At 37.6% G+C, this 576,716-nt stretch overlaps 1 protein-coding gene and 3 pseudogenes across 11 annotated transcripts; 2 read left to right on the forward strand and 2 right to left on the reverse strand.

Moving 5' to 3' along the window:
• Window positions 1-10,688: 10,688 nt before the first annotated feature.
• ANK2 (ankyrin 2) lies at window positions 10,689-284,078 on the reverse strand. 11 transcript variants are annotated; one of them, XM_047855597.1, is made up of 51 exons: window positions 255,925-256,059; window positions 222,513-222,614; window positions 186,177-186,275; window positions 184,692-184,790; window positions 154,982-155,080; window positions 150,722-150,907; window positions 150,253-150,276; window positions 146,995-147,093; window positions 145,595-145,693; window positions 138,906-139,004; window positions 133,960-134,157; window positions 131,681-131,779; window positions 131,416-131,514; window positions 125,910-126,008; window positions 119,306-119,503; window positions 116,307-116,405; window positions 115,595-115,693; window positions 110,334-110,531; window positions 104,744-104,842; window positions 103,940-104,038; window positions 98,451-98,549; window positions 97,412-97,510; window positions 88,888-88,960; window positions 87,642-87,695; window positions 81,326-81,470; window positions 74,609-74,711; window positions 73,874-73,977; window positions 69,313-69,348; window positions 62,164-62,388; window positions 60,532-60,630; window positions 59,384-59,538; window positions 56,925-57,136; window positions 56,142-56,346; window positions 53,030-53,126; window positions 50,596-50,824; window positions 49,669-49,794; window positions 46,822-46,944; window positions 45,134-45,166; window positions 42,931-42,952; window positions 33,889-40,137; window positions 32,259-32,333; window positions 28,949-29,080; window positions 27,861-28,004; window positions 24,473-24,758; window positions 22,558-22,846; window positions 20,117-20,209; window positions 19,508-19,591; window positions 19,240-19,404; window positions 17,786-17,968; window positions 16,159-16,250; window positions 10,689-12,951 (listed from the first exon to the last, which is right to left on the reverse strand). In XM_047855597.1, exons 1-51 carry the CDS (start codon window positions 256,057-256,059, stop codon window positions 12,768-12,770), a joined length of 12,543 nt encoding a protein of 4,180 aa, XP_047711553.1. In that variant the 3' UTR covers window positions 10,689-12,767. The 11 variants fall into 11 exon arrangements, with proteins under 11 accessions (XP_047711553.1, XP_047711552.1, XP_047711554.1 ...); XM_047855596.1 differs by lacking the exon at window positions 150,253-150,276; XM_047855598.1 differs by lacking the exons at window positions 16,159-16,250; window positions 33,889-40,137; window positions 60,532-60,630; ... (2 more) ...; window positions 150,253-150,276; window positions 255,925-256,059 and adding an exon at window positions 283,893-284,077 and having other exon boundaries at window positions 12,809-12,951.
• LOC125165120 (uncharacterized) lies at window positions 116,212-116,424 on the forward strand (annotated as a pseudogene).
• On the reverse strand, window positions 203,348-204,551 carry LOC125163745 (RNA-binding protein 42-like; annotated as a pseudogene).
• Window positions 212,836-213,163, forward strand: LOC125163610 (small nuclear ribonucleoprotein E-like; annotated as a pseudogene).
• Window positions 284,079-576,716: the final 292,638 nt, after the last annotated feature.

A 576,716-nucleotide genomic window follows, 5' to 3' on the forward strand; every position in this document is an offset into this window, starting at 1 on the left:
CAAATTTCTTCCAGTGCTGTATGAATAGTCTTTTCTGTTTATATATTAGTCATTTACATACGCATGCAATCTCTTCATATAATTAGTAAATTATACTTTTCCATTTATCTCTCAATTTTACTTATATCTTTTCCTCATGGAAATGTTAAATACTTATATAGTCAAATTTGTGTTTTTTTTTCCTCACCCAGGCTTCTGTTTTTGTTTGTCTACAAAGATCTTCCCCATTGAAAGTGCTAAAACAATTTGCCTTTGCTCTCTTTGTAACTTCTACCTAAAAAAAATTATATGTAATAATTGAACTATCCTTTGTTTTAATGAAAGAAACACATACAGGTTTAGCATTATTTCCTCTCCAAAATAACTAGTCATTTGACCTAACACTATATAGAATGGTCCACTCTTTTCTGGTTGATTTAAAAGACTACATTTATCATATGGCAAATTTCTTTTTAGTTTGGATCAATTTCTCTTTCTGGATTCTCCATTCTATATCCTTGCTTTTTTTTTTTTTTTTTTTTTTTTAAGTCCACCTATTTATTTGAGAGAGGGAGTAGGAGTGTGAATGGGGGAGGGGCAGAGAGGGAGAGAGAATCCTAACTAGGCTCCTCACTTTCAGGACAGAGACTGACAGGGGCTCAATCCCAGGAACCAGGAGATCATGAGCTAGGCCGAAGCCAAGAGTTGGATGCTTAACTTACTGAGCCACCCAGGTGCCCCTCTATTTCATTGCTTTTGTCACCACCTAGACCCCAAGACCTGATCTTTTACTATTCATTTGCTTGTACCCACTGACCTTTGTCCCACATTTTCCCTGAAACTCTTCTTTCCAGATTATCTCTTAACCCAGGCAAAAGACCCCATAGGATGGGCACAATATCCCAGATGGAAACCAACTACCTCTCAAACAATAATGACTGCATGCCTAGAAGGAGGGTTTCAGTGTTCCAGGGTTCCAGACCACTCAGAGCAGTTTGAACTAAACCCCAGCTCATACCTACACAGATGGACCATGGAGTGACCACTAGAATGACCAACAATTACCCTTACATCATTTTATAATACTAAAATCTCCACCCAAGGAGAAGGATAAGCCTCACATATATAACATACAATGTACGGATAGACATGTCTCTTTAAGGCACATGTGCAACCTTGTGCCTGCCTCTGCATATGATGACAAGGTTTCTGTAAATATTCAAACTAACCCTAAGCAAAAGGTACCCACTGACCCTCTCAGCCTTTTACATTGTTCCGTATGTTCTCCTTATTTGCTGCAAAGTTTCCTTTGTGCAACAACTCACTTGGGGTAGTTTCTATCTGTGATTCACAAAGGAGAAAACTCATGTCAATTATGTTACATGACGACACTAATACTGAACTGCTTTAGAAACGGTAGCTTAAACATTTTAATATCTAGTAGGGCTAATTTGGTACATACATTCCTTTTTAAAATCCTAGAATCTTGATTAACTTCACATGCTTATTTTTTTTTCACATAAAGTCAAGTTAAAATCTCACAAGCAATTTTATTATGATCCTATGAGGAAATAAATTAATGGAGAATCTTCATATTCTATAATTATATATAAGTGTATGCTCCTCCAATAACTTAAGTAAAACCTTTTAACATTTTTTAATAGACCCTGTACATTTCTTGTTAAATTTATAACTAGGCATTTAATCTTTTTTACTGTTAAGGTAAATTATATGACTGTTTCTTCCATTTTTAATTTGGAAATTTTCTATGTTAAAGAAAGTTACAGATTTTTTTGTTAACTTTGAAAATAGTGACAACATTGTTGATTAATTTTTCTTTTGGTTTGATTGGTTTCTCTGGTTCACAAACCTATCATCCGCCTATATTTATAATATTTGCCTCTTGTTTTCCCATTGTTAAGCTTTATTTCTTTGTTGTTGTTGTTGTTTTGTAAATTTGCATTGATTAATACCTCCTGGTCCATTCTGGATAATTATGGAAATATTAAACTTTTTTGTTTTGTTCACAGTTTTAAAATAAGAATGTTCCCAGTGTTCATCATTAAGATGAACTTAGTCATGAGGACCGCATGCCCCCTCTTTAGTGTTTCAATCCATTTTTTAAAAATTCATTTTTAAAACAAAATGAAAAAAAGCATGAAATAAAAATTATTTCCTATAAGCACAAATTTTGGCTAAAATTGCAAATTCATTAGTGAACTACACCTTAAGTGTAAATTCTTTCTAACTGATTTATGTGATAAATAAAAGAATCCTCTATTTGTGGCACATTCTTTCTTTTCTCTTGCTTTAAACTTTGAAAAAAAAAAATAACTCAATGAATGTATTCATTTGGAACCCTTTACAGGACAGGATTCATAAACTTTCCATGACTGATATCGCCTTACAAGGAACGAGCCAGTAGTGTGTACTGTCAGAGGTAAGGTATTCTCTATTATGGCAAATTATTGCAAAAGCTGTGCTAAACTGAGCATACTTAAATGCTGTTCACTTAAATTTATTTAAACATTTGTTAGAGAAGTGCTGTTTATACAGACACATAAAACCTTTGATCATTTTAAGGCGGCGTATCTCTCTTTTGATTTTCTTAATAGAAAAATCAAGAACCCAAGGCTACAGCTTACCAAATGTCCCTTGGCCATCTATGGGAATCATTATACATTTTCTCCTTTGGCCTTTCAATGAGGGTACTTACATTAACAGCTATCAGTAAAAAACCAGTTTTGGACGTGGAATGAAGCCACCTGGTTGGTTTAATTTTCAAAATATATGCCAGATTACATTTATTTTATTTGAGACTTTTTGTATAGCTATTCCTTAATGAATTTATCCGAGTTTTTGTTATTTTTGATGTTTTGGGGGTTTGTTTTGTTAAAGTGATTGGGAACTTTTTTTTTCTCATAGGGCCCTGTGTCAGTTTAATGGTAATGGAATTATCTGTTTATTGAAAGCTTAATAATGTGGCAGCACCTATATTGTGAGGAATTGGTTATGCAATTGTGGAGGCTGAGAAGACCCGGTATCTGCTGACTGCAAGCTGGAGGCCCAGAGAAGCCAGTGGTGTAATTCTAGTCCTAACGCACAGGTGTGTGAACCAGGGGGTCCATGGCCCAAGTCCTGGTACAAGTTCCATGACCTAAGAATCAGGAGCGCTGGTGTCCAAGGGCAGAATATACATGTCCCAACTAAAGCAAATTCACCCTTCCTCTGAATTTTTGTTCTATTCAGGCCCTCTATGCATTAGATGATGCCCACCTGTACTGTTGAGGGTGGGTTTTCATCACTCTACCCACTGAAATGTGAATCCTTCTGGAAACAGCAAACAGACACACCCAGAAATAATGTGCCAGCTTTCTAGGCATTCCTCAGCCTAGTCAAGCAGACACGGAAAAATACCACCACCTTGGGGTTTACCTTTGCTATCTCTTCTGTGGTAAATTTTAGCAATTTCTGTTTAAACAAAATCAGAACAAAATTCAGTTTTCTACACTTGCTTACATAAAATTATGGAACATTTTGTTATATCTATTTCCTCTCTGATTATCTCCCTAAAGGGTTTCTGCTTCTAATTCCAGAGAGTGTGGGGGGTGAGGGAGGGTCTCCCATACCAACAAACAATTCTCTGACACAAACTGGGAATCTGAGACTATCAACCTGACACCATCAACCTGGAGATAGCTTACGATCCCGCAGGTTAAGGGCTCAGTCCTACAGGACCCCCCACCCCCAACACCAGTCAAAAGCCCATATCATTACCTGTGCTTTGACCAACCAGCTATAGATTGGAGATTCCAACAAACTCCTTCGGTTTGATCAACTTGCTAGAGAAGCTCACAGAACTCAGATAAACATTTTCCTTACTAGATTACTGGTTTATTACAAAAGGGTATAATTTAAGAACACCCAGACAGAAGAGATGCACAGGGTGAGGTGTGGGAAGAGCCGTGTAGAACTTCCAAGCCCTCTCCAGGTGCACCACCCTCCCAAAATCTTTACGTGTTAACCAATCTGGAAGTTCTCCAAAGCCCCTCCTTTTTGAGTTTTTATGGGGGCTTTGTTACACAGACATGATTGATGAAATTGGTGATTGACTCTTTAGACCTTTCTCCCCTCCCTGGAAATCAGAGGGTGGGACTAAAAGTTCCTTGCCTCTGTTCCGGTCCTTCCCCTGGCAACCAGCCCCCATTCCTAGGTGCGTTCCAGAAGTCACCTCATTAACAGAGACTCAGGTGCGGTGGAAAGGAGCTTGTTAAGAATAACAAGACACGTTTCACCTTGTGCCTCTAGAACCATTTCAGAAACTGAAGACATGAGAGTAAATACTATAACAAAAGATGCCCTTATTGCTCAGGAACTTCCAAGGGTTTTAGTTTTGTGCCAGAAATGAATGAAAACAAAATATATATTTATTATAAATCACAGTATCACACTCCCCAATTCTCTTTTTTAACATTGCACATTTCTGCTTCTTTACCTCTTGCTTATGTCAGTGGTGACCATCTGTATTATTCCAAAAGAGAGCTCTCAGATATATTTTGTATTTTTACTATTTTTCTATTCTAAATAATACATTAATTATTGATGGTTTATACTTATCTCAATACATATATAACATGCGGCATGCTCTCTTAAGTTTGCCACGGGGCCCCACTAATTCTTATTTCCCATGCCAAGATAATTCATGCATTTTCCTGTCTGGCCATGTGGACATACTAATTATGACTCTCCCATTTAAGGTTTTGGTTTTCCTAGGACCTCTGCTAAGCCAGGTCCCAAGCCTGGCTTAGGTGCTTACCCATAAACAGGTGCTAAGCCATAGTTTCTAATACATTAAGTTTTTAGATTCTTTGAAGACAGACTGAAGGAGGATTGAGAAATAAGAAACTGGGGAAGCATATGTAGGAGGGGGAAAAAAGAGAGAAAAAGAGTGAGAGAGAATAAAAGAGAGAGGGAAAGAGAGCAAGAGAGTGAGCATTAGATGCAAAGCCAGGATTGAAGGATAATTTTTTTTTTCTCTGTAACCAGGAGAAATCTGAACGTATGCCTCAGCTGGGAGAGAAAGCTGTAGAGAACATCCACGAGAACCAAGAATGTGTTAAAAACCAGAACACAGGTGCAAAGTGGAGTCACTAATGCTAAGCCCCACATCACGAAATCAAGGCTTAATTAGTTTCAGCTTTTCCAGAAATGGAATCTTAAACCAGTCAAGAATCTCCTGATCAGCTCTAGTGAGGTAGTCTGCCTGACAGACCCCAGCCATCCCCCAAAGGAAAGGAACTATAATAACTAACCCACTTTTGCCTAGTATAACTTCCTTATTCCTGCTCCCATCTGCCTGTAAGAGTGTTTCATTTGGTGCAGGATGTACAGCTCCTTGGAGCTCCTTTCTATCTGCTAGATGGGATGCTGCCCAACTCATGAATCTCTGAATAAAGCCAGTAAGATCTGTAAAATTTAGTTGGATTTTGTGCGAGGGTGGAGGTAGATAAACATAATTTTGGAGGTAGGAATAGGAAGAACATTTGCGATGATTAACTTAATGCATCAACTTCTCTGGGCCACAGGTGGCAGAAATTTGGTCAAACGTTATTCTGAATAGGATTCTGAGGGTGTTTCTGGGTGAAATTAACATTTGAATTGGTAGGCTGAGTAAAGCAAATTGCCCTAAGGTTGGTCAAATCCATCTAAGCAATTGAAGGCCTGAATAGTACATAAAAGTTGACCCTCCCTTATATGAGAAGGAACGCTTCCTGCCTGACTGCCTTGACTTGGGATTTCAGCCCTTCCCTGCCTTCCAACTCAAACTGAAACGTGGGCTTTGAGGTCTGGGTCTGCCAGTTTTGGGACTAGAACTGAGCCATTGTCTCTCCTGGGTCTCAGCTTGCTGACTGTAGCTCTTGGGACTTCTCAGTCTCTATAATCACATGAGCCAATTCCTTACAATACATCTCTCTTTATCTATACATACATCCTATTATTTCTATTTCTCTGGAGAACCCTGACCCATACAGCATTGAAATAATTATACCCATTGACACCTACTTTCTTATAAAACAGAATCAAGGTCATCTGCTGAGCATGAGGTACATGAGGAAGGTAAAGTAGGTTTGTGAAAAAAGAAAGGAATTTTGTAGAAGAATAGAAATGAGAATGGTACTGAACAGGGCTTGTTTCTGCGTATAAAAGGTCTTTGTCTCAAAGCAAATTAATGTTTAATTATTTGTGAACTTATTGACTCCATATATCGATACTGCAAGCTTATAAATTCAAGGGGTAAGGACTGTCTTTCAAAGATGGAGCGTGCTTTACTGTTGGAGCCATTTGCTTGGGTTCTTATCCCAGATTTGCTGTTTTGTAGTTGAATTATCTTGGGTAAGATACTCAACCTTTTTGCTTCTCAGTTTCCTCATCAGTATTTCCTTAATAGGCTTGTGGTAGAAACGAAAGAAATCTCCAGGGCACTTTCAGTGGTGACTGGCACTAGTAAAAATCATGAACGTCTTGACCTCAATCTACCTGAGCACTTAGCACAATACCTGGAATATAGTAGATCTTGAATACACGAGTTAGTGGATGGATAAAAACTATTCTGTGGCTTAGCTTCTATGGCTAATGGTTGCCAACTCAGTGTCATTTCCACCCTATTCTACATTCTTCGCTGTAGGCTGAGGGAAGATCCTCAGAACCGTATTCCCGGGAATCCCTTTGCAGTGGGGTTACGTGTTGGATTCTGCCAAAGATAAGTGTTTGCCCAAAGTCCAAACAGGAAAGAGAAGGAAAACAATTATTTGTTCAGGGCAGCTGGGGAGAGTACAAGACTGCAGGACTTTAGCAGAAGACAGATGAAGTGTTTTGTGCAGCTATGTCTGGGCACTCTCCTAAGAAGCATCAACTTCATTGCTACATGAAGCCAAATCCATCAGTGGCAGCTTGGACTTCTGATTTCTGCATTATGGGTTTCTTCCAGACAGCAGCAGCTTCCTTCCCTGGCTTCACTTGTTTGGCTCTTTCAACATTTATATAAGTTTCTAGTTCTCTTCATTAAACCCTTTCCTGCTTAAAATATCTCGTGGGCTTTGTTTCTTGGACTAAACCCAATTGTTATGGGTGAGATTGTGTTCTCCCCCAAATTCTTGTGTTGAAGCACTGGGGTGTAGTACCTCAGATTGTGACTGTATTTGGAAATAGACATTTATAGAGATGATTAGGTTAAAATGAGACCATTTGAGTGGGCCTTAATTACATCTGACTGATGTTCTGATAAGAAGACAAAATTTGGATATACAAGGAACACCAGGAATGCCCTTACAAAGAAGAAAGACCACAGACTAGAGGACATTGCAAGAAAGTGGCCATCTATAAGCCCAAGAGAAAGGCCTCAATACGGACCAGTCTGCTGAAGGGCCTTGATCTCAGGTTTCTGGGCTCCAGAACTGTGAGGAAATAAATACCATCCTTGGGTATTTTGTTATGGTAGCCCTATGAGACTAACATACCAGTCGGAACAGTAACTGGATTATGAGAATAGACTCTCTACATTGTCCCTCTGATTCTTCAGGGTGAGACAGTGTGGTTGGAGAGGTGTTTAAGGTATCACATATTAGTGAGTCGCTTGAAAAATTCACACGAGGTCCAACTTACCCAGAAGTTGCTGCTATACTAATGCCATGAAAATTCCATCTCATGGCCTAGATGAGATCTGAGTTCTGATCAACACCCAGGAAAAACTGGCACGGTGTGGATGCCATGCAACACGGTAATTCAGTTGTTTCTGCACACCCACAAAGGCAGCTGTTGCGTTCATCCCCACCTCCAGGACAACCCAGGGCCCTGCCAGCACATGCAGCAGCTATGCTAGACCGGTTGCCAGCAGAGAATATTCAATAGGGGAGTTTGGGTAGTTTTACCTAATTCAGCAGTTTTAAGGGTAAAGAAAAAGTGAAAACCCAAAAATAGAATATGTGCAGGAAGTTTGAAGAAGGAATGGAAACCAGAATTGAGTTATGAAGACCTACTAAGAAAAAAGAGATCCTGAAGAATCCTTCCTCAGAAAAGGAAGTGAATTGAAGGGCGTAACTGACATAAAAAAAAATCTTGTGAGTGCCTAAGAGGAAGCGGTTAACTCTACTTTCTAATCTAGAGGGGTGACAGCCTTCAACTCCTACCCTGAGGCCCTCTCTTCCCAGAGAGATGGAAGGTCACAAATATGGGTCCATATCTAATGAGCTCCAAGGACACACAGGCCAGTGTGGCACTTCCAAATTAAAGGGTTGATAAATGGGACAGGACTTGATGCGCTGCCTGCACCTGGTATGGCGAGAGGGTTCTAAGGCATTATTTTGTCTTATTTTACTAATGAGGATTCCAGAGGGTAAACTTGCACAAAGTCACATAAGTCCTGACATAGCAGTCCAATCTTAGTCGAAGATTACCTGTTGAACCATTTTGCCTCAAAGAAACACTTCAAGGACTCATGAAATGAACACTTCCAGTGATTGAAGATATCTGGTAGAGTACTACAAATACCACTTTTAAATGTCCCTGTCTACCCTCCACCCACAGGCTATTCATATGTGTCATCGATTCCATTCTGTGGAGCTAATTTAAAGTGAGAGAGTTCTTTTGTTTTTCCCAGGGAGTCTAACCAAAAAAGAATAATTTGTCTGTAGGAGTTAGGAATAAAGGTTTTTCTCAAGATACTTAAAAGATTTTCTTAAATGTTCCACTATTACAGTGAAACAAAAGTTGTATTACACATTTACGTGGGTGGTTCATTCTAAGACTGTAATTCTAGCTTTAATTAGATCAGAAACAGAAATCAGACCTTAACTGAAGGAGAATGTAGTTTCTAAGCAGCGAGTGGCAACAGAGGACCAAGACATTTAAGCAATTCTTTTCTTATGGAATAATGAAAGCAAGCTGACCATTTTTTTTCCATTCTTCAAGAAAACCTTGTAGTGATTTTGTTTTTCATTAAATATTTGGTTGGCTTCTCTTTATCTGTTCTTTTCATGTGCTTGTCTACTTTCCTACACCCAGACCAGAACCTCCATGCTGAAATATATTGAATTCCATCACTAGCCACCTAAGTTCAAATGCTGTTCGTGCCCGTTTCAATGTGTGTATATGTAATTGTCTCTTCTTCATAACTAATTCAAGTCATTTATGAAATGTGCATAATCTTCCCTCAGTCGGGAGGTGGGTGGGTGGGGTTCACCCTACTTTACATTTTAAATATGTTTCTGTAGGGGCGCCTGGGTGGCGCAGTCAGTTAAGCGTCCGACTTCAGCCAGGTCACGATCTCGCGGTCCGTGAGTTCGAGCCCCGCGTCGGGCTCTGGGCTGATGGCTCAGAGCCTGGAGCCTGTTTCCGATTCTGTGTCTCCCTCTCTCTCTGCCCCTCCCCGGTTCATGCTCTGTCTCTCTCTGTCCCAAAAATAAATAAACGTTAAATATGTTTCTGTAAAAGGACATATGAACCACTGTTTATTGTTTTAATGGAGTTTGTACACCAATTAATGAAACGTGAGAAGACATTGAATATTCATTCCCTGATGCTTTAATCTCCTTAAACTCAAGGCACTGGAAGCCATGAGTTCCTATCAGTAGAAAACACAGCCCATGAGAAAAATGAGAGGAAGAGGATGGTCACACAGACAATCCTACTTTGGGAATTTTTTTTAACCTTGACTCTATTTTTATTATTTTTTAATTTCAAGCATACTTGGTATTTTAATTTCGGGAGATCTTGTAAATCAACTAGGCATATGAGCCAGATCCAGTGAGCTTTACAGCTTATACCAGTTAAAACTTCAGTGAAACCTACTCGATTTCCTAACCATGTCTTTTTGAACGTTTTTTACAGTAAAAAAAAATAGTCTAGCGGCACTAAAGAGATTTTTCAAAAAACAAAAACAAAAACTCTCCAAATACAACTGATTTCAGTCTTGTATGTTTCTGCCCTTTTGCTGTTTATATTGATGTATCCATTTAGTGTTTAATTCTCAGGCTAGGAGATAAATAACACCCCCACGCACCCCAGCAAAATGCTGTTCCCAAAAAACGTGTGTTTCCAGAGCACCCCACTGCCTTGTAAGAGAAAACTAAAATGGAAGAGTCATGCCCAGTGGGCCGCGCTGCCCTACCAATCCCTGGTTACACTCCCCTCATTTTCCCCAAGCCCCCAAATTCCTATTTCTTTAGTAATGATCCCAAAACTAAATATAAATCTTTTTTTTTTTTTTAATTTTTTAACGTTTATTTATTTTTGAGACAGCACAAACGGGGGAGGGGCAGAGAGAGAGGGAGACCCAGAATCGGAAGCAGGCACCAGGCTCTGAGCCATCAGCCCAGAACCCGATGCGGGGCTCGAACTCACGGACCTCAAGATCGTGACCTGAGCTGAAGCCGGACGCTTAACCGACTGAGCCACCCAGGTGCCCCTGTTTTTCTCCTTTTGCATAACAAACACAATACAAATTTCTTTGAGAGCAAGGACAAAATCTTTCTGCTCATCTCCGTGCTTAACACAGTGTTGGGCATGTAGCATCTTCAGCTACTAAATAAAAACTACAAGGAAAAGAAAAGGGCAATTTGTGTCTTTTTTGGCTTTAAATGTATCGCATCTCTTTAATAATGTCTTAGCTCCTGAAATCACAGATTAAGTGATAAAGAATAAATCACTGTTGCCACATTTAACACTTGTACATTTTATTTAATTAAATCAGCCATTGTACACATTTGCAGCTATGTATTGTTAGTGTTGTATTTTTTTTCCATTAACTAATACATGCCCTCATAGATATATTCAATTAGTGTTATCACCATGGGAACAAGATGCTGATTCATCAACTGAAAATTCACTTCTTCTCACAGTATTCAAGTTTTTTGATTACACAGCAAAAATCAAAACCAAAAAAAGGTGAATAACCATTATGTTGTTACACAGACATCATCTGCACTGCAAATAACACAACAGAAATGCTTTTCTTGAGCTCCAGTGAAGGTTCTGACAAGAAGGCCATGGTGTGTCTCAAAAAGTTTCACCATCAGCCTCTCTCATTTTGGCTGCCAAAAAAGCTTTATTTCCTATCCAACTGCCAAAAAGTGCTAGCATTTGAGGCTTAAGAGATTTGGCTTATGGGAAATCTCCCTCCCAGGAAATTTGCGCCCTTGGCAACACTACTTGAAATGATGAAGTGCCATTGTTTGTCACTTTTGTTTTTGACATTCGGAGCAATGAGTCATTTTTGCACAACAGGAAAAGACCAGATAGAATTGGAAAATGTTCAATCCCTGGAGGATAGACTCTTTTTTTTTTTTTTTTAATTTCATCTTCATCGAATATACTTTTCTTTAACAAATAACTGATTCAAAATGTATACTGTTTATATGAATATATTTGTGAATATATATATATGTTAAAATGCTACACAGCTTCAACCACTAGAGGAATAAGGAATTAGGACATGGAAATCACTCAGATGATTAAAGTTCCTTCTTTGAAACAAACAAAAAAGTGCACAAATGCACTTAAGAGTTTCCAAGGGAGTTTGGATTTCAAATAAATAAATCAAAAATTTTAACCAAAACCCAATTTGTAAGGATTTCTCAACCTTGTCTGCAAGCTAAAAAACAGACCTAGCTGAAAAGTGAAAAGTGCTTGCTCAGGGTCAGAAGAATGAAAACCATCAGTGTGATTAGAAGAGAAGTTTTGTCTGTGGTTTTGATTTTTAAATGCTACATGCAGGTATTAGAGAAGATATAAACCCGGAGGGGGGGGGGGGGAACACTCCAGCATGGTGAAGGAGTTTAACCTTTTGCGTAGTGGGTAAATCTTGTTTCCAATGAATTATCTACAGTGCAGTGGCCAGAAGAAAGTACCACCAATAAGACAGCGTGGTTTGCTAAAGCAGCAATGAAAACTGGAAAAGTACAGTAGTTATAGCTTTTAAAATACCCTGCCAATGTGTCCAAAATCCAAAAGACCTGAAGATGCTAGAACGCCACAGGATGTAGCTGCTAGCAGCTGAATACCTCATTGTTTCACTCCTTTTGCCTTCTGCTCCCCTTCTCCCCTCCCTCAGAGTGGCTGTTGGAGAATCATAAATCAAGGCTGGCCAGCACCAGCAATAAGTGCTTAGTTAGGATAGTTCCTTGAGGTCATTAACCCATCTTTAACTAGGAGCAATGGCTACTCTGGAAGGTCTAAGGACATGGTAGGTCTGAAGTGCTTCTTTTGCAGTAGAACTGTATTATCATTCGATTGTGTTAGCAATATCTTAATTAACCATTGTTCAGCAATTTCTAGAGGCCTTTTATTTCCATGATGCCCAGTGTAGTTATGATAGGCAGTGGTTTTAATTTTAATATGTTGTTCATCTGAGCATTTTAGCTATATACATTGTACAAGGATATCCCTTGGAAGGATTCCTATATATCAACACTTGAAGAGGTCTGTAGGTGAAGTTCTTCTGATCGATGGATTTTCATGGAGCTTGTGCAGAAGCAAAGAACGACGGAGGTGGCCAGTTTCCAGTTTAGCACAGACACAACAAAGTAGTGGATACAGCATCCAGACTGAAGGACGCTATCTTTGGTCACAAATTAGCTTACAGTTAAAGAGGATGGGGAAAAACTAAAACAAAATGCAGTGTTTTTGCTAAAAGTGGAAGTGTCAGGGTATCCCATTAGGTCGCTCTGCTAGTGAAACGGGAAGTTGCATATCGAGTGGATGTGTGGTTTCTGGTGTGAGGACAGGGCAGCCCCTCATTTGGCCTCTTGCTTCGAGTCCTCCTTGCAGAAATGCCGAAGGAGTTGCTGGAGGTCGCGCTGGAGGTCATCTTGGTCTAGTGCTTCTGGTACATCCTCCAGGTGCTCCAAGTAAATGTGTTTTCCATGCTGGTCCTTCACCACAGCCCTCTTCTGTGTACTGGCTTTACTCATTGTCGTCCTGGAGGAAAGCAGACAAGAGAGAATTATACTTTCTTCACTACAAGGCAGCCACCACCTTTGGGGTGGGAGTGATCACTGTGACACGAAAATACTTCACTGTGCTACCTCTGGATACTTCTAGACTGAGCTATTAGTTTAACATCTGCAACCATCCTCCCACCTCTCTCTTTTAAACATGGCCTCTCCCATCTGACATAAGTCATGAAATGTTTTAAAGTATTTTGGAACAAAGAATATTTTTTAAAACTTTCAGAACTATTTCAAAGAAATAAAACCATGCTTTAATGAGATTCTTTCCAAAAGCAACCATACAATCATTCATGTTTGTTTAAGGTGCACTGATTTGAAAGCGCTTGGCACATCCCGAAACAGGGATTCCATATGTACTTTTTGACAGGCTAGGAAAAATAGTTTTTGATTTTCTGAAAACACCTCAGCTGTCAGCTTAATCCTTAGAGTCGCATCCTGTTCTGGGAAATGTTCTAGGAAAACTTTTCCATGAGACATGGATCTTTAAAAACGGGAATCTTATTCTATCAACATAGAGGAAGGTGAATACCAACGAGAGACGAGGACTGCCCCAGCCTTGAAACTTCATCTGGAGACGGTAGGGAAGAGAGAGGAGAGAGAGAAAACGCTGAGAGACAGATCCTTCCTCCATCTGCTCAGATTTCCAGGACTTTGCCCATTTTTGGTCTTCTATGCCACTGACTAGTGCTTTCTTGGCTCCCTCCTAATGATTACTTGACAAAAGGGGCTATGATGTACTGTGGTATTTAGTACTATTTTCCTGTATCCCTACTTGAAAACTATTAAACTGTAATTTGTTCATTCTCTGTCCTTCCATCTACTTCTCAACAGAATTATTCATTCTGTAAATATGTGGTGAACATTTTTATGTGCCAGGCACTATGATTGTAATAAATAAGGAAAACAAATCACAGAGATTTTAAGCGATGTTCCAAATACAAAGTAACACAGTTAGTATGAAGTGAGGCCAAGACTCAAGGATTCCAGAGCCTGAATCCGCAACCACGATGCCATGCATCTTCACTTAAAACCACAGAGCAGTTTTCTTAGCTTTACTCCAGCATTTTTCTTAATGGATTCCTAGTGTTCAGAAGCTAGAGGTTCTGCACTGTCATGCCTTTAAGATCATCCCGAGTTTTCATTGTTCTACCTTCTCACACTGCCACGCATTTAAGATACTCCTGATTTGGGGCGCCTCGGTGGCGCAGTCGGTTAAGCGTCCGACTTCAGCCAGGTCACGATCTCGCGGTCCGTGAGTTCGAGCCCCGCGTCAGGCTCTGGGCGGATGGCTCGGAGCCTGGAGCCTGCTTCGGATTCTGTGTCTCCCTCTCTCTCTGCCCCTCCCCCGTTCATGCTCTGTCTCTGTCTCAAAAATAAATAAATGTTAAAGAAAAATTAAAAAAAAAAAGATACTCCTGATTTAAAAAAAAAAAAAAGACTTATTTTAGCCAAAATACTTTCAGGTTTTCTTTTGGGCATCTTTGTCTCCTTCTTCCTTCTTCTCATGTTTTCTTATTCTCTCCTTCCTTTGACACCACATGAATTATTTTGTATCTGAAAGCAAACTTAAATTTATTCCTCTTGATAAAAAAGGTCCAATTTTGTTCCAGTGGTTGAAATCAGATTGTGTTTTTCTCACGATTCAGCACCCATAATATTTTTCTTCTCCGAAAAGGCAAATATCTGATTATTTCTGCCAAGAGCTAATAGCAGCCTTCGTGGCACTGGTGTGGCTGTGTTGGGGGTGGGGGTGGGGGGAGGCGGTGAATGAGCTTCTATCACAGGACAATCCCTGATATTTTGTGCAGATATCGTAGATGAATGTGCTTATGAGCATGTGTATGCATGTAACTCAAGCAGTGGAATGAATTTACTTATGTGTATTCAGGGGAGCAGTGGGGATGACAAAATATCTTCAGCAACATACAAGATAAAGCAGTGTACTGACAAATACAGTTCTGGAACTAAATAGCTGTAGAACTAATTGAGTTGTTCCATATCCCTGGCTTCAAATTCACCAGCAGTAATTAAGAAGTTTGGATTAGATGGTCTCTAAATCTATCCCAATGTAAAGATCTCATGATGTTAGGGTGTACATGGTTTGTGTGGCTTTGTCTGCATAACTGAATAAAAGACGTAAAAGTTCAGAGTATAAAAAGTACTTTATCCTTAATTCACGGGGCATTTTTAAAGTTCCCTGAGCAATTACACTCTTTTAAATTCTTAGCTGCTGCTGTTTTTCACATGTGATTGGAGGGCGGAATTGTGACAGAACCTTTAATTCGCTGTTCTAATTATTATGTTCTGCAGGCTGAAAATAGCTCTGTAGAGTACTATAAATGACAATCTTTTTCTTCTTTACAATGAAGCGAAAAGAACAATAGTAACTTGAATTTCCATTGTGTCTTTTCACTGAGAAGCTGAGGACACTTTTTTAGCATGGTGCTGCTAAAGGACCAAAGCGAGAGGGGACTAGAGAGAAGGGCCAGGAGACAAGGCAATGGTGCTGACAATCACGCATCAAGTAGGTGATAGGGACGACACAGCGTCACAACTTGTCTCTTTCCTCAGGCACAAAAATGAGCCACTTACTTCTTTTATGGCCCTTTCTTAACTTGTTAAAATCCCTGGTTTCAGCATTTACAATCAGGTTTGTGGGTATCCAACTCATGCTCATGTTATTTGCCACTCGCATGCAAGATCATGAAACAACTTAAAGATTTTAGAAGCAGCTTAAAAACAAAAACAAAACCCCAAAGCATGTGCCACTCGGCATTATGATTCGGTACGACTGAGCTGAAGGTAGCTGGTCACAAGATTAATCTGTGAGCAGCTGATTGGTTTCCTCTCCAAATGTGCTCCAAATCTGTCAACACAATGGAATATTCTAGCCAGTTGGCCTTAACGAAACTGATGACTTGTTAAAACCCAGGGAGTGGTTGTGTGAACAGGTGTCTCAGTTCCCCTCAAGCCTTGGTATCATTTTCAAAGCGTCAAGAGGACACTACAGGTTTGACACACTGACAGGTCTACCACTTGGCAAAGCGGACAATGTAGACAGAGTTGGTAATTCCCAAGGGACGTTAGGGCAGAGGTAGGGGCTCTGTTTTTCTTACAAGTGGAAAAAAAAGTCAAGGTGTTAGTAGGCAGAGCATAACCCCATGCTAACCCAAACCTTTTAATTACTGATCCATCCTCTTTCAGAATCTCATTCTCTACTAAACTGGGTAAGTGCACTTTCATGTGGCTACCTGTATAGCTCAAAGCCTGAAGAAAAAAGAAAGTAAGACAAAACCCACCATGAGCCATGGACTTAAAAAAAAAGCTATTACTTTGCTTAATTGATACCATAAAAAGATATACTTGAAAGGAGAAATAAAAACAACCCTAGGAACAAATGTAAATACTGAGTTTTATTTACATCTCTCCCATTTGTGAGGGAGATGTATTGTATTACTCATAAATGTTGGTAAATAGCATCTGTACCAATCGACTTTTAATTTCCTCCACACCTCATCCCCCCTCTTTCTCCGGTGGAGACTCTAATGATGAATATAATGATCAGAGGCAAAAACAAGCAGCAAATGAATAAAGCCCAAAGCGTGCAACTCACATAATTCACCTTTTGGTTATACAAGGTCAAAATACTGTCCTTAAAAGTATTTAAGTAAGGTATGCTTTTCATATCCCAATGCATTCCCATATATAATCTCAATGCACATTGTGGGTGTAGAAGAGAATGCACATATAACATTTAACTTCAAAATGTCTCAATAGCAAAAAAATGTTTTGTAGATGTTTGCATATGCCCTACAATCCCTTAGTGAAAACCCCTGGGGCCAGATGTATCTCAGAATTCGGAATATTTTCCCTTTTGGATTTTAGAAAGGTAGTATGATATATATGCTGTATATTTGAATACCTCTGATGGGGCAGGGACAGCATCTACTAATCAAACGCATAAATATATCCACAGCAAAACATATGAATATTCAGTCTAGGTAGGACCAAAAGACTCTCCATGTCATTATAACTCCATATCAGCTCACATTAAGTTTTGCTGCCAAGTTAGCTTGCTATTAACCTAAAAAATTTGTATTGGTTTTCAGAATTTTGGGATCTTTTTAATCCTAGTAAGGGTTTGTGGATCTGTCCCTATGGACCCATTTCCTAATTACTGAAAATCAGAACTTAAATAATTATAAATGCTTGTTTTATATCTAGGTTTAAAATAAATCAGAGTTTTCATTAATGCCTATCTTTGGAAATATTTGAGAGCATTAGCTACTAGAGGTAATTCACAATCTTTCTTTCTTTCTTTCTTTCTTTCTTTCTTTCTTTCTTTCTTTCTTTTCTTTCTTTCTTTCTTCCTTCCTTTCTTCTTTCTTTTCTTTCTTTCTTTCTTTCTTTCTTTCTTTCTTTCTTTCTTTCTTTCTTTTTCTTTCTTTCTCTTACTAATTAAAGAATTAAAGTCACTTCTGGAGCATGTAAACAAGATGTACAATCGTGACCTAACTCCAGAGATTCTGATTCTGATTCAGTTGAAGCGAATCCTGGTCATCTAGACTTTTAAAAGCATTTAAGATGACACGGAACTTGTCGCTTTGTGGATACCACAAGTTGAGAAAACGTTACCTCACTGTACAAGTTATTCAAACAGCAACTCTACTCTCTTGAATTATTCTGCACCCTTCCATGAATACATATATGGAATGACATAATGGTAAATCATTTTATTTTTAAACACAAAGCAAGCACAAAACACACAACACAAAAACACAAAAGTGATAATGCTTCTATACCTCTTCAAAGTCATCTTTGGCTGAAGGAAGATCAGTGGCTAAACTAGAATCACCCAGATGTTTCTCCATCCTTTCTCCATGTACCATAGTTGTTTTAACAACTTTGCTGACTCTACGGCCTTCCACTGGTTCAGCCTGAAATTGTGAGGTACTGGACAAAATGCTGGGCTCAGACAAAGTTACCTAATGAATGAAGGACACATGATAACACAGTTTCTGACTGCCAAAATGTAACAGTGATGGATTTTTCTATGTAAAAACAAACAAACAAACAAAACCCCAAAACCTTAAAATGGTATACACAGGCCTTCTGGAAAACAGTATTTTGGAAAAGAGAAGCAGGTACTAAAAGAAAGAAAAAAGCCTATAATCAACCGGTAATGCCTATATAATGACTCTATACACACAGCACCAAACCCACCACTCATTAATCAGCTGAATGAAAATCTGTCAGGAAGTATTATGAATAAGAAACTGATTCCTCAGCGACATGACAACCTGAGCATGAACTCTCTTGTCCCCCATGTTTAAATGGTTTTGATTTTATGAAGATAAAATTAAACCCCAAAAGAGGAACTCTCAAAGATATGAGAAATTGAAAAAGTAGATTTCTAGAGAAACTGTGGGTGCGATAATAAACTTCGGAGGATGTGAATGAATGCAAAACAGTGAGTGTGTCACCAACGATATGTCAAAGGGAGTAAACGTTCCTCAGAGAGGGAAGTAGAACAGAAAGAAGTAAAACTATAAATCAAGGAGTTTCTGGATCCTGGCTTTAGTGACTGAAATGCAGAAGTTTAAATATAAAATATTTATCTCCAGTGCCCTACAGAAGACTGCTATGCTGCCCGGGCACAAGCATTACAACACAATTTTACAAGGTCTTTTCATGACATACAGCTCGCCAGCAAATGGAATTCTGGTCCTTTAAAATTTCAGTTTTGGATATCTGTTTTATGTACTCAGCCATGAATTAAACAGAAAATAGAAATAAGAAGGACCAGGGGCACCTGGGTGGCTCAGTTGGTCGAGCGTCCGACCCTTGATTTCAGCTCAAGTCCTGATCTCAGGGTTGTGAGATCAAGCCCTGCATCCGGCTCTGTGCTGACAGTGCAGGGCCTGCTTGGGATTCTCTCTCTACACCCCCCCCTGCCCCTCCCCTGCTCGCTCACTCTCTCTCTCTCTCTCTCTCTCTCTCAACATAAATAAATGAACTTAAAAAAATAAATACATAAGAAGGACCAAACAGAGACAATGAGTATAATGGCTACAAATGTCCTTGAAGGTTAGTTTAAAATTCCACAAAATCATGAAGAAACATGTGAATATGCAACCGAAAGCAGAGTGCCATATAAGTGGGAGCAATGGGGCCAGTATGGACAATCGTGTCCACCTCTTCTGACTCTGTTTGAGACCTCTCCATAAAATCAGGTTGGAGAATCAGATGATCTTACCTCTGACTGTTCAGTGTCACTCTTTAATACAATGCGCTTCATGACTTTGGAATAGCCATCTCCTTCCTCAATGCTGATGGGTCCCTGTGCCATTCCCTGCATTGTAACCTCTTCTTTCTCTGTGCCATCAGAGGCTACGTACCTCCTAATGATTTTCCTAGTGACCTGAAAGATATTTTATTCATGTATCTTGTGTTTGAGTGACAGTACCGGGGTACCGATAAGTTTTAAACAGGAGGCTTTGAGATCAACCATGTTAGGACAATACCTTCTTTACCACAGTGTGTCCATGCTCATCAATGTATTCTTCTTCTGTGACTGTTTCTGGGGGTATGTCAGGCATATCATCTCCCTAAACAGTTGAGAGAAAACGGTCACTTCAGTGTCGGGCATCAATTCTGAGAAACTACTCCCAAGTGCTTATAATGTTAGAAAATGAAGGGAGCTACTGAGAAGCACTGCTGAGATGCCAAATCCTGTCGAGTAGTGTGTTTTAAAGAAAAAAAAAAAAAGGTGGGAAGTAACATGCTTAGGAGAAGTGGACCAAAGTTAGGCGTAAAACAAACACACCAACAAAAACAGACAAGCAAGGTGAGGTGGGTGGAACTGAAGAAGCGGTCTCTCTCTTGCTGTTCGCTCTCTTGGAAGTGGGCTGCCAATGTCATCACCACTGCAGGTTTTTTTTTTGTTTTGTTTTTTGTTTTGTTTTTTTTTAACGAACAAAACTTAGGAGAGTTAAGTGAAGGGGTCTGCTTTTGAATGGCCATGCACTACCTAAGGAGCATGCCAAGCCCTCGTGGCTCCATGGCTAGCATCACTCTCTGAGGGTTACGGGGACAGAAGTGTCCCAGACGTGCAGGAATGTAACAGCTGGTACCTGAATAATCACTCGTCGGCGGACAACCCTGGTAGTTACCATCGCCTCCTCATCTGAGCTGGCCTCCAGCTCACCTAATTCCTCTGTTAGCTCCTGGTGGAAGCATGGAAGCATCGTTTTGTTTAACACGCTAAGGAATGTCTTCACTACTGGTTTCTGCTTTAGTTCACACGGTTTTCTGAAAGTTTTATTCATGGAGGCTGTGCTAGAAAAGCCAGCACAGCAAACAAGTGTGTGTCTGTCTCACACTTTGGTAAGAATACTTTCTTGTTCAATGAATGAAAACAATTCTGGAATTCTGAAAGCTGAGTGCCCATCTGTCAGAATCTATCAGAAGAAACGAGCAACTTGTCCACATTACTTCTTGGACTTAAACTCCTGATAAATAACCAAATGTAAACACAAAACTTAAGCAACACACACACACACACAGACACACAACACTTGTAAGCCATCAATACTCAACACTCAGGCTTAGGCTTAGAATGATTAACCCACAGGTATAGAAATAACTTATGCTTGTAGCAGAACTTTCTGCAAAAAGTCAAAATTTCCTGCAGCTCTTATCTAGCCAGTTGAGTATCTCCCTGGCAACAAACAAGGCAGGCTATGAATAATATTAGACTCATTTTGCTGAGAAGTTAAGATGCACAGGCCAGTCTGATTTTATGGGTCTGGCCCCGAGTCAAAGATGGAGCTAAGAACACAATTTTAGATTAGGACATATCTCGGGAGCGTTCCATTGAATTACTCTTTCCTAACAGGATACTACTTTTTTTTTTTTTTAAAGAAAACTCAATGATATTTTTTCAACATATTTTAAAATATCTGACATATTTCTATATGCTTTTCTGCTAAAGGAAAACATGTAAAATCGAAACCAAATTATACTTTAAATACATTCTGGAATCTGCTGCCTAGAAAGATGATCAGCAAGAAAAGTGACTGAAGTTAGATCCTCAAGTTAGGGTCATGAGAATTAAGGGTCAAAATAGGAAGCATCACAGAGACAACTGGATATTCACCAAGAATAAATGGAACAGGCCCATAGAAAGTGGAATACAGAATGACTTATCAAAATTTATTTATATGCATAGAAAAAATAAATGAATTATACAGATAATTGTTTGAAATCTATACTTCAATTAGCCAATGGATTCTTAGGCTAAATTTAGTAACTCCTAAGCCCTGATAGCATCTTTGAAACATTTTTACCAGAATTCATTTAAGCTGAGAATTTGGGAGATGAGTAATTCTGTGCAAGGGTACACTTAAAATAAAAATCCATTCACGGGATGAATTCATTATTTAAGATAACTACCAAAACTGGGACACAGTTCTCATTTGCCTGAAACTCCCCTAATTTTAGTTATGATCTTAGATAAATCCTGCTAGCAGATGTCACCCTCATAGTGAACAAAAATAAATGTAGGACTTAAGCCCACAGATATGTTGTAACATGCTTTTCTTCAAAACCTTTCAGTTCTTTTCTATACCTCATTCTTTACTACTGAGACCTATATTAATGCTTTAAAAACACGGTGACATAAAAAAAATGCTTTTGAATTCTAAAAGGACAAATATATAATTTAATAGATATTAAGTTTAATCCAAACAGATTCTCACACTTTTTTGTGCATGACAATCATCCAGAGAGTTATTTAAAATGCAGATTCTTGCTCCCCTCTTCCCTGAGATTCATTCCTCTGAGGAGGGCTTAAACACCGCCGGTGAACACTGAGGCACGGGAATGATTCAGAATACACCGTTTAAATTAATTTCTTAGATGGTCTCCGGAGACCCCTCTTTGCAACATCAAAGCTCCCTTAATGACAAAGGAAACACTTAAGTAAGTTTCTGCTCCTTATTCTGACATTCTGAACCATGATAAGTTGAGGTACACTGTCCTTTTTCAAAGTCATTCTTAAAATAGGTATAAGGAGACCTATTTTGGAAATAATCCTTCCTTTAGTGAGGACAGTTTGGCAGGGGGGAGGAAAACCCCACCTGATATCCACAGTCTGCGTGTTCATCACCTGACAGCACAGACAGATGTAACCAGAGTCTGGCTCCCACAAGTTTCCATGGCTGGCACTTACTGGGGGCCCTGTTAATCCCCCTCACTAGTCTTCGTGCCGATGGTTAGCAACTCTGAAAAGCTACATCAGGCATACTGTTTCACTCCAGGGTTCATTTTCCTTAGCAAAAGGGTTTCCCAATTGTAAAATTAAGGCTCATGCTCAGGTAGCAAGAATTAGAACTGTGTATCTTTTTTTTTTTTTCCCTAGATTCCCTGGTTCCCAAGTTTTAAAGGGGATTGAGGGGTTTCCAGGGTCCAGGTCGATTTTTTTCAGAGAAAAAATAAACCATCAGAGAAATGGAAACTGGGGAAGATTTGTAGCTTTGCTGCCTGTGGGCAAGGAAAGAGAGGAGATCCTTACCTTATGGAAAGCTGCATCGTCATCGAATCTTTCAAGGGCCTGTGGCTGGTCATCAGCAGACTCCACTATCACAAGGCTAGTTTTCTGAGAACTCTCCTCCTTATGTTCTGGGGGCTCTTCGGGTTCCTGTACGATGGGAGAGTCGCCCTGATCACTAGATGCTGGAGTCTGGAGGTGTGGCCTCTCCTCCTCAGGAGGGGTACTGATTTCCTCAGGTGTCTTGCTTTGAGAGCCAGATATAGCCGTAGGCTTTTGAGTCTCTGACACTTCCGTCCCTGGGGTTGTCACACTGAAATGGAAAAGCCGTGTTACACCATGAGAGCATTTGCATTTCCCCTTTTGCTGAAGCAAGGCAATTGGAACGAAAGATGGAACTTGTCTTCATGGTCCATGACAAGTCAAAATAAGTTTTGTATATGTGGCCGAGAAATGAAATTTGAATAAAAATCATATGTAAGAAAGTTACAGCTCCTTGATCTAGTATTGGCTGGGATGGATCTATTCTAAAGAGAAAAATTATTCTAAAATGTATTACCATTTCTTAATCTCTACAAAGTATATAAATTATAATTTCATCTTTTCTTTGATAACTCAAGGTTATCTTGAAGATTTGAGGAGGTTTATATAACAAAGATCTGTAGATAATAAGGCTTCTGAAGCAAGAATCAAAGTTTGGGAAATTTTTTTAAACATATATAAACCCCATGTTAATATGGTTATCATAATTGCAAATATAGAGAGATTCTTATTATACTTCTGGAAAATTATTACTTGATGGAAAGACCTAGTTAAAACTTTTTCTTCTGATTTAATTTGGAGTTACTCCAATGCAATCTTTATAATCTCAATTTTAAATACGAAAATTCTTTTTCCGCTTTTAAACTTCTTATTACAAATTTCTGTCACTCTGTAGATACTAAGTGCCCAAATGCCTCTCTGATATTCCCTCTTTGCTTCCCATCTTTTTATTTTTCTTTCTTTCTTCTTTCTTCTCTCCCCTAAAATCTAAAGGTAGTTGGTAGGCGGTGGCTCAGTGGAAGAAAGAGGATTTTATTACCCATTTCACCCTCTTCTCAAGCTCCAGTGACCCCAGCAGAAAACTCGCTTACTGGTGTAATCTCCTGACACACTATTCTCAGATTTCAGGTCTGGGGACACACTTGCCTTTCACATCATCTGTTTTCCTTCTCTAGATATAACAAGCATCATTTAAACAATTCTCTTTCTCATTTGCTTCTATGAAGCCCAGTACCTGAGTTCTGAGCTGACTGTTCTATAGCTTCCTTTAGCCAGAAAGTCTCCAGAAGACTTCTCTGTATTTCCACTCTGAACTTATCCCACTTTATTTTGATGGTCTTTCATTCTGTGTGAATAATTTGTGTTGCGTTTCTATTTTTATTGTCAGCCACCCCAATGCTTTGGTGACATACACTGAGGGCTGCTTCGCCTACAGCATCCCTGTTCATACTGTGAACTAGCCATGGGACAACTGGCACATATCAGAGCACTGCAGAGAAGTCAAGTGCAACAGTCTTATAAGCAATAAGCATGAGGTCTTCATGAAATCTTACAGTTTAAACAATGCTTTCACAGGCATATCCTTGACCTGTCACCCTATGAGATGAATAAGGTATATATTCTTATAACTTAGAGATGTGGAAACAGAAACCAAAAAGGGCTTGGGGCTTGCCCAAGGTCATAGAACCGGAAGTTGTTTCAAGCAGATCTACCATACAATGCTGCCATAATTAGGTCTCAAATCTTTCGCTCTTTTTCCTGTAGTTCTGGCACTTGTTACTGGTGGGCTTATTTGAAAACCATCTGAAAACAATTTACGGTTGCACATGCCTGGCACTCTTGCCATACTGGCTTATTTCTTGGAATTACATTGGACAGGCTTTCTTTTGAAACTCACAAGTACTCCTGCTGACATTCAAGAGATGACTCTTCAGGCAGGTCTTGCATTTTCCCTGAGAAATCCTGTTGAACTTGCTCCTTGTGAGTTTGGGGAAAGAGCTCTGTTGCTGAGCTGTCCCCCTCAGTTTTGGGGATGCAATCCTGAAAAGTAGAATAACCGACAGAAATGTCTTCCTCTGAGACAATGGGAGGGTGATCACAGGACTCGCTTTCTTTAGAAGCAGCTTGCTCCTCTTTCTGCTTGTGCTGTGCACTGCATAGCTCCTCTTGAAGTACTGAGAACCCTACAGGGAGAAACAATTTAAATGAAATATTAACTGAAGCTCACTTATATTAAATGGGTATTTACTCGGTAACTATTAATGTGCCACATCCTGTGATAGATCCATGGTTACAAAGCTGAATGAGATAACTGTGTCTGCCTTCAAGATACAGATCATCTATTGAAGCTCAGGCAAGTAAGAATCTATTGAAATGCAGAGTGACTGGGCCACAGTGCCAGTCAATAAATGCAGGAGCACCCAACTCAGGGTTAAAGAATTAGGAAGGGAAATGCAGAGGGTGTGACATTTTAAGGAGACCTAATGATAACTGCTACTGAGGCATAGAATGTAAGTGGGAAGAAGGAATAGAGTTTAATAATAATTAATAATAGCTAATACATTCTAAATATTATGTGTTAGGCACTGTTCTAGGTGTTTCACAAGTATTAACTTGTATTAACAACACTTGAGGTTAGTACCCTTTTTTGTGGCGGGTCTCTCATGCCATGCTAAGGAATATTATCATACCCAGGACAATGAGGAGTCACTGAAAACTTTAGCAGAGGTATGACTGACATTCATCTACTTATTTATTCACTCAACAGATGTATATATTATCAACTATGTAGTAGGTGCTGTTTAGACGTTAGAGATATAGCAGTGAACAAGGTAGAAAAAGTCCTCACTGAACTTTTATTTCTGCAGATATATATTTATGATAAATTTTAGGAGAAAAGGAAACCATGGTAAAGAGTAAATAGGGCTAGTATTTTAGATAGAATTGTCAGGAAAGGGTCCTTTGGGGAGATTGATTTTGAGCAGAGGCCTGAATAGGTAGGTATTTGATGCTCTGAGGGAAGAATGCTCCAGAGTGGAGGAAACAGAAAGTAGCAGAGCTCCAAAGCCCCAAAATGCATAGGGTGCCCAGGGAACGTCAAGGAGGCCAGGTGTCTGGGATTTATATAGAAAAAAGGAGAGAGACAGGAGATAGGACAAACTTTCACTGGATAGTAACACACACCGTCATTTAAATCTATGAAAAGAAGCTACAGAAAGGAATTGTGTAAAAATAACCAGAAAAATAAGCAAAAGAAAAAAAAAAACATGAAGGGAGGGTATCGTGGAAAGTGAATGAAGAAAATGTTTTTAAAAAATATTAATTTTTTGTCAAATATTACTAAGGAGTAAATAAGATGAAGACTGAAAAATTATTCGCTGTATTTGGCAATGAGGAAATCATTAGTGAATTTTATAAGATTGCTTTATGTTGAGTGGTGATGACTCAAAAAATGACTGTCACGGATTCTAGAGACAGTTCTAGAGAACAGGAAGACAGGAAGTAGATATAGGGAATATACACTATTCTTTTGAAGAGATTTTCTATAAAATGAATGGAGAAACAGAACAATCATACAAGAAGGCATATAGGGTGAAGGAGTTGTTTTGTTTTGTTTTTAAAGAATGGGCTCTACTTAAATGTCCATCAACTGATGAATGGATAAAGAAATTGTGGCTTATATACACAAAGGAATACTATGTGGCAACGAGAAAGAAGGAAATATGGCCTTTTGTAGCAACACGGATGGAACTGGAGAGTGTTATGCTAAGTGAAATAAGTCATACAGAGAAAAACAGATACCATATGTTTTCACTCTTATGTGAAACTTATGAGAAACTTAACAGAAGACCAGGGGGAAGGGGAAGGAAAAAAAAATAAGGTTAGAGAGGGAAGGAGCCCAAACTGAGAACAAACTGAGGGTTGATGGGTGGGAGGGAGGGGGGGGTGGGTGATGGGCATTGAAGAGGGCATGAGGGGATAAGCACTGGGTGTTGTATGGAAACCAATCTGACAATAAATTTCATATTAAAAAAATAAAGAATGGGCTCTATTAAAGCATGTTTTAATGCTCTTGAGCATGATCTAGTTGTAGGAAGCCACAGTGGATAACTGAAGGAGTGACGTCCTTAATTGGATAAAAAGAGAGGAGATCCAGTACAACAGAAGAGATAATGGTTTTAGCAAAGCAAAGACATTTCATACAGAAGGGAAGTAGAGTACAGACATTGAGATGCACTTAGATTGGTAGAGTTTGTGGTGAAAGAATATGGACATTCGCTTAGGACTATTCTTTTTTTTTCTAAGAAATACGAAGCTTGGTCATTAGCTTTAAAAAAGGAGAAGAGAAATGTTGGAGGCTTGAAAGAAGAAGAGAAGGTATAAAATAGAGGTGTGAGAGAGACAGAAAGAGAGAGCAAGAGAGACAGAAAGAGAGAGAGAGGGAAAGAGAGACAGAGAGGGAAGGAGAGAAGATAATGAGCATGCAAATAAAGGAGAATGGATCAGAGAAACTTTAGTACTGAAAAGGTGGTAGGGCCAATGGCTGGAGGTCCCAGTGGGTTTGAAGAATCACCAGTATCGAAGCAAAAGAAGAAGTAAGTGGAATGCTTCAAATCAGGACCCAGAAGTAATATAGTCAGTGGTAATGATATAGTCTTGGTTGTGAGCACAGGAATGGGTAGCTAGAGTAAGACACAAGTATAAGAAGTACCACCAAGGATTCGAGGAAAGGGCATTGGATAGGTCATCCGTGTTGTTATGAACTGAGTATTTGCATCCCCTTAAAATCATCTGATGAAACCCTAATCCCAATGTGATAATATTTAGAGGTGATGCCTTTAGGAGGTACTTAGATCATAAGGGTAGAGCCTTCATGACTGGGACTTGTGCCCTTATAAGAAGACACCAGAGAACTAGCTAGTTCTCTTTCCCCCAGGTGAGGACACAGCAAGAAGGCAACCATCTGCAACCCAAAGAAGGGTCCTCACCAGAACCTGTCTGTGCTGTCATCCTGATCTCTGACTTCTACTCTCTAGAACTGTGAGAAATAAATTTCTCTTATTTAAGCCACCCAGTTTATGGCATTGTGTTATAGCAGTCCAAAATGGTTGGAACAAAGGTGAAATAACAAAGAATGAGCAGTATGAAGGTACCTATAAAATGAGAAAAATATGTGATCACCGGAGTCCCCAGACCACCCTTTAAAAAAAGAAGGAAGATTTGTTCCAGTCACCTGAATTAGTCATACATACACCACACACCCACACACACACAGATTGTTTGACCTTCACTATGATCCAGTGCAATTGTCTGTTCAATTTCTGCATAGCTATGACTGATGCGCTCCTGGAGAGGCTCTGTGCTGGCCTCCATGAGATGAACAATATCCATTCGGTTGATCTTGGTGAGACATTCAATGAGACTTGTATCTGGGATATTAGAGAAAAAAAACAGAAAAACATTTATAATATCTCAGGGGTACTCTTTTGAAAATCTCTTTCATTTAGTTGCCTGACTAAAATTTTTATATCTGTACAGGAAACAAAGCCCAACTAAAGGTCTTTGTAAAAAAAAAAAAAAGCAAATAGAAAGGAGGTATGCATAAAATAGTGGGGGAAAGCATAGGCAAAAGCCCTAAAAGTAGAGTTGCCAGATAATATATAGGATATCCTGTCAAATTTGAATTTCAGATTAAAAAAAATTTAATATAAGTATATCCCAAATACTGCAGGGGGTATACTTATACTAAAAAAATTATCTGTGGACTCTTTGAAATTTAACTGGAAGCCCTTTATTTTTATTTGCAAAATCTGGCAATCCTACCTAGGAGAATGGTAAGAGAAGGAAAGATAAATGTAGACTGGATGTTTATAAGGGAGGTCTGTAGGTAGATCTTCAGAGAGGCGTTAGAGGAAGTAGCAAATTTGGCTGAAGAATGAGAGGAAGTAATGGTCTTTATCACTTCTCATTTTATTTGATGTGGTCAGAATATTATACATAAATCATTATAAAGAATATCTACCTGACATCTTTCTGTCATGTAAGTTATTTAGGAGTAAAGGTAATATACTACCAATAAAACAATGACAAATAAAGTAACTGCGTCCAGTCTCAATATTTAGAAAATTTTAGGACTTTCAAAATGTTCCTGTTAGCAGCCAGTGTTTCCGCTGACATTGTTCATGGGAATATAAGAATTTTTATGCAACATGCGTATTTTAGAAATATCATAGCTTGTTCTCATTTGCTTACAGTAGCACTTCAGATTGATGGCATTTGTTATTATTTTACTGAATTTGCAAGAGAGGGCTTGTTGAATAAGACATATACCCCAACCTTTAGCCTAATGCTTTTTACATAGTTTCCCACCTACCGGTAGCATGTTTCCCATCCCTTTCCAGCCAGTACTTCAATAGCGCATGACTCTGGTCTTGGAGGGAGTTAGGATTCTCAATTCGAATTTGATGAATTTGCTCCTCAGTGAAATCCAGTTCTCTTGCTAATTCTAGACAAGAAAATATTACTCTAAATACAGTAACTTCAACATTCGAGTCTCTAACACCTTGCCTTGTGATTTTGTGATGTATTCTTTGTATTGCTGTAATAGGGTTCATTTTCTCCCCTATGTATTAGAAGTGACTCTCAATAGGTCTTTGTTCTTCTAGCACTAATTGTGGATTTTATTAAAACTGGATATATGGGGCGCCTGGGTGGCGCAGTCAGTTAAGCGTCCGACTTCAGCCAGGTCATGATCTCGTGGTCCGGGAGTTCGAGCCCCGCGTCAGGCTCTGGGCTGATGGCTCAGAGCCTGGAGCCTGTTTCCGATTCTGTGTCTCCCTCTCTCTCTGCCCCTCCCCCATTCATGCTCTGTCTCTCTCTGTCCCAAAAATAAAAATAAAAAAAAAAAAGTTGAAAAAAAAATTAAAAAAAAAATAAAACTGGATATAGAATCGATAACTTTCATTGTGGAATCACTAAGTTTGAGACAACTGTTGATACAAATATGTATAATTCAGGCTCAATTAATTCCAAAATGCAGAAGAGACCATTCATACAGGCCTATACTCTTAACCAAGATAATGAAAAATAAATTACTAAAAATAGGAGTTATAGACTGTTTCTCACTTTTAATCATCATTAGGCAATGTTTTAAGTACTAATCCTATTTCTGGATACTTGGGTAAATACTGGATGTGGTTATATTATGGTGGTTGGCTAAACTCCTTTGATTGGATGTCACATGAATAAAAGGTCTGGGAAGCATTAACTGACCTAGGGGAAAAGCCACAAATTTTTCCTTTAAAGTCTACCACTAACACTGTATTTGGACACTTACACATTGTGGTATGAGTGAGTGAGTGTAAATGAGTGTCTTCTTTGGAGGGCAGCTTGCCGATATCTTTCAAAATTAAAAATATACATACCCTTTATCCAGATATTCAATTCTACTTCTAGTAATGTGCCCTGTAGAGATACTCATGAAAATACACCAATGCACTAGGATATTTGTCATTAACAGGAAACAACCTAAATATCCAGCAATAAAGGCCACTGGTAAAAGTATGATACTTCCATACAGTAAAAATTAAATAGCCATTTCAAAGAATGAATAGATATGTCTACCCTGATGGAATATTTACAAGGAATATTACTGGGGAAAATTGTGCTTACTTTTAAATAACAGACATAGATGTGGGTATTGTATATTTTTTGGAATACATGAGAAAGTGTAAGCAGTTACTTTTGAGGCATGGTGTTAGAAGACCAGATGTAGGTGTGAAAAACTTACTTACTTTTCATTTTATACCATTCTGTATAGTTGTGGGGCTTGAATTTTCAACAAGTATACAGATACTACACTTTATACACAAACACACTTATTTAAAAAACAAACTAAGTAATTCTGAATGTTACCTATTTGTCAATCATGGATATTTTGATGTCCTTCCTTTCCCTAAATCGCTCAATTAAATAAATATGATTATTATTAACAATTGCTTTAAAATGTTTAAAAGTGAGGACATGACTATTCTTTCTGTTTTGTTATCAATTACCTTTGTTAAAGGTTTTACGGAATTCTATGCATCATACTGATTTCATAATTCACTTTCCTTTAAAAAATTATTTAACATACATTATAGCTTTTATGTTTAAATATCCTAATCTCTCAGAAAATTAGTTAATATCTTACTCATATGCATTTCAACAGGCATCCAAAGCAAATTTTAGTACTGTTCACAATGGAGATATCTAATATAAGGTATCTAAAATAGGGAGCCCTGGGTTACATCTCCAACCAAATTTTATGACAATTACATCTCACAATGATTTTGAAACACAGTCATCTCCCCAAAGTTTAGGTACCCATAGCTAACAAAGGAGGATGGTGACATGTAGCATATTATCAAATCTCCTAATTTAAAGTTCTATTTTTCAATGAATTATTGGGACTTCATCATTTCTGCACAGCAAAGGAAACAATCAACAAAACTAAGAGGCAAGCTACAGAATGGGAGAAGATATTTGCAAATGAAATATCTGATAAAGCATTAGTATCCAAAATCTATAAAGAACTTATAAAACTTAACACCCAAAAAACAAATAATCCAGTTAAGAAATGCGCAGAGGACATGACTAGACATTTTTCCAAAGAAGACACACAGACGGCTAACAGACACATGAAAAGATGCTCAACGTCACTTATTATCAAAGAAATACAAATTTAAACTTCCCATCTGTCAGAATGGCTAAAATTAATAACACAGGAAATAACAGATGTTGAGGAGAATGTGGAGAAAGGAGAACCCTCTTACACTGTTGGTGAGAATGCAAACTGGTGCAGCCACTCTGGAAAACGATATGGAAGTTCCTCAAAAAGTTACAAATAGAAGTACCCTATGACCCAGCAATTGCACTATTAGGTATTTATCCAAAGGATACAAAAATGCTGATTCAAAGGAGCACGTGCACCCTGATGTTTACAACAGCATTAGCAACAATAGGCAAATTATGGAACGAGTCGACATGTCCATCGACTGATGAATGGATAAAGTTGTGGTATGTGTATACCATTTGCAAGGGCATGGATGGAGCTAGAGTGTACTATACTAAGCAAAACAAGTCTGTCAGAGAAAGATGAATACCATACGATTTCACTCATATGTAGAATTTAAGGAACAAAACAGATGAGCGTAGGAGAAGGGGAAGAAAAAAGAGAGGGAAGCAAACCATAAGAGACTCTTAACTCTAGAGAACTGAAGGTTGCTGGAGGGGAGGTGGCTGAGGGGATGGGCTAAATGGACGATGAGCATTAAGGAGGGCACTTGTGATGAACACTGGGTGTTGTATGTAAACGATTAATCACTAAGTTCTACTCTTGAAAACAATATTACACGACATGTTAACTAGAATTTAAATAAAAACTTGAAATAAACAAAAAAGAAAGTATTATTTTTCTAAATATCCAGAGATAATAAAAGGCCTGCCCTGGTTCACACAGTGAGTTAATGCAGAGCCTGGATTTTCTAGTTCATAGTTTATTGTTCTTTTCACTATTCCACATGGTCTTCCTCAAGGAAAGAAACAAAACACACAACTTGTTCATTGTTAACAACACATGGCTGATGCCACTGTTATTTAAGTGAAGCAAATTTTGGTGAAAAAGTGTGTCACACTCATTTTACCTGTCCAGCTGAAGCCAAGGTGATCAGCAATATAAGCCAGCCTTTCCTCGATCCGTTCCTGCTCATCCTGTTGATCTATAGAAGGTCAAAAACAGAATGGCCAAAGGTTGTCTATGACAGGAGAGCAACCATAGTACTGATCATCCAAAAAAGGAAGTCACTTGTCCAAATATTTGATAACAGCACAAATTAGCTATCATATTTTAAATCATTTTAAGTTATGTGTTTGCCTGATTTCTGGAATGGAATGGGGAATAAATGTAATTATAAATCATGAAAACCAACTGCTTCCATATCTCTTTAATCAAGACTAGCCACTGGACATATTATAGAAGTCAATGATTTCTAGTAATTAATTTTAGGACTTTCTTTTTAAATTATCTAAGAATATACTGCCCGCCGGAAGACAATCATCTTGTTCATCAAACAACAGAAAAATCATAAATGGGATGCAGAAGTGGAGTAACTAGTTAGGACCTCCACTATTGCCTGTGGTAGCATAGATCGCTTCCAGGTCATGTCTGAAAGAAATCACATCCAAGATTCATAAGAGACACAGATCATGGGTTAATCAGGCCATCCTGTGTTTTTTCAGTGTGGCCAGAAACAACATCTTCCTTGGTCCTGGTGACCTTGGAAGAAGGGAAGATAAAAGCACATGTATGCGTGTCTGTTGTTTCAATAGGTACCTGTGTCTTTTGTGTGAAATTTTTGTCTGCTTACTACTAAGTAAGCTATCTATATAGTACTTCCACAAATTGTAATTTTCCCATTCATTTTTTAACCTCAATTAATTAACGGGCAGCGTTTTAGGCATCATGGCATTTTCTCATAACACAAACATAAGAATAATAGTCTTTATTGTAGAGATACTGGAAGACCAGAGGCTACTTCTCAAAGCCATCTATGGTTTCCTTTTTTATAATTCAAAGGGCCATCATCCTCTCTCACAGTCACTTAAATCATGCAAAGTTTGAGTTTTTGTTGTCTGCTTTACCTGATAAGAGTAGATTCTTCATTCACCTACTACTAAAACAAAAAGTACATTTTTACCTTATATTTGTTTGCTTAAAGTGTTTACCAATGGTATCTGAAATCCAACCTTTTGAATCAAAAACAGATCCACAACAACTGGAATTTCGGGGTAATGTGAAATCTTCTTGGGCAAATGGCTTCCTAATGATTATAGAATTATTAAGTACAGATTATTTTAAAGTATTTAAGGGTAAGAAGAAAAAGCAACGAATCCTTACCATATGAAACAAACCCCAATATATTCATGTGCAAAAGCCAAAGTGCTTAATTTGAGGCTAAGCCTGGGACTTCAGAGCAACAAAACTCAAAGCTTGCATGGCCTTACGTGCAGCGGCTCGAGAAAGGCAAGGTCACCATTGCCTGTTTATCATGTTTATGTTTTCCATAAGCATTCTCATTACTCAATCTTGAGATTGTTTTCATAGACAAAAGTACACAGAGAAAGCACAAAACACAAAGGGCTTACACAAACGCAGTAACCACTACAGAAAGCTTAAAGAAAATGAGACACAAATCACCAAATAAAAGATATACAAAAAACTATATAAAATTTATGACATGCGTAGCACAGGGAATCCCAGTGGCTGGCAAATACCTTCAGCATGGTCATGGCCATTTTCATCAGGGATGCGTTCAATCAGAGTCTCAATGGACTCATCCCAAATGGGCCTTGTGTCAAAGATGTCCTCAGGAATTGAATGCTCGTTCTCAACAGGTGGCAGATTTTCAATTACTGAAACTTCCAGGGCACTACTACTTTCATCATCTGAAACTAATTCTTGTTCCCTTTCTGACTGGGTAAGTCTATCTACTAACTTTGAAGCCTCGTCACTAATCTCCTCAAAGAATTCTATGGAGTTCCTGTAAAGGTCAAAGAAATGCTCCTTACTTTCTTTTGTGGGGCTCACGGCCCCCTTGCAGGAAGATGTGTTGCTTTTGCTCTTAACTGGCAATCGGGATGTAAATATCTTTGGTCTTGCGGCCCCCTCTTCTGATTCTAACTCAAGCTCCTCTGCCCTCTCTCTGCTTTCTGTTTCTGCCTCAGTGTAACTTTTAGTTTTTACTGGACATTTGGTCTTTGAGTCCAAAGGACTGGCATCAGATTCAGATTTGCTTCTACTATCTGGTGCTCTGCTTGTCATGTCCTGACCCTGAGGAGCCACTGTTTTCTGGAGAGATGAATCTAGATGCGAAAGCTGCTGCTCTACTCTTTGGACAGGTGCTTTCACGGGGATTTTAGACTTTGGTTTCGTTTCATCCTCTTTACTTTCCTCATCCAGGCTGGGTAAAAAATCTTCAGAAAGGGAATTCTCATACTCCACAGATGGAGGCTCTGTGGCTGACGTGGGTATAGTCCTTACAGGAATTTTGGATTTGCTTTCAGTAGAAGGCACATTCTCCATGGGTGCAGTAGGGATTTCAATTACTGATTTCTGTTCCTCTGGGGAAGAATCAGGAGAATCATCATCCCGATCTGAATATACAGACCTAGTAACTGTGGAAAAATCTAACTGAACTTGTATGACTGGTTCAGGGGAGTCAGGGCAAGATGTATGTTTCACACTGGACTTAGGAGGCATATCCCCCATATGCATGGTGGGGAGGTCCTCAGCTCCTACAGAAGGAGCCTCTTCTGTTGATATTTCAGTGGAGGCTGAATTCCCCATGTGGGAGTTAAGTTGAGCATCTGAAGCAGGTATTTCCTCTACTTCCTCACTCAGGTCATCTGGAAGTAAGTCTGCTTCATCACTCACTGTTTCTTTTGATTCCGAGAGAGCTAGTGACTCAGCTGATGTCTCCCGTTGTGGGGGCTCAGCCGCAGGACTCCCTTCTTTCATGTCTTCAGAGAGAGTCTCTTCCCTGGATTCTTGCCCAATTTGGAAAAAGTGAAAACTTTCATCTGCATAGGACCTTTTGGTCATATCAATGGCACCACTTCGGGTCATCTCAAACAATTTTCCTTCCTGAAAGAGAAATGGATTTTGCTCACTGGTTGGAGTCCCCTCTTCAGTTGGGGTCCTTGCAGGAGTGGTGTCAGGGGTGGTGCCCTGTGACTGTCTGTCTACCATCAAACCAAATATCTTCTGCTCTTCCTCTTTCACTCGAGCTTCAAAGGCTTCATCATCCTCACGGATTTCACTCCAGGAATCAGAATCCACATCGGTTTTTGTGATGATGACTTTGCTAATTTGTTCACCAACGACTGCTGCTGTATTTGGTATAGAAGGCTCTAAAGATGAGGGGCCTTTCTCTGATTGAGGTTCCCACAAGGTGTTTTCTTGTTGGGATTCTTTTTCCATATTTTGGTTCTCAAAATTAGATTCTTCACTTGAAATAGTTCCACTGGAGGAGCTTGTTACCACTACATCTTCGACAGAGGATTTGATGGGAACAGAATACACTTCAGAAGAGTGAAAACTTGTGTGTCCTGCATCTGTTTGGGTTTTGCTTTCTTCACTGGAGAAAAAAGATTGGGAAGGAACATTTTCATAAGGGCTTATTATTTGAGGATCATAGATTTCATCAGTCTCAGCTGGGTCAGACACAGGAACATCCATGGACAATTTATCTGTTTGAGTAGTAATCGACGAGTCTTGAGTGGAATAGTCCTTTGGTGAGTTCTCAAATTCTTGGTCAGTTTTGGTGTCTTCCATTTTTGAAGAAGATGGAGAGGCGATGTCTTCATCTAATTCTTTTCCTTCAGATGCTGGACAATGAGGAAAAGAGGACAAAGATGAAGAGCTTTCACTGGGGCAATCTACTTGTAGAGATTCCACTCTAGAAACATTAAGCTCTTCTTCTTCTGTGTTTTTGTCATCAGTGTCTTGGAGAGGTAATGATTCTTTATGGATAACTAGCTGCTCATTGATTTCTCCCCCAGTGGGGCTGCGGAGACCTGAAGATACAGGAGTTACTGAGCCGCTAGGACTCCCAGCCTCACACCCATGGCCATCACAGACTTCTGGTTGATCAGCATATCTGTTCAGATCATCATAAGATGTATCTGGGCCACTGGAAGAAATGGTATGACTGTCCTCAGGTATGTGGGGTTCATGATCTTTTTCTTCCTCTGATTTACCTGATTCTTCCTGAGTATCTTCATTCATCTTGAAAGTGTATTGTTTGGAAACAATAGGCTGAAACTGTACTTCTTCAGGACTAGAATTGGAGTCTATGCTGGATGGAAGTGGGGAAGGAGGCTGCACTCGAATAACTGGCTCTGGTATGAGGCCTGAGTCAGCACCTTGTTTCAGCTGTGCCAACTCAGGTTCACTTTCTGAGGAGGAAGAAGCCTTTCTGCTCTCTGATGTTACTACCACAGGGACATTGCTTTCATCCTCTACACTCTCCATATGTTTTGGTTCATCCACACCTGCTAAACAGTCAGCATCTGGGTCAGAGGATGAAGAAGATTCTTCTTGCTTGGGTTCTTTTCTGTAGTCCCTTTTCTGCTTTGCTTCTTGTTCAAGTTCATCAAACGTTTTGATTTTGGTTACCATTTTAAACATTTCCTCTTCAGGTGTGAATCTCTTTTTCTCCCCATTTTCCAAGTCATCCTCCTCTGCACATTCATGAATTACAGCTGGTTTGGGTGTGCTTGTATCTGTGGCTTTGGGTGTAACCTCATAGCTAATTTCTTCAGAGCTGGGGGTGTCAGGAGAAAGAGGGCTCTTCCCTGAGCTCTCTACCAGTGATGTCTGCTCAAGGCTGTCATCTTCAGCACTGCCGTCCGGGTCTCGGAGCAGCCGGGACCGCATCGAGGCCACTTCCGTGAAGATTTCTGTTTTGGCTACGGCTGCAGGAAGAGGAAAGTGACTTGGGAGAACTCCAGCCTTCATCTTTGGTTCCACAGGACTGCTTTCAAGAGAGTCACGGCAAGGGGATTCTTTCAGAGGACTTGGCTCCAGAGAATCTGGAGTTTTGTGTGAGGAGTTATCCTCTAGCACAGGGCTGGCTTCCAGGGAGTCTCTGTGGCTCACTGCAAATGATTCATCAGCACCAGGGCTGAGGACCTCACTATCTCGGCTAGGGAGTGCAAGTTCTAACCCTTGGGGACTTCTAGCTACTCCCTGGGGCTTTGATTCAGCCCCTGTGCCTGTCTTTACAGAAGCATCAGGCAGTGGAGAGGACTTGGTCTCATCTGAGGGCTCGGTGGTTCTGGATTTCTGATCTTCAGTATCAGTTTGTGTCTTGTGGTCTGAACCACCATATTTAAGTTGACCCTCATCAGAGGATGCTTCCTCAGGCAATTCTTTGGGTGTTTCTTTTGCTAACACACTACAGCTGCCAAGGGAATCATCTTCTTGTTTGGGGCGTGTGTCTTTGGAAGGCTCTAGGGTGGTCTCCTTCAGCAAACACTCAGCTGAGGGCTCTGTGCCTTCAGTGACTAGAGCACCTTGCTCTTCAGAACCATCAGTAATGTCTTTTATTGAGGGATGTTCTTTTTCAGAACGAATTTCTGTTGGTGCTTCTAACTTGGTAGGTTCGCTTATTTCCCCAATTTGCTCCTCATTTTTCTTTGGTGAGAAAGAAAGGCTTTCTGGGCTTGTCTCAGGGGTCTCTGCTAGGCCCTCATGCTTGTAGCTTTCTTCTGAACTAATCTGAGGGGTCCCTTCCATCAGGCTGCCACACGGAGAACCTGCCACCCCTTCAGGCTTTAGGCTCTCAGAACTGCCATCCAAAGCACCACTTTGTAAAGACAGAGCTGGAAGAAATTCATCTTTCATGTAATCTAGTGGAAATGTTGTGTTGAAAGGACTAGTGAGCACTTGGTCTAGGTGAAGCTGTACCTCTTCAGTCTCCTCACTCATTCGGAACTGTTGGTATTTGTCATTGTCTTCCAGTTCTTGCTTAATGACATCAGAAAAGTCAGTGGAGGTCTTCCTGTCTGGGCTGATCTGGAGATCCAGGTCTCCCTGTTCATCTGCCAGCTTTTCTTTGGGGACTTCGCTCTCTTTATGGCTTTCTTCTTCTGGTGCTGACTGAACAGGTTCAGGTGTTTTGTGGCCAAGAACTTTCTCCTTCTCTACAGCTACCTCTTCTCTCTTAAGCCCTATGGAGGAAGCACGGACCACTCTTTTGGATTCGGTAACTCCCGTTACCACAAATCTCTGACCTCGTTTGGTTGTGTGACTCTCTGTTTTCTGTGTTTCTCTCTGGGTTGGCATCTGCCCCTTTTCTTTTTCTACCCGAACTTTGCCTTTTTCTTGTGGCTGCTTTTGTTTTGTGGATTTGTGCTCAAAGAGTCCAGTCTTATGTTTAGATGGGTCCTGACCTGACTGGAAAGCCTTCATCAACTCCCGAACAGACATGGTCTCCTCGATTCTTTCTGTTTTTGAGGTGGGGGATACAGGTGGTTGCTTTTCTGTTTTCCCAGAAGGTGACACAGGCAAGTGTTTCTCAGTTTTCCCAGAGGTTGATACAGGTGGATGCTTTTCCATTCTTCCAGCTGGTGATACAGGCAAGCGTTTTTCTGTTCTCCCGGGTGATACTGGGGCATGTTTCTCTGTTCTCCCAGAAGGCGATACAGGTGGGCGTTTGTCCATTTTACCTGAAGGTGAAACAGGTGGGTGTCTCTCTGTTTTTGTAGATGACACAGGGGAGTGTCTTTCAGTTTTTGTCGAGGGTGACACAGGTGAGTGTTTCTCAGTTTTACTTGATGACACAGGTGAGTGCCTTTCAGTTTTTGCAGAGGGAGACACAGGGGAGTGTTTCTCAGTTTTACTTGATGGTGATATTGGAGGATGCCTTTCAGTTTTTGTAGAGGCGGAAAGAGAAGAGTGTCTTTCTGTTTTAGAAGAGGGTGATGCTGGTCCATGCCTCTCTGACTTCGGAGAGGGTGATACAGCTGGATGTGTCCTGTGGGTTATCTTTTTTGGCACATCCTCTTTGCCTTTGACGCGGACAGGCAACTTGCTTCGACCTTTTTGTTCATCTTCCACTCGTTTCTGAAGGGCCTTTACTTTGTCCTTTATGGAACCAATGGGAGTCTCTTCTATCAAAGGTGAAGTGGCCTTTACGGTGGGAAGAGGCTCAGGGGCTAAACCGGTGTCTTCATCTAATGACTCTTCAGAACTACATTTTTTAAGTTCACTTTTTTCTGTACTACCTTGTACGCTTTCCTCTTTTTGTTTCTGTTTTTCTTTTAATTTCCTTCTCACTGGCTTCTTTATGCCCAGGCTTGGTTTGTGTTGTTTCTGTGCACTCTGTGTCTCACCTGGGGGTGCATCTTTCCCTTCATTTTCAGAGCTCCTGCCCACAGCCAGGGCCTCACATTTCTCCCCTGCTATCTCTTGAGCTGTCTGCTGTTTCTTTTCATGAGGAGACACATATGACTTTAGATCCTCAGTAAGGTAGTTCACTAGCCCAGTTGAGTCTTTCTCTACTTTTACGTCACCCTCTTTATCTATCCTAACTTCTACACATGGGTATTCGGTGATTTCTAAGGGTGCTTTTAGCCTAGCCTCCTCTATTTCCTCATCACTGACAATTACCCATTCCTCTTCCACTAATTCTTTCTCCGACTGAGACCTCGGCGCACTGCCTTCATCTCTCGTGCAGGTTCCACTTCTCAGGATTTCATTCACTTTCTCTAAGTCCTCTTTAACTCTTTCAACAATTTCAAAAGGCTCTCCTGGCTCTTCCTCAGCAGCCTTCACCAGCTCCTTCACTTTGATAGAACCTGCCCTATCAGATACATCTGTGGTCAAGATGGCGGTCATTTTGATCAAATCTTGTTTCATCTCAGAAACTTCAGAGAGCAAGTCCGGACTGGCTAGGACAGGAACTTCATTAACCAGATGACTTTTCAGGACAGATGTTTCTGTAGATTCTGTCTCATCATCTTTGATGTGAATGAAAAACATTGAAAGTAAAATGGAAATCAAAAAATATATTGGCAAATGTAATCAGGACTGAAACAACACAGTGTCTTTTCCTGTTGTGGCGGGAGGGACAACAAAATGGGCTGGGAATGGTGGATCCACAAGGTCTCAGGATACAAAAGCAAAGCAAGGCTAACGGAAAAAAAAAACTGAAAAGGAAAAATGAGCAGGAAATAACTTGCTTAATTTTCTCACTTGTAGCACATTCACACATACAACAAAGCTGTAACAAATAGCCAAGACAGACATACACACACACACACACACACACACACACACACACCCCATCACAGATCACAACAAAGAACGAACGCAGTGAAATTACACAGAGGTATCTCAAGATTGTTCAGATGTTACAGATCAATGTTGAAAAAAATATAAACATGGGAAAAAAAGGAAAAAAGCATTAGAAATTGCAGAAAGTTGATTTCCTCTAGGAGAAAGCCAGTAGTAGCAAACTCAGAATGCCTTCTAATGATGTATATGTGTTTTTTAATCATATAAAAAATAAGGAAATCAGTATGTTTTGTTCTGCCAATATACAATGACTATATTGAAGATATCTGAATCAGCTGCAAACCGGCATTTCATCTAAGGGAAATTCACACCTAACAATGAAACAAATGGTCTGGTGCTAAGAGGCATGGTCCTTTCCTTGGAGCAACCTCCTGGTTTAGACACATAACAGACAGACCAAGGAGGGAAAAAAGGAAAGGAAAGGAAAACAAGAAAACAACCAAACAACAACTGTGATTAAACATATATGTGAGTCCAAAGTTAAAATGTGATGCATGGCAATCCAAATCAGAGACAGTCACACAGGACACACGCACAGTTTATGTAAGCCAAGTTATTTCCATGCAAAGCAAAGGTGGAGAAAAACTGATGGCCAAGGTGGCCTTGCTGAAATGCACGGGCAGGAGGATGGGTTGGAAATTAGAACAAGTATGTAAAACGTTACTGTGGTGAGGCGTATTTAATTCCACACAAGTCTGTACCTAAGGTGCTGAGTGTCTTATATTTGAGGTATAGGTAGTGGGGACCTGCACCCATTCACAGCAAAAAAGGAAAACTCAAACTCGTTTAGGATTTGCTCTTGAAAAGAATTGGGAAAGTGTCTCTTCAATAGAACCCTTCTTTAGAGATTATTTTACACCTAGATGAAGATCATTTAATGATTGTCTTTAAACTAAAAGAAAACCAAACACGAGTCTATATTTAAGCTTTAAAATATATTTATAACACCTAGAACCTGGGTCATCATAGCAACACAGTAACTTTTTTTTCCTTTTTTAAATGACTGAGCGGTGGGGGGAGGGGGGTGTATTAAATTTTAACTTCTACTAGCTAGCATTCAAGGAACAAAAGAAAAGGCCATTTAAATAAACCTAGTAGCCCTGAAGAAGAAAGCAAGATAATAAAACAAAATCTCTTTTTAAGAAAAGGAGTTAATTAATGCAATAATAATGTCACTTTTTTAACAAATAAAAGTGCCTTGAGAGAATCAGTACTTGTTGAGGAGACATACTCTGTGAATATGCATATATAAAGATATATTAAAATAATTTATATTGATGTAAATTTATTCAAGTATAAGCCAATGAAAACATTCAGAATTTCAAATAATCTAGTCCTGAATGTCAATTTAATATAAGAGCAAAGAGACTCAATCGAAAGTATTCCAATAACTTAGTTGTAATTTACATTGTACTAAGTCTTCAAAAAAAAAACAAAACCAAAAAACCCAGATCATTGCACAGGGTCAGATGACCACATCTGGTGGTCATTAAACATGGTTCTATGTTTCCTCCTTTTGGAATTAGCACCCTGAAATACAGTGAATAAAAATGAATTTTTAAATGAATAAACATTAAAAATTGGTATTTTTTTCCCTAAACCATTTGGGGCATAAAAACAAAAAAGAAACCTGAAAAATTCAACTTTTTCCACACAAGAAGCCAGAAACAGGCCAAAACACTAAACTGTTAATGGATTGCTACAAACCCGAAACGAGTTCTAAGACAGCTCTCTTAAGGTCTGTGAAAACCAGTTGTGTCTGTACTAAATTATGTTTGGGATTTGCACCATTATTTAAAGTTAGCCCTATAATGGCACACTGTTGTGATTAATAATTTCATCCAGGAGTTTTTGATCTTTGCATTCTTGGTTTTTTTTTTTCTTCCCCAGAAAGTTTTCACAAAAGTCCGTTAGACCTCAGCCCTAAAGAAGTCAGTTACACTTCACCACAGTAAGAGGTGCTAGGTGGTGGGGGTGGGGGGAGGGTTAGCTTTAGCTGAGAACTATTAAGACAGTATCACTTTTGCAGGTGTAGCCTACAAAAATAATGAGCCCTCTGCCCAAGTCAGTGTTGCTTGATATAAAAAGTGATACTGTCATGTCAGTGCTTAAAAAAAAAAAAATGAGATGACAATGTTATGCTAACAAATGGACAAAAACGGTAGGGTGGGTTTCTAAACAAGCATAACAGCAGTAGCAGGGTTAACAGGGGTATCAAAAGAAAGTGAATGCTTAGATGAATAATAATTGCATTTTACTGCTAATTGCTCATTAAGATATTTTTGTAATTTAACTGGCCAAGCTGCTTTTCTAAATATACATTAATGATTAATAAGGACAATATAAAAATATAATAATTATAGTGGTTAGTAATGGCAACTAGCTTGCATCTTAATTCATGCTTCTCTTTATTGTAGCCAGCTTTCAAACAAATTCAATTTTATGTAAAATCTTACTTTTTTCTGATGTCATATCGATCTGAAAGAAAAGATACACAAATTGAATGGTTACAAATTGCGTCTTGTTTCACAGCCCCTGATGTGCAAGTAAGCTCCTATTGATAATCACAGCCATGGGGAGACACCATAAACCAGAGGAAGGTCAGAGTAATTTGCTACAGTTCTTCCTGAGAGTCTCCTGGATTCTTATCATAACTTTGAAAAAACAAATCTCCTTTCTAGGCGCTATAGGTGGAAAGTACTTTTTAACATGTCGTTCCTAGGAAGATGTGATCCAGGGTGTATTTGATGTTAGAAATACATATTTATTAGGTGAAAGGCCAGGAAAAGTGCAAAATAGGGGTTAGACAGTAAGTGTCAATTTAGTTGTGAAAAAGAAGGAAAGAACAAAGAGCATGCCAGGTAATACATTCTACGGAAGTAGTTTCAGTGTCATTAATTACAAGCCAAAATTCCAAACCCTAAAAAGGATCCAGGAAACTGGATCTACTGCCCTGAACAGCTCCTGAGAATACTCAATAGAGAAATCGTAAACCTAACACAAGAAACTCACTTAAACACAGCAAAAATGGTTTGAGGGGCACCTGGGTGGCTCAGTCGGTTAAATGTCCGACTTCGGCTCAGGTCATGATCTCACAGTTTGTGGGGTCAAGCCCCACGTCAGGCTCTGAGCCATCAGCCCGGAGTTGAGCTGAGCCTGGAACCTGCTTCAGATGCTGTCTCTCCCTCTCTCTCTGCCCCTCCCCCACTTGGGCGCGCGCATGTGCACGCTCGCGCTCTCTATCTCTCTCCCAAATAAACGTTAAAAAACATGGTTTTAAAACTGCATTGCTCTTCTAAGAAGGTGTGTAGGTACCATTTTGAACAGCTCTGGTGATAGAAGCACCAAGTGCAGGAGGGAAACAGAATATGTGAGCCAAAAGGGTGACTCTCCAGTTGAGAGAAAGGATGACATCAGTCTTGTTGCAGTGTACTATGTATATGGTTACACACGGTGGGACCATGAGTCTATAATCACCCCTCTTGTCCTGCTCCACTGCCAGAGTAGGAGGAAAAGTGAATTCAGGGGGATCCTCTGCACTGACAAGGCCTTACATTTTGGGCTGGTGAGTACAAGAGTATTTATTATATTTTTCTTTATGCTTTTGTATTCCAAATCCATCAGACTAACATTAAAAATATAAAACTAGTATTATTGAAAACATTTATGTGCAATTATTAACAACTGCATTTGTCTATCTTAGAAACAGGAACCAGCATGTAAATAGGAAAGGAGAAGGTATTTCCCAATGATTTCTTTCGTTTCTATGTAATGTTTGGGCACCTTCAAATCTTTATAAGGAAAACAAACACACATGTGCCTGAAGAGGTCTAATTCAAATGGTTCTTTATTCAAGGTAACCTCTCTAAGACTCGCTTTCTTCACCTATGATATAGCATCTATGATATGACAGCATAGCCCTCACAGGGCAATTGTGAGACATTAGTGCTTATGAGGTACGTGGAGCACTTAATAAAGAATCTATTTTATGAGAAATGCTCATTATTAGTAGAGATCTGCATTATAATATTATAGGCTAATGGTTGAGCTATACACTCAAAACTTATAGTTTCTGGTCTCAGTGGTTCTCAAACTTTGTGGTCCTAAGGCTCCTTTACACTCCTAAAAAGGGACTGAACTTTGTTTATGTTTGATATACACAAGTAAATATCTGTTTCATACATTAAAACTGAGAAAATGCTAGAACCCAAATATACACAAGCAATATGCCAGAGTCAGAGTGATGATATCATCATATGTAATGCAGTCCCCCGGAAGGCTCCTCCACAGCTTATGGAGATATGGGAAATAAAAGGCAAATAATGTCTCAGTAGCATTAAAAACAAGTTTTGACCCCCAGACATCTCCAGATCAACCTTTGAGAAATGAAATAATAGTCTGACCTTCAGTAGTTGGTAGGGAAACATATATTACTGCACAGAGACAGGGTAACAATTTACAGGGGAACGCTTTACTATTCTTTGAATTGAGTCTACGAGATGAGATGAGAAAACAGAGGCTCAGAGAGGTTAAGAAAAACCCTGACCCTTCAATTACTAACAACTGTATAACCCTTCTTAGAACACAGGTTAACTACATGTTCTTCTTAATGGTTAGAGCAAATACAGCCATCAACAAGCAACAGTGTCATATAATTACCTCTTCCTCCTGTTCTTGATCTGACTCTGATTCCTTGCCGCCCCAAGATGCCATGCAAGATAGAAAAAAGAGCAGAAAGAGTAGACAGTATTTAGAAGAAAAGAAAAGATTTAATATGGTGCCAACAAACATCAACAGGCAAGCATACAGACAGCATACTTTTTTTTTTTCTAAGAGCTTATAGAAGACAGGCACAAAAATTTAAAAAAGGATTGATTTAAATGCCAAAGTCTGTAGATTGAAGAGGCAAAAGAACCAACATTATATGCTAATTTATTAGTCAAAGACACTAAAATTATAAATATATTCATTTCAGATACTAGGTTACTAGCAGCCTTAAGGCTTGACATTTAATGGATTTGATGCCCATGTCTACAGAAATGATGATGAATATCCCAGTCATTACAGACGCTGGCTGAAAATCTTAAAAGCCACAAAAAAACATACGGTGAATATATTTTGAATATACAGGTAATATTTAGAAGTTCTATTATAATAAGGAACTACTAAATTCTAAAGTATATCTGAAGTGTACAATGTCGGCATTATTTTCCTTTTTGCTTTGAGCTGCTAAATGGAAAGCTGTCCTGGACCATCACAGCATTAATAATATGTACTGACTTAGAAATACAGTGTAACAATACAGGAAATTCTTTCTTTCATCGCACATTGAAGCTCACTGAAATCGGAGACAAAGTTCATTCATCTTTATATGTCACGCAGGTGGACTGCACAGCAGTATGTATGTTGTTAAGGTTCTTATATGGCATTCTGTTTCAGTGACTTACAAATCTATAAACCGAAAGTATATTTCGCATCAACTGGAGTGAGATTAGATTATGCTCATTTGGATGGATACACCTATTGCTCTGTTCTAATTACTGGAATAACATGTAAGTTTACATATACAGATAATGTTTCGTTTTTATCACAGAATCAGAATTTGCAATATTAAAACATGATGCTATGAGTTTTTCTCTATGTGACTCATCTCTATTTATAAGAACAACTGGTTAAGAAAAATAGACCATCATGGGTTAAAAAGAAGTGTAGAAAATGCTTTTTTTGTGGAGTCAAGATTTAGGGTTTTAAATGTATTTCTACTTCTCCTCCAAGTCTCACCTGCCACTACTCACCCTCCACCCCAACCTCTAGTACACACTCTGATGACCTGCTGCAGCCCCCTATAGGCTGCCACATGCGAGCTTTCTATGGAAAAGATACTGGTTAAAATCGTTCTAAGTAATCAAATAAAGTTATCCCCGACATTTAATTCATTCGGTTGTCATTTTCAACTTGATCAGAGTAAGCAAGGAATTCTGTAATGGTGAGAGGTTTAAATAGAAAGTAATATCTGGCGGGGTGCCTGGGTGGCTCAGTCAGTTAAATGTCCTACTCTTGATTTCAGTTCAGGTTGTGATCTCACAGTTGTCAGATCGAGTCCTGTGTCTGGCTCCACACTGAGCGTGGAGGCTGCTTAGAATTCATTCATTCATTCATTCATTCATTCATTCTCTCTCTCTCTCTCTCTCTCCACCCCCCCAACCCTCAAAATAAATAAATAAACATCTTTTAAAAATGACTGTTATATGTGCTTGCATTCAGTGCTTTTGCTTTTATTTATTTTAAAGGATTTGAAAATTAAATCCTATACAGACTGAAGCGCACTACAGCAGATTTGACAATACCTTTGTATAAATTGGCAGGGTGATGTTTAAGTTGCAAATAGCTTGATGCACCAGGCCTCTTGTGGATTTGGGCTCTTTCATAAATGATAGTCGCCCGCAAGGTTCCTGAGTCGTATCACGTACCTTGAAGGAAAAAGGCATACATGCTTCATCCAGATATGATGTATATAATTTATTTTAATTAGAGGATACTCAAAAGAATCAGGAAGAAATAAATTCATTGATAATGCCAAGGATTTAGAGGCGTTCCTTTCTTTTGCTATTATCATTTAGAATGACTTTAAAAAAATCATTCGGCTTTTAAAAAATTGCTGTAAGATATACATAACATAAAATTTACCACGTCCATTTTTACACTTACCATTTTTAAGTGTTCAATTTAGTGGCATTAAGCACATTCACAAACTTGTGCAATCATCACTACTATGCAGAATTTTCCATGATCCCAAACAGAAACTCTGTACCCATTAAGCAAGAACTCCCCATTCTCCTCTTGCCAACCCTCAGTCACCTCTATTCTACTTTCTGTCTCTATCAGTTTGCCTCTTCCAGGTACCTTGAATAGACAGTTATACAATACAAAGGATAGAGTTATCCTTTTGATTCTAGGTTATTTTACCTAGCGTGATATTTTCAAGGTTCAATCATATTGCAACATATATCAAAGTTTCATTCTTTAAAAAAATTGTGTTAAAATATACATAATATAAAACTTACCATTTCAACCATTTTTACACACACAGTTTTTAGTGGCATTAAATACATTCACATGGTTGTCCAACCATCACCCCCATTCATCTTTGGAACTTTTTCATCTTCACAAACTGAAACCCTGTTTGCATTAAACAATAGCTTCCCATTCCTCCCTTGCCTCCCTCCCCTGGCAACTACTATCCTGTTTTCTGACTCTATGCATGTGACCACTCTAGGTACCTCATTCATGTAAGTGGAAACATTGAATATTTGTCCCCTTGTGTCTGGCTAATTTCACTTAGGATATATCCTCGAGGTTCCTCCATGCTATAGCTTATATCAGAATTTCATTCCTTATTAAGGGTGAATAATATTCCTTTGTATGTGTATATACCGTATTTCATTTATCCATTCACCTGTCAATGGAAATTTGGGATGTTTCCACCTTTTGGCTGTTATGAATAATGCTCTTATGAACACTGCTGTGCAAGTGACTGTTTGAGTCCCCGCTTTCAGTTCTCTTGGGTATACACCTAGAAGTTGAATTGCTGGACCATGTGCTAACCTATGTTTAAATTTTTGAGGAATCATCAAACTGTTTTCCACAGTGGCTACATCATTTTGTATTCCCACCGGCAATAATCAAGGTTCCCATTTCTCCACATCCTGCCAACATGTGTTAGTTATTTCATTTTTTTCTTCAACATTGTTTTTTTTTTTTTTTTTTTGGGACAGAGAGAGACAGAGCATGAACGGGGGAGGGGCAGAGAGAGAGGGAGACACAGAATCGGAAACAGGCTCCAGGCTCCGAGCCATCAGCCCAGAGCCTGACGCGGGGCTCGAACTCACGGACCGCGAGATCGTGACCTGGCTGAAGTCAGACGCTTAACCAACTGCGCCACCCAGGCGCCCCAGTTATTTCATTTTTTAACAATGTCAAACCTAATGGGTACAAAGTGGTATCTCATTGTGGTTTCAATTTGAATTTCGTTAAGCTGTTGAGGATCTTTTCATATGCTTATTGGCCATCCATATAACTTCTTTGGAGAAATGTCTAAGTCCTTTGCTGATTTCTGTATTTGGTTGTTTATAGAATGACTTTTGCACATCAACAATACCAAGTATTAGCTTAGTTATACACCCATTTGCGTTAAATGGATCCATTACCACTCGGCAGTTATAGCTTAATGTGATGATCTACAGAACTTATCTTTAAGCAGGCAAAACAAACCAGAAATGGCACAACAAAAGACTCAGAGGAGATTTGGGGAAAGCTTAATAGATTTTTTAAAAAGTTAAAAGAGGTGTACTGACATATACTTGGAAAATAATAAGGGATTAAAATAAGTCACTGCTGACAAACTGTTTGGAATTAGTAGTCTAAAGTCAGTGTAATAAAAACTGATGGAGACCAGCTTCTATCTTGTGAGGACTGAACATTATTAGGACTTCTAGAACAGTGAAATACACTGAGAAATAAGAAAAAAATGAGTGACTGGAGAAATAGATAACAGAATTATTACTTCCTTTTAATTTCATGAATCTCTCCATCACACATTTTTGTCCCTCTTTATAATTGGACTCTAGAATGAAATGTGTGTCCATTAAGGCCAAATTCCTAACTTGGATTAACGTTCTTAAACAGAGACAACAGATTCATGGTGTACTGAAGTGTCTCCATAAACGTTTGCTGGATGAATTTTTGAAAATATATCCAATTCACAGCTCTATCTGGGATAATTTCTTACTAGATTAAGTGAGACCCTGGGTCCTTTGAGAGCTTCTATTACAAAATATTGTCACTTAGAACTCTTTTGGTCTCCACATTAATGATATTCATGCATCTTTAAAAATTAAGCATAAATATTTAAAAGAAATATAGTAAAAAAGAAGAAAGAGACTTCTTTCAAAATTTGGGAAAAATGGCCAGTTTTTCTAAATAACGAATTGGCTATCTGTCCTAATTCTCAGCCTTATGAATTTGAACCTCAAAAATAAAAGTGTTTGGTTTTAGAGGACTTTAAAGTTTCATAGATATGGTTTAAAAAAATTACTGGAAATCATTGAAAAGCAAATATTATCTCCTCCTAAAGGAAATCAAATCCTTACTTGATCTCAAATAAAAGGCGTTACAAAATTTCATGAATATATTACCTTGACAAAGAGAGGAAGTCGGTTTTCTTTAAAGGCAAAAAAACTGAATATATGATGTTGGCCACTCTTGGTTAATGGCACCAGGTTGCCAAAACAATCCACATAGATTGGTTTTCCTTCTAGTACCTGATGAAAACAGAGAAAAATAACATAGAGTATAATAGCTATAATTATCACGTGTTATTTACATAAAAAAAGTGGTGATGCTACTTGGACCATGAAAATTCTTAAAATACACATATATAATCTTTAAATTGCTGACTGACATTTTTGTCTTATCGGTGACAAAGCATGTGTTAGTACCCCCTTCCTCTTCTTACTGGTATAGGAATTACAGGAATCTTCAAATGCATGGTGGCAGTTTTAATGTTTTCGTTTCTAATAGTTTCATGTTACCCCTCCAAAACTAATATCTCTTTAAGTCCCACATTTGAATTTCTGACTGGGTAATTTTTGACATCACAATGAATCAGGTTACTTGACTTCAAAATCCAAAGGCCCACTGGTAGAACAAAATCCAAAATAAGAAAAAGTAATGTAGAAAAGTCCTGGATATGGTACTTTCACATTTACACAAAGGATATACTTCCCAACTGCTTTCTTTACTATTAAACAATAATAGGAAACAACAAGGAAAGATAAAGACATCTAAACTATTACAGTCAGTTATATACTTTACCAATAACTCATAATTTTTCCCAAAATAATCTTTAACAGAGTCCATTTATCTACCTATACACACTGAGACTGTCCCTATACCCAAACAGGTTAAGAATGGCTGATTTTGGACCTTGACCTTCTAACTGATCAAAATGTGGATTGGTCTTTTTTTTTATAGCTCTATTTATTAAATACTATTTTAAATATAATATATTAGTAAGGGTATAAACACCATGTCAATACAAATTATTTTTGTAAATACAGTACCTCTACATCCCTGCTTCTGGCCACCTCAGCAAAATTTTCTTGTTGTTCAAGGGTCTTATCCACCTTATCATCAGTCATGCAGAAACATCTCAACCTGGCTTCAATGGGGTCATGTGACTTGGCAAACACAACAAATTTGGCCATATATGGTACACAGATAATTTCTCTATACACTTGTGATGCAAAGGTAACAGATTCCTGGATTTGCCGACAATCTATCAGCCAGAACCTACAAAAGGAAATAAGGTAAGTTATTTGAAATTTAAAGTACAGCAGTTGAAAAACAACAACAGCAACAACAACAATCCCTTCACTGTGATCAAAACAGTCACTAAATGTTTCTTGGAAAAAGAAGGGAGTGAAGAGGGAGATGATAAGAGAAACTAAAAGGAAAGAAAGAAAGTGGGAAAGGTAGAAAGATGGGAAGGAGCGAGGGAGTTCAGGGGAAGAGAGAAAGATCAGGTGTTTAAAATCAGCTATCAAACGCAGTATTTGTGATTTTCTTCCATAGAGACTCTTCTGAGTATTCAATCTTCTCAACTCTATCTCAGCACTTTAGAATCTTCTAGCATGTGAATTCAGTATCAGACATTATGACAAGTATCTCACTGAATAAGAATGTCTATTTCCTTGATTCCCTTTCCTATTCTTTGTTTCGTTTCCTGAAACTCTTTTCAATAATATCTACACAGCTTTTTTTCATCATTCTTTTCCAGTAACCTCTCCAGACACCAAGGTTGGTAAAACCATTTTAAACAATTTGCTTTTGCTCCAGAACTTCTAAATATTGAATATAATTCATAGAAGAAATTATTTGCTTGTCACCAATTTATGAGTTCTAACCCCAACTAAGTCTGTGACATTGCCTGGCAACTTTCTCCTCGGATATCATTTTATTCAGTATACTAACTTTGCTAAGCTTTTAGCAAAGCTTGAGCCCCCCTGCCCCTCATCTGAGGCCCTAAGAAAGACAACTTCACTGAAAAAGAGGTCATTGATGGACATTTTCCCAATCTGCTATGTATACACTTTCAAAGGTTGTTCCACATCCTCTTGCTCTGAAACGTTTCCTCAACAATGATCACCTTCCTCCTCTTGGCTCATTTCCCATAATCTTTCAACATTCCTGAGATTTCCCTATCGTCTTGGCCTCTCTTTTCTTCAAGTTCTTGATCCATCTCTTTTCTTTTTTTACTGGCTTTGGTAAAATATATATAACGGAAAATTTACCATTTTAACCATTTTTAAGTGTAACCATACTTAGGTGTAACCATTAAATACACTTACAATACCAACTGCTTAGTCTATCCCACAAGGCCTTCTATAAACAATGCACAATCCAGCATTACTTCGGAATTATAGATTACCTGGATCATTGTTGCAACCCCCCAGGACGCTTTTGCATTCTATCTTGGCATCTTTGCTCATGTTACTCTCTTTTCCACTTTCCCAATCTGCTTATTGGGTTCCTACATGTCTCATGAGTTACCTCTTCTTGGACATCCTCTACATCCCAATGCAAACACCCTCTGCTGAATTCTTTAGTAACTCTGGTGGACCTCTCATTCAAAACTTGCCATTGTCTTGCATTAGAGTGGCAGAGCATACTGACAGAGAGCTCGAGACTCAGTAGATGAACCTGAGTGGCTGAGACTATAAACATGGGCCATCAAACCCAGGTATTGCTGTGCACTGTTACTGAGCTATTCATGAATTTCTATTTTTTCGTTTCCCCACTAAATAGAAATTTAAGTTTTAACCACTCTCAACTTTAGTTTTCTCATCGGTAAAATGGACACAATACCTCTTGTTCTATTTAAGTCACACAGTTGTTGTAGTTGTCAAATTAAATAAATGGGAAAATGCTTAGCAATCCACTAATCCCAATGCAAATGAGAACTAAATAAACTGACTCTTGTGTGCATGACATAAAATTAGATAGCTTCAGCTTTTAAAAGATGTGTGATATGTAAATGGATAAGACATGGGTAATGGGTAAATATGTTAGTGTGTTAGAAGGCATAAGGGTCACTGAAACCTCTAAACCACTTAAGCCAGCCATGGCCTGCTTTGTGTTTTTATTACTCTGTTGGAAAAAGTAGTTCAGGCTATTTTTTGACAGCAGGAAATTTATCTTTCCTAAGACCTTTAGGACTGGAAAAATCAGTGGTGGCTGCTAAAACCAAAGTCAAGGTCATACAGTCAAAGCCGACAATCACTTATCTTTCTTAGATTTTAATTTGACTGGTTGTCCTTTGTTATTGTATCATCACTATTATATTTGCTGGCAGGTCTAGTTTAAAATCTGAACATGCAGATGATCTTTAAAAGCAAACCAAAAAGATGTACTTTTAAAGGATGTAAGAAACTAAAAACAAAAGACAATGGGGAGGGGCAATATCATAGTGGGCTTTTCTGGGCTGCATAACCATACCTGGCAGACACATTGGTTGTAAAGGAAACACATTCATTGACAAATGTTAATGGCGTAGTTCCTGTAATATCTTCCCATTGTGCAGGGGTGGTTCCACCTGAAATAATAGGATTGTTTTTAAAAAAATTTGGGCAAAACTCCAGACTTTGAATTGTAAAATAAAGTCACTGTGGTTCTGGCTGTGTTCACCTCTTAGTCCCTCAAAATGACATATTGGAAACATGTCTAAAAACCACATGCTAAAAAATGACACACTGAAAACAAATAGCAGACACCACCTTTCGAGAAACTTAAGGGAAGTTATTTGAATAAATGCCTCAAATTACTTACCAAGTATTCTATGCTCTGACATTCTTTTTGTTTTAATGTTTCAAGTTTTTATTTAAATTCTAGCTAGCATGTAGTATAATATTAGTTTCAGAAGTAGAATTTAGTGATTTATCACTTACATATAACTCCCAGTGCTTACTTAGCACAACAGGTATGTCCTTAATATCCATAGCCTATCCCCTGCCCACCTCCCTCCATCAACCCTCAGTTTGTTCTCTATAGTTAAGATCTGACTAACACTCTGAAGCTTTTATTGTAATTGCTAGGCTTTGAATATATTTTAAATTGTAGCAGTTGATGATGTGAAAAGATACTTTGATCAACCAAGGAGCTGAATACTTTTTTAAGATAATAAAAAATCCAACTATTCTTTTATTCCTGAACTTATTTTATTTTATTTTATTTTATTTTATTTTATTTTTTATTTTAATGTTTTATTTATTTTTGAGACAGAGAGAGACAGAGCATGAGTAGGAGAGGGGCAGAGAGAGAGGGAGACACAGAATCGGAAGCAGGCTCCAGGCTCTGAGCTGTCAGCACAGAGCCCGACGCGGGGCATGACCTGATCTGAAGTCGGCTGCTTAACCGACAGAGACACCCAGGCGCCCCCATATTTTTTATTTTAACTATCATATTTTATTCATATTTTAAGAAATAAAATTACTTGGGGTACCTGGGTGCCTCAGTTGCTTAAACATCCAACTCTTGATTTCAGCTCAGGTCATGATCTCACAGATTGTGAGTTTGAGCCCTGCTTTGGATTCTCAATCTCTCTGCATTCTTCCCCTACTTTCTCTCTCTCTCTCTCTCTCTCTCTCTCTCTCTCTCTCTCTCAAAAATAAATAAACTTTTAAAAAAAGAAATAAAATTTCTTCTCAATTTGTAGTTAAAAGCTGGAAAAAAAAAAGCTTGGAAGATATTAAGAGCTCAATAAATACTGAAAGGTGGGTGAACACATGAATGAATGCTAAAGAAATGACCTCTATACATAGAAAAATCACCATGGAGGCTGAGGTGAACTTTCATTCTACTGAAAAATTAAGTTGGCATAGATAAGGATGAAAGAGTCTTAAAGCACTGCAAGAGGAATGTATGTTTGAGATGAAGAAAAATTGTGACTCTAAACTTTCTTAAAGAAGGAAATGAGTTATCATAGAAAGTTCATGGAACCTTATTCTAGTAGGCCTCTAAAATATTAATTCTTAGCAGAAGCACATAACAGAGCAAAACACAAAAATCTAAACACTTTCACATATTTTTTAATTAACAAATAAATTTAAGAAAGTGTTCAGGGGCGCCTGGGTGGCTCAGTCGGTTAAGCGTCTGACTTCAACTCAGGACACGATCTCGCGGTCTGTGAGTTCGAGCCCCGCGTTGGGCTCTGGGCTGATGGCTCAGAGCCTGGAGCCTGCTTCCGATTCTGTGTCTCCCTCTCTCTGCCCCTCCCCCGTTCATGCTCTCTCTCTGTCTCAAAAATAAATAAACGTTAAAAAAAAAGAATTAAAAAAAAAAGAAAGTGTTTAGCATAAACCCATCTGAATAACTAGATTAGGTGGCACCTAGGCCCACGTGGTATCTTCACTGGATCTTCTACAAGGTCAGGGTGTGCCACAGACACTTTTCGGTCTTACTACTTTTGCTTCCATGCCATGAATATTGCACATTATAGAGAGACTAACTGTATACCCATGGAACAAAAAGTATCAGACTGACACCCAGGAATGCTGGGTGACAACCAGAAATGGGTAATTGGGAAAGAAGTCACACGTGAAGCATGATTTCCTTCTATACTCATTATAGTCTGTGTATCTTAAAATTCTGTCATATTATTAAACTTATGGGGTAAAGTCTCAATGGTTTCCTGTCGTAAGTAGAGGAAAAACACTAATTAGAAGGGGAATTAAGAGAACAAAATAAGAGTGAACATTCCTTTCAATATGGAGGAGAAATGAAAAAAAGAAAAATTCTAACGATACCTAAACAACCAGGGATGGTTGTTATTCCTACTGACAACAGTATAAATATTTACTGAATGCCAATACCATGTGTTTATTGTTAAATAGGGAAATTAGTCAAATTATGTAGTCTTAACACAGATTATTTGTGTGGGTTTCTTTCCTCTTACCCAGTGGTGGTGGTATTTTGAGCAGAGAAAACCAATATTCTGGGAATGCCTTTCTGGAGTGTGGTAGTCATCTGAAAGCTACTACAACTTCCAATTGAAAAGGCCAAAATTCAGTTAATGATTAAAAACCTGTACTTTGTTTTTCCAAAGTTAGTTTAATAGATTAATGATAAAGACATATCAGTTCCTAGACAGAAGTTTGAACTACTGGGTATAGTTATTCAAGTGTTTGTTTTTCAGTAGATATAAGATGAAGTCTTCGATGAAGGCTTAAAGCTTGGGAGTAGAGGTATATAAATTTGGGTTTGAATTTCAACTCTGCCAAATATGTATGGTATGATCTCAGGCAAGTTATGGAACTTCACTCGGCCTTGGCTTCCTTTTGCGTAAATGGGTTTAACATTTCCTTATGGGGCCACTGTGAAGGTTAAAATGACAATGCATATAAAGTGTCCAATAGTTTGGCATATGAGCTGTATATAAATGTAATAAATATAAGTTCATTTCCTTTAGCCTTTCACATCCCTAATTAGAATGCTTTTCCTGAATTAATGCATATAACCTCACAGGTATCTTATGGCAAAGGTACTGAATATTTACAATGATCTACGTTACTTCTTTTGGAACTTTCTACTAGCATAGTCACAAGTGACTTACCTGTTATGCTGCATAGTAATCTTAAGGTTGGTGCATCTCCCCCAAAACCATTCAACATGACATCACTTGAAGCTTTGGGGACAGGAATGGTCATGGTAATTGGCTTGTGGAATTTTCTTCTTCTGGGTTCCAAAGTGACTATAGGGCTGAAGGTAGCTTTGTTGCCTAGAATCTTCTTAACCAGCTCACTGTGCATAGGTTGAGCCTTTTCAAAGAAAAAAAGTATTAAAATAAATGATATGTCATTATATATATGTCAAATTTCTTTGACATAAGTTTCTCCATGTATCACTTTTTAGCCATAAATCAGTTTGGTGACTTCAAACATGATAATTGTTAAGTTTAGTACTAAGCACTTATATAAAACTTCATGAGACCTACAATCTCTAATGGCAGCTTTTGCTCACCTGGGAATAATTTGACTTGTTACCCACTTACAGTCAAACCTTGGTTTGTGAGCATAATTCAGTCCAGAAACATGCTTGTAATCCAAAGCACTCGTATATCGAAGTGAATTTCAAGAACCATTGGCTCAGTTTTGATCATGCGACATTCAGTGTCACGTACTCCTTGTATTACAAGACACTGAGAGTTTATCAAGTTAAAATTTTTTTTTTCAATATATGAAATTTATTGTCAAATTGGTTAAAATTTATTAGAAGGGTTTGCTCATCGAGTTACTTGCAATCCAAGGTTTTACTGCATTTCCCATTTGAAAAGCTGATTTCCAATCACTACAATAAAAATCCACGTTAGGTTAACGTGTATCCAACATGGGCCTACCTGTAGGCCTACACGGATCCTCTTGGTTAGCGCCCCCTCTGGGAAGACGGCCTGCACCTGGGGCACCACTGTGCTGCTCAGCACGCCCCCCTCGGGGCCAATCAGGTTGCTGTCCTGTTTGATCCGAGACACCACTGCAAAGTACTGCGGGAAGTCGCGGGTGATGATGCGACAGATCCGTTTCTTTTCTAGGTCTTCCGGGCTATCCAGCACTGAGACAAGAAATGACCCATCTTCATAGAGCAAGGATTTCCATCCAAAAACATTCTAGCAAACTCCTTGGCACAGTTCATAGTAAACCAGTATGGCAGCAAGATGCCTTGTTTTAAATAATAGGAAAATTTAAAAAGCAAGACTACCTATCCTAACACTAGAAAAAAAAATTGCAGTCTCTCAAGACCTATTGGCATTTAGTCTGCACGTTTTATTTCTCTGTGGAAACTAGGTCTTTGCAGGGCCCTGGGAAAGGAGAGCATCCAGCTCCAGATACAGTATTGCAGCACTGCCTTTGTAAATGAGGGGTTTTGAGGGCAAACCTGAAATGGAAATGAACCTGTTCTATTCTTGGTTCACGTGAAAGAGAGGAAATTGTTTGTGGACTCCTTTTCTTTGCAAATTTCAAAGTTAGCTCAAATACCAGTTATTGTGGTTTTAAGAAGGAAGATGGCCCTTTCAGTTCTCAAGGCAATAGTGAGGGAATAAAATCTGTCTTGTAAGGGTAAGGTTTGTGTTCGCGTGTTTATTCTAGTGACATGGTTGTCTCTAAAATAGTCAGATACAAAAAAAAAAATCAGCGATTATAAATTCAGGGTTTCAATATTCTCCTGAAACCATTAACTTACCAAACATATCATCTAGTATTAGGAAGACAGGATAATGGGCTCTTTTTAAATTGCATTAGTATAGCTATGTAGGGCAACACCAAACCCAGACTGGTTTAAAATGCTGAAAATTTGCATTAAGGGAATCACTGAATTTTCAGAGATAATGGAAACTCGTTTATTTTTAGAAATCATTTGCAATCTATTATAGAGGCAGGAACAGCAATTATGTTTTTCTTGACTATTGAATATAACTAGATAGCAAAAGCCAGAAGTCCCAGGATCTAATCATGGCATCGGAAACTGATACACTGGCAAACACTAGCATATACTTACAAAAGAATGCATTTCCAAGCACAGAGAACAAAAAATACAAAAATCCCATTCTTTGTTTTAAAACAAGCTTCATACACACGTAGAGTATAATACAAGGACAAGATGCCGATGCTCATGGCAGTGTTAATGACAGGTAAATATCTCAGAAGAAAACATCCTAAACCTAAATGCAGGCAAAACAAATGTTTCCAAGGAGCAGAAAACAGCTAAATATTGCATGGAACAAGCTTTATCAGTAAAAATCCTGATCTTTTTGTCTTGCTTGGAAGATACTAACCTATGCATGTAGAGGACATTGTTTCTTTTTCCAACTACTTCTTAGATAGGGTAAGGCTGGCCCCTTTTCTTAGTCTACCTCAGCAGGATGCAGAAAGAAATATTAAAGTAGCTGCTGTCAGGCTACGCCTCCTATCCGTGAGCCATACTCAAAGCTACACATTACAAATAGCTCTACAGCTGCCTGTCCAGTTCTGTACAAAATTTGGTATGCTCTTGGCACTTGGGCAAAGAATTTGCCCTATTTGTGTGGTTACTTAAAGCGGAACACATCTCCTGGATTAGAACTGGCACTCTGTATTTGTGCAAGCTAAGGATGCCAGAGAATTAATCCATTACCTCCGGTAACACGGAACTATTTCAACCTGTGGCAAAATGGCCCAAGCGAGATTTGGGATTTACAGAGCTAAAAGCCCTAATGAAAAAATAAATTCCTTAACTATATGTGTAGGTGTATATATGAGATTCTACCCTGGCTAACTCCCTATTTGAATTAGATGTGGAAGTTTGAGTGAACTTAATTTTCCTCCTTAATAATAGAAAATTCAAAAGAAACCATATTATCCTGTAATGCACTGGTTTTGGGTTTATGTAAGTTTTCCAACAAAAAAGCTTAGCACTTTTATCAGTGTCTTAACTATATCTAAATTGTCTTGTTAGGCGTTTCAAAAAGTCATGGATTTATTATCCAGTATCAGTTCATTCTGTAATGAAACAACATCTATTCCATCTCATGTTTTAGGTTTGAATAAGGATGGAGATACGCTATATCTCCTTATTAAATGAGATATTTCCTACTGAAAGGATTTGTTTTCCTGAATATAACAGAGGTAAGAGTAGGCAAATTCATTATGCATTCCAACCCCGGAACGTACCGAATACCTGCTGTGGTTTAATAACACAAGGAACACCTATACCCAAACCCACCTCCCGTCCCCGCGCCCACATCCCTAGGTCATAAGAAAGAAATATATCATTTGAATGCTTCCACTTTAGAATTCTTTTAAAACCCTCAATATGAAGTACCTTCATCCATGCCATTAAGGATTTCATTCAATTCGTCTTCAGTGTATTCGCAGTAATGCTCTTTCCAGCTGTCCCCATTCTCACTGCGCAGGACCACCAGTTCCCTCTCCTTTCCTCGAAGGGCAGCAAAATGAGGAATCTCCACGATCACAGGCCTGACACAGTAAGGCAGAACATTCAGTGTAGACAAGAGCTGGCCAACATTAAGACAAGCACCTTGACTCTGTCTGTTGCAAAGTGACCTGGAATTGTTCTCTTTCTTGGGACAGGGGCATAGTAGGCTTTCCTCCGGAGCCCATTGGCTAGCAGATGGTCACACAGTAGCATTCTACCTCGGGGGCACCAATCCTTAGGGGCATGCTGCTACCTTAAGCCAAATAATGTTTCCCTGTGAGTGCATGTGGCATTCTGGAACTTCTCCTTTGATAAATATAAGTATAACACATTTAACCAAAAGAAACGTGCATGCATATCCATGAGGTGTGCCAATCTCCTAAAACAGTTTCTACAAGGTGCAAATGACAAAATGGTTTAAGAAGGAAAATGGCTCATATGTTGCATAATTTGACGTGTTGTAAATGAAAAGATGTCACAAAAGTTAACTACTTGGGAACTAAAGAGACATGCACTCATGTTTTTTGCTTATTTAAATATCTTTTTCATTCAAGGGAACAATAGGCATGTGTACACAGTGTGGCCCTAACTGAGTGCCTCAGTAGATAGCCCAATTGTGTCCCATGCCTATTATATTCAGGATCCAGAACATGCACTGCCCTGATGTTTTCAGGTCGCATTCACTCTCAAAAATTATAGAGGCTTTTGATTTTTCAGTCCAGGTTGCTTTGATACAGACTTCAAATTCATCATAACAACATCGTAACTAGCACATAGTACAACTAGGCAGATCTCATGCTTTAAACGAAAATGAAGGTCACAGCACTTTAAGGGAAAAGATATAAAAACGTCACTCAAAAATAAAAGTCACATACCACAAGGGTCAGAAATGGTCCACTAAAGATAGGTTATACAGAATTTAAATCATAGGGAGGGACATGTCATGGGCACAATGACAAAAAGAGAAATCATATTGCAGAAGAAGGAGAAGAATGGGGGCCAGCAGCCATCAATTTGTTTTAAGTCACTCCTACCCAAGGAATTTGGTTCCAGGAGGCCCCAGCTGAAGGATGCGGCTGACCAAACTTTCTCCCTCATTAAGTGGGGGAGGGGCCGTTGGCAGGTGAAGTTTACTGAGTACATCCAAAGCAGCAGTGAAAGAAAGAACATAAGTAAGCTTCAGGTATTGTTTTCCACAGAACCCCAGCGTCACCAGCTGATCAACAGGGTGAAGTTTGGTTTCACACTGCGTTTGGTTCTGCCCCCTCCATTGGTCACAAAGAGCAAGGAACTGAGACCCAGAGTGTACAATGGAGGCACGTGGAAGGAGACACTTGGGTGTTTGATCTGACCCTGTTTAGGTTCACTGCCAGGGCATGAGCCAAAAAATAAACAATGACAAAAAAAAAATATATGCTCCACAGGAAAGACAAAGCTGTTGGGAATATAATAAAAACTCTGACTTCGGGATAGAGGCCAGATGTTTTCATGGATATTCCTCAACAGATGTGAAATTTATTAAAAAGCCTAAAACTACCTGAGCATGAGGGAGGGAAGAGGGCCTGGCACAGAATATGAAAGGGCTCACTGGGGAATTATTCCAACCATACTGGCATTTTCTGATGCAACCCAGAACTTCACAGGCTCCTTCTAAATCTCTGGTCATTTAGGAGGACATGGGAGGTGGTTTCTATAATTGGGAAATACAGACACCCCTTTTCAGGTGTGAACATAATTTGCAGCAACTCATTAATAGTCTGCTCCAAATTACAAGACTTTAGAACGTTCCTTGAGTTCTAAAGCAAACCTTCTCCCCAAAATGACAGTAGCAAAGCAAAGAGTTCGTGATTAATAGGATTTTCTCTCAATTTTTGACAACAATGACTTGACGTGACAAGACTTAAATAAAATTGATTTGTTTCAAAATATTTTGAAACTTGTCCCCCTCCAAAACTTCATCCTTTTGTCAGTTTTCAGGGGCAGCTACTCATCTTTTGGCATATTGTAATACCACTTTAATATAACAGCAGCTGTAGAAACAGAAGAAAGAAGAAATGCTCACTTCTGCTCAAAACTGCTAAAATGAGCACGGCAGAAGTTAGTCTTGATTTTGTCATCTTAGGGAAAACTACAACTAAAGAGACTCCCAGTGTAATTTTAAGACCCAAGGTAGCAGTTTTGATGACAGAAAAGACAAATCACATAGAGTAAAATTTTGGATATTCTTATATAAAGACAACACTGATTTCCAAAGATAATCGTTCCATTTCATTACTACACAAGAGTTTAAATTTGTGTTTGGAATAGAGTAGTATTTTTCGTTATGATTTGACGAGGTGAGTCTCAGATAAAAAAAAAAAAAAAAAAACCTACCAATGGCTAAAACATGATAATTCACATTGGGAGTCTAGCGGTTATGGTAACATCCAAAGAGAAAGGATAATAATTCACCTGAATGTTGAACTCATTAATGCCTTAAAATAAGAGGCATATAATTGGAGTCAAGCATGGAGGTGCTACTTCTAATTTAAAAAAAAAAAAAACGTCATGGGCCAATCTTCTTTCACGATGTTTTGACGTACCTTTTTCCATTCCATCCTAGTGATTTCATGTAGAGGACACAAGCTCATCCGTGACTAAGTGGGAGGTTTATCAGAAACCCTTACCCAAGGAACTGAGCACCAGAAGGTCCGACTTCGATCAGACGACTGGCCAGGCCTTCTCCTTCCACCATTGGAGGCATTGTCGCCAGTCTATGACGTTTGACAAGACGGCAGGTGACTCGAGTTGGGGCAGTACATTTCCGAGGTGGAATAATGATACGGAGCCCATTGTGTCTGCACCCTCTCATCGCACCACCTCGGGCATCCACCATAAAACTAACCAGGAAACTAAAAATTAAGATAGAAGATTAGCTGTGTTTTGAAATATTGGAACCAGATAAACAAGCTTTGCCAAGTTAATTCTTTCCCGTAAAGCTTTACTCTCATTTCTATTTTTTGGCATGGTGGCAAAATACTTGTCTTTAAAAGTTATTTTACTTTATGCCAGTGCCTTTCTGTTTTGTCGTTGTTTTCATTTTTGTATTATTTTGATCTTTATAGAAGAATTCTAATTTTTGTTGACAATACCGATGTTAAATACAAACTATAAATTCAAAATCTGTCCAATTGACTCAGAAAGAAAGTGGGATGAAATTATATAATGAACACTAGTGAGTCTTCTTTTGTTGTAAATGTAAAGACTTCTCCTTTCTAGGTATATCCGTAAAAATCCACATAGTTTACGGATAGAGAGAAAAAAACAAATTGTGGTTTTGGGGTGCCTGGGTGGCTCAGTCAGTTCAGCATCCAACTCTTGATTTCGGCTCAGGTAATGATCTTATGGTTCGTGAGTTTGAGCCCCATGTCAGGCTCTGCGCTAATAGCACAGAGCCTGCTTGGGATTCTCTCTCTATGCCCCTCTTCTACATGTTCCCTAAATAGATAGATAGATAGATAGATAGATAGATAAATAAATAAATAAATAAATAAATAAATAAATAAATAACAAATTGCACTTTTTCTAAGTTAATTCAACCTGACTTTTCAAAATTGTATCTTGCCCACCCCACTTTAATTCTATGACCTAAAAAAAAAAAAAAAAAAAGATTCACAGGGCTTTTCCCAAGATCAAACCCACGTACATGCATCCTGCTCTAACGTCGTCTTACCCAGGATGCAGGTATTTAACTTACTGCATTCTAAAGGAGAAGGAAAAACTAAACGTTTTGGATAGAATGAGTTTACTGGTTCACATGCACTTTTTCAGTTCTTAAGTAGGAATCCCTCTGCCATACCATTGTAACTAAAGCAAAGATGGGGTGGGCGGGAAATAAGATAACAAATCATCTCTACTCTGTGTTTTGAAGTGGGAAACCCTGGGCTCATGCTAATGGGAGAGATCTGTGCATCATGATTTTCCCCAAAGTATAGTAAGCTGTGTATGGAAAATCACAGCTAATAATTTAGAAATGTAAAGGCTCCTATTCCTATTATTTTGCTCCTTTTCTGCCAAATGAGTTGTTCCTGAATAAAAGAACTATAATCCAAGCGATTCTGTTTAAGAGTACCAAGAAAAAGGATTAGTTTTAACCTTGAAGTTGCTTCCTGTGGGATGGTCTTAAAGGATCCTGCTACAGCCTAGTGCGAGTTATTGTCACCCTGATAGTCCTAACACTCATTAAAGGCTTGGAGGTACTTGTTTCATTAAGCAGCAAAAATTACACCAGGCAATCTGAGTGTTGTACACATATACACAAAGACACAAACAATGTGTACACCTTTATACAGATTACATTACTATCCTTCCCAATTTTCATCGCATTTGCAAGATTTTATATACCAAAACAAAAAAAGGAAAGCAACATACAGGTGTATTATGGATCTATTTAGAGCTTAACAAGCACAGAACTACATCAGATTCACCGTATCTAGATATCACATCCATGATGACACTTAAAACATTTGAAAGGTATTTCATCAAAGTAAGGATAGAAACACAATACATTGATGTTATTTTTAGACAAGTGATGGAAATATGTTAGCATCTTCCTCAGAGCAGAACACAGAACTCATTAAGCATGCTATTAAACAGAAATCCTGTTGCTAGTAATAAAAATGGATGTGAGGGAGCCTGGAGTGCCTGTCTGAAGCACATCATGCAGGACGAGACCACGAGAACTGTCACTGTCCTTCTCACATGCAGGAGCCAGCCTAGAACTACCCCTCACACCCAACCCCCTAAGTTTTTAGTATAGGGCAAAAACTGAGGAGCGTAATCAATTGTTCAGTACTAAGAATAGATGTTTCTGGGCTTTATCAAAACAAAATGAAAAAAAAAATGTTGGCTGCTGTTCTTACTACTTGTCTAAGTATGAATTCTTAAAAATAATTATTTTTTATTTGTTTCTTACAATGTTCTATAGCTCAAAAGGATGTAAAACTGGTAGCACTTCAGGGCACCTAGGTGGCTCACTCAGTTAAGTGTCTGACTCTTGATTTGGGCTCAGGTCATGACCTCACAGTCCTGGGATCAGGCCTCATACTGGGCTCTGCACTGACAGTGCGGAGCCTGCTTAGAGTCTCTCTCTGCCTCTCTCTCTACACCTCCCCCACTTGTGCTCACTCTCTCGCTCTCAAAATAAACATTTTCTTTAAAAGTTAAAGAAAAACTGGTAACACTTCTAGATGAATACAAAAGTTTCTTCTCCATATTATTTTTATTTGACAATGATATTTATGTCAATTTTTGTAAAAATGAGGCAACACTAAGTTTCAACTAGTAGCTGAAATATTGCAAATATTCCAAATGTTCCAAATGCATTGCAATATTTCTGACTTTCTCTACCTTCTTTAAATTTTTTCATCTTTTGATTACTGTCACCATTGAACAATAGAACAGGGACTCAAACCCATAAGAACTTATTAGAATATATCCACTTAATATTATCAGTCTTGAATATTATTTGTACCTATAAAGCCATTTAGGGAATTTCCACCTCATGTTATATGCTATTGTGTTTCCCCTGTATGTATTTCAGTGATGACTTAGGGCCTATATGATGTCCCTATCTAGAAAAACATGTTAAATATCTTCTGGTGGTGCATCTTCTAAAAAAGTGAATTGAAGTAGCTATGTTCTTAGCGGCAATGTTTCCATAACAACGTTTGATTACTTTGTCTGATTGACTGTTCCTTTTGAAATCTTCTTTTGTTCTATTTACTCCATAATTTCCATTCCCATGCATGAGAAACATGCAATGTTTGTTTCCCTCCTACTGAGTGCCAGGTGCCCTGCTTGGAACTGAGGATACTGGTAGTAAAAATACAGTTGCTCCTGCCAAGATGCTCATAGTCTAAGCCCCAGGTTTCACATGATGGATTTGCTTACTCAGAATCACTTAGTTTCCTGGTCAATAAGAAGTGAATTATAACGACATACAGGAGCCATGTAAGTACCATATTGGGCGTGACCTTGCTCCTCCTATTTCTTCCTGTGTTCTCCCAATGCCTAGAACAATGTAGATGGAGCACATAGGTCATCAATAACTAATGGTTGAATGAGTGAATGGAAGAATGAAAAGAGCAAGTTGTAAGGACTTGTATATATTTATATCTAATAGAAAAGGCAGCAAAAGTGAAGGTAATTCAATTATTTGGTCTCTGGACAACCAATCCAGTCAGAACTCATTCAAATTACTACACCCAGATATTTCAGCTCATAAAATAGCAAAATAGTTGGGAAGGACTATACTCAATGTTAAATATTCTTCTATAGGCCTTTTCCTGCCCCCAAATAAGAGACTTGATATATTTATTTCCCTTGGTAGATGATTAGTAGAAAATGGGAGTAACCAAAAATCAAGAGTTTGAATATAAGAAAGTCAACAATTTTATTAGGAGTGAAAATTTCATGAAGACAGACCAAAGATTGGGAAATCAAAATAAAAGAACTTAAAGGCTAAAGCTGCAAGTAGAAAAATTTAAGTTTATATAGATCTGGGAAGTAATACTTAAGTACTGCACCCAACCAAAGCAAATTGGGGAAATTAAAGCGTCAATATGCATAATTCAGAGAAAAGAAAAATAACATTTCCAGAGAAAACAAGCCTTTGTGTCTTTCTCAACTAACTAAAGGAAGTAGCAAGACTAACCTAAAATGACAAGCTCTGGGGAGGGAATTGTCTTTCGCCAGAGAGCTAGGGAGGGGGCTTTCCAGGAGGGGAAGAGGGAAAGGGAAGGTGAGAGGGGGAGAGAGACAGAGGCAGGAGAATTGAGAAGAAAGCAAAACAGAAAGAGGTCAAGAGAGAAACGGAAAGAGAAGACATGAAAGAACTAAACAGTAGTAGTCAGAATGAATAAAAGGGTGTATAAATTCAGCAAGAAAAAAGTCTACAGAACTTACTCTATAGTCTACAGACTCAAATAACATAAGTGTGGAATACCCACTAATAAAAAAGCTGGATATGCAGAATTGTATACTAAAAGAAGTCTTTTCTTCAAATGAGAGGGAATAAGAGAAATACTAATTCAAGTGCTAATGAAAAGTCTTTTAGATAAAACATGCTCGTTAATCCCAACAATTTCTAATATAAAATTGGGTAAGCATTTGAACACTTATATTAAAAATACCAGAATACCAAAAGGTTTCACTATTCAGATAGGTAGTAGAGTTAGTAAAGCTATTCTGCAGTGTAAAAAACAGACTGTAAGAGACCATGCACTTTTTTTTTGTACCACAGGAAAAAGTGAAAACCTGGAAGGTATGAGTCATGAGATGAATCAGCTCACATACTAGAGTTAATTAAATAAATAGGATTTTCTCATATTTTCAGGAGATTAAAAATGGGATAATACTGTAAACATTTGGAAGTGAAAGGAATAGAAGTAAAAACATATACCTGAATATGTACAGAGGAGATGGTATATGGACTGAAGCTCAGCCCTGCTGTTTGTGAACTTTAAGACTGAAGCCTTGTTGTGAGGTACCTGGGAGGCTCAGCCAGTTAAGTGTCCCACTTCGGCTCAGGTCATGATCTTGCAGTTTGTGGGTTCGAGCCCCACGTGGGCTCTGTACTGACAGCTCAGAGCCTGGAGCCTGCTTCGGATTCTGTGTCTCCCCCTCTCTCTGTCCCTCTCCCGTTCTCTCTCTTTCTCTCTCTCAAAAATAAATATTAAAAAAAAAAAATACTTAAGCCTTGTCTCAATGAGGGAGAATCGTATTACCACCGAGGGTGTAGCATGGATTAAATCATGTGTGGGTAAAGCATTTAGAAGTCAGTAAAGGCTTGTTGCCATCCTTTCCCATTCCCTACACCCATATGATTTTGTGTATTTCGAATGTCATAAAAACTACAGTGCAATATAATGCAACACCTAAGAAACAGAGAAACTAACTTTTATCAGATATTTAAAATGAACATGGAAACCTGCTAAAACAGTTTAATACAATGGTGGAGTTTTTATTAGTTTATGAACGTCACTGTTTAAGTAAGCTATTGTCACAGGGCACAAGATAATGGAGCAAGTACATTGCGCTTTCCTGGATCTATCCGTCATCTATCATTAAATCTATCTCTGTCTTGAATTACTGCTGTAACCGTGGCCCTCAAGTTTCTCATCCACAAAATGAGAGAATTCGGCTAAATAAACTCTAAAGTGAGCTGGTGTTAAAATTCTATGTGCTATTTCCTGTTAACTAAAGTTTGGAAACCTACTGAAATGTTTCACGTCAGACGCTCTGTAAGAATTTTTATTTGGAAAATAAACTGCTTTTACTGCAAGAAATATAGATTATTTCGCTGGATGCTTAAAACAGTCAACGAACAGTTTTGGAGAAAATGTGTACGCACATTCCACTGAACACTGACTGAAGACTGTACAGACAAAATTTATCACAGAATATACTCAGCTTCAATTGCATATCTTACTCTCCAAATGAAATTCAGCAATCATGCAAAACAGAAAGTCTTTCTGAAGTTTTCTAAATTGTGAGATACAGTGTTATCACAATTTAAAAAGAATAAAAGCAAAAGCAGTCCACCATTATTATGCAGATGATTTGCCTGCAAATACACAATTTGATTAGCTAAACAGGTACATGCTTCAGAGGAGGCAGCAGAAAACAATGACTCTGGTCTTTTGAGGACTACATCCTCCACCCCAAAAGTTACTAATCCTTAGGTTTACTTTTAATTCATCCAGGGGTGGGGACAGGGAATTAACAGCATTCAGAGTTAGTTACTGGGTGAAAATAGGAAAAAAAAAAAAGTCATCAGGGTGCTTCAGTGATCCACATATACATAGCAAGAGGGCCTTAAATTAAATCTGATTTCTGGGGTTATGGGAGAAAACAATATCATGAGCTCTTTCTCCTCTCTAACTCCCTTAATTCCTTCCTACTTCTCCAAATTCCATAGGCTGAAAAACTGGTGGAAAATCGCTTTGAAAAAAAATTGGCTCCAATTTGTAAAAAATCCCCAATTATTTATCACTCACAACGTTCATGTGTAGAAACAGAATATTTACTGTGTGTTTCAGAAAAAGTAAAAGGATGGATTTGAAATGTTGAATTCCAAAATTGGAAAATAAAAAACTGTCTTATTTGTAGACAAGCTGTGGTATCATGGTGAATTACTGTACAATAAAAATACTATAATCAGTAGTCTGATAAGAACCTTTAAAAATAACTTTATTGAAATAATGAAGAATAGATATTTTTAGAAAACTGGCTAGAGTCATTCTATAGCACAATTTCCAAAATATCAAAAGGTTGCACTTAAAGCAGTACTAGCAAAGAAATGCCCTATTAATAAATCTTCAGACTTTGGTTCACCTAGAATATAGTTAAAAAAAAAAAAAAACCCTGCTAAGTGACACTTAAAATCATAACCTACAATATAACTAAAATAGCTCAACCAATTTGCATAAAAGCTGAAAATAACATTCTTCAGCTCTATGTAGCACTTTTTCTCACCAAAGAAGTAGAGATGTGGAGACTCAGGTCCAAAACAGGCTCTCACAGTAGCTCTACATTAATTGTGGTGCAACCCCACCTACTTTCCAAAGGGAAAAAAAAAAATACCCACTTTCCTTTCACCACAGAGAAAGAGAATTCAGAAATGACCACAATTTGGAGAATATAAATCTCTCTCTCTCTCTGGCTAGGTATCTTCACACTAAAGCATCCTGAGATGGGGTATATGCAGAAGGAGATGGCGAAAGGGGGAGAGGAGGAGGCGACATGTTCAGAGAAGGAATTATGCAGAAGTTCACCTGCTGTTGTCACGATCAAGACATGGAGAGGTGCGGCTGCAACAGAATAGATACTTTAGCACAGAGAAGGAATGGATAAAGTGAAATATAAAGAAGGAAATCAGAAGTGACTTTCAACCGAAATATATTACTTATACACCAATACAGTATTCACTGAAAAAAAGATGGAAATACAAATGAAATATAGCTCTATGCAAATGCGGAGAGAAGAGCAAGGTATGGGGGTTCGCAGTGACTCCCAGTTCAGGGAACTGGGGATGTGATAAAATCACTGGATTTGGATTTGTAGCCTTATTCAACACTGGCTGGGGGAAGGTCATGTAACAAAGTCTGAGTGTCCCGGGGAAGTTGCCAAACACCAAGGGGCATTGTAATAAAAATCACAGTCTTTGATTTGATGGACATAGTCTCCAAACTTTTCAGTCATACTTTTAATACTTTCAAAATAACGGTAATGCCCTTTTGGTCTTCTTCCAAAGAAATGCAAGCAGAAAAGGCACAATTTAAGTAGCTTCAATGACAAACAGTAGCATCAACTATAAGGTAGAGCAGGTAACATTAATTACCTACTAGCAGGTAACAAAAAACTATGTTTTCAAGACGTTCATTCCCTGATTTGTGGTTTACTGTTCTCACTGGCCACACTGTCTAATCCCATTTTCTAGTCCTTTCATGCCTCTTCACCCTGAGTCTGCTTTTCCACAAAACCCTCCGTAAGTTTTCATATGATTCACTTGTGTTTTCAACACTTGACAATATACAAAGGGATACATGTTTAATGGACCAGAAATCCAGCCTTACAAAACAGTTGTTCTGCCACTCAGAAAATAGTTGTCTTCATCCAAAAGAATTTACCCTCATGTACCTTAAGAAACTGGGTTGTCTGAAATACATAAACAACTAAGTTAACTGCTATAGGAATTTGATAAATATTGTCAAATGAGAAACAGTCTTGATTTCCTTGCCTTTCTAATGTCACCTTCCACTATTTGAGCTAATTACCTTCATAAGTGTTTTTGTTGACTTTTTTTTAGAGTAGTTTTAGATTCACAGCAAAATTGTCACCATGTTTTAATGAAAAAGGAGTCCTTTAAAAGATCACTCTCTTATAGGTTTGTAGCTCCTGTAATATATTTGAGCATAACATCACGAAGTGGCATTTAATTGTTGGCATTGGCTGTCATTAAAGGACTATAAAAATAATACCAGTGAAATAATAACATTTAAAATGAATCACAAAACTATTACTAGAAACTGTGCCTTATTTGTTAATTCATTATGCACTTACAAAATGGAGGAGAATTAAAAACTTCAAATTCTTTGCCCAAGCTTATGTTGGTATACTCATGACTGGTCTTGCTAGAAATGACTGTTTAGATTGTGAATCAGTAACACGATCCAAAGAAAAGCAACAAAAATATTACTGTCAGCCTTTCTTTCGCCAGATATTGGCTGTATATACTGGGTGCAGAACAGATGTTTTTTTTAAGCACTGATACCTACTCTTTTGTAGTCATGGACATTAGTCATTGGAAAAATAGAGCAGAGGTTAAATAAAATTACTAATACTACTTTTGGTAGAAAGTGTGTCTTCTATTAATCTAAAAGCCCTTTATGGAATCAAATAGAACATTATACATAAAATTAGAGGCATATGCAAAAAAACGCTGACTTTATTATCCCCTTTATCTAAAAATCAACTATTCCTTACATTTTGGGTAGATTTGGAAGTGACTTAAGAATTCTCCCAATCAATTAAAGAAAAACTTAGTTCCCTAAAAACTATATAAAAATGACTACACGGGTGCCTGGTGTATAATGAACAAAATGAAAAAGAGAAATTATAGATGATATGATATAATGAATGTTATTCATATCCTTTAATATCATGGTAGCTTTCAAATACCATGACACTCAAAATCCTTGTGTTCAGTGTAATTACTCATCCCATTAGAGTCATCTGTGGCATTGCATTCAAATTCTAGAGACCTCACTAGATATAACCTAATAAAAATAACAAGTCAAATATTACCATTATGAATTATACTAGAGTGGTATTGTCACTTAAAGTATTCTGAATACATTCTGCTTAACTTATTTGAAATTTGTGAAGGATTTAGAAGGTGTATATGAGGGTTATATAAATACTAATAGCTATAATTTATTGAGTACGTATTCTTTCAAGGCAAAATGCTAATTATTTAAGAAGCATGGAATCCATAAAGCTCCCTTATCGGATCCATAATATAACTCATCTTATAAACTGAAACTTATAAACTGAAATTATGTAAATAGATATTTTACATAACTTGCCCAGTGTCATATATGGAGTGTCAGGGCTGGGAACTGAATTCTGATTGGTCTGACTCCAAAGCACACTTTGGTTAGTGTTTGAATAACCAACATGTTATCTGCCTTCCACTGATTGTCTTCCAACTTCAAAAACAACAGAGAGGTGTGTTTCTTAAAAGTAGAGGTTAGATCTTACTTATCTATTTTCCTTAGTGCCTGACACAAGGTTTAGTACTTTGTAGAATTCAGCAATGTGTGAAGACTAAATAAGTGAATGGAAGAGATAAAAAAAACATTTGAGAGAACTAGGTATATGTTAATTACCTAGATCTCCCTGGTAATCAAAGCTTTATTAGGCAAAGTTGTTCCTTTCTAACAGTTTATATATAAAACAGACATATTTGGACTACTGGTGCTGGTAGAAAATGCCAATGCTAAGACCCCAACAACAGAGATTTAAAGGTAATTAGTTTGAGTTGGGGGCCTGGGTATCAGTATTTTTTAAAGCTCTGAGGGGATTCTAATGTACAGCCAATGTTGAAAATTGTTTAGAATCAATGATCATGTCTGAAGTTTATAGAAAAATTGGCTTATTACAGACCAAGAGTTTAAATATCCTTATCTTAATAAGTGGTTAATTTTTAACCAGTGGATGATCTTGTTTCATAAGTAATTAACTAGAATTACTTATGGCATGTTTCTAGTTTTATACAACTGGTGTGTATATTGATGTACTTAAGCTGAATAGTTTATTGCCCTTCAGTAGTTAAAAGGTTTAAGGAATTCCTTTTTTAAAGTAAATTATTTATTCTGAAAACTGAAGTACTACCATAACACTTTGACTCCTGTAAATTCAGCTATTGATATTTAATCACACTTTGCCTAAAATAATCTTGTCACTTTGTAGGCTGGTATAGACTTCAAATATTTTATTGTGATTTCTAGATTCTGATCTATTATCCTTCAGTACTCTAGGTCCAAGACTCTTTTCCTCCTTAGCATTGTTGAGAAATCTGGTAGAAGAATGTAATGTTATGTCTTTAGAATAATGATAGCTGTCAGACTTTAATGATCTCTTTTACACCTAAAAAAAGTTAGTAAATTTAGATGATGTTTAACTTGGTTTTTATTCACTTGAAATAACTCTTGTATCAGGAACTGCCTTTTACTTATTTAAAAAGGAAAAGAATATTATGATTATTTTCAATATCTATGTAACTAGTTTTAAATTCTATGAGCCTGTAGTAGAAAATTAGACTACAAGATCCCAGATTTTTAACTACAGTATCTTCGAATGCTTTTCTGAAAGGAGAATATTTTAGAATAATAAAAATAAGAAAGGATCCACCACTCAAAATAGTTCCAGGGATTATGGATAAGGAGTTTGGGATAATAATTTATATTAAAGTATTGCACGGATAAAATACAAGTGAGGCTTCTTTAAATGAAAATGGAAATGATTAAATGAAAAATATTTTTAAAGCTTTTATGTAGTTATAAAATTACTATACAAATTGAAACTACCAAAATGTAAGGGAAACATCTTTTGTGAAGAGTGAAACAATTTAAAACTCCTCAAGCAAATTATTTTCTGCATAACTGAATTCTTACATCTTACGAACATCTTTAAGTATGTTCAAAATTATTAACTCTAAGTAATCCTACTTTTTAATGGGTTTATACAAAGAGGCAGCGTTTCATGCATAATGACTTATATATTATCTGGATAACTTTTAGAAGGTGACTGAGAACCTGACAGGTTGCATTAAAATTTCCCTTTTTGGTACACCACTACTTCAAACAGTATATGAACTCTTCCATCTGTGTGATTCAAACGTCTGTAAACATTATTTTAAACGCGTGAATATGTGAGGAAAGGCATTTATTAAACTAGTCCGTTAACCTTAGAAAAATAGAACTTTCTAGAAAGCAAGTGAGCCTGTCCCTCTTTTTAAAGATATCTTTCAGACAAAATGTGAACAGTAAGGAGGCCACTGGTATATTCTGGTTAGTTAGCAAGCTGTCTGACGCAATTCTACTAGTTATTTTAAAACAACAGTCAGTTTTTCTATGCTGAATTCAACTCTTTGGGCAGGTTTGTTTGTGTAGATCGAGTCCATGTTGGATAAAGCAATGTTATTTACAAGTTTAAACAAAGGTCACTTCCCCTGTAAGCTAGCCATCAGCTAAAGCTACTGGACAAAGCTGTTATTTTCAAGCTCATCTCTTTTTACCTCTCGATCTGGATACATAATATTGATTTACTCACCCTGAATGAATAGGGCTGGAAGAAAGAGCCACGTTGTCTAAGTTCTCAGTGCCCCAGCTGAGACGATAAGAATTCCTTTCTGCTTCCTTGGCTAGAGTTGACACCTAAATACAAAGAACAACGGGATTTAACAAAAATACTTTCTTCCAAGTGAATAAAATATAATGAACTCTAAAAAGTATCACAGGAAAGTGGTATTACCACCTTTTCATTTAAAAATATAAGACCGAGTCATTTAAAATGCATGTTTTATAATGCATTCCCATTTAAATTACACTGTTGACATAAGACCACATTTGTGAAATTGTCTTTAAAGATAGGTATTCCCATCTATTTCTCTATATCCAACCAGCCAAAACTGATAAAATCACATCGAAGATTAAAATATTCCATAATTGCCTCTCCCTGTTTTCTGGGAACTGAAAACAATTTTAAATATAAGGTAAATATAATATCTTTACCTGTACCTTTCATTTTATACCTTAAATGCATCCTATCTCACTTTTTCCTTTAACAGATATTTTATAAAGAAATCGATTTAATGTATAATCTCCACAGAAGAATTAACATGCAGCATATCACTTTGGAAAAGTCCTCAGACTCTTATCCTAGCTTGTCAACCACATTAAAAGGATTGTCTTTACACAAAAAAAACTTTCTCTGGACATCTTCAGCAACCAGTAATGTTCAAAAGCTCTCCAGAAAGTTGAAACGTCAAAGTAAAAAGTCACGTACCTGGTGACTGGGGATGACAACCGTGTCGTCAATCATGGCACTGTCCCTCAGGTAAGAGGCATGGCTCAGGGTGTGAGACCTGTCGGAACTGAAGGATCGAAGGCTGGTAGGTTGGCAGGAGGCCATGGTCATGTACCAACAGCAGTGGCAGGGTTGGGAGGATGGAAGGATGAGCCGAGCAGGAGAGTGAAAAAAGCCTGCTATTAGCTAACAGTGCAACTTCCAGGGGGACATTAATCGCAACCATGGGAGAAGGAAACCCAGGTCTCTGTGTTGCCCTACCTTTCTGTCCAACAACTAAACTAACACATCTTTTGACTGGTTCCTACCACTCAATGGCAAGGGCACAAGGGAATCCAGAAGTGAAAATTTGATCCTTCTAATCTGATTTATTTTCCTCCCAGAAGTGTTTGAAACCAGCCACTGTAGTTTACTTACTGCCAGGACAAGAAATTCACACAGGAAATAATGCCAGAATAGGTTGCTTAAATCTGTGTTAAATGTTAATCTCCCTGCAACTAAGAAAAATATTAGGGGGGGGCGGGGAGTAGACCACCCTCAGAGAGAACAAAATGAAAGCACAGGTTTCATTTTCTCTCATTTTTCCATTCTCTCCATGCTTCATTCTCCTCCTCTCCAACTGTGAATGACTCAACACTGGTGCACTCCCCTGGAAGGTACAGAGTGAAATGAACTGTGACCAGATGCATGCTTCCTGCGGAAGTGGAGTTCCTCTTGTTTGTCTCTGGTGTCTCCAACAATGCTATTTCAAAGGGCAGCATTGTTCCCTTTGCATGTCTTCTGTGTGGTGAGTGAAGCACCAAAGAGTGCCGGTTGCTGTGGCGATGAGATGCAAGAGCACAAGAAACCGTTTCTAAGCACCAACCAGAACACAGACACATCTGCCAGCACAAAAACAAACTGCCAGTGGACACAACCGAAAAATGAGGCTTGCTTTCAAAATGGGATTTAGGCCTTGATAATTGATGCTGTATATTTTTGATAAATCTGAATTTCAAACTTTGGAATGATATACGCAAATGTGACGGGTAAAACTTGACATTTGCATAAGTGCAATTCATTCCTTCCTAATCAATTTGCACAATCAAATGACAAATAGATTGAGATCTCATATAAGCTCATATATTTTATACGTGTTAGTCTAAGAATTAAATATCTGTATTCAAAACATTAGCCCAAAGCCCATAGGGAAAAATAGAGATGTGCAAGCTTTCACAATATTTATAGAAGCAAAGTTTCATTTACTTTCAGCTAGTAGGCATTTGGCCAGTGAAGCACTGTAGAATTATGGACTAAATGTCAGGTTAGCATATTTCTGAGCAAAAACTATTTTCATTTTGCAAATATACCTATTTCTGTAAGCCTTATACTGTCATTTTTATGAAGTGCCAATATAGCCAACTTCAATTATCTTTGAGGAAATCATCATTTGGTAGATAATTCATAGGAAGTTAGGGCCTTCACCCTCTTATCCTGCTGTAGGTTTTATGCCCCTAAAATAGACCTGGAATATCAGAGGGTAAAGTGACGTGAAGCAAAGCAGCTGATTGTCGGATCCTATATAAATGTGTGTTTATAATACAAAGAAATCTAATTTGGGAATTCACTATTTTGTGTTATATAGGCTCTCGAAGATTCAGTCTCCAGACACAGCAAAGGCAGGAGCAGCCCAGACACCTTAGTGAGCCCATCCATAGGGGTTTTAGTCCTGGCGGCTGATATTGGGGCTGGTTTTACAGTTGTGCAGTTGGGATTTCTATGGTGCACTTCACAAACAGGCTGCAGGCTACTATGATTAACTTTGGCCTAACCTTGAATTTGAGGATGAAAAGAGATTAAATTATTGGGGGAAAGGATCTGTAATCTCAGCAAAAGCTCGTCTCAACTGCTGAGTAAATTTTTTTTCCCTGCTTTAAATCATGAAGATAGCTAAGATCCACTTGTATATGTTTTGTACCAGGCAGCAAGAGATACATAGGTCTTAATTCTACTTTCCTTTATTTTGTTTTGAATTTGGCCAAGAGAAGGGAAAAGGGAGGTGTGAAAGATCAGCTTCCTGAAATGATAGGTCTGTCTATAGGGTCAACCATCTTCCCCTGTCAGGTTCTTACCCAGCTCAGATTTGTTGATTACATTAGCTCTATCCATGGCTTTAGAATTCAGAGCTCCAAGTTGTAACTTTACACATGTAAATGTGCTAGATCTATATGAATGAATAGTGCAAAAGGAGCAAGAGGCATTGAGGTACAGGATTAGACATGCCTGCTCGCAACAGCGAGTAGAGACTCTGGCAGTAGGTAGAATTGACTCCTAAACGTGACACTGGAATAGCGGAAACACAGGTCTCAAAGAGAAAGTGGAAATTTAGCTTGGATGGGAACAAATTGGCAATAAAGGTACATGAAATAAGACCTAGTGGCATAACTGCCACCACTATAAAGGTCTGAACTTTGAAAGAAGGCAGTTGGGCCTCAATTGTCACACTCAGGGTGATCCTATAACTCGGTGGATGTCTGTCTTCTTGGGAATGAAGTCTTAAAGAACTCATTTGGCTGCAAGCACAGAGCTGCATTTTTCAATCTATGCATCAGTAATAAAGGTGGATTGTTTTGATATCTATCTACTTGATACCTGGTTCTATCTCTTAACTGGTTTGAATCAGAGGGCCAAAAGAGTACTGGTGTTTTTTGTTTTGTTTTTTATCTTTCCTAAAGCCTCAACAGAAAAGAAATACAGAAGGAGAAGAAAAAAACAAAAGAGATACAGTTGACTTACAACCAAAAATGAGATTAGGGTAGAGAGAGAAAAATATTAGCATATGGAAACAGAGAGTAAGAAAAGTTGGAGAGACAGAGGGAGGGAGAATGAATGAGTGAGAACGAGGCCCAAATATCTCTATGATTTTATTCTGTCTTACTGTTTGCTGCCTTCTAAAATGCTAACTGGGAGTTCAATCAACGTTTATAGTTTCTAACTGCTCTTGTCTCTGATATATAGAATTTACTTAAATAAATAAAATTAGAATATTCCAACAGTGAAGAAATTATTCTAGTGAAATAATGACCAGCACAAATGTCTGGAATAATTCAAGTCTCTACCCTGACTGAAAACATTACAAACAGGTTTAAATGTTCTACAATTCATTTTTGTCATAAACTCAGAGGTCATGCCATTCAGTTAGTAAGGTCAAAATAACACGTATCCATAGAAGTGTGAATTTTTACTTGCTGTTCAGCTAGGGATTGTGCCAAAAGTTCTGTTATGGTCTTAAATTTATGCTTTTTTCCACCATAGTAAACTACTTTATGGACACAATAGGTAGTATCAAAGTCTGAAAATGTAATAATTACTGAAAAACGTAATAATTACTATCTTAGTATGCTGTACTATTAGACAGTCAATTAATGAAGTTTTTCAACCCTACTGAACAAGTGAATATCCAAAAATGTTTATGCTTTATGTGCTTTATTGTCTGTAAAAGCTTCTGTGGTTCATTGTTACTTAGTGTTTTACATTAAATTTAAATGGCATTTTTAATTTAAAACAATAATACTATGGACACAACATCTAATCAGAATTTGGATATATTTTTAGGAATGTACATTAAATTGTACTTATTTTTGTTCTCCTGCATCCAGGTACATTTTAGGCATCAGAATCGTTTTTCTATCATCTTCAACTACACATAAGGCTGATTAGGTTCCTTTGGAGAAGCCATGCTAATGTTTTGTCAGCCACAAGGTGGAGCTGTGATGTTCACACAAAATCATACCAGGGGCATGTCATAGACTTTTATTCTAGTAATATATTTACCCTTCTAGCTTAGTTATTCAATACATCAAAATTCTAATTTGAGAATAAATCCATAATTCTAGAATATAAGCACCCCTTGCCCACACACACACACACACACACACACGAAAAGTGAGCAAGGAAATGTGGATGTATCCAGGAGGATCATGTTTTCATGCTATTTAATACCTACCTGGGCATGGTACTATTGAAAGCATACCAAATAAATAATGAAAAGTAAAAATGGTTACAAAAAAAAAAGAAAGAAAATTTCCACTTAACTGCCTAAGCAAAATAAAAAAAACAAAATCAGTGAAACAAGAATTCCATGAAAATGAGATGTTGCCTGTAATTCCGTGTTGGAGATCATGAATACAATCTGGGGTCCCATAAATGCAAGTGTGGACCTAGAGAACTGACCATGACATATTCATTTTATTGCCTCATCTCAAATGCTGATAAGTGTTCAGTTTAAGAGGAATCATTAAACCTTTGACCCCTGTTTTATAGATAGTATTGTTCCAAATTTTTCTTAACCTGTACTTTCAAAGAAAGAAAAAGAATCAGATCAAGAATTTATTCTTAGTAAAATAGAACAGGCTGAAAATAAAGGGTTTTTTTTTCCTCTGACAGTGATATGATTATGTATAGATTATTATTAATCTGTGCAAAGCCATAAACATTTTATTTTTTTGAAATCTCAAGTCTTTTATTAAGAAACTTCAGATTGTGATGTCCAAATCTACCAGGATGTCGGAATCCAATTATAAAACACGGGCTCCATCATGAACATTTCCACTCTCGTCCCTGAGTGCTCCTCCTTCTGCCTCTTGACCCCATGGACCACCTTCTCTCTATGTCATTAAAGCCAAGGGGTCGGTCTAATCTTCTTCCTCTTCTTCACCCACTCCGTGAAATCGGTCACCAAATCTGGCTAGTTTCACCTCATAGATAGGCTCTATCTATGACAAATTTGAATTTGTCATTTCCCAATTTCTCTCCATGATCACTACCACCAGGGTTAAAGTTCAAATCTTCTCTTAACAGCTTCAATTAATATTACTGCAAGAGTTTTTCAGGTGGTCACAACTGCCAGGTTTAGCCCTTTGACAACTTCTCCCTAAAATTCACCCTTAATCTCACAGTCAGAGGGATCCACCCAAAATGTAGACAAGATCTCCCCTCCTTCACACTTATACTCTAGCAACACTGCACTATACTCTTTCTCTCACACACCATGGGCCTTTGCTCATGATCTCATTAAGGCTTCAAATGCCTTTCCCACCCTTCTTCACCATCATTAGCCATCACTGTGTTTCAGTTTGGGCTCATCTCCTCCAGGAAGCCTGAGCGCTGGGGTTTCAATTGCATTCTGTGGGTACTACAGCCCAGTCTCTCTCACATCCCATTCGACTATGATTTTAGCAATTGTGTCCTAGTCATGTTTGTACCTCTAGCAACTACCACAAAGCCAGCCCAAAAAGGCACTCACTACATGCACATTGAATTGTTTAAGAAAAAGAGAAAAAATAGGGAGGAGGCATTGATGCTCAAGGAAAACCCCCCAAGAAAACTTGTTTTTGCTAATTATCCATTTAGAATTGACTACGTTTTAAAGTATTTATTTCCTAGGGGCACCTGAGTGACTCAGTCAGTTAAGCGTCCAACTCTCGGTTTTGGCTCAGGCCATGATCTCATGGTTTGTTGAGATCAAGTCCCACATATGGCTCTGTGTTGACAGCACGGAGCCTGCCTGGGACACTCTCTCTCTCTCTCTCTCTCTCTCTCTCTGCCCCTTCCCCACTCATTCTCTCTCTCTCAAAATAAACATTTAAAAAATTAACTTTAAAATGTCTATTTCTTAGACTCCGTATATGTTAACTATAGCTCAGCAAACAGCCAAGATTAAAACTACAAACCCAAGATTATTGATTAGTGAAAAACACGCTATGTGGACAACCATATGCTTAACCTAAATTGGCAGTCATTCTTTCGATGAGGTACCATGGAATGTTCTTCTGCTTGCCTCAAAAAATAACCAACACCAGTTATGCTAGTAAGTAACAGTCAGAAAATAACACTGATTTTATACTTCAGAGTATTATATGAACCTCTTCAGATTTGTCTACAAAACCTATGCTCCTTCATATTTTTCTCAGATTGCTTTTTGTATTCAAGTTCTTGGAGGACTGTGGTCTCGTTATTTTTCATGAAAAAGTCAGTTTCAGGCACAGGTTCCTTTTGAATTTACTTCTTTTTAATCCTTCTTCACAACATACTTCTATTCACAGAAATTATGGCACTAACAAAAACACTGAAGGAAACTGCATGTGTCTGTAATTGCCACGTAGTTAGCCTGTCCATAAGGTAAAACTGGCCTTTTTATTTGCCTAGAGAAAAAAGTGGCAAATAATTAAAACACTACATTGAAAAGTAGAGATTTCTTTACTTATCACTTCTCTGCTTTTTACTGGTCGTTTGACTTTTACTAAGTAACTTAATCTCTTTCGATTCAGTTTCCTGTTCTTTAAAATAGGCACTTAAAGTTGCTCAAGGGGTGTGCCTGGGTGCCTCTGACTCTTGATTTTAGCTCAGGTCATGAGCTGATTTCACAGTTCATGAGATGGAGCCCTGCATTGGGCTCAGTGCTGTCAGCACAGAACCTGCTTAGGATTCTCTCTCTCCCCCTTTCTCTCTCCCTCTCCTCTGCTCTCTCTCACTCTCTTTCAAATAATAAACTTAAAAAAAAAGCTGCTCAAGAACGCAGTAAGGTAACATGCTCAGAGTTGTTATGTGCAGTCCCTGTTTAGGTATCAATAATTATGTCTACTTTTTTATTATTATCATGAAAAAAGTGTTGCATTCCCTCCTAGCTGACATCAAATGTAAGCTTTAGGTGAATACCTGTCTGAGCGGGCTCCCTCCAAGCTGTATCGCAGGTAATTCATACCATCCAGGAACTGGCTGCTGGGTAGAGAGTCATCACCCAGCTCTTTCAGATCCTCGGGCCTTAGGTATTCTCCTCCATCACCTGTCATTGTGTCATCACCTTGAAGCAACCAGAGAAAGACAAAGCATTATGCGTTGAATGTAATATTAACTACAAAATAGGAGGATTGTGGAAAATACCAGCATAATAGCACTGACATCACTGAAACACCACACACCAAAGAAAACAGAACGCATGCAATTAAAAAGTGATAAAACTTAGAGAAACAATATTTGACGTGCTTCTATCGCTTACCAAGAAGAAATAATTACCTGAATTCTAATTCTCTTAATATCAGTCAGTTCTCTTTACTCATTTCTTCATCACTCATTTCTTTACTCATTTTCTTTAGCTGGCTTATAGCTTATATTATTTAACTTAGTACAATATGTAGGCTGCTTAACTTCTACACACAGTTCCAATAATTTTGTACATGATGTCCGGCATTAACATTCTCTTCATGTCATTGGCAATATGCTAAGTAATATCTACTGCTCTAAAACAAATCTGTGGACGGGGCGCCTGGGTGGCGCAGTCGGTTAAGCGTCCGACTTCAGCCAGGTCACGATCTCGCGGTCTGTGAGTTCGAGCCCCGCATCGGGCTCTGGGCTGATGGCTCAGAGCCTGGAGCCTGTTTCCGATTCTGTGTCTCCCTCTCGCTCTGCCCCTCCCCTGTTCATGCTCTGTCTCTCTCTGTCCCCCCCAAAAAAATTAAAAAAAATAAAAATAAAAAATAAAACAAATCTGTGGTATATTAAAGGAAGGGATATAATTTATAAGATTAGCAAGATATGCACATTAGGGAAAGAACACCAGAACAATGTGAACAGATTGTGACATTTTAATAAACAACCTTGAATTTAATTTTAAAAACACTGGAGAGCATAAAAAGTATGTTTTGTTGGAAACTAGATGGCTTCCCAAAGGTGAACTATAGGGAAAAAAGTGAATTAAGTAACTAAGTTGTAGCAGAAAGAGATGACTAAGTGTGGTGGCTCATATTTAGAAGCCCAAATGTTAAGGGTACATCCCCTGCCCGTGATTAGGAATAGAATGCTTTCAACAATATCTTTTTCAGGTAATTCAATAAATAATACCCCATTCACAGAAATGTTCTATATGCCATTAACATGCTGAGATGAATAAATAAATAATATAGCTGAGAGAAACTGTCTTTGAGGACTCTGAGACACTAATCACACACTTTAAGCCTCATAATCTATGTAAAGGAAAACTTGAAAGAATGGACTTTATTCCTACAACTAAGTTAAATATTGTTTTATTCTCATTTGTTTCAAATAATCGTTCCAAATCAACACTAATTTATAGAGATACAGCATTAAAGAACTGTAAGAAGGGTGGGTCTTTGACATTTCATTATTTGTCTGTATATATGATTTTAAGATCTCAGATTATTAGGTCTCTAAATTACTTAAAGCTGATGACAGACTGAAAAAAAAAAGATCTTTCAGTAAATAGGGATGTAACTTATTCACCATTAGATTTTTGTCTTAAAGTCAATGCATTTAACATTTGACAGTTACAAGTTTCATCATTAAAAATATTTTCATGGCTCTTTCAGGGACACCATTAGATTTTTATTGAGTTTTAGAACTCTGAGTTAGGATACCCAGAGTATTATTAAAAATTGAGTCTTTAAGGGCACCTGGGTGGTTGAGTTGGTTAAGCATCCAACTCTTGATTTTGGCTCAGGTCATGATCTCATGGTTTGTGAGTTCAAGTCCCACATCAGTTTCTGTGCTGACCATGTGGAGCTTGCTTAGGATTCTGTCTCCTTCTCTCTCTGCCCCTCTTCCATTTGCTTTTTGTATCCTTCTCAAAAATAAAGAGAAATGAAACTTTCAAGATAAAATGAAAGTTGAGTCTTTAGAATTGGACAGACCTGGGTTCAAATTCTGATTCTGTTATCACTGGCTTGTTAATCTTCCAGAGCCTCAGTTTCCACAACTAGTAAATGGGAATGATACTAATAATCTATCACATATACTAGTTATATGAATTAAATAACACAAAAATGTGTAATAAAATGCCAGAGTATAATAACTACTAGCTATTGCTTCTACTAATACAAAATGGTGAACGTATTACACATTGAGCTAAATTTCATTTATGCAAAAATATTATAAAGAAATAGAATTTTATTGTTTAAAAATTCATAAATCTGATAGCTCTAAGGAAAACATAAGTCTTTAAAATTATGTTTGTTAAAGTGGTCTCCACCCCACCTCCAGCCCTTACATATATTTTCCTCTTCAAAGTGTTCCCTCACAAAGCAAGATGTAACAACAGATAAATAACAATATAGTCAAACACAAAATGCATGATGTTTGTCAACTTTAAGAACTAAAAAGGTCAGGGGTGCCTGGGTGGCTCAGTTGGTTGAGCATCTGACTCTTGATTGCAGCTCGGGTCATGATCCCATGGGATCGAGCCCTGCATCGAGGCCCACACTGAGCATGGAGCCTGCTTAAGGTTCTCTCTCTCTCCCCATCTGCCCCTCTCCCTCTCTTTCTCTAAAAAAAAAAAAAAAGAAGCCCAAAAGGTCAGAAGAGAGAGAGATCACTTTAGGATGACGTGATAGGTTCAGTAGTCTCCTCCCTAAAATTTCATGTCCATTTGGAACGTGAGGATGTGGCATTATTTGGAGATATGTCCTTTACAGACATAACTAAGTTAAGGACCAAGATGAGATATACTGGATAAATCCAATGTGAACATTCATATAAGAGACAGAGAAAGAGACACAGAGGAGAATGCCATGTGAAAGCATGCCATGTGAAGGTTGAAGCAATGTGTCTAAAAACCAAGGGGTGAACACCAAGAATCACTGACAGCTACTAGAAGCTGGAGGAGACAAGACTCTTCCCTAGAGCCATTGGAGGTTAGTATGGTCCCACCATAGACTTTTCACTCCCAGAACTGTGAGAGAATAGGTTTGAGCCACTAAGTTTGTAGTAATTTCTTGTGATATTCCTCGGAAATTCAGTAAAGCTGGTGAAGCACTCACTGAAGAAAGAATTGAAGCTGAGTATTTGTTCGGGCTCAGTTTTCATGGGCAGAGATTGTCAGTACTTCAGGAGAGAGGCTCATGTGTAAGGGGTCATGGAGGGCAGTAAAAACAATATGAAAGACTAATAATCATTACTTATTTAGAGAATACTACGTGAAATAACTTGGCAATAGTACACGTTCATGTTGGTGAGCAATGGCAAACAGTCCAGAAAGAGAGTGTCTGAACATAGTGATAAAATCAAGAAGCTCAGACATTTTGTTATAGGCCTTGTAGGATTTGTTTGTTCCTCCTATTTCCCCCTCTCTTGTATGATTGGTACATTTTTACATAGGAGTGTTTTTATAAGTCCAACTAAGTTGGGTGCCCCTTTGTTTATTTCTGGGGGAAAAGATTGTAAGATCAATTCTAAGAATTGGTGTACCGAAACACAGGCTTTGTCTGGTTTGGCTATAAGGCTAAATTCTTTCCAGAAAAAAAAAAAAGTACGCAAGTTTTGTTAACATTCGGGAAGACTAAGTCTACTCTTATTTATGCAAAGGTGAAGGGAATAGCTGGATGCAGAATCTGTCATATAATACAAGGAAGAAGTGAACAGCCTCACAAAGTGTCAAGTGTTCACAGCAGAAGTGTGTCCGATGGAGATAATAGCTGATGCCTCTACACTGCATCATAACACTGCCCTTCTGGAGTTCTCTTGATTATTATTAGTACACATCATTCCAGAGAGCCAGTGGAGAAGTTTGTACAAACCATCCAAACACAGGAATATACGGGGTAAAAAACTTTTTTTACTTAAAAAAAAAAGGAAACAATTGTTTGAGTATGTGGGACGGGAGTCACGTTTCTACAGGTATTTTAGTTACATAAGTGTTATGACCCCTGAGCCCCACTATATAACTTACTGCTGTGGAGCTGAGTCAGCAAAGGCGGGGATCAGCTCATGATCTTATGAAGATGTAGAGGATTACTCTTACAGCTCTGTTTTCGTCTGCACAGTACGATACTCTCGTACTGAATTCCCATTTCTACCTTTTCCTGCCATGTTGCTCCACCAGGACTTATTTATAATATGACTGAGCTATTATAGCAGCTTTCATACTGGGCTTACATTCTCCATCCAGCACTTAATGGCTGTGTGCTGTTGAGCAAACTACTTAGTGTGTTTAAGTCTTAGTCCTTTCATGTTCAGGTGAGCCCTTCCTCACCTGAAAAACAATGAGGGGAAATCCATAGTCTATCTCATGTGGATGCCATGGGGATTAAATGAGATAATGAACCTAGCATTGTAGATGCTTAGCAAATATTTTCTCTTCCATCAAATATCTCCTTCCTTCCAATTTCTTCCTAATACACTCATTTAGTGTAACATGGCTGGCTTAATCTTTGTAAAAATTAGATATGTTTCACTCATTAATCAAAAATTTTAATATGCCCTAATTTCCCAGACTTTTCAGTTAATAATTCAACCATTCCACAGCGAAGCCCAATATGTTTTAATGCATTAGCCAAACCGAATGACTGGATTATTTTGCCACTCTGTGTCTCTCTCTTGCACTTTCCTATCTCAGGACCTTCCATACTTCCACACTCCTTCTCTACTCTCTAAAATCTGTGTCACCTTCCTATTGATCTCTCCATTTCAGCAAGTCCACGGCACTGTGCCAGGTCTCTCCTCCTGACCTTCCAGGGCACATATGAACAGTGATGGGATAGTGCCTGCAGTTACACTTCATTTAACTTCTACATTATCTCTCCATATATGTTTCTAACGGCATGCCCTATGTCCACCTTTGATTCCCCCGTGGTACAGGGATAGAACTTTATAGACGATAACATCACTTTTACTATCTGTGGACTGGATTCATAAGTGGATATCCTGATTACTATATCAAGTTAGCTTGAAAGGACATCTGTACTTGGCTTGAATATCCTTTTGAATTTTGAAACACATACTACTATCAAAACAGATTTTTAAAAAAGGCAGGAATTGACTAATACCTTCAAAACACACGTGGCTGCACCTCGTCCATATGGATAATAGGTTCCACAAAAACATTTTAAGCACATAAAACATTAACGGGTTGGCAATGTCAACCAGCCAAGTTTCTTTATACTAATTCTTTGCACTAAAAGTTACCTCACAATACTCAAATACTGTATATCCTACACATAAAAATTATTCAACTTGAATTTCTTTCTCGGAAAAAAATGTTACTAAGCGTTTGGCTATGTCTAAAAAAAAAGAAAGCTTCTTCTGTCACCGTAAAAGATATTCTTGATCATTAGCCAATATTTCTCTCAAATCAAGACTTTTATCACTAATAACTCTTAATCTATAAGTGTTTTAACAAAAGTACACAAGATGTCATAGCTACATCTTACATTATGCAATAAGCAGCTCCAAGAAACTGTTTCACATGAATGGAATTTCTATAAACCCACGAAGTACTCTGAATGCATTAGCTATCAGAATTATTTAATAATTATGTAGGAAATAAGGAAATTAAATAATCACTAATTTATTTGATCTATAAATTTAGATTTTCATGTAGCAGGTTTGCTTAAAGTGGTGCCAAATGTACCTTGAATCTTTCTCAGTGGATAGAATATTTTATTTTATTCATTTTTCCCTATATGCCAAAGCTGCCCTAAATCATTTTAAGAGTTACTTTTTCTTTATTCCTAGCTACCTTAATAAATCACATAATAGCTATCCATTTCATATATTTTTAGCCATATCTAAAACTTATCTCCATCCAAGAAGGATATGAAATACAATCAGTCAAGTCGTCTTAGTTTTAACAGGTTCATGCTAGTTAAATGTCAACTTATCAAAGAATTATTTTTTTTTCTCTGAATTTGTATTCTAACAAGAGACCTAGTTATGGAAAAATATTTACATAATGCTCATTAGGTAATTTAATTCTACTAATAGTTCTCAACAATTTAATTCTAATAATAGGTAGCAAACTCATTAGTAGTAAAAGCAGGTTATGGCTTTAAGCTTCCAAGTTAATAAAATCCACACACTCACATGCACACATACACAACTCCATCCATATTAGACACGCTATTTCAAAAGAAACAGATTAGTATTAGGCACCCAGATTTAAATAGCAGGCGAGTTGCTTCTCTCCAGTTAAGAAAAATTAAAAGCAAAAAAAAGCTTTCACTCCAATCCCTTCCTCTAAAGATACCTGAATCACTAAGCGCTTCCCCGTCAATAAAGTTGCCACCGAACTGTTTAAAAGCTGTTAAGAAAGATGACCCCAGAAAACAAAATATGATGCTCATATATGGATGCTGAAAATTAGCTGGCAAGTGTTAGGAAGGAACACAACATTATTATAATACTTGGAACTACTACCTTTGGCCATTATTAATTTATTTATACTAATACAGTGACCAAAGTGCTCATTCTTGTCGTAAGTTCTTACAAAAGCTGAGATACGTCGGTGCCTGTTACCAGTAGGTGAACAAATTGGTTCCAAATAACATGTCAAGTGAAGTTTTACTTTATGGTTCTATCTTGAGGAACCTAAAAATCTGCTTCTAATATTTCTTAGTAAAAGCAGTTATTATTGACACTAGTACTACGATCTATGGCAATAATTTTTCAAACATATACATTTGACCAAAAGCTGTACTATTGAAATTTGGTTACATGCTTCATTACATACCTCATTAGCTGCATGCATGATTTTTTGGCAGCGATATTTTTGTTCAAGGAAAGTCAGCTGCTCTAACTGAAGTGGAGGTAGGGAGCAACACACTCCCTACCCCATTGGGTATTACATTCCAATACCCCATCCTCCCGCCAGGCAGACCCTGGTGCTCCTTTTAGAGCCCTAGCCTCTCACACTTTGAAATCCACCACCTTAGACACTTTTTATCAACTCTAAGACTATACAGGACATATGCGATGACTTAATCAAATTCTTATGTTGAATTAGTATGACTTACTAATTTTAACCTTATCTAAGCCTCCTTTCCTCTGGACTTAAAATATATTCTGTTCATTGGAACCAATCAGAAACAGAGATTGCTCGAGATACCATTGAGAAAGTATACTTTTAAGGGCTTTAAGAGTAACTTTGAAAGTGTATTTTAACATAATTAAAACATACATTAATAATAATTGTATTATCAGGCAGATTTTTTTTCCACAGTTGGCCAATTTCCAGTGCCTTTCCACTTTTCCAGTCCTGTCATTTAGTAACACATTAAAGATAATACCCATTGAAAAAATAGACTAATTGCTATCCTCTCTGCCCCAAATGGCAAAAGTGTATGTTCTGAAACAAGGGTGAAAAAGTAATTTTAAATGTTAGGATGCTGTCACTCATACTCACTGCACCAGCTTAGTCCCTGAGAAAAAGGATGGCTTGCTTGTCTTTGTGTAAGAGAGTGACAGATGTCACAGAAACTGAATAAAATTCTTACCCTCTTCATCAGAAACATCAAGAACCTCAGTCATCGTCTCAGGAACATTTAGCTTGTGTTTTTCCGTAATAGTCTGCAAAGGAAAAAAAAATCATTAATATGCAAGTTAAATTCCAACACAAGAGCAAAAGAATCACTGAGGAGGTCACATGGACAGCCTCAGCAAGCCATCCGTCCCTGGGCATTTCATCTTCCCACATGCATGTTTGGAAGCTTCTTTTCTTATTCTCTTTCATGAAAATTCCTTTGTTCTTTCTGAAGATATACAATCATTGACTCCAGTGAAGTTGTACAAGAGGAAGTTCATTATTTTGAGTACCTTTCTGAAAATAAATTCTTTAGCAATGGCATTAATAATTAGTCATATTGAGAAAGCAGATTAACGTTTTCAGGGCTTCCCTAAAACAAACTGAGTGATGTCTCCAGAAAAGCTTTAAAAAGAAGCAATGAACGTATGTAATTTGTTAAAAACAAAGCCATCGGAAAAGAAGTTGCAAACAAGGTGAAAGACAAACTGGGCAGAAAATGTGACACATGTCTTCTGGGACCAGAGGATCCATGGGTCTACGGTTCTGGTTTGTCACTTATATGCCTTCCACCAAAGCACTCCAGAGCTGTCAAGGCCACTGCGTTCCATTCCTGATAGGCAATGGAAGGTTAAGAGACCAGGTTCTGAAGACTGGCTACCTGGGTTCAAATTCTAATTTCATCATTTATTAGCTATGAGGCACAAGTTCCCTGATATCTCTGTGCCTCAATTTTCTCATGTGTAAAACAGAGATAATAATACTAGTTCGTAAAACTGTTATGAAGATTAAGTGAAATAATAGAAATAAGAGTTCTAAGAACAGTGCTTGGAACATGTTAGCACTCAAATATCTGCAGGCACAACATCATTATTATAACTGTAATTCAATATTAAATTCATCCTAAAACTGAAGAGGCTCTGAAGTTTTTAGTCATTCAAGGCACTCAAGAAACATTTAGAATGCCTACTGCATACCAGGCACTGTTTCAGACATCAAGGATATTACATATTAAAAAAAAAAAAGACAAAAATCCAATCTCACTACTTGAAATATCACCTAAAGACAGTCAAGTCTCAAGCTCATATCTCTAGTGTCTGCATTGAAAATGCATTAAGTGCATCGACTGGCATTTTAACAGGAGCTCTACCTAAGTCAAATTTTTAATTAAAGCCACTAAAATACAATAATAAACAGCTTGTCTCAGGATTTTAAACTTTGCTACATAAAGAACAGACTTGTTTTAATGGCTACAATGACCCTATCACCAGTTCTTTTCTTTCCCAAAGCAGTAGAGAACTTCAAATATGTTTACAGGGTAAGTCAACTAATTTGAAAATATATCCACATATACATGTATATCTGTGTGTCTAGAGGGACTGATGAAATCACAATGCGATACTACCTGCCCTTTCAGTGGTCCTGTAGCTCCTCCGAGAAAAAGCAAGACAAAGTGGCTCAGAAGAGTCAGGTATTGCAGAAAGGAGAGGCAGGAAGGCCTCATCTCTCACTCCATGTTACAGTCATGTTCACAGGTAACGTTCTCTTATACCTCCAAGTTTTTCCATGTATTCTTTCCTCTACCAGAAACATTCTTCTCCCTCTTTTCTTGGGCTCATATTAGAAGTAACTTCCATGGAGATACATTCCCCAATCCTCCCTGATGAATTTATTTTTAACTGTGACTATTTGCTGTCATGTACTGTTACAACTACATCATACACAGCTGTATGTGCCTTTATCTGCTCCCACAGAAGAGTGTGGGTCATTAACGATATGATCGTTTCCACAGAACCTGAAACATAGTTAAGTGCTTCTCAAATATACACTGAATAAACCAATGATACACAATTATGCAAAATATATTTTAAATCCACATAACCACTGAATAGACTTTCTTTTGGGTGACAAAACAGTTAAAGAATGGGAAGAAACTGAGAAGTCAGTCTCATGTCATCCCAATGAAGCCACAGTTGAAGATTAAAGTACTAAATTCAGCTTTCCTGCATGTTGCAGATGGTGTTTAAAGAATTCCATAATGTCTTATTCACCAAAAACAAACTAAACTTTAGGAAAAACAAAAGCACCCATTCAAAATTCTGGATAATAACAGGTGGTCAATAAATATTTGTTAAATGAACAAACTTAAGAAGACTATCGTTTACTTATTTCTATATTAGTTTATAAATTTAACATGAATAGATTAAAACCTATGTTTTATATCAAAGGTTTTCAACTCTAGCTGCTAATTAAAATCAGAGAAAATTTTAAAGCACTGTCGCTTGGATCCCATTACAGAACAATTAAATAAGAACCCCTGAGGGCCCAGCTATGAGTATTTTTATTTTCGTTATTTTTTTAAGCTTATTTATTTTGAGGGAAATTGAGAGAGACAGAGAGAGCATGCAATTGAGCAGGGTTGGGGAAAAGAGAGAGAGAGAGAGAGAGACAGACAGACAGACAGACAATAGAGAGAGAGAGGATCCCAAGCAGGCTTTGCAATCATGGTACAGAGCCTGACAGAGGGGCTCTATCTCACAAACTGTGAGATCGTGAGTTTAACTCAAGAGTCGGAGCTCAACTAAGCCATCCAAGTGCCCCAACTATGAGTATGTTTAAAAAGCTGTTCAGATGGGTCTATTGTGAGCTCAAAACGGAACCCATTTGGAGAAGCGTATAAATTGCAAAAAGTGATTTGCATTTAAAATAGAGGAAAGAGGGGCGCCTGGGTGGCGCAGTCGGTTAAGCGTCCGACTTCAGCCAGGTCACGATCTCGCGGTCCGGGAGTTCGAGCCCCGCGTCAGGCTCTGGGCTGATGGCTCAGAGCCTGGAGCCTGTTTCCGATTCTGTGTCTCCCTCTCTCTCTGCCCCTCCCCTGTTCATGCTCTGTCTCTCTCTGTCCCAAAAATAAATAAACATTGAAAAAAAAAATTAAAATAGAGGAAAGAGACGGTGACATCCTATTAAACTATGATATTCTATTAATTTTTAAATAAGATTCTCAGTGCAAATGATTTAAAAATGTGAAGGGGTATCTACTGTACTAGACTACACCAGAAAGCTTATTTTGCAGAAATGTTCTAGAGTATTTGCCCTTCAGAGGTCACGTTCCACAAGAGGATGCTTCTGTATTTGAAAATAAGCGACAGAAATATTTTTTAAATGATGAAGTTAACTTGCCCGATATTCTTAGTTTGTATCTTCAGACACTGATAATAGGACCGTATTTTCTTTGAGTTTCTAAGAGTGGAAATAGCTTTGCTTTAGTTTGGTCATTGAATACTATCAAAGTTATTATCAGCAAATATAGGTGGCAATCAAAAATTAACACACAGTGATCACATTGGTCATAGATATTTTTCTGTAAATATAGTAAAAATGCCCTCGACATGCAATGTAGTCAATATAGTATGCATTTGTTCGTGATGTAGTGTTTGACCTTTAGAAGGCCATCAATAAATACATGTCAAATGCACAAATAAGCCCTCCTACTTATGAGTAATATTATAAGAAATGAATACATATTTCCCTTTAAAAAGAAGTGTCCTTTGAAAACTTGATTATCAAAACATAAATATATGGTTTCATACAAATGCATCTGAATAGTACATAGAAAACAAGGATATAATTAAATGATCACGGGCTTCTCCTCCTGCTATAGAATCTAAGATTCTGTAGTCAAGATTAGAAACCACTCCAAAGTTAAAATGGTGCACAAGGCACAAATTTAATCCTATGTAATTAAATGAGATAATATGGCAATATAAACAGGATATGATAGATGGAAGGCTTAACAATGAGTTTTTAATATGCACTATGATGTGGGAAAGATGTAAAAAATAAAACAGGCGTCCTTAACGTGCTGTTTTGTGAATAATAGATAATATCTGGTTTCTTTTAAGCAAAAAAAAGTGTGTTTCACTGACCTCTACTTAGCCCACATCCCTTGTCGACCATTTCCTTTGTATCACATACTCACCAAGTCACCACAGCACGATGAGTGGTCTCGGCTAGTATGCCACCTCCTAATGCCCACACACAATGGCTCCCATCAGTGGAGCTACGGGCTAAATTTGGTTTTGTTCCCAAACCTATTTATACCAATTGTACATGTTAACAGAATGTCTGTAATAATTTAAATAGTATGTAAATAATATTTTTCTATAAAAACTAATGAAAATGGTTTGGAAATCTCAACATAGGTGAGTCACCAAAAATAAGTGCTACTCAGGTGTGGCTGAAACAATTATACAGAAGATTAGAAAGAAAAAAAAAAGTATGTCAAAAGTTTAAAAAGGTTCTGCACTCAGCATAGTGTTGCTTTATGATAATATACTTTAAGTATACATTGCTTTAAGATAATATACTTGATAATGTTTAAGCTTTAATATACATTGCTTTAAGATAATATACTTGATAATATTTAGATCAAGATATAGTTATCAAAATATCAAGATATAGATATAGGATATATACACAAATAAAACATAGTATGTCATAATGATTTTTTTTTGCGCAAGAATGATCATTTAGCCTTCTTCTAGTCAATGGACCTGTATTCAAAAAAAGATCTTGACTCCACCTCAAAAGGTGTCAGATAACTTCAAATGGATTTATTGCATTGCTGTTGTTATGATTCCTGTTTGAAATGACTTACAGCATTAGATAAGATTTAGGACACTGCATATTTACATTTCCTTAATTTCTTGTCAAAAATTTCCCCAATGTTTAAATGCTAATGTAAATATAATGTTATTTTTATTTTAGTAGCTTATTCAGTAATTTATGATGTCATTGTTATTTTAGTAGCTGAATCAGTAATTTTTAGTCTACACAACAGTGATCATATGCAACTTAAAATATGATCATTTCTGAAATTATGTAAATAACACAAATAATCAATGACAGCTGATCAATAAGTACAGGGATGAGTCATAGCTCAGTCTTCCAAACTGCTTTAGGTAATTGAGCTTGTCGGCTTCTGATGCCAGAAATGTGTCCCCCACACTTGGATGTCCATTCTGGCAAACACACAATGATTGTAATCCTGGGAGAATGCTAAACTGCCTCATATCCCCCACTGGGTCTTACAAAGTGAAGTTAGAAAAGCAAAGGTTAAGGAAACAAACCACAACTCCAGAATGTCTCAGAAATTTCTGAAGCAGTGGCTTCTCCCTTACAGACTGCCGCCTTACTCTTCTCTCTACACAATGACTTTATTCATACATTGGGGGAAAGAACTCTGGAAGGAGGATTAGCATGGGAAACTTTCTTTCATGGAAGAGAACTCACATGGCTGCTCAAATGGCACATCGTATGAATCTACTTATGTGAAATTTGTACATTTGTTGTGTAGCTGTAATTCAACTGTTACACTTAAATGGTGGTAACATTAAATTTAATTTTATTAATTTTACATAATTATTAAATGGTCTCTGCTATTTGCCTATTCACCAGTGAGTAGTTCCAAATTGTCCTTAGTGAATCTGCAGATTTTAGAAAATAATATTGAATATGATACCTCCAGGAAAATCAACAAATAACATTATTTCAGTGGGTTGTTTTTAATAGAAAATAAGGTGAAAACACTTCTTTTAAAATAAAATTTTAATGTTTGTTTGTTTTTGAAGGAGTGAGAGACAGAGCGTGAGCGGGGGAAGGTCAGACAGAGAGGGAGACACAAAATCCGAAAGCAGGCTCCGAGCTGTCAGCACAGAGCCCAACATGAGGCTCGAACTCACAAACCGTGAGATCATGACCTGAACTGAAGTCGGATGCTTCACTGACTGAGCCACCCAGACACCCCTAGATTAAAATACTTCTTTCACAAAATTCATGTTAAACTACTTTTAGTAAAGTCAAGATCAGTTATGTCAGAGTGATTAAGAACATGGTCTTCAGAATCTGACAACCTAAATTTGAATCTAGATCTACCCTCAATGCCTGCCATATCTGTAATCGCTAAATATTAATTTTTAATATCATTAAAATTATGTTAACATGTGATAACATGCTTCACATAACAATATGTGAAAAAAGTATGAATGAAAATCTCTTCCTAAAGAGAGGAAGTGCAAAGTAAGAAGGCCCACATAATAAACAGGAATAAGTTCGTATTTTCAATCCTTAATCCCAAATTCCATTTCACGGAACAATAAAACTCACAATTCTAAGAGAAGAATTCAATACTGAGAGGCAGAAAGCAAACATAGGGCAGCATCAAAACATGTTACCAATAAAATTAGCCATTTAGATAAAGGGGGTACTTGTTTAGTTAATGTAGGCAATGACTTCTCATCCCAACTAAAAACAAACATGCTACTATGTTTTACATTTGTTTGTTGGCTTTTTACCTAGAAACTTGATTTCTAAGTATAGTGGTTGTGATTGAGGAAATGCTCAGCTAGGCAGTGTAAAGAATCATAGTTACCAGAAAAGATAAAAAGCTCACAGCTCTAAGAGTAGTTTTCGTATTCCACTAGAGCTACATGTGGTAGAGATGTGACCACATGTCTAATTTCTGAAAGGTATCTGAACTTGTTTAGTGATAGCATTTAGCAAGCTAATTGCTCCTATTTTCAAATATAGAACTATACAGTTAAAAATCATTCACTCTAAGTAATATTTATGAGCCTAGAATCCCTTTGAAACCAGACACATATGTCCCACAGTTCTGTTGATGTTAAGGAAGAATTTATACTCCCTACAAAGCATGCCTCATTCTCCACTCCCATTAAACTGTAAGCTGCTGGCTGGGGAGGGGAGGGGAGGGGGTTGGTGGTGGTAATGTTTTCACCACTAATGACTCTTCAGTACTCAGCACAGACCCCAGGGCATATTTTTTATCTAATAAATATTGAAAAAATGAGTTACTTAAAGAAATGAATGGAAAAGCAGATCAAATAGGAAAAAAAAAAAAAAAGCAAGCTTGCCATCTAGTGGTCACTTGATAAAAATGTATGTACGTGATAACCAGAGCATGGAAAAGCTAATAAAGTTGACAGAAAACATGACTTCTAAGAATTGATGTGCTTGGCCACTAAATCTTGCCACTAAAGCCTTTACTTATCTGTGATTTATACATTGTTTCAAAGTTTCCAAATAAAGACACATATTATAGGTTCCTAATATGAAGATTTTCCTCTTCTAGTAATCATCTAGTAAGAAAAAGCCATTAAGATTCAGCCACACATAACAATTGAGAAGTATAGTGACAGGCAGTGACAAGACTTGTTTTTTTCTCCTATATAATTCATTGAAGCTATACCTTAAATCTTTAAACAAAATATTGTGGTGCACTAGCTGAAGGTTTTAAGATTCTGCTTGAGAAAACAAGCAGTACTATTCTCTCCCATCTAAATTCAGGCTGTGTCTTGCAGTTCATTAATAAATCATACTCCACTCTATTTAAAATTTCACATCAAACCAATTGTATTCCATCTACCTCAATGTTGACAGGGGCTTGGTGTCAGTCCGAAGAATAAAATTCCTTTCTTTTCCCACATATCTATCAAAATAAACAAGTGTTCTAAAACGATATGCATCATTGCTCGCTTAAGACATTTACTAGAACCCCATCCAGACTTTTTTTGTGTTGATTTATGATCTTATTGTCTCTAAAGAACATCTAATGTTCTACTGTCGCTCTATTTTTCTATTTTAAAAAGAGAAATTAAAGAGCTGTTGTTCTTAGAGTTCATGCTTAAGAAAAAAACGTTAAGAAGTTCAAAGAGAATAGCACTTCCACTTTCAGCTGTGAGTCTCCCTCTTCCGAGGCCTCCGTTAAGCTTTGCTCCAACTGAATAGTAAGAGAGCCTTACAACTCACTATTACCATAGCCTTCACTCTCCTAGAGTTTCTCTGGCAAACGGCAGTGATTATCACCGCTTCTCCTAAAGAATCAGCAATCATATTCAAAGGAATAAAAAAAAAATTAAGCATATATATACTGTGTCATGATACAGATATAGTTTGCCTACTAAGTACAATCAATTTTCTTTTTCAGTAAAGGAATAATCAGAAATAAGAAAGTGAGGATGAACTGTTCTCACGGGAACGCATTTGATCCAGTCATGAGCCCAGCATCTGGAGGTTGAGGGTCTTTCCAGAGGCTGGAGTGACCTCATGGCTAAGATCAGAAGTTTGCTGTGGAGTGTCCTACAACTGTGCCCGCAGTAGGTGTCACACCCAACTACAGTGAAAGGGCAGAGCAGCGAAACGACAAAGAAGTCAGTCCGGGGCGGTGGGGGGTGGGGGGGAGAACTAAATATAATAAAATTATGTTTACATTTTATATGGGTTGATGTTAACTAGAGGAAGCTAAAACCCCTGTATCCATTGTGTAAATGTATTTATTACATCTGCATACTTCTATGTTCTGCAATATAGTCACCAAAAGAAGTTCAAAAACCAAAAGCTCAACGCGTTTTATACGTGAAAAGTGTGTGGCTTGAAAACCAACACAATGGAGCCAAAGCCCATCAGTTCCTTTTACTCACCGTGGTGGTGGTGGTGACCTCCTCCGTTACAACCTTCAGGGTGTCGACCACGGAGATGTAGCCCAGACGCTTAGCAATCGCCAAGGCAGTGTTGCCATTCTGGAGACAGTGAAAGAGAGAAAGAGTGAGAACTGAGAGGGAGGACTGCGCCCTGAGCCAATGAGCTCACCGGCTGCTCCGCATGAGCCAGCATTTCCTTCCAAAACAAGGCACAGCTTAGGAAAATCACTAGTTTTTACCATTACAGCTGAATCTCTTTGTAACTTCTTTAGACTATAGCCCAGGTCACCATGGTAACACAACAAGCTGCATCTGCCTGCTCTTCTAATAAGAAGCACTTGACGCTTTAACCCTAAGGTTGTCAAACATCCCAACAGATATTGCACTGTGTTTAGGAAAGTACCTCTTGATCGGAGAATGATGCCTCCAAAAATTATTAGCAAGTATCAAATATTCTTACTCCTCATCAGAGGTCAGGCCATCTGCTGCAGGTAAGATGTTACCACAGGGAACTCAGTAACATATTTAGCTACAGCTGTGCACAGAGCTCACGGTGCAGCAAAAGAGCGCGAGCCAGCAACTCAGGCTCCAGCCCAGGCCACTGGGGATCCCGGTTTGTTTAATTGCACCGCTTAGTTTACATTTCAATGGCTCCACATCCCGAAGAGCTTTGTCTAAGCCAGCAGCCTCGCAAACTGTGCTCCCTTAAGAAGGCCGGGCGGGAGGGGCGGACTCGCGCTCACATCTGAGCGCCAGCTGTAAGCAGAGCACGTTCCAGCAGCCTAGACACAGGGCCCCACTCCCCCGAGAGAGAGAGACGGCCCGAGTCGGGCCCACGTCTCTCCCTCCCCGGGAAGCACTACCGGAGAAGTCACGCTGATTTCTGGAAAGGCTTTCCAGAAATCCCGGGCTTTCCAGAGTGCGGGGATTTATCGAAGGGGGATGTGTCTGAACTCAGCTCAGACAAGGGGCCGGCCGCCAGGGCGGCAGAGGAGGAGGAAGCAGCAGCGTGGTGAGGGGCAGCCGGCGCCTGCCTTACCGCGGTCGTGGCGTTGGGCTTGGCCCCGTGCTGCAGCAGGACGTTGATGATGTGCGTGTGGCCCTGCTGGGCGGCCTGGTGCAAAGGCGTGTAGCCGTTCTGTGGGTGACGGTGGCGACGACGGCCCGACCATAGATTTGCAGCGGGAGAAGGAAAACTAGGTTAGCCTTCATTTTGAATCTCTTAGTCTTATTTACAGCAAATCCATCAAGGATGCCTTTTATTTGGAGCGCAGTATCACCACCACCCCATTTCTCACCAGCAAATACTCCCTCTCACCTTATGGTCTGCTAAACGAAGAGAAAAGACTAGCTGATGAAATAGACTAACAAACTCCAAATTATAGCTATTATTATATGTTAACTAATTAGCATTAAAAATGGGTATGCTGAGAGATTTCTAATGACAGAAGGGCATTATCACAATGCTTTCTTCCCCGGGAAAAAAGAAAGAGTAAAATCTCAAAACCTTTTTAACGGAAAGATGCACAGGATATTTTCACAAGCCACTGCTTGTTTGTTAGGACTTTTCTAATAATCTTTGGGCCAGCGTTAGGGGTTCTAAACCAACGAAAGGAAATCGAAATCTTCCATTCCTTTCAGAGAGCAGCTTTGGTCCAAGAAGAGCACACTTAGAGAATGGAACATTTCGTTGAAAGCTGAGTGGCCCACTTTCAACAAAAAATGACTTTAAGAATTAGGTTCTTTTTAACATCCTAGTCTGAACTTCCTCATAGCTGAAAGCTCTGTAATCCGTGATTTGTGAGGAGCTGCTGGTGAGGTTAGTGGGAAGCCAGTCTTGCTCAGAACTCCAGTGGGTGGCAGGTAGGTCACAGGTTGGTTGCATATTCATGTTAATTAAACAAAGGGCGCCAGAATCCTTGGAGGCACAACAAAGCATTACTATCTATTATTCATTGAACATTCACTTTGTGGCGGATACCAGACCTTATATTTGTCTTTTAATCTTTGTTATCATCCTAAAAATGAAGGTGCTTGGTACATAGTTGGTGTCCCATAAATAATGAGTGACTGAGTGAATAGATGATTGGATAAATGAATATTTTTCTTCCTGTGTCAGAGGTGATTAAATGGAAAACAACAGTTAAATCATTTCTTTGTGATCATTCTAGGTTCAGAACCTGTATAGATCACAATGGCCAATGGCTATCAGACTACTTTTTTATTATCTCCCTGCCTCATCCTGATAAAATTTCATCTATATATTTGAGACCCCATTGTCTGGGTTCTAAGTTCTGAGTAGTCCATTCATACCATGAACTTGTAGGAATATATATCCCTTTATCTAGTGTCACTGCTGCCTCGTGACCAATACTGCTCCTATCTACATGAAGTGTCTGTATGCACAAGATGCCACATGATTCCTTTTATGCTTTTGCTGTGGCTCTTTTGTCCATGGGGATGTCCCCACATGTGTGTGAGTCTATCAGTCTGAGAGCCTTTCAGTCTAGAACATCATCAGCCCTGCCATGTTTGGTATTCATCCCTGCAATGGAATCACCCCAGGCAACCTGGAAATATAAACCGATTACAGGGACTCTGAGAAACCTGCTATTGCAGGGACTCTGCTCTCAAATAAAGTAATTCATGGACATCTGAGAAGCATAAAGTAGTGATATTATTTTCCCGAAAATTCTTCCTTTCCATTGTGTTTACAAATGTTCCACCAACCAAATTTAGTTCACCTCTTCAGTATCAATCAAGTTCCACAAGCATTTACTAACCACATGTTATGTGCTAAATAAGAGACACTGTGCTTCCATAAATTAATGTCAGAGTAACATTCTTGCCCCCAAGAGCTCACATTTTTCAAGTTGTCAATGGACATCATAGCCAGGAAAATGTCTCCCGGGCCTGACTTAATTTAACCTTTACCTGAAGCTTCTGGTGCATGAGTATATTTGCTAGGGAAGTCTGGAGGAACTCAAAAACTTTTACATGAACATTTGGTTGCAGCTTACCCATGGTCTTGGGCCCATTCTGCTAGGAGCTCTTGACCCAGTTCTACCAACTTTCAGCATATCCCAAAACCCCTCTAACCCTTCATTTTCTCATTTGCAAAATGGGAATGGCCAAGATTTCAAGTCTGGTGAAGGATCAGACGTGTTGTCTGTGTAACTTCGATTTATCTAAAGTTATATATGCTGAGAAACATTATTTTGGTATTTTTTTTTCTTTCTCATTGAAGAATTCTATGATCTTTGCACTATATTTCACAAAGAAAATTTTCTTTTACATGCTGAAGTTCTAAACCCTTTTCGCAAATTGATCATATAAATAACCAAATCTGGGTTACCTCAAGCTGATGTTATAGCGTTTCATTTTAATTTTAAGCAACTAATAGTCCCATAAAACAAGTTCACTTTTCTAAGTTCTTATACCAAATCATGAATGTTTGAGGGGAAAGGCAGTACATATGTTTACATTTTCACAGCAACAAAACAAATTTTTAGTAACCATAGTTACATGAGATGTGAGGCAGAAAACATAAATCCTTTTCCAAAAATGCCATTTGATGTGAAAAAAATTCTGAAGTGTTTATTAAAAGAACATCTTTTGATTTATGTATCTGTCCACTCCTCTGAAGACATATTAAAAGAAATATTTTCTTCCAGAAGCAAGTCAAATCTACACAGTTCAATTTTTAAAAACTTGAAAAATTTAAATGAGATTTTTCTCTCAACCAAATGTCTATGTGATTGTATATCAAACCCCAAGCGGGTAAATGACGTTATCTAGACAATATGTCTGGCTTGTAAATATTATTTCAACATTGACACACTTAACAAAAGTCTACAGTAACTGTTTTCAAGTTCCACCAAAGTCTCATTGCAGAGCTACCATTATTCCTCTCAGAAGACCTGGATTCCAATAAGAATGTCTGTCCTGGGGGTGTCTGGGTGGCTCAGTCGGTTGAGTGTCCGACTTCAGCTCATCTTTAGTTTGAGCATCGGGCTTGCTGCTGTCTGTGCAGAGCCGACTTTGGAGCCTCTGTCCCCGTCTCTCCCTGCTCCTCCTGCACTCATGCTCTCTCTCTCTCAAAAATGAATAAACATTTTAAAAAAATGTCTTTCCTGTACGCTTAAGTGTGATCTGACTCAGCAGAAATGGGGTTGGGTGCTAATACCCAAGAATTCATCTCGACCTTTTACATGATCTCTAAGTACAATTTCATGAAAAGTCCAGAACTGCTCAGAATCTAGGCAGCAGCTGTTCCTCCCAGAGTCACATGAGAAGTTTTGAATCTTAAATATCAATAGTAGTAGTTATGATTTTAAAAACAACTATTTTTCATTTGTAAATATGCTTATGTACAGACATGATTGTGCTTCTGCTTCTAAGAGGATATAAAAAGACCAACTTCCAAAACTTACGTTTCTAATTATTAGCATCTTTGAACGATGACTTTGAAAACTCTTGAATGTGCTCACACTAATTTAGTCAAGCCCACTCACATAGCTGCAATAAAGAATTTCTGATATATAAACTTAAATGAGCAAACATGTAATTACATATTTCTTTGGACCAAAGAACCTGGAGCTGCAAGTTACATTAGGCATCGTAGCAGTAGCTATATTATTCACTTCTCTTTCCCTTGAAACAATTTGAGTGCCTGGAAGTATGGTGTCATGCTCCAACCTTGTTTTGCTGAGTAGGACCTTTCAGTTGCCACTAGAAAAAACATCTGGGCTCAGGTCAGCTCTGCATTATCCTTGAGAACTTGCAACCCAGGCCTTACACACCATTGCCTTACTAAGCATTACCACGTGATAGTCCAAATGTGACAGAGTTGGTGGGATTGGTGGGGATGTAAACTGATGCAACCACTATGGAAAACAGTACGGAGGTTCCTCCAAAAAATTAAAAATAGGACTACCATATGGCTCAGAAATTCCACTTCTGGGTATTTATAAGAAAACTAAAACATGAACTCAAAAAGATATCTGCACCCCCGTGTTCATTGCAACATTATTTACAATAGCTAAGATATGCAGCAAACTAAGTGCCCATCAATGGATGAATGAAAAAATAAATACAATCGCACATATACACACACACAATGTAAATCATTCAGCCATAAAAATGAATGAAATCTTGTCACGTGCGACAACATAGATGGACCTGGAGGGCAACATTCTAAGTGAAATAAGTTAGAGAAAGAAAACACCATATGACTTCACTTCTGTGCGGAATCTAAACAAAACAAAATCCAAACTCGTAGATACAGAGAACAAATTAATGGTTGCTAGAGGCAGGGGGTGGGGAGTTGGGAGAAACAAGCGAAAGGTATCACAGGGTAATAAACATTTTTTTAAGTGAAATACAATGGATTTAAAGTTTACATGATATTGAGTGTCCTGTGTTCAGCTATATCCTCTGTATTTAGAGGGCGAGATCCTTCCCTCAAGGGTGAAGAAGAGGTGGTTAGAACATACCCAACCTTTTATCATGTGTCACCAATAAAAACACAGAGATTTAGAGGTATGTACTGCTAATAAAAACGTTGTACACACACATTTAAAAGGGAAGCACTATTGCTATTCACAGGACGTATTATGGGAAAATACTGTTGTGAGAAAGTGAAGCACTGATAAGCTAGTTTAGTTGTAGGGAAGTTATGAAGTGGTCGTCTGGCAACTTAGTTCAGGTCACATTATAGAGACTCGAAAACAAGGAAAAGGATGACTAGGTGAGAGAACTGAAGAGAAGGATTTCATAGCATGGAATAAATGTCAGGTAGGAGACTGAATGATGACTGATAAAATTTTAGGTAGAGTGAGTTGATATTAATGTCTTATAGCGATGTAGAAGTTAGATCATTATACCATAGCTTTGAGAGCTTTGGCCCTGAGGCAGGCTGTCTGAGTATGAATTCCAATTCTTCCAATATATACTCTGTGACCTTCGATAAGTTATTTAAATTCACAGTGTAAAATGGAGCTAGGACTAGCATCTGACTATGAGGTTATTTAGGGATTAAATGATTTAATATAAATAAAGTCATATATAATGTATATGTGACTCACAGCTTGCATTTCATAAATATTAGTTTAAAATTTTTTTTAAAAAATGAAAGGCTCAGGGTCTAGGCTGCATGTCTACATTTCTTCATGTGGAAAGAGGGGGTGACAGGAAGGCAGGCCAAGGCCTTGAAACAACATGAAGAATCAGCCAGAATATCAAAGTGTTCTAACAGGCTTTTATTGTATTCTGTGGTAAATTGTTAACTGGATATGAGCTACTTTAACTCTACAATAAAAGTAGTTCTGAAGCTAACCTACCTGGCTGTCAAAGGTTATGAGAATGAAAAGCCTCAAACAATTGTACAAAACTATATTGCTTATTCAAAATCACTTCAGAAGAACTAAAAAGAAAAAAGTAAATTTGTAGCTATGGTGAGCTAGTGAAGTGTCCACAAGGCAGAAGCTTTCTGCTTATAGAAAATAAAAATGAGTACACATATTTTACCTTGGTTTTTGCATTGACATTCGCACCCTGCTTCAGAAGAAAGTTGACCATTTTCACATTTCCATAGTGACAGGCCACAATTAAAGGAGTGTAACCAAGCTAAAATAAATAAATAAACAAACAAACAGACAAATAAATAAGTACTCTTAATGGTTAATACTCAAGGAGAGAGGGATTAGGTAGAATTTCAACTATGGTATGATGGGTAGAAATTCTATTCCACTGTGTAAGTATTACTTAGCAGATTATTGACACTTTCTGTGGATACAAATATGGACTGAAGCAGATCCCAGAGCACATGGAACTTCAGCAAAGGGAATTAGACACGTGTGTGACTTCATCTGACAAAGGCCCAAGAGAGACACAAATAACTGAATCTGAAAACAGAGATGAGAGATGGAGTCTGATAGCCGGATGTGGAAGAGATACATGAAAAATGTAGCTTAGGTGGGCTTGAAAAGTTTCATGGCATAGAGAAGGAAAAGCCAGTTTAAGACCAAGGGCTTGGAGGCAAGTAGGCACAGGAAGAAAACAGCAAAGTCGCCTTGACTGGCAGAAGCAATAAGAGAGAGAGGGTGGACTTAAGCCAGCACTCTTTTAAAGGGTCCTGATATCACCATCTCCATTTAGACTTGATTCCAGCAAAACTGGAGAACCGTTATAGATTTGTGAGCAAAACAGAGTCATAATTAATTCAGGATGGACTTTTGAGGAGAGGGGCTTGGACTTGGGTGACCTAAATGGGGGCTACTGGGAGTCATCCAGTTCAGAACCTGTCACACTATTCAAGGTGATTTGCTTTACCTTTGTGTGAGCATCCTGGTCAGCCCCATGCTTAGTAAGAATGTCAGCAACATTCACTTTATCTTCCTGGGCTGCAAGGTGTAAAGATGTGAGTCCACTCTAGAGAGAGAAGGGAAGCAAATGGGTATATTTGGAAAAGAAAATATATTTCATCATCTATAATGTCATATCTATTTAAAAAATCCCAGAAAATTCACAGGGTCTCCCAGAACCTGCAACTTTTGATATCTAAGACAAACCCTCAAAGTTAATATGTCTTTCCATTTATGACATATTCTCTAAGTTAATCAACATTTTCAACAACAAATTACATTTTCTACATTTGGGTACTTATAATGTACTTAAATATTTATATTATATATGATGTATTTATGTTATATTATAATGTGCTTAAAATAACTCAGCTAATAAGTTTCCAAACAACATTCTTTTTTTTTTTTAACGTTTATTTATTTTTGAGACAGGGTCACAGCATGAACGGGGGAGGGTCAGAGAGAGAGGGAGACACAGAATCTGAAACAGGCTCCAGGCTCTGAGCTGTCAGCACAGAGCCCGATGTGGGGCTGGAACTCACGGACCGTGAGATCATGACCTGAGCTGAAGTCGGACACGTAACCGACTGAGCCACCCAGGCGCCCCAACATTCATTTCAAATCCATCTGTGACACCTGCTGAAATTAGTTATTCCCTTAAATAATCAATCAACCAACTTCTACTTTATAACTGTAGCAATAGTCTGTATTTTCATCAATAAAATATCGTCTCAATGTAAAAAATGTACAAGGTTACAGGAAATGAGTTGAGAACAGTTTTCTCCAGTACCAAGGATAGTATACAATCTTGGAGTTTCCTCTAAATACTAAATAAAAAGTGACCCCATCATTTGTTTTTTAAAAATTTTTTTTGTGTTTATTTATTTCTGAGACCGAGAGAGACAGAGCATGAGAGGGAGAGGGGCAGAGAGAGAGGGAGACCCAGAATCGGAAGCAGGCTCCAGGCTCCGAGCTGTCAGCACAGAGCCTGACGCGAGACTCGAACCCACAGACTGTGAGATCATGACCTGAGCCGAAGTCGGACGCTCAACCGACTGAGCCACCCAGGCGCCCTGTGACCCCATCATTTATATACAGCACCATAAATCGGCCAGCTTTATGTAAAATGTTTGGCATATACACATCAAGTAAATATTTTGATTATTTGTATATGCAATTAAAGTACAGTTATGAATTAATACAAGATGAAATAAGAGGGAAAAACTGGTTTATTAAGTCAATGCCACAATCTGGCAGCCTCACTACACGTGCAAGTAGTTTCTAACAAACAAAACTGACATTAAAAGAATCCCTTTAAATCCTAAATCATTTGTGTATTTAATGGGTATTTTCTGACTACCTTTCATATGCCATGAAGTGTTGTAGGTATTTGAATATATCAGTGAACAGAAGTTTCTTCCCTGTATGCTAGTTAGCAGTATATTCATTCCATGTTTCTCTCCCCCTACTATTGCTCAAATACCTGGGATATGCATCCTCTTCCTGTACATCCTGCAGCTGTATACTGAGGTAGTTTCTTTATGTTCTGAATTCTCAGCCCCCATCCACCTGCCCACCCCTACTCCCACCCCCACCTCCACTTTCCCAATTCACATCCAATTAGAATCGACCAGCCTCCCCTGACCATGGATTTGCAGTCAGGTTAGGTTGAGACAGCTAAGCCATGTTCTTGAAAATTCATGATCTCTAGCCAGGGAATATTCCTAGAAATGGACAAGTCCTCTGACCTTTAAAAAACAAAATTAGGGACGCCTGGGTGGCACAGTCGGTTAAGCGTCCGACTTCAGCCAGGTCACAATCTCGCGGTCCGTGAGTTCGAGCCCCGCATGGGGCTCTGGGCTGATGGCTCAGAGCCTGGAGCCTGTTTCCGATTCTGTGTCTCCCTCTCTCTCTGCCCCTCCCCCGTTCATGCTCTGTCTCTCTCTGTCCCAAAAATAAATAAACGTTGAAAAAAAAAATAACAGTATTTAAAAAAATAAAATAAAATAAATAAATGTACAGAGAGAAAAACATTCTCCAACTAGAGAGAAGTTTTTTTTATTTGAGGCCTGGGGCTTTGAAATCCTTATAGTTTTGGCTGAGCTCAGCTTTGAGTTCTATAAACCATCAGGATGAGATGGAAGATAGACCTTTTGCATTAAAATGTGCTCACTTCTTGGGGTGCCTGGTGGCCCAGTTGGGTAAGCATCCAACTCTTAATTTTGTGATTTCACAGTTGGGGAGTTTAAACCTCATGTCAGGCTCTGCCCTGACAGTGTGGAGCCTGCTTGGGATTCTCTGTCTCTCCCTTTTTCTCTGTTTCTCCTCCATTTCCGCTCTCGCTCTTTCTCTCTTTCAAAATAAATAAACTTTGAAAAAAAAAAAGGACTTTTTTTTAAGTTTTTCTCAAAATAAATAAATAAACTTTGAAAAAAGAGGACTTTTTTTTTTTAAAGTTTATTTGTTAGTTTTGAGAGAGAGAGAGAAAGGGTGAGTTGGGGAGGGGCAGAGAAAGCCAGGGAAACAGAAAATCCTAAGCAGGCTCCCCACTGTCAGCACAGAGCCCGATGTGGGGCTTGAACTCATGAACCATGAGACCATGACCTGAGCAGAAATCAAGAGTCAGATGCTTAACTGACTGAGCCATCCAGGTGCCCAAAATGTCCTTCTAAACAAATACTATACGGTCCTAAAGTATGAACAACATGAATATAAGGACAAAACAGAAGATTCTTCCTCATTTTGAGTTTCTTCATATGAAAACAGCAAACATAAAAATATTTCTCTTTATGGACACAATTGGTCTTTTAAAATGTCATTGAAGTGACTACGAAGGGAAATGATCATCAACTATCTCAAAGATATTTTAAATGGCATGTCAAATGTATCTGCTGTTTTCTATACTATTTGCAGAATAGATTTTCTACAATATAAGATTGCAAACTAACAGCCAAGATGAGAATCCTCTACACTTTTTTATGATAAAATTGCATACCTAAATCAAATTATGAAAACTTTTCTAATAAATCAAGAAAATAGAAGATGTTGAAGGACTTCTTTTCAAAAAGAGGAACTTATTTCCTGAGATGCACTAGTGGACTCTACAACTGTTTTTTCATTATCACATGGTGACTGGATAAGAAATGTAATTTAATTTCTATATTTTAGTTCTTATTGAGAAGTAATCATTTGGAGAGTATGAAATTATTGATTGCAGTTGGTCTTGAATAGCAAAAGAATATATGCATGTTTCAAAGGCTTTAGAAAAATGAATTATTGGCTTTGCTTTTTACCTGCAGTTGCATTAGCTCATTATAATACCAACCAAAGGGTAAGGTTATATTTTTATAGATAGATTCTATATATTGTATTATTATTAAGATATATATAAGCGTATTCCCTAAAGTTTTATTCTAGTGACAAATACATCATACCTTCATTTAGGACAGCACTCAAATCTAATATTGAAATCATTGTTATGAAGATAACATAATTAGTTTGTGGTTCAAAATTGAAAATATTTCTTCACTGTGAAGTATGCAACTCAAAAATATTCATAAATATTCACTGACTGACTGATAAAACTCCCTCAAAGGAAGTAATACGTTTAGAAGAATACTATCAGAGAGTACATAGTTAACTGATTCCAGATATGAGTACACCATTTTTACAAATTAAAAATAGCAGTATCAGAAGCATTGCATGATCAGTTGCATGAAATGCCTAGAATTTCATTCTACTCAAAATTTTGCTTGATTTGTTTATGGATTTCTTGTGTTTATTTTCAAATGCGTATTTGTTTTTAATGGACAATAAAAACTCTCTACCCTCTTCATATACTGATGTTAAATGAAGTATTCTACCATTGGTCTCATAGTGAGAATAGCCCCAGTAGGTAAATGACCACCTGAATGGCATGGTTTAGATGACCACAAGAAAATCCATGCCCCAGACTGTAATGACAGCTGATACATTGAATGTAAGGCTTAATCATGTTCATTCATGCTAAAATATAAATAAATATCTTTTGGAGAGCTAACTCTATAGTTATTTCTGGCTATAAAAAAGGATCTGTGAGGACTTTGGATAGAGAACAGAGAAGTGTATAAGGGTAAGGGATTTACTGGAGCATTTCTGAGTGATAAAGACACAGAAAAGGACTCTAGAGGCATTCAAGACAACTGTCTTTTTCATAGTTATTTCTAAAGAACATAATGCTACATAACCTATTGATAAATGTTATTAAGACCAATTTACAACTGAGTCTCCAAAAGCATTAATTAGCTCAACGGTGAGATGTAGAAAACACTGTATTTGTGCGTTTGTGAAAAATCCTAAGAAACTTAATTTTCACTAAACCTATAACTTGTCTTACGTAAAGCATTAAGAGATCTAAATGATGAGCTAACTTGGGGCACCTGGGTGGCTCAGTCCGTTAAATGTCTGATTCTTGATTTCAGCTCAGGTCATGATCTCACAGTTCGTGGGTTCAGAGGCCTGCATCAGGCTCTGTGCTGTGTCAACACGGAACCTGCTTGGAATTTGTTCTCTCTCAAATAAATAAATAAACTTAAAAAAATAAAAATAAATATATAAATGATGAACTGACTTATAAACATAGGCTTCAACTTTTAGTTTCTCAGCAGCTGGCTCCAGGGGAGTATATGTAAGTATAATGTTTTACTATACATTACATAGATAGGTAGGTAGGTATGCAGGCAGGTAGGTAGGTTGAGTTATAGATATATATAGAGAGAGAAAGAGGGAGATGTACAGACAGACATGTACTTGTAAAGTCCAAATATTTTCATATTTGAATAATATCTTTTCCTCTTCTTCCTAACTGTTGCTCTATTACAGTTAATGTGCTTGTCCTCAGGAGCCATTTTCTGGAGAAAGGCTTAAATGACTGCAGTTCTTTATTAAAAACACTAATTCCCTGGCCACCACCACCACAACTACCCAAGCTAGGCTGAAGTTGGCTATACAGACTTCTAGCGAGTTCCTTGTCCCCACCCCCCAACCTCTCAGGTGCCTCTGATGCTCAATCAGGCTCCAGAATGGCTTGGGTAGTGGCCATGGACCAACAGCTTAGAAGCAGTTGTTTGGGCCAGATCCCAGAGAACTGTCACCTCTCTCTGTATCCCTCACTCTTACTGTCTCTCTCTGAAATTTGGCATTATGACCGGCAGGTACTATGGCAATCTGGATTGACTTCTTAAACTGAAGTGATGTTACCTCTTCGGAGCTATGGGGTCATCACTTTGCTCACAGAGAAGCAGAGAAAGTAGATCTGCAGAGACAGGTAAATGAAACTGACTCACAGGGAAAAGTCAAGATTCAGAAATGTAGCCATATAGGCAGAGAGTCCGCTTCTTGCTTCCTTGTGGTTTCTTGTTCATCGGAAGACTCGACTGTTACTGTCCTTGAATTCTATAAGATATCTCTATTTCCTTTTAATATATCCCCCATTTTTTGTTACACGTTATCTTTGATTGGTTTCTCTTTACACTCATCTGAGAGACTCTTGGCTAAAACAAGAGGCAAAAACAGAATACCTTAGTTGACATGTGAATATTGGCTCCCTTATCCAGAAGCAAGGTGACCATATCCGTGTGCCCCTCCTGTGAGGCCAGATGGAGTGGGGTTACTCCTTGCTTTGTTACAATGTTAGTCTCCGCTCCATAGTTCAGGAGTGTGGAAGCGATCTGCATTTGATTCTTCTTGGCAGCAATATGTAAAGGAGTATAGCCATTCTATAAACAAAAAACAAAAAAACAAAAACACAAAAACAAAAACATATATACATCGTAAGTTTAACACTTGCCTTAATATATATCTTTGCATATATATTCAAGTAGGAATATATATTCAATAGGAAATAAGAATCTGTAATCAATAGAAAAGTTAAAAAGTGGGTTTACAGTAGATCTAGATTCTTACCCATTAAAGTTCCCATCCAACAACACCCACTCATATCTTTACAACCAACATCAAAAGGCACCCATTCTACTGTAAGACAGGTATAGATACAAAAACCCCAAAGCTTAACATCTCTTTTTATAATATAGGTTGTCTCCTGCAGAGCAACATAAAATAAGCCAGGTTCCTCTTCCCTATGACTGTCCTTTAAATACCTGGAGATGGTTTTCATGTCTCCCTTTACTCTTCTTTCCCAGGTTAAACTTCCCGAGTCCTTCAACTATTCCTGATAGAAGCCCCATCTCCAGACCTCTCCGTTAAGGAGGATCTGTTCTGGACTGATTTTAGTTTGTCAACACTGGTCTTGAACTGTGCTACCCAGAACTAAATGCTATGCTTCGGATACAGTTTTAATAGTACAGAATAAAATGGAATTTTATATTGTATATTTTGTATTGTATATTTTATATTGTATATTTGTTATAACACTCCTGCGACTATGCTTCTAGCTGGATTGTACTTTTTACTTATTCAATAGCTATTTAGTAAGTAGCTAGCACATGCCACGCAGAGTGTGAGGATATAAAGGTGGACAAGATACAATCCCTGTATTTAAGCGGTTGCATTCTAATGGAAAAGATATTTAAAAAAAACAAAACTAGCTTATATTAATCCTGTGGCCAGGTAAAATCCTAGATCTTCCATTGCCTCTATAACCTGTGAGCTCAAAAATAGACACATGAGGCTACTAGTTTTGTGTGGGAGTTTGTAGAGAGGACCAGAGGAATTCAGACTTTGCTGACAAGAGCTACACCTTAAACCCTATACTTGGTTAAAAGAAACAACAAACAGACCCGTGGAACAAATGTAAGTCTGGAACCTATATTGTTCCCTTTCCTTTTCTTTTTTCAAAGGTAGAATTTTCTTTTTCTGGTAGAATTTTCCATGAAAAATGTGTAATAGAAACTAAAAATGGTGGTTTTGACATTAACTGTGTTATAACGAAGGTAAAGGCCGCATAACGATCAATTGCTTCTTGTGAGTTTATCATAAGAGGTCATTTTAGGTTATGTTATTTCCTGAAGCCTAACTGCAAAGGGAACCAAAAAATAAAAAGTAGTTTTCAGAATTTAAGTGTCTTTATATGCCATCATCGAATCTTGTTCCTCAACGTCCTATGTTATCTACCTACTCTGCCCCCCATTTCTCCGAGTAAAAGTAGGTCTCTTTCAGTTCAAATAAATGATATTTCCCTTTCAGCTGCTGAGGAAATCTGGCAACTCTCCTTAGAAGCCTTTTCATGATATTATCACAGGTCCCAGATGCTTCAGGTGTTCTAGAACACTGCACTTAGAACCAAGAGCTCCTTTAAAGGACACATAAATTTTTATGGACCATATAAGTTTAGTATTTTTTTTGGCACTGTAGTGTATTTTCTTCCATCCAAACATCTCCCATCCCTGCACATAGGCTCTACGCAAATTAGATGAATTATCAGAATAAATTTACCAAGGTTAGGAAGTCAGAGACTTATGTGGATGAGAACAGCAGGTTTTATCAAAACAACATAAGAGATCATCAAAGAGAGTGTCAATTTTGACAATATAAGAGATCTGACTGTCCAGTAGATACTTGACCTAAAAGATCTGAAGAGCCCTCATACTTCATGTACAGTGACATTTTTTGGAATCAAATAACTAAAAAAAAAAAATCCAATAAAAACTTAGAAAAGCTCTGGGCTCTGGTAGAAAGAAGCAAACAGATTCTAAGGCCCAAGAGATTATGTCTGTGGCTGGGACAGGTGGTTGCAGTGAATAGTCAAAAGTGGGGATGGGAGGGGTGCCTGTGTGGCTCAGCTCAGGTGATGATCTCATGGTTCATGGGTTTGAGCCCGTCGGGCTCTGTGCTGACGGCTCAGAACCTGGAGCCTGTTTCAGCTTCTGTGTCTCCCTCTCTCTCTCTGTTCCTCCCCCGCTCATGCTTACTCTCTCTCTCTCTCTCTCAGCTTCTGTGTCTCCCTCTCTCTCTCTGTTCCTCCCCCGCTCATGCTCACTCTCTCTCTCTCTCTCTCTCTCTCTCCCCCTCAAAAATAAATAAACATTAAAAAATTTAAAAAAAAAAAGGGGGAGATGGGAGTGAGGGTCCAAACCAAGAAGCCTTTTTGGAGTAGTCCCAGAGGACTCATGCTCATTGACAGGCTGGGGTGGATGAGTGGAAGATACCAGAGGAGTCTCCTGAACACCCATCCTACTGTGAACTCTGGAGGAGAGGATTGCTCTACCTGGTCTTCTGGACTCCATGCATGTGGCTAAGACCATACACCATAGAGGCTAGAGATCAGGGATATATTTGTCTCTCTGGCAAAACCATACAGATTATTTTATAATTTAGATCTTCTCTCCCAAGTAGATTGAGAGTCTCTTGTGGGAAGAGAACAATGTTTTACCACAATCCTTTCTTTATACATAGGAAGAGTTAAAGTATTGTTGAGTATTGATGAAATCTTTCATATCTATGTTGATAATGGCCAGCCTGGAAAGTTCATGAAAAAAATACTGGCATGTTAAGTGAGCAGATATTTTTATTCCATTGAAATAGTTTCTTAGCCTTCATTCTTTCATTTAAATGTATTGAGAACTGGGGCGCCTGGGTGGCGCAGTCGGTTAAGCATCCGACTTCAGCCAGGTCACGATCTCGCGGTCCGTGAGTTCGAGCCCCGCGTCGGGCTCTGGGCTGATGGCTCAGAGCCTGGAGCCTGTTTCCGATTCTGTGTCTCCCTCTCTCTCTGCCCCTCCCCCGTTCATGCTCTGTCTCTCTCTGTCCCAAAAATAAATAAAAACGTTGAAAAAAAAAATAAATAAATAATAAAAAATTAAAAAAAAATAAATGTATTGAGAACCCACATAATACTGTATGAGGTAATTCAGGAATATATAAATGAATATTACATAATTACTGTCCTCAAGTATTTATAATCTAGCAGGAAGAAAGACATCAAATAAATACAGAATTGATGAGATTACTAAGAAAAGAGTATCAAGGAATAAGAATGATAAGCATAATTATCAATATTTGTCCTCCTTTTTTGATAGTTTAAGTATTTTATTGTTAGTGTATATTTGTACCAATAAAATATGCATACATATGTAATGTATAAATATATATGTAGACATATGTGTAGTTATATGTACAAAGTTGTGTACATTTATATGTAACATACTTATATATGAAATATATAATATTATACAGAGTATACTTTTTATATAATGTATCCCATTTTATTATATATGTGTAACTATGTAATTTAAATAGACATGTGAGTACATATTTGTATAATAGAAGTAGACTAATTCTCTCTCTACTGCTTTGGGACACAGTGGACCTAGTGGTTAAGAGTGCTGGTTCTAGGGGCGCCTGGGTGCCTTAGTCGGTTGGGCGTCTGACTCTTAATCTTGGGGTTGTGAGTTTGAGGCCCATGATGGGTGTAGAGATTACCTAAATAAATAAATAAATAAATAAATAAACTTAAAAAAAAAGAGTGCTGGTTCTAAAGTCAAATTGCTTGAGGCCAAATATTAGCTCCATTGCTTTTTAGTCATGTGACTTTGAACAAATTAACCTATTCAAATATCACTTCTTTATTTGTAAAATAGAAATTATTATGACACCAATCTCAAAGGATTATTATGAATTTAAATGAGATATTGCATGTAAAGTGGTAGGCACAGTGCTTGGCTAATAAACGGTGGTTGAGCTGTTTTATTATGTCATCTAACATTACATGACTATTTTCCTAACAAAATAAATACTTTTTCTTTTTAAATAAATCCTAATATGTCCTCAGTACATGTTTGCCGAATGAATTAATGAAAGCTACAATGATTACTTTATGTATCATATGACATTCATGTGTATTTTCAGTGTAAATAAGGGACAGCTCCAATGGTGAAAGATGCCCTATCCATAGGTACAAGTCTTAGTTGGGACCATCTCAGAAATTGGTGCTACATGTACACCAAAAAGGAATTCCTAGCCTAGGGACTTAAAAGGATGTATGTTATAGTTGACATGGATGAACTATTTAAAGAAAAAGAAATAAAGAGTCTTACATATACTACAATGAAAAAATTGAAGTCTAAAGGAATGAACAATTCAAAGGTTATGTTATAGGAGAACATGCCGTTTACAGGGGAAAAGAAAAAACCTATCTGCCTTTATGAGGTTTCATTTCTCAAAATTCAAAACTTCAGTCTCTAGAACAGAGTGTTGGCAATAAGAGTCATCTCTATTGGTTCGTAGGCACATCCCCTTAATCTATACTGACTGGTAAAAAATCTTAAACAACTTGGTGGAAGCAACTGGTAGAAAATCTTTTAAAAAATCAATATCAAAAGCTACTATCACTAGAACTACTTGCAATTATACGATAGCATGTGTTTAAAAAAAATTCCCTGCAACAACATGGATGCAGGTAGAGAGTGTTATGCTAAGCGAAATCAAAGACAAATAACATATGATTCCACTCATGTGTGGAATTTAAGAAATAAAACAAACAACCAAAGGAAAAAAGGGAGAGAGAGAGAGAGAGAGAGAGAGAGAGAGAGAGAAAGACAAACCAAGAAACAGACTCTTAACTATGGAAAACAAACTGATGGTCACCAGAGGGGAGATGGGTGAGGGATGGGTGAAACAGGTGATGGGCATTAAGGAGGGCGCTAGTCATGATGAGCACTGGGTGATTTATGGAATTATTGAATCACTATATTGTACACATGAAACCAATATAACACTGTACATTAACTATATTGGAATTAAAATTTAAAAAAATAAAAATTCCCACGTGCGGTCAGATTATAGTTATACCCTGTGTCTGTAAACCCTTTTCTGCAGTCCTCACCTTGGCAGTGGCATGAGGGGAAGCACCCTTCTCCAGTAACAGCAGTGCCACCTTCTGGTTGTCATAATGAGCAGCAACATGGAGTGGGGTAAGGCCATTCTGTAAAGGGTGTGTTTAAATTCAGCATTAATAAATTAGCGTTAGCTGCCCTGAAGCTACCAAAATGCATGGAAACCGATGTATATTAAGTCCGTGTTAATTAATTAATATGGTCAATAAAAAAATCAAATAAATGCCTAATGGTTTTCATATTAGAAACTTAGCTAAAACTGAAAACGCTTGGTTGAGCTTAAATTAGCACAGGTTATCTTGATATCCACCATAAAAAGAAGTCTAAAATGCTATGCAAGAATTACTATGTTAACATTGCAAGGGCTCTTCTAAATTTAGAGATGTTCTGGGCCCTGCTGTGACAAGAACATACATTGGAGGCACAGCTTTAAATGCCTTCTAAATTGGTGTGTATGTGGACAGGTCACGGACAGAGAGCCATCATGTGTATTTGGCATAGTTTCATCAGTTGCTTTCATATTCCTTTCAAGAGAGTGGGAAAAATATCCTGAAGCACAGATCTCCAAAGCTTCCAACTTGACTGAGTTATAAAAATGTCACATATTAGCTTTGCGCAGTGGCAGTATCGTAGCCAATGAGGTTTATCGGAGGCGCGATTATTGCTAATTGAAAAATGTCACGTATTAGTAAAAACCTTTACCTTCCCTGCAGAATCTGCGGCAGCACGGCGTTGCAAGAGGAGTTTTGCCACATCCAGGCTTCCATACTTGGCTGCTACATGCAGGGGAGTGAAACCTTTCTGGAATGTGAAGAACAAAAGTAAAATGTAATATTTATTTTTGTGACTCCTAACAAAACTTGTTTTATTTGTTAACATATTAAGCAAACTATATTGGGTCTCTCTATTTGGGAGAAATAATGAGAAGCATTAAATCTGTGAGCCACAAACAAGGACTAGAGAAAAAGAAGGAAATTTAACGCACAAGAGTTTGACTTAATAGACTGAACAAAACAAATTTTATTTTGAGGGCTTAGAAATTGACATTTGACTTTATGGGGTTGGGATTTATAAAAGCTACCAGTGTCCCTAAAATGGCTCTCGTTAGTGAGTTGGGCAGGATGTGGAGGGGAGCTTGGCTTTTTCTTGTCTCTAGACTGAGACAATAGCTGCCTTCTCTTTATAATACCTGAATTCCAAATTTCTTCATTTAAATTTTAGGATATTTCAGAAGCAATGGTAAAAAAAATATATATTATTATTGTGATTCAGTTGATTTGTATCTTCTGCAGAAATAGCAGGATAAATGGTTGACAGAGAAAAAAATGTTCACTACTAAAAAGCACCTCCCATCCTGTTATCCCCTTTCCCAGAAGACCTATGCTGTATAAAAGACCAATTCCTTTTGTAAAATACACTTCTACTTCTGGCACAATGTTGAGCTGATTGACATCAGACTTTTAAACCCACCACAGTGTAAAGCTTTTTTAAAAGAATGCTCTCTTACCCATGTTTATAGATTCACTGACTTATGTGCCTGACTAATGCCATTCTCTGTAATTAGCAGTGTGTTATAAAAACAGCCAAGTTGCTGGGCTCAGATCTCAAGGATGGCACAGTTCCTACACCATGATCTCAAATCCATCCTCTTGGCCAGTCTAGCCACATGCTCTTCTGGCACTACAGTGGACTGGGAGAATTCTAAAGCTGACCAGGGCCTGTACAACACACAAAGTAAATGTGCCTACGGTAGGTGGTGTAAGATATAGCTTATCCTTGGGACCATTTAAGCCTTCGTTGCAATACAGAGTAGTATCTCCCCAGAAACAATATTGCCCGTTCACAGTGTCACCACACAAATTACTTTTAAGATGTTGTTTTTCTTTTTATTTCTTTTTGAACCCTTTGGCACTACTAATAAGTCCTTGGAGGAGAGTGAGTCTTTCACTTTCTCCAAGTGTGGGACAAATACAGGAAGTATTTCCTCCTCCTTGCACTAGCCCATTTAAGCCAACATTTACTGGTAATGTGCTCCGTCTGCTCAATGCACACAATGGTTGGCGTGACAATCAGGATGAAGAAGAATCCTTTGAGAAAAAAAACCATGTGGTAAGGAAGAAAAATAAATGCCTTACCCTTAAAGTCCTGCTGGAAGAGTGATCCAGCTCCTTTATAAATTTGGAACCTATTACTAGACAAAACTACATAGAATCTTTAATGTAGAATCACAAAATAGAGGTTGGAAAGCATCTCAAGTCACACATTCCTTCTTTCCCTATGGTAACCTCATCAGGACTTCATTTACCCTCTGATATTTATAAACACTCCAACAGCTTTAATGATGATGAGTCAACTATTCATCAGAACCCCAGTGAGTTCCACTGTTAAACTGGTCAGTTTAATATTCCCTTCTATTTGACTGCTGCACTTTACTATTGCTCTAGACATATTTTTGAAATCCTAAACAACTTTGGAAGGCACATATTTTATTCTCTATTTCTATATTTTAGATACCTGAAATTATTTACCATCTTCATCTGACGAGACAGTCACCCAGTCTCTCTTGGGTGGTTTTTGTTGCTATTAGTAGTTTGTTGCTTAGTTTCTGGGTTTGGGTTTTTCTAAAAAATGACTTTTAAATTCCTGGCAACTCTTCAGATTTCAGCATTTGAATAGGTATCAATTTCTTACATTTAAAACATGCCACAGGCAACCAGATTAAGTCATAGCTAGCGGTTGCCCCTTCTGCTAGTACAACAGATGCGACAATACTACTCCAGTTCATACTTCTCCCTCAGATGTAGTACTTATGCTTATTTACTATGAGCAAATTGAAAATGTCTTTTAAATAATATGAATCACTGCTGTACTCATGGGAATTGTTTTGCCTTGCAAACAACACACTTGTGGTAGGCTTTAAACTTGTCTCATTTCCCTACTCTTCTGTACTCGTCCAATTTCTTTAGCACTGATTAGCTGAGTGTGTTTGTGTTTTATTCTAAGTCACATCCACAGAGTGAATTTCAAATAGGATGTATAAAGTGGAGAAAAATTATTCTGCCCCGGCATGAAACTCCGAACATAAGTCAAATTCAGGCTGGCATATACAAAGAATACACAACTAATGAAGTGATTTTCTAGCACAGCTCTCTTTAGAGACTGTACATACCCAGGCAAGAATATAGCCTATAAATATTAGAGAGCAGAATGGGAATGATAACTGGCTGATACCACAGTTATAAAATTGCAAGATCAAGTGAGGTGAACTTCTAGATAGTACTAAAACTCTTAGCAAATACAGTATTGCCAATTTAATGCAATTTTTTTCTTCATTAGTAATACTAGTTCAACGTATTTGAGAATCTTATATTTTTTCTCTTGGACTACATTATACATTTTATGATGGAAAGAGAAGAGAAAGTGGCCCTTGCTCTATGGAAATAATCTCAGTTAAAGCACTAGATACCTGTATTAGAAACAATACTAACTAGAAAGATGGAATCTAGCACTCTTTACTGAAGGCATGGTATGGAATTTCACAATCCCCTTTGATGATTTAGAAAATGAATCTAAAATATTTAAGTAGGAAAAAGTCAGAGGCCTAAAGGAGATCTACCTTTCTTGATACTCTATATAGTAGAACAGAGGAATCCTGACTCAGATCCTTCCCGGTCCATGTTGTCATGGAGCCATCCCCTTACCTTGGTAGCTAAAGAGTGGGCTGCTCCTGCTTCCAAGAGGACTGATGCCACATCTACCTGGCCTTCCCTGGCAGAGATGTGCAGGGGCGTGTACCCATTTGTTGTGGCTGCATCTGGATGAGCCATATGTTGTAGAAGCAGCTGGACAATTTCTGTCTTACCAAGGCGAGAGGCAATGTGCAAAGGCGTCTGTTCCTCCTACAACTCAAGTAAAAAATTAGTGCCAAAACAAGCCAAACTTCACTGATGACATATTTCACTCAGATGTTTCCTGATGTCTCCTTGGAATTTCTAGTAGCGCCTAGCCAAAAGGATATTATTACTACTCTGACCATGATTTATGGTATATTTTGTTATGGAGGTGACTTGTTTGGTCACAAAATCTTCCTCAGACTTTTCTAGAAGTATGTACTTTCATGAACTTGGTCATTGTTTCCGGGGCACACCCACATGTTTCTCAACTCATTAAGGCTTTAGCCCCCACTAATGCTTAAATACAAACCAACTCGTGGTTCTGAGTAAGAAAAAAAATCTAGTCCAGAGGCCTAAGACCTAGATTCTCATCCAAAAGCTTTCATTAAGAGACAGTACTTATTCTGGGAACTATATCCAGAGGAAAAAAAAGGGATCCAGGGAAAACTGTTCTTACTTAACTCAAACAAGCCAAGGATACAAATGCTGGTCATTTTCTCCAAGAAGGGACTGCATAAAAAGAAGATATCATAATCTGATTTTTTTTTAAAAAATGCTGTTCCAGGAAACACTGCATATAGTTCCGGGACTTGGATCCAGGACCTCAAAGATGAAATGGAACTCTGGCAAGAAGCAAATGGGGTTAACTATTTGCCGAGTGCTTTTCATTTAGAAACACAGAGAAGACATAGTTGGTACTACGAATAGGGAGGATAGGTTGGAGGAGGCTCAAGAAATCACCCGACTCTATTGTGTAGTCAGAAAAATGCTTTCATTTCAGTGTTAAGAGAACCAGGCCAAGCCATCTTCTTATAAAAAGAAAGTTGAGTATAATCTTAGTGATGAAAACAGGTATGTCTTTACAATCTGTCCAAAGGCATGTCATAATCAGAGTGAGGAAGGAAAATCTGGGTCAGCATACTGAGCTAAGAATGAATGGAAAAAAGATATAATAGAGTGGGGGAAGAGCTGTTCAAATAAATGCAGTGTCTTAAAGTACCAGAAAAAAGAAGTATTCAGGATGAGAGGAAATAGCATTGTATGAATTTCAGGGTGGTGAAAAGTAAATAATAAATAATAATACAAGTATTTTAGTAAGAGAATTGGAATTTTTTGAAAAATTGCAATTTATAAACTTCCTTCAGGTATGATGCATACTTGATCCTAGTCTTACAAAAGACCTGAAAAGAAGGTGTATAATGTAGTATTAGTATCATTTTCTAGAAAACTGAGATTAAGAGGAATTAAAGTAGTTCTCCAGGATTGTCACCAGGCTATTAAAACAGGACTTGAACTCAGGCATTGGGTTCAAAAGATATTTATTCCTCTATACATTCTACTGAAATAGACACAGTTACATTGGCCACTGAGGAAACTAACAGAATGAAGTGACTCTCAATAGGAAAGGAGACTGACAACACTTCAGAAGATACAACTGCTTTTAAAAATATAGCAGAGAAAATAGACAAATGGGGAAAACTGAGTTATGAGGATAAATGGAGAGCAAAACAACAACAATAAAAGAGCTGAAGAACTTGAGAATAGCTATCATGAATATCTGTTGTTTCCGGGTTTCCCTTCTTGCACTTCTGCCCAACAATTTGATAGAGGTGGGTACTGCAAGTGACATAATCTAAAAGGTGTTCTTGATGAGTGAGTGGAAGAATTGGGGCAATGAGGACATCTTGATCTAGGGCTAGTAACAGCCAAGTATTTGGTTAAGTTGTCCTTTGGTTCTCAGACTACAGAGCATTCAGGCACTTGATTTTGTTTCCTTCATTTTGTTTTTGTTTTTGTTTAAGTTAAGAAATAAGCTGTCTTGCCTACTTTCTTCAACTTTTGGTACAGTCCTATCTGAAAGTGAAAAAGAGAAGAACAAACAAATTTGGTTAGAAAGTCTTCCCAATGGTAACTAGAGATATAAGACCTCTAAGGTTTGCAGAATTATTTATTTCCCTGTTGAACTGCAAGAGTTGAATTTGCTGTCCCAAGCTAAAGTTAATTCAAGCCAAGGCAAAGAATTGGGAAAGCACAGAAAATAATATTGATGGAAAGAGATTTAAAAGGGGGGGGGGGGGTTAGCTTGATCCTCTAGGCCTCTTTCAAATATAAGGGGCAATAATTATTCCCTCACCATAAAGTGCCATTGACTGTGATACAGCCTGGACCAGGAAGAGATGAGCTCTGCCTTACTACCACAAGCTACAGTCTTCCCAAATTAGGAAGACTTGCTGAGCCCCAACTCGTTTACCATGGGTCAGAAACAGTAATGGCTGGGACAAGGTTCAAAGATTTGATAAAATTTCTGCTATTAGTTCTTAGCTAACAGGATTCCCAGGAACCTAATCAACTGGGAGCTGACTAAAATTTTAAGGTGAATTAAGTTTCAAGTGAGTTTAAGCCTAGGGGCCTTCTTATTGCTCAATCCCTAAAGCAAATGTCAGCCCCCCATATAATGCCAACAGAACATGGGCACCTAAAGCAAGAGAGCTCCCCAATGGGCAGGCTCCAGGGGTTCTCTCGGTCATGTCCATGGAGGATACGGGACAAGGAAGAACCTTGATGAGAGCAGAGTCTGAGGGCAAGCATATGGACTGACTGACGAACTTATGCCACTGTAGTCCATGCTCCCCAGTCTGTCCAGCAAAATATGCCTTACGTTCTTGACTGTTGAAGAGAGTATGCCGCTTGCACTTTTCAAATGAGAGATACTGTCGTGAGTACATGATTTTTCTTTCATTATAAATTAGGAGTAGTGCCATGATTATATAACCAGGAGATATTATTTCCAAACCTGATTAAGAAGTATAGACTATCCAGAGAACTTGCCCTTGGAGTTCAGTGTAGTACCTGAGTGTAACTGCTGACCATCTCCCCTTTGACACAGAGTGAATTATAAAGCAATGTATTAGGTTAACAGAGTTTTCAGAAGCGCAGGCATGTGTGTATGCTTGCTGGGAAACCAGCAGGTAAAACAGAACAGATAGATGTTGGTTTTTCTGTTCAATACTCTTCTGGGAAGAGCCCTCCCTCCCTCCCTCCTTTGGGGGAAGGGGACATCCCACACTACACGTGGCTCTGGGGGGACTGCCAATCATCTCATCCCACCTCCTGAATGGGCATGGAACCCAGGCTTGATAAGATAACCTGGCCATAGTGAACAGCTCAGGTGGGAAATGTGACTAGAATCCTGTTATTTGTTTAGATGAAAGAGATAAGGGCTCCCTTTACATCTGAAACGGAGATAATGATGTCAGCAGAGAAAACCTAGGAGAAAGACACAGAACCAAGGAGGAACCTTTTTCTCATCCTTTCTAATTCCATGACCTCAGGCAAGACGGCATTTTGAATTTTAGAACTCAAACCACCCTACAACACAGGGTTGTTCTGTGTGTTGAAGAAGATAATTTGTGTTAAAATACTTTATGAAGTATAAACCGCTGTACAAATGTTAACTAAATCAAAGATTTCCAGGGAAACCTAAAGGGCTAAATAAAAATAGAAACTCAGGGTGAAAGTACAACTTAAAATAGAACATGTGAAAAGGAAAACCAAAGCTTCTTGCTGCTCAGCATGATCCCAGGATCAGGAACATGGGCATCACTTGTGAGTTTTTAGAAATAACAGATTTTGGACCTCATCCCAGCCCTACTGAGTTCAATCTGCATTTTAACAGGATCCCCAGGTGATGTCATGCATAATGACCTTTCATTAGCATGCCTTTATGTAAGGCTATGGCAGTTTCTCCTGTCCACCACAGAAGGATGCTATAAGAAAGGAATTTCACTTGCATCCTAGGGTAGGTGGTGGAGTTGAAAAAACAAAGGGTCATAAAATGTGATACTTAAATAAGGAGGAATAAAAAATTATAGATGTTTATATATGTAGACCATGGCATTAAATGTAGTTGCAAAAGAGAAGCAAAACAATAGAATTGATGGAATTTGTGTGTAAACATAAACACATACATAAATGTTATAATATTTCACAGTAAAGAGTTTGTAGCCAGTGGTTTCTGAGGAAGGGGTTGCAGATGGTACCCAAAAAAGCATAAGGTGATAAATAACATGTTAAATTGATAACACAAAAAATTGGCAAAGATATATGAAAATAAGCAAATTTCCTTTAAAAATAGAATTAATTAGAGGTGTCTGGGTGATTCAGTTGGTTGAGCGTTTGACTTGGGCTTAGGGTCATGATCTTGTGCTTCACGAATTCGGCCCCTGCATCAGGATCTGTGATGACAGCTCAGAGCCTGAAGCCTGCTTCAGATTCTGTGTCTCCCTTTCTCTCTGCCCCTCCCCTGCTTGTGCTCTCTCTTTCTCTAATAAAATAAAATAAATAGAATACATTAAATTTGAATATAGAAAGATATTAAGCAGTTTAATTTTGAGAGATAAACAGGAAACCCTTTTACTATTAAATATGGATTACAAATATTTACTAAAAATATTACCACATTTCTGGTAAAAATACTGAAGTTCATGATACTCAGAGTGCATTGATTAACTGTATGTATATATATATATACATATGTGTGTGTGTGTGTGTGTGTGTGTATGTGTATTTTTTAAATAACTAATGCCAGGTAAGCTTGAAAGGAAATGAGAATAGGTGGAACACAGAAGGTTTTTAGGGCAGTAAAACTACTCTGTATGATAAGGATGGATACATGTCATTATACATTTGTCCAAACCCACAGAATGTGAAACGCCAAAAGTAAACCCTAATGTAAACTATTGACTTTGGGGGATAATGATGTGTCAATGTGTGTTCCTCAATTCTAACACATGTACTGCTCCTATAGGGAAAGTTGATAACGGGGTGGCCTATGCCTGTGTGGGATCAGGGAGTATATGGGCAATCTCTGTAACCTCCTCTCAATTTGCTGTGAACCTAAAACTGCTCTTAAAAACTAGTCTTGGAAGGGGTGCCTGGGTGGTTCAGTCAGTTAAGCATCCAGCTAAGGTTCAGGTCATGATCTCACAGTTCGTGAGTTCAAGACTCACACTGGGTTCTCTGCTGTCAGCGCAGAGCCAGCTTCAGATCCTCTGTCCCCCTCTCTCTGCCCCTTTCCCACTCGTAGGCACTTGTGCTCACTCTCTCTCTCAAAAATAAATGAATGTTAAAAAAAAAAAAAGTCTTGGGGGTGAGAGGAAACAAGAAAAGTGCCAAGGTAGAGAAGAATACAGTTTGGATAACAAAAGCTCTAAATATATAAGAACATAAAATACCAATGATGATTACCAAAGAACATAAATTACATTGCTCACACAATGGATAAAAAGGCAGATAAAATCCAAAAGGACAAGAGTAATGTTAAGGCTGCCCATGTTTCACTGGATTTTTCATGAAGGTCTGTAGAAAAAATTCTATTAAGTTCATAGAGTCAGAGAATATTAAGGAAGTCTGCAAAGGAGTTTCAAGTCCAACCTTTATATTTTAAGGACCTAGAAGTGCAATGACTTGCCTGAAATAACAATGTGTAAGGACTCCAGCCAGATGTTTTCATTCTAATACAATACCATTTCTAAAAGGGAGTCATGATGGTACAAGTCAAGCTGAAGTGAGTTCTAGCTTAGGTACTTCAAATATTGAAGCAGAGAGAATCCCAAAGATGCTAGTGCAAAATAAATAAATAAATAAATAATTAAAGGAACGACGTGAAAAAGGAAATTGAAGATATAGTACACGGATAAAAAATTACTAGCATATTCAGTGTAGAGGAAGAAGGTGAGAAAAGCAAATGGGAAGTGAATTTAAAAAAAAGGGAAGGAAGGAAGGAAGGAAAAATCAAGCTGTGAAGGGATTTGAAGCAATTAGAAACAAGAGAATCTGATCAAGTAATCTCCAGACCCCAATTGTTCTACTTGGAATCACAGAAGTGCAGACTGTCTAAATACGTAAAATCAGAGTAAGAAGAAAAATATAATTCATGATATAAAGGAGGAAAATAATAATAGAGATAAAGGTACAACACTAAAACTTTGAGTATAATTTGCTTGTAAGTAACTAGTAAGGAATGTCTGTGGCAATTTGATTGGCTTATGGTAAGAAATATATTTTAATACGCATACTATGTCTATAATGCGGTAAATTTTTTAAATTCATGAAAAGATATAAGTAAAAGTGTTTCCATAGGTTAAAAAATTATTAGGCTAGTCAATGCTATATTTCTTAGAGACTAAATTATACATTTTTTTCAAAGTTAATGTTTCTGAAATTGGGGTGCATTTTCCATTGTGTATATTTACTATACCATTTCCTTTTTTGCCTGTAAAACTGCTATTGAATTGATACTTTCGCGTACAATCCATGGCATTTCCAAGTCAGGGACATGAAGAATAGCATTCCGTCATAAAGGTGAAACTCATGCACGCAGTAGGAGAGAACCTCCAGCACCAGCACGTACCCTGGCTCTGGCATCGACAAGGGCACCATTTCTCAGGAGGCATCGGACCACTTCCACCTGCCCTGCCCGGGCTGCCATGTGCAATGCAGTCTCCCCACGCTGCCGGGAAACAGAGACCATTGAGTCATAAGTAAATTCACTGCTCTGAATGGTCAAGGGTGAAAATGTGCCTGTTTGTGAAATTCAGCAATCAATCCAAAGGTTTAGGAAATCTATGAAAAGGTATAATTATTTCATAATTATTTAGTCTGAAACAATACAGTTTTGTATCTTCTCCACCTTCATAAGGATAAAACAAATGTTTTTTAGGTTTTTTTTTTCAGTCCATGACAAACAAGTGAACTTACCCCAAAATCCGGTATACCCTGAGGTTTAACTTCATAGTTAATTTGGCATAATTTAAATTGCTTTAGGTGAGGGGCACCTGGGTGGCTCAGTCAGTTCAGCATCTGACTCTTCATTTGGGCTCAGGTCATGATCTCATGGTTTGTGAGACTGAGTCCTGCATCAGGCTCTGCATTGATTGTACAGAGCCTGCTTGGGATTCTCTCTTTCTCTCTCTCTCTCTCTCTGTCTCTCTCTCCTCCTCCTCCTCCTCCTCCTCCTCCTCCTCCTCCCTTACTTTCTTCTCTCTCTCTCAAAAATAAATAAATAAACGTTAAAAAAAATACTTTAGGTGTTATCTTTTATCCTTCAAACCTAAAATCTGTCATTGTCACACTTGACTATGTGATTACAACTTGACCCCATTTTAAGGAGAAACTCTACATGCTAGATCAAGTCAACACAGTGCAAAAAAAAAAAAAAAATCACATCATTTGTACTATACATAAGTCATTCCTTTTCAGAATTCAAAATTTACTTCCATAATAAACGCTTTTACATTCAATTTGTCTTTGTGTTGTGAGGCTAGACGATGGCTATTCACATAAGAAATGTGATTTTCCCCGGATGTCCCCTATTTATTATTAATGAGCATATTTAATTATAGACGGTTATTTGAGAGAACTACCAAGAGATGAGTAAAGCAACTGTTAACAGCGTCATCTGTTGAGGTGGGCAGCACCAGGCATCAGGTCATTCCTCAAGTATTTTCATGCCACATCAAGATAGGGCACACTTGTCAGGAAATGGTAGCTTAAGTTGCAGCATGAAGGATGATGGTTAGATGAAAGGGTTTTTGTCATTGAAAACTTTGTTAAGTACTGCCTGTGAGAGAGGAGTTTTTGTTTGTTTGTTTTAATCAACGTATTTTAAAACCCCATGTTGTTCTGAAGAAGGCAGGGGTTCATTCTTCCAAACAATTTTATAGTTATAAAAAACCAACACACTGGAATAGAAGGGATTACTTCTAGTCACCACAACTGTTCTAGAAAATAAAGCTGATTTCAACTATGTAAAGTAAACCACTCCAAAGAAATGCAATTGATCTTAAAGTTGGTTGTGGTAATTGCATATTTCTGACAAATTCCAGTGAATCATTTCTTCTGATTCCTTGCACAACTTAAGTTTGGTACATAGCTCACAGTTCATTTTATTTCCTAGTATCAGAGACCCATTCCTTATGAAGTTATGAAAAATCCATTTCAAATGATTTGATTTTGAAAGCATTAACCTGGATGTCTACTCTATATTTTTTCTGTTTTATTGATGATTCACTTATCCTCTAATGGCCTTAATGATGACAAGTTTTGACTTTTGTAAAGTAAATGTATCTGAAGTGTGCTGTCTCATAAAACACATTATTGGAATAGCAATATTTGTCCTTAACCTTTGGGTGTATGGCAAGATTTTTCCTCTTTGGACACCCACAATTTCAAACTTGTTTTCTATATCACTTAACCTGTCTCTAAATAGATGGTTAAGATCTAACTATTAAACAATCACAAAAAGCCCTCGTATCTTGATTCTATTTCTAAGACTAACAGAAGTATAGCAATTTTACTAATGTTAGTAGAAATAAAGACAAAAATAAATTTCCTTATAAGAAGTTATGGTGTCATGAGTTCCTACTTATGGATGGATTTATATGTTTAGTTTACAAGCCAAACTTTATCAATAAGGAGTTTTCAGAATGTAAAATGTTTCCAATACTAGTCTTAATATTTCCAATAACCTTATTTTATTTTATACTTAAAATGAGTTATTTTTATGATATTTATACATTTAAAATCAATGAGTTAGATATAAAACCTAATCTAAAATATTAAACACTATATTCAAAGAAAAGTTATATATATATATATATACATATATATATATATGTATATATATATACATACACATACACACATGTCTCTCCAATTTAAAGCAATGGTCTTGTTCATTTCTTATTTAATGACTCTGGGGTACTTGATTTTTATTGTAAATTTCCCTAACCCTTTTATATTTACATTACCCTTGTTTATACATAAATATAAATAAAAAAATGAAAGAAGGCATATATTATTTTAATGACTTCCATTTCTTGATTGTTGGGTACCTCATCTTATTCAACACTTTTGTTTTCTTTATCTTAAACTAATTCACCTCAAGTACTGGGGGGAATTTTTAAACATAATATAAAGTGTGAACTTTGGCATGAACTCATTGATTTTTATATGCGAAAACTTGGTAATATCTCACACCATACTCTGGACAGACCCCAAAGTGCTTCGTTTTCGACTCCCATGGTTGTCAACAGATACTTTGGATTATGGATGTATTACAAGTGGTAGTTCCACTTCCCAGGTTTTAAAGTGCAAAGTGAATTTGTGAGCTTTCCGGAAAGGAAGCTTTGCAATAATAATATCTGTGCGTGATTCAGTTATTGGTACATCTCACACTTGGAATGAATTTTGAGACAAAAACAAGACTGGCAAGAGAATGGGTACGCTCATGTCCGAAGCAGGTACTAAATTTTCATGCCCCTCTTCTCAGTTGTTAAAACTGATTTGGCCGACAGCTACATTGACTTCCACTTTGGCTGCATCAGTTGGAAAGCATCAAAGCACAACAGACAGCATTACATTCAAAAATGCAACAGGATTTCAGGCAACACACAAAGGCTCCAAGGGTGGGGTACTTTGGGGTCAGGAAATGACCAACTCTCACACAGCGCGCAGGCAGTCAGGGTTCACACAGTTTCTTCATCTGCACAGAGTTTTGGATCCAGTAGTTATATCCTCATGTCCTGAGAATGCACAAGTTCACAGGCATCCCACTGCTAGAGAAATGAAATCCCTCTAAATGTAGGTTGCCAGATTTAGTAAATAAAAGTACAGGATGACCAGTTAAATTTGAATTCCAGACAAACAATGAATAATTATCTTAAGATAAATATGTCTCAACTATTGCACAGGACATACTTATACTGAAAACAATTACTTGTCATTTATCTGAAATTCAAATTTAACCAGGAGTTCTGTATTTTATCTGATAACCCTATCTATCTACATGGTATCTGCTCCCTGAAGGACATTGAATACAAAAAAAAAAAACAAAAAAAAACAAAAAAACAAAAACAAAACAAAACAAAAAAAACAACTAGGAAACATGTTAAGAGGATTATATTAGCAGGTGCCTCTCAAGTATTTGTTTTGAGGGAACTGAAGGGAAAGGGTATGTAAGAGACAGGTGAGAAGATAAAACAAAGTGAACTTTATAGTGACTGGTAGGTTGAAGTTTAGTTTTATATTACAATTACCGAAATTGGGATTTCGCAGCCTAAAGGATGCGAGCATTTTTTTATTGTTTTGATTAATATTTTAATTTGAAAATCTACATGTAGCCTACATAGCGCTTTCTTTTTTTTTGCAGAGGGGAGCATATGAATATGGAGTAAATCCATAACCACCAAATGGTTTGGAATTGGTTAGTTAAGAAGCAAATTAACAGTGGCCACAGAATCACACAACCATTTCATATGGAGTTTCTTTGAAGATTCTATAAAATTCTCCCCTCAAAAATATTAACCTAGGGGATTTCAATAAAGCATCACATAGAATATACTTATATATGTTACTCTTATAATACGATAACATAATTTAACACAGTATCACCATTGTTCCTTGATCCTGAAGGCATTGAAATGCAAATACAGAAAATACAGTATGGTGGGAAAATATACAGAGCACTTTCCTTGAAAGTTACTGGTTCATACAGGTCTCAGTTTAAAAAAGAGGTGGTCACCATCTCTGCACAGAAAAAGGATGTTGATTACTTTTAAAGTTCTAAGAAGTGACTAGAAATTAAACTCAAATTGGCATGTTTTTAAATTACTCTTATCCTTAATGGAATAAAGATTAATTTATGATATTATTACCTTCGGACCAATAAGCTATAATTAGGGAAATATAAACATAGACTATATTTCAATGATTTAATGGTTTCATGCTCCAATTGGGAATAATATAAAGAGAGAGTATTAAATAATATTTAAACCAAATTAATTCATCTCACATGGATTTTGTCCATGCATCAGAAACTTAGCACAGAAATAGTGTGTAAAATGCAAAGGCATGAGAAAGTGAGAGGGAATGAAAATGAAAACATTCTGTTTCACAACTCAAATGGAATGATATACCAAAATTTAACAACGGTAGTCAATCAATTGCTTTTGAAAATATGACTCAATAATAAGCACTGATGCTTATTGGGGGAGAGTTATCTCTATCGCCTACTTAAAAAAAATCTCAATATTCCAATGGCCCCCTGTTGAGCTCTAAATACTGACTACACCTTGTGCAGAGTAAGGAGAAATTTTGCATTCAACGATCAAAGTTTAAAGTGGCAGACTCCAAGAAAATTAAAGAAACATAAGGAAGTTGGAAGTTAAAATCCTAATTCAGATTAGGCAGAAGAATTCTGGGACATCCAGTAGTCCCTGGCAGAATAAACGTTGTCTGGAGACCAACATTCATTTCAAGATACACGAAAAAGTCATAATGGTATAATTATTTCAGGTAAGAGAGGCTCCACTCTAGCAAACAAAATCAAATCAAAATGAAAAATCAAAGTAAGGTTAGAAAATGAAAAGTCCATGTTATTGAAAGAGGAAGAATCTGATATCAAATGAAAATCCATAATATGGGTCTATCTCTGGTTAACTATCTGCTATGAGTCATTGTGGTACTGACTTCATATGACAATCAAAATTACCTGGAATACAATTCACTCAAGCAACTAGAATGTGTCCTTAAGATTTTATTCCAACCAATTATTCATTCACATTCTGAGGAGCTTTCAGAATGTATTTTGTTCTAATAAATGGATTTACGATGCATGTTTAATCCATCTGCACCAGGAAGCTGAAACAGCTTCCACAGCTTACATTCTATTTTCTAACACAATTGTTCTCAGCGAAGGTCTGGTGATTATTTTAATAACTTGTTATTATGGAGGCTCTTCTCAAAACTCGGCTGCTCTACCTATGATGACATACACACGGACATCCCTACACACATCCATACTCTCTTTTCCTCTCGCTCCTTCTCCCTGTGGTTATTCTGACCCAAGCCATACTCACAATGTTAGTGACATCTGGAGAGGCTCCGTTCTGCAGCAGAAGGAGGACAATGTTCAAGTGGCCCATGAAGGCAGCCACATGTATTGGTGTGAGGCCAGACTGCGAAACAAAGCAACAGCAGTTTTACTCCTCTGCACCAGTGGGGGCTTTGGGGACTTCTTCAGATAAATAACACTTGAGTAAAGAGGACAGAAGATGGGGGACAGGAAGGGAAAGAAGGAGTAAGAGAAGGAATGTTTCGTGACAGGCTGAAACATTTTTCTACCTCTGTGATAGCTTGGATTGAAGCCCCATATTTCACCAGCAGTTCCATGACTTTGATGCGGTTTTTCTTGCAGGCAATGTGCAGTGGAGTAAAACCATTCTGTGCAAAAGACAATCAAGTTAGTTGAAAACATGCAGAAACGATCCTCACGCAACTCCATGCTGGCACATTGCAGGCAATAATGTTACATCGTCACGTAATGTTACCATTTTTTCAAATGCTGTAGGTGTTGAAAATTTGGAAAGAAAAGTGGTATGTGCTCCCGTAGGCCCCGAACTTTGTTTATATGTAGGGGGCCTGTATAGAATTCTATTCGTGCGGTTACAGAGAAAAACAAAAGTAAAGAAAACTGCATGGGCCTCCTTACCAGAAGTTCTGAGATGTTTTAAAGTATACTGATTGGTCAGGTGATGAAATGGCTTGAAGGTGCATGGAAGGTAAACATCTATTTTTCTGATGAAAGACCATTTCTTAGGGCATAATAACTGTTCACCTGTTTGACTTCAAAACTCTACAAGCATGACTGCCTCTACAATAAATGTTTCAGCTTCGCTAACATCTTCAGGCAGGGGGTGTTGCAAATTAGCAGAAACCATTATTTATGCTAATAATTTTTACCTCCAAAAGTTATATATCTTCCATTAAGAAATTTTTATAAGGAATTGTTGTGTATTAGCAGAAATAATTATGCTGATAATATTTTATATCCAGAAGTTATATTTCTTACATTAAAACATTTTCAGTTTTGTCATTTTATAAAGATATGATTATTAAGTTCTTGAATGTTTTCAAGACAAGTATGGAGAATTTCTGGAATTAGTGGAATAAGGTATCTCTGAGGCAAAGGAATGTGGAGATGTCTCTAAGACAGTTTTTAACTTTCCAAACTAGGCAATGTGTAGGAATTGGGGGCAATTACATAAAAATGTGTTAATTAGTCCCATGCTTAATCCTTATGTGTAAGTATCATAATTTTATTTGAACAATTATCCCTTTGAACAATTATCATTTGAACAATGATCCCTACATACAGAATGGCTATATCTGTTCTGCCAGTTAGTTACTTTGCTTGTCCGAATGGGGACTGATCATCAGTCAATATTTTTCTACATTAGCAGTTCTCAAGAAAGCATATTGTCTTACTTAACCTAATGACTTATTATTCTTCACGATGTTCAAGTCACTTCCCATTTATAAGCTATGTAGTAAGCCAGGTATAAATAGCCAAATGTATGTGTAGCACTTAAGTGACTTTTAATTATGAGAGTGTAATATTTTATAAGCTTATTGACCACTATCCAAATGAAAGTGAGTATTTTCCTCCTTATAAGAAAATAAATATCCTTACATAATTTCATACAACCCTAAAAATATATTTGCTTCCTGGGCAATTAGGAATAAATTGATTCCAATGGAAAATTTTCTAATAAAAATAAGATTTATTGTTTAATAATTCTCATGGAACTCTCTCATTTTAAATATTATCTGAAGACTAATTTAACTGGCATAAACCATGTACATGTATAGGATAAAGGATTGCTTTTAGTTTGAGAATTAGGAAACAAGAGGCATAAATTAGTACATGCCTAATACTCCCAACGATTATTATTAGAATATAAGTGAAGCAAGGAAGATTTATTCAATATTAGACCTTGGGAAATACATATGCTGCTCTAGGAACAGCCTCTTGTAGATTTCTCTTGAGCAATTCCCATAATAGTTTATATGAAATGTTTCTTGAAGCAGGAAAGTGCTAAGCATCACTTTTCTATTAGACTGTGTTTGGGGAATCAGGTCAGTAAGGAAATTCTCTAAGTGAACTCTTTGCAGGCTTACATTTTACCCTGTCTTAACATGGTCAAACCTACTCAGCACTTTAAAACCATTTTTTTCCCCAAATAGGGATTAATAACATTCAACTTTTCCACACTTTCATTCTGACTTGGTATAGAGATGTTTAGAATTTATTTTGCGATTTCCTATTTTCAACTTCTATTTTCCATTTAAAAGTGCTTACCGCTACAGAAGTTTCATATCTATCTGAAGCTTGCTAGTTGTGGAAATGGTACCTTGGTGTTTTCCTAAATCTATCCTCGCTCACCATCATTTAATAGCAAACTGTGAAGGCATGAGGTAGGCAGGCCACTTGTAGGAGGCAACGAACTTAGCAGAATTAACTTCATATATGTAACCACACTTTGCTGGTGCACCATTGATCAATCACTATGGTATACTGATCTCAGTCTCTATTCTGTTAATGTGGACTAGGCCAGGTTTACCAGAGCTCTGGCGTTTGGATTGGCTCTTTTGTCCAGAAGGAGTTTGGTGACACGGTAGTGGCCACAGTGTGCAGCAACGTGGAGGGCCGTCAGGTAGTCTAGGGTGACATCGTCAACAGGCGCCTTGTGCTGTAACAGGTGCTTCACACATTCCACATGGTCCCCCTGTGCAGCCATGTGAAGTGGAGACAGCCCATTCTGCATATCGAAAACACAACAAGACCAAGTCCACATTTCAGTCATGACTTCCAGGTTGTGAAACACAGCAAAGTCAATTCTTGATATCTGGTACAGTTGGTAGCAGAGGGAAAAATAATCTCCACTTGACATCTAAATGTATGGTAGACTGTGTGAGGTGCTGAGGGAAGCTAAGAGAACATTTAATTTCATAAGTATGCTATTTTAGGCAAAACAGAAATTAATACGTCTTTTGAGAATGAATACATGATACTGTGTGGCAATTCAGATGGCTCTCACAATTCTTAGGGCAATGTTAGATATTTAAAACAAGCGATGGCTGATGCTGAAATTATTTGTATCCGATTCCATTCAATTAATCTCTCTGCAAGATTTTCTTTACTTCTAAATGGGGGGGGTGTGTGGATGAAGGAGGAGAAAGTGGGTTCATCAAGGAGAGAAAGATATTTTGATCATCTCATAGATCCGTGCTGCTCTGAAATTCTAGAATTCCTTTTTTCCTATCATGAGACGTGAACTGGACTTGGAGAAAGCAGTCAGGGAAGGGCTGAAAAGTGTGAGACAAATGTGGATCATGTGCCAATGACCTCCCAGCTTTTAAATTTTGAAAATAATATAAATTTATTATCATTGATGGTGCCCAAAACAGCGTTAGTCTTAATTGTCAGAGAAGGTCAATAGCAGGAATGTAAGATAGGAGGGTAATTCACTGAGGATTATCAGTTTAGGTAAGACACTCGTTTTAAAATTTAAATAAATAAGCTTATAAGAAAAAATATGTCAAATTAGGGCAGAAACTAAATTAGAAAACATCTGCCCATTAACAAAGAGTATTTTCTTGGGGCGCCTGGGTGGCGCAGTCGGTTAAGCGTCCGACTTCAGCCAGGTCACGATCTCGCGGTCCGTGAGTTCAAGCCCCGCGTCAGGCTCTGGGCTGATGGCTCAGAGCCTGGAGCCTGTTTCCGATTCTGTGTCTCCCTCTCTCTGCCCCTCCCCCCGTTCATGCTCTGTCTCTCTCTGTCCCAAAAATAAATAAACGTTGAAAAAAAAAAAATGAAATTTAATAAAAAAAAAAGAGTATTTTCTTAATAAGCAATGCAAATACAGTGACTAGGAAATAATTGTTGACCAAGTACCCAGCTTGGAAGTCATTACATTCAAAGAAGTAGAAACTGTGTCTGGATAAAGAGCCAGAATGTGCTGAAGGCCTGATATTCTCAACAAGGAAGGTGATTTCAACAATGAGGGACAACTGAAACCAAATACAGCAAAGTCTTCACTTGTGATTTGTGGGTGGCAGAAGTATGCGGTTCTGAAATTATTAATATACTTTCTTTGTTTTTTAAATACTCTGCCCATAATTATTGCTTTTATGTTAAAAAATTCTTGAAATGAACTTAGAAGAGCAGGGTGATGAGAAGGTATTTATGCATTGGAGGGGAGATAGCATAAGGGCAAAGTGTAGAAGAAATTCAGGCCTTGGCAGTATCTGGGGTGATGTGTGGCATGTGTCTCTGACAGTCTATCAATCTTTAATGTGGTTTTATCCACTTAAAAGGTATGTGGAAAATAAAATCTTCAGCAATTAATTCTTTGTTACATTTCACAAATATTTACTGCATACCTACTTAGGTTCTGATCAAGTACTGAGGGTACAACTAGAAACATAACAGACAGGGACCCCCTGTTTTCATGGAGGTAATGTGTGGTGGACAGACAATTCAAAAAGAATAAGAATTAAAATATATAGTATGTTAGAAGACCATCAGTGTTTTGGTTTTTTTAAATTTTTTTTAACATCTATTTTTGAGAGATAGAGTGAGACAGAGTGTGAGCAGGGGAGGGGCAGAGACAGAGGAAGACACAGAAACAAAGCAGGCTCCAGGCTCCGAGCTGCCAGCACAGAGCCCCATGCAGGGCTTGAACTCGCAAACTGGGAGATCACGACCTGAGCTGAAATCTGATGCTTAACCAACTGAGCTATGCAGGCGCCCCAGAAGGCCACCAGTATTAAGAAGAACACTAAAGCATTGGATGGCCAAGGGAGTTTGTGTATATGAGTGCACTGTGGATAGGCTAGCCAGAAGTAGCCTCGCTGACAAGGTGAGTTTTGGTGAAAGACATGATGACAGTATGAGAGCTGGTCCTGCTCATCTGTGGGAGAATATTTGAGGATGAGGAAAAGCAAATACAAGCATGTCCGGTTGAGACCACCAGCATGACTGATGAACAGTAGGGAGCAGAATGCAGCTGAAGACATGTGAATAAGAGGAGTGAATAAGGAGAGCAACTCAGGCAAGAGACCTACAAGGCAGGGTAGACTTTTTGATTTCTACTTGGAGGGAGCTGGGATGCTTTTGGAAGGTTTAAGACAACAGGATTACTCTGGTTGTTCTGTTGAGAATATACCGAATGGGGTTAAATGAGAAAAAGGGAGTCAAATTAGCATCTCTTGCAATCATTGAGGTAGGGTTGATAGTGATCTAGACCAGGGGGGTGGTAATAAGACTGTTAAGAAATTGCTGAATTATGAGGTATTTTGAGGGAAGACGTGACAAGGTTTAGTGATAGGATATGAAGAGAGAGGAGACTCAAGCACTGCATGATGTATTTGACCTGTGAAACTGAAAGAATGGGATAATAAACATCATTTGAGATCAAAAGACTACAAGAAGGATTAGGAGTAGGGGTGAGGGAAATATCAGCAGCTGAGTTTTGAATGTACTAAATTTGAGATGCACAGTAGACATCTATGCAGCAATGGTAAGTTGACATCTACAAAATAGAGCTCTGGAGATACATAGATGTGTGTCATCAGCGTATAAGTTGTATTTAAAGATGAAACTGGATGGGATTTCTTAGTGAATATGGATAGACAAATAAACAAAGTGAGCTCTGGAGGTTCTAACATTCAGCGATGTGGGAGGGAAGAGGAGACAGGCAAGGAGACTAAGCAGAAGGAAAGACAGAGGGGTGTAATGTCCCAGAAGACAAATAAGGAAAGGAAAGTGTTTTGAGAAGAGAGGAGCAAGCAACTGTGTCAGACAATAGCAAGAGGAGAGAACGCAGACTATATGGACAGATTCACGTAATTGGTAGATAGGAAGACAGGAGTCTACAGAAATTCTCTTCTGATTACTTCAGTTTTGTCAGTGCTGTGAGAAGTGACAACAGACAAAGAAGTCTAAAGAAAGAAAAAAGTATAGAACAGTCAGGTAGCAGGGAGTAAGAGCGAACACACTTGGGAAACATATCGTGATTGTCTAGCAGCATTAAAGGTCAACTTGAGGTGAGCAATTATGAATTTATAGTGAACACAGTCAGTATGGCTGGGTGTTTTCTGCCACCACACTCAGCTGCAAGATTTGATCAGGGTCAAATATAGCAAGTGAGCATGAATATGTCAGGGAGTGATATGAATGATTATGCTGGGCAAAAGTGAGGGCATAAAAGTAAATGAGGGACAGTAAAACAGTGGCTGATGGACTCAGAAGAATAAACACATTTCTAGAGTTGGGGTTCCAGAGAAAGGTAGCTAAAACATACAGGGGTGTTTGGAGAGTCAGAGGTTAGACACAGAAAGGGGGGTTTACACAGGGTTTACAGTTACCAAATTGAGAGGCCAACCAGAAAGGTCATCTACAGCTGTGGCCAAGATCATTAAAGTCATCATGTATTAGAAGAGGGGTTGTGGTGAAGAGTCAGTTTGCCAAGAGCTAGCATTTTCAAATAATGGGGGGGGGGGGGTGACTAGATAGATGAATATTTGCTTCAAGGAGGAATAATGGATGATTCAAAACTGGGAGTTTTATGTAAGGGGAAGAATAGTCTGGCATTAGGTGCCTATTCCACTCACAGGCTTATGGTATCAACTTGCCAACCTGATTAGTTCATCTTCTCCCTGTTCTTTACCCTGAACATAGCTCTACTTTTTGTTATTATCTCCTTATCTATCTTACCCACTCAATTTTGAGCTTCTTGAACAAACACTGTGTATTATTTACCTTGATAGTTCCTTAGTGATCAGAACACTGCCTGGCGCATTGTAGCTACTCACTATGATAATTGTATGCATGGATGAATGAATGACTGAATAAATGAGTAGATACAATCATGCAGTCACAGATACTTTATGCTACATCCTTACATATAAGTGATATTTGGTATTATAAGAAAGCCAGTAAAAAATTCATCTAGGTAATCCATTGTCTTCATTAGTGACTATTTTATAGTTTGTGGAAAAGCAAATCTGTCTGTTCTCAATTTGATATATGTTTTTTATTGGTTGCAACGTGACTGGTGAAATTTTGTTATTTTCATTTAAATTTCAATAAGTTTTCTCCACAAAACTTTCTACAATTATCTCTGCATTATCCAGCCCAATATGTCACATTTTAAAGATAAAACTCTACAACACTCATGGTATCAGTATGAGAATGAAAATAATACATATGATTTGAAACTACCATTTCATGGCCTATAGGGCACAGCTTTAAAGATTAAGTTCATTCTACACATATTTTAAATATGTGGGCTGGGTTTTGCTCCAAATAATTTCAAATAAATATTCAATTAAAATATAGTAAAATAACTTTAAAACAGTTTGATATACACTCCTCATTTCTAGCACGCAATTGTTGAGTAATTAGAAAATACTTGATTAATGCTTTGATTTCAAGAAGAAAAGACATATTCAAAAAAGTGGCTTAAAGAGTTCTTTAGATCCCATCTTACCCATAATGACCCACCTTAGTCCTTGCCAGCAAGGGAGCACCCCGTTCCAACAGAAGTTCTACCACTTGGTCATGTCCACTTCTTGCAGCACAGTGAAGGGGTGTCAACCCATCCTGTCCAAAGAATTGAAGAATTAAGCCTGAGTTAACTTAAACACACACATACACACACACACACAAAGATTGCCTCTTATGCCACTTCAAAGAGAAGGTTTCCTGAACTTGTTCCTAGTGATTCAATACATCAGTAATAGAACTGCTATTAGTTAAACGATAGAGGAGAAGAGTGAGAGGAAGACAAGACAGTGAGAGATCCTGACAGAGGGCAAGAGAGAGAAAAAGAAAGATAGGGATGAAACAGAGTGAGGGTGTAGGCAAGCGAGATCTCACATGCAGAGGCTCAATGTAAAAACACATGTTGTTGGCCCTGTGTTTCCCTGTTTGGGAAGACGGAAAGGCAGAGTTTGTTGCATTCGTCGAACTTGAAAACCCTACTTGCTTGAAACTACAACCAGATGTTATATCATTAAACTATTTTCATTTTGGTTGCCTAACACAATTTTACCCCCAAATTCTTCTTAACCTAATTTGTCCATCTATGGCATCTCTTGAATTGTTACTAGTTTTATAAATTCTCCTAAAATGCTCCCTGCTGCTCATGAGAAGAAAGTCATGTTTTTCACATTCTTCTAAAGGTTTCCACATATATTTTTCAACATTTTAAAAACTACATAGTTATTTCTCAGAGGCGAAATTTGTTATTAATAATAATAGCATTAAAAAGGTGTCAAACAGAATTATGGCACAACTGTGTGTTATGTTACTTACAAAACTTTCTGACCTTGATGCTTCTCAGGTAGTTTCTGATTCCAGAGAAATCCTCAAATTCCCTCTGTCTTTTGGATTTTATTTCTCTTTAGGGTGAAATGGCCAGAGAGCAGAGTGCATGGGTAATATCAGGCAAAATGTACGAACGATGGGTAAGAAGTGAGAGAGAAAATGAAATCCTGAGTACATAAATTAACTAGAGATTTTAAGCTTAAGGGATAAAAAAGATTGTCATGGGGAAAGACATTGAGAAGGTAGGTAGCATTCAGAGAAAATGAGGGATGGGGACGTAAAGAGGACTTCAAAAGCTGAATTTTCCAGAACTCTAATAGCTTATCTTTTGTGTCTCTGTTTCCAGGACCATTGTTCTGAATTATGTTTTCCCCCTAATAAATATAAGTCATCTGAATCACAACACTCTTCCTATCCCAACATTCTGGGATCCTATGCTAGGTATTTTCCCTTTACCTTCCAGATCCACGCTCTACCTTTCTCTCCTCTGCTCCACGTCTGACAGAAAGAACTCTAGATTGTATTGATGAGCCACCTTGCCCTCTGGCTTCTGGTTGACTATGGAAAATGCAGCAAGACCTGAAGCCACTCTGCAAAGGATCTCCTTAGTCTGGCTGTGTCTCTTTACCAAATATTATGCTCCTGCCAAAGCAGCCTCCATCATGTAGTTTTCTCCTTTGAAGTTCTGGCAACCTACTTCTCACCTTGCAGGCCTAGGGTTGGTAATGAGCCCTGCTGTTGGTAGCTCTGGGGATACTCTACTATCCTTTGTGCCTTCCCTACAATCCACCCTCAATGTTATAAACAGATCCTTTAATAAATCCATATTCAAATGATCAAATTTGAACATGCACTCTGGTCCTGGCTAGGATCTTGAGTTATTTGTCAGCGCAGAGCCCAAGGTGGGGTTCAAACTCAGGCACCACAAGATCATGACCTGAGCCGAGATCAAGAGCCAGACACTTAACTGACTGAGCCACCCAAGTGCCCCGGTCTAGAACCTTGAATTATAATGGTACTTTGCTTTGTTAAATCTCCTTAGCTAGTATTAAGATACTGAATATCCAAAATAGACCTTGCAATTTTAGATATGTAGGAATTAGCATGGAAAGACTGCCTTTCCAGAAAAAAAAAAAGTATTTAACTACTGTAGTTGGGATGCCAAGTTATTTTAAAGTTTGCCAGAGAGGAGTCTAAAAAAAGTAACTGTGCAGGCAAAGCGATTAAGATGATTGTGCTTTTGTATCTTGATAACATACCTTGTGGTTAAAGTACAGAGCGTTAGTTGCTACTTAATTTATATAACTATTAGATATAGCTTGATTTCTCAAACATATTCTTGGTGGGGGCTCCATGGAGAACTAGAGTTTGAGAAATCAACTGTAGTGAATGAAGGCATTATATGCAATGGTCCAGCGAATGGGCTCTGGAATCAGGGAGCTTCAGGTGTGAGTCTCAGATCAGCCACTATGGATATTCTCTGTGAGGCTCAACTTCACAACACATAAAATGGGGATAATTCTTCTTATCCTGTTTGACTTACAACCTTTGTTTGAAAGATGAGGGGACTCTGCCTTAAATCATTTTTAGAATAGGTATTTTTCCTACAGAATACATGAAATATTCATTGTATAATCATGTTGAAATCTTCTGATATTCTCAGAATAACAATAGGAAAATATAGAGAACACTTAAAACCACAAAAGAACGTCAAAGAACAGTAAGGATTGCATTGATTCTAAATCTGATGCAATTTATCTACCCTTATCAAGGATATGGGAATTATACTAAATTCAAGTTTCCCAACATGCTCAATCTGAATAGATTTTAGATATTTTCTATAAGTACAGCGTCTCATTATTGCCCCCCACCCCCTGAATCTTACCAAGGTTTTGTGTTCCAGGACTTTTTTATTTACTTTTTTTTAACTCCTAGGGGCAATGATCTGTTCAATACCTTTTTTAACTTAAATTCTTAAGACTGTATTTAAAGCTTACATTCCTCCCCTCCCACGGTTCCTTTCCTTTTGTTCTTTTTTTTTCTTCACTAGAATCAGTTCATAACACACCATGATGTTGATAATCCTTAATAGGTTAAATCAATCAACGTTAGAGGGACACCATTTTTCCAGTTGATAGCCCACAGCATTAGCTTTTTACAACCAGTTCTTTCCTTACCTTTTCCCTTCCTCCCCTCTGCTTAGATTGTAGATGCAGCCTGAAGTCTGTGTATGAACACAGGCTCTTGTAATTACTACCCTGTGTATCCTAGGTCAAGTTACATAACTCCTCTGAAAGTCACTTTTCCCGTTGGGAGTCTCATTTCTCAAATGAAGGCCTCCACATTTTCTCAACAAGCAGATAATACACACTTCATAAATTGTTAGGAAAAGGAAATAAAATATTTGTAGAGTACTTAGCAGGGGGCCTAGAACAGTGAGCATATGACAATTGGTGGCCACTATTGCTGTTGCTTTAATAATTATGAACACTTTTTCTGATATATTGGTTTTTGTTCATCATCTTTTAATGTTTTTGTATACTTTCATCGTTTGCATTGAAACATGTATTTCAATAATTTAACCTTATATGGAGTATCTCCACATATAAATAATATATAAGTTTAAAAATAAAGACAGAATAATGTTCTTAATAAAACCTGGATTAGTAATACCATTTTAAACCAGCTATGAAATTTCTGTTAATGTTTTTAACATTAACGTGAGATTTTTCAGATAGCAGAAAACCGAGCTCTGGTGAAAATGTCTCAGTTTCCCACTAGATCCCAGCCAATGATGAGAATGTCAATGACATGCACAATGTTTCAGTGATTGACAAAGTGCTGGCAAAAGTGGGAAAGGATCAGTGGGCAAGATTTTTTTTAATTACCTGAAAGCCTCTACATATTCTGCTTTTCTCTAGATAATGAAAACCTTATATACGAGATTAACAATGAGAAGATCAGGTGGAAAATCCTTGATAGAATATACTAGATTGAGAATGTTTACGACTAGTATGTTTGCTACAAGAAACTGAGATCTCTATGATAAAAAATGAAAAAAAAATATTATTCTTAATTCCTTATGTAGAGCCTCCATGGTACTACCTAAAAAGCAGTCAACAGTAAATGTAAAATTTTTCTGTTTTAAAATATACTTTCAAAAGACAAAAGAGAAAGCTAACCAGATTCCTTTTACTTTAATAATAAAATGTGATAGTTGCAGAACCAGCCTCCAAATTCCAGACCGCAGTCCTTGATTTCAGTATTACCTTCTACTTGACTTTGCCTTTGGTAAGAAAGATATAGTTGTTTTAGTTACAGCCAGAATTAAAAGAATTCAATTGCTTTTAAAATCCTACTTCTTAGAGATAAGGAAGTATTTTAACTTATGGTGGGAAAAGCTCAGTACCACCATTCAATACTGTACTGTACTCAATCCTGGGGTGTGCCGGAGCCAACCCACACAAACTAGTGAGAGCCAAGTTTTTGCACATCTCTTCCCAATTTTGTATTCAGTGATACCCTATTGGTAGCTCTAACTGGCCATGATGGAGGTATGGGGAGTATTTACACTACAGAAGTCAGCAAAGGCAAAAGCTCCAAATCAGAGTTTGTTTTTTGAAAGCCAATTAGTAAACTTTTAGTAGCATACTGCAAATCTAAGTCTTTGGGTACTATTAATTTGCATCTCTGTGAGTAAAGGGACCTAGTCTATCATATTAACTGCTGTATCTCTAGGCGTTAAGTAGGAACTCAAAAACTACCTGTTTAGGGAATGAATGAACAGAAGATCCACACAATGTATACAATTATAAAATCTACTTTTTGATTTATAAGTTCTTGAATGAAATTCAACTTATTTGTATATCTAAAAGTTTCATTGGACGAAATACAGCCCAAATATTCCTTTTACAGAAGAAACCAAAGCTTATATTTGATTAACTTGCTCAAGAACAATTAGTTAATGGCAGAACTAGCATAAGAATCCATTTCTCTCCACATCTTAGTATGCTTTTTATGAAAACGCACTCCCTAATTGGAGTTAGACTTAAATTACATATGCAAATGTATGTAGGCTATGCAAATTAGAGCATCTTTTAAAGAACTAAGCAAATATTGCAATGATCAATAAGAACAAAATCACTTGCCTCAAAATGAATGAATACTCCAGAAAAATACTAACAAGAGCATGTGGATTTTGAAGACATTGGCCAAGATAAAATTCTGTTGCATTTGCCAAGTGCTTTCTTTCCATTGGTACTCTCAATTATTAGAGAGTCTCAATAGAAATGGAGAGGTAAGTGTAAAGGGAGACATTATGTTAATAACGTATTTAAAAGAGGAGGCACAGAAAGTGTCCTTTAAACATGAGAAACAAGTAAGCAAGGCATGAAACACTGTGCATAATGGTTCCAAATTCTGCATACCTACAGCACAGCAAGGGAAAAGGCATGCCAACACAGCAAAGAGTAGAAATCATATAAAACTCTAATGCAAAGACAGTAGACACTACAACAAAGATCTTGACAGACAAAGCAAACCACCCTAGAATTCCCACATGATAACATGACGTAGATGATCTGGACCAAATGTCTTAGAGAAATGAGATTAAGAAAGCAACAGTTCCTGAGGTCATTAAAAAACAGAATGTACAGTCTGGGACTGGTGTAGTTCTTAGAAGCACAAAGATGATAAGGCTAATTAAATAAAAGCATTTGCCAGCCTCAAGATTTGCAAAAGAACTAGATTTGATCCCTAGTCCTTTGACTCTGAAAATATAAAGTCCCAGGATTAAACAAAGTGAATAAAATATCAGAAGGGATACATCCTATTCCCCAATCTTGTATAGACTTCTTACACCACTGTGTATTTGAAAATGTTCACATTATAGGAATATTTAAAATTTTGCTGAAGTCTATGATTAAGCAAATGTATTCCAGAGAACGAATATTGAAGTACTGGTTTAATGTTTAAGCAAGTAACTACTTATAATTCCAGTAACATAATAAAAAATTATGAGTAGCTAAGTAATTGACCCCCCCCCCACGTTTAAAAAAATAAATAATAAGAATCTAAGAGTTAATTCTCATACAACCGTATGAGATAGGTTACCAACAGTAGCCTAAGTTCAGAGAAGATAGTAAGTCAATTGCCAATATCATACAGCTAGTAAGTTGTGGAAGTAAAATTTGAAATCAGGTAGTCAGCCTTCAGAGGCTGCACTTCTAACAGTTGTATTCTCCTGCCTATCTTATTATCTATTTGTTGGGAGTATAGAAAGCTCAGAATTACATTTTACTTAACAAATTTGAAGTGAATGAAGGGCACTGACTTGTATCAAATTGGATTGACTAAAGGTGCAATCTAATAACTATATGCCTTTGTTCCATAAGCATATAGCAGATTGTTTGTTCAGGTCAGTATAGTATGACCACCTAAGAAAAATGATCTAAAAATTGGAAAGTTAGAAGCAAAGGATTGTCAACATGTATTAAAATATTTTATGTAAAAGCCACAATCTCAAAGCTTAATGTATTTTTATGAGTTTGGGTTTTTGAAAGGTACAGCTGATAGTCAGAGATGCTTCCGTTCAATCTTTGATCTTTGTTCCCCAAAATAAGCATGGACTTAAAAAACTGTCTCATTGAGGAGCTAGCATTCTGTTTCTTCAGCACTTATGAGCAAATATTAATTTCACTTTCCAATGAGAAACCTTTAAATATTGTATGAAATTTAAATCGAATCCAAGAAAGCAATTTCCTTGAAAATGCATTGTTTATATTTAAGCACTGGTATTTTAAGTGCCTGCTTCAAGAATACAAAAAACAAAAATGGTAGGAAATTCAAAGAACAGAGACACTCACCCTAGTTTTGGCATCGATCTGACCACCACGATCCAGTAAGAGCTTCACCATGTTTGTGTTTCCCCTTTTGGAAGCCACATGCAGAGGGGTGATTCCATTCTACATAATGGGAAGACGAAATAAGAGCATGTTGGGTATGACAGGGCATGATGGTGAAAACTTTGCGTTAAAAGGCACAAAGAAGGTTGTGACCCATGTGGTAATTTGATTCAAGGTTTTTAAAGTTTCATGTCTTTGATTTTTAAGGAACAAAAAAGCATAAAAACCACAAAGCACTATAGTTAGAGAATGAAAAATGGAATGAAGCTGCATAATTAAGTTTGTCTATAACCACAACATATGAATTGAATGTACACACTACATTGTACACATTGTCAAGGGACAAAGGGAGCACTTTCGCATAATAAACAAAATTTCAGATTCTACTTAGGACAGAGCTCTAGTCCAAAGTCTATCGCTCTTTCTAAAATATCCATGAACTGAAAGATTCTGACATCTTAAAGTTTCCTATACTTAAAAACAGGATGTAAATATACATATTCAATAATCGTTAGAAAAAAAGATTCTTAAAAACATCTTCTTCAGAATATTTCAGTATGAAAAACAACTTGTAAATAACTCGACACAGTTTCAATACAGAAGACTTCTCAGGGCCAAAAACACCATATATATGAATTGTAGTTATTTATTTTATTGGCTATCGTATATCATCATTATGACAAGAATAGGTACCTAATTTTTTATATGTCATAATTTTGCAAATTTTCAAATATTGCATTTACTGATTCATACTGAGTACACTGAGTTTTGTAATTAGGATGTAAGTGAATTCTTTCCAGTGAAAGCATACCATTAAACATATAATGCAACATGATGTCTTGTTATGTATTTTGGTTAGACTCTTTATATGAGCACATTCTCAATTCATTAAAAACATTTTTCTGTCAAATTATATGCCCCATAATGATCATAACACTGTATACATGTTCTTTTACATTTGATAATTAATGTTTTAACAGTTTAATTGTTTATTGACTTGAAGTTGCTCATTCATGATTCATGGAGTGATCTTTAAATATAACTACTCACACTGAGGTCAGAACTAATATCCTCCTTAACTACTACAAATGATTTGTGTGCCTATCAATTTACACATTCTTATTTTTCATTTATTTCATTTATTCATTCTTATTTTTCATTTTTCATAATCAATAATTATTCATCTTATTATTTCATCATTTATTCATGATGATGTGCTATGATGCAAAGAAAAAAATGCAAAATCTAATATATCCAGCACAGATTCAGTCAAGGAAAAAAAACTTTATTGTTATTCATTTTTACTTTAATAAAATTCTCATTTACTGCTATCTAAAATGAGAAACTATTTTAAACCATACCCTCGCTGTGAAGTCCACAGCAGCTCCCCGGTTTAGAAGAAGAGTTGCCACGTTGACATTTCCATAGTGGGCGGCAATGTGCAAAGGGGTAAAACCACTCTATAGAAAGCAAAGAGAATAACAGTAAATCATTTCACCTCCATATGTTATAGTCCCTGGATTAGTGAAGAAAATCACACGTAATTGTCTACCTAACATGTGAGCAACACAATTAAGATAATAAATGCTTTAATAAAGCTCTTTAAATTTTAGTATTACAAGATAGTAAATAACTAAGGCTATAAGCAGGTAAATAAATACCCTATATTTCTTGGCAACATTATTTGTAATTAGCTTCATGATTTATCTGTCTATGAGATTTGTTGTTTATACAAAACCATGTATCTTGAGTTGGTTAAGCTTTAGAGAAAAACAGGATATGATTAAACAACATAAGGTTTCAGCCACAGAATTCACATAATTATGAATTAAAAATTTTTTCTTCAGAGAAAGACACAAAACTATAGTTTTGTTTAGTTTGGGGATTTTCAATAAAAAAAGAAACCAACATTGGTTGGCATTGTGTCTTTGGAACAATGAAAATATTGTGAGAAACTTTTACAGAGGTGTACAATTCATTCCACATCATTTACACTGTCATGATATTTTTGTCTTCTCTAATAACTGTTTAGTGAGACTATGCTGTTACAACGAAAAAACTTAAAAAAAAACAAAAATTAAATAATATACCTGGCATCAATGTAAATATAAAATAAAGAAAAAAAATTTAGCTGAACACAATTTTGAATGTTAATTAAACCAAATTTTATCAATAAGATTGACATAAAATAATAAGCAAGTTAAATCAAATGTATGGACATTAGAGAACTGTTTACTTTCAGAATTTTTTTAATGTTTATTTATTTTTTAGAGAGAGAGAGAGTGTGAGTGAGTGAGTGAGGGGCAGAGAGAGGGGGATAGACAGGATCCAAAGCAGGTTCTGCACTCTCAGCGCAAAGCCCGATGAGAGGCTCAAACTCATGAACTACAAGACCATGACCTGAGCAGAAGTCAGACGCTTAACCAACTGCACTCCTACTCTCAAAATATTTAAAAAATGAATCTGAAAATCTTCATGGAAGAAAAGTATACTTTATTTCATTCCTTATTCTGATGAAATTTAGTTAGAAATTTTTGCCATTTTCACAAAAGAAGTATATTTACTCTTTCATTGTTAAAATGCTAAAAAATCTATTATTCTTGCTCTCCATAATTTCATAATTCTCATTACTCAATAAAAGATGAGAGGAACAATAAAGACTGTTCCTATAGAATTGGATATCAAATCCTGCAGCTTTGAGGTTAATTTGTATCATTCCCTTTTATTTGAAATGAACTTTGAGGTATATAATATTGTTTTTAAGAAATATTATATGAATCACAACCATTATTTTTCTATTCATTTGATAGTTTTTGTTGATTTTGCTTTTTAAATGGACTAAATAAGCATTCAGATATCTTAGGTAATGGAAATTCCTCCCTGCTATCAACCAAATTAGCTACAAATGATTTCTGACTATAGAGAAACAAGACACAAAATAATAATAGTAACTATCAATCCAAATCCCACACTTGTGGTAAAGATATTTTTGTGTCTACAGGATGCCAAATACTCATGTCAAAATGGAGGGAAACATGAATCTACAACCTGGCTGTTATTTTATAAAATGTCAAATTTTTATATTTTAGGAAATAATTGACTGGAAGTTTTTCATTTGTATCTTGATAGTTCCTGCCACCTAGACATATCCTGAATGTAAGTCTACCATTTAAGTTACAATTTCATTTCAGGAAAAGAACGTAGTGATTGCTGGTGAATCATTTTCAAATTATTTTTCTGATTTGCAAAAATAAACCAATTTATTGTCTGATACAGCCTCATCAACCGTCCATGAGGATGCTTCAGACTGTGACTCTTGGATCGACATGTGGCTCGTAGAAGCCCCTCAGAGAAACTCTTGCCTGGTTACCATGGAGGTAGGAAGCTCAGTTCACTTTTCTACAGGGGAATCAATGGAAGGGCTCCCCTCTTTGTTACTCTATTATCCTCAGAGAAATATTTCTAACTCAGTACCAATCTTCCCAAACTGCTGCTTTCAATACAATGTTTACAGCCAATATTGCTTTCAAAAACGTCTCTTAAACAACCACCAAAAATCACCTACAAAATTAAAGTTATTAAAACCAGCAATTAAGACATCAATTTATATGTTTCTAGTCTTGAGAAATTTCACCAACCAATTGGGCCTTTCTAAAAAAAATCTATGACCTAAGTCCCATGCACAGATATGGAACAAAAGAAATAATAAGACTAATTCAAATATATTCATATCTCAATAGGTACATTTGTTAACAAACAAGATTTTAATTTTACAAATACTCTAATACTACTAAATACCAAATGAATGCTCAAAACCTCTCTAGATCCACAGCTCAGTGATCATGAAAGGTTAGTCTACAAAGTCCCCTCAACTAAGTGAAAATCAATCTACACAGTCATTTGCCTTTGAATACTGGTTAATCTTTATAATATACTTTCAACAATAGAAGGCATCTCAGTAGCAATGGTCGAAAGACTACACACACACACACACACACACACACACACACACACACACTACTGAGAGACTTCTGAACTGAGTATTCTTGGTGATCAATGTGACTTACTTTGGTATGTGGAAAATAGATAATTTCATGTCAAGTACTGTTAAGACTTAGCAAGATAAAAGCAAATGCTTCGATAATAATATGCTCGGTATCACTATTGATTATATGCAATGTGGTTAAAAAAGTACAGGAAGAAAAGGGCAACTGCAATGAGATAAGAAGATAAAACAGTTGCAAAGAAACCTCCTTAAATTTCACTTTGCTAAACTCTAAGCAGAGAAATTTCATTAAGAGAAGGTCATATCTCTTACTGGCAAAAAGTTAACAGTAAAGCTAACTCAGTAAAATACATATTAAGGAGTTCTGTTTCATGCTCTACTCTAGTAAGCTATTTAAATAGTTTCACGGATTTAAAAAAAACATCAAATACATATTACATTAAAATTTTTGAATTATTCATTTGCCTTAATTATGGGAAAAGTCTCTAAAATCAATTTCCTAATAATGGAAATTCCAATCATTAGTACGAATTAGTGAGCATTTATTCTAACTGGGCAAAAAAGTAAAATAAATAAAAACAAGGTATATTTTGGTATAACCACAATACTGTACCTCGGTGGTCCTATTCACCATCATCTGAAGCAGTGTTGTGTGGGAAGAAGAGGGAAGATATTACACAGTGCAAAATTAAGTAAACGGTCAATCTGCTCACTGCAACTGGATACGCTGTTCCAAAATACATTCTACTGAGAAAAGACATCCATAATGCTATCCATACAATACAATTTTACCTTTCTAATTCCATTTCTTATTCCATACCTTTCTTATTCCATACCAATAGAATAAGTAAGCAGATTTCTAAAAAGCTGAACCCCATCTTTAAGAGATAATTATCTTAAATTTTGTTGTTATTATACCCAACAGCCGGTCCCCTTCTTTCTGAAATACCTCCGACGGTAATTTATCTCTTAGGATTACCGGAAGTAATTTTGCATTATCACCATGGCCTACTTCTGTATCATCCCCCAGGAGGAAGCTGGCAGCCGGAGAGTTCCTGTCCACAAATGTGTAAAGCTTTTACCTTGGATTGTACGTCAGCGTTGTGATCGTTCTGAAGCAGGAGTGCGGCAGATTTGGTGTCGTCTTTCCTCGCTGCGATATGCAGAGCCGGCAGCCTCACTTTCCCTTTGGTGTCATTCTCCAAGAGGATGGCCACTGCCTGGTTGTGTCCTTGCTGGAGTGCCACAGCTAGTGGCGTAAAGCCATCCTAGCAAAATAGAAGGAAAAACCCTCAATTAAATTTTGGAAGCATGGGATTCAACTGTAAGCAATGCCTCTAATGTTTAAAATAAGAATTAAGATGGAGAAGAAAAGCAAAGGGATTAAATATTCCTGTGAAGATTAAAGCAGATGATCAACTGTCCTATGCTGTACTATGGACTGGTTTCATCAGATTATTTTCCTAGCTTCTGTTCTAAATATTTTGAAAAACATCTGCATTCCCTAAAAAAGCATACTTCACATAAGGTGAACTTAAATGTATGTTTAGAATGGGAAAATAAAAATCGGAACCAACGTTAAGTATACAGGCTAATCAAAAGGAAAAAGTGGGAAGGGTTGGAATAAGAGAGACCAAGTCTGACTGAGAAGCAAAGATACAGTAGCTAAGACAGGGAAATAAATTCTGTAATTAAATATGCAGGCTTCTAAATGTCTCTGTATCGATTAGGGGAGAACAATAATAATTATCAATGGAATGGTCTATTACCAATTAATGTGGCAAATTTGGAACATAATGTAACCTAAAACTTTTTGATAAATAAGGCTAGTTCATTAATTTTATACTTCATTGAATTTTATGTTACTTAGATCATTTAGATACAATGTGCTAGGTAATGAAAAAACAGATTTTTAATTCTAAACTTGGCAACAAGTTAAAAAAAAATAAAACAATAGCACAGATCATCAAAGTTAAAGGAATTTTAGGGGTAGATGGATAACCATGCTTGTAAATTTGGAAACTATGTTTTCTTTCTAGAAACAAGTATTCAGTTAGTAGAAAAGTGACAAATAGAAAAAAATCTGTATATATCATATATATCCTAGGCTCTGTGTATTTTAAAACCTCCCTTACTCCACAAAAGCTTGAAAACAAGTCTCAGAAGTTTCCATTCATAGAAGAGATGAGGACAATAAGATTGTATATTAATGATTACATTTTAGAGACAACAGCAATTTACCATAATCTAACTACTCGACTTGTTTTCAATGATAACTTTTTTAAACTGTAGGGTTTTGAGAAAAAGTGATTTCCTATAGCACCACCACAAAAAGACTTGAATTTGTTTTAATAAGAATTGAATTTTAGATAAACACATTACTTAATAGAATGGAAGAATACAACATGTAGCATTGCAAAATGAAAAATAGTAGCCTAAATTTAGAACTTTGGCACAAATTAAGTTTTCTCTTCAGAAAGAAAGAACAGGTTCATTATCATATACATATTCGATTATCTCCTGCAACTCTGTGATAGTTTATATGAAAAGAGTATGAACTTTGTTTTTGTTTTTTTCTTAGAGACAAGGCATTTGCTGACAGTACAGAACCTAATGAAAAAGTTTTTAGCCTTCAATTTTGGTAATGTTCAGGAAGAAGGAGAGTTAAGAGTTATAAAATTAGTACTGGAGGGACAGAGAATTCCCCTAAAAGAATTTAACTTTCAATGTCTACCACATGGATTTCATTCTGTTCTATGCCTCATGAGGGAGGGGTGAATATTTGAAATGATTTTTTCAAGCGCCTCAACTAACTCCATGAAAAAGGAAACCCATATGAAAATTCAGTAGCTTCATTTTTCATCGTTTATTTACCAATGCTAATTGCTATAATTATGGGAAATTTCAAATATTCAAAGATTTATTTTCTTTGAAACATGAGTTTCATGGAAGTATTGAATAATCTCATGATTATCTGCTTTTTAAAGTGGTCACAATGTCTTGATTAGTAGTTAATTTTTACAAATTAGGGCTACTTTTGGGCACAGAGGAAATGTCTTCTTTAGGCATATTCACATGTGTGCACATGAGACTGTACAAGGTATCTGGCAATACAATATAAAAAATCAAACAGTAATCAGTCCTAAAGCCCTGGAAACATGGTAGGTTTTACAGAACAATAGACTAAAAGGGAATGTCCATATGCATGTTACTTGATAATCATTAGGGCCAGCAAAGGGGAGGGGGGAATTAATCAACTAAGCTTATATATGTCCATTCAGTCAGAAATTAATTCCAGTTATTTAAGTGATTAAAAATTTAAACAACAAGCATACACATGTCTAAGCTAAGCTTCAAACCTCATACGATTCACTCGCAAAAGCTGCATTTTGTGTAGAAATCAGAGAGGGTTTTCATTTTTTGAGAATCACAGTGCAACATGGCCTCTGCTGATGCAGTGTATATAAAGGGATATTTTTTGAACCAGACTGAAATGCTACAGAGAGCTACACCAAAGGAGCCTTGAGACAGCTATGAATACCAGCAAGCAGAATTTCTCTAAACCATACACTAGAAATAATAAATCTATCTGGTGACTAGAACTCTGGACTGTGATGGTTTCTTGGGGGAAGTGATTCTGCATTCAAGAAACTAAAATAAAACAGACACAGATTTCCTTATTTTGGTACATTTCTCAGTTGTCCTGATACAGAGATAGAGTCTCGCATAGTTACTCAAGATTTACCTGAAGATATTCATATGCTACTCATTGACATAATTAGTGTCTCGGGAAAAAAGAAAAAACAAAGGCCTCAAATCATAAAAATCACACTTTACCCACATGGTAAGAGTGGAAAATCTGTGTGTTAAATACAGAACTTGAAATCATTTTACATTGGGCAGTTGTGTTTTCCAGTCATAAACAAATAAGAAACATGGCCCCATTAATAGTGGTTTCTTGGGATTTTTTTTTTAAGTAATGAGAATAAGCTGTCAGAAAGTTATTGCAATTGGCTCCATAAAAAATTTTCTGCCAAAGGGACTGGAAATGGATTTAATAGATTATGATGATCTCTTCCCCCAGGGCAGGATAGAAAGGAATTCATGTTTATTTCACCTAAAGACTTAATCGTTCAGAAAGAAAGGAAGTCCTTAATAGACCTTAAAAGTTACCAACTTAGTTTCTGGAGGGCAAGCATCTATCAGTCATCTCTCACTCCAAGCCAGGAGTTTTAAAGTTCTATCAGTGGAGGCACAAAATATGAGAAAGGAAAAACACAGCCTGCATAATCTGGTTGAGAGGGGTGAGGAGTGGCATGACCCAGTGGAACTTTTTTCCCTTCTCTGTGTCACTCACTTCCAAGCTTTGGCCCCACGAGGCACCACCTCACAGTGGTGGTTTGGAGACAGTTTCTCCAAACTCAAGGGTTTCTGGAGGATCACTTAGAAATCGCAGTTCTAAGCAACCACTGAACTTGCTCCTTAACGTGCCTACGCAAAAATGAGAAAGAAAATAACAAAGCAAGTCTGTTTCTTGGAGGACATGCATAGTTTGAAAAGGAAAGTGATGTTCTAAACTGTCTAGATGTCCTGAATGTTTTGATACTAAATGGACTTTGAACATCCTATTTAGTTGTTGCTATAATCATAGTCATACAACTATATGCCATAATTTGCGCTTCAGAAAATGTGAACAGCTTTATTTTTGTCACACACTCCTCATAAAATTGTGCTAACACAAATACCTAGGAATAATTTCTGATCATTAAAAATTGTTCATTTAGAGAATTAAATTGGATCCTAACAGATACAATGGTGATGAAAAGAGATGGATAGGATTTACTGTAATCTGATTTTAAAATAGTATAAAAACTCCCAAAACCTAGAGAATGGCAAATTGATGGAAGCATGAGTTCATGTAAGAATAAGTTGACATGAATCCCAAATCAAGGCATAAACTCATTCAACTGTGTGCACTGGGTCCTTTGTTCACGGCCATCATTGTACATTACACAAGTAACATGAACACTCCTAGCATATTTTGTTATTTAAAAAACATTTTTTTTAATGTTTATTCTTTGAGAGAGAGAGAGAGAGCATGAGCAGGGGAGGGGCAGAGAGAGGGAGACAGAATCTGAAGCAGGCTCCAGGCTCTGAGCTGTCAGCACAGAGCCCGATCATGACCTGAGCCAAAGTCAGATGCTTAACTGACTGAGCCACCCAGGCGCCCCATGAACATTCTAGCATATTTTAGACAAGATAATGGAGATCCTTTGCAGCTGGATAAAAAGAATATGGACATTAAGATCAAAGAATTTGAACCTCTGGGTTGACAGTCTTACCTCAGTAGCAGTGCTCTGATTAGCTCCATTTTCAAGCAAATATTTTACAACATCAATGTGGTTCTCTTGGGCAGCCATGTATAAAGGAGTGAAGCCATTCTGAGGACAAACAATAAAAAAGACATCTTTAATCATTTGTAAAGTTTAAACCAGGGAAGAATACCAGAAAAGGAAAGAGAGAATACTACGAAGTAAACTTTTGAAATGATGATACATATAACACACCTTCACAATGTAGTATACATATATTTACTATTATAAAACTAGCTATAATCAAAGTGAACCAATTCCTACACATAATTCCTAAAAGAATGAGGACAAAGTGATACGGAAACAATATTTACCAAATTCCCTATCTTCATTTCAGTTCTAGAGATTTACATTTCCCATTACCTAACACTGTTGAAACTAAAGATATTTAGAATTTTAATATAATCCTATGGCATACATATAAATTCTCATTATATGTAGTGTATTTATAAAATAATATTTATATAGTATCTTCTGTACTTTTTTAATTAAATTTTTTAATGTTTATCTATTTCTTAGAGAGAGATAGAGTATGAGTTGGGGGGGGGGGCGGGCAGAGAGAAAGGGAGACGCAGAATCCAAAGCAGGCTCCAGGCTCCGAGCTGTCAGCACAGCACCTGATGTGGGGCTCAAACCCAACAACCGTGAGATCATGACCTGAACTGAAGCCGAAACCTTTAACCGACTGAGCCACCCAGATGCCCCCTCCTATACTTTTTAAAAAAAATGTTTATTGACTTATTTATGAGAGAGAGAGAGAGAAAGAGAGAGGCAGAGACACAGGGAGACAGAGAATCTCAAGCAGGCTCCACGGTGTCAGTGCAGAGCCTAATACGAGGCTCAAACTCACAAATGGTGAGATCATGACCTAAGCTAAAATCAAGAGTCTGAAGCTGAACCAACTGAGCCACCCAGGGACCCCTATCTTCTGTACTTTATTAAATCATAAACTATTTAAACAGGCCACCATTATCTTGAATGTATGCAGTTTAGTTAGCACTTTTAAAGGTATAAATTATTACTCATTCCAGAATAGGCTAGGAGTGATTGCACATCTGATTGAAAAGGTTTTTTAAAAAATCTAAATTTCAGTATTCTGATTGAAGTAATATGGTTTATACTGAACATCTTTCTATTATTTTTAAAGCCATTCTGAAATTCTATCATTCATTAACTCCCATATTCATGTATTCAGTTATTTACTAAATTCCAGCCACTGGTAGCTGGGACATCACTGGGATACACTGATAAATAAGACAGACATCTGCCTTCATGAAACATATACTATGGTAATATTATAACATTATTACATAGTCACAGTTAAAAGAATCACTGAAATTGTACAGCTTGAGTTTAAAATTACGTTTAAATTGGCAAATTTTCTTTTCATCAGATCCTTTGCAATAGGTAACACCGCATTAAAAAAAGACTTCGTAAAAAAATAGAAAACATGAGACACTACATAAACTCTTAAATCTAACAATTCTCTCAGAACAATGTCAGAGACTTACGCGTTGTTGATTCCCTGAAAAATTCTATGCATTAATGAGAATAAGCAAAAACAAGGGATTTTCAAAACCATAAAAGGAGAAAAAAACAACTGTTTTGAAAAATTCTTCTATATGCATCGTTTAAGTGTGGCAACATTATTTAAGATGGCCAAGATCTGGCAAAATATAAAAATACAGAATATGGAAGTAGAATAAGAAAAGAAATTTTAAATTTGATTACAAAAGAAAATCTGCAGACTTCAAAAGAGGAGGAAATTTTTAAACTAAGAAATATTGTCAAAGGAACGAATTGACAATTTTGTAGGATGCAGGAATAGCTTGCTAGTTGGATAGCATATTTTTTTTAAAACATAGCAAACAGGTGAAATCTTGGGTATTTTAAGAACACTGAAGAGGTGGCGGAAGGACGGAATTAGAGATTCAAAGGAAGGGAAAGCCAGTGAGTGTGGTTAAAAACAATGAGTGGGTGTGGAATGGGGCTCTTTCATGACAAGGAAAAGGCAGGATGCAAAGGAAAAAAAAAGACGAAACAGAACTTTTAATAGAGTAAAACACTTTGCTTACATGTTTTCCTCTGACAGAATCTTGGATGTAGATCAGGAGAAAGGGAGATAGACCGTGGTTGCCACATCAATAGGGGAAAAAAAAATGTACCATTCTTAGCCTCCCACCCTGGGTCCTGGGCTTTAGAGGGGGCCTCCTCTATTTGAACACGGTAGGGATCCAGAGGCCCAAAGGGACATGCCCATCCTGATCCTGCAGCTCTCCTGCTTCCAGACCACACATTAGGCATGAAGTTACCCATAATCCTTGACTAAGCAGCCCCCAGCATGGTTCCAGTGCTTGCTCAGACTTCTTTGGGTTCACTTTCCAAAAGGTCTGTGCCATGCACACCGTGTGACAGACTGACCAATGGCCCCCAAATATGTCCTCACTCTAATCTCTGGAAGTTGTAGATGTTACCTTATATGCCAAAAGGAACTTTACAGGTGTGATTAGGTTATGGATCTTGAGGTGGGGAGATTATCCTGGATTGTTCAGCTGGGTGTAACATAATCACAGGGTTTTTATAAGAAGGAGGCAGGAGGTCAGAGAGGAGAAAAGACACCATACTGCTGGCTTTGAAAATGGAAGAAGGGGACGTGATCCAAAGAGATTTTTACTTAGAGCCTCCAGAAAGAACCAGCAGGGGCAGCACCTTGGTTTTAGTCCTAAGCCTAATCTCAGACTTCTAAAATTATAAAATAACAAATCTGTGTTATTTTAAGTCACTGAATTTGTGGCAATTTGTTACAGCAGCAACAGGAATCTAATAGACACCCCAGGAGCTGTTTGCTAGGGAAGGTCAGAGTAGTAGGTGCGGGTCAGGGTGTTCACACTTTTACACATGATGCTCTATGGGGAGGATGGATCCAGGGATGGGCCAAGAAGAGGAACCCGCTGTAGGCCAGGGTTTAGAATCAGCACCACCCCCGCCCCCACCCCGCCACCAGCCACAATCCTGTATGGAACTCCAAGGTTTCTGAGAAGTCTAAATTTGGACCTGTCATATTGTTATAAGGATATATTTATCAAGATAGGAAGATAGGAGATACTTATTTAAAGTTAACTTGATATATAGCTTTTAATTTAAAAAGTATATTGTAGGGGCACCCGGATGGCTCAGTCTGTTAAGCATCTGACTCTTGATTTTAGCTCAGCTCATGATTGCACGGTTCATGAGATCAAGCCCCAAGTTGGGCTCTGTACTTACAGCACGGAGCATGCTTGCGATTCTCTCTCTCCTCTCTCCCTGCCCCTCTGCCCACTCATGCTTTCTCTCTCTCTCTCAAAATAAATAATAAACTTTAAAAAAAAAAGTATATTGTAAGCGGGCCTCTTTTGCATTCATGCCCTGGGCTCTGCAAGTATTAATAGTGGGTTAGTGGTAGAGAAAGAAAAGGGGGGAATATCAGTATATAGCATATAGGGGAGGGGAGAAAGGGCAGTCACAAACATTCAGGATCTTGATTAGAGTACATCATGAATCCCATTTGTGCCTGGTGCCACCGCCTCAGCATGCAAGGGCTTTCAGCAGTATAGGGGATACAGATATGAAGAACAATAACAATAAAAATAATTTATTGAGGGGCGCCTGGGTGGCGCAGTCGGTTGAGCGTCCGACTTCAGCCAGGTCACGATCTCGCGGTCCGTGAGTTCGAGCCCCGCGTCGGGCTCTGGGCTGATGGCTCAGAGCCTGGAGCCTGTTTCCGATTCTGTCTCCCTCTCTCTCTGCCCCTCCCCCGTTCATGCTCTGTCTCTCTCTGTCCCAAAAATAAATAATAAAAAAAAAAATAATAATAATTTACTGAACTCCTGCTATATGCTATTCACTATGAGAGATGATTTCGATGTCACCTCTAATTACTGTGATCATGTATGTGTTTGTTTGTCTGGGACACAGACAGTTTATGTCTAAGTTTATGTATGTTACCCTGGAGTAATAATTAATAGTGTCTCAGTTTGAATGACACATTAAATGGGCTAATACTATCTCTAATACTTAAAATATTGCTGCAACATTGGTACTGCCATATCCTTTTTTTTTTTTAAAGTAAACTCTACATCCAAAGTAGGGCTCAAACTCATGACCTCAAGATCAAGAGTCCCATGCTCCACCAACTGAGCCACCCAGGCATCCCTCTTCACCCCACTTGAACTGAGGCAGCTGAGGCTCAGACAGTTGGGTAACTTGGCCAAAATCTCACAGCTAATAAGTGAAGTGAAAGTGTCTCTGCTGAACTGGAGTCTCCATGGGTGAAGCCAAAGCACCTGCAATTTTTAAAAAGCTCAGTTTTTGAAATTACCTGAAGATATTGTTATCGGTGATGCAGAGCAAATGAATGGTTTAGGGCAGGAAGGGCCGTGATCACATCTGCGTTTCAGAGCGTCCACTCTGGTGAACACTGAGTGGACCACACCCACTGTGGTTTGGGGTGGTGGAAGACACGAATGAAAGTACGGGGTTAATCAGATTTTGTAGTATTTGCGATAGTACATTTAAAAGATGAAGGAAGCCTGAGCCAAAACAACATCTTGGCTAGGCGAGGGAGGGAGGGAGCTATTTACTGTTACAAATATGTGAAGTAAGAAAGCAATAAAGATTTACTACAGGTCCTAAAGACGTGGGAAATTATCCTTCCCTAACTTCCTGATACTACTTAACAAGAAATACTCCGCCAGAAAATGTGAAACATGCCTCTGGGTAATTGGGACAGGGCACTGCAGCCTTTTAACAGCACTGTGAATTTTACAGGAAAGCTTTTATCTCTGCATATAAATAGATTAATAACACAGGATTACTGGCCTGTGTCCATGCTTCCAGGTGCTTTCCAATGTATTATGTCTCCATGCCTTTCTAAAATAGTATGGCTGCAGGTAGGTATAAAAGTATATGTATTTTCTTCTTGTTGGTATAAAAAAGTCAAAGAGATCCACAACCTGGACTGATACTAGGAGGATGCTAACACGCACCAAATTATCAGCTGTTATGATAATTAACAGCGTGACCAGTAGGTGCCTCTACCAACCAGTTATTAAATATTTTAACATTATTCGTCTCCATTGCCACTCATGTATATTTATTCAACAAAAATGTGTTGGGTGACTCTTTACTGCCAGGCATTGTGTTTGGCATAGTGATTCAGAGAAAGGCAAAGTTCCTATTAATTAGGAGCTCACAGTCCAGAGACTGAGATGGGCAAGTGAGGAAACTGCTATGTTACAGTTCAGTGAACACATATAGAATTTGTTTCTCTAAGAAAGAAAGAAAGAAAGAAAGAAAGAAAGAAAGAAAGAAAGAAAGAAAGAAAGAAGTTACATGAGAGATATAAAGAGAACACAGAAGAGCACAGAACTAAACTGGGTAAGGAAATCATATCCAAAGGAAGTCACTGGAAGTGATACTTTGGTAGACAAGGGGAGTGATTTGGTTTGAACTGAATCACGAAAGCTGAAGTTAGGCATAGACGCAGGAAAGGGACTTCAAACAGCGGAAACCCCATGAGAAAACACTGAACATCTAAGGATCTGCAAATAACTCAATGTGGCTAGCAGCAGGAGGAGGCTGACACAGGCAGGAATCAGTTCCCATGTGTCATGCTAAGGAGTCTGAATTTTATTCAGAAGACTTGGGAATCACGGTTTTAAGCTGGGGTTTGGCACGATCACATTTCCATTTTAAAGAGATTCATTTGGGGCACCTGGGTGGCTCAGTGGGTTAAGCATCCCACTCTTGATTTTGGCTTAGGTCGTGATCTCACAGTTCGTGAGTTCAAGCCCTGAGTCTGCAAGAGCCTGCCTGGGATTCTCTCTCCCCTTCTTTCTCTGCCCCTCCCCTGCTCGTGTGCACATTCACTCTCTCTCTCTCAAAATAAATAAACTTAAAAAAAAGAAAGATTAATTTACCAGGATTGAGGAGGATGAATTGGAAAATGGCCAGAGTATAGTCTGGAAAAGTAGTAATAAGGTTTTTACAATAATCCAGCTGAGAAATGAGGATTAGGAATATTAATATGACTTTGATATTTTAAAATGTAATTTAGTATTTATGTATTTATATTCCACTTAAAGATTGATCATATTGAATAATATTTCTCATATTGCTGAGGTTATAACAGTCTCTTAAATCCAGAAATTATGCTGTTTCAAGAATTCAAACCCTTGTAATATTACAAAAAATGTTTTCCTGTTTTTATTAGTGATATAACTACAACCCAGTAATCAGATTTCAGCTGCTGGTGAGAATTTCTTTAGGTAATTGGATTATCTGGGAAAATTGAATGAACATGAGCTATTTATGTATCTACCTATTAAATGTAGATTTATTGAAGCCTCTCAGAACATTTTTAAAATAAGTAGATCTATTGATATTTGTATATCATTTCAAAGCAATTATACAGAGACAAATAATGTCAGTATGCAAAGCAAGAAATGATTTAGAATCAATGATTCGGACAAGGACCAAAATAAAAAAAATTCTAAGAACTATCATCATTAGCAATTTTTAAGATCTTAACTTTTCAGACTTAATTCTATCACCACATATAACCTTATTCTCTCCTTACACAAATGGAGATTCATCAATTGGATGACTTGAAAGATTGATCATATCAAATTACTCTAATATTAACTGGAGTCAATGTTACTATTCAATTCAGAGGGTCTTTTTATAACACCAGGTTTAGTCCACAGTTTGTTACTTAGGCACTTAGATGAGATGTCTTGAGAGTAATGAATATGCATATAGTATTGTTTATGTCCTCATGAACAGAAAATATAACAGAGTTCACAGAATACACATATATAGGACCATCTGTAGCTCAATACATATTATTGAGCAAATACATACTAATATATATATATATATATATATATATATATATATATATATATGGTTGGCTCAATACATACTAATTTCCAAAGAAGCACAAAAAAAGTGCTATCAGATCACTAAAGAGTGAGCAATTAGTACCATGAAAAAAAGTACTTTTGGCTCAAGCACATAGATCTGAGAAGAAATTAGGAGGCCTTAATGAAATCAAGAGAGTAGATCTACAGAAAAGAAAATGTTATTTGCTATTCTTTTCTGGTTTCATTTTCCCCATCTCTCAAGAAATGTGGTGTTTGTATGAGAATTCTCGGTGCATTTGCTGTAGGTACACATTTCACTTGGGGAATTCTGTTCCCTGAGCCTAATAACAAATCTAGTGAATAGTAAAAGAACAGTAAGCAAAATTACCAAAGATGAGTAAAAGCCAATGCAAGAATGCATCTTGAAAAAATGTTTTACAGGTTTAAAAATTCTTTTTTAAAAAAATTTATATATATTTATGTATGTTTAAAAAAATTTTAAATTCTTAACCAGACAGATAACAAAGAAAACTGAAATTCACATCACTACCTAGCTAAAGATATACTTTAGGTGATTTCATGGATCAAGCATAAGCTAAAAGAGTGGACAGTGATTATGGAAATTTCAAATGGTGTATCTCTGAACGCTAGTCATTGTTATTTTACCTGTTTTAACTCTTGGTCTTATGCAGCTAAACTTATTAAATAATTTTTAATGACTAAAAAACTTGCCATATTTTCATAGGTGAAAATGTTGTAGCTGAAAGGAAACTCATCATTTTATAGTTGAGGAAATTTTAACCCAGAGACTGAGTGCACCACCAGGTGGACTGGCCAGTTACACAGATTAAGGAGAGAATAGAAGGTAAATGGACACAGTTCATGCAGGGATGCTTGCTTTACCCTCTCCTTCTCATCTTTCAGGCCTTGATATAAGCATCACCCTCTCTGAGAGGCCTTATTCAATGCCCAAAGCAATTCTCAGTACAGAGCAGATGTTCAATAAATATTTAAATGGGTGAGTGAATAAAGTAGAACAGGAACCAAGTTCCTGAGACTCCTGGGTGGCTTAGTCAATTGAGTGTCCGACTCTTGATTTTGGCTCAGGTCATGATCTCATGATTCGTGAGAATCTGTACTGACAGTACAGAGCCTCCTTGGGATTCTCTCTCTTCCTCTTTCTCTGCCCCCACCCCCCATTTGTGCTCTCTCTCTTTCTCTCTCTCTCTCTCAAAATAAATAAATAAATAACAACAAAATAAATAAATAAACAACAACAAAAAAAGAAACCAAGTTCCTTTTTATGCCTGTTGGGGTCTTAAAATATGTCTTCAAATTCTTTGACATGCCTCCCTTCAAAAGGTAAAGCCTATTTCTCCTTTCTTTGAGTGTGGGCCAACTTAATAATTCGCTTTCAGTGCACAGATTGTGGTGTAAACTATATTGTATGACTTTGAGACTAGGGTTTGAAAGTGACTGGCTTATTGCGTTGCTCTCTTTTGGATCACCTGCTCTGCAGGTAATCAGCTGCCAAGTCACGATGACATTCCAGCAGCCTGTGGAGAGAAGCAGGTGAGCAGGAATTGAGACCTCCCACCAACAACTAGCACCAACTTGCCAACTATGTGAAAAACCACCTTGGTAGTGAATCTTCCAGCCCTAGGAAACCCTTCAGATGGTCAACGTCTTCATCACAACCTCATGAAAAACTCTGAGCCATGATCGCATAGCTAAGCCACTATTAAATTCCTGATCCACGGAAAGTGTTATGATCGTAGAGTTTATTGCTGTTTTAAGCCACTGAGTTTGGAGACAATTTGTTATGAGCAATTGCTAGCTGACACAATGTCCAACAAGGTCATACATGATCTGACCATGGTTTACCTTGCCAATCTCTTACCACTCATATTCTACACTGATTCCTTTGTTTTTAGGAAAGGAATTCATATCCTAGACAGTTATTTTCATATAACTTTGACAAAACACAAAGACAAAGCAACCTAATATGGTAGTCATGTGTTACCCTTCTTTATCATATTTTGCAATTGGAAAAGATTAAGTCTTTGCATTTATAAGAAGGAAAGAGTGAAGTAGGTCACTTGTGCATATTTGCTTAAATGGAGCAATCTATAATCTAAGAGAATTTGAAAATTACAGCTTTAAAGCTTTTTAATACCCTAATGCCATGTGCCTTTTGACAGTTTTCTAAGAGTACTACATATACTTTTCATATCCACTAGAAAACTAATCAACAAATTATATACCCAATTCCAACAGTAGAATATGAAAATGGTTATAGATAGCACTGGGTTTGAACTTGCAAAAGTAGAATTCCCCTTCTGATGAAGGCTTCTGTCTTTTGCAGGAAGGTCAGTATCAAGATTTAGGTTTTTTCACAGAGCAGAATTCTTCAGTAGACTTAGCCATGACTTCCTAGGAAACTCTTCATCAGACAGTGGTTAGCACAGGTTGGTAATTACTCCTCTAGCTACCATCCCAGATACCATGTATCATCTTCTTCCTTTGAACTAGCATTATGAGAGACAAGGCTGGGAAGAATCCCCAAATTATCACCCAGCTTTAAGGTCAGGATGATTCAAATTATTTCCCTAAATATAACGTAAATGCACAGCTGCAAAGGATTTAAAAAAAAAAAAAAACAAACAATGGGTATTAATTGTAGTCACAGAAATAAAGACTATTTTGTGTACTCTGGGGGTGTAGTTAGGGCAAAAGAACAATAGATACGATTATACACTTGCTTGGTAGTGAAGAAGGAATTTTATTAATTAAAATACCATATGAATTTTCTAAGGTGATTTGAACGTGGCAGTTCTTTACCAAGGTTAAGATACTAGGGGTTATTTTTAACCACCTTCTTCTCTCCAAAGGTCCTCTTTAAAGGATTATAGCTAAACTATTACATGACATTAAAATGATTAATGTTTTAAATCTTTTGAAGGGGGTTCTACTTTTTTTTTTTTTAATTTTTTTTTCAACGTTTATTTATTTTTGGGACAGAGAGAGACAGAGCATGAACGGGGGAGGGGCAGAGAGAGAGGCAGACACAGAATTGGAAACAGGCTCCAGGCTCTGAGCCAACAGCCCAGAGGCTGACGCGGGGCTCGAACTCACGGACCGCGAGATCGTGACCTGGCTGAAGTCGGACGCTTAACGGACTGCGCCACCCAGGCGCCCCTGAAGGGGGTTCTACTTTACGGAATATTTACCATGTCATCTTGTTTGATCCCCACAACTGTGCTATTGGGGTCATTTAACAGAGAAGACTGTAGCTGGCAACCATTCACCCAAAGACATACTCACAAATGGTGCAATCAGGGTCTGAACTCCGAGGACTCCAAACCCAGTGCTCCTTCCACTCCCCTCAGCTGTTCCCTTCAACTGACATCAGATTGTCACAGAGAACACCCTGTTTTTATCTAGTAACGGAGGAATTAGTTGACTTCCATTTTCTCCTAAGCCATTCGCTAGAGATAAGCAGGGAAGCTCTACCTAATGACAGTGACGGAATTATCATGAACTGCTTGATGAAGAATGTGCAAGTGTTCTCTTAGGTGTAAAGATTTTTCCAGTGAAGTAAGTAATAGATCTCTGTAAACTCAAGCAAATAGACATTCACAGGTATTAAGTTCCACACTATTCAAAATGTGGAGCTGGGATTTGAACCTACATATAACTAATTCTAAAGCTCATGCTTTTTCTACTATACTATACTATACTATACTGCCATGTGCTTCAGCAGTATATTTGACGGACACTATTTTATCATATCTGGGTATTGCTAGCAATCAGAAACACCACTGAAAATACTGTATTCACACTAGATCTACCATAATCCCTGCTTTCAGCTCCTCATGGATACATAACCAAGAAAACATGTAAACTATTTACCAACCATGATTGAAGGTCAGTTTTCATAGACCACAGCTGAAGATCAAGATTTTTTGTACCCTTGCTTCATAGTCATATTAAGAGCAAACCTTTAATATATATTCTGACATTTTTCCAGACGAGCTTGTCTCACCAATATTTCTGAACTCACCAAGTTTAAGTGTACCTTTGCAGGGTAGAATTTCCCCTTATCTCCTTTTCAATGCCTGGCTCAAGTCCTCTGTCAATTTTTCTTTTCTTTTCTTTTTTAATGCTTATTTATTTTTGAGAGAGACAGAGACAGAGACAGAGAGAGAGCAGGGAAAAGGCAGAGAGGAGACACAGACTTCAAAGCAGGCTCCAGGCTCTGAGCTGTCAGCACAGAGCCCGACATGGGGCTTCAACTCATGGACCACGAGATCGTGATCTGAGTCGAAGTCAGATGCTCAACCAACTGAGCCACCCAGGTACCCCACCTCTGTCAATTTTTCTAATAGAGTTTGGCCAATTCCAGTCTTCCCTCTAATACATTGTTGGCTCCATACAATTTAGTACCAAGTCATATACTATCTTCTGTTGTTTGTCTTCGCTTCTTCTGTATTTGTCTTTTAAAAGCAGCTTCCTGTCAGGGTGCCTGAGTGGCTCAGTTGGTTGAGTGTCTGACTTCAGCTCAGGTCATGATCTCACGGTTCATGGGTTCGAGCCCTGTGTCAGGCTCTGTGCTGACAGCTTGGAGCCTGGAGCCTGCTTCGGATTCTGTGTCTCCCTCTCCCTCCTTCTCTCTCCCTCTCCCCCACTCATGCTCAGTCTCTCTCTCTCTCTTTCTCAAAAATAAATAAACATTAAAAAAATAATTAAAAGCAGCTTCCTATCTGACAACTGTTTAGAATCCTCCACAGAAATGAGAACTCTCATGGGTATACAGTAAGCACCCAATAAACAGCTGCTGACTAACAGTTTACCATTACCTTTATTTTACTCAGTTCCTGAAAATTATAGATTTGTATAGATTTGTACATTTCTCCTTTATTCAAGGTTAAAATTTAAATGTACCAGGTGTCTCACAACCACTTCATTCCACAAAGAGTTGAGGTGGCTGGTGATGTTTTAATTTACTCTCATATAACTCCAAAATATTGAAAACATGCATCTCATGTTTTACTTTGCAAAAGCGAATAAATACTTCATTAAACTGTTAAGCTATAACTGAATAATTCTGTTGTTTATATCACTGCATTTGTAAACCAAAAATAAAAAGTAAAATGAACTTTTAAATAATCCTAGAAAAAGCAAATAAATTTTTTAAAGTAAATAAAATATTAAAACTGAAAAAAACAAATTAATTTTTAACATCGAATGCCCAAGATATAGTAGTGGGCATTTGTTCATGCCTACCCAGTATCCTTCCTCTTTTTTGATAGCATCCTGGTTTTTCTTTAAAGCATCTATGCTTCCTCACATAGTTCATTTAATTCCAACGAAGCTGAACTTCTCCTTTACTAGCTCTAGGCAGAGTATCAGATGACTTAAGTCAATCAACACATTCCATTCTATTGGATACAAGCTGGGCCAAGTTTGGGCAAAAGAAGTAAAATGGTCCAATCAGTCAAGTTCAGGATTCTCTTTTGGAAAGCTGGGACAGGGCTCCCTTATTTTGACTCTAAACAAGAGAAAGCATAGCTCCAATCAGGTCCACAAGGGAGGCCAACGGTAAAATAAAGCTTGCAGGAATCATAGCAAAGAGAAAAAGACATTCTGGGCCCTTACTTATGAATACACCAGTAGAAGAAAAAAAAACTGAAAAAAAATCAATATACTGCTGGAGTTTACCTTACCTACTTGAACTTTATATTCATGAAAGCCAGGAAAGTCCTTCTTTTTGATCACCTGAGTATGAAGTAAGTTGTTCCTTATTTGCAATTGAAGGTATTCTGGTTGATAGAGATATCTATACTAAAATATAATTTGCCCTACTGTCATTAGTTTAAAATGAAGCATTTTCCAGGAAATCTGGAATATCACAAAACGTATCACAGAAACAAAAGTATTAAAAGCAAAATCTATTATTATATTAAAAATGTCATTCAGTGACCCTGAGACATATCTGCAGAAAAAGTATGAAATCAATCTTTAAGAATAAGGTTAAACTACAAAAAAAAAAAAAATAGGTGGGTTATTTTCAGTAAACAAATACATTTTCTCTGGGGCGCCTGGGTAGCTCTGTTGGTTAAGCGTCTGACTTCTACTCAGGTCATAATCTCATGAGTTCATGAGTTCGTGAGTTCGAGCCCCGCGTCAGGCCCTGTGCTGACGGCTTGAAGCCTGGAGCCTGCTTCACATTCTCTGTCTCCCTCTCTCTCTCTCTGCCCCTTCCCCATTTACACTCTGTCTCTCTGTCTCTCAAAAATAAAATAAAATATAAAAGAAAAATCTTTTAATTAGAAAAAATAAAAGAAATACATTTTCTCTTCCAAGAGATAAGATTCAAAATATTTTTTTCTGTGTGAATAGCAAACAAAATAAGGTATTCAGTGTTATTTTTGCATACATAATGCTAACTTTCATTTAAGCTACTGATAGAAATGGCAAGTTTATCACTGGATTTAGTGCTTTCTCACTATATCACATAAAACTTTATAAGAATCTATAAGAACGCTTTTATGTTCCACATGTAATGATTCTAATGATAACAACTAAACTTAAATTTGCAGATGTAGTGCCCTCACTAATCTCTGCAGACGTAATGAAAAGGTCTCAATATCACAGATGAAACTTTAACATAAAGTTAATAAATATTTAAATAGTGAAATTGGGGGGGGGGGATTAATTCCCTGATACATTTTAAGTAAATTTTCTAAACATTGAAATTACTGAACAACATAAATTACTGGGTTCATATCTTTATAGGTCTTTATATATATCTTTAGAAATCTGTATTGTAATTTGCTTGGCATACATAGCATTTGCTTTAAAAATGTGTACTGTTGAGCAACTTCATAAATGACCCAGTAGCTTAGAAGCGAAAGGAAATGTGTCATCTCCCAAAGCAAAACTATTGGCTGCTGTGTATTGGTCCATGATGTTAAGAAAAATTAAGTCAATAACAATCACTGGAGGATGCTTTTATTTTGCCCTAATAGAGTGAAATCCATAAACCTGAAATCATTATTTTTAATTAAGCCCTAGTACTCATTCAAATGGTTATTATTTTATTGGTTTGAAGTTGCTTAAATATATCAGGATCAAAGAGTTTTTACTCTCCATATTAAAATAACTCAACATAAGCTACAACTCTTATTAGTTGTCTTGCATATTATACAAAAAAGGAGAAATTTAACTAATGATGACTGAAAAGGTTTCTTAATTCTAACCCGCTGTCTTTGATAAAATGCTGTGCCAAGTTTTTTTTTTTAATTAAAAATTTTTTTAATGTTTATTTTTATTTTTGAGAGAAAAGAGCCAGAGCATGAGCAGGGGAGGGGCAGTGAGAGAGAGAGAGGGGAGGGGCAGTGAGAGAGAGAGAGAGAGAGAGAGTGCACAAGTGGGGCAGAAGCAGAGAAAGAGTGAGACACAGAATCTGAAGCAGGGTCCAGGCTCTGAGCTGTCAGCATAGAGCCTGATGTGGAGCTTGAACTTGTGAAGCGCGAGATCGTGACCTGAGCCAAAGTCAGATGCTTAACCGACTGAGCCACCCAGGCGCCCCGATGCTGCTCCAAGTCTTTAAAAGCACATCTAACATCGAAACACTGAATGGTTCATTTGGACAAACTTTTCAAAAGCCACATTGATAACCCTGTCAAAAGGTGCAACTAGAGCTTTGTTAAAAAATACAGAAGGTAATCATACAGGATTTTTTTTTATTGCCCAATAACATGCATCTAGAAAGTCCAAATATTTTTTTTTTAATTTTTTTTTTCAACGTTTATTTATTTTTGGGACAGAGAGAGACAGAGCATGAACAGGGGAGGGGCAGAGAGAGAGGGAGACACAGAATCGGAAACAGGCTCCAGGCTCCGAGCCATCAGCCCAGAGCCTGACGCGGGGCTCGAACTCACGGACCGCGAGATCGTGACCTGGCTGAAGTCGGACGCTTAACCGACTGCGCCACCCAGGCGCCCCTAGAAAGTCCAAATATTTAATGAAGTGAAATTATTGCTTCTTTCAGCAAGGTCAATCTTTTTTGCCATTTAATGATTGGAGTCCTTCGTATTCTAATTTAAAAATTAAAACATATAGTCAAGAGCATGCAGACACAAACACACTGACACACTCTATTAGGATTCAAACATTTTCAAAAAAAATGTTCAAAGTAAAAGTTTCCTTTTCTCTGCAAGATAGTCGCTGTAAGTTTTCTTAGTCACTCAAAAGTGGTCGGAATTATGCTATTGTTACCTCTTATTTAATATGAACAGTTTGGGATAACCAAAGTTTCATTCAGATGATACTATACATATTATACCAATAGAAATTAAAACAAGACCAAGGGATATACACAGGTTCAGCAATGTCTGAGAAACAGAGTAGTTTAAGGGCAACAAAAGCCTTAGTATAGAACTCTGCCCTTACTAAGTCTGAGTTTGAGTGTGTGGTGATGGGCCCTTCTCTAAACTCTGTTAGAAGTTGCTGGAGAGTTAGAGCAGGCAATGTTCCCATGCAGTGCTGAGACCAAGAAAGAAAATAGATCCATTAAAACAACCAGCCCCAAGTGGTATACCCAGTATTTAAAAGCTGCTTAACACAAGTTCGAATTCACAACTTGCCAAAGATATAATCTTAAAGAATGAATACTGTCAATGAAATGGTCGAAAAACTCATGAACCACATCAACCACTTAGTCACAAGCCCAGACTTAGTGTCCTTTGGAGCACTTTTTAAATAATTTTTATCTTGAAATAAAATAATGTTTACAAAGAATTTAAGGTTATTTAAAACACTGTGTGTGTGTGTGTGTGTGTGTGTGTGTGTGTGTGTGTGTATATAAACACATATATAGATAAAACATATAGATATATAGATAAAAACATAAAAACATCTATAGATAATGTATAGATCCATAGTCAAGATAAGGCTATAAAAGCAGACCTAAACAACTTTGGCTGTAGAGATCTAGCAGAGATAAGCAAAACCCAGAGTGAGCTAGGTGCAATAATTGAACTTTTGGATTTTGGCAGCCACAGAAAAAAGGAAAATGTAATAGATGATGGGAAACGTCATACTTTTAAAAAACAGAAACTTGTTGATTGCCATCCACAATCCTGACTTTATACAAGGGACAGAGAAGACACAGAAGTTGGTTGTCTAAATGTGCCTGAGGCTGTTTCTTGGAACAGCTCTCTTAGGTACATATATGTTACAGGAAGAATTGTCATGGAAAGGAGAGAGAGTTCTTACACAGGAGAATAAAGTCTAATTAGAATCTGAGGTGGCAAGGTTGATTCATGCTACTCCTGAAAACTGTGACATATCCTTACTGAGACAGAGGCAGCCTTATTCCAGCCTACAGGGACCTATAGCACCACTTTCCTTTTAAGTGTTTGATCTGCTTTAAAAAATTGGGTGCAGAGCTTGATCTCAAAATAGAGAAGCTACAACTGGCACCCAAATAATTTTGAGGGAAGGGGTCACCCCTCAAAGCTCACCCATAAAATTATGTTAAGTATGCTCTATTCACTCTTCATCCTCCCACTAAAAAATTTTAAACAAAAATATATTTTGATAGTTCTGCCTGGATGTATTGGCTTCAAAATGTACCCAGAAACAACTAACTAGGCTGATCTGTCAGATGTGTTTTCTGGAGCATGCCTGCCCCAAATAATTGTCATGCCAACCTACACAATAATGATTATTATGCCCTCCAATGATGATATTTTAACAGATCTAACTGCAAAAAAGGATTACTCCTAGTTTGTGTTCATAAGGTATTGTTATTGCCCTTGAACACAATTCTTACCTCTCTTTTGTCTGTGGCAAGTGACTATTTACTAAATCATGTAAAGACACCACCGGATAGTTTATTTATTATTATTATTATTTTAATGTTTATTTATTTTTGAGGGGGGGGGCAGAGAGAGAGGAGACACAGAATCTGAAGCAGGCTGCAGGCTCTGAGCTGTCAGCACAGAGCCCAACATGGGGCCGGAACCCATGAGCCGCGAGATCATGACTTGAGCCAAAGTCAGAGGCTCAACTGACTGAGCCACCCAGGTGCCCCACGTACTTTAGATTGAAGTACCTTAAAAGGTCTAAAATTAGAACGTGGTCCATCAGTCAATAATGCTTTCCTTTCCTGATGTTAAACACTACACTATTTAAGAAAGCTTATATTATATGAGATTGCTGACAGCATCTGGTAGCTTGGCCTCAGACAGTTCCTAGCTATAAAATCAGAAGGTAACAAAAACATTAGTAAATCGTTTATGAGAATTTATACTGTTTTAAGAATTTTCTCAGTAAGTTGAAAAATTGTGACAAATACTAGCAATGAAATAGTTTTGCCCCAAATTCCCTGCTTCTCATGGAAGGTAATACAGTAAGAGGCTGGGACTTGAAATATCTTAAGAAAACATAGGGAGATCTGCCTGGTTTAACAGTTGAAGCAGAAAAAAAAATAAGGATTTTTCTATGTAAGCAATCCTTTACCTTCCACCTTCAAAATGTGTTTTTCATGCATAAGAGATGAAGAATAGCTTGTTCCTTTATTAAATCATATTTAATTAAATTTGCTAAATAAATGGATTAAAACAGAAGTTATGTTAAAATAATAGGAAATTTAAAAAAACAGAAAATGGAAAAATTAATTATTAGATAAAGAAAACACACACACAAAAGTGATGTTTTTAAATGTGGATGTTTTAACTACCCAAAGTTAATAAAGCAAGAGACTATTTTATTGCATCCCAGTGGGTAGATCAGTGCTTAGCATATGGTATGTGTTCAGCGAATATAGTTGTGTTTCTGTCTTGCTGTTTGTAGCAAGTGCTTTTTCTATTCATTCAGCTTCACGTTCTTTGTTCCAAACCTATGTCATACCAAGGACACGTTCCATATTGCTAATCACTAAAGATGAAATTTCTGTATAATCTTTTCTCTACCACTACCTCCAGAACATAATAATTTGTCAGCTCCAATGGATAATCAGACAAAACAACAGCTTAATTAATTAAAATCCCATTTAATTTAATTAGTGTTCCAAACCATTTATTACTTATTCACTAATTTGAGTAGATAAACCATTATCTCTAATAATTAAGATAAATGCTAACAGTTATATTACATTTATTAAGTGCCAGGTACTGTTCTAATACTTTACATGTATTAACCCATTTGATCTTTATCATTTACCCTGTGCAGCAAATAGTAGTATCCCTATTTTATAGACGGGGAAATGGAGTCACCAAGACTCCATTTAAGTAACAAGTCCAAGGTAACACAAATAAAAAGTGATAGGGCAGGGTTCCTGACCACTAGACTCTAGAATCTCTCATGAAGTCTCCATCTCTGCATGTAGTATTCCTGGATTAATTAAACACATTTTATTGCCTTTCTTTTCTTATTCCAGAGTGGGATTTGCCCAGCTTCTGTGTTTGTCTTTACTTAGTGATGTCTTTATCTTGCTCTCCTGAAAAGATGTGCCTTTGTTGTTTTGCATTTTAATGTCAAGGTGTTACTCAACTCCTTATGTTTCCTGCTCTTCATATCTTCAAGTCAATATGTCATTTAAAGTTAAAGTTTTAAAGGGTTATGATTTAAAGTACTATACCAGGTTATGTTCAGGCAGAGAGTTAATAAATGTCTTTTCATGACATTGTTGGTTCACATGTGTTTCAAATCCTAAAATTCCAAAATTTTAAAGGGCTGCTATTTGCAAATCCAAAAATATGTACTTTGAGTCAGCTGGGTGTTCATCTCTTGATGGGCTCAAATCCATGGACGGTGAGATCATGACCTGAGCTGAAGTCGGACACAGATGACTGAGCCATCCAGGCACCCCTTTAGTAGGTCAGGTCAGGATCTCACAGTCATGGGATTGAGCCCTGCGTCAGGCTCTGCGCTGCTTGGGATTCTCTGTCTCTTCCTCTCTCTCTGCTCCTCCCCCACCCACGCTCGTTTGCTTGATCTCTCTCTCTCTCTCAAAATAAATAAATAAACATTTTAAATAAAATAAAATAAAATATAAATAAAATACGAAAAGTACTTCCCAATGCTTTGAAAAGACCAGAATCAGAATATATAAAGGCAGTCATGCAAACACACTCTAATGAAGCTTTAACCTGTGCTTCACAAATCCAATTTTAAATAGAATATGAAGTCCTGGGGCACCTGGGTGGCTCAGTCAGTTAAGCGTCTGACTTCGGTTCAGATCATGATCTCATGGTTCATGGGTTTGAGCCCCACATCAGGCTCTGTGCTGACAGCTCAGAGCCTGGAGCCTGCTTCTGATTCTGTGCCTCCCTCTCTCTCTGCCCCTCCCCTGCTCACGCTGTCTCTCTCTGTCTCTCAAAAATAAATAAATGTAAAAAAAAATTTTTTTAAAAGAATATGAAGTCCTAATCTACCATTTTTAGATGTGGAACTTACTACTTTGTTTTAGTATTAACTTTTAAGAGAATAATTCATTTTAACTTTTAGGCTGAAGAAAATCTTATCCAAAGACTATACAAGACAACTCTGTGATGTAGGGGATAGAAAAATGCAGGCGGCAGAATTTTAATGAATTAGTTAATGTAAAAATATCTTCATTGATTTGCAGATTCTTTTGAGTTATCTAAATAATCATATTCTATAATACAACTTTTTTTGTCTTTTCCTTTTCCATTCATATTCTTATTTTATTACATTGGCTAGGGCTTGAACACAATGTTGAACAGTATCACTAAGAAGAATCCTTTTCTTGCTACTGGCTTTCATGAGAATACCTTTAATAACTTATAATTCTACATGGTTTTGCAGTGGTTTAGGTATATTTCCTCTGCAAGCAGCCTTATATTCCTTGCTGAGTAATTTTTTTAAGTTATTAAAAATAAAATTTAATCTATTAATTTGCATACATATTAAATATATGATTGAAAATAATATTAAAATATTGGGTACAAAAATATCTATAGTGGAGAGCTAAAATGACCCATAAAGTTACTACCATTAGTTCTGAAAAGTGGTAACTGCCCAAATAAAAGGTGTAGAATGGAATTTTATTTTTAAAGAAAATAAACCCAGACCAATCAAGGTCATTGGATGTTTTTTTAAAAAACAATTTAAAATTGTTTTTCCACATCTTCAACTTCCATGCTAGCTTCAATGATACCTTGCTCTAATTAAGGTATACTCATACTATATTTCAGACACTTCAAAAATCTTTTTTACTATTTTACCATAAATAAATGTAAACAACTCTTTTTTGGTTTATGTCATTCCATTTAGAATTTTCCACACTGGAATTACTCTCTGAAAGTGATTTTCAAGAATAATACTCGGTTAAAAACATATTTTGGTAGTTGTATTTCAGTTTCCATCACCCAGAATATCTAAGATGAGAACTCTCATATTTGATCCGTTAATCTAAAGCCGCACGTGTCTTTAGGTGATCAGTCTATATCCTAAATGTCCTGGCTACTGAATTACTTAAACTATTACATGACTACGATATCTGTGTTTAGGATAATGCAATTTCATGCATCCGAATTGACAGTGTTCCAAAGAGCATGTGGGGAAAAAACAAAAAAACAAAAACAAAAACAAAAAAACAGTCACGGGAGCTGCAGCTTTCATTTTTAGTAGCAACTTAGTTAAAGAAAATTTTTTTTAACATTTTATTTATTTTTAAGAGACAGCTAGCAGGGCAGCAGCAGAAAGACAGGAAGGCACAGAATCAGAAGCAGGCTCCAGGCTTTGAGCTGTCAGCACAGAGTCTGATGAGGGGCTCAAATCCATGGACGGTGAGATCATGACCTGAGCTGAAGTCGGACACAGATGACTGAGCCATCCAGGCACCCCTTTAGTAGCAACTTGTTAACATGTCAAGGAACTGACTTTGCTGTTCCTTGTCTCCACTGTGCTGAGAACAAGCAGTGGGGGCATGCAGAGAGGCCACTCTGACACAAATGAGCTATCACTGAATCTGTTATTAACAATGACGGCTAGGGGCGCCTGGGTAGCTCAGTTGGTTGAGCATCTGACTTGGTTTTGGCTGCGGTCATGATCTCACGGTTTATGGGTTCGGGCCCCCTGGAGGGCTCTGTGTGGCAGTGTAGAGCCTGCTTGCGATTCTCTCTCTCTCCATCTCTGCCCCTCCCCACCTCTCAAAATAAATAGATAAACTTAAAATATATATATATATATATATATGTGTGTGTATATATATGTGTGTATATATATATGTGTGTATATATATATGTGTATATATATATATATATGTGTGTGTGTATATATCTCAATGACAGCTAACAGTCACTGAGTTCTTATGCCAGGCATTGTTCTAAGTGCCGTACATGGATTAACTAATTCAATTCTCATATCCTCTATGAGGGAGGTACTATTATTATGATGCCCCTTTTATAGTTCTCCGAACTGCATCAAGGTGATCTTTAAAAATCCAAATCTTATATTTTTCTACCTCCCACCTCTACCTCATACTGGGCTTAGGATAAGCATCTTAAAACAAAATCATTAACATGGCTCACAGAGTCCTGCAGGCTGTGATCTTCTCTCTCAGCTTCATATGTACCACATTTCCCCTTCATGTTTCAGCTCCTGGATTTCTTTTAGGCTCTCGCATGTCCTATTTCATTTTCCTACAGCACACTGCATCTCCTCTCACCCCTGATTATCACATCAATTCCTTTTTTTAAGAGAAAAGTTACTGGACGGTACTATGCTAAGTGAGATAAACCAGAGAGAGAAAGATAAATACTGCACGGTATAACTTACATGTGGAATCTTTTTTTTTTTTAATTGAACTCATAGGAACAGAAAGTACAAAAATGGTCTTCAGGGGCTGAGGGGTGAGGGAAGTCGGGAGAGGGTGTTAAAAGTATACAAACGTTCAGTTATAAGATGAGTAAATTCTGAGCATCTAATATATAACATGATGACTATGTAGTTAATTACACTAGACTATACAATTGAAATTTGCTAAACGAGGAGAACTTAAATGTTCTCAATTTAAAAAGTAAGAAAGAGAGAGGGAGAAAGGAAAATAAACAAATATGTTAGGTCATGAACATGTTAATTAACCTGGAACCCTTTCACAAGGTATACTAATATCAAATCATCACATTGTACCCTTTAACTACTTTACGATCTTATTTGTCAGTTATACTTCACTGAAGCTGGAAAAAAATAGATATAAAAAATAAAATTATCTATGAGTTAAAAAAAAAAAGAAAGCAGTTCAGTCACTACTTCCTCTGGTCTCCCCCACTCCAACCCCATCTTTGTATCTCTAGCAAACATGAGGGGGCACAAATTGAATATCCAAACACGTGCTGAGGGAGGGAGGGAAAGGTGGAGGGAGGGAATGACTACTTCCAATAATTTTCTATTGGCAGGTTTTACTTCATTTATTTAGTGTCATGTTTTCACATTTTTGGTTTGTTTTGTAATCTTTGTCTGGAAGGATCACTACTTTGAGGTCTTCCTAGCATCTTAGTTGCTGTGGAACGTGCACATTGTGCTATAAGATCTGAGGTAAGAAGCAAACTGCTCTGGTACTATTTTAACTATTTGCTGCCAGAGGTGCTTATCCTCCATTTTAACTCAGAAGGACAGAGAAGGATCCTCTGTATGAAATTTGAACTCTATTTCTACTAAGAGAAATGTAGAGCCATCTTAGCCATTTTGTTCTTCTCCCTACAAGTCTCACCTTTCTACAATTTAGTTCCTTTAAAATATAGTAATACTGGGGGCGCCTGGGTGGCTCAGTCGGTTAAGCGTCCGACTTCGGCTCAGGTCACGATCTCTCAGTCCGTGAGTTCGAGCCCCACGTCGGGCTCTGGGCTGATGGCTCAGAGCCTGGAGCCTGTTTCCGATTCTGTGTCTCCCTCTCTCTCTGCCCCTCCCCTGTTCATGCTCTGTCTCTATCTGTCCCAAAAATAAATAAACGTTAAAAAAAATTTTTTTTTAAAAAATACAGTAATACTGGACACAGATAGTCTTCTGAAGTGATAAATATATGGCCATCTACTATAGATTTACATTCAATGACATTTACGTCTTACTTCATTCAAATTTCAGGACAAAATGGCAACCAGTATTCAGCCTTGCCACATCACCTGTCCCCAGATTAATGAAGATAAAGACAAATATAAATGTCTCAATTTTATTTCAAAAATAGCAAACTGCTTTATTTTTGGCAAATGAAAATATTATGTCTTTTCAGATGTGTGTATGAACAGACTAGTACTTTCAGTGTTGATATTCTACTATAATACGAGAGAATTCCATTCTATACAAAATTTTAAAGATGGCAATTCTCATCATTTCTTTTAGAGAAATGATCCATATCAGAGAATGGAAAATTGGAAAAGCATACTTCCTTTGTTTAGCTCCGAATGCTGAGGAACGTAGATGCACTTCCACGTGTGTAATCATTCAATAAACTGATTTTCAGAGTCAAAAAGACAACCTAAGTGTCCCAAGTTCTTTCTCATCCCCAGTCAAATGCAAGTACATGTTCACCTTAACTTCAAATAAAGTGTTACAATAATTTTCTTAATTAAAACAACTAAGAACCTTATTAAGAAAGAGCTATATGTATATATTTGGAGAAAAATGCTGAAAACATAACAATTTTTTTGGATCTGCGAGTCCGCATCCTATTTTATATACTGTGTGTGTGTGTGTGTGTGTGTGTGTGTGTGCGTGTGTGTTTGTGCGTGTGACAGAACGGAATGTTCCATTATGAGTTTTTGTTTTAAGAGCCAGGGATGGCTCCATGGCCATATGGAAGCAATTCAGTGTAATGGGCATGCCGGCCAACTGTGTAGGCTTTCTTCCTCTTCACAGCCCAATTCAAATTATTTGTGACAATGAGTGAGGGCCAATGAAGTAAAAATTATTGGAAGCTACACCCAACAAAACATTTATCATTGCATAGAGTAGGCATATGCACCCCTAAAATTCTGGGGGTGTAACTAATGGTCATGTAATCTTGCAACTGGCATTAATGGCCATGGTCTGAGAATCTAAAAGCTAATAAAATAAAGTCTAATCATGTTTGTGTTACAAATAGGAAAGTCCTCCTTTGGAATGAAATTTCCAGAATTGAAAGAATAAAGAGTAGTGACCATAAAACAAGCAAAAGGATTCAAGAAAAACAGAAGTAAATTTTCGGCAAAATACGTTATGAAGAATACCAAATCAGAATTTCTTATTTGGACTCACTCACCACTAAAATAGCATGAAAAGAGAAAAAAAAAACTGTTTCTGGAATCCTCATAATACTAAAACACAAGAAATTCAATAAAAAGTAGAACAATGCAAAAATTAATAAGAAAAATGAGGGGCGCCTGGGTAGCGCAGTCGGTTAAGCGTCCGACTTCAGCCAGGTCACGATCTCGTGGTCCGTGAGTTCGAGCCCCGCGTCAGGCTCTGGGCTGATGGCCCGGAGCCTGCTTCCGATTCTGTGTCTCCCTCTCTCTCTGCCCCTCCCCCGTTCATGCTCTGTCTCTCTCTGTCCCAAAAATAAATAAACATTGAAAAAAAAAATTTTTTTTAAATTAAAAAAAAAAAAAGAAAAATGAATCAGAAAGACATCACCAACTATACTTCAGAAAGTATATTTAAGTCTTCCATGTGTTAAGAATTGTGTTTCATAAAAGAACACCCTAAGAGAATGAATGTCTGAGTGGAAATGTCCCAAATGTAGATAGGTGTCCCAGTGTACATGAATCCCTTTTCTTGGAAATGCCTCGCTTTTATGGAATGTTTTTAGTTATTCCCAGCATCTTCGCAACTAGACCCTGAGAGAATGGATGGCATTTGAGCCAGGGACCTGGCTCTTGTGGGAGGTAACTGAACTGACCTAGAAGAGGCAGATTGTAGAGAAAGCTTAAGGGAAACAGTGAACTATGTAGAGGACTATTGGAAGGGAGGTGTCCATGACAAATGGCCCTGGGCTTGTGACTCAATCACTAATATGTTATGAGACCTTAGATTTCCTTGCTTGTGCCTCGAATTTCCTTATATCCAAATGAGCGTAATCACTGCTAGTTCACATCATTGTAAAGATAAAATGAGATTAAATAATACATAAAACTATACATTAAAATTAAGAGGCTGAGTGTAAGATACTACTATGGGGTTGTAATTTTGTGGCATCTGGACTCTCCTCCAAACCACACTTAGCTCCCTGGACATACACTTCCACCTACTCCTTAAACAGACTTGTGGGAATTTCTGGCTCATCCTTTCTTCCAATAAAGACACATTTTCTTTTCTCTCTGTAACTATCAGGGAATTCAAACATCCCAGTCTCCATTGTATAAGATAAAAGTCAGAAAGCTACAGTTGACCACAAGTTTTACTGTGCCCATGTTCCACAATTTCACTTAGCTCCTACTGTATAGAGATATTACCTATACCAGAATCCACTGTGCTCTTGTTTTTTTTTTTTTTTCATTGTAGCCAAATAGCCATCACGCAAACCGGCTTGCTTCGTAAAAACAAAAAAACAAATAGATATTTTTAAAGTAACTTTATTTTATTATGAGGGTCATTTGGGTTTTAATAACTTTACATGAGAAAATAAAATTAAGATTGCAAGGAAAAACACTCTTGTGTGAGGAACAAAAAGCCACATGTTATTGTGGAGAAAATTAAAGAAGGGAAATTTTGCAGGCCAGATTTTCTTGGCAGCAACAGCAAAATCTCATCGTGTTTTGAACATTTTTGCAGAGCTCTAGCATTTATAGTTCACAAAAAATACTACAGGAGAAGTTTTCACCTTAAACCTTTTGCATGGATGCTGCTGCAGGAAAATCTGCTGACTTAGACCTTCATAGGGTCTGGGACAGAAGAAAAAAGAATTTTAGGAATTGTTTCCTGGGTCTGTAGCAAAGGTCTAACTGTTATGAGAGTTCTAAGAAGCAGTTTTGCCTGGGGATGAAGATTATGAGTAAGTAAATGAATCATCTTTATCTCAGTTTGTCATCGATGATGACAGAGTAAATGAAGATCAAAAGAGATAATATACACAATGCGTCAGAGATAGCTCCTGGCAGTCAATATCATTTTTTGTACTATTATTAACATCTATTGTTGAGAATGATTGGAATATGCAACGGAGCTAATTCTTATACAGGAAGAATATATGTGCATATGTTTAGCCTCCAATCATATATGTGCAAGGTATTACACCAAATCCTAAAAATACAGAGGAACGTTGAGAAAAAAATGATCTGCTCCCAAGAAATGTACCACCTTGCAGAAACTGCAGATATACATAACAAAAAATAAACCTGAGATAGGCAAATATTAATGGGCAAAAGTGTTATAAGAATTTAAAGGAGCTCATCACTCTGAGAGTATTTTTTTTTCAAAATTTCGTGTACAACATATAATTGGAACAATGGTTTAAAAGTCATATCTTTGAATCTAATAGCTGTACAGGTTATAAAAGTGATCAATAAATGCCAGTACAAATATCCAGAAAGCATTCCAGCATTACTTTGTAGGACTGTGTAGAAGATGTCCATGTGCCGAGTAAAGACTGTCAGAAAGTGCCCAGGTTTTCAGAAAGCAAGCAACCATCCTCAAGGCAAATAGCATTCCTCCAATCACTCTAACCTGACTTCTAGCCCCGTTATTCCACCAACACAGCTTGCACTGAGACCTTGATGAGATCTCTGTGCCACTGAATCCAGGAGAGCAAAGAACCAAGCCAGAGAGCTACAAGGTCTGAACAATATTTAAAATCATATCGAGATTTTAGATGGACAACTGTCTCAGTAGAGCCCACACTGCTACCACTGCTGAGCACAGAAACTTAAACATCAGTGGATTGTTATTATACTGATCACATAGTTCCATTTAAAACTCTTAAATTGCTTCTGCTGGTGTTCTGGAATTCTTCATGAATTAAGGACACTACCAAAATTGGCACTGTGTCGTGTCAGGGTAAGCTTCACATGGATCTTACAGTTTATGTAGAGAGTGCAGTAAAATCCACAGGTGTATACCTCTCCATGACCTATGAGCTCCGTAAATGTTTACTGAACATTTATTCCTTGGGGCTTTTCTTAATTCCACAATAACCTTAGCGGTCCATTTCCAAAAAATTCAGAAGTTTGTCAAAAGCAAAGTACTATGCAGCTATCAACGTTCCTATACTAACAGACTATTCTGCATTTGTCTTGCATTATGTTCATAGAAAGATATGGGAGAAGGTATAATTTGAGTACAAAATTCAGAATTTATGTTGCACATTTGGTATTCCTATGCCCCTTTTCTGGTTCTCAAAAGGAAGGGACTATCTAACTACCATGAGCATGGTCCTACCCACCCGTCTAGGTCCCTTGTCATGGAAAAAATCTGTATCTTAATCAAGACAAGACTAATGAGAATCACGTATGAAGGACTCATATCCTCTGCCAATGGCCCTTAAAACCATGCCTTTAGGATTTGTTCACGCATAGGAACAAAAAAAATCAAATAGTTTTATATAAATTCCTGTATTTTAATCTTAATCATTAAATTACAAAATATTTTAAGTAATAGTAATTTTTGTCTTTGGTAATGATGGCCACCTAAATTCAACATAGTAAATAATCTCATAGGGCTTATCAAATCACTTAGGCATCTAGAAAAGCATCCTAAATTTTAATTATTAATTTTTTTCACTCCAAAACTTTCTTTTAATATAAAATCAGTTTGAAGCTAGTTGTCAGGATTCCCTATAATATGAATCCTAAATTGAGCTAATTAAATACAATACAAATAAAGATTACTTTAATGATAATATAAATCTTTCTATAAGATCTGTTATAATCTGGCATGATTATGACTATAAAGAATGGGCTCATTGACTCTTGAAAGCAAATTACCGATTAAGTGGTTCTGGCTTATTCTTGAAAACCTCCAAAGCATATAAATTTCCAGTAATCACAGTGTAATAACTGATACAACTTTTGACAAGCACTTATCTTGCAGTATTTGCTACCTGTCAACTTTTATGAAATCACAACGTTCAACGAGTCATTTTGAGCACAGTAACCAAGCTCTTTTTATAGACACTAACAGCACTAACAGTTGGCATGTGAACTTCCCATTAAAAACCTCCTATGGGCAATTGAACTTGACCAGGTTTTCATTTCCATGCTTAAGTATACAAACTACTGATTTATGCACACAATTAAACCTGTACTTAGTGAATCTCTATAGCAGTGTTCTTAAGCCCAGTTTTCTCTTATATTCTCCAAAGCAGTGGGTCTCATAGTGTTCCTGAACTGGAAAACCTCAGCATTATGTGAGACATGTAAATTCTCAGGTCCCACTCCAGAAATGAATCCGAAACTCTGGGGTTGGGCCCAGAAGCACATGCTTCAACAAGCCCTGTGGGTGATTATGATGCCAGCTAAGGTCTGGAAGCTTTGCTCTGGAGCAAAAAGATGTTCTCTTGCTATAAAGAAAAGATTTTAATCCCTTAGTTTAGAGCAGTAGATTTTGTCAAGTCCTGTGTCTCTAAGCCCAAGATGCCATTATACTTTATATGCTATATGGGAATTCTTTACAGATGGTATCAATTTAAAAAAAATTTTCATGTCATGAAGATGTTATAATATGGAATAGTCTCAATAAATGTTAAAATAGAGATGTGTATTGGACTTTCAAAAGAAAAATTGTGCTTTAAAAGAAAAATGCGGTTATTTAAAACAGTATGATATTATAGAGGTGAAAATAAATAACGTCTTGCCTGTCATAATTTCAACAGAGTCTTCCCTCTAATCAAAGTCCAAGAAAAAAGGGCTGATTCTAACTTTTGCCCTGTAGTGCTATTTATACCACTGGAGACATGTCAACATAATGAACGAATGAACAAAATAGGTAGAGATATTCCTACACAAGGCCCCTCAGAAGCAAGCCGGTGAGATTATCCCAAAGAATAGATAGACAGGAACTGGTTTATTTTGCTAATAGTCCCCGTGGCATGGCCTGTGGTATGCTAGAGAGGCTAAAAACTTTAAAAGAGAGAGAGAAGAAATGGACTTAAAAGGATACACCCCTCAATTTCTACATAGATTCATAATAGATACCAAAAGGAAAGCTTTGGGCAAAGCAACATTTCTTCACGCAGAAAATGGGCATCGAGTTTATGATGTATTTTGATTACTCTTTTAATTTAAAAAAATGCTTCATTTTAAGAACACGCATTTTCTATCCTACATAATTGTTATTACATGCATTGTAAGGCTGTGGGTCACGAATTTTCTCGTTTCCTTCAGGAGTTTTGTAAAGTCCACATTTGGGGTGTGAGGTAATTAGTGTGATTCCCACTTCATAGCAGATCTCCTACTGGAATGCTAATCTTTTGAGAATTTTTAAAATTTAAGGAGAGAAACTACTTTTATAGCACAACATAGAACTTTCATGAATAATTCATATTTCACAGATGTCACTGTCATTCTGGGAAAAAACACTTTATATGCTTTTTTAATGCACTTAAAGAGAATGACAGACTGTGTAGTTGTCAAATTTTCAGTTATATTAAGAGGGGGATCATAATACATCAAAAAAATATCATAGCATGAGTTCATAAAATAATGTGGCTGAAATAAATAACGGAAATATTTATAGCAAATTTAACTATCCAACAGCTGGCTCAACCCATTAAATCAATTTCACAAAGCTGTTCTAATTTAAATTCATTCACACCAGAGAAAATCTGAATGCAGTACCTGAGACTGTGCATTAATATTGGCTCCTTCCTTAACAAGAACTTTGACAACTTCTGCTTGTCCAGCCAAAGATGCAATGTGAAGAGCAGTGTTCCCCTTCTGTTTCGGAGAAACAAAATAGAAAATATTAGAGGTTTCCAAATTTTGTAGCCATCGAATGTACAGGCATTTTCAATTTTGCTGATTGATAACTTCAAGTGGTTAAAGTTTGTCATTCTAATCCAGATAGTAGCCCACCTTGGAAGGGGATAAATTGTCTACCATCAAAACACTGAGCCTCCTGTATAGTGCTTTCCTTTTCCATCCTTCACAATTCTCGTGAGGTGTTGGGCCAGTCTATATTTTGACAATCATGTGTGCATGAGGTGTTAGAAATCCAGGTTAACTGGCCATATTCCTAATTTATTCCACCACTCTTTTTGTCCAACCCTGATCAGACTAAAGCCCCAGCTGGTCGCCTGAGGGCCTATAGCCTAGCCTCTCTGCATCTCTCACAACCATATTATCACACTCCAGCTCTGGGCAACAGGCTTGATTCTGACTAACCACTGTTTTTCTCCAAATTAAAATTTCACCTTCTAAAGACAAAGATTTGTCACCAGTGATGATATTTAAAAAATATATATCCATTGTTTCTGGGGTGCCTGGATGGCTAGGTCAGTTGAGCATCCGACTCTTGATTTCAGCTCAGGTCATGATCCCAAGGTCGTGGGATTCATCCCCCACGTCAGGCTCCGAGCTGAACGTGAAGTCTGATTAAGATTCTTCCTCTCCCTCTTTTCTTCTCCCCCACTCTCTCTCTCTCTCTCAGATAAAATAAAATACTTAAATCTGTTGTTTCTGAAATGACTCCCCAACGACAAAGTTCAAATATATTTTAGTAAAAGGACTATCAATAAAAAAAAAACAGTTTCTAGTATACCAAACATCTTGTACAGTTCTTTAAAAATGAGTCCAATAGCTTTACAAACACACATTATGGTGATAAAATCTAATTTTCCCCAATAATTCAATCCATGATCCAAAATCTCTTTTCCATTACAGTATAAGAGATTCCGAATCTTCTCTTACCAAGTTAAATGAATACATTAAAAGATATAACAACTTCATTAAAGCATGAAAATTACCTGTCCATTTCCACTGAGGAGTTTACTACATCAATATACTTTTGAAAAAATGAATTAACCTTAGGAAAATAGGTGCTGTCGTCCACACATGATTATATTAATCTAGTGTCTACATGAATCAAAGAAAAAAAGAACATTTGAAACAAAGTATGCAGAATTCTCCAGTCTCATGTTTGATAAGTCTCTAAAAGAATCAACTCAAACTCTGCAAAGTTTAGTGGAAAGAGTTCCAATTTCAGTTCTTCATGGTCAAGAACCTTGGTGTTCCAGCAAACGTCTGCAATGTATAACCAGACAAAATAACTTTAAATCATTTCCTCGTGTCCAAGGAAATAAATTCTACTAGCATGAACATTACCTTAGTGGCAGAATCCACAGAGGACCCTCTTCCCAGCAGCTCCTGAACCAGGCCCACATGGCCCTCCTTGGCAGCCAAATGGAGAGCGTTGAGTCCATTCTGAAAAGAGAAGCACACAGTCCTCAGAAATTGAGTAATAGTTGTGGGTAGTATCTGTTTTTTATGCAAGTATTTAACCCAGAGACTAGACAGACTCTGGTTTCTTCATTGTACTTTTTCTTTTTGCATTAGTTTGAAGCTACTAAGTTCAGAGAGACTAATTTCCAGTGTTTTTGATTTAGAGAGGGAAAGTAGTAAATATTCATTAGAGCCGTGGATTTGCCAACTTCATCTCAACAATTTTTTGACTAAGAAATATCTAAATACTTTTCTAATGAGAGAAAAAAAAGAACAACTGTATCATTTATTGCACCAGTCACAAATAAAATTCTTTCCAGTTTCTAGAATATTGAGAGAGTTAAAATAAATCTGACTTTTTAACAAATGGGAAGGAAATCTTTTTTTTTTTTTTTTTTCATAAAAAGTGATTCAAAAGCCATAGGACAATTTCTAAGCTAACAAAACTTTGCAATAACAACATTGCACTTAAAAGACACTTAGCACTATGTCACTAATTTGTCTGTAAGGTTTTTTTTCCCAAGAATTTAAAATTTATTTTATAACTTCTGATAGAGATGAGGGAGCATAAGACAAGCTGAGGGCAAAGTACAGGCTAATAGCACTCCCTCCCACCCTCTCACCCCCAGATGGGATATGTGTGATATTCCCCAGACACTCCAGGCTGCCTAAGAACAAAAGAAGGAAAAGAAAGCAAATGGTTGACCGATACAGATCACAGTCATGCAGAACAGGAGTCTTCTTCAGTTTACAGATAACTTAGTAAACTTCAAGAAAAAGATAATCTCATCCATAACCTAATCTCCAGAAACCTATAGACTCCGCTTCCTGGAGCCCTAATATCACCCTCATCGAGATGTAAGAGGGTTTAAGTGCTTGTCATGGTGATGTGGGAAACAAAGGCAAATTAAAACTTAAATTTCCTTAGTACCTACGGCCCATTGACATGTCCTTGAGACAGGCAGAGTGACCTTCCTCCAGGAGCTTAGCTGCCTTGACAGTGACACTTGCTAGGGGCAAAAGGGAATCTTAGCTTAACATTATCCTGACCCCCCCAGGATCCTGTGAGTCTCCTTAAACACATAAAAATTCCTTTGCAAACCCCCTTTAGCTTTAACCCCCAAGTATAGGTTGGCAATTATACTCCAAGCATATGGCCCCTGATATACATCTGAGGGGTCTCATGACTGAGGTTTTACTAAACAGTAATAAATGATATTTTCCTAACAACAGCTAGCCCCTCAAGGTCTTGGAAACCTTGCTTCCAAAATTCCTTAGAGATTTACACTGTCCCTAACCCCCTCCTAACCTGAAGGTATATAATCAGTCACTCTTCACAACCGCAGTGCAGCTCTTTCTGCCCACAGGTCCAGTCCCCGTGGTTTAATAAAATCACCTTTTTGCACCAAAGACGTCTTCAAGAATTCTTTCTCGGCCATAAGCTCCAAACTCCACTGTCACCCCCAAACCCCATCATTAGTGCTATAATATCTGACACATCTAAATTCCTAAAAAATTACCCATCATAACATTGAAAAAACTCATCGATAATTTTACCAAATATGGTATCTACATACATTATACTGACCTCCCCCAGAAATGACTTACAGTCAATCAGGAATTTTCTGATCAGTGCCCATGAGGTAATCTGTCACATGGGCCCTCTCCATTCCCCAAAGGATGATGAGGTAATCTGCATGATAAAAACCCCTGTTCTCCCCCTAAGGGAAAGTGACCTTGCCTGGAACTTTTTTTTTTTTTTTTTTGGCTGATAACTTTCTTGCCCAACCCTCCTTCCTATAAAACCTTTCATTTTATACCACTCCTTGGAGCTCCCCTCTACTTGTTAGATAGGATGCTGCCTGATCCACTCGTTGTTTAATAAAGTTAATTGTATTTTCAAATTTACTCTGTTGAATTTTGTTTTTTTAACACATATAAGGAGAACCAAATACATCTACAAAATGCTCTACGGCAAATTTCCTGTTACTGGTCAATGCTTATATTAATGATTCTCTTATGGGAAGCCTTCAAGCTTTTATACCTGTTTCAAAAATAAGATAATATTTATTTTTCTTCTTTTTCAACAACATTTAACTCTGAGCAGCTGATATAGTTGTACCATCAATACACGCATGTCATGGTTTCTATATATTTACTGGCATAAGATAATAAGAATTAAAGTACTTTCAAAATACGTTATTCCTAGAAAATTTAACGAATTAATCAACAATATAACAAAAGCTTGATAAAGACACTTTTATGACTCCCATGTCCTACCAGCATGCAAATAATGATAACTATATTAACTAACACAAATGATTCAACCAAAATTATTTTCCACTCCCTTTACCAGACCAAAGTTGTTTTCTGAGTTATTCAACACCCAGTCCCTTTGGTAACATGAAGTGGAAGTACTTAATTTTAATAGATGTAAAAACCACTTCACAAATAGTAAACTCATTCTGACACAATGAAGGACAAGCAGTATGATCTTCGGGTAGGAATTTTTAAGGAGATAATTAACTTGATATTTTAGAGCCTGTAACTTTTCTGATAATTTTTTATTCTATATATATTTCAGCATGACATTTGATTAGTTGGCCTAAGTTGTTTACTGGAAGAAATCTTTTACTCTGTATGATAAGCCATTACATAAATGTTTTTTCTTTACTTTTTTTTTTTTAATTTTTTTTTCAACGTTTTTTATTTATTTTTGGGACAGAGAGAGACAGAGCATGAACGGGGGAGGGGCAGAGAGAGAGAGGGAGACATAGAGTCGGAAACAGGCTCCAGGCTCCGAGCCATCAGCCCAGAGCCTGACGCGGGGCTCGAACTCACGGACCGCGAGATCGTGACCTGGCTGAAGTCGGACGCTTAACTGACTGCGCCACCCAGGTGCCCCCATAAATGTTTTTTAAGTTGGATCTGTTACTTCAGTAAGTAAGAATCAAATCTGCTGATCACTGGGAGTTGTTAGATGGCCTAGCCAACTAATATTTAAATATGAAGATTTAAATATTAAATATTTACATATTAAGATGCTTATTATAAGAAGTTGCCTTTCCTTTTTCTCAGTTTTTGTCTCTGCCTCCATCTGAAGTTTCCACCTGAGAGGTTTGAAAGGACCTCTGAGACATCTAATCCAGTGATTTGCCTAACACTCTGTCTGCCCCAGGTCTGATAAATAGTACCTACTTGATAAATATTGTTGGATGAATGAATGAATCTAAAGAGAGCACAGAGGGAATATTTTGGTAAAGTCTACATTTATAAACAATCAAACCTATGTAATATATTTGAATGGAAAAGACTGAGTAGTCCCTAAAGTTTATAAGCTTTCCATATATCAGGATTTTTATCCAAGTGGGACTAGAGATTATTGGTTTGGAGATATATTTTCCAAGTGCTTAAGGCCTACCCATAGAACAACTGGACTTATTCTGCACTGGAATTGTTATCATCACCAGTTAGACCCTAAGACCTGACCTTCACTGCCCACTTGCTTGTACTCATCAATCTTTTTACCACATTCTTCTTTAAGTTCTTCTTTCCAGTTTATCTCTTAACTCAGGCAACTAGAAACTGAAACCACTCCTTGAGCCATGGGACTACCCTGATGAGACCTCTAGCCACCAGACCACCCAGACCAGTTTGAGTGTAACTCCCCACTTGTGCCTGCATAGACAGGCTTCAGAGTGACTTCTAGAATGATAAACAACTGACTTTACCTCATTATAATGTGGTAGAGCCCCTCCATAAGGAATGTGGTTAGAACCTCAAGAGGAGAGAAGACAACCTGCCTATGTGCTCAAGGGCGACATTCCTCACGACTCTGGAACATAGACCGCCCATGCAGACTGCATGTTACCATATATGGGAGACAAAGGAGCAAAATTTGTACAAAAGGCACCCACCCCCACCACTGCGCTTGGGGTTCAGCCTTTTGGATCCTAGCCTGATGATCCAGTGCTGGCACAAATAAAGCTGCTTCCTGGAAAGAAAAGCCTTGGTGTCCCCACTCCGTGTGTGACTCACTGCTACATTACGTGGGGGCTTGCCCAGGAGGCAGACACAGCGTTTCACCTCCCTTGTCACCGGGGCTTGGGGCACCAGGAGAGGTGACCTTGCCTGGCACCAGTGGACCGCTTGATCCATAGGAGACTAGCCCCTCCTGTCATGCCGGGGTAAGGGCCCTGGATACACAAAGGAACCCAGCGAGGCCCAGGAACCAGCTCAGGGAGCACAGCCCATCAGACTGGTAAGAACCTGGATTTATTTTGGTATACCTGACCCTAAGAGATAGAAGGAGAGCCTGATCACTTCCCAGAGCTGCCTGAATATTTCCATAAGGAACAAAACCAACTCTAAGATGCTGGGCACAGTCACTATGTGACTGTGTATGAATGAGAAACAGCAGAAAGTTTCCAACCTGACCAATGGGCCAAAGCGAGTATTGAGTCCCCATCCACAGTTCCTTGGTGACCTCATACAGCTTAGGGTGGTGTCAGACTTCCTGGGGAGTCTGATCTGGGTTAGAGCTTGATAGTGAACCCATCAAGGCTAAGAGAGGTGCCTGAAATATCTCTGAGAGGAGAGCAGCCGAAAGTGGACAAAGTTGGTGTGGATCCTCTCCAAATTAGTCCCTCCCTTCCCCCTAGCCCTCTCTTGTGCATGAAAGTTGCCAGTTAGGGGGAGGAAATGGGTAGAAAGAGGAGAAAACTGACTCCCCTAGAATGTATGTTGAGGAATTTCAAAAAGGATATTCAGGAAATTATGGTGTGAAATTAACTCCCAGAAAGCTCTGGACATTCTGTGAAATTGATTGGCCATCGTTTGGGGTGGGCTGGCCCTCTAAGGGCTCACTTGAGAAGGAACTAATTGGCCGAGTGTTCAGAGTCATTGTGCGGGATCCAGGCCACCCGGACCAATTTCCTTACATTGACTGTTGGCAAGATCTAGTCCTATACCGGCCGCCTTGACTAAAAGTGTGTATTGAAGAGAGCTGTAAAGTTATGATGGCTTGTGGCTTCCTCCAAATGCCAACCCAAAACTGAAAAGCCCATACTGTTGGGAGGGCCCGAAGGGACCCTACTGCCATGTGCCCCACTACCATCTGTGCCTCCAGCCATCCCAGCTGCAGAAACCCCAACAGAGCCTGCCCCTAGTCCTGAGGCCTCACTCCCCACCTCTAGCACCACCGGCCTCTCCATATGTGGCCAGCTCTCCCAGATCACCAGTCCTAACCCCATACACCCTTCCTGGAAGGCGATAAGAATATCAGGCCAAGGGTGACAGTCCCTCCCTGAAACAACACCGGGGAGCCCTACAGATGTCACTGAGGGAAAACTAGGGGATCCATCTATTATGATCAGGAAGGCCAGATCTGAGGAGGCCAGCATGTTTTTGTGCACCAACTCTTTACCACTACGGACCTCCTAAATTGGAAACACCATACTCCCTCCTATACGGAGAAGCCCCAGACTATGATTGAACTAATGCAGTCCATAATTGAAACCCAAAAACCTGCCTGGATGGATTGCCACCAACTCCTCCTGACCCCCTTCGCCATGGAGGAACGTTGCCAAATTACCCAGGCAGCCCTAAAATGGTTAGAGGAGAATGCCCCACTGGGTCACTAGACACTCAGGCGTATGCTGGGCCCACTTCCCTGGGGAGGACCCCAAATGGGACCCAAATGACTCAAGTGTAGACAGAGGGCTCACAAGGACTGAACGGTATCAAGAAGCCCTTCTAAATGGCATGAAGAAAGTGGGGGTGAAAGGCCATAAATATGAGCAAAACATCTGAAGTACTCCATGGACCCGAGGAGAGCCCAAGCCAGTTCTACGAAGACTATGTGAGGGCTTTCGTCTCAACACTCCTTTTGATCTAGAGGCGCCCATTAACCAGCAGATGGTCAACGTGTCATTCTTAGGTCAGGGGACTTTGGCACAGAAGGCAGAGCTCATTGCGCTAACCTGCCTGGAGGCAGGGATACGTGTTAGTATATACACAGACTCTAAGTATGCCTTCACCACGGGGATTTATATAAAGAGAAGGGTCTAACAAACTCAGGAGGAAAGCCATAAAGTATGGTAAGGAAATCCTTGAACTCTTAGATACTGTGTAGGCCCCTAAACGAGTGGCTATCATGCATTTTCGGGGACATCAAAGGGGAGACACCTCGGCTGCATGGGGAAACGGTAAGACCAAGAGGCAAAGCTTGTGGCTTCCAAAGGATCAGCAGAATCAGCAGCTTTAACCGCAGCACTGTTCCCTAGTCCACTGGCAGAATGGGACCCTAATTACTCACAACTTGAAAGTACCTGGTACTGACTGAAAATGGAAGCTAACTCCCAGGTGGATGGTGGAAATTTGAAGACGGCCAAGTAGCAATCCCTGAGGCCCTGGCTCCAGCTTTTGTCAAGCCATTCCATCAGGAAATCCATATTGGCTGGACAGATCTAGAGACTACATTGAGCCAACATTTCTATATCCCTTGACTCTTCAGCATAGCCCAAGCAGTATGCGAGCAATGTGAAACGTGTGCCTGGAATAACCCACATCAAGGACCCAAGGCCGCCTCTGGGGTGCCGAGTGTCAGGGGAACCCCATTTGAAAATATGATGGTGGATTTCACTGAGCTTACCCGGGTCCAAGCCTATAAATATCTGTTGGTCTTTGTGTGCACTTTCTCAGGCTGGGTGGAAGCCTTCCCTACTCACACAGAAAAGGCACATGAAGTGGCCTGACTTCTAAAAGAAATCATTCCTCGATTTGGGATCCCTATCACTATAGGATCAGATAATGGGTCAGCGTTCGTGGCTGAGGTGGTGCAGCTGCTGGCTAAAGGGTTAAAAATCACCTGGAAGTTACACATGGCATACCGACCTCAGAGCTCTGGGAAGGTGGAACAAATGAACAGAACCCTGAAGCTGCAATTAAGTAAACTATGTCAAGAAACCCACCTACACTGGGACCAGGTGTTGCCAATCACCCTGTTAAGAATCAGATGTAGTCCCACTAAGCAGACGGGGTTCTCCCCTTATGAAATCCTTTATGGGTGCCCTCCCCCCATTATCAAGAGCATAAGGGGGTATCTAAATGAGATAGGCAATCTAACCCTAAGGTAACAGATGCAAGCCCTTGGCTCTACCCTAACCACCTTACACCACTGGGTTAGGAAGTGATTACCTGTGAGTCTGACCAGACAGGCTCACCCCTTTAAACCAGGAGATAGGGTATGGGTGAAGGAGTGGAATGTCCAACCCCTACATCCCCTCTGGAGGGGCCCATTTACTGTCATCTTGTCCACCCCTAGTTCAGTAAAGGTATCCGAAGGGGGGCCCTGGATTCATCACAGCAGAGTGAAGCTGGCATCTCGAAACTGGGAGTGCATTCCTGAGCCATCAATGCTGTGCAAGCTGACCACACGGAAGAAGCAATCTGCGACTCCAGAGGCTCCGGGAGACTGCAGCCCTGCTTTAGTCACTCCGGAAGCTGACTAATCTACGCATGGCAGAAGCTTGAAGAATCAATGATCCGATGGAACAAATAGACTGTCCTTATTTTCTATATTTGTTTCCTTACTGTGATGCACTGTCCCCCTTGTTTCTTGCTGTTATTGTGATTCTTGCTCTACTTTTCACCATAGGATTGGCAGAGGCTGGCTGCAAGTGTGGTGAGAGGTTTCTGTTAGCATTCACCTTCCCTTTGTGGATAGGATGCTTCACTGGTATCGGTTGCTTCTAATCTGGACCCCTTCTGTAGCAATTCCTGAGGCACTGGCTCCAGCTTTTGTCAAGCAGTTCCATCAGGAAATCCATATTGGCTGAACAGATCTAAAGACTACATTGAGCCAAGATTTATACATCCCTTGACTCTGAAGCATAGCCTAGATTCCTCATCATGTGACCCATGTATTTGTATAACCAGGTCAGGCCAGGGAGTCACTTGGACTTTACTATACCATACCTGTTTCTCATGCCAAGGAAAAGTCCTGCAGACACAATAAGACCACCTAGTCTATCTGCCAATGGGAGAGTCAATACACTTGCTTTGACCCACAACACTCCCCCAGTGAAGATTGGTTAGAAGTCCAATCCTACCAAGAGGTGGGGCAAGGAGCTTGGTCAGCTGGACACAAATTACTAACCCAAAAGGACCAGTGTCAATGCTGTTTGACATACGTGCAGTTATAGATATTGGCCCAGAGGCATCTGTCATATGAAAAAAAGCAGGCACTTGTCATAGAGGGCCCAAGGACTCATGATATACCATACAGAGGCTTAAATCGGGAGTGGAAAAAACAATTCAATGACAAATACATTGTGAAGAAAATGGTTTATGTGCCTATACACCTGAGTATGTATGCCCCAGCTGGAGCTGTGTTTCATGGGCTACTTGGAAAAAAGAAGGCACAACAGCACTCCTTCCTATATCAGGTTATCAGTCAACCTATAACCCTGTTAATTTTACCATCATTAACCCAGGATAATTGGCATCCAGATTCACAGGTGAGACAGAGGCCCAGGGACTGTGCTATATTTCAAGAGAGTCACTACTGCTCATCCAACCACATCCCACCAAGTCTTCCGCTCCTTCTGTGAAGAAATAAGAAGTAGCCACCCTCCCATTTCAGTCACAGTATGGAACTTGTTTCTAACCCTAGCAGAGACTATAGCCCAGACTCTGAAGATCTCTTCTTGCTATATATGAGGGGAAACCAACATGGGGAATCAATGGCCATGGGAGGCTAGAGAATTAGATCCCTGTGAACCTTATAATGGAACAGAATGCCCCAGTCCTACTACCAGGGTTTGGCTCCTCAAAACCTCAATTGTTGGGAAAAACTGCCTTGTCCAGTGGGGAAGAAAGTTGACCATCTATGTTGGACATTTAACATTAGACCAAAGATTTTATAACTCAATTTCCTAGGAAACCCAATGGTGGGAGTTGCCAGATCACCTTGAGGCAGGTCCCAACCCCTTTTCTAAATTCTCTTATCTCCAAGAGGCCTAGGACAATGTCAATGCAGCCATTGAATGGCGGGGCCCAGGTGAACTATACTGGATATGTGGAAGGACAACCTAAAAAGTACTTTCCTCATGCTGGTCAGGGTCATGTGTGCTGGGAACTATTTGTCCATCTTTCTTCCTGCTCCCATTTGCCAGAGCGGAACATTTGAGAGTCCAAGTGTATGGGGACTGGGAGACTCAAAGGAAACGACAAGCCCTAACAATTAGTAACTGGAAAGATGATGAATGGCCTCCCAAGTGTGTAATCCAATATGGCCCTGCCACCTGGGCAGAGGATGGGTCCTGGGGCTACCACACTCCTATTTACGTGCTACACCGCATAATCAGACTGCAAGCAGTTGTAGAAATTATAAACAATGAAACTGTCAGAGCTCTTAACTCACTAGCCAAGCAGCAAACCAAAATGCACAATAGTATCTATCAAAATCGCTTGACTTTAGATTACTTGCTTGCTTCTGAGGGAGGAGTTTGTGGAAAGTTTAACTTGAGTAACTGCTGCCTACAGATAGATGATAAAGGAAAAGTCATAGAGGAGATCACAGATCGAATGAGAAAGGTTGCTCATGTCTCAGTCCAGACCTGGAAAGGTTGGGGCCCTGGAGAGTTATTAGGAGGATTTATTTTCAACTTGCAGGGGATTCCAAACTCTCATAAGTATTTTTCTCTTGACCTGGGGGGCTTGCTTAATCCTGCCTTGCCTAGCTCCCCTACTTTTACAGTCTGTCTCCAGCCTCATTGAGGTAATGGTCAAAAGGAAAGCAGCCACACATGTGATGATGTTATGGAAACATAAACCTCTAAACCAAGGTGATGTTCTTTGACCAAAAATAGGGGGTCCAAGCATCAAAGGAGAGAATGTGGTAGAGTCCTTCCATAAGGAATGTGGTGAAAACCTCAAAACAAGGGAAGGCAACCTGGTTATGTGTGTGCGACATTCCTCATGACTCTGTAATATAGACCGCCCATTCAGACTGTTTTTTACCATATATGGGAGACAAAGGAAAAAAAATTGTACAAAAGGTGACCCCCCCCCCCACTGCCGTGCTTGGGGCTCAGCCTTTTGGGTCTTAGCCCGATGATCCCACCCTGGCATGAATAAAGCTGCTTCCTGGAAAGAAAAGCCTCAGTGTCCCGACTTTGTTTGTGACTTACCCCTATGATAATACTAAAATTTCCACCCAAGGAGGAGTATAAGCCTAATTTACATAACATACAATGCACATATAGGCAAGTTTCCTTAAGGTGCATAAATGGCCTTATTCCCACCTTTACATATGACAGGGCTTCCCTATCTAAATACTCATCCTAATCCTAAATAAAAGGAATCCATTCACCCTTTTGGGTTGAAAGTTATTCCTCATGACCACCTTATTTGCTGCAAATTAAGCTTACTTGGTGCAACAAGTCCACATGGTGTGTCTGTGACTCACCAAGGAGAGAACTCACAATGGTTCAGTTACATTATTTTCTTTCTAAAATCTCATGCCATATAATTCCATAAGTTCTTACATGAGGGGCAACAGTTGGCTTCTTCAAATAATAAAACCTCTTCATATATGACTTTCTGTGTTGATCCACTCTTTCTTCCTTTCTTCCACCCAACATGGGCTTGAACTCACAACCCCAAGATCAAGAGTTGCATGCTCTGACTGCGATCCATTCTTTATGAAGCTGATACTTCTACTGTGTTGATCCATTTTTTATGAAGTTCCTTCCTCTCCATGACTGGAAGAACGGGGAATCATTTTATTTGCTCCTCTGCAATTCTCTTTTAGCTTTAGAAAAAAAATTCTTTTTGTCAACTTCTATATCCCATTAGAATTTTCTCACTGGATGACTTTTACTTTTTAGTGATTATTTTATCTGATGTCAATGCTTATGTAAATTAAAAGAAGAGTTTAACCTGTGAATTGAAATTCCCAATTGAGAGAACATGGAAGATTTCCCACCTTAAGTTCTCCAGAGCCCTTTAACCACCCCAAATTGATCAAATTAAAAAAGGACTTGAACTACCTCCATTTTGACTTCAGTCTGTACTTTCTGATTCTTTCCAGCTTATCTTTTAACTCAGGCAAAAGGTTCGGTGGGCAAAGCATCCAGTGATGGGAACCAAAACCACCCCTCAAGCAATACAACTGCCATGACCTGACACCAGAGAGATCCAAAGAAAAGGACAGAAAACATGATTGACCCCAAGACAACGATGGACCTGAACTCCATTGCTCATCTACACGCACCCACCAACTTCTGTTCCATTATTTTCCTGGTATAAACCTGGAAGTATTTTCAGCACTTTGGAGACAGTCATTGAGACATTAGTCCCCTGTCTTTCCAGTTCTGGCCTCACTGAAATAAATTCCTTTCTTGTTTCACCATCAGTTCTCTGTCTTTGGATTTTATTGGAGGCAAGTGGTGAAACCTGGTCTATTTGGGACCCCAGAGCCAGGTGCTCTTATACTCCTGCACCCCAGTTACAAAGTTTTCCTGGATTAAGCCCATGGCTCTGAGCTGTAATCAGTTGAAGAAGGAGAAGGACAGGGAAGAGAAGAATAAAGCATCTCCTCAGTATTCTCAGTATTGCCAGTGATTTCTCTTTTAGTTCTTTATTAATTTTAATATTTAATTTAATATTTTAATTTAATTTAATTTAATATTTCTCAGAATCATGTCTTCCTATACTGTCATGGAAATGTTTTACTATGCAAGTCAACAAATAATATGTATCAGGGTTCCCCTCCCTCCCACTAGAGAGAGCAGTTATTAAACATTTACCAGCAATATCACTGCATGCCAAAGTCAGATGGTTTGACAGCAGTTTTATATTTAAAATATGTGAACTGGAGGGGTGCTGGGTGGCTCAGTTCATTGAGTGTCTAACTTCAGCTCATGTCATGATCTCGTGGTTCATGAGTTTGAGCCCCACATCAGGCTTGCTGCTGTCAGCACAGAGCCTGCTTCAGATCCTCTGTTCCCCTCTCTCTCTGCCCTTCCCACACTTGTTCTCTCTCTCTCTCTCTCTCTCTCTCTCTCTCTCTCTCTCTTAAATGACATTTAAAAAATAAATAAATAATGTGAACTGAAAAATATGGCTCCCCAATGGTCAATATCTCTAAGGTACAATGGCCTGAATCTGGTCTTCATTTATTCTACAATATGGGATATATCTACAGGTAATCTTGTTTACAAGCTTTATAAAGAGTCAAGTATTATTAACTGTTGAGGGACCACAAGGCAAGCTGAGGGCCAAGCACAAACTAGCACATCCCCCACCCAGGTGGGATATGTGTGACATTCTTCAGGCACTCCTGGCTACCCAAGAACAAAGAAAAGGACAGAAAACAAATGGTTAAACTGATAGTCTCCATCAGCTTACAAGTATCTTAGTAATATTAAAAAAAAAGGGCAATCTTATCAATAGCCTAATCTCCAGGAACTCCCTACTGTCTTTTAAAAATTTTTTTTTAATGTTTATTTTTGACAGAGAGAGAGAGAGAGAGAGAGACAGCGCATGAGCAGGGTAGGGCAGAGAGAGAGAGAGAGGGAGACACAGAATCTGAAGCAGGCTCCAGGCTCTGAGCTGTCAGCACAGAGGCAGACACGGGGCTTGAACTCACAGACCATGAGATCATGACCTGAGCCGAAGTCGGATGCTCAACCGACTGAGCCACCCAGGCACCCCAGGAACTCCCTACTGTCTTAAGGGTAATGCTTTACTAAAGGGAAAAACAACCTTAGCTTCACTATAGCTAGACCTCCAGTTATCTGTGACCTTTTTAGCATATGGAAATCCCTTTAAGAAACTTGCTCCTGACCTTACCTCCCCCAACCCCACAGTGTATAAGCAGTCACCCTTCACAACCTCAGTGCAGCTCTTTCTGCTCAAGGGTCCTATTCCCCTGCTTTGATAAAATCACCCTTTTTGCACCAAAGATATCTTCAAGAATTCTTTCTTGGCCGTAGGCTCCCAACCTCCACCACCACTACAAAACCTCATTGTTAACTAATCATCAACCCTTTATCGCTTAAAATGGGTGGTGTAGACTGGCTTGAAAGTGATTTCAACAGTGGCATTCTGAGTATAACTTTCTATTAATTTAAAATAGAAAAGTTTGAGAATTAAGATGTTTAAAAAGGTATCAAATTTTCTTCAATTCCATGAGTGGCCAATTCTCTGATGTTTAAAGGATTTATAATACTCTTCTCAATTTCCCCTCTGGGAGATCTTTCTCCTTGAACTCTATAGTACCACCTCAGCCGAAAGCTATAACTTATGGTAGCCCAGACCATTAGAACACAGTTTCTATTTTTGTGTTTTAATAAATGTTGGGAAAACATTTTATAAAAAAATTGACAAGGCTAATAAGACACTATCTCAAATATAATATAGCTGACACTGTCTAAAAACTTATAAAATTCAAATATATAGTTATTTTATTTTTTTACGTTTATTTATTTTGAGAGAGTGCACTTGTGCACGTGTGAGCAGGGAGAGAGGCAGAGAGAGAGGGAGGGAGAGAAAACCCCAAGCAGGCTTTGTTCTGTCAGCACAGAGCCCATTGTAGAGCTCAAACTCTCAAACTGAGATCATGACCTGAGTAGAAATCCAGAGTCCGGAGGCTTAACCGACTAAGCCACTCAGGCGCCTTTAAATATATATTTAAATTAAATATATTCAGAAGTTATCTTAAAGAAGACTCCAATGCCAAACTATTTACCTTAGTTTACTCCAGTTTTCTTTTCACCATTTCAAAATGTAGCTGACCTCATTTTCACAAAATAAGCAAAACATTTAAATCCACAGAACAAGATAAAACATGTCCTCAATAAAAGAGTTAGCTTTCGGGGCGCCTGGGTGGTGCAGTCGGTTAAGCGTCCGACTTCAGCCAGGTCACGATCTCGCGGTCCATGAGTTCGAGCCCCGCGTCAGGCTCTGGGCTGATGGCTTGGAGCCTGGAGCCTGTTTCCGATTCTGTGTCTCCCTCTTTCTCTGCCCCTCTCCCGTTCATGCTCTGTCTCTCTCTGTCCCAAAAATAAATAAACGTTAAAAAAAAAAAAAAAAGAGAAGTTCCAGGTTCAAAAAAAAAAAACAAGAGTTAGCTTTCTTCTTTATTGATTACAAAGCTGAGGCTCTAATTTAAAAGAATTTTCTAAGGAAAAGCACCCTTTTTGGAAGCACAGAGATCCTACTACAAATCACTGAAATTTAGTTGCATTTTATTGAAAACATCATCAAGAATGTGATTAAAATTTCTATACGAGGGAATAATTTGTAAACCCTATATAAGCTATAAATTGAATTCAGGACATACATGGGTCTTTAAGATTTCCGTAATACTAACTCTACTGAAACTAGAGTTGATATAAAGACAGATGATGGGTGCCATTCTAGTTATAAATGCTATAAAATTTTAATCTGCCTTCTTTTAAAATGCAATCAAATTGGGACTATCACATTATTGTTATCCTATTGAATTAGCCGTAGGAATCAGAAGACAAGCAACTTTCTGCTTAATGTTTTGTTTCTGGAATTGCTAACCAAAAATAGGTTTAATTAGCAATTGAATACGCTGGGTAATTGTTATTAGAAAAAGCAGCTCAGCATCAATAGACTTAAAAAAGTTTTATCTGGCGAATATGAGCTAACATATAAATTAATCACGTTTAAATGAAAGGTGATAAATAATCCCATCTAATAGTACAACTCGGCTAACTCCTAGAGAATATGTTTTGCAGTCAACCCATTTTGGTGAGTCCCTGAGAGGTCATGTTTCTAAAATTCAGATTTCCCACTGGAGCCACACTGACATACTTTGGCTTATCATGGTCAGTTAGTAATATTGGCCTACATCTCAAAGGACGGTATGTTGTTGTTAGGTATTCTTCACTTTGCCAAGTGAGGGAATAAGGAGGTGGACATGCCCAACTAGTCAGATCTTTTATATTTGAGTGCAAACACAGGGCAGGTTCTAGAACTTTCCCAATAGTGCTTCCCACACATAAAGTGTTTGAGGCACATAACCAAAACATAAAATATTGTCAGTTTCTGTATTTATTAGAACACTCACCATGAGCTTACTGGGTTCTGGCCAAAGAGTCTTCTGAAACAATTCATATTTAACAGAAACAATAACTACTCATTCTCTTAAATTAATATCAGGTTAGACATTCAGTTAGATCACCAGGAAACAATGTACCTGGAGTATGTTATCTGTATTCCCTGCAGAAATGGCTTCACTGAATTATAAAATATTACTACATATTTGGCTTATATGTCAAGTGAATATAAGAAATGTCCATTTGAACAATATTTATATCCTTGTGTTTGTTTTATATGGATTTTCTGGATTAACTATTGTTGAATTTAATAACAGGGAAAAGTTTAGTAATAGGAAAACCCTCTATGCTTCTTTTTACTAAACTTTAATTTAGGAAAACAGCATAAATCCATATGTTTGTCTTTTTCACTAGTTTCCAGGAACACAAAATAAATTCAGTATTCATCAGAATTAATTACCACAAGTTCTCTATTCCTCTTTTTACTTGGTTTTGCTTTTATCTTGTTTCATTTTTAATGATGTCAGAATGACAGGACATGGGAGTGTATGTATGTATGTACATGTAGTGTCACCAAAACTTTAAAATTTTTTCACATCTTGGGGCGCCTGAGTGGCTCATTCGGTTAAGCGTCCGACATGATCTCACGGTTCGTGCGTTTGAGCCCCGTGTGGGGCTCTAGGCTGAGAGCTCAGAGCCTGGAGCCTGCTTCAGATTCTGTGTCTCCCTCTGTCTGCCCTGCCCCCGCTTGCACTCTGTCTCTCTCATTATCTCAAAAATAAATAAACATTAATTTTTTTTTAATTTTTCACATCTTTTGTATCTTACAACAGCACTATGCCAAGTGCTTTCACTGAGCTTGATGTATTCCCTACCTCACAAGATTTATGGACAGCAAGGATACTTTGATTAACACGGTTGCTGATTCTAATTAGCTACTCAGTGGCTCAACATACTGACCAACACTTTGGAAAAAAACTTAGAAGAAAATGTAAAATCATGTAAAAATCAAAAACAAAAGTACAAGAGGAAAATCTAAGAATAAATTAAACCTGAGAAATAGTAGCCTAAAAGCTGAATTGACATCCTCAGCATGCTTGAGAATAAAAGGTATTGGTGTTATAACTCTACTGAAGCAAATCTGGAGGAAAACAGATAAATACACAGTAAAAAAAAAAAAAAAAGTATGAGACATTGGAAGAGCATTTATGGTCATTCATTGGAAATCTTTCCTTTTATGGTTGTTAAAAGGTTAAATGTTTCTCATTTGTACACACCTGACTGAATGTGTTTCCTTTTTCTTTCTTCCCTTCCTTTTTTCTTCCTTCCTTTCTTTCTTTTTCTTTATTCCTCCCTTCCTTCCTTCCTTCTTTCTTTCCCTTCCTTCCTTTCCTTTCCTTTCCTTCCTTTCCTTCCTTCCTCCCTTCCTTCCTTCCTTCCTTCCTTCCTTCCTTCCTTCCTTCCTTCTTTAAGACAATGTGATCAACTGCAGAAATAATAACATGCTATTGGGAATAAGAAATGCAAACTGGTCCTTGCTCTGCTGCAAACCAGATGTGTGACTTTGGGCAAATCACTTAGCCTCTTTGTCCTATAATGGTCTTATCTATAAAAATGATGATAATGAGAATAATGAAAACTCAATGACAATGATAAAGAAATAAAACTTGATGAGCACCAGTTGTGTATCATTGTTTTAGCCTTTATTTTTAATGAATGTAAACTTATTGAAACTGGTTTGGGGGAGGATGTGTGGGTGAATTGTTGAGGGTTTTCCAAAGAGAACTGTGGGAACGAGTCAGCCCCCCAGGAGGGAGGGGGTAGGTGCCTGGCCACAGACCCCATCTTAGGTCTGATTTCTTTTCCTTCTGCTTCTTGCACCACATCCAGCTACCGGTCCTTCCACCCTTGATGGGGAGGTGTGTGGGTTAGGGTGGCACAAGCTCACCTACTTCCCATTCATCTCAGGCTTCGCACGCACATAGTCTGTGCATGATGGCTGGGGTCGTTAAGAGCTGACGAACCCTTGGTCTTGCCTCAGACTTGTCGCAGATCACCTTAGCCATAAAAAAGGATGGGAAACAGCTGAAGGTGTATGCAAGATATCATGGTTCACCTCACTGCCCACATCCCCACAGAAGATGTGGAAGTCATCTGCATCCCGCTCCAGCAGGCTGGGGGACTCCTAGGTGCTGAATGAATGGTGCCTTTCGATTCCTCTGGCTCTCCTTTCTTTTCGTCCTTATCCAGGGCCTCTGGGACCTCCAAAGTCATAAGGTCAAGGCAAAGTGGCCGGGTCCATAGACTCAGGGACAAAAGTCCAGATATGCACTGTGTGAGCCGACTTCCAATGGGAGGGGCTGGGGCTAGAGCTCAGGCAAAGGCAGGGAGAGGGCCGCTCTGGTTAGCTGAGACCAGTGACTGCAACACCAGCTGGGGTGCCTCCTGCTCCACAGCCACCAATGCACTAGTCTTATCTAGCCCATCCGCTGCTGCCACTACCTCTTCCTTCTCTTTCAGGCCAATGCCAGGCCTAAGCCCAGTTCTCAGGGTGTTGCTGGCCCTTCTAGGGGAGGCCTCAGAGCACCCATGGAGACTGGAATTGGGCCGGCCATTCCAGGCAGCACGATAGGGGCCCCACAAAGACCGGTGGGAGGGCCCGCAAAGCCAGAGGCAGAGAGACTACCTACTACAGAGTTAAGATCATAATCTGCTCTCTGCAGTACGTGGCAAATGAAGCCAGATGCAGGATAGGGGTCCTCTGGAGACCACAGCTGCATGACATAGATAGGAACAGGGCTCCCTGAGCCCCTAGACTGCTCAGATGATTCCAATCACCAGGGCCAAAGCTAAGTGGACCATAGGAGGAACCATGAGTCCAAGAGTCTGTTGGATATGCTGGAATGTTTTGGTCACAATAATTGGGCAAATCACAGGAGCTACGGGCACCTGCACCAGTACTACCGTGGGGACCTTGGGTGCAGCAGGCATGACAGTGGGGATTCTGGCTACTAGAGCCCTCAGAACTTCCTGTTCAAATCCCCACCTCCATTTCCTTCAAGCGTTCCTTGCTGCTCTTATCCGGGATTCCTGTGCTGGCGCCCAGCACTACAGGCCCTCCTGCACCGGGAGTCCTGGAGCTAACCCTACCAGTTAATGTCATGGCCACATACTGAATGGGAACCAAGCACAGCAGGTTACTATTGATAAGCCCTTGATATTGACTTAATGTTAATTAATGTTGATAAAAACAATATGAATTTGAGTCTTTTGAAACAATCAACAAATGTTAATTCAGCTCTTACTATGAGCAAGGGCTTATAGTTCTGTAAGTCCTAGACAAGTTCTCACCTTTGATTCTACAACTTTTGGAATAATGTTTTTTGTATATAATATCATTAAAACGATTAAATATATTAAATAGTTTTAAAAAATAATAAGGTCTTAATGCTGCTTTGAAACAAACCATGTGCAAATTACTCAAAGGTCATATTTTTGTTCTATTAAATTTTTATAAAGCAACATAACATTTTGCTTACAATCAGGTTTTACAATAAGTTACACACTTGAAAACCACCTCTGCATGAGCATATACTTGTCTGTGATTTTTTTCAAATCTCTGGCTTCTCTTCTTTACAAATTTTACATTTTGAGTTAAGGGTACTCCAGTCTGTCTTATGCATATCAGAAAAGTACAACTAACTTCTTTAACTTCCTTAATTCTACTAACATGTAAATATTAGGAAGGAGGCAACTGAAATATATGAGTTCTTGAAAAATATTGGAAGGAAAAGGGAGCGCAAATGGGGACAAAGGGCAGTAACAGAGAAAAGAAAATGAAACTTGACCCCCAATCTCCATCTCACCCCCACTCTGAATGGGGCTCCTGTGTCAGAGATGCCTTAAACCAGGAGTTCTTTTCAAGAGGAACTAAAATGCCCACATCTAGAGATACGATAATTATGAGTATGATTTACAATTTCATACTTACATTGGCATAAGTGACATTAGCAAAAGAAATTACCTACATATGGAAAAAAATCAAACTCATAACAAAAAGCTGTTTATATATTCCCAATCCAATTTTCACTGGTTACACCCAGCCATAATCTAGCTGCACCTTTCCTATCTCTTCCATGGTGGCTGCTCTAAACTAAGAGTACTTACTGTGATGGAATTAAGGATTCATTCAGTTTTGGGGAAGATCAGGAACAGCAAAGCAAACAATGTGTCAGATACAATTTAACTGATTTTATGATATCTTTGGCTGGTCTTCAAAGGTTTTTGATCTAATATAGTAAATCAAACTATGGGTGACCCAAGAGGAAACTTGTTTTATTAGTGAGTTATTCTCAAATCTTCAAGGCTTTCTTTGTAATTCCCAAAAGATGAATTTTTAGTAAGGTATTTCCTAATTTACAATGAGGCTTGGAGTTTGGTAACTCATTGATCATTACATGGGAAAATGCTTAGAATAAGAATGCTTTGAAAATATCACTTTGTATAGTCCACTTCCCGATCTCCATTTCATCTAAGGATCATCTATGATCCAGGGCCACCCAGGTATCTGTAGTGCTTCTGGCTAGTAGCTCCCTTGTGGCCACTGGTCTTTGTCCCCTGTTCAGCCCTATCAAATCTTTCTACCATATAATCCCCCAAATATAGAGAATGACATTAAATATGATGATGACTTGACCTGGAAGAAGAAAGAGTTGTGAAAATTCTTCAAAACTTACCAAGATCAAGAGGGATGAAGAAGTTATGGGGCTGAGAAATAAATACTTGATGAATCAAAGAATAAGAAACTCAATGACATAGATATCATTATTATATTTTACATATATTACATCACACACTATATTTTACAAAGAAGGACCCTAAAATTCTCAGAAATCAGGTGATTTGCCTCAAGATCCTCACCACTAAAAAGAGGAAGAGCAGAAGTCCAAACTTGATCTGAGTTACCTATTTATGTTTGCAAAGCTAAAATAATTAAGTTGTAAATCAAGTTTCAAACTGTAGGTCATTTTGCATAAGTGGGTTGTAAAATCTATTACTGATGAATAGATAAAGAAGGTGTGGCTTACATATACAATGGAATACTACTTGGCAATTAGAAAAAAGTGAAATCCCACCATGTGCAACAATGTGGATGGATCTGGAGGGTATTATGCTAAGAGAAATAAGGCACTCAGAGAAAGACAGATATCATGTTTTCACTCATGTGGAACTTGAGAAACTTAACAGAAGACCACAGGGGAAGGGAAGGAGAAAAAATAGTTTCAAACAGAGAAGAAGGCAAACCATAAGAGACTCTTAAATACAGAGAACAAACTGAGGTTTCATCGCGGGGGTTGGGTGGGGGGAAAATAAGTGATGGGCTTTGAGGAGAGCGCTTGTTGGGATGAGCATGGGCATTGTATGTAAGCAATGTATCACGGGAATCTACCCCCCAAACCAAGAACACACTGTATACATTTTATGGTGGCTAACTTGACAATAAATTATATTTAAATAAATTAATGAATGAATGAATAAAATTTAAAAAAATAAAATCTATTGAATGGACTGCCAATCAACATTTTAAAATATAAAGTGGAATAAAGACAAACAGTGCAAGTAGATGAACAAGTGTTGATTTTGTTTTGTTTTGGGGTTTTTTGGTGAAAATTTTCACAATACACACACATACATGCACACACATGTGTGTGTCAGAGAGAGACTGTGTACACATGCATGGTCTGGACTGCAAAAAAAAAACAAAAACAAAAACAAAAACTAAGGAGGTTTAGGTAAGACATGCGAGCATGTTGGGAAAATTAGATGTTCTTTCAGATCAAAGCTAACGCTCACAAAGACTATTCTAAGAGGGGATTGGTTTTTATGGTATGCTTATTTGAATTTTATTAACTTAAAAATTCTTATTTTTAGATGGGTGTTGTAATGTAAATATGAAGGATGATGATGGGACAAAGAAGAGTTCTTCACTTTGAAAATATCCACTAAGTCACTGCTGAACCGCATGCACATCCGGGGCTCTGAGAGGGGGTGTGGTCCAGGGGAGGCAACACAAAACCTGGGTTCCTAGCTTGTCTCCATTACTAACAACACAATTTCAAGTTTCTTCGTTAGTAAAACAGATGAATTTCCCACTCTGCTTTCTTCAGATAGTTATTTTTAAAAAGAAGGGGCGCCTGGGTGGCGCAGTCGGTTAAGCGTCCGACTTCAGCCAGGTCACGATCTCGCAGTCCGTGGGTTCGCGCCCCGCGTCGGGCTCTGGGCTGATGGCTCAGAGCTTGGAGGCTGTTTCTGATTCTGTGTCTCCCTCTCTCTCTGCCCCTCTCCCACTCATGCTCTGTCTCTCTCTGTCCCAAAAATAAATAAAAAACGTTGAAAAAAAAATTTAAAAAAAAAAAAAAAAGAATATAAAATAATGCATGTTTATGCTATTTTGAATCTATAAAATAATATGTAAATGTAAAATATTATGATTTCCTGGTTAAGTGCAAGAAGTAATAAATTCATATACTCCTAACTCCTGTTTTCTATCACTGATATTTGGTTAAATACAATGAGTTGAATTGAGCATTTTTTAGTCTACTGTACAATGTTTACCTGGACTAGGGAAATTATTAATTTATGCAGAAATTATTTACTTTAAAAGTATTTTCGATTCTGGGATCCCTGGCTGGCTCAGTCTGTGGAGCATGTGACTCTCGATGCTGGGGTTGTGAGTTGGAGCCCCACTTTGGGTAAAGAGATTATTTAAAAACAAAATCTTTAGGGGTTCCTAGGTGGCTCAGTTGGTTGAGTGTCTAACTCTTGATTTTTGGCTCAGGTCATGATCCCAGGGTGGTAAGATCAAGCCCCGTGTTGGCTCTGCGCTGAGCATGGGGCCTGCTTGGGGTTCTCTTTCTCTCTCCCTGAACTGCTCTCCCCAACTCACACTTACTCTCTCTCTCTCTCTCTCTCAAAATAAAATAAAAATAAAAATAAATTTTAAACATTAAAAAAAAATAAAATCTTAAAGAGAAGGTATTTTCAATTCTAATGAAACCTAGGAAAGACAGAACCTGGTCCATTAGTAGTCATCCTTTACAAAATTCAAAGAGCTGCTATTTTATGACAGAAAGCTTTAACTCTCTTCATTTAAGTGTTGTTTTCACATGGGCTCATTCTTTGGTTAATTTTAATGAGAAATAATAGATACACTATTTCCTTCATATTTGACTGAACACATGCTAAAGCAAAATACTATATGAAGCTCAAAGAAAGAACATTATTTGAGCTACTTATTATAATAGTCATGGTTTAAAGAGATTTAAATATTAACTTTAAAAGTCAGCAGTAAATTATTTAAATAGCTAAAACATACAACATTCTTGAGTGTCAAGCTTGGTTCTAAGCTTTTAATTGCATTAACTCACTTAATCTTAAATTGAACATTACGAATTATGAATTACCTGGTGATTCTAGCTCAGAAACTATACCCTTAACTCCTAGAATTGAAAAAAAAAAAAAATCTATGGACCCTGCATTATAATCCTATTCAGCTCTCTTTAGACTTCAATTTCTCATTAATTCTATTTGGTATTTTGTGGAATAGTAAGTATCTCAGTGTCTCACAGTAAGTCAGTAATTAAAGGGAAATCTCCTTTCTAGACATAAAGTGTCCAAATGTGTCAAAATTAGAAAAGAATTCTATAATGCATTCTAGAATATTATTATCATATCCATGTGAAACTTAGCTAGTTTTAATTTAAAGTAAAAATTAAGGAAAGGGTTTAGATTGGTTGATCCTTTAAGTTTCTTAGTAATAAAATTCTGTGGTTCTTAGATCAAACGACAAGTAATGAGGGTATAATTTCCAGAAGATTTTAAAGGAAATAAATATACAAGAGAATAAATCTTGCCTTTGTAGATTTATCACTGACTCATTTAATATTTCAATCAACTCATTTTAAAAGAGGGCATTTTCAGGGCACCTGGGTGGCTCTGTTGGTTAAGCATTGCACTTTGGCTCAGGTCATGATCTTGTCGTTTGTAAGTTCGCCCCACATCAGGCTCTCTGCTGTCAACATTGGGCTCTCTGCTGTCAGCTTGGAGCCCATTTTGGATCCTCTGTCCCCCTTCTCTGCCCCTCCCCCCATTTGTGTGCGAACATGCGCGCGTATTTTCTCTCTCTCTCTCTCAAAAATAAACATTTTTTTAAAACCTGGATTTTCTCCTTCTAACATGGAACTTATCAAAATTGGTAAGCAAGGATAAGGAGTATATATCAGAATCAACCAGTAACTTTTTTTTTTTTTTTAATGAAACGGAAGAACTCCTTAGTGCTGTGACCTCCAGTGGATGTGCCTCCAGGGCTCAAGGATGAGACTGAAGTAAAAAAGGGAAAGAGTCGCAGGATCTCAAAGAGAAGGAAAACAAGAAGGGAGAACAGAACATAAAAATGTTCCATAGCAATTCCAGAATGTACCCTACCTTCCTACTTCTTTTTTCTTTTCTTTAGATTTTTTGTTTTTAAGTAATCTCTACACTTAACGTGGGTCTTGAACTTACAACCTGTTTATTAAGAGGTTTTTTTACATGCTCTATCGACTGAGCCAGCCAGGCACCCCCCCTATCCTCCCACTCCTAATGAGGCACAAGTGAAGAAACAGTTTTGTACTAAATATTAAATTCAGATAAAAACATGGTACAAAGTTTAAATTTAATATAGACTAGAGGAAGCTTAAATTCAATGTGAAATAACAATTGAGTGTCGATTACTCACATATTAAAACATTTACTGAACTTTTATGGTATGCCAAATTGTGCTAGGAACCAAGTCTACATGTGAAGGTACCCATATAAAAGTTAGCAATATTATTATAGAATTACAATGACTTCTAATGTTCTCATTTTTTTTAACAACTTTAATTAAAAACAAGCCAAAGTTGGCATCCTGGACTCTAAAAGAATATGAAGAGAGCGAGGACGGAGCCACCACAAAATAAAGGTTGGCTTTAGGAGTCTTCCAGGTAACATACCATTACTCTGCTTTCCATCATTATAAAATGATTCCTACAAATTTCATCTAGTGTCAATTTCAGGTTTGTCTAAGACTCACAAGCTGGCTTAGTTTATCCTCTGAGTAATCACAAAATTTGGTTCTTCTTACAATTGTGTTTGTGTTCTCTGTTTATCTTCCCAACAAGGCTTATCATGGGCAAGAATCAAATCCTATTCACTTTTGTAAGCTCTACACCTCATATAGTATCTAGTATAAGAAAAAGGATTCTTTAATAATGTTCGTATAATGGGTGAGCTAATGAATAGTAAGTACCATATGGAGGTAAATAGGCGTCTGCTTAATCCATCCAGTTATTCTACATTTGTCAGTAAATGTAGTCAATGCGTGGGCAAGTCAGGTACAAACAGAATGATTTCTAGCCTTTGTAAACACAATCAGGAAAAGTTCACTCTCTGAGGCTAAAGCTGGTTAACATTAACATGCATAAGATGAAATTAGATCCTGAGAGAAACACTTAATCTAAAGGGGCTTTTCTCAGTCTGAAATCCCTTGATGTGTTCTTAAGGATCTCAGGATTCTGAGGATATTTAATTAAATATCATGTGGTAATTTCTTGGTCATGTTTATGACTGTGTCAATTGATTCCAAGTGATCACTGAAAGGAACACCCAAATTTAAACGCAGTATTTCTCACACTGAAGCATATGGATGTATTCTCAGGGTTCTAAAAAAAGTCTCCTCTCTCTACAGAGAAGAAATACTGCCTTAAGAGATGGTTTGTAAACATAACCTGACAAAACATGGGTCCTTCCATCTAGAAAGCAGAATAAATGTTTGAGGAGGCATGACCAAGACCTTCCCATGCATTACACAAAATTACAAGTTATCTGAAAGAAATAATGACAATTTTGGTTAAGTTAGAAGGAATAAACTTGTTAGTACTTTCCCAAACCTGTCCATACAGCTACTCTAGTTTGAGTGAAATCATCAATCATGGCCATACATCTTAATTAAATCCTATCTAACTGCAACTGTCAGAACCATACTTTGGTCTCCTGAGTGTGCACAACACAATGGGTTTTCACATGTATAATTTGAGCACCCAGTGGTCTCCCTTTGAGACAGAGAAAGATGTTGAGAAGATTATAAAGTATGCAGTACAGTGATAAGCATATTGTAGACATGCAATAGAGGTAACTATTTTTTTAAGCTTAATTATTTGTTTTGAGAGAGAGAGTGAGCACAAGCAGGGGAGGGTCAGAGAGAGAGGGAGAGGGAGGATCCCAAGGAGGCTCTGCACTGTCAGCACAGAGCCTGACATGGGGCTTGAACACATGAACCGTGAGATCATGACCTGAGCCAAAACCAAGAGTCAGACACTTAACCAAGTGAGCCACCAAGGCACCCCAAAGGTAACTATTATTTGATATCATAGGTATTACTATTTCTCACTTCAAAAATGGATAATTTGAGACTCAGACTAGTTTAAGTGACTGGCCAAATGTCTGTGTTCATTCAATTATTTATTTATTTATCAAATATTAATTGGATTCTTACTATGTGCCAATCCTGGGTCTCCTAGTCTTTCCAACAGAGTGCCCTTTTCACTGACCAACAACACTGAAGCTGAAATTCTAGTTTGTAATCATTCTTTGTCATGATCATATAAGTCAGTGCTAGCCTCTCTTCCCCTTAGGTTTAATTTTAGCCATATTTGTATTGGTATATTTTATGAACCTTTCTTTATAAACCTCTTAATTTTCCTGTGTTGCTAATGTTCCAAGTTCCCAGTTTATGCGGCTTTCTGCATATTGCTGAATTGTTAGTTGTGGATGCAAATAGCTAAAAATAATCTAGTGCCCCTTTAGAGAAACACAAAAAAATCTCACTAAAAGGTGTTGTTAAAAAAGGGCTCTAGAGTATACGTTACAATGAAATACTACTCGGCCATAAAAAGAATGAGACCTTGCCCCTTGAGAAAACATGGATGCACCTAAAGCTTATTGTGTTACCTGAAATAAGTCAGAGAAAGGCAAATCAGGATGATTTCACTTATATGTGGAATCTAAACAATAAAAACAAACAGAAACAGACTCATACATACAGAGAACAAAAGTGGTTGCTGGAGGGGAGGGAGGCAGAAGAATGGGAAAAATAGCTGAAGGGGATGAAGAGGTACAAATTTCCAGTTGTAAAATAAATAGGTCATGGAAATGCAAAATACAGCATAGGTAATATAGTCAATAATATTGTAAGGACATTGTATGGTGACAGATGTACCTACACTTGTTGCAGTAAGTATTGCTTAGGGCATAGAATTGTTGACTCACTATGTTGTACATGTGAAATTAATATAACTTTGTATGTCAGCTATACTTCAGAAACGCAGTAGAGACCATTGCTAGTTTGATGTTTAATAATTCCAGCGGTCTTTGTCAGCTTCCACCATGGCGTACCATGGCCAGGGTCAAAAAGTGCAGAAGGTGATGGTGCAGCCCATCAACCTCATCTTCAGACACCTGCAAAATAGATCTTGGATTCAGGTGTGGTTTTATGAGCAAGTGAACATGTAGATAGAGCACTGTATCATTGATTTTGATGAGTACGTGAACCTTGTATTAGATGATGCAGAAGAGATTCATTCTAAAATAAAGTCAAGAAAACAACTGGGTCGGATCATGCTAAAAGGAGATAATATTACCCTGTTTCAAAGTGTCTCCAACTATAAATGATCAATGAAGTGAGAAATTCTTGAAAAGACCATGTAGTTTGTTTTTTTTTTTAGAGATCCATTGTTGGGAGCATAGTTCTAAAACATTTGTTCCTATTCTTTTGGTTACCTTTATGTCATTACTGGATGACAATGAATGCTGTGGGATTGTTTTTATTTAAAAAATAATAATAAACTAATAATTCCAAAGGAACTTGAATAATAAATCTCTTGATAAACTTCTGGTGGTTGCTTTGGATGAGAAAATATATTCTTTTTTTTTTTTAATTTTTTTTAACGTTTTATTTATTTATTTTTGAGATACAGAGAGACAAAGCATGAATGGGGGAGGGTCAGAGAGAGGGAAACAAAGAATCCAAAACAGGCTCCAGGCTCTGAGCTGTCAGCACAGAGCCCGGCGTGGGGCTCGAACTCACAGACCGCGAGATCATGACCTGAGCCGAAGTCGGCCGCTTAACCGACTGAGCCACCCAGGCGCCCCGAGAAAATATATTCTTAACTCCCTGATAAATTATTTCTCTCTCTCTGTCTCCTACCTTTCTCTACGTGCCATGGGCACAACAGCTGTCTTTCCTCATTCCTCAAGAAAACATCACACCATGAATTCTCTCATAAACCCCTTTCCCAAGCATTCTTTACTCACCCCAGCAATGACTTTGCATACCACTAAGGTACAGGGTTTCATTTCAGACTGTCCCCACTGTCCACTCTGCCCTGTACAAAGAACTTTCTTTTTTCATTGATGTTGGCTTTTTAAAATATTTTTGCCCTTTTTTAAAAATGTCTATATTCATTTTTGAGAGAGAGAGCATGAGCAAAGGGGGGCAGAGAGAGAGGGGGACAGAGGATCTGAAGTGGGCTCCATGCTGACAGCAGTGAGCCCGATGAGGGGCTCAAATTCATGAACTATGAGATTATGACTCGAGACAAAGTTGATACTCAACCAACTGGGCCACTGAGGCAACCCCCCCCCCCCCGCCCCGCTTTGCTTTCTTTTTCTTTTTTTTTTTCTTTGGTAGTGATGATGGTGGTAGGAGGGGGGAGCCAGGAGTTACATGCTCCAAGGTGTACCCTTATGAGCTTTTGTGTTTCTGCATTTTGGACTCTTTCACCCTATCTTGAAGACGTTTCATTTCTGAGGGAAGAGGCTGAAGAGAAACTGAGTATGAAAATAAAAAGAATTGCCTATGTTGAGGTGTATACATGTACATATGCAGGTTCATTAACAGACAGGTAGCTTCTGATCATGCCCAGCTCAGCAGACAGCCACTTTTTAATAACGGACTGCAACATTCTCTTCTACATATCTATTTTCTTCATTTCTGAGAATTTGGGGGAAGTTACCATCTAAAAACAAGGTTTCCCTTTTATTCCCTCTGCTTCTTATACAAGGAGAGAAAAGGCTTTGACAAGACTAGAGATGACAGGATTTAGTTTACTCCTTTATAATCATCAACACACACACACACTGCCACTTTCTCCAGCCTGTACAAAAGTGATTTTTCCAAAACTCTGGACTTAAGGGTTCCTGACTTCTTGGCCAAGGATTTTTCCTTTTCTCTACATCATCTCCTCACATCTATCGTCACATTCCAGACCTTCTCATTCCAATAATATAATCTGCTCCCCCCGTCCCCCGTCCCGGATCTCAATTGAGAACATTGACCTTTTGACCACCATTTACTCTCTTGCCAATCTACTGATCCAATTTCAACAATCCTTCTATGCCTGACACCTACAGTCTGTTCACCTTTTCACAGTGCCTGTTTCTCTCCTCACTCAGTGGAGCTACATCGCATGCATAATCTTTTAGAATCATTTTATTCATTCCTTTGCATGCATCCTCAATTCTTTTGTCTTTCTCTAGCTATACTATACATGCTTAGCTAAACCACATTCCTGGTTATATATAACTCTCCATCTGAGTCCATATCTGACTGTGGCTGCAGAAGAACACACGTACATACTAGCTGGTCACGATCCTTGAGTAGGCTTTTAATTCCGCCTTCCAATCATGCTCTGCCACCCTTACTCACTCTCCCTCCACTCTCCTAGATGATTGTCTCCCACCTCCTCTCCCCTCTCAGTTAATGAATCTTCAACCCTTATTATTCTCCTTGTGACCCCAACCTTCATCCCTGGCTCCTCCTTTTTTGCTCTTATCTTATTCTAACTCCATAAAAAAATCTATCAGCTCTCTCTTCAAAATATATCCAGAATCCAACCACATCTTACCATCTCTCCTGCGTGTTGCCCAGGTCTAGAACATTTGCCCTCTTACCTAAAGTATTACAAAAGTGCTTCCTCCTCTGCCCTTTCTCAGTTTTCAGTCTGAGCGTTACTATTTAAATTTAAGTCAACCTATGTCACTTCTTTGCTAACAACCCTCTAATCAATCACTTCTCTTCCCTCTCAGAATTAAAGCCAAAGTTCTTAAAATACCCTATAACGTCTTATATGACCTGGTGCTGCGGATGACTCTTCCTGATCTCTTACTTCTCTTCCCCTGATCTCCTACTAGTCCTGCTATGCTAGCCTCCTTACTGGACCTTGAACTCACCAGGCATGCTCCCTCCTTGGGACTTTCTCACTTGTCAGGCCTTCTTCTAAAATATATTCCCTGCAAATAGTGCAGGGCTTCCTTGGTCAAATTCTTCAGGCATTTTTTTGACCATCCTATCTAAAATAACACATTGCTTACCTTCTATTCCTTCTCCTTCTCTCCTGCTATATTTTCCCACTATCACTTACTAGTTACTCCTTTCACATTTTTACTTTTTTTAAATGTTTATTTATTTTTGAGAGAGCGCAGGCAGGGAGAGGGGCAGAGAGAAGGAAACAGAGGATTCAAAGTGGGCTCTGCACTGATAGTAGTGAGCCCGATGTGGGGCTTGAACTCACAAACCACGATGACCCCAGCCGAAGTCGGACGCTCAACCAACTGAGCCACCCAGGTGCCCCACATATCTAACTTTTTTGGTTGATGATTATCTCTGTCTTCTTACATTGTAGATTATAAGCTACATGAGAGCAGGGGTGTTGTCTCTGTTTTCACTGCACCTAGGTCAGTGCCTGCCACATAGTAAACACATATTATATGTTTGAATAAAAAGGTAAACAAATGGTGAGCCTGAGTTCAGACTGGCAGAAATAATGTGATTATAATATCTGAGATGAATTAAGGAGAATGGAGTGGCTACATGGGAGTTATGTATTAAAACCCATGTCTTTTAGTCATAGGAAAAGAGCATTCAAGAGAATTCCCAGAATATAAATTGTTTTGGTTTCATCTAAACCACCGCAGCACAGTACGTAAGACAGTCACAGAAATGCTTTGCATGAAGCTACCCCTGGTGTTTTTAAATGAAATAAGAGTTGCACTTCAAACATCTTCCTAAATCTGTGAGACAAAATTTTTTAGAGTTATGGACAAGTGGCTGATGAAAAGTCTACTGGAATTACTTTGCATTGAACAACTATCAACATGAAAATGAAAATTCTAAAAAGAAAAGAAAGAAAGAAAGAAAATGAAAATGAAAATTCTAGTGCTCAAAATACTGGGAAGATGTTATTTAAGTCCAATCTGAATCTGTACTACTTAGCAAAGACCAAGGACCAGTGTTAATGCACTGAAGAGAATTAGAGAATAATACAGAATCCAAAACCAAAAGGATACATGTAACCAGAACCAGATAGATGTGCCACCTTTTGCTTCCTCTAAATGAGATGTCAGATAATGAACACTTAACAAGATTGTTTGCAGGTATATTTGTGCCCCAATTTAATTTGTTAGGAAACTGGACATAGTTCATTCCATGTTCCATTAATTCCAGATGTCCAATTCTCAAGTATTCATCACTGTCGCCTCTATAAATTCCCAGGTTAATAGAATTGGTGTTAGTGTTTTTAAAGAGAGGTCCAGAGTGGATGGATCCAAATGGCATTGGTAAAAAGGATTTTAGTTCCAGGAAAGAAATTTAGTTTAATTTAACCCAGATAAACAGAAATTGTTACCAAATTGCTACTAACTGCGATCTTTCCTATTTGATGACACAGGCTATGAGAATACCTTTTATGATCTGCCCTGCCTATGAGAACCAGCACCGCTTTTGCTAAAGTTTAGGCTGAGAATCAATATAAAAAGACTGTATTATTATAATAAGGATTATCATTTGCTAATATTTATTGAATGTGTATTCTGCTAAGCATTTTGCAAACATCGCATTTAATTATCACAACTATGCTATGGCTCCAGTGTTGTTACGATCACTATTTTACAGCTGAGAAAACGGTGTCTTAGAAACACTTGGTGTCCAGGGTCACATAGCTGGTAAGTGGATAAAATGAGAATTTGGATTCCAGCACCTACATTCTTAAAATGACTTCCAAAAATGCATTGTGGTCTGAGTCATAACTACGTGAGCATACGATAAAGTCATTGTTTGGTGTACCTTCTTGTTGGTAAAGGCTTGGTATTTTAGGAACATTAAAATTCTTTTGAAAATGTTCCTTTAACCTTGCCTTCTGTCTTTGATAAAGGAAGCATAAGATCTAACTGGTAATTTTGCACCTTTATACCTCAGTAGTAAAAGGTCAAGACCAAAAATTAGAATATATTAAAGACTATTAACTTTCAGGGTCATCTCCAGGATTACATTCAATAAATGATAAGTGATAACCTTTATTTTGAAGTCACTGCAGTGAAACCAATAAATTTTATGCCTGGTGAAAGTACCTGAATCTTCTGAGCCTTTTATTGACTTGTAATTGGCTACATTTTTTCTAAGGTCCTATTTATTCATTTTTGAGAGTGAGAGAGTGAGTATGAGCACAAGCAGGCAAGGGGCAGAGAGAAAGAATCCCAAGCAGGTTCCCCACTGTCAGCACAGAACCCAGTGGGGGGCTGGAACTCACAAACCATGAAATCAGGACCTGAGCTGAAATCAAGAATCGGATGCTTAACGGAGTGAGCCACCCAGGTGCCCGGCCATAAATATTTTTATGAAAAGGTTATAGTGTCTATTTTTAATGTTTGGACATTAACCTTGTTGATAACATTATTAGAATGTGAATAATTACTAAATAAATAAAAGCATTACATATATATGAGTTTCAGATCTGGAGCAAATGCTAAGATTTATTCTCTTTTCTGAGTGTACATGAGATAATAAAATAAATAAATTACTAGTTTTATCTTTTATAGAAAACAGAAGTTAACAGATTTTTTAACCATTTGGAAAAGAAAAATGAAGACTTGAAGTCGTCTTTGTTTTTTAAGAAAATTGTTTTGTGCCAAAATTATGAATTTTTTTCTCATATCCTTTAAGTGATTAAAAGCCAAATTGTATTTTTGGATTAAATTTCAAAATTCTCCTGGTAGTCATGAGACAAATTTTATAAAGAAAAAAATTTTCATCCAAATTTCAGCTTAAGGAATCTTAGAACGCCAACACACGCGATATTTTTGGAAAGCTGGTACAGCCCAGATTGCCTTTCATTGAGAAATATAGCAGGGTACAGAAAGTTCTGGTTTCTGTGTCACATGCCATGATGCTCCCCAGAAACCCTGGCTTACAAGCAAAATAATGGACACTTTTTCTTCTCTTCTTTCATATGCCATAGTAACTTTGAGTTTTTACATATTCGTTAGATACAGCTGTATTTTGGCTGAAGAGTTGTCCTCCTAGGTGTTCAGAAATTATATTCAGCTCTGAATTTTGAGTTTTAGTGTAATCCTGGTAGTGGTGCACTTTGATTTAAAAGTCCCTCTATCTACTATTATGTTAAGGATGAATAAAGCTCTTTTTACACTAACAATGGTACATCTTGAAGATTTGAGCTTCAAGATAAAGGAAGCCACATTGTACATCCTGAAGGACAGATCCCAACATCTCAGGAAAATGTCCTGCAGTAGAAAACACCTGTACACCGGAGACAGACAGATCTGTGTGACCCTGGGAACATCACTTAACCACTTGTAGGCTCAGTTTCTGCATTTGTAAGTTCCAGCAAATACCTACCTACCTCATAACATTTGTCTCTGCTGGTTGATAAAGCATCACATGTAAAGACCCCAGTGGAAAGCCTGATACACAGTGGCTAAATAGTTAACATTAGTCACTTTATTTCTCTAATCTCTATTTAATGTATATCCTTGCATAGTAATAATAAAGACCAACACCAGACAACAATACTGACTTTTTACCTAGTAAATTCAGGTGATTGAGGAGACTCAATCTCATATGTTGTATGCAGTTGAATTTTAATTTTTCTGATTCTTGGTGAATTATATATACTAATTGCAACTAGAACATGTACAACTTAAAAATTCCTTTCCTATTTAATAATTTAATTTACCCTGCAACCCAGTGATAAAAGATTGAATGTATTATTATTATTATCTTGTTTTAGAGATTAGGAAAGTGTCACTTTCTGAATTGAAATGACTGACAAAAGTGGAGAGGGAACTTAGGGAACTTAAATTGTAGTCTCTGAGCTCTAAGTTTTGTGTGGTTTCATGATACTGTGCTACGTGTTCACAAAAATAAATGTTCTTCCCTTGTATAGCAACATGTTACTGGACAGTTGGCCACTGTAAGAAAAGTAATTTAGGCACTAAAAAGTTTTTGAGGTAACTCAAAAAGTTAGGTTGGTCTAAGGAGGAGAAAAAAACTGAGTACTGCTGAGAGATTATTTTTCTAAAAAAAAAAAAACAAAGAACCCTAAAAAAAACCCTTAAGATCCTTCATACAATTAATATATTTGTTACAATTTTGGGTTAAGTGCATTTGCTTTGACCGCAGTCAACTTCATTTTCCTTGGGTTCCTTTTTTGGCATTATTGATGATAATTTTACCTAAATGAACTGATAGTTTCATTGCCTATTCTCTAGCATGTTGCACATTTAGAAATTTAATGGATCAATATTAAAATTTGGGAATGTATTTCATATACTTTAAAATATCTAAGGCAATATGTTAAAATTATAAAAATATTTTATATTTAGTCTCATAGGCATTTTTGGAAGAAGTTCATGTATCCATATGGGAATTTAGATGTTCTTTTTCTTTTAGAGTAACTAATATACTTAAAGTTCAAATTATTTGTTCAAAAGAACACGAGAAACATATCAAAACAATTCTTAATGGAAAATAAGATGGATAAAGAAAGGAATGTAGATGCAGAATATGAAGATCTTATATATTGGGATAAAGGGATTTGGCCTTATCCCATAGGTCAGTGTCAGTATGTAAGGTCTGGAATTTTATCTCACATACAAGCTAAAAAGTCAAACTCTACTCTTTCATGATGCTGGCAGAAGATAAGAGTTTCCTAGATCAGAGACAAATGACTTTATGATTCACAGCAAAAGCCCTTGCTGAGTGTCACCATGCTGCTTGTGTCAGTTCCCTATGCCCCTTCCCAATCCCTCAGAAGTGACACACAGGGCCAATGATAGATGCCTGTGCACACTGGGTTATGTTAAAGAAGGACACAGCTTTTATAATAAGAAAACACATTGAGGTACCTGGGTGGCTCAGTCGGTTAAGGGTCAAACTTCGGGTCAGGTCATGATCTCATGGTTCATGGGCTTAAGCCCCACGTCAGGCTCTGTGCTGATAGCTCAGAGCCTGAAGCCTGCTTCATATTCTATCTCTCCCTCTCTTTCTCTGTCCCTCCCCCCTTGCATGCTTGTGCTCTCTCTCAAAAATAAGTAAATAAACTTAAAAAAAAAAAAAAAGAAAACATAAGCCTGCTTTTTGTCAAGAGGGAGATGGTACCTAAGGTTGCTCACTGTAAGCACACCCTAAGAAATGGCCCAGATAAAGAACATTCAGGGTCCTTCAATTCTTGTCATATTCAAAAGAATACTAGAGATATTGGGGAAACAGCATATTGCTTTTCCCAATAGCAAGTGGCTGTCACCATTTTTTAATGCCAAGAAATGCATTCCTCTAAAGGATAAAAAATATTGCCAACAGTGACAATGCTTTCTATGCTGCTGACTTTCAGCATAGAGTCACCTCTCCCTTGCTGGTGAGGAGCAAGGGAAATCCTGCAATCTTTGCAAAATCCTCCAAGTGATTTTGGTACAACCACTTCACTAATCAAAGCATTGGGAGCCACTGGAAGTTTGTTGGGGGAAATGACATAATTATATTTTTACTTTATAAAAATAACTCAAGGCATAGTATAGAAATTGACCAGAGTGGACAGGATGAGGACAGAACCTAATTAAGGAGGGTATTATGGCAACCATGATAAGTGACTCTGAGGTGATTCAGTTAATGCAAATATGGATGTAGAAGATGGACTAAGAAAGGAGTGCCATACTGGAGCTGGGTTGGTGGGTACAGGGGGAGATGATAGGAGAACTGTTGGAATTGACACATTGATGAGGAAATCAGCAGGTAGAAGTTTGAGAGGAGAGTGAGTTTGAGATAATATGTCTACTTTTTGAAAAGTTGTGTTTGAAAGATTTACTAATTTCAGGAAACCATGGGTTGAGCATAACTGGGCTCAATATATACCAGGATATAAAGGGGCATTCTATAGATAAGGTAGAATCCAACAATGAGATTTTCCTTCTGTTCACTTAAAATTAGCCAGGATTACTCACTTCCCAGTCAGCTCTGTCAAACACACACACACAACACACACACACACACACACACACACACACACACACACACGCACCACCAACATTTAGCACACTGTAGTGAACACTGAAGTCTACTAGACACTGTATTCATGGTACAAAAATCTTGTCCAAAAATAGCACAAAAATCTCAATATCCATGGGACCGAATAATATCCAAAATGTACAATACTGTCTGGAGTCATTACTGAATGGATGTAAATGAATGGATAATCCAAACACTTCATACTTAAGCCAACAGTTTCAAACTCTTCTCATTGTAATCCATATTTTAAAAATAATTAGGGAAGGAGGGGGGGATAATTTTTATTGTATTCTCTTATTTCTCTATCTCAAATTTTAACACTCAGTTACCTATGAGTAAAATGCATATGGCAGAGGAGAAAAGAAGCCAGTCTGGATAACTAGTTGATGATAAATGAGAAGTAAAACATCATTCTTGGTCAATACTCCAGCTATTGACCAAGGCCCAGCCATTTCATAGACAAAAACTGACATTCAATTGTTATTTTTGATCTATCTGCTTTGCTGCAAAATTAGGTCTAGACACAAATGTCTGAGGCTTCAAAAGTTGGTAAGAGGATGAAAATGGATTTTCATAAGTCTGAATCACTGATATTTTAGTAAATTCAATAAAGACAAAAATTAACCTTGGGCTCTTGGAATATATCTATAGATAATGAGTGTTTCTTCACTGTGTACAGAGTCATGCTCTTACCTGATTGCAGGTATTGATGTCTATGCCCCCCTTCAGATATTCCACTACTTTGTCCAGGTTACCTGCTCTGGCAGCACGGAGGAAGCTTGCATTGCTGTCAGACTGTGAGAAAAAGAAAAGACTTTTAGGTTATTACTGATAAAATAAAAACATATCAAAGACAGAAAGACAAAGAAAGTTTATACTGCAGGTAAAAAAGCTGTAGTTGCAAAATACCTCAATACTGAGTTTAAAACACTGAACAATACTTCATAGGATAAGGTAGCAACTTCGTAGTATTTCTAGAGAGTTGTTTAAAGTCAATGTGTTCTGCTATGTTACAGAGTGTAGAAGAAACTACTAAAATAAAAATACTTGTTACTGCTTTATTTTAAATCTTTGGCCACATTTGAAGATGAATTTACACTACCCCCAAATCCACTGTTACCCATTCACTTTAGCTTTGAGATGCTTGTGACCTTACAGTAAGCCTAATGTCAAGCCAAAAAGGAATCAAAATAGTAAAAGAAATTAAAGACACTGGGTTTCTTCTTTCTTTTCCTTTACTGTTTGGTTTTCAGAAAAGTCTGAGGGAGAATGCTGAGCATGGGTCGTTTGGTATTCATCTGTCCTCATTACAAGAGAAAAACAGAAAGCACTGAGGATGCTTTGAGGAAAGAGGATAGCACTAGTTGGCAGGTGTGGACTGGGCCAATGCAAATTTTGTGATCCCAGTGATTTTGGGAAAACAAGATTCAATTTAACCCAGCTGACATAATACCAAACTAAAATCCCTTGATAAAAATGAGCACTCTTAGTGGAGGCTGCTTTTTAAGTCCTCGTCTTCCCCCAGCACCTTTCAAAATCTGATCATGGAAGAAACAGCTGAATTTTCCCCACAGAACGTCCAGAAGAGAGCCACTCCAGAGATGAAGCCATAGTCACCTGACTCTCTGGCTTACTGGCAAAGCCTGACTTTCAAATCTTAGCCCAATAACGATGATAAACTTTGTTAGGTTCCAAGACACTTGTGTAACTTTATAATTCTTCTTGTGGTATAGCATCTGACTAAAGAGAATGTGGTAACATGAAAAGGGATGCCACTGACCTACTAGGAAGTGAGACACCATTGTGACAGCTTGTAATCCAGCACTGTCCCCAGTAGGCTACACTGCCTCTCTCCCTTGAAGAATGTGCTTGGCAGGGGCTCTTGGCACACTCTTGCAGACCTATTCATTATGGCTGGTGATGATGTACAGAGATAGAAATGGAGGTATTTTTTCTGGGAGTCTCAAATAGGGAATTATTTGCATACCATTCAAATGATTTACACATGGGAAGATGGAAAACCCAAGACTAAATTACCTCACTTTTAACCCAAATACCACAACGATTTATATAGTTATAAATCAGATAGATAATTTACAAAGAGTTGAAAGGTATGACCGAAATCTATACATCTGGAATTCATGCTCTCACTCTTTAGAAGTCTATCACTTGGTTAACACCTGACTGTCCTTCCCTCCCTGCATGGCTGTGATCTGCAGTGCCTCGCTCTTTGCCTCTCCTGAAAGCTATGCCCATGGCAGGGTGCCCTAAGTGTATCTGCAATGCCACAGTGACTGAGTTGTGACTCATTTTAAACTGCCTATTCGATGAAATTATTTTGTGGTTTGCGGCAAATTCTAATCTCCAGGAAGATTTTCCATCTCAGGTTTCTTGCCACAGCACTTAAAAGTGAAAGATCATACTATGCATTATGTTATGTCAATATCTCACAGGAAACATTAGTTACTATAAAAAAACTAAAATGAAACACTATTAGGTCACAGAAAGTATGACATTATTTTCCATATATAGTTTTTTAAAAAGTAAGTCTATGCACTATATATTCTATATTATATTAGAGATTATGCCTAGTAACTACTGTTATCTTGTACATGAGGCTAAATAATTATACTTAACGTTCACACGTTACTGTGGGTCAGGCACAGAGCTAAGGGAGCCAGTCATATGTATTATATCCTTAATACTCACAATAACACTATGAGAAAGAAGCTATTGTTATGCTCATTTAATAGGTGAGGTTTAGAAGATCTCCAAGGTCACACAATTATGTAGTGGAAGATGCAAGATTTAACTTATGTTTATCAGTCCAGAGCTCATCTTAACTGCTACTCTATCTCACCCCTCCAAAGCATCAAAGCAGATGTTACTACAGATACCTAACCTATGAGCTATAGATTGGTTTCAGTTGTGAGAAAACTGTTACGCCCTTGGTCTACATATTTGCTCTGCAAATCATGGCACTTCCTAAATAGAGTGCCTCAGCTGGAGAGAGAATTTTTGGCTGACATCCCTGTCCCCGCATCTATCAGCCATCTATACACCTAGAAAAAGTAAGAGGTGGCTTGTGCTCTTTGCAGATGACATGATACTCTATATGGAAAACCCAAAAGATCCCACCAAAAAAACTGCCAGAACTGATTCATGAATTCAGCAAAGTTGCAGGATATAAAATCAATGTAGAGATACCGGTTGCATTCCTATACACCAACAATGAAGCAACAGAAAGAGAAATCAAGTAATCGATCCCATTTACAATTGTACCAAAACCCATAAAATACCTAGGAATGAATCTAACCAAAGAGGTGAAAAATCTGTACACTGAAAACAAAAGAAAGCTTATGAAAGAAATTGAAGGAGACACATACAAAAAAATGGAAAAATATTCCATGCTCCTGGATAGGAAGAACAAATATTGTTAAAATGTCAATACTACTCAAAGCAATCTACATATTTAATGCAATCCTTACCAAAATAACACCAGCATTCTTCACAGAGTTAGAACAAACAATTCTAAAATTTGTGTGGAACCAGAAAAGACCCGAATAGCCAAAGCAATCTTGAAAAAGAAAACCAAAGCAGGAGGCATCACAATCCTGGACTTCAAGTTGTATAACAAAGCTGTAATCATTAAGACAGTATGGTACTGGCACAAAAACAGACACTCAGAGAACAGAATAGAGAACCCAGAAATGGACCCACAAACATATGGCCAACTAATCTTTGACAAAGCAGGAAAGAATATCTAATGGAATAAAAGACAGTCTCTTCAGCAAGTGGTGCTGGGAAAACTGGTCAGTGACATACAGAAAAATGAACCTTGACCACTTTCATACACCATACGCAAAAATAAACTCAAAATGGATGAAAGACCTCAATGTAAGACAAGAAGCCATCAAAATCCTCGAGGAGAAAGCACGCAAAAATCTCTTTGATCTTGGCCACAGCAACTTCTTACTCAACATGTCTCCAGAGGCAAGGAAGGGACACAAAGGCAAAGATGAACTATTGGGACCGCATCAAAATAAAAAGCTTCTGCACAGCGAAGGAAACAATCAGCAAAACTAAAAGGCAACCAATGGAATGGGAGAAGATATCTGCAAACGACATACCAGATAAAGGGTTAGTATCCAAAATCTATAAAGAACTTATCAAACTCAACACCCAAAAAACAAATAATCCAGTGAAGTAATGGGCAAAAGACATGAATAGACATTTCTCCAAAGAAGACATCCAGATAGCCAACCGACACATGAAAAAATGCTCCACATCATTCATCATCAGGGAAATACAAATCAAAACCACAATGAGATACCACCTCACACCTGTCAGAATGGCTCACATTAACAACTCAGGCAACAACAGATGTTGGCGAGGATGCGGAGAAAGAGGATCTCTTTTGCATTGTTGGTGGCAATACAAGCTGGTGCAGCCACTCTGGAAAACAGTATAGAGGTTCCTCAAGAAATTAAAAATAGAACTACCCTACGACCCAGCAATTCCACGACTAGGTATTTATCCAAGGGATAAAGGTATGCTGTTTCAAAGTGGCACATGCACCCCCATGTTTATAGCAACACTATCAACAATAGCCAAAGTATGGAAAGAGAGCAAACATCCATCGATGGATGAGTGGATAAAGAGGATGTGGTATATATATATACATAATGGAATATTACTCAGCAATCAAAAAGAATGAAATCTTGCCATTTGCAACTACGTGGGTGGAACAAGAGGGTAGTATACTAAGCGAAGTTAGTCAGAGAAAGACAAATATCATGTGACTTCACTCATATGAGGACTTTAAGATACAAAACAGATGAACATAGGGAAGGGAAGTATAAATCATATAAAACCAGGGAGGGGAACAAAAACATAAGAGACTCTTAAATATGGAGAACAGAGGGTTACTGGAGGGGGTTGTGGGAGGGGGGATGGGCTAAATGGGTAAGAGGCATTAAGGAATCTACTCCTGAAATCATTGTTGAAACATATGCTAACTAACTTAGATGTAAATTAAAAGAGAAAAAATATAAACAAATAAAGTTTAAAGGCAAGCAAAAGTATCATAAATGTGATAAGGTAAGGGAAAAAAAGCAAGAAGATGCTAACTGTATAATTCAGCTAGTGGCTATTTCTGAGGGAAGTCAGGGGTGGGGATGAAATGGGAGGGGGGGTACGTAAGATGTGTTGTTAATGGTGATATTCGAGTTCTTGGTTTGAGAGGCGCATTTGCTGGTGCTCATTATAAAATGAAATAAACTAAATCTGTGGAGTGGATGAAAGCTAAAAAAAAAAAGAGCTGGCTTGTGAAAAACTACTTAGAAATATAATCTTTGGGGAATGAGAAGAGGGGGTGAAGCACACATTATATTAAAAAGCCAGTGGACTATCTCTGCCTACCTGCCTAATAGGATTAAACTCAGGAGCTAAGATCAGGGTGCTCTGTCATTCTGGTAAAAAAAAGAATGCCTAGAATAAGTAGAGCCAGAGGGAACACCTGATCCTGAAGGGATGAAGAAACACCTGCAGACATAGCTGCGGAAGCTTAAAGCGAAGATGTTGATCTGAAGGGAGCTACAGGTGTCACTGAGGAAAACCCGATAAACCCTCTTAGAACTTCTTTAGGGACTGGGCATGACACAGAGGATTGCTTTAGCTATTACACAACTTTTTTTTTTTTTTAGGTTTATTTATTTTGAGAGAGAGAGAGTGCACACGTGAGCTGGGGAGGGGCAAAGAGAGGAAGAGAGAGAATCCCAAGCAGGCTCTGTGCTGTCAGCACATGGAACCTCATGCAGGGCTCCATCTCAGGAACCGTGAGATCATGACCTGAGTCAAAATCAGGAGCTGGACACTTAACCAACTGAGCCACCCAGGCACCCCTACATGACTGTTTTTCATAACCATTTTTCTCTTTCCTGAAGCAAACTTTTAAAAAGTAGATGCGAGTCAAAGACTTACAGTCAATCTGTGGAATTTTAGCAAAATGCATTCCCAGTGTTCTGGTGGGTCTAGACCCAACGGAAATGTAACATCTGAGCCACCCTGAGAGGGACCTCTTCAACAGTGAGTTATGGTAAGCTGGATTCTTTTAGAACCCGCTAAAAAAACTTAGGGAGAAAATGCATCATAAATGCATTTTGCAAATGCAAACAAACAAAAGTGTTATTAGAAAATAGATCCAGAAAATGGGTTTCAAGGAGAAAATTAAAATAAGAGTTCAAGTTTTATGTAATATCGACCTCATTTTAGGTACAAAGTATAGACCTGCATGGAAATCCATATTCTTTTCCCGCTTCCACCTAGACACAGGCATTCCCTGTGCTACAATGAGGTCAATCTGTGATTAAAGCTCTCGACACAAGAGCTTAAGATAAACAGTAGTCGGTCTGGTTACCTTCAGTCAACACCGAGATGATAGAGGATTCAGGGACTCACGGTGAGAGATGCGGCAGCTTTTATGATATCATGTTTCCCTCGGAGTTATGACAAAAGTAATTATTTCAAAGTTAAGTGTAAGTAGGGGGGAAGTATGCTCTCAAAATAGATTGATTTCACACATAACAGCTCAATAAAGAGAAAGTGAGGTAATAGCAATGCCTTGGGGGAAAGTCTTTAACAAATGTAAACCTAACCTCTTTCTGCTCTGCTGCGTTATGTCCTAGGACTCTCAAATCCTAAAACCAATTGTACTTAGGCCTATAAAGTCTGATTCCGGACAAGGAATTCAAATGCTGAGTCCCACTTATTGGAATCTGAAACAGATGGATGTCATTAAAACTTGCCCCCTTTGCAACCCTGGTGTGGCATCTCAAGCCAAGAAAGAAAAATTTCCTTTTAGATTCCTCTTGACACAGTTCTGTACATTTTTTGTATCTGAACGTTAGAAAAACAGAATACTTTCTTAGCACCCAGCAGGGTGGACTTGAAAGGCAAAGAGGAATGCACACTCACAGAGCCACATTATATCCTAAAGATAGTGCTTCCCCAGAGTCTAGGGGCATATTCACAGGCGTCCATGAGTTTGCTACAAGATTTTTTTTTTAATTCTGTGCTTACATTTCAATAATAACCTAACAAGAAAAATATAAGCATGTTCCAGGTCATCTAGATAGCTACCCTTTAACAAGTACAACCATGCAATTTTGGTATATGCCTTTGTGTTTACAGTTCACTGTGTAACAAGTGAAGTAGATATGCCATATAGATGCATGATATGCAGAAAGTTTTGCCGTGGTGCAGAGAATGATCAGAGAATCTGATCACTGTACATGGCAGGATGGTACACATGATAAACCAAAAAAAAACAGCAGTCAGCAGCCACATTAAAGTTGCAAATAAACGTACGGCTCAGATGCTATCTTTGCATGGTTCAACTTGCATCAACCATTGGCAGTGAGTGTAACAGAAAGTCCACGGGGAAACGTTTTTCAGTGCCCAATTTTCGCATTTACTGGATTATGTACGTACAAACCTCCGTGGAAATATTAATTTCCTCTCTCAGTAAATACGGAGAGCTTTAAACGATTATCAAATGGCATGCCGTTAAAATTGACATTAGCAAATTTCTCTGATAGCTTTAAGTTTTATTACTGTGAAGTGAAAAACAAAACCTTAAACGTGTTAATAATGGCTTGTACAACATGCTTACAAAAACAATTCTTTGTTATTTTCATTCAAGTCAAATTCAGAAGCCTATTAAATTATAGAAATCTGGGGTTAAATCTTTTTACTCTTAAACCGTGTATCTGTTAGTTTTAGTCAGTGCTATACATTCTACTCAATTGGAGTCAAGCATTTGAATAATGCTTGTTTTGTAGTTTTGTTTATGCTTACTTTGTAAACTTTCTTTTTAGCAGTGGGTTATGATTTAAGGAGCTTTGTGTAGTTTTGTTTTTACAAAACTGAGCCTGGGTGGCTAAGTCAGTTAAGCACCTGACTCTTGATTTCAGTTCAGGTCATGATCTCAAAGTTGGTGAGTTCAAGTCCCGCATCGGGCTCTGTGTGCTGATGGTGTGGAGCCTGCTTGGGATTCTCTCTCCCTCTCTCTCTGTCCCTCCCCCACTCACTCTCTCTATCTCTCTCTCTTTCTAAGTAAATAATGAAACTTAAAAAAAATTAACACTATAATAAATATAACAACACTGGAAGTCATGAACTTGTTTTTATACTTTGAAAGAGTAGACTACATTATTCAAGTTTGAGAAGCATGGGTTGAATAGTGTGAGTCGGCCAGCAGCCTTTATCAGCCTCCACAAATATTTGCTGATTAACCTGAAGGAAAGCACATGTTCCCTGTGGAATTTTAATAATTTGCTTATTTTCTTAGGACGCAGTTATTCCTTTATAAAAGCAGGGTGGTTTATCAGTCTAGCTGAGATCCACATTTTTATAGCAATGCAAAATAAATGAAATTTATTAAAATAACTTAGGAGGAATCTTAATATGAATATCATGAAATGGAGGACATTTCTACCATTCCTTAGGTGTTTTCCTAGGAATGCCGGGTAAGGTAAATCCGTGTCTAGCAAATCACGAGTTGTATGATCTCACATCTTTGTGTATCTCAGTTTCCTTATTAAAAAAATAAATGTACTTTGTAGTTTCTGGGGGGATTAAATAAGATGATTTGAAGGTGCTTAGCCTTATGACAGGCACACTGAGGACACAGTGAGCAAAGCTAAGTATAGATGCATCTTCATGATCTTCTTTGAATATAAAGGCTGTTGCCAGAAGACCAGAGTGTTTGAAAATACTCTGATGTGTGCGGGTGCAAAAGGACAAAAAGGAAACCAGAATGGGATGTGTGCGGTCTGTTTCCAACTACAAAGATTTGACAAAGCACCCCTTTGTGATATAGTAATGTTTTTACTTAAATAGCCATACTTTTGTATAAGGATTGCTGGATTGTTTAAGTATTAGGTCTTTTAGTAACTCAAATTGTTATCACTATCTTGTTATAAGCCAAAAATCGGGGGCAATAGAGAACCGCACACTAGATGTACTAGAATTTTTTTAGAAATAATTTCATAAGTGGTCCTTCTGCAGTTAGAACACACATAGGACAGGTAAAACACTTTATACCACACAATCCTACCTGATAATTTCTAGTTAAACATGCGGTTGTTTGAAATTACATTTTTATATAAAGATAAGGGACTTTTTCCCTTAGTATTGTATTTTGATGTTGACTTTCACTAGCACACCAGGTAAATTATTTCACTCATTGATGTTTTCCCCATGATTATCACCCATAAGAAATAAGAACTAAAAAAAAAAAAAAAAAAACAACTATAACATATAACATACCAATTCCATCCCTTTCAGAACATTGTTTTACAATACTATGTGAAGATTCATAAACCCCTTGTACAATTCTTACAGTTTAAAGGAGAGTAAAGCTGCAATATTATACAGGAATAGGAATGAATATAAACATTATCCACAGATAACAGATCAACAGATCTCACAAAAACAATGCCAAGCAAGGTAAGTCAGACTTGAAAAAGAACATCTTTATGATTCCATTTATTAAAGTTCAAAAACCAGAAAAAACTAATCTATAGTGTTAGAGTCCGAATAGTAGGTTCTAGAAGGAGGCAGAAAAAACGCATCTAGTTGCTGGTAATGTCCTAATTCTACTTTTCAGCTCTGGGTGTTGTTAACTGGGTGTGTAAGCTTTGTGACAAATATCAAGATGAACACTATAATTTATACATTTTTTATGTATGTTATAATTAAATGAAATATTTACTTTAAAAAGATGGTGACACTGAGAGAGAAGCATGTTGTTTTTAACTTCCACAATGGTAACAAAAGCACTTAAGACTAACTAGATGAAAAAAATTAGTATTCAAAAGCAGTATCTTTTTTCTCACAGTGGAGACAATTTTTTTAATTCAGACTGTTCGTATTATGCAAGGTTTTTAATGAAAATATATTGAAGGTATTACACAGTCGAAAAAGCAATGCAGAGTACTAACTACCCACAATTTTGTTCTTTAACTCCAAAGGTTTCCTAAGTCAAATTTTAGAGCACTTTATTAGTGGTTCTGATATTTACAGAGACTTCGCAATTATAAAAACCTTATGATTCTCTCTCATCATGCATTGATTATACTCTTCCTTTAGCATTAGTTAAGGTTATTCTACTTTTCTGGTCCTTTGTACATATCATACAAATGGTACTCCTCTGCTCTTCAAAATGCTTATTACAAATCTAAGAAGACAAGATCTGGTTCAAGGATCTCACCTTTTATACCTTAAAAATTTTATACCTTAAAAAACTTCTGTACACTTACTTTTCTGTGACACTTTCTAAAAACTGAACCAAAATATTAATAATATGATAACATTCCTTAATGAATTGAAATTACTACCACAAGAACACAGAAATCCTAAACTAGTAGAAACAGTAACTCTAAGTTAGAAAAAACATTTGTGATGTACCCTTGATAACTATTTTATACTTCAAATTCCCTACATGATTTTGAAATTTCTATAAGTTTTTATATGCATCTATTTTTAAAAGAATTACGGAGCAGAGGAATATGAATTCCCCAGTTAGTATTTTATGATACAGTAGAAGTCTGACTTGAAAAGTGAGTGTTTTGCTGACATTAGTTTGGCTTTAGAAAATGTTTCTATATCCAGGCTCATAATTAAGATGCTTATTGTAATGAAACACATCAAAACTTTCACTAAAATGGGAATTTTTACAAAGACAGGTGGAAACATTCTTAACTGCTTATAGTTCTCACTTGCCCATTAAACGTTATGGTGAATTTAAGCAACTTCTCATAAGGCAGAAAATCCACAGGCTTTGATTACTTGTATTCTGGTGTATGTTCTGCTATGACTCTGAAACACCTACAGAACTCAGAAGTTCCATCACTGAATACAACATGTCAATTTTTTCTGAATTTCAATGAGAAAATGGTAAGTTTGTAGATGGAAATATTTGCGGCTCCTTTCACATTCACAAATCTCCACAAGAAAATCAGAATAATAGGGAAAACATTTTGCTGTAGCTATAGTTCTGATGTCAGATTAAATAACTTGAGAGTCATCTTAAAAACAAATTGAAAAGCACTGACATTGAATGCTTCAGATTTTCTCAAGAGATAATACATTCTTTGGGAAGTGTCAGTTACATGAACAGATTTAAGACACTACTGTTTCAGTCAGGTAAGAACCTTGATGATTGCTTTAGCTATGAAACTACTGAACAAGAGTTAATACGCTATTGCTTGACCTGGTCTATTGGAAAAGTCCTGCCTAGGTTTTTATGTTCAAGATGCTGAGGACGCAAAGGCAAGCAACATGGTCCACAAATCCTATACTGAGTATTATACTTTCTCCATAATATCCCTTAATATTTTCAATAGCTAAGGTAACATGGAAGTCTGCATTTAACATGCCAACAATAAAAATAATGAAAACTTAGAGATCCACCATAGAAGTTTAATAATACATACTATATCCAAACATGGCTGAATCCTAAATAGTTCTCTATTATTGCTCAGGGATCCCCAAATGGTATTAATTGTGTGTAAAATAATGAAAAAAAATTAAATAACTCGTATCCCAGACCAAATGTCTCTTCTAATTTCCCACTATCTGGACATCTCTATAAAAGTGTTCTGCCAACATTAAGCTCAACACGGCCCAAATGAACATGGGCCAAACACGGAAGAGCTTATCGAGTTTTTATGTAGTGTTCACAAATCCCCAAAGGAATTTCCTTTTGGATCGTCACTGGCCATAAAAAGAGTCAGATTTATAAATGAATAATAACCAACTGTAATAACATTGAGGTGAGGAGAAAAAACAAAGCTCTTGATATAAGTTGGTAACAATATTGACCTCTTTAAGGAATCTTCTCTACACCAAAACTCTTTTCAGTCCCTAACTAATGAGTGTGTTCAAATTTTACAGAACCTTTGAGGAGAGAAGATGTGTTAGAGTTCATCCCACTGCTATACTTAAGGATCAGAATTATTGGACCTGAATTAGGTTTTAGTCTCCCTTGAAGGCTCTTAAAACTGGAGATGAGGGGCGCCTGGGTGGCGCAGTCGGTTAAGCGTCCGACTTCAGCCAGGTCACGATCTCGCGGTCCGTGAGTTCGAGCCCCGCATCGGGCTCTGGGCTGATGGCTCAGAGCCTGGAGCCTGTTTCTGATTCTGTGTCTCCCTCTCTCTCTGCCCCTCCCCCGTTCATGCTCTCTCTCTGTCCCAAAAATAAATAAACGTTGAAAAAAAAAATTTAAAAAAAATTAAAAAAATTTAAAAAAAATAAAAAAATTTAAAAAAAAAACAAAAAAAACTGGAGATGAAAAAACAGACCCAACCAAGTGAAAATATCTTTCATCAATTTTTATTATCCAGGCATCCTACAGTGTTAATTTTCTACTGCCCCTTTGAGGGTAGGCACCACATTTTTATCCCTATTTGCCTGATTATTCTTCATCTTCAGACCATATGCTCTGACGGAGACATCACTCAAACAGAAGCAGCTTCGTGAGGCAACACAGATGAGGAGCGGACTGCACCCCCATGGCTGGCACATACTAAAAAGTAAACTGCTTCTTTAGCATGGACTTATTCAGGATTGAAAAAAAAAAAGTACATTCTTGCAATGAAAGCTTCACAACTGGCTTATTTTATAATATAACCACTATCTTAAAAGAACTTGCATATGTTTTTCTATCATATATATCCTTACACTGTTGACTTTCGTGTAGCCCTGTTAAGAAGCATGTAGAAATACAGAAGGGCTTTGTGTTTACAACAGCCTGGAGTACATCTGTAAGTGTCGGTCACATGGATTTTCTAGGGAGATCACTTAATTACAGCTTAACAACCACACACTGTGACAACCTGACTCAGCTTGTTTAAATGCAATTCTGAACTCATTTATAGTGTTTAAAAAAAAAAAAAAACTAAAAGTGCATCAGTTACCCAATTCAGATTTTTTATTTTCATTTTTTTCAGTACATATGTCCCACAATATTAATATCTACTTCAGAATAACACAGGAATTTGAAGTCATTACTTTCTAATATAATTACTTGTCTCAAGACAATATATTTATTTTCTAGGAATAATAGACCCAAGAATTCTGGTTGTGCCACCCTTAGGGTTTCTTTCTTTCTTTTTTTTTTTTTTTTTTGTGGAAAATCTTTCTAATTACTGGATGTCATGAATTTCAGCATGATAATTATGTTGTTTATTAGAAATAATTTGTGTGTCTTTAGTCCTTTTCATTAAACTACTATTAAGTTCACTGTCATCTGTAAGATGGCAAGAGCCCACCCTTCTGATGTGCACATAGTTTTTAAGAAGTTGTTTATTTGCCCCATTCTCTAAAGTATGTGGGTCCCAAAGGGGCATGCACTGCTTTCAGCCTCTTTTGCATGTTTGCAATGATCTACATGGACACTGAGTGCAAACAATGAGCTTTAGAAGGCAAAATTCCAATTCTAATAAGTCAGCATAATGCTAAATGTAATACATAAAATCATTTTTACATCCATTTCCTGGCCCCTATGATGCCGGTTCAGTGCTACAGAGGAGAATGTTAACAAACTTTTAAAAGTTAAATTTAAAAAAACCTCAAAGGGGGCGCCTGGGTGGCTCAGTCAGTTAAGTATCCAACTTTGGTTCAGGTCATGATCTCTCAGTTCATGAGTTCGAGCACCACATTGCGCTCTGTGCTGACAGCTTGGAGCCTGGAGCCTACTTCAGATTCTGTGTCTCCCTCTCTCTCTGCCTTCCTCTGTTCATGCTCTGTCTCTCTCTCAAAAATAAATAAATGTTTAAAAAAACCTCAAAGAATACAAAAATACCAATTCAAAGGAATATGTGCAAACTGATATTTATAGCAATATTATCAACAATAGTAAAATTATAGAAAAAGCCCAAATGTCCATCCACTGATGAATGGATAAAGATGATATATATCTATATCTATATATATCTATATATAGATATAGGTATATAGATATAGATATATAGATACAGATAGGTACATGTATATATAACTATCTCTGGAATATTACTCAGCCATCAAAAAGAATGAAATCTTTCCATTTACAATGACATAGATGGAGCTAGTGTGTATATGCCAAGCAAAATAAGTCAGAAAAATACAAATACCATATGATTTCACTTGTGTGGAATTTAAGAAAATTCATACATAGGGAAAGAAAAAAAGATAGAGAGGGAGGGAAATCATAAAAGAGACTCGACTGAAGAGAACAAACTTGAGGATTGCTGGAGGGGAAGTGGGGGGAATGGGCTATATAGGTGATGGGTATTAAGAAGGGCATTTGCTGTGATGAGCACTGAGTTTTGTATATAAGTGATTAATCACTAAGTTCTACTACTGAAACTAATATTACACTATTTGTTAGCAACTAGAATTTAAATAAAAATATGAAACATTAAAAAATGGAAAAAATAAATAATTTTTAAGATGTATACTGTTCAAGAAGCAAATCACTTTGGGGCACCTGGGTGGCTCAGTCCGTTAAGTGTCTTAACTTCAGCTCAGGTCATGATTTCACCATTCTCAAGTTCAATCCCCACATTAGGCTCTGTGCTGACAGCTCAGAGCCTGGAGCCTGCCTCAGATTCTGTGTCTCCATTTCTCTCTGCCCCTTCCCCGCTCGTGCTGTCTCTGTCTCTCTCTTCCAAAAATAAATATAAACATTAAAAAAAATACAAAAAAGGAAGAAGAAAATCACTTCTCAGACTCACTAAATGATGTTGATTAAATTACTGAAGGGGCGCCTAGGTGGCTCAGTTGGTTAAGCGTCTGACTTTGGCTCAGGTCGTGATCTCGCAGTTCTTGAGTTCAAGCCCCGTGTCGGGCTCTGTGCCGACAGCTCAGAGCCTGAAGCCTGCTTCAGATTCTGTGTCTCCCTCTCTCTCCTCTCTCGCCCCTGCCCCGCTCATGCTCTTTCTCAAAACAAAAAATTCCTGGAGGGTCTACAGTTGTACCTACCTAAATGTGTACGCACCAGAAAAACCATCTCTTTGGTTTGAAAAAAGTATAAACAATTAGTGAAACAACAAGTTATTCTGATAATAAATAAAATAATTTAGTCAGTCCTTAATGATAAATTATTTAGTCAGGAGTCAGATGAATATTGTTGAAACACCTACCATGTGCCAGGTGCTGTGTTAGATGCAAGCGATTGAATGTAGAAGAAATATGATCTATCCCCTCAAAAACTTTCAAAAGAGCAATTTAAGCTGCAGTATGGTCCATAAATTAGAAGTGGACATTAGTGGATCCGGGGAGATCAATTTCGAGCAGTAGTCCAAGAGATAAATGCTTGTTTTGTTTAAAAAAAAATACTACAAACAAATATGTTTGCTCACAAACACATTAAGATATAGAATAGAAATAGCAATATAGTATTTGATAAAGTTCCTGGAGATAAGTCAGGTGGGAAACATAGCAGGCACAGGACTAGCAAGTGCAAGGTCATAGTGGCATAAAAGAATATAGTATGCAGAAAACTCTAAGTAATTCAGTGTATGTGAATTACAAAGATCATGCTGAAAACAAGAAAGAAGTAAAATTCTAGAAGTCTGGCAGTCCCAGACCATGAATGTTCTTGTATGCCATCATAAGAAGATTGTCACCTTATACGTGGGGGGCCAAAAAAAAAAAAAAAGGCCAGGATCAGAATGTTGTTTTAAAACAGTCATTCTAGTAACATATGGAGGATGAGTTACAGGGGAAAAAGAATGGACCTTGGGAAACAACTTGGAATACTACTGCAATAGTCCTGATGAGCAATCTCATCAGAGACAGCAATGTGAAAAAGACATAATTTCTCATATAGAGAAAAGAAGCTGTAAAACTTGGGGAAATCGAATTAGAGGGTTTATGGAAGAGAAGAAATTAAGGAAAGCTTGGAGGCATCTAGCTTCAGCAGGTAATGAGTGACCTATCTAATCAATCTAGGAATTTAGGGACAAAATACCCTAAAATTGGAGAGAATACAATAGTTTGGTTTTAGACTGATTAAATATAAAGTGCTAACACTACACAGTAGTGTATTAGAAATACAAGACTAAATAGTCCAGGAGAGTGGTGCCTGGCTGGCTCAGTCAGAAGAACATGCTACTCTTGATCGTGGGTTGTGAGTTCGAGCTCCACACTGGGCATAGAAATTATTTAAATATAAAATCTAAATAAATGAATGATTTAAAAATAAAGAAATAATAAAAAAAAAATAAACAGAGTCCAAGAGAGAGTATGTACTAAAGAAATAACCCATAGAAATAACCTCTGGGTGATGGTCTGTTTTTTTTTTTTTTTTTTGTAGAAATACTGGATTTTGCTTCACTCTTAACCATTTCTCTGTCCATAACACTCCTAGGAACAGGGAAGCCCTTTTGTATTGCCTCTACAAGTGAATAGTATTGACCCATCAACATTTTGCATGAAATGCCAGGAAGTGCTAATAAAATAGAAATTGCAATATATATGTATGTACACAGCATATATATCAGTGAGACTAAGACTAAAATAGAATTCTGGACAGGAGCTTTCTCGTGGGCTCAGAATACTGATATCATGCAGCTGACATTTCCCCACAAGCCTGGAATACAATTAAGATATTGCTTTATCCTCAATGGATGTGACCTACTATAATTTTCTAAATTTACCCTTGTGCTATGAACTGCAAATGTCAAGAATGGTTTGAGCTACTAAATTCACGCAATGTATAGAGCTTATATAATTTTATACTGAAATGTAAAACACAGAATGGAAAACTGGCTTTAAAAAGCAATGATTTGATTAATTATAGTATATAACACATGCCAGTGGAAAAAAGATTAACAAATCAAATGTTTGTAGCTTGCACCACTTTTTTTTCCCCTAAACATTCCAGCTCATACTACAAAATCCCTCTGTTGGAAATCGGTCAATAAAAACTCCTCTACTTATTACTGACTTTCAAAGAATATCTGCATGTCTTCTGAAGCAGCTTTCAAAACAAATTCTTGATTTTTTGGTATAAGAGCATTGGCATCAGCTCTAAACTGAATTTTGAAAAGTAATGGAACTGCTAATTTAAACATAACTAAAACAAAAACAGGCTTAATTCATCTTATAGAACTAAGCTTTAGTTCAGATGCCCAAGACCATTTTAAAAGAAAAATCAGGCCTAAGCCAGGTTTAATGAAAAATGAAGAATCCCCTACTAGCTGTTTTTAATTTTCTGCCTCCTATAAGAATTTATATTAAATGGACTCTGTGGGTCTATTTCCCAAAAGTTTGGGATAGCTTCTTTAGACACCTTTCTGGGGCATCCGGGTGGCTCAGTTGGTTAAGCATCTGACTTCAGCTCAGGTCATGATCTGATGGTTCCCCAGTTTGAGCCCCATGTCAGGCTCTGTACTGAGAGAGCCCGGGGCCTGCTTCAGAGTCTGTCTCTCCCTCTCTCTCTCTGCCCCTCCCCACCCCTCTCTCAGTAATAAATAAACATTAAAAAACAAACAAACAAACAAAAAACCTTCCTAACCTACCCTCTCCCTTAAGTTGTACTCTGGGATCCCATAACACCCTGAGCATTCAATCATTCACTAGCGCCCATAGTTTACCTGTTTACCTATTTTCCCTAACTAGATTGGCCCTCTACAGTAGAGGGAATCCATGACTTACTCATCTTTGTGTCTCCACTGCCCAGCACAGTGCCCAACACAGAGTAGATCAATAAATACTTGGGGAAATGAAACAAAAGAAGAAGTTCAACAAGGTAAACTTGACCAAATAGGGGCATGAATCAGCACTGGTCAATAGGAATTCAACTAGTGAAAATTTTGCTGAATCAAGTAAATACTTCTGCAGATTTCCTGAATTTTAAAACTTGGTTTCAAATATTGATCAGCAAAATTTATACTTGTTATATTAATTTATCTAAAACTCATTACCCAAGATTAAGTTTCTTTGAAGTTTCTTTTATAATTCTATCAGATATCCACAATAAAACCACATGATGCCTAACTCTTCCTAGGGATAAATGAATAAAGAGTAATGGGTAAGGATGGCCTCCCTTTGTATCATTATTATCTTTCAGTTGAAGTCATGAGAACACTACCATCCTTAGCAATGGACTTGATTAGATGGGCTCTGGAGCTCAACATTCTCCGACTGAGTAGTTAACAGATAGTAACAACAACATTAGTAAAGAAATTAAACATAGAAGGAACTAGTATCTTAATGACACTAACTACACGGAACCATTAGTGTTCTGGTTTTTTAGAAATAAGAAACTATAATTTCATTCTTCTCTGGGGAAAAAACTTTATATAAAGTAATAATATAAGCTTTTAATATTGTATAAATTATCCAAAGAGGAGGAGAATTCCTGACAACTCAGTATTTCTGAATGCATAACAATGTACAGCAATTTCTTTCAATATCCCCAGTAGTTACCAGAAGACTAACTTTCTAAATAAATTTTTAAAAAGATCATTGGCTTGTTTCAATTATTCTGACCAAGATACACAGAAGAGAAGCTGTTTTCTCTCAGAATTATTATGCATATAAAATATACCTCACTTTAGTCATAGGAAACCTGCATATTTAATTCCACCTCTACATTCTTATTTAAATATCTACCTGTGGTATAACATATAAAGGTAAACCGGTGTGTGTGTGTGTGTGTGTGTGTGTGTGTGTGTGCAGAGTCATATAGCACATCTTCAGAACAAAACTATAATTTTACTTGAAGGCAGGAAACATGCCATAATCCTTAGAATTTCCAAGGCTGGTTCAATACCTAAAAATATATATATTAGTCAATAAAGATGCTTATGTCGATAATGAAACCTTGGGAAGAACATTAGCATGTACACAAAGCTTATACAAAGGTGACAACAGGTAAGATAAAAAGAAGTTATTCCAGCTTTAATTGCTCAAAAATTAAACTTTAGAAACTAAAAAATTTCTAAACAAGCATTAGGTTACTTTGGGACATATAAAAAGATAGCATTAGAACTTGTTTTGCAAAGCAGTAGTTAACTACAGCCAAAAAGTTCTTGTTCATCTAACAAAATTAACTTAGTTGAAATGTCAAAACTCTTCATAAATATTAACACCATAGATACCTCATTACTGGTCCTTGACTAAGAACCAGGTGGCAAGCTACCTTTGTCTCCATAATTCAAGGACAAACCTTGTGAAAATAAGAGGTATTGAGAATTTTATTTAAAAGTTGTTTACATTGGGGCACCTGGGTGGCTCTGTCAGTTAATCATCTGACTCGTGGTTTTGGCTCAGGTCATGACCTCACAGTTTTGTGAATTTGAGCCCCCCTTCAGGCTCTGCACCGACAGCACAGAGCCTACTTGGGATTCTCTCTCTCCCTCTCTCTCTCTCTCAAACTCTCTCTCTGCCCCTCCCCCACTCTCTCTCTCTCTCTCTCTCAAAATACATAATTTAAAAAAAAGATGTTTACATTGGGCCATTCCTGATTAGCAACATTTGAAACGGGAACCCAACACATATGTGAAGCATGACGAGAACTTGGGCATACATTTAAATTCTGTGGCACCGCTATAGGATACAGTCCTCTATAGCTGGAGAAGCTCCGTTTCTATTTGGTTTATTTTTCCCACATATAAAAATTGTAGGGCATTTTGTAACTGAGTTTCCTCTGATAATGTCTTCTCATAAATGTAACTATCAATTTATCACTTATTATGTAAAGTGGTTATTACAAAGATTGAGCCTGACCTAAAGCCTTTCTCTCTGATTATGATTTCGAGCAAGAGAATTGGTTACACATGTTATTATTGGGTTTACTACATTTTTTTTCACTGTATTTTGTTTTAATACAGTTATCAAAAAGCATTGTCAGTGAGCAAGTCAATTCTTCATCATTTTTACATGATTTATCTATATTAATGTAATTTTAGTGATTCCTTTCTTAAAATGTATAAATATCATCCTACAGAATATGGACTGACACACACCACATGAAGATTCTACATACCACCCAGAATTGCTTCCTCTAAATTGTCCACCCACTCGTGGGACTCTTCAACATACAGTTTGCTTTTGTGTGCATACATTCTGCGGCTCAACCAGACTGCAAACTCCTTAAAGGGAGTTTTTTGTACTTTTTGTATTTCTTACACTTTCCACTATAATATTAACGGTTCCTTGTACAGTATGCCAAACACATTTATATTCCCACTTAATCCTGATAAAGCACCCAAGTCAGGAAATTGAGGCTTAGTGAGGTGAAGCCACTTGTCCACGGACTTTCAGTAATAAATGCCAGAGCAAAGACCGGCCTCCAGTCTCAATCCAGAGGTCCTAATCATAACCACCAAACACTACCATCTCTCAACAGCCTCCCCTACAGTTTTCACTGTTCACTGTTGACTGACTTACCAGGAGTATCTGCTGCTTTCTGTTCCGGAGAAAAAGTTACTGCGGCCTTATTCCTGGCCCAAAGATCATGTTCTGATCTCTCTTGATGCTCAGTTCCCTTTCTTGAGCTAGAGGCAGGGCCCAAAGTTTAACCATAAGGCACTCACACCTCTGGAATACTGAGATTTTTCTTTAACACTGCTAAACCAAGAGTTGTGACTTTTTTTTTTTTTTTTTGAGAGAGAGAGAGAGAGAGAGAGAGAGAGAGAGAGAGAGAGAGAGAGAGAAAGAGAGAAGGTGTGCACATACAAGCAGGGGAGGGGCAGAGAGAGAGAATCCCAAGCAGGCTAGATGCCCAGCATAGAGTCGGACATGGGGTTCCACGACCGTGAGATAGTGACCTGAGCTGAAATCAAGAGTCCGAGCTTTAACCCACTGAGCCACTCAGGCGCCCCCGCAAGAGTTGTGACTTTTAAAGACACAGCTGTACTATTTCAAAATATGACTGCAAACCATATTTGGCGATCTAGAGCAACATCTCTCAGTGATCACGATTACCATACAAAGGACAAGTTTTTTCGAGCTCCACAGCATGGTAAGCTTCAAAGACATTTGTTCCTCTGTTTTTAAAGCAGCATGCAGACTTTTACTAGCTCATACTGACATATTTCCCTGAGTGGGATTTAAACCTGGACTGCTTCCAAGAGGGATGAAACCTCTCTCAGCTGTTCTTAATTAATCATCACACCTGCTGTTTAAATGTTGATTACACCTAGAAGAAAGCTTAATAGTAAATCTTATTTTCCCAGTAAAAATTAAGTAGTAAAAATGTTCCCATAAAAAGTCTGTTCCTGCAAATGAACTGAAATGCTAAATAACAGTAGGATATTAAATAAAATAATAATTTGTTATAAAACCAAAAGAATATATAAATATATATCCCATAAGAGTATTTGCCTAAAACCATACAACTTCCTATGTTCTTTAACTCAATTTTTTTGTTCCTATATCTCCCTTCCCTTAAACAATGTAGGGGGGTAATTATAAAAACATATATGTTCTCACAGTACAACATTTGGAAAGTGAATTTTCAAAAATCAGCCAGCAGCCGCAATTCCATTACTCAAATTTAACAGTGCATATTTTGATGTATTTTCTTCTAGAATTTCTCTACCTATATGCTGTATACGTGTGTAAAGATCAGGTTTTTACAAAGCTAAGAAATAATACCCTGTCTTCTCCTTTTAAAATATTATCAACTAAGTATTGCCACATCATTAAAAAGTTTCAAAGACATTCTAATTCTCATACAATAGTTGATAGATCACAGTTCTTTTTAGCTTTTCCTAATCATTTGTACAACTAGTACCTTTGATTTTCATTATTGTCAAGGAGGTTATGGTGAAAAGTTTTTGTCTTTGTCCTTGTTGTGATTATGTCCATTGTTTAAATTCCTAAAAGTGGAATGATCCTGTAAAAGATGTAGATTCTTGGTACATATGGTAATACTGCAAAACTTCCCTTGAGAGAGGCTGAATCAAAAGATACAGTCGTATCTGTTTGTAGAAGAGCTGATCTCCACACAACACCCTCAAATTTGCTTTGCTCAGTTGATATGTGTATCATCATGGTTTTGATTTATGTTTTCCTTTTTTGAAGAATGTGGCACTTAATTATACATGTATCGTCTATTACGTTTTTGTCTTCTTTGACTTGTCTGTTCACATTTTTGGTCCTTTTGGGGTTTTAAATGTCCTTTTTATTTTTGAAAACTCCATATTGACAAGTTAAGATTTTGTCATATTTGTTGCAAACTTTTCTGAGTTTGTTATTTTCTTTCGAACATATATTTTGACCTCTAGAAGTTTTTAATTTTATAAATTAAGAAGTATAAAATATCTTACTTTTGGATGTTTTTATTCCATTGCTTTTATGCTTTCCAACCCTGAAACCAATGAAATACTTCTCCTCATTTTCTTCTAGTTTTAAAAAGTTACATTTAACTATTTTTTTAAAGATTTTTATTTACTTATTTTAAGGGGGGGTGGGGGCAGAGAGACAGGGAGAGAGAGAATCCGAAGGCTCTGCACTGTCAGAAAGCAAGAGTAGGACACTTAACTGTCTGAGCCACCCAGGTACCCCTCCATTTAACTTTTAATTCTCTGAAATTTATTTTGGTATTAAGCATAAGTTACAATGTTACTTGGCATTTTCCAAGGGGGCAATTTTTTCCAATTGTTGAAAATCTTTCAACCCACTTTTAAATTTCTCTAGTGTCTCCTTTTTAACATTTTTCTTTCCTTAAAAAACCATAACATAGTCAGCGTAGACTTCCTTTTCAATCCTGATTCCAAAACTTGACCATGAGATGTCTGATCTTGAGCAAATTACTGACCTCAAATTACTGGTCTATAAAACACATAGTGTTATGTGCATTAAAGAAGGTAATGTATGTGAAATCCTTAAAAAGAATGTATTGAGGAAGCACACACTCAGCAAAAGGAAATGTGAATACCTGACTCACAGAGCTATTGCCAGGAGTAAAGGGCATTTATGTTCTGTCAATGGTATGTAGAGCACCATGACAGAATCTGGTGAAGAATAGGAGCTAAATGAATGGTAGCTATTATTATTAATAGTTAATGTGGAATCCCTCCAAACATGTCTACATTTCTTTTATTTATTTTCTTTCTTTTTTAAAAATGCTATTATTTTCCACATCTCAGTCTACTTTTGATCCCGAGTAGAATAGGTCTAGTCCCAGTACCAGATCAAGAGGTTAGAGATGGGTCAGAAAGCAAACCAGTATCAATAACTTGGCTGACGATGTCCATGGATAGGCCATTTGACATGTAGCTATAACTGTATGACCCACGCAGTTTAAACAGGAATGGAAGTTAACATGTCCATCTGGATCATTGCTTAGTTCTTCAAAAAATTATTCGGTGAGTATATGTAAATCAACACCAAAGAAAAGATTGATTTTCAATCTGTATTTATATATTATATAATAAAAGAGAGAAAGAGAGAGAGGGAAAGAGGAGTGAGCATATACACAATGGAATTCATTATTTACTTTCTTGGAAGAGATTGATTTCATACTTAATTTCACAGCTCTTTTAGAAATGCATATATAGGGGCACCTGGGTGGCTCAGTTGGTTAAGCATCCGACCTTGGCTTAGGTCATGATCTCGCGGTTCACGGGTTCGAGCCCTACATCGGGATCAGTGCTTACAGCTCAGAGCGGAGCCTGCTTCAGATTCTGTGTCTCCTTCTCTCTCTGCCCCTCGCCTGCTCACACTCTGTCTCTCTTGTTCAAAAATAAATAAACATTTTAAAAATTTAAAACAAAATAGAAATACATAAATAATTTTAAAAGTTGAAAATATATGGAATGAATATTTGACGCTTCACATTAGTTGATATACTAAGAAATTTTAACAAGACCAGAAGAATTTTGTTAATCATCTGTTATGTGCTACATAACTTTTTAGGCACAGTGTGGATTTCAACCAGGATATTGTACTAGACGTCAGTTCTAAGGGAGAATCAGATCACTTGGAACAATCTGGCTGTTCATGCTGGCTGCTCAATAGTGGAATGAAATTCTGATTTTTAAAAAAATTTTGACACATTTGCACAACAATATCTTATAGAACCTCAGTGCCTAGATATCTGATGGGAGTTTACAAGATTAAACAACGAATAAAAGGACGCTATACACACGTTCAGTAATTATTAGCTTTTGAAAGTGGAGCTGAAACGTACTCTAAGTGCGGAGGTTTAAAATTCCATTGAATGCAATGCAGGCACATTCTTACTTCTAAAAGCTGTACATGAGAACTGCAGGAGTCCAAACAATATTATGTATTATAGATATACGAACAAGTTTGTGAAACGTTTGCTAGCAAAGCAGACTCCATTCCCATGTGTCCTGTGTGGTCCTGGCTTCTGCAATTGCCACCAAATTTGGCAATCAATTGAATGAATCTGGATTAGAAGAATCTTAATCAAATGTGAAGGGTTTTTATACTCTTTTGTCCTTTTGCGCTGATGGTACATATTCAGTCCTGTCTCTTCAATAAAATCAACCTCTTAGAACGGAAAGCAGTAGTTATCATATTTTAGTGCACTTAAGGGTTACTTAGAGATCATGCTTAATCTTATTAAATAGATATTCTTGGCTCCCATCTCAGAGATTCTAATTCTGGAGGTCGGAAGTTGGCCTCAGCAATCCACATCACTTTAAAACACCCCAGATGATTCTTCTGATGTGAGTGGTTCACAGAACACACTTTGGGAGGTGCTGACATAAAGGATTAACTAGACCTTTCATTCTATGTATTTATTACACGACTCAAATACGCCTTATCCCTTATGTCATCATCCATCATTTACTTGGTCAAAATGTTTGATGTAAGAATGGATAATAGGCTGAATCTGATAAGCCATTTTTTTTATAAATAATAATTATGTATTATAGATATGTGGACAATTTTGTAAACCATACACCTTATTGGTAGAAATTTTTTGAATCCCTTTTACTTCTAAAAATTGCTTTTTTTCCTTTTGTAAATTTGGGGAGAGAAAACTATTTGTGACAACCAGTGATTTCCGAAAAGTTAAGAGTCACAAATTTTCTTACATCCTTCTATTTCACTAGAGGTCTTAGTGGATGGTTTCCAATTTCCTTCAGCGTGTCAACAACCTAGAAGGATATGATACTGAAGTAGCACATCTAAATGGACTTCAGCTCTAGTTTTAACACAGTATTTCTGCCTGGACTGACCGATTTCTCATATTTAGCCTTGATAAAGTGACAGACAATTCTTTATTAGATAAATTATTGATCTTAGAAAGTTAAGTACATGATATGTTTATTTAATAGAGCTGTTAACCAGAATATAGAAATTGTTAGAGTATCAGGCATACTGTATAAGAATATACTTCAGGGGCACCTGGGTGACTCGGTTGGTTGAGCGTTAGACTTAGGCTCAGGTCACGATCCCACAGTTTGTGGGTTCGAGCCCCGTGTCAGGCTCTGTGCTGACAGCTCGGAGCCTGGAGCCTGCTTCAGATTCTGTGTCTCCCTCTCTTTGCCCTCTCCCGTTCACACTCTGTCTGTGTCTCTGTCTCTCAAAAATAAATAAACATTAAAAAAAATTTTTTTAAATAGACTTCAATGCCCCCCTGTGTAAGTCATTAATAACTGTTGTAGATAAACTACCAAAAAATCTCAAAACTTAAAATAATATGGCAGCAATATTTATAACTAATCAAAAACATGGTTTCAATTCACAATCTCTACTGTTTAAATACCTGGCTTTTGCATAGCTTTTAGATACAATTTGTCAGCACAAAGATAACACTGAGATGATTATACTTTGGATGATCACTGTAGTATTTTTACGTCTTATAAGCAAATTTAAAGAAAGGCACAAGAATGTTTTACTAGAGTCACATAAGCCCACACAAATATGATGTGAATGTAAGCTTTGAAAAGTCAAACACTGAAAATTCTGACAGTCAAATATGATCTAGTATGCCCCAAATTTCTTAAGTTTCACTCACTAAAAGGGCATTAAATCTAAGACAGCAAATGAAAGTGGATAAGAAGTATGACAGATGTCTGTGTGGGAAGGAAGCAAAATATGGTTGAAAAGAGCTCTTTCCACAGAGTATTCTCAGTTCCATCATACATGCGACCTTGAAAAAGCCACTATATACGCAGTGGAACTGATTTTATTAAATATAGCAGAAGAAGGACTATTAAAAACTATTACACAGTTCAATTGAAGAATTATGTTTGGTTTGGATGAACCTCAGTATATGAAAAATATAAGAGAAATATTATATTAATACTGTTTATAATGATTTCTCTTATCACAATGTAATCTTTCAATGAATTTCAAACTATTGCATTTTATGTACAGCTTGATCTAAAGAATGCCTAATAAGTCAAGAAAATATATTTTTTATATAGTAAATATGTTTCATACAATTACTATTTCACAGCACTAATTTAATGTTTTTAGAAATGTCTTTTGTGCCTCTATCACTTTTCCATTTTCACAGCTTCTGGTTTCGTCTGTTTTCAGCTGTCACCTGCAGCTGGAAAACACCCACAACTAGACTGGCTAACTTGGGTGATTTCCTAGTCATTATTCCTATTTTTCTCAAATACATAGTAATCACCAGGTAGGTGCCAGGTACTCTGTTAGGCCCTGCAAAGAGGACGGAGCTTCTGATATGCAAACCACGATCTAATCGATTCTTCTAAAACAGATTTCAGTGACCTTTCCCCAGAATAGAGTCCAAATTCTAAAGCGTGGCTTATGAAACTCTTGATAATTTGATTCCACGCTTACTATCCAAATTTCCTGAGTTCCACACATGTCCGATAGAAACTAGCTGTGTCATAGCCATGGGGGCTTACCTACTGCTTCTCTATCATTCCAGTGTTACTACTGACTCCAACATTGGTTCTGTGATCTACCCATACTGCTTCAAGATTTGATTTTTCTGTAATACTCTGATTGAGTTGTCATCCTTAGGTGTTCCACAACACCCTGTGCCTTCTCACGACACCGTAACAACACTGGGACTCCTGCTTTGTCCATCTTAGATTACATTCTTTAAACCAAGGTTGCATATCTTATTCATCTCGGTAGACCCAGTGGCCGGCACTTAGCAGTTGCTCAATAAATGCTTAACTGCATATACTTTCTTCTCAGCAGGAACCAAGATTGCACTCTGCTTCCAAGGCTTACTACAGGCTCCAACTTCTCCATCAGCAGAGGGAGAGTCAAAATATTTAACAACTGGTACAGCTTAGGCACCAACCAATCACAGTAGATGTCGGCAGTAGCACTAGAGGCAAGTGGTCCTGGAGGCCCCTTGCTGGTCCAGGCACTGTTCCTTTGTTTGCTTATTTAGGGGATGGAATGGACTAGGAAATCCTAGAAATCAGTTCCAGGCAGCCTCAGTAGAAGGTGCAGCTTGGTGGGCTCATAAAAGCAACTGTTTAATTAACATGTATGGAAGCATTTCAAAGTGTAAACAATTGGACGGTTGTTCTGCTCCATACTGGCTGGACATCAGCGCTGTCCATAAGGCATCCCCCAAACACAGCTGTGCACTGCTCTCCCCTTCTTCAGCTTCCTATGGGTGCTCATTTTATCACTCGCATTGTCACTTTATTGCCTATTGCCTTATATGGTTAATTGATTGCATGTGGATAAGTTCTAGTTCTCAAACTAGATTGAAAGCTCCTGGAGGAGCTTATCTTCTTTCAATATTTACCTTTAAATAAATCATCCAAAAGTTATATAACCATGCTCCGTATCATTTCGTATTATTTGAAGTGCCTTATCAGAATAGATTTCATTATACTCTTGGCTCATTTTAGAGTTAATATCAAAATTATAGGAAGTTTCCTTATAGCAGTTATAGACAGACCACTGGACATCATTTATGCTCACTGTATCACTTAAAGTCTCTAATTTCTATGCACTTAGAACTCAAAACTGAAGAAAATTTTTAACTGTCTTGATGTCCGGACATGCTTGGTTATTAGATAAAGAATCACCTCTCTCTCAAATACACACACACCATTCCATCTTAATAAATAGAATTGTCTTGTACCTAGTTGTTTAAGCCAAAAGTCCCTTATTTCTTTTACAATGCCAAAACAATCCCTCAATAAAAACAAAAACATATCCATAATCTGATCACTTCTGGCCTCCCCTGCTAGCATCCTAAATCTGATCCTCCATCATCATTCACCTCGGGGGTCTCTGGGACCACCAAACTTAGCCTCTTTTTTTTTCACTCTTGCTGCACTCACCATCCCTCCTTCACCAAGGGAAGAGCAAGAGAGGGAGAGCATAAATGAGGTCCTACTATTTCCCAGAGGATTCCCAGTGTATTTTGAATGAAATCCAAACTCTTTTACCAAGACCCACTGCATTTAGAAAGAAATCCAGGGACACTTGGGTGGCTCAGTCAGTTGAGCATCTGACTATTGACTTCGGCTCAGGTCATGATCTCACTGATTCATGAGTTCAAGCCCCATGTAGGGGCTCTGTGCTGACAGTGAGGAGCCTGCTTGGGATTCTCTCTCTCTTTGCCCCTCCCTGGTTTGCGCACATACACATTCTCTCTCTCTCTCTCTCTCTCTCTCTCTCTCTCTCTCTCTCTCTCTCCCCCCCCCTTTCTCTCAAAATACATAAACTTTAAAAAAAAAAGAAGGAAAGTAATCCAAACCTCTGCCATGGTAGGGCTATGCCTGCCTCTCAGACCCCATTGGCATCTACCCTCTTCCTTGACGACTATGCTTCTGCCATGCTGTCTTTCTGTCCCTTGAATACCCCCGGCATGTTCTTACTTCAGCTAGGCAGCACACTCCCCCTCCCCCAACATATGTTTAAAGTTTGTCTCCCCACCACAAACTGTTATCATCATTCCGTCGCCAACATTTAGAAGAAGGCCCAGCTCAATAAATACTGGCCGATGAACAAACCATCTTTTGATTCAGCATAGCAGAAAAAACTAAAATGTTTTCACAATATCAGAAATCACTGTTCATGGTCTAAAAATCCTAGGAAAACTTATAGAATAACAAAAGGTTGATATAAACAAGATAAAATTCTTCATGGAAATTGGAAAAATTGTTCAAATAAATGAAACAAGAAAATAAAAATCTCTGAGCATAACTGATAAAAAAGTGAAGAATGTAATAGCTCAAAAATCAGCTAGGACAGGTAACCAAAGTAATGTTTGTGATGACGCAACAAATTTGTGGTTTTGTTCTTGGGACAAAGCAAAGTAATGTGATACAGCAAAGAAACTACAATTAAAAATACATGATCTCCGTGCAAGAAAAATAGAGAGTACACTTAGAGCAACATACAAATCTATAAATGATGCCATAATAAAAATACAAGCCAAGAAGAACATGAAATGATTTTGTTCATGTTGTTCTAGATTGCATTTTACCAAAGCATGGTCAATAAGCCATATCTCTGGAGCCTACTTGGATTCCTCATGGCTTTGCTGACTCATGTCCCAGATACAGCTATCCTGGAAACAAGGGCAAAGACTAGAAGGCATCTCTAAGAGCTTCTTTTTTTGTAGGTGAACTTGGAATATGTATACCAGTTATCTGCATAAGTGAAAATGAAAAGGAATGTGAGAGATGATGCAGTTTTCCCTTCTGCGATCAACAGGAAAAACTAGAACCATTATGCGGATTTATTCTGAATAAGAATTTTAAAACAGCTGAACTTTGTTCTGGATTCCTATCTGCTCCACATGCTTCCTCTGTAAGGAAATGTCAAAGTGTTAACTGATAACCACTGTATATTTAACCAAAGAAAATGAAAACACTAATTCAAAAAGTTATAGGTACTCCTATGTTTATCACAGCATTATTTAAAATATCCAATATATGAAAGCAACACAAGCATCCACTGGGAGATGAATGGATAAAGAAGATGTGAGAAATATACATACATAATGGAATATTACCCAACCATAGAAAAGGATGAGGTCTTGCCATTTGTGACAACATGGTAAGTGAAGTTAGACTGAGAAAGACAAATACCATATGATTTCACTTACATGTAGAATCTAAAAAAAATAAAAAATAAAAAAAAAACAGAACAAAAGACTAAACAAAAAAACAGAATCAGAACTCTAAACACAGAGAACACACTGCTGGTTGCCAGATGGGAAGGGGGTGAGGAGATGAGCAAAATGGGTAAAGGAGAGTAAAAGATACAGGCTTCAAGTTGTGAAATGAATAAGTAATGGAAACAAAAGGTATAGCACAGGAGATATAGTCAATGTATGGTGACAGTCGGTATACTTGTGGGGAGCATAGCATAACATAGAGTCGAATTGCTATATTGTACACCTGAAACTAATATAACATTGAGTGTCAGTTACATTGAAATTCACAAAAATTGAAAAGCTGAAAAAAAAAAAAACTAACTGTGATAATAATAGATCTTCAAGTCCTTTAAAGTCTAAAGTAAGAGGTAACCACATTTCAGAGGAAAACCCTAACATATGCTCGGGAGCTTTATATATTCATTAGGAAGGCAGTTACTTTCTCAGTGGATTTGGAATAAGGTCTCAAGGAGTATAATTCTCTCATGCCCCTAAAATTTGAGTGAAAGGAGGAATGCTTAAGAGTGTTGCGAATACTCACAACAAATGGACTGGAGTCCAGTCCAGCCCATTAGCTGCTGTTGGAGGTGGGAATCTGCCCAGAAGTTTTACCTACCTACTCTTTTGTCTCCCTGAAAATACCTGCCTGCTACTAGAGTCCTCACTGCACTAGAAAATTAAAAAGCAGAAATTGTAATTAGAGTCTGAAATGTATTTCCAAATTGCTTTTCAAATAATTAGAAAACTTACAGCACACCCAGGAAAGTTCATCACTCTCAAGGCAATCTTCTAAGATGAAATATTATCATATTTTACATCTTTGTTAATGGAATGGTAACTTATTAATATTTTAATGTATATCTTTACAAAATAGAAAAAGAGTAACTAAATTAATATTTAGTAATTGAAAAGTTAGCCATGGAATAATAATAGAAAAATTTAGTAAAAGTTTGAATACAGCCAGACCCCGATTTGTTTACCTACTGTCCATGGCCACTTTTGTTCTACAATAGCAGAAAGAAGTGGCCGTGACAGAGACCAGGTGGCCAGCAACGCCTACAATGTTCACTCGCTAGTTCTTTACAAAAAAAAAAAAAATGCTTGCTAATTCTGCTCTGGAATGTAAGCCTTAATTAGTATATGCGCTATGAAAATAACATATTATTTGTCCAGTTATAGAATTTAAAAAATTTTTGGCATAATAGCTGTTCATCTCTTTTACTATACCTTTAAAAAGTTGTTTTAAAACTTAAAAAATAGTCATAATGCCAAAATAATATTGAGTTTCATTTTCTTTCTTTTTTTTTTTGGTATAATTTCTGTGTTTTGCTATGTAACACATCTGGAAATTATTCTGGTCTGATTTCCTTTATCATTTTTATAAAAAACTTGCAAGCTTATACATAAGTGGAATTGCAAATATGGACATACAATAACATTGTTCAAGGAGAAATTATTTTTGGTTACTTACTTCCAACACAATTGCTGATATATTCCTCATTGCTATACTATCTATACAAATAAATGCCAGAATATTCAAAATTCTAAATAAAACTTACAGAAAAAATGAAGTATTAATTTACACAAAAAGCTGTTTTAGCATCTCAAATTTTACTTTTCCCCATAAGTTGATTTCTGATTATGAAAAAAAAAATTGGAAAATTTATTTATTTGAAACTTCTGGCCTAACAATACAATAAATTATATAAAACATTTCTAAGTTTATTTCCAAGAAAAAAGTGCCCAGTACCACTGTTTCTGTCTTGCTCCCCCAAAAAAGAACAAAATAAAAATATAAGTCAATCAGTTCTAAAGTTCTTAACAACTGTTTATCATTAATTGTGACAAACATGAATGATGGAAAGTGACTAAGGAACACATTTATCTACATGATTCAGAGAGTGACATCAGTCTTGTAGTACCCACTTAACATGAAAGAAAAGATGACACAGTTAAGTTCAGAAAACTTCAGCAAGATACAACCACATATTTAGTTTAAGTCACCCTTGGTATTAGAAATTAAATATTTTTTGGTTTTTGGTCCCACAGCCAAAGTGGAGAAATTCTGAGCAGAACATCACTTCCGAAGGTGGACAACAGGTGGATTTCAACCTCTGCTACAACTTTCTAAGTCACAGCAATCATTATACGCTCCCATCTAGAAAATCTCTGACAGAAGAGTTTATTCAATAATCAGCAGGTTATAAGAATGTTATTTAATTCAGAGAAATCAGATTGTAATACATTTTTAAAGTCAACTCCCATTTTTCAGAACCTATCTATATTAATAGGAATAGAAGGATTTCAACCAGGGGATGATCTTTCTTGCTGGTGATTATGTCTTCCTCTTAAAACATTTTTCATTGTCTTCTGAACTCTGAAGTTTTGAGTGAATTTCTCATTCCAGCCCTTGGACCTCAAAACCATGTTGACACGTGCTCGTGTTTACCTATATTTAATTTTTAAAGCACCTTTAACTTATTTTAATGCATTACATTTTTCTTAATGATGTTTAAAAGGTGAAAAATGGAATACACTTAGGTAACAAAAATATTGAAGGAATTATTAACTAACATTTGTAAGAATGGTCTACATTCTAAGTTAATAAAAAATATTCATAGAAATTACCTTTTAAACAAGACGGTTACTTCTCAGGGAATATATTTACATATTGCAACAAAGCAAGCATGCAGAGTTACTAAAAAGTTACCAAAAAAGTTTACCTTTTCTGACACCTCAGTTCAGAAATTGCACTAGAAGTGGCCGATCAGAAATCTGGAGTGACTCTCCTGGTGGATGGGGATAATTTAAGCCTTAACCCCAGAAGGAGAAACCTCAGCTGTGTGGTTGTTCAGGCAGGTGTTCTCCCCTCCCCCATGGGATTGCCAAACTCCCCGCCTTTCAAGTTAATTCTCTTGCCTGGTGACTTCCATTCCCATTCCAGAAGCACTGTCCTCTTTTTCACTACAGTGCTGACAGACTTTCTTTTCACTTCTGCTAATTGCACACACTGCCTCTGCAGGTTGTTTGTATTGGTAAGTTCTCAGTTTCTGTTTCAGTTTCACTGTGGTCTGACAGACTCAATGCTAGGAAATTATGAAATTCATCCAGATCAGAGTAAAGGCCAAAGAGTGCCTCAGACCCTCACCTACTTGTTATTCTCACCCCTGGAAATATCAGGTACACAAACTAAATATGAGTCCAACCCCTCTGTTTCTCTTACTCAGAAATCCTACACATCTTAGTCTCATGGTTTCGCTCTGAAATAAATAACTTGCAATAAGGTCAAATTCCTGGGCCTGGCAGATCAAAGATCAACTTTATTCTCCAGCAAATTTGAAAATCAAAAGATTTCAGAAAGAGATTTTAGCCCCCCCCCATTCACAATAAACCTTTGTGACCATTTTAAGGAACATATCATGACAATGAATTACTAAAATCTGAAAGTCACTTAGATATTTGCTCAACTTTTAAGCCTCTGCACAAAATATTATTATCGTAATCAGGACAGTGTTTAAAGGCCTTTCCACTGAGGTTAGTCAAATATTGGAAGAAAAACACTTTTATGAGCTGCACCTGGGAGTCGATGTTAGCATATGCTTAAAAAATGCCCTGTGACCTCATGGAAAATGAACCATACATGAATATATAAACAGGCAAAAGAATTTGACACCCTGAATGTAAGTGTCATGAGGCTACAAGTCACTCTATAATGAAATACATGTTCAGCCTGGGACAGAGTTTCAAATTAAAAAGACAACATCGTTGCTTATTCCAAATATCAATTCACAGCTAAAGCCAACTCAGGAGGAACAGACATGTGACACCGCATGGCTCCAAGAGGAAACAACAGCATGCCGCTGAACCCGAGGCAGTTGGGTAGTTTGGTCACATTGGGTTTATTCTGTCTACTTCCTTCTAGGAAGCTTAGAGGTTGACCAATGAGGTCCACTGTTGATTCTTATGGCACCACCCTCCCCTCCTTCTCGTTTGTGGCTTAGAACTTACCCACACCCCAAGTTCTTGGGTGTCCTCGCTGTTACAGCCATAGTAGTCTGGGGTTCTGTCCAACTCCTGCATGTGTCCGTGTACTCTTACGCTCTTATCCGCATGACAAGACGGGCAGAGAGCTGCATTACCCATCTCACTCCTACAGTTCCTGCCGTCCCTGGGCCCGTGCTTGCCCTCTCTGCTCTGTCCAGGGCTCCCTGGGGGACACTAATGCGGACAATTCATCCAGACGATCTTTGGCTCCTCCGCTCAAGTCCCCTAAACGCCCCTCACCAGTTCTCCCCATCTGCTGGCTTGCTGGTGTGAGAGAGAACTCAAAACCCCAGCAACTGCAGGCTGCATTCGGTGACCATTTCCAATTCAGGCTCTGCCAGTCTATTTTTACACCTACCAGGCCAGCTATGCATGTCAATGGAGTGAGGGGGGTGAGGCCAAGAGAGAGCAGGGGAGGGGGCGGTGTTGTTTTGTTTTTCACCATGTGAGCAGCCTGCTCTACACATGGACTTAAGTTCCTGCTGTGTAAAATGTCTCTACATATGAGAATTTTTGCATTACTCAGTGAATGCCTCTGAATCCTTTGATTTTCCCCCTCCGTCTTTCTACTTACACAGAACACCAAATCTGCTAATGAGTCCGCTTCACCCACATAATAGATAGAAATTATTTTTGTAATTGTTTAAACCAAGAGGCGAGCACTCAACTGACATACATCGTCTTTCTCATGATCTTTTACAGAAAATAACTGGTTGTCCTTGCAGCATTTAAAATTCATCGGAAACACAGCAATCAAAATGAGTCATTTTACCTTGGTCTGGATGTTTTGAATTTTACAAAGTATCTACAGTTTTCCATTATTCATGATTGTGCTATGGTAGAGCAAACATTTTGCTTTACGTACAAGTTTAACTTTTAATATTCTGAAAATGTTTCCTCCAGCTTTATAAAAGAATAATTGAGAACGGCTTTTAAAAACATACATACTATCTTTGAAACCACATTACAGATCTTTGAAAGAAATTGTTTCCCACGGAGATGAGAGCACAGTAGATTTATGACGCCAATTGTGACATACATCAAGACTTTGTTATTGACTATTATTGATGAAACTTTATTCCTCCCCTTACCCCCCATTAGGGTTTTCTCTAAAACTTTATATATGTCATTGCTTTACTATTAGTCCTATCCTTGTTATTTGCTTTCTTTTCTCATATCTTCTAAACAGGTTTTAAACTACTCAATGGCAGGATAAAGATTTAGATGTTTGTTATCACCCATCCACATTATGTATTAAATAATGTTAAAGAAATCTACTGAATTGAAAGCAATCATTTGGGGAACACAGGATGTGGAAGATATTTAGACATCAACCACATTTCATTTGATAGGATAAAATTCACCTTTCTGATTTGCCATTTTCTAAAAACTAAAAATGCCCGTCACTATTATTATTTATTTAAATTAAAAACAGCATTCCTCAAATAGTCTTATCACTCTATATTGCTGTCCAAAGCCCTAACAAACTCAAATCCAAGAATGGTATTTTTGGATTGTTGATTCTTACAGCCCCATGCTGGTTTGTTTGTTTTACCAATCCTCTTTGAATAGCTCTTTATCCCAGAGCTTAAGAACCTAGTGTATACTATTTACTATAAGGATCCTACCCTTACATTCCAATTTCTGAGAGGCACTGACAGTATTCAGTGAAATTATTTTTATCTTTCAGCTACAGATGATAGCATATTTTAAAAGTTTTTTTAAAAAATATTGACTGAACCAATAATATTATGATAAAAATGGAGGGGGCATATTTTCTCCATTCATGTTAAAGACAAGCATAACCCAAACATTTTAAATGATAAAGGTTTAATGGGGTTCAAGGAGTGCACTTGCTGTGATCAGCACCGAATGATGTATGGAAGTGTTGAATCAGTATATTGTACACCTGAAACTAACATTATGCTCTATGTTAACTAACTGGAATTTAGATAACAACTTAAGAAAAGGGGGGGGGGGGGATGTGACAGGTGTAGGTGAAAGTATTCATAAAGATGAAGCTTCAGTATCAGTAACAAGATCAGACTGGTAGCTGAGATGTACCAGGCAAAACCTTTTGTGTTGCTCATGTTATTTTTAAATAAACTAATGGTTTATCACAATACAGTAATTCCTCATTAAATGCCACACATGCTTGAACAGTGTACTGTAGAAATTAAATAAGAAATGATGTTTAATCAGGTGTTTAGCAACTCTCCTAAAAAGATGGGTTTTAAAATTTCCTATCTTCTCTAAGGTGCTGAGAGCCTTACAGGGCCTTACAAAGTCTTAAAACAGGTGCTTCTTCTTGAATATACATGAACGATCTTATTCAGATTATGAACCAAGATTTGGCTAGCTGTTAAAAGAGGTACAGTTTTTTTTTCTCTCTTTCAGAATCAGTTAGTCGAGTGTTTTTAAAACCTAAAAATTTAATATTCAACTTTCTTTTAATAGAGATCATGCAACTTAAAACCTGGAGGCAAATCCTAAAAATTCTCTCTAGCCTCATTCCTTCATTCTAGAGCTTAGATCTGAATCCCTGTACTTACACATGTGAGAGGAATATTTAACCACTCCAGCTTAGGGAAATATGTCCCTAGGTGCTTGATAAATAATTTTGTAGTGCTTTAACAGCATGAATCATTTCCTGGAATCTTTCCGTCTTGTTAATACATTACCCATTCTACCACTATGCCCTCAAGTGGCTTCTGCCTCAGCCAAGCGTACATCCCCCTTTCTCCACCAGTCCCTGTTCATCGTCTCTTTCAAAGCACATCTTACAATCACTTTTTCCTACAAGCCTTAATTACACTTATATTAGTCCCTTAATTTGTTCTATCTTTTTTAATGAAGGTGGGACTACTATCAGCTATTTGCTTTTTTTACAGAATATGCCTTGTCTCTCTCCTTGACCTCACCGATGTAAAATGCACACGGCAGTATTAAATGCTTGTTAAGTAAATGAATAAAAGGCAGCCACCGATAGGAGGGCAATTGATTTTTTTCAATATTTAACTGCACTGTGCTAACCTTCTTACACTTTAATGGTAACAGATTTAATAATTTTAAACATTTTTAAGTGTGACAAATCTTTGATTTCATTTCCACATTTACAATAAACACTCTGATTAGCCTTTAAAAAATATTAACATTGTTTAGGGTAAATTTTCCTAGAAAATAATTTGTAGTGTTTTGTTTCAAAAGAAAAAAAAATGTTGTAAAGTATACTAAGAACATAAACCAGAAAAGAAACATGTTAACAACTCTTACAAAATAATTTTCCTAAACATCTACCAATTAGTTTTCTACCCTTCTCTCTTTCCTTCATCCCAGGGAAATCTTCCCTTCCTTTCCCAATAGAAAAATGTTCTGCTTGCTGAATAGAATAACACCTACCCTCCTTATCATTAGGGATCCAAGGTGGCGACAAAGTCCCACTACTAAAGTTTACTGCCTAAACGAGTATGGGAAAAGGAAAGGCAAATATAAACTGCTGGTGCTCCTGTGATTGCTAAAATTTTCCATTTTCTGGCCAAACAGACTTCATTATTTTTTTTTTAAAAATTACTTAATGTTTTTGTGGGGGGGGTGGGTAGGAATCAGAGCACAAGCGGGGGATGGGCACAGAGAGAGGGAGACACAGAATGCAAAGCAGGCTCCAGGGTCTGAGCTACCAGCACAGAGCCCGACGCTGGGCCCGAACCCATGAGCCGCGAGATCATGACCTGAGCCGAAGTCGGTGCTTAACTGACGCCCACCTAGACGCCCCTGGCCAAACAGATTTAAATTATCAATCTGGAAGCTATCGAAGTGTGAAAAATAGAACTTTCAAATGAACAACTTCATACTACTCGTGATTACCCCAGACTTTGCCCATGGTGGTTTCTACGTAATCAAAAACAAGGGTGAGAGGAGTTTGCAGAAGAGAGCATTATTTTAGAAGTTAAAACACTGCTAGTTCCATTTCCTAGTGGCAAACTAAGATTGGCTGCTGGGCAGACTTGTAACAAAACCTTGATGAGGTGACAACCCATATACCTAACATTTTGCCAATCAGAAGGCAAAGTTAGCAAATACTGTGTACTACCCATGCCTTACTAATGTACCCGTAGACTGTTGGGATCTCTGTGGACATCTGACAAGGGATATGCTTTCTGCCAGGGCAGAACAATGTCACCACTGTTTCTCAAAAATGCTTCAAAGTCATTAGGGCAAATTACTCAGAAAGCAAATATTTGCATGTTTGGCCACACTTAGAGCAGGATACTTGCATTTGGTACATGATTTAGAAAGTGAAATTCAAAGTCCCCATGACGTGACATAGTTTCAATATCCTTCTTAAATTTCCAGGGACTTTTACTGTTATTATTTCATCTGTATTGCTGTTTCAAATCCATCAGGAGAAAAGCGATTAAGGACGGAGAACAAAAGCCAGCTTCTCAACTGCAATCTTCTGAAAGTAGCTGTTAAAGTCCCTATGACAGCAAAGCAGTTTTGACCACTGCAGTTTTATAAAGTTCACCTTTTAAATAGGAAGCAGTGATTATAGAATCATCAGAAAACTAACCCTTTGGAGAAGAAATAACTTTATCAGTTCTCGAATTTAACCTAAAGAGTTTGATCACAGCTCCTGCAGAGGAATGAAAAGACCTCTTAGCTACGAAAAACTAATCCCAGATTTTGGTTCGATCACTAATTTCCCTGCATGGATTTATCAAATCTGAGCTTTAGTTTTCTTTTTTAAAATGAGGAGGTCAGACTCCATCCCTTCCAGCTTTGGAGTTCTTCAGTTCCATGCAACCTTACTTGTTTACATTTGAAAATACATCTAACAAGAGGGGAGTTGACGCTGCCCATCTCTTTAGTTAGCTGGCATGAGAGAGAAAGATAAGAACAACTCAGTATCTTGCATCACAGGTCCCTGGTTCTACGAGCTATCTGCATTCAGTGGCATTTCCGTGGGACACTCACAAGGGAAGCTGAAAGGAACATTGTGTGAAACACGACAAACTGTTGGTATCTAGGAGCTCTTTTGCAAGGTGAAGACCCTTTTGCTCTTGCTCCATCTTCCCTGAAAATTAGTTCCAATGAAAAACGGGAAACATTTTGGACACCTCACCCTGCCGGTTTTCTACATCTCACAAGAGTAAAACAGCTTTCACCTGGAAATGGTCTCGGTCTGGAAAACTGATGTTGTAGGACAGCTTTATAGGATTTTGTAGCACAATGTTTTTGCAAATCAGCTGCATAAAATAGAAAGGATTTTATTCTCCTTCATATATGTCAATTGATTTGTTCTTAAAGGGCAAGTGCTATCAATATTAAAAATACTGAAAAACGTATCTTGCCAGGAGTCTTGAAAGTAGCAAATCTGAAAGAATGTTTCACTCAGAATTATGGAATTTAATTTTTTCTCTCTTCCAAGTGGTAAGGGTTATGCAAGGATATGTATCACAGAAATGAAAAAAGCAAAGTGCAGTCTCTTAATCTAAACTATCATTGCAGCATAAAAGTCCTAACATGATAGTTACCACTTTGATTGCATTTTGCAGATCATTAGTATGTAAGAGTTATCCTGAATTTAGAAAACTGTTCAGATTACAATCCACCTCCCCCGGTTCTCCCCACCAACAGCTTTTTCCTTTTTTAAACCATGCTAGCTGTAATTCAAAACTGATTGTTTTGGTCAAATGTATTTATCTGATTAAACTAATATTTCATTACTCCTATTGTGTGCAGAATTCTCCATGTCCAATCACGTGAAACCAGGGACAAATTCCCCTAACTTTGAGAATCACTGACCTGTGGAAATAAAACTAGAACATTCCGTGCAACACAGGAGATAGCACGTTATTTTCTCCTCTGTTTGGGTGCATTCAATATAATTTCTTTAGCTAAAAGTTAAACATGTAACTATTTTTACCAGTTGGATCTGTTATATAATTGATCAATCAGGAAAACTGTTGCATAATTTATAGATCTACACAGATTCTCCATATTAACATGTGGCATAACTTTTCTAATTGAGGTCAGGATAAATGAGTTTTACTGTTTATGCTGTCCACAAATTAATCAAAATGAATATTGCCAAGCTATTTATGTGCCCACAAACATCAATTAACCAATTTAATTTTACATTCCTCCCAGCTATTATTTTCATTCCAAACTGCTGCCTCTTGACTCCTAGTACATAAAGGAGGACATTCTTTAGTAAACAGTGCTAACAACTTAAGAAGTTTTCTAAAGGCTACTCCACACAATGCCCAACACAAAGTGGGCACTCAATAAGTGTCGGTAACTGACATTAAAGACACTATGAGCCAAGAAGTGTAGGGTGTCCAAAGCAAGCCTAAAGGGCCACGTGACTAGTTCGTGACGTGCTGTCATATTGGACAGCATTTTGAAACACAACATAAAACAATTTAGCCATTGTGCACTCCTACTTTTTCTGAAGAAAAATACATATTCACATAATACTCAGAAAATGGATAACTACTAACGCAGGGGCTCTCCCAAGGCTTTATTTGTAGAAAGAGTCAAGGATGAAAATAAAAAAGCAGGAAGGGGGCTCCATTGCAATCAGGCTTTAATAGTTACTTTCTGAAACCTAAGTCAGTATTTTAGTTTATTAACATTTCTTGTAAGTTTCCATCTGTAAACTAGGGAGACAGTGGATAGAGGTAATCTGAAAAGGACTCTGTTAAGGGGATTTTAAGATGAATGAATGGTGCACAGCACAAGTGTTGATCACTGAATGGGGTAAAGTCTAGTGCCTAGAGGAACAATGTTCTTAGAGGATGTAACTCTTCACAAGCTGACCGGTTATGCTCTATATGATGCATGCCACAGTTGTCTAGACCTATCTATGAAAATGGTCTCTCACATGCTATGGTAGTTAGACACCATGCTTGATCATTAATTAGAACAAGATAAACGGGAGTGCTATCCTAACAAGAATTTATAATCAACCTCTCCAAATAATGTCTTACTACTGTTAAGTATATAAGAAACCCCACCACTAAGCTCAAATAAATTTTCCATGGCTGAGATTAGCAAATAAAAGTTCATTTATCCTTTCCATATCTCTCAAGTCTCATTTCACTTACTATATGGACAGTTTTCCTTTGATGGTTCACAGGCATTATTTTACATACACATATTCTCAATTAGAGAACCCTAGAGGTTCTAGAGAAATAGCAACTTTTCATAAATTTTTTTGGGTTATGACATGCAATATGAAGGCTTAAATGTTTTGATACGTTTGCCATTACTGAAAAAGTCTCTTCAATTTAAAGCAGAGCCCAGTTCAATGTAATCATACACTCAAATGTTTTAATCTATTTCTCTCAAAGTATTTTAAAATAGTAATTTCCCAACAAAATAAATGCACATGCACACGCAAACACACACACACACACACACACACACACACACACACACATACACACGTGCACATACACTCTTTGAAATTAGACAGGAGACATAGACATTTAAAATACACTGCCAGGCTATAGCCAGGAACTGATCAATTAAGAACAAACTCAAGTTCAAACTAAATTTTTAATATTAGTTCAAACTGGAGCAGATTTAAGTATTTATCAAAATTACCAATTAAACCTGACTTGTTATGAGGATGGTAACTGATTTCCTTATACTATACATTAAAATACTAAGTCAAGAAGTTTCAGTGATTATAAAATACATTATTATTAATTTTTTTAAATTACATGTTGAGTATGCATTTAATCAAGAATTAAATTAACAATTACAGGATGATGGACTAAATTCAATTTATTTCAAAGGCTGAGAAAACTTAGAGCACCAAAAAGAATCTGAATTTCATTGTCCAACTGATATTTAATTTGGGTTCCATTTCAAGATCTCTCTTGAGCAAACTTATTCCATGTACCTTAAAGTATAAATAATAGTTTATAATCCTTTACCTACTATTCATACTAGAATAAATATCTTGATTATATATCATTTGTTCCCCTGGATAATGGGAAATTTGGGGGTAAAGTTTTTAAATATCCTATTTTTTTTGGAAGAGAGAATAATTTTATAGGCAATCAAAACCCTGGGAAAACTAAAAATAAAAATATTATAAAATCAATATCATTAATTCAATTCTCCTAAAACTGTGCCATTGTGGTCTAATGTCCTCTGAGCTACAATGTTGTTGGCCATATGTCGTTAAGGAACAAACACTGGGCAGAGCACTGCCAGTCACCAATCTGAACTTCAGTATTCCAATCTGTATAATAATGAGCTACAGCAAATAGACTCTTCTGTTAATATTTGTATGTGTTAAATCTTTAGAGTCATAAGTTTATAAATCATCCTATGAGGTCAGCATATAATTTACCTACTCTTCAGGACAATAAGAAAGAAATAAAAGAGGGAAGAAGGGAGGGAGGGAAGGAAGGAAGGAAGGAAGGAAAGATTGTAAATATAAGAAAATGCAGATCTGTCTCTCAAACCTAAGAAGAGTTTTTGCTTTAAGAGTACTTATTAAAAATATTTCTAATAAAAATGTTTTTCCTTTCTATTGGCTCTTTAGAGCTAGTATTTAAATATTCTCGGGGCTTTCCTAGGTCAATAAAGAATCTCTCCCCTAAGTATGTGTTCTCCTCAAACCTGTTCCTGGCCCTGCCTCCTCTGGCTCAACTGACCAGCACCCGATACTCTCTGCTGCTCAGGCTAGAAATGCTGATGTTTCTGACATTCCTTTTCCCATACATTTAGGTCTAAAGAGTCTGCATTTTTCCATCTCTTAGTCACTATTTTAGGTCAGGAATTCATCATTTCCTGACTGAATTACTAGAACTCTCCCCTGAATATTTTTCTGCTTCTGGCCTTGCTCTATTCCAAATCCATTTCCCACACAATAGCTGGAGTGAGCTTTCTGAAGCTCACAGCTGTTCAGGGCACTTCCTATAATTTCCACGATAAAAGACAAAACCTTTAATGTGCTCTACAGAGTCCCGAATGATGTGGCCCCGCTCCCCTATCTTATCTTTGCCTTTTCTCTTGTAATTTCTTTTGGACTTTTATAAACAAGGAATCCTCCACGCGTATCACCTCCCTCCCTCCCACTGTATTTACAAGACTTCTCTTGGAACCCTCCCTGCCTGGCCAACAGAAGACTGAGGGCCTGTTGTGAACACAGAGTCATCACAGCGATAGCTACCCTGCACTGTAATCATCTTTTTACATGCTTGTCTTCCTCACTAGACTATGAGCTCATGGTGGACAGACACTATATTTTATTTGTCTGTTTGTTCCTAGGACTTCTGACAATGTCTCTAATAGAGCAGACACTCATAATTGATTACTGAATACATAAACAATAAAAAAATCTTTCTTGACACATTTAAAATACAATTGGTTTTCACAAACATTCATTTCATTTATCCCATAAATATTTATTTGGCACTCTATGCCAGGCTGGAACATGTCATTTAAATAAAAAGAGGCAAATGGGCAGTATTTCTGATGTACACATACATTCTTCAGTAAATCTCTGGGAATGGCAATCTGTAGCAATCTATTCAATTGCCAGTAAATGCTCCTTTGTTTGTTCGCATTACCATTCTGTCAGCTCTTGTTAGATTATTTTTTCAGATGTTTGATTTTGTCATGAAGTGGTCGAGGCACTGAACCTACTGGTAATCATTTGAATATAAGCAGGAATGAAAAGAGGAACAATTATGCAAATGGCTATAAGAGCAATAGTGGCCACAAACCAGAAGATGGTTTATTAAGTAAGGATAAGACTATTAATCACACTGGATATTCCAGCCATGCCTAAAGCCTATGCAGAGTAATCACTGTTGATGCCAGAGAAACACTCCAGTTGTTCTCTAGAGGGACAAATAGATTACTCTTACAATGAATGTCTATCACACACACATACACACCACCCCCCTCCCCCCGATTACTCCATGGCTTGGCCATCGTGGGCCTCTAAGGTATTATATGCCCTGGAAACCCCTATTCATCCCATTCTTTCCACCCATAGAGTTGCTCTGTGTTATCTCATTCTTTTTTATTGAGGATGATGGGTTATCCATAGATCCCTGCCCTTACAGTCACAACTAATCCTCTGCACAGACCTCACTTCTTTTTGGCCATGACCTTCTCTGACATTGCTTCTTACCTATGACACTCAATTCTTTCTCCTTCTCTCCACTGTTTCTCTTTATTTATTCATATATACCTTTCCTTCTAACATGTTTTGCTTTCAACACAAACACTAACCTCTGTAGACAACAACCAATAATATAACAAATTCATAGCAAAATACCTTACAGTTATCAGCCTATAGCAAGTAGTCATAGAAAAGACATGCGTTTCCTACTTTTGTTCATGATAAACAACCAATTCAAGGGGGCAGGTGGAACTCCCCAATTTTTCCACTGTTAGATATCAGTAATTTAGATGTATGTTAACTGCAATAAAGGCGCATCTTGAAGAAAGGAGCACCATAAAAATTTTAAATCTTGCCTTCTTTTTTATGACATTCTAATGTTTACAATTAGAACTTCCAGGGGCACCTGGGTATCTCAGTCAGTTAAGCATCTAACTCTTATTTTTGGCTCAGGTCATGATCTCACGGTTCATGGAAATCAATTTAAGCCCCTCCCCACGTCAGGCTCTGCACTGACAGTGTGGAGCCTGCTTGGGATTTTCTCTCTCTCCTTCTCTGTCTGCCCATCTCCTACTCTCCCTCTCTAAAAATAAATGTACAAACATTAAAAAAATAAAAATAAACAAAGTAAGGATTCCCAGCTTCTAAATCCCTAAGGCAATAACATTTATTTCTGACTTCATATTTTGATAATTCATTAAACTTTATGGCAAGATTCTACCCAAATTTTGTCAAATTTTACTAACCACATAGGTCATGTTATATTTGGTTGATCAAGAAGTATGTCACGACAACTTAATTTTATACTAAATTCTTCCAAAAAAAGAATCATCAATAAGAGTGAAAGTAGCTTCCATTAACCACTGACATTTTAAAATGTCAATTTTACTGAAATATGTTGTTTCTATTTTGGTAACATTCAATTTTAGCTGCTTTGGGGAACAAACGTTAAAAATGATCTCTGATAAGGTATTACTTTCTCTTTGTCTTATAATCTGATACGGTTCAGTTTATTAATATCCCACACTAACATAATGGAAGATGGCTCTTTCTATGTTATAAAGGTATCATACAGACCCCTGATCTCATTGTTCAGCAGAGCAGAAATGGCATTTAAAGCTCTTTATGTGCTATGTTTTGTCTCTGTAGCCAATAGTACCTCAGTAGTCTTCCTTGTCCAGTTTGCTATATATTTATGTCCTTGGGCTTTTTCCGCAGTCCAGTGAAAAAAATTAACTTTCAGGAAATTTTAGACCTTCCTCTGCAGTTTGATAAACAGACTTCATATTAACCATTTGAATTTTGGATCTGTGAAACTGACTTCATCTGTCCCCCACTCTTCTAAGAGATTCCTGTTGAAAACATCAAGGACTTAGATATCTTCGTTGATACTATTTTGATTGTTAGAGATACAGGTATTACAGATGGTTTGAGTACTTGATAGTTCTAACCATTCTGTCCTGCTTCTTTGCATTTCTTATCATTAAAGACCTTTTTGTTATATAAACCACATTACAACTCTTAAGAGGCTCTCCCTATCCAGTTTTCTTTGTTCCTTGATATGTCAGAAATATTTTTATTTATCTTAGTGACACATGATCCCATCTTTGATCATAGTCTGCTGGGCCCAGTGTCTGCAGCTAGATCTATTCTAAAGCCAGATCCCAAAAGCCCTCATGGGCCGAGTCTGGTTGAGACACGACTACCATACCTCACGATATACTTGCAAAGTACAACGCTGCTCTGTGGAATGATTCTATACTTTAAATTTCAATACTGTTTAACTTACAAAATTTGTTTTCAATTTCACATGCTTATGAAAAGGATCCATCCCTTTGATAAAGCTTGTTAAAATGATCAATCCCTGAAGTACATTTGAGTACCTACTATAGTAAAACTACAACACTGTAACTTCAATTTATTGAAAACTCAGAGGAAAAAAGAGCAGAGAGAGATAAAACACATATAAAAGTAAAACTTTGAGAAACATAGATATATTTGTATACACATGCACATGTACACATGTACATACACATCATACCTTAAGAACAACGGAATTCCAACCATAGATGTTCTCAAATAAGAACCTACTTTGAAATGAGTTAATTAGGAAAAAAAAAAACTCTAATCAAGTTGTATCAGAGTTTAGGGTCTGATAGTTTTGACATTTCAGGATAGTATTCTATTTTTTCTTTTATATGGTAGAGACATTTTCCTAGTCAACTTTGTTACTCTGTTAGGTCAAATTCTTGACCTTATTTACTCCATGGCATTCAATGATACTTGAGCTCAAAGAGGAAAGAGAAGGGAAAAAAAGAAAAAGCCTTTGAACCCTTAAAGCTTTTGTCTATACATTCCACTCTTGTATCTTGCCCGGATGTGTTTTTATCCCTGAATCGTCCATGAAAATGCATGTGGTTTCACACAGAGAAAAACTGCTTCTTTAGGATATGTGGAATCACAGAGATCCCATTTAACTCCACTGTGCTTTAGTGTGCAGGACTGTTAGAAGGTTTTAAAGTCAGTTACGATATACTGTTTGTTGTAACCGAAGTGTCTTTGGTGGCGTGCTCTACATACAGGTTTGTCTCCACTTGAGAGTCTGGAAACTAACCTGACGTGGGCACAACCACGTACCCAGCCTTTAACGTCTAAATGAGCACCACACTTCAATTCCTTGTGTTTTAGTCCTTTTGGATTACAATGACATGCATGCCTTTTAGCAGCTTTCAAATGGGAGAAACCTATATATATCAGAGGAGGGGTCCTTCAAAAGTTTTATAAATCAATGGAGCACTGATACATCTTAGAAAGAATGGAACCTAGATTTCAGCAATGTAACTTATATCTAGATAACCTATGTACTTGAGTCACTGGCCTGTAGGCACCTCATCCCAGGAGCTTGAGTGACATTCATCAAAACAAAGCAGGAAGAGAATAAGGAAAGTTCCGGAGTTTAGCCCTGCTTTAGGGCAGCTAAACATGCCAATAATATGTACTGAGTGTGAACAAGAATCAAGGTTAGGAGAGAAACAGTGCAAATAGGTTATTGAGAGGGTCGTGACAGCTTGCTGTGGTAGATTTCATGTACTCCAGAGGAATGTTTCAAGTCCCACAAAGGTGAGAAAATTTGTATTGAAAATAGTAAAGTTAATAGTTTATAAAACAATTAAAAGGGTGTTTAATAGTTTTTAAACATTAGTGTGACTTTAAGATGGAAACACAGGGAATTAACATTTAAATATTACTTGTACCAAAGAAGATGAAAAATATTTCTCCAGGGGCACCTGGGTGGCTCGGTCAGTTAAGTGTCTGACTCTCACTTTGGCTCAGGTCATGATCTCACGGTTTGTGAGTTCCGGCACTGCATCAGGCTCTGTGCTGACAGCTCAGAGCCTGCTTGGGATTCTCTCTCTCTACCTCTCTCTCTCTGCTCCTCCCCCATTCACTCTGTCTCAGTCTCTCACAAAATAAATAAATAAATTTAAATTTTTTTTAATTAAAAAATACATTTCAGAAAAATTTTTGTCCCCTCTTTTGTAACGTCTTGAATTTCCTTGTTAATATATGTGACTGAGAATAGTTGATCACAAAATGTTAAAAGCTCTGATTATGTTTCATTCTGTAATATGTGCTCATGCTTGATACAATCTCCAACTTACCCAAATAACCTTGTCCTCTGGGTTTCATTCAGAACACTAACCTATGACAAATTTGAGTTCAGGACACAAAAATAGTAATTTGATGTTTATTTTATTTATTTATTTTTTATTTTAGAGAGAGAGAGAGAGAGAACACCAGCAGGGGAGAGGGGCAGAGGGAGAGAGAGAGAATCTCAAGCAGGCTCCATGCTCAGTGCAGAGTCTAATATAGGGCTCAATTCCATGACCTTGGGATCATGATGTGAGCTGAAATCAAGAGTCGGATGCTCACCCAATGTTTATAGCAACACTATCGACAATAGCCAAAGTATGGAAAGAGCCCAAATGTCCATCAATGGGTTAATGGATATAGAAGATGTGGTGTGTATATATATATATGTACATATATGTACATATATGTACATATATGTATATACACACACACCATGGAGTATTACTCGGCAATCAAAAAGAATGAAATCTTGCCATTTGCAGCTACATGGATGGAACTAGAGGGTATTATGCTAAGTGACATTAGTCAGTCAGAGAAAGACAAATATCATATAACTTCACTCATATGAGGACTTTAAGACACAGAACAGATGAACACAAGGGAAGGGAAGCAAAAATAATATAAAAATAGGGAGGGGGATAAAACATAAGAGACTCATAAATATGGAGAACAAACTGAGGGTTACTGGAGGGGTTGTGGGAGAGGGGATGGGCTAAATGGGTAAGAGGCATTAAGGAATCTACCCCTGAAATAATTGTTGCACTATATGCTAACTGATATGGATGTAAAGTAAAAAAAAAAAAAAAGTGATTCAGGCCATTAATGAATAAAAATATCATATTATTTATCTGGATTTCATGGTATGTGGTATTTATTACTTTTAAAATGTGTAATTCATTGTGATTCTTTTTCTCATTATAAATAAATACTTTCGTAACTAAAAAGAAAAAAAAAGAGTCGGATGCTCGACCAACTGTGCCACCTAGGTGCCCCAATAATTCGATGTTTAGAATCAGTGCGTATTTGCTGTGTCTAAGGCAATGTGACATGATATAAGAAGAAAATCAGTGCTCATTATGGGCACAGCAAGCTGGTCAAATACTGTGACACCAGGTAGGATATTATTTTCATCTCATGTATTAAAACTTCCAAGTACATAGGCTTAGAAAAAGAACCTAAAATCCTCCTAAGGTAAACACATTTAGGTAAAGAGAACATGTATGTAACATTAATAGAAGTACTTGTGTTTTCTCTGATCGGTGGTCAAGTGCTCTATAGTACTTAAAATATATGCTCAACTTACAGTATCATTATACACTTGGTTATAACTAAGAATTTAGTGTCAAGAGGGAACCAACATTACATATCTAAATATTTTACCAAGCTCAATTAAGATAAGCAAGTGAATTACTAAAGGCAGAGAAAACAGAAGGAAAAATTTTATTGAGTTTGGCCATGCAGTAGCAAAGTTAATTAAAATGAGAAATGGAGTGCACTTTTCAAAGAGACCAGGGAGTGATTCATTAGTTGTGAGAATATTATCTGTATATGGAGAGCAGCGGCCTGCTCATGAAAATTATTAGAGAATCAAGTTTTGTAAATAAAAGAGAAAGTTAATTCTCATGGCCAAAGTGAAAAGGATAACTCAGTCATGCATTATCACCACTGCAATAGAAGCAGCACATCGCACAGATTCCCGTACAGACTCATGGTGTGTCAGTTTCAAAAAAGAGGCAGACGGGGCACCTGGGTGGCTTGCTTAGTCAGTTGAGAGGCTGACTTCAACTCAGGTCATGATCTCCCTGTTCCTGAGTTCCAGCCCCACACTGGGCTCTCTGCTATCAGTGCAGAGCCTGCTTCAGATGGCCTGTCCCCGTCTTTCCCTGCCCCTCCCCCACTGGTGCTCACTTGCTCTCAAAAATAAACATTAAAACAAAAAAAAAGAAGAAGCAGAGAAGTAAGATGATTATCTGAGTTACTCAAACTAAATAAAATGAAATCTTCCAGACTGGTAAGAAGATGAAAAGTGCTCAACAAATGTCAGTTGCCAATGTTATTCTATACATTATGTATATAATATCACCAGTAAATAAATAAATTAAAAAAACTTCTACCCATTACCAGAAAAACAGTCTTTAAATAACCATCTTACCCAGAAAGAATTCAGGAATAAAATGGACTGCATCAGTCCATTTTAAAAGCACTGCATTTAAAAGCACTGCATCAGTGCTGACATCAGCCATGTCAAGAGTGCCATGTTCAATATAAGCAGACATGTGATTCGTAAAAACCAAGTGCAGCTATTTGGAAAAAAAAAACAATCATAAACAAAATACTATGCTGGTAATTTGGTTATATCATTCAATACTATCCAGAAGTTCTTTACATGTGCCATTTCCTTAAATATTAATTGATGTAGGGGCAGCTGGGTGGCTCAGTCAGTTAAGCATCTGACTTCTGCTCAGGTCATGATCTCATGGTATGTGAGTTCAAGCCCCGCATTGGGCTCTGTGCTAATAGCTCAGAGCCTGGAGCCGTCTTCGGATTCTGTTTTCCTCTCTCTCTGCCCCTCCCCCACTCATGCTGTCTCTCTCTCTCTCATAAATCAATAAACTTAAAAATAAAGAAAATATTAATTTATGTAAAAACCTGCAAAAGTATATTTAAAAAACAAAAAATTCTGTTTTGCATTTATAATTTCATTATGTCTTTAAAATAAATCATTAATAAATATCAACACAATTTCTTTTTCTGAATGTATCTGGGAGTTCAAGAGAGAGCAAAAGCTGTTCTAAACTCCACAAGGTAACTGTGTCTCTTAAATTCCTCCTTCTGTGATGCCTTAGACACAGTCAGCTAATTCTTACTGAATTCTGTAGTTAAAAACAATTCACTATGGAACTTTTGATAGTTTGAACTATCAAATAGGCTAAACTGCTGACCTTTGTATTATTTATAATTTACATGATTTCTTACAAATGTGTTAAGTGGAATTCTACTAGAAGAAAAAGCTTTCCCTTCTTGCTTACTTATTTATTCATTTATTCAATTATTTATTTCTGGTAGTACGAACTCATAGGGATTTATTCTGTGAGTTATAATTCCTTATTTCCATTATTTATTTTGTTGCTCCAATTTCTCTATAGCCGGTCACTGGAAGCTCCTGCAAGTTGACATGCCCCATCACTTTTTGAACACTTCCTTACTTGAATCAGCCATTTGCCCAAGAAGTCCTGGTTCCTTCCATTGGAAAATGGCATTTAGAAAAAATCTGGGCTACATATGCTCATTGCTACCGAGGCATCATTGCTGCCAGGGGCTCTCAGGGGACAGAGCACGTTACACTGATGCTCACATGAACATTTTTAATCCTTTCAGTGGCAAGTATATTTCCTTTGCTCTTCCTGCATAAAAAGCAAGTAAATCTAGTAATATAATAAGGAATAATATCATGTGCATAGTGAATTCAAAACATTGTTTCATTTTAGTCCTTACACCTCCTCTATGATATATATGTTGTTAATTATTAGAGTTAACTATTACTAACCCAGATTTACAGAAAAGCAAACCAATTTAAGGATCAGATTACCAGAATGTGGTAGAGCTATGCAGTACACTTACTCTACATTTTACAACTTCTCCCATTATACCAAATCAGAAAGATAGATAACATTTCTATTTTTTGGCCTTTTATATAAAAATTTCCTGCATTTAAATATGACAGAGATCATCTTGACAACATTTCAAATTAACCATGTATAAAGTAAGGTATTTTTATTTTCCCCCTGAATTTCACTTGAAATTTTTCTTTTCTGCCAATGACACCAGCACCTTTCAAATATCATTGAAAGGTATAATCTGTGGAGCCTGATGTGGGGCTCGATCCCACAACTCTGGGATCGTGACTTGAGCCGAAATCAAGAGCCAGATGCTCAACTGACTGAGCCGCCCAGGTGCCCCTGAAATATTTAATCTTAAGTCATGCTTATTCACCTCTCTTTTTTTCACTATTCCCACTTGGGTGCTAATATCCATGCTGTTTCCCTCTCCACTGATTTTTCCCGTGCAAATCTTCTAATCCAGGTCTGTTCATCCCTCTTAGATTACTTTACAGTCTCCTGGATGACCTCCATTTCCTCCCCCATAATCTTACATTATCATACAACCTTCCATAGTTTCTTTTTTTTCCTCTTTCTTTCTTTCTTTCTTCCTTTCTTTCTTCCTCTTTTTCTTTTTTCTTTTTTTCTTTTTTTCTTTATTGAGTTCAGTTACCTCTTCCTTGCCCTGAAGTCTCTCCTGTGTGGTCAGCATTATTTCCAAGTATTTACCAACTCCTACCCAACCCTGCCACTCTGGTCATGTCATGCCAGGCCCTTCATCAGCTCCTATGTGTGTCCTCTGAGATGTTCCCTCTGCTTAAGCCAAACTTGACTGTCTTCCCAAGGCCCAGCTTGAAATCCACAACTTCTATAAACATAAAAAAGGTATAACACTTAAGCTAGCACTGTCCTCTACTTTTTCCCCATTGACATTAACCTTAAATACCTATCTAACAGAGAAATTTCTTGAGAAAAAATTTTTAACTCAATCAAAATCTTGACCACTCTTAAAATTTATCTCATGGTAGTTATTTAATAATTCTTTGATCCAAAGAAGTGAAATATCCTGAATTATATTACATGTATTGTACATATCAAATTCACATTGAAAATAGGGAAGATGATTGATGGTACATGAAGCATGATCGTTTTTTTTTAATCCAGCACAAGAAGGAAGAGAAACAAACAAGCATAATTTGAAAGAGCTTCTGGAGGGGTGCCTGGTTGGCTAAGCTGGTGGAACATGCAGTTCTTGATCTCAGGGTTGTGAGTTTGAGCCCCATGTTGGTGTAGAGATTACTTAAATAAATAAACTGAAAGAAAGAAAGAAAGAAAGAAAGAAAGAAAGAAAGAAAGAGAAAGAGAAAAAGAAAAAAAAGAAAAAGAAGGAGAAAGAAAGAAAGAAAGAAAGAAAGAAAGAAAGAAAGAAAGAGAAAGAGAGGGAGAAAGAAAGAGATTCTGGTTGACTTTAAGTGTAAAATGCAATCAAAACTAGAAAGTATAATTATCTGAGCTTCCTGATTAATCAAGTTTTATAGAATTTTAAAGACCACTGGAGTGACTAAATTGTTTCATGAGCTCTTATACAACTTACTAGGGAATACATAACCCAGAAGGATCTTGTAGGAAGGCTAATTGCAGTGACTAAAGTGAAATGCGTCTCAGTTATCAAGCTTCCTTCGATGGCAAAATATTTCTGATACTAGCTTGTCACCAATTCTTCTTCTATCTTTCCAGTGTTGTTTTCTAGCACAAAAGCCAGAAGTTCTGAAATATTTTTTTGTGTTAAATGACTGAGTATGACTAGTTTATGTTATACCAAAGGCCCTTATCCAATTCGATAAAGTGTTTGTACTCAGAGAATTGGCATCTGCCACTTGGTCCTTTGTCATCTGCCTTCTCCCCAGTAAGGACAACTTGTGCTTGCACAGATGTCTTTTTTTCTCCCCCCCACCCACACCCAGTCTTTGGTTCCTGTCCCTCGGAGCCCACACTGAAGCCCCATGTTTTGAAGGTGACCACCCTGAACAAAAGCTCCTCATTTCCTAAGTGACCTCTCTTCTCAAAGGAGTTACTGTTTCCAGGTAACCTGTTCCACTTACACTTTATTGGTTTCAGTTGTTTCAGGATGTGACATGGTTTAATTAAGCATTCTGGCCCAGTTTGAGGCAGGAACCATAAATAAGGAGGAAGTTTATACTCGTACTCCTGGAACGACTCAGGCAACGTCTTATTTTCACTGAGCTGGACAGTTGAATGGTTTGTGAGTTGCTAGGGTAGAAGTGTTCATCATAGCGTCCTGCCGTTCAAAGACAGCTATTCTGCCTACTATTATATCTTTGTAAAATGATTTAAAACACCATGATAATATTTCTCTGTAGATTTATAATTCATGGTATTATCAGCATACGGATGATCTAAGGGAACCGCAGTAAACTTCTTTCTGAGAAATGACTCAAATCAGTATCCAAAATACTGTATCCAACCACACAGATCCATAAGAATGCTTCATTTTATATATCTTGCCTTAAGAGCTTCCATAAAATTTCAAGTACCACAACAGAAACTATTCCCTTCTATTATTTCTTCTGCCAGATAAGAATTTACTGACACAAGACTTCTTAAAGAAAAATTGCATAATATATACAAGATAAACAATCTCCAACCCAACTTAATAGCCCAAATAACATATTATTCTTGTTATGTGTCAAAGTGCCTATTACCCCGGGCTTGTCTGAGAACCCCTTGGATTAAGGCACTGTGCCTTGGATGTAGTATCAACTCAAGAAAATTTCTATTAAATAAAGAAAACCTTGGAGATTCCACTGAACTATCTCAATCATTTATAAAAATGAAAAGAGGGAAAGACACAGTTAAAACTGTACAGTCATACAGGAACAGAAAGAATTCTAACAGATCTCAGGTCCTCGTCATTTTATAGATGTGGAAACTAAGGTCAGATCAGTTGTTTACCCAACGTCACAGTCAGTAGATAGAATTAAACGCAGGTCTCCTAAATCTGCTTTTATGGAGCTTTTAGAAGCATCCGATAATTTTGTATAAATATCACTTATTAAGTTAGTAAACACCTTTCTGCTGTGTTGTGTATTCTCTGTAGCTGTGACGTCTATTCTTACATTTCACATCCACTTCTAATTGTGCTTAACATCTTGAAAGTATTGACAGCTACAGTTGATTTCAAAGGCAAAAGTAATATTTTATCTCTATATTAATAATAAAGCTAAAGTAGATTCTTAGAGTCCATGTTTGTAATATTAACATTATTTTTAAAATATTTAACCTTGAGATTTAATAGCTCCCCTGAAAGTCAGGCATTTGGGAAAACTGCCATTACTCGCATAGAGCTACATAAAGAGAGAGGTCACTGTCAGTCTAGATTTCAGCCTTGTTTTACAGACAAGGACTATAAACAAGTGAGTTAAAATTGGTAATGAACAGGTCTTCATGCAAAATATATAAAAATCCAAGAAATACATATTCATATAAAATTATTAATGTGAAATAACACTATCACTCCCAATCAAATGGGGACTAGGTTGATACGTTTATAATAATTGTTGCACCCTGGTACTTCTCTTCTTTAATACAAGATACATGGTTTTCTATCGAGGTGTTCCCCATTACATAAGCAGCATAGTAATGATACAGAGTTAAAGGAACATCTCTAGAGAAAGGCCAGGTTGAATTCACAGTGAAGTTCTAAGGGGAAAGAAAAAGGGTTTTTTTCCTGGCAAGCTACTAAAAAAGTGAGGGAAAATGGAAGGAGTCATTCCAACTATACACGCTAAAAAGTCCTTTCCTGAATTCTGTACACACTGGTGGGGAAATCCATTTCTGGCTGTCCTGGCAGCTGCGGTGAACTGGGAAGAGAGTGAGAAAGTCAAATATTCACGTGAAAAAGAAACATACAACAAACAAACAAAAAACCCTGGCACTAAGAAGTTAATGAATTAGAAACATTAAAAGGAAATATCTAAAGAATAATATATAATAAATATATATAAGGATTATATATATAATAAAGATACAGAAAATCTATCAAAGTCAGGTACAAGAAACAAAAAGTAGTTGTTGACTTGCATCAGGAGCTCCAGAAGTGTTGACATCTCTAAAGGTCTGAGGACACCAAGACTGCTAAGTTACCCATGAAATCCCCGGGACATTTACTTGAGTGTATTCAAAACAGCAAAATCTATTTAAGACATCACTTTTAAATCACATTTGAATGGCTTTCCTTCAAAACCCTAACTTACATAACTGTCTGATTTTCTTTGAGCTTGGTTAACATAGAACTCAGAAAAACACAAGCCTCATTCCTGAAGGTTACTCCATTAGGGCAGAGATGGTCATACAGACCGTGAAGCTTTACAGCTTATCTCCTAAACATTTGGTTCCTCCTCTCTATGCCCAGAATTAATTGGTTATTATAGAGACCACTTAGTCTCATTAAACTTTCAAAAGGTTGCCAGAGTGCCTCCTATTGACACAGGAAATTTTTTCTCTGTAGCAGTTTAGTGTCATACTGATGATTAAAAGTAGATCTCTTATTGTTCCAAATTCAAAGATGGGACAGAGTAAGAGTTGGGGTGAGAGGGGATGGCAGAGGGAATATGAATATTTATTCCAGTGGCTTTCAATTCTGGTAGGAATCACCAGGAGAACTTAAAAAATATATAGATTACAGTCCCCTTTCCTTCCCAATCTACCCCAGGATTCTGACTTCTTATTATCGGGATAAAGTCAAATCATTCTGATGAGATTTTCCACAATACTGTACACATTTAAAATCAGAAGTCACTTCTGTGGGAAAAAGGGTCACACTTAAATACTGATGATTCCACTAGCAATTTATGTAGAACTCCAAAATTTGGGAAGTGCCTTCTTTGTAGTGTCACTGAAAAAAAAAAAGGTGTATTCTTTGTGAGGAAGAAATTATTTTGAGAAATATGAATGAAAAAGTGTGACTCATGTAAAATATAAACACTAAAAGATTATTAAATATGATGTGAGTAGACTTAACCTCCTTATATTATCACTGACCCCTGCAGTACTTCTATAAAGTATTTTCAGTGTTCTTTATGATGTCAAAATGTGCTATAAATATCATTATGGATAAATGAGGTAACTAATAAAATTAAAACTTCCGTAATAAAGAACACCAGTGAATTAATCCTGGTTTTGTTCAAGATAAAAACATTTATATGTTTTTAGGTTCCAAAACAAATTAAACTCACTCATAGTAGCTTTTCTACATTGATTTTGTCTTTTTACAGTCTTCTTAAAAACTTATCTCAAGCCATATAATTGGGACTATTTTTGCCACAATCCCACGAATTTGACAGCTGTAACCCTAAGCTAGTAGTCACCCACTCAATGGTTGAAAGAGGTTCTTTATAAGTAAAAATTAATAAAAACTCAGACTTACAGTACTGGCAAAGAATACCATTAATGGTGCAAGTCACTTATATAAAGATAATTGTTCTAGCCAAGATAGGGTTTATGAATTGAACTACAAAAGGGGATAGAAGGAATGTTAAAGAAGAAGAAAATGGGGTTTAAAAAAATCATGATTCCATAGAAACCTCCGCATGTAAGTAGATATACCTGAACATATTTATTCAGACTCAAATGGGAAATCAACAACGAAACTTTTGAGTTTTTACTTATAAGTAGACATTAGGACATAGGAAGAGCAAATGTCCAGGTAAAGCTCAAGAAATCACCAACCTACCTTATGTTAGTGTGGTTTCTGTAAGTACTGACATATTGATGAAGGGGTTATAAGAAGTTATATAAAGACAATTTGATGTAAGTCCTAAAAAGTGTTATTGGCATTTACCACATTTGAAAAGATCTAGCATGTAATAAATACAAAGGATCACACTATCATGTTGTCATTGTATTTTTCATCACATTATGTTTGGTTTAGTGCCTGGAAATCTTTTTGTACTTGGTTCTTGGCTAAGTATTGTTGCTGTCAGTGTTGGTCTTGACTTTGGAATCATGCTGCTGAGTGTCTGAGCAGAACACTGAAGGATAGAAAGAATGATTGGGCTGTCCACCTTCCTCCTACACCATAGGGTTCACCTACAGACCACCAGAAAAAGGCCACAGTCAGCCATTATCTATTGTGTTTCTTTACAAACTCATTCTTATAACACAATAAAAAAGTTACAGAACATATTCATCTCCACAATTGCAAATAAAACATTCTTCCATTTTAATAAAGTACACTAATTAATAACTTTAGAAAGTCTCCATCTCTCCATGTCTCCTTACAACTGGATGATAAGTCCATTATATATACTCAATACGTATTCTCATTGTCATCAACTTAATAACCATGTGGACAAGAATATGGGGGGTGGGGGGGAGTGTCAGTGAGGGTTCCCAAAGGTTATCCTAAAAACAGTGAGCCTTGTTCCCTTCAAGATAAAAATTATATATAGAAAAAATAAAAGCAAATAACTGATCAGAACCTTTTCCTATGAAATTCAATTTAAAAGACTTGGAAAAAAGTTTGCTTTCATTTTCTATGTAAATCCCCTGCAAAATCACCTTCCTGTGTCAGCTTGCGAATGTGAATATACAAATACATTTTGAAGTCCTGATACAATTGTAACAAAGAGTGATAATATATCATAGTCTATCCTTGACTGCAACTGCTATATTTAAGGAGCAAATGTTAACTTTTAATAAGTTGATTTTCCAAGAAATCTCATGGAATATTTTGAAGCAATTATGATAGCATCACAAACTTAAATACATAGTTTCTTCTCAAACATGTCATTTAACTTCTTACAGGAACTAAAATCCCTTTCAGTGTAGGGAGGTATTCTGAAGATGAAGCAATTGAAGCATTGACAGATTAAATTATTTACTTATTCCCTACATTCAGTGTATGTACAAGACCAAGGAATCATCACCTCTTTTTCCCAATGAACTTTGGAGCCTGGATTCAAATCCCAACTCTGCCACATAATAGCTGCATATGATACAGCAGTTTCCATGAGTCTGAGTCTCAGTTTCCTTATTTGCAAAATGGAGAGAATAATCCCTAATGTGTAGACCTGTCTCTTGATTAAACAGTACAATGTATATAAAGTGCCAGATACAGGGCCATATTGGTACTCAATATTATTATCACATAATTTATACAGAAAACATGAACTCTGGCTTTTTGAATAGTACAAACTAAAATAATAAAGGAAGAACTTCTTAAACATCACAATGCTAAGCACTAGTCATACAGATTGCCTTTTATGACATACGATTCCAGCGAATGTTGTAGACACTATAATGGATTAGAGAATGGCCTGTCCATGCTGAGAAATGGAAAACATATCTACTATTTGAAAATAACTGGTAATCATAAATTTAAATAAGAAGGGTTATTTAAGTATATGCTTTTTCCAAGGATGGAATTGTTTTGTTTTGTTTTTTACAGATTCTCTGAAATTATGTTTTTCCAAATTAAAAAAAAAAGTGATTGTGGAGAGAATATTATACTCAAAATCACTTCCTACAACTAAATCTTACAAGTCTGTGAGAAATCATTCCTTTTGGCATCCTTCTCAAGTCTAATGTCTCAGGTTCTAGTGTAGAAATAAGACATGTGGACTTACAAAGAAATGACTTCAGTTCATATAAGGTAGTAATTAGTATAGGAATATCCTCTTATTCCTGTAAAAACCTAGAATATCAGTGTACCATTTGGGGCAAAAAATGTTTGTTTGCTTCAACTAATCTTAATCTTGGTCCCTTTGCTTAAAGGTAAGCTTTATTCTAGGTCTATCATAGTATGACAACATATACTATATATATTTAGTATATGCTATATTTAAATATTAGCTATCCAGACTCAAAGATGACTGAACATTTTATTCCGAGATAAATTCTGCTTATACTGAGGTTGAAACTAGATCCCCTACTATACAAATTAGTCATTAAAAAAAAAAAAAACATACCACTGACAACTTAGTAGAAGCCTTATAGCCAAGCATGCAATGTGTTTCAAGTTTACAATAATTAAAACTTACTTAAAATGTTTTACAGAGTATAAAACAATAATGCAAAGATTCTTTTAATCAACAGCAAGTTTACAAAAATCTTAAAATGAGATCCAAATATGAAGCTGCCTAATTGATTTAATACTCAATCATTTTTACTTCAGTAAAAATCTTTTCAACACCAGCTTATTTTTTTTGAGCTCCATAGCTGGCTATTACCTGAATTGGGGCAGGTCTCATCTGAATTTTGCAAATAAGCAAGTTCTTTCACAAGATACTTTACAAATGGATATTTAAGTGATATAATCACCACTACTACTGATGCATTTCTTTATGGTTATAAAAAGGCAACAGCAAATAAAGTATAATAAGTTTTAGGTTACTTTCCGGAGATGGTGTTCCAGAGTACCACTAATAGGCAACTATCCTTTTTTCATTTCTTTATGAACTACTATTCTACATACCTTAAATAATAATAATGAGGTACACTTTTTTATCTTAAACCAAATTATAGAACTGGCTCAAGTAGTTATGGGGGGGGGGCGTTGAAAATAAATCTAAAACACCTAAAAATGTCAGTCACTCTTCTAAGCTAGCATTTGTTATGCTGTGTAAAAACTCAAGCATCTGCAGTAGAAAAGGGAAGAGGTCCAGAAGGTATGTTAAAAAAAAAAAAAAAAAGAACAAGAACAAATAATAGCTATGCGATTATTCCCCCAATTTTCCTTGGTTCTAGCTTAATGATATTATCTGGATGTGAAGATCAGATAATGCTGTCATAAGACTGCATGATTAACCATCGATCTTGCCACGGTGCTGGATTCAAGCTAAAGCAATGCAGCATCAAAACAATGGAGATTCTCAACAACTATTGGCACCTTTCCATTTTAATGATGTAGTCGTTCCATTTCAAGAACGGATTGAAAAGGGGAAAAGTGAACTAGATGCAGAAACAAGCCACAGCGAGACCAAGAAATGTTCTAGGTGTATGCGTGGTACTCTAGCTAAGCAAAGTTACTAGGTCACAACTGGATGCTGAACAGTCCTGGCCAAGAAGCAATATACTATGTTTTGGAGAATATAAGATAAAAAAGATACGATCACAGGAAATTGTTTTATGTAATAATGTTCCATTTAGAGGATTAGAAGCAGAACTGTGGTAACTGTCAAGAAGTAAGCCAGCTCCCACAAAAATGGCCAAGGTATTATAAAAAAGAATTACGGCATCCTTGAAACAAGGCCTTCTAAAGGTCAGACAAGCAATACTAAAGTTTTCTCCCAGAAGGAAAAACGAGAATATGCTTCTAATTTTATTTAATTATGTTGCCTAATAATAGTTACTTCCACTAACTAGTGGTGAAACAAGTAGTAAAAGTGAAATGGGACGAATCCCTACATAGTAAGATCTTAATTCAATGTGGGTCCTCACGTGTCTTTCCGAAAATTAGGCAAAGATAGCATCCTCAAAATGGAAAGGTAAACATACCTATTAATGAAGAGGGGTGGGGGAAGCACTGAACATATGGATTATTGAGCATCTGATCTGCAGTGTACCCCCAACCACCGAGTTATGTTTAACAACAGCTTGTGTACCAACCACTATTTTTATGCTTTGCTAATGTAATATGGTGTTTATCACATTCTGAAATTATTCAGTGACCTACTTTGTTAATTAAGGCATTTACAGAGATCTTCTTCCCTTATAGAACCAGACCACTGACTAAATGAACACTTCCCTTCCGCCCAGGTGTAAGATTATTTCTATTGTAACGAAAAAAATAATGTTTCAAAAGACAGAAAGAGAGAACTCTCTAGTTTAATGTATAGGGAATCCGCATTTCTTCCTGTTATTTAACCTTGGTCTTTTCACCTAATTGCTACAGCCAGGAGAGAAAATCATAAGATTACTGATGGAAACCAGAAAATAAATGAATTAAAATTTTAAAGATGCAAGGACACAGCTCACTGCACCAATATTCTTAGTGCAGTTTCACATAGAACAGTGTGCACCTCCGGAAGGGGAAAGAAAAAGGAGTAAATAAAACCTGAGGCTTATTCCTACCAGCAATCTACATAACACATATCGTCAGTGAGAAGGCGCTGTGCTGAAGGTCTAGTAAGTAGAGATGAGGAACAAGAAGAGAAAAATACTCTACCCTGCTAACCATCAATCAGCCCTTTCCTTCTCCTAAGACAAGTGTTGGGAGTTACTTGGAGGCATAAAGCACCTGGCTCTGAGATTGAGTACACATAACTGAGAAAAACAGAGAAAAACGAAGTGCGGTTTGGCTTGGTTGAAGCGAAGGAAATTTGCCCTGCTCAGGCATCTCCTCCCAATGCAGCAAATTTGGACATGAGCTATAGGCTGCAAACTGAGCTTGGGAATGGTGCAGGGGAATGATGGAGGGAAGGGAAGATGAAGTTGCCGGCTCTGAGGACGGAGGGTTTCTACACGTAGCCTAAGAGGCAAAGGGTTAAAGGGATGCTCCTCGTTACCTTTCTTTTCCGTTCCATACGTTCCCTGGGGATTTTCCGTTGTCTTTTCCTCTCTCTCTCAAGGTTTTTTTCTTTTTCATCCAGTTCAGCCTCTCGAACTTTTTTAATAGAAGCAGCAGCGTGAGCCATTTTGCAGAGAAAATCAGCAGAAGCAGTTTCGGCGGCTCAGTTTCCACTCCCCAGCAAGCCAGGTGATTTTAGAGCTAGATGGAGATACGGTTTTCCCCACCAGGGCAATGGCTGGCGGCCAGAGCACTCACAAAATAATCCACTCCACCCCCGAGCTAGGTCATAATCTTGCTCCAGCCTCTGCAGCACCCATAATTCACCAGAACGTACCAAGGTCCCAGGCCAAGCCCCCCAGCAGCACACACCTGCACACACGCGGGCATAGGTGTGCACCCACACTGGGAAATGGTCCCAGGGGAAGGCGGAGCACTAGACTTGGAGCTCTTCAGCAGTTGGGTGGCCGCAAGTGCAGGCAAGCATCCTACTAGTTGAAAAAGCCTTCCTTAGACACACATCACCAATTGGAACAGTCTTTGGGGACTCCTCCAGACAGTCTGTGTCTTCCGACTGGAGCCAGGAAGAGGCCACCTCTGTGGAACTGCTAGGGGGTGGGTAGTTTATTGCCGCTTCCAACCACACCTCTATGCAGGGTGAGAAGAAAATGGTGCAGTCTCACTAAATGACTCGCTGCCGCTGCGGGTGCTGCTGCTGCTGCTGCTGCTGTTGCTACGGCAGTTCTGCTGTAGCACATGACATGAATTCCTGCCTTTTAAATCTCAGCCCTTCCCTTCTCCAAGGTTCCTTTCCAGAAAAGAATCAACGCTGCCGTTTGGGGAGAAGACGGGCACAGTTGGAGTTACTTGCCACCGCTATGGCAATACCCGGGTGAGCGCGTCCGGGAAGGGCTGGGAGTAGCCCAGTCCTCACTGTGTCATTTACAGCCCCACGTGAGGCTGCATTAGGGAGCTGCATTAAGCCGGAATCGAAAGGAGCTGTCAGTGAGCACACAGCATAATCTGGGCTCAGCCACGTTACCCTGGGAGAAAAAGTGGGCCCTCCAAAGAGGGGGAGGAAGGCAGAGGCAAAAGGGAGAGAGGGGGTAGGAACACCTAAAACCACTCTCCATCATTCTAAGGGGCATACAGGTACTCATTGTTAAATTACCAAAGTCTTCTGTTAAACACCAAATAAACATTAAGCCATGTGATGAAGTAAAGAGGGTTTAACATTCCTAGATGTTGCTGTTAATGTACCCGAAAGGGAGACGCATTTAATGAAAGGATACAACTCAGTAATCAGGATGAACCCAGCACTTAACCTCGTCCAAAAGCCAAAGGAGAAAATAATTGCCACTGTATGGGCCAGCATGCATGGTTCAGAGGTCAGTGAACTTCTAGCCAGCACTATTAGTTTCTTATGTGCGGGACGCACAACCCTCCCTGACTTAAACAGCTGAGAATTAATCTCCTAAAAAAAAAAAAAAAAAAAAAAAGTAGCAGCTTATCAAGTCCCTCCTCTGGAAAATCTTGTACATATTTACAAGGAAACACACATAGACATTTAGGCCTCCTGGGAAGATAATATGTGGACTTGGGGAGGATTCCTATATGTTCTTAACCAGGTGAATCATCGCCTGCCACTTGATATAACATAATTGAAACATTTTCTTCCCTGAGGTACTTCAAGATAATCAGTGGTGATGGTGTCAAAACAGTCATTAGGAATGAAGGTGGTTCAGGGAAAGCGGTAAGACTGGAGCACAGGGTGTTCTTAACACCATCTGGCATTTTTTCTTCTTCTAAATACTTTTTTAAAAATGTTTACAACCAAGCTACTCTTTTTTGGATCATGGATGTCCTTTTAACTTAATAACATGTGTCCCAACAAAAATGTGGCTGAGCCACAGCCATACAGTGGTTTTCCCGTTAGTGAGAAGGACTTTTTTGGGCTTCCTCTGGGACAATGCCCTTCCCTAGTCCCTTTAGAACCTGTTCATAGTGTTTCACAACATATTCTTCCCTTTGTAGCTCTCCCAAAGGAAGGTGGAAAATCACAAGCACAGCTAGAGAAGAAAGTGAGGAGTTACTGTTATAAAAAAACAAAAATAAAAACAAAAAACAAAACAAAGCAAAAAAACCCAAAAACCCATGTTTATTTCATTAGCCTTTAATGAGCTCAATAGCCCTACTTGTACATTGGACAGTATCAATTGGATTCTGCTGTTTTCTAATGCCAGGAAAATTATACACTTTTAAAACTTCAATCTGATAACAACAACAACAACACATTCTTAGACATGGTTAACATGATTCTCAAGATCCTCAAGATTCTCTCCCTTTTTCTTTTTTTTTTAATAATTTATTTTTTCAGTAAACTCTATGCCCAACTCAAGCTCACGACCCTGAGATCAAGAGTCGCATGTTCTACCGACGAAGCCAGTCAGGTGTCCCTCTGTCCCCTCTTTCTACAAGGCTTGAGAGCTGTTTCATTACTTTGTTTCATGAAGAAAAGATAATGAATCAGATGTTAGTTTGTCAGGTGTTAGTTTAACATAAATATTTCACTACGATTGCCAAATCTTTAAAAAGAGTAATTACCCTACTTTGCTTACATATTCTCATAATGTCTTTAGATGCGATGCAGAGAAGGAAAGTCACTATGTTTTTCTAGTTGAGGACACTAGAAGGCGAATAACATGTTCCAGATAGTTTTCCCAGGACAGTTTACAATGGCAGGGGGACCAGGTTTCAGCACTCATAAATCAGCCTATCTCAGGAGAAGGAACCCACTCAAAAAGCCCCACTGCAGGCTCTACTACTCAAATCACAAAACAGGAAATCTCAGACTGGGATGAATATTTTTAAATAAAATGAACTGGTCACAAGTCCTTTTTTTTTTTTTTTAGCGTGCAATCTTTTATTTTTATCTCCCCCAATCATAGAACATACTGCTTCCTGGTGAGACGGATGGCAACACAGAACCCTTTTTGGAGCACCAGGCACATGAGGCATCCCTACGCAGTGATAATGTTGTCTCTCTACAACTGACTTATTCAATAGTAAGCTGTTGAGAAAAAGATTTTTTTTAAAAAAACCATACCTTCTTGTATATTTGTGTTGTTCAGACTTTCCTATGATTTCTACTTGAATGGGAAAAAAATCAGTGCCAGTCTTTCTGAGGAAAGAGAGCAGGGCACACTCACCAGCTGACCTCTGCACAGACAGGGCACCAGGTTCCAGTCCCAGGAGCTCCCAGCCATTTAAAGGATACACGCACCACATTAAAGGCGTCTTCCCATCAAGCTTCCAGCAGAGATATAATACTGGCTGAATTTTAAACTTGTAACAAAAGCCGTTTCCTTCCACAAAGCATCTTGGCCATCAATGGGATAAGCTTGTGTCTGCCTTCAAAGTAAGGAACACACTGTCGTTTACATTTAAACTTGAGAGCCAGCCTAGATAGATTGCCCTTCAGAGAGGACATACTTCATTTTAAAGGCAGGAGAGAAAATGGCCATTTGCTGTCCTCAGTGTCCAGCACTCCATTGATCAGAATCCAAAGAAAATCCTCTGCAGACCTCAGGCTTCAGTCAGGGCATGGCTCAATAACAACTGAGCTAGCCATATGCAACTTAATCCCCCTTCTCTCTCCCAGTCTCACCCAGGAGAAGGAGCAATGCAATTAAACAGCATATCTTGTCACTCTACCACAAATGGAGTGTGGGTGGTAAGTGGGAAAAGAAGCAGATGCACCACAAAGACGGCTAAAGCATCACCTAATCAGGAAGGAAAAAAAAAAAAAAAGCAAAGGTTCTGCTCACTTGAGCTGGGAGCCAAGAGTTCATTCTGCTTAAGTGCAATGGTGTTTGTATTTGAGGCTTCACATGTGTTCTGAGACTCCCGAATGGTCCGCGTAAGATAATGCAGACTGAACGAATAGTAGCATTCATCCATCCGCCTCCCCACTTTGTTTTACCCAGAGCCAAATCCAAAAGCCAATTTGATAACACGAAATTAAGAGAGCAGAGCTTGCTAATAATCCTAGATCCTACTTCCCGTTCCTAACAGTTTCTGTAAGGAGATGATTTGATTGAAATGAGACTATCGAAATGGTATAGTTCTTTTGCTTCTGCCTGAGGAACCCCAGTTCCAAGTCAAAATAAGTGGTGTCTAGAGTTAAAGACAAGGAAGCAGGAGCCTAAAGACCCCTATCCTCCAGCCTCCTAACCGAGCTCATTAACATTTTTGATGTTTCACAGAAACTTTCCAGCTAATAACAATGGTAAGTACACAAGGAGTGAAAAGCTTCCCTCTGGGGATCCCTTTACATAAAGAAGATAAAGCCACAAAAGTGTAGGTCACAAATAGTTAGCATTTTGTCACCACCCTAGGCTGTGGCTCTATAACCACTCTGAGGATGGTCAGGGGATGACCCACAGCAGCCACATCCTCGATGAGCAGAGGGAAGGGAAAGGTACAGGGAAAGGAAAATCAAAAACTGTTCCCAAGGAAAAGAGAGACACAGCCTATCTCCCTGTGCCGCCCACCCAACCTCCATCCCCAACTCCATTCATTCATCCCCAAAGTGCAAACCCAGATGAACAAAGATGAATGTGCGTTAGCCTAGGTTGTGTAAATTGGAGGCAGCCTGTGTAAACGGGGCTGGGATTTGCTCATTGTGAAAACTCTTCTGACAGAAAATCCCTTCACCGAGGCTTCTTAATCAAATTTACTTTCTCTGTGCTCACTTGGACGGGAAATAAAGAAATAAGTTCATTCAGGAATTCGAAAAGCCTCACAAGGCTAAAATCTTTCTTCCTCTTAGTTTGCTATATGTTATCTTAGACTGAAAGCCTGGGAATTTATATTTGCCTTTTAAATATTCTTTGTTTAAATTGAAAACTTTCTCACTGTCATCCCATTACTGCACAGCACCTATCTCTGATGCTATCTTTTTATCAACTACAGTTACTGAGGGCCTAATCTGAGTCAGTCAAGAAGCATTGGGGATCCACCAGTGAAAATGATAAAGTCATAAAAATCCAGCTGTTATAAGTGAATTATTTGCAGACCTCCGGCAACATCTCAGTCACTGTGTTCAATCTACAGTGATTACAACTACCAATATTCAGATCTCGAATAGAAAGCTGCTTCACAATTTTCAAATGCTTGGTTTCAAGTTTCAGATTATTTCTACATATCTTCAAATATCTTCTCAGGACTATTCTCTTCTCATAAATGGACTTTTATTCTGGAAAAAAAAAAAAAAACAGACCAATCCTGGATCAGGAAGCCACATAGTCCTTTAGGGATTGACTTAAATTGAGTTAAATTCTAACTCCTGCTGACAATTTGCTGTTGTGGTTTAAAACACATATAACCTGCCATTTGGGTTTGTAACAACTCCCCATAAAAATTCTGCGCATATTTCTTGGTCCTTTTATTTTGGTCAAATAAAAAGCACTAAATTGTGGTTAAGATGTGAAAATGCGGGGTGCCTGGGTGGCTCAGTCGGCTGGGCGTCAGACTTCGGCTCAGGTCATGATCTCACGGTTCATGAGTTCAAGCCCCGCATTGGGCTCCATGCTGACAGCTGGGAGCCTGCCTCGGATTCTGTGTCTCCCTCTCTCTCTGCCCCTCCCCTGCTCATGCTCTCTCTCTCAAAGATAAATAAACATTAAAAAAAAATTTAAAAAAAAAAGATGTGAAAATGCAATCTTAAACCTGCTAGTCCTGAAGATCCCCGAAGACAGATTTGTGTGCCTTTTATCTATAAAGAAATTTTTATTTTTATTTTAGGATTTATATTTTTACTTGGGAATTATATGTTAGTATTTTAGTATCTTAAAAGAAACAACTTTATTGGTAATGGAGAGAGAAGTTGGACTCAATGCTTGAAACTTGTGCACTTGCATAGTGTCAATTTGAAGTGCTATTGGGACAGGTTGATAGGACATTTTTTTTTAAGTTTATTCATTTTTGAGAGAGACACAAACAGAGCGTGAGCGAGGGAGGGCAGAGAGAGAGACACACACACAATCTGAAGCAGGCTCCAGGCTCTGAGTTGTCAGCACAGAGCCCAACACGACAGGGCTCGAGCCCATGAACCGTGAGCCGAAGTCCACGCTTAACCGACTGAGCCACTCAGTCGCCCCATTGATTGTAAATATTTTAATTAGATTATTTGCAAAAGGCAAAGGTTAATTTTTCTTGATTGAGACAAACTGTTTTTAATTGTTATTCTTCGCGTGATTCCAAATTTAAGCCATGTGTATCTTAAATTTTGTGAAATAATTTATATTTGCATATAAGTCAATAAGGCTTAAAAGCGAGTAAATGTGGGCTTTAAATGACTGAGCTATTAATCCTATACTTTTTATGGACCGTGAATTATAGCTCTCTTACTCAGCATTCCTGGCCGGTAAATTATTAGCAAAAATATCTAATTATTCTTCAGAATTAACAACAGAAAGATGGCAGAATGCAATCTTAGACTATATCCAAATCTGTGAAAGATCAAACATCAAATCAGTGACAGATGTTTAAGATCTCCAGTTTTCCGACCCAATGCCCTTACCATTAAGACAGGGACATAAACACTTTTGGCAATTCTACAATCAATTCTATACCCAGTAGAGTTTTTGTGCATGGATGCAGCAATAAATATAAAAGACTTCTAAAATATGTTGTTTCAATAACACAGCCATACAAAAAACAATCCCCTTGTGGCTGTGTTGTTGGTACCAGAAAACTGCAGTGCTACAAAGTGCTACTATTGTATCCGTGGGTGGTTAGTAATTTTTATGAACGTATAATAAACATCTGGATTATTACTGCTTCTGGATGCCACCACATTTAGTTAACTATCTCCCCACCTTCCCTACATATACACTAAAATAGAAAGAGTTTCCATGAACCATTTTCATTTTTTCACCAACAGATACAAGCTATTCTTTTTATTGCAACCCTTGTTCAATTGACCTATAAATAAAATCTGTTGCTAGGCAGTTAATGTTTCTTGCTTTAGGCATGACCAGCACTTTTCATTTTATACCTACTCATGCAAAGTCATAGTCCATAAATATGGAAACCAAAGCATAAAATTAAATCAAACTTTCTCTGGAAACCACACTTTCAAAGGTAAGGCATAATCAAACCTTTTTCGTGACACCGTGGTTAGATCACTTCTGAATCAAATCAATCACTGAAATACGAAGTATCTACCTATACAGTGTATGTTCCCAGCTAATAGGAGCCAGGTCCCTCAGACCAACCCTCCCACTGAAGCAAGCTAGGAATGCTGGATAAAATATAAGTAACTTCGTATAAGCCACAAATAGCGGGCATGATAATAAGGAATTTCTGAAGGAAAATGGAACCACTGGGAGATAAACAAACAGAGAAACTGCTTTTGTTTCCTGAGTGTATTTCCCTAGAAATTTTAAACTTTCATTCTGAAAACATCGTAAGCAAGAGGGCAGAAATCAAAGGTCAGTGTCTATACAAGATGGAGGGTCCACTATGGGACCTCCCTACAATCATCTGAAACCTCAAAAAGCCATACCCTTAGTCTAAGGGTAGAATAATAAATAACCAGTTCTCCAGCAGGTTTACAAACGGGGTTTTACTTTCTGGGGTTTCAACAAAACTCAAGCCTTGAACTTGGCTTAGGGTGATCTCCAAATCATTTTTAACCACAGAGCCTGAAGTGAATATATATCTTCTGTGAAGGATTGACCTCCATCCTTGGCCTTGAATTATGTGCATAAATAATTTTCCAAGTACAGTGATCAGCAAACAATCAGAGATGATCAAGCATATAGCAGAAACAACAGGACAGAGAAACAGACCTTTAAAACCTTCAAATAATAGAACTATGGACAAACCACTGACACAAAAGGGATGAGTTATTAAAAGAAACAAACAATAAAACAAACAAAACAAAAAACAAACAAACAACAACAATGACAACAGTTTCCCCGAAGTAATATCATTTATATTTATATATCATTTATATAATTATATATCATTTATATATCATTTATATTTACATAAATATAAAAGCATTAAAGCATATAAAGCATTTAGTCGGAAGTAATCTGAACTCACTGAGCTCAAGCTTATTTCACGTTTTTACCTCTCCCTGTCCACCAAGCTATGCTAATTTGAGTAAGAACAGATAACAATAAATGCTAGGTAAATGAACATTTTAAGCATCGAAGGAACTGTAGAAATAATATGTACTGTAGGATTATATGTATTTATAATAGGACTTTAGAAGGTCTATTTTTTTTCTTAATAAAAAAATATTTTTGCATCCTTCAACATTTGAGAATTCAAAACTGTCACCAAAATCGAATAAGATGTAACTGAAAAATATAGTAGAATAATTTCACATATTGAAAATTTTATGTGGAAACAAACGTGGCTTCAGTAAAAACTTTCATCAATATTCAACCCAATTAACTTAGTAAAGTAAAAACATCTCTGGAATTTTTACTGTTTCAAGTCCTGTGATACATTTAGCTCTCAATGTCTTCACAGAAAGCAAATTACCTTTTCTTCCCTCATTTCTTGAAAGACAGAATAGAGGCTCTCTTACCTTTTACTTAACAAAATATCTCCATTCCTTCTATGAACACAAATGCCCACTTAAAAGCTTGTAGCTTACATCATTATCAGCAGTAACAAAACATCCATCAACCAATGAATGGATAAAGAAGATGTGTACATATGCAATGGAGTATTACTCAGCCATCAAAAAGAATGAAATCTTGCCATTTGCAAGGACATGGATGGAGCCAGCGTAGTATGCTAAGTGAAGTCAGTCAGAGAAAGACAAATACCACATGATTTGAGTCATATGTGGAATTTAAGAAACAAAACAGATGAGCATATGGGAAGGGGAGGAGAAGAGAGGGAAACAAACCACAAGAGACTCTTAATGATAGAGAACAAATTATGGGGTGGATGGAGGCAAGTGGGCAGGAGATGGGCTAGATGGGTGATGGGTACTAAGGAGGGCACTTGTTGTGACTAGCACTGGATGTTGTAGGTAAGTGATGAATCACTGAATTCTAATCCTGAAACCAATATTGCACTGTATGTTAGCTAACTAAAATTTAAATAAAAAAAATAAAGTCTGCCTTTTTTATTACCTATAGGCACACTACATAATATGAAACATTAAATAAACCAACTAAATGTTGTTCACTAAACATTTTTATTTAATGTTTTATAGATTCAAAATTATTACACGAAGACACAGCTGAGGCATCAGTGACTTCCTGTTAGTTGCTAAAGGCAGATATTCCAAAGCAGTATTCATCATTTGTATTCTAATTAAGCATCTTTTTTCATTAATTGATCGAATAACAGAGATTTGATATGTTATAAAATCGAGCTTTTTATTTGTGTGATGAAGGGTCTTGAGTGCGGGTTTTGAATTCCAACTTGGATTCTGTAATGTCAGGTACATTACCTAGCCTTTGTAAGCTCCAATCTCCTTTTATATAGATTTTTAGGTAATGTCTACCTGACAGAACCGAGAGAAATAGCATGTGTCAAATGTCTAGTAGGTGTTCAGTAAGTAGCGACTACTATGGTTACTGTTCTGAGAAAAACAAACACACACAAAACATAAATATAAAAGCACGAAAGGGAAGAAAAGTAGGCTTTTGAGACAGAAACTAGGGGGATAGACAGAAAATGAGACAGGGTCACCCGCAAAAATAGCGTGTGGGAAGAAAATGCTGATCACTCTGGGGGACCTGGGTGGCTCTGTCCGTTAAGCGTCTGACTCTTGATCTCAGCTCAGGTTATGATCTCACACTTGGTGAGATCACGCCCTGTGTTGGGCTCTGCACTGATAGCGTGGAGCCTGCTTGAGATTCTCTCTCTCTCTCTCTCTCTCTCTCTCTCTCTCTCTGCCCCTGCCCTACTCTCTCTTTCCCTCTCTCTCTCAAATTAAACAAACTTAAAAAAATGCTGATCACTCTGTAAGTGTGTTCATACTTCTTAAGACTGTGTTAACGATAAAGCTTGTAACACTGTGCAATGAGTCTTAAAAATCAGGCAACGTAGGCTATGGTCTGAATGTTTCTATACCTCCCGCAAAATTCATATGTTGAAATCCTAGCCCCAAGTGTGCTGATGTTGGTAGAGAGGGCCTTTAGGAGGTGATTAGGTCATGACGGAGATTACACCTTTATAAAAGAGACTCCACAGAGCTCCCTGTGTCCTTTCCACCATGTTGGGATCTAAGAAGTCTGCCACCTGAAAAAGAGCCCTCATCTCACCCGACCACGCTGGCACCCTGATCTTGGATTCCCAGCTTCTAAATTTTTTTTTAACGTTTATTTATTTTTGAGACAAAGAGAGACAGAGCATGAACGGGGGAGGGTCAGAGAGAGGGAGACACAGAATCCGAAACAGGCTCCAGGCTCTGAGCTGTCAGCACAGAGCCCGACGCGGGGCTCGAACTCATGGACCACGAGATCATGACCTGAGCTGAAGTTGGACGTTTAACCGACCAAGCCACCCAGGCACCCCTGGATTCCCAGCTTCTAGAACTGTGAGAATTAAATTTCTGCTGTTTGTAAGCCACCCAGTCAATAGTGTCTTGTGATAGCAACCTGAACAGATGAAGACAAAATATGTGCCTGAGAAAGTATTTATTAACCCCATGATAACACAGCTCCTTATGGTCATATTACTTAAATGAATTCAGTACCAATTCAGTACCAGGCTTCAATATGAATAAAGGGACACCATGTAAAAGCTCTGTTTTGAATGGAAAAGCAAAACAAAGAACAATTACCATTAGACTACCAACTAGGCATAGTTCCAAATGGAAGGTTCTGTAATAGCTTCTTCTGCAAATGGATTTATTACTAATGCAAAGTAATAAATAGGAGATGGAATGCTTTTTCACTCTCATAATTAATCCCTAAAATTCGGTTTTAGGAGAGAGCAGAACGGGCCCCATTGCCATAAATATAGAAAGCCACAGTCAACCAGTCCATCAAATTGGCACCTAAAATATTTGAACAAAATTTGTCAAAATAAATGCTTTCTGTACTCATAATAAATACTGAAGATAATATTCCATCGTTACTGAAACAAAACAAAAACAGGGGTGCCTAGGTGGCTCAGTCAGTTGAGCGTCCGACTTTGGCTCAGGTCATGATCTCACAGTTCGTGAGTTTGAGCCCTGCGTCGAGCTCTGTGCTGACAGCTCAGAGCCTGGAGCCTGCTTCGGATTCTGTGTCTCCCTCTCTCTGCCCCTTCCCCACTCATGCTCTGTCTCTCTCTGTCTCTCAAAAATGAATAAACGTTTAAAAAAATAAATAAGTAAATAACAACAAAAACAAACAAGACATACCTACCGCACGGTACCTACCGCACGGTAGGAATTACAATTGCAATTGAAGGCAATCCAACCATGAGGAACTTCCATAACTTGGACATCATCCTGCTTATATATTTTCCCTGCAGTGTCAGCATTTGGATTTTTACAGAGGGAAAAAATATTTACAACTCCACCCAAGAAGAGCTGACTTTGAATTTGGAAGAGTATTTTTTGGATAGATCAGAGCGGAGAGTTTCCATTATCCTCCACACCTTGCTGGGGGTTTTCACAGTGGCAGCTCCGGTCCCTTCTGCAATAAGAGCATCTCTGGGTATATATATACCTGCTTTACAAACTGGAAATCTCCACTTTGAGAAAGGAATTTACTACTTAATAAATAAATAAATAAATAAATAAATAAATAAATAAATAAATAAATCAGGAAAAAAAGACCAGAAGAGTGAAATAAACTCTATGTTGTTGTGTGTGCAAATAGAAATTAATGGAGTTTGATAGCCCTCTGCTGGATGAGAGATATTAAATGCAGTTACAAGAAAGCAGTATTTGAGGATCTAAATGTTCCATAAGATTTAGAGGACTATTCTAATGCTTGCACTATATATATTTTTTTTTCTTTTTATTTAGTGGGTATTTTTCTGTTTTACACAAGAGAGACAGGAAATATCTCCAAGTCATACAATATAGATTAAACCAGAAGCATCTAATACAGATTATAAATTCAAATATTGTGCAGGGTTTTTTTTAAGTAAACATCTTTTTAATTTTTTAAATTTTCATTTATTTTTGAGAGAGAGAGAGAGAGAGGCACAGAGTGTGAGCGGGAGAGGGGCAGAAACAGAAGTAGACACAGAATCCAAAGCAGGCTCCAGGCTCTGAGCTGTCAGCACAGAGCCCGATGCGGGGCTTGAACTCACTAACCGTGAGATCATGACCTGAGCCGAAGTAGAGGCTCAACCGACTGAGCCACCTAGGCACCCCCAGGGTTTTCTTTTTTTAATAAAAATAGAAATTGAAACAAAGCAAGTAAAATTTGAGCACAAGCAAGATGTTTGTAAGTTCTCAGTTGTCAAATCCGTATCTGGTATTTGTCTTAACCTCATTCTAGGTAAGATTAATATATTTATAATTAATTTAAAAAATTATTTGTTGATGCAGTCTCAAACTGTACACTAATATGCACTAAGTCAGTTGTATTCTTCTACATATCTGAGTAGTACAATTTAATCAGGCTTTTTCTTTAGAGCAAGATAATTTCTCAACAGGATGGCAGAATCACTCTAGAATATTCATTCAACTCTTAATTTGGATGTACAATTTCTGAAGCATGCCAGGTCCTAGAACACTATTATCTTTACAAAAATTGTTTTACAAATGAACCTCCAAACCCAATTGGAAAATTATTTGATGTGTGTTTGCAAGTCTTAATAGTAAGTCTCAAAATGAATGAGTCTTGAAATAGTCTCTAAAGATCTTGGATCAATTTCAGATTAATTTTATTCACATATCTAATCTTCCTAAAATCCTACCTTTCTGTTGTATCACTTAAAACTGTTTCTTATTGGGGCACCTGGGTGGCTCCGTGGGTTAAGCATCCGATTCTTGATCTCGGCTCAGGTCATGATCTCACAGGTTGTGGTATGGAGCCCAGGGTTGGATTGTGCTGACAACACGGAGTCTGCTTGGGATTTTCTTCCTCCCAACACACCCCCACTCTGCCCTTCCCCTGCTTGTACATGCTCTCTGTCTCTCTCTCACACAAAACAAATAAATCAACTTAAAAAGCGATAAATTAAAAAAAAAATTCCTATTTTCAATCCTCTCTTCATATACCTAGCTGCTGTCCCTGCTGCTTCCAAAACCATTGATAAGGTTTTGCCTGGTCTACCGTCTCTTCAACTTTCTCACCGTCATGACAGAGCCATGTGATATTCACTTCCAAATTCTGCTAGTCCTGTCTTAAAACAAAAAGGGATTGGGGCGCCTGGGTGGAGCAGTCGGTTAAGCGTCCGACTTCAGCCAGGTCACGATCTCGCGGTCCGTGAGTTTGAGCCCCGCGTCAGGCTCTGGGCTGATGGCTCGGAGCCTGGAGCCTGTTTCCGATTCTGTGTCTCCCTCTCTCTCTGCCCCTCCTCCGTTCATGCTCTGTCTCTCTCTGTCCCAAAAATAAATAAACGTTGAAAAAAAAAAAAAAAACAAAAAGGGATTAAGGAATTCCTTTCTAATTCACCAAAATGTAGGATCGATTCACTTTTGCATCTCAGTTTAGATAACTGGGCTTATGCTTTGATGACAAAATTTAATCCCATCCTAGATTGGTAAAATGGGTAGGACTTTAGAAGTGCTACCAACGGGCAAGATGTGCTTATTACCAACTGCCCATCATTCTACTGAATCTCCAAATCTCCTCTCCTGAATTTCTGTGTCCACAGTATAACCTGCCTGCTGGGACATGTGAGCATCATGCCCATTAGACCTTCTCAATCTGTTTGGATTATTACCTACTGCCTGGGGCCATTTTCTATGAACACCACAACCATTGAGTGTTTGAAGTCCAGCTACTTCCTATGTCTGCTCTTCATTATCTTTAATTAGACACTGCCAGGAGGAGTCCCAAGATTCTGTAACAGCACTCCAACTGGTCTGAGGGGTTAACTTGCTTCCAGTTTATGTACTCCTTGCTTACTCACCTAAGTCCCTTGGCCTGCAGCAGAACTAACCCACTTTCCTTGAGATTTGCAGACTACTCACCTTGAGGAGTGAAGGACCAGACTTTCCCTAGAGATAAGGCCTGACTACATTTGAAAACAGCACCAGGGATGCCAGCAAGTCTGTTCAGGGTTATATTGACAAACTAGCCTGGGCACCTGCTTCTCCTGAACACAGGCCTCCCTCCCTTTTTTGCACCTTCCCCTTTCAAACCCTCCAGCTTGGTCTCGGTGGGGACAACAGTCTTTGAGAGGTTAGTCCACCATCTTCTCAGGCTGCCGGCTTCCTGAATAAAGTAACCTTTCTTTTCCACCATCACTCGTCTCTTTTTTTTTATTTTTAAATTTTGTTTTTGATTTTTATTTGAGAGAAAGAGAAACAGAGATACAGAGACAGAGTGTGAGCAGGGGAGGGGCAGAGAGAAAGGAAGACACAGAATCTGAAGCAGGCTCTAGGCTCTGAGCTGTCAGCACAGAGCCTAACACGGGGCTTGAACTCACGGGCTGTGAGAACATGACCTGAGCCCAAGTTGGACACTTAACTGACTGAGCCACCCAGGCACCTCTCACTCATCTCTTGAGTATTGATTTTCAAGTGCTGAGCAGGAAAACATGAGTTCAGAAATGGTTCTCTGTCCAGTAACAATATTACACTTTTACCAAAATTAGGTTTTTCATCCTCACCCATTATATTTTATTTTACTAATTTTAAATCATAGACTTACTTCACTTGCCTTTTTTAAAATGATCCTACCTTCTCTTTCAGTTTTTTTTCTTAATTAATTACATGTTTTTCACAATTCTTTTCTTCAAAGCAACTGCCTAGACTTGTAAAGCTCTTTGTGATTAGTTTTCCAAAATTTTTTAAAAGGCAAAGGGCAAAAACCTGCTTTTCTTTTTTTTTCTCATTTCCCAACCCAGAATTCCCACCATGTCTCCATCAATATCACACACAACGCACACACACACAGCATCTAACTTTTGAAAAAAAGGTCTGTGGCATTTCACTCAGGAAACAGGAATATTATGGAGAGGTTATACTCCTGGCTAACTATTAAAAAAGAAACAGGCTGGAAAATGAAAGTGTGGACAAAGATTTACCCTTCAGCCTATTCTAACACTATCAAATACTATAGAACCCCAGGTTTCTGAGGTCCTTGATATTTTAAAAAGTACTGCCTGAGTAAGCAGCTTGTGTGTTTTCTGAGGGAAAGGATGAGAGGCGTGAAGGCAGACAGGGACAAAAATGACAACTAATATTTTTTTAACTTGCTGAAATTCAAATATTTGTCTTTTATTACAAAATGAGGCGTATCTTCCTCTTGTTTTATATCTAGATAAACATTCAGATTTGCATACATATTTCATTTCCTGAAAAATGACTAATGGGTATATCTAATGTGTATACTCTATCAACTTTATATAGCTGACTTTTAAAACACTGACAATAAAAGCTTATATTCCCAAATGTTGATGAATCATTAAAGGCACAAATAATATTCAGTAATGCATTTCCAGAGATCCTATGTGCTTTGAAAATACTAAGCACCCAGTTTAACTGGATTTTGCTTGGTGCTAAGCAGGATTCTAAATGATTTTAGTCCCTTACAATAAATGCATGATGATGTATATACTAGAGCAACTTTTGACTACTTTCAGAAATTGCCATTAAAACATTACTAACATTTACCTTTATTTAAAAAAAAAAACACTTTCCACTTAAAAGAAATCTTTAGTCTTAGGTAACACTATTTTCAAAATAGTCGATGCTTTTGTACCATAAAGGCTAACAAACTTAGTCAATTCCTGGCCATTTACGCATTTATTCTTAGCATTTAATGCCAAGTCTTTTCTTTCTTTTTTAATGTTGATTTATTTTTTGAGAGAGAGAGAGAGAGAGAGAGAGAGAGAGAGAGAGAGAGAGAGAATCTGAAGCAGGCTCCAGGCTCTGAGCTGTCAGCACAGAGTCCGATGAGGGGCTCGAAACCCACGAACTGCAAGATCATGACCTGAGCCGAAGTCAGATGCTTAACCAACTAAGCCACCCAGACATCCCCCAAGTCTTTTCTGATATGAACAAAAATGGCTTTTCTTGGGGCACCTGGGTGGCTTAGTTGGTTAAGCGCCCATCTCTTGATTTTGTCTTAGGTCATGATCTCACAGTGTGTGGCATGGAGCCCTGTGTTGGGCTCTGTGCTGACTGTGAAGTCTGCTTGGGATTCTCTCTCTCCTTCTCTCCCTGCTCCTCCCCTACTTGTGCGCGCTCTCTCTCTCTCTCTCTCTCTCTCTCTCAAAATAAACAAACAGTTTTAAATGTCTTTTCTTATATGTTATAAAGAAATAACATAAGTGAAAAAAGGATGAAAAGTTTCAAGTCATCTTGACATAAGCCATATCACAGTATCTGTCCTCCACACTAAGATCAATTGCATTTTGTGCTATGGATTACAGCAATGCAAAACAGCTCTATTTGTGATTCAACACACCAGAAGCAGTCCAAACAAGGATGTATTTACATGGGTTTCATGAAAAGTTCCCCTGGGGTTCATATTGAACTTCAGACATTTCAGATATTAAACAGATATTTTATAATTGAATTTTCTAAGTGGATGAAGGCAAGTAACTCAGGGTATTGTAACAGGGAGGAAAAGTAATTTTGTGAAGAATGGTACAAAGGAATCATATGTTGCATTGTATGTTGTATTACCCTTTTCTTTTGTCCTTTTCCTGCCTCCCCTGTTTCTGAGACATCCTTTTCTTTTGGTCCAAAAAGGAGAAAACTTAGAAGTATAGGGAGAAATAACTTGGGATGTCGTGTATCCAACATTAAAGGATCATACAAAATTGTTCACCACCTGAACAATCCTTATGTTTCTTCTATTCATTACCCTCCATCTCAGCACAGAAACCCTGACAAATGCTGACCTTTCTCTTATCTCGATGATGTTGCCTTTTCCAGAATGTCCTATAGTTGGAATCAAACAGTAGGGAGCCTTTTCAGACTTGGTTCTTTCACTTAGCAGTATGCATTTAAGATTTCTCCACGTCTCTTCATGACTTGATAGTTCATTTCTTTTTATCACTGAGTAGTGTTCCATTGTATGAATGTAGCACGGTTTATTTATCCATGCATATTAACAAAAATTTTTAACATTTATTTATTTTTGAGAGACAGAGAGAGACTGAGCATGAGCAGGGGAGGGGCAGAGAGAGAGGGAGACACAGAATCCGAAGCAGGTTCCAGGTTCTGAGGTGTCAGCACAGAGCCCGAGGCGGGCCTCGAACTCACAAACCGCGAGATCATGACCTGAGCCAAAGTCGGATGCTTAACCAACTGAGCCACCCAGGCACCCTTATTCATGTATATATTAAGGGACATCTTGATTGTTTCTGGTGTTGGCTAATTATGACTAAAGCTGCTATAAATATGCAAGTGCAGGTTCTTGTGTGGACAGTTTTCATCTCATTTGGGTAAATACCTAGGAACACAACTGCTGGATTCTGCTAAACTATGTTTAGCTTTGCTAAGCGCTGACTTCCCAAGTGACTGTGCCATTTGCGTTCCCACAGCAATCAGTGAGGACCCCTGTTACTCCACATCTTCACCAGCATTTGGTATTATCAGGTTTTTTGGAATTTAATAATTCCAATAGGTGTAGAGTGGTGTCTCATTGCTGTTTTAATTTGCAATTCCTTAACCTATAAGATCCAGCATTTTTAAATATGATTATTTGCCATCCGTATTGTCTTTTTTAGTGAGGTGTCTATTCCAATCCTTTGTCTCTTTCTTCTTAAATTGAGCTGTTTTCTTATGGTTGAATTCCTTTGAAGAATTCTTTATGTATTTTTAATGCAAGTCCCTTTTACCAGGTGTGTGTTCTGCAAAGATTTCTCTCCCGGTCTCTGGCTTGTCTTTTCATTCTTATAATAGTGTCTTTTGCAGGACAGAAGTTTTAACTTTTTTAAAAATTTTATTTATTTATTTTATTTTGAGATAGAGAGCACATGAGCAGGGGAGGGGCAGAGGGAGGGGGAGACAGAGAATCCCAAGCAGGCCCAGAGCAGAGTCCACTGTGGGGCTCGAACCCACGAACCCGTGAGATCATGACCTGAGTCAAAATTAAGAGTCGGATGCTTAACTCACTGAGCTACCAAGGCGTCCCCAGAACTTTTAAATATTAATAAAGTCCAACTTATTAGTTTTTGCTTTCATAGATCATGCTTTTGGTGTCATACCTAAAAACCCAAGGTAACCTAGACTTTTTTTCTCTTATAGAAGGTTTATGTTCTCTTATAGAAGGTTTATGGTTTGGAACTTTCCAGTTAAATCTTGATCCATTTTGAGTTAATTTTTGTGAAAAGCGTAACGTCTGCATCTAGATTCATTTTTTGAATGCAGATGACCCATTATTCTGCACCATTAGTTAAAAAGACGCTTCATTGAATCACTTTTGCTCCTTTGCCAATGATCAGTTGACTATATTTGCATTGGTCTATTTCTGAGCTTTCTATTCTGTTCCACTCATCTAGGTCTATTCTTTCACCAATGCGACACTCTTTGCATTTCTGTAGCTTTTTGAGAAGTCTTCAGGTTGGGTAGTGTCAGTCCTCTTTTATTCTTCAGTGTTGTGTTGGTTGTTATGGATCTTTTGCCTTTCCATGTAATCTTTGGAATCACTCTGTCAATATCCACAAAATAACTTACGGGGATTTTGGTCAGTGTTAAATCCATAGTGGGAAGATATGACATCTTAACAATATTGAGTCTCCCTATACATGAACATAGAATATTTAGATGTTCTTTGATTTCTGTAATTAGAGTTTTGTAGTTCTCATGTAGTTCTTGTATACGTTTTGTCAGATTTGTACCTGTTTGTGTTTTTAACTTCAAATTACAATTGTTCATTGATGACATATAGGAAAGCAATTGAGTTTTGTATATTAACTTTGTATCCTGCAAATTTACTATCATCTTTTATTAGTTCCATAGGTGTGTGTGCTGATTATTTGGGGTTTTCTACATAGAAAACCATATCATCTATAAACAAAGAAACTTTTCTTTCTCCCAATATTTTTATACGCTCCTTTTCTTATCTTATTGCATTAACTAAGCTTCCTATATGATGTTAAAATACTAGGGAACATTCTCGTCTCATTCTTGGTCTCAGGGGGAAAGCATTTAATTTCTCAGCATTTAGTACGATGCTAGCTGTAGGTTTTTGTAGATGTTTTTTATCAAGTTGAGTAAGTTTCCTCTATTCTTAGATTGCTGAGTTTTTTTTTAACATGTTTATTTTTGAGAGAAAGAGAGACATCATGAGCAGGAGAGGGGCAGAGAGAGAGGGAGACACAGAATCCAAAGCAGTTTCCAGGCTCTGAGCTGTCAGCACAGAGCCCAATGTAGGGCTCAAATCCATGAACTCTGAGATCGTGACCTGAGCCAAAGTCAGATGCTTAACCAACTGAGTCACCCAGGCACCCCTGATGAGGTTTTTTTAAAATCAAAACTTGATATTGGGGATGACTGGCTGGCTCAGTCAGTGGAGCATGTGACTCTTGATCTTGGGATCGTAAGTTTGAGCCCAACATTGAGAGTAGAGTTTACCTAAAAAACAAAACAAAACAATTTGGTATGTTTTTTCTACATCTATTGATATGATTATGTGATTTTTCTTCTTTAGCCTATTGATGTAATTAATTATTTTAGTTAATTTTTGGATGTTGAACCTAGCATATATATCTAGAATAAATGCCACTTAGTCATTATGTATAAATCTTTTTTATACATTGCTGCATTCTCTTTGCCAGTATTTTATTAAGAACATTTACACCTATTTTTTCATGACAGACATTGGTCTACACTTTCCCTTTCTTGTCATGTCTTTATATGGTTTTGGTATCAAGGGAATGAATACTTGTCATCAAAGCATGCCATCTGACACAATTTGGTGCAAAGATCACAGTCAGGAAACCAATCATATCATATAGATAAATCTAGCACAGCACAGAAAGAATGTGTGTCTCATTTTAAGCTAATCCAATGAGATAAAAAGGAAGGAAAAATGCACTGGACAATTTTATAAATGACAATCTTGGTTTGGCCCAAGGTCAGCTGGTAGGCTGGGTGTTCTGGAAACCTATTTCCATGGTACTGTGGCAAAGTCCACTTGTTTTTCCTTAATAGATGTGCTCCCTTCTTGCTTTGATAAAATCATAATAATAATAATAGTTAGGCACATCATTGCCATAGTAAAGGCTACATTTTCTAGCCTCATCAGTAACCAAGCGTGGTCATATAACTATGTGATAACGAATAGGGTTTTTTTTTTAAAGGCTAACTTGCAACCTTTGGAAATGTCCTTAAAGACAAAGCATAAATACCCTTCCCCACCATTCTCCATTCTGCTGGACATAACAGTTAGAACGTGAACCATCAGATCAGGCTATGAGGTAGAAGCTTCGTGGAGAGGATGGAAGAGCAAAAGACAAAAGGACCCTCGAATCCTGACCAAGTAGAGTGTGTACCTTATCAGCCCCAGATTATTCATATCTGGATTTATTTTATGAGAGGGAAATGAACTTCTAACCCATTTAACCCACTGTTACTGTAGATTTTCATTGGTTCTAATGGCAAATCAATTATCTAATCAATTAATCCTAATTGATAAAGAAACCAGAGAGCCTTTTGGTAAAGAACTCATCCAAATGGAAGGAGAGCAAATCACAGGAGATTGATGCAATAATAAGGTCTTCTTCATAAAACAGGAAGAGCTGGCTGCTGTCGCAGACATTTAACTCCTTGCCAGCTCCCAAGTCCTTCTCATATTTAAACTTTATAGAAAGAATCGGGATGGACTTTGTCAGGCACTGAGGCAAAAGCAATACCACTTCAGTCACCCTCCAACATAACACAATGGGGGAATGGGTTCCAATGAGATAACATGTTGTCTTTGGCATCTGAAGTGTGCAGTGACTCAGTGGAGCCTGGTGATAGGGCAGTGGGCAGCAGAAGAAAAGGGATAATATGTTTAGAGACTCTATGGCAGCTGATGAGATGGCTCACATGCTTCATTCATGAGCATATTAGACCCACCTGAAGACAGTCCCACCAAAAATACAAGAGCGGTGAATGGGGGAAGAAAAGCAGGCTTTTCAGGAGATTGGGATGGTGATATGGGTCATAAAAGAAGACATGTGACTATTAAACTGACGTCATTTGTATCCATAGTTGATGAGGCCTAAGAAAATTTGGACATCTGGATATGGTCTCCATCCGCCCTTGCCTGAATTACAGTGAACAAATGCAAACCCACATGTACAACAGCAACAGAAGAACATAAATGTGAGCATACACAGACAGTGAGAGGTACAGCATAAATGTATTTAGATGAGACACTAGGCAAACATAAAGATTCGAGAGTTCCTAGCCTTGGCTAGAAATCAGAAGAAAGTTAGGTAGTGATGGTGGCTTGGAGAAAGTGAGCAGAAAAGTCTGAGAAAAAAATTTAGTGGTGGGACAGATTTTCTTGTCTACCTCAACTGGCCCTGACCAATCCAAGTATTTGAAGTCCTCTTTTTCCTATGCTGAAAGATTTTTTAAATTTCTTTTAATGTTTATTTATTTTTGAGAAAGAGAGAGACAGAGCATGGTGGGGGGTGGGGGGGGGACACAGAGAGAGGGAGATAGAGAATTCGAAGCAGGCTCTAGGCTCCAGGCTGTCAGCACAGAGCCCGACGCGGGGCTCGAACCCACAGACCATGAGATCATGACCTGAAGTCAGATGCTCAGCTGACTAAGCCACCCAGGCTCCCCACCCCTATGCTGAAAGATTTTATTTTCTATAGAAGAATTGTTATTATAATCAGAAAAAAATAATATCTGCTTCACTTATTCTAACCTAGACTCTTTCCCTGGTTTTCCTTATTTTATTTATGATTCCTCTTTTCTACTGCTGTGGACAATAGAATACGAGAAATACTAGCAAGAAAATAAAAACACGCCCAAACACAGCAGTTTAAGATCTGAATACTTCTTGGGGCACCTGGGTGGCTCAGTTGGTTAAGCATCTGACTTCGGCTCAGGTCATGATCTCGCGGTTCGTGAGTTCGAGCCCTGCATCGGGCTCTGTGCTGACAGCTCGGAGCCTGCAGCCTGCTTTGGATTCTGTGTCTCCCTCTCTCTGCCCCTCTCCTGCTCATGCTCTCTCTCTGTCTCTCAAAAATAAATAAATGTTAAAATTAAAAAAAAAAAAAGATCTGAATACTTCTTGTCTTCATGCCTGATACTAACCATAGGCAAACCTCCCAGTTACCTTCACTCATCATTAAAATTACTTCCAATTAATAATGTCATTGTTATGTGGATCCTTAATTTGTACTCATATAGGTGCCATTTCAGAGTCCTTAGAGTAGTTAACCAAAATCAAAAGCTGTAAGGAAAAAAAAAGACACAAAAGAAAAAACAGGTAATATAATAAAGATATATTTTGAAGAAGTATCAGCATAGCAGAGAGAACATAGGCAGAGAGAAGGAAGTCTCTTTTCTTAAAATGAAAATCAGTGTAAATCTTCCTCTATAAAAAAGGTTTGAGCAGCAATTGCATTAAAACATAACCTAGCATCAGCACACTTTTCCGATACAGAGCAATCTGCCCGCGATAGACGTTCCATTTCACCAGCCCTGCCAAGTAGTGTATGTGCATGATCTTAGCTGACAGGTAATGGCTCTTTTCTCAATCTCACCTGTGGCTCTGACTCTAGCTGTGATGCTATTCTTCAAAGACACCACTGGAGGCCAGTCATGCTACAGTTTGTATTCCAGCCACACCCTAAATTAAAACATGAATAGATCTAAATGATAGAAAACAATGCTTTATGACTAGCCACACAAACGTGTACTCGGATCTCATTTTAATGTTAAAATCCAACCCAGTAGTAAAATATTTGCTGAAGAAAAGATGGAATCTGGTTCTGATAGTTCAATTAAAGACCTCTATCATTCCAAAGATCACTAAATATGTTGATTATCTCGATTGTGGTGATGGCTTTATGGTTTATATATATATAAATATACATAGATATTTAGTGTGGTGTACATATATATATGTCAAAACTTCCCATTGTACACCACACTAAATGTCTATGTCAATCACATCCTTAAAAACTACTAAAAGAAAGGAAGATAACAGATCCATTGCAGCTTTTTAACTTCTATATGCATAAAAGCAGTACCCTGCTCTCCATGACAATAAATTCTTTCTGGCCCTCTCGGTGCTGAAGCAATTGTTTTGAATACATAATCAGATCTTGAGATGAACATCCACATTTTAAAATTTTATATAAATGGAATTCCCTCAGGACCATCTCTTTTCTAATGACTTAAAGTCTTTACCACAGAGCTATGTTGATAACAGTCTTTACTTATTTATGAATCCAACGATTAAGCAAAATCTCAATCCCCTAGTTTTTAAGAAACTGCTCTTTTCTTTTTAAATCACAGAGTACCTCAATGGGTTGTGACTTGCAGATAATCAGAATAAGCAGGGGAAAAATGACCTTATTTAATTTGCAATCACTTCAACATCCAGTTCAATTTAAATATTTATTTAGTCTGTTGGCCACATGTTCAGCAGGGAAATTTATCATCACTAATTGAGAAAGAGAAACAAAAGCAGCAAACTAAGGAAAGTTCAAGAAATTCTTTTCATTTATGAAAGTCTCATTATATACTCTGGTCCCACATAAACACTGGCTGAGTTAATTGTGAATTGGAGACAGATTTTCATTTTCAGTGAACTTCAAACATTTGACTTTTTGGTTGTCATAGAGTCGATATTTTGCTACAAACTATTTATCAAGAAAGGTAAGCAACAAGTTTCAGTGAATTTTCAAATGGAGAACAATGCAGGTGAAGTCACTGTCTTTCATTCAGTGAAGATTTGTTGCAGGCCTGCAAAGATTCAGCCAGTGTGCTCACATAACGCCCGGACAATAAGGTGATAGAAGAGAGGACAGAAGACTTCTATGTGAAGCTTTAATAAATGTGTTGATACTATTCCATAATGAGCATGCTTTCAAATAGCAGATTATTTCTTGTAGACATAACGAACTTGGGATTAAATCAAGAGAATTAGAGCATATATTTGTGGCTGAAACAGTAATATAATCTGGAAGATTTTCTGAAGCTTCTAAAAGTACCCGATATGGTGCCACAAAAGAGCCGTGGGAACACCGTATCACAAATTCTCACAGACTAAAATAACATATGCATAATAACTGGGTTTCACCAGCTCTTTTTTTTTTTAATTTTTAAAAAATGTTTATTTATTTTTGGGAGACAGAGAGACAGAGTGAGCAGAGGAGGGACAGAGAGAGGGAGACACAGAACTCGAGGTAGGCTCCAGGCTCCACACTGTCAGCAGAGATCCTGACGCAGGGCTTGAATTCATGAACTGCGAGATCATGACCTGAGCTGAAGTCGGACGCTTAACCGACTGAGCCACCCAGGCAGCCCGGGTTTTGCCAGTTCTACAAAATCCATAAAATAGTATTCTAAGTGTTTTTAAAGCACTTTATATTCTCATATAACATCCACGAAAGCCAAATGGTTAAATGACAGGTTCGAGGTCAGAAGAATTGGGGCTAGATTATATGGTCCATCTAATCTCCATGCCAATGATTTTTTCCCCCTGGGCACTGTAACTCTTGGAAAATTTTGCGGCTTTAAACTTTTCAATTTTTAAAGGCAAGTATTTAAAACCAATATTTATATTGGTACAACCACTTTGGAAGAGTTTTGCATTATCTCATAAAGCTGAAAATGTGAAAAAAAACCAATTTATGTATCTGTATAGGAAATTTGGGAGAAATTTATTATCCCAGCTGCCATGTAATCCACAAGATAATATAGCATATCAGAGGAAACAATAACTAAAATAATAATTGCAAGCATATATTAACCACATACTTTATGCAGAAAGTATTTCATAAACCTTACAATTATTATTACCTCATTTAATCATTATAATGATATAAAGTAGCTATTATTAGTACCTCTATTTTACAGACAACTAAATGAAGATTACAGAATTAACTTGTCCAGAATCAATGCACGCTAAATGACCAGGAATGGAGGAAACTAAAATACAGAGCATAGTAAGTGACTTATTCATATTTACACAACTAATTGGGTTTTTTTTTAATTTTTTTTCAACGTTTTTTTATTTATTTTTGGGACAGAGAGAGACAGAGCATGAACGGGCGAGGGGCAGAGAGAGAGGGAGACACAGAATCGGAAACAGGCTCCAGACTCTGAGCCATCAGCCCAGAGCCCGACGCGGGGCTCGAACTCACGGACCGCGAGATTGTGACCTGGCTGAAGTCGGACGCTTAACCGACTGCGCCACCCAGGCGCCCCTTACACAACTAATTATTAACAGAATACCAATGCTTTAGCCCAGGGCTTCTCAAACTTCAGTGTGCACATGAATCACCTGTTGATGTAAACATGGGTTCTGATTCCCCGCAGGCTCTGATGGCTGGCATCTGAGGTTCTGCATTCCTTACATGTTCTCAGGTAATGTCCATGCTCCTGGTTTTATGGGCAAACTTTATATATTTTATTATTTTTTAATGTTTATTTTTGAGAGAGTGTGAGCAGAGGAGGGGCAGAAGGGGCAGAGAGAGGGGGACAGAAGACCTACTGTGGGCTCTGCACTAAGAACAGCGAGCGAGCCCCATGTGGGGTTTGAGCTCATGAACCATGAGACCATGACCTGAGCCGAAGGCCAACGCTCAACCGACTGAGCCACCCAGGCACCCCTGGACAAAATTTAAATAGCAAGGACTTGTACCATTGTTTTTGCCTGTTTATCAAGTTGCTTCTTCTCACTATTGCTTCCTTGTATTTATTAAGTTTAATATTTATTAAACTCCAGTCCTCAGAGTCAGGAATGAGGGTAGTTCTACCCTAGCATAAGTGCTGCATAGAACTTTGCTCTTGTATATAGTTTGTACTTTGGCCACATGGATTGTAATCCTGTAGCTGATACCATTCTAAGTAAATCCTCATAATCTAACCTTAATTTTCATTATCGCACATTACCACATTTAAAAAATAATTTTGAGAATGTACACTGGCTCTATTCAAACCATCTTAGAAGAGAAGAATAATGTTTAGGGTGGAAACACATGATTTTATTCAATAAGGAAAATCCACAGCTTCCACCAATCTTTGTATTGATGGATTTTGCTTTTATACTTTATACTGTCATTACAGCAACTATGATTATACATACTTAAGTTTCATACAAAATATTCCAAAAGCCCAATAAAGTTTAGACTCTTGCACATTGTAACAATGTCTAAAAACCCAGGCCTGTGGGAAATGTAGTGGAGACCAGATGCATGTCTGAGAGAGACAAGGCAAGATGTGGTAGAAGGGAGTGATTAAGACCAGACATGGAAGTAAAACTGCCAGAAACAAATCCCTCTTCTCTGTGAATCTAGACAAATTTTATTCCCTCTCTATGCCTCAATTTTCTCATCTATGAAGCAGGGCTACCTAACAGGGATAAATGATTTAATTAATATGGAATTCTTAAAACATTGGCACATAATAAGCACTCAATAATGTTAGCTACCATTATTTAAAACTGAGTGGGCAATTTTCAAAATGATCCAAGTTGATCTATTTCATTTCTTTGTTTCAGAAAATGGAACTACCATCACCTGGTAATTTTTCTTTCTAATCAATCTTAAAATTGCCAGTTGGTATGAAAATCATAGCTATACTCTGAGAAAAATTTAATAATGATAAACACAACAGAACTCATAACATTTAAATGTAAATATATATATGATATAAATATATATGATCTAAATATATGATATTGATATATATACATATATATGATATATATGATATATAATATATATTATATATTGATATATATCGATATATATGATATATCATATATCATATATATCATATATCATATATCATATATATCGATATATATCAATATATCATATATATTTATATCATATATATATATCATATCTTATAAAGGCTATGCCAATCCAAAATATGATCAAAGAATTTAACTACTACTCAGTTTGCTTAAATTTCTGAATTCAGAATTCAAGGCAGTTTGGAGTGAATATTTTTCTCCATTCTTTGAAGTAAGTTCACAACAATATTGAGAGAAGTCAAAATTTCAGGCTGTGTTGGATTGGATATCAATATGATGCTAAGGATGACTGATAAGCCGCATTTTCAAAGCAGCAGGTGCAATCTGTGCTGAAGTATTACTGCCAAAATCGGGTTTTATGATATGGTTCATAGACAGGCAAAATCTGTCCCACTGTTTTTCAGAGCTGGATCAGGAGGCATAGACGAAACTCTTATGTCCATCCTTTCATTTTGCCTCCCTACACTTGAGAATCTGTACCCTTTGTCACTGATGTATCACTGACATGCCCAGTAGCAGCCCCCAAATTCTTTAATTATCAAACATGAGGGTGGTGTTTGACTCTTTTCAGCCATAATTCTATCACTGTCTCAAACTCAAATGCCTCACACAGGCAAGCAGGTTATGCAAGTATGGAAAGTGGGGTCATGGTGACCAGGTTGTTAATATTTTTTGACACACCGATACATTTTTTGACCTGAATATAATCGACACACGACACACGATGTTACATTACTTATAAGCATACAACATAGTGATTCAACAACTGTATACATTATGCTGTGCTCACTGCAAGTATGCTATGCTCACCACTCCCTGTCACCATGCAACGCTCTTGCAATACGATTAACTGTATTCCCTGTGCTGTACCTGTTATTCTCGTGACTTCTTCATTCCATAACTGGAAGCCTGTGTCTCCCAAGGTTAATTTTTAAGAACTTCTTCCTAAATAAAGTCCCCAAATCTCACCCAGCCCTCTCTTAGAAATCCCTGGAGGATATTTTTTTTGTAGCACCACGTAGGTTTCCCATTTTAGAACTCATTTTAGCACACTGCAACAATATTCTGGGATGCCAAAAGGAATTAGATTTTATGGAGGGATTAAGATTGAGTAATCTGGCATTTCTGCATTTGTCAGGATGATCCCATGTCCATGATATGATTCCACAGACTTGTTGGTATGAAAGCATCTGGATCTAATACTATTAACCCAAAATATGGCAAGACTTTGACTTTGCACAACTTTTACTCATTGCTTGATTCTGCACAAACAAGCAACAAAACATTTACTTTAAAAAAAATAATCACATCTTATTTCATTTCAGAAAACCAATCATACTTCCAAGTCTTGAGGAAAATTTACATGCCCTGTAAACTACAGATTATGTTTCAAATCTCTTTTTCATTTATTTTTAATCTATGAAAAACTCCTTTCAACTGTAAGTCCTTCTAGCATCTTCTAGAAATCATAATAACACCTTAGCTTACAGAGGGCTCTATTTATAGGTCTTCAAGGTATCTTCATGCTCATCATCTTCTTTCAACTATCTCCTTCACAATGGTAAAGTAGGACAAAATTAGAAGACATGTTTAAGAATGTAAAACTTCATTTTCTAACATTTTTAAGTGCTTTGGTAATGGTGCAGCATAATTCAACACCTTAAAAATTAAAAAGATAAACGAATTAATTTAATTTAATTTCATATGATCATAAATAATTTGTGGCTCCTCCCATCAAGAGGTACAAACTATTTTCCACCCTCTGAACTTGGGCTGGTCTTAGGACTTGCTTTGACTAACAGAATGTGGAGAAGTGGCACAGTGGGACTTCTAGACCCTAGTTCCATTTTCACTTCTTGGAATGCTGCCCTGAGACTACCATATAATAAAGCTGATGGAGCCTACTGGAGTATGAGAGAATTTAAATTGTTGTTGTTTTAAAACATTAAGTGTTGGGGTGGTTCATTACGCTGTGATAATTAAGTAGAGCAGAATCATGGCTCAGGAAGATTAAATGATGCGTTTAAGTACAATTGATAGGTGACACCATGGACATAAGAGCCAGAAAGGCCTAGATTCCGATTCATGATACAGTCGTCCAACTTCTCTGAGCCTCAGTTTAGGCATTTGTGTAATATGGTGCTAGTTATGTCTGTGTAACAACTGGGGCAGGTAAATTAACTGATGTGTTCCACTAGCAGAAGAAAGGCCCATAGGCAGATAAATGTTAGTTTCCTTCCCAACTCAGGTCCTTTGGCTTCTGTTTCAATGTCTTTTGGAGACATAAAATGTTCTTCTCTAAATACCAGTTTGTAAAAGATTAATATTCTGAGGTTTTTGAGCTTTGTTATATAAAGTCCACTAAAATAAGACTATGATCATGCTTTTAGACATGTGTGGCCAATTGTTAATGACGGTACGCTCTAAAAATCTTTACCTGATATTGGTAAACACTTCCACTCTAGAATTATGTTTGAAAATGAAGAATGACACTAATACTAATGAAGGCCCTCGCACACAGCCAGAAAGGCGCCTGTGAAAACTCCCAGTGACCCAATCGTGCCTCTCAGGGAGCTGCCTCCTCCTCTGGAGAACCCCAGAGTCCCTGAGCTCAAATTCTACACAGCTCACAGTTCCCAAAACATTGGTTCACCATAGAACTTCTAATGAAGAGCATCAAGGGGTAACTGACACAGCAATTTAAACATATCCAATGAAAAACATTCATGATTTCTGATTTCTTATGGACAGCATACAATGTTCTTTTAGAATTCTAGAAGAACCTCAATCTTCAAAAAGAGTACCAATGAGGTTTTGCAGATGCAATCAACACTGCTGCAGGCTGGCCAAGGTCAACCCACCCTGTTCTTTGACATCACAGTCAAGGACAAGCTCTTCAGCCGCATTGCCTTCAAGCCATTTGCCAACAAAGTACCAAAGACAGGAGAAACCTTTTGCAGTCTGAGCACTGGGACTATAGGATTCTATATTTCACAGAAATATTCAGAATTATTGCAAACAAAGTTCCAACGAAATTGACTTACAATATATGGGGCTCAAAACTAATATGTTCTTTCTAGGCCTTCTGTTCTTTCCATCTTTCCCTTTCTCTTCTACTGTCATGCATAACTTTTCATAAACTGTTCCAGAAGATGAGAGCCTATTTCTCTCAAAAGAAAATTAGATAAAGGTTTTTATTTTCATATGCAAACATAGAAGACTTCTAGGTAGACAATACATATCGCCATTGGGAATAAAAACAAAAAAAAATCCCACAGAACCATAAGTGCTACAGAAATCTATAAAAGATGAGTGCTGATACAATGAAACTGGGCATAAATAATCAACAAATATATGTAATATTTATATACTTATGGAAAAAATACACATAATAAGTACATCACAGCAGGTGCAGGGACAGATTTCATATAGGATAGCCAGAGTCAGAACAGAGACAGAGTTAAAAAGAAAGATAAATTTTACAAATCAAGAAATATACGTAGGTCACAATAAATGAGGAAGTACAGAGTAAGTTCAAGTTCATTATGAATCTAACAATATTTATTGCATGCTGACTTTAGCACCCAGTATTTTTAAAATCTTTTTTTAATGTTTATTATTTTTGAGAGAGAGAGAGACAGACAGCAAACAGGGAAGGGGCAGAGAAAGAGGCACACACACACACACAGAATCGGAAGCAGATTCTAGCCTCTGAGCTGTCAGCACAGAGCCCAACCTGGGGTTTGAACTCACAGACCACGAGATCATGACCTAAGCTGAAGTCGGCCGCTCAACTAACTGAGCCACCCAGGCACCCTTAGCACCCAGTATTTTTTATTGGTTTTATTTCCCAGTGTTTATGACTTTCTACACAGCTGTCCTTTAAATATTTTTTTGAAGCCCAGATGTGGATATTATATTTTAGACTTATTTATGAATTTAAGTGAAATATTTAAAATGTAATTAAATTTGGGGGGCACCTAGGTGGCTCAGTTGGTTGAGTGTTCTACTCTTGATTTTGGCTGATCCCAGGGTCATGGGATCAAGCCCCACATTGGGCTCCATGCTGAGTGTGGAGCCTGCTTACTATTCTTTCTCTCTCTGCAACTCTCCCCACAACATGCACATGTTCTCTCTCTCTCAAAAAAAACTATAAATAAATATAAATATAACTGAAGTTTGTATTTTACATTTAAAAAAACAATACATGTCCACTTGAACTCTTACTTATCCTTCCAGAATCAATTCAAACATCACCTCCTCCAGAACACCTTCTATAGCACCCCATTCCATCCCACCCAAAGCTGTTAGCCTCTACTCCTAGGGCTTTTAAGACTCCCTTAGTAGCCTTCGTTTATCACCTTTATTCAACTATAGGAAGTCTCAGCTTCCTCTCTGTCTATCTCTCATGAAGACTGTGATCTTGGGAAAAGGGACCTTGTCTTTTATCTCTGTATTGAACAATTTTAGGCAATAAAAATTCAATAAAGAGGCAATGAATAAAAGGTGAAAAGTCAACTATACTAAATGAGAATATTTCTTGAAAATAGTAGAAATAGCTCTGGCTTCATTGAGAAATACATACATTGGAGCTGTCGTTTTGATGGCTTGTGCCTTGCGGATCAAAAGAAAAAGGCTTAATATCTGTCCACTCTCGGAATTCTACTCTATAAATATTTAAAAGCCAAAACACAAAATATGCCTGCACAAGCAAAATGAAAAACCCAGCAATGCTGATCTGTCATTTCAGTCACCTTGGTGATTCTCACATTATCTGCATCTGTGGTCATGTGTATAGATTGTACAAACTGAAAAATTGACACTAATGGTCCTTTCCAGTGTCCAGATAGATACCACTTTGGGTCATGAAAACAGCATCACAGGGTTTTAGTTCTCACTCCTCTAACCCTTACAATCCAAAGGCTTTTGAGATAGTGATTTAAACTATGTGAGTATTTACAAACAAAACAAAACAAAACAAAAACTTTGTGAGTGTCACATTCCTTGTCCAAAAGGGGAGCTAATAATACCTACTGTAACTTTCTCAAAGGGTCATTGAGGGGCTCAAGTGGCACAAAGACCTAGAGATACTTTGTAAAGTATATGAGGACATAGTTATTCTTAATCACAGAAATTTATTTTAGCATGATAGAATATTTACATAATCATTATAACACAGAGGGATGTGTTGTATGTATCCTCTAAATAAAACTATCATTCTGCTTAGCAATTTTATTTAAGCAACTGTAGAAAGAAGGATTTTTATCCCTCCACTTAAAAATAATCACCAGAGGAAAAAAGGGGAACAACTGTTCTGAATTTCTGAAATCTAAGAATATCTCCTTAATCATCTAAACAGGATTCTATTTGATGACATAGCAACCCCTCTAGTCCTAAACTTACTCAATTATGGGTTAATAGTATTTTGTTTCCGTTTTTAAAAAATAGCCTTATTTCCAATACCATTACTCTAAGGATAATTTTCAGTTGTTGCTTGAATATAGCAATCATAATCACTCTCTCACCTTAGCAGAGGAAGCTAGCTATTCACCAAAAACTCACGCTGCCTTATCATGAAGAAGTGTTGTTTTTGGAAAATGGTCACCCACTGGAAGACCTCATTTTCCCACTCCTTTTTGCATTTGGTTAGACCATAACGCGGATTACGGAACCTAAGCAGAAGAGATGCGTACCTTTTCTGGCCTCCACGTTTTCACTTTCTCAATTGGCGAATGGATGTCAACCTCTAGGGAGGTCTCAGAAGCCCAATGGCAGAAGTAAAGTCCCTACTAATCTGAGTCTCTAAGCAAACTTATACAAGCTCAAATCCCTGACAATTGCATGTAAAAGATACAAAAGCCTCACCCTGCCCCTTTCCACCATCAACCCCACTAGACTTCAGGTGAACCAAAACTAAGCTCCTTTTGTGCTAAGCCATGATGTTGCAGGCTTACATGTTATAGCAACTATCAGCCATAACTCTCGTATCAGCTAAATTTAGCATCAAATCTCAATATCCATTGGAGATATAGCCATAGGGGGAGAAAACACAAATGAACTGACTCAAAATACCAGATATATAAAATCATATAGTTTAAATTTGCTAGTGACTAGTTTCTTTAATGAGATTAAGATTTTTTTGCTGCCTACTGGAGAGATTGCTTGTTGCCTAAGCAACGCTACCACTATAAATCAACATATCCATGTTACGGTTTTGACCTAAAATGCCCACGTGATTTTGCTTGGTGCAGAGAGTTTTATAGATTACACAATGGGAGGATAATAGCAATCCCACTTTTCCACTCCTTGTCACCACAAACCTGGTTAGAGGATAGGGTTGAAAACCAGATGCAAGTCACTAGTGCTATCTAACTGCAAGAGCAGTTAAGAAAATATTGAGACATGCCTTGTCCTCTCCAGATCAGGCTGAGGGCATGTATCTGAGAGTCACTCAGATTCTTGTGCCCAAGCTGCCCGGACACATTCCCACCTTCCTATGTGACTCCCAGACAGATTTTGTAGTCTTCAGCAAGACCACTTTTATAAAGCTGGCTCAACATTTATAGCAAATTTACATGATATTTTATTTCAAGAACCATAACAATGAGCACCAAATATATAAAATTTAAAGAGAGAACTGGAATTAAACTACTAAGGCATTCTGCCTCATTATATTCATAAGATGCAAACTATTTTAAGTCAGAATATTTAAACCACATTTTCTCTCCTTGCTTGTATAATATTCACAACTGAAATAATTATCCACAATAGAGGAATACTCCGATGTATGTTTCAAATATTGAAGGTGAATTGGTTTTATAAACAGCCCAATGGATAAAATGGAAGAGGAAATCATGCATTAAAACAAAATGCAGGGGTGCCTGGGTGGCTCAGTCGGTTGAGCATCCGACTTCGGCTCAGGTCATGATCTCACAGTCCGTGAGTTCGAGCCCTGCGTCGGGCTCTATGCTGACAGCTCAGAGCCTGGAGCCTATTTCAGATTCTGTGTCTCCCTCTCTCTCCGACCCTCCCCCATTCATGCTCTCTCTCTGTCTCAAAAATAAATAAACCTTAAAAAAAATGTATTTCTGGGGCGCCTGACTGGCTCAGTTGGTGGAGCATGTGACTCTTGATCTCAGAGTTGTGAGTTTGAGCCCCACATTGGGTGTAGAGATTATAAATAAAATAAATTTAAAAAAGTGTTTCATTAAGTTTTCATAATTATGGCATTTCATAATTAATAGTGATACAAAATTAATTATTAAATAAATTAATAAAATGTATAACTTTTACAAAATCTAAAAATAAATGTAATCCTAAAGAAATAAGAAGTAATACATTCTTGTAGCAAATAAAGCTAAATTATTATACACATTTGCTACATATTTAGATGCAAAACATAAATCATGCAAATTCAAACCCAAGTTAGTACAAAATGTAAAATTTTTGCATGTTACATACAGGTTTTCATGTATTATTTTTTCAGCAAATATTTATTGAGCACTTACAATGTACAGCCATTGTACTAATTGATGGGAATATAAATAGGAGCAAGTTATTTTATGGGAAACAAGATGAAAAAGTGTAGAATTTAATGATTGAATTTACTTAATTCTAGGTTAAAGAAAGATTTCCTTAAGGAAAAAACATCTAAGTGGAGACTGGACAGATGAGTGGCCAGCTTTGCTTGTTAATAATAAATAATATTTCATCATCATTAAAGGCACTGTATCAATTACCATACAAAACTATTTGAAATCTAAACCGACAACTATTATGTATTCCCCACAAGGGATTTAAATAATTTCTTCAAAGGAAGGTGGTTCCTATTTAAGGTCCTATCATCAAAACACCTGGATCTACAACAGAAGAACAAGGCAAGACTGCTAAGAATAATTGCCATGATAGCAAAAATCTCCCCAAGAATTGTCAGTGACAATGAATTTTTCATGTTAGAAAATAGCTCTTTTTGGGGGGTGACTGGGTGGCTCAGTCAGTTAAGCGTCTGATTCTTGAATTTGGCTCAGATCATGATCCCAGGGTTGTGGGATGGAGCTGCCCATTGGGCTCCGTGCTCAGCACGGAGCCCTGCTTAAGATTCTCTCTCTCTCGCTCTCTCTCTCTCTCTCTCTCTCTCTCTTTCTCTCTCTCTCTCTCTCTCTCTGCCCCTTCCTCTCCTGCTTGTACGCATGCACACACACTCTCTCTCTCTCTAAAAAGAAAAAAGAAAAGAGAAACAGAATAAAAATAAGTAAATAAAATAAAAAATAGATCTTTCTATAAACTATTCAGCTTCTTATTACTTTATTGCTAAATGGTCTACATGTCATGCTGCTAGGATTAAGATAGTTGAATTAGTGATTAAGTTAAATAGAAGTCAGCTTTTTTAATTAAGAGAAAATGCCCCATCATTCTAGCTGGCGTCAAGGAATGTCATCCTGGAAGGGAATCATGCTCTTTGAAGGAACCAACGACCATTTAGAAGAACACTCCTTTCAAACTTAAAAGCAATCGATGTCCATAGGAACTTCCCACTGATGTCAGTTAATGCTGAGTTTTAAAATGTAAAGCGGTAAGTGGTACTAGATACATGCGGTAAACTCTTATCAATAGGACTAATTAAAAGAAAAGACATTCTGAGTTAGTGAAAACTCTCTATTGGAGTTTTTTCAAAAGAAACTCAACTTCTTTAAAATATACAAAATAAATATCTGGAATCTGATGAGAATAATATACATTTCATAAGTAATGCCTTTGAAGCGCTTAAAAACAGTTGGCTTGTGTATTTTATAGATTAAAATGTTTCCATACAATTTTGTTCATTTTGTCAATGCATTGATAGCAGATCAGTGTGGAGGTTACCACACAGCACCTAACAGACTTTCCTGTGTCTTTTTCCTCTGCCCAACCTCTTTCCATCTCTATTTGCTCTCCAGAGCACCCCTGGTTTCATCTTCTTTTACATCTCCTTTGCCTTTCTGTCCTAGGGAGACTGATTCCAAATACAGGCCTACAGAGACAAAGGTGTGAAAAAGAAAACAAAATCACCAAGTAGCTCACTTGATAACCAACAGGTGACAGGGCATAGATTTAGGAAATCTAGTAAAGCAGGGGTGCCTGGGTGGCTCAATTGGTTAAGTATCCCACTTCAGCTCAGGTCATGATGTCTTGTGGTTCGTGGGTTCAAGTCCCACACTGGGCTCTGTGCTGACAGCTCAGAGCCTGGAGCCTGCTTCAGATTCTGTGTCTCCCTCTCCCTCTGCTCTCCCCTTGCTCACACTCTGTCTCTCTCTGTCTCTTTGTCTCTCTGTCTCTCTCTCTCTCTCAAAAATAAATAAACCTTAAAAATTTTTAAAAAAGGGAAAGGAAAGCTAGTAAAGCAGACCAAGCCAGTTACAGATGTGACAGATTTTTTCCAAGTAGCAGAATGTCTTGTTTTCCATTTGAAGGGATTCTAATGTCTTTGCATATACTCATGGCAATTCCAGACTTGAACATTGCAACATGTAAAACTATAAAGTCATGAGATTTGTTTTCCTGTGTAGCCTAGTCATAATTCATAATCATATAGAAATCGGTCATGGTTCCATTTACAAAGTGACCTTTAACTTTGATTAGAATCTAAGTCTTATATACAGTAGAGTTTATATTAATTATATTGAGCATATATTCTCAAAACTATATGAAAAGGAGGCCACCAAACTGTGAACCTCATAGACAAAACTGCTTTCCCAACAGTTTAAAAGGCTCTCCAGAACTGTTGTACTTGATTTTATCATTCCTGATCTTCAGTCTTCTAGTACTAAAGAATAACAATGGAAAATACTACGATTCTAGGTTGACTGTGAAATGACAGACCGCTTTAAGAAATAAAACCAATTCCACTGCAATAAGCCACACACAAATCTCTTCCTCAGGAGAGGAATATCAACAGTTGGGCTCTAGAGATCATCTCAAAGCCCAGCTAAACCATGTGGCAGGTTCATCATTCTCTAAAGTCACAAAGATCCCACCCAACTTGGTTAGAACCACATCCTCCAGAAGGAAGACATAGAATGTCAGGCTTGCACCTGGCTCTCCTCTCTTAAATTAATAGCTAAAACAGCCTTATGCTTTCATTTTTAGTTACATTTGAATATTTTTTACTTTATTGTATTTGGGTATTTATGGTATTCTGAGGGAAAATCAAGTAAGATAACGACCCACATGCAACTGAAATATTTGTTTCATCTGATCGAATCATTTTCAATAATGACACAATGATTCAGATTAATGAGAAAGAAAGTCGACATAAACTAAGGATGTTTTTAAAAGAAATACAGTTATATTTAAGGTCGCGCCCTTAAAAAGCATTTTTTGAAATGTGCCAAGCAGTATGCTGAGCGCTAAGAAACCTAGGACTAATAAAGCATGATTCCTGTCCCCAATTAACCAACTCTCTAGAAAACTGAACATAAAAATCAAGTAAGTGCAACTTCAAGATGCGGAAGTTAAAAGTTCAAGGAACACTCTAAGTAGACAAAAAACATTGGTAGCTACTTCTTGATGTATCCCCCTAGATACCCAGTCTAGAAACTTGGAGTCATCGTTACACCCAATCTATACCTGTTTGATTTCACCTCCTAAATATTTCTCAAATCCTTCTGATCCCTGACTACTAATGCCCTCTTTGAAGAAATTCCCATGTGTCATCTGGATTATCATAGCTTCCTCATTCCTCATATGTCTCCCTGCCTGCAGTCCACAGAGCTGCCGAAGTGGCCTTTCCATAATATATGTATTTCCACAATTCCCTGTCTTGATCAAAACTCCACTTTGTACAGGACAATGTAGTTTGGCTTTTAAGGCTTTTAAAATATGTGGTGCCTACTCACCTTTCTTTGCTTACCAGGCTCCAGACAAAATATCATAAAATGACCTCAGACAGGATGTCACGGAAAGTGCAATCAGTAAGGTAGAAAGAGAATCAGAACAGTGTACTGACCATTGTAAAATATATCAAAATATGTCTTCTTTCCCAAAAAGACAGGAATATTCCTCTATAAATTCAGTAATAAAACAGCTAAAAGAAAACATAGCAGGGTGGGCTCACACCTGGGTATTTTTCTATTTTGACAAAGGGTAAATGTCTATCTACCATAAAATTAATAAACTTTCTGAAGGCAAAAGAAATAAGTGCGGACAACACTACTGGATTTAAGCCTAATTTTAGAAAAAAAAAATCATAATCCATCTGTGTCCAGCCTGTGCCTCCAACAGGTGGTCACCCCTAAGTCATTAGCAACTCAGGTCTTCACTTCGCTTGACCTTATTTCCCCAGACACCACTGTTACTATTGACCAGCAGCATTCAATATGTTCATACAATAATGTCATAAACAATCCTCAGCAACTCTGCCTTCTGGAAGTACTGCTCCTGCCAATGACATCACAGCTTGTCAGCTCAATATGCCACTGGCATATGGGTTCACTTTAAGTGGTGATAATAAATAGCATCAGGCCATCCAGTTGCACTCCATTTTGAGATCACATTACAAAGCGGCATGAGTCCTGGGCAAGGCGGGAGGACGGCTGCTATTTTAATGTCTCTTTAGCATCACTATGTACTTAAGAAGGAAAAGAAAAATGTGGAAAAGGTGAATATGACCATGTATCAACTAATATTTTAAAACTGTAGTTTAGAAACCTCTTTCTTACAATATTTTATAGGACATAAACAGAGAAAACCATTATGATTCTTATTTTAAAGATAAATAAACTGAAGTGCAGTTGACTTTCCCAAGGTCACCCAATAAGCTGTGGCCCTCCACATGCTTTGTCTTCACATTTTATGTATTTACCTCATGAGCAGAAGCAAATAAACCATCCTCAGTGGTCTCTGATTTTTATACGGGCATATTCAAGACACCAGAGCAGGCTCATTCCTGAGACTCTTGGACTTGGGCTGTGGATCTGTGCAGCAGCACGAATGGCCAGCTGCTGGCTTTGATCCGGTAGCTAGTTGCAAAGCGTGAACAACACTTGCATAGAAGCAAAGTGGAAACAGCCTTCCTTGGGGACAGCTTGAACTCAATAAATAGTCCATTAGTTTAAGGCAGCAGATATGCACAGAGATAACAGACAGAACTCACAAAGGCATGGTTTCTTTCTGCCTTTACTAATTGGATAGAACTTCTTTCAGTGGTTACTGGTTAATAGGACTGGGCAGATGGCCCATGGAACCGAAGGGACATTAAAGGTTCATTCAGCCCATCCACCTGTGTTTTTGTTTGTTTGTTTGTTTTGTTTTGTTTATTAAGTAAGCTCTATGCCCCACGTGGGGCATGAACTCATGAACCCGAGATCAAGTGTCACATGCTCTACCGACTGAGCCAACCAGGTTCCCCCTCCATTTCCACCTGTTCTTAAGCAGAACTACCCTTAAAACAATCTAAATTTTTAAACTTGTATTCCTTTAAAATTTGTTCCTAGTTGTAAAAGTAACATAAGCTCATTGAAAAGATTTTGGAGTGTACAGAAAGTTATCAAGAAAAAAAGTTTAAGTCACCTGCAATTCAATAATCCAGATATGACCATTCTTATACTTTGACATGTTTCCATCCAAATTTTTAGTGTGTATATATATTTTTTTTATTTTCAAAATCAACTTTCTTGTATCCTGCTTTTTTCTCTTAACATTGTATGGTGAGAGTCTTATGTTAAATATTTTTGGAAAATATGAATTTAAATGGTTGTGTTTTCCAAACTATATGGGTATACTATAATATGTTTACCTATGTTTCTACAGGTCAACAGATTTATTATGCTATTGATAAATGATACTACAATGTCTACTCATATAAATAATTCAAGTTTCTAATTATTTCCTTACACAAATTCCTAGTGAGGGAATTACTAGTTGAGGACGTATTCAGATTTTATGATTTTTATTACAACACTGACAAGTTGGTTTTGAGAAAGCACCAGTAATATAAAAAAGGCACCCTCTACATTCATCAACTTTGAATATTATGCTTATATTTATTTTTTAATTCAGCAATCTAAAAGTATGTAAATATTTCTAGAACATATTTTATTTTTTAAAGACATACAGAGAAGGAGATTTGACAACCACCCTTGACAAAACACTGAATGACTGGAGATAAACTGCCTTGGAATACAACAAAGTCTAAGATGTTACAAACTCTTAATGCTGTTGTCTGATGGAACATAAAGTTAGGCACAAGAGATAAAGTGATCCGAAACATAAAGGAATGAGCCAGCTTTTGGTCATGCCATAAATAAATCCTCAAGTAAAAGATTTCATGGTGTCTTAATGAAGTAACATAAATCAATGGTATTTTTTTCTCCCTTATTTGTCAAAAAGATATTCCAAATCTGTCAACTTCAATATTTAAACTCCTGTATTCTGTATATATTACAAATTCTCTTAGCTCCATTTTACATGGGAATGCAATGAAGTCATTGTCTAGTCACAATTGCAAATACTCACTGATAAATGAGAAATGATACAAACTCTCCACTTTTCCAAAATTAAAAGTACCTGACATGGACCCATGTAACAAATTCACAACAGGAAAATTGTTATCAAATATTTCTCAGTCCACCGAAGTGCATCACAATAAACACCACTTATTTCCTTTTTCTTCTTCCCTCCCTACTCCCATCTTCCCTTCCACCCTTCCTTCTTTTCCTCCTTTAATGGTAAGTAGTAAGAAACAAACAAAACAAAACAAAAAAACCTCCCAGCACTAGTCAGATACTAATTTATAGTTTTCTTATTAAAAAAAAGTACTGAATTATTCCCTATAAAAATGCAACATGATCAATAGTTAGACATAATGGATTGCATATTTTAATGCTTAAAATACAAAATCGTCCAGTAAATACAAGTAATTTTTTAATATCGTCTTCAGAAAGCTTGCCTGATTAAATGGATCAATCTACAGTTTACCATTAGACTAACAATTGGGACTAGAAGAAAGTTCGCAATTCCTAAGAATGCAGTGTCTTACAGCAATGTTCTTCCAACATGTAATATCCTTAGCACCAGTAACAGAATTTCCTGGGTTGCTTGTTTCAGTGCAGATTCCTGAGCCTTTCTCCAAGTTACTGAGTCACAATCTCAGTAGGGTTTGGAACATCTTTTTTGAACAACATTCTCAGATATTCTTTTGCACACTGCAGTTCAAGAAAGGCAGATCATTTCTGTTAATTAAGCATATTAGCTCTTGTTGCTAAGTATCGACCTAAGGTGATTTAACCAGATCACTAAATTCAATACTACTTGGGAAAAGGAATGTTTTAATAATTATTTGTAAATACATTGCCTTTTCATGGATCAGAGGCATTGCTGGAAAACCCCCATCCGTGAAATATTCTGCTATTTAGCAAAACTTCTCTGAATCATTATTTACAGTTAATTGTTTAACTCAGTTTAAAGAGGTAAATAATGATTAAGCACCCACGCTAGACCATCTTCTTGTGTGCCACAAGTTTACTCTGGCATCCTTGTTTCCATGGATGGAGTTTTCTAGTCCCTTGTCTTTCTTTCCCATCTGCCATATGCCACCCAAACCCATGTGCAGTGGGATGGCAGAGGCACAGAATCTTAGATTATAATTGGTTTTCAGAGGTGATTTTGAGGACATCCATTTGAAAAGCATAGGAAATATTACCAAGGTCTTATCCAGGACCGGGATGGAACTGGAGAGAAACACCAAGACAAAGTTACAGGAATTTAAATTTTTTCATCACACTTAAGTAAATTATTACATGACAATATATAGTGTGATAAATATAAAAAGGTATCTGAGGGGAGCCTGGGCGGCTCAGTTGGTTAGGCATCCAACTCTTGATTTTGGTTAAAGTCATGATCTCACAGTTCGTGAGACTGAGCCCTGCGTGGGGCTCCATGCTAAGAGCACAGAGCCTGCTTGGGGTTCTCTCTCCCCCTCTCTCTGCCCCTCCCCTGCTCATGCTCTGTCTCATAAACAAACAAACAAACATTTTTAATGGTGTCTGATTAAATGAGAAGATTACTGTCTGTCAGTATTATTCTTTGTTCACATAGTCAAATAGAAATTTAATTTATTAAAACATATGTACACTTCTCTACTTCCCTCAATTGATTATAGCTAATTATGTAATAGTAATTTATATACTAAAGTAGTGTTTCTCAGACTTCATTGTCCATACAAAAATCTTTTTAAAATGCAGATTTTGATTCATTAGTTCTGGAGTGGGATCCAAGATTCTATATTTCTAACAAACTACAGATGATGTTAATGCTGTTGATCTGAGAATCATATACTTTTAATAGCAAGGTACTAAAGTGCATTTTAAATATATGCCTGCCCCACCATATATGAGGCACTTTCAGCTTTGTTGTTTTAGAAATAATGTTTAGACTATGGGGAAAAAAAACTTGCTGAAATATCCCACCATTTCATAAATGTATTTGAGTTCTTACTAGCTAGCTAAAATTACAAATCTGCGATAACTTTCATAATGTCAGGTATGCATTAGTTTTCACAGAACTGGCTTGAGCTTAGCCTTGCTTTTGACCCTCTTTCTGATGCCTATCTCTGCCCATCAAAACTTCAAAGTTCAGTAAAATATTACTTCCTTCTTGAAATGTTTCCTGATAGACTCAATGAAATGTAGTTTCTCCTCTTTTTAAATTTTTATATTTTTCAAGCAGACAAATGATTAAAAACAATGTCCTTCGTACAGAGACTTCAACTTGGCCATGTGCTACCTTTTCACTTCCTTTTAGATCAGTTTTTCATTCTCAAATCTGGTTGCACATCATGGAGATAAGGAGACATAGAAAAAAATACTGAGGCCACAAGCCTCACCTTGGATGAATTCAATCAAAGTCTCTGGGAAGAAACCCAGCATCAGGATTTTTTTTTTAAGTCATCTGTGGGGATTCTAATGTGCAGCCCCAGTTGAGAATAACTGTCTCAGATGAGAAGCTCTTCAAGGGCTTGCACTAGGTCCTATTCACAAACATCTGGAACAGTGCACTCAGTTCAACTCAATACATTTTACTAAGGACCTTGAACACTGTAGGCACCTAATAAATACACACAAATTGCACATTTGTCATATTTGAATACTGGAAAGAAAAGGAAAGCACATCAATCAAAACTTATTTTTTCACAACACATTCTTTAATGATACATTGTCAATAACAGACCAAATCTTTTGTGCAAAAAAATTTTGAAGTTGCTGATACCTCTCTCAATTCCTCTGCCATCAAATGTTCACTCTGTAGATTAGGATTTTCCTTAAGATTGGGTCCGGTTTGGGGCGCCTGGGTGGCGCAGTCAGTTAAGCGTCCGACTTCAGCCAGGTCACCATCTCGCGGCCCGTGGGTTCGAGCCCCGCGTCGGGCTCTGGGCTGATGGCTCAGAGCCTGGAGCCTGTTTCCGATTCTGTGTCTCCCTCTCTCTCTGCCCCTCCCCCGTTCATGCTCTGTCTCTCTCTGTCCCAAAAATTAAAAAAAAAAAAAAAAAAAAAAAAAAAAGATTGGGTCCGGTTTACTTTTGGTTTTTCAGGAAAGCACTTTTCTCCTCTCTTTAAGTTGAATAGATATTGCAAATCATTAATGGAATTTTCAGCAGCAACCATACTGGAAATAATCAGCTGGCATCCAAGGTAGGACACACTTTTTGCTGCTGTCAAACAAAATTAATCACGAGCTTCCAGCATGCTGAGTAGAGGCGGCCTGGGCACCATTGGATGAGGTGTTTCCATGGTGCGGCAGCAGTCGATGATCAGCAGGAGAGTAAGGCTGTTTTCAGAAAACACAGCAACGGGTTGCTTCTTTCCCTTCATCTCTTTCTTCTTTTCAATTTCTAAGGGAGAACCTCCTGGCAATGCACCCAGGAGATTTTCTTGCCATGGAAACAAGAGAGTGGGGTGTTTTAAAAGCTGACTGTAAGAAAGAATGCCATTCTCCTTGCTTTGTTCTACTCGGCCTATACTCTTCTGCCGACGACTTGGGCAATTATTCAAATAATTCAGCCTGAGACCTAGTTTCACCTGAATTACATAGATGATCCAGGTATACCGGGTCGTTTTGGATGTATTATCCAGATAAATCTGTTCTGGTATGCTTCAGTCTCATTTAGTAGAGATCGAAATTGTATGTATTCAATCAATAATTAGCTAATTTACTCATTATTTTAAAAATAAATGAACTGAGACATATTTATGTGCCAGGTATTGTGCAAAAATCCAGGAATTATAAGACGCAGTGTCTGTGACACAGTTGTGAAGACGGGTCTACTAACAGCAAGATGTAATTGTCATAAATCCTATAATAGAAACAGTTTAAGTAAAGACACTATAATATCTACAATTATAGCACACAATAAAAAGTTTAAACACATGTTTTCGAAGCTGGAAAGGCAGGACAGAGAAAACCTTTTTTTTTTTTCTAAGTAACTGTTCATTTTCCGGGGGGGGGGGGGAATAGTGGAATTTCTTACACTTATATTTTGGTTGAGCATTGCCCAGGCATTGTTATTGCTCCCACAACCTTGCTCTACAACTCAGCTGAGGTGTTCTCATGCCCCATTCCCCACACACCCCTCTAAGAAAACAGTCACAGGTGTCTTCTAATATTGAGGATATCTCATGCTCATTTTATTTGGATGTCACAAAGACCAGTCTGGTAGGTCTTTGACATTTGAACACCTGAAGAGACTGGCACCAGAACTCTGTAGCATTGGGTGGGGGTGGGGATTGCCTGGGTGGCTCAGTCGATTAAGAGTCCAACTTCCGCTTGGGTCATGATCTCGCGGTCCGTGAGTTCGAGACCTGCCTCGGGCCCTGTGTTGACAGCTCAGAGCCTGCAGCCTGCTTTGGATTCTGTGTCTCCTTCTCTCTCTGCCCCTCCATGACACACACACACACTCTCTCTCTCTCTCTCTCTCTCTCTCTCTCTCTCTCAAAAATAAACATTAAAAAAAAAAGAATACTGTAGCATTGGAAACACAATTTTCCCCAGAAATCCAATTGTATATGCTGCTCGAGTTTGATTTTATGACTCCATAGGACTGAGTCCCTGAACCCTTCCCTCCATGCTGAAGATGCCCTGGAAAAGGAATCTGGTTTGAGCATGTAAAGATTATTATAAAAGCTGTTGTTTTATTGACCTTCTTTTCCATACCAAGTAACCTTTAGATTATCATGAAGCCAGAGTCCTTTTCTACTCCTATTAATAGGGCAATGGTAAAAGTGCTTGTAAATGTGGGTGGTTTAGCTTGTAAATGTCTTCTTAAGGTACTTGTCCTTCTGTCTGATCTCTCTAGCTGTACGATGCTGATTTTATTCAAAATGGCTTAGGGACAGGGTATATATACTTCTATCTAAGCCTAGACCAGACTATAAAGCTATTATGGCAACTAAATGGAAGTAATAAGTCCTACCAGGGTTAAGAAAACCCTAAGGAAGAAAGAGTGAACATCTTAGTTGATCAAGCAAAGAGGAAGTCCGGCTTAAGAAGGTGGATTTGAATTAAGTCTTGTTAGAGTCATCTTGGCAGCCAAGATAGGCTAGAGTGCAGGTAAGACACAAGGTATGAAATACATGGTGATTTTCATGAAGCCCTGCCTGATCCCTTGGTCTCAGTAGGGAACCACACTATGAATCTCTGTTGTTGTTGTTGTTGTTGTTGTTGTTGTTGTTCTTCTTCTTCTTCTTCTTCTTCTTCTTCTTCTTCTTCTTCTTCTTCTTCTTCTTTTAAAGTAAACTCTATCCCCAACACGGGACTTGAACTCACAACCCCAAGATCAAGAATCACATGCTCTACCAACTGAGCCAGCCAGGGGCACCACCCCTCTCTGTACCACTCTTAAAAAATATGCATCATAGCCTTTATCACAGTGAACTGTAATTGGGATTTATTATCTAGCTTACTATTCTGTCAGCTGACTGACTTTGAAACCATGCTATCTGCCAGTCCTTGTCCCTAATCTGACTGAAAAGACATAAGGCCTAAACTTCTGTCAGCTGCTATTTCATTTACGGCTTTGTTTTTAAATAAATGTGAGGCAATTTAGACATGTACAGTATATAAGAGAAGCAGTCATTATTTTAGGACTATGGGATGGTTGTCATCTCAATTTAAAATGAACCCAAGCTTATTCTTAGTGCTTTATCCTGTCCGTTACTTCTTCTAAATAAATCCAACTAGACATTCTTGGCTCATAACTTCTCTGGGGTGTGATGGCCTCCTTTATCCATCACCATTACTGTCATCAAAATCTGAGTTATGATGGGTACTAAGGATTAACTAAGCAACTAAACCTAAGCATTTCAAATACCCCAAGGGCTTATTGTCTTAGACAGAAAAGATCAAAGCAGAATGGGATGTTAATGACATGTGCCATAAATTCATTTAATTAGTGTTTAAGGGTTTTTAAAAGACTCAATGCATTCAATGGCAGCAGTGAATAAAATCAGGAAAATTACACAAGGGAATGGGGCTGCAGGATCTCCATGGAAGGAAATGTAGTATAGTATGACTGAGCAGGAATGATTGCCACCTGAGGACAAAAAAAAAGTTTGATTGGTTGGTTCCTAAATTGTACAGATAGACTCATAAGGCAAATGGACCCTTTGTCTTCCAGTGAAATTTATTGCTTGGATGTGCCAAACCAGGAAATTAAAATAAGTACATTTTGGTTGAGATTCAAACTCAGAGTCACTAAGTTCAGTCAGAATGAGAAGGAAAAATTTAAATATGGAACAATGTCATTGATACTGATGAATCTCCAAGTAAAAGATGCCATGTAATCATGTGCTTGGAGAATCACCACTACCCTTGTAGTTAGGACTCACGGTTTCATGACTTTAACAATGCCAAGATTTTTTAAATGACAAAGTGATAATGTCCAAATTCTAGGAATAGAGCTGATCAACTTTGTCTAGAATAAGAGAAAGCATACCAAGAGAAGGGAAGTGAGTAAAGGAAGCTACATTTCAATTTGGAGGATAAAGATGTAGTCTCTCTGAGTATAAAGGTGTGGAAAGAACTTGTGTGCCAGTTCTCTGCAGTGTCCGCTCAGGATCAGGGACAAAGAGACAAGTGGTGTAAAGACTGAAATGTGGACTGATTCTCACCACATGAGCGGAGTGACAGTGTAGACTGGGACATCCAACTGGGCTTAGGAGGAGATGGTTTAGGTCGTTCTGGTCAAGTGTCAAACACAGAGGGAGATAGTATCAATTCACAGCATGATGGAAGCCTGGAAAGCCCCCATGCCTAAAAAACAAGATGAAAGGGAGGAGTCAAGCAGAAGAGACCACTTTGGCAGGGGCCCTACAGGTAGAACAGAGTCGTGCAGTCTTTGTGGGGGGCTAGAGAAGGAGGAATGAATAGGCACTGTGCTAAAGGTAAAAGTGACGAGTTAGAGAAATATATTGGATATTCAGCATAAGAAAGAACAATGAGTCACATATAGCCCCAAGGTTAAAGAGAAACATGACCCTTCAATGGAAAAGTTTAGCATAAATGATGATGTAAAAAAGAGATGAGCAGCTCTTTCCTTGTCCTATATAGTTTCATGTGGCAGCAAAACACTCAGTTTAAGATATCATATAGTTGTGCCAAAGGCCAAATTCATTATTTAACTTAAAAAGAAAGGTTTTTTTAATGTTTATTTACTTTAAGGAGAGAGAAACAGAGTGTGAGTGGGGGAGGGACAGAGAGATAGGGAGACAGAATCCGAAACAGGCTCCAGGCTCTGAGCTGTCAGCACAGAGCCTGTCACAGGGCTCGAACCCACGGACCTGAGCCAAAGTTGGATGCCCAACTGACTGAGCCACCCAGGGGTCCCTCATTATTTAACTTTTAAAGGACTGACTGCAATATGGAAGTCTCATGAGTTTATGCTGATCCTTGAGTATCTTCTGTCTTACTTTAGTAAAGCACGCTTTCTTCTCACTCAGACCTCGCGAGTTGTGTTGCTATTACCAGTTGTCCGCTGCAGCCTGGGCTGCGGACCTGGAAGACGGCCTGTTCTCATTTGGCTCATTTGATGGTTTGTGCCAATAAATTTTTTAATTCTACTCTCCAGGTGGCAAAGCTGTTTTATAACAAATTGCTGGCTAATTAGGGCATAAATGTTCTTTTCTTCATTTCTCCCTGACCTTGCTCGTTCTCTCCTCGCCGATTACACGCCCCGGAGGCCGTTTCTCACTCCTTGTTTTACACTCTCTTCTGTGATCTGCTTACATTACTTGTTACTTTCAGGACTTCGATCTTCATTTGATTTCATTTTCTTAATCTGTTGAGTCTGAAATCCCTTACTTGACTTTAGACCTTAGGTTCCCTTAAACTTAAAGTGGTTGTTCATTGTTTGTTTCTTATCAAATCGTCTACAATTTTTTGACGTCTAGCCATGTCATTGCTCTTACTGTAATACAAATATCCAAATATACAATCGTATGATTCATTTTGGATCATTCTCCTTATCCTTATGGGATAGCAAAGTCTCTATCTAAAATCTGGAAAATACACTTAGGATCCTGTTACACAAGGGAATTTTTAAATCCGTTACTAAAATAGTGTTATATACTTTTATTTGTTTTTCATCTTACATCATAAAGTTGAAATTTTCCAGTTTTTATGAGAAGCCTATTTACGTGACACTCAGAACCATTAAATGGTAGAGATAAATAAAAGTAAAATAAATTTAAAGGATTGCCGAAGACCTCCATCCAGCATGCAAACTGTTTAAAAATAACAATGTAAATTTTCTCATGATAATTTTCAGCCTCACTTATATGCAACCCATCCAGTCTCGCTTATATGCAACCCATCCAGTATAGACATAACTAACTGTCTCAATTGTTGTGTATTTTTACAATCTTTTCATTGTGCAGGTGACATTCATGCATAGGGCAGAAAAACCCTTACAGACCTTTATCTGCTACTCACAGGCAACTATTAGCAGATTTGTTTTTGTTCCAAAGATGTGGCTATAAAGTTTACATCTTTCCAACACTCAGGGGAAAACAGAAGAGAAAGAAATAAGAATTCGATGGAGAGGACTTGTTTTGATTCTCTTTGGGAATAGTTGCCCAAATGATCTCTTTAATTTGCATTTGCCCCAGGAACTAGATAGACTCAGAACCTCACGCTTGGAAAAGCAACTGGCATCACCGAGTGGCCCCAGAGACACGGCGACAGCGTGACCAGTATAGACGGAGAGCAAGAGTGGTCCACTTACCCAGAGAGAAAGATGTGACCGGTTAACTTATTTTCACTGTGGCCAGGCAGCCTACATGGAGTGTTGACAAATTAGGTGGACTTAGACTTGCTTGGGGCTTCGATTTGCAAAGTGCAGCCTCAGAAGAACACCAGTTAGAATCTAAGCCTGGCATTCAAATGGGGAAATCATTCTCGGAGGCAAAAACATGAACACATTCTCTTTCCCAGCTTTCCTGGGAGCTCTGCTATCTCCTTTTATTGTCTCTCCTGAAAACCTCTTTCTTAACTTTCCCTGTAGCTAACTCTGTCCAAAACTCTGTCCTCCACCAACGAGTGATTTCGTTACGTCTTACGATTTCAACCTCACCTGGCTGACGGTTCCTAAAATTATATCTATCTTGACCTTTTTGCCCAAGTGTCACATTTCAAATGCTTGCTAGACTTTTCCATCTGCCTATCCCACAGGAACCTCAGGGATGAGGTTCCACGTGAAATCTTGCCCTCTGAACCTATTCCTCCCTTACTACTGTCTATGTCAGTTCCCCCAGCTACCATGTCACCAGAGTTGGACATGTAGAAGTCATTTTTTACCTGCTGTTTGCCACCTCCACCTCACCCCTGTATCCACTCAATGGCTGGTTCAGGCTCATTTGCCTTTATCTATCCCTTCCTTGCCACACCTACTATAGGACGCTTTAGTTGATGCCCATACCACATCTCCCCAGGCATTACGGCTCCCTAAATAAAATCTGCCCCCAGACTTTCCCATTCTCTGCCGTCTCCACCGTAATGGGAAAAAAATCTGGCCATGGCACTTTACTGCTTAAAGTCTTTCAAAGTCTCCTCATTAGCTACCCAGCATACAGCCCAAGCTTATGAGCATGAGGTACGACATTTTTACTCCTGCCTACATTTTCAGCCTCATTTATCATAAGACCTACTTACTTTTCCCTTTATAAGTTAGACAGAAAGCTTACAGAGTGTTCACCATTGCCAAGTCCTGCGCTAAGCACTTTATATACATTAATTCACATAATTTTCACGGAAACCCTATTAGGCAGGTCCCGTAATTACCTCAGTTCTTATAGATGAAGAAACAGGCAGAGAGAAGTAAGCTGCTTGCCCAAAGTTACACACCTTGACATGTCAGAACATGTGGTCCAGGTGCAGACTCCATGCTGTACCCCATTATGCCCTCCCTTCCTGGGAGGAAGCCCTGTTCTTATTTCCCCATGACATGGCCCACCTTTACCGTATGTCAGAAAATCTTCTGTCACCCCAGTGCCTGGTCAATCCTACATATCCTTTAAAGCTCAATGCAATCATCATAGCTGATAGCGGCTCAGTCACTACCAACTTACAGGAGTTCTTGCCTAACCTTCTTCCCTTCCTCACAGGGGCCACTTCTGTGTTTTTATATTGTATATAAAACATATATATGTGTATATATTCTGTGCTTCTAAATTTTGTTAATGTTTATGTTTGAGAGAGGGGAGGGACAGAGAGAGGGAGACATAGAATCTGAAGCAGGCTCCAGGCTCTGAGCTGTGAGCACAGAGCCCAACGCGGGGCTTGAACTCACAGACTGTGAGATCATGACCTGAGCTGAAGTCAGATGCTTAACCAACTGAGCCACCAAGGGGCCCCTATTTTATGCTTCTATAGTAGGCTCTGTATATTCCCATCACAGCAGTTAACCTCTAATATAATAACTATCTATTTAGGGGCTCCTGGATGGCTTAGTCAGAAGAGCATGTGACTCTTCATCCTAGGGTTGTGAGTTTGAGCCCCATGTAGGGTGTAGAGGTTCCCCAAGTAAAACAAATTTTAAAAATGTATCTATTTAATGAAGGGGACCTATTCCTTGAGGAATTCTCTTTAATTGAGGCCAAGGAATATGTCTCTTTCATTTTTATATTTGATATTTTATATTTTGCACAGCAGTGTCCAGACATTAAGAGGCATTTGATAAATGTGTGCTGAGTGAAGAATTAGTTAATACGTGGAGGAGTAAAGGGCACCCCCACCAGGAACCAAGAACCATTCCTGATAAGAGTACTACAGTAACTGAACTTTCAGTACCTACAGAGTGAGTTCAGTAGTCACTGCAGTTGATTTACAAAAACCTTATGAAGCCTGAATGTGTGTGTGTGTGTGTGTGTGTGTGTGCGCGCGCGCGCGCGCGCGCGGGCGCGTGCACATGATGCAGGGAGAGGGACAGATCAAGGGAGCAAGCGACTGAAAAGGATGGTATACACAGACAAAGTAAAACGAAGCACCTTTCTAAGACTAATGTGTGTTAATGGTTCGACAAATCTGTATACGGTTCCCTCACAATGTTTTGATTTCAACCATCTTTTTAGTTTGTTTTAAAGTTCTAATTTAAAAAGGCCTTAAAGGGGCGCCTGGGTGGCGCAGTCGGTTAAGCGTCCGACTTCAGCCAGGTCACGATCTCGCGGTCCGGGAGTTCGAGCCCCGCGTCGGGCTCTGGGCTGATGGCTCAGAGCCTGGAGCCTGTTTCCGATTCTGTGTCTCCCTCTCTCTCTGCCCCTCCCCCGTTCATGCTCTGTCTCTCTCTGTCCCAAAAATAAATAAAAGTTGAAAAAAAAAATTTTTTTTTAATAAAAATAAAAAATAAAAAAAATAAATAAAAAGGCCTTAAGGTATCATAAAATATATACCTGAATCCAGGCAGACACCAGAGCAATGATACAGCAAAGCAGCTCTCCTTTCATAAGTCACAGTGAAAGACAGCTCTGGTTTCGTAGCCCTAGTATAACACGTTCTCATGAAGCATTTGATAGTAAATACCAGGAAATTGGCTTTTGCATAATATCTTTGCAGATAAAAAGTTGGTACCTCACTTGGTGTTTGAAACATAGCTTGTCCTCATTGTCAAGCTGGCCCACATGTCCTTCACACAGCAGACATTAGGGACATTTCTGATGCTGTACCTCTCAACATCAACACTTAAATTCTTTCTCACTGCTAGGCTTTATTGCTCTTTTTTTTTTTTAACGTTTTATTTATTTTTGAGACAGAGAGAGACAGAGCATGAACGGGGGAGGGGCAGAGAGAGAGGGAGACACAGAATCGGAAGCAGGCTCCAGGCTCTGAGCCATCAGCCCAGAGCCTGACGTGGGGCTCGAACTCACGGACCGCAAGATCGTGACCTGAGCTGAAGTCGGCCGCTTAACCGACTGAGCCACCCAGGCGCCCCAGCTTTATTGCTCTTTAAGATGACCTCTCAGCAATAAGAAGATCACTAGGAGTCAGGAGATGTGAAGTCTAGGCCCATGTAACTGCTTACACAATTTTGGCCAATGTGCTTGACTTCTCTGGGTCTCAGTTTCCTCATGTAACATAAGACATCTGAATTTGGAAATTTTAAGCTAATTTCAGCTCTATAAGCTTACACTCTTGAGGTAGGGAAGCTGAAGGGACTCCATTTTAGAAAGTCCCTGTCTCTTCTGTTTTTCTGCTAGGCCGTTTACCCATGTTCTGTATTCTGCCCCTGAATAAGCCATAGAAGCTATGTTCCCACTTCAAGGGGGGAAGCGAGAAAGTTAATCATTCTCTGAGTTTTGTCCTAGACCCAAAACACCTTATAACATCTAAGAAGATCCTGCATATGTTCTAGGACATTAGCCTCAAACAAGCCTCTGCTGATGCTGGCATCAATACCCCTAGCTTGGATAATTTTGGAATAACATCTATTGTTCACCTGACACTCGCCTTTGATAGAACCCTACCCTAGATCCCCAAATCTAGGGTCCCTTTCCGACATAAATCCCTAACCCCAAACAACCACAGGACTTGTTCTCTTTTCCTTTCCGAGTCTCCTAAATACTCTGCTATTCTCTGTCACTCATGCTATTCAATAAACTCTGTTTTTACCTTCTCCACCTTGTGTTTGATTTCTATCCTATGTGAAGCGAGGGACCCTTTTGGTTGGTCCTGTGGGACCCCCTCTCTGGGTCCTCAGATCCAGCCTGGCTGTATCGCTTTCAAAGAAAACTAGTGTTAATCAAATATCAAAGTCACCTGTATGTATACACGCTCTCACATGCATGAGAGAGAGTACACTCATATATTTACATTGACTGCAATAACAAAATAATCATTGCTTTTATTAGACACATAGGATGAGTGATACGATATGTTTCTGTAGAATTTGAGAGGTACTGTGTTTGTTTAAATTTCAATTTTAACATTTTTTACTTGTTGGAGGTTCTACAGATGTACAAGGAAGCTAATTTTTAATGCATGGCTTAAATCACAGAAGTTAACTTTTCTTTTTTTTCAATGTTTATTTTATATTTTCTTCTTGAGAGAGAGACAGTGAGTGTGCAAGTGAGGGAGGGGCAGAGAAAGAGGTAGACAGAGGATCCAAGGCGGCCTCCACGCTGACAGCAGAGAGTAGATGTGGGGCTCGAACTCACACACCGTGAGATCATGACCCAAGCTAAAGTCATACACTTAACCGTCTGAGCCACCCAGGCGCCCTAGAAAGTTAACTTTCCAAAGAACCACACAAGGCCACAATTTTCATAAATAGTCTGGATTTTCTCAAAATGGGGTGGCGGGAGAGGCGGCAAGGACTAGAAAGTACTCTGTGGCAAGGCACATCACCACAGACTGAGCTCCTAGAGTGAGATGGGTAAACTGGTCTGGCAGGTGGGGAGGTAAGGGGTTTCAGTCATGGGAAAAACAAAAGGTGGCCAATGCACCACAGAGGAATGTAGAGCCTCCTCCTTAATCCTAGCTGAATCCTGCCGCGTACCACCTGCTGTTATGTATAAACTCCCAGAACAATTGACTACCTGCATATGGGAAACATTACTGAATCAGACACAAAATCCCACCATCGTGATAAACCACACAGAGTATTCTTATGGGAGCTTAGTCTGCACTGAGAGATAATGAGGTAGGTAAAAAGGACTTTTTCTCCTGTTAGACTCCCATCAAAAGGCATTTGTGTCATAACCAAATTCTAAAGCACTTCATGTTCTAAAGAATTAACAAGGCAAAATTTCTTTAATTTTTTTTTAATGTTTATTCAGTTTTGAGAGAGACAGAGACAGAGCGTGAGTGGGGGAGGGGCAGAGAGAGGAAGACACAGAATCTAAAGCAGGCTCCAGCTTCTGAGCTGTTAGTTAGCACAGAACCTGACACGGGGTTCAAACTCAGAACCCTGAGATCATGACCTCAGCCGAAGTCGGACGCTTAACTGACTGAACCACCCAGGCACCCCAAAATTTCTTTAAAATAAGTGTCCAACACCTCATTTCAGCTCAGGTCATGATCCCACAGTTTGTGAGTTGGAGCCCCACATTGAGCTCTGCACTGGATTCTCTCTCTTTCCCTCTCTCTGCCCCTCCCTTGCTCGTGCTCTGTCTCTCAAAATAAATAAACTTAAAAAAAAGTATTCAAAATAAAAATAAGCTAAAATAAAACAATATAATATAGATCTTTTACACCTAAAAGCTATACAGTTTCAATTGGACCATGTTACTGTAAATTCCAAACACAACTTTCAGTGGGAAGAAAGACGTTTGTATATATCTACTGAAAAAACAGTTTGTGTGTGTGTTTATGAAAAAAAATTAAATTTCAGTTTAATGTTATAGGTCAATTCGAAAATAAAACATTATGTTAAAATAACGTGGGAGGTGAGCTTCCCATAAGTAAGTTGCCATTTGAGGCGTCAAGTGAAATAAAGAAACAGAAAAGTATGTTTCCCATTGCAATCTAAACAAATTCAATGTAGTTAGGTGAAAATTAGCAAGAATTAACACAATGTCTACTCAAAATAGCCCTGAAATGTGTTTTTCAGCCTTACTTTTATATTTGCACAGTCAAGTTTCATACATCTTAAAAAGTAGAAATATTTTTATGTGAGAAAAAATACCATTTTTCGTAATTCAACTCTTTGACTTCCACATATGCTGTTAATTTGCAAGAATTTTTAATTATAATATAAAAAATACCTACCTATAACCGCCAGCCAACAAAAATAATCTGCAATTAATATCATAGATGTGGATTCTACTTATCAGTCTATTTGATCTCTCATCTTCTGCCAACTGAGAAAGCAGCCACACAAAAACAATGTTTTCTGATTGTAATAAAAAGCAATGCATTTTACACTGAGAAAGGATATATCTGCATCATCAAAGAAATACACTTTCACTAGACACTACATAGAAAAAAGCAAATTCAAGAACTACAATATATTTTTTGAGAAAGCAGTATTGAAATTTACCTCTCCCAGAATTTATTTTACTAACGACTGTTACCAAATGTTATGTGCAATACTGGCTGCAGGGATAATTTGAAAACTTTTACTAAATGATAACCCAATACAATTCATTTAGGAAACATGGCAAATTTTGTGGCATTTTTGCTATTATTTGGAAATATCCAAAGATAATATTTGTTATGCACACATACACACATATATGAGTGATTATGTATAAGTGATTATGTATAGATACATTTATATTCAATTTCATATTCTATCTCAGAACTTTCAACTCTAAGAAGATATTACACTATAGAATTTGAATTTTGGTCAGCTATAACACAGACACTTGTCACCTGTTAGCTAAATTGGTATAAGCACCTCATTTCCTTGAGGTCATCTTAGGGTCAAAAGACATAATTACTTGTCATCATGATAGACCTAGGGAAAATAATCAAATTAGTACTGTAGAAAGAAGGGGCAAAATATTAATCATACCCATAAATATCTGAGCTGTACAACCTTGAAATTACTGGACAAATAGTAAATAAATGTGTACTAGACAGTTGCCATTGAAAAGCTGCCAAGAATCCTTCTCATATTCCAGAAAATTCAGTATGTTGAAAGATGTAGTCAGCTGTACCTGCCTAAGTATCAATCACCCCTGTGATGTACTCATTCGTGTCAAATATATTCTAAAAGTCCCATGTTAGACCACATATTCTCAATTTATCAAGTTATTCACACTGTTTACTTCTGCAATTCATATAGTATTGAACAATCTCTATTTAAAATAAGGCTCTTATGGATGTTAAAAAAAAGACACTGCAAAAGGTTGATATGTATTCATATAGAAGTATACAAAGAACTGTATAGCAACAGATATAAAGAATATACTATGATCCAAACTCATTGTTCACTGATGACGTTAAAATAAATTTGAGAAATCATTCTAAATAGTAAAAGTTCCCAAAATATTACTTTTATTTTACAGTATGAAATGGAAATGTACATGGTATTTAAATTATAGATTAGGCCATCCTCTGATAGTGTTCACATGCCCCTTGATTCTTGGGTTGGAACATGAGACTACCATCATAGGTCCTGACATACACACACAGAAAAAGAGAGCCAAACTCACCTTAGGGGGAGGGAAGCCTGTTTGAATATTTGGAAATTCAATTTATGACTTCCAAATTAATAATCCAGCTTTATACAAGGATCTAAAATCTGCATATGACATGGCATTAGGTTTTTAGAGGGTTAGTTATCATTATAAAAGCTTTCTATGGTGATGGTAATAATGAAAACACTTCAAACACCAGGAAACTATGAATTAGAGCATGATTAAGACTATTGTTTTAAAAAGTCTAAAGTTTCTAAGCCATTTCCAATAGTATCATATCTGAAACCGAGAATAATCCAAGTGTGTATCTATGTGTGTATATAATTTTTCCTAAACTCTTGACTTTGTTGTATAGGCAATCTATAAGAAGTATCTCCCAATTTCCTTTTTGAAAAAAGAAAATTTTAATTGCTCTGCAAAGGATGAATTATTTCCATTCATAAATCATTTTCTTCATATGTGATAAATTGTAAAGTTTTAAAAATAATCATCCCTTAAAATTGTTATCAGAAAGAAGCAATAAGGAGCCAAACTTCACTCTTCCATTGGACTCTGGCCAGCAAGTGATTCAGAAAATTGTTGCAACAACAGTTTTTTTATCTGATCAAGACATTTTGTCAAAATAAGAGTAAATTCCCAAACCACATCCAACCTGTTGCTATTGCCAAAGAACTACCTGCACAAATCAGGCATGGAAGCCACTTGGGGTCAGGTCATCTGGAAGAGTTTCCTGATGGAACAGACCTCCTACCCACTCAAAAAATAGTTTAGAGTGCAAGTTCCTACATGGGCCCGTATACAAATGTCTGATTGCCCCATGTAATGGCCCAATCACTCCTACTGATTCTTTAACAACTGGAAAGAAGTCCCTGCTGTGTAATGAGATTATGAAGCACATGATAGATTACTGACCTTTTGAATTAGGACAAACAACATGAACTCCCCCTTATACTGAAGAGGCTATGTTAAGAGTGTCAGCCATTTGACAAAAATAGTTGAAGTGCAGATGGAAATATCAACATGTAAGGCTTCATTCTTCAGTGTTCTAGTGCTAAGACCAAGAACTCACATCTGACTTGAATATTATGAGCGCATCTGATAATTTTAATCAATGGCCAAATAAAAAAAAAACATTTTCCTATTTGGATTTATACTTCAGTTTTGAAATATATTTGAAAAAAAAAACAATCAAAATAGCTTTTTAGATTCATTGACTAATCAGCGAGGTGTATTGGGGCCAATGGGTTTTGAACGTAAAGAAACCTCTATTTTTTGAATTCTCGATCCTATTTTAATTGTTTAAAATGTTGCTCTATCAGCATAGCACAGGGGTTTGGAGACAGGCAGGAAGGTGATTTTGACTTGGGGTAACATCTTGGGTCCATCATTTAGTAGCTATGTGAATTCAATTATGGAAGTTTTTCAATCCCTCTAGACATCAACCTCTTCCTCTTTAATATGGGGATAGTGCGAATTCATTGAATTATTGTGCAGATAAAATTAGATAATCTATGTAGAACTCTTAGCACAATGGGTAGTGCATAATACAATGATAAACTCTCAATATGTATTATTTTTTGCTTATTATTCAAAAATGTTGTTCCTATTATTATTATAAAATGTTTTAATGAGGTAAGCTATTTTTCCTAATGAAAAATATTTCCATAATTAAACTGTTCAGCTTATTAGAAAAAACCTAACTTATTCAAACAAGTTTGAATTCAGTTAACTTCATCATGAAGCCATAGAAGACCTCCATTTTTACTTTCATTCTATTACTATTGTTACCCCTCATGTGGACCTCCTAAAAAGGGACTGGGATTCATTTTCATATTGAAGAGATAAGTAATTAGGGGATAATCTTGACACATAAATATGTGCCTATAGAATGTCGATTTTTAAGTTTATTTTTGTGGGGTAATGGATTTGGGTTTGTACACATCTAGCAGTATTCTCCTGTACTGTCTCCCTTTGATCAGCTACTCTGTGAGCTTAAGAATGAAGCTTATGCCTTTGAGACTAAATGAAGATAATTGCCTTGCGTGGAATAGCAGTGGCTAGATTAGCACTATGTCCTAACCAGCTGCGCAATTCAAACCAAAACCTCGTCACCACTTATCCTGAAACCTCACTACACGGACTTATTCTGAGTCTCAGAATAATGTGTTACTTATTAACATTTTATTAATGCTACTCAAATGTGGTTTTCAAAAGAGTCTAAAATCATGAAAACAAATGGATAATTCACATTAAGTCTCTTCACAGTCACTACTGTAAACCGTCAACTGCGAGGACAGTGTTGCCAATTTCTGAATTCTCAAAGTACAAATACAAATTTCTCAGAAAAGAATTTTACAGGTGTACTTTACTTTGCCCCTGTCACTTGTTCTGTATGTTGTATTGGGAGAACCATATCCCTTTGGTATAGTGGGGGGGGGGGGGGGGGGGGGGGGTAAACTCTACAGGTGAATTCTACTCTAATATCAGATTTATGTTCTCAAATCGTCACATGAAACGCAAACAAAACCATTCTGCAGGTAAACCTCAGATGTGAATGTTTTTCATACTTCTGAATCCACAGACTTACGCACGACTTCTGAAATGAATGGAAGAGGAGCTGCTACATGGTATTTCCTTAATCCTTCTCCTCACCTTTTATCCTTGTACTACACAGGATAAAACATTGTCATTAGGATAGAGCAGGAACCTTGACTTTCTACACAAGGTGGGAAGCCGACAACCATATTGAAAAAAACATACCAGCTTTATTTCATGAGATAGAGAAGAATTATCACAACCCTGAGTGTGACAAATTTTCCTTAACTCTGTCACAGACACACATCCCCATTACACGCTGTGTGACCCAGCAATGCACAGATGTGTGGCATACAGCCACATCAAAGTACCATGACAGAAGAATGACCTATAAGAATACAGCATTATGCTAATCTTCTCTTCATGTTGAGGCAGAACAGAACTGATTCCTATAGGGTACTTAGAAAGTATCTTCACTGGCCATTTAGATATGAGCTTTTGAACAACTTTTCTACACAAATGATATTATGTGATAGATCATACTAAGTCTAAGTTGCAGAGACAATTACAAATACATTTACTACAGTTCATACCAACAACGTACACCTATCAAACTCTTAAGTAAACCTACTCTTTTGAATTTGGCTGATTCAAGAGGATACCGAAATGACTTACTGTGACAACTATATGGAAAATACTAAACAATCATATGCCAGTTTGATCTGATACAGGTCTGACTGAATGTGAACAAATTAAAGCAGATATTCATGCCAATTTTAACAACCCAATAGGATGAATAGATCTACTAGTTCTAATGGCGTCTCTAAACTACCGAATGCAAAATGTCTGTACTTGTTCTAGTTTTTTGCTTCCTGGTTTTCACTCTAAAATACTGGTCTTTATCTCTATTGCCACTCCCCACTTCCACCCCTCACCCCCGTGCAATGATTACGAGACAATACTATAAAATAAGAGAGAAAGTCAATCTGCCGTCACACCCCCTGAATTCAGGGCAAACATTTAGAACATCTGAGAAAAGGAATCTTTAGGGATAAATATTATGTGAAAAGGGAACTAAAATCATGACGCAGAAAATACCAAATTTCCCATCCATAATTTTCATGGTGTTTCAATTTTTTTAAGTTTTTAGTATTTTTTTGTCCAGTTAAAACACTCTCACCTAGACTGGCTCAACTTTCACAGAGAAATATTTATTCTTAAAAATGTTGTTAAAGATCAGCAGTATGATAAATTACTACATTATTACATTAAAATACTTATAAAAAGATATCACTTACTAGTACTTGGTAAAACATTCTAGAATGGTCCACCTTCCATTTTTAAATTCTTCAAACTTCCCAAATCAACACAGATCCTGACACTTATTTCTGTTTCCATAGTTTTACTTCTAATATGACCCCCTTACTTTTTTTTTAAACCGTGAGTATTCTCTGAAGTACCAGTGGCTACAATTGTTCTTATGGATAAAAAGTTCAAGGCAGCCAGAGGTAAAATAATTGACCCTAAGTCACTCTGCCTGCCAGCAAAGATGAACAAAGACCATACGCAGAAACCTGTGGACAGACCAGGAAGTGGAAAGGAGGGAAAGTCATGAATTTCATGTTCAAGGATCTGAAAATTCAACAGGATTTAGTCACTCAGAACAAACTCAAAAGTATGCCAATACATAAAATGGGCCAACATATAATAGATATAATTATAACCAAATGAGAAAAACCATTTTTAGCTAACATGTAAGTGTAAAGTCTTGGGAGTTCCTATGTAAGTTTCTAGACAACTACAGTCCTAGGGTAACCGCAGCAGTTTCTCTAAAGGCAGAGGTTGATTATTTGGATAATATAGTAGTAGACTGAAATGCCTTATTAATTTGGAGGCTTATTTATTGGAATTTACTATTGACAAAAGGAATAATTTATAAACAAGAATATATATGGGGGAAGGCTTCAGAGATAAGATCAGTGATTAAAGAAATATGCGCTTTAAGAAGGGCACAGGATAAGTCTCCCAAACAAGATGAATTCTAAAATGTGAGCCTAGAACTGACTGACCAAGGCTCAGAGCATAAGGACATGTCAAGGAGAATTCACCCAAAAAATGTATGATGATAAACCACAACAAATTTCTCAACAGTTTCCTAATCGTTAATGTGACTTGTGATTACATGGCTGAGGTCGTCCCATCTAGATTGCCCATCTATCCCCATCCTTCATACTCCAGTATTAGCCATAAATCAAGGCCCAGGGCTATTTGCTCACCGCCTTGTGGAACTTAATAATTTAACAAAATCACACTGATCTCTTGCTCTTCTCCAGGATCCTAGAAAATTTATTTTGGGCACTGTACAACATAATACTTACAATCCTTGTTAAATAATACTTATAATATTTCTGAGTTGCTCATTACCTTTTTTTGATAGAAATGTCTACTCCATCAGATTATAAACTCCATGAAGGTATCAACCATTGACTTTCATCCCTGAAATGCCATAACAGTTAATTCAGTGCTATATGCACCTAGCAAACCAATACAAAATTGTTGAGTTAGGGAGGTTTCCTGTGTGTTAGGAGGAAACACTTAAGTTAAACTGAGTTAAACAAGTGGATTCTTGGAAACTAAAGCTCATTAGGCAAATGTTAGAAATCAAGGTCTTTTTCTTAATGAGTACAAACACAAATTAGTGGGTAGAAGATGATAATTGTGAGTTAACAGAAAGACATGAATAAAAGCCAGGTTTGATAACTAACTATAAGCTCACCCTCTAGATTAGGTGTATCATTCATGAAAACATATTTCACTCTCTCCCTCTGGCTTTTAAAAATTGACCCTCCAAAACGGGTTGGCAGGTATTAATGAATTTCAAAGAAAAAGAATATCCTATCATATTTATTTGGTCTCAAGTTATAAAACAGTTAATTTTTTTTCTATCAAAAGATGGTCTCATTTGGTAGCAATTCCAACTCGATCTTTTCAAGTGAAAGGAAATGGAGATGGTAAGTTTATTTGTTGTGATGAATCCTGCCAGTGCCCACTGAGATAAAAATAGACAGTGATTTTGTTTCTGCTACCAACAGGAATTTGAACACATTACAAGCAGGAAAGAAACAAAGCTGTAGGCATATTTATAATTTAGTATGCTCTAAATCAGGGCGAGATAGTAACAAATACAGATTTAAAAATCTTAATTCTATTTCAATATGCATTCACTTGTCTCTTTAGAAACTTTATTGAGAAGGAAAAAAAAAACCCACAAACACTTTAGAAAAGAGTACAGTAAACCTTGGGCTGTGAGTAACCTGTTCTGTGAGTGTTTCACAAGATGAGCAAACATTTCTACTAAATTTTGACTTGATAAACGAGCAATGTCTTGCAATACGAGTAGTATGTAATGCTGAATGTCACATGATCACAACCATTTCAATGGTTCTTGAAATTTGCTTTGATATGCAAGTGCTTTGGATTACAAACATGTTTCTGGGACGAATTATGCTTGCAAATCAAGACTTTACCGTATGTGAAAACGAATCTTTCATACAACAATTGCTGAGAATATCATACTAACAAAGTTTCTCAGGCAATTAGAATAAAGTTGTGAAAGTAGGATCAACTTTTTATGCTAGCTTAATTTGATACACCTAAACCACAGAAAGATACCTGTTTACTTATGTTATCCCATTCACTTTTGTGGATTTTTCAAAGTCCAGTACATGTCTGTATAGACTGAAAGAAACAGCTACCCCAACATATCACAAAATGTAATAGGAGCAAAAGGAGAGGAAAGGGGAGGCCTGAATGGAAGAATATTACAAACATCCAGGAAATAAATCACCTTTACATATATTATTCCCAGATTAGAGTCAGCATTTTGGAGAAAGTCACCAACTGGTAGAAGATAGGAAGCAAGACAGGAAGCAAAACTGGGGGAAAAATCTGGAGGACATCTTGTAGCAGAAGATGAAGCCATAGATACTCTAGAAGCTTTGCAGGAGACACAGAGATATGGGTTAGCACCTGGTTTCTGGGGGAGAAATGGTTCAAAATACGTCATTTGGTGAATAGTAGGAAAAATGTCTATCATTTCTCCAGCGACATCCCCACATAAAGCCTGAGTCTCCAGTTCCTCATCTACAAAACTGGCGTAATAATACTCACGAGAGTTATTTTGGAGATTAAAAGAGATGGTGTATGTGAAGTAATTCTAGGTCCTAGACATTGAATAAGAGTAAAATAGGGGAGAAATGCTGTCTATTCTCTTGTGTCATTGTTATTGCCACCTAGACTTAAAAGAAATAGATGTAACTGTAAGAGCCAAGTAACAATCTAACACATCTAACTGAAATTAGAGACTCTTCTTTCTAAAATAACTCCACTTCCTGTCTGCTGACCACATTCTAAGGCAATGTTTCTAAACTCTGGTGTACATAAAAAAGAGTTAGAAGCCGGTAAAAAAATCCCCAAAAGTGAGTGAGCAAATCTGAAGTGGGTCCTAAGAATTCTCTTCATTTATCAGGCAACCCAGGGAATTCTGATAGTCGTGATCAGCAGACAGGACTTTACTCTAAAAAGGGTATTTTAGGTTTAATATGTAGCTACTATTTATATATGAAATTATCAGTGAAAGAATCCTATTATGAAGGTACGTAGAAAGCTGGAGAGACATAGAAAACCACAGAATACCACGTTGTAAGGGATTCTTCTTTCCAATAAAAAAATTTCCATCACCTCTGACAGATGGTTATCCTAAACACCTTCAGTGACGGGGAATTGCTGTCTTCAGGCAACACGTGCTATTTTGGGTTATAAATTCATGTTAAAAAAAAAAAGGTAAATCATAACTTATTTGGAAGATTGAAGAAATGGGGATATTATTCAGAATGAATTATACATGAAAGCCTTTCTAGACTTGACTGAACTAGGTAAGGCACCAACTAAATTCAAAACTAATTTGCCTGCAAGAAGATTTGAACACCCAAACATTGGCTCTGCTACCTGATTGTACTAGAAAAGCCATACGTTCTGTGGCTGCTGGAAAATTAACCTTTTTTTCTGTGTCTCTCATTCACATTTGAATGGTGCAACATTTCAATCACACATCTGGTATCACTTTCATCTCCCTATTTAGCCAGTGACAAGTAAACAGCAATAAAAATATATATAACCAAAAAATTTTGCAACGCTCATGAATATTTTAAAATAATGGTCCAGAACAAAACATTGTAAATGAATATAAAATATGCCGCAAAGCCATTTTATCCTACTACTCAATTGAAAACAGTAGGATTTATATTTTAATCTTTATATAGGTATTCCACCAAATGAGTGAATAGTTATTAAGTCATTTGGTTGTTTACTTGTTTTAGAAGAACTCACAAAGCCTCATGGTTTCAGATGGCTCTGTCATGTGTGATTGATGCTTGGGCATTTCCATTTTCATTTATGTAAATTATCAGAGGCTCCTACAGCCTTGTCACTGACACAAAATTGGGAAATGTGAGGTGCTGCACACTAACATGGTCTTGAATTATTTTAATCTAATCTGCCAAAATATTGTCTGGAATAAAATATTTATCGAGTTGTCTGGGATTAGAATAGGCTAAACACTCCCCTACAGTGATACAGTATGGGTCTCTGTACTTCCTTTTAGTCCAAGATTCCCGCTGGGAATTAGAGTATTTCCCATTTCCTCTTTTCCACTGAACAACCACTAGAATATCAACCCCAGATCTGTACCTTGGGTAATATTTGTTTGCGTGAAATAACTGGGCCTTAAGTAAACTATTTGCTGAAGTATTACATGAGAAAGATTTCTATGAATACTTTAGCAACAATATCTGATTTATTTTCCTTGAACACTAAAGAGCATCCAATAATAAATCTCTGTCTCTCCAAAAGAATCTTTGTGTTCAAGCTTGAGAAAGAGAAAAGCAGTCACTGGCACCCAGGAGTGAACCGGGTACTATCAACTTGGCCTTTGTGTTTTGCTGAACATAAACAATTTCCCAGAGCATCATCATCAGACCAGGCCACTCTGGGACTAAGATGGAGCAGGGCAAAAACAGCACCAGTCCCTTATCATGTTTGAACACAGACAAAACACGAACATTGTGTCCAAGCCACAAAATACCAGATAGGCCCCTTTCTTACTAAATGAGAGATTGCTAGGAGTTTTTTTTCTTTCTTTCTTTCTTTCTTTCTTTCTTTCTTTCTTGCTTGCTTGCTTGCTTGCTTTCTTGCTTTCGTGCTTTCTTGCTTTCTTGCTTTCTTGCTTTCTTGCTTTCTTGCTTTCCTGCTTGCTTTCTTCCTTTCTCTTCCTTCCTTCCTTTCTTTCTTTCTTTCTTTCTTTCTTTCTTTCTTTCTTTCTTTCCCAACTATAGCTTTAGTCTGCATTCTTAGAGCTAAGATTTCTTGGGATAAACAATCATAGAACTGTCCCTGCTTTCTGACAGCACTCAATCCAGAGTGAGCTCCCACTTTCTTGGACCCTCCCCCAAATCACTCATCCAAAGCCCAAATCCTAGGAGTCCTTGCTAACTCAGCTCCTCACAATGTACATCCTCCCTCACTGCAATGAGTTGTAACCCCGACACATTCAATCACAGGTGTGTTCTTTTTTATTTTTATTTTTTAATTAAAAAAAATTTTTTCTTTACATTTACTTATTTTTGAGAGGCAGAGACAGAGCACAGGTTGGGGAGGGGCAGAGAGAGGAGACACAGAATCTGAAGCAGGCTCCAGGCTCTGAGCTGTCAGCACAGAGCCCAACACCGGGCTCAAACTCACGAACCGTGAGATCATGACCTGAGCTGAAGTCGGACGCTTAACCGACTGAGCCACCCAGGCGCCCCTAATTTTTTTTTAATGTTTACTTATTTTTGAGATCTCTCTCTCCACCAGGGGAGGGGCAGAGAGAGAGAGAGGGAGACACAGAATCCGAAGCAGGCTCCAGGCTCTGAGCTGTCAGCACAGAGCCAGACACAGGGCTCAAACCCACGAACCATGAGATCATGACCTGAACTGAAGTCGGGTGCTCAACCGACTGAGCCACCCAGGCGCCCCCAATCACAGGTGTGTTCTTAGTGGTCTTTGCGTGGAGGGCAATGAGATGCTCAATTATTAAAAACAGAATAGAATTTTTTTTCTTTACTAAAGGTAGGATCATTTCTATTTTCAAGGTACTCACTAAAACTCTAATATAAAATAAATTCCTTTGCTTATTTTTCCACATTGTGGGTTTTGTGGCAAAAGACCCTTTCATTCTGTCCCCGAGAAGAACCACTTTTATGAGATGTGGAATAAACAAGTGTATTACGGCTCATCTGTTAAATATTTACTAGAGGAGGAAGCATGTTTTCAAGGAATATGATTCATCCTATTGGATCAGCACCCGGGCCACAGTGAGCTTGGTGGTCCACAGTCCTGGATGCTCACACAGAATCCTACCAGGCATTCAATGTGAACCTCTAGTAAAAAAACAGACAATTGGATTGAAGTGATATGACACTGACTTTGCTCCAGTTCTTGCTTTGCTCAGATTTTATCCTTATTAGGGATGCTTATCTCTTGATTATTATTTCCTCATCAAAGCACATTTAATGGTCTAGTTTCTAAATATGAAAATTTAAGTCGCCTGCTATGAAAAAAAAGACGTGAAGCAGTAATCTAAAGACCTGAGGTACATTTATGTGGATCTCAATAATTTGTATGAGATCACAAGTTTTCAATTATAGTATATAACTTCTGGCCTTTTGAGAAATGAATACTAGCCTTTGCGAAGTACCAATACTATATTCTGCCTCTCTTAAGAATATAAACAGACTTTGCTTCTATAGGGCTTATTCTCATAAGTAATTTCCATTCAAGGGAATTGTAACAACACCTAAAAGTCATTGCCATGAACTATATATTAAATACTGCCCAAAGAATTTGATGCCCATTATTTCTAATCCTCACAAAATACCAATAGGTGTATAGAATCATTCACCTTGTAGATGAGAACCTAAGTCAGAGCAATTAAACGATATGCTGCAAACACACTATATTCAGAGATAGAGCTAAGATTCAAACCCATTTATGTCTGATTTGACAAACTAAAGGTTGGTTACTTGTGCATGCATGTGTGTGGATGTTTTCCTATTAGGTGCAATTACTCCTAACCCTCAATATTCACTGTGTTTTCATAGCTCATTTAATATATGCTTCTGAATGTATGTAAAAATACACACACATACGCAAAGCTTACAATCAATTGCTATCATTTTGAATACAAGTTTGAAAATACTTTATTCCTAAATAAACATATTTGAGAAAATAGAGCTGAAAAAATATTATAGTTCTCACATATGATGATTTCATCTTCTCTGCCACCTCAAATACTTTAAGATGGCTTTGGCCATGTGAATTTAGTATCAACCCTCGGAGCTTATAAAATCTTCGTGATACAGATTCTCCACCCCTTTAGTAGTTCTGAGTATAATGTTTCCAATGCAGCACAGGGACTTCAGAGAGAAATTAAGACGAATTTGAAATGATACTGTGAATTCAAACAAAAATTCCTTCTTTCTTTTTCCCTATCACTTGCTCTCTTTTTCTTTTCCATTTGTTTTTTCTCTTTTTAAAGGTTAACCAATTAATTAGCTAACACTCTGCAAAAATGCCATCGAGGGCTGGAGGATCCAGAATCCTTAGGTACAAAAGGATTTTCTGCCAATGTTCCTGCCTACCCTGAATTATCCTTTGCCTTTATCAGACTGCATCACTATCTTTACACTATTATTTTTTTAAACTCATATGTGGGCATGCTTATCTTTATCAAATTACACGGCACCATACAAATTTACTAACCCCTATTTGCTAATACAATGATCTTTTAAATATCAGAGGTTTGCTTCAAATCATTTCTAATTCTTTAGATTATGAGACATTTAGTACCAGAGACCTATAATTTTGAAGTGCAATGCAATTTCAAAATTGTCAAAATGAAAAAACATTCATTTGTTCATGGTAATTTTTTCAACCTGCTCATTCAAAATGCAAACCGTCTAACGTCGGAATGCATTTACATTAGAATCATGTTACATTCTGCCCGTCTTACTGCCTCAAGAAATAAATGGATTTTAGGAGAATTTATTTAAGAGACATCTCTGTCAGAGGTGGGGCTCACATGGCTCTGTGAGGCTGCAACAGTTTACCAGAAGGAGTCAGGCCATAAAGAAAGAAGTGCTAGCATTGGGTGGGGCTGAATAGTTTGCATCTTTTCCCACTGTTTCTCACTGGTATCCTGGTATCGTTTCCATGAAAATCAAGGGTGTGGGAATGTATGCCAGGCTAAAAAAACCTACACACGGCTTTGTGTCCCCAACACCCCCGACCCATAATATCTTTAGCTGTTTATCTTAATCAATGAAAGAGGCATCACACTATAATGTCTGAGAAAACTGTAGAGGAGCTAAGCAAACCAAAGAAATACCATGCTAGGGATCATATTTCTCCTGTCACAACAGTCTTTTCTCCTCAGGAAGAATACACTTAGCACGGAACCAAAAGGCGTTTGCTGTCTAGCTATCTCAAGATCATCCCTGAGCAAACATCTGGCCACAATCTTCGTTTTGCTTCACAATCCACCTTGCTTAACATTTCCTTTTAAACTCACCCATTCTAAAAATAAAATGACTCTCTCTATACCCAGTTCACACCAGAAGCATCCATCGGTGGCCACAATCCTCAACAATTCACATACAGAACACACCTTATCTCTGCTCACTTCACCGTGCTCTAGTCAATGAATCCATTATGAACCTGGGTTCCTTTCCTATTCTCAGAAAGCAGCAGTGTGCACCTGCCTCTTTAAAAAGCAATGTTTGGCACTGCTACAGTCTACAGTCACTCGCAAGGCTCTACGGGTTCCATAATCTCACTGAGATTACACACTAACACATACACACACATATCGAGATACAGACATTCTTAATTCTGCCAATTTACCTTTTTGGGTCTTTTTCTTCTCTGACTACTGCCATTGAACTTCTCTCCGCTGTCGCTTTTCTGAGCTGCATCTTCGTTCATCATTTTGAACAGTTCGGAAAGAAAATAGCTCTGCCATTAAACCCTGCTGCCTGCACAGACCACTAGCGAGTATGCACTTACTGGAGGAAAGCAGGAGGAGGAGGAGGGGTGGGGAAGGGGCGCGCGCTGGGAGGGTAAGGACGGTGACGTTGCCATGGCAGCAGCTGCCACAACTGTTTATCTGACTGCATTGTTAAATCTGATTCAACCAATTACCATCGGGACCGGTTACAATGCAGAAAGCCTGGAAAAAAGAATACCAGGGACTCGGATGATGTGGGGACACTGCTGGTTGGTTCTTGACACACCTTCAATTCGATCAGATCTCAACCCACACACAAAACCTGCACTTAATTTTCTTCCTACAGGTACTTCAACACAGAACAGACACAATGCATAATAAGAAAACTGTAACAATCTTGATGTCTCTGAAACTGAGGAGATACATTTCAGCCAGTGAAGAGGCTACTCAAGGGAAAGTATTAGCTGTTAATATCCTAAAGTGCATGTAGGAAAGTTACAGTTTTAAGATGTTATTCACTTGGTTTCAAATGATAATCTTTCAAAACTCAGCTTAAGAATGACTTTTGTCATGGAGACTTGAAAACAGGTTCCCCATCAAGCAGGTAACACAGACCACTCCCGCCCCTGTGCCTCCTCTTTCCACTGTACCCTTCTGACAAGGCACCTGTAACATATCACACAACTGTATGTTTACCCAACAGAAGCGTCTTAAGGCCAGGGAAAGTGTGTGTGTGTGTGTGTGTGTGTGTGTGTGTGTGTGTGTGTGTGTGTACATGCGTGCTTGGGTTGGAGGGAGATCACTGCATTTCCCAGAACCAAGCATGATATATTGAAGGCAGTTAGTCAAGGTTTGTCAATTTATATGTAAGACACTGGGTAATAGAAATACAAGAAATTCATGCAGTTAAAACATTTTGTAAGTAACCTTAACCTAATTCTCCTTATTGACTGACAAATAAAACACAATCCCAGCTTTTAAGGAAATTATATATATAAAGTTCCAGAATTATTCTTGATAAGAAGAAAACAGAGTTGGTTTTTATCACAAGAAACCCAATTTCATCTTTTGGATCAAGGTGACCATATCTGTATATTTGAACATATTAAATTGTGGATGCAACCAGTATTTTATACTAATACATATGCTAAACATTCATCTCTATTCCTAGAAAACAAACTGAAAGTATAATACACAGAATACTTAAATGCAAAAATAAAGTAAGGATCAAATCAGTGAGATAATGTATTTAAATACACTTTGAAAACTGAAGGTGCCTATGTCAATGTGTTATTGTCGTTGTTGATCCTACCATTATTTTTACAAATACAGGTAATTTTCAACTTAGAAAAATTGACCTTAAAAAATGTTTCTAACATGAAAAGGGCTACCAAAATTGGGAACTCATATTTTTAATAGACATGAGAAGAAAAACTCACCTTCTGTCCAGACTGCTACTAGGATTAATCTTCCTCTCTGGCTTACCACCCTAAAGACATTTGTCACATCTTCATCTCGAGTCAACTGAGTCTTGCTGCCCCTTACTCTCTCCACCCTCCTTCCTCCTGAGCAGATGCACCCACCACCAATGGTGTCTTGGATCCCACAGCCAGGCAGGGGCACTGGGCCTCTTTTTTATGAAACAAAATCCTACAGGGACTTGTACAAAAACCTCGGGAACTCAATTCCCACTGTTGTCAGAGCCCTGCCAGAAATCCCCCATGGTATCCTAATCCTCTGCTAGCCCTTCAGCTATTCCACTTATTCCCTCACCCATCCCCACTGGGGCCCCCTTACTCAAGCTTTCTCAGGAGCACCCCCAGCCTGGAAACTGGATTCATCTAAACAATAAATATCTATTGAACATTTACCATGTACCAGGAACTAAGCACCAGGGATAGACTGTCTAACCACTGGGGGTATAATGATCAACAAAACTGGTAACATTTCCACTATCATGGCGCTTATATTTTACAGGGGAACTAAGACACTGGTAAGTGGTAAGTGCTACTGGGAAAAAAATTTAGGATAAGGAGTGATGGGAGACAGGTGCTACTTTAGGTACGGTGTCCAGGAATGTTCTTTAAAAACACGAATGATTCGGGGAGCCTGGGTGGCGCAGTTTGTTAAGCGGCCGACTTCAGCCAGGTCACGATCTCACGGTCTGTGAGTTTGAGCCCCGCGTCAGGCTCTGGGCTGATGGCTCAGAGCCTGGAGCCTGTTTCCGATTCTGTGTCTCCCTCTCTCTCTGCCCCTCCCCCGTTCATGCTCTGTCTCTCTCTGTCCCAAAAATAAATAAACGTTGAAAAAAAATTAAAAAAATAAATAAATAAATAAAAATAAAAACACGAATGAACTCAGGGACCAAGTCAAGCAATTACCTGGAGTAAAAACACTCTAGCCAAGAAGAACAGCCCTCCAAAGTTCTGAAATGGGAATTTCTTGGCACATATTTTGGGGAAAAAGTGATATCACCAAAAGGGGAAAAGAAGGAAAAAGGAAAACTTTTCTAGCAACTGGATCAATAGAAGAGATGTGTTACTAACACCCTTTACTCTCCAGTGACATCCAAATGTGTTTTTTAATCAATGGGTTTGGTGGACCAATTAGGAGCCCAATCACTGCAACGTAAACTGAAAATAAATGTACTTCACATTTCAATACTTCATGAATTAGAAACTTCTGATTAAGATGAGACAGGCTCTTATAACAGTGTCTTCTCTGCCAACACCCAAATATATATACATGGCTTTAAATAGTCAGGTACAGGGGTGCCTGGGTGGCTCAGTCGGTTAAGCGTCCGACTTCGGCTCAGGTCATGATCTCACAGTTCGTGGGCTCGAGCCCCGTGTTGGGCTCTGGGCTGACAGCTGGGAGCCTGGAGCCTGCTTCACATTCTATGTCTCCCTCTCTCTTTCCGCCCCTCCCCTGCTCACACTCTGTCTCTCAAAAATGAATAAATGTTAAAAAAATTTCTTTAAATAGTCAGGTACAGGCCTCCAATTTTGACAATGAGTTATAACCTTCTGGATGCTCGGATGCTGTTCTGAAATATCATGTAGGCTCTTAGGCAATATATTTCTATTACAGAGTGAGAGTACGGCACAAACACTGTACCAGCATACCACAGATGTCAACATCTACATTCAACGTGTAAAATGAAATCGCAGTAAGTAGGTAATTGAAACAGGTAGTAGGAGTGCTATGTCCATCACAACAGTAGAAGGTAAATATTTTACATATAGAAAATGTCAATAAGACATTACAGTGTTGCAGGTGTTTAGGGTCGTCTTTTTTTTTTTTTAATTTTTTTTTTCAACGTTTATTTATTTTTGGGACAGAGAGAGACAGAGCATGAACGGGGGAGGAGGGGCAGAGAGAGAGGGAGACACAGAATTGGAAACAGGCTCCAGGCTCTGAGCCATCAGCCCAGAGCCCGAGGCGGGGCTCGAACTCACGGACCGCGAGATCCTGACCTGGCTGAAGTCGGACGCTTAACCGACTGCGCCACCCAGGCGCCCCATAGGGTCGTCTTTTGAGGCTTTCAATCAATTTTTTGGTGCCTCACATTTGGGCACTATTCACTTTCTATCCTCACAGTGCAGGGTTTTGTTTGTTTGTTTGCTTGTTTGTTTTTTGTTTTGTTATATTTTTTGAGAGAGACAGAAACAGTGCAAATGGGGAAGGGGCAGACAGAGAGGGAGAGAGAATCCCAAGCAGGCTCCACGCTGTTAGTGCAGAGCCCGACACAGGGCTCAAACCCATGGAACAATGAGATCATGGCTTGAGCTGAAACCAAGAATCAGACCCTTATTGAGCCACCCAGGCACCCTCCCCCCAATACTGCAGGTATTTTGTGGGCATGTGTTTCACTGGACTCTATAAATTCCTTGAAGACAGGATTAATGCCTATTCACATTCCACACAAAGCCTCATTCACAACATATACTAGGGGTCCAAGGATTACTTTTAAATGCAATAAAGAAACATTTTCGATATTTACCATCCAGTTTATATTTGTAGTTAAACTTCTAATGGGTAAATACTTCATTTCTTACATTTTCTTTTTGTGTACTTGATATCTAGGAGATATGCATAATAAGAGTTTTAAAGACATTTGAAAAATTAGAGCTGCTGCTGGCAAGATAGCAATGATGATAATACCTTACCTTTGTAAAGCATTTTATAATGTATACGATTTTTATCTCCTAGGATAAAAGCTCCATGAAGACAAATCTTTGTCGGGTGTCACTGATACATCTCATGCACTTATAACAATCCTGGCATATGACACACACTCAAATATTAAGTGACTTTATAGGATTCTCATAACCACACAGGGAAAGGGTTAATATCAATCACAGTACAGGTGAAAACATTGAAGTAAACTCAGTAACTTTTTTTTTTTTTTTTTGGTGACTTGCCCAAGATAACAAAGTTAATAAAATACAGAGCTAAAGTTCGGATTCTAAGGCCACTGTTCTTTTATTAAATCATGGCTGACTTAACAAAGTGCACACTTTAATAAAGTGCGGTCAGATGAGCAAAGACCAAGATGGAAAATGCCAAGAGCAGAAACCACAGTCAGATGACAGTGACCCAAGTAGAAAAAGGAAATCTTTATTGTTTTATGCTAAGCATATTTAATAGGCACGGAGTTTTAGAGGTGCTTATATTAATTTTAATATGCCTACTTTTACTTTATTGAACCTTCAGAGTTAATATTATTATGAAATATGACACATACTACTTTAAAAAAAACTTGCAACATTATTTGAGTGGGGTAAATTTCCCTGAGGTATAAGCAGTTATGTCTTAGAGGTAGGTTAACTTCCAAAAGTTCCTTTATCAGTCAGAGTTGCCTGGTGTTAAATCCAGTTAATCTAGAAACAATGTGATAAATAAAGGCTTAGTTCTCTAAAACCTTCAAAAACAAAACAAAACAAAACAAAACCCTTCAAAAGGCCTTCCTATTCACCATTACTTGTGATAGAGTATCTTAACAGCTAGGCAGAGAGAGATTGGAAAATGGTTCACCAGTTCATCTTTTCCTCTAGGCCACTGTCATACTTGAACTGTGTACCACAACCCTTCTCCCCCCAAAATATGTTTAAGCCCTAACTTTCAGTACCTGTATATGTGACCTTATTTGGGATTAGGGCCTCTGTAGATGTAATCATGTTAAGATAAGGTCATAATGGATTAGAGTGGGCCTTAATCCAATGACTGGTGTCCATATAAAAAGAGGGAAATTTGGACACAGAGACACAGAGGTAAGACAGCCATGCGAAGACTCAGGAAGAAACTGGAGAAGTGTAGCTGTAGCCAGTGATGACAAATTGCCAGCAACCCACCAGAAGCAAGGAGGAGGTAAGGAAAGAGTCTTCTCTAAAGTTTTCAGAGGGAGGCTAGTCCTGATGACACCTTGGTTTCAGACTTCTACCCTTCATAACTGTGCTGGAATAAGTTTTGTTATTTGAAACCACCCAGTACTTTGTTTTGACAACCCTGGGAAAGTAGGACAACCATATTTGCCAGCTACCTTTGCCACTGGGTGCAGCCTTGTGACTTAGTTCTGGCTTGTATAAAAGATGGAAGTGTATGCCACTTTCAGGGCTAGCTAATACAACCCTCCCATGAGTGATCTTCTTTCTTTACCCACCGACTGGCTGAAAACAGAGGAAGACATAACCTAGAAGGTGGAAGAGTAACAGGTTGGAAAAAAGCCTGAGTCCTTGAGTCACTGTGTGGAGCAGAGTCTCTCTTCTTCCCATTCCCTCCTCCATTGACCCTCAGTAGACATGAGTAACTTTTTCTCATGAGTGTTTTGTCACTGAGACTACAGCGCTATTTGTTACAACAGTTAGCTTATGGTACCTAACCATGTCTACCTATGTTTCCCAGGGAATATGTACTTACACTTCTATTTTGGGTTGCCTGTTCTATCAATGATACTCTCAGTGCATCAAAGCCTTTAGCCATTGGAAATGGATCCTATGTCCAGGAGCAAAGGTGCTACTCTGATGAAAAAAAAAGGATCACAAGTAATTAGAGAGGAATCAGAAGAGATGAAGAGAAGAATATTATTGATTAGGAGTGGGTACAAGAAAGGGATACCTGATAGGTCTCAGGGGATCACAATCTCAAAGCAGCCTTTGCCCACTCTCCTTTTTCTCCTATCTCTCTTCCTGGATAAATCCTTTCTTTTCCTATTTCCAGATGCCATTGCTTCTGACCCACTGAGAATGAAAACACAGAATGCTTGCTTATCTTTTGGCAAGCATATAACTTCTTGATGTCCTCTAATGATTCTTCTCTCTCTCTCTCTTTTTAAATAGTTTTGTTATCAATGGGAAAAACATGAAGGGTTGGGGTGCCTGGGTGGCTCAGTCAGTTGAGTGTTCAACTTCAGCTCAGGTCATGATCTTGCTTTCATGGATCTGAGCCCCGCATCGGGCTCTGTGCTGACAGCTCAGAGCCTGGAACCTGCTTCAGATTCTGTGTCTCCCTCTCTCTCTGCCCCTCCCCTGCTTGCACCGTGTCTCTCTCTTGAATCTCAAAAATAAAATAAAACATTAAAAGAATTTTTTTAAAAAAAAGAAAGAAGACATGAAGGAAAGAGAGCAAAGGAAAAACATAGTTTCTCAAAGTTCACCATTCAAGTCCTAGAATGCATTGGGGTGTGTAGCCAGAGTTGTGCTCAGATCCACTTCCAGGCCTCAGGGCTGCTCTCTTCTGGTGCCTTTCTTGAATTGCTGTGTGTACTGCACAGGTCTTATTTGATGCAATCTCTCTTCCACAGGAAACCTAGGCAGACTCTAACAATTACACTTCCTTGGAAGCTGAAGTCAGGCTCATGGGCCAGGCAGGAGACTTTTTCTTTTTTACCTCACAGTTAATTGCAGTTCCACCATCAGCATCAGCAGGAAGTACTTCCTCTCCTTCCTTGTGACCTGTTCCTTCTTCTCATCTAGGAGTTCCCCTTCCACTGTTCATGTATTTCTTTATTCAAACAACAGATACTTTATTGGGTGACTGACTACTATATGTCAGGCCTCATGCTTGATGTTGGGGTTCTGTATAAATTAGACAAGTTTTCCCTTAAAGAGCTTAAAATCTAAAAGTGGGACGATCATTGAATTGCAAGAGCAAGGACTCTATCTACAGGGGATGTTAGGTGCATGATGGAAGGACCAGACAGGGATATCCAACCTAGTCTAAAGAGCAGGACATGTTTCTAAGAGGAAGTAACTCAAATATTGAGAAGATGTGAATGTTAAGTAGGAATTATCTAAATGGAAAGGAAGGTATAAGGTGGGGTTTGGGAGGAATGATCCAAGAAGGAACAGCAAGGGTAAAAGCGCTCCAGTAGGAAGGAACATGGCACTGGCATAACTGAGACAAGGTGCATGTGGTTGTATAGTACTCCCTAGGCAGGCCTGCAGTAGTGACTCCATCCTAGGTCATAATGTAGCACCAAATGTGCCTGTCCATAGACTGGTTATTGTTCCATGTAAGTATCCATGTGTGATATCTAATCATTATTATACAACTTGCAAACCACTAGTAAGATGGCCCTGTTAGCTTATGGATGTTAAAAGCAAGTGGTGTGGCCAGAAAAGGCTGAGTTTGCAACCATGTAACATATCATCTCCTTAGATTCGTGGATCATGTTTGGAGATAGAAAAAAACCAACCCATACTCTGGACAGGAAAAATTCCATGACCACAAAACTGAGCATGCTTCCCAGGAAGAACTAGGACACTTAAGAAGCCATATCCAGCAATTTCTCTGTCTGACGTCACCAAGTCTTCAGGTAAAAGCATATCCATTGTGCTTATTGCAACACATTTATACCACAACAACGTATTCATATTCACTAAGCTGCCACCTCAATCTTCCGAGGGACAACTCCAGGCTACTGCAAACTGAAAGGCGAGGGGGGCAAGAGAAGTATCAGAGGTGTAGGGAGGGACTAAAGAGCAGAAAGTTCAGTAAGCCATGTTGAGGGTTTGGGATTCAGACTGAAAAGCCACACGAAGCCATTTTTCATGGTTTAAGGAGAGAAGTGAAATCATAAGATCTGGTGGTCTTGTTTTTGTTTTAATATAAAGAACTATTGTGTGGGAACCAAACAGAGAATGGATATGAAGAGATGTGTTTAAGAGGCTCTATCAGCAGTCTGGGAGAAGAAAAGATGGTGACGGAGTGGACAGACGCACTGTTTAGTCTGTCACTGCGAACAGTGTTCCATTCATAAGTCCTAGGAAAAAGTAAGAAGCAAGCAGAGGGCAGTGGGGAGGTCTCCTGCCTAAATAGCAAGGGGAAAGAGAGTTCATCTTCATTAAAGTCTCGTATTGGTAAGAGGCCTCAAAGAAAATTTTCTGAAGTCCATTTCTTTTAACAAACGAGGAAACAAAATTCAGAAAGATTAGCGATTGCTCTCAAGGTTCCACAACTAGTTAATGGCATAGGGAAGTTTGGGATCATGCCACCTCAGTGAGCAGCCTTTCCACATGGGTGAACTTAAAAAGCCTATGTCAAATCTTATCTATTATTATTTGAAATTAAGGAGCCATCAGCTTTTGCATAAGGTGTAACAGACCAGAGAGAAATTAGTCCACTCCCCCAAGGAATGATTGGGAAGAATGACCCTTGTTTCTTATGTAAATATGGTGTGTGTCCTGCCAGGGATTGGAGTGAGCTCAACAAACGTTTCCTTGAGATAGATCTTAAAGTAGCAGCAACAATTGATTAGGGACCTGCTTCTTTCGCTTTATGCCAGTCTTACATAAGGTTTACGAAGGAGGTATTTGGTTGCAAAATGTACCACGCCCAACCCAAAAAGACAGTTTTTGGAACCCACGACATACAATTTTAGCACCTCAATCCACCTGAGACACGAAATTATTAAAATTAGCATAATGATTAATTATAATCTCATTTTACATAAACATTAGCAACAGTATTTTAGATCAAATGTAGAATTCCATGGGGGAATAATATAATGTGGGTAAGCTCACCATGTACATGTTCCTGTCTAGGTCAGTTTTTTAGGACACGCTGTTACCTGCTTGCTCTACTACAGGGTAGCTCTGCTCAGTCTCCAGTGATATTAGTTCTTGAAAATAGCTGTTATAATTGGGTTTCCCTGTAGATGCAAATGAATGGCACATTGGGGTAGGTTGTGTCCTTGACAGACATATTTTTTCCAGTGCAACTGAACTTTATTACTGTAAATATTTTAAATCTTAAACCATCTTGAAAATGGCAAATGTTTTTGCTTCTATTAACTATGAAGAGAGAGTATGTGTCCATTTATAAGTACCGAACATAGAAAGCATCCAGAGGCTCCATATTTAAGTTTTATATAAATGTAAAATCATATTTTAAAAAGATGTGTAACCATGGTGGTAACGGAAGTGACAGAAACACAAAGATTATGATGTAGAAGGTAATTTAGAGACCATGGCATCTACCTTTCAGGAAATGTAAAGTACCAAGTCAATTAAGGGCTCTGCCATATTTTACTGTTCAAGGAAGCCCCGGGGCCCATCTAGACTCAAGTAGTAAAGAAATGGACTCCACTTTTTTTTTTTAATATGAAATTTATTGTCAAATTGGTTTCCATACAACACCCAGTGCTCATCCCAACAGGTGCCCTACTCAATGCCCATCAGCCACCCATCCTTCCCTCCCACCTCCCATCAACCCTCAGTTTATTTTCAGTTTTTAAGGGACTCCACTTTTTGATGAGAGGGGGTGGACAGGTCACATCGCAGAAGAACATATGGGATGGGAGCCATCTTGGAAAATGTAATCTGCCACAGATGGCTAGCAAGTAAAGTAGGCCATGAGGGAAATGAAGTATAAGGGCTGACTTTGCATACTATAAACACAAAGTCTTTTCCCAAATGAGCAGACTCTGCTAGCTAGAAATGCACCGTTCTGCATATTTTTTTTTTTACAAACAAGGTTATCAATGTCAGTTTCTGAAATGATTTACTACATATTACTGGGTCAAACTCTACTATTTCCTCTCAAAGTAAAGTCTCTATTGATCTCTGAAGATGAGTTTCATGTATCAGATTTTCTGAACATGAGCCATTGTGTCTAATACATTCACAGAAAGTACTGTATATTTGAAGTATGGCTTCTTTTGCACTTTTCTCTTTACTCTCACCCTCTTTGCACTGTCCTCTCTTACCACTCTTGCACCCGTTCTGTCCTTTAAACAATATAAATATGATTTTAAAACACAAATTCTACTGCACAAAAAGTTATTTTAAAAAAGCCTACAAAGGCAATAAAAGTAAAATAGGTTAGAACTAACTTGAAATAATGTCCAAAGAGAGACATACAGTGCAGCCATATTCATTGTTAGCTTTAAACCCAACACCAAGAAAATGATTAAACATACATTAGAGTTGGAGGCAAGATTATTAGCTTGTTAACCACACTGTTACCACATACCCACATTTAGTCTTTAGTAGTGATTTGTGTAGATGTTGACTATTATGTTTCGGACCTTAGCAAAATCTATGTATCTGATGGGTTCCCTTTGTCATTCAATCTTTATGATGTCTTCTTCTTTGTAAGCCTCACATTTACTGTTTCGAGCTTAGAAACAAAACTAAAACAGACAATGTCTATTTTAATTATTCAATCTGCTTAACTCCCAAGTGCTGGAAGTCGAGCTATCCCAGCCTGAGTGGCAGGGCCCGGGCTGTGGACAGATTGGTGACTTCAAGGCGGCCCACCGACAGTGAAGCTTCTTGTACTCCCACTTTTAGGTAATTCGGCCTTAAAACTACCTGGGGTATTGTCTGTTGGGGAATTGCCCTTGACAGCCCCTCTGGGAAAAGAACCATTAGGAAAGAAAATAAGGTTCCGCAAGAAATTGTGCGGCCTTACATTTAGTCCTTGCCATCCCCTATGGAGACTCTTCTACTTACAGGAAGGATAGCCTCATAGATTTGCCAGCAAAGAGGACCTGTAAAGGAGAGACATATGGATTTGAAAGCCTCACTCCAGCAACTAAGGAGTGTATCTCTGGGCACAGGTGACTTCAACCCCTAGGCCCACCTGGCCCCCCAGAGGCATTCCAGATGATGACTGAACCTAGTCGGTTAAGGTACAGAATGGTTCATTGGTTCCTAGGTGCATTGTCTCTCTGAGAATGTATGAGGCATGGGTTCTAAGGCTTTTTCAGCCCCTTCCTGGCACCTCGGACCGAGGCAAACACATTGTTCTTCTGGCCTCATGTGGTTAGGAGGTCATGTCCCTGTAACTGTTCCACTTGAGGTATTGAGAAATGGAGGGCCTTTGACGCGAACAGCAAAGCAAATGCTTTATAGACTATAGATAATTATAGATAAACGCAGATGCATAATGGAATAATGTAAGAAATTAATCAATAATCAAAGGGTATGTGGGAATATTACAGGAAACTCACCATGTTATTTCTTAAAGGTTGTTTACACATAGGAACATTTTCAAAATTAGGTAATGTTAGAAAAACATAGATGATGTATGCTACAAGGAAATCACTAGCATATATAATGCCACGTTTACTACAATAAATCAGCCAGTTCAACACTGCTGTTGTCTGTGTCCATTTTTATTTTAGTTTTCATTTTTTATTTAGTTTTTTTATTTTAGTTTTGTTTTATTTTCCCCGACGCCATTCTTCCTTCAGGAACCCCTGGTTGCTGGAGCTGGTCTCCGGCAACCAAGAACAAAATGTTTGGAGCCTTGATAATATGGTAAGAATCAGACCTGGAAAGGAAGTTTCCAAGTTCAGGTAGGAAGAAGCATCTTCCTCCAGGAAGTTCTCCAACTCACACAAGCAAACTTCAGGGACAAAAGTATGGTGAAGCCATCCATTTTGGTCACATTGACTATCTACACAAATTACTACATAATATGTGTTTACCAGCTTATCCTGCATAATTGTTCCCAAAATAACCTTTTCCACCCTATAAATTTACAAAAGCAATTTAGAATATAACAACAATACTATATTCAATGCTGTATAGTTTGTCATGGATGAGAGCAAGTACTACTTCACAAATCCTATCAGTGAACCCCAGGATAGTAATACCACACTCAGATCTTAAGCTGTTCAATCTAAAACTACAGTCTGAGTAAAAACTGATATACAGCATTTTGAATTTTATTTCTACATAGCCAATTATCAGCTTTTTTCCCTGGCCCATAAACCTCTACACCTAGTATGTGTCAAGAACCGTGAAGTATCTGAGATCCTACTTACAACCTAACAAGTTGGTCTGCTGTATTTTTATGGATACTGCCAGAAGATATGAGACTCCTGGGTCAGAGACAAAGAACTTCATGACTCACAGCATAGCATGGCCATCAGCATACTCATGTCAGTTTTCCTTTCAATTCTCACAGAATTGAGATGTGGTCCAGAGGGATATGGTCTAAATGGATGCGTGCACAATCAGTGGGTTGAACAGAAAAGAGGAACCCTGACTTTAGGACACCTGAATCTTTTATAGTAGGCAGTAAACATATCTGTGCTTTGCTACAGAGGAAGCCATTACCTTTATTATACTGGATAGTAAGCATGCTTCTCTATCTTCCAAGACTGTTTGCTATACTAACTTCCTTGAGAAACTAATCTGGAACAAAGTCAGTGCCTTGGCTTGCAAGATGTACAGAAATGTAAGAAGCCCACAGATAATTCTCTCTTCAACAGGAAGTTTCAAAAAATACAGGTTATCCTACAGTTGAAGAGATAAATGCCAAAATGCCCTTCGTGACAGTCTAAATTTAAATGGAAACTAAGCAAGATTTCCTGCATATTCTCTGCAGTCATACATATATGTCTGTGAGGTAAGTTTTAACAGTTAGCTTATATCATTTGGAAGATTTCACACATTATCTGTAGTTTTGCCAGAACCACTATGGCATACAATAAGGAAAAAGAGTTTGAAAGTCAGTACATGTAGGTTTAAATCCCCATGTTGTCATTAACAGCCATTTATTCACAACATGTCCTATAATTTACCTGGGCTTCACTTTCTATATCTCTCCCAATGTGTGATCATTCTCTTATTTTTCTCTAAGATACTTTTCTGTATCTTTTTTTTTTTTACTGCTAAAAGTCCTTGAATCTACAAACCTACACTTTATGGGGGAAAATAACTCAAAGAGAATTTAATGAGCAGAATAAATAGCCAGTGATACAACAGCAAACAGAACGTCATATTGCTGTCTTCATTTTCAATGGGCTTTTCTTTTTCCCACTAGAAGATGAATGATGCTACAGAATCTAACTTTTCTCAAGGTCAACAAATGAAGTTGGAAAATGAGGAAAAGAGAAATACTAACATTTATGGCACAAACTATTTAGACCTGGAAAGCAAATCTGGCACTTGTACAAATGCTGTGGAGTTTTACCCACCAGTTTGGACAGAAATTCGAAAGTGTCCAGTAGGCTTGAAACTGTAGTCACCTTTCCCTTCTCTCTTTCCAGTCTCTCATACCCAGGAAACAAAACCTTTTGTTTCTACTTTAGAAACACATCTTACCTATTCCTGCCATTCTATTTCTATCACCACAGCACCACCTCTTTCTCTCTCCTATCTGAACTATTTTAATCAACAGGATTTGCTGTCTCATCACCTTCAGGTTTCCTCCTCAAATCTGACCTCCAGACTGTTGCACTTTTATTCTTCATAGAAAATTTTTTTCCACTCTTGAATATCCTCAGAATAAATTTAAGCATTCCAATTATTGCTCAAATTCATTTATACATTCCTGTCTCCAAGGTGGCCTATGAAAGCAGATAGGTAAACCAAAATATAATGTGATCAGATTTTTATTAAGGAAATGTTACCAGAGCTTCTGGGAGGAGCATCAAATCCTGAGTTGGTGGGTCAGTGAAAAATTCCCACTTTGAAAAAAAAAATACCTACTCTTACTTTTTTCCTTCTCTCTAAAATGTACACAACTCAAGTCCCAAATTGACCATGGAGCTTTTTCTAACAACAAACCACATCAAACTTTCCTTCTCTCGAGATCACTATGCCACTTCTCTGCATTAATCACACAAACTAGTTAACTGCTGAATATGCATCTGTTTTGTATGCCCAACTAGACACCTTGCAACATCAAATAAAATAACCATGGATAATCCAAGACAACCTCTCACCATAAAAAAGATATTTTTTGATAAGTATCTTTTTATTCTGGGTGCAAGGTGCTGTTGGTATTTGTTGTTTCCTCTACAAACTCATAGTAGCTAGAACAGTAGAACAGTAGAAGAGTCTATCTAGAAAAAACAGGTGGACTGACTTCTTTCTCTTAGCATAATACTCTCCAGCTCCACTCATGTTGTTGCAAATGGCAATATTTCATTCTTTTTTATGGCTGAGCAATATTTAATTATATATTATTTAAAACATAAATATAAACACATTTTAATATATTTATTAATGAAATAAATATAAGTATAAATATATTTTAATATATTTATTAATAAAATATAAGTATAAATATATAAATATCTATCTATCTATATATATATATCACATCTTTATCCATTCATCAGTCAATGGACACTTCAGCTGTTTCCATAATTTGGCTATTAATATGTTAATAATGTTGCTATAAACATCAGTCAGAGAAAGACAAATACCATATGATATCACTCATATGTGGAATTTAAGCAACAAAACAAATGAGCAACGGAAAACAAGAGAGAGAGAGAGGCAAATCAAGAAACAGACTCTTAACTACAGAAAACAAACTGATGGTTACCAGAAAGGAGGTGGGTGGGGTGATGGGTTAAATAGGTGATAGGGATTAAGGAGTATACTTATGATGAGCACTGGGTGATATATGGAAATGTTGAATTACTATATTGTACACTTGAAACTAATATTACACTGCATGTTAACTGGAATTTAAATAAAAATTTTTTTAAAACAAGTGGGTATGAACCTTAGAAAAATGGTTGTGTTCCAAATTTTGAATACATTTGGTCCTAGAAACTATGTTAGATATGACGTGATACGTTCCTAGATAATCCACAAAGTTCCTTGTGCTCCCCAAAACAGTTTTCAATATATCTAAACTGCCATTTTAAATATGTCTTCTCTAGGAAAATGAAATTCATACTCCACTAGAGATTCCAAAATACATGTCCTCATCATGGTAGTGGAGAAAAGTGGAGAGAGGGATTTCATTAGGTGAAAAAGAATCTAGTAATTTATTCATTCTCTACATTTACCCAGAAAGATTGTCAATACTCCTTCAGCAAACATTATTGTATATCTGCTAAGTGCCAGGTTCCTTTCTCCATTCTAGATACACAGATAATTAAGACATGATGCTTACCCTCAAGGGTATGCATGAGAAAGCATCCTCATTGAGAACTCTCTGTTCGGCCTTCACTTTAACCTAGGAAGGTTAAAACCACCCCCAGGAGATTCCCTTATATTGGTTGCAGTCTTTTCTTATCAATATTTCTGGTAGTACTCATCACACAGCAGGCAGTGTATATTTCTTAATCAATTGAATAGATTGCAGATAAATCAAGACTATTCAGTTATTATTAGTTGAATTGGAAAACTCCATCTGGTTATAAGTTAAACAAAAATACAAACAGCAGAGATTCCTCTTCTTGGCCCACCTAAAGAATATTTGTGACATAATTTAAACTGATCGTGACTCCCTCTCGTGGTATAATTTTCATCTTCAGATATACCCCATCTTCAAGGTTTTCCTGTTCTACCATTCAACCTCAGTCTTTTAAAGCCTCAGGGCACCTGCGTGGCTCAGTCCGTTAAGCTTCCAACTTTGGCGCATGGTTCATGAGTTCAAGCCCCATATCTGGGCTCTGTAATTACAGCTCAGAGCCTAGAGCCTACTTCAGATGCTGCGTCTCCTCTCCTTGTGCTGTTTCTCTCTCTTTCAAAAATAAACATTAAAAAAAGAGAGAGCTTCTTCCTCTTGAACTTTTTTGATGATTCCAAGCAAACTACTCATTCCATTCAGCTAGCTAATATGGCATGGCAGCACACTCACAGAAAAACAGAACCAGTAAGAAAAGAGATGGTCTCCCAAATCTACCTACCAGGTCTGGAGATTTGGCCGGGAGTGAAGGTCCAGCCAGCACGCCACAACACACTCTTCAGGATCATTAAGACTGCCTTTCCTGTGACTCAGACAAATCAGGCATCCAAGGTGTGGAAAGAAGACAATGTGGGAGAAAGAATCAAGGCACGTGACTGCTGGAGGTTGTCAATACAGGGGTCAGGTGCTAGTAAGAAATGGGCAGTTAGATTGTCCCTAAACTGCTGCCTGTCACAGAACCTATACTCCTAGAACCAACGGAAAATACCCCCTTAGTTTGTTTTTTTATCATAAATAATCACACATATGGCTGGGTTTCTTGATAATGTTGGATAAGGCAGTAGTGAAAATGACAATGTTCATCTAACCAAACTTAAAATCAAATCCACAGACTTCTTTTTCAAATCGTCAGTTAACATTATTAGAGAAAGAAATCTCTCTTCTCCAAAAATGTAATAAGATCATATGATAATATCACAAAGTGAGCATTTGATGTGGAGAAGTTTTGCTTTATTTTTTTAGGTATTTCTCTATGTTTCTTAGATTTAATTGCCTAAAGAGAACTGTTTTGCATATCATGCCATTATAGACCATGAGTTTTTGGTTTGTTCTATAGGATGAGTCGTCAGGACACAAGAATCCCATTCCTGGATGGACCACAATTACAACTGTGGGCAAATCACCTGAATCTCTGTGCCTTTATTTCTAGAAAGTTAGACTACAGGTATAATTTCCAAGGTTGTTCTACGAACCTATAATTCTGATATATACTCAGCCATCCTTACCTTATATAATACAAGATGGTGATGTCATCCTGTGTTACATTGGTGGCCACATGTTGTTCCTTGGATCTTTATCATGTTTCTCAATTCCAGACAATAAGCAGCTTTCCAAACACAGGAAAGTGTAATCTAATTTAAATGGCCCAAGTGGGCAAATAAAGCAGTATCTGTGATTCCACAAATGTGTATGCATATGCTTTCCCTGATACTGGACGCTGTTTTGTGGTATAGTGAATGTCAGCTGGATCCTCTTCTAAAACTCTTTCCAAAATTTGATTCTTCGGGAGGAACTCATTACTTTCACAGATCAGACAAGAATGTTTCACCTGGCTGCCAGTATATGTTTTCAGAAAGGATATATCTACAAGTATTTGAATGAGTATTCAAATTCAGGCTAGGAACACTGTCCTGTCAGAAAGAGAACATTACAGGGTGACTGTCTCTTTGGATAATATAATACAAGTGAGATTACTCAATTATAAAAGAGAACCTTCCTTCTCTCTAAGCTGATTCTTAGGTCTTTCACTAGTATCATTGACAGTGGAAAATAGAAGAAACTACCTTAGGTGATATCTCTTAGTTATGTTACAGTCTGATTCATTGCAAAGATGAGGTGGGAATAAAGAATAGTTGGCAATAGAGAAAAAGACTCAAACAAGAAAGATTGATATTGCATTTCTCTGGGATCCCTTGTATGCTCACTACGAAAATGGAGTTCAGTTCCCCAATGAGAAACCAAACTGGTACCGTAGCACTTAACATGCAAAGGTGACTTCACCTAGACTATTGTCCTTAATGTACACCATAAACCTCTATGAAGAGGTTCTCCTGTTTCATATGGGAGGGGACCTGTGGCTCCAAGAGGTTACTTATCCAGGCAAACCCCACTTGGTGGGGGGAAGGGAGGGTGGGGAGAGGCTGCAATGCAGACTCTTTAGGTCCCATTCCGACTTTCCACATGCTCCACATTTAACCCATGCTCTTGACTCTCCACACCGTTTGTGCCCAGGTCTGGGACAAATTCGTGGAACAATAGGTTTTCCATATGTAGAAACCAATTGGAAAAATAGAAAAAGAGAGAGAGAGAAAGAGATGAATTCAAAACAGTCATTGTTTTTCTCCCTCCAAAAACTGCAGACACATGATTTAAGTTGCATATATTTATCAAATAGTGTATGTAGCCAAAGAGTAGTACAGTAAATAGAACTATGAATTAGAGTCGAACATCATACTTTGATTTATGTGTGATAACACTTATATTCCTGCCATGGATGTCTGGGATGCTTTGGTTTCAGAAGTTCTTTATTTTTCAAGTACTCTATCGGGCTCACAGAAGAGTTCAACTACAACTTGATAATGTAGTAACCGCATCCAATTGTGACTACCTCAAAACATGCCGTGTCTAACTTCAGTAAATGCAAATGTTTTGTTTTAGAAAAGAAAAAAAATTAAGAAGGCACACATAGGTTGACAGCAGTTTTTGCATACCCTTGCATTTGATATTAAAAATTTCCCTGTTTTATTCATCATGCGTCCCCCGTGTACTAAATAATGGGAGGAGGGCGTTCAGTTGGGATTTCCCAATTCTTCTTTAATGAGAGGCTTCTCCTAGCTACCTAATGCTGAATCCTGCAGTTACATCTGTGCAACTCTGATAACAAAAGAACAAAAGAACAAACCACTGGTCTGTCTACTTAAGGTTTCATCAGGGATAACACCAAGTCATCAAGCCAAACCAGAATACCAAAAAAAGAAAAAAGAGAAACAAGGTGGGGGATGGGAGAGACAAAATAATATCTTTATTTTTTAATTATATTTCCATGATTGAGCAAACCTCATTTTAAGTGGCTCCTATCCCTTAGGAAGAAGTTGATAGTCAAATCATTCCAGCTTACTAATAAGCAAGAAATCAGCCCATCTGCCCATTATTCTGCAACAGTCCCCAGGGCATTCTCTCTCCTTAAATAAATAAATCCAAGGCAAGATGAATGGATGGTTCAGAGAAAGACAAATATCTCCAAACAAGATGAAATAAAGAGAAATATTGAACTAAATAATAAATCAATTACAAAATTAAAATTTTTTCTAATGTATCTCTATAGAAGTCTCAACATTAACAATGTTGCCTAATTCTTCTTTTTGTTTATTTTAGTTAAAATTTACAATTCATTTCAAAGACGTTTTGGCAAACTTCAAAATATAGTCACAGAATTGGCAGACTAGACAATTCAAGTCATCTGCTAAGTATTTTTCAAGCAAGTAAATATCTCAAGTCTTAAGGAAAAACAACCATTCATTATCTTAGTCAAGCTTTCCAGGATGGTAATTTCACTATTCTCTTTGTCTTTCTAATATTTATTACTCACATAGTCACCAAAAATATCTTTTTACGTTCACTGAACCCATTTTCTGTTCATCTTAGTATAAAAAGGAAAGGACCAACCTCTCCCTCATCCAAAACCAAAAAAAGGGGGCGCCTGGGTGGCACAGTCGGTTGGGCGTCCGACTTCAGCCAGGTCACGATCTCGCGGTCCGTGAGTTCGAGCCCCGCGTCAGGCTCTGGGCTGATGGCTCAGAGCCTGGAGCCTGTTTTCGATTCTGTGTCTCCCTCTCTCTCTGCCCCTCCCCCGTTCATGCTCTGTCTCTCTCTGTCCCAAAAATAAAATAAAATGTTGAAAAAAAAATTTTTAAAAAAATAACTCTTCCTGTACTTAAAAGCATCTACATGATTAATTTTTACCTTACCTTTTTTTTTTTTTTTTTAATTTTCTGGCTAGAACCATCCTAATTTCTTAAACCTGTACTCATGAGTGACCTCCTTTTTCTTTCTTTTCTATCATTTGGATTACATTTTTTAAAGTTTTGCTTATTTATTCTTTTTTTCTTTTTTTTTTCTTTTTTTTTTTTTTTGAGAGAGAGAGTGCACAAGTTTGCAAGGGACAGAGAGAGAGAGAGAGAAGCGGGGCTCAGCTGGGGCACCTGGGGCTCATGTTCAGCAGAAGCAGTGATTGAGCTCACCAGATGTGGGACTGGATCTCATGAACTGTGAGATCATGACCTGAGCTGAAGTCAGATGCTTAACAACTGAGCCCCCAGGCACCATGGATTACATTTTTTTAAAAAAATTTTTTTTCAACGTTTTTTATTTATTTTGGGACAGAGAGAGACAGAGCATGAACAGGGGAGGGGCAGAGAGAGGGAGACACAGAATCAGAAACAGGCTCCAGGCTCCGAGCCATCAGCCCAGAGCCTGACGCGGGGCTCGAACTCACGGACCGCGAGATCGTGACCTGGCTGAAGTCGGACGCTTAACCGACTGCGCCACCCAGGCGCCCCTGGATTACATTTTAACCACTCTGGAGTTTTACCTTTTAGTTCGTAAAGCACTTTAGCAATTCACAAACATGGAATTAGTAAAACCACAGTCAGCATGGTGCAGGCATTTTTAAACAATGGCAACATATTGCTAACTCATATTCAGCTTTTTTCCAGATTCATTTCTTATGCTGAGTCCAATCCTGTATTCGCATTATAAAGGGCACCATACTTCTCCGCATATAATTTTTATTCTGTTTGCAAAACTATTTGAATTTTTATTTCTATCCTTTGGGGTTTCACCTAATTTAAACATTAATACAAATCTGACAGACATATTCCAGATTCTTTTTTCCAGGTCATCTGTAAAGATATTAAATCAAGTGACCTCAACCCCCATCCCATTACTTGATATCTCAGAAGAAGGGAACTGAACTATGGAGAACTGCCTAGGTGCTTACTTCAGTTCTCTTCTCTTCTCAACAGGTCAGCCAGGCTAGAGATGACCACCTTGTTTAGAAAACTATCAAATGAGTCAAATATAAGACTTTCCATTCTCCGGATGGCTGATCCCTCCCCTTATAAGTTATCTGATTTATTTTATTTTTTATTGTAATATGAAGAATGTACTCTCTTCCAATTTTTAGTTCTACAGATGAAACACATCCTTCTTTTTCAAAATTACCCATCTATACACCATCATTCTGTTGCCTTTTGATTCACATAGTACACTAGATTATTTTTTTATTTTATTTTAGAGAGAGAGTACTCACCTGAGCCAAAATCAAGAGTCCAACACCCAACCAACTGAGCCACTCAGGCACTCCTAGATATTATTTTTTAATAATATATTTTATCCTAGATAATAAATATCATTATTTACTTTCATTAAAAAAGCGTACCTCAGTAGCAGATAAACCAAAAAGTAAACCAGATTTTACATTTCAATTTCAAATAGAGCAATGAGAAAATCATGTAAAATTGTGTGAATATTAAGTAATAAGGTATACATGCTGTATTATTTCTCTTACTTATAACTTAAGAATAAGCCCATAACTCTACCTCCTTAATTTACCAGGGAATTTTGAAAAAAAGGTATTTGAGCTGTTAAGATAAGTTTGTCAGGGCCCCTGGGTGGCTCAGTCAGTTAAGCAACCAACTCTTGACTGGGGCTCAAGTCATGATCTCATGGTTTGTGAGTTTCAGCCCCGTATCAGGCTCCATGCTGACAGCACAGAACCTGCTTGGGATTCTCCCTCTCTTTCTCTCTCTCTGCTTCTCCTCTGTTCACACTGTTGCATGCTCTCTCCCTCTCTCAAAATAAATAAATAAACATATAAATATATATGTAAGCATATATATATTTTTTTCTTAAGATAAGCTTATCATCCTGAGGCATGGAGCTACAGAGAAAATCACAGGCAAGAATGAGGAGAGATGCACAGGTCAGGCTCTACTTGTGGGTGTATAATTCTGAGCAGATCACTCCAACTCAATGGGCCTCAAACCAACTAATCACTGTGGTCCTTGTAAGCTCCATATGTCCATTTTATTTTAGAGAAACCTCTGCCTTGTTCATTTGCAGTATCTTTTTAAAAATACCAAATCCCCATGTATCCTAAAACCCCTTGCTTGAGAGTAATTTTGCTTTCTTAAAATATTATTTTTCTAGGAAAACTGACAAGTAATATATAATCTACTCTTATTTATGTGTTAAAATTGCCTGGAGTTTTTCCAATTATTCTGAATCCAGGTTTTTATTTCAATCTTCTAAATTCACTCAACTGTGTTGACATCAAATATGATCAAGCCAACAGAAACCGAGTTGCACTAACAGAACACATAGCAACATGTCATTCCAAGATATTAATGTATATTAAGACCCAGTACTTGTATTCACTTACTACTTCAATCCACTATCTGAGGAGACTATGCATATTTGGTTCATATAAAGCAATTTACGATAGAAGTCGAAGGCCTTTGAGGTATCTCCTGCAACCTTTGAGTTAGCAAATTGTTCTTCTCCATCATGGAAACAACACATGTTTTCCTTTGCCCTGAATAGGATTTATGGACACTCCATAAGCATCCTTCTCATTCATTCTAGGTTTCTTATTCTGAAACCTGCTGTAAAGCAAACACCATCTTGGCCGCACAAGGTTAAATTCTGAATTAAGCCCCAAAATAAAAACCTAACAAAAGGTCCCCTTACAATTGGGTTGCTGTAAAATAAATCTCCAGCCTTCCTTCAGAACTCCAAACATAATTATTTCTCCTCTGTTCTACCGCACCCTTTGTACATGCCTCTGTTCCAGTTCTTATGCACTGTCCTGCAATTATTTGCTAATGCATTAATGCCCAGTTACTTCCTGCCTACATAATAAACACCATGAAGACATTTGCATTTCATAACTCCCAGCGCCTAATCCAATGCCTCTCTTTCTCTCTGATGAAAGAGAGTTAACAGATGTTCTCTGCATTTTTCTGACTTGCTGTGCCCTGACTTACGTCTTGGACAGTATCACCGGCCTTTCCCTCTGGACACAACTATACTTTTGTTTGGCTCCCCCTTATGCCTCCTCTGGGTCTTATTCCAAAGGTGACTTCCTAAAGAAGCTCTGTCCTGTTAGATCAGCTGCTTGTCCACTCTGTGCTCTCATTGTACTTTGCACTGCCCGGCCATGGCACATGTTACTCCACTGCAATCATTTAATTGGCCATGTTTCCCGCTAAACAAAGTAGACATGTGCAAATTGCTTACCATCACCACTAGTGCAGAATCCACAGATGGTCCCAAATAAGTGTTTTTAGTAGGGGTGAATGTCAGTCACCTATTTTAATAGCTGTACCAGGGCAGAAGAAATACATCCAAATTTGAAATTTGAAATAAATAAATGGACTAGCTAGAGGAATGCACATTTTACACCATCATAATTTTGTTATTTATAGCATCCACAAAACTGTGCCACCACATTACACGACAACACGATAGTGTATTGTAAGCAAAGAAATCAATCATTTCACCCAAAGCCACCATTTCTAAATAAATCCACTAGTCTCCCTACTGTATATGAGCTATATTTCTGTTTTTTAGGGAATTTCAACAAAAACAAAGACTCCTATTTCTACTTATCTCCTGAATACCTCCCAATACAGGATTTATGTTTAATTTTTATGAAACAACGGGCTAACAGGAATTTTTAAATTCTTGAAAATAGTAATGTACCATACCATTCAAAAGAGATCAAAGAAAATGGCTGTAAGACACCTGGGGACATGAGCTTTTCCTTAAGCTATTGGCAACCTGATATAATGCTAGAGTCCTAGGGATATGAACATGTGGTTCAGTTCACGTAATGGTAGCCCCAGGAAGGGAACAGACAGAATTCAGTAGAAGTGTTGCCTTGTAAACAGGTAGAGATCAGGTTCTGTATGGTCAGCACAAATACTTGGCTCCGGTTGGCTCCACAGTGGTATTATTTGAAGTACAACCCACCTTTAAGGAACTAAGACCATGAGTCTAGAGACATTATTACATGCTAGAGTGACTTTCACACATAGGAAATAATGAAACCTGTATCTTAGTGAAGGTATTAAGCTTCTGAATATATGCTGAATATACTGAAATAATGATTCAAAATTCTATTAATCATTCCACCCAGAAGTTACCAAGAAATGCTGTTTCGACACCATAGAGGACTTCACATTTGTCACCAGACATGCAAGTCAAAAGAAGTCACTTACTCTCCAAGATACCAACGGCAATGAAGAGAGTGTATCACCATCCAGCTTCAGGCAAACACAGACACTCCCCATTTTCAATGCACTGTCTTCTCTGAAACCAGTGGATTCCTTCACTCTCATCCCGGTCCCTTTTCTCTTTGTATCCAAGCTCTTGGAAAAGTGGCATACCTCTGGAGCTTCCAGTTTCTCACCTCTAACTCCATTAACCTTCTCCAGTCTGGCTTCGATCCCAACTACTGCAAAGGGCCACCCTTTCCAAGGTTTCCAATAACCTCCTCTCAGCCAAATCAAACTGCTTCTTTCCTGGACTAATCATTTTATTTCATTCTTCCAAAAAGCCAGTCAGCACAGTCCACCACCATGAATAACTTCCTTCTCCTTGATTCTGCACTTCCAGACATTTCCCTGCACTTCCCGACATGATCCCACCCTCTTCAGTCATTTCTGTCAGTTTTCTTTGCATCCTATGAGATCTTTTAAGCCAGATTTGACTATATTTCACAGCTTCGCATTTGGACCCTTTCCTATAAATGGCTGCTCTCAGGATTATCAACATTCTCTGTCCACTGAAAATACCTCAGTTGGTCAAATTTCTCTATAAAAATTCAATCCAATGAAAGTTTTGATAAAAATATTTCTGATTATCAGTTGTTAATCCACAGCAGCAGTTAAAGAGGTATGAGTAGACACTTCCTGACCCCAAGGAACTTAGAAGAGAGCTCTCTGGCACAAGAAGAAATCTTAGAGATAGCCTAGTCTTTAGGGCATAGATCACAGCAGTCCTTGGGCTGAAGATGGCTTCACTGCGTAGCCTCATTATGTTTAGTTTGGCCCACACAGTTTTTTGTTTTTGTTAGAACTCAACTTAAAATGTCAGGAAGTTTGGGGGCACCTGAGTGGCTCAGTCAGCTAAGTGTCTGACTTGATTTCAACTCAGGCCATGATCTCAAGGCTTGTGGACATGATCTCGTGATTTGTGAGTTCGAGCCCTGCATTGGACTCTGTGCTGACAGCGTAGAACCTGCTTGGGATTCTCTCTTTCCCTCCCTCTCTCCCTCCCCTGCTTGCTTTCTCTCTCTCAAAATAAAAAAGTAAATAAATAAACACTAAAAAGAAAAGTCAGGAGTTTTGGTATCAAAATTTTGACTTCTTACTTCTGAAAACTCAGAGCTGGCAACACGGATCTCACATCTCTACATGGAAACAGTAAGTAGAGCTAAATTGTAGCAGTCCCTTTTAGAGAGAGCTTTGCTTTCCACATCTCAGGTCCCAAGTGCCAGTTGCCATATATCACAGCACTTGTGTTTGTAGGTGTTGTTTTTCCTTAAGAAATCTATCTTACATTCTGTGTCTATCAATGTCAAAGTGCAAAATAACCAAGAAACCAAGCAATTCTTATGCCCATCCTGCTTCATTCATTTACTTAACCTGTCTGTTCCTATTTTAATCTATATCCCTGGCCTCCTTGTAAGTTAGGAAATAAAAACACATAAAGATGAAATAGTCTAAATAAGTTTACCTATGTATAATTTCTCACTATTTAAAATTATATAGCTATTAGTTATGCCGCCCATACAGCCACACCTCACAAAAACTTACTTTCCACAAAATAATTCCCTTCCCCCAACCTTTAGCAATTTGCATTTACACATTTCACATAGAAAAAGAAAGAGATACTCATTAACCATTCACAAGAACCCATGGGGGAGAAAAAAAAAAACCATACAAAGCTGATTACAACTGCATAAGGAGACAGCATTATTCACTTTGAAGAAATTTAGGTACGATCCAAGAGAAGCCTAGAAAATGTCACAGAGATTAATTTTTAGCAATGTTTTGAATAGAAGAAACATTATATACCAGGAGTTTGGAGATTATCCATAAAGGAACAAAAGAGAAAGAGAGAGGGAGGAAGAGAGAGAAATTTACGTTTGTTTGGACAAAGTGAAGAATACAACTGGAAATGGTCCTATCAGGAAATAAATATGTGAGGAGGGGGTGGCAAGAATGAAGTAAAGTATGTAAGAATAGCCAGGGAGACTCCCAATACCCACATATATACCTCCTGTGCTGCCACAATTCTTACATCATGTGAAGGGTCAGGGATGGGGGAGTTCGTGCAGGGAGTCCCTCTATATATGCTGTCCTGTTTTTTAAAAAAAAATGCAATGTGATTAGAGTGGCATCTAAGGATTGATCCTGGCTGTTATTTTTAGGACAAAACAGGGAATAAGGCAGAAAAGAGCCAACGAAATAATTAGAACAGAAAGGAATAATGAGGGGTACTTTGTACAAGGATTACAAATGTAAGAATTAGGAAAAAAAAAGATAATGACTTTCAGAATTTTAGTTTCTGGATAACTAATGAGAGAACATTCCAAGAGTATCAATTGTATGCTACAGAAACCAAGAGGTACAAAACTAACGTGAAATACAGTTTCTAAAACTGTAGCAATCTGATTAACTATAAATGTAAAGATAAGGGGGTGTATGGGAAATCTCTGTACCTTACTCTTAATTTTGATGTGAACCTAAAATGACTTTAAAAAAATAAGTCTTTTTTTTTAAATAAAGATTTCTTTTAGTTTAAAACCTAAAAGAAAATATATGCTGGAAGAGATTAATCTTTAGCATGTTTAATAGCACATTCTTCACACGTTTTACTACTACCACAGGGCCTGAAATTTTGCAGCTAACACATACTTAGAACCAATAACCTAGACTGTACTATCGTCTAGGCTCTAACAATAATTTGTACACGGTATTCATTTTATGTTCTTTGTAAGGCTGGGAAGTAGAGGTCTATTTAAATTTGCAGAATGTCCTTGGAGTCCTTAAGATAAAAGCTCTACAGTCCTTACAAAGACCCAGGAGAAATGGGTTTGTCCTGGAGTAGTTCACAATTATCATGCTGGCCACAAGCCACGTGACTATTGCTATAGTTACACAACTCCTGGCAGGGACAGTTAGGAGTATCCCCTGGAGGGTCTTGAATTTGCATGTGTGTGTTTCATTTGTGTGTTTTTGTAGATCAAGAAAAATTTTTGCAGCATTTTAAAAGTGCTTTTTGTGATCTGAATTCACTCTATTTTTTGGTCCTCATTTATGGACTGACTCGCTCCTGTTTTCCTCCCGCCCCCCATACTCCAAACTAGTTTTGAATATTAGACACCCCTAGAACTGTGTACATATTTTTTAAAATCAGTTTTAACATGTACTACTTCTATAAGAATTTAAGTAATGGAAGGAGAAATCTTCCCTTTTGCTGTCACTTCATTGTACTGATTATGCTAACCTCTTGAAATTCAGCAGCACTGCTCCCATCAGGATGGAAAAAGCATAATGAGGCAAATTTGGTTAATTTTTCAGGACTTATTGCATCATCCAGTCAATGAAAGGTGATACGAAGTTTCCGCTAAAAATAGGCCATAGTTCTTATGACACCAAAGCCACTCCCTTAACTCCCTCAAGGTTAAATGACTCCATGTCAGCCACACTGACAGAAGCAGTAGCAATTATATTTTTGGTTTCTAAAATTTTTATCATGTTTAACTCTAATGGATGCAATACACCCTAAAATTCCACATATAGTCAGTGCCTACTCACTGGCAACGGTCAAGAGCCTGTAGAATGTGACCGGGGTTCCAGGCCTACCAAACACTAGGTAACTCTCTGAACTGTTCTACGCCACTGTGAAGAGTGAAGGGTTTGTACCAGAGCCCCTTCCAGTTGGACAATGCCATTATCTTAGAGCTGAATATCAAATACAATTCAGATGAGAAATATGCAATTTAAGGAAAAGGAACTAGAATACAATTTAACAGAAATAATGGCTTTTCCTTTTAAGCCTGTTTGCAATCTGGTAACACATACACTTCATAAATAATGGGAGCAATAATGCTGAATTTGCTGTAAGATAATGATGTGTAGATTTATGTGTGTTATCACATACATACAACCTGCAACATTGCATGCACAGATTGATAATCTGCCCTATTTTCCCTTCCCATGGGGGAAAAAATACACACAAACATGAACATGTGCACACACAATTCTTTTTTTTTTTATGTTTATTTATTTTGGGGGGAGAGAGAGAGACAGAGTGCGAGTGGGGGAGGGACAGAGAGAGAGGGAGACGCAGAATCTGAAATGGGCTCCAGGCTCTGAGCTGTCAGCACAGTGCCCGATGCGGGGCTCGAACCCACAAGCTGTGAGATCATGACCTGAGCTGAAGTCAGGCACTTAACCGACTGAGCCAACCAGATGCCCCCACACACAATTCTTTGTAGAAGCAAACTGGCCAGATTCCCTGACCAGCAAAAAAATTCCAAAGTTTTGATGTATTAATATAAAATTACCTAAACAGGAGAAACATTTAGAAGTTTCAAAGATTTCGGGGAAAAAAAGGGGGGGGGGACGTAGGAGAGAACAAGAAAGCTATCCAAGGACTATTGACTTCAAAGTGGGAAGCTTCATGTTATATTAATATTTTAAAGCATAGTTAGTTACTTCTCAAAAGTTTTATCTAAGTGTTTTTTCTTTCCCTTAGATTCCAAGCTCCTCAAAAGTTGTGAGTCAGATTACCTAATACATACTTGTGTGTAACACAGATTTAACAACCAATCACATAGGGAAGTAGAGGGGTTGCCGTAAATACATAATAAAATATCTCAGCCAATGAAGTACAGATACGTGTATATATTTCAGAAAGTCATCTGCTTAGAAAGATGGCAAAGTTTTTTTCCAAGATAATGTTGCTTGACATTTAAAAAATCATACAAGAGAGATAAAATGGGGTCCAATCCAGTAGACGTAAATAAAAAGTGTCCAAAGAATTTAGCTCTCTGCTCCTCAGGAACCCAGTCTGGATTTTTTCCCCTGGTTCTGCTAGGAATATGCTTTCTCAACTCAGGATCAATCACCAGAGGCTCTCTATATCATTTTACCCCATACATTTGGGAAGCTCTTCTACTACAAAGCTGATGTGAATGTTATATATTTAAAGTTTATTTTAAAAAAATAAGAAGAGGAATGAAACATGAAGAATCACCTACGGTATCAATAGTTGCTTAACTGAGAGGAGTATTCACTATTGTCAGAATTAATACAAGGCTTAAAGTTTGTGGGTTATATGATCTGAAAGCTTTGCAGTCCTAAAAGAAAAGCTTCTTTGAATTGTATGAGATTTCTCCCAGATAAATCTTTTTTATATTACAGACTCCTAAACTTCAGTAAATACATTGGAAGAATTCTTACTTAAAGCCATATGACCTTAAAAGAAACAACAATGGAAAAGGAGAGAACTTATTGGATCTACTCACTGGAGTAAATGGTCAGTCACTTTGGCTAACTTGGTCTCATCTGGGTCACTAGAAAATCATGAAGCTGTTAAACAAAATCGCAAGTGTTTTCAGTGCTAGTTTTGAGTCAGGTGGGACTGAATCATATGGGTGACTAATGATTACTGGACAATGAAAAAAATTAGAAAGAGCTGCATTATTTGAACGTTATATCACAAAAGGAGAAAGAATTTTCTGATAGCCCACACTGCCTTCATTTTGACAAATCAAGAAACTTGCCAAGGAGCTATTGAAATTCAGTGATGCGTCTACATCTGGTAGATAGCAGAGTAAGGTGCTTTCTCTATGAAGATTTGCCTTAGGAAGTGAATTCACATTGTCTTCTGTATTAGAGAATGTAGTTTTAAGGAACAAAAGAGTCAAGAAAATCTAATAGATCTCTGTCTGATTCTAAATTGTATCACAACGGTCTCTTCCTCTTCTGAATAACGATTATTATTTCTTACCTAGTGCTTTATTGTTTACAAAGGTTATTCATATTATTTCATTTGATCTTCTCAAGAGCTCAAAGAGGTGGGTGGGTTTACACTAGCAGCATAGGGAAGCATTTGAAAATGCAAACACTTTCTTCTTTCCGCTCTCTAGAATTCTTCAATCCTTTCAGGTTTTACCCTCAAAATGCTACCTTTTGCCATGAGATCATCCCTGGTGACTGTACCTAATATTACAAATCATCCCACATGTTTCATGCTTTCTTTTTCTTTTTTCTTCTTCTTTGCACTTATCACCCCAATATATGCTACATTTTCTTTTTAAAACACTTGGTTCATTCTCTTCTCCTGTTAGAACATAGGCCTGTAAGAGACCCTGCTGTTGCCCTTTTTGTCTATGTTTTCCATGGCTACATCTCCAGCTTCAAGAAAAAGTGTCTTGCACATAGTAGGTGTCCTGTAGGTACTCTTCAAATGAATGGAATCAGGTTTCTCTCTTGTCCCTTCCTCTGTATAATGTTGTAAACAGTTCCTATCACTTAAAGTTGTTAGGATGATTAAATCAACTAAGACATGCAAAGCACTTAGCACAGTACCTAGCATGTAACAAGCATAGAATCAATATAAGCCATTATTGCCTTCATTTTTCAGATACATCAACTGAAATGTAGAGAAGTTAAATGAATGTTCTAATTTAAGTTTATTTATTCTTTAGAGATAAAGAGAGACAGAGCGTGAGCAGGGGAGGGGCAGGGAGAGAGGAGGAGACACAGAATCTGAAGCAGGCTCCAGGCTCTGAGCTGTCAGCACAGAGCCCGACACGGGGCTCAAACTCACGAACCGTGAGACCATGACCTGAACCAAAGCCGGATACTTAACCGACTGAGCCACCCAGGCACCCCTAAATGACTTTTCTAGATCATACAAAAAGTATTTAGTAGTGTCTGACCAGGATCTCCTTGATTTTCCTTCCAGTATGTTTTTAAACAGATCTTTCAATAGTATAAATGTTACCTACTGTACAATGAACCTATTGAAAAATGCCTTGGAATAAAATGAAAAATAGCTCCACATTCATTCAGTGTTTACCAGGAGCCATTTTGCTTTACACAAATCTTTTCTGTTAATACTCATTAAGGACCCTTTAAGATTGATCCTACTATTACTATCCTTGTGCTATTGATAATTTTTTCTTTAATTTTAAAAATTGAGGCATAGAAATGTTAAGTAACTTGACCAAGTTCCCAGAGCTAAGAAGAGGCAGAGCTGGGATCTGCTCTAAGGTCCTTCAGCTCCAGAGCCCTTATGGGTCACACGATAGCCACGCCCAAGCTTCCCTCCACTTGGCACTGCTCTCCACCCTCTCGCTGCAGAGCTTTTACAGGTGTTCATGCTAGGGAGACTCTAGAGGGGTCTGGTTCTGAGTGGTTTATGGGAGAATAGAATAGTCTATGTGACCAGAAACCCCTGGAACATCTCACACTCAGAATCTAGTGGAATAATGGGAATGTGCAAAGGGAAGAAGTGTTATGCTCAAAAAGTACAAGGCTCTTTGAATTCTCTCTTTGTGTATAAAAGCTTCTATTCATTGGGATTTAAGAGAAAAAGAATCCCTTGACTCGCTATGCTTTGAAGAGTTTACATCATTGCTTCTCACATTCCAATAATTCAGCAGAAACAGCTGTTCTGCTGTCCTGGGCAAGAAGCCATGAACTGCATTCCAAAGAACATGTTCCATGCCATTATTATTTATTAATTAATGCTATATAGCTCCTGCCTTATAATAAATGAGTATCTGCTGAGAAGAGTAAAAAGAAAGAAAAAATCATTTATTATTTCTATTTCTCTAACCCAAAGCAATGCCCTGAATTTATACTCCTATCCTCTAAATGAACTGCTATGCTATTCTCTCCATTTTTCAGATAAATTCATTAAGAATCTCACTTCGTCTTTTGGTAGAATACAGACCAGAAATATTTTATCATTAAAACTATGTCAGAAGCAAAAGTGAAGGATTTCTTTGGCTCAGGGGGTCAAAAACTATAAGCAAAAAAATCCAAGACAGCGAAAATGGGATATGTCTTGCATATAAATTTTTTAGCTGATAAGTACTTAAAATAGAAAAATTCTGCACAGCTGGTATCAATCTAATGACTGAATAACCAGTTACATAGGTCTTCTGAATCACAGCAAGACCAATATATCGGTAAAAAAAATTTTTTAAAGCTTTATTGATTTTTTAGAGATAGACAGAATGTGAGCAGGGGAGGAACAGAGAGAGAGAGGGAGACACAGAATCTGAAGCAGGCTCCAGGCTCTGAGCTGTCAGCACAGAGGCTGATGTGGGGCTCAAACTCATGAACCATGATGTCATAACCTGAGCTGAAGTCGGATGCTTAACCGACTAAGCCACCCGGGTGCCCCAAGACCACTACATCTTTGATGCAGTAAACAACATCCAGTCTTTGAAGTTTGCTCCATCATCTATACAGTTGCACTACATTTATTAGACAATAGGGAATGCCTCCTTCATGTACACTTAGTTTAGAAACAAAATCCACAAATAAATACAGTCAGTTGCATTTAGGAATATGGACACTATTTTTCTGGATTTTTATGATCATAAAAAAATAGCTTCGCTATTTCAGATTTTAACCTAGTGAAATAACTCTGCTAGAAAATAGAAAAATGGGAGCTTTCTCCTTAAAACATAATAATGGTCCAAAACGACATTCTCAGAAGAAGTACTGAATTTTGTTGAATACCATTATAATTTTCTCATGTACAATGGCATTTAGACTTAAAATGATTGTGAATCTGTGTTCATAAATAACATACCTCTTAATTTCTTTTTAACACTGAATCCATTCTTTCAAAAAATTTAAATACTAACAAGAACAAAAATAGCTAGATCATTAGATCACTAGATCATTAAGAACCAGTACAATTTTTTTCTGGAATATTTTGTATGTGTTTTGTTTCACCTGATTTATTTCTGTCCATAAAATTAAAGAAAAAATAAAGAACATTTATACAAGAACAAATAAAAACATTTAACTGAAAGTGTTTTGCTTGGAAGGACTTTTATAAATCTAGGGGCAGATTTTAGATACAGAAAGTGTGTTCACAACTTTATTTACAAGTGTAGTTAAAGTAACATGTTCTCTGTGTATCTATTTTACACTGTATGTGAAGTGACAGAACTGATGAGCACTTTTAACTAGATATTAATGAGAAATACAAAATACTTTTTTAAAAATGTTTATTTTTGAGAGAGAGTGTGAGCGGGGGGAGGGCAAAGAGAGGGAGACAGAGGATCCAAAGCGGGTTCCAAGCTAACAGCAGAAAGCCTGATGTGGGGCTTGAGTTGACAAACCACAAGGTCATGAAGTCAGATGCTTAACCTACTGAGCCACCCGGGCGCCCCAATACAAAATGCTTTTGACAGGGATAGTTTAAATGGAATAGATAGGGATAGTTTAAATGGAATAGAATAGAGACTCCAGAATTGGACCCACAAAAGTATGGCCAATTAATCTTTTACAAAGCAGGAAAGAATATCCAATGGAAAAAAGACAGTCTCTTTAACAAATGGTGCTGGGAGAACTGGACAGCAACATGCAGAAGAATGAAACTAGACCACTTTCTTACACCATTCACAAAAATAAACTCAAAATGGGTAAAGGACCTGAATGTGAGACAGGAAACCATCAAAACCCTAGGGGAGAAAGCAGAAAAAAACTTCTCTGACCTCAGTCACGTCAATTTCTTACTTGACACATCTCCAAAGGCAAAGGAATTAAAAGCAAAAATGAACTATTGGGACCTCATGAAGATAAAAAGCTTCTGCACTGCAAAGGAAACAATCAACAAAACTAAAAGGCAACCAACAGAATGGGAAAAGATATTTGCAAATGATGTATTGTACAAAGGGCTAGTATCCAAAATCTATAAAGAACTCACCAAACTCCACACCCCAAAAACAAATAATCCAGTGAAGAAATGGGCAGAAAACATGAATAGACACTTCTCTAAAGAAGACATCCAGATGGCCAACAGGCACATGAAAAGATGCTCAATGTCACTCCTCATCAGGGAAATACAAATCAAAACCACACTCAGATACCACCTCACTCCAGTCAGAGTGGCTAAAATGAACAAATCAGGAGACTATAGATGCTGGAGAGGATGTGGAGAAACGGGAACCCTCTTGTACTGTTGGTGGGAGTGCAAACTGGTGCAGCACTCTGGTGCAGCAAACAGTGTAGAGGTTCCTCAAAAATTAACAATAGATCTACCCTATGATCCAGCAATAGCACTGCTAGGAATTTACCCAAGGGATACAGGAGTGCTGATGCATAGGGGCACTTGTACCCCAATGTTTATAGCAGCACTCTCAACAATAGCCAAATTATGGAAAGAGCCTAAATGTCCATCAACTGATGAATGGATAAAGAAATTGTGGTTTATATATACAATGGAATACTATTTGGCAATGAGAAAGAATGAAATATGGCCTTTTGTCACAACGTGGATGGAACTGGAGAGTGTTATGCTAAGTGAAATAAGTCAGGCAGAGAAAGACAGATACCATATGTTTTCACTCATATGTGGATCCTGAGAAACTTAACAGAAGACCATGGGGGAGGGGAAGGAAAAAAAAAGGGAGGGAGGCAAACCATAAGAGACTCTTAAAAACTGAAAATAAACTGAGGGTTGATGGGGGGTGGGAGGGAGGCGAGGGTGGGTGATGGGCATTGAGGAGGGCACCTGTTGGGATGAGCACTGGGTGTTGTATGGAAACCAAGTTGACAATAAATTTCATACTTAAATAAATAAATAAATAAATAAATAAATAAATATTTTTTTTTTAAAAACCTGGCAGATCAGAATCTATAAGTATGTATATCTTTAAATGTAAGTATACACATACATCTTTAATTGCTAATTTAAATTAAAACCCTTGAAATCCTACCATAAGCACTCAAGAATAAGAAGGTGACATTGTTCCCCTAAACTTGCTAATTTTGGGAGAAGTCCAATAGTTTAGTAGAATTGGCTTCACCTTGGATTTATGTGTCAACTTAGATGAAAGGAATAATAGATAATCACAGAGAATTATAAAGTTAACACAAGAAATTGATATCCTTGCAAGAATCACCAACCCAAACTCTGCTCATTCACATCCCAAGGAAATGGGGAAAATGAAAACAGTGGTGCCAGCCAAAAAGTAGCCCTTCAGGAAGAATGGGACGGCTGCAGTTGCCTGTTGGTGGCTGAAACAAGGCCAGGGACAATCTGGAGAAACATCCCCCAGGCCTCAGGCTCCTATGATTCTGTAGGACGACAGGAAGAGAAACCATGTCGATGCTAGAATTGGTATATTCTTTACAGTTTTGCTGTGGCTGGCCCTGGCTATGGCTCCGAAAAACAATCATCTCACTTACCACATACAGCACAAGTGGTAAAGAAAGCAGCCTTTGGACCCTATTCCTCAACTAAATTTCTCAACTGGTAACCTGTCAAATAATAAAGAATGATTTAACTTATCTTCCATTCACAGAGACTTCTCTCCTAGAAGAATATGAGCAACTCCTATGACACCGACTCTTAACACAACAGTTCCTTAGAGATTTTGCTACCAAAGTTAAACCCATGCATTTTAATTGTAAGCTGGTGTTTTGATTGATGGCCAATGACTAAAATCCCTCAAAGTACGGCCCTTACTCCAAGATAGACTTAATTTCACATCTTCTCCAAGTCACAACCACTAGCTTTGTAAAATGACTTGCTGTCAAGTTGCCTGTGTTTCATATCATTAATTTCAGCCAGTTGCCTCCAGCTACAGAATACTGGTCTCATCAGTCTGAACAGGCAGATGTGAGACTGACTGACAATGAAAGCACTCTTTAAAAACCTAACGCACGAAACATTTCATCTTGTTATTTTCAAGGGAAATATCATCAAGAAGGGTGATAGATTCCCATTGTTTTCACACATATTACTTTGAGCTTTTCTTCTTTTTATCCCATTAAGTCTACATAAGAAAGAGTATCTCAGCAGCCCTTTTCTTTTACACCCACCACATCCAATTATTTGGAAAATGAATGTTTTCAACATCTGAGGACCAGGCCTCATGGGTCATTTGACACTGAAATAAAAGTAGAGAGAAAAAGCTTTTCAGAACAATTGGTATGGATCTCATTGTATCATATACCATTGGCTCAGTGTGTCTAGTTGATAGGAGCTTCCGTACAAACTGCATGCTGCGGCTAAAATTCACCCTTCACCAGCCAAGGTTTTCTAATCCATTTTCAAGTGCACTTGAAACAACTAGAGCATTAAAGGTCCATATGAAAATCTGCATGTTAATGAGAGATGCAAATCCAAGGTTTGGATGGAACCCAAATAATATGGGTTCCTAAAAGATTTACAGTTGTAGCATATTTCATAAGAAAGAGTCCATTAACTAAATTTTAGAACCTTCAGAAAATGTTTTACAGTTCTCATTTCTGCAATGTTGGCTTTAGCTTTTCTCTTCTGTGATAGGCCAAAGTAGAGACTTCAGTCTTGCCAAGTTTTCTCTTTAAAGAAAAAAACCCAAAAACGACTATGCTTACTACCAGGTATTTACCCAAAAGATACAAAACTACTGATTCAAAGGGGCACATGCACCCCAATGTTTATAGCAGCATTATCTACAATAGGCAAAATTTGGAAATGGTCCAAGTGTCCATCGATTGATGTATGGTTAGAGGAGATGTGGTGTGTATATATGTATATATATACATAGACAAATACCATATGATTTCACTTATAAGTAGAATTTAATAAACAAAAGAAAAGAGCAAATGGGGAAAAAAGACAGAAAGGCAAACCAAGAAACAGACTCTTAACTGTAGAGAACAAACTGATGGTTACCAGAAGGGAGGAGCAGGAGAGGGAATGGGTGAAATGGGTGAAGGGGATTAAGGAGCAGATTTGTCGTGATGAGCACAGGGTGATATATGGAATTGTCGAATCACTATATTGTACACCTGAAACTAATACTACACTGTATGTTAACTGGAATTTAAGTAAAAACCTAAAAAACCAAAACAAAACAAAACACTACCTTGTTCAGACATACTGCACACTGGGCTTCACCCTTTGTTTTTTCTATTTCTACTTTCTGCAGAGTTCATATTGTCAGCCACCATGCTGTTCACAAAACAGAAAACTGACCAAATCAGACTTTTCACACATCCAAGACATTTTCCAAAAGTGAAATGGGTGCTTAGAAACATTTAAGCTATATAAGGTACTCAAGGAATATGAAATACGTTTAATATTTAGCTAAACAAAATAGGAAGATAAACTTTTGCAAAAGACAATCCAGCAGCATACACTGAGGTTAAAAATTAGCTACAAAGTCTTTGAGACACTTTTAAAGATTAAGAGCTGTTAGGGAACCCAGCTGGCTCAGTTGGTAGAGCATGAGATTCTTGATCTCAGGGTTATGAGTTTAAGCCCCAGGCTGCATATGGGGATTACTTAAAAATAAACTCTTTAAAAAAATTAAGGGCTTTTTATTTGCTGTGGGTACCCACAAAATTTTCAGAAGTTGGGAGCCACATTTCTAAGGCTTAGAAAAAAGTGAAGGGAACAGTAAAGAGTGCTAATGGAAATTCTCCTTCATCTGCTGGAGAGAGGAATCAGGCTGAGGGTATGGAGACATGGCCCCCAAGCCCTCTAAGCTGATGTGAGGTGGGCAGTGAGAGACAATCCACACCCTTCTGAACCTTAGACTCAGCAGAACAGGGAAGAACAGTAGCAAAAGTAGGCCTTTTGAACCTTCCCATCCTCACTACCTTCCCACAATCTCTCCATGACAAGTCTCTCTGGCAGAATGTTGTACATACTCACTAAAAAATCAGAATCCTTTCTTCACTGTTGCCCTGGAGCCATTTTCCTTCTCTATAATTTTCCATTCCTTTGGGTCTTGTAAAAAAAAGCACAAATCCTACAGTGGTGGAGATTTGTCACAGCTCTTGCCACAAGAGGTGAAGGGAGGTATCACATCAGCTAATGCCTTCAGCAGAAATTTAGCCCTTTGCAGGGCCAAGATGGCAGCCCAGTGAAGAAGGTGAGACATGGGGAAGAGCATGCCAGAGCAGGAAGAGATAGTAGGGACTCTGAAAATGAAAAGGGTAGTTTTCAAAAAGAACGTGACAATTTTACCATTCCATCAAAACTGTCTTGCATCACCATTTGGCACATGAGCTATGAGTTGCTGAGCAGAAACTTGGTAGGTGAAGAACCTAGAAGAGTTTGTGCTTCCCAGTCATTAAAATGTCCATAAAAGATTCTACGGCCCACACATCAGATGAAGTTTCTCTCTCTTTAGGCCTCTCTCCCTAATTGTCCACAATGATAGGAAACCTGTCATCTACCAGGGAATTTGGAATAAAACAAGGCTACATGAGGGGCACCTGGATGGCTCAGTGGGTTAAGCATCTGACTTCAGCTCAGGTCATGATCTCACAGTTCATGGGTTTGAGCCCCAGTTGGGCTCTGTGCTGACAGCTGACAGCTGATAATTCTCTTGAATGTTTCTATATCTTTTTTTTTTTGTATCGTGATAACATTTGTGTTTTGATAACACTGACTTCTAAAGACCATACCGTTATCTCCTTATTTGCTCATCTCCCCAAATGTACAAGATGCTAATCCTTCAACCTTGAGCAAGACTTTTTGGACTTATGCTGAATTGTCTTCAATCCTCTAGGAAATAAACAAGCAAAAATTCAAGGAAGTAAAAAAAACATGATGAACAAAAGAAAATATACACAACTGGGAATTCAAAATCTGTCAGGTTTCATGATATTTCTGAATTCTTTTTGTGAAATGACACCCCACCTAACTCTAATCATTAGACCATGTAGTTTGCACTGAAAAGGGAACATGATTCAATGTGATCCAACAATCCACATATTTTTTATTATTCATGAAGTAGAACTAAGAGCAACGAAACTGTAGGTAGAAAAGGAATAAAAAAAACCCAAGAATACTGATACTGTGAACAACTTTATGAACATGTTAAGTCATAACATTTAGTTCAACAACTAAAAATGCAGTTAACAGTGCATAGAGAGCTACAGGTTAGATGTTCTAAAGTTTGGGCATATGATCAGGAAAGTAAGACCTGTTAAAATTTCAACCAGTCACATTAGTAAAAAGTAGTCATTAGCATTTATTTAGGGCTCTGAGCTAAGTCTCTTTTCATCCTAACTTTAAACTTCATCACAACCTTGAAAATAAGGTATTATTATAACTCTCAAAGATAGGGGGAAATTAAGGCTTAAAAGAGGTTAGGGATTTGCCAAAAGCTACACATTTATAAGGTGCCAGAGCTATCTCTAACAATTTCTTTAAACCCGCTCCATAAACAGTAGACAAAATGCTATATGATCCCCACTTACAGAAATGATGTCTCCCCAGTCCAATCAATATGAACAGAATATTGGCTTCCAAGCAGTAGGGTATTGACACAGCACTATGCACTTTATATACATTTCTCATTTATTCTGTACAGTAACTTTAAGAGGATGCCTTAGTCCCTTCAGACTGCTATAATAGAATACCACAGACTAGTGGCTTATAAGCAACAGAAATTTATTTCTCACAGTTACGGAGGCTCGAAGTCCAAGGTCAGATTGCCAGTGTGGTCACTGCCAGCGTGGCCTCCTCCAGGCTGCAGACTGTTGACTTCTCATTGTACCCCCCACATGGCAGAAGAGGCAGGGAAGCTCTTGGGGGTCTCTTTTGTAAGGGCATTAATCCTATCCATGAGGGGTCCACCCTCATGATCCAATCACCTCCCAAAGGCATCATCTCCCAATACCAATAGGTTTTCAACATATGGATTTGGGTGGGAGGGGAACACATTCAATCTATAGCAATAGAGCAATAGTTACTTATTATTTCTATCTATCTATCTATCTATCTATCTATCTATCTCTATATATCATCTACTTTTTAGACACAGAGAACACATGAGCAGGGGACAGGGGCTGAGGGAGAGAGACACGGAACTGGATCTCACAACACTGGGATCATGACCTGAGCAAAAATCAAGAGTCAGATGCTTAACCCACTGAGCTATCCAGGTGCCCTTATTATTTCTATTTATAAGGATGAGATAACTGAGGCTTGGAGAAGTAGCTTCTCCAAAGGGGCATAGCCATTAAGTGGCAAAGTCAGGTTTGATCCCAGTCTGTCGGCCTGCAAAAGTTATGGCCCTAAACCAGTTGGCAATATTGCCTTAACCTCTTCAAGTTGGTCAGCAAATGAAGAAGTAAATTGGCATTTATCAAAACATGAGGCAAGCTAAATGCATGAAGAACAACCAGTTAATACCAATTGGCTGGTTCCATCAGTACTGCTGTGAAGAGAAGGTGTTTTGACCTCAGATGACCTTTTTTTTCTTCACATAATATATTCCTAGAATTAAAGAAAATCAGATACAATGAAAATGAATATTTCTCAGGGCTCCTGGGTGGCTTAGTTGGTTAAGTGTCCAACTTTGGCTCTGGACACGATCTCCTGGTTCAGGTCACGATGTCATGGTTCATGGGTTCGTGCCCCGCATCCGGCTCTCTGCTGTAAGTGTGGAGCCTGCTTGGGATTCTCTTTCCCTCTCTCTTTGCCCCTCCCTCTTCTCTCAAAAATAAATAAAACATTAAATTTTTTTTAATAAATTTAAAAAAAGAAAATGAAAGCTTCTCTTGAGAAATACTTATTCTCATTCCATTTTCATCAGAACTCTTTGATTTGTAACTTGCTTCTCTAGTAGATTTATACAAAGAAAATGATATATGCTCTGTGGAGATTACTAGTCTGTGTATCTGGGTGAGTTGTATCTTTCCTCGTAGATAGTTTAAATGATTTATAATCCATACCCTGTGCATTGACTTATTGTGAGCAAACCACTAAAGATAGTCCACCCCCTGGATAAACCAACAAAACCAAAAGCACGTTTCTTGACCAGCAAAACTGTGGATAAAATCATGGGCTGTGAATCCCCAACAGAAAAGCTTAGCTTAAACAGCCACCCAGTATTTCTCAAAGCAAAGTACTGTGGTTTTAAAAGAGGGCTCTGCAAGTGAACTCTCAGTTTTAAATTCTGCTTCTGATATTTACTAGCCATGTAACCTTGAGAAGCTGTTTACTCTGCCTCAGTGTTCCTATCTATAGAATGGGAATAACAGAAATCTTATAGGGCTATCATAAGTAATAGAACCTTTATAGGGTATCCTAAAGCCTACGTGAGTTAATAATAATGAAATCTTTATAACAGTGCCCGGCACATATGTATTTCTCAAAAATTGTTAGTTATTATTATTATCTCTTAGGTCCACAAGCAGCTCAGTCCTTATTGATTAGCCAAGCCACCCCATGAAATCTTCAAAGATTTTCTGTTTTATTTTCATTTCTGGGTCTCTGTGAGGTGACCAACAGCAGAGAATACTACTTATAGTTCATGCCTCATTTCTTTTTTTTGTAAATTTTTTTTCAACGTTTATTTATTTTTTGGGGGACAGAGAGAGACAGAGCATGAACGGGGGAGGGGCAGAGAGAGAGAGAGGGAGACACAGAATCGGAAACAGGCTCCAGGCTCTGAGCCATCAGCCCAGAGCCTGACGCGGGGCTCGAACGCACGGACCGCGAGATCGTGACCTGGCTGAAGTCGGACGCTTAACCGACTGCGCCACCCAGGCGCCCCAGTTCATGCCTCATTTCAACTACATGTTCAGCCAACCTAAAACTAGCTTTTCAGATCTCAGTGCTCAACCTGTTAAAAAATATGTAGTAATTTTAGGGACGCCAGGGTGGCTCAGTCAGTTAAACGTCCGACTTCTGCTCAGGTCATGATCTCATGGCTCGTGAGTTCGAGCCCCATGTCAGGCTCTGTGCTGACAGCTCAGAGCCTGGAACCTGCTTCAGATTCTGTGTCTCCTTCTCTCTCTGCCCCTCCCCTGTTTTCTCTCTCTCTCTCTCTCTCTCTCTCTCTCTCAAAAATAATAAACATTAAAAAAATGTAGTTATTCTAATTCTTTAAACTGAATCAAATTCTATATTATGAAGCTGAAATGAAACAGTCGTACAATGTCTTTCCCTCATTTAAAAGTTTAGTGACTAAAACAAGAAAAAAAAATGCTGGCTTTATGTTCCATTAAGATGGTGATTACGAAAATCCTTAACCAAATATTTTGAATACTTCTTAGAATAGGACAGAGCAGATATGTAAGAAACACAGAGGCTTTCCACTCTGAGACTAACCCCTAACAATTTCAGTGTTTTGAGTGTATTTATGAAGGAAAAAAAAAGTGTTCAAAACTACAATAGACCAAACATGAAGACAATTTTAAAGCAGTTTAAAAATCCAGTGTAAAGTTACCTTTGAAATAACACACTGCCAAGGAAACATATACATGCTTTATATCTATTTATTTAGCAAATATGGATATACATGATTTTTACTACAAGATGTTAAAAGTAGTTAGCTCTAGATTTTTAACTATCTGCTTTATGCTTTCTAAACTGTCTGTATTTTAGATAAGAAGTATGTCAACTATAATTTTAAAAAAAGCGATTTTCATTTTGGAAGTGAGAAAAATGAACATTAATAGAAATTTTTTTTGGCATTATCAACGTTCTGATGTATGACAGAAATGTGAAATGATACTTTTCCTCTCAAATAATTAATGTGTGATAATTGATGGTCTGGCTACTTTGTGGGCCCGTGGAGGAGTCAGGTGGTAATGCCCTTGAATTAGGTAGTGTCTGTGAAAGAGAAACATTTTTAAAAACAGGCTGTTAGATTATCACCCTGGTACTGCAGATTATATTCTCTGAACTAATCATAAAATAGAGTGCAGTTCTTTGGGGCATCATTCCTTTCCAAAGTATGGGATTCCTGCCTTATGCTAGCCAGGATCACTTTAAAATACCACTGAGATAAACAATGTCTTTCACTTATGAATTCCAACTGATTGCAGTGGAACTTTAAAGTCCTAGCAACACTGTTGCTATAGCAATGCAACCTGATTAGATATTCTTAGCAACCAGCCACAACTCACACCCACAATCCCTTCATTTATTCCAAGAAGAATAATGTTGACATTCCAATTTTTAAAATATTCAGATCTCAGTGACAGACATCTATGCTTGAGAAGCCTGTGAGATCCAAAGGAATCGCGAGTTAATAATGCACTTGGGTCTTGAACACACCCTGTATGCATACAGTAAACCCATATAAAGGTGTATTGCACAGTGTGAGTAAAGAAGAATTTCATTTGGCTCTTGGAGCACATATGTGTAAATAATGGCAGAATCCTTGAATTTCATATTGTAGTTGCTAAAGTTTACATGGTCTTCAAACAAACTGTATACTCTTTCATAGTGAATTGACAGAGATGATAAAATTACATTTGCAACAAACAGCAACAATTTAACATTTTGATTCTAAAGTTTTCATCAGAATTGGCACCACACTTGAAAACCTCCAGGTACTTTTGAGAGAGAACCGTATGGCTCATAATGAGGGTGCATAGCAGAAATGCGGCCTTGATATCACACATGCTTAAACCAGAGCTGATGTGAGGAACTTATTGAGTTACTGCTTTGAAAGGAAGGATCTGTCACATTCTGAGCAGAATAAGGTTTGAATACTAAATTCTGGAGTTCTCCCCAGGCTGATCTTAATCAGGAAGGTTAGATGCATGATCAGATCCATAAAAGCTCAGAGAAGACAACGACAGCCCGGAAATCTGCAAACATGACCCATGCTTCTATAATTAAATGAAGGATGCTTTTTCTATAAGCACAGATCCTGAATCATTGTTTGGATATAGCAAATAAACCAAGTATACTCTCCCCTTCCCCTCAGTGGTGACATTGTAGTGGTTAATAATCCAATCTCTCTATATATATGGTTTCTGTTACAAGTGGAGGAGTGAAAAGGTATCAAGGTGAAAACCAACCAGAAGCAAAGATATGCTTTTTCTTGTTTTCATTGCCTTTAAAAGTTATTAAATTTGATAGGGATGTGATATTATGAAAATAATTACTCTCAGCTAAGCTTAGAATTAGGAAGCTCTTTTGAGGAGTCCCCAATTTTAGTACATTCCTTTAAAATATCAAATCTATATAAAAATCTGCATTAAAATGTTTTTTGCACATCCCTTATATAACGATTTAATGCTTCCTAAGAAAATCATCAGTAATGTGCACAAATAGGTGGCTAGAAGAATGTTCATCCCAGCAGGCTAAAATAACAATTAAGTGGAGACGATCTAAATATACAAAAACATGGCATTAATTATGATTATTTTCTTTTTAAAATTTTTTTTAACATTTATTCATTTTTGACAGACAGAGCGTGAGCAGGGAGGGGCAGAGAGAGAGAGGGAGACACAGAATCTGAAGCAGACTCCAGGCTCTGAGCTGTCAGCACAGAGCCTGACGCGGAGCTCGAACTCATGGACTGTGAGATTATGACCTGAGCAGAAGTCGGATGCTTAACTGACTGAGCCACCCAGACACCCCTATGATGTTTTGTATTATGGAATACTGTTCCACAGTCCCCTTACCTATGATCTTGAAACCTAGAAAGTACAAAAAGTCAAGTTTATATATAAATTATTTGGCAGAAAAACCGAATCTCGCTAGAACTCATTTGACACCAAAACCTAATTAGAAGGGAGACTATTCAGAGGCTTTATTTATCTCACACAGCGTGATTATTCTTATGCTTCATTGCAGAAATAGTCATGTGTTTGATTACAGGGTGCTGCCCAGACACTGCTGAAAATGTTACCAAATATGCGTACTTAACCATAATATGTTTCAAGAGTTCAAAAACTTCTGAATTCCCAAATATCACCACAAGAGATGTCTACAAAGAATTGCGGACATTTATATTTAGTGGAAAAGGGCAAGATAAAAATTGTGTACGCATCGAGTGTCCTCTCTACTTGAAATAGTCTCTCTCTCTCTCTTACATGGCTTGTTTCTTCTTATCCTTCAGTTCAGATCTGGACTTACGAATCTCCTCCTAGAGTCAGTTCCTGTCTGCCATGTCTAAAGAGGACCCTTGCATTATTCTCCATCTCACATCGTATGTGCTGTTTACCTCCCTCATAGTACTTATCACAAGCATCGATGATCCCATTTGTTTCTTCGCTTACACATCTAGTGACTGTCTGTCGCTCCCAGCTAGTGCCAGGAGCACAGAGATCTTATTTGTCGTATTCACTGAAGTGTTTACAGCATCTAGCACAGTGTCAGGCACCTAGTCTGTGCTCAGCGTATATTTGTTGAATGAATAAATGAGAAAACAGAAGAGTTCTTGTAAATATATGTTCATTAAAAGATGAAAAAAGACCAAATTTAACAATTTGGTGGATGCAGGGGTGCTTGTTTTTTGTTTTTGTTTTTGTTTTTCCTTTGGGGCTTATCTTTATGTTTGAAATTATCTATGAGAAACCACGTATTCCTTTTGGAATAGAGGGAACAATTTTTAAATGATCAGTATATCAGTGATTGAATTGACTCACATTACACCAAACACTCCTCTCAAAGCACTTATCATTACAAAAAGTACATAATCTTCCTGCTATCAAGAATTTCTTCAGTCAAGATCACACAGAGCAATTCTTCCAAAATGAGAAAGCAGGCAAAATAAAAGTGAAAGATAAACGTAGTCCCAGTAGAGGATCCACATTACTTCTTTTGCCCTCCACCAGGTGTGAATTATTATGTTATTTGTTCTTCTAATTCCCAAACCAAAGTGCTGTCATATTGGACCACAAGCATAGTGGTGTGGATGTGTGTGAGTGTGTGTGTATGGATGGGGTGTGTGTGATCTCTCCTAACAATGAAGCCCTGGAAAGCATGGAATCTCCCAAATCTTTGGGCTTATTCATGAAGATAAGATGAGAATTAGAAGCATATGACTACTTTATAAAGGTAAAACATTTTTTTCAATATACAATTAAGCATTTCCAAAAATGATTAATCACAGTGATTAATGTGGATTACTTTACAAAGGACATATGACAACCAAATGCTAAAACTTCCAAATTCATTCCTTAAAGCATTTTTTATCCTCAGGAGTGGTCCAGGCATCCTCTGATGCGCCTACAGTTGCATCCAACTACAGTTTCTAGAACCACAGGGTGTTGGGAAACAGAAGAGTATGTTAGTCATATTTACACAAAGCATTCTCAATATGTTTTTCTTCAACCTCCAGACATGTTTTCAGGTGAACTACCTCTAAATTTCCTGGTGTTTGCAGACTTTTTGCATACGCTGTTTTGTATTTATTGTATCTCTTCCAGATTAACAATTGGGCCCTTTGCTTTAAATTTGGAGGTACCTCAACAACAACAACAAAAAAACATATCTGGAGAATGAAGAAACATACACTGAGCACATAAAATTTAAAAGTAGCCAATGGGGAGGAGGGGCGCCTGGATGACTCAGTCAGTTAAATGTCCAACTTCCACTCAACTCACAATCTCTTGGTTCTTGAATTCGAGCCCCGCATCAGCCTCTCTGCTGTTGGCACAGAGCCTGCTTTGGGTCCTCTGTCCCCCTCTTTTTCTGCCCCTCCCACAGTTATGCTGTCTCTGTCTCAAAAATAAATGAACATTAAAAAAAATAACTGAGGTCGGGCACCTGGCTGGCTCAATCCATAGAGCATGAGACTCTTGATCTCAGGGTCATGAGTTTGAGCCCTACACTAGGCATAAAGCTTACTCACAAAAAATAAAAATAAAAATAACTAATGTATATTTAAAATGGGTCCAGACTTTTTGAACACTGTAGTTTTCAGAATACATTTAAACCAAAGAATAGCATGGATTTGCCATTGTTCTGAGGAATCCACTTGACCCCACATCAGTGTCACTTGCTCTTGCTCTAATCCCAAGAAACAAAACAAACAAGCAAAGACCCCACCAACCAGAACGGTGTTCTCCTTTAACTGCATCTCCACATGTTTATAATTTAAAATCTCTGGTTCAGGCATGGTGGAAGAATATTTCTATGAGCAGGTGTGTTGTAAGACAAATTGAATTCTTTCTCTGAGGCCCCTTCAGTGAGGCAGCTGACGATCAGCAGCTGCAAGTTTTTTGTTTTCTTCCCCAGCTTGTCTTTGTTTGCTCTGGTCACTGAGCCCTTTTCCCTAATGAACAGGCTGAGGCTGGGGGGCAGCTGGACCGGATTGCTCCTATTCACCACTCAGACATGCAACGCCGAAATGTGCCCCCAGCCAGCAAGAATTGTGCTTACTTAAGTAATGCAGGGTCTGAAATATTAGATAACAAAATCACTCCATTAATGACACAAAATGGAAAATGACCATTTGATCCAGTAAATTTCTCCCTATGCTCTCCACATAGTACTTGGATACATTTATTCCACATTAAAACCCCCAATAACAAAGGCCTATTTCAGGGACCCCAACTTTGTAACAAGCAGGAATTAAAATGAAATTCTTACACCACCTATTCTATTTGTTTTTTGTAAGTGATTTTCAAAGTCATAGACTAAAAGTGGCTTATGATCAGAGGTCACAAATATTCTTTCTGGTATGAGAATTAAATTTCCTGTCTAAAAACTCCAGTCCTGACTAAAACTAAAATAACATTTCCGTTGGCATATCTAAACTAAATTCTAAGGCTACTCTTGCAAAAACAAACAGATGGTAATCATGTGAGGCTTTTCTCTACAAATACAAGACTTCTGTACAATAAACTCCACTCAACTGCCTTTGAAAGGCAATAAAGTGTAACACACAACACTTTATGCAGTGTTTAGAGTCCTATGCAACTGAGAAATCCTAAAATCACAACCTGTGTTTATTTCCTCTAAAAATTTAGTTCAAAAGGGAAAACAAGGGAATTCCATTCAGAAGGAGAAAACAATGAAAAACCTTAATAAGTGAATAGTGTGGGTACAAAATTAAACCTGCACATAATGGTGGCTGCAAAGATGAAAATGTATGCTGCTCCTGAAACTGAAAGATTACGGAGGAGGTGAACTGGAATGCTTGAGCGCACTAGCCTGGATTTACACGGTGTTCGGAAACGGCACTTTGCAATTCCTGAATGCTGCATTTTGATTTTTCTGATGCCACATTACAATTTAGTTTGCAACCCACTCCAGTACTGGTTTTCATCTTAGCCATGCCTGTGCTTGTATAACATTGTCTTATTTATTTACCTGTATCTATCTGCTTCTGTTTTAAAATCTGAATGCTGTATCAAGGCATAAACTTCTTCGCCACCAATAAATTCAGTGTGCGTGTTCTCTGTTTGGCAACGCGTGTCATTAATTAAATGCAGTGTGATTCTACATAATATTTCCTTATATCGAAGTCTTTCGGAGTTCTTTCTCTGGGGAACAGTCTTCTTCTGAGAAGGGGAGGAAAAAACACTCTCAGTGAAGCACATGGGAAAAAAAAAGACATCCCGATGCGCTTAGCCACATGGTACTCCGGGTATCCTATAATGGAACTATTGATTATACAGTTTCCCTGTGTGGTTGGCAGGTAAAAGTAAATCTTTGGGGACTCTGTGGCCAGGGCCAGACTTAGCCACCTGCTTCTCCAGGACAGCAGAGCATGTAGCCATATGCGTGAGATCTCTATTCTGAAAAGCTTAAAGCTTACTCTGCTCCCCGGAGGCCCAGATGAAGGTCAAATATTTATACGATAGCTCCACAAAACCATCGAGTCAGGTAATTCCATATGTCACACATATTTTTAATTTTTCCTCTCAGTTAAAATAAGCGAACAACATTTGATCAAAGCATCCACCCTAAAAGACATAATAGATTTTTTTTTAATGTTATGAAACTTTTTTTTTAATTTTTTTTTCAACGTTTTTATTTCATTTTTGGGGCAGAGAGAGACAGAGCATGAACGGGGGAGAGGCAGAGAGAGAGGGAGACACAGAATCGGAAACAGGCTCCAGGCTCCGAGCCATCAGCCCAGAGCCTGACGCGGGGCTCGAACGCACGGACCGCGAGATCGTGACCTGGCTGAAGTCGGACGCTTAACCGACTGCGCCACCCAGGCGCCCCAATAGATTAAAAAATAAATAAATAAAAATAAGTGTTTTAGAAAAGCAGTGGATGGTATATAACCAATGTACATTATACCAATAATTTTTTAAGACCCTTTACTTTCTCAGGCCAAATAAAATGCTAACATTTCAGTTTCAAACTTGAAGATACGAAGAGTAAACATTTTCCTTCTAAATTTTCTACTAATTTTTACTAAGTTTTAAAGTATGTAGTTTCTAGAGAAATGTATTTGTCAGAATCACAGTGGATGCATGACAAAGTCCTAAATGTTTGAAACAAAATGTAGGGAAAATCTGGGCCAAAAGATGGTGAAATGAGGGCTTTTTTTAAACAAAAGTTCATTTAATCTTTATTTTAAAAATTTGTTTATATTTTAAAATAGGAAATACCTTAACACAGTCCCAAATATACCTGTCAATTAAATCCTTACATAGAGAATGGTGGGATCAAATCGTTGGATTTCTAATTTTCATACATGTTGCCAAATTTCCCCCTGTAAAAGTTGTACCCATTTACACTCCTACCAACGATCTCTGGGAAAGATTGTTTTCCCACATCTTCTGACACAAATTATTAGCAAAATGTGTTCATATTTGCTAATCTGAAAGACAATAAATAGTACCTCAACGTGTTTCAATGTGTACTGCTCTTGTGAGTAAAGTCATGCTCTTTTTCCTACACTGAAGAGCATTCATACCTCCTTTTCTGTTAACTATCTCCTCATTTATTTTACCTATTTTTATTTGTTCATTGGTCTTTTTCTTATTGATATGTGAGAGCCCTTTGTATATTAGGTAGATTAGCCCTATGCCTGTGGTGCGAGTTACAAAGACTTTCCCCTAATTTGAAGATTATTTCTTGAATTTATTTATGGTAATCTTTGCATGCAGAAATTCTTTACATGTAGTTGAATTTATCAGGGTTTTTTTTCTTATGGCTTATTGTTTTTACATCATATAGTGAAGAAAGCTTTTCCCTACCCCAATTTTATCAACAGATTTTCCTATGGCCTATTGAAGTATTTCTTTTATGCTTTAATTGTTCACATTTAAATCTTTAATTCAATGCTACTTACTGTGGTGGCACGTAAAAATTATTTTTCAAAATTGATCATAGTCCCTATAGCAATTGTTGGTCCCTACAGACTTAAGATGCCACCTTAATCATACATTCACTCTTCATATGTATCCCAATCTATTTCTTGGCCTTCTATTCCCTTCCATTGGTTTGTATCTTTTTCTATTCCAATACTATGTTCTATGTGTTATAGTGCTATAGTGTTTCTTCTTTTATTTAATATTTATTTATTTATTAGAGAGACAGAGACAGAGCATGAGTAGGGGAGGGGCAGAGAGAGAGACAGGGAGACACAGAATCTGAAGCAGGCTCCAGGCTCTGAGTTGTTAGCACAGAGCCTGATGCGGGGCTCGAACCCACAAACCATGAGATCATGACCTGAGCTGAAGTCAGACGCTTAACTGACTGATCCACCCAAGTGCCCCTATAATGTTTTTAAATATTTAATGCTTTAAATACCTAATACAATATTTTTAAATATTTGAAACATCCAGGCTGGTCCTCTTCCCCTCACACATTATTCTCCTTTTCCAGCAATTTTTGGTCATTTTTTTCTTTTTTCTTTTTCATTTGAATATTAGACTCAGCTTGTATAGCTCAAAAAAATAAAGAAAAACATCAGTGATATTATTTTTGGAGGATGTTAAATATTCAGATAAACTTTGGAAAAAAATGTAGGAGATACTGAATTTTCCTATGTGAAAACAAGGTATGCCTTTCCATTTGTTCATGTCTTCTTTAAGATATGGGGAATATATATAAAACTTTTTCATAAAAAATCATGTACTTGTCATTTTGTTCATTCCTAGTTATTTTATCTTTTATGTTGAAACTGTCATTGAGCGTACAAAGAGCTGCAAGGTAAGATTTCCATACGCAAATAAAACACACAGGTCTCCAAGACCACTAAAATATACTACGATGCATGTCATAAAAAAGTCTGTGAACACATTCTACAGGACTGGGGTCATGAAGATGACGGCACAGAACAGTGTCACCTGAAGGATAAATAGGTGTCTCTCAAAAGACAAACAGGCACAAGTGCTTCAGATGGATGGAGAAGTTTGTACAAAACTGCAGAGGCCTGAGAGAAAGAGGTAACTTGATGTATTGCAATAGTTTCCCAGAACAAATCTGTCAGCCTCGGACAGAATGGGGGGAGATAAGGCTGAAAAGGTGGACAAGGGCCCAATCACAACAGGGATTTATGTCCTGCCAAGGGGTTTGGATTATACAGATACTGAAGGTTTATAAATAGACAAGGTCCAAAGTGCCCCAGAAAGGGACTAGCCTGGTAATTAGGAAAATAGAGGTTATTTCAATTTTCAAGGTAAGAAATGACAAAGGTCTGAAATAAGATCAAGGAATGGATTAAAGAGATGCTTAAGAAGTAGAATTTTAGGACTTATATAATGGTGTATTTTATCTATTCCTTTAAAATTTATTTTCTTATTTTGAAAGAGACAGAGCACAAGTGGGGGAGGGGCAGAGAGAGAGGGAGAGAGAGAATCCCAAGTAGGTGCCATGCTGTCAGCACAGAGCCCGACGTGGAGCTCCATCTCATGCACCACAAGACCATGACCTGAGCCAAAATCAAGAGTCTGATGTTCAACCAACTGAGCCGCCCAAGTGCCCCAAGAATTTTAGGACTTATAAATGATAGAATATGGCAAGTAAGAGAGAGAATTCTAGCTTTTTGGCATGCACATGTTCCTGGCCAGGATTAGAGAGAGAACTTCAAGGAGATAGACAAATAGAGATAATTAAAACACACAGTTACAGTTAACTTACTCATTTAGTGGTGGTTTATTTCACATTCAACCTGAGAGCTAAGGGAAAGAACAGAAGCCTGACAACAGAAAACTAGGAAATCTCAAATAAGTGTCAGGTGGAGAAAAGGAATCCTTGCAAGACTGACTGAGGAATGACCAGAACAGTAATCAGAATTTATTCACTGGTATCCCAGAATCCAGTATAAGATCAAATTCATAAAGAATGAATGGTCACTAGAATCAAAGGTAAAAATAATATTTGAATAACTCTTACCTAATCAAAATCATAGGGACACTTGAAATGCTTTGAATCTGGGGTGGAAGGGAGAAATCTTAGTTAAATATTTATTAATCTGACACATGCCTAGAATATTCAAGAATATATCAACCATTGATCACAGTCTTCCCTTTGGAAGTTTTGCTTCATGATTCATGTTTTGTTTTATAATAAAGGTATTTTTGGAGTGCCTAGGTGACTCAGTCAGTTAAGTGACCAACCCTTGATTTTTGCTCAGGTCATGATCTCACGGTTCATGAGTTTGAGCCCCACAAAGCCTGCTTCGAATCCTCTTTTTCCCTCTCTCTCTCTCAGCCCCTCCCCAGCTTGAGCTTTCTCTCTCTCAAAAATAAACATATATACATGTATGTATGTATACACACACACACACACACACACACACACACACATATAAGATATTTTTAATAGCCAATTATAAAAGTTTACATTATTGTTAAGAAAAAGTGAAAGGGAGCAAGAAAACGTTGAAAAGGAGGAAGATGTTCAACATTTATCTCAAAGTTTTGTAGACATTATTTCTGTGTCTTTTGTAAAAAAACAGATAAAGCAAAATAAAAAAAAAGTAGTCACTCTTCCTCACAATTTTGATGGTTTGGATAATGAGGAGGATGATAATGAAATCAACAATCCTAATGTCATTGTTCAGTCATTAAGACCTGTAACAAGGACCTATGTGAAGGTACTGGGAGTTTTTAGTGGATTTACTGGTAGTTGACCTGAACCACCCACACTTTCTCCCCAGAAGCAGTTTTCTTGATTTACTCAAAATATAACTCTATCTTTAGCTAATATATTCAGCTTTTCTCAATTTCTATTCTCACGGATTTTTTTCCTATCATTCTACATCCCTGAAAACTTTGAAACTCACTTATCAGATTATCGTCCTCCATAAACACATTGATTCAACAGTGAATTAAGAAACATAATCTTTGGGGCACCTGGCTGTCTCATTTGGTGGAGCATGCAACTCTTGATCTCAGGGTTGTGAGTTCAAGCCCCGTGTTGGGCATAGTGCTTACTTAAAAAAAAAAAATTAAAAAAATTAAAAATTAAGGAAGGAAATTAAAAAAAAAAAAAAGGAAAGACAAATGTTACTCTCAATTGCCCCAACTTTAGCATGTGTTACTGAATCAACTCCCTTTATCTCTCTAGACTTCAGTCATTTCTTAGACTCTCCAGATACCACATGCCAAAATTAAAACTTTGCTATGATATTTGTGAAGAAAAGACAGAAAGAATTCTAGGGGCATCAAATAAAATTAAAATTGACAGCAAAACACTTCATATTTGGCATTCTGACAGTGAATATGAGCTCTTACCTTTATCTTTCCTTTTTCTTTAATGAGTTTCTTTCTTTTTTTTTTTTTAAGTTTATTTAGTTTGAGAAAGAGAGACAGAGAAGGAGCCAGGAGAGGCGGGGGGGGGGGGGGGGGGGGGGGGACGGAGACAGGAGATCCAAAGCGGACTCCTCACTAACAGCAGGGAGCCCAATATGGGGCTCAAACTCACAAACCATGAGATTATGACTTGAGCCAAAGTCAGACAATTAACCAACAGAACTGTCCCTTTTCTTTCCTTTTCTTTTCTTCTTTTTGAGGATGATGGGGTAGGAAGGTGGTGATGAACAGAGGCACTTCACTAGAAATCTACTAATTTTGTTGTACAAAAGTTTAGATGTTCTTTAGTAAATGTTGCAGAGGAAAATTGTAGAAGTGTGACGCATGACAGGAAGTTATTCATTTTAATATTTTAAAAAGGCAATAATGCACACATGTGGCAATTTGTATAATATATGTGTTGCAATACTTAATATATGTATATACTTTATACATACACAAGTATGAAGACAAATTTATTTGCTAAATTTATAGTCATTTTTCTATTTCTATTTTGGTTTTAATTAAATTATTAAATTATTTTATTTTAAATAAATTAAAATTTATTTTAATTATTTGGTTTTATATTTAATTAAAATATATATGAAAAGCAGCAGATAGAGAAGGATTTCTCCAAATTAATTTTAAGTGTGTTCATGTTCTGCAAGATGAAAATTAGGCATTTTTGAATTTAAAAAAAGGCGCTGTGATCAGATATGCTTAGTCAGTACTGTGTACTACGGGTTTATCTTAGGGATTAAAAATTCAGTGGCTTGGGGCGCCTGGGTGGCTCAGTGGGTTAAGCGGCCGACTTCGGCTCAGGTCACGATCTCACAGTTCGTGAGTTCGAGCCCCATGTCGGGCTCTGGGCTGACGGCTCAGAGCCTGGAGCCTGTTTCCGATTCTGTGTCTCCCTCTCTCTCTGCCCCTCCCCCGTTCATGCTCTGTCTCTCTCTGTCTCAAAAATAAATAAACATTAAAAAAAAAAATTTAAAAAAAAAAATTCAGTGGCTTATGAAAGGTTCTGAGAAATCCTGCTGCGGAGGAATCTGCTCAACTTTATTTAACACACAGTTTCCCAAAATTATTTTATTTTCTTAAGTTTATTTATTTATTTTGAGAGGGAGAGAGCATGTGCAAGGGAAGAGCAGAGAGAGAGTTGGAGAGAGAGAATCCCAAGCAGACTCTGCATTGTCAGCACAAAGCCCTACGTGGGACTCCACTCACGAGCCATGGGATCTTGACCTGAGCTGAAATCAATAGTCGGCTACTTAACACTGAGGCACTCAGGCACATTTATTTAATGGGACATTTTAATTTTTTTAAGCAACCTCCTATTAATATCTCATGAACCTCTAGTGCTCTCATAACACAATTTGGGAATAGCTGACCAATGCAGTGTGCTTCAGATATGCAGCAGCTATTTACAAAATAAAAGATACCTCCTCAAAATATAAAAAATAAAATTAATTTAAAAAAGCAAAGACCCTCAGCACTGACTGTACACTAGGCTGGCTGAGCACTTTTTTTCTCATTCACTAACATTCCCTTTCAACCTAAAAGTCATCCTGGAAAACCCGGCAAATTCATATGATGCATGTGGCTGAGACTGAATGAAAGGCAGGGGACACTTCTGGCAAATGGCACCAAGTGTTACAGTTGTTAAAGACCATCACTCATTTTGGGCACAAAACCTCTTCTGAATTATACCCTAAGGGCTCAGTGAGTGAGGGGAAAATTGCACCTACAAGGAGGCAGGCATAATTGACTTCTGCTTGAAAGAGTCCATTTGCCCTTGGCAAAACCACCAAATGTACCTTGAAAATGGCAATTATTTACTATCACTGGATTATCTTAAGATTGATGAAACACTCACAATGCATCAGACCCTGTGTAAAAATATTAGTCCAACTAATAGAGTTTGTATGATTCCAGTAGCTTTGAAGAATAAAATATGAAGAATTAAGACCATCACACTTAGGACCACAGCTCAAAAGATGACCTTTGTATACGGTATTATGTCTCACATGCTATCTAATTAGACAAAGTAGTCAATGGTAGCAATGTTTTGTCAAAATAATTGACCCTGCAGTTAGAAAGATGGCCAAAATATTTGTGTACACATAGACTCTAAAAAAAAAAAAAAAAAAAAGGATACATTCTCCCCAAACAGGGGAGTTCTGTTGTGTCTTTTTAAGTATTTAACTAGCAACGAAAAATCCAAGAGATTTGATGAAGGCATCACCTCTGCATTTGAAGGGTTTGAAGTGAAAAACCGGTTGTGCTGGTTGTGTTTGCTAAGCATATTTGATACCAGTAGTTTTGAGGAAGGGGAGCTCCTCGAGTTGGTCTGTCAGAAATTCCACAGAACAGGGATGTAGGTGCAATCTGAAATCTTTACGTAGTCTTACTACAGGAAAATTCATTTCACCATAATCTCAACCATAATCTTAACATACCAGAGAGCACAAACACACTAGCAGAGAACCCTAAAATGTATGTGGAGTAAAATAGATGAAATATTATGAAAGTTAAGTGAATGGTGCAATGAAAGGAACTGTTCCTATTGCCTTCTACAACCATAGGACATGTTTTAAGTGAGTATATATGTTTTCCTTTTTTAAATATAGTTTCATTGAGGTAGAATTGATACACAATAACCTGTGTATAAAGAGAACAATTTTATGAGTTTTCATATATGTACGTACCCATAACCACAGTTAATATGGGTAAATATTGAACATTTATTACTTCCTGTCAAGTGACAAAACTAAAACAATTTAGTAACGAATTTGATGTCCTTTATTCAAGGGGAACCACTCCATGGATTTGGGGGGGTGCGGTGCCTCACAAGCAGTAGTGTACTCTTCCCAAAGGATTTTGGGTAAGAGCAAGGTTTACAGAGCATTAGAAGAGGCGTGGAGAAACAGGGCATGATTGGTGAGGAGGTGAGGATTTCCTTATTAGACTAGCAGGTCCTATTTTCTAAGTAAGGTAAGCTAACTGAAGCTGAGCTGGAAGATTGTGATTGGTGTGTGTTAGGTTTCCTTGACAGTGAGGCGTTTGTAGTAACTGCAGACTGACTTAGGTTTGGATTTGTGACATGGGCCCAGCCACTGGAACCACCTCCATAATGTGGGTTCTAATGTATAAATTAACTTCATCTTTCCAAAAGCTTCTTCCCGGCCGTTTGTAATCTGTCTCCCTACTCTCATCCTTGTCCCCGGGAACTCACTTGATCTCCTTTCTATCACTATTGATTAGTTTGCATTTTCTAGAATTGTGTATAAATGGAATAATACAGTATGTGTTTGTTTTATATCTGGCTTGTTTCACTTAGATCATTATTTTGAGATCATCTGTGCTGTATGTATCAATAGTTTTTTCTCTCTCTCTCTCTCTCTTTTTTTTTTTTTTTTTTTTTTTTTTTTTACCCATTTAGCAGTTGATGAGTTGTTTCAAGTTTGGGACTATTACAAATAAAGCTGCTATAAATATTTGCATACTAGTCTTTGTATGGATTCATGCTTTTATTTATTTTGGGTAAATATTTAGGAGTTGAATGGCTGGATATGATAAATATATGTTTAACTTTTTAAGAAACTGTCAAATTGTTCTCCAGAGTAATTGTTCCATTTTACATTTCCACCAGCAACATATGAATTTGGAAAGAATGTAGAATCCTCACCAATACCCCATAAAAATGGATCATCCTATCAAAAACCCAATGTATATATCACAAAGAATATCTTTTCTAAACATGCTTCAATTTTTTATTACATGTAAATATAATTCCATTATGGGCTCCTACATTTTCCATCTTTGAATTATTACATATGATGTAGGGAAGATAATCAAGAATAAATACCTCTTTGTTTCACTTTGACTTTCAAATTAGAATTCATTTGTGTAAATAGTAAAATGTTAATATTGAAACCCAGGTTCTATAGAAATAGGCAAAGGTCTTCCAATATCTAAAGTTTATAATTACACACCAAGAATAAGACTTGGGGAGTATAAAGTATACTCAGAGGAACAAAACATAAACTTCATTCTGATAAAGACTTTTTCAGGGAGGATATATGATAGGCACATGCATGATATGGAAATGCATGATATGATGTAGGGAAAGTCCCTTCTTATGAGATATGGTAAAGACTATTTAGGGTGGGTGGGTGTGAATTGGGGGAGAGATGAGTAAATGAGGTAGAGAAATGAAAATGTTTAGGAATATTGAAATAAGTATTCTGACTTCCTATTACAATCCAAACCTCAGGGGAATTGAGAGGAAAGACACCCAGATAGATCTGGGATAATCCAAGACTACTTGAGCAAGTGTTCTATTTCCCTAATCATAGAACAGACTTCATTTCAGAGTACAGTCTCAGGACACCATGGACCAAGCAAAGTGAACAACTTGTTGAAGGCATAGAGAAGACAGTAAGCACAAAAATGATCCTCTCCCCACCAGGGCATGTGTGTCTAGACCTCTCATTTCAATGCTGGAGGGAAGAAAGGAAGAGAATATGCATTGACAGAGAGGAAACAGCACTTAATGGGAGGTGAACGCTGAATTGACTGAATATCCCAAAGAGAATTTGAAGGTGACACCAAGATGTACTGACTGACTATTCATTGGCAATTTTTGTCTTATTCCTGATCTGTATCATTCCTTATTTCCCCCAGTACAGGTGCAGAAGCATCCACGGACACTGATACACCAGCAAGCAGGAATGGTGTTCTAAGGAAAGGCAACATAAAATATAGGAGGGACGCCTGGGTGGCTCAGTCAATTAAGCTTCCAACTCTGGATTTCGGCTCATGTCATGGTCTCATGGTTCATGGGATCAAGCCCCACATTGGGCTCTGGACTGACAGCTGGAGCCTGCTTGGGATTCTCTCTCCCTCTCTCTCTGCCCCTCCCCCACTCACGTTTTCTCTTTCTCTCTCTCTCTTAAATAAATGAAGGTTTAAAATACAGCAAATAGCTAAAACTTTTTTCATATCTATCTCACAGTGTATACATTCTACACATCCTAAATATTTGTCAAATTCATTTATTTCTCTCCATTTCTGAACCCCTAGCCTAAGCTACAAACATCTCTTATCTGAAATAACACTACAGCTGTCTTCTGAATTATTTCCCTGAACCAATTTTTCCCTCGAGAAGAATTATTTAAACTAATGGAGACCTGCCCATGAAAACTTGCATTCTTAGTGCTGCCACAATTTCATTAGTAGAAGGAACTCCCTAGTAGCTCTTAGCTAATTCTCCCATGAGTTATTGACCTAGCCTGCATGTAAGTATTTAAATTTTGTAAACAATCACAAGAATTTTCTTTTTGCTATTAGGCGCAATGAATTTACCAGAGAAGGATATTATGTCTACTTGTTTATTGCCATATGTGGCAAAACATAAAAGAAGAAATGTCCTTTCCTCAAGTGTCAGTGAGAATCTGTAAAAATGTTGCTCTCTCAGAAATTATGTCAAAACTCTTACAAGAAAATCAGTTAGATCCAAATGTGTTTCAGTTAATCCATTCACTATTCCATTCAGGTCCAAGTGTCAGCATGCAAACCTACCTAGCAATGAATAAGATGTCCCAGACTTAAAAACATGAAATGTTGATCTACATGGGTGCATTAGAGATGATAAAGTAGAATCTCTCTCCCTGGAACAAACCCAAGCATGGATATGTAGTTCTTAGATACACCAAGACAGGTATAAAAAAAAAATCCCTCTCGCAAACATGCTGGACATTAAAGAACAAAGAAGCATCTGGGATTAATCAAAGAATAATGACTCAGAGTGGAGTGTTGTCTAACAGCTGAGAGAAGGGACTTTCATACATTGACTATTAGAGATTCTGATTATGCCAGCCTTGTTATGGCCTCAAAACTATTGTTTTGGCTCAATACCTACATTGTTTTAGAAAATTATTAATTTAGTTTGCCAAAACACTGTAATTTCAACAATTCCTATTGAGCTATGAAATTAAATGTTAATTTTCAATTTCATCTTGGAGGGATATAGTTATGAACTACCCGAAGTCAAAAAACGCAAATGCACTCATGTATATGTGTGCTTCCTTATAATTAGTTGGTTTAAAAGCATTTATTACTTTTGCAGTACGAAACTAAGCAGCGTATTAACATAATATATATTACCATTAAACCATCAGGCTCCCTGACCTCCCTCCATTCCTTTTTAAACTCTACTCTTTCCAAGATCTCTGATGAATTTCCACCATTTTGGGGAGCTAACAAGCCTACACCACAAGGCTACAGGATATTTTCTGAAACTATTCACTTAAATTTGGCCCACTGTGATGTATCTTAACATCTGGTAATCCAGAGACTTACATTATGAAATTATAATGAGAACATACTGTACAAGGCTGCTGAGGCTTTCAGAGGCACAAGAGCTTATTTTTATCCCCAGAATCAATTAGCTACAATAAATATAAAACACCACTACAGATAGAAGGAAATTTGGTAGGTAAATATTATGGCTAAGAGGAATCAATGAATCAGTAAGACCACATGTTTGATCATCTGTTTGTGTCTACAGGCTTCACTTTCATCAATATTATAATGTGAATTGTCTTATTAAAGTTATTTATAATATGACTTTCTGCTATCTTACTAAGTAAGAATTTTTAACTTGGGAAACTGACAACCTCTTTGTGTCTCAGTTTTCTCATTTAAAACATGATAACTAGATCTCTAGGGTTACCTCTAGGCCTAGCATTGGTTTTTATCTGCTTTAAGAGAAAAACAACTTGGAGATCTACCTGCACATAAATTAAAGTAGCATTTGTGTCCACAGAGTCCACAGAATCATCCCCGTGGAACCTGGCACACTAGAAAATCTTCCTCCTTGAAACGGGAACCCTCTTGCACTGTTGGTGGGAATGCAAATTGGTGCAGCCGCTCTGGAAAGCAGTGTGGAGGTTCCTCAGAAAATTAAAAGTAGACCTACCCTATGACCCAGCAATAGCACTGCTAGGAATTTATCCAAGGGATACAGGAGGGCATAGGGCCACTTGTACCCCAATGTTCATAGCAGCACTCTCAACAATAGCCAAATTATGGAAAGAGCCTAAATGTCCATCAACTGATGAATGGATAAAGAAATTGTGGTTTATATACACAATGGAATATTACGTGGCAATGAGAAAAAATGAAATATGGCCTTTTGTAGCAACGTGGATGGAACTGGAGAGTGTGATGCTAAGTGAAATAAGCCATACAGAGAAAGACAGATACCATATGGTTTCACTCTTATGTGGATCCTGAGAAACTTAACAGGAACCCATGGGGGAGGGGAAGGAAAAAAAAAAAGAGGTTAGAATGGGAGAGAGCCAAAGCAGAAGAGACTGTTAAAAACAGAACAACCTGAGGGTTGATGGGGGGTGGGAGGGAGGAGAGGGTGGGTGATGGGTATTGAGGAGGGCACCTGTTGGGATGAGCACTGGGTGTTGTATGGAAACCAATTTGCCAATAAATTTCATAATAAAAAAAAAAAAGAAAGAAAATCTTCCTCCTTGCTTTATACTGTTTTAAGACCAAGTTCCTTTATTCTCCCATCAGATTTTTTTTTTTACCATTTGAGTTATCCAGCAAAAGCTTAGATATTGGTGTCTGCTTAAAAACTGTCACTACAGGGGCGCCTGGGTGGCTCAGTCGGTTGAGCGTCCGACTTCAGCCAGGTCACGATCTCGCGGTCCGTGAGTTCGAGCCCCGCGTCAGGCTCTGGGCTGATGGCTCAGAGCCTGGAGCCTGTTTCCGATTCTGTGTCTCCCTCTCTGCCCCTCCCCCATTCATGCTCTGTCTCTCTCTGTCTCAAAAATAAACATTAAAAAAAAAATTAAAAAAAAAAAAAAAAAAAAAAAAAACTGTCACTACATTGAAGCACGTGGGTGGTTCAGTCGGTTAAGTGTCTGACTTCGGCTCAGGTCATGATGTCGAGGTTCATGGGTTCGAGCCCACATCAGGCCCTGTACTGACAGCTCAGCCCCTGGAACCTGCTTTAGAGTCATGTCTCCCTCTCTCTCTGCCCCTCCCCTGCTCACGCTCTATTTCAAAAATAAATAAAAATTTTAAAAAAATTTTGTTTTAACTGTCAGTACATTAAAGACTCTAACCTCCTTCTACTAGTCCATCTATCGGTCCTCATGCACACAATTAGGCTAATACTACCTCTCCTATGGACCCAATAGGAGTACATCTTGGTTAGGTTACAATAAGATACACTAGCGGGGAAGAAGATTGTACATAATGAAGCATTGTACATATTTTAGCTGTTGCTATTTAACAAAAAGAGATGCAAAGCACATCCCAGATTAGTCATCGTTATCTCCAGGTACTATTCTCCCATTTCCATCCCTAAATCTGGAGGCTGGAAGTAACTATATTTGATTGGCCTGTAGCAAATAGCTTCCTTCCTCTCCCTTACAGAGTAAATGCATGCTGACTTCTTCTCAGCTCAATCCTTCTTTCCATTGACCTCCTAGATACTTGCTTCTACATCTCAAACCTTGGGATAACAAGTCTACATAAGTCAGAAGTGGATCACCCACTCAAGGTACTTCAGTCATTATCCTGTAGGGGACACTCCTGATGTGGTCACCAGGATAACAAACACAAAGGTCTACTGAGGACACTTGATTCCCACGAATGTGTTTAAGTACCAAAAGGGCAAAGGGTTTTCTGTGTTTTGTTTCATGTTGCATCCCAGTTGCCGGAAAAGTGCCTGGCTCATAGTAGATGCTCAACAAATATCTAATGAACAAATTCACTGGCTTTAAGTATGCTTCTTTAACAGTTTCTAAAAGAGTTCTTCTTCCACAAACATACAGCTGTTATTACTCTGCAGTGTAAACCACTGATTTCTTTAGTGAAACAAACACTGAGGAAATGTTAGAGTATAACCCACATCCTAATTTGCAACCCATTCCTCCTTTGTCATACTAGATCTCCTCTGGTATCTGAGTCACCTCCCCTGCTTCTTTATCCTTTGCTGTTGCATACTTAATATTGTCACTTCCTAGAATCCGAAATGACAAATATAAAATTCCCTATTTTCATATGTAATGTATCTATGAAAAAAAAAATGTTACAACATTTATTGTCTCAAAGTTGGGCAACAGACCTTCATGTTACAGTTGTTCCCTCAGAAATCAAGCACAACAAATAATTCCTGAATTAAATTTCTTTCTGGCCCTCCCACAGGGCCATGCAATCTAGCTGGTGGGTGATAATTTTCACAGTTGTCTGGAAATTGCTGACCTGGGAGCCAACTGGTCATTTCCATGTCCTACCACATTGAGTCAGGCATTCTCTTGCCCAAAGACCTGCCACCTTCTATCATAGGCTTGTCAGAAAGCCGGCCTTCAAACTGAATCTGGTTAGTATCAGAAGCAAAGGATCAAGGGCCATTGTTTATCTCTTGTTTATCTCTTGCCCCCAACAACCAGGAGAGGTGAACTCAGAGAGCATCACCCGGCTGTACTGCCACCTGCTTACAGCCCTGCACTGCCCACAGCACTGGGGCAGAGGAAGTTCAAGCAGAAAGGCAGATAGATACTCACCCTATACGCCAACATAGTATGAACAGACAGGAGGATAGGACTGTAGACCCGTGGAAGACCTTGAAATCATTAGGTAATGGAAACGTGGAAAAAATTGACTTCGATATATGCAACATGTGTTGAGTTCTATCTAATGTGCTAAAGTGCAAATTAAGTGAAATTTGAACACAAAAGGTGGAACGCTGCACAATCTCATCGGCAAGCACCCAGTGCTCACGCTAAACAGCTCCACCTATTTCGTTACCCATTATGCTATTACTCTAGTGATTTTTTTCCCATTTGATATTTCACGTATCTAAAATACTGGAAATGCTTAACAGTGAAATGCCTTAAAAGCACTGTTAACTGCTTTCTGTAAAAATGTCACCTACAAAGACATCTGTTGCAGTCACACAATATACGGCATCTCAGTCATGGTGAAGATTTTCCAAGCTGAATGTTACCAGGAAGATTCTTCCCCAGAGTCAAAAGCCATTTCTTCTATGCATGTGTTTCTTCTACCCTATTCTCAACAGTTCCCTGATTGGAGTAATGTATTGGAAAACACTCTGCTGACTACCTTTCTGGGGTTTTTACAATTTGCATTTTATGCTCATGTGGGTTACCAAATCATGTGCCTTCGTATAAAACCAGCAGCGTACTTCAAATTCTGTAAGTTTGTATTTTTTATTGATGAAGCTTCTACTATGTTTTAAATCCTTAAATATATTTGAACTGTACATACAGACATAACTTATTCAACTAGAAAAAATTTGGCTCTGTATACAGAGAAGCTACACAGTTCTCTAAATGTATTGCACCGGTCAGTTATAAACAGGAACTAGAGAGCTAAACTGAATTCACCTGGATCTTCATCCCTCTGATTCTGTTAACCTGGACCGGAGTATGCTCCTTTAATCAGAGCCTAGGGTGTCTGACTCTTCCCCCCCCAAATTATGCCTTCTAGGGAGAGCTGTGGACCCTAATCAGAGCGTCCACTAGACAACTTGATAATGAGACTAAAGGTAGATTTCTATATTACTAAAACAATATACACATGTCCTCTAAAGCTAGTTTAACATTAAACCAAGCACATCTGTATGGAATAGCAAATGTCCTCACAAATCTTCGGAGGAGAACCACTTTACAAATACAGTCAAACCTTGGATTGCGAGTAACTTGTTCTGCACATGTTCCGCAAGACGAACAAACGTTTCTAATAAATTTTAACTTGATAAACGAGCGATGTCTTGCGATACGAGTAGTATGTGATGCCACATGTCACATGATCACAACTGAGCCAATGGTTCTTGAAATTTGCTTTGATAGACAAGTGCTCTGGATTACAAGCATGTTTCAGGAATGAACTATGCTTGCAAATCAAGATTTTACTGTACCAAGAAGAAGGTCTATCCTCAATAGAAGCTCGGGAAGAATTCTCTTTCTGTTAAAACCACAACCCAAATAGGAAAAGCACACTCCTACGAGAGCCTTCCTAGAACCTTTTTGCTCTCACTGCGTGTTTTTCACCCTTAGGAAAATGACTGGAGAGAAGCAGAGAAGATTCAGGCTGAAGTTAGCATTCTTAGTGCAATGGCACAGGTGGGTGTTGTGGGGTAGTCTAAGTTGTAATGCAGATCTCTCACCTGTCAGAGTCAAACATGACAAGTTTGCAGACACACTTGATTAATACCTGGAACTGAATCTCATTGGAGTGGCTTCGGCATAGAACAGTGTTTCAAAAGTGAGTATTTTGAGGGAGGCCCAGAGATAATGTAATAGACAGATTTGAGACATAAATAATTCCATCTTCATGTCAGCAGATACAGGAGTGCGGTCCCGTTTCCAATGACAACATCGCCATTATTTAAAAGCAAGGTACATAAAAGTTTAATTGTAGAATTCAGGTAGTGGATCTATAAATATTCACTATATAATATTTCAACTTTCTGTATATTTGACCTTTTACTAACAAGATGTTGGACAGGGTAGGGCAGAAATCAAGCCATAGAGGAGTTGGTTCACTGAGCTCAGTTTATCAGTTACTATGTATGGCTACAACACAGCTGGTGACCTAACTGCAAAGCCTAAATCCAGAGACCATCTCAGTGTTCTCCCCAGAGTGGGGTGCATGAGCTCACTCTTGACTGCTGCTATGAACTTTAATCATAGTAACATCTGGGACAACATGGATGGACCTTGAGGGCATTATGCTAAGTGAAATAAACCAGACAGAGAAAGAAAATACCACATGGTATCACTTATATTCAAAATCCTAAAAAATGTCAAACTCATGGAAACAGAGTAGAAAGGTGGTTGCCACGGGGTGGGGAAAAGAGGCAGAAATTAGTGAAAGGATACAAACTTTCAGTTATAAATTAAATAAGGTCTGAGATCTAATGTAAAACATAGTGCCGACAGTTGCTAACACTGTATAGTATAATTGAATTTTGCTAAGAGAGGAGAACTTAAATGTCCTCATCAAAAAAAAAAGCAAGAAAAGAAAAGATAAAAATGTGAGACATTTCCTGTGTTCATTAGATGGAAGGATCCACACTGTATACACATATCAAATTAGCGTGATGTGCTCTTTAAATATCCTACAATTTTATTTTCAATTATACCTCAAAAGAGTTGAAAAAAATTTACATAGTAATCTACTAGAATTGGATACATTTCCAGGGCTCTAAACACCCAGTCCTCTTTATTCTTCACACAGGAAGCCATGAGCCTAGTAATAAAGACCTGCTTTGAATCAGTTCAGATCCTAACTGACCTCACTGCTTATACTGATCAAACTTCCTGATCTTCTCCTCATACATCAGGAAAACCAAGATACTAACTTAAATTTTACACAGTTGATGCAAACCCATTGCAAAAGACCTTTGGTTATGATTCCATATTGGCTGAGCCTTTGTCCAGGCGAAAAATTGTCTGAAACTTTAAAGTTGTTTTCAGGGGCACCTGGCAAACTCAGTCAGAAGAGCATGCAACTCTTGATCTCGAGATTGTGAGTTTGAGCCCCAGATTGGGTGCAGAGATTACTTAAATAAATAAACTTGAAAAAAAAATTAAAATTGCTTTTAGGCAGTAGGATGTCAAATTATCATTATTATTTTGTCAAGAATGCTAAAAATATAGATAAATTCTGTTAAGTAGACTTTGCTTCCTTAACTTCCATACATCTAGAATAAAATACTTGGGTTGTTGAATAGTTGACCCTGAAGTCCTGAAAATTCCTGAAGTGTCTACTGTATCATGGGAGCGTATTGGAAGAGAGGAAAAGAGAAAGATAGCAGTTTAGTCTTCTTCCAGAACTCAGCTCCTACTGCCTTCTATTTTACCCATTAAAATATGGAGAAAGACAAAAAGAAACACAGGAGATAATTTTTTTTTAATTTAATTAATTTATGTTGGGAGAGAACGAGAGAGCAGAGGGAGGGGCAGAGAAAGAGGGACAGAGAGAGAATCCCGAGCAGGCTCCATGGTGTTAGCTCACAGCCCTATGCAGGGCTCAATCTCACAAACTGTGAGATCATGACCTGAGCAAAATCAGGGGTCTGACGCTCAACCGATAGCCACCCAGGCACCCCCACGAGATAAATTTTTAGAGGGAGTTCAATTTCTTTTTATTTACTATTTAATGTTTGAGAAAGAGACAGAGCACAAGTGGGGGAGGGGCAAAGAGAGAGGGAGACACAGAATCTGAGGCAGGCTCCAGGCTCGGAGCTGTCAGCACAGAGCTCCACCTGGGCTTGAACCCACGAATCGCAAGATCATGACCTGAGCTGAAGTGGAATGCTTAACTGACAGAGCCACCCAGGTGCCCCAGGGGGGTTCAGTTTCTTAATTTTAGCTCCCATTTTGCACAATGATGTTAGAAGTCCAAGCACTTCAAATACATAGAGATTTAATGCACCCAAAGGTCAAGAAAACATAAACATTTTGTCACTGTCTGAATAATGATTTTATAATATGTGTACATGAACTAGAAAATAATAAAGAATCTAATATGTTGAATAAAATGAAATATATAACAATGTGAGGGAATAAAGCCATTATATTCAGAAATGCATATCATTTTGAAAATCAGACAGTTTTTCTTCAGGCAATAAAAGGGAATTTTGTCTTAAAAGATGGCTAAATATACTGCTTAGAGTTAATGAGAAAAATGAAAATGATTACTATTATTAGTCTTGTTGGGGTGGCTGAAATGGCATATGGGCCTGGTGCACTGGTTGCCATGGTGTATACTGTTGCGTTCTTCAAATAGAGGATAATACAGTTCTGCATTCAATAACAAGGGTTGAAAGAATGAATTCTACTGCACAGATTGCAAAACAGCTTTTTCATTTCTGCTTTCTCCTTCAACTACCAGGAGAAACCATACAACATATACTAAATGACGGGTTTTCTAGAACTGGTTAACAGAAATCTGTAAACATAGAATGTTCCAGGTGATTTAGTTTCGAATTTGGTCAGCATTTATGTCATTTCTGCCCCCCCCCCCCCCCACCGCTCCATTGAGCACAGCTTTCAACAGGGATTGATTTGTCTCATAAGAATCACAATTCATACCATGATGCCCTCCATCCTCTATGAACTTTCAAAAGCCCCTCTCTAGGGCTGTCCCCCATGTTCTCTATGACTTTCCCCCTATGACAGAGGTCCTAGAAATTCCCCATGGACTGAAGATATTTCACCAAATGACTTTTTAATATATATTTTTTTTAATTTCTTGTATCAACTCAATTGTATTTTTCAAAAGCACAGCTACTAATATATGCCTTTTTTTCTCTTTAAAAATATTACTGACTATATTCACTATGCAGTACCTTCCATCTCTATGATTTATTTATTCCATTAATGCAAATTTGTACCCCTTAATACCCTTTATCTATTTCACCCATCCCCCCCATATCCCCTCTGACAACTACCTGCTAGATCTCTGTATTTAAGAGTTTGTTGTTTTGTTTTGTTTTTTAGATTATACAGATAAGTGAAATCATGTGGTATTTGTCTTTCTCTGACTTATTTCATTTAGCATAATACCCTCTAGGTCCAACCATGTTGCTGCAAATGGCAAGATCTCATTCTTATGGCTTAATAATATTCCATTGTATATACACCACATCTTCTCCATTCATCTATCAATGAACACTTGAGTTGCTTCTATATCTTGGCTATTGTAAATACTGCTGTAATAAACATAGGGGTGCATGGCCAACTAATCTTTGACAAAGCAGGAAAGAATATCCAATGGAATAAAGACAGTCTCTCTTCAGCAAGTGGTGCTTACACATTACACAAAAATAAACTCAAAATGGATGAAACACCTCAATGTAAGACAGGAAGCCATCAAAACCCTCAAGGAGAAAGCAGGCAAAAACCTCTTTGATCTTGCCCGCAGCAACTTCTTACTCAACACATCTCCGGAGGCAAGGGAAACAAAAGCAAAAATGAACTACTGGGACATCATCAAAATAAAAACTTCTGCACAGCGAAGGAAACAATCAGCAAAACTAAAAGGCAACTGACAGAATGGGAGAAGATATTTGCAAATGACATATCAGATAAAGGGTTAGTACCCAAAATCTATAAAGAACTTATCAAATTCAACATCCAAAAAACAAATAATCCAGTGAAGAAATGGGCAAAAGACATGAATAGACACTTCTCCAAAGAAGACATCCAGATGGCCAACTGACACATGAAAAAATGCGCCACATCACTCATCATCAGGGAAATACAAATCAAAACCACAATGAGATACCACCTTACATCTGTCAGAATGGCTAACATTAACAACTCAGGCAACAACAGATGTTGGCAAGGATGCAGAGAAAGAGGATCTCTTTTGCATTGTTGGTGGCAATGCATGCTGGTGCAGCCACTCTGGAAAACAGTATGGAAGTTCCTCAAAAAACTAAAAATAGAACTACCCTATGACCCAGCAATTGCACTACTAGGTATTTATCCAAGGGATACAGGTATGTTGTTTCGAAGGGACACATGCACCCCCATGTTTATAGCAGCGCTATCAACAACAGCCAAAGTATGGGAAGAGCCCAAATGTCCATCAATGGATGAATGGATAAAGAAGATGTGGTATATATATATACAATAGAGTATTATTCGGCAATCAAAAATAATGAAATCTTGCCATTTGATACTACATGGATGGAACTGGAGGGTGTTATGCTAAGTGAAATTAATCAGAGAAAGACAAAAATCATATGATTTCACTCACATGAGGACTTTAAGAGACAAAACAGATGAACATAAGGGAAGGGAAACAAAAATAATATAAAAACAGGGAGGGGGACAAAACAAAAGAGACTCATAAATATGGAGAACAAACTGAGAATTATGGGAGGGGTTATTGGAGGGGGTATGGCCTAAATGGGTAAGGGGCACTAAGGAATCTACTCCTGAAATCATTGTTGCACTATATGCTAACTAGTTGGACATAAATTTTAAAAAATAAAAATAATTTTTAAATAAACAAATAAATAAATAAATAAACATAGGGGTGCATATACCTTTTGAAGTTAGTGTTTTCATTTTCTTTAGGTAAATACTCATTAGTGGATTTACTGGATAATATGGTATTCCTATTTTTAATTTTTTGAGGAACCGCCATTCTGTTTTTCACAGTGGCTGCACCAATTTACATTCCCACCAAGAGTGCGTGCGAGTTCCTTTTTCTCCACATCCTCGCCAACACTTATTGCTTCTTGTGTTTTTGATTCTAGCCACTCTGACAGGTGGAAGGTGGTTTTGATTTGCGTTTCCCTGATGATTAGTGACGGTGAATATCTTTTCATGTGTCTGCCATCTGTACATTTTCTTTGGAAAAATGTCTTTTCAGGTCCTCTGTCCATGTTTTAATTGGATTATTTGTGTTTTTAAAATTAATTTTGATTTTTAAAGAATTCTCCATTGCTCTCTAGATTTCAGAATTTGCTGAATTCATATTCTTAATACAAATTAGATTATTGCCTTTCAAATTACTTTAAAATTGATAGTTCTACATAAAATAACAATATGACCCTTCAGTGGCTGTCAAAGATGATCATGTTTCAAAATTTAATGTTGGAGATCCCTAACAAAAAAGTAACTAAAACCTTTTTTCCTCCTTCAGCTTCTATAGTCCATCAAGTTTATGCTTTTCCTTCTGCCTCTCAAGGCTCACGTTGCCTGCATTCCACTCTTTTTCTATCTTTTCATTTAAAATAGACACTTTCTGAGGTCCCTGGTGGCTCAGTCAGTTAAGCATCCAACTCTTGATTTCAGCTTAGGTCGTGATCTCAAGGTTCATGGGTTTGAGTACCACATTGAACAGAGCAGAGCCTGCTTGGGATTCTCTGTCTCCTCCTCTATCTGCCTCTCTCTCTCTCTCTCTCTCTCTCTCTCTCTCTCTCTCTCTCAAAAAGAAAAAAAAACAGACATTTCTTGAAGTTTCTTCCTTTGATCAATTTTTTATCTCTGTACTCTTTTCCTCAATGACCCCATCCTTCACCAGGCTTCATAAATGTCCTCAACGAAGATGCCTACCTCATTCTAAGGAAATGAGAGTTCCCAATCTTTCCCTTTAACATCCCTCACTACTGTATATATTGTATTGTGTTGTGTTGTATTGTATTGTATTGTATTGTATTGTATTGTATTGATCACCTAGGACTGCTATAACAAAGTACCACAGATAGAAGAGCTTAAACAACAAATATGTATTTCCTCACGCTATGGAGGCTAGAAGTCTTAGATCAAGTTTCCCCGTGAGGGCTTGTGAGGGAGGGGTCTGTTTCTGGCAACTGTCTTTGGCCTGACAGTAGCTGTCTTCTCCCTGTATCTTCACACCATCTTTTCTCTGCACATGTCTGTATCTAAATTTCCTCTTTTTATAAGGATGCTTGTCAGATTAGAGACCACCTTAATGGCCTCGTTTTAACTTAATTATCTCTGAGTACAATCCCCAAATACAATCATATCCTGAGGTTCTAGGGGTTAGAACTTCAACATATGAATCAGGGACAGGGGGACAAATTCAACCCATAACAAATATTGTACAATTATATTGTATTGAAATGTAATTACTCAGTTAAAACTTACAAAATTAATACTGCTTCATCCTATCATGGGGAATAATACTATCCAAGTGAGGTCAGCCTTCATGTCAAAGACCCACAAAAGAGGCAGATCCATAGACAGGAATCAAGACAGGCCCCAGTTTGGAGGGAAAACAAGATTAACCTGTCTTGATCAAAAGTCTTAAGAGAAAAGATGTTAGGTTTGGAATCCTGGATGGTGGGTTTGAGGATGGTCACATCGAGAAAGACTGGGAGCTAGGAAAAGAAACACACCTGTAGCACATCCAAGGTAAAGGGAAGTTAGGAATATTTTTATCTCCGTTATGCTTAGGATTTTTAAAAATTATTCTCTATTTCAAAATCCCTCAAATGTTCAGCATTCTATAGTTTTCTCTCAATGATTGATGGTGAATATTAGTAACTTCAAAACCAAAGTCCAGTCAAAATGAAATGAAGCAAAATAAAACAAGATTTTATCATTTTCAAAAAAGGATTTACCTTTGGTAGCTCCAGCATTTCCAAACTCTTTTGGCCTCTTTATTTCTCCATGGACCAATGATTGTTGTGTCACAGAACACACTGAGAATGGTTCAGTTTGACAAAGTTTTGCTGGGATTTTTAAACTTTGTCCCAGATGTTCTCTAAGTCAAAGTGAAAGTTTTGCTGTTTCCACAAGCATCATGTTGCCAGAGACAAGTGACAAAAGGCAGAGAAACGCTGTCACACCCCCACTCCCAAGAAAATTCATCTTATGATTTTTGAAGAATAAAGTTAGAGTCACACAACCTGGCCTCTTCTCAATCTTAGAGTTTAAGGATTTATTTCTAAGGAAAAGACACTACTTTGCAATCCCAAATTCCTATCTCTAACCCAGAATCACTTGACCTTTCTTTAGCACTAAAGTTAGTGTTCTCCAATATTCCTTCCTTAGGTATACCAGCAAAAGGATTAATTGTTAGATTCTTCAACTCAAACTACCCCAAACAGAATTCACCCCCGCCCCCCTTCTCTCCAAGTCACTTCCTCCTTCTGATTTTATTAATCCTGCTCTTGGAACCATCATATCCCTGAGAGGCTATAATAACTTATTAAAGGTCACATGGTTAGTGATCTGCAGAGTTAAGACTTGAGCCCATTTAGGGCCTAACCATACACTGTGGTCTCATAGTGTAAAAGGTCAAATGACTACATAAAATTCATATTTGTTGAAACATTTTCAAATTGCTAAAACTACAGTCCCAGAAGCATCACATTACTGGGAAAAGTTTTTTAGTGGATGGAAACAACCCAAATGTCCATCAATGGATGAATGGATAAACCAAATATGTTATATACATACAAGAGGGTATTATTCAGCTTTATAAAGGAAGGAAATTCTGACATTTGCTACAAAACAGATGAACACTGTGGACATTATAAGTGAAATAAGCCAGACACAAAAGGACAAATACCTTATGATTTCGTTTTCACTTACATGAAGTAACTAATCAAATTCATAGAGATAGAAAGTAGAATGATGGTTGTCAGGGGCTGGAGGAAGGGAGAAATGAGAAGCTATTGTTTAATGAATATGGAGTTTCAGTTTAGGACGATGCAAAAGTCTAGAGATGGAAGGTGGTAATATTTGCATAGCGATGTGCATGTATTTAATGCACTGAACTATACACTTAAAAATGTTTCAATTTTACATTATGTATATCTTACCACAATTTTTAAAACTGGGACAAAATTTTGTTGCTAACTCAGAGTAAGATGAATTTTTAAATGAAAGTGAAAACAAGGGCACCTGGGTGACTCAGTTGGTTAAGCGTCCGACTCTTGGTTTCGGCTCAGGTCATGATCATGGCTCATGAGTTTGAGCCCCTGACAGGGTCCCTGACCAGCCCTGTGCTGACAGTGTGGAGCCCGCTTCAGATTCTCTGTCCCCCTTTCTCTCTGCTCCTTCTCTGTTCATTCTCCCTCTCTCTCAAAATAAATTTTAAAAATAATAAAATAAAATAAAGATTCTCTCTCCCTCTGCCCCTCTCCCTGACTGCATATACCATCTCTGTCTCTCTAAAATTAAAAATTAAAAAATAAATAAATAAAAATTAGATTTGTATAAAAGGAGCAAATAGTAGGGATTAAGCTGTATCCATATGCCTTTGTTTCATCTTTATTTATAATCTTTGTTTATAATCATCTTTGTTTATAATCTTTAAAGAAATGAGTTGTTGATGTTATATTGCTTGACTATTTCAGTATGGAAAAAATTATTTTTAAGTTATTTATTATAAACAATTACCTTTCTTCCTTAAAAAATATTGTTGAAATGAACAATAGCAGCATATGTTTTTCTCTTTAAACAAACCACAGACTTGTTACAAAGTACTTTGTGGGCATTTGAGAATAGTTTTATATTAATTTCAAAATGTAAAGAAATTTGGAAAGTAAGTTTATTATTTTTGAAAGTTGATTTATTTATTTTGAGAGAGAGAAAGAGAGAGCATAAGCTGGGGAGGGGCAGAGAGAGAGAGGGAGGGAGAGAGAAACCCAAGCAGGTTCTGTGCTGTCAGTGCAGAGCCTGATATGGGGCTCAAACTCCCGAACCGTGAGATCATGACCTGAGCTGAAATCAAGGTCGTGGGGGCTTAACCAACTGAGCCATCCAGGCACCCTGAGAGAAAGAGAGGCTCCTAAGCAGGCTCCATGCACAGCACAGAGCCCAACACAGGGCTCAATCCCACGACCTTGGGATCATGACATGAGCCAAAATCAAGAGTTAGACACCTAATTAACTGAGCCACCCGGGTGCCCCATAAAAATCTAATTTTTAAAATAAACTTGGATCAGTATAAACTTTTATTTTAGAAGGACAAACCTCCACTTTAAGAAAAGAAAACCAGGTGTAAGAATAGAACATAAAATCCTGTTTCCTAGTCTTCCACATTTAAATCTAATTCAACAGTGACTTGCAAAAGCTTACCATTGACAAGCCCCAGTACGTGATGCTAGAGATACAAAAATGATTAAAACGCTTTCTCCCTGCTCTTAAAGAACTGAGTCCATGGGAGATATAAACATGTATGTAAATGCACCTCCATGTTGTGGGCAGAGATTCAAGGAAGCAGACTTAACAAAAGAGGTAGATTGAACGTATAGTAGGGACACAAAGAAGTAGTTAATTTAAGTGTGGTGATTCTGGAGCTCTCTTGACTGGAAAGAAAGAAAATTACAAGTCTTTCTGTTCTGGAATGGATGTCTTTAGAAAGAAACCAATATCTGCATTAATATCACCTTACATTTCTGATATCACCTTATCCTTCATTGTAAAATTTAGTAAGCAATTTCTCATCCAGTACTTTACTGGATGTGACAACCCTACAAGGCCTCTTAATTATTCCCACACTGCAGATGAGGAAGGTATCTCCCAGAGAAGCAGCCAGCTCAAAATTATGGAGCTAGTAAACCCAGGACTATTTATAATAAACTCTTTTAATTTCTCAACCGCTTCCTCACTAAACTTCACACTTTTGGCTAACAAAAGAACGGCATAAAGAATTTGTGGATTTCAGAAAAAAATAACATGAAATGAAGAGATGTCAGAAGCATGTGTTGGCATATTAAATTTTCAAATTGAGAAACATCAACTAAATATAACTACTCAGGCATCTGAGGCTTTCTGAATAATAATGGGGGGAAAAAAAACAACTAATGATTAACCAGTAACAGACACAGATTAGTCATATTCAAATGTATCCATAGATGGTACCCAGTTACCGATTTTAGAAAGTTCTCTAAAAAGTAATTAATTGGTGCTCTAATCTAATAATCTGATAGTTTAAATGAAATATCTGATAATCATGATACAAAGGAACTTCCCTTGAAAGATGCTACCTGATTATTGCCAATATTAAGGCGGGCGTTTGTGCAAAAACAGAGAAAAGTGGAGAACTATAAAAGGAAGTTTATTTGCTTCCAGTCCTGCTGTATACTATTTATAAAAGAAATAAAAATTAGAGTGGTTGATGGTGTTGGCTTTCAATTCACAGTTCACATTAAATAAAACTATCAGCCCTTCCTTTTGATTTCCTCCAGTTTATTTTTTTTTAATCTTTTTTAACGTTTTATTTGTTTTTGAGACAGGGAGAGACAGAGCATGAACAGGGGAGGGTCAGAGAGGGAGACACAGAATCTGAAACAGGCTCCAGGTTCTGAGCTGTCAGCATAGAGCCCGACGCAGGGCTCGAACTCACGGACCGCAAGATCATGACCTGAGCCAAAGTCGGCTGCTTAACCGACTGAGCCACCCAGGTGCCCCTATTTCCTCCAGTTTAAATAAACCCATTTTTCTGTATTACTGGATACAACAAACAATGAAAGATTATTTAAAGTTGTAGGTAATATTTTCTAGAATGTTGTTTAAGATCCAATAAGCATCTTTTTTTTTGGCCTTCCAAGTTGATATTTATCTCAACTACACTTAACAACCTGAAAACTATGAGTATATCATTTTATTTAAAGGAGCAGTAGCATCTCCAAATTTACTCTAGCCAGAAAAAAAAAATCGTAAGACAAAATTATCATAAACTTAGGAAATTTATGACTTCTGCTAAGTGAATATAAACATCAACAGAATATACTCATTTTATACACGTAACTAAATGAAAGTTCCTAAACAGTAGATTCCTTTACAAAAGATAATGTCAGATAAGTAACTTCGATTTTTCTCAGCGGAAGGAAAAAGGACTTGAAATGACAAAAGGCAACGTGATATCTGAGAAGTGCTGGGCTGGGAATAGGTAACATCATTTTTTTTTAATGTTTATTTAAAAAGAAGTGGGGTGGCACAGAGAGATAGGAAGAGAGAGAATCTCAAGCAGGCTCCATGCTGTTAGCGCACAGCCTGCCACAGGGCTCCAACCCATGACCCTGATATCAAAAGTCTGACCCTTAACCAACTGAGCTACCTAGGCGCCCCAGGTAACATCAGTTTCTAATCCAGATTTACTTTTAACTAAATGTTTCATTTTACTATCTTTAAATATAGCTACGCCAACCGAAAATGAAAATGTTGGAATAGGTCACCTGCCAAATTCCTTCTATGGCATTCCCACTCTTCTTTTGATAACCCTGCTTCCCCTCTTTCATGTAGGCAGAGACCAACCTGTGTTCACTTCCTTTCTTCTTTCTCTACTTTTGCCACAGGAGCTAAATTGGAGAGTGGGAGAGAAGAAACCAAAAAGGAATTTCTATGGGGAATGTGAGTTCTTTACAGAAAACTAGCTAGGGAAACGAGACTAATTTGTCAAACTCTCCAAATTCTACACTGGCCTCACCTATAAAGTGAAGTAGTAAAATTATCCTGATAATCCATATGGAGTCCCCAATGCATAGAAAGCACTTAATTAAGTCTGGCTATTAGTGCTGTTGTTTATTTATAGTGAGGAGATGGAAGGAAAAATAGACTACAGTCCAGGTTTGTCTACGTCTTCACTTCCTTCCTTTTATTGTATGTTCCCTCTCTTCACAAACATTTTATAATTCCACTTCACTCTGTGTGATGATCTATATGAAATATCAGGTAGTATTTTAATTTAGTAACAAGAAAGTACGCCTTTGGGATTAGCACTTTATGTTGCTTATTCGATCCCTCTTTATGTTGGACACAGGAAATTAGCAAAGTCCCCTTTGAATGGAAAACGTTTTCTTGCTAAATCTGTATTACTTCCTAATTTAGCCCTTGTCGTTGTGTTCCCACAAATGACACAATTTAACAGTGCATGGGTGGATTCTCTAGAGACTGCGAAGGTTCATGAAAATATTCATAAGAGAGGTGTGTCATTTTCCCTCAGCACTATGCACTGTGCCCAATTTAGAAAGACAAACTCTCAGCAGATGGGTCTCTGGCCTCTTTCCAATACATGATTTGAATTGTTTTTCAAACACACCATAAATCCAAAGCTGACTGCTGTAGCAAACAATTTTTATGTCCCAGGAAATCAAGAGGCAAGGTCAGGGTAAGGTACTGCTTTAGTTATTATACCTTTTAATGGTTTTCTTTTTCTATGGTGACATAAGTAGTTTGAGACTTTCCTAAGATTATAATGAAATATTTCTTATTTTCAGCTATCCATCCAGTCACATGGACAGTGACTGACCCCTAACAACAGTGCAGTGGCCCGTAAGAAATAAGTTTCTGGTTTTAATCTAGTTCCTTAATGGAGAACCACCTACATCACACAACCCATCACCCAAAGTGTGATTATTCAGACTGAAGGAACAACGGTCAGAAGTGGCCCTGAGCCTACATTATTTAAGATTTCAGTCAATATTCTCAGTGATGGCACAAGGAACACGCTCATTAAATCTGCATAGGAAGCCAGGCTGAGAGGAAGGCAGAGGCTAGGATCTGAGAAAACATTAATCAGCTCTGAGACTGTATCTAATTGGATCCTTTATCAAAAGCAAGGCAACAAAACTCGGCCAGGAGAGTAGAGATAAACATAATGGGGGAGGAAAGATAAGATAGAAAAGCCATAAACTAGCCAGGAGTTCTGAGGCCAAGACTTGACTCTGCCATCTACTAGATAAATCTATAATATATATCTGTTAATATATTATTCTAGTTATATTATATAAGTATATATTTATACATATACGGTTAAATCTTGAGCATATCCCTTCACATTTCTATACTTTAGTCATAAATGGGGATAGAAATGTCCTACCACACCTATTTGCTAGAGTTTGGGGAAACTCTAACTACATCTGCTCATTTGATTTTTAAAATAAAAACATGAAAGCTATGCATTCCAGAGAAAATAACCTCAACTCTCTGTTGTCCTACTCGTAACAAGCCTTATTGAGGAAATTATATTTGTGAAAGCCTGAGTACTATCACCCCCACATTCACTATTTGTACTATCATACTGACAAGGCCTTAGCCTGTCTTTTCCAGTCCCTCCTCTGGCTTACAATAACTCCTGTACACTGGTAACTCTCGAACATTTATCACCAGTCCCCCTTCTATCCTCTGAACTTGGGTCTACCTGACATGCCCACCTAAATATCTAAGGGGCATATTAAAGTTTATTTGGGGGTGCCTGGGTGGCTCAGTGGGTTAAGCGCCCATCTCTTGATTTTGGTTCAGGTCATGATCTCACTGTACGTGAGTTCAAGCCCTGTGTCAGGCCCGCGCTGACAGTGCGGAGCCTGCTTGGTATTCTCTGTCTCCTCTCTCTCTCTGTTCCATCCCCACTTGGGTGCTCGCTTTGTCCCTCTCAAAAAATTAAATAAACTTCAAAATGGTTTTAAAATTTTTATTTTATAATAGTAATAATTACAATGATGATAATAGCAGTTACAGTTTATCGAACATTTACTCCATGCCAGGCACTATGCTAAGTAAGTTTACTTTATTTGCCTACCCTGGCAAGACTCCTCTCCCTTAAACTTAACACTGCTCTTGACATAATTGTGAAAAGGAAACCTTGAGTGATCCTTCTACCTTCCTTTGATGAAGACCCACTGCTAGAGACGGATCAAACAGGCCATCTTCAAACCAGACTCCTGGACTATAATTATCATTTCCTCTCCCTTCTCACTCCACCCCTGCTGCACTGGAACTGGTTTCTCTGAGTGGATTTCAATGTTACACTCAAGGCTTCCATTACAATGTACTCCAAGAAAACAGCCTTCTGACGTCTGTTTTTTCATTTGCTGGATGGCTGTGTAAAGACTGTGAGATGTGAAATTCCAAGCCCCAGTATGAAGCTCCTCAGGTACATGTGTCTTTTTTCTGAAGAGAAACTTATCTTCCTTGAAGGAACTGAAGTACTTCTTTTTTCTATACATAAAATCCTCTAACCTTTCACATCTTCCATTCTGGGCTTCCACAGAACTTGAAACTAAATGCCGGTTTCAAGGATAGCAATTATGTAGGCCCTTACTGCCTATGTACCTAAATTTCATTTCCCACCTTGATCATGGTCCTTTACACAAATTTTAAGAATTATTTGTCAGAAAAATTATCCAAAATTTGGGAAAAGGCAAAAGAAATTATTAGGTATGTTTTCAGGGCAGTGCTGGGCTTGACATTGTATTTAGTGACAATTTACAATGTGTAAGGACAGAGGTTAACTTGTAGATTTGGTTTAATAGATATGCAAATAATCACTATCCAGTGGAACCCCAAAATTGTGGTTTATGGCCCTGTTGGACAATAGCCAATTTTGTATCTAATCTAGCAATCTAGTAAATTGCAATAAATCTAATAAAAACCAAATGTTCTTTGGATAGGTTTTTAACATTTTACTTTTTTCCTCATCAGTTAATAAGATGAATGAAATCTGCAGCATGCATTCATTTTATCTTTTCATGAATCAGGAGTTTTCATTTTTAAAATTATATGTTAGCATATTTTATGTAATCATAAATTTAAATTTCCATTTATATTTTCCCATTTTGTTATATGTATTTTTGTTGTAGGCTAGCCTGAATTATTTATCATTTATAGAATGAAGTCGGGTAGAAATAAATTAAAATGATGTTATATTTATATTTATATATGAAAGCATCATCTAAATATATTATCCACATATATGGATGTGTGTGTGTGTACATACGTATATGTATATATGGAAATTTAGTAGAGACAAATATATATATACATATATATATATGCAATATTATCAAATAAAACAGTATGAAAGGGGCTTGCATCAACAACAGTATTTAGAATTCGATACTAGCCCTCTCAGACTTACCACCAGTGAGACCATATTAAATCTTATGTGAGGGCTCAGCTATGACAAAATAAATACTCCTTATCAAATTTAAAAGGAAGTTGCTGAATAAATTGCTACCCATATCTACCAAGAACAGAAAGAGAGGATACAGGCTCATTTCACGGGACAAAAGTTGGGTTAAATGTAAGAACAAATATTCTATAGAGAAAATATCCTAAAATATTTTGAAAAAACTGACTAGATGAAGTTTGCTTGAGCTTTTCTCCTCCATAGCATTCAGTTCATATTCTGCCTCTTCAGAGCATTAGCCTTAAATTCACTTCTCCTCCTTCTCCTCCATTTCCCCTAAGCCTTCCCATACAAGAGTCCGAACTTCTTATGGAAACAGCATAAAGTGTTCAACTTTGAAGCCCTGAGCAAAGCCAAAGACTCTCTGAGAAGTCAGAAAGAAAGGCTGAAAGGATAAAAATTTCAGAGAGAGATTGGAGGTACGGAGGGAAAATGTGGCCAACACCTACACCCTGGATACTCAGAAAATGGTAGACTCTACCTCAGGAGAAATGAGATGCTGCATATCCAAAACAAAGAGTATTTAGTGAAGCTGAAGTAGTTCTCACTAACAGAGTGAGTGTGGATTATGAAAAGAGCTCCAGTGCCCGAAGTCTGAGAGATTCAGACACCATTTATTAACTACATGACCTTGGGTAAGAGCCCCTGTCTTCCTCCCATCTGTGGAATATGATGATTACACCTACCCTGCAAGTTTCATGTGAAGATTAAACAATGTATGCAGAGCCTCCAGCATAGTGCCTGGACCAAACAAAGAGCTAGCTAATTAATTCTAATCTATAGGTATTAAGATAGCATTTTTAATTCAGGTTGAGGAGACGGATCTGAGGCCAAGACACAAAAAGACCCTGTTTTTCCAGGGATCTACCACCAGCTTAAAATGGTGTGAATAATCAAGAAAGGTCAGTATCAGGAAAAAAGTGAGCAACTGAAGGGCTAGTAAAAATATTAAACTCTCTGGAAGAGATTGTTTAATGCTTTAACCCTACACTGAGCTAATTAAGTAATGAAAGAATGTGTCCTGTATGGAAAAAGCATGCAATTTCTAACTTGGGATTCCTTCCCACTGTAGTAAAAATTGCTTTGAATGTTGTGATGGCGGTTGCTATAGGCAACAGCAATCACAATGTGAAAAAAGATTCAAGAGAGAGGAAAAAAAGGTGATAATACTGTAGGGAATCAGTCTTTGAAGAAATTCTGTATTCCCATTTCCTATTCCCATCCTCTGTCCAGGATACATTTAGTACAGACAAATAGAAGAAAAAAATCTGGCCTAAGGCTGCATAAACAATTCCTCAACTAAAAACACTCTTTTCTCTGGGATGGCCATCCTCTCAGCCAAACGCCTGGAGTAGGAGAGCTGAGATAGGAAACAGCACCATCCAGCCAGTCCAATGAGCCCTGTCAACAATGAGGTGATAAATGTCCCAGTGTGCCCTAACCTCTGAAAGTAAAATCTGTGGCTAAAGAGGATCCATTCATCTGACCATTATTCAATAGCGCTAATACCTCTTTGAACCCTGTGCAGTAATAAAACTTTCAGCTCAAGAAAAACACTAATCTACTAATAATTAATGTTAAATACTGATTAATGATTCATAGGAAAGACCTTCAAATGAATAACCAACTGAAAGAGAGTTCAATGTTTTTGAGATTTACACATTCTATAAATTTACTGGGTAAATGTCTCTGGAATAAAAAAAGGTCAGAGATGGAAAAAAAAAAACAAGTAAGCATTATCTAATTTTACCTAGTAGCATACGTAATCTACTATCAACTACTAGGGCAAGATGCCTGTATAGTAGATGAAATGGATCAGTTAGATTTTTCTTCATGGGAGACAATAGATTCCACACTCTTCCTTGACATATCCACAAGCCTCTGTCTATTCACCTCAAGCTGAGAGGGGAGATGATTAAATATTAAAATAAGCAAGCTGTTATCTCCCCATTTTTGCCATCCTCACCAAGGATTTTGCATTTAAAATCTCAGTGTGATTACACAGCAAGAAATGAAGGATCTAACTAAAATAAAAACTAGTATAATATGAAATCATGAAATCATTAACACTTTTAGTTTACTTTGGTTTTATCTCTGCTCATTTTTATTCTTTCACACCTTTAGAAATGTACGCATCATTTCAGTAGCATTTTTCAGATTAAAAAAAGGCAAGAGCCATTATAATATGGGCGACTTCCGTCATCTAAACTACTGTTTTGATCATAAGTAGAAGGAGAGACTTCTGAATCTCTATACTACATGGTGGTGATCAAAGTAGGTCTTGCAAAGGCATGTTTCAGCTCTGGCACAGAACTGTGTGGGGATTATCAGGGAAGCTGTTTAGCCTCTTGTAGCATCATTTCACTCACTTACAAAAGGAAACAGTTGGATTAATCTAGCCTTGACTCTTGGTTCCCAGTCCCAGGAAGAAATAGGAGCTAATCCGGCCATCCTTTGTCTCCAACAAGGGAAAGCTAAGGCCATACGCAATCTTGCAAGTTGCACTGTCCTGGAATGTAGAGAGGACACTGCATTTACTTCCTTATTTGCAACTCGGTACAATGCCATAATATTTCAGCATTTAACATTTATAAGTACTTATTTCATGAGAGGTTCAACTGAGAAAATGTCTAAATTCTCTGTAAAGAAGATATTCTCTCCTACAATTCAGAACTGTTTAATGTGTCTTAAGAACATCCCCAAATAACTATTATGGCAAAACAACCAGCAATTTTCCCTGACGTGCTACCTCCAAGCTCTCATCAAGCGTTCTTACATTTTCCTATATTTATTGACAGTGCTTGTTCAGGCTGAAAATGAGATTTTGCCATTCCAAGAAGAGGGGGTCAGAAGGCGCAACAATATCATTTAATAAGGTTTTACCCCATTTTATGCATTGTCAATCAAACACCACAGATCCAGTTTCTTAAATGTTTATAAAACAATTTCATAATAGATTTTTAAGGGCTTATGTAGAATATATTATTTTCTATATCTACCATCTTACATATGGTTATAGTTTTCAGTGATATTCAAATATGGACATCTTTAATTCTCTAAAAGTTTATTCTAGAAACAAAAATGTTCACTATAACATTAACCTGATATTTCCAAAAAAAAAAAAAAAAGAAAGAAAGAAAGAAAAAAAAAAGTGCAACACTGAGAAGAGAATATTTCCTGTGAATATTTACAAACATAAGAAATTCTTATTAAATAATTCAGTTAAAAATTAATTTTTAATATGATCACAAATTTGCTTTTAAAAACTGTATATGTATATATACATATTATTTTAAAAACACTAGAATGAAAAACCAAACATTAACATTAATTTATGTGATTAATGTGACTGTGAATAATTTTCTAAATTTTCTACTAGTAATATGGATTACATTTTTTTAATGTTTACTTATTTCTGAGAGAGAGAAAGCAGAGTGTGAGCAGGGGCGGGGAGGGGCAGAGAGAGAGAGGGAGACACAGAACTCGAAGCAGGCTCTAGGCTCTGAGCTGTCAGCATTGAGCCTGACACAGGGCTCGAACTCAAAAACTGTGAGATCACGACCTAAGCTGAAGTTGGACGCTTAACCAACGAAACCACCCAGGTGCCTCTGTGGATTACATTTATAATGAGAAATACATATGAAAAAAGTTATGCTTGCATTGCATTAATAAAAATTATTTTAGTATATTTTAACTTTTTAATGAGTCATATAATCTTTTAGGAAGAAGCAGAAGATATTATAAGTTTAATCAAACATTTATAATATAATTGGGTTTCACAGCATAAGTATTCACAAGGCAATGGAAACATATCATTGTAGTTTCTGCCTAAAGTATTTTAACCTTAATTGATGCACGTAGTTAACGTATTATAATTAAACATGTTTATAGATTTCAACTTTTAAAAGTTTTATACTTAATGTGACATATAATCCTATTTAAATATATTAATTTTGAGTCTTTCTGAATTTGAAAGTGTCATTAAAATTCTTTTTATGAATTTTGATGGCTTGGTAAAATTAGACAGTAAGTATTATTATAAAATACAGTATTGCATAGTTTGCTATGAAGAAATATTTTAACAAATGTGATTCAAAATATTATCTAATGGGGCTCCTGGGTGGCTGAGTCAGGTTAGCATCCAACTTTTGCTCAGGTCATAATCTCGCAGTTGGAGAGTTCAAGCCCCACATCGGGGTCTGTGCTGACAGCTCAGAGCCTGGAGCCTGCTTCAGATTCTGTGTCTCCCTCTCTCTCTCTCTGCCCCTCCCCTGCTCGTACTCTGTCTCTCTCTGTCTCAAAAATAAATAAACTTTAAAAACAAATTTCAAAATATCATCTAGAGATAAAAGGATAGTAAAAATTGAAAATGTCATTCTTTTTGTAAATAACATAAGAATTTACAATAGAGATACAGTTGAACAACAATATAATGCAGGCATTAACATGGTAAATAGTTTGACTATATTCAATCATAGGAGTGGTTACAAAATACCAACATTATTAGTAAGGGTAAATAGTTGGCTACTATAAATATAGGCATAAAGACTGTAAAAGAACAGAAAACATCTAATTGTGTTAGTATTTGGGTGTTATCACTTGTAATTTTCATTTTGTTATTTCAAAGTTATGTTAGATATTTTGAATTATAACTGATTCTTAAAATTATCACATTCTATATAGACATGTTTTTTTCCATATCTTATGAAGATTTTGTATGCTATTATTTTTCCTTGAGGGAAATATGTGAAAAGTTAAAAATGTTTTCTTATTTCCATTTTATAGACGCACCCATTGAGACCAAAAAGTGTCATGGAGAGAAATAGTGATTGAATTGGGAAAGCAAATTAACCCTGTTGCTTCTCTGAACATCCACAATAAATCCAAGTGCTACTCTCTTACTGTGGCCCATAGATTATTTTTAGTTATCAAAATTTTGAACTAATAAATTATTTCTGTAATTTCAAGAATGACTGAAATCTAAGCAATCTTACTAAAACCCACTCACCCGGGAGCTATAATTACCTTTGGTGGCGTGATATTTTGACTATTAGAAGTTAAGAGGTAATAGATGCATGAAGTATGGTGGATTCCCAGAAAAGAATGTTCTTCTTGCCTTGTACAGCACAACTATAAAGGTGGGAATGGCTTTATTATCATCAAGATCATTAAAAACTAAAAGAGTCCACCAAGATAACCAACATGTACTTGGAAATACACTTGGCTTTGAAAGAGAAAGAATTAAATCAAACTACATTCTCATATTGCTTTCAGAGGAGGGAGCAGCTCCAGATGACTTAGAAAAGTCAATCTCATTGCCAGGACAACAGAGACAGAACATGCCACTACCTATTAAACATTTCTCCTAGGTAATTGACTATTAAGCATTATAAAAAATAATTAAATGGTGGGAAACAAACTAAATAATCAGGAAATATTCATCTATTAGCTGAAGATAAGCTGGGGTATAAAAAGAAATAATACTTCAGCACACAAATGATTAGCAGTAACCTACTGGAGATTCCCAGAGTAAATGATTTCCTTTCCTATCACTGAGCAACTCCATATTTAAGTCTAATTAAGGTTTAGTGAAGTCATGCCATTCTCCTTTTGCCATAAATCAGTGATTCTCAAACGCTTTTAAAAAGATGCTGGCAGTCCTCTCTCCCTAGATTCTGATTCATTAAGTTGGGGTGGGACTTATGCATGTTTCCTTAATTAGTCCTCATTATCTACAAGGAACCAAGGTTTGAGGACCACAGACTAGATTAGTGGTTCTTAACTAGAACTGCACATTGTAGGTACTTTGAAAGCTTTAGAAAAACTCCTAAGCCCAGGCCCCATGCAAGATAAATTAAATCAGAATCTCTGGAGAGGGGCCCAACATCAGTATAGTTAAAGGCCCTCAAGTCATTATAATAGGCAGACAGGGTTAAGAAGCACTGCATTCTTTTCACTTCCTGCAACAATTCAGTCCGCTCTAGTTGTTATAATTATGCGGGCAATTTTTATCTGAAGATCATCTGCACAATACCTCACATTAACTTAAGGAGACAAAATTGCTAACAAGAAGATGACCATAGACACATGGTACAACTGTCTTAAACATGACAAAGGGAAATGGAGCATGCTTTCATTCTGGTTACGATCTGTAGAAAGCCAATGGTTTTTCAACCTACGGTACCTACAGGTAAGCCAAGGCCCAGTCCCTAAAGCATTTGAAAGTACTGAGTTCATTAAAGAAATAGGGAATTTATTAAACACACACTTCTCCTTTCTCCATCCTGTGTTCGGAATCGTTATGTTTGCAGCTTTGTTTTGGTAATATTGAAGTGGAGAAGGGTTCTGTTTGGTAATCTTTTTAAGATGGAAACAAGTAACTATCACTCCATAGCCCTAAAAACTCAAACTTTAATTCAGTTCTCCTTTTCCTATCTACAGTGAAAGTAGCACATAAGAGTTTTGCTGCTATCGTTATACTGACTTTTAGAATCCAGAGAAAGCGCTTGTTTTTCTTCACAGAGAATTCATTGCAACTAGATCAGACAAGCACTTTCTGTGGGCTGTCTGCCCAGACAACGAGGTAGCTTTTGTGCAACACTGTTCTCGGTAGTGACATTTTTGTAATGGAATTGTATCTGTAGCCCTATTTGTCTCTATTAAGCAGCAGTCACTTAAATAATTTACATACGCTAAAAAATTTATAATACACCTTAAAAAATAACAATGCTACACAAGATTGGTATGGAAATTGAGTATTGCAAACACCTCACATATCTGATTATTTGTGAAAGTGTCTGATGATTTAAGGCAATGTGGCAAACTGAAAATAATATGGAGGTTATGTCCTAAGGGAAAAAATGAACTTTCCAGAAGCTTGGTTTTATCTGTAAATTGAAGTGATGATACTTACCCTCAGTATCCTTGTAGAGATACTGTGAAAGTAAAAAGGGGGAAAAAGTATAGGAGGAAACTTGGCAAACCAATTATAAAAAATAAATTACTCTTATTACTATAAAAATGCTACTGTTGAGGAAAACAATGGCAGAGAACCATTAATTAAGAAGAACTGTCACTAACTTATTATTTTTAATTTGTTGTTTTTATTTTAATTCAGCATAGTTAACATACAGTGTTATATCAGTTCCAGATATACAAATAGTGATTTGACTAATTTATTATGTTAAAGAATAAATTTATCAAGACAATAGTGCTTGTGGGTTTTTTTTTAATTGATTTAATTCTGGTATTGAACGAAATACAATCTAATTTGGAATGTTATCATTGCCCCAAAGTTTAGAACTAATGAATTCTTTTAAATTGAAGGATGTTTTTAAAACATTAATTAATTAATAAAGGATGTTTTGGGTTCTGGTTCTTAAAAAACAAACACAGAAGAAAGCAAACTGTGCTTACATTTGGGAACCGGGAAAAATGGTTAGAAAATATGAACTTCCTGGGCACCTGGCTGGCTCAGATGGTGGAGCATGTGACTCTTGGTTTTGGGGCTGTGGGTTTGAGCCACAAGTCGGGTGTAGATTGCTTAAAAATAAAATCTTTTTTAAAAAGAGAAAATAGAAACTTTTTATGTCCCTGGTATAATACTCAACTCATCTATTTTCTGTCATTTTGAATGGTTTTGGAAATGAGATACCAGAAGAAAACAATAACATTTTTAAAAATTAAAGCAGATATTAACACTGTTACTTCTCTGGTTTACATCCACCCTACATACATCTACAGCCACCCTATAGGCAACCTTGCCCCAGAAGAAGGCTCTTGGACAGAAATACGGTGGCACCTCCTGATATCACTGACACAGGTGGGCTTAACTCTATTACAGTATGGTTTTCCCGAAAGTTTTTCTCCTAGGTAACACTATTCATCTGAGTTGTTTGGCTTGAATACACAAAGACTTTTGTCTCTACCTGGGTTATTTTAAGTAAATGATTATTATTACCAGTGTCACCATGGAATACCAGTACAATGAAAGGCTCATCAGAGTTATTATTATGCACTTTACTTTTTTGGTTTCAAACTACTTCAGCTGCTTAACATTAAGTCTGTCTAAGCCTTGGCCTCCAGGTTGTAGGAACATTTGCAATTGTTGACAGTTCTAAGTCAGATTTCAAAGGGGGTTCCTCCAACTGGTACTCCTCGGGGACTCCCCAAGTAGTTGGAGCTGGATCCGATAATTCTTCTCCAATCTTCCTGGGTCTGTTAACCAGTGTTCCTTTGACTTCTGCTCTTTGATCTTAACACCAGCACTTGCATTAGTAACACTGCTAGTTACAAACATAAAAACTAAAATGCACCTACATTCCTACATATGGACACATTTGAGGTAGGAATTTTGGTCATGAAAAACAATTATACTACAGAGACTGTCTCAGGTAGAAGAGACCATTATCTATCTACCTATCTATACATATGTGTGTCCCATAATATTTTCACAAGGTTACCAAACCTTCACTTTTCTACCTTTGCATCAATACAGTTAGGCAAGCATTGATTAAAGCACTTGAGACTTGAAAGTAACTTTCAAAATCCCTAAGAAGCATCCTTTTATCTGTGGCAGTGAGGAGGGTGGCTCAGTCAGTTTAGCATCTGACTTTGGCTCAGGTCATGATCTCACGGTGTGTGGGTTCAAGCCCCGCGGCGGGCTCTATGCTGACAGCTCAGAGCCTGGAGACTGCTTTGGATTCTGTGTATCCTTCTCTCTCTTCCCCTCCTTACTAGCGCTCTGTCTCTCTCTATCTCTCAAAAACAAATAAAAATGCTTGAAAATAAATAAATAAATCACATAAAAAATTAACATATCATAAACTTTTTTCATCTGGAAAATCTGTTGCATTGGAGGTTAAGTTAGGGTTCCACTCTCCCTTTTAACCTCCCTTGTCCCAATAAGATAACCATTATCATTGGATAGGGATAAACATTTGACCCTATTAATAATAATATTAGTAACAATTATTAATCATTAATAATGCATCATAACATGATTTTCAAGTAAAGTCAACTCAAAAAGGATACCAAACAATTGATCTTATGTAGTATACATGAAATCTTTAAGACGAGGGCAATATTGCAGATTTGTTTTAGGGAAATTTAAAAGGCCATTTTTTAAAAACTGCATTAGAAATACATAGTATGGGGGCGCCTGGGTGGCGCAGTTGGTTAAGCGTCCGACTTCAGCCAGGTCACGATCTCGCGGTCCGTGAGTTCGAGCCCCGCGTCGGGCTCTGAGCTGATGGCCCAGAGCCTGGAGCCTGTTTCCGATTCTGTGTCTCCCTCTCTCTCTGCCCCTCCCCCATTCATGCTCTGTCTCTCTCTGTCCCAAAAATAAATAAACGTTGAAAAAAATAAATTAAAAAAAAAAAAAAAAAGAAAACTATTTCTCCAGTATTTAAAAAAAAAAAAAAGAAATACATAGTATGAACAGTGTCTTTCTATCTTTAGCCATTAAATTTAACCAAAACCCAGAGCACTCAATGTCTTTACGCATTGAATGGTCTTCATTCAATTTCAGTTGTTTCATTAAGAACTCAGGTAGTAATGACTGAGGGATTATCCACAATGAGTACCTTAGGGATGCCTGATACTTATAAAATGCAATGGCTCTTTTTGGAGGGAAGAATAGAAAAGCAATTATTTCTAATGTTTTTATATGTTTATACTAACCATTATTTCTCCTGTACTAAGAACAGCAATTGGCACATCATAGGTGATTTATAATTATCTACTAAGTGAACATGTGAGTAAATAAATGCCTGTACTTGCCAGAGAAAAAATATATTTAGGGAACAAGATGGCATCCACACAAACTTTCCTAACTAGGGGTATGAGTCCATTGTTTTTGGTTCTCCCTCAATTCTACTAATGACCAAATATTAGCACATAAATATTGGAAATTATATATACAATGTTTTATTATGCCCGGCATACTACTACATATATAATGCTTGTTTTTAGTAAGTAATATTTATGACACAGTAGTCTAGAATCCCATTGTATCAGGCTGTATGCGTACCATGTGGTAAATTGTAATTCCTTACATAATCAACTGAGCAATAATTTCATTTTCACTTAAAAAAAAATTACAAGATGTTTTGTGGTTTAAAATATTTTGGACTCTGAATTATTGTTGCACTAGATGCTAACTAACTTGATTGTAAATTTAAAAATTAATTAATTAATTAATTAATTTTAAAAAAGATTTTGGACTAAGAATTAAAAGAGTAGGGCTTTAGGGACACCTGGGTGGCTCAGTCGGTTAAACATCTGACTCTTGGTTTCAGCTCAAGTCATGATCCCATGGCTCACGAGTTCAAGCCCAGTGACAGGCTCCAACAGCTGGCATCACAGAGCCCACTTGGGATTCTCTCTCTCTCCTTCCCTCTCTGCCGCTTCCCCACTCACACTGTCTCTGTCTCTCTCAAGATAAACGTAAAAAAAAAAAAAAAAGACTAGGGTTTTAGTCTTTCTTGTTACTAATGTTCACACATCTACATTCCAAATGGAAATTTAGAATACATGATCTCGAAGGTTCTGGCCCTTTCACTATTAAAAACTCTTACCTTGAGCGTAATCTTAAATTATTATGTGAGTTAAAGATGGTTTATTCAATCATTAGGCCTAGGTTAATCTGTTGCCTAGTTCTGGGTCAGGAATGCAGCTTCTGAGTTTTCATATTTTTCATTACAAAGGCAATATGACCTTTTTAACTTAAAAAAGATGAAAAATATTCATCCCACAACCACTATTAATATATTGGTATTTTCTTCCATAGAGAGCTTAAATTGCTGCCCTGGTTTTAGTGAACTTTACGTGATTTTATCAAAGCATGATTTCCATCTCTTTTTTTTACTTACGTTGCCATAATTTCCATTTTACTGCCTTGTTTTTGTTAACATAATTGTAATGTGAGCATAGTTAAAGTATCTTGACACTCTTGCCAAAGATTTACATTTTTCACAACTATAATCATATTTGGCCATGCAAGGTTGTTTGTTTTTGTATATTTAGGATTATTTGCTTAGGACCACTTCCTAAAAGTTGACTTTTTGCTTATGTACCTTTTCATCTGTTTAATACATATTTCCAAATTATTTTCCCCAAATATCATCCCATCTTACACTCAAACCAGCAAACAGACCCTATTTATAATGTTAGATCTACATACAAAAAGAAAAGATGGCCAGATAATTCTCTCAACTTTTTCATTTCTAAAATTAGCACCTTCTAGTTTAAGAAACCAAAGTCTTCCTAAAGACTATATTTATATTTTGCTATCCATTTTGGTTAGAAATCAATGTTAACGGGTAGTGGCCAAATAAAATTAAATCTATTAAAAATCAATGGAGGATGAAAGCCGGGAATTACTGGTCTAGAGAGTTAATGCTATTTTCTACTGAATTAAGTCCCAAAGCCACCACCTGTTTAACAGTTCAGAGTTCTTAGTAGTGTGCTTGTATTTGAATTATGTGTTAGACATGAGCCATCTGGATTCCTAGTGCACAATCTCTTCCATTTAAATACTTTATCTCATTGTTTCCATAGACAGTAAATGGCATAACTAGAGTTCAAATAATATTTGCCTTGGTCCAGAAAATAATTTAATGGACGTGATTTTTGCCATTGTAATTTGGTAGAGGGAACTATGCTCTTCAGTGCTGACATATTACTGAACTAGCTTTTGGAAAAATGGAAGGAAGGGAGAGGGAGAGAGAGAGGTAAGAAAGGAGAAATAAGGAAAAAAAGGAGGGAGGGAAGGGGTGGGAAGAAAGGAGGGCATCATTATCCAGTGGTAAATTTAATTCTATAAAAAGAAACCGAATTATTCACATAGCAATAGCAATTAGATACTGAAATCTCATTTGGGTTTAAAACATGGCCAGAAGTTACTGCATTTTTCTGAGTTTATAAAGAACCAACCTACCCTATTCTATATCCTACTTTGTTTTTTTGTTTGTTTGGGGTTTTTTTGTTTGTTTGTTTTTCTTTTTTGCCTTCACATTTATACAAAAGCAGAAAATATCTGTGCATGTGACTTCAACCACCTAAAAGAAACTGAAAAATTGAGATATTTGAATGGGGTGGATAAGCTCTCTGTGGCTAGTTATTTATTTGCAAGATGTATGAGATGTTTATTAGACCACCAAACACCTGATGATTTTACCAAAATTCAAAAGGCAAGCTTTTGTGACAAGCAAGCAAAAGAACTACCTTCTAGGGGCACCTGGGTGGCTCAGTCCATTAAGTGACCAACTTCACCTCAGGTCATGATATCAGTCTGTGGGTTTGAGTCCCCCCCCTTCGCCTCCCCCCCCCCCTTCAGGTCAGGGTCTGTGCTGACAGCTCAGAGCCTGAAGGCTGCTTCAGATTCTGTGTGTGTCTCTCTCTCTGCCCCTCCCCAACTTGTGTGCTGTCTCTCTCTCTCTCTCAAAAATAAACATTAAAAAAATTTTTTTAAATTAAAAAAACAAAGAACTACCTTCTTGTAGAGTGGAGAGCCAGGGAAAAGTCAATGGCTTGACCTCTAGAGAATGCCAGAAGTTTAACTTCCTTAACTGGGAATTAATATCTATCAGAAAGAGTCCCATATGAGAAACTCTAATGTCAAAGCTCTGAAATTATTGCACACTACACATATGTAATCCTCTCAAAAAACTAATGATAGGATTCTCCCCACAGCCATATGCGGAGGCTTGGGAATAGTAAGCAGGGTGGTCCTTGCTGTGAACATCTCCCCCTTTGGAACATCAGAAAAGAATTCCAGCCTTTAAGTTTCCCATAGCACCAAATATCTGAATGCAGCACTTTACTTCTTTCTGGAATGATGCAAAATAGGAACATGTGTAGCTGAGAACAATGAAGCTGTACTACATAGTGGCTAATCGTTTAAAAATATGCAGTCCCCCAAATGGCAGGATATTAAGTTTATCCAGTTAGCAGAAAGACACACATTCAACCAAAATCAACAAACAAAACTCTATGTGGTATGATAAAGTATATTTGTTATGAGAAACCAGTTTTAATTATTTATTATTAAGAATAGCTATGGTGTATTCTTCTCCTAGGTATTAAAATATTCAAAGAAGAAAAATTACTACCATATGTTAATTCTTGGATGAGAAGACTGTCAGGTGAGGTCAAGGGTGATCAGGGCAGGTCAAAAGTGTCAGAGGAAAGAAAGGGAAAGGGGAAAAATGGGCACAAAGAAAAACAGTAAAACGGAAATCAAAATAATATGTATGTTTCAGAAATACTACAATTAGTTTAAGTTGGTATTATTTCTACCACAGATTTGGGGGGAAAAAGCTAATGTGATTCACCATAGTTTTTTTTTTGTTTTTTTTTTTTTTACTTATTAAAGCAAAGATATTAAAATCCCTTTAAGGCTCTTGAAATAAGAACAAGTTTAAGAAATAAAAAGGAAAACCAATCCTCTTTAAAGAGAAAGTTGGTATTCAGTGATATTTTTCTGAAACTATTTTCACAATACTTAAGCTATAATAAAGTATACCTGCCTGAGAAATGGATAGAATATGACATTGCATTTTATCTATATATGCATGGGACAGGTAAGAAATGGGGACAGGAGATTATATTATCTCTTAGAGTTAGGTTCTGGGGTCAGACACACCTGGCTGTGAATCACATGATCCCCACTACTTTTATAATCTTGGGCAACTTGTTCTACCTCTCTGGTCTGGTTTCCTTACTTGAAAAATGGAGATTTATATGGTTCGTGAGAGGATTAAATGAAATACTACCTGCAATGTATTTAGAATATTGTTTAGCATATTTTCAGTGCTCAGCCAACCTTTCTGTTGTGACACTGTTGCTGTTTTATCATCTTTATAATCATAGCCCTCCTGGGGCACCTGGGTGGCTCAGTTGGTTAAGTGTCTGACATTAGTTCAGATCATGATCTCACGGTTCGTGGGTTCGAGCCCCACGTGGGGCTCTGCTGACAGCTCAGAGCCTGGAGCCTGCTTCGGATTCTGTGTATCCTTCTCTCTCTGCCCCTCCCTTGCTCGCTCTCTCTCTCTCTCTCTCTCTCTCTCTCTCTCAAAAATAAACAAACATTAAAAAAAAATTCTGGTCATAGCTCTCCTAATCTCTCCTGACCTTGGTCAAGCGCCTTTACATCTTTGCATCCCTGTTTCCCAACATGTAAAATGAAAGGAATAATACCCCCTTTAATAGGTTTGTTAAGAGGGTTAAATGAGACAACGTGGAGAAGGAATTTAAAAGTAAAAAGATTACATTATAAAGTATTTCCAAGAGATATTTTAGTTTAGATAATTATATCTGTATAGTAATAATTTCAGTAAGTAATTGAGAACTTTGCATGTATCTTTTATGCTTTCTTCCTTTTTTTTTTTTTTTTGCAAGACGCTCAAAGGCTTAAAGCACACGTTAAAGAAGAATAATCTCCATAATTAGTGCATGTTAAGGGAGCGATTACTCCTCCTTAACATGCACTAATGGCAGATAACAATAAAACATGCCATCGTATGCCATACAAATACAAATTAGAAACTCTAAGAATGGTGCTCTTTCATGGTTCTGCAGTTTTCCTAGAACAATAAAGATAACTCAGAAAGCAAAGATAACAACTATATTCAAGGACGTGCCGGAGCTGACTCACACAGGCTAACAAGAGCCAAGTGTTAAATTTTCAAGAACTTTGCAAGCCTGTTTTTAACTGTCATTTAAGTTATGTAAACTTATAATTAAATAAATTACATTAAAAATAAAGATAAATATACATTTAAAACTCATCACTTCCTATTTATTATGCTACATTTACTATATTTTACTATTATTGATGTTTTGAGGTTATTATTGATGCTTTTGAGGTTCTATCATACCTGTATGGTGAAAATACTATACATACTTGTGTGCTACTGTGAGTCTGTTCCCAAATCCATGTGCAGTGATGTCACATTGGTAGACTGAAATTGACTATGGTAAGAATATTTATACAACCAAAATTTACAAGTGCTACACATAAGGGTTTGATTTAGTGCTAAAACTGAGATCTGAGTTTAATGAATACAATTTGTAAAAGGGTGGGACATAGTTATACAGTAGATCATATATAATATTTAATGATAATTGGGAAAAGAATTGGTGGATTGGAATATAACTCCATGTGTCAATTGATGGTTGTACTGCAACCATAGATTGGCTACAGACACATAGGTTCAGCATAAATCAATGAAAGCATTTTCTGGTAATCAATTAGATGTATTTAATTTAAATAAAGAGTATTTCTTCCTTTATTATTACTTGTAAATTGTGTGTTACTTTTATATAAATTGTGTATACCCTTTATATAGGTAAAATTCACTAAAAATGCATGTTTGTGTGTATATATGTATGCATTTGTTTTCTGGAGAGAGAGCTAATTGTTAAACATTTAGTATACTTCCCTGCTTATTTTTTTAAGCTCTTAAGTCAAAAGAACTATCTTTGGGGGAAAAAAAACAAGCTATATTCTCAAATAGTCAAAAAGTAAACTAACACTTATCCACTAGGTGGCAGTAACAAGAGTTAAGAAAACCTCAGGAAAGCAAACTGGAAATTTACAAAGATATTACTTCATCTGTTTTCTTTTCATTTGATTCATTAAATAATATTACAAAAGTAAGCTATGACCTTTTAAAAAGCTAACTTGTGTATGGAAACCATTTCGACAATAAATTTCATATATTGAAAAAAATAAAAAATAAAAAAAATAAATAAATAAAAATAAAAAGCTATCTTGTAATGTCTGGTTATCAAAGTAACCCATGTTCAGTATAAAAAGTTCAGAAAATAAACAAGGGCATATAAAGTAAGCAAAATGACCCATAATATGACTCAAGAATTAAGTACTGTCAATATTTTGGTGAATAACCTTGTAGGATTATACTATCCATACTTCTTTATAATTTATTTTTCCCTACTGAATCACTTTTTTCATGTCAAGATACATAGATGTTATAACATCATTTCTAGTGAATGCATAATATTTGGCTATTTGGATACACTACAATATATCAACTTTCTATTTATTAATAGACATTTCACTTGCTAATAACTTTTCCCTATTATAAACAATACTTTAATGAACAACCACATGCACTTATCCAATAATTTTCTTATGGTAAGTTCCAAAGTGTAGAATTACTTGATTGAAAGGGCTCACATTTTATTTTATTTTTTTAAGGGGTGCACCTTTTAAAATGTGATGCAAACTGTCAAATCTTCCTGCAGAAATATTGTGCTCATTTACACCTCCAGAAATGAGAATACACTATTTTACCCATGCTGGGTAGTTTCAGTTTTTAACCTTTTCAATTCAATTGTTTTTATTTACTTGCTCTTAATTCTTTCATTCATATATACATTTATTCAATAACCATTTGAGAGTCTACTGGGACCAGTCACTAGATATATGTCAGAAAAAAGAAACAGAGATTAGGTCCCTGATCTTTTTTTGTTGTTGTTGTTAACTTTTTTTAATGTTTATCTTTTGAGAGAGAGAGACAGACAGACAGAATATGAGTGGGGGAGGGGCAAAGAGAGAGGGAGACACAGAATCCAAAGCAGGCTCCAGGCTCCAAGTGGTCAGCACAGAGCCCAACGCTGGGCTTGAACTCACAAACTGAAATATCATGACCTGTGCTGAAGTCAGACGTTTAACTGACTTGAGCCACCCAGGCATCCCTAGGTTCCTGATCTTAAAAAGCTTCTATTTGGGGTGCTTGGGTGGCTCAGTCGGTTAAGTGTCTGACTTCAGATCAGGTCATGATCTTGTGGTTCACGAGTTCGAGCCCCGCGTCGGGCTCTGTGCTGACATCTCGGAGCCTGGAGCCTGCTTCCAAATTCTGTGTCTCCCTCTCTCTCTGACCCTCCCCCCATTCATGCTCTGTCTCTCTCTGTCTCAAAAATAAATAAATGTTAAAAAAAAAAATTTTTTTTTAAAGCTTCTATTCAAATGGTGGCAGACGGGGAGTTAGTGAGTTAAAGAATATTAGAGTGAAGACCTGATAAAATTTGTAAGAAAAGGGGAGAAGTCTGTAAGCAGACCAAACAGAAAGTTATCTGTGAGGACATGTAATTATAGTTATGTCTATTGATCAGTTGCATTTCTTATATTGAGTTGTTAATCCCTGACGCAGTAGGTCAGCAATATCCACAAATATTCTAAAACCAACCAGTAGATCCATCATCTTTACAAGAATTAAAAGACCACAAACCAGGGAACATATACAAGAAGGCTATCGATTCATTAGAAAGACTGTTTCTTTGAAGAGAATTTCAGGAGACTGCTTTGTGAGATTTTCTCTCCCTCAACCCCTGAAGGAAAAGGAGGGACCAAGAGAACCACCATGGAGATGGCTGCAAATTTTACCATTTTACCTAGCGGGGGAGATAACAATCTCTTCCTTCCAGATGACAACAATGAAAGTAGATTCCAGCAGTTAGCTAGACTTCTGCCATCTTGACTTGACAGGTATCCCCCAAGAAAGCTGCTGCCTGCAGGGGCCAAAAGGCCTAACAGGAAATGACTGGAATTGTGCTGCCCGGGGCAAAAGCTCAGGACGAAGAAAAACTCTCAGAGTCACTGGAGAAATTCCACATGTAATCTGGAAAGAACTCTCGTGACCTCACAAAAGAGACAGCATCTGAACACTTGAAATGAAAAGGGCATCTGATACAAGGAAAGTACCAAAAACAATAAAACTCATTATCCTCCTTCTCCTAACCCTAGCAGATATAAAAGTGGGAAGAATATGGGGCAAGAAGAGTGAAAGAACAGGTCATACTCTTCCTCACCCCCTGCTCATTCCAGAGTCAACCATAAGTCAGACCTGAGCTGAAAGAAGGCAAAGGCTTTAAACTGGATATCAAAATAAAGTTTTTATATACCCGGACCAGACTTTTATTTTTAGTTTATTCTTTTAAGTGAGCTTAAAGCCACCCCAGGCATGGCTCACACTCACTACCCTGAGATCAAGAGTTGCATCCCCTACCGAGTAAGCCAGCCAGGCACCCCAGGCATTGTAATGTCTGAAAATGAGGCCATTTGGTCACATGAGAGTGACAAAAAGCTATTGGATGACTTGAGATCATATCCAGGCCACTAAAGAGAGATGACAGAGCCTGTTTGAATGAAATGTGGGGAGAACAGTCAAAGCTGTTTCCTGTGTGTAACTCCTTCACTGAATGAAGCCAGTTACGCATTTATCATATAATTGGATTTCTTTCTGGATTCTGTTCTGGCTCATTGCTCTTTTCTCTCTTCACTAGGGCCAGTTTTAATGATGAATTACTGTTACTTTTAAACTATTCAAACACAAATAACGAATATGTTCGACTTTAATCAAAACAGTTACAAGTTTGTGTCAGTTCTCATAAAAATGAACCATAGACAGACAGTAGACATTAGGCTTCTGCAAGGTATTGATTTTTAGGAAGTAGACAAAAGTTAGCTGCGATCTCCTCAACCAGGAACCTTATTGACTATTAAGGCCCAGTGGCCCCAGGCAAGTGGCGCATACCTGATCCTCTGTGATAACACCCCCAAATCTGCATTTTCCCCTCTTTCCCTACTCTGATTTCTGATTTGGGCAGAAAAAACGTGAGGAGGAAAACGGCAATCATGGGTCTGCATGCATACATTACACCTGCCTGTAATAAAATGACAAGGGAGAGTGACTCTAAGCACTTAGTGGGACCAGAAATTTTAAATCTTGTCGTAAGGCTGGCAGATACTGTAAGGTTCTCCATTTAGCCACAAGGTATCTCCAGAAAAACAGAAAAGATGACATCTTCATTCGATTCTCTGACTTATCAAAATAGTCCTGAGTGTTGGGTTTCAATGATGACAATAATAGTAATTACTGCTCACTGAGGTGCCTACTTAGGTCTCAATGTTTTACACACATTTGATCCTCAGAACATTACAAGTTAGAAATTACAAACTCCGTGTAATAAATCTTCTAAGTTTCTTTTTTTAAAAAATTTTTTTCAACGTTTACTTATTTTTGGGACAGAGAGACACAGAGCATGAACGGGGGAGGGGCAGAGAGAGAGGGAGACACAGAATCGGAAACAGGCTCCAGGCTCTGAGCCATCAGCCCAGAGCCTGACGCGGGGCTCGAACGCACGGACCGCGAGATCGTGACCTGGCTGAAGTCGGACGCTTAACCGACTGCGCCACCCAGGCGCCCCATAAATCTTCTAAGTTTCAAAACGATTATCTGAATTGCTACAAGTGACATAGCTATTAGTGACAGAGCCTGGATGTGAACTCAAGTCAACCTGACAGACTGTGCCCCATGTGCTCTCCATTACTTCCCACAAGCTCTCTAGCTAATTACCATACATTGCATTGATTTTTTTCATTTTGTAAATCTTGGAGTTTATCAGTATAACATCTGTGTTAAATGTATACCCATTAGGGGCACCTGGGTGGACCAGTCAGTTAAGCGTCCGACTCTTGATCTCAGCTCAGGTCATAATCTCATGATTTGTGGGTTCAAGCCCCATGTCAGGCTCTGCACTGTGAGGATCCTGCTTGGGATTATCTCTCTCCTTCTCTCTCTGCCTCTCCCCTGCTTGTGCTCTCTCTCTCTCTCAAAATAAATACATAAACTTTTAAAACAATTTAAAAATAAATGTATACTCTTTACTTGTCTGGAAACAATAAAATTCTAACCCTCAATTGTGAGGATTTTAGTTATCTTCCCTCTGGAGCTTTGCTCCAGATGCCTGCATGCTTCTCTTTTCCATATTTCAAGGTTACAAAAATAGAGTTAAATAATTCTAGTCATTTTTGGCATAACTCAGAACAAACCGTAAGCAACTTATTTGATAGCAAGATACCAAAGTAAAGATTTTCATTAAAATTATGGGCATGTATTATCAGTTAACGAGTTACACCAAGTGCCTAACCATAAAAAAACTACACTTCATAAAATCAGTCATTAACCGAAGGGCACCGCACCAAGAATAATGGGAGTGAAACAACCATGTGGCTATGGTTCCTACTCCCAAAGGGCATACAATATGATGGAAAGATAATATGGACTTAAGAAGCATGCAGGACCTATTCATGAGAAAATCCTGCGTGCTGTTTCTGCCTATCAGTGTTAATTGGGAAAGGTGGTTTAGACAATGCGGGGTAACAGCTTTAAGATACCATTCTTCAACTTGAAAGAATTGATCCCCTGAACGTCATCACCCTTGTAAGTGTATTCCAAAGGAAAGCAGACATCCGAGGCTGAGCCCCATCACTTTCCAGCCATACCACTTTGAGGAAATGACTTCATCTCTTTAGGCTTCAGCTGTTTACCTGTAAAATGGAATAATAATACCTGCCTTACAGGACTGTTGCGAGGAGTCAAAACAATCTGTATTTGGCACAGCGCCTGGCACTGCTTCGCAACCAATTTTAAGAATAAGATTTTTACTGTTACAAATTCCAAAGTTAGTTGGACTGACATTATTCCTGTACATAAATTATATATACATGATATATAAATGATATAGGCCTCCTTTATAAGTTAGAAGCAGTGAATAATGGACAGCCGCGTCTGATTGGCAATTTGACCCTGCTTGCCTTTTAATTCTTCCCCAGGCGCCCTCTCCCTCGCTGGCTGATTGGCTTTAAGCACTCCTATAAAGGTCCATTAGCTGTCTGTGCCTTAATCAAATTAGAGGCAGTCTTCAATTTACGAGAATCTTCACAGCCCACGCCATTTACACCCCTGTTCTGACTTTTGCAGCACTTAGGGTGTGGAGGGCTAACAGGACGGCCCAGCCCGTTCGTTTGCTCAGCACTCCGGCCCCTAACAGCCCACGCCACCCTCGGCCGGTGGCCGCACCACATCCGGGCATCAGGAGGCCGCTCTGCCCGGCAGGGGCTCCTTTCCAGGAAGAGCTCTGGTCTTCATCTTCTGGGACATCCCTGGCTCCCAGCCTCACTCAGAGCTCTCCTCCCAGGCCCAGGAAACACAACAACAATAACTGAGCTTCTGTAGCGAAAGCACCGAAAACCACTAATTTTAAAACACTTCTATGTTCTGGTAAGATGATGAGCACGACTGCTGTGGAGTGCCAAGATCCCTCACTCTTCCCCCGGAGCTGATCCAGCTGCACCAGCTCTCTCCCCATCACTGTCTCCTGAACCACCCACGGACTGGGATCACGTACTGCCCAGGTTTGGTGCAAGCTATCAGAGCAGTGGCTGAGCACATGAACGTTAAGGCCAGACAAAGGTCAGTTGCTTCTGAGCTAAGGACTATGTGATACAATCTTGTGTATCTCAAACTAGAGTCCGTTGAACCAATAACTTTACAAAAGAAATAAACTTTTCCTTATTAAACATTAATAAACGTTTTTGGAAAGCAGCCTACCAGTTTCTTAGAGTGACTGCTGTGTGGTTACCAATCAGAAATGGTAGCCATGACCCAAGGACTTATTAAATAATTTTTTTTTGTAACTAGTCCCTAGGTCCATTTTTCCTGAACTAATTTATTACTTTAAAAATCTTGGGCTCCTGGGTGGCTCAGTCATTAAGCATTCGCTTTGACTCAGGTCATGATCTCTCTGTTCCAGTTTGAGCCCCACATGGGGCTCTCTACTATCAGCGTGGAACCTGTTTGGGATCCTCTGTCCCCCTCTCTTTCTCTCTGTCCCTCCCCTGCTCACTCTCTCTCACTCCCTCTCTCAAAAATAAATAAAAACATCTTTAAAAAGAAATGAAGGGGCGCCTGGGTGGCTCAGTCGGTTAAGCGGCTGACTTCGGCTCAGGTCATGATCTCACGGTCCGTGAGTTCGAGCTCCGTGTCGGGCTCTGTGCTGACAGCTCAGAGCCTGGAGCCTATTTCAGATTCTGTGTCTCTCTCTGACCCTCCCCCGTTCATGCTCTGTCTCTCTCTGTCTCAAAAATAAATAAACGTTAAAAAAAATTTTTTTAATAATAAAAAGAAATGAATTGGCAAAATTATCCACACAATTAAAATATTTTGGAAAAACATTGATATAAATAATATTTGGAAATACTATTTGCTCTTTTTGATTGCAGTTCCCCAATGTTTCTGGTTCTCCTTCTGGGCACAAGGTTGGACTGCCCCTTCCTGCACTTGCTTTCATCAATAAAGTATGCGTAGAAGTAACATTCCTCTCTTCCGAGGAGAAGCCTTTTATAAGCAACACACATTTCATCCTGTTGCTTCCCAGTGCCACGGCAGACAACAATATTCCAGATTTCCAGATGGTGGAAACTCTGCCAGCCTGTGCCCTGAATGAGGACAAGGCAGAGCACAGTCCCCACCAACCCAAGATACACACGTGGTATGAGCAAGAAATACATCTTTGTGGTTTTTCTGTCACTATGTTATACATTAGTACAACCTAGTCCATGTTGACTGGTACACAGATGATTAAATGTTATATAATAACTTGTATAAATCCTTGGATATTGCACTCTTGGTTAGAGAATGTTAGCTCTTACTACAGCATTGCCTTTTTCAATAAGGTTTCTTTTCCTAAAAGGTAATCAGCCCCGAGAAGGAGAGTTACCTGTGCCAAATCATATTGTCTCAAAGGCAAGGTATCATTTTCAGCAGTCCACCGAAGTCTGTGTTACCTCTCATTCAGTCTGATGTCCTCTACAAGCCATATTTTTATTCTGTGTTATCTGCCTCAGCTCTCTTCATTGTAAACAAACTACAGTCTTCTCATTTGTTTTTCCACATTAAATCTTAACCTCGGAACCACTTCCCAATTCCCATATGCAAGCAACTACCCAGCTTGTCAAACCTCAGGGATCCACACATTAGAGATCCCCACCAACAGAAGAAGAAATGGACATAAAAGAGAAACTTAGGGTTTAGAAGGCCCTAGACTCTTAAAATTAAGGGTACCTTTTATAGGCTGTAACATTCATTAAATGTGTTCATTAATAATAATTTCCTGTTATCGTCATCCTATTCTATTCACAAAGAAATAGAATGTTTGCATTTTTTACGAACTCCAAACTACTGGATGATTTTCTTTACCCAAGTTAAAGAAAACACTATGTTTGGCAGGTCTGTCGACTGCAAAAATCATTTCCTCAGTTTATTAACTGGAAATGAAAATACTTCTGCAGTAGTCTGTGGATAAGATCACAGTAACCAGACAAGGCAGTTAATTCAATACATCATTTATTGTCAATTAGGAAAAGGCCGTAACAAAGAGATGCCTACCAAGACCAAATCCTACTAGACTGAAAAGCTTGTCCAGAAATGGAAGAGGGTTTCATAGCTGATTTCTATGCAGATAAGCCTTATACCTGTGTTTTCTAGTCCTTGCTAAATATAAATATTAATTCAGTGGGCTCAAAAATCTGCAAAACCTGGTTTCTCTAATCAAGGGCTGCCGAAACCCATTCCCATTTCATTTAAATAGTCTGAAGTCATCTAAATTATATCTGACATACAAATTAGGTTTGTATGTATAACCTTGTGACTAAATACCAACTCTGCTTTCCTAATTAAAAATTGTTACCCAAGAATGCCAGAAAACAAATTAAATTATATTCTCTAACAGTAATCTTCTGTTTCCACCACCCCTACTCCATCCCCCAAATGTTTACAGCAAAACAAGGTAGAGAGAAAGAAAAAAAAAATTATAAACTTCATTTTACTCTTATTTGTGTGAAACTTCATTGATCCTGACATTATCTTCTTACATACACAATATCTTCTTGCAAACGCAATCAAAATAGAAGGGTTTAGGGCTGATGGGGTCCTTGGATGCCTAATGCCATTATTGTAACAATGAGGAGACAGGATCCTACAGAAATCAAATCTAAGACCTGAATGGAGATTATGTAACTCTCAGTCAAGAGCTTCTTCCTTCACAGCACAATGGCCACAAAGTGAAAATAAACAGAAAGGAGAAGAATAACAGGAATCTCTTTGTTCCAGCAGCTATCTAATCATTAGTTTGTTAACTGAGGCTGCCCAGATTTGCAAGTAGAAGAAAGAAAAAAGGGAGGGGGAAGGGAGGAGAGAAGGAAAGAAGGAGGAAAGAAGAGAGATGAAAAAGAGAGAGAGAAACTTTCAATTTATTAGGAGAGAGGTCTCAGAGAGAACTCACTTTCCTTTCACGTTTTACATTTGAGACATCGGCACCTATAGACCAAGGATGAGAATTAGCGACCTGCTGAGGCCTTTTCTTACTACTTAAATTTGTTCTCAGGGTCAGGGGTCCATTATGAGACTTGGGCTCTGCCCTGCCCCTGTTCACAGAAGTCTGGAGAAAGGAGAAAGATCAAGGGCTGTGAAAATGGTTACCAAGTTTAACCATTTATAGGTTGAGCAAGTAAAATTGTGTTCAAGGTAGCAATTTGTTTTGTTGTTAAAACTTCAGATTGCCGTTAGTTTAAAAAGCACCCCTCCACTGAAGAAGGTAGTATGTAAAAAATTAATGGAAAAAAGTATTTTCTTAATTTTATTTTATGAATAAGAGGGGATATAGAGCTACACCAGTGAAAAACAAAGTGGATGTAAATAATAATTACTTGTTTGGGAAATTATAAGGATAGCTTGTGAACACACACAAGCCCATTTGTAAAGCATGATAGATATGCTACATGTTCTTTTCTATTCCTCTCAGTTTCAGATTTGTTTTAAATTCCAATAAATATTTCAAGCATGTCCTATATTTTGGTGTAATTCTCCTAGATAGTATTACTTTGATATTTCCTCATTTTCTTTTAAGATTTTTTACTTTCAAGTAATCTCTATACCTAATGCAGTTCTTGAACCCACAACCCCAAGACAAGCTCTATTGACTGAGCCAACCAGGTGCCCCTTTCCTCATTTTTCTTATGGGTGACAGTATACTTTAATGAGATTAACTGGGTTCCAATTCTGACTTTAACTTTACTACTTGCTTGTTGTGAGTCTGTTTGGTATTTTCATTTATAAATTGGGGTAATAGGATTTAATGACTTAATGTATAAACTAAACCACAAAGTACTAATTGACCATGAATTACTTTGAATATATCCTTAACTTCCATTTATTCAGCAAATATTTATTAAGCACCAACTAAGAAGTGGAAAAGCATTAGTCACAAAGGAAACTAAAATCAGTAAGACTAACACATCCCTACCCAGTGAGGCTTACAGCTTCCTGGAGAAGACAATCCTCAAACAATTAATTAATTATAATATCAGCACGTGCTGCAAAGGAGAATGCTGGGATCCTATCCCCCCTCTAATGTTTGGATGACAGAGTTTGGGTGCTGAAAAAAAAATTCTAGAAGTAGATAATATATTTTTAAATAACTTAATTATAAATTTAACATGTTGGTTATAGAAAATTAGGAAAATGAAAAAACAGTAATCTATAAAACATTGTGCATAGCAATAGCAATAAAAACAATAATAGCTACCATTTATGCCAGACTTTGTTCTAAGCATATTGTAAGTATTATTTCATTTTACCTTTATAACAACCCTACGAAATAAGTCCTGTCATAATCCTTTTATTTTTTTTGCTTTTATTTTAATTTTATTATTATTACTTTTAATTTACACCCAAAGTAGTTAGCATATAGTGCAACAATGACTTCAGGAGTAGATTCCTTAGTGCCCCTTACCCATTTAGCCCATCCCCACTCCCACAGCCCCTCCAGTAACCCTCAGTTTGTTCTCCATATTTATGAGTCTCTTCTGTTTTGTCCCCTTCCCTGTTTTTATATTATTTTTGTTTCCCTTCCTTTATGTTCATCTGTTTTGTCTCTTAAAGTCCTCATATGAGTGAAGGCATATGATTTTTGTCTTCCTCTAATTTCACTTAGCATAATACCCTCCATTTCCATCCACGTAGTTGCAAATGGCAAGATTTCATTCTTTTTGATTGCCAAGTAATACTCCATTGTATATATATATACCACATCTTCTTTATCCATTCATCCATCGATGGACATTTGGGCTCTTTCCATACTTTGGCTATTGGTGATAGTGCTGCTATAAACATGGGGGTGCATGTGTCCCTTAGAAACAGCACACCTGTATCCCTTGTATAAATACCTAGTAGTACAGTTGCTGGGTCATAGGATAGTTCTATTTTTAGTTTTTTGAGGAACCTCCATACTGTTTTCCAGAGTGGCTGTACCAGCTTGCATTCCCATCATTATCCTTACTTTTAAAATAAAGAAACCATGGGGAGCCTGGGTGGCTCAGTTGGCTAAGTGTCTGACTTCGGCTTGGGTCATGATCTCACAGTACATGAGTTCGAGCCCCATGTCGGTCTCTGTTCTGACAGCTCAGAGCCTGAAGCCTGCTACAGATTCTGTGTGTGTCTCTCTCTCTGCCCCTCCCCCACTCACCCTCTGCCTCTCTCTCTCTCTCTCAAAAAAAAATAAATAAATGTTAAAAAAAATTAAATGAAGAAACCAAAGCACAGAAAACACTTCTATCAAAATTTTGACGTGTAGATTTCCATTTTTTTCCTGTGTACATGTTATATACAGTTTTCTTTTTAAACAAATTAGGTTAATATAATTCATGTTCTTTTAAATATGCTTTAATATGTCCTTTCCTAATATGCTTTTTCACTCAAGAAAATAACATAAACATTTTCCAATACTATTAGCTTTTCTGCCATATGATTCTAGAGTACTTTTGAGTATATAATAGGATATTATATAAATAGCCAATATAAATATCTTAAAGATACATTTAATAACTTTCATGAAAAAAGTAGCCAAACTCCTCTAACAATTGTTCAGCATGTGTTTCCCCAATCTTTAAAAATGCCAAACTCTGGGGCGCCTGGGTGGCTCAGTCGGTTAAGCATTCAACATCGGCTCAGGTCATGATCTCGTGGTCTGAGTTCAAGCCCTGCATCTGGCTCTGTGCTGACAGCTCAGAGCCTGGAGCCTGCTTTAGATTCTGTGTCTCCCTCTCTCTGTTCCTCCCCTGCTCGCTCTCTTTCTCTCTCTCAAAAATAAAGGTTAAAAAAAATTAAAAATGCCAAAATCTTATCAACAATAGCATGAGGGGGTTGAAAGTATCTGTCCCTTCCTCCCACTGATCTTAACTTCTTAATGGCAGGGCAAGCATTGAAGCCTGTGCTCCAGAACATAAATAAATCATACTGCTTGACATAAGAATTCTTGTTTGGCTATGCTTTCACCAAGACAGAACGGATGCCTCGGGGACAAATCAATGTGCTTTCAACTGTCTCAACTAAAAAGGCTGCTTTTCCATGCAAAAGAAAAAACGTTCAAAGATTTTCAATAGATTCCACCACTTTGGGACTCTGTGCTCTTTATTTGAAATGTAAATACTGGGCTAGCATTAGAGTTATGATTCAGAGGCTGTTATGTCAAATGAAGTCCTATAACAGTTGTTTAACTGAGCATATGTCAGACAGTCCAAAGCCCAGCACCTAATATTAATGGGTATTCTCATTTTCTGTACAATGCCTCCAGCATTTAGGAGATTCTTGAAAATACTAATGACATCACTTCTCATTATAACCAAATACTGAAGGTGATCTGGTGCCAGTAATTGTTTTAAGTAATTAGACATTCCCTGTGTGTGTTCAGATAGAGCCAAATTTTTAAATGTCACTAGCTTCTTTTATTTTTATGTTCCTAAGTAGGGTTTGTCCCATAAATGCTCTACATAATTATTAGGTGATTTCTACAGTCTCTAGCATAGAGTATTTAAGAATGACTTGTCAGATGAATATGTATGTTCCTTCTCTCTACCATTTGCTTAATGGCAAAATAAAGAAATTGGACAAAAACTGGTCCGGCTAATAGATAAATAACATTTGATAAGGTAAAAAGCCCATAATTGTGTTTCTCTTGCCTGCCGAAACAATTGCAGCAAATTATTAAGGCACTGGGAACATGAGATGACGATTACAACCTGGTAAAACTGTCACCCAACATACTGAACATCCATGTGAATAATTTACATGCAAATGTATATTTATTATAAAAACAAACTTAAATTCACAAAGCTAAAATAACAACTACCATTTAAACATAATCCAGGGAATGCCAAAAGGAATTTTTTTCAATAGGAAAACATTGCCATTTTTGTCAAATTGAAAGCATATTATGAAGTTGAGACAACTCTAAACTTTCGATCAAATTTTGTTCTTTGTAATAATAGGTACATTCTGTATAGTGGTTCTTTATAATAAGAGGTATAATTTTATAGAAAAGCATATTCACTTGCAAACATTTAAGAAGTCTCAGGAAAGACACATCGAAAAATAACATTGGTGGGGCGCCTGAGTGGCTCAGTCGATTAGGCATCTGACCAGCTCAGGTCATGATCTCATGGCTCGTGAGTTCAAGCCCTGCATCAGGCTTTGTGCTGACCGCTCAGAGCTTGGAGCCTGCTTCGAATTCTGTGTCTCTGTCTGTCTCTGCCCCTTCCCTGCTCATGCTCTCTGTCTCTCTCTCAAAAATAAATAAACATTTAAAAATGTTAAAAAACATAAAATAACATAACTTTGGTGACTTCCTGGTAAGGGAATCAGGTAACTGGAGAACAGAGATAGTGAGGATGAATTTTCATAATACGTTTTTTTTGTACCTTTGAATTTTGAATTCAAAATTTTTACTGAATGTCCAATTTTAAAATAAAAATTTAATTTTAAAAATGGACTGTTCCCTTATATTATGCTTTTTAAATTTATAGTCTATTTAGTCTATCCTGAATTTGACTTAATATGCCTACTCGCTTTCCCATTTTCTACCAAGTAACTTGCCATTTCTCAAGCAAATTTAAATACTGGCCATGGAAATATTTCCACGAGTCTTATTTAGTTTTAAAACGGCATTTGTTTCAGGGCTCCTGGGTGGCTCAGTCAGTTAACCATCTGATTCTTGATTTCAGCTTAGGTCATGATTCCAGGGTCTTCGGATCAAGCCCCAGATCAGGTTCTGCGCTGATTGTGGAGCCTTCTTGAGATTTTCTCTCTCTCCCTCTGCCCTACCCTACTCATGCACATGTTTTCTCTCTCTCTCTCTCTCTCTCTCTCTCTCTCTCTCTCTCTCAAAATAAAAAAAAAATTAAAGACATCTGTTTCAATTTCCACTGAATAGTAGCAAACTAACTTTACAATAGGAGCTAGGATACAAAACTATAAAGTACAAATAAAACTGACAAACCGTTTTCATATATGAAGTATAGAAAATTGTCCAGCAAAAGGAAATATATGAATAATATTTTTAATTTAAAAATAAGTCATGGTACCTGGGTGGCTCAGTCGGTTAAGCTTCCAACTTCAGCTCAGGTCATAATCTCACCACCAATGAGTTCAAGTCCTGGGTTGGGCTCTAGGCTGACAGCTCAGAGCCTGGAGCTGGCTTCAGATTCTGTGTCTTCCTCTCTCTCTGCCCCCACCCCCTGCCCCTGTCACGCTCTGTCTCTCTCTTTCTTTCTCTCAATAATAAACATTAAAAAAATAACTTTAACAATCAATTCATTTAATAAATATTTATTGAGCTCCTACTATTTGGTAGGTACTATTCTGAGTTTTGGTAGACATATTAGTGAATAAAACAGAAAAATTATGGCACTTACATTTCAGTGTAATATTCCACTGATGAGATTCTGATGTGGTAAATAGACATTATGTCTTACATCGTTTATTTCAGCATTTTCCATTTATATGTTCTTGCTTCCTCTAATTTTTCTTTCATAGATCACCTATCTAGAAAAAATCCACTAGGTGGCATTGTCTCATTTATCAGAATAAAAGCAACTTTTCCTGTTTCTATGGGAATGTATTCTTTTTGTTTCCTTTGATTTTGTTTTTAACTTGCTTTTTCCGTGACCAAAAGACGGCTTAACATATGCCATTTTGGAGAACACAAGAAGATGAGCTAAAGGTCTGAGTTTGCTAGAGCACACCGCCTTCTAATCTAACAAGACGAGCTATAAGGCATGATCTGTCACTCAATCATACCCCAACACACATGACGCTGAACAGACTTCACCACCAGTGACTAGAACCCCTAGGAAGAAATGTATAATGATGGAACAAGAACCCTAGAGAAAGTGTCTAGAGTTATGCATTCAAGTCCTAGCTTTGTCTCCCCTTTGACCCAACTTGAAATGAGCAACCAGGGACAATTCACCTGATCACCATGAACTTTAAGTTTCTCATTAGAAAAACAAAGAGTAATATATCCTTACTCACCTACAAGGGTCTCATAAAGATTGAGTGATTTAAATGATTTAAAGTCTGCTATTTTGGACACGTTTAGCCGTGTGGGTCTAACAAGATATTTTGGCTAAGAGAAAACAGATGGTTTTTGGAATTATGAATACAATAAATAATATTTTTTATTTACTTTTTCAATTAGTGCTTTTTCAAATAGTGTATCATGAACTATTCCAACTGCTTTAAAGTAATAATTCATTTAAGAATGTAGACACCATTATTATCCTCATTTATAGCCGAGAAAACTGTTACAAAGAGATGGAATAACTTGTCAAAGGCCACACAGCTTTAAGCAGCAGAATTCATCTTTTCCCAAGGACCACCTCTTTATTATGCACCACATCCATCACATGAGCTGTCTGAAGAGTTCCTATACCACTGAAAACATCATAACCAACGGAACATTTGGGGTATGCTAGGACTAAAACATAGGAATTCTTTTCAGAGGACAGCAAAGTAATGAATATAACTGCTTCATACAAGGAAATGAAGCTAATCAGACATAAAAATACCCCAAATTAAAAGAGATAAGAATTGTGATCAGTCAGATAACATCTATACACACATACAGCTTTATATAGCTTTTTTAATGTAGCTTTATAGCTGCTCCAACATAGAACCTGCCATCTAAAAGGTAAGAAATGAAAGATATGATTTTCAACACCTATCACTGTATTATCCAATCCTTCAAGACCCTGTTCAGATACTTGAAAGCTCCTAAAAAACAAGTTTGGATCTATGCATTGGGATTAAAGAAAAAGTCGTTGAAATATAAGTAAACTTTATCAGGAGAGTAATTTGGGACATGATCTCTGTAGAATATAGACTGTTTGGGTTTTCCCCACTTGCCAATTAAAAGATTTGAGGAAAGTTATCAACCCCCACATTTGTAAAATAGGGACAGTAATAGTACCTCTATTGGAGGTGGATTGATAATGACCTTTAATGATGGAAAGAGGAAATGTGATAGCGGAATCTAATAAATACCATTGAATTGACTTAAATGTTGAAAACGCAGAGATGTTGGCTAAAAATTTAAGTAGAGAGGAATTAGGAGACCAGAGGGAGAAGAAAAGAATGTTAAGAGAGAGTAATGTCTTGGATAACATGAAAAACAGAAAGATATGGAGCAAGAGGGATCAATGAAACCACAGACAGCTGGAAGTTTTCTCAGGGCTCAGGAGAATCTAACTTCCCATTTAAAGACAAAAACACCTCGACAGGGCTCTATAGTTGGTCACCAGCTTCAACTGAAAACTTCAGCCACAGGAATAGTCTTATTTACAAGACAATTAAATTCTATTAGAAGCAAATTCTCATTAAGAAGTTCTTCCACATTCTGAACCCAAACCACCTACATCTCCCACAAACTGATCACAATTCTGCCTTCCAGAACTACGCTGATTCCATTTCCACAACTCTTCAAATATTCAAAACCCACTAACAGGCCCAATTCCTCCACCCATTACATGAGTCTTCCCTTCTCCAAGCTCAGTCTCCCTAGTGTCTTTGGCCATCTCATATGACATGGTTTCCAGATCGTCATCCTCTTAGTCAACCTTCTTCAGATCTATCCTAATTTTTCAATTTGCTTCTTAAAAAAGGTTATCGGCAAGGGATAGGCCCAGGTTAGGTGATTATGTTTACATCAATAATGTATATTTTATTTTAGAAAATAATTTTCTACTTTTTTCAGAGTTCTTTCACATGAATTATATTGTTCAGTCATCATTGTAGAAAGCTTTTTACCCCTTCAATTTTAAAGCTGGAAAAACTGAGAATCAGAAGGGTTAGTTGATACATCCAAAGCTACAGAATCTAGATCTGATATCAGAATACCTGTATCTGGTTTTGTTTTGCTTTGTTTTTGTTTTTAGATTTCTTATTTTTAAGTAATCTCTACACCCAATGTGGGGCTTGTTCTTACAGCCCTGGATCAAGAGTCTCATGCTCTATCTACTGAGACAGCCAGGTGCCCCTGGTTTTGTTTTTGTTTAACTTTATACTATGAAAAATTTCAAACATACATAAAAGCAGAGAGAGATTTGTAAAATGAACATCCATATCCTTTCTCCCTAGATTTAACGATTATCAGCACTGGCTTCATCCAAGTTTTTCTTATCCTTTGATAAAATATTTTAAAGCAAATTGCAAGCATCCAGGAATTTTATCACTAAATCTTTTAGTATGCATCTTTAAAAGTATACGGACATTTGCTTATATAACCGTGAACTGGTATCACATCTAAGAAAATTAACAATAATTTCTTAATATTGGGGCACCTGGCTGGCTCAGTCGGAGGAGCATGCAACTTTTGACCTTGGGGTTGTGGGTTCAAGCCTCATGTTGGGCGTAGAGCTTACTTAAAAAATAATAACAATTTCTTAATATCATCTCCTACTCCACATTTAAATTTCTCTGTGTATGTCCAAAACAATTAGATTTTTTTGGAATTAATTTGTTCATGAGTTATCTCCTGTAACACCTGATCCATTCTTATTCCTACTATATCATGGAAATTATAAACAAATAAGAAAAAAATATGCTTAAGGAAATACAAGTGAAAGGAATAATTCTTTGTTGAAAGATCAATTAACTGATTTTTACATTTTCCTGACTATAGGAAAAAATAGAAGAATATCAAAGGTAACATGATATTGACTCCTTGGATTAAGTCAAGAAAAAGTATGTTTGCCATTTTATTAAAGTTTTTTACTAACACATCATTTTCCTTCAGCTTTATATTCGGGAAACTTTCATTTTATCTATTATGAAACTACTTTAAAAACTAATTGAAAGACATTTTTGAAGAGTAAAATTATATATGGTGACCTGGTAAATACTGTCAAGAAGTTTTCTTTCTCACTGGCCTTAAAACATTCTATGAAATCTGATTACAAACAACTGAAACTTTGGATTAACACTAAACCTTATATCTTTTGCCAGACAAAAGGCCACGGCTGCAAACAGAAGGAGGCTAGCTTTTTTAAGACCGTTCAACATTTTAGCCAAATATTTTGTCTTTGTCACTCTTTCAGGCTAGAGGCTGACCCTTGCACTTATTAAAAAGCAAATTAACACTTGTTGATAAATAACTGGTTCTTAGTAGTAGGAACATTCTGATATTCTGTTGTCTTTTAACAGACATACTTCAAAAGATTCATTTTAAAATATGAATTAAATGGAAACCAGTACCTAGGTTATATTAAATAGTGATTTTTCCATTTTTTAGAGTTGCTATCAGCTTTCATTGTTTGATTTCATGACAACTCCCAAATACAAGTGAAAATTAATTTTGTCTGTTAAAAACGTACAATTGTTATTATGATAATTAGAGATACCTGGATTGAGGATATGACTCAGTAGTGGATGCAGGTTGATGAAATTATCATGATTCTCTAATCAAGGCAGCAAGACCAACCTGCAGTTACATTAAGTGGGAGAGGAGTCTTTATGGAACTTATTAAGGTAGAGATCTTTGAACTGTATACAAAATAAGTTGTATGCAATGAAGCTTGTCATTAACTTACAACAAACATATGGCTCCTTAAATCCCTATATATTTATGCTGTGAGCATTTGAGGAAAGACCAATTTTTTAGGATGGCTGCCCTCTATTTCCAACACCTACTCTGGTCTCTATGGCCCTGCTCAACCACTTTGCCAGAAATGTCTCCCTGCCATCTGCACTCAGGCTTTTCCCCTAGCCATATGCAGAGTCTATAGTCGGTTTCATCATAAGAGAAAAGGATTAAAGGACATTACAAATCACCAGACTGCCTGCTGGCCAACACCTCTGATACCCTGAAGCCCCAATGTCCTATTCCAAGTGTGCTCTGACCAAACCCTGGTAGGTATTCTCAATCCTTGCTTAATTTAATTTTCCTCCTAAGGAATGTTATATTTGTAAATGTCTGGAGACTAGGAGACTTCATTTGTTATTCCTGTATTTGTCCTTTCTCACTTAGAGCCTAATCTTATACCTCTTCCCCCTCTCCCCCCCCCCCCATTTGCAGTCTAATCCAACCTTCTCTACCCCTCATACCCTAACTCCCCTGCCTGGTATTCACAGGGAGCATCCTAGACAACACTTGAACATTTTCAACAACTAAGAAAATGACTGTGAAAAAGTAGAGGAATCCTCATTCTGATATGATCTTCCACAACCAAATATTCTATTCCTCTGTCCTTTCTGTACCTCCTATTCACCAACTCTATTTTATGGACCTGGAATCAAAAAGTGCATTATCCTTCTAGTGGTAAGACAATCACTCAAAGAGACTGCACCTCATGAATCAGAGACTCTATCCCAGTCTTTTCACTGGGAAACATCTAATTCAATGTAAACTGGGTTTGGGATATGCTTCCAATATCTGTACAGACCGCCATTTTCTGGGGAGAACAGGTTACTATGTCAGTCCTCACTCCACAGAGAGATATCATTAAGTTTGTGGTCATCAGAGAAAGAATTAAGGCTGTCTGTAGTGCAGATTGTTAGGGTGAAAACAACAAAGGAGGAGCTTACCTCAGGATGCAAGAGCAATAGCTCATTGTAATCCAGACCTCATTTATCTCAGAGTTCACCTAGAAACCAGTCACTGGAGATTAAGAAATGGAAGATTTCTTTGGGGAAAATAAGCATGACCAGCTGGCTAGTGCCTGTGTTGGCCATGACAGAAACAATAAAGGAAGATTAATGCAAGGACTGCTCAGGAACAGAATAACAGAATGAATCCAAAAAGAATAGGATAAATATTTGTCACAGTAAGTCTACTCATTTAGGAGCTTCCCTCCTGCAAAACTCTCTTCATTTCTATATTTTTCTATTCCCGAAAGCAATTTGCTTCATCGTTGTAAACCCTTATTAGAATAGATATATGTCTAAGGAATAAACAGCAGGTCAATCATTTATATTTTTTAAATTTTTTTAAGTATGCTCCACACCCAACATGGGCCTTGAACTCATGACCCTGAGATCAAGAGTCATATGCTCTACTGACTGAGCCAGCCAGGAGTCCAGGTCAATCATTTTTAAACTAAGAGATGTGCAGTAGCATAAATCAGCGATTTCCTAAAAACAGAGGTTGACTCTGACTCCCCTCCCCACAAAAAAGACAAATAAATTTTGACTGGTAATCACAAATTAACTTACTTACAGAATTTGATATATATGATTGCCCTATTTTATCTTGAACTCAATGGGGAAAAATAAAAAAAGCTTAAGATTGGGTGACTTAAACAATAGAAATCTATTTTCTCACAACTCTGGAGGCTAGAAGTCAAAAATCAAAATATTGGCAGGGTTAGTTTTTTCCAAAGCCTCTTTCCTTGACTTATAGATGGCTGTCTTTTCCTTGGGTCTTCATGTGGTTTTCCCTCTGGGTGTTTCTGGGTTCTAAACTTTTCTTTTAAGGACACCAGTCATATTAGATTAGGGCCCACCCAAAGACCTCATTTTAATTTATCTCTTTAAGGACCGTATCTCCAAATACAGTCACATTCTAAAGTGCTGGAGGTTAGGCAACATACAAATTTGGAGGGGACACACGTCAGTCTGTAACAATTACTATGGCCAAAAACTTCTACCTTAGATGTTTTAAGAAAACTGTACATTTTTATGGTTGTCAATGGAACGATCTCATAGTGCCTTGTGCTCTCTATCATAAGTGCTATTGACATGAGAATATATTATTTTTCTATTTAGAACATATCCTAATTGGGTCAGATTAGGAAAATGAAAACTACTTCCTCTATCAATTGCAATTATTTCCAAACTCAGTTCAAAAACAAAACAAAACAACCAGCGACTGTTTTAATCTGAAATCCAATAGATTATTTTTTCTCCATATTTGCACTATTTCAAAGCTGAAATAAATTATCATAAATTATTCTACTCTTTGGCAAATTATTTTTCTGATATTTTGAAAAGTGTACACATTAATTTTTCTTGATTTTTTTAAGTAAAAATGCAATTATTTTGATTAGAACAGGACCATTAGAAAATCAAAAATGCTTATAAATTTAATAGGCTAATGGCAGAGCAGGGGCTTTCTTAAGTATGGAGAGTGTCTAGAAATAGCGTTATATTGGCTATGATCATTTGGGATGAGAGAGTTTATTGGTTGTGAAAGCAGGAGAGGATATTTCTGAATTGTTTCAAGAGCAAAGTCACATCTCCATGCACAGGTCAAGGAAATAAGTACAATTTATATATAACTTTGACATATTCTGACTGTTACCATGGTAGCAAAAAATGCTTCTCCAGTGAACACAGTAGAATTTATGACCATAGCTTAGCAAAAGCCATAAAAATGGTTATGATGTAATCAATAGCTACAAGATAGTTATTTGTCAACAAATCTGCCAGAATGTATTTTTCAGAAAAAGCCTGGGTAGATGATTCTATAATCTTTTTCTGTGTAATATCAGAGGAGGAGTCACCAATATATCATCTCAAATTATGAAAGAAGCACTGATAGTCAAGGAGGATGTATATCCTATCTCCAGTGGCAAGTAGTGATGAGTGAGAAAAGAGCCACTGCTTGAAATAGCATAAGGTGTAGAAATATCCCTGATTCAAAATCCATTCCAAAGGCAAGTCTAAGGCATGCCGATATTTATAGTTGTGAAATCACCATTTTCATCTAATTATCATTCAAATACAAGATGATACATGTCAAAGACATAATGTAGCTGATTAATGGGAAATGAGAAAATGAGTAACATGTTAAAACTAGTTTAAAGAATCTGAAGACCAAATTTGTATTATTTTTTCATTGAAGTAGAGCTAACAAAATATATTAGTTTCAAGTGCATAACATAGTGATTTGACATTTTTTATATATATTACAAAATGCTCACCATAATAAATGTAGTTACCATCTATCACCACACAAAGTTACTACAATATTACTGACTATATTCCCTACGCTGTATTTTACATCCCTGTGACTTATTTATTTTATAAGTTTGTACCTCTTAATCCCCTTTATCCATTTCACCCATCTCTCCAAAGTCCCCAGCAACCACCAGTTTGTTCTCTGTATTAATGAAATTGTTTCTGTTCTATTTGTTCTTTTGTTTTGCTTTGTATATTGCACATATAAGTGGAATCGTATGATATTTTTCTTCCTCTGACTTTTTTCATTTAGCATAATACTCTCTAGATCCATCCATTCATTCTATCAACGGCTATTCATCTATCAATGGGTACTTACTTTAGTTGCTTCCATATCTTGGCTATTGTAAATAATGCTGCAATACACAATGGGGTGCATATATCTTTTTTATTCAGTGATTTTGTTTTCTTCAGGTAACCATCCAGAAATGGAATTACTGGACCATATGGTATTTCTATTAAAATTTTTTGAGAAACATCCACACTGTTTTCCAAAGTGGAAATTTTTATTCCCACAACAGGGCATGAAGGTTCCCTTTTCTCCACATTCTTGCTAACACTTGTTACTTTTTGTCTCTTTCTTCTCACACCAATTTATTTATTTATTTTTTCATCATGACAAGTGCACTCTAATCTTCATCACCTATTTCATCCATCCTCCCATTCCCTTCCCCTCTGGCAACCAGTTTGTTCTCTACAGTTTAGGGTCTGCATATGTGGAATTTGAGAAACTTAACATAAGACCATGGGGGAAGGGAAGGGGAAAAAAATAGTTTCAAACAGAGAGGGAGGCAAACCATAAGAGACTCTTAAATATGGAGAACAAACTGAGGGTCGAGGGGGGGAGGGGGACAAATGGGTGATGGGTATTGAAGAGGGCACTTGTTGGGATGAGCACTGCGTGTTGTATGTAAGCAATGAATCATGGGAATCTACTCCCAAAACCAAGAGCACACTGTATATACTGTATGTTAGCTAACTTGACAATAAATTATATTTAGAAATTAATTGATTAATTAATTAATTAGGTAAAGAGTCTGTTTCTTGGTTTGTGTCTCTCTTTCCTTTGCTTAACAAGTGTTGTTTCTTAAATTCCACATTTATTTAAATTTATTCCTAAGTATTTTATTTCTCTGACTTATTTTGCTTAGCATTATGCTCTCTAGCTCTATTTATGTTGTTGCAAATTGCAAGATTTCATTCGTTTTTATGGATGAATAATATTTCCATTATATATATACACACAAAAACACACATACATACATACACACACATACATGTACACACACGCACATATGTCCCCACTTTTTCTTTATCCATTCATTTATCAGTGGACATTTGGGCTGTTTCTATAGTTGACTATTGTAAATAATGCAACAAATATAGTGGTGCATGTATTCTTTTGAATTATTGTTTTTGTATCTTGGGGCTAAAAACCCAGTAGTTCAATTATTGGATCATAGGGTAATTTCTTTTTTTAATTTTTTGAGGAACTTCCAGGCTATTTTCCAGAGTGGCTGCACCAGTTTGCATTCCCACCAACAGTGCACAAGTGTTCCTTTTTCTCCACATCCTTGCCAGCACTTGTTGTTTCTTGTGTTTTCTATTTTAGCCATTCTGACAGATGTGACACAATATCTCATTGCAATTTTGATTGCATTTCCCTGATGATGAATGATGTTGAGCATCTTTTCATGTGTCTGTTACTTATCTGTATATCTTTATTGGAAAAATGTCTACTCAGATCCTCTGCCCATTCTTTCATCAGATTGTTTGGTGGTTTATTTATTTATAATATTTTCATGTTGAGTTGTAGGACTTCTTTATATATTTTGGATATTAACCCCTTATCAGATATATCATTTACAAATATTTTCTCCCAATCAGTAGGTTACCTTTTCATTAGGTTGATAGATTCCTTTGCTGTGCAAATGCTTTTCGGTTGGATATAATCCCAATAGTTTATTTTTGCTTTTGTTACCTTTGCCGGAGAAGACACATCCAAAAATATATATATTGCTAGACCAATGTCCTAGAGTTTACTCCTTATGTTTTCTTCTAGAAGTTCTATGGTTTCAGGTCTTACATTTAGGACTGTAATCCATTTTGAGTTTATTTTCATATATGGTATAAGAAAGTGGTCCAATTTCATTCATTCTTGCCTCCTTTGTCATAGATCAATTGACCATATAAGCCTGGGCTTATTTTGGGTTCCCTATTCTGTTCTATTGATCTATAAATCTATTTTTGTGCCAATGCCATATTATTTTGATTGCCATAGTTTTGTAGTATAGTTTGAAATCTGAGTGTGGAATACCTCCAGCTTTGTTCTTCTTTTTCAAGATTGCTTTGGCCACTGGGGTTTTTGTAGTTCCATATAAATTTTAGGATTATTTGTTCTAGTTCTATAAAAAAATGCTATTGGCATTTTGATAGGGATTGCAGTGAATCTGTAAATTTCTTTGGGTAGTAAGGATATTTTAACAATATGAATTTTTGCAGTCTGTGAGTACGTCTTTCCATTTATTTTTGTCATCTTCAATTCTTTCATCATTGTCTTATACTTTCCAGAGTACAGTCTTTTACCTCCTTGATTAAATTTATTCCTAAGTATTTTATTCTTTGATGCAATAATAAGTGGGATTGTTTACTCGATTTTTCCTTCTGCTAGTTTGTTATTAGTGTATAGAAATATAACAGATTTCTGTATACTAATTTGGTATCTAATGACTACTAAGTTGACTTATTATTTCTCAGCAAACAGTGATAGTTCTACATCTTCCTTATCAATTCGGATGCCTTTTATTTCTTTATTTTGTCTGATTGTTGTAGCTAGGACTTCCACTATTATGCTGAATAAAACTGGCATCCTTGACTTGTCCTGATCTTAGAGGAAAAACTTTATGCTTTTTACTCAGTAGTAAAAAGCAGCTGTGGGTTTGTTGAAGAGCAGATTTATACAGACAACTAAATATGGAAATGATTTTGCCCATACATGAAAAACTGGTTAATATTTTATGTGGCAATAAAATATTATGTTTCGGATTATCTTTTCTACAGGTAAAAATTAATTGTATTCATACTGGGCAAAATTTATTAGTACTTCTATTAAAAAAAATGTTTTGCATTACTGTTTTCTAAAAATTAACTTATACTTCCACAAAGTTGTAAAATGGTCTTGAAGAAGAATTAAATATGCACACCCTTATAAAAGCAGTAATTTCCTGAAGGGTCTGCGAGACAACACCCAGCACTCCACTGGACACACACCCATTAATCTCTTCTGCCCATTTTAGATCTTCGACAATTTATTCTGACATAATTGAATCAATCAATCAATCAGCCTGTTCTTTGCCCTTGTATTCCTGGAATGGTAGAACCTTTGACAATACACATAAAATCTATCAATATGTAGGTGGAGAGCTCATGACAGGAGATTATCTTTTGTATTAAAAAAATGAATATTTTACCAATGTGAAAGAGTAGAGACTGAACTACTCTTTCAGAGAGTGCATAATATGAGGACTGGCCTGATATTTTATTTCTTTGTAATCCCAGCAACTTGCATATACATCCTAGTCATTCTCAATTTGTGCTACACATCAACACTACTAGATTTTTTTTTTTAATTTTTTTTTCAACGTTTATTTATTTTTGGGACAGAGAGAGACAGAGCATGAACAGGCGAGGAGCAGAGAGAGAGGGAGACACAGAATCGGAAACAGGCTCCAGGCTCTGAGCCATCAGCCCAGAGCCCGACGTGGGGCTCGAACTCACGGACCGCGAGATCATGACCTGGCTGAAGTCGGACGCTTAACCGACTGCGCCACCCAGGCGCCCCAATTTTTTTTTAATGTTTATTTATTTACTTTGAGAGAAAGAGAAAAAAACGAGAGAGAAAGAGAGAGACTGAGTGAGTGAGTACAAGCTGGGGGGGTGGGGCACAGAGAGGGTGGGAGAGAGAATCCCAAGCAGGCAGTGCAAAGCCCAACATGGGGCTCAATCTCACGACCACTGAACCATTCTGAGATGGTGACCTGAGCCAAAACCAAGAGTCAGACGCTTAACCGAATGAGCCATCCAGGAGCCCCACGAGAAAAAGTTTTATGTTTTGTTTTGTTTAACTATAGTCACCCTGACTATACTGAAAATCACCAAAATCAGGTTCTCCAGGCATAAAATCCATGTCTCTGAAGTTTTTAAACAATTCTGATGCATAGCCACAGGGGAGACACATTGATAGTCGACTGAAAAGTAAATGTTCAAGGAAGTTATTTCTAAATTGCGTAGGGGTCTAGAACACAAACTAAAGCCTAACTTTATTTGTAACTATTCTATTAAAAGCAAAGTATCACTATATTTTCTTTTCATGATAACTACAAACTCTCTCCCTTAGCTAACCATAGTTTCCCTCAACTGTGGAAGAATGGATCAATTACCAGAGAAGTCCATGAAAGAAACTCATTTCATGCTGTATAACTTTAATTATTTATTATATTCTGTACCAGTTAGCTCCTCTGAATAATCTCTCAAAGTTCCTCCAAGTTTATTCCTCTTGAATAGTCCCCAAATGTTTATAGTATACTTGCACAATTTTATTTTATTAATTAAAAATTCCTGGGGCACCTGGGTGGCTCAGTCAATTAGGTGTCTGACTCTTGATTTCAGCTCAGGTCATGATTCATGAGATCGAGCCTCAAGTAGGGCTCCACACTGATAGTATGGAGCCTGCTTGGGATTCTCTCTCTCCCTCTCTCTCTCTGCCCCTCCCCTGCTCATGTGCACACAAGTGCTCTCTCTCTCTCTCTCTTTTTCTCTCTCTCAAAATAAACAAATAAACATTTTTAACAAATCCCTTTGAGGTACTTACTATCACTATCATAGTGTAGTAAGAGGTCAATACCAAGTTCATATTGGCAGGGATCTGCTGGATTTAAGCTATGATTTTCTTCCAACCATGTGAAGTTTTTCTTTCAAAACATAATTCATATAGTCAATGGGACCTACATTAGGTAGATGTATCTTTTGTACTGATAATACAATGAAAGTATAAGCATTTCTAAAAATGTTATATGACTTACTATGGCAGATGGAATACAGATGGATGTTATTCTTTTAAGACGGTGACTGCTATGCTTGGGAGGTGAACTAAAGCATTTGATGCTACTTTCAGGGTAACAGGTATTTTTTCATTCTTTGTTCTTTCTTCCCCACACATTTGAGCAAAAAGAAGATTTTATCATATGCTTTTGATAATGATTATTTTCACCACTGTAAGGAACATTTGGAATCAGTAAGTTGTTTTTTTTTTAATTTTTTTTTTTCAACATTTACTTATTTTTGGGACAGAGAGAGACACAGCATGAACAGGGGAGGGGCAGAGAGAGAGGGAGACACAGATACGGAAACAGGCTCCAGGCTCTGAGCCATCAGCCCAGAGCCTGACGCGGGGCTCGAACTCCCGGACCGCGAGATCGTGACCTGGCTGAAGTCGGACGCTTAACCGACTGCGCCACCCAGGCGCCCCTGGAATCAGTAAGTTTTTAAAAATGTAGCTCCTAATTATAAAAGTTATAAATATTCACTATAGGAAAAATTTGAAATGCAAGAAAAAAATTGAAGAAAAATAATAAGTATCCAGATAAAACTACTATTGATCTATACATATTTCTTTTTTTTTATGTTTATTTTTTTATTTTTGAGAGAGAGAGAGACAGAGCATGAGCGGGGGAAGAGCAGAGAGAGAGAGACAGACAGACAGACAGACAGAATCCGAAGCGGGCTCCAGGCTCTGAGCTGCCAGCCCAGAGTCCAACGCAGGGCTCGAACCCACGAACTGTGAGATCATGACCTGAGCCGGGACACTCAACCGACGGAGCCACCCAGGCACCCCATGTATATATGTATTTCTTTTGCATGTTTCTCTACATATGGATTATATATTTGAGAGCATATTTGGTACATGTTTATGCTGAATTTCTAAATTAATAAATAATGAGCATTTTCATGTCATTAAAATTTCTTTTAAAAACTACATTCAGGGGCGCCTGAGTGGCTCAATCGGATAAGCATCTAACTTTGGCTCAAGTCAATCTCACGGTTAGTGGGTTCAAGCCTCACATCGGGATCTCTGCTATCAGCACAGAGCCTGCTTCAGATCCTCTGTTCCCTCTTTTTCTGCCCCTCCCCCACTCTCATGTGCTCTCTCTCAAAAATAAATAAACATTAACAAAATAATAAAAATAAAACTACTTTTAAATGAATGCAAAATATTCCATTTCATGGATATACCTTAATTTATTTAACAACTTCTTTATTATGAAATATTTTAATTATTTTCAATTTGGGGCAATTATAAAAACTATGAGCCAGCGTTTGAAAAGCTGTTTTCTCACCAAGCAATAGCCACATTATGCACTAATTGTCTAAGACAAAGTATTAGTCATGGATAAACAACTCAAATTTTCTGGAGATGCTTCAAGAACTCTAAAAGCCCTTAATTTTAAAATATCAATATGCACTCAGCTTTTTAAATTAATTTCAAAATCATTTTTATGCAAATTAAAACCATAATGAGGTATCACCACACACCTGTTAGAATGGCCATCATCAAAAAGATAAGAGATAACAAATGCTGGCGTGGGTGTAAAGAAAAGAGAATGCTTGTGCACTGTGGCTGGGATTGTAAATTGGTACAGCCACTACTACGACAGTATGGAGGATCCTCAAAAATTTAAAAATAGGGGTGCCTCGGTGGCTCAGCCAGTTAAGCATCCGATTCTTGATTTCAGCTCAGGTCACGATCTTACAGGTTGTGAGTTGGAGCCCTGTGTGCGGTTCTTTGGGGGGCAGCACAGAGCCCACTTGGAAATCTCTCACCCTTTCTCTCTGCCCCTCCCCTGCTCATTCTCTCTGTCTCTCTCTCAAAATAAATACATAAATAGTAAAAAAAAAAAAAATTAAAAATAAAACTGCTATGACCCAGAAATACCACTTCTAGAAATATATCCAAAGGAAGCAAAAACACTAACTCAAAAACATAACTGCATCTCTTATTCTTAGCAGCATTATTTACAATAGTGGAAACAACCTAAGTGTCCATCAATGGGTGAATGAATAAAGAAATTGTGGTGTGTGTGTGTGTGTGTGTGTGTGTAAATATTATTCGACCATAAAAAAAATGAGACCCTACCATTTGCAACAACATGTATGAACCTTGAAGGTATTATGCTAAGTGAAATAAGTCAGACATAGAAAGACAAATACTGTATGATCTCACTTATATGTGGAATTAAAAAAAAAAACAAAAAACCTCGTAGAAAAAGAGATCACACTTGTGGTTACCAGAAGTGGAGGGTTTGGGGAGGATGAATTGGAAGAAGCTCATCAAGAGATACAAAGCCCTAGTTACTAGATAAGTAAGTACTGGGAATGTAATGTGCAACATGATGACATAGGAAAGTTAAGAAAATAAATCCTAGGAATTCTGATCACATGAGAAAAATTCTTTCCTCCTTTTCTTTTTATTATAACTATATGAGAAGATGGATATTAGTTGAACTTGTGGTAATCGTTTCACAATGTATATAAATCAAACCAGCACGATGTAGGTCTTAAATTTATAGTGACGTATGTCAATTATTTCTCAATAAAACTGGACAAAATAAGTAAATTAATTAATTAAATTTAAAAAGCATTTTATATACGGCCTTTCATTTTTCATACAAAAACTTATAGAATTATATTTTGGGTCATTAAACCAGAGGTGTGACTAAAGTGTTTCACAACTGGAAGAATCATTATTTTCAAATGTGTGCTAAATTTCAGAAATCATTTCCTTTTGGTTTGAATCAAATTCCAAGAATTTGGGCGTTTCATTATATTCTTTTCCAAATTCCTCCTTCCTCTCTGTTCCAATATCTAAAGCTTAGCAATGTGCCAAAAGTGACCAATCCTTTTTTTTTTCTTACAACTTTACTCAAGAGATTGCTTAATATTAATATTTTGGTTCCCATTTTGTTCAAATATCAACACTCGGCCCTTTGGGTATTAAAAATGAACATTCTAATTTTAGAGCAGTCATGAACTTTTTTGCTTGATATCCAATTCATATTTGCAAAAGATAGTCTTTTTTCTTTTCAAAAATATCTCGATCGGATTATTTTCCCCCAACTTCATATATTACTTGAGTTTGCTATTTGTTGGGATTTTATTAGCTCAGTGCTCATTTAAAACAACATAGCAACAATTAGCTTAATAATCAGCATCATTCCAAAAGTAATTCCATATTATGGAGTTTAACACACAGCACTCTCTACAAGACCAATTGTTTTAGCATTTTATTTCAAAAGACAAGGAAACAACAATATTAAAGACATTTTAAATAACTCTTCATATTATCCCTTACAGCAATTATTTAAAGTGTTGGAATATAAATAAACTTAATTTCTCTGATCTCTAGATTAGTGCTACAGGTTAAGTGGGGTTGGCTCTGAATCTAGTGCTATTAAATGCCAAAATACAAAAGAGCTAAAAATAGAATAATGTGTCCACTAGAGTACATTTATTAATAAAACTATACATCCATTTTGGATATATATATCTTGTGATTTTTAAATCAATGTCTCTCTAAAATTCAAAGTATTATTTTTTGTATGGTTAGAAAAGTAATCTTAGCATTACATAAGAATTTTTTTTCTTTTTTTTAAAGGAGCATTAAAAACAACTTATCCTTTATAATACTAGAAAAAGAGGAGACAAAACCTAAAATAAGAACTCTATTTCCTCCCCTAGTGCATCTTGAGTTTTGCTAGGTTAGTGTTAGTGACAATGAATATTACACATTTTTAATTATAGCTGTTCTTCAAGGTTTGACCATACTTAACTAAAATGCAACATTAATATCAAACTGTCTGAATTGATTAATGCATTAAGTCAGCACCAAAGTTCAAGACCTTCATTTTAATATTCCAAATATGCTCTTTATGAAATCTTTGCTCAAAATAAGTGACTCACCCCATCTCAGACTCCATCACACCAGGCTGAGTAGTTTCTGCTATTATCTCAAACACTCCAAAGCAAACACACATTATTTAATATGAACTTTAGTGTTATAAGATAACACAAAACATATCTATTGGTCTCTGCCCCTGAGCCCTGGCATAAAGCTCCTAAAAGCACTTGTAATATCCTAAATGATGAGAGCACTTGGAGCATCGTCTATTCTAATATTTGGTCTTTAACCCTTGTTCCTGATACAGAGTTCCTAAATTCCTTGGAATTTCATGGGTCATACAGTGTCTTTTGTTCTGAAAAGGTGATCCTGGATCTTGGTGGGACTGTGGATGAGGACTGGGATCGTGAATGAGGACTTTTGGAAAAACCCAAAAGCTTGGAATTTTCAGTCTCAATTTTCAGAGACTGGGGGGAGAAGGGCTGGAAATGGAGTTAATGATGGATCATGCCCACATGATGAAGCTTCCATAAAAATCCCCAAAGTAGGGGGTTCAGAGAACTTCTGGGTTGGTGAACACATGGAGGCGCCGGGAGAGTGGAACACTGGGAGACAGAATGGAATTTCATGCCCCGTCCCACATACCTTGCCCTATACATCTCTTCCATCTGGATGCTCATCTGTGTCCTTTATATATCCTTTTAGAATAAACCAGTAAACAGTAAGTACACTGTTTTCCTGAGTTCTATGAGCTGCTTTAACATAATCATTGAACCAGAGGAAAGAATTATGAAAATGTCCAATTTCTAGTTGGTAGGTCAGAAGCACTGGTAACAACCTGGGCTTGCCATTAGCATCTGAGAGGTTGGGGCAGTCTTGCAAGACTAGGCCTTAATCTGGGGGATCTAACCGTATTTGCAGGTAAATAATACCCAGTTTAAGGTAAATTACAGGACACGTAGCTAGTGTCACAGAACTTCTTGGTATGGGAAAACCCCACACACATTTCGTGACTAGAGGTATCAAGTGAAATGTTCTGTGTGAGTAGTAAAGGAGAGACACACAGGTGAAGAAGTGAGTTTTTCCTACTCAAGTGTCATTAAATCAAGTTATCTTTCAATTCTTTGTATCACTTTGCTACAGAACATCAATTGAGAACACTTCAAAGTTTGCCAACATACATCCTAGTTGGGCTAAGTTAGTTGAACATGATTTCATAGTTGGTGAACACTGACAAGGAATACTAAATTTAAGATAAATAATATTAATCTTTTATCTTATGTATGGTTCATAGAGATGGTAAAGAACCCAGTCGCAAAACTGAATGTGGCATCATGAATTCATCTAGAACCCTTGGACTCCATGAAAAAGAGGACTAAACAATCACTCAAGAAAAGTACAGAGGTTAGTACAAGCTGACTCAGGTGCTGCCCAATACAGATCTACTCAAGAATTTCTTTCTCTTCTCAAAACTCCCGAAGATAAGAATCACTCTTCCCTCTCCAACTATCCAGTTAAAGGGAACCAAGGGTACTAGAGATTGATGCATACGAACACTCCCAAGATCAATCAGAGTAGCCCTACGATTTCATTATTTATATTTGAACTAAAAATAACCTTAAAAATTATTCAGTCCTACTTCTTCATTTAACAACTTGGGAAACTGAGGCCCAGAAATGTTGGTCAGTTGTTCAAGGTCACAAGATTAAATAGCACTGGAACTGGAACTAGCACGCGAGTCTTCTGACGTCCAGCCCAGAGTTCTACTCCCTCTGCTGCTGGTCAGGTGCCAGTTCGCAGGCACGTGTATTCAAGGACAAATGAACTAGAACTGAATTGCTGTGAGTTCTGAGCCTGACACACAGGAGCTCATGATGTTTGACATCTGACAAGAAACAAGTGATCAATTCTTCTTAGCTGCCATGGTAACAAACATTTAATTAAACACAAGAACAAATGGAAAAATGCAAACAAGTGGAACTATATCTCAAATTCACTCTTAAAAATTTGATAAAAATGACAGAAATGGTGTCTTGCTTTCTGAAAATACATTACTGTACCTCTGTATCAAAGCATATAACAAATAGCAACTATACAAAGAACTTAAGAAACCAAATGCAGAAAATATTCTCATAAGAAAATAATACATAGAATTACTCATTTGGACCAATCGCCATTGAAACCACTTTGCTAACATGATGTATTTAAATAAATAGGATTCCCTGAATATTTCTTAACCAGAAATCCCTGAGTTATGCAAGCCAAAGTTTTAATTTGAGGTTGGATTTTTAAATATAAAATTTCACAACGTTATGTGGGGCATTTAAAGTAATATTAAACAGAAAAGGAGGGAGTATGGGTGGAATGAGAAATTCTTGATCATTAGGTATGTGTGTGTGCAATAAGGGATAGCCAGAATTAAAGCAAATCTACAAAGTAAACATGACAATTCAATTAACAAGAATAGAGCAGAGACTTCTGGGTGGCTCAGTCAGTTAAGCATCAGACTCTTGATCTCGGCTCAAATCTCATGGTTTGTGGTATCGAGCCCCCCCCCCCCCACATCGGGGGCTCTGCTGTCAGTGTGGACCCTGCTTAGGATTCTCTCTCCTTCACTCTCTGCCCCTCCCCTGCTCGAGCCTCTCTCTCTCTCTCTCAGAATAAATAAACTTTAAAAAATTTAAAAATAAAGGGGTGCCTGGGTGGCTCAGTTGCTTAAGCACCTGACTTGGGCTCGGGTCATGATCTCATGGTTTGTGAGTATGAGCCTCACATCGGGCTCTGTGCAGACAGCTTGGAGCCTGGAGCTTGCTTCTGATTTTGTGTCTCTGTATCTCTCTGCTCCTCCCCTGTTCATGTCCGTGCTCTGTCTCTCACTCAAGAATAAATAAACATTTAAAAAAGAAAGAAAGAATAAATAAATAATTTTTCAAAAAGAACAGACTGTCTTTGATGGTAGTATTAAAATCCATCCATACATATAACTATACATACATATGTATATACATACATACTCTGTATACATATATCTATGAAGAAAGAAAGCTAATAAATGGCTTCTCTGTGCCAATTTGTACACTACTTATATATAACCAATATGGTAAATCGTGTCAAAATCCAAGGAAATCTAAAATATTAATGCTGAAGTTACATTAGTTATAACTGAAAATAAAATATAATTGTTATTAACCCAAAATCGTTGAAGACTGTTTTACTTTGTTCAGATTTTGAAAGCAGAGATCTTAAAAAAAATAAAACACATCTTATCTCATTAGTGTTACACTCTATATCCTCTGCCTATGTATGTAATATTTGGGAACATGTATTATGTCTTAACTATTGCTTTCCAATAGGGAACACGTTCTGTTTGGCTATGGGAAGACTATCTGTATACATTGACATTTCCCACTCAAATGTCGTGTCTCTCACCCAACAACCTATCCGCAACTACTAATATGCCAGCACACGATATTTTATAAATATTTGTGAGAAGAAAAATGAGTGGAGTGTCCTCAATATGGGAAGTGCAGACCAATTCTGTATCTTATAAAAAGCTGAGTGGATATCACCTACCATATAGGTCAGAGGCAGTGTAGCATGGTGAAAAATATTCTGGGCTTAGAGGCAGGTGACAGGAGTGCTGCATCTTGCTTTGCCGCTAACCGGTCAGGGGAAGAGCAAATAAGATCGTTGGTTCAAATGATCTGTCAGGGCCCTTTCTAGGACCTAAAATTCTATAATTTATTATTCACTACGAAATATGGTAAATTTTATTAGTAGCCGCATGAGTTAAACTATAGGCAGATTAACAGATTGATTAAAGTGATATTTATTCTTGTCTAGACAAAATAAATAATTTTCTCACTAGGATGTTCAACCTTCATTGATAGCAGACATTACAATGCATTTCAAGTTCACTTTTGTATTTTCCAACTGGAACTTTGATTTGACCTCACTTAGCCTCATTTGCAAGCATTAGCAAGACACTTAGTACACTAAAACAAACAGGATTATTCCCTATTACAGAAGTATTGACAAAATACCAGTTTATAAATTTTCTACTTTTTGCTAAGGGAATTAGATGTAGTCATACACTAATTTTGTTTGTCTTAGGAAAAGTAAAGAGAATATTAAAAGCGCTGTGCAACTCAAATTGTTAGGATCTAGGTGTATTAAAATATTTCAACATATATTAAAATAAGTGTATTGAAATTAGTATATATACTAATTATCCTCCGTTGACCCTCATAAAATAAACTAATTGTTCTATTTCCTCATCTGAAAGTTTGGACTTCAACCAACGTTAATGACCAGCAATGAGTGAGCTTATGTTAAGTTTTTAAACTTATTTTTTAAATATCACCTTTTTTGCAGTGACATGGATGGAGCTAGAGTGTATTATGCTAAGCAAAATAAGAGAAAGACAAATAGCACATGATTTCACTCATATGTGGAACTTAAGAAACAAAATAGATGAACATAGGGAAAGAGGGGGGTGGGGGAAGAGAGGAAAGCAAGCCATAAGAGATTCTTAAGTATAGAAAACAAACTGAGGGTTGATGGAGGGAGGTGGGTGGGGGATGGGCTAAATGGGCGATGGGCATTAAGGAGGGCACCTGTTGTGATGAGCACTGGGTGTTACATGTAAGTGATGAATCACTAAATTGTACTCCTGAAACCAATGTTACATTATACGTTAACTAACTAGAATTTAAGTAAAAACTTGAAAAAGAAATAAAATAAAATGCCACGTTTAAAACGTAGTTAATGCTTATAAATTAAAACATACGCATAAAGAAATGAAACCCAACTAAAGCTAATGGAAGTATAAACAGAAAAATAATGACTTCCTTAATGCTATTCCCTACTCCATAGAGCTGCTACAAGTCCTTGTTGTCACCTATGAATAGATGCTTCTGCCAATTTTCAATGTAGAGCTAAGTCTTGAGGATAATATTTTTTTGTTAATTTTTTTTTCAACGTTTATTTATTTTTAGGACAGAGAGAGACAGAGCATGAACGGGGGAGGGGCAGAGACAGAGGGAGACACAGAATCAGAAACAGGCTCCAGGCTCTGAGCCATCAGCTCAGAGCCCGACGCGGGGCTCGAACTCACGGACCGCGAGATCGTGACCTGGCTGAAGTCAGACGCTTAACCGACTGCGCCACCCAGGCGCCCCATGAGGGTAATATTAATATGCACATTCCAGTATACTGAAAAATTTCTGTTAAGAAATGAAGAGCTCCACTGTAGCCCTAAAAGGTTTTGCATGTAGAAAATGAGAAATAAATTTTTATTATTAAATACAAAGTGGAATAATTTTGTATTTATGGAAATTATTTCCATTATTAAATGGAAATTCAGTAGAGAGTCTACGTGATCAAGGGTTCATTAAAGCAGAGTATATTGCCACCTCTGATTAACAGCATAGAGAATTTTAACAACCATGCAGAAATGATGATATGCAAACACAAATCCTAGTTTTAGAGCCAGCCTAGTAAACAACAGCCAAGTAAACAAACAGGTGGGGACATAGGAAAATAAATGGCCATGGGAAAACTTCTAACAATTTTTCAAAAGCAAAACGTAATTAGCATGAAAATTAAAGGTTTCAAAAAATTATTTGCAATCCAAAACCCATAATCCTGTTGGTATGCCAAACAACAGAGATATAAAATGCAAAATACTAAGAAGATGGTGGGTAGTATCATTAATATTATTGCCATGCTTTTTGATTTTATTTGTTAGAATGTGGCATAATTTTCAGGTCAAGAGGTTTTGAGAGAGAATGTAAATACTATCAATTGAATTATGCCCTACAGAATCCTTTGGGGGAAAACAGCACCAATAACACTCAAATTAATGTATTTTGCAAACTGTATTCCCTCACATATGGTCCTATGTAGTTATAATGACTGTAGGCTGTGTCATTAAAACAGACGTGGGTTCAAATACAAGGGTTCAAACGTCATTTAAACATCGCTTTTAGCTGCCTAACCCAAACAAATTATTTGACCTCTGTTCCTTATAATGTATATTGCAAAAGAAAATATTAATAATGCTCCCTCAAAGATTAGACATGGGGATGCAAAATTACATCCACAAAGTGTCTAGCACATAAAAAGCATCTGGCTCATAAAAGTCCCAAGTACACTCATTTATAGTTACTTGGAAAAATAACCACATCTTAAAATAAATTATATCCCTAAACATAGTGCCTTATATAAAATATTTTTAAAATAATCTTAAACAGGAAAATGAGACTCTAGTCATTAAAAAGTCTGTTTCCTGGGGAAAAAAATGCTGTTCAAGAAAAGTTCATAACTCTATTAGTGAGGTATACACCCAACTCAGGTTATAGTCATGGACTGCCTAACCCCACCTACAGCAATGTATTGAAAGTGACTATCAATCAAAGTTTCTTATCAAATTGATTCTGTTTATTTATGAAATAAACAACAAACAAAACTATAAATCTTTAGATGTGAGCACAGAATTATGGTGGTAAGCATTAAAAGCACTTAGCAGAAAAGTCTGAATAATACTAGGTAGTGTTCAAACAAAAAGGCGCAAGAAGATTTCATTAATAAAATATGATGCCCTGATCTTTGAATCAGACATTACTGAGTAATTAAGCAAGAATTTTCTGCTTTATACTTAAGGAGTCTGGACTGAATTTAAAAACTCCCTCAATTTTGCTCAACAAAACAAAGATATTTTATATCTATTTCTCCTCATTCTTCGGACAGAGAAAGTAATATTCACTTGGACAAGAAATACATCGGCCACAGAGAAAGCAACCATAGAAAACGAGTGTCTGGAATTAAATGTTGCTGCCATACTTCTCAGCTACCCCCGGTCAGATAGCTTACACCCAGAGCGATGCTGAGTACCACGAATCTGGGCAGGTGACCTGATTTGACGTGATCTTGTCCTTCTCTAAGTGAAAACCTGTAGATGCCACTTTCCTGCTTATGCTCTTTCAGGTGCTCTACACAATCTGAACTACTCACGAAAGGAAGGAAAATCCAGTGAATTATTTCCATTCCTCCCTAGCCGAGTGCAGTCTTCCAGTACAACCTCCCAGGTACTCTAGCCCGCTGAGCTTGTCTGAATCTCAGAGTCCTTCTCAAAACTGCTCCAGGCAGCCACATCCAATCCATCAGAGATGGCCCATAAAATAAAACCTATACACCTTCTGAAGATACTGGTAGTCAAAAGAATGATCTGACCAGAGGAGGGCCTGGGCATCCCTGGACTCACAATTAAACAGATTCAGGGAGGAGAGATATTGAGAGTCATCAAGCCAATCCAAGCAAGGGAAGTGATCCACAAGCCCCACATCTCCTACGTTCCAATCCTAGTAGCCAAATAGTCCTGTCTTTGTTGTTAATGGTTTATTTATTTTTGAGAGAGAGGGTGCGAGTAGGAGAGGGGCAGAGAGAAAGGGGGACAGAGGATCCGAAGTGGGCTCCATGCTGACAGCTGACAGTCACAAACTCATGAACCATGAGATCATGACCTGAGCTGAACTCAGACATTCAACACTGATCCACCCAAGGCATCCCCAGATAGTCCCCTTAATGCAGATGGTGCCTCGGGATACTAGGCCGATACCATTGACAATCAAATTATAAATTTATCTCCTCTTTCATGCAAAAAACCTTCTGGTTAATATTTGTTCCCATATAATTTTATTTGCCTATAAAGTTAGAATACCACACTCATGTTGACCCTACACACCTTATGTGACAACACATTGGAATTCTGTTTTACTTAACTTTCTACAAGGTCAGTTAATATGAATTCACCTTAAGAAATTGCTTGATGTGCTGACAAACTTAGTTCCTGGGCTATAAAGTCAGGATTCAGTGTAAAACCATGATGAATTCCCCAAGATCTAGATCATCTAATAATATATCATAACAACCAAATAGCTGGAGTTTATTGCTAAGGCTACATCTTTCTCAGAGGACTCTCCACATGTAACATGCGGAAGAAAAGTCCCTTGTGATTTGAGCCCCACCCTTTATATTTTTCCAATTTTACCTCCAATATGATGGAACAAACAGTACCAACAACAGGAGTGTCACCCATGGCAGTGTTGGTGGTGGAAGACAGGATGTTGCTTCACTATCAGATCTAAAGTTGAGAAGCAAAATCTAAAATAGAAAAGTAAGAAACCACATTGGAAGCTGGGAGCATGGAAAGCTTGTAGAATTGACCTGGATATAATATAATATGGCAACTGGGTTTGGATTCAAAAGGGACATCACTGGGGTGCCTGGGTGGCTCTGCCGGTTAAGTGTCCAGCTTCGGCTCAGGTCATGATCTCGCAGTTCATGAGTCGGAGCCCCGCGTCAAGCTCTATGCCGGCAGCTCAGACCCTGGGGCCTGCTTCAGATTCTGTGTCTCCCTCTCTCCCTCTGCCCCTCCCCCACTCACACTCTGTCTCTCTCAAAAATAAGTAAACATTAAAAAAGAAAAACTTCAAAAGGGACATCACTAAAGAGATTGTGATGAGTTCTTCTGTGGTGGTGCTTGGTGCTTTGGCAGAAATAAGGTCGTTGAAAGCAGCTGTGTGACCCTTGAGCCTCACTACTCAAACCTACCTTGTGCACAAACTCTGAGCTGTAGCAACCCCAAATTACTGGATGTTCTGGAAGTGGCATATTCCACACACTGCTGTACCTTTGCACACACTCTTACTTCTTGCCAGAACGCCCATGGGCCTTTGCTCAAGTCTTGCCTCCTCTCTGTTCCCATAGCATTTATAGCTTTGGAATTAAGTTGTCACTATATATTCCCTTTTTGAGTACAAATTCCTTAAAAGCAAGGTCCTGTTTAAGTCATGTTAATTCCATAGACGTGCTTTTCTTATTTTTTTTAAAGATTTTATTTTGTAATTTCTACACCCAACGTGGGACTCAAACTCGACCCCAAGATCAAGAGCCACACACTCTACCAACTGAGCCAGCCTGGCGTCCCAGAGGTGTTTTTCATAGTACTTTGTATATAGTAAGAAGATAGGAAATTGGATCACTGAATTACTCATTAAAATACATTGAATGGAAATCCTGATGCTATTATAATAGTTGAAGATCTTCTCATAAGTAATCATTTATTTGCTCAACCTGACAAATGTGTAATCAAGATTTTTGCTTTTTACTTTTTTAATGTGTCAGGCTTTGTGCTAGGAATGGAAAAATGAAAGTGACTCAATCTTGACCATGAAAGAGATTATAGTTTTAGTGAAAGTTGACACTTTCACTCTCAGTCACATTGCTATCCAAATATGCCACGAAATATGCATAAACTACAGATATTTCATTGAAGTGCTTAAATATTTAACAGATTAAAGGTGGAAATTCTAATTTATGCATTAGTTATTCATCAAGTCTTTATAGATCAATTTCCTCTGCTTCATAATTATAGCTTAGGTATATAATTATAATGTATATCAAAGATGACTTTGATAAATAACCCCACATTCTTCTAATTTTCCATTACTGAAGCTCACAGACCTGCTCAATGATAAAGATGCAATTGTACATTTACTGCATTAACCTTCAATAACCAAATCGAAAGCAGATTTTTATTATGTATATTCATAAACTATTGGGTTTAATGTTAACCCATTTTCTTTGCAAAACTGCATCAGAACACAAAAATACTAGGGATTCACGTGACTGGTTTATTAATTCAGAAATTATAACATTTAGAGTCCATGAGCTAAAAGTATTGTTTGATCTCTAAAACAAACATGTTTAGTAGATAATTTAAGAAAACTTTCTTGTCTTAATGAATCACACATATCAGCTTCCTCAATGAAACATCTAAATTCGGGGCGCCTGGGTGGCGCAGTCGGTTAAGCGTCCGACTTCAGCCAGGTCACGATCTCGCGGTGCGTGAGTTCGAGCCCCGCATCGGGCTCTGGGCTGATGGCTCGGAGCCTGGAGCCTGTTTCCGATTCTGTGTCTCCCTCTCTCTCTGCCCCTCCCCCGTTCATGCTCTGTCTCTCTCTGTCCCAAAAATAAATAAACGTTGAAAAAAAAAAATTAAAAAAAAAAAAACATCTAAATTCAATTAAAAACATTAAAAAGTAGGAGGAAAGAAAAAAATTGCATATATTAATCTTTGATATTCTAGATATCAAATTTGGTGATAATAGGCAACTGTTATACTAAGTATACTTATACTTACTAATTACACTAAGCAAAGTCATGTGCCTACAAACCAAATTGCAAAGCCTAAATAGCAAAAGCAAACACAAAATTGAAACCCAACACAAACTGAAAAATAATTCATAGCATCTTGTTACAAGTTTTTAAAACCCCAAAATATTATGCAAGACACACTCCATCCTGTATTTTTCTTTGAGAATTTTAACTTATCCTTAAAAAAAACATCTCTTTTGAGTCTTATTGCCCTATAAGGTCTTATGTTCTCAGTAAGGATTTCATTAGATCAGGTTCGGCATTTATCATTTGTATGTGTATCCCAGGATGTTTACTGAACTCTCCCAGTGTTTCACTGAGGATCCTGAGGCTAAGAAAGCAGAGAAGGCTCTTGCTCCGAAGGAGTTCTCTCTAGAAAACACACAAGGAAGTGGAGAGAGCAATAATAACTAGAGAAGAAATCAAAATCTAATTACTATAACTCAGTTCAATTCAGTAGAAGTCAAAGACTTATTATCTTGGGAAAATCAGAAAATATGAACCCTAAATTTAGCCACAAACTTTACTCTAGATATATTTTCCAGTAACTATTTAGAAGAAAGCAGCAGTCATTGGGATTCAGAGGCACCAGTCATTACCATTAATATTAGACTGTGTTGCCTTAAGGTTTCCAAGAGTAGATTTCATCTTCAAATTCACATGTTCATGTATTCTCAACAAATTTTTCCTCCAATGAAGGAAACATTATGTTCTTACCTAGACTATCACTTCAATCGTGAGACAAGAATTCAAATCAGGAGTTGAGATGAATGGATTAAGAAAATGTGGTATATATATATGTGTATATATATATATATATATATATATATATATATATATATAATGGACTAGTACTCAGTGATGAAAAGAATGAGATCTTGCCATTTGCAACAACGTGGATGGAACTGGAGGGTATTATGCTAAGTGAAATAAGTCAGTCAGAGAAAGACAGATATCATATGTTTTCACTCATACGTGGAATTTGAGAAAACAGATGATCATAGGGGAATGGAAAGAAAAATAAGATAAAAACAGAAAGGGAGGCAAACCATAAGAGACTTAAATACAGAGAATTAGCTGAAGGTTGATTGGGGTGGGGTGGGCTAAATAGGTGATGGGCATTAAGGAGAGCACTTGTTTGGCTAAGCACTGGGTGATATATGTAAGTGATGAATCATTGGGTTCTACTCCTAAAGCCAAGGCTACAATGTATGTTAACTAACTTGAGAATAATTAATAAATAAATAAATAAATAAATAAATAAATAAATAAATAAATAAATAACAGGAGTTGAACTAGTTCTCTAAAGCCCCTTCCATCTCTAAATTTTAGGAAATAGCATGTACCATGCCTTCTCAGTCTCCATACACATGTGCTTGGACCTTTTCTCCCTCAGCTCACAGAAAGAAAAGCAAGCAGGTATGGAAAAAATCATTTTGTAGTCCACATTAGATAGCTTATGCAATCATATCTAACTTTACCGTATGATGATTCTGTAAATAACTGGATGCAATAACGGTAACACAAATGAACATTTCATCATTATGTGTACATGTAACAGTTTTCTATATATTGAGACAGTTTGATTTCATGAGTAAAATCATGAGTTTTGAAATCAGACAGGGGTAGGTTGGAAGCTTAGCTATGCCACAATTCATGTGACAAGTTATATAGCCATGTTCACCTCAACTTCCACTTCTACAAAATGCAAAATACAAAATATAAAAAGCACAAAATAATAAAACTCTACCTCCAAGTATGATGCACCTGAGGTCCTTAGCAGAAAGTAAGCACTAAAGATGTCAGCTAGTATTGCAATCAAACATTTCAATTGAAAAGAACACAGGGTGAACATCTGTGAAATGATCCCTAACATAAAACATAAATGGAGAAAAAATATCTTGAAGATGCAATTATATCTAAAACATATCTTGAAGATGCAATTATAGCTAAATTTCATAGCAAACTGTCCCATTTTTATATGCTTGAATTTCTTTTCAAACTCCACTATAGGTACTGTATTACAATTTCTTTATGGTTTCCAAGTAGGACTTTCAACTTACTAGACAAAAATAGTATATCTGTACAACTTTATGATACATGTCTAACAAATTTACATAAGAGGTCAATACAGATGAAGAGGACAGAGGATATGAAGAGATTTTTTATTTGTTTTTAAGTTTATTTATTTATTTATTTATTTTATTTTATTTTGAGAGCGAGATAGAGAGCAAGCAGAGAAGAAGCAGAGAGAGAGGGAGACAGACAGGATCCTAAGCAGGTTCAGTGCTGTCCGCACAGAGCCCAATGCAGGGCTAAACCCATGAACTGTGAGATCATGATCTGAGTGAGCCAAGATCAAGAGTTGGACGCTTAACCGACTGAGCCACTCAGGCACCCTGAAGTGAATTTTAAAGCAATTAGAGAATTCAAGGTCTTGACCTCCTATAGAATCCATAATCTAACTGCGGAAAAATTCAAGAATATATATTTTTCAAAATGTATTATTTTGAAATACATTCTAATAAAAAATAATTCTAATAAAAAACACAGTTTTAGGAAAATAGGTAAAAAGCACAAAATAAAAAAATCAATGTTCCAACCCTATAATATGCCATTTATATTATAAAGGATTAATACTGACTTGATAAAGTGCTCCTATGATATACTGAAGTCTCACTTTCTCATTCTTTCTCTCCCTCCATCTCTCTTTTCCTTCCTTTTTACCTCTTTTGTTTTTAGAATGATAGGGATTGTATTTATTTTTAAAAGCTTTTATTAAGGATATATTATATTGGACAAATCTCTTATCCTCCCAGTACTTTCATTACCTTACTAGAAAGTGGTAATGATAATGACTTTATTCAACAGGGAAAGGAATTATATGGCTCAAAAGCCTTTACAACAAGCTGCATTTTGCCATAAAAGTTTATATTGCTGAAGGATATTGAAGTGCCTATTACTGGCCTTTTATATAAATACTTAATATTACATACTCAGTTCAAGCAATGTTTAATACAGCATTATTCCAATGTTACAAATAATTTGAATAGTTACAATGGGAAGAACCTAACAACAATAGATGTGAACAACTATGTAAAGTACTATGCAAGCTAATAATAGTTCTTTTATTGTTACACAGGCAACCCTGGGCCTATGTAGTATGTCTTGGTCCAATCATTGATTGACACAACTTATCATGAAATTATAGATCTGGAAGAAACCTTAGAGACTTCACTGGATTTCCAGTCCAGTATTTTTTTTTAAATCATGTTTTTCTAGATGTAGTTATTTCTAGAAACTGGAAAGTATTTAATTTACAAATGCATTATCTCTACTCCACTTATGGTCACATGGCTGACTTGCTCTTCATAATATTAAAATAAATTAGGCTATTTACAAATTCAGTCTTCTAGAAACCGTAGTATGGGCCACCCACTATCCAGCTCTCTGAATTGTGGGATATTTTCCATGTTACTCTTCTAAGAATATACATTTTTGTCCTTTGGGAATCCCCACTGAAAAGACAAATCGCTTTTCATGGAAGAAAATGAGAGGGACAGAAAAAATAAAATCCTAATACAACCTCTCCCCACTCCCCTCAAAATAAATTGGCAGCTAAATGGTTTTTCTTACATTTGATATTATACCAGTGGAATTTTGCTTGGAAGCTGAAGTAGAAATGAGTGGCTTATAAAGCAATGCTTTTATATCAGGTATCAAAGTTTTTGGTCATCTCTTAATAGGAAGTATGTTTGGAAATTCTTTTTTTTTTAATTAAGGTCTAGATACATCATGGAGCTTGAACTCACAACCCCAAGATTAAGAGTCATATGCTCTACCAATTGAACTAGTGGGGCAGTCCTGTTTGGAAATTCTTAGACCTTATAAGTGATTTCTCCTTTTTCCCAAATTTATGTTACTGAAAAAATATTCATTAAAAATGGTCTTTTTTCCCCTAAGCCATAAATACTGTGCCCACATATCCATAAAATGCCATATCCAAATTTGGTAACATGACATAATCGCTAGTACAGTAGTTACATAACTATGCTCTTAGCTAACTTGCTTCAGGAAGGTGAACTATTTTTCTAGCTGACTCAAAAAATTATTGACAAATTTTATGTACATATTGGTTTTCTTTTTTTTATCTGAATAACTTGGCAAAACAAATTACATAGAGACAACTTTAGCTTCTTTTTGGTGTCATTGACAGTATAGTAAGTACAAAAGTAGCGTTAGACTTTGTTTAAAATTGTATTGATAATGTTATGTGGTTTTTACCACAATAAAAAAAAAAGTATTGAATTTCTAACCATGATTCACAGGATATATGATAAAACCAATGGCTTTTCTTGGGGGATGCTGAGACACAGCCCCTAGGTATGGGACATTTTGTAAAACGCACTAACTAAAATAGAAAGACGTTCATTACTGAGTTGTTCACAAAATACCAGACATTTGTGTCTACATTTTGAAAGCAAATATAAAAATCATATTGTTGACAGGATCAGTCAATTACTCAGTTGACCTGGTCTCAAATACACTCAGGCTTAGCCAAGAGCACATTTCCAACCAACTACACAAACACTCACTGAGAAAAGGCAATAGAACCACACAAAATTTAATATATCTAAGAGACCATCAATATTTGAGCCCATGTCATCCAAGTAATCTTAATCTGTAGGTGATTATAAGGCACTATCAAATGGTTAATTCAAAAGGAGAATCCCCACCCCTTGTTACTTACTTATCTGATATATACACTTCCAGCTTCCATCAAACAAATGAACGTAATTTTTTTTTTTAATTTTATAGGAATGTGGGTTTGGCTGCTTTATTTTCGATTGCTAATCCGCGTAACCTACGTGAACTACAGAACTGTTCGGTGTCCCAGCATTTTTTAAAATTATAGATAAGACTTAAATGATAAATTCTAGAGTTGGATTCTGGTTTCGCTATAGTAAAAGAATCATGAAGTATACTGATGAGGTTTGTAATAGCATCCTAATGTATTCATTCCTCCAGTTATGCAACATTTATTAAATGCCCATAATATACAAGAGGCTGAGCAACATGATTTATTCTGCTGAAACAAAAAGGACATCAAGTGAATTGGCTAATTGCTTAATCCTCAACTTTGTTGTAGTTATCTTGATTGGAATAACTTTAATCCCTTTGTTCTCCACAAGGAAAATTTAAGTCAAACAATATACATAAGAAGAAAAGATAAGGAGCGCCCATGGAAATATAGAAATGTAACACTGACAAGGTGGAGGTGGAATTCACCAGGGCTAGGCCAGTGCCTTGCAGTAGATGGCAGAAACTCAACAGTTATTCACACTATTGCGATATCCAGAGAAGACAAAGTAGTGTCACTCCCACACTCTTCTTAAAGGATTACTGGACTTCGAGATGATTTTCTAAATGCTCTGTTCCTCACTCTCTTTCTACTTGGTAAGTGGATATTGATAATTCTCTCATTTGGTTGTTACATAAAATTGGCAAAAGTAAAAAGTTCTCACCAAGTTCTTGGTGCAATAAATAAATAAATAAATAAACAATAAAATAAAATAAAAATCTTAATGTAGTGCTTCTATGATATTTTAGCTTTGCTACTACTTTGCCATTATTGTTCTTCATTTTTGTCTCTTGTTAATCAAGTTTGTTTATTCACTAAACTTTTCACACAGTTGATAACTTTACTAAATTGTTTCATTTCATAAATTTCATTAAGCAGAAAATAATAATAATAAAAATCAAATGTGAAATACTCATCAGCTAAAGGGATACACAGATACATACATATAGATATATACACACAATCTAGGAAGCTTATAACAGTAGCATAAGAGTTATGCACACCTGTACTATAATAAAAAATTTTAAATTAGCCGTATTCCTGAAGGATACAGGCTGTATGGAATGTTAATGTAGATTTATAGTAGGTGAAACTGATGGACCATAACCAGAATTTCACATGTATTATGGGGGTGGGGGGGAGGGGGGGGAGCAACCTAATTGCTATTTTCGTTTCACTCACTAACAAAGGCTAATGACACATATTTTCTAACTATCACATACAATCTTTTCTACCATGTGGATGTTTTTGTGACTCTCTAATTTCAATCCTTTCAGGACAATATTTACAAAAAGAAACAATGTTATGTCAGTGTTAATCTCATAACAACACTACCTTAACTCTATACTTTCTACAAAAGTCAACCAGATCTATTTATTCTCAGCCTAATTGTCTCAGTAGACCTGCTCCATTTTCTGGCTATTAGTGTTCATATTTAACAGCAACAACAAAAAAGAACTAATCTTCCCTTCCTCACTCATAATGCCAAATAACTCTCATAATAATGATATAAAATAAGCAGATCAATTTACTTTTGATGGTTAGTAAATTTCAAGTCAGGACCAGTAGTCTTTTTCACTGTGTTAGCCCTCTAAATATGTACACATACTGCCTTAAATAAAAATATGTGTGTGTCTGTGTGTGTGAAAACATACATATTGAAAAAAAGATCTAAACAGTATAAAATGCATTTATAAAAGTGAAAGTCTCCTGTGTCCACTCACAGAGTTCTATTTACCAAAGGTAACCACAATTAACTGTGTAGTATCCTTCAGATATTTTCTAGAACTATGCACAGATATTTATGATGGAAATAGATTCACACACGGTGTTCTATCTCTTTTCTTTTCTTTTTCTTTTCCTTACCTTGACATCTTTCTACCTCAGAAAATAGAAATTTATTCATTCTATTTAAAAAGCTCTCTATCTACCAGTCCACTCTTAAAAATAAGTGTTCTCTTAATTTTTCTATTTTTAGCCGAAACATTTTATAATACCCCAATTGTAACTGAAAAATTTACAACATGTGAAATTCAGAGATTTACATTTTAAGTAAATCAGTTCTTTCTACTATTTTGTATGATTTCATTTTTTAAATAAAATAGTTAAAATACCTATATTTGAATTTAGAACACAGGGTCAAATTAGTTGTAATTGCTATAATATTTTATACTGAAAAACCAAGTCATCACCCAATTTATTTATATGCATATAATCAAATATAAAACATATACTATATATTAATATCAATATATACAGTACATTTTCACATGGCAATGTTTTCCAGAAAATACTTTTTGGAGATACGTTCATATATATTCCTCTATAGCTTGTTTTTCTGTAATGTAAATAATCTGAGTCAGTAGACAGGGTTTGTCTTGTACAGATACATACTTAGAAAATTGACTGCATTGATTCATTTCATAATGATAAAGCTACAGCAATAAGTAGCAAGAAAAACAAAAGATATTGAAATAGAATTTTCCTTTTACTCAAAAGGCAAATGGCAAAATATACAAGTCGTCAAATTATAAACCCATATGGCTTGGGCTTCTGTCAATTATGATAAATTATTTTGGGAGCACAAAGGGGTATTAAAAACATTTTTGAAAAAGGCTAAATATAGGTTTTTCTTTCAACATTTTTTAAATGTTGCTTCTAAAATCTCTTAGCAATTAATTGTCTTCCAAATATGACCCTCTTTCTAAGGTAAAAAAGACAAAGATAATTAGTTCCTCTGGAAGTCTCTATGTTTGCTTGATTGTTCTGAGTAGAAATATGCATATTTGTAGATCTGCCAAGTTCAACCCATTTTGCTAGAGAATTCCCAGTGCATTGGATTTTTGCCAAAAACCTAAGCTTGGTTATTCAAAGTTCCTTTTTATCCATCTGCAAAATTTCACTCTTTCCTTTTCTGCTGGCGGCCACAGACACCCTTTACAGATATTAGATTTAGACATGCAATGAAACACACATTTGTTCCCGTTAAGCTTTACCACAATGAATACTCCAGTACCTCCTTATCATAAGTATTTTACTTTAGAGCAGCTCTCAGTAACTGAAGTCCACCATTCTCCGTGGAGCTGAATAAAGCTTTTCTGTGATAGGCTCTTCCTATAAGATTTGCAACTCTTACCATTATTTGAAGAGTTCAGAAGCACTTCTAAAAGCTGTAAGCATTTTACAATGTTTTCTTTGCACCACTGAACAGCCCCAGCTGATGAAAGCAAAATGAAAACGGCCAGATGCATGCTAAGAAGGGCATGCTCTTTTCTGTGAGATCCGTTTTTTCAGCTTTAGATCAGGGTAAGGTCCTGTTTTCCTCATATGCTTTGCCTCTAAGCATGTGGCCTCAGACATTGGAAATTGATGTGATTCATGTTCATTTGGGGGGGGGGGGGCGGTGAGAAACCCAAGAAGAACTTGCTTACTCTATTGTTTATTTGTTACAAAAACTTAAAACACTAAAGATATGGTTGACCACCAAAACTAACATAAATTTTACTGTTGTGCCTGTGGTTAATTACGTGACCAATTAATAACTGTAATAGTCACTAGCTTTGCTAGAATTATAATTTATACAAGTTAAATGGAGGAATTATGGGAGCAGGAGGCAAATTTTGCTTTGAAAAAAAGTAAATAATCAATTAGTTTGTTAGAGCTTTGTTCACTTTATCTGATACCAATCCTTTCTACATAGTCTCTGTTGTACATAGACTGACCAGAGTGAAGGAGTATTTCCGGTTGTGAAAGAGGAAAATTTGTCATAGAGCGAACACTTCCCCCCCAACACACACAAATTATGTTCTTTTCTTAGTATATTAGTAGTACTTAGAAACATTAGTAGTGCTTTGGTTTACTGAGTCTTCATTTTCTCCTTTTTTCACAAGAACAGAAAAAAGGGAGGGGGGGGGTATGCCAGCTGTAAACAGCTTTAACCAAAACCAAAACATAACAAAAGAGGAAACAGCATGAAAGAAAAAAGCATTCTTTTCTCTGGTCACAAGAACTGAGAGGGAGAGACTATAAAGCCCCCATTTTTATTTGAAGGTTTGGTAACATTGAAATGGATTAAGATGCGCAAATGTAATTCTATTGTTCTCTCAATTATATATGTTCTTCAGGAAAAAAATACCCCAAAAATACAGAGCTTGAGAGTTTGGGGTTAACTAAATTTAAGCAAACCGTGTTACAATTGTTGATCAAAACAAAGGACCAATACTCCATTACCAGAGGAAATGTCTCAAATATTACATATGATTTACATGAACAGATACATTGGCACAATTTGAAGTATAAAAAAATGTTGACATCACAGGCAAGCAAAAATATACATATTATCAATAGTCATGTCAATGTAGGTTATTCTATTTCCTAATACCTGAAAAGATTAGTCTCTGCTATTTTCTCCCAGTAGCCCTACATATTTAAGTGTTTTTTTTTGTTTTTGTTTTTTTAATTTAAGTAATCTCTACACCCAACATGGGACTCAAACTCATGACCTGGAAATCAAAAGTTGCATGCTCTTCCCACTGAGCCACCCAAGTGCCCCTTTTTAAAGTTGTATTATTATTATTATTATTATTATTATTATTATTATTATTAGTTAAGCCCTACATATTTAAACAAGCCTTGAAAAAAATGTAAAAACTTAGGACTGTAAATTTTATATTTGGCTCACATGATGTCCTATTTAACCCTTTTAATTATTCCCATTTCCTTTTGTTACTTGTTTCTCTATACCTAGAACAAGATTTCATGTACCAGTGTAGATTCGAATGTATGATTCAGGGATACACACTTGAATTGAAGATGTCAGGGACATAATCCAGAACTGAGCTCCTTCTCCTTCCCCAGGAAATGAATCTTGGAATGAAAGAAAGGACAATGGGCCAGACTTCCAAAGTCAGGGACACCACAGGGAGTCCTCAGCCAGCCAGAGCTCATCCCATTGATCTCTATATTCAAAGCTCTCTTTGGCATAAGCCCCAAGTGACCTGAGCCTTGAAGAGATAGTCCTCTAATCACCACAGTTATTTAGAGGGAGGACTGTTTGAGGCAATTAAAAAGGCAGTAGGTTCTAAGGACACAAACCCTCATTGGACTCTCAGAGACACTTCTTTCTCAGTGAACCACTGAAGTATTTAACTTCTTGGGCAGCACTCTCTGGCATGGAGGACCAAGACTCTTCTTGCTGTGTCTCTAACAGTTTTGAACTTTCCCTTCAAAACTTCGGCTACTTCTAATCCCAGCAGGCTGTTGGATCTGACTTCACTAGGCCACTTTGGTCTTGAAATAAAATGATCCAGCTAAATTTTGGCTCTACCACATTTGCTGGTGATTTACCGTGCAAATTGGACAAGCCACTTAACTTCCATGAGCCTCTGTTCCATCCAATATAAAAACAAGTCATAATATCGACTTTACTGGGTTGCTACAACTATTAAAAATAACACAAATAAACTATTCGGTATTGTATGTGTCACATATCATATGTTTAGTACTTCCCCAATTGGTTTTATTCGTCTGTCTTTATAATTCTGTTAGCAAGTTCACATACTCTGATTTAGCCTTCTTTTGACCATTTACTGTATCTGTTTTATCCATGTTCTAGTTTCCAACTAGACAGGGTACTGTTATTCTCTCGAAAATATTCAATTCCATGTCTATAAATACTGTCAGCCCTAGGCAAAGTCATACCATAATGGAAGAGTACCATCTTGGTAACTTACACACTTTCATGGTGGCTCAAGATCAAGGCAGTTAAATCCTCTCTACCGTAGTCATATGTCCATCATTCAAGAACAATAAAGAACAGTTCTATTCATGAGCTTACCAAAGGGCTCCCCATTTACAAACTTTGGTCATCTGGACCAGCAAACGTAATTAAATGGAGTGCCTGGCATTTTCAACCGCAGATTTGAAACATAGTTAGAAATGGTTTTTATGGAATTTCTTTGGCCAAAATTAGTATCTATTATCACTAAAATTAGCATTATAAAATAATTATATGACTTGGGTCAAAGTAGGCAGTAACCTGCTTATTTGAATCAGAGAACAAAATTATCCGCAAACCACCATTTATCTTAAAAATTTTATATTTTAATGAAATTCAGTATAGTTGTGATCACCTAGAATTTTAATTTTCAATATTCCAAGGTTCAGTGGTGAGGTCTCAGAAGACCTACCCAAAAGTGGGATGAGAAGGAGGTGGTGACTATAGGTGGATCCAAGATCCCCCATGCCTAATGAAACCAGAACAGTTCTCTTTTAATCTTTGTTTATACCAAATTTTAATTTTCAAAGTGGTTTTGCAGCTAAAAAAACATTTGAAAGTTCCTGAACTAGAAGATCTCTTCAGTCTAATAAAGAGCTCTATGCCCTCAAGTAAACACTCTTAAAAAACAAAATGGGAAATGGAAATTTAGAGTTTCTAGTTAAATGTGCATATTAACATAACAGTCTTACAATTCAAAGTCAACAAACTGAAGTTTTTCATCTTCTGGACCCACTTAATATTTTCACAGTCTAATTGACTATCCAAAGGATACTCGCCAGAAGAGGAAGAATGTGCCAAGCTACTGACGCCTGAGTAGGGACAACAGGCTCTCTTCTGTCATGACAAATAGGACACAAACTTTGGATTTTAAAAAAAGGAATCTTTTCTTCAAACTCAAATAGTGATCCTAAATTTTGCCATGAAAATAGTGTCATTAGGAAATACACACCAAAACTGAGGACCTGAAAAAGAATAGTCACTATCTTTCTGATCCCTTTCCTTGAAGCAGAAAATCTTTGATTTCTCATTTTTTGAAAATAATATTTGTGCATATAGTACATTTACAAATATACATAGTATATATTCATGAAAATTAAGGGAAATGACCACACTTAGATGAATGTCCTCAAATATGGTTCCATCCTAATTCTATGGAAGAAGGTAATCATTTATTAGGTTTCAATAAATACTTATACCACCTAAGGCTTGTCACAATCTACAAAGGTTGACTGAATTGGCAAGTTCACAAATTGGAATCTTAAGACCACTGCAAAATTCAGAGAATCTGATAAACTACAAATTCTCAGTCATTGATACCAGCCTAGTCTAACAACCTAGTCTCCAACACAACTTTCCCTCTCCCCTTCTACTCTCTACAAACACTATTTCCAGCTTTCCTCTTTTCCTCAAAAACTTTCCTAACTGCACCGGCCATACCTTCTTCATAGAGAAAAGAGAAACCATGGTTAATACTCCTTATAAGTATTATACCAAGTCTATGAGCTTATCTGTATGTGTGCACACCCTCCTGTCCCTGCCTTAGTTATGTTGAAATAGGTATCCTCCCACCAGGTACGGGTAATCTCTTTTCCTGCACTGCCTACTCCAGCCCTTTCTTCATTCTCAAGAAACCCATACCTTCGTTTCTTCCCTTCTTCTGCACCATTCCCATGAACATTTAAACATGTTCAAGGCTCTCTCTCATCCCAACATCCCTGTCCAGCTACTGGATTCTCTCCACTTTTATTCAGAGACAAATTTTTCAAAGAGCTATTATTTTTGCCAACTCCATGTTCTTACTTCCTATTTATTCCTCAATCCACCTCCAATCTGGCTTTTGTCCTTACTTCACCAAAACTTCCCTTGCCAGTGTTACTAAGGACATTCACATGGGAAAATCTAATGGGTTTATTGAAGCCTTCATGTTTCTTGACCTGTCAGTAACATTTGACACTCTGTCAACTCATTAGTCTCACCTTTCTTTCAAGTATTGGAATTAGTCCTCAAATCTTTATCACACTATATAGTCTCTACAAAAGTGGCTTACTTATTTCAACGGTCTTAGTTACGAACTGTGAGACAATGATTCTCAAAATCCACCACAGATCTCTTCTCTGAGTTTCTAAGACTCATCAATCCAACTGCTGACTTGGCATTTACACTTGGAAGCCTCACTGTACCTCAAGTGAAGCAAATTGTATCATAACATATTACTATAATATGACAGGGTAATATCTGCCCTTTCTAAAAACAGCCCAAGCTGATTAGTGCTCTCATTATCAGTATTGATAAAATTCCCCAGATCTCATTTGACAAAAGAATAGCCACAAAGCAGAGAAAATGTATGCTAATTAAATGATCATTAAAAAAGTAAACTTCCTAGTATAAAGTTGTTCCCCCAATTTTTTTTTCAAATTTCTCTTCACATTAGGCCTCTTCAGTGGCACCTGTCCTGAGATTTGTAAGATCCTTCAGAAAATTTTAAGCAAAATGAGAAGTTTTTTTATTGTGAGTTTATATTTGAGTTGATTTCTCTTCTTCTGATATTCTCATGTATCTTCTGCTTATTGAAATGAATTGTTAATTTAGTACAAAGGGACAATACATGGTTCAGTGCATCTAAAATATCACAGTCTTTTGTGTGATTGCCAGTGTTAATGGTATCACACAGCTCATCTAACAATTCATAATGCAATTGTTTCCCCTGTGACAATGATAGTTTCTACAATATTCTAAGGATTTCTTCTAGAGAAGAAAGAGATTCTTCTAGATGAGATTTAGGACTTAAAAAAAATCAGATTTCCACAAACAATGCATGTGACAGATATTCAGAACTGAGAATTTTTATATTCTTTATTTCTCTCTAAGTGTAATATTTCCTTCTTCCCTTCCTCCCTCCCTTCTGTTTAAAAACATTTTTTTTACATAAATAGAATCTGGAGAGTTCTCCACAGTGATTCAATCTATTTAAATTATCCAGAATCAAACTGCGCTATTGACAAGCTTAGAGCAATCAATTTGATGAGCAATCCTGGAGATAATGTTCTGATAACAGACAAGAAACCATAATCCCTTAGAGAAAATAGATGACTCTGATGCACAAATCCCAATGTGTTCACTTTGTCTATTACACCAAAGTTGGTCCCCAACCTCCCTCTTTCCACCAGTCAATATGTTGACAAAATGATCAATCTTTATCTTTCTACTCCCCAGTAATACTGACAATATTACATTTTTCGTAATTAAAATATTATTAAAGCTCTAACATCTTTAAATCTGTTTACATAAAAAATTATTTTTGCCAAAATTGTACTTAGTTACTTTCCAACCTCTATATCTTTCGATAGGATTACTTTTACAGTGATATTAAAATACCAAAAGTACCTTTTGCAACATGGCTGTCATTTGAAATATCAGTTCTTCATGTCCCTGTTCAGTTACTTACCTAAAAGAACAAAAAAGGAAACGTAAGTTTGAAATCATTTTAATTTATTATTAAGAAGAGTTTTTCCATTTCTAATAAAAATAGGTTTGTAGTAGCACTTAAAAATTACTTTATAAGAAAACTCACTCTATTATAAATGCAAAAGAGCAAAACAAAAAAATATGTAAATATTTTAAGAGCCCAGAAAAGTAGGCAAACAAAGCTAGTGAAAAGATGGAAAAATAGCATATATAAGAAGAACAGATTTAAGAAATTATGAAAATATCTAATCATAGGGAACTTTAAGCAACATTAGTTGACTTGACATGCTCATGATACTTGTGAACAAGATGAAACTCTTGTATTCATACTAGAGAACTGTCTTTATTGGTTCAAGTTTAATATGCCAAACAATACTTTGATGCTTTGGTCATATTCTACATAAAAGTTTACATAACCAATATTAAAACTTTTATTGTTAAAACAATATGAAAACAGTAAAAGAATTTTAGGAACAACAAAAATCATTCTTACTCCACTATCTGAACTCAACACTGTTCTCATTAATTCACGTTCTCTCTCCTTTAAATCTATGAATATGAATATGTACTTAGTTTAACAGGTAAATATAATCCTCGCATGAATGTTAAGTATGTACTTCTTTAAACCTAGCATATCTAACACACTGTAAATATAAACTATTGTATTCTTCTTCTTAATTATTATAATTTATAATTATTTTCCATGTCACTGCCTAGAGTTCATGCATGTCATTTCAAGGTCTGCAAATTTAGTTAGCCATTATCTTTTTAATGACTTTAAATACTGCCAAATTTCTATAAAAATAATTTAAGTATGAGTGTGTATTGTATGTGTGTATGTGTGTGTGTGTGTGTGTGTATGTGTGTGTGTGTGTGTATTCTTTTTATCTCTTCAGCTCCACTCATCTTCAGTCCTAATTTTTGCTGATTTATGTGTTTTGCTATATCTGGTAGGATATATCCTTCTTTGTTGCTCTTTTTTCTTTTTCTTCCAGAATATAGTTTTAGATTCATGCCTATGTGTTTTCCAAATAAAGCTTAGTATCAATTTCTTGAGTTTAATTCCTTAAGGTCCAGTAAGGCCTAAGAGGAGGGCATTCAGTCTATAAATAGATTACATGAATTGACAACCACAACAATTGTTTGCCATCTCATCCATCCCTTATTCGATCTTTCCTTTCATCTCCCAAAAAAACATTTCAGTTTTCTTTGTATAGTCCATGCACAGCCTTTCCTAAGCTCATTTCTAAATATTTAATACAGCCTTTCCTAAGCTCATTTCTAAATATTTAATACGTTTTCTTCTTCAATTGTCAACAGGATCTTCTTGCGTTTTCTCTCTGATACATATTAATCTTATTAATCCCTCCTCTTTTATTTTGTGTTTATTCTCTTTAGGGTTTATAGGCTCTTTAAAGTTTCTGACATTTCTCTGATTACATAACAATTTTTAAAACTATAAGGAAAATGCACCAATTTTTCCTGAGTATCCCCACTATAGAAGTTAATAAAATTAGGCAGACAGACTATGACACGCAGAATAATCTGGAGTTGATGGCAGTGAGGACGATTAAGATGACTTCCTGAGCCACATTTCAAAAGCAGGCTTCAATCACACAGAATATTCAAGTATTTTATACCTTTGCCTTACGAGCCTGTATGAATCAACCTAAATAGTTTTCTTATACAGATTTGCAGAGAGAACTTACTACACAATCATACCCTTTGGCTTTTCTCAGAAAGCTATTTTAAGTGTATTTGTGCCTTATGGGAGAAAAGGTCAAAGGATGTGAACTGCAGTTTAACAGAAAGAGCCTGGCTTTGGAATCTTATTGGCCAGGCCTCAAGGCCTAACTCTGCCACTTGCTAACTATAGGCCCTGCAAAAATTGCTTAAACTCTGAGCCTTAGTTCTTCTCATGAAATGAGCTTACTTGGAAGATTAGAGATGCTCCTGGCATAAGGCTGGCACTCAAAAGGTGGTAGGTTTTATACTTTGTTGAAAGAAGGCCATGTCTTGACTTTAAATGTTTTACATACATTTATTCATTTAGTCTCACAATAGCCATGTGAAATATTACGCACTCTAAGCCCATGAGGAATGGGTTCAGAGTCTATATTGAACAAGTTCACAAATGATCAGTGCTGATACAGGATTCTAGCCATTGTCTCTCTGATGCTAGGTCTCTATTGTAACATCCTATCTTCTGTTTTCATTCCTTTTTTCTACTAAGATCCAGTTTTTCATAATATTCTAAAGGTCTCCTTTTAATTTGTAATAATTGGAAAAGAATGCTTTCAAATTTACATTAAAAATTCAGTGAATTAGGCCATCTGGGTGGTTCAGTTGGTCAGGCATCCAACTTTAGCTCAGGTCATAATCTTGTAGTTCATGAGCTCAAGTCCTGTGTTGGGCTGTGTGCTGACAGCTCAGAGCCTGGAGCCTGCTTCACATTCTGTGTCTCCCTCTCTCTCTGCCCCTCCCCTGCTCATGCTCCATCTCTCTCTCTCTTTCTCTCTCTCTTTCTCTCTCTCTCCCAAAAAAATAAATAAACATTAAAAAAATTATATAATACTGCTTTGGAACTTGATTTTTTTTGTCCTTGTGGATATCGGTCATGCCAGTATATACAAATTCATCTGTTCTTTTTTAAAAAATATTTTCTTAGCCTAACAGAAAATATGCATGCACCATATACCTATTTAATCAAAGAAAAGGCATTCTTTTCATCATATAACATCCACAATTAGTTTTAAAATTTCCTAGTTTTAATTTATATCTGCAAAGGCTACATTAATAATTATTTTTAGTTTTTTATTTATTTTTATTTTTATTTTTTAATACAAAATTTATTGTCAAATTGATTATTTTTAAATTTTTAAGTAGGCTCCACACCCAAAGTAGAGCTTGAACTCACAACCCTGAGATTAAGAGTCACATACATGCTCTACTGACTGAGCCAGCCAGATGTCTCAATAATTCTTATACGAAAGAAACCTGAGGGATGAAATTTACTTCAGAGTCAGTCTAAAATCTGTACAAAAGCATTGGCTGAAATGGCTGACCAAGGAATGTCAAGTTGAATAAGCATCTTCCATATCATAGTTAAACCAAAATGAAAAAAAATTTATGAAATGAGAGATGCCTGTGTTCTATCATTTCTTCTTTAACTATCATTTAGTAAACATCTGCAATATATTAAAAGCTCTATATATTATCTATTTATTCTTCATGACATATAAGACAAAAATTACTGGGGAGCCTGGGTGGCTCAGTTGATTGAGTGACCCTTGAACTCAGATCTTGATCTCAGGGTTGTGAATTCAAGCCCCACATTGGGCTCCACATTGGGCATGGATCCTACTAAGGAAAAAAAAAGTTTAAAAAAAAGACATAAATTACTAAATCCCTTTTACAGAAGAGATAACTAATCATCATAAAGGTTAAGTAACTTGCCCAGGCTTTGTAAGTGTTAGAACTAGAATCTATCTATCTCCAAAGTCTTCTTTTTCATTATATCCTGCTACCTCCTTCAAAAGATTGGGTTTAATTACATTTTACTTAATAACAGGAGATTAGACAATTTTTTTCATGCCAAAGTCATGTTATATTTAAGTTTGGCTACATGCTTATCATATTATATCACAGTATCATATTTTCATGAGATGTGGCTTGGCCTATGTTATCAGTAAGCCATTAAAATACTGTAATGTTTCCATTTCATTTTCTTTTGCTCTTCAACGAGATTTAGAACTTCACAGTCATTAACTGACATTCAATCCATGAATGGTTATGACAACATGAAAAACTCAAATACCAAAGGGTTAGAGATGTTCCAATGGCTTAGAGTCCCTAGGCCAGTGTCCCTGGACCAATTACAGCAGAATCACTAATGGTGTCTTTAATAACACCAGAGTCCTGAGCCTCACCAGTGTAACTTTTAAAGACTACATATTTTACAACTTCTCCAAGATGATCCTTCTGCATATTAAAGTTTGAGAAATACGGCAAGAATCATCGCCTTATTTCAGTGGATGTCAGACCAGCAGTACATCAGCATCACTTAAGAACTTGTCAGAGATGTAAATTCATTTTTTTTTAAAGTTTATTTATTTTTGAGAGAAAGAGAGACAGAGTGAAAACAGAGGAGGGGCAGAGAGAGAGGAAGACACAGAATCTGAGGCACCAGGCTCTGAGTTGTCAGCACAGAGCCCAACCCAACCGGGCCTTGAACTCAGGAACTGTGAGATCGTGACCTAGGCCGAAGTCCGAGGCTCAAATGACAGCCACACAGGCACCCTAAGGATGTAAATTGTTAAGCCCCACCCCAGACCTTCTGATTTAGAAATTCCAAGAATGAGGTCCAATAACTTGTGTTTTAGGAAGAGTTCCAGGTAATTCTGATGTAAGTGAAAGTTTGAGGAGTACTGCCCTATGTGGAGCAATTTTCTGGATCTTTTGTACTACTTGCATTCTCTCATGGATGAATGTTCTAGAGCCGTTATAGAGCCACGCATTGTGGCTCTTCAGTCTCCCAGGAGGCTCTATGAACTGTCAATAACAGGCCTCTGGCACATACAGTGTTCAAAGCCCACCATTTCTCCATTTCTGCCTTCATCTTATTTGATCTACCCTATGTCTAGATTGGATGCAGTGTCCACCTTCACGTAGCCTTACTAGAAGCTACCAAAATCATAAACAGGTATTCAGAAGCTTAAATCAGACCCATCGTTTAAAACTCCCTTAGAATAGTATATGTAACCATAGAGATCAGATGGTTAGCATAATAGTCTTTTGAAAAAAGTCTTTCCATATTTCACTTTCTATGCTTTCTATGTAGTAAACAACCCTCTCTATGCCTTAGTAGCAATTTAGAAAGTACAACTTTTAAGCATTCATAAGAAGTGTTCATAGAAAAGACCAATCAAATTGAAAGACAAATATTGCCTCCAGGTGTCAAAAGAGAAAAAAAAATCCATGGGGCTCCTGAGTGGCTCAGTCAGTTAAGCGTCCGACTTAGGCTCAGGTCATGATCTCACGGTCTATGAGTTTGATCCCCGCATCGGGGTCTGTGCTGACAGCTCAGAGCCTAGAGCCTGCTTCGGATTCTCTCTGCCCCCCCCCCCCACTTGCACTCTGTCTGTCTGTCTGTCTCTCTCTCTCTCCCAAAAATAAACATTAAGAAAAAAATTTTTAAAGAAAAAAAACAAGTTCACAAAAACGTTGCCCAATTAAAGTTCAAGGCAAATAGGCAATAACATCACAGAATATTAATTGTAGAGTTGCTTTCCAGCTCTTGTATTAGTGAAGGCACTAACAAGGACCTGATTCAACATCTCACATAACAATCCAGAACATAACAGGAAAATCAGCATTGTGCACTGCCTGCTGAGCAAAGTGTTCCATCTGACATTTAGAACTGGTTGCACTCAACTACTTTTAATTTTAGTCCCAATTTCAAGAGACCGCCAAAGACACAGAGCTACTGCATGAAGTCCTTGCTTCCAGCTCCCATTGGGCTGTTCGGTTGAGTCCTTGAATAATTGGAGCTCCACTGACAGAATACGCATTTTCCTTTTGACACTGAAAATCAGATCTTGGGCCTTTGCATACGTGTTTATTCTTCTCCAAGAGAATCGAGAGCAATTTAAGTGCTTTCTTCTTCACTATGAGCTTGTAACTCTCCCGGCTTAATGATGCAATGTCTTATGCTTAGCTAGGTTTAAAATGCTCTTTCTTGGCCTCCTTCAGACCCACAATTCAATTTGATTCTCCCGGACTCTCACCACCTTTCCGTAGTGAAATATATCATGCCTCTTAATTTCCTTCTTTCAAGGCAGAGTATTTTGCTTTGAGGTTGCCAAAGAAACAACACTGAGAACCATTTGCAACAAATAAAATACTAACTAGACAGATGCTCTCAGCATCAGATTCACAACATCCCTTTTTTCCCCTAAACTTAATAAAGGAACTCATACAAAAATAAAGATTCACTAATTTCAATCACTTTTTTGGCCTAATTTTAGCAACTACTTAAGTAGTATAATAGGTACAGTTTCTTTCCCACATGTTCTAGACCATTTTCTGGGATGTGTGTTTCCATTCCTGCCTTAGTGTTGTCCACTCTCAAATGACTACTAAAAACCACATCTGAACAACTGGATGAATATTTAAATGACTGTGTGGGAACCCCTGGAGCCAAAAGCAGAAGATCTTAAAAACGACTCTTCACAAAACAATGTGCAATATCAACAATGTACAAGGCATTATTTAAGTGCCTTCCCATCTAATTGGAGATGACATAATTAGACAAAAATATAATTAATAATAATAATAACTTACCAGTTATAGAGTGTTTCCAAGTATCAAAAATTATATTGACTACATATATTATCTTAATTATTATTCAAGGAAACCCCATGAAAATCAACCTATATTTACATTCTATAGACCAAAAAAAAGTGAGACTCTAAGAAGTAAACAGACTGGCCCAAGACCATATTGCTAATAAGTGGCTGGACTGAAAATCAAATCCAGGGCTTTCTGATTTATAAAGCCTAGGTCTCACCCACAGGTGGTTTTAAAAAAATTTTTAACGTTTATTTATTTTTGGGAGACAGAGAGAGACAGCATGACCAGGGGAGGGGCAGAGAAAGAGGGAGACACAGAATCTGAAGCAGGCTCCAGGCGCTGAGCTGTCAGCACAGAGCCTGATGATCGGCTGAAACTCACAAACCGCAAGATCATGACCTGAGCCGAAGCCAGCTGCTTAACTGACTAAGCCACCCAGGCGCCCCAACCACAGGTGGTTTTATATATCAAGGCAATGTAAATTAAGTGTCATATTGGTGGATTAGGCATTAAATGGCTTGGTGGTGTGTAATCTTTACAGAGGTGACGAAAATTAAGCTGAGCTTTAAGGAAATTAAGAGGAGAGAATAGAAAAGAAAATTGGAGGAAAGAAGGAAGGGGAGAGAAAGAGGAGAAGGTAATAAGTTAATTCCGGCCTAAGAAAGTTACAGAGCAGAATTAACTCAAGGCAAGTTCAAGAGATCAGCCTGGTTACAGTAAAGTTGATATAGCAAAAAGATAACATTGAAAGTGTAAGTTAGGGTTACTTTTATAGGTATTGCGGTTTGACCTTTATTGATAGGAATGACAAGTCATGCTTCAGCTGTTTTAGGAAGGCAATGACAAGATCAAAATGGAGTTTTACAGAGATTCATCCAGCAAGGGGGCAGCCTGGTTCGTGTAGAGGTTAGAAAGAGATAACTGTAATGGCAATAATGTTCTAACAAGGACCTGACAATTGCAAAACATCTCAAGCGTTAAGAATTAGATCCTAGCTCCTACATATCAAGTCTGCCTCAATTAAACCTTCTGGATTTATTCGGAAACTACCCCTCCTTACCCCAGCTCAAGTCTAAAGCAAACACGTGCAGAGGCTCCAGCCACTGGAACATAAGCTCCATGTTGTTAACTGTTGACTCTCTGTGCCTAGAACAGTGCCTAACATTGAGTAGGCACTCAATAAATATTTACTGAATGAATAACGGTGTGAATGAGCCAAAATGCTCAGTCATGCAAATGTTTAACTCTAGGCCTAATGTTATTAAATGTTTACATACATAGAATAGAGAGAAAACAAAGCAGAAATACATTTTTTTTTAAATTTTTTTTTCAACGTTTTTTATTTATTTTTGGGACAGAGAGAGACAGAGCATGAACAGGGGAGGGGCAGAGAGAGAGGGAGACACAGAATCAGAAGCAGGCTCCAGACTCCGAGCCATCAGCCCAGAGCCTGACGCGGGGCTCGAACTCACGGACCGCGAGATCGTGACCTGGCTGAAGTAGGACGCTTAACCGACTGCGCAACCCAGGCGCCCCCAGAAATACATTTTTTATGCAGGCCATCACTTATTTATCTTTCACATAAATGACACTCCCCTATATGTGAAGACTAAACAATGCCTCAACATAATCAAATGCAATGTACAGGCTTTGTTCAGGTCCTGATTTTAACAAATCAACTGTAGAAAGGCAGTTTTGAGGAAATATGGACATTAGATATTTGGTATTAAATTATGTTAAAGGGGGTGATAATGGGATGATGAAAAAAAAAACTTTACTAGTTAAAGACTTAATGAAATGTTTACAAGTAAATGGTATGACGTCTGGTGTTTGCTTTCAAATACTCCACCAAATTCAAACCAAAAAAAATGTGGGGTGGGAGGCAGATGAAACAAAATTGCAAGCTGATGTCGATTTTTGAAGCTGACTGGTTACATGGGAATTCATTATACTGTTCTCCTTACTTTGGCCTGTGTTTGAAAATGTCCACAAAAGATTTTTAAGAGTCTTCTAAAATGTGGGCTGTGAAACGAAAACAAACATCAACATTTTAGTCATGGAGATGTCTACCAGATAACCTCCAAATGTGGTTATACTCATTCATTTATCCAGCCCATGGTTACTGAGCCTACATTGTGCTGCCAGTTATTCATAAGTGAATGGGACACTGTCCCTACCCTCAGAGATCTCATAATCACGTAGGGGAGGCAGGACAGCGAATTAGTGACAGCAATCCAGAGTCATCACGCATGATGTACAGACAAGTTACAGTGGAGACACAAGAGACATAATTCAATTTAGTATTTATAAAACTCAGTCTGGTAGTAGAGTGGCTAATGGATTGAGAAAAGCAGAGGATGGGAACTGAACTAGTAGCACTGAAACTAAAGAAAAGGAGATAAATATAAGAAACTTTAAGGAAACAGTATGATTCTCCTACCACTTATAATTTACTTTTAATAACTACCTTTAATAATAAAATAACTAAAAGAAAATCATATTTTTGATCCTGTCATCTACACTAAATGGCTAAGAAAATTGTGTTTTTATATGTGAGCCAAAGGATAAAATAGAGGAAGTTGTATATGCATGCATCCTATAGCAATAATTAATACAATGAGGGGTGTCTGGGTGGCTCTGTTGGTTTAGTGTCCCAGACTCTTGATTTTGGCTCAGGTCATGATCTCATGGTTATGAGATCAAGCCCCACGTCAGGCTCTGCACTGGGCATGGGGCCTGGTTGGGATTCTCTCCCTCAGCCCTTCCCCTGCTCATGCTCTCTTTCTCTCTCTCAAAAAAAAAAAAAAAAAAAAAAACTAATTACTAAAATGAGAAAAAATATGGAGAAATATATAAATAAGTATTATAAAAATCATTGTGGACCTCACTAAGAAAATATGAAAATACACATTGATAATACACATTAATCTACACAATGGGTTTTATTTAAAGATGACTCCCTTTGTTGAACTCAAATATGTGTATTTAGAATCTAAACTCTGGAAGAATACAAATTAGAGGATATCTAACTAAGGTCACATCTGTATTTTGTTAAGGACGTTGCTAACTTTCACTAATATTAAAAGTGGTGACAGGATAGTCAAGTAACGACATACCTGAGTTATTCTTTGTAATATTTCTTTCATTTATTTATTTATTTATTTTTAAGAGAGAGAGAGAGAGAGAGAGAGAGAGAGACAGAGCACAAGCGGGGGAGGGGCAGAGAGAGAGGGAAACAGAATCTGCAGCAGGCTCCAGGCTCCAAGCTGTCAGCAGAGAGCCCAACGTTGGGCTTGAACCCACAAAACCTGAGATCATGACCTGAGCCGAAGTTGGGATGCTCAACCGACCGAGTCACCCAGGCACCCTACATTTCTTTCAATTTTAAATAAAAATAATGAGCCTGAGCCTACAGGAAAGGCTTCACAATTCCATCAACCTGAGTAGAGTAAGACTAGAAAGATTCAGACAAGGGTTAGGAAATGCTTCCTGAGCAAGGTGTTCTAAAATACTAAAAGTACCCCTGGATGGTCACTTCCTTAAAAGTCTCTCAGATGAGAAATATATGAGCCAACAGTCATGATCAACAGGGCAGAAATTCTTTCATGGAGCTGACACATCCCGGGGGGGGGGGGGGTGGGAATCATCTTCTCTTTCCTCACTTTTTATCTCTTTATGTGTCAACCACACACACACAAAATTTATCTCCCTAGGATAATGGTCTAAGTCACAGATAACTAGCTCTGTGTTCTTTAGACAGGAGAAGAAAAACAAATGTATTATATCCGATGTTTTCATTACACTAAAGGCCATTTCCTCATGATAATTTCCAAATAATCTTCCAAATCCAGAATCTAGAACTTTTATTTGAATAACTAGTCAACACTAGTTTAAAAATAGTTGGCTTCAGTAGAGAAACCTGACAAACACTATTTCCGGCAGATGACTAAGGTCCACGTCAACAGTAATAAGTTATGTTGACTTATCAGTTGACTCATCAGTACTCCCAAAACTCTCAAGGTCATCAAAAACAAGAAAGCCTGAAGAAGCTGCCATAGCTAAGAGGAGACTAAGAAGACATGAGTATATGTGATGTGGTGTCCTGGATGGGATCTCGGAACAGAAAAGGAGCATTAGGTTAAAAACAAAGGCACATACTATAACCTGTAACTATAATTAATAAAAATTTATTAACTTTTAAGAAATGTACCGTACTTGGGGCTTCTGGGTGGCACAGTCAGTTGGGCATTTGACTTCGGCTCAGGTCATGATCTCACAGCTCATGAGTTCAAGCCGAGCCTGAAGGCTGCTTTGGATTCTGTGTCTCCCTTTCTCTCTCTGCTCCTCCCCTGCTCACGCTCTATCTCTTCTTCAAAAATAAACACTAAAAAAAAATTTTAATAAAAAAAATGCATCATACTTTTGTAAGATGTTAATAATAGGTAAAATGGGGAATTGAGGGGGAAATATGGGAATTTTCTACTATCTGTTTAACTTGTTTTTTTAAGTAATCTCTATGCGCAACATGGGGCTCGAACGCATGACCCAGAGATCAAGAGTCACATGCCACACCAACTAAGCCAGCCAGGCACCCCTCTCAACTTTTCTATAGATATAAAATTGTTCTAAATATAAAGTCTATGATTTTTTTAAAAGATTGGCTTCTCCCTTGATGAAATAAGTCAAAATATATTCTTACCTTTTTGACTTATATGTTAAGGTTTATAAATTAATATTGAATCTCTGTTCTTTTGAGGTTCTTGAGAGGAATACACATATTTTCCGCATTACTCCAAAATAGATTAACCAGTCTCAAAGAGTGGATATAGAAGGAGCTAGCTCTTTTATTACTCTCGGAAATAGTGAGAAGAAGAAGCTCTTCCAGAGACAGGAGGCCTGACACCTTCTGGAGAGGCATTCTGCTGCTGCTAGCTGAAACACTGAGCAATGGGAATTGCAGTGTGTTGGTGTAAGAGGTCCCAAACAGATGTTCAACTCATTGATCAAAAAGATGTGCAGTATGGAGAGCTGAGCATCCATCTGTCCTCTTCCACAAGAAGACAGATCATCAGTGCATGAAAATTTTTAGGGCTAGGGAGACCCTTAAGAGATCATCTGCTCTAATCCCTTCATTTGCACTGAGGAGGAAATTTCAACAGCCAACTAATTTCTGATAAGCAATCCTTTTAGTACTTTTTTGAAATGTGAAAAATAAAGAAGCCAATTCTAAGAGTTAGAGAAGATCAGCTTAGGGGCACCTGGCTGGCTCAGTCAATGGAGCATGAGACTCTCGATCTCGGGTTGTGAGTTTGAGCCCCATGTTGAATGTAGATATTACTTTCTTTTTTTCTTTTTTTTTTAATTTTTTTAAATCTTTATTTTTATTTTTGAAAGAGACAGAGCACGAGCAGGGGAGGGGCAGAGAGAGAGGGAGACACAGAATCCAAAGCAGGCTCCAGGCTCTGAGCTGTCAGCACAGAGCCTGATGTGGGGCTCGAACTCACAGACTGTGAGATCATGACCTGAGCTGAAGTCGGACACTCAACTGACTGAGCCACCCAGGCGTCCCAAGATTAATTTCAAAAAAGAAAGAAAGAAAGAACGTCAGCTTATTTCTCTATAATCACGTACACAGATAATTTTTGCTTGACACAAGTGATATTTTCCATTTGAACTCCTCTTACGGAGAAGGGGCCATTGAAAAAATAGCAAGGACAAAGGCACAAATAAGAAGCATTGAGCAAAGAAAGAAGACTGGTAGACTAGGTGAATAAACACAAGGCTCATGGGAAACCCACGAGAGGGAAGAAACATCTGTCATGGAGGACCAAAAGCTATAATCATACAAGTTTTTTGAAGCAGATATGATATTCATTTTGCCTGAGTGAAAACCTGAATAACTGGATCTCTAAAAACTGGCCAGTTCCTCATGACCAGTTATCAGAGAAGCTCAGGGAGAGGGCCTGGCTAGTAGACAAACAAGACTTGTCAGATCAGCTGGAAGAGAGCTAGTGGACTAGGGAAGGGGAACCGAAACAAGGAGTTCATGACTGACGAAGAATCTTCCCCTAAAATCCATGAAGCTGCATTTTAATTAGCATGTCTGCAAACAGTTAATAAGCTGAGAGCTTCCTTACACTTGGAGGTAAGTGGTCTGTTTTCCTCTAAAGAACAGTTTTACTATGAAGTCAATGATGACTCAGTGAAAGGAGCTGTTCTTAGGTAAGTGGCCATGGTCATGTTTCCAAGGTTGAAGACAGAGAGAAAACCCTAATTTATAAGGTCTCGGGTTGGTGACAGCAGAAATGAACAACAAGCAAGATGTGTGAGCTCCGCATTTACAGCATTTATCCCAACCAGCCCCCTAGCAGCAGTAACAAACTTGGCCAAAATGTCTTTAACCCCCGTCGTAGCATCTGAGGTGAACTAAATGAGAACTCAAAGGTTGTCTTTCTCTACCTGGGGAAAAGGCTTACCAGCACCCACACATTGATTTTTCCTTCCTGCAAAGGAAGAGAGATCTCAGTAAACTGAGTTTTATGCTGTGTTCCTCAATCCTCTTTTTCCCCTCTCCTCTCTATTTTCTTCTGGTGAAGTGATTTGTACTTTCTTTCCAAGGCACACATATTACCTCTCAGAATTGTTACTTGCTTAGACACACCAAAGGGCTTGGCAACAGATTGCATGCAGGAGAAATTCATGTTTGCACTTGAGAATACGTCCCCGGTGAATAAACAACTTGGGCTCCAAACAACTTTTTCAGACCATAGTCTATATCACACACATGGCAAAAAAAACAAAAAAGCTTTTGAAAGTGCATTTCAGCTCCTTCCCCTTGTAGCTGGAAAGCAGTTTGCAAACAGCTGAACTCTCTAAATAGCCAGTGGACATAAGTCAGAGCTTTACTCCAAGTCCAGCAATCCTGCTGACCCTTCAAAGCATTCTAACGTGAGATCCTTGTGCTCTGTTGGAGTCTGGGCACAGTGGCCTGGAGCTGAAGCAGTAGGGCGACAAGAGAATGAGAACAAATGCTTCCATTGTGTAGCTGTCCAGACAAAATGAGAGTCGGGCTCACAGACTCAGCCCAATTAGGGGCAATGCACAGGCCACAATGTGCCAACATCGAAACACACGGTTTGAATGCTTTCACTTTGCCACTTACTCCCAGAGTTGAACACTTTTCTAGCTGGTTTCTGAAATTACTGCCAGCCAAGAAAACTATTTTTAAGTTGCTTTTGTTCATGTTTTGACTTTGGAATTCATAAATACTTAGGAAAATAGACTTGACTTGATGTCTTTCCTGGTTTGTTGTTGCTGTTGTTGTTGGCATTTTTTTATTTTTTTTTTAATATATTTTTATTTATTTATTTATTTTTTTCAAGGTCAGATGCCTTTTTTTTTTTTTAATTTTTTTTTCAACGTTTATTTATTTTTGGGACACAGAGAGACAGAGCATGAATGGGGGTGGGGCAGGGAGAGAGGGAGACACAGAATCGGAAACAGGCTCCAGGCTCCGAGCCATCAGCCCAGAGCCTGACGCGGGGCTCGAACTCACGGACTGCGAGATCGTGACCTGGCTGAAGTCGGACGCTTAACCGACTGCGCCACCCAGGCGCCCCGTCATTTTTTTAAACATAAGAGCTGCATTACTCTCTAGTGTGAGAACACATTCTGGGGGTTATGGGTAGAATTTCGAAGTAACTGAACTATGTAATGCAGCTGCTTATGAATTAAAAGTGTTCCTTTGGGTTCTTACAATGATCGTATCACTTGTTTAGAAAACACCTAAGTGCCAGCATTCTGCAAGCCCATAGTAAAACTGTGACCTCAGTGCAGCCTTCTAAAAATCTATTTAATTTCCCAAAGAAGAGACAATGATAACTTTCTGCCACTCTGGAGAGAAACCAATGATACTCTTCACCTAAAGGATCATAAAATTGGTGGAGAAAGTAATCCCAGTCTTCATTAATAAATGAAAAAAGTGAAAATTCCTTTTGCAAATTCTTCTTTGAATGATTATTTCTTTTCATTTGAAAACAGGATTGAAAGAGAAGATTCAAAGCCTTTATGATCAGTGTATTGATGTCTCCCCAATACTGATGTCATCCACTGTGGCATTAGGCTAATGTGCTGTTTTTAGTACCATCTGTATTTTTACCCAGATACATGAAATATGATAGCAATGATACTAAGTGACTCAGTGCTTATCACAATAAAAATTTCCATTAGGAAAATATGTTTTATAGCATTCAGGATAACTAAATTACCATTAGGTCATTTACCAGCACACGGATGCTTCGCTTCTGAGCGTCTCCTTTGGGAGTGGCCTTATAAAACTATTGCAACGAATGTATCTAATGCATCAGCATCCTGATGTCACCAAGTGGTAAAATTTGTTCATTAACCCTGCCAGGCATTTAGTGAATTACTTGAAATTTTATCACTTGCTATTCATAAAGATCAAGGAAAGAAAGAAATATTATACACCAAACCTGGCATTCAGATCATGCAACCTTAGAGTTCTGCTGTTCTAAAGCCTGTTTCACTGATATGACTCAGAGAAACCATCACTAAACATGAGTATAACAAACTTCCCTCTTGTTTTCATTCCTGTGAAGTCATGCTGGAATAGCTAAAAGATGGTGAAAAACTTGGGGCAGTGACTTAATCCAAGAGAATATCATGCTTTCAGTCAAGAACGATAGGGGGCGCCTGGGTGGCTTGGTCGGTTGAGCGTCCGACTTCGACTCAGATCATAATCTCCCAGTCCGTGTGTTCGAGCCCCACATGGGGCTCTGTGCTGACAGCTCAGAGCCTGGAACCTGCTTCGGATTTTGTGTCTCCCTCTCTCTCTGCTTCTCCCCTATTCCAGTCTGTCTCTCAAAAATAAATAAGCATCAAAAAATTTTTAAGAAAAGAATGATATGGATCTCTGAGTCTGTGTATTTCATTGTTTTCTATACCTCTTAGGCAATTATGGAACATTCTATAGCACACTCGGAGAAAATAGTCAAAAAAGATTTGATGTTAGCCAACAATTTCAATTTCCTTAAAAAGAAAAGACTAGCAGGTGTCTTCTATCTATATAAATGTATGGAGTCCCCTTCCCTGACTAGACTGAATTTCTCAAAGATAGAATCAGTGTTGTTTGTATTCACTTCTATATTGCTGGGCCTATGAGTTATCTGGTAAAGAGTAGGTGCTTCGAAATGAAATAATTAGGTTGAAAAAGAATACGCTTATGACACAGTAGAAACTGCACAAACTTTGGGGTCAGACAGGCTTGTATTTGCATCCTGATTTTGCCATTTCCTAGCTGTGTGACGTTGAATAAATAATTCAATATCCCTGCAGATTTTCTCCATCTCTAAAAAGAGAAGAACCCTGCAAGACCATTATAGAATAGAGAATAATAGATGCAAAATGCAGAATGACAAATGATAATTATTATGATAATATGTCCTGAGGTTCTTTATAGCAAATTAAGATTTAAAAATGCACTATTATTTATATTCACCATAATAATGATATCTCACACTGGTGGGTATCATGTACTTTTCTAAGCACCTTAAAAGATTACCTTACTAACCTATCAACCACCTTGTGAAGTGGTATTATCTTCATTTTATACCTGAGAAAATTGAAGTTCACATTTCTGGGCATACTCACAAGATTTGAATAGAAAAATCAGAATGAGCTATTAAGGAAACATTAAAAATTTAACTAAAGAAAACTCAAACATTTAACCAAAGTGTAGTTGAAATGAAAATCTGGGGGACATGTTATCTGTTTTAGTGAATGACTTGTAAAAATATTTGAGTAAGATATTTGAAAAGCATATGAAAATGCATGAAGATTTACCTTAAAGGTACCTTAAGGTCCTCATCTTACCTTAAGGTCCTCACCTTAAAGGACACTGTCATGGCAGCATTAAGTATGTGGAGTCAAACTGTTTTTTTTCAGAAATTATTATTAAGCTCAAAAGTACTAAAACCCCATAGCCTGGGACCTCAGGATTCAAAGGGGAGTAGGAGACTAAAAAGAGCAATCATGCTTTCAAGTTTAACCTCAATACACTCTTAGCATACACAGGAGTCACAACCTTTACTAAATTCTCGCTGCTCTGATCACATGAACAGGGAACACCACGATTTCATGATAGCAGCACACCTAAGGGCCAGGGCTTGTAACTGGGGCAATGTCAGCATTCACAGCAAGTCCCTATCTCTGCAAAGCACTTCATGTTCACAAAGAGCCATCAAATACCTTACTTCAAAATGCTACGAATCAAATATTATTATGATCCTAAAAAATTATAAAAGCCCCAATTTGCTGACTTTTCACCAAGAACATTATATACATGCGCACACACACACACACACACACACACACACGCGCGCGCGCGCACGCACATACACACCCATGCTTCATTCTAATCCTTATAATAGCTCCATAAAGTCAGTATTATTATCCCTAGCTCCCCAATATGAAGCTGAGGCTATTTGCCCAAGGGACTTCTACAAGATTAATAAACATAGTCTAATTTCAAGGGCCAAATTCTCTCACCCTGACAACCTATTTCTCTTTTCCTAGCACATAATGCCAACAAAATCTTTGTGCAAATACCATGTATCTGAAGGGCCTCTTCCATTTCCACCTCTTCCTTCCACCGGGTATCCAGAGAAGTTTCACTGGCTGAGAGCTGCCTAGAACATCCCACATCTATCCCACATCCCATCTGAGATGCTTTCCCAGGAATTCCATGCAATATTTCTCCTACGCAAACTCCTGTCTTCCCACTGCCATCATCCAAACTGTCCTAACCCATCTCTATTCGTTTGTGTCTCTTTGAAATACAAATTATCTTTGTAACGCATACGGATGCTAGCACATATTCATTTTTTTTTAATTTTTTTAATGTTTATTTATTTTTGAGACAGAGAGACAGAGCATGAACAGGGGAGGGTCAGAGAGAGAGGGAGACACAGAATCTGAAGCAGGCTCCAGGCTCTGAGCTGTCAGCACAGAGCCCGACGCGGGGCTCGAACTCACAGACCATGAGGTCATGACCTGAGCCGAAGTCGGAGGCTTAACTGACTGAGCCACCCAGGCGCCCCACATATTCATTTTTTTAAATAAAAACTTGTTGAGAACTTATTATGTAGTACTTCTGGAAAACTAACGTTTTAATTCTAAGAAACAACGAAGCTATGTTTATCTTTGACAAATCTTTGGATAGCACTCAAAGAAGGTATATTTCCAGAAGTCATTTTCTTTCTACATATAACAATAGATAACATCAGTACTTATTCTGTTTCAATGCTATACATGTATTACCTCACTTAAAACACATGGCCTTATTAAACAGGTACTAGTAATATACTCCTGTTTTACATATGAGGAAACTAAAACAGTGGGGAGGCACTGACAAAAATCACGTAGCTCTTAAATACTGGAATCAGAGTTTGAACTTCACAATGTCACAAGAGCTGCTGTTCCTAGTAAGCTATACTACCTCAAGTTTTGTTTCTGTTGTTTTTGTTTTATAATCAAGGCATGTATGCATCCTAATTTGCCTGGGATAATTCTGGTATAAGCCTATTTTTCCAGAATAACTAATAGCACCCTTTCCCTCTCAAACAGTGTTTCCTTAAAGAATAATTTATATTGTCACCCTATTTCTATAGAAGAGTAATTGTTTTGCTGTTGTTGTTGTTGTTGTTTAAGTAGGCTCCATGCCCAGTGCAGAGCCCAATGTGGGGCTTGAACTCATGACCCTGAGATCAAAACCTGAGCTGAGATCAAGAGGTGGACGCTTAACCAACTGAGCCACCCAGGGGCCCCTGAAAGAGTAACTGTTAACTGGACATGACAGGAATAGTCATATATAGAAACAATACAACAAGACTATTAATTTAGCTGATTTTATTATAACCAGATAAACTAAACCTATAACATATTCACTGAGACACAAAGAGAGTACGAAGAGGAAGGAAAAACAAAAAAACTAGTAGTCAAAGGAAACTGATTCAAGACCAGGCTCTGCTAATGGTTATTTGTGTGTCATCAGGCAGGTCCCATAACCTCTCTATGTCTCAATTAATCTTACCTATAAAATAGAGTTAAAAACACTAACTCCCAGAGCTGTGGTGAAAAGCAAATAGGATTAAATAGGAAAAGTGCCTGGAACAGTAACATTACACCTGGCACATAGTAAGGTCTCAAAAAAATAGCTGTTAAGTTATTCTCTGAAAAACAGTTTCTCTTCTACTATACATGATTTTTTCCACTACAGATGAAAGTGAGCTCTTATAGGGATTAAACAGCCTTTGGATAGGCGCCTAACATTACAGGGCCAATAGAAATTTATAGCATTAATTTTTGCTACAGTCTTTATTCTTCAGAGTGATAGCACTGGGAATTATGTATGAAAATGAATCCATCCCATAATGCATTCCTTGAAGGCCACGTAATATTCTATGGCCCAAGTATCTAGTCATTGTAGGTGGTCTTACCACGTAGGTTGAAGTAGCAAAACCACACCATGCTTTGGATACTTATTTTCATTCTAGAATCTAAGACTTCAAAGACTGAGGAGCCAAATTTTAAGACTCATTTTGAGGGAAGAGGAAAGGAAATCCCAGAGCAGCAAGGTAGGATGAAGCTCTTTCCTATTCTCCCACTGTGAAAGAACAAAACTATTTGGCAAGGAGTACCATGTGTGTACTCCCTTGTACTGTGTTTATAAAGGAAGAAAACGAGGTGGGAAAATGGGGACAGTCTGAATATACTATAAACTACTCAGTATTATTAGTTTAACATTTCCTAAGCCTATTTGTTTATTTCATCTTTTAAGTAGTCTCTCTTCATAGCATGGCTTTTTTTTTAGGTAGTAATAAGGCAAGATGCTTAAGAATGATGTGTTTCCACTTAACCAGCTATAAAAGCAGAAATAAATTTAAAACGGCACTCAACTAAGAAAACATCACAGTTCCACAGACCTTTGCTACCCTGATTCCTTGAAGAATGTGGACTCATCCAATACTGGCTAACACTACATTGTGGGATGATTGTGCTTCTTTAAACTCAAATAATTCACGCCAATTAAATAACTCATGCAACTCCCTATGGGTTTAGTAATTCCCTAACAGCTGGGATGTGAAATAAAGACCATAAACTCAGTTCTTTCCAAAGATAAATTAAAACATAAACCTATTGAATCATGACATGCTTTACTAGTAAATAAAATATCACGGTGTACTTCCATTTCTCACATTAATTTTGTAAACCAGAAATTGGTCATTTAAAAAAAAAAAGGAAAACAATCAGGAACCCACAAAAAAACAGAAGGAAAAGATAAAAAGAAAGTTCTAAAAAAATATAATAGGATAGCCAAAAAAAGTAAAGTAGACATCTAACATAAAGTTGAGATAAGTGTTTATTCTAATCTACTCAGTATAGCTCTGCAGAATTGTGGGATCCACTGTACCTAGAAAGATCAAGATAGGCTATGTAGAGCACACATCCCTAAATGTGCATCATAGTCGGTATATTCTATTCTAGAAACAATATCATGCATCCTCACCCCAAAGAGAAAAGAAGGCAATATCTCCCATAAAAGCAATCATTAAGAGTAGGCACAGTGTTCAAGTGAATTTCAAGTTTATCTTTTTGAATGAGTACTTCAAGAGAAACAGCACTCATAGAATTCAAGAACTGTAAGTGAGATAGTTTCTGCTAAACAGGCTTAATAAACTGGGAAACAAATATTTTAAGGAAACCTTCAAAAATTGAGATTTTAAGAAGAGAAACATATCATTTATAGGGGACTTAGAAATTGCAATTCACAATTTTGTCACACCACTTGATGTCAGCTAGTTGATAAATTTATATCCATCAAAGGGACAAAATATAACATAGGGTTTAGGCCCTGATTTCTTTTTTCAGGCCTTCTAGGAAACCATCCAAGTTAATAAGGTTCAGTGTACCCAGGTCAGCATTCTGAATCATCCTCCTCTTTGTTTGGCTGTCCTGACATGATACATGTTGGGACCACAACAACGACAGCTGACAACTGCTTTTCCCATTTGAAAAGCCTTTCCATTCAACTTGGACCAAAAACATTTGTCATGTTGTAGGCAGTGGATTAACTATAATCAAACCAAGCCAGTAGCAGTGCCAGTGCCAGATTGAAAGAATCTGGTAGAACAAAGGCTGGATTTATCCCTTTGAGCATTGCTGGTTTGTTTCTTTTTTGGGGGTGGGAAGGTGAGAGGTTAGAAAACAGACAGGGCTCCCTTTCTGTAGAGTCGAAACAAAGTATCAAAATAAAAATAATTTAGAGCTAACATTGCTAAAACTTTAGAGTTTACATTGCTAAAACTTTCCCCAAAAAGTATATTTTTGATATTGGATATTTATCTTAGTTACATTTTAAAATGCAAATTTCTGTGTATTTTCAGAATGCAATATATATATATATATATATATATATATATATATATATATGTATATATATATATATATAGTGTGTGTGTGTGTGTGTATGTATGTGTATTTTTTGCTTGAAAAAAGTTTCATTAATTATACAAAATAGAGACTTATTTTGACTCTGCAAACCACTGTCCATAACTTCCTGGAACTCATTTTCAACATCTCTAGTGATTACATGATCTCTAGGGTCCATTTCAGCTTTAAAAGATGATGACATTAAACATTCTATTAACCACTTCCACCCTCTATATAACCAGACAATTCCCCACCAACTGATTTTTCTCTAATTTCTGAGTTGTTAACAAAGGGAACATAAAAATACTGTCAGTATTATATGTACAAATAGCAATAAAATGTACAGCTAAAATCGTCTTCAAAGTAACTAACAAGAAAAAGACTACTTATTTTTGTTAAAATATAGATTTTAGTTAATAGGCCTTATATTCCACATAAAATTTCTGAGGAAAACTATTTTAAAACTCTGAAAGCTTTTTTTTGACACTCAAATTGTTTAAAATAATTTATAATGAATGATAAAATGTCTATCATATTTAGCAAAGTTTGGCCAAACACCCAATGTTACGCATTTAATAAATATTTGTTGAGCATTTACTATTGTGCCAGAAAATGTTGAAAATACAGAAGATACAAAACAAACTTTCTGTTCCCAAAGAACTTGCAGTGGAGAAGATAAACATAAATAAATTTATGTTCAATATTCTGGGATCAAAACAATAAGCAATTATTTTTTCCATTTATACAAAGGAAGAGAAAAGCAATCACTTTAGCCAGCTAATTTGTGGAAACCTCTATAAAAACTCATGATCCACATAACATTAAAGATTTTCCATTCATATATATGTACATGAGTAAATACAAAATATAAAAATTTCAGAAAGTGAATATATTTTTTTTAAGTTTATTTATTTTGAGAGAGAGAGAGAGAATCCGGAGCAGGATCCGCACTGTCAGCACAGAGCCTGATGGGGGGCTCAAACCTACGAACCATAAGATCATGACCTGAGCTGAAATCAAGAATCAGAAGCTCAACCAACTGAGCCACCCAGGCACCCCCAGAAAGTGAGTATTTTTTAAACAGGAGTATATAGAACACATACATCTTTTGCTAGTATATTCAAAAATAATAACTGAGTGCTTATTATATGATTTTGGTGGGCACGTCCAATAGTGACTAAAAAGATTTAAAAAACAAAAACAGGGGCACCTGGGTGGCTCAGTTGGTTAAGCAACAGACTCTTGATCTTGGCCCAGGTCATGATCTCATGGTTTGTGAGATTGAGCCCCAGGTCAACTGCTTGGGATTCTCTCTCCCTCTCTCTCTCTGCCCCTTTCCCGCTCGCACTCTCTGCCTCTCTGTCTCTCTGTCTCTCTCTCAAAATAAATTAATAAACTTAAAAAAATAGATAAAAATAAGAAGCTAAAACAAAAAACCTGACCTCCACCAGGGGGGGAAATACATAGATATGGAGATAACATTAGTATCATTTCATATCATGAATAAATTAATGTAAAATAAAATAAAATAAAATAATATAATATAATATAATATAATTAATGTAATATGGTAGCCTGGAAGAGACATAAACCAGAGAGAAGTCAAGAGAAATAAATTATTTCAAGCTGGAGGAATTCAGAGAAGCCTCTTGAAAATCTCCTACCATTTGAATAGGACTTTGAGCATGGGTTCAATATTAACAACAACAAAACAACAACAACAACAAATATGGGGAAAGACATTACAGACTTTTCGTGGGATGGCAATATCTGAATTATCTCAGGTACTGCTGCTATTGGCTCAACTTTTTTTCTTGATTATGGGTCTCACTGTTCTTGTTTCTTTGAATTTTTTATTCAAATAAATAGAAATGTTTTATTGTATGGTAAACACTGTGGGTGAGACATTATAGGAAGTCTAGATTATGCCATCTTCCTGCAAGAGTGCTGAGCATTTTTGCAAAAGGCAGTTAAATTATTGACAGATCTGTTTGGTCCCATCAGAGTCAGTTTTGCATTACTTGTTAGGGCAAATCTGTTTTGAACTTAGACTTAGAGCATAGCTCTTACTCCTTACTCCACACACTTACTGGAATGCAGCCTTCATAGGGTCTCAGCTGGACACTCAAGGTGCCCAAAGGAGTATCTATTCTAACTGGGCCATAACTTAAACAACTCCCAGCACTATGCAACCTCTGTATCTCATTCAGCTCTCATCTCTGTAGCAGGGAATTCCTTACAAATGTGCAGGTCAGCGTTTGGCTAAGGATACAAACTTCTTTGACTCTCCTCTTCTCCAGGACCCTGCCCTACAAATTCCAGCTGCTTCAGCATGCGTAAACAACGATCTCTGCCCCTTCCGCCCAGTGAGACTGTGTTCCATTTGGTCTCCACCTCCATGTGCCATGACTGGGAAGCATTCCCAGAAAGAAGCTAGGGCCCTGCTCATGTGTCTCCTTTTGAGTATCTAAAGGATCCTGAAAAAACATTATCTCAAGGAATAATTGAATTCCTTAACTCAATAGGGAATAGATGAGTATCAATGTTAATGGAAGATTCATTGTTATTGTTGCTAGGTTTTACAAAGAGAGAACTTGAGCATGATTATGGACAGAGAAGGAATTCTAGTGAGGGAAGACCAAGTGAAAACCCAGAGGGGGAAAAAAGAGCATATTGAGACCAAAGAGCCAAATAAAAGTGCTTTAAAACATAATAGAAGAATAATAAATATTGTATTTTGATAGCAAACATGTCATTCTAGTAAGTATTTATCCATCTACATGCCCAATATTATGAGAAGGGAATTAGAGGGACTATACCACATAGTCTCTGCTCTAAAATGTGATAATCAAAAAAATCAAAGCTCACATCTCTGAAATAATAAACTAATTCACACTAATTGTGTGAAAGAGACTGAAGGTACTTAAAAGAATTTGGTGGCAAGGGAGATACCTGAGGGCTACCAGGTCTGAGAAATAATAAGGGAGGACAGAGAAGTCAGCTGATTTTTGGATTAAAAGAACAGAAGATATTCTATACAAGAAGAAATATGAGCCAAAAAATGTGTAAGCAAATATGAACACAATGTGTTTCTGTAATACTAACACAACCTGATTAGAAGGTTGTGAGAAAGGTAACGGTGTCTAGATCAGGAGTTGGTAAATCAGGGCCTGAAGGCCAAATCCAGTCTGCCACATGATTTTTACAGCCTGTGAGCTAAAAATAGTTTTTAAATTTTTTAATGGTTGGAAAAAAATCTAAACAAGAATAATATTTCATGACATGTGAAAATTATATGAAATTCACATTTCAGTGCCCATAAATACAGTTTTATTGGAACACAACCATACTGACTCATTTACACCTTGCCTATGGCTGCATTTAGTACAAGAGCAGAGTTGAGTAGTAACTATATGATCCACAAAGTTAAAATTATTTACTATCTAGTCCTTAAAAAAAAAATTGCAATCCCTCATCTAAATAACCAAACTCATGATCTATTCTATCGCCTAAGGACCAATAAGTTTAATATTAAGTCAGAATAGGCCATGGGGCACCTGGGTGGCTCAGTCGGTTGGGCGTCTGACTTTGGCTCAGGTCATGATCTCATGGTTTGTGAGTTCGAGCCCCGTGTCGGGCTCTGTGCTCACAGCTCAGAGCCTGGAACCTGCTTCGGATTCTGTCTCCTTCTCTCTCTGCCCCTCCCCACTTGTGCTCTCTCTGTGTCTCAAAAATAAATAAGTATAGGGGCGCCTGGGTGGCGCAGTCGGTTAAGCGTCCGACTTCAGCCAGGTCACGATCTTGCGGTCCGTGAGTTCGAGCCCCGCATCGGGCTCTGGGCTGATGCCTCAGAGCCTGGAGCCTGTTTCTGATTCTGTGTCTCCCTCTCTCTCTGCCCCTCCCCTGTTCATGCTCTGTCTCTCTCTGTCCCAAAAATAAATAAAAAACGTTGAAAAAAAAATTAAAAAATAAATAAATAAATAAATAAGTATAAAAAAAAAAAGAATAGGCCAGTTTGTTTCATTTTTGTGATAAGAGTACCTGAGTGAGTACCATTGTCTATCACTTTTTTGAAAACCTTTTATCAGAATTTCAAGTTTTTCTGTAACTAAGAAACACATTCATAAATCTAAGTGATATTTTATACTCACTTGGGGGAATTTATGAAATGAGACCACATTTGGTTGAACCTTTATTGCATTATTTTTTAAATCTATTGAAAAACACCCACTCTCCTGTAACCTTATCTAGAGCAATCAGGTCCACATGTTGATTATGAACTGAAAAAGGTAGAATCGAGAATCATAAGAAAGATATATAAATAGCTATCAAGCCAAATGAGAAGCAACTTGGATTCAGATCTTTCAAGATTTTTGGTGAATTTCTCCCCAAACTTTTAGTGTTCTAGCCCACCTTCATTCACCTTTATCAAGTCTTGACAAAGTATTCCAATTTTTATAGAAATAATTTTTTCAAACATGTTTCATCTTCCTATGTAATATTTAATTGAATTGCATAATTATAATAACAAATACAAGTGAGAAGAAACACAAGTGACCATAAGTAGACACCCAACTCCTTGGCATATCAGAAAGTATTCACTAGCTGCATACACTCAGCACATCACGGACCCATTCAATGAGGTCTCCTAGGGGAAAAAAGTTAGAAGCTGATACAGCCTGGGGGCTTTGCAAACACTTCCACTGTATTTTGTTACAGGCTAATAAAGGTTTGGATCCTTTGTAAGAGACACAGTCACTTTCATGGAATTTACCTAGAAATATTTTTCACATTCTCAATGTTCCTAAAACAATATTAAATAATATATGCCTTTATTAAGGTATGAAATCAACAGAAGCCAGGTTTTTTGTTCTCTCTCTCTCTTTTTAATCTTTTATTTATTGATGCATTACAGCAGGTATTCCTGTATAATTCTGATTTGGAAAATTTCATTCTGTCTACATAAATTTTTCCACAGAAAGTTTCAATTAGATATGTCATCCTGATTCTAAACCAACATTCTTATTGTTCTGAACCATTGAACAGCTGCCACATTCCATTCCTCAGATCAGGTTTCCAACCATTGAAAATTAGTAAACATCATTCAGGATTTGAGATGGAAAACACATTTTAAACTACTAATGAATACTTCAGCAACTAAAAAATGATTTACTTTTTTCTGCTTTTGTAAACTAACTTGACTCTAATATTGCTGGGAATTCCTTCTGTGTATTTTTCCGTATATATGGGACTATACAAACAATTCAAGGCTTAAAGGAAAATAAAAGCCTTTATTCACAGCAGGTGATACATTCAAATATTCAGTAAACGATAGTATACAATTCCATCAGTTATTTAAAATTGCGCTACAGAACATATTTGATAACATAATACACTCCTAAGTAACATGAGTAAGTAACATAAGATGTAAAATATATGTTGCAATTTTCATTTTTATAAGGTGAATGAGAATTCTGTTCATACTAAAATATTAAGTAGTTATTTCTGTGTGATTCAGCATGGTCATGATTTTTACGTTCTTCTTTTAACTCATTTGTACATCTAAGTTTTTTTAAGTTTCTTTACTTATTCTGAGAGAAAGAGTTCATGCATGCACAGGTGGAGAGCAGAGAGAGAGGAGAAAGAGAATTCCAAGCAGGCTCCATGCTGCCAGTGCAGAGCCTCACGTGGGGCTGAAACTCATAAACCATGAGATCATGACCTGAGCTCAAGAGTTGGAGGCTCAACCAACTGAACCACTCGGACACCTCCTTTAAAAAAAAAAGATATTCATTTATTCTGAAAGAGAGAAAATACATCTAATTTTAACAATAAGCTTTTCCATGGGCACCTGGGTGGCTCAGTCAGTTAAGCCTCCAACTTCGGTTCAAGTCATGATCTCATGGTTCATGGGTTCAGGCCCTGCATCGGGCTCTGTGCTGACAGCTTGGAGCCTGGAGCCTGCTTCAGATTCTATGTGTGTCTCTCTCTCTGCCCCTGTCCCACTCATGCACTCTTGCTCTCTCTCTCTCTCTAAAATAAATAAACATTAAAAAAAAAAACAATATGCTTTTGTAACAAGAAACAACAACTGGAGCTATTCTCTAGGAAAAGACTGTATTATCCCATTTTTCCCTCAGTATAAGCCTCCATATGAAAAACTAAAAAATCAAATACGACCCTGTCTAATTCCATCAACCTCTTTGAGGGTTTATAGGGAAGATACCAACCCATGGTAAGCAGAGAAAAAAGGAAAAGGAACCAGGATTAGAAGATACAGATAGGGGATACTCTGGTCAGATTTGTATCTGATAATTAAATGGAAGGAACAAACTCTGGTTTTCCCCTCCCTCAATCAAAGACTACAAATTTCTCTCTCAACCTATAAAGCTACCTTTTCTAATTATAGTCAGGAACTAGTTTCCTAGAGGAATATGTTTCGCTATTGACATTTCACACTGCACAATGGTGTGAACTTGATATACCTCAGCTGATCTGGAAGGCAGATCTCTAAAAGCCAAGAACTATCTCATCAACAGCTGTCAATAAAATTGTTTTCCTGCACTACTAGCTTCCAACATGTCATGGGCTCTATAGACAACTAGTATATTAACTAAAACAAAACAAAATCAGGTATTGTTTACAAGACTTACACAAGCACTTTCCAATAAAACTTTCCATAATGATGGAAATGTTCTATAATCTGTCTAGATAAGTAGTTTAGGGCAGAGGAGACAAGGTGAGAGGAAGGAAAAGCCTACAAAATGGCCTGGAGGAAACTTTTAAGCATAATGTTCACTGTGTGTGTGTGTGTATGTGAGTGTGTGCACCACTGTGCTAGAAACATAGGGAATATCACTTTTGGTAAAAAGTGCTTCAGGGTATACAGTTGGAGTTTCAATTCAAGAACCTGATCTTTGTTGATCCTGGAAGTCAGAAATGTCAGAACATTAATAGAAGTCCAGGGGAACCAGCCCTAAGTGCCTCCTGGCTGGAGATGCTGAAGAGGGAAGCAGCAGCCAGATCACGTAGACTGGGGAGGTAAGTACAAGGAATTCTAAGTGTAATGGGAAACCACTGGGGGACTGAGGCAGGGATTTTATTTTCATAGCTCCTTTTGTAGTTCTGTTGCTGTGTTTCTTTATAGAGATAATACATGTCTAGAGTTCAAAAGTGCAACACCTATAAAATTGTATGTAAGGAAAAGCCCTCTTCATTAGTTATCTATTGCTGTGTAACAAATTAGCCCCAAACTTGCATCAACACATAGGGCTAGGACTACAAGCATTTGAAGTTTTGCTTGAGGTAGAGGATCTGCATCCAAGAAGGGACACTCACATGGCTCTTGTCTGGAGGCCTCAGTTCCTCAAACAATGGACCTCTCCACAGGCTGTTTGAGTCCTCCACACCATGGCAAGTGGCTTCCTCTAAAACTAGTGATCCAAGAGAATAAGATCGAAGCCACAATATCTTTCATAAACCAGCTTCAGAAGTCAAACTTCATTATTTCAGCAAATTCCTGTATGTTCTACAAGTCAGCTCTGTTAGTATGGGAAGGTACTATACAAGATGTAAATATCAGAAGGTGGGTATCATTGGAGGCCATCTTAGAAGCTGGCTACCACAGTCACATCTATTTTTTCTTTTCCAAAAGAAAAAACAGTAGCATTTTACCTTTTATGTAACTTCTATCTCACTTGTATCTTTCCACATTTATTCACCTTTCAAGTTTTATTTCAGACTTGATATCTTTCCTAAGCTCCTTACATTGGTCAGAAAATATAATCTCTCCCTCAAAAAAAATATATATATACATATTCTTGATAATTTTGAATAATCAGTCTTGCATTTTCATTTTGCACCTATATATACATAATATAAACAAATATATATATACATATATATAATATATATATAATCTTTCCCTCAATGAGTCCTCCTTAGTATTTTGTGCCATTAAAAATAAGAATCACAGAGAAACAAAGTTTACTGTAAGAAATGGTATTAAGTTTGGTTTGAGATATGTTGAATTTAAAATATCAATTGATCATCCAGGTAAAGATATCACAGAGACAGCAAATCTGCATATGTGTGTGTATATGTGTGTGTAAAGTTAGAGGAAGACCTAGACATAGATTTTGAGGTCACCAGTTTACACATAAACCTGGAGGGATTAACTACGGTGAAGGTATGGAGTAAGTGAGGAGAGAGGACCCTGAAATCCAATGAGCAGGAGTCCAAGAATGGTCATTCATTCATTCAATAAATAATTTTCCAGCAACCACAATGGATGGAAGGAAGATGGGAATACATAGAAAGATTACGCTAATGCAAAAGTTCAAAATAAGAGCTGAAAAATATCTACTGATTTTAGCTACATGTGAGCTTACATGGCATTAAGAAGGAGGTAAAAGATAGTCTGCAGTGGGTTGAGAGGTGAATGGGAATTCAGTAAGTAGAAATGAGGCATGTAGACCCAGAGTCAGCTTCATGGTGTGCAACCTAAGCAGTCACATGGGGCCCAGAGCCCACGCCTGGCTTACTACTCTACTGCTGCCATCTAGAAATTCTTGATAATTTTGAATAAGCAGTCTTGCATTTTCATTTTGCACCAAACTCTGCAAATTCTGTAGCCAGTCCTGGATAGAGTGTAATTTTAAAAAGCTTGACCAAACAAGGAAAGAGAGATGAGACAGTAAGCAATCAGACTGATATGCAGACAACAGAGAATTCTATTATTGTGGTTGTTTGTTATTTTTGGTTATTTTGGTGGTTGTTGTTGTTATTTTTATTTTAGGATGAGAAAGGCTTACAGGCTTAGGGAAAGGAGGCAGTGGTACAGGAGGTACCATTGAAGGTGCAGAAGAAAGAGGAGATTGGTGATAGAGTAAAATAGCATTGAGAAAGAAAGGAATGAGAACAGAGAGCAGGAGACACCTCTTCCCTGAGACTAGAGGGGGAAAAGTGAAAACAGAAAAAAGAACAGAGTTCTGGTCTGATGGTCTTATTTATCTCAATGAAGAAAAAAAAAAAAGTCATCCACTTAGAAATAGGTGGAAAAGAGGAAAAGACTGTTGGCTAGAAAACTTGACAAGAAAAAGAATGTTTAACATCAGAAGGAACTGAAAAGAATGTTCACCAAAAGGAGGTAGAAGGGTTGAATGATAAATAGAGAGCCCAACTGCTATTTTAACATTTTACATAGATGAATCTCAAAATAATTATGTTGAGTAAAAAAAAGTCAATGAAAAAAGTAAATATTGTATCATTCCATTTATATAATGCAAACACAAATCAATCTACAGTAACAACAAGCCTGGCTGGGGGATGGGGGAGGAGAGGGGGAAGGGGGGGCCAGAGATTACACAAAGGGGCCTGGGGAAACTCCCAGGATGATGGGTATGTTCACCACCCTGTCTGTGCTAATGGTGTCACAGTTGTTCACCTATGTCAAAACTTATCAAATTCTACCTACTAAATATAATGCACATTAATTCAATACACCTATTAAACACTTAATGGATTGGGGCACCTGGGTGGCTCAGTTGGTCAAGGGTCCGACTTCAGCTCAGGTCACGATCTCGCAGTCCATGAGTTTGAGCCCCGCGTCGGGCTCTGGGCTGATGGCTCAGAGCCTGGAGCCTGCTTCTAATTCTGTGTCTCCCTCTCTCTCTGCCCCTCCCCCGTTCATGCTCTGTCTCTCTCTGTCTCAAAAATAAATAAACATTTAAAAAAATTAAAAAAAAAAAAGTAAAAAAAAAAACACTTAATGGATTGAGTCAATGGCTCTGCGTCATTTGCAGTTGTCAGTACAACCACACTACACTTCTGTCCAGCGTCTCTGCTGGTGGGGACAGGGGGACAAAAGTGATCTGGTACACTGCACTGTGTGGTACCCGATGTGTAGGTTCACGGGGAGATCAACTCTCACCCTCTGTAGACCTGTCTATGTGCAGTATTTCTCCTCAATGAAAAAACTACTCTCTGTTTGGCTAGAAGATAAAGATACCTTCTACCCCTTAGCAGCAAACAGGCCTTGTGCAATCAGTGAGAATCCAGGACAAGAACTCTAGCCTCGTCCCAGGCATGCAACATGCACTTTCCCATCACCTTTTGGCTCCCATGTATCCACGTGTATCTCCATCTGTTTGTTTAGTCCCTTCCTGCGGGGTTGGAGGAAGTGGTACATCTCATTTCAAAGTTAAAGCCTACACCTGTGCCCTCCATCCCCCACATTTTTTTCTTGCTTTTAAAATATCTTCCATTCCCCTGGTTTCCTCCTCCTCTTTAGTTACCTCTGTAAATAGTTTCAGCATAAATAAAACCTCCTTAATGTATCCTATTTTGAGCATGCCAGCTGCTTTCTGTCAGAATCCTGATTGATAATGCTGCATAATCTCTCAAAATGTCCCCACAATATATGCAAAATTACATTGATTTAAATTAACTTGCTACAAAGCACACAGAAACTCCAAGCAGGACTCCCTATTTTAAAGAGATATTGTGATTATCATGGTGCTGAGTCCCTTTAAACTGCTTTTTTGCTCAGTTTATATATTGGCTTTCTGTTTATTCAAATTACAAACTTACTTGAAAAATAACATTGGCAAAGGACTGATTATCCTCATGAGAGAAAGCACTTCAAAATATAGGAAAGACACTGAATCTCCAGAAGAGAAAAAAATCCCAACTACCCAGGGACTATTTCACATTGGCTTTAATGATAAAAACAGAAATTAAAAGTAATTAGAGAGTTTAAACATAATTTCTCAGAATCGTCTTCATTCATCTATGTGTCTCTTTCCAAAAATTCCAAAAACAAACTAGTTTTCCTGACTCTGGTCCCTCAGTTTTTCAATCCACACTTCCAAATATCATCCAACATACATTTGCTGAGCTACAATATAGAATGGTGAGGAAAAAGGAAAAATCATGACATAAAGGTTTCCTTTAGTCGGTTCACTTTTAAGAAAAGCTTAGAGTTTAACTTCAGGACCACAGCATAATGCTACCATCCCTTTAAAAATAATAAACACAAGGAAAAATATACAAAAAGTTTACACCAGTGTTAACATCAAAAATTAACTGTTGGGGTACCTGGGTGGCTCAGTCAGTTAAGCATCTGACTTTGGCTCAGGTCATGATCTCGTGCTTTGTGAGTTCGAGTCCCTCATCAGGCTCTGTGCTGACAGCTCAGAGCCTGCAGCCTGCTTCAGATTCTGTGTCTCCCTCTTTCTCTGCCCCTCCCTTGCTCGCACTCTATCTCTCTCAAAAATAAACAAACATTAAAAAAAAAAACTTTAAAAAAATAACCGTTAATTTCTGGATGGCTAAATGATAAGTGAACTTTATCATCTCATTTTGCTTATTTGTGTTTTATTAATTTTATCTTTTCTCTGGAATACCCAAGTCATTACAAAATAATAAAGAAGAACAATACTGTACATTAATCTTAGTTTGTTATGTAAATATATCTGTGTTTAATTTACCTGAAGAATATTCAACTTCATATCATTCTTATTCTATAGTCTGGATTTAGTCACTCAATCTTTTTATTGTCCTTATATAATCTCACATAAATGGTTCCCTCAGGTATATTGACTGAAAACTTAACCGGGTCTCAACTACGATCCAGATTTTGATGTCCTTACCTAGCAGCTGGATAAGAAGCAGCTTTATTATGCTGCTTTAAAGATTTTCCTATCTAGGTTTATAGCAGGTGGGAAGAACATAAACTACAGTCACAAAGTGGATACCCAATAACTGACAGTTAAGAGTACTTAATTCTTGGGGCACCCGACTGCCTCAGTCAGTTGAGCGTCCAACTTTTTTTTTTTTTTTACTTTTTAAAAAAATATTTATTTTTGAGAGCCAAGAGACAGAGTGAGAGCGGGGAAGGGCAGAGAAAGGAAGACAGAATCCAAAGTAGGCTCCAGGCTCTGAGCTGTCAGCACACAGCCCAATGCAGGCCGAACTCACAGACCAGGAAATCATGACCTGAGCCGAAGTCAGAGGCTTAACCCACTGAGCCACCCAGGCGCCCCGACTCCTGGTATTGGCTCAGATCATGATCCCAGGGTTGTGGGATCAAGCCGCAAGTCAGGCTCCACGCTGAGCAAGCATGGAGCCTGCTTAAGATTTTCTCTCTCCCTCTGCCCCTCTCCCCTGTTTGTGCTCTCTCTCTCTCACTCTCAAAACAAAAACAAACAAAATAAAAGAGTATTTAATTCTCCAAAAAATATCTTCCCTTGCTGCACCATATACTGACCCAAATTAAAAAATGGCCAGGGCTGGTACTTAAGAAAACTACAGTGTTGAGTCTTGTTAAAATAGAATGCTTCATAAATGTAGAAAAATGATCCACCAAAGAGCTAAAGTAAGGCCACATATGTGCATGTTTGTGCGTCCATGTGTGCAATTAATCTTAATTCCCTATAAAACATTATTAGAAAATTGAAACACCCATTGCTATGAAAAATAACAGGCTACTTAATTTTTTTAAAACTTGCAGCAATGATTATTTTGGAATGAATGCATAAGAAACCTACTAGACCATCCCTACCAGGAACAGATCTTAATAAAGCTGCAAGGAAATTTGTGAAATTCATCCATCTTCAGCATTTCAAGTATGTGTCATAAAATAAATCTTAGGTAAATGACAATATTTACATTTTTCAAGGTCATGGCATATGATTAGGTCAGATGTCTTGTAGTATTTCCTATTATCGCACAGTTTATAAGTTGTAGTTGCCTCAAAACTTCTTTCACGCGATTCATCACGTTCCCCACCTCCACATCCCACACCACATTTCGTTTTGCCATAACCATTTTGTAAGTAGTTTATTTATCTATTTTTCATAGGTGAAACTGCCAGTAAATATATATCCTTTTTACATGGCAGAATAATGCTTTTTACGTCCTCAGGAAACCTGAATTAAAAACCATATACAAACACCCACTTTGAGACATTTTACGGTTGTGAGTTTGGTATAAACCAAACCAAAGTTCATTGTAATTGCAGCAACAGTTTTCAAAGGGTTGGGAGAAAATGAAAGACAGGAGGGCTATTTTCTTCACTGCCATTTTTTAAATCTCTCTGCATTAAGCTTCGTGACTGGCTATATTGCTTTTGGGAATTAATGACTTTCAATGCTGAACCAGAGCTCTCCACATCACTTTGACAGCAAACAGAATGCCCACAGCACTGGGTGGATTACACTCATTGCAACGCACAGGTCTTCGCCAGTGCCATTTCTAAGGCTAATGAATCCCTAGTTTCTACTCCTAGCAGCCACTCAAATCAAAGTACCGTGAGCATAGCATTTGGTTGCTTTTATATGATATCCAAACACAGTATGTGTTAATGAATCACTTTTGGCCAAGTAAACATCAAAAAAAAAAACAAAAAAACTTGGAGGTGTAGATTCCAACACTGTTATCACCTGTAGAACTTCCATGCCTTTGTCCCTTTTCCAAAACCCTTATAGAAGATACCGCCTGCTTTTTGTATTTATAGGCAGTATGTAATGGCAAGAGTCACAAATGAGAAATTTAATTGCCTCAAACTATTAATCTATAAAATAAGACTATAATGCAAAGTTATCTTAAAGAGGCAAAGTAGCAGAAGTTAAATAAAGAGAGGAAATACAAGTCTTGTGGGCCCAGGGGCTTTTGTCTGTGCTGTTCACTAGTATATTCCTCCTGCCCTAATCAGTGCCTGGTACCTAATGGGATCTCAACAAATATTTGTTGAGTAACTGAGTGACAGTCTGTAAGGTCAGTAACACTTTCAGACCTCACTGACAACATAAACACATTTAAAGTAAAAATGTGCTATTTTAAATTGGAATTCATCAGTATGGAGGAAACAAAAAGAAAGGTCATAGATGCAGATGCTGGCAGTGTCTTTCTTAAAAAATTTTTTTTCTTTAATCCTTACCAATATTTTAATTAACCAGATGGGGTAATTCCTTTACAGTGTATACATGTATCAAATCACCAAAATGTGCAATGTAAATATCTGACAATGTTATATATCAATTATACCTCAATAAAGCTGATTTTTTTTAATCCTTACTATTTAGTGACAATTTTACTGGTCCTTCCCCAAGGTCATAATGTCATAGTGATAAGATACGACACTAAGGACCAGTGATATGTCTGGGTAGGGGATATCTTGATCTCACCTGGAACAAAATCTTTGTTAAATGCTACATAAATAAAATATAGTCATGAATTAACCAGAATACTTATTTTAGTGATTTCTTATTATTTCAAATCTGTTTTCTTCTCTCTACAAGTAATTTTTGGCTTTTCTCCATAATCCCTCATCTAATCCTTGCTGCTTCTTCCATGACCTCTACATTGAGACGGTTTTTCCAGTTGTGTGTAGTCCCACATAAATGGAAGGCTCTTGGCGATCTCAGACTGTACTGCCTTTTATATTTTTTTATTAATTCTTTCAATAACAGTATTTTATCAATCTTTTGTTTATAAACATTTAATTATTTTCCTCATAGCACATAACATGGAGTTGACCAGTTATAGCCATCACCATATCAAAATAGTATAAAGATACTTTAAAGTCACATATTTCCCCTAATGAGTTAAAAACAAAAACAAGATTTTGTCATTTTTAAGATAATGCTGAAATCTCAGGCTATTGAATTTATCACATCTTACATAAAGTTGGAAATTATGACTTTTTAATTTAGGAGTAATACATGATCATTAAAATTTTTTAAATAAAAATATTTGAAAGATAAAAAACTTTAAATAGCCAACATTTTCATGACTCACAATTTGTAAAAAATGTTCCTCCTAGCATTTTTCTCTTCTGAAAGACCATTTGGGTTTTCATGGTTATAGTCACACTGACTATATAGAAATTAGTGTCTCAAAATCATTTTTTCAAAAGTGAAATACAGCATGTTTTGAGAAAAAAAAATAAGATAACTTCCTAACCTTTTGTTCAAGAAAAAAAACACAAAGATTAGGATAAATTATGAAATGGCAAAACATTTGATAAATTCCAAAAACTTTATCAAAAAAGATACGTGTAACGTTTTATGCATAAAAACTGTGTTTACAGGAAAATTCAAACACTGGAATTCCCTGAATCCTCTAGAGTAAATGGTTCTCATTCAACTTTTTATTTATAGGAAAAACATGTATCTCATGCTTTAAAAATGCTTACAAAATCAAATATATAAACTAATTGCAAAGAAAAAACTAATCTAACAATACAGTTATAAGCCGTGAGACCTCACATTTGAGTATTTGATTGACTAATTTTATTGCCATCTAATTTGAAGAGAAATAACCCTTTGCAAGGGATTGAGAGTCCATAAACATTTTTCCCACTAGTTTTGTTTCTGGACTTAAAAAAAAAAATCCCATAAAAACAACTGGGACTCTGGAATACAGCTGCCCTTTTTAGCATTCCAAAAATTAAAACTCTGATCTGCCTTGGCCAGGAACACTCCAGAAATAATGAAGCCCAGTTTTCACGTGGAAGATTAGCCTGTTTAAAAATGTTGCTCAGAAGTGTTTTCATTGGACAAGCCCATCTATATCTCTTTAGAAATCAAAAAGTAGTAATTGCATGCTAAAAAATAATGAAATTAATATACTTTAAGGGAAAGCATTGTTCCTTAAATCTGTCAAACACCAGAATATTAAAGCTCTTTGTTCCTATTTTTGTACATGAGTGCTGTGCAGTTTCATGCCAGTCGTGGAGGTAATGATGGGGGCTTTTACTGGGCGGTGAGCGCATGCCAGGTATTTTCCTTACACCTTTTATTTCCCTTCGTCTTCACAACACCTCAGGAGTACAATTATCTTCACCATTTTTAGATGAGGACATGGAGGCAAAGAAATTAAATAATTTACCCCACTCAGCTAAGAGGCACACTCTAGATTTCAACCAAGGAGTTGAAGTGAAGTGCCAAACGTGAAGTGCCAAGTCTTTGCTGCTCTTAAAGAATAAGGAACAATTTTCTTAGTTACGTTCTCCACCTAGTTGTGAGTCCCGCTCCCATTCTTTCCTCTTTCTTACTTACCATCGTTTTGTTTGCTTGTTTACTTTTAACAAAGATGAATTAGCTAAGTTCATGTTTACAATGAGATATTGCCACCCTGAAAGAGCCACATTTTAAATATTATACCAAGTAGGGGCCCCCGGGCGACTCAGTCGATTAAGCATCTGACTCTTGATTTTGGCTCAGGTCATGACCTCGCAGTTTGTGAGTTCAAGCCCCGCATCCAGCTCCGTGCTGACAGCACACAGCTTGCCTGAGATTCCCTCTCTCTCTACCTCTCTCTCTCTGCCCCTCCTCCGCTCTCTCTCTCTCCCTCTCCCTCCCCGTCTCTCCTCTCTCTCTCTCAAAATAAATAAATAATCTTTTAAAAATAACAGCATACCAAGTAAGAATGAGAAGCCCTATCAGGTTGCTTGGGACACTAACAATGCCATTAAATTTTATTTAATCCTCCCAATAACAATGTGCATACCTCATTTTAGACATAAACTCAAGTAATTCAAATAACTACCCTCAAAGCAAATAGCTATTTAGTGGACAGCTGAGATTTTGTACAGCTCAAATGGAAACACACCTATTATTTACTCTGGAGTTTATGTTCTTTAACAGGCTAAAACAGGTATGCTACCCACCAAGCCTGCAGTAAAGAAGATATTTAAGACAGCCCTCAGTCAATCAGAATAATCACATATTTAGTTTGGGTCTCAATCTAAAACCTAGTTAGTCGAACACACACAGCCTTTGGGAGAGTCCTGTATTCCTCAAAATGGATGTAAGTTCCAAATTTCAAGGAATTCCAACCTAATGAGTACTCCATATACAATATCAACCTTTCCTTTCCCTAATAAGATATAAATCCAAGAGCTTGAGTGTAGCCCAGCTAATTAGATCTTTGTCAAACAATAGTCCTTTTCTTTAAATCTGTGGCTTCTCACCCAGATGATAAAAAGCTATTTCAGCTCAAGACTTCTACTTAATTGGTTTGCACCCTCACAGGGACCTCCTGGGCCCCTCCAGCATATCCCCACCTCAGAGTGTAGGGGGAATGCTTTGCCTCCTAGCAGAGCACAGTTGTAAGATTTATGTGGGGCTTTCATGTTCACCCAGTGAATTAAATCGAAAGGCTTTGTTTCTGTTAACTTCAACTACCTTCCCTAAGCAAGGCTTTGGGAACTTGTTCATGTCAAAGGAAGTTTGTTTACCGTTAGAAAAGTCCAGCAGAATTAACAGTGAAGCAATTCTTTTGTACCCTTTGGCAGCCCCTAGGGCTAGGGACCCCAGATCACAATAGCCCCAGTCACCCAACCTTAGAAAGCAAGACTTACATCCAAAAAAATAGTCATTGTAAAATCTTCCCACTTTAAAATGTTAACTTCTTACATATTATACTGGTGTTTATGAAACTCGTGTAATGAAGCAAGCCCCTATTTAGCAAGCATTGCCTTGTTTTGTAAAATATATGGCGATAGAATTTTAGACCTAAAGATATCAGAAATCATTTTTTTCCGACCACTTCATTTTTCCACATACTTGATCTGAGGCCCAGAGAGCTCAAGTGTCTTTTCCAGTTAGTAGCAAGGGGAATCCAGAACCCAGATCTTTTCGATTATTTTTTAGCATTCAAATAAAAACTTTAGGAGAAAAAAAAAGGGCACTTGACTGGCTCAGTTGGAAGAGGATGTGACTCTTGATCTCAGGGTTGTGAGTTCAAGCCGCACATTGGGTGTAGAGATTGCTTAAAATAAATAAATAAACTTAAAAAAACTGCAACCACCATTTAAAAAACAAGAAAGAAAGAAAGAAAGAAAGAAAGAAAGAAAGAAAGAAAGAGAAAGAGGGGGAAAGAAAAAGAAAGAAAGAAAGAAAGAAAGAAAGAAAGAAAGAAAGAAAGAAAGAGAAAGAAAGAAAGAAACCTCTGTTCAAAAAAACTTGGGTCACATTAAATGGTAAATCTGGCTCCAAGAAACTGTGTGGATGAAAAGGTGACTGGAGGGGCGCCTGGGTGGCGCAGTCGGTTAAGCGTCCGACTTCAGCCAGGTCACGATCTCGCGGTCCGTGAGTTCGAGCCCCGCGTCGGGCTCTGGGCTGATGGCTCAGAGCCTGGAGCCTGCTTCCGATTCTGTGTCTCCCTCTCTCTCCCTCTCTCTCTCTGCCCCTCCCCAGCTCACACTCTGTCTCTGTTTCTCTCTCAAAACTAAAAATACACATTAAAATTTAAAAAAAAAAAAAAAAAAAAAAAAAAAAGAAAAGGTGACTGGAAAGGGAAGTACAGTAAATGGCACGTAATCAAATAGATGTTTTATTGTCTGGGTGATAGAACACTGTAAAAATAAAACATGGATATGAATCCTCCTTTCACTAGAGCAATTTTCCCCCATAGGATGGACCAGATTTGCTGGTACGTACCACCCAACTGATGGAACAACACCCCCTTATTTTGCAGAGAATGGTTGCTCTATTATTGACAGAGCAGCAATCGGCCAGTGTATTCACATCTGTTAGGTAGCAAACCAACATCATGGAAACCAGGACAAATTTAGTAAGCAACTAAAGTTTCATCTTTTTATTATTTTTTTTAAGTAATAAACGTCATCAGTTTGGGGAAACCAGTCCCTGTATGCTAGCCCTCTTCACGATCTGACCTGAAATCAGCCAGGTGAGAGAGAGCCCCAGAAAGGGGCTGTGGTCCAAGCAGGGTGGTCACAGATAAGTAGCAATGCCGTTTTCTACACATACTTGCTCCTCTGCAGAGACTTTATTAAAGAGACTTCAAGCAGAGGAACAAAATGCTCTGGCTTCCAGCCATATAAGCTGGCAGCAAATAAGAGGCAATAGAAGGGTACAAGTTTAAGCCAAGATAGTTCTGCTCCCCTGAGGGCTGGAACCTTCCTGAACAGAAGAAGGATCCTGCTGAGGCCGGATAAGTCAGAAAGACAGACATCTAACTGGGCCTACCTCTCTTATCCTTTCCCAAATCCAGAAAGCACAAAATAAGAGTACCAGGAGTTTAAAAGTCAGAGTATTTTAATGTAAATATTGAAACAGATGATCATAATTATCTCATGTGAAAATTCTTTGAGAGTGTACAACTAAGAAAAAAAAACCCACTAAGTTCTCTCTTTTGCTTTGCCCAGTAACTGTTTAGCCGTTGGTCAGACATATGTGTCTGTCACTTACTTAAAGAAATGTCAGGATAGGCAGTGCATGATGTGATCATACACTGATTTTAATCTACACCCTGAGTCATGTTTTCCTGGGCCGGTTGTTGGCATTGGACAAACCCCACGAGGAAACCAAACTCCCAAGCCTGCTTGGGCAAACAGTTTAAGCATCTCCATCTGAAGCTGCTGAGAGAGGTTATTAATTAACACAAGGGTCTTAGATATCATCTATTACAGGTAAATTAGTACTGTCCATACAATGCACACTGGCTGGAAACACTGATCGGCCAGCTCGGCCCTGCATGGTGTATAAGCACCTGTCTAGCCTAGCTGCATGATAACTTTAAGGTAGCTTTTGTAATTAGAACTCCATTTGTTCCTGTGTCTGTCACATAACACAGGTTTCTGGCACCTGATCCAACTACAAGGTTAGGAACCCTACTGCCAGAACATCATAGCATTTGCCTTAGATGAACCTTCCATATGTTGATAATTGCAGAAGTGCAGAAAAGACAGTGGAGACCGGAAGTTGCCTTCCAGGTTGTATGATTGCTCTCGTGCTTGTTCACTATCAAATGTATGCTCACGGGACACAATTTGGTTCAACACATGCCTTTGTTGTATCAGATTACCTGGTACTAAGGTTGTGGACTGGACAGAAGACAGTTTCCAATCACCTCCACCACTCATGGAGGCTACAATGTGCACCAAAACTGTGAGAGGGGTGCCTGGGTGGCTCAGTCTATTGAGTGTCTGACTCTTGACTCTGGCTCAGGTCATGATCCCAGGGTGGTTGCATCGAGCCCTGCATCAGGCTCTGCACTTAGCATGGAGCCTGCTTAAGATTCTCTCTCTCCCCCTTTGCCCCTCTCCCTGACTCTCCCTCTCTCTCTCACTCTTGCTCTAAAAAAAATTTTTTTTTAATTAAAAACAAGAACCTGAGAACTGTGAATGACTATACTCTCAAGAGAGATGTGCCATTGGACCCAACCACTGCCCACATCTATTTGTGCTTGTTTTGTACAGATAGGAAATTGATGGAAAATTACCCACACTATGCCCTCTCTAGAATAAAGTACTATAAAAGTTGTCACTGTCAGGGCACCTGGGTTGTTCAGTCAGTTAAGCATCAGGTCAGTTAAGCTCAGGTCATGATCTCATAGTTAATGAGTTGGAGCCCCACATCAGGCTCTGTGCTGACAGCTCAGAGCCTGGAACCTGCTTTGGATTCTGTGTCTCCCTCTCTCTCCGTTCCTCCCCTGCTCTCTCTCTATCTCTCTCTCTCTCAGAAATAAAGATTATTTTTTTTTCTTTTGAAATTGTCACTGTTACATTTACCTCCCTAATCCCCAGATTAGTTAGCAAAATGATTAAGTGGGAAGGAAAAGGCTGGTATATATGGGTGATGTTGGTAGCTGTACACAGATCAATCCCACTGACTGCTGACAAGTGGAACACTGTGGGACCTCAGGGTGACTGGAGGCACAGCCTCTGAAGGTTTGCTAAGCTGTGAACCACATGCAATTTTCAGTAAATACGATCCTTCAGGCCCCTGGTTTTGCTTTTGTTCTCAGGCCTTGTCAGCTTGTACACCAAACCTTTTGCTGCCTCTTTTTACAAGAACCCACTTCTGTGAAGAAAAACAAATCACGCTGAGTATTACGCTGCCAGCATGGTAATGTATTGAAAATGCTTGTATGTGTTAATTTTTAGTCTATTCTTTGGAAGTGATTGATTAACATCTGCAGAAAGTAATCGTAAATCAATACTCCAAAGGAGGTTTCTTAAGTACAATCTTAAGTACAATCCAACCCAGAAGGTTTGCTACTTAACACAAACGAGGTTTGAAATAATTTTTCCTTGTAAAACGAGTGGAGACTTGCTTGGGCCCCACTGCCCTATACGAACAGCACACTCGTATCTGGAATCCCACTGGTACCACCAGTTCTGTCCACTTCAAGGAGGGCTTGGTCACCTCATCTCCCACAAGCTTAGCTGGGCCTTTCATGAGAACTTCTTGTGTTTTCCTTAGAGGGAGGTTCTCATGGGAAGTTCTGAAGAAGAGTGCAGAGTCCCTGAGGACAGAGATTGGGGCAAACTCTAATAACAAGTATTATAACCGTTCTGGTCTTCTTACTAATATAGGTATTTATAGGCACAACAGAATTTGATCTAAGACTTGCTTTCCTTCTAACAGAAAGATTTTATGGAGGGGATCCTTGGTCCCCATGACATTAGCCAGCAGAAGCTACTCAAGTACCTTCCAAAAGAACCTGATAATTGTTGAATGGCCAAATTGCTCTGGACTGTGTGCATCTCTCAGTCCAAAAGGGGGAAAGACTACCTACCATGTGGAGAGAAGGTCAAGAAAAGAGACATTTTCAAGGGAGAAAATGAGAGACTAAATATTCCCTAATCATCTTTGACCTTACAGATGTTACAGCCATAGTCCTAGACAGGATCATTTTGCCAAACTGGTCTTCTTTTCTAATTCTCTCTTTGTTTCACTCAATACATGAGCTAAGATGGATAATGAGGAATAGAACTATCCTAGTAGAATAAGGGACCTGATACTATTCTTATTACTACTATTAGATTTGCTCTTATAGACTATACACGATTTTGGAGTCAAGCAGATCTGAGTTCAAGCTTCCCTTCTAGCACTGCAGATACCTTCACTTCTCTCAACTATGGTTTCCTCGTCATTCAATCAAAATATATTTAATAATAGCTACTGCTACTATGCAAGCTTGTTGTAAGGACTTATAAAGATAATATGTAAAGAGCACCTAGAAAAATGCCTAGCACATCGTCTGGGCTCAATGTACGACAGTTTTGTTATTTTTATTATTGATGTTATTTTTATGAATAATAATATTGTCACTCTTTAGGAACTTATATCCATAAAATTAGCTTTTTTTCCCTCCTAATAAGGGATCCTAGAACTGAGGAAGCAGTGATATCTATAAATAATGCACAATCTTTTCATGAAATAACAGTCATCTTCATTGCTTGGAAGTAATAAATAATTTACAATTCTGATTTTCTTCACAACATGACAAGAATATGATGGGGATCAAAACATGCCACCCCAAATATGTCACTTTGGCATAAGGATTGCTTTGAACTGAAGGCAATTAAAAAACAGCACATGTAGAAAGAGGTCTCTGCTTTCCCCCATCTGCCTAAAAATGGGACACAAATTTCCATTTGTGATGGTGTTCCCCTTCCCTTGTCTCTACCAGGAGGAAGAAAACTATCATCACTGGAGACAGAAAGATGAACCTGATATGGGTCTGCACAAGTAAAGCTTAGTAAAATAACCATCATCTTCCATCAGTTTTCCCCATATATTTACCTTCCCACAATTCACTGCCCCTAGAAACCCAAACACTTTTTCTTTTGTCTAATCACCTCTCCACGATTTATCACCCTTTATTAAAATGTATACAGGCTCTCAAGCCAAACTGCTTTTTCAAATTCTCATTTCATTTATAAAGGCTTCTGTGCACAAAAATCAAAATATTAACATCAAATAAAATACATATGTCTTTTCTGTTAACAATGTTTTGTCAGTCCAATTTGCACATCCTAGTAAAAAAAAAGTAAGACAGTAACTAGAGGGCAAATTTTTGTCTTCCTCCTCTATAGATATATACATGTGGGATTTTTTTTATTTTATTTTTTAAAATTTACATCCAAATTAGTTACCATATAGTGCAACAATGATTTCAGGAGTAGATTCTTTAGTGCCCCTTACCCATTTAGCCCATCCCCCCTCCCACAACCCCCTCCAGTAACCCTTAGTTTGTTCTCCATACTTATGAGTCTCTTCTGTTCTGTTTCCCTCACTGTTTTTCTATTATTTTTGTTTCCCTTCCCTTATGTTCATCTGTTTTGTCTCTTAAAGTCCTCATAGGAGTGAAATCACATGATTTTTGTCTTTCTCTGACTAATTTCACTTAGCATAATCCCTCCAGTTCCATCCATGTAGTTGCAAATGGCAAGATTTCATTCTTTTTGATTGCCAAGTAATACTCCATTGTATATATATATATATACCACATCTTCTTTATCCATTCATCCATCGATGGACATTTGGGCTCTTTCCATACTTTGGCTGTTGTTGATAGTGCTGCTATAAACATGGGGGTGCATGTGTCCCTTCGAAACAGCACACCTGTATCCCGTGGATAAATGCCTAGTAGTGTAATTGCTGGGTCATAGTGTATTTCTATTTTTAGTTTTTTGAGGAACCTCCATACTGTTTTCCAGAGCGGCTGCACCAGCTTGCATTCCCACCAACAATGCAAAAGAGATCCTCTTTCTCCGCATCCTCACCAACATCTGTTGTTGCCTGAGTTGTTAATGTTAGCCATTCTGATGGGTGTAAGGTCGTATCTCATTGTGGTTTTGATTTGTATTTCCCTGATAATGAGTGATGGTGAGCATTTTTTCATGTGTCAGTTGGCCATCTGGATGTCTTCTTTGGAGAAGTGTCTATTCACGTCTTTTGCCCATTTCTTCACTGGATTATTTGTTTTTTGGGTGTTGAGTTTGATAAGTTCTTCATAGATTTTTGGATACTAAACCTTTATCTGATATGTCATTTGCAAATATCTTCTCCCATTCTGTCAGTTGCCTTTTAGTTTTGCTGATTGTTTCCTTTGCTGTGCAGATTTTTATTTTGATGAGGGCCCAGTAGTTCATTTTATACATGTGTTTTGAAGCTAGGAACTACCTCTCTTAAATTGGGGGGAGAAAAAAGTAAATAAATAGCTCAAAAGAGCATTTAGTGCTTTTCCTTTTGAGTTAGGTCTTTGCTATTCACCTGAGTGAGGAATCAGCATCATCTGGGAACCTTATAAAAATGCAAAAACAAAAATATATAATTTCTTTAAAAAAAAAAACAGCCAGGGGGGCCTGGGTGGCTAGGTCAGTTGAGTGTCCAATTCTTGATTTCAGCTCAGGTCATGATCCCAGGGTCGTGGGATCAAACCCTGCAAAGGGCTCCATGCTGCACATGGAGCCTGCTTAAGATTTGGTCTCTCCCTCTGACTCAAAAAATTAAAAAATAAATAAAATAACACATAAATTTAAAAAACTTGAAGTGCCTGGATGGCTCAGTCGGTTAAGTTGTCTGACTTGACTCAGGTCATGATCTCATGGTTTGTGGATTCGAGCCCCACATTGGGCTCTGTGCTGACAGCTCAGAGCCTGGAGCCTGCTTTGGATCCTCCCTCTCTCTCTCTCTCTCTCTCTCTCTCTCTGTCCCTCCTCCACTCATGCTTTGTCTCCCTCTCTCTCAAAAGAAAATAAACATTAAAATTTTTTTTCATAAAAAAATAAATAATTAATTAAAATATAAATAAATAACCATTTAGAGCTTTGTACAATATGTAAGGGACTTGGGATATCCATGGTGCTAAACTTCAGGCAAATATATTCTTATGAACTCAAACATGACATACAAGAGAATACTAGATGAGTATTTCCTAACGTTTTTCAATGTGCCTAAACCAAATCATGAGCCCCTGTCCTTGGAGCTATGGCCATTATAGAAGAGAATACATCTTCAATAACATGTAACAACGAACTCAGAGGGCAGAATATTTTACATATAGTAAAAACTAACTTCATCCACACGTCTCTTATTCAAAGTCCTTTTTTCTGTCTTTTTTTTATCTTGATAAAGACCCTCCTTAAAGCAACTTTAGTCAGGTTTCTCTGAACCCCTTCCTCAACTAAGCCTCCATCTTGGACCCCATCCTTGATGGGCCTGGATAGCCAAATTTTAGCAAGAATCCTGATAAGACAGTTTATAAAGAAGCCTCCATTCTCAATGATCTGATCAAATTCCTCACCTCCCACCCTTTATTTCTGGTCACCCTGATTTCTCTTCAGCAAGAATTATGTTAAGTCAGTTTGGAAAGAATCCCCCTACCTTGATGTCTCCTCTTAGTAATTTCCTACTCACTGACCCCCTCACTCTGTTCCTTGGCTGTAAATCTCCAGCTGTCTTTGCTGGATTTGGAGTGTAACTCCATCTCTCTTCCCTATTACAACCTCTCTCTCCTGGTACAATAGTGCTGACACCATTCACAACAGTCCTGAAGAGATTTCTTTGCCATTTTAACAAGTTTCAGAATATTTTTTTATTTATTTTTTTTTTCCAACGTTTATTTATTTTTGGGACAGAGAGAGACAGAGCATGAACGGGGGAGGGGCAGAGAGAGAGGGAGACACAGAATCGGAAACAGGCTCCAGGCTCTGAGCCATCAGCCCAGAGCCCGACGCGGGGCTCGAACTCACAGACCGCGAGATCGTGACCTGGCTGAAGTCAGACGCTTAACCGACTGCGCCACCCAGGCGCCCCAGAATATTTTTTTCTTTAACAACATACTTCCTTAAAAATTCTTATTAAGAGGTAGCCAGAGCACAGACAAATGCTGCCAAGAAGTATAGCTTATCCACAGGGAGCTATAAAACATTGGGACCAGTTTGTTTGAATAGAATACATTTTATGAAAAGTATACTTGGGACTATTTAGCTTACCAAATGCAAGTTAAGTGAGGCAAGTCTGAAATTTCATCCAGAATGCTAGATAGGGATAGTCAAAAGAAAATCAAGCATCTAAATGACCCTCCAAAAATGGGCAGTCCCAAAATATTCATGATCCATTTCTGTTTGGAGTGTGGATAGAAATGAGCAAGCTCAACTGAGGTACGGTGATCCCGCATTAACTCACATCTTGGCCAAGCATCCACATCTAAGTTTCACTCACACTGCTCATGAAACTCAAATTAAGTCCCAGAAAAGCAATTATGTGAGACCTCTCACAACCCTCCAAAGGCCATCCGAATGGCAGCAGGGACATAAGAACCAAAGATTGGCAGTCCAATTCCAAAGAGGTAGGTACTCTAAGTAACACTGCCCATTACATCAAGCTATTGCATCTTCACTGGGGACATTTTTGAATAAATCTCTAAATACTCTCAAGTCTGAAAAGTAACAAAATACATCAAAGTAGATGCAGTCACTAAAATGTGGATAGATGATAAGACAATTTCAGGACACTTTAGCGGGATCTCCTTGTTTTGCGCTTCTTTATCCAAATGTATGTTTTCCAAGGCCACATTCTGCAGAACACTAGCCAATGAGATGCTCTCCAAAAAAGTGGTTCCTTGATCAAATAAACTTGGAAAAGAATGTATACTCAATCCTCCCAGTTTAAAAGTGTGTTCATTCGCATATAAAAAATTCTAAATCACATTAGCATTTAATGGTTCTAAAAAATTCTGAAAAAAATGGAGTCTTAGTAACTTGGTTTAATCTAGGGTGTTTCCAAAGACAATTGTCACAGAGTGCTTCATTCTTTCTAAGTTTGTTTATTTGTTTCTTTAAGTAATCTCCACACCCAGCATGGAGCTCAAACTCATGACCCCGAGATGAAGCGTCTCACATGCTCCTCTGACTGAGCCAGCCAGGCACCCCTAGAACCCTTTTTTAAAATCTCACATTGTGAATTACTTGGGGAAAATAGCTGAATCGTGTAGTGAGGGCTTCATTTTCTTTGGAAAAGAAAAGGAGGACATGGAAGGGCAGGGTAAGTTTTATCAATGAAGCTTAATAAAGAATGAAGGTATGGCATTCACGGCCCCTCCATGCAGACACACACCCACACCAACACCAACACCATCACCACCACCTCCATCTTCTCATCTCGTAAAAATCAGGATAATGGCGAAATCTTTTCCTTTAAGGGTAGAGAGCACAGAGGTAAAGTACAGGAGTCCAGAAAAGCCGTTGCAGTCAGAAAGCGGGAGAAGAGCCTTGCTGGGACCACCCACAGAAGGTGAGAGGCATTTGAGCATGCCCATGAGGTTGAGGTGAGACACCTGCAGCTGACAGGGCCATGAGAGCCCAGGCTGCCTGCAGCAGTTCACAGACAATTCCTTCCGAATGATGAAACACAATCACTGAGGGTACTGGAAAAATGGGAAGAGGAACGAAGAAAGCAACGAATGGGAAGGATAATAGAGGTGATACATGTACCCATTATTATTCACCATTTGCTGTTCCATTGAAGAGATAAGTAACATAGTTGTTAAGGTCATGGACTCTGGAGCCAGAACTACCTGACTCTGAACCCGGCTCTGTCTCTCTCCAGATGTGGGATCTTGCATAGGTCACTTGACCCCCGTGCCTCTAGTTTTCTCACCTGTAAGCATACTACCTTGTCTGTCATTGTTTTCAAGTAAATAGGTGTAATTCACTTAGGGTAATTCCTGGCACACAGTAAGTAATAGCTAAGTGTTAGTTATCTTTATGGGTACTTCTGCTGTAGCTTGATATATACATTCTGGAAAAAAAATTCTCCGTATTCTACAAAACTATAGAATACAGGGCTGGTGGGGGCAGGAAGGGAAGGAATAGAGGTACCTCTCAAAAACTACACAAGCTGTCATCAGAACGCTACCAAAAACTGTACCAGAATAGCTTAAACTGCCCAGGTAGGCCACCTGACATACTGAAAGTTGTCCCAGCAGATGTTTAAAGTGCACGACAACAACAGAGTAGAAATGTTGGTAGCACCTCAGTCGGAGGAGGCTGATGGGTGTTAAGAGAAGGCAGATGGATGCAGAGCTCTGGGCAGTGGGGCTGCTGAGGTGATTCCAGCAGGCAGTGCCACCCCCCCAGGGATCTGTGCAAGGCCTGGAAGATGGCCCCAGGTCCAGGCACTTGTTTTTAATTTTCACAAAACACAGCCGAAAGTGCTTCTCCTTAGTGCGATTTACTATTCCAAGGTCGCTATGAGAGAAAGCAAATATTAGGAAGCTTACTATTCCCACACATCTAAGCCACCTCCTCTCAGCATTTTTTCAGTACTAAAGTTAGTACTTTGCTGTCCATTTGCCTGAGTCCTGGTCATTCTTGATTTATAACCCATGGGGAAGAGAAAAGTATTATACATGAGCTCCTTAGTAAATAAAGTTTTCCACCTTAAAATGAGGAAACTGAGGAAAGAATAATTAACTTGTCCAATGTCATATAGCCATGCAGAGCCCAAGTTCCTGGTCCATGCCCAGAGAGTACACAGCCTGTCTTAATCAATGTATTTGTAGGATTAAGAAACAACACAGTCAATACTTGTGTCATTAAGAGTTTCATATTTAGAAACAAATTAAAATCTTTTTTTGTGGTTTGGCAAGCGGTCCTCAACTTAACTCTAACAACCAATTAGGAATGCAGGTAATACAAAAATGTCAACCAAAATCAAATCACAACACTTCACCTTTTATTCTGCCCCACTTCTCCTACATTGAGCCCCATCTCAGTACAGTGGTCATCCCCACCATTCCCCTTCATCACCTCAGTCCCCATCTCTGTACCATTAGTCCCAAACTGAACCCTCAAGACACAAGTCCAATATGAACTCATAGTTTTACTCCTGAAACCATTCTTCCTCCTATAATTCCAATCTTGGTCAATTATCTATGACAATCACTTAAACCAGAACTCCTGATGCCTTCCTAGAATACTACCTCTGCCAGACAGCCATTTTATTATCAAATCATGTGAATTTCACCACTCATTCCCACAGTATTGACCCTTATCATCTCTCCTGTACAGGCTACAATAGTCTCCCAACTTACATCCCTATCTCACGGCCACCATTTATGTAAACTATCTAAACAACGTAAAAGTGACTTCCCTAAAAGTGAGTAAACAAACTCACCATGGAAGGCATACCAGGTCATTGATTATCTAGCCTGCATTATATACAGTCTCCTACTGTATGTCTTAATCATATTAAACTACTTCAATTTCCTTAAATATGCCAGACTGGTTCTTGGATTTTTGGTCCTTCCCTCATGTATCTCCCTCTACTCCCAGGCACCACCTCCTCCAGTTCTGCAATCTATATAATCTACTTCCTAGTAACCCCCTCTCCAGGTATAAAAGATTCTGTTTTAGAATCATTATCTCTCCAATACCTTTACAAACCCACCCCCTAACATCTGTAGAGGTGTCCATTCCTTCCTTTGGGAACCCATTCTTTGCCATGTATAGCTCAACATAGCCCCTAAAACACTATTGTCCTTATTTTCTTACAGATACACCTTCCCCTATTAGACTCTTGGCTCCTTGAGGACCAGAACTGTATATAAATCATTTCAGTATCTCTTATGCCTAACATTATCCTGGGCATGCGGTTGAGGATTATTAAATGCTTGTTTACTGAATGAATGAATGACATTTATGAATGCCTAGGTATTTATTTCTACACCATCTTGTGGCCATTCCTAGAAATGGCACCTTCTTCTCCAAAATACTGAAATCCTGTGAATTAAGAAACATTCCAATTTCTTCTAGATATCCCTCTGTTCCCAATTGTCCAAAATACTCATGAAGATGGAAGACTCAATTGATTAGCTAATTTTTAATAGGTGTTCTTCTAATATCAAAAGGAAAACATTTTTAATAATTGAAATTCAAGAAAAATAAAAGCTCCAGGAATCAACCTCTCTCAAGTTGTTCTGCATTTATTAAAGCAAACAATTATGTGGATATAAGTAAGACAAAAGTTTCTTCTTTTAAGTTTCTTTAGAAAACTAAGTTCTTTTTAACTTTTTTAAATATAATCTATTGTCACATTGGTTTCCATACAACTCCCAGTGCTCATGCCAACAAATGCCCTCTTCAATGCCCGTCACTGACTTTCCCCTCCCCCCAACCCCCATCAACCCTGTTTGTTCTCTCTATTTAAGACTCTCTTATGGTTTGCCTCCCTTCCTCTCAGTTTGTAACTTTTTCCCCCCTTCCCTTCCCCCATGGTCTTCTGTTAAGTTTCTCAAGATCCACATATATGAGTGAAAACATATGGTATCTGTTTATCTCTGACTTATTTCACTTAGCATGATACCATCCAGTTCCATCCATGCTGCTACAAAAGGCCAGATTTCATTCCTTCTCATTGCCAAGTAGTATTCCATTATATATATAAACCACATCTTATCTACCCATTCACCAATAGATGGACATTTAGGCTCTTTCCATAATTTGATTATTGTTGAAAGTGCTGCTATAAATATTGGGGTACAAGTGCCCCTATGTATCAGCACTCCTGTATCCCTTGGGTAAATTCCTAGCAGTCCTATTGCTGGGTCATAGGGTAGTTCTATTTTTAATATTTTGAGGAACCTCCACACTGTTTTCCAGACTGGCTATGCCAGTTTGCATTCCCATCAACGGTGCCAGAAGGTTCCCGTTTCTCCACATCCTTGCCAGCATCTATGGTCTAGGCAAATAAATTCTAATAGATATTTCTAGAATGCTTGTTGGCCTTTCCATCACATGTTTTATGCTGTTGTACAAAACAAATTCAAGTTTGCAAGTATACGCATCAGAGACAAACTGGAGTCATTATAAAAAATAACTTCTTTTATTTTTCAAGAAGAGGGGTCCACAAAATGGATTTAAATATTACATACACCAAAATGTTTTTTTTTCTTTTAAAAGCAATGTGTCCAGATGACAAAATGCCTTTTCTCCAAATGCCTTCTTAATTTCTTCCAATGCTTTCTTGATTGAGGCCATGTGTTATCTGAGAGGTTTTGTTGTGGTTTTTTTCCCCCCTTCCTGTCAGTATTCCATCCCCATACTCTTACTTGGGATTCACCAAAGAAAAGGGTCTTATTATCCAACATAAAATACATCAGAAGAAGTTTAAATCATGTACATATAAATGCTACTTATTTATAGAAATTTCTAAACAGGAAATATTGGAAGAAATTTTGTCATTCTTCTTCTTAAAAGGCTCACATCTTAGCCTAGAAATTTAACCTCAAACATACTGAATGATACGCCATTCTAACTTTCTATACTGATCAACTTCATTAATTATTTACTATGTGTTTTGTCTCTACTAGACATGCAGAGGAAGGGTGGGGAGATATTAGAAGTATAGGAAACTATACTTCTATACAAGTTAGTTAGAAAGCTAAAGCCAAAATATAAACAATTTCAGAATTATAAAACAATCATTTTAATTCCACAAAGCAGTTAAGTACACTAGCAGAGATGCAGACTAGAGTACATGGCATCTGGGAGATAGGGAGATTGAATTGGGAAATTTAAGACTATGGAAGGTCAAGAAGCTGTTCTCGAGCACAGCTGCCCACTTGGGCAAAGGAGCAATAGGAATGAGCATGGTGTGTTCCCAAAACATCATCTTTCCTAAAGTGCTGTTTATATGCTGGAACATATTGTAAAAGAATGTCATATATTAGGGCAATGGAGAGACACTTAAGTGCCAGTTTGCATCTAATCCAAAATACTACAGATTTATGAACAGTCTTTAAGAAGCAAACCAGAAGCAAAGAAGACTTACATATTGGACAGATCTATTCAAGGATGCTAAAGGTTTGTCACAGTTGGTGGTAGCAATACTGACGAACAGACAAAATAAAAGATGCATTTTAAAGAAAAACAATGATATTATAATATTCAACTCTGTAGCATTTGAGGAAAGTCAAGTCAAAGCTGACTCAATCTTTCAGTGTAACAGAAGCAATTGGGGAAGAAAGGTGTCTTGAAGGAGAATATGATGAACATGAATTTGAGGTGATAGTGAGATATCTGGATAGAGATATATGTGGGGAAGGGGGGAGAGGAGAAATATGCTTTCAATTCCCAATGTTTTCTCCACATGGGCAAATGTCCAGTAGTGTTATTACCCCCTTGGCCCCATTCCACCTCTTCACTCACTCCTTCCTATGTGAGGTTGAGTGGGAAACTTGGGAACAGACAAATGAATCACCAAAGAAGAGTCACTAAAGCATTCTGATATATTTTAAATAAAAAAGAATAGTATAAGCCATGTCAGGAAACTATGTGGCACTATGAGAAAATAGCAATTAACCCTGTTGACTAAACTATAAACTGTGTGTAGGTAATGAAAAAAGGGAACAAAAGATAAAGCAGGAAAGATAGGTGAGAACCCAATTTTAGAAAAATTTAGACATTTCTGGACAACAATGAGGAAAGTTGAAGTATTCTGAATGACTTAGACTCTTTCTTAAGAAGTATAAACTAGAGGGGCACCTGGGTGGCTCATCGGTTGAGTGTCCAACTTTGGCTCAGGTCATGATCTCGCAGTGTGTGAGTTCAAGCCCTGCATCAGGCTCACTGCTGTCAGCACAGAGCCCACTTCAGATCCTCTGTCCCCCCCTCTCTCTACACCCCCTCTCTGTCAAAAATACATAGACATTTTTTTTAAAAAGAAGCATAAACTAGACACAGCATATTTAGTAGTTTGGAAATATAAGAGGTATCAAATAAGTAGAAGAGAGAGGAATTCAGAATGAGGTGATAAACCGGATGTGTGCATGGAGAGGGAGTGGGAGAGAATGAATGAAGGTGACAACCAATATAGACATGAGTGGTCTTAGGCAACTTTCTAAACACAGGATGTGAAAGAGAAATAATTTTGAGATTTAAAACCTATATAATACAAAGACTGGACGTTAAACATCATTAAAAAAAAATAGAAAGGTTGGGAATGACACCAAAAGCACAGGCAACAAAATCAGAAATAGACAAATGGCACTACATCAAACTTAAAAACATCTGTACATCAAAGGAAACAATCAACAGAGTGAAAAAGCTACCTGTAGAATATGACAAAATGATTGCAAATGATATAACTGGTAAGGGGTTATTATTTAGAATATATAAAAAAATTCTATAAATCAACAACAGCATCAACAAAAAACCCAAATAATTCAACTATAAAATGAGCAAAGGACTTGAATAGACATTTCTCCGGAAAAAGACATACAAGTGGCCAATACGCACATGAAAAAATGCTCAACATCACTAATCATTAGGGAAATGCAAATCAAAACCAATTGAGATATCACTTCACACTTACCAAGATGACCACTATCAAAAGAAGAGAAAATAACATGTGTTGATGAAAATGAGACATTAGAACACTTGTGCACTGCTGATGGGAATGTAAAATGGTACAGCCATGACTGAAAATAGTACGGAGATCCGTCAAATAAGTGAAAAATAGAATTGCCATATGACTCACCTCTTCCACTTTGGATATTTATCTAAAAGATTCAAAGAAGGATCTTGAAGGAATACTTGTATACCCATGTGTATCACAGAATTAATCACAATAGCTAAGAGATAGAAGTAACCCAACTGTCCATTTATTGATAAATAGAAAAGGAAAATGTGGTATACACACACCATGAAATATTATGTAGTTTTAAAAATGAAAGAAATCCTATAACATGCTACAACATGGATGAACCTCAAGGACATCATGCTAAGCAAAATAAGCCGGCCATAAAAGGACAAATACAGTACGATTCCACATAGATGAAGTATCTTAAGTAGTCAAAATAAGAAAAAGAAAGTTAAAAGGAGGTTGCCAAGGGTAGGGGGAAGAGGCAAGGGAAAATCAGTGTTTAGTGGGTATAGAATTTCAGGGTTACAAGATGAAAAAATTCTAGAGATCTGTTGCACAATAACGTGAACATACTTAACACTAGCAAACTAGACACTTAAAAATGGTTATAATGATAAATTTAATGTTATATTGTTTTTGCAAACCACATTTTTAAAAAAGAAATAGAGAAGAAAAGAAAAATTTGCTTATATGTTTGGGGTGGGGAGGTGATATCGGGCTTGATTTGTCCCATATATACACACTCTGCAACCAGTGTCAAAATGTCGTCTGTAAAAATAGCAGATTATGTTGTCAACTGTGAATGCCTGAATACATCAATTTGTCTTACATGTCACTTTTTTGGGACTGTGCCCCACTTTAACTTTGGCCTCCATACAGATGCTCATGTAAATCCCTTACATGGTTCAATAAACATGGACTATGAAACAACATTCTACCCTGTTGATGCCAAAACAAAACACTCCAGGATAAATGCAATTTTGCAGATTGTTTCATAGTCCAGCAGCGGCTATTTCATGTTCAGAATCAGAAGACTGCTCCTTTTTATTACAAAACAGCATATGCACATCCATCAAACTCTTGCTCCATTCCTTATGGGGAGGGTGAGTCAGAGCCAAGGAAACTGGATTTATTTTTCTACTGTAAATTCATTTTGATTCAATTCAATGCAATTCAATTTAACCTTTACTTCATGTCTATTTTTGCCAAGCATAAGGATCAAAGGTGAGTGAGTCAGGACTCTTACCTTCAAAGAGTTCAAAGTCCAGCAGATGTGACAAGCACATACATACATAAGTATAATCATAAAAGTTCTCTAATACAAGCTTTATCAAATAGTATGAAATCAAATAATGTGAAATAATATGAGACTGAGGAAAACTACTTTCTCCCGTGGTGGTCACAAAAAAAATACAGAAGTGACATCTGAGAAGGAGATAGAAAGGACTGACATCTTGACACTCCCCTATGGCCAGGGTACTTTATGTAGATTCTCTTATTGAATCCATTTTTTCCGATGAGAAAACTAGGACTCAACTGAACTCTTAATCCAGCTCTGCCAATCTCCAAAGCTCCTGCTCTTTCAGAGGAGTAATGGTATGCCCAGTGAACAACGGAGAGACACCAATTATGACTGAAGGAACAAGAGTGAACACAGACCCACAAATGCCTGCCACAAGTGACAGAAGTGATTAATGCCATGTGACTAAAGCAGGGAAGATGATGGGAATGCTGGCTAAAAATAAATCTGGGAAAGTCAGCTGGTACTGGTTTGTGAAGGCTCTTTTAATTGTTATCAAGTAATCTAAATTAAAATTCTGCAGGCCAGTGAATTCACACTACACTCTCTGGAGACAATCCCTATCCAAGAAGTTCTCCATTTTTTTTTTTTATGTTGAGTAATTTGGTGGAAGACTCATTTCTAGAAAGAAAGAAAGAAAGAAAGAAAGAAAGAAAGAAAGAAAGAGGGTTCCATTTCTAAAAATCACATTTACAGACCCACAGTAGCAAATGGAGGGTCATGACAGACTTTTAAGAATGAAAATGAGGGCACCTAGGTGGCTCAGTCGGTTAAGCATCTAACTTCAGCCGAGGTGAGGTCAAGATCTCATGGTTCATGAGTTCCAGTCCCACATTGGATGAGCTCAAGTCCTGCTTCCAGTGAGCTCGAGTCTTGATTCAGGTGAGCTCTGCTTCTATATCTCTTTCTCTCTTCCTCTCTCCCTCCCTCCCTCCCTCTCTCTCTCTCTGCTCCTAGCTCACTTGTGCCCTCTATCTCTCAAAAAAAGAAAAAAAAAAAGGAATGAAAATGTAATCATCCCATATGTGATTTAGAAAGATAAATACAGTGGCTGTGTGGGAGGGATGGTCATCTAAGGAAACAGCTCTTGGGCTGGAGGCCAGTCAGGAGGCTTCAAAAAGTATACAAAATGATTAGCAAAAATATATACAATATTCAGGCACCTGGATGGCTCAGTCAATACAGCATGCAACTCTCAATCTCAGGGTGGTGAGTTCAAGTCCCACATTGGGGATAGAGATTACTTTTTAAAAAAGAAAAAAAATACACACACACACACACACACACACACACACACACACACACAAGATAGAGTTTTTAGGGTCTAGATAGACACAGATAGTGGTAAAAGAATGAATTCAGTAATCAAAATACACAGAACATGGTGACAAATTTACTTGAGGAATAAGACATATAGAAGAATCAAGAATGACTGAAGTTTCTAGTTCAAACAACTGAGTAATGATCATTAACTGAGTTGGGAAAGTGGTAGAAGGAATAGGCTTAGAGAAAATAATTAGTTCAGACTTGTTCTGTTTTGTGATGTTAAATTTGAGTGGGTGCAGGATACACAGAAGACGTCACATGGGTTAATTAACTAGATAAGGGCAATCCTTTCACCGTATATATGTATAACAAATCACCATGATGTACACTTTAAATATCTTACAATTTTATACAGCAAATATGCCTCAATAAACCTGATATTTTTATTTTTTTAAGTAAACCCTACATCCAACGTGGGGATTGAACTCACAACCCTGAGATCTAGTCACATGCTCTGTCAACTAAGCCAACTAGACACCCCAAAGCTGACTTTTTTTTTTAATCTAATGAACCATTTAAGAAAGCAGAAGACCTCACAAAGTAAACAGATCTATGAATCTGGAACATCAAAGAGAAGGTCTGAAGGTATTTTAGCAGAAGCCATTAACTTTGCCCCCATATCCCTTCTCTCATTCTTCCTCATAGTTATCAAAACTCACAATCTTTACAGAGTACAAAGCCACTCATTTCCCAGGCTCCCTTGAAGATACAGGTGGTCAGGTGACTGCCTCCTCACCAATATAATTTGAGCAGAAATTTCATGTACAACTTCTTTTTCTCTTACTTAAAAGGAAATTGTTACCTTCAATTCCTGGATGTTGGAACACAGACATGGTGCTGTTGAGCTACTTTGGATTGTGCAGCTAAAGACTACACATGAGGGGGTGGCAGAGCAGCAAGAGAAAAGAAAAGCGCATTCCTGGGTAACCTCATCACTCAGGAGAATCACCCAGCTACCTTTTTGTTACAGCAGCTCAGCCTCACTCTGACTACAGCAGGAGTCATCTGCATGTAGTTGAAACCTCAGGATGAATGAGATCAACCAGGAAAACAAGGAAAGAAAACTTAGAGGATCTTGATAATAAACAACAAGCTCTAAAAAGTGAGGAAAGCCCCATTGACAAGACTGAAAAGAAATAGCCAGGAGGAGGGAGGAGATCATGAGAGAGGAGGATGCCTCAGGCAAGAAGGCTGCTTTAGAAATGTAAAACAGGAGTGGGGCGCCTGGGTGGCACAGTTGGTTAAGCGTGGCGCAGTCGGTTAAGCGTCCAACTTCAGCCAGGTCATGATCTCGCGGTCCAGGAGTTCGAGCCCCGCGTCAGGCTTTGGGCTGATGGCTCAGAGCCTGGAGCCTGTTTCCGATTCTGTGTCTCCCTCTCTCTCTGCCCCTCCCCTGTTCATGCTCTGTCTCTCTCTCTCCCAAAAAAATAAATAAATGTTGAAAAAAAAAATTAAAAAAAAAAAAAGAAATGTAAAACAGGAGAGGAGAAAACTAGAAGGGAGATTAAAAAGAAGCTAATGGATATTCTGGGTCTTTTCTGGTTCCATACAAGTTTTAGGATTGTTTGTTCTAGCTCTGTGAAGAGTACTGGTGTTATTTTGATAGGTATTGCATTAAATATGTCTATTGCTTTGGGTAGTATTGACATTTTAACAATATTTTTTCTTCCTATCCAGGAGCATGGAATCTTTTTCCATTTTTTTTGTGTGTCTTCTTCAATTTTCTTTCATAAATTTTCTGTAATTTTCCGTGTATGGATTTTTCACCTCTTTAGTTAGATTTATTCCCAGGTATTTTATGGGTTTTGGGGCAATTGTTAATGGAACTGATTCTGTGGTGGAACAATTGCTGGTGGGCAATTGTTAATGGGATTGATTTCTCTTTCTGTTGCTTCAATATTGGTATACAGGAATGCAACTGATTTCTGTGCATTGATTTTATATCCTGTGACTGTGCTGAATTCATGGATCAGTTCTAGCAGTTATGGGTTTTCCATACAGAGCATCATGTCATCTGCAAAGAGTGAAAGCTTGACATCCTCCTGGCCGATCTGGATGCCTTTTATTTCTTTGTGTTGTCTGATTGCTGAGGCTAAAGAAAATCAAAGCTGGAGGCATCACAATCCCGGACTTCAAGCTGTATTACAAAGCTGTAATCATCAAGACAGTATGGTACTGGCACAAGAACAGACACTCAGATCAATGGAACAGAATAGAGAACCCAGAAATGGACCCACAAACGTATGGCCAACTAATCTTTGACAAAGCAGGAAGGAATATCGAGTGGAATAAAGTCAGACTCTTCAGCAAGTGGTGCTGGGAAAACTGGACAGCGACATGCAGAAATGAACCTGGACTACTTTCTTGCACCATACCCAAAAATAAACACAAAATAGATGAAAGACCTAAACGTAATACAGAAAGCCATCAAAATCCTCAAGGAGAAAGCAGACAAAAACCTCTTTGACCTAGGCAACAGCAACTTCTTACTCAACATGTCTATAGAGGCAAGGGAAACAAAAGCAAAAATGAATTCTTGTGACCTCATCAAAATAAAATCTTTTGTACAGCAAAGGAAACAACAAAACTAAAAGACAACCGACAGAATGGGAGAAGATATTTGCAAACAACATATCAGATAAAGGGTTAGTATCCAAAATCTATAGAGAACTTATCAAACTCAAAACCCAAAAAAACAAATAATCCAGTGAAGAAATGGGCAAAAGACATGAATAGACACTTCTCCAAAGAAGACATCCAGATGGCCAACCGACACATGAAAAAATGCTCCACATCACTCTTCATCAGGGAAATACAAATCAAAACCACAATGAGATACCACCTTACACCCATCAGAATGGCTATCATTAACAACTCTGGCAACAACAGATATTGGCGAGGATGCAGAGAAAGAGGATCTCTTTTGCATTGCTGGTGGGAATGCAAACTGGTGCAGCCACTTTGGAAAGCAGTATGGAGGTTCCTCAAAAAATGGAAAATAGAACTACCCTACAACCCAGCAACTGTACTACTAGGTATCTATCCAAGGGATACAGGTATGCTGTTTTGAAGGAGCACATGCACCCCAATGTTTATAGCAGCACTATTAACAACAGCCAAAGTATGGAAAGAGCCCAAATGTCCATTGATGGATGAGTGGATAAAGAAGATGTGGCATATATATACAATGGAGTATTACTCAGCAATCAAAAAGAATGAAATCTTGCCATTTGCAACTACGTGGATAGAACTAGAGGGTATTATGCTAAGCAAAATTAGTCAGAAAAAGACAAATATTGTATGACTTCACTCATATGAAGACTTTAAGATACAAAACAGATGAACATAAGGAAGGGAAGCAAAAATAATATAAAAACAGGAAGGGGGACAAAACATAAGAGACTCTTAAATACGGAGAGCAAATAGAGGGTTACGGGAGGGGTTGTGGGAGGGGGGATGGGCTAAATGGGTAAGGGGAATTAAGGAATCTACTCTGAAATCATTGTGCACTATATGCTAACTAACTTGAGTGTAAATTTAAAAATTAATTAATTAATTTTTAAAAAAGAAGCTAACAGATTTGGTGACTTTTGCCAAAACAAAGTCAGTGAAGTCATAGGGGTGAATGGCTTATGACAGGCTATTAGGATGGAAGGAAGCAGATACAAGCAAGGAAGACTACTGTTTCAAGAAGGGAAGGAGATGGAAAAAAGGTATTTTGCAGGTCAGGATTACAATTCCTTACACACACTTAACAAAACTCTTAAATGTGAATCAATGTAAAGTCACGGTGACCCAAAGGAATTAGAAACCAAATAAAAAGGCTTCTTTGCCATCCTCAATCTGGCTGGACACCCCAATCAGCCTCAACACCAGAAGTCAGATGTAAGGAAGGAGGTCAGGGCAAGTTTTTATCCTAACCTCAAAACCTCCAATGTTAAGACAACATTCCAAGAAAATTCCCAAGATCTAAAAATAACTTTTGGGAATCCCACATTCTTATAAACTCTTTTCAATAAATTGATGGCTGTTGAAAGGTATTTCCAAAATGACATTGGCACTGTCTTTATTACATGCCGGCAGTATCAGATCCACACAGGCACATAAGAAAGGAAGTGAGTGGCAGTTAATTTCCCAGAAGACATGCTATTTCCATCCATCACATCCCTGCAGTTAGAACGCTTCCATCCAACTTTCCCTTTCCCCAGAGAGGGCTCCAGGTGCCTGCCCTTCTTTAATTGGTTTCTATTCTCACACCTTCCTTTTAAGTCATCATTTTCTGGGATAATTGGTATCTGTGAATTCTCACTAGAGTCAGTTTCTTTCTACTGAAAAGGAACTTAAATTGCAACTTAAGGAAGAAATATATTCTATGTTTAGCTGACGTTTTCCTGTTGTTTAACAGCCAGTCCTATTGGCGCATTCTGTAATACTTTATACAAAGAAAATTTTGTCAAAAAACACTTTAAGTAAATAACGGTCATCAGTATTTGAGCCCCACCTTCAGATAATTGATTATAAAGACTGATTACAATGTATTTACTCTAACAATTAGGCAACAGATGCTGCATTATTCCATACTAGTTTCTTTTCCCTGCTAGTGGAATTTTATATCCATATTAATTGCTAATTAAACATTGGAAAAAAATGATAACTGTTTTTGCAATTTCGTTAGCATAAAATGATTTCATGAACCACTGTTTATCCCTTTCTACAGCTGTACTCCTTAGTTGGTTATGCTGTGATGTGGTGGGGATGCTATCAGTAACCAAGGGTAATATAAGAAATTCTCTCTAAAATGCATTGCTGTATCTAGTGTAAAGATATGTTGCATACATTATTCTTCATATTACACAGTAAACTTCTTCTGATATCCCATGGGAAGAATTTCTCTCTGATCCTAGTTCCAGAAATAGCTGTTTCATGTGAGCAACTGAAATTAAAATTTTCTAGATACTGGGGTGCCTGGGTGGCTCAGTTGGTTAAGTGTCCGACTTTGGCTCAGGTCATGATCTCTTGGCTTGTGGGTTCAAGCCCCATCTTGGGCTCTGTGCTGATAGCTCAGAGTCTGGAGCTGCTTCGGATTCTGTGTCTCCCTCTCTCTGCCCCTACCCCACTCACTCTCTCTCTCCCTGTCTCTCTCTCTCTCTTTCTGTCTCAAAAATAAATAAACATTAAAAAAAAATTCTATGGGCTCCTGGGTGGCTCAGTCAGTTAAGCATCCGACTTCGGCTCAGGTCATGATCTTGCAGTTTGTGTGTTTGAGCCCAGCGTCTGGCTATGTGCTGACAGCTCGGGGCCTGAAGCCTGCTTCAGATTCTGTGTCTACCCCTCTATCTCTGCCCCTGCCCTGCTCATGCTCTGTCTGTCTGTCTGTCTCTCAAAAATAAATAAACATTAAAAAAATTTAATAAAAATAAAAAATAGATTCTAGATACTGAAAATCAAATAACCAACTGTTTCCTTCATAGGCTCTTAATAAGCTGAGTACCAAATTAATGTCCTCCACCAGCAATGGCACATGTTTTTCAGAACAGCCACTCCTAAATCGATTTTACTTTCTAACCCCTATCCTTCCTTTGTCCAAGTTATCTGACCTATTAGTAATCTAGCTTTTTATTTACTTTATATGTATATCTTTGTGACATTCCCCAAATTTTAACTAGGGTAGGATATAAATGTGGATCAACTGATTGAAGCACACACCTAATATTTCCATCGTAAGTTAATGCATTCATTCATTCACAGAGTCATCCATTTGACAAGCACTGGTCCAGTTCCTACTGTGGGGAAAGCACTGAACCAGGCACCAGGAAGGATATAGTGATGACTCCTACCCTTAAGAACCTTACTCTGGGCATATAAACCATAACATGCATGTAACTAATGATGTGTGAGAAAATAAAATCAATGTCATAAGAAAAGGACAAAGAAAGTGCAGTGAAAGTCTTATCTTGCAGGGCACATGGCAGGGCACTCTATTCAGTCAGTAGACCATGTGACTCTTGATCTTAGGATCATGAGTTCAAGCCCCATTTTGGATGTAGAGCTTATTTTAAAGAAAAACTCTTGGGGTGCCTGGGTGGCTCAGCCTGTTAAACGTCCAACTTTGGCTCAGGTCATGATCTCTGGTTCATGAGTTCAAGCCCCACATCGGGCTCTCTGCTGTCAGCACAGAGCCTGCTTCGGATCCTCTGCCCCTCCCCTACTCGCAAGTACTCTTTCTCAAAAATAAATAAATGAATATTAAAAAAAAAACTTTTATCTTGTGAAGATTGAACTGCCAACCTGTGCAAAGGGCTATCTCACCACAAACCCAGCAGAGGAGGCTGAAGATCTCTTCACATCATTTTGGGGAGCTCTGAGGTGACCCAGCATTAATTATCAGGTACCACTGTGGACCACTTTAGAGGAAATACCTTCCCAAAATAGGAAAAAGATAAATACAATTTTTTAAAGAAATTAATGTGTGCCAGTCCTGGGATTCTGAAATAGTCAAATAGTACATTTTTCTACACACCTTGAAAAACTCTGACATTAAACAATTACTTTTCAAAACAATTTTGTGTTATCATAGTCACAAAATTTTTGCTTGCATGTAATATTACTCAAATTTTATTTATAGAAATATAAAGTTATTCTTAACTTCAATTCAAATTATGAAAGTTAGTTGCTTTAAATCTAAAGAAACTGGGTGCTTGGGTGGCTCAGTTGGTTGAGCATCTGACTTCAGCTCAGGTCATGATCTCATGGTTCATGAGTTCAGGCCCCACATTGGGCTCCATGCTGACAGTGCAGAGCCTGCTTGGGATTGTCTTTCTCTCTCTCTCTCTGCCCCCTCTCTTGTGTTCTCTCTCTCTCTCTCTCTCTCTCTCTCTCTCTCTCTCTCAAAATAAATGAATTAAAAAAATAAAGTCTAAAGAAACTAAGTTCAACATAGGTAGTAGAGAAAGAAGATTAAATATGAAAGATGCCATTTAGAAGATATCTAGATGCAGTTTAAATACACTCTTTTTATTTTATTTATTTTTTCAGGGGACTATAGTTAAGCTTTAGAATGAAAGTTGCATTAAGGACAACAATTCCCAATCATAACACATTGGTTTCCTTCAGAAGATCATTAATAACATTTTTTTAAAAAAGAAAAAATAAAGAAAAGAAGAAAGAGAAATAAAAGATTCCATTGTAAAATACATTCGGAATCACAGACGATAGCAAGCTTCAGTTTAGAAAATGTTGCTCTAGGACCCTTCACATCATGGTCAGGTGCTCCCAGATAAATCAAATGTGAGACCATAATAGAGTTTCTGGTATTTGAAAACAGAAAGAAGAGTTGAAGGAGAAGTACTAATTTAGTATGAATTTCTCCCACACAAAATCCCTTAGCAAATCGGATTTGTACATCTCTTTGGTAGGCTTAACGATGCCCCCTCCCCAAAGATGTCCACATCCTAATCCCTGGAACTTCTGAACGTTACCACATATGGCAAAAGGGACTTTCCTGATGTGAGTAAACTAAGGGTTTTGAGATGGAAAGACCATCCAGGTAGAATTCTTACAAGAGGGAGGCAATGTGGTAACAGAACCAGAGATCAGAGTGATGTTCTTTGGTACAGAGGATGTGGTCAGGAGCCAAGAAATGCAGGTAACCTCTAGAATCTGGAAAAGGCAAAGAAACAAATTCTCCCCTAGAGTCTTCAGAGGAACCATAGGTTGCCAACACCTTGGTTTCAGCCCAGTGAAACCCACGTGGGCAACTCTCATCTCCAGATTATAAAGTAATATTTTTGTGTTGGCCACTAAATTTGTGGAAATGTGTTACAACTGAAATAGGAAACTAATATAATGTCCAAGTAGTTAAAAGTAAAAAAAATTAGGAATTATAACTCTGGTCATCCTAAGTTGAAATATCACTTTCTTCAGTGGGAATGTTATTTTAAAAGAAGCACTAGATATCTGTTGACTTTGAAAATACTTTGGGGTGAGCGTCATTCATCTTTGACTTCAAACATGTCTTCTTCTGTTGAATTTTTTAACAAGAAGCATATACTATTTTTAATAGAAAAGAATTGGTTTAGACTAATGAAAATCATTGGCGTTTAAATATTCAGTGGAGTCTACAGTGGTTCCTGCCTTATGAGAGGTTTATGCATCCTTTCATTGCCAGAATTAACCATGCCCTTCAGTGACTCTACCAGTGCTAACACAGATAGGCATTGATTGCGTGAAAGAATAAGTGTTTGTGCAATAAACCTATACCTGAGAATGGTTTTCGTCAGTTAGATAATGTTTTGTGGGTGCAACTCTTCCAACAAGGAGACCAGGAAAAAGGTTAAGTTGCCAGGCCACTGGAGCAAAATTTCTAATGGCAGCCCTCTCGCTCCTCATCCTATAGGAAAAAATAAAAGGAGCAATATCACAGCTCACTGACTTCCTACTGATTCAGGACATCTTTAGATCAGCTTGCAAGCCAGGTCTCTGGCATCTGGTACAATACGTAAAAAGTGAAATCGCTCCTGAAAAAGAATTCAGGTTAAATAACTCTTCATGTCAGAAGCTCCTTGTTACCATTTTTTTTTAATTTGTTAATAACTATCCACATTACTGAATACACACACAAAGCCTTTAGGTACCCAATCCCATATTAAAATCAAATTTAAAAACACTCAGAAGTTGTTCATGCTTTTAAATAGGCACTGCGAAATTTTCTTTTTTTATATCACGCAGTTGTTCAAAGGCTAAGATGTGGTGGGTTTGCCTCTAAAAATAGTGCGTCCAGTCTTCACTTCAGGCAGTGAAATGCAGGATCAGATCTACTGCCAAGGAGATTTTCATACGCATCTGGATTATAAGGTTAACAACAAAAGGAAGCATGTAATGTCTTCTCTAAAACAGAAGAAACCAGCCTTGAAGGCATTTAAGAGAGCAACTGTCAGGGCTTCCAGAGTGTTCTTTGGGTGGCCCACGGGGGAGGAGGGGTATCATCTGGCGACAAGCTGGAAGAAGCCAATGCTCAAGGAGAACAGTATACTTCCGCTTTTACGTTTTCCGGTGATGATCTTCTGAGAGGCACTGGAATGCTCTAGTAATGAACTTCTGTTCGGCTCCACACTTACCTGTGTTGAAATGCTGGCTCTGCCAAAGGACTATTGCATAACCTCTCTGTTTCTTCATTTGTAAAATGAAGATGGTAGTACTGGCACCTAGCTCTTAGATCGTTGTTAGGATTGGAGGAATTAACATACGTAAAGTGCACGGAACAGAAGGAAGGCATAGCAAGACACTGTATATGTGCTGGCTCTTAGAGTTTTATTTCTGCATTTTTTTCTCTCCCTAAATGAATCCTCATGATATTAGCCGGGAGCTATATTCTCCCCCTTGGACACCACAGGGACAAAATTGTGAATCATCTAGGGATCCAAATCCTTGGCTCTTCTCCTCCCAACCTAACCCAGAACGTTGCCCCTTAATTCAGGACCATGACTTTCTGAAAGACAGAGTTCACACCATTCCCAGAAGCCTTTCTACTAGCCCTTCAGCCTGCCTGTTCCAGAGGGGGTTCCTTCAAGCCAGGCGAGGTGTCTCCCTCCTGAGGAGCCTCCCAGAAATATTAATGCTGAGTAGAAAGCTCTAAAAGCATCTAAAAGATGCAATGCATTGCACACTGGCAGCTACTCTCTCCATGAACCACCTGGCTCCTACCATGCTCTGGGCCAATGCCTAAGAATCATTTGATGAAAATGCAGAGTCCTAAGCCTATCCCGAGATTCTTACTCAACAGCTGAAGCAGGGCCCCAGGCGAGACCACAGACCACACTCTGGGAACCCTGTTTGTTCCAGGCAGAGATGACTGACCAAGCGCCAGCTCTTACACTGGGACCATGTCTTACTCATCTCTGTACCTGCAGCACGAGGCACAAGACCTAGCACATAATAGTTGCTTAGAATGCATGTGTGAGAGCAGACAGGAAAACCCTTGTCCTTCATAGATTGGGAACAGCAATCCATTGCCCAACACACAGAGGAATGCAAAACTGGCAGAGAAAGATTAGAAATGGGCATTTTTAGGAGATTTTCCCCCTGAAGCAATCCCAGGCACAGAAAACGAGCAAGACAAAATTTCAACAATTATGTATAATTTTTTAAAAGGCATCCTTCAATCAAAAACAAAACAAAACAAAAACAAAACTCTATACCCAAGATGAAGAGCAGACATGGATCATTATTAAAGCTGGTCATTGAGGGGCGCCTGGGTGGCGCAGTCGGTTAAGCGTCCGACTTCAGCCAGGTCACGATCTCGCGGTCCGTGAGTTCGAGCCCCGCGTCAGGCTCTGGGCTGATGGCTCAGAGCCTGGAGCCTGTTTCTGATTCTGTGTCTCCCTCTCTCTCTGCCCCTCCCCCGTTCATGCTCTGTCTCTCTCTGTCCCAAAAATAAATAAACGTTGAAAAAAAATTTAAAAAAAAAAAAAAAAAAGCTGGTCATTGAGGGGCGCTGGGGTGGCTCAGTTGGTTGAGCCTCTGACTCCTGATTTCGGCTCAGGTCATGACTCCAGTGTCATGGGATTGAGCCCCACATCAGGCTCCATGCTGTTCCTAGCATATTCCATGCTGTTCCCAGCCTCCCTGTTCCTAATCTTTTTCCTCTGCTTTATACCATAACTTTTTAGTTAAAGAGTAGTGTCATTCTGTGAGAGTTTGTGATGCTCCAAATCTTTTTTTTTTTAATTTTTTTTCAACGTTTATTTATTTTTGGGACAGAGAGAGACAGAGCATGAACGGGGGAGGAGGGGCAGAGAGAGAGGGAGACACAGAATCGGAAACAGGCTCCAGGCTCTGAGCCATCAGCCCAGAGCCTGACGCGGGGCTCGAACCCACGGACCACGAGATCGTGACCTGGCTGAAGTCGGACGCTTAACCGACTGCGCCACCCAGGCGCCCCGCTCCAAATCGTAATTAACACACCAAATAGGATTTATCTTAACCAAACCACACTTCTTAACACTTAAGAAGCCATTCAAATTTGTCAAAATAGGTAGTATCATCGCTCTTTAAAGACTCAGCCCATGTTTATCATATCCTTCTATCAAAATAGAAAGAGTACCATTAGAATGAGGAAAAGTATGTCTTGTTTTCCAGGCCATTACTAAGATATGTGTGTGCTCCTTCAGCAGATTTCACTGGAAAACAGCCTGATCTGAGCATCCGGGAGCCGGGTGTTGTCTCTAATCTGCCGTGCTGGCTCTACGTTGTTATCTTCAACACATCCTTTCAAATCACTTAACCTTTTTGCATTCTGTGTATCTAAAACCTTGGGGTCAGTGAACAAAAGTACAATGCTTGCCAGGTATTACATAAAGACAGAGGAAAAAGAGATCAGATAATGCCAAGAAAGCCCAGCTTTATCCAATCACATAGCTAAGGAGTGGGGCAAAATGTGTACTTACTTCATCAACACATGATGCGTCTAAGTATTGAAAGGTTATAGGATGGAGGCAGAAAGTAACAAGAGGGGATGCTAGAAGTCTGACCAGTGGGGAAAGAGGAAAGACTAGCCAGGATTGGATAGAGGAAAGTGGAGGAATAAATTTAAGGTTGAAGATGTTACAAAGAAGAGGAATATATGGAAAAGAGAAATACCAAAAGAGCAAAACAAATAGTAATTCTCATGAGTTGCTAGAATAAAATAAGTCAGCATATCAACTTTCAAGGCAAATGCCCTTTATTCTAAAGTTTGATGGGAAGATTAATTTGTCATGATTCTACCTAGTTTTGGTTCCCACACAGTTTAGACAGAGCACAGGGAATAAATAATACACAGAGTTGTAACAGACTAACTTTTTAATCCTAAAAATGAACTGGCAACTATGGATGAGGCAGGGTGGGCGAAACAGACAAGAGGAACACTATTTCCACAGCTCAGGATTAAAATGTAGTGTTGTTTGCATTCCACCTGGTCCTTTTTGGACTGGGACAGTCTGAAAGTTAGCGTTTCTCAGTATGCAAGAAGGCTTCCTGGGATAGGGGGCTGTGACTCCAACAATCCCAGGTGAGTTTCCAGAAAGGCTAATAGCAGAATTACAGGATGAAAACAGCAAAAGGCTCAGGGCAGCTGACATGTTTGGGTTTTTTTTTTTTCTTAAATTCCTGAAAACGGTCAGGAAAAAGAATAATCTTTATGACTGCTCAGATTGGAGACAAAGTGAAGAAAGAGAAAAGAGTAGCACTATTTATTGAGCTCTATTTGCCAGGCCAAATTGAGTTTGCAGGTGCTCTTTAAGCATCAAATATTAACAAAAGTTCATCCTATTCAACACTCACTGTATGACAGGCACTGTACCAAGTATTTTGATAGATTATTTTATTTAATCCTTAAAACAGTCAAGGAATCAGATATTATTATTATTATTATTATTATTATTATTATTATTCTCAGCATACAAAGCTTAGAAAGGATAAATAACTTGCCCAAGGTTCTGTTTTTAATAAATGATCCAGAGTTAAAATACAGATCTGTCTGACTCTAACTCTCATATTTATATGAAAATAACATGCAGGAAGTAAAACTCCAGTAATTTTTCAATTAAAATATAATTCTCTCAAAATTCCATAGTCTACTATTCACCATAAATACATAAGTATATGAGGTAATAAACAGTAAGAAAAAATATTTAAATCAAGAAATAGTAACAGAAACATTCTAAAGGACGCCTGGCTAGCTCAGTCAGTAGAGGATGTGACTCTTGATCTTGGTGTCATGAATTCAAGCCCCACATTGGGGGTAAAGTTTATTTAAAAAAAAGGGGGGGGGACCTGTTCAATTATGATACAATAAAATGCTATATTGTCTTTAAAAAGAATAAGCCAACTATATTTAGACTAATCAAAAAGATGAGAGAAATGCCTTTCTTGAACAATCCCAGGTAATGCAAAATGAGTGGAAGAACTGGAAAATCATTTTGCAACCCTTAATGGAATAATGGACTACAGCAAAAATAATCACTGAATGCCAAAAACATTAGGTGAAACATTAATGGGAAACTTTATACAGGCAGATCAGCCCGATGTCACCCAAATCCTCTGCTCAATCTTAAAATCACTCAAAGTGAAACATGAGATATATGAGCCTCCCGAGGTGATTGAGCAAGAACACAGGAACCACTTAGGAAGAATTCTTGCCAAAAACATTCAACGTGAATTTAACCAAGTCTCAAATACAAGGAATAGAAGAACAAGTGGAAAAGCACCTAGAGGAAACAGTCAAATCCAAAAGTATGGCCTTCTATAGGATAAAAAAAAAAACAAACTAATTTTTTAAAATAAATAAATGACATTTTTTAAGGGAAAATAAGTATTAACAATTTCAAAGAATTTTAATGGATGTCATATGTGGACACAATTTGGCTCCTAATTTGAACAAAACAACTATAAAAAGATTCTTTTGAGACAGAGAAACTGGAAAATAGACTGGGTTTGGGATTATATTAAGAATTATTGTTAGTTTTCTAAGATGTGACAATGGTATTATAGTTATTTTTTTAAGTCTTTATGTCTTTCTTAGAAATACATACAGAGAGGAAAAAATGTATACATACAAAGGTAGTTATGGGTAAATTACATGATATGTAAGATTTATTTTACAATACTCCAGAGAAGGGGTGCCTGGTTGGCTCTGTTGGTTAAGCATCTGACTTCATTCAGGACATGGTCTCACAGTTCATGAGGTCAAGTCCCACACAGGGTCCTGCGTTGACAGCACGGACCCTGCTTCAGATCCTGTCTCCCTCTCTCTCTGTCCCTCCCCTGCGCATTCTCTCTCTCCCTCTCCCTCTCCTTCTCTCTCTCTCTCTCTCTCAAAAATAAACATTTAAAAAAATACTCCAGGAATGCCTGGGTAGCTCAGTCAGTTGAGCATCAGACTTCAGCTCAGGTCATGATATCACTGCTCATGAGTTCGAGCCCCCAGGCAGGCTCTGTGCTGATAGTTCAGAGCCCGGAGCCTACTTTGAATTCTGTGTCTCCCTCTCTCTCTGCCTCTCCCTCATTCACTCTCTGTCTCTCTCTGTCTCTCTCTCTCTCTCTCCAAAATAAATAAACATAAATAATAATAATAATAAAATACAATAAATAAATAAATACTCCAGAGAAAAAGAGGGAGTTGTAGATGAAACTAGATTTGCAAATGTATTTATTATTTTGGGATTATTCCAACATACACATAGCAAAGAAATAATGAATTTGCATTGATCCAGCTTCTACATTTTGCCAATCTTAGCTCAAGCTGCATCTCCCACACATACTTTTTCTTCTGGCATATTTTAAAGTAAATCTCAAACATCAGACAACATATCATTTCACTCATAAATATATCAGCATGCATCTCTAATTGATAAGGAATTTTTTTTTCAATATAACCACTAGACCACTATTACACCTAACAAAGCTAATGGTAAGTCCCTTAATATTATCTAATATACAGTAAGATTGTCAAAAATATTCATACGTCTGTTGAAGCTGGTTAATAGATACCTGGGTGTTCATTACACAATCTAATTCTATATATGTTTTAAATTTTTCATAAAAAAACACATTTATTTCAAGAATAAGATAATTTTGTATGTTACCTCATATGGAACAATGGCAAAGACATTTTAAGTGGAAAAAATACAGCAGCATAGTGTATGCAGTATGCTACTATTTATGCTTAACAAGATACAGATAGATATATGTATGTATAGTCAAGGCAAATAACCAGAAGATACACATGGAACTAAAAATAGCAGTTACCTCTGAGGAGGGGAACTGAAGCAGCAGGCAAGAAGAAAACTTACTCATTCTTTTTTATCTTTTGAATTTGGGAGAGTATATCATATATTCAAAAACATAAATCAAGGGGGCCTGGGTGGCTCAGTCGGTTAAGCATCCAATTTTGGCTCAGGTCATGATCTCACAGTTCGTGGGGTTGAGCCCTACGTCAGGCTCTGTGCTGACAGCTCGGAGCCTGGAGCCTGCTTCGGATTCTGTGTCTCCCTCTCTCTCTGCCTCTCCCCTGTTTGTGCTCTGTCTCTCAAAAATAAGCAAAAACATTTAAAAAATTTTTTAAAAACATAAATCATTCACAAATTAAAAGAAAAAACAGAATGCACAGCCACTTGGTTACATCACGCATCACCAAAACTAATCATTAACTGTCATCATCAGTCACAGCTTACACTAATCTAATTTTGGTAGCCTACCAGATTGACAATGCAAAATTGCCCTGATATCGCTAAAATCAGAAATCTTGAGCCATCTATCCAATCCAATATTCTAGGGTTCTGGGTTTTAGAGCTACCATGGTCTAAAAGATTGCCACTTCAGCTTACCATCATCTCCTCTTACGTACTACTTCCTGTTTGGCTTATTCTGGTTCAAACCTTTTTTTAAAAGGAAAAGAAGTATTAAAATTTAAAAGGGTCTTAATGGATGTCATATGTGGACATTTATTTCTGCACGTCAAGACTTTCTTCAGTAGAGCAAAGGCTCTCTCTGTTAATTCCTCTGGTGGTTCAAACCGAAAGTAAGACCACCTTTCAAAACTGTCCTGTGTCCAAAAGAGACTTGCCGTACAATGTAGCTGCTATAAACCATTTTCTATCCTACCTGGTCTAGCTAAGTACTGATTAACTAACATATATTGGGCTAGCTATCTTTTGGGGGATTTGTCTGTTTCTAAATTACATTTTAAATAATTTACAGTTAGTGCCTAAACACAAGTATATAGCTGTCTTTTTATAGCAACAATTTAGATATAACAGAGGCAGTACATTGGGAGTTTATAAAGCACCAATACATCTCCTTTTAAAATATTTCTCCTAAATGTCCTCTTTTCAGTCCCAAATGGAAACAAAGCGAAAATGCGTAACAAGTAGAAAGGCATGGAATGTTTATTCCCTGTGTGAGATTTCAGAGCAACAATTATTTTTAGTAACATCTGAGCCAAATGTTCTTAACAGAATTTAGTTTATTCTGAAATTGAATACCATGTGATATCAGAATAAGGTGTTTAAAATTCTTCAGTATTGTTCTACAAGTAACTTTACAACTAGAGGAATATGTTTTTGTGTATGTATATCAACAAAGTTTTAGTAAGTGTAAATACGTACAATGTGAAGGAACAATAGTCCTTTCTGAGCAAAACAAAATAATAGTATGACAGTAAAATGATGTAAAATCTACTTCCAACCCAGCTTCATTCTTCATTTAGGATGGTTTAATGTTCCCTTTAGTATAAAACCCAATGATATTAAGATATGAGGAAAAGTTATGAATTGCAGCATTGATGTTCCAACATCAAGATGAGAAAAGATCATATGAAATATGAAATAATCATATGAAACTTGTGGAGCCTATTTTTTCTTTAGCACTTGAAAACCACACTCAAGAGTATACTTTACATGTCACAAACAGGAACCCCAACAACGGATATTCTGAATGGCTAGCATGAAAGGATCTGTGAAATTGTTTTGCTAAAAAACAAAACATAAGCAGTTCAGTCTGGATTACTTACATTTTGTTTTCTGGTTTTAGTTCTGTT

The sequence above is a fragment of the Prionailurus viverrinus genome, chromosome B1 (assembly GCF_022837055.1).
Source record: "Prionailurus viverrinus isolate Anna chromosome B1, UM_Priviv_1.0, whole genome shotgun sequence".
In the NCBI taxonomy this organism is placed as follows: domain Eukaryota; kingdom Metazoa; phylum Chordata; class Mammalia; order Carnivora; family Felidae; genus Prionailurus; species Prionailurus viverrinus.

Excerpts from the sequence above, each read along its gene's own strand:
- ANK2 (XM_047855597.1), bottom strand. The coding sequence starts at position 256,059 with ATGGGTAATGCAGCTCTCTGCCCGTCTTGTCATGCGGATAAGAGCGTA. Across the intron at positions 74,712-81,325 it reads GAGGGAGCCCGCTCAGACAG|CCTTCGATCCTTCAGTTCCG; the intron begins GTATTCACCTAA and ends CCAACCTACCAG. Across the intron at positions 46,945-49,668 it reads GACTTCCTCTCTTTGTCAAG|GTACGTGATACGACTCAGGA; the intron begins GTAATATATTCA and ends TTTTCCTTCAAG.